Source organism: Bos indicus, chromosome 17 (genome assembly GCF_029378745.1).
Source record: "Bos indicus isolate NIAB-ARS_2022 breed Sahiwal x Tharparkar chromosome 17, NIAB-ARS_B.indTharparkar_mat_pri_1.0, whole genome shotgun sequence".
Classification (NCBI taxonomy): domain Eukaryota; kingdom Metazoa; phylum Chordata; class Mammalia; order Artiodactyla; family Bovidae; genus Bos; species Bos indicus.
Window position 1 is genome coordinate 5,969,010 of NC_091776.1, and position 513,642 is coordinate 6,482,651.

At 43.6% G+C, this 513,642-nt stretch overlaps 2 protein-coding genes, 1 long non-coding RNA gene and 5 other non-coding genes across 15 annotated transcripts; 5 read left to right on the top strand and 3 right to left on the bottom strand.

Moving 5' to 3' along the window:
* The first annotated feature begins 15,261 nt into the window (after positions 1-15,261).
* GATB (glutamyl-tRNA amidotransferase subunit B) lies at positions 15,262-118,090 on the top strand. Of its 2 annotated transcripts, XM_019977308.2 has the most exons (13): positions 15,262-15,475; positions 17,910-18,060; positions 60,335-60,448; positions 62,765-62,963; positions 63,577-63,699; positions 76,730-76,843; positions 80,378-80,462; positions 81,453-81,497; positions 83,741-83,930; positions 98,022-98,155; positions 104,162-104,240; positions 114,464-114,598; positions 115,860-118,090. In XM_019977308.2, the coding sequence occupies exons 1-13, from the start codon at positions 15,300-15,302 to the stop codon at positions 115,986-115,988; spliced, it is 1,674 nt and encodes a 557-aa protein (XP_019832867.2). In that variant the 5' UTR covers positions 15,262-15,299; the 3' UTR covers positions 115,989-118,090. The 2 variants fall into 2 exon arrangements, with proteins under 2 accessions (XP_019832867.2, XP_070625108.1); XM_070769007.1 differs by lacking the exon at positions 76,730-76,843.
* Positions 118,091-123,221: 5,131 nt separating this feature from the next.
* Positions 123,222-431,620, bottom strand: FHIP1A (FHF complex subunit HOOK interacting protein 1A). Of its 7 annotated transcripts, none has more exons than XM_070769003.1 (13): positions 431,277-431,620; positions 348,567-348,659; positions 242,984-243,216; positions 221,616-222,242; positions 205,387-205,545; positions 203,167-203,253; positions 161,422-161,589; positions 154,935-155,014; positions 142,895-143,085; positions 140,049-141,182; positions 130,194-130,372; positions 129,608-129,746; positions 123,222-124,387 (listed from the first exon to the last, which is right to left on the bottom strand). In XM_070769003.1, the coding sequence occupies exons 3-13, from the start codon at positions 243,086-243,088 to the stop codon at positions 124,134-124,136; spliced, it is 3,123 nt and encodes a 1,040-aa protein (XP_070625104.1). In that variant the 5' UTR covers positions 243,089-243,216; positions 348,567-348,659; positions 431,277-431,620; the 3' UTR covers positions 123,222-124,133. The 7 variants fall into 7 exon arrangements, with proteins under 7 accessions (XP_070625104.1, XP_070625103.1, XP_070625101.1 ...); XM_070769002.1 differs by having other exon boundaries at positions 348,567-348,662; XM_070769000.1 differs by having other exon boundaries at positions 348,567-348,706.
* On the top strand, positions 190,125-191,290 carry LOC139176679 (uncharacterized). Its single transcript, XR_011561076.1, has 2 exons — positions 190,125-190,539; positions 191,093-191,290. It is a non-coding gene; the product is annotated as an uncharacterized lncRNA (long non-coding RNA).
* Positions 199,068-199,204, bottom strand: LOC139176911 (small nucleolar RNA SNORA8). The gene has a single exon (XR_011561378.1). It is a non-coding gene; the product is annotated as a small nucleolar RNA SNORA8 (small nucleolar RNA).
* LOC139176902 (U6 spliceosomal RNA) lies at positions 405,658-405,762 on the top strand. Its single transcript, XR_011561371.1, has one exon. It is a non-coding gene; the product is annotated as a U6 spliceosomal RNA (small nuclear RNA).
* Positions 416,859-416,932, top strand: TRNAG-UCC (transfer RNA glycine (anticodon UCC)). The gene has a single exon. It is a non-coding gene; the product is annotated as a tRNA-Gly (tRNA).
* A 9,902-nt stretch (positions 431,621-441,522) lies between the features above and the next one.
* On the top strand, positions 441,523-441,642 carry LOC139176867 (small nucleolar RNA ACA64). Its single transcript, XR_011561347.1, has one exon. It is a non-coding gene; the product is annotated as a small nucleolar RNA ACA64 (small nucleolar RNA).
* A 17,544-nt stretch (positions 441,643-459,186) lies between these two features.
* LOC139176901 (U6 spliceosomal RNA) lies at positions 459,187-459,289 on the bottom strand. The gene has a single exon (XR_011561370.1). It is a non-coding gene; the product is annotated as a U6 spliceosomal RNA (small nuclear RNA).
* Between the last annotated feature and the right edge of the window lie 54,353 nt (positions 459,290-513,642).

Genomic DNA, 513,642 nt, shown 5'->3' on the forward strand with positions numbered 1-513,642 from the left:
CTTGATCATAGATCCCAATTTTAATCAGGAGAGCAATATGCCACAGTAAAATACCAGGTGCTTCTGTACTCCTGCAACTAGATGTAGCAAAATGGACTTCCTGCTGGCCCGTGAGATGTATGCAGAAGCTATTGTTCATTCCCTTTTCTTCTTTCTACCTCCTGGACTGCAAACATGAAAATGGCTGGGGGTTACTGTCCCTAAGGACAGAGAAGCAGAAAGCTGAAAGGAGCTGATGTTCCTGATAACACTGGGAGCTGCCAAACAAGGCCTGGACTAGCGAGCACTAAATAGCTTATACTATGAAGGAAAAAAAAAAGCCTTATAAATTAAAAATACTACCATTTGGAAGTTCCTGTTAAACGCAGCTGAATCTAATTCTAAGCAATCTATATACTAAAAGTATGTAGCTGGCTTATTGAACTGTGTATGTGTACCTTGTACAAAAATTAAAATTGAAAGAAGGGATGGTCAGCAAATGCATAAAGAAAAGAATTGCCAAATACCCACTTTTGGAAAAGTTCTTTAGGACTCTGAATATCTACTGATGAATTACTTGTCTGAGATAAAATATATCCTGGATGAAACTTATGGTAGATGAGACGTTACGGAAAAAAAAATACTTGAAGATACAGTAATAGAAACTGTCCTAATAAAAATGCACAGAGAAAAATGAAAAGGCCCTCAGTTAGCTGTGGGATATCTTTAAGAAGCCTAATATGGATGAAATTGGAGTCCCTGAAGAAGAGGGAGGAAGGAAGAGATGGATAAAAAAAAAAAATTGAAGAAATAATGGCTGAAAGTTTTCCATATCTGGTGAAACCTATATATCCTTTATTTTAAAATAAAATAAAATTTTATTAAATTTAAAAAAATGTATTAAATTGCTCAAATCCAGGGACAAAAAGAAAATCTTAAAATCAGTGTGTGTGTTGGGGGAAGGGAAACATGCTAGATACAAAAGGACAGCAAAGATTACAGACGATTTCTTATCGGACACTATAGAAGTGAGAGCACATTGGAATAATATCTACAAAGTAAAAGGAGAAAACCAACAATTGTCAACCTAGAATTCTACCTTGAGACAAATGAAATGAAAGCACAGACTCTTGCGATGCAGTAAAAGCAGACCTAAGAGGGAAGTTCATAGCAAAACAAGTTTACCTCAGGAAACAAGAAAACTCTCAAAGAACCTAACCTTATGTCTAAAGGAGCTAGAAAAAGAAGAACCAACAAAACCATGACTGGTTCCCAGATTCATAATTTTGGAGTTTCTCTTCTCTAATGCAAAATCTCTTTTGTCCATGCAGAGTGACACCTGGCTACCACACTGCCCTGAATTGGGAGAATGGGATGTGAGGAACCCATGCAGTTATTATGACTCTCCCATACATATGCTCATTTTTCTGTGGAGCTCTCTACTGAGCCACCCATGCCAGAAACCTGTCGATCATCAACCTGCCCATGACGATGCAGTTATAATTTCAATGTCTGTAGCTGGAATGACTGAGAGAATGATTTCTTGTTAACAGTGAAAAGGAAAAAAAAAAGGTTCAGAGATGGAACATACGTTCAGGTTGGAAGATGCTGAGATTGTGGACATGTTGATTTCAAGGTGCTGGCAGGGCATGCAGGTGGAGATTTCTAGCAGTCAGTTGGAAATACCACTGTACATGACAGATTGCTGCTCTTGGTTACAGAAATGAAAGCTCAAGAGCTTTTCTGAAAAGTTTAAGCTGTGGTTTGACAGGAATCATACTGTTTCTAAGAGGGAAAACACTCAGGAGCATTCGCCTGTGGAGGATAGACCACAGGGAGGAAGGGAAAGAGAGAATCGAGGAGGAGGGGGGCATGGCGTTTGGAGAATGCTTCTCTGGCCAGTAAAAGGCCAGGCAACACCAGACACAGTTTTTGTGGTAGATCCTTTACTAGCAGTTCTTCACAACAGGACTTCTTTCTCCTTCTCTGCCTGACGATATCTCTTCCCTCTCTCCCTATTCCCTGTCTTATCCTATTTTGCTAGCCTGGAGCCCTCTGTGGGAGAAGGCAGCGTGGAAGGCAACGGTCTGGCTGTAGAATTTTCACTCTGCCGCATTAGGAAGGCAGACAGTAGGGAAGAGGTTCGCAGGAAAAGTCTTGAGGCTCTGGCTTCCCTTTTTGATTTGTGCATTAATGCTGCAGAGTTGACAGCCTGCTTGAGAGAGGCTCAAGAGACGCGTGTTCTGCACATCTGAAATTTATTCCTTTCACTCTGGAAGATGGGACACCACATAACGGCCATGAAGAAGTAATTTTGACCCTGCAACAATCTTGGCACCAGTTCCAGAAAGACATATGGACATAATCTTTGGGACATTTGTAGAACCTTCCCTTGAGGACTGTCTTTGCAGGCTTGGGTTCACTTCAAGACCTATGGCACTCACTTTAGCTTGGGTCTGTTTCTACTTAAGAGATAAAAAGCTAAATTGTATTCCATTGGAAGAACTAAAAATATTAATGTAAGAGCAAGTCATCATTATGACACATATCAATTTCTCACCTCTGTGGCGGTGCACAGAAGCAGGGCCCTGGATAATAACCCAGCCATGATTAGGAGAAAAGAGGTCTGGTGGATCTTAGCACACATTGTGAAAATATGAGTTTTTACCATGCTGGGAGCCAGTATCTTCGGCTATAAACTCACAGAGAGGTGACAAAAATGTCTTCTTAGGAATGAAAATGTGCTTAAATGTTATTCTGTAACAAGCTATTCTGAATCTAGGACCCTACATATCAGGTATATTTAAGGTATATTTATTCATATATTATATTAATATATTTATTTCTCACTGGAACAGATTTCAATCTATATACATTTTTATTTTAAAATAGATGAGATAGCATAATAAATCCAGCTAAGTTTCCCCTAAGTTTCTGTGTGGGTTTAGAAAGTAGCCACTTACTCAATTTAAACTTCATTTATGGCCTTCATTTAATACTAGTCCTTTTTTTCCTTGATAAGTCTAATGTGGTGATAGAAAAAACTCAGAAAATATCAAAGCTCAGCCCTATGGAAAATGACCACGCCTGCCCCAAAAGTCACCCCTTAAAACTAGCTCCCAGAAGAATACCAGTTAAGAGGTCTGCTGGGAGCCAATTTTTATTCATTTACTAGTGTTTTGTGAGTCCCCTTTGAGAAAATTCTTCGGAGTTGTACTACTGGGAAAAGGAGAAAGAGACAAACAGCAGAGACAGACATTCCCTGGGGTATGAGGTCTCCTTTGCTCCATGGTTTTCCCCCAAGTAAACACTCAGAATCACCTTGCTAAAAAAAATTGACTTGGCTAATGGCCAGCTTTAAAGGACAGGTTTTTGGTGTTTTGGTTTTGTTGTTGTTGTTGTTGTTGTTGTTTTGTCTCAGTGGTCACTACACTATCAAGATCTAAGTAAATGACTGTTCTATGAACCTTGGCTGAGAAAAATGAGTGACCACAAACTCTCCTGTATTCCTTCTCATCGTGGTTATATGTGAAGTCAGTCCTATAGAATCTGATGATAGATCCAGAGACTTATAGATCTTAAAAAGTCTCAAGAAGTCACCTGGTCCAGCCTCCTGATGCTCAAGGTTAGTGAATAGCACACTGCAGGGATGCTGGGACACCAGCTGGCTATCAGGACTTCAGATGATGTTTGGGAATGCACGAACAAAATCCCCCCACCCACAGCTGAGAAAGAATGGAGGGATATGTGTTCAACATGTCTATAGCTTTCTTTTTGTGGCTGGAAACAAGACGGCCAATGGGTCCTTAGTTTTATCCAAGTAGGACAAACTTGTTTTCTTAGTTCTGGTCCAAAAAAATAAATCAGGAAAGGGCTCTGATTGATCTTACTTTAGTCAGATATTTCCTTCCTTCAGGACCCAAGAAACCATAGCTGTGTGTGTGTGTGTGTGTGCAGGTGCTCATGTGTGTATGCACACAATAACCCTGGCTTGATGGGTATGTAACTTGTACAGTGGTGTAGGGACTTTTGCCTAGAAAGATCTCATGCTTGGCTAAAAGTTTTGCTATTGCCACCTAGAAATCCTCAGTAATATTTAGACAGTGGATTCTGAATTTTAATTTTGCACTGGACCCCATCAATTATGTAGCCAACTGTAGCATGGAGTCCTGGCTCAACTTGGAAATCCTGAACCAGGTCACATGGATGGTATGGGTCCAGAAGAGGAAATAATTCCTAGGATCAGTGGGTAGATGGTGGCCCGTACACCTAGCACAGTTCCAAGAACTGAAAGGACATGAAACATGAAAGACATGGTCCTTGCCCTCAAAATCTCAGTCTAGTAAGACAGATTCTCTTTTTGAAAAGTTGTTTCTGCAATATCCACATAGCCAAATGAATATATTTATCTTGAGTGCTAATGGGAACATCTAACTGCTGTAGGAAAGTGGAGGCGTCTCAAGAAATTAAAATAGAACTACCATATGATCCAGTAATTCCACTTCTGGGTACATATCCAAAGGAAACAAAATTGCTATCTTGAAAAGATATCTGTACTACGTCTATTGCAGCACACAATAGCCAATGTATAGAAACAACCTAAGCATGTATGTGTGTACACACACACACACATACACACACACACATATATAGAGAGAGAGTTTATATGTGAATAATACTAGATGGAATATTATTACTTTTTAAAAAGAAAATCCTGTCATTTGTGACCATATGGGTGAAACTGAGGGATAGAGAAAGACAAATACTGCACGGTATCACTTACATGTGGAATCTTAAAAAAAAAAAGGTTGAACTCAGAAACAAAGAGTAAAGACGTGGTTGTCAAGGTCATTGGGGGTGGAGGAAATAGAAGAAGTAGGAAAAAGGGTACAAACTTTCAGTTGTAAGATGAATAAAGTCTGAGGATCTAATGTATAGCCTGGAAACTCTAGTTGACAACACTGTTCTGTGTAATCAAAATCTGCTAAGAGTGTAGAACTTAAATGTTCTCACCCCTCCCAAAAAAAGGTAAATATGTGAGATGATACATATGTTAATGAACTCAGTTACGAGAATTCCTTCACAATGTATCTGTATACCACATCACCGTTTGTGCGTGTGTTTGTGTGTATGTGTGTGCTCAGTCAATGGCACCCCACTCCAGTACTCTTGCCTGGAAAATCCCATGGACGGAGGAGTCTGGTGGGCTGCAGTACATGGGGTCGCTAAGAGTTGGACACGACTGAGCGACTTCACTTTCACTTTTCACTTTCATGCATTGGAGAAGGAAATGGCAACCCACTCCAGTGTTCTTGCCTGGAGAATCCCAGGGACAGGGGAGCCTGGTGGGCTGCCGTCTATGGGGTCGCACAGAGTTGGACACGACTGAAGCGACTTAGCAGCAGCAGCAGCAGCAGTGTGCTCAGTCAACTCAGTTGTATCCAACTCTCTGTGACCCTCTGGACTGTAGCCTTGCACACTTTTCTGTCCATGGAATTTTCCAGGCAAGAATACAGGGGTGGGTTGTCATTTCCTACTTCAAGGGATCTTTCTGGCCAAGGGATCAAACCTTCATCTTTTGCATTGGCAGGCAGATTCTTTACCACTGAGCCACTTGGGAATCATCATATTGTACCCTTTAAATATCTTATAATTTTACTTGTCAATTATACCTCAATAAAGCTAAAAAAATGTAAGTAAAGAAAATATATGGAGAATGCCCATCTTTGCCTTCAATATCACAAAGAATAATTTTTATAAAACTGTAAGCTAGTCTGTGACTACAGATGGAAATAAAGAGTCTCTTGTACAATAAGTGATACCATTCTAGCAACAGTCACTATTATAGTCTGTTAAAAATATTTTCTCTACCAAATATATATGCACCCTAGTGTTCATAGCAGGAATATGATATTTATAGTAGCAGAGACATGGAAGCAACACAAATGTCCATTAACAAATGAATAGATAAAGAAGATGTGGTAGGTTTATTTATAGACAGTGAAATACTACTTAGCCATAAAAAAGAATGAAATAGTATCATTTGCAGCTAGACACAGACCTAAAGATTATCATGCTAAGTGAAGTAAGTCAGAGAAAGACAAATATCATATGATACAACTCATATGTGGAATGATACAAATGTAGAAAAATGATACAAATCAAATCAAAATAAACTTATTTGCAAGACAGAAACAGTCTCACAGACATAGATAACAAACATACAGTTACCAAAGGGGACAGGGGCATGGAGGGATAAATTAGGAGTTTGGGATTAGTGGGATTAGCAGATATACACTACTATACAGATAAACAACAAGGACTTCGTGTATAGCACAAGGAACTACAGTCAATATTTTGTAATAAACTATAATGGAAAACAATCTGAAAAAATTCTTTATGCCAAGATCCATGAAGAATAGGACAAAGTAAGACCTGGAATGGTGCCTGTTGACTAGTAAGGCTATAGATGAATGAAGTGAAAGTGAAAGTCACTAGGCTATGTCCGACTTTTTGTGATCCCATGGACTACACAGTCCATGGAACTCTTCAGGCCAGACTGCTGGAGTGGGTAGCTATTCCCTCCTCAAGGGGATCTTCCCAACACAGGGACCGAATCCTGGTCTCCTGCATTGCAGGTGGATTCTTTACCAGCTGAGCTACCAGGGAACTTAGGTGGATATAAATAGGAGAAGGTAGTTGAATTGAAGAATAAAAGGAAGGAATGAAGGAAGGAGGGAAATGATTTGGCCATGCTGTGGTTTTCAAGGTAGACAGGTTGTCCAGGAAGATGATGGGTGGAAACCATAAAAATAAAACACAAGCCATACCTAGAGCAATAAATTGTGTGAAATGTTAATTGGGTTTTACTCTCAGAACTCTTCCTTTCATTATTCTGTTTAACAGCAAACATTAAAAATTTAATCAGAAAATTCCATCTGGCCAACAATTTTAATTTATGAAATTCCTTTTGCTTCTGAAAATTAAAAGCAATCCTCTGAGTGAATTGAGAATTCTAAGAGAGCCCCAAACAGCCCTGAACAAAGACTCTGGAGTGTCATTTCCTTTTATATTGTAACATCTTTGAGTCACTTGCAATGTATAAATAAACTTGTATTTTACAGGAATGCCTCTACAAAAAGCAGCAGCATGCTGGAATTCAATACACAAGGCTATTTTTAAAAGTGTTTTGATTTTTAAAAATTAATTATAGGCCCTAGATAACACAGGAGTTAGAACTTGGCTTACTACAAGTTTTATGTTGCTTAACAGTCTTTAAAACAATTCTTCTACATCTGTGTTTTATTTTAAGTGCACATCAATATTACTTGAAGATTTCATTGATTATGCTTGTCCTCTTCTACAGCAGGAAAATTGGGATCACTGATATTCTGAAATCAGTAAGCAATGCTGTTTACCTTTAAATACACATACACACATAAATATAAATATAAATATAAATATAAATATAAATATATATATATATATATATATATATACACACTTGGTGTTCCTATTTTTAGATCTGTTTGGTTTCCCTCAGTGTAAAATAAGGAGCTGTCTGATACCAAAATGAATCGTTGATACAAAAGTTGTTCCCTTAAAAACATACAAGAGAAAAGCAAGGAAAATTTTGAAGCAATGTTCATTTTGGCAGGAAGGTGTGTTCAACTGTAAACTTTTGAAGAAATAGCATTATTAAATAATGAAAACTTTTGGCCTAAATATATTCCTCCAATTGAACTCGTTAATTGATTCCACATCAGAGGATAACAGAGAAGAGTTCTTGACATAGAGGTTACTTTGATGAAACCAAATGCCTGGGAAACATTATAGTCTTTATCTTACATCAAAAGGCATAGACAGGGCTTCCCTACTGGTCCAGTGGTTAAGAATCCACCTGCCATTGCAGGGGACATGGGTTCAATCCCTGGTCTGTGAAGACCCCACATGCCGAGGAACGACTAAGCCTGTGCACCACAACTACTAAAGCCCACCCTACAGTCCCTGCTCTGCAACAACAGAAACCACGCAGGGAGAAGCCTGTCCACAGTGGAGAGAAGCACGCTCACCATAACTGGAGAGTAGCCCCGCTCACCATAACTGGAGAGTAGCCCCGCTCACCATAACTGGAGAGTAGCCCCGCTCACCATAACTGGAGAGTAGCCCCGCTCACCATAACTGGAGAGTAGCCCCGCTCACCATAACTGGAGAGTAGCCCCGCTCACCATAACTGGAGAGTAGCCCCAAGTAAACGTTAACTGCTCTTTCAAGAAAATGGGCTTAGAATGGGTACAGGAAGAAAGGTATTTCTGCCTCTGTCTTGATTAACAAAGATTAAATGTCTATGCCTTATCTGTGTTTTTCCCTAGATAAACAATCCATGGGTGGTTTTCTCCTAGGAATCCCTTTGAAGAGAAGCAGGCATCAGCCAAAGTCACCAGAGGCAGGACAGGACCTCAGTTACATGACTCATGTCACAGCAGCTGATTTCCTTAATTTGGCCTGTCTTGCCACATTACACTTCAGACAGAGTGAAGATTACAACTTCCAAGCTTGTTGTTTCTTGACAATGGAAAATAAATAGCAACATTTTTTTTTTTGAAAGAAGAGAGAATAAACACGTTTGATTCAATGGTGCCATAGAAATCCAACCAAAATACAGACTCAATTTTATTTTTCAACTCCATGGACAACAACTATTAACTGGCACAGTGAGAAACACAGTTCATGTGATCTGTTACACAATAGAACCGATGCAAAGGGATATTATCACTTCGAAATAAGTGGCACCTTAGATCTCTCTTGGGCAAAGAGAACAGAAGGGTGTAAGGCTAAGGCTAGATAGAATTTCTAGAAAGACATAATAAACAATGTAAGCCAACAGCAAAATACTCTTGGTCTTCCTTTGGGGAAGTGAGCTACTATTCCAGTAAACAGAATTGCTGTCAGAGAGGTGGTTATATAGCTGCTTGTGTCCTCCTGTGATAGACCCCAAGAAAAAGGCCCCAGGCATCTAAAATGGTCACTAATCTTGAGAACTGAGCAAGATGAAGTATTTTCTTTCCTAAACTCATGCTTCTTCATTTTGACATCTGCTCTGGACACAAAACTCAGAGAGATTGTGCAATGTCAAACCAACCCTCATAAATTGTGAGAACACTTCATGGATTGTGTGTTTCAGTGTGGCAAGTAGAAGGGAATGCATTTAGTTAATAAATCTATATAAAATTTTAAAAGTCACGGGCTCTGAATCATGGCAAAATATTTCCCAGAGACACTTTACTAATGTACTATGGCAGCCCAAATAAAGATGAAAGCTTAGAGACTATTGGGCTAGATGGGTCCTTGTTATTTGCAAGCATGACATTTTATATAATCTTACTTTTCCATGTCTTTTGAAAAATACAGTATCCAGTCCTCTTCTTAACATCATTTCTTTCCATTACTACTACGTGCGAAAGGGGGTGAAAATGCCTTTTAGCAGGAAAACTGGTCTAAGTGTAGAATCAACATCAACATGAAATCATTGTTGAGTCAAGTTATCGAATCTTATTTGTGAATTAGAATCTAGAGTCGGACTCCAACAAGGCATGAATAATGTCTGTGCTGGTCTTTCCCTCTCTAATTAGTATTCATGAATCGCTGGGCATTTTTTGCTGTCTCTCTCTTTGCATTTATCTCAGTCATTGTATCATTTGATTGCTAATGTGTTTGAATTGAGCCACTTGATTTTAATTCAATCTGGCACCTCTTCATGGAGTACTAAATTTCCTTTCAACGGCCATACGTTGAACTGCAGGGATCCTTGAAGGCTCCGCCACCAAGGTTTCAGCCTTTACTGCTTCGTGCAGCCCAACCACTCTTGGTTCAAGGGCAGCCTAGATACAGAGATTCCAGCCCAGATACTCACAGGTAATGACACCAGTTACCTGGCAGCATGGGCAAGATAAACCTGTTCTCTTCTGTACCGCCTTGCAGACTCTGATACATCCTCCCTTCCTATCAAGTAGGGGTTCACCTACTGAGGGAAAAGTGTCATCAGAGCTTGTGCATCTTGGTGGCATAGCTCTGTTCCATAATAATTGTACTCCTCGAAATCTTTGGACTTAAAATTGAGAGACCCAGCTCTCATCCAAAAACATCATCTGTTTGAAACCTAAAAGCTTTTGATCATTATATGTGCATGATCCTAAAATAAGATACTACTTAGAAGTGTGTGTGTACAAACTCTATAATTTTAAAGACCAAATACCCAATTTCAAAACACAACAGACAGAGCTTCTTAGTGCATAGTGGGAATCTGAGCACATAGCTTCCAGGCATGCTGAATTTCACAGGTTCTACTGCCCATTAAAGCAGCTCAGGAGTATCTTCTTTCAAGCAAGCTGTGTCAGGGGCATGTCGAAAGGGGGAGTTTCTTTCTTACATATAATTCCTGACTGCTTCTAAGATTAGTCAGATTTCTAGAAAAGCAAAAGCCTGAGAAAACAGCACACCATCCCTTGAGACCATCTAGAAGAAGGAGGGGCGTGGAGAGATGACAGTTCATGGACCAGACGTGGCTCATGGTGGTGATGCCCTGGTCCCGTCTTCCCCAGACAATACTTTGTTTCTACTAAGATGCTGGACAGGATGTTCTATTTCCCTGCTTTGGAAGAAAGAAAAAGTTATAGATGCCTTTGCTCAGAGCAATCTTCCAGAAAAAGCAATTGTTCCCTCCACATCACCAGAATCCAGACTTAAGGGTAAAAATAAAAGGAAATGAATCCTGTTCTCTCGATTTCCCAGAATGCATGTGTTCTCAGCATTTTTCTCCCCCCAATGACACTCAGGGAGCCTGGTGGGCTGCCGTCTATGGGGTTACACAGAGTCGGACAGGACAAGCGACTTAGCAGTAGCAGCAGCAATGACACTCAACTGGGACCTATAAGGTGGTTTTTCTAAAAAGAAATTTTGTTTTCAAAATGCTTAAAAAAAAAAAAAAAACTGGACTTCCTCTAGTGCCCATGTACTTCCAACCTGAAAATGATGCTGTCAGATTTTGTCATCTGTACGTCATCTGCAGTGGACTTTTATTCCTTAGAGAATTTATCCTGACCTTCCTCCCTCCCTACATGATGTAACATTCAAGACAGTAGGCTGGCTGTTATAACTGTAGAACAGATAGAAACTAGCAGTTGCACAGAGGAACTAAATGCACAACCATGTTTAAAAATACTCAGATAGCCATCCACGCCCAGTCTGTTAGGCTGCAAGGGGCATTTTGTTTTTTATTCTGCTAGATATCTTTAAAGTGCTGCCTTTGTTTCCATAGAAGTCATTAGTCAAATAAAAGGTGAGTTAACACAACGTTCAGGTTCAGAATTATATTCAAGTCAATTTTGAGATAGACTGCTATGATACATTATTCAAATGAATCCTTTTAATTTTAGTTGAAATTTCAATGTTTCCATTAAAATTGTTTACTTCGTTTTAAAAAAATGGAAACAGAGCCATTTGTGTCATTCCCTCACATTGTACCCATGTTGCTGAAGAAGTTATAAATCCTAGAATATTGTTTCTATACATCTTTCCCCCATCTCAATCCAGCGAAAGAAGGAGAAGGGAAGTGCAATTAAATACCACTTAGATTTGAGGGAGAAATTATTTGTGTTTGGAAATCAATGTGTTTTCTACAGATACCTGAGGATTTTGAGGCAAGCACAGAGGTAAGCCAGTCTGTTCCAACTCTGATGTTCAAAGACTCTCTGAAGAATACTAACAAAACCAAACATGTTATTTTAGATATATTTCCTAACCATTGCCATTTATAAGTAACAACTTGAAACCCTGTCCTGGCTTACATATCTTTTCAAGAACCTGTTCTAAATTTATTTGTACTGTGTCAATTATGTGAATAAAATAAGAGCTGAGAGGCTCTCCCAAAGAAAAGGTTTTTGCTAGGAACCCTGTCCTAGGAACCTTCTGAGCTTCTTGAAAATGAAAACCTCCATGTCTTCCAGATGACAGCCACCTTTTCGGTGAAACCAAAATAGCTCTCTCAGCTTGAGAGCTGTCAGTAAGAGTTCTGACAGATATCAGAGTTGGCATGCAGGAGGAACACAGGAGAAACGGTCCCACAGCAGGAAGTTCGGTGGGAGCCCCTGACTAGACAGGAGGAAAAACAATGCACTCCTAGGCACCAGACCACGCACAAGGGCACCAGGGGCGCTGCTGGTGATGATAATCTGCGGGGAGAAGGGAGCCATCAGCTCCCGAGGCATTTTCAAAGGGCTGCGTCTTACACATCAAGCTGGAAGGTCTCCATTTGTTGAAGGGATCAAATATGTGCCTAGGATTTTCTCTCCCTCTAGTGGTGGGGCTTGCTCCTTGGAAGAAAAGCTGTGACCAACCTAGCTAGACAGCATATTAAAAAGCAGAGACATTAGCCAAAAATGTCCATCTAGTCAAAGTTATGGTTTTTCCAGGAGTCATGTATGTATGAGTTGGACTATAAAGAAAGCTGAGCACCAAAACATTGATGCTTTTGAGCTGTGGTGTTGGAGAAGACTCTTGAGAGTCTCTTGGACTGCAAGGAGATCCAACCTGTCTATCCTAAAGGAAATCAGTCCTGAATATTCATTGGAAGGACTGATGCTGAAGCTGAAACTCCAATACTATGGCCACCTGACGTGAAGAACTGACTCATTGGAAAAGACCCTGATGCTGGGAAAGATTGAAGGCGGGAGGAGAAAGGGATGACAGATGATGAGATGGTTGGATGGCATCACCGATGCGATGAACATGAGTTTGAGTAGGCTCCAGGAGTTGGTGATGGACAGGGAGGCCTGATGTGCTGCAGTCCATGGGGTTGCAAAGAGTCGGACATGACTGAGCAACTGAACTGACTGAATGGTGGGGCAGAATATGCTATTACTGCACAATATTACCTCATAAACAAAGATGAGTTTCCATTAGAGCACATTTTGCCCATGAAATAAGGATTTTCATTAGGTGTGTTGCTCTCTTACAGAGGTTTCCAAACACCCTCAAACCCTTCACCCTAGGGAGTGAACTGCCTCCTAAGCAGGCTAATTACCAGTGGGAAGGTGGCAATGGTCTCCGCTCCTTCTGGCTAAAGGATGCCCATTCTCTCTTCTGAGATACAGGATGCTCCCTCTCCTCTGCAGTCCTATCAAAGGGGGAGCCACGATATGACCAGAGACAACTCCCTTGACCCTGAGGCTGGGCCAGGTAAACCTGAGGGCTGAGTAAGAAAGAGAAGGCAAGTTTACCCAGAGCAAGGTGGGAAACTCAGAGGAGACATATTAGTAAAGGCTCTAAAGAGTGATCTGAACCTGATAGAGCCATAATTGACTAGAGGTAAATTCTAAAACCAATCTCCACTTCTACTTTACAGTCTCTGTCATTTCTCTCATTTTCGGTCATATGAAAATACTTCTGGTATAGCAACTTGGATCCGTGATAGCGAATGAAAAAATAAAAAGGATAGAAAAATTTAATAATTTTAATGAAAATAATTAAAGCTGCCTACCTGGTTGGAATAAATTGCATACTATTATAACTGTACAATAGTATTAATGGAAACAGACCATAGGTTACAGATGTCTAATCAACAGATTGGGCCTCCCAGGTCACGCAGTGGTAAGGAATTCTCCTGCCAATGTGAGAGACTCAGGCTTAATCCCTGGGTGGGGAAGATCCCCTGGAGTAGGAAATGGCAACTCGCTCCAGAATTCTTGCCTGGAAAATTCCATGGACAGATGAGGCTGGTGGGTTATAGTCTATGGGGTCAAAAAGAGTCAGACACCACTGAGCTTACACATACACAATCAACAGGTTATTGATCAATAACTGCAAATCTATCCATATGACATATATGAAGTATGCAGCTTTTCCCCCTGCTCAATATTCAGTTAGACATCAATGATGCTTACTTGATTTCTCCTCTTATATGTCTCCAAGGCAACCAAAGTCATATTTTCTGACAAACCTGTTTCTTTTCTGATTTCTTTATCTCAGTGAGTAACTTCATCAGCCATCCAGTTGTATAAAGCCAGAAATTCAGAAGTTACTTGACCCTCCCCTAGGCTTCCACCATTATATTTAATCCAATACCAAGTCCTCCAATCTTACTTTCTTAATCTATCTCACAGAGGTCAATTTCTCTCTGCCTCCTCCACCACACTATTTCATCATCTCCTTCCCACACAACTACTACTCTGAAGGGCATGTACTCCATTCTTTTGTCAAATGCATTCTTCACACACCACTCCTTCAATCAACAAGCATCTCTGAGAGACCTACTTTGTACTTTGGTAATACTGTGTTGAATAAGGCAGACCAATTTCCCATTCTCAAGGAGCTTGTGGAGATGGAAGATAAACACCAGATAGTCACGAGCACTATATGGAGTATTAATATAGGGTGATCTAACAGAGAATGGTGGAATAGCTATTCTAAACTGTATGTTCAAATACAAGAAATCAGTGGGCGTTTCAAGAAGGGGATGCATTTTGAAGCAGGAAAAAAAAAAAAAAAAAAGAAGTCCACTGGGATGATGGTATCTGCTATCAAGGCTTCCGTTGTATGTAAGGAAAGTATTTTCAAACACTGGCCAAGATCAAAAAGAAAAATTTTAAATGTTCCTGAGGTTTCAATCTAGGTCTATCTCCCAAGAACCTGTGCTGAAATACAGTCCTTATGGTCTAGGTGAAAGCATCCTATTTTTAACTTCTCTGTATGTCTAGTCTACCAAGAATGTAAGTTCCATGAACATAGTGGCTATATCTGCCTTGATCACTGCTGAATCCCCCGTGTCTAAGAACCATGGCGAGCATATTGGCATGCAAATAATTATTTCTTGCAGTTATGCATACACTGGTGTCTGAAGTGGAAAAGGAAGCAGAAAAAAGAACTGAGTTGGCGGTTCAGAAAGTCTTTACGGAGATGTCAAGGTCATTTACTGCAGCCCGACAGGTTAACTGGTATATAAAATCCCAGCCAGGTTTCTCAGCTTTCGATCTCTGGCACGGCCTGCTCTCTCTCACACGTGCTTACAGCTACAAACCTCTCCAACTCCCCGCTAGGAGGAGTCACACCTTCCGACCCAGAAACCCTCCCACTCTCCCGGCTATTTCTGCTTCCCGCCCCCTCTTCGCCTGGTTCCCGAAGCCTTCCGGTCGCAGTGCTCTCTGGTAAAAGTAGTCTTCCGGTCCGAGTCTAGAGCGGTTTATCTAATTTCTTAGAACTACGTTTCCCAGAGAGCCTTGCAGCAGAGGGAGGCTGTGTCACCTGACCAGGACTCTGGAGAGACAATGGCGGCGCCCATGTTGCGCTGGTGCTGTCCTGGAAGGCGTTTTGCTTTCGCCCGGGTTGGCTGCGGTTCTTGTCACAGAAGAGGGCCTCCGACTGGGTCCACGTCCAACGGGAAAAGAGGGCAGAGCTCAGTGGCTCAGCAGCCCCACATCACAGCCCAGAAGCCGAGAAAAGGGTATACTATTTCATACCAGTATTGCCCACTTAAGTTGAGGTAGAACTGCGGGACTTGGGAGATGATGGCCACTACAGACTTCCCTGGTGGCTCAGACGGTAAAGCGTCTGCCTACAATGCGGGAGTCCCGGGTTCGATCCCTGGGTCGGGAAGATCCCCTGGAGAAAGAAATGGCAACCCACTCCAGTATACTTGCCTGGAGAATCCCAGGGATAGAGGAGCCTGGTGGGCTGCAGTCCATGGGGTCGCGAAGAGTCGGACACGACTGAGCAACTTCACTTTAAAGCCCAGCCTTAAGTCTGGACGTTCTGGTGGGCGGGAACGTGTTGGGCTGTATATTGCAGCCCTGAAACCTAAATAAAGACAGGAAACTGGCTGTCTTATCAGTCCCTATCCCACATGTAAACCACTGTCTTCAGATAGCCTTATTTGGGTAATTTGAGAGTGTAAAATAGCAAGTGTTTTTTTAAATGTTTCACAGACAGAAGAGTGGTTCAGTCACCTTAACTAGTAGTCAGCCCAGTATCAGTAGAAGTGGGATCTTATTTAGCTGACATGTATTTAGCACAACTGGGCCAGCAGTGTTTTACTACTAAAAAGGAGCCTTTACCTACAAGTTCTGGATGGGTGGCTTAGAGTTAGAAAACACCACCTATCTGTGGAGGCCTTTCATGTTGAACGTGTGTGTGTGTGTGTGTGTGTGTCTGTGTGTCTGTGTGTGTGTGTGTGTGTGTGTGTCTGTGTGTGTGTGTGTGTGTCTGTGTGTGTGTGTGTGTGTGTGTGTGTGAACGTGTGTAGACCTAGGAAGATGCAGCCGGTGTGTGTCTCTGTGTGTGTGTGTGTGTGTGTCTGTGTGTGTGTGTCTGTGTGTGTGTGTGTGTCTGTGTGTGTGTGTGTGTGTGTGTGTGTGTGAACGTGTGTAGACCTAGGAAGATGCAGCCGGTATGAGATCTTCCCTCTGGTTGTGTAGAGACTGTTGATTATTTTGCTCAATGTCCTCTGAACGGGTGCTTATATTTCACTATATAAGACCTAAATGATTTCTTTTTAAGTGCAGAAACATAAGGCATGTGTCAAATATTCATTTTTTCCTTTGAGATAGTTAGGTTGCTATTATTTTTGCTTTTCTTTTTTAACAGAGGAGAAAATGTCCAGAAGCACTGGTTCTGTTCTTTTCATTAAATTAGATTGTTTCACTGTGAAAAGTGAATGAAAAGTTTTTTCGCTTATGTAATGAAACTGCAAAAAAAACATTGAATAAGGTTTTAGTGAATGCAGATTTCTGATGACTTCTTAGTTTAATTCCTCTCAATTATAGTTTGTGATTGCAAGCTTTAAAATTCCTTAAAAATAAGGAATTCACCAGTACTATAAATACAGAACTTCATGTATTGAAATGATTGAAACAAAACCAAATGCATGTAAATAAAAATTTTGATAATAGAGAAAATTGCTTGAGAGAAGAGCAGGATAGGAATAGACAGAATATGGAGAGAGTATGTGTACACCAGGCCATTTGCAGATTGCCCAGGATACATGGGGTTGATAATAACCCATGGAATAAGCACACTTAGATGAACCTAGGGAGACCTGTGTATGGGATGGATGTTCATACAGACCCAGCAGAGTAGGAGTGACCAGATAAGAGATTATTGTAGCATTTAAACTGCACTATTGCAGCTTCTTGGGTTTGGTAGCAATTAAGTTTAAAACATGCAAAGGAACCTGGCACTAAATGTCTGGAATTTAAAGTGATTTGGGGAACCAGGGGGGGGGGGGGAAGCCACTTGTGATGATTTAATGTTTTCCTTTGTGCAGAATTCCGAAGATTATCATTTAGTACTAATCCATTTTATCTGTATCACTATGGTTACTTTACTTGCAAACCATTGTTAGAAAACGAATTCAAAACATGACTGATAATTTCCCTTCCTTTTTAAATAATGAGATGTACAACTACTTATTTACCATTATTTCTCTAGTGGTAAAATCCTGTTTCCATTAATTCTAAAAATGTTCACAAAATCAGCTTTCTTTATGTACTGAGTGATTAACTGACAAGGGACAGTTAATTTAGAAAATGGTGCTTCTCATTAAAGTCAGCCAAGCAGTCTCCACCTGATAACCATTTCTAAATTGTTTTCAGATGCCATATTCTTCCTTTCTGTTAGCTGGTTTGCACAGTGAGCTCTTCTTATGCCATGTTATAAATGAATCTTGCTTTGCCAGTCTTCTTGGTGTTCATTTTGCATTGCTATTAATTTAGTCACCCAATACAATGTAACACATTTTTTAAAGTAGAATATACAGTTTTAATAAGTTAAAAGCACAAGTGGGAAGCATTAGTAACATTTGCAGGTTAAGCTCATAGAAACTCACTCATGGTAATAGATCGAACCTAATGACTTCTTAACCATTATGTTCTCCTCCTTAGTGAACCTGAATGGGCAGCTGTGGTAGGATTGGAAATTCATGCCCAGATTGCCTCCAACTCCAAACTCTTTTCTGGATCTCAAGTCTGCTTTGCAGCTCCTCCCAATTCTTTGGTATCTTTTTTTGATGCATCTCTACCTGGAACTTTGCCGGTAAGGTTTTTATTTAATGCTGTTTTCATTTGCAAAATGTTCATCCTTCACTGATAACTCTTAGGAAATACTTGTTTAGGAAACTTTGAATGGAGTGGGATGGACTAAATGTTTTCTAAAGACTCATCTCTGAATTCTAAGCGTAAATGTCATCCATTTGTTCATACATTCATGCACTCATCTCACACACAGTTTAGAATGTCTGCTGAATACTAGAATGTCTGTGCTATGAACTGAAATAGAAGGATGAGCAACTATCTTTGTCTTTGAGAAGTTCAAAGGCGAGTTGGGGAGATGTGTCCTGTGTGAGTACTGTGTGATTATTCTTGTGAAGGTCATAAGCACAGTTTAGTTTTGGATCCCCGAGGAGGGATACCTAATTCAGTATGAGGACTGTTGTGAGAAATTGGGGAAGGGGTGTGGTTCGTTAAGGAAAGGTCATTGGGGGAGGTGGTGTCTCAGCTAGCTGAGAAGCCAGGTCAGAGTCAGGCAGGTACCTGGGGAAGGAGAAGTCTGGCCAATGGAAGCAGCATATGTCACGTGATTTTACAGTGTAAGGTTCATAATGATTGTGGTTTTGAAAGTTAAGAAGGGCTCAGTAACACAGAAAAAGTCAACCATATGATGCTTTGAGTTAATCACTGATCTGTCTGCTCCTTTTCACTAAAACCCAAGGAATGACTGGGTCCAGGGTACTCATCAGCAAGATTTTTAACATGTATTTTCATATAGGTGGTTTAATTTTTGAAGAAAAGGATGGAAGGAACAGTGTGAATATTGGGGCTAATACTTGGCTCATAGTCTGTCCAGGACACGCATTATCAGCTGGATGTGGGGTTTCCTGCCAGCCTTTCAGGGAAAGTGTATCTGATGGTGATGGGAGGAGGGAGTGGTTGTCCTGAGTGAATTCCATGCTCTCTAACATTTAAATACAGGTGAAAACTGGTTAAACCGAACTCTGGCAGGAGTACAGGGGCAGAAGTTTACTTTTCCCAGAGTCATGGCCCAGAGGAGAAGGTCATGGGCAGCTGCTCCAGTGTACCTGCTGTACTCAGGGTTTCGGTTGTACTGGGGCAGCGTGTGTGTCTTGGAGTCGTTCCTTACTTGCACTTGGTCCTGGACAACCCCTATGCTTGTAAACCCTATCTAGCTGCTGCTGCTGCTAAGTCGCTTCAGTCGTGTCCGACTCTGTGACCCCATAGATGGCACCCCACCAGGCTCTGCCATCCCTGGGATTCTCCAGGCAAGAATACTGGAGTGGGTTGCCATTTCCTTCTCCAATGCATGAAAGTGAAAAGTGAAAGTGAAGTCGCTCAGTTGTGTCCGACTCTTAGCGACCCCATGGACTGAAGCCCACCAGGCTCCTTCATCCGTGGGATTCTCCAGGCAAGAGCACTGGAGTGGGGTGCTATCACCTTCTCTGAAACCCTGTGTAGGGTTGTCTTTGAATTGCTGTTGGGTCTTTCTGGGAGAAGACAAGCACAGGATTGTCTTACCTTCCTTTCTCACTCCCTTCCTCTGCCTTAGAGCATCTGTTTATGGAGAGATTGTTTTTGTTTGTGAAGAGTTATAGTTTACATTTTTCAGTTATAAATGTATGAATTCTCTTTGCAGGCACAGAGTCAAATATAGTAGAAATAAATATCTATTTAGACAAACAATTCATCACAACACCTTTCCTTTCTTCCTTCTGAGCTCAGAATTTTTTTTTCCCACATGGTGGTTTATTATCAAGAGACTAGACTTAACTGCAGAGTTCTTTCTAGGTTTTTCCAGCTAGGAATGTAGCATCAGTTCAGTTGCTCAGTCGTGTCCGACTCTGCGACCCCATGAACTGCAGCACGCCAGGCCTCCCTGTCCATCATCAACTCCCAGAGTTCACCCAAACCCATGTCCATTGTGTTGGTGATGCCATCCAACCATCTCATCCTCTGTCATCCCCTTCTCCTGCCCCCAATCTTTCCCAGCATCAGGGTCTTTTCAGATGAGTCAGCTCTTCACATCAGGTGGCCAAAGTATTGGAGTTTCAGCTTCAGCATCAGTCCTTCCAATGAACACTCAGGACTCATCTCCTTTACAATGGACTGGGGATCTCCTTGCGGTCCAAGGGACTCTCAAGAGTCTTCACCAACACCACAGTTCAAAAGCATCAATTCTTCGGCACTCAGCTTTCTTCACAGTCCAACTCTCACATCCATACATGACCACTGGAAAAACCATAGCCTTGACTAGAGACCTTTGTTGACAAAGTAATGTCTCTGCTTTTCAATATGCTGTCTAGGTTGGTCATAACTAACATCTCTTTGCAGCTAAGCAGGTTTTCTGTAGTTGTGGCTGTGTGTGTGCTAAGTCTCTTTAGTTGTGTCCAACTCTTTGTGACCTTTTGACTGTAGTCTGCCAGACTCCTCAGTCCATGTGATTCTCCAGGCTAAATGTGGTCAAATGTTAGAGACAATTCAAAGTAACTAAATGTCAGCATGCCCTGAAAGATGTCTCATCATGCCCTACAGAAGAAGATACTTTCCCAGGTATAAGCATTATCAGCGTGACAGTGAAGGTGTTTGGGACATTGAGGTGTTGAGAGCTTGACTTACAGTCATTAAATGACAGTTGAAGGCTAGAAATCCAGTTTGCTTGAGCTGGGATATGTTTTTCCTTTTTTGGAGTCTACCACGCTCATGGTTTGAGCAGCCTAATGGATTCTCTCAACAGAGCTCATCGGCCTCTTTTTCAGAAATGCTTCTGTCTTTAGTATGTGACCCAGGTGACACCAGAACTACCAGAATAAGATGTTGTCACTCTCACAGCACTTCAAAACCCAGTGGTATCTATAGAGAAGTTTTAAAGACTCTGAAACATTGAGACAGTTGGCCTTTGGTAAGCCTGTGGAGCTGGTTTATTGATGCTCTGATATTCTGACTCTGCATTTGGTGGTTTTTGTACCAAAAATGATGACCATTTGTCAGATACGCTGACTGGATAGGAAGAAAGGGCAGCCAAAAGAATTTAGGTTAGAGTGTCAAGTCTTTTTCTGTAGACCAAATTCATTTGCTTCTGGCCCATTACAGAGAAAATACGAGGAAGTGTCTTTCGGTAGGTATTTGATGCTTCCCCTCTCGCGATTGTGTCTTTGTTCATTCACTCAACTGACATTTATTGGATGCCTCCCATGCACTAGCCATCGTGGAAGCTCTAGTGACACAAGCTTTGAAGAAGGTAAAGGATAGATGAGAGTTTCATCCTCGTGAGCTTGACAAGTGAGCAGGCAGTTGCAGTACCGTTCAGTGAACTTGCTGGTAGCGGGAATACAAGGAGAGACATTTAACACAGACATAAGGAATTGGCAGAATTTGGCCAGATAAAAGTGAATGGGAAGTACAGAGACCAGAAGAGAAACAGGACATGGCTTGATCTAGAAGCTGAAAGAAATCTGATTCGTTGTAGCCCAGGAGAAGGACATGGCCACCCACTCCAGTATCCTTGCCGGGAGAATCTACGGACAGAGAATCCTAGCAGTCCATGGGGTCACACGGAGTTGCACACTACTGAAGTGACTTAGCATGCACGCACACATGCACGCATTGTAGCCTAGAACTTGAATATGGCGTGGCAAGAGGTGAAGCTGGCGTGGAAAGTGTAGTCTGTACCACACAAGCCTCGCTAAGCAGTGTGCCTCCCACTGCAGAGAGGTCCAGGGTCAAAAGTGCCAAGGGATGGAGCGTTCTGAGAAGGAGTGAGTACACACGGTGTCAGACTTACTAAGAGTCAAGTGAGGTGAGGCCTGGGCAGGGGCCATTGGCTATTAATGGGGTATCCTTTGCAAGAATGGCTCCAGTACATTGATGGGGGTAGGAGGAAGGTGACGGAAGATAAGCTCAGGGGTGTTGAGGGAGAGGTGAGAGTTGAGCAGCTATTCCAAGAAGTTTGGCTCAGGAGGGAAAGAGAATGCAGGAGAGGATTCCCTGGTGGTGCGGTGGTGGGGACTCAGCACTGTTCTTGCCAGCACCTGGGTTTGATCTCTGGCCAGGAAAGGAAGATCCCGCGAGCTGTGCAGTGTGGCAAAAAGAAAGGAGACCAAATTCCCACTGATGATACTGTTGTATTTAAAAAAGGGAGTGGAATGCCTCGGTAGTTCAGTGGTTAGGACTGTTGAGCTCTCACTGCCAAGGGCCTGGGTTTGATCTAGTTGGCCAGATAAATAAATACAGAGAGGTGATTTTTAAAAAGATAGGGAAAGGGATAGTTAGGGAGTTTGGAGTTCACGTGCACGTGCCATGTTTAAAATGGACAGCCAACAGAGATCTGCTGCAGAGCGCAGTGCCGTCGCTCGGTGTCACGTGGCAGCCTGGGTGGGCGCGGGGTTGGGGAAGAACAGATGCGTGTGTATGTATGGCCGAGTCCCTTCACTGTCCGCCTGAAACTGTCACAGCATTGTTAATTGGCTATGCTCCCAAATAAAATAAAAGGTTTAATTAAAAAAAACAAACTTCTCAGTTTCCTTAATGTTGGAGAAACTTGAGATGGTTTTAATGATGATGAATTATAGTCAACAGTAAGGTAACATCCCCTTAAAAGTATGTTAAGAAGGTAGATCTCATGTTAAATATTTTTACTGCAATAAAATACAAAATACTGCAACAAAATACTTTTTGATGCTGATGAGAAGGAGCCAATGACAAAGGGGCAATTAAAGAGGCTTTTGATGAATGTGGCAAGTTGAACATGTTAATCTGCCTGTCTCCCAGCCCCAAAGAAACCCCACAGAAATGACAGTCAAAGAATTCAAATGTTGTCAACCTATGAGAGAATGGGAGAGGAGACCAGATTGCAGGAGAGAAGGTGGATGCAGGAGGGCCTGACTTAGCAGAAGGGAGTTAAGTGTGAGCCAGGAGAGGGACAGAAAGCCTGCAGAAAGAGCACTGGTCAGGAAGGAGCTGTGTGCCCTGGGCAGCCCCAGGAAGGGTCCCAATGTGAGATCCGCAGGTATTGTGGAGGGCCAGGGGCAGGTCAAGACAGAGGGGTTAATTCATCGTCTAGATTCAGAGCAGTTAGACCGGAGGTCCTCTCCCTTCCCTTTTACAGCTGCTCTAGCCCCACAGGGATGTGCAGTCTGGGGAGAAATTCAGCTGCTGACACACTCCCCGAGAGATCCAGGCACTGGGGTCAGACTGTCTGCACTCTGCCCGTGCCTTTCCCAGCATGACCATCTCTCCTCTTTCTCGCCCTCCACTCCTTAAGCAGCAATCCGCAGGAACCCGACAGAACTTGACATCTAGGGGGAATCTCAGTAAAAAGAAGCCCATCACTGACTCGGTGGACATGAGTCTGAGCAAGTCTGGGAGATGGTGAAGGACAGGGAAGCCTGTTCTGCTGCAGGCCACGAGGTCACAAAGAGGCAGACGTGACTGACGGACTGGACAACAACAGTGAAAAAAACACCTCCCCAGCTACCTCACTGAGAGTCCTAGTGTGAAGGCCGCCAGCCAGCAAGGCCTTTGAATCAGCATTTTGGTACCTTACTTTAAGATAGAAATTGACAGCCCCAGATCACCAGACATTTGAAGAAATTCTCCAACATAGCAGACAGGGCCCAAAATAAAAGGAAAACTGAACGAAATCAGAGGCAACAGATAACGCATAGGGTAAAAATACTTTAAAAATTAAAAGCTTTTGTAAATATCCTCAGAAAGATAAGAGAAGGTAGCTGTATCTTTGAAACAGGAATATGCTACCACCTTGTTAAAATAAACAATCAGAACAGAAGCTTTAAAATTAGGATGGGAAAAAAAAAAGTCCAGAAGAGTCAGAATATAAAATCAAATCTTTCAGAAAGAATAACACATACAATGAATTGGACAGTAGGGGGGAGAAAATAGGAAATTGAGAAAATCAATCCAGGACCTCCAACCTCTGATTAATAGGAGTTCCAAAAGAGAGGAAGTAGACAAGAGAAAATTGTCAAACAGATGACACAGATGAATCTCTCAGAGCTGCAGGACACGAGTCTCCAAATCAGAAGGGCCTGCCAGTGACCCAATACAAGGAATAAAAATAGCCTCCCAGGGCAGGCCTGCCATCAGGAACTAAGGGAACGCAACACCAGTGAACACGGATGACTGACGGGAAGCTGCTGTGTGACACAGGGAGCCCAGCCTGGCACTCTGCGACCAGCTAGCGTGGTGGGGTGGGAGGGAGGGGAGATATATATGTACATAAGACTGATTTCAGCTGTTGTAAGGCAGAGACCAACACAACATTGTAAAGCAGTTATCCTCCAATTTTTAAAAATCTGACAACGACCCCAAAAGACAAGAGACTAGAACTGAGAGCAAAGGCCTGGGAATCAGTCCTGTTTGACTTCTCAAAGCAGCACTTAGAGCTGGAAGATGATGGAATAAATAGTGCCTTTTAAAATCATAGGGAAAAAGTCATTCTAACCTGGAATTCTGTGTCCACCACTACAAATCAAGTGTAGCCATAGAATAATTATATTTTCAGACAGGCAGGTTCTCGACAAATCATCTTTCCAATAAAAAGGAACCTGCTGGAGGCATGGCGAGGTTCTGGGTTGCTGGCTGTGCTAGACACCTAGAGAGCCTAGCAGGAGAGGAGGGGAGGGCTGTGGAACAGAGAGGTTTCCAGAAAGGGAGGGGGAGGGAAGAGCAGGTATCTAATGCTGTGTAGATAAGAGATTTTTACAAGGAAACCAGAGTCTTTCATTGATTTTATTGAAGTGTAGTTGATTTACAATGTTGTGTTAATTTCTACTCTACAGCAAAGTGACTCAGTTCTATGTGTGTGTCTATATATACACACACACACATACACACACATGTTCTTTTTCATATTCTTTTCCATTATAGTTTACCATAGGATTTTGAGTATAGTTCCCTGTGCTATAAAGTGTATGTGTGTGCATGTGCTAAGTCACTTCAGTCATGTCCAACTCTTTGCAACCCTATGGACTGTAGGTCACCAGGGTCCTCTGTCCATGGCATTCTCCAGGCCAGAATACTGGAGTGGATTGCCATGCCCTCCTCCAGGGGATCTTCCTGACCCAGGGATCAAACCTGAGTCTCTTACGTCTCCTGCATTGGCAGGTGGGTTCTTTACCACCAAGTGCCACCTGAGAAGACCTTGTTCATCCATTCTATATGTAATAGTTTGTATCTGCTGCATCACTGACTGAATGGACGTCAGTTTGAGTGAACTCCGGGAGTTGGTGATGGACAGGGAGGCCTGGCATGCTGCGGTTCATGGGGTCGCAAAGAGTCGGACACGACTGAGCGACTGAACTGAACTGAACTGAATCCCAAATTGCCAGCCTATTTCTCCTCCACCTTGCCCCGCCTTGGCAACTACAAGTCTGTTCTCTATGTCTGTGAGCCTGAGAAACTGGAGTCTTAGAAAATAATAAGAATAGGCAATAAAATGAAAAGCCTACGAACTCCAAGAAGAAGCAAAACATTCAAGAAAGGAAATGTGATTGGAATGTACTGAGCAGCTCAGCAGACATGTATTTACACGATAATAACAAACACCAACCATTCATTTAACAAAACCTGTGATGTAATTGGGATATTGGCAAGTCAAAGAACTAAATTGTTATCTACCATAATTGGAAGTCATGTCCTAAATTGATAAAGTAAGAAAAAAAGTAACCTAAGGCTATGCTTTAGGAATATTTTGGAGCCAGTTAGGAGCAGCCTCTTTCTCCTTTTCAGGCCCTAACTTGATTGGTTGGTTTTTGTTTTTGTTTAATTGGCTGTTGTTATTTCTTTTGGCTTTTTATTTTTTTAAATAAGGCAATGAGTGAAAGGTTTAGAGCTCCCAAGAGACGGATGGATTATGAGGTAAAAAGTTTTTCAACAAGGTTTTTGTATCAAGATAATATTAAGTAAAATAATCAGATATTACCTCTGCTGATTTCTCAGCCTTCTGATGGTGAAATTTTCTCTTTTTTTCCCCTGAAGTTGAAACAGTGACCTCACCCCACCCATTCCCTCACCTGTAAATCCCGCCCTTACTCCCTGTTACGGGGAAAGGCTCGTTCACGTTCTAGACCCTTCACGCCCAGGCTCAAGCACGTGGAGGTGTCCCTGCTTCCCCACGGGTGGGGTGGCCTGCTGACTACCAACCTGGCTTTCCACTTGAATGCCATTCAGGTCATCATGGGCTTGCACTTAGGGGTGGCTTATTTTGTTCTTAAATGGATAAGTAATAAGCATGGGTAAATTCCATGGGACAGAGTAAGATATAAAAGTGTTGCAAAACATCTCACCTTGTAATTTACATAAATTATCTCTTGGGAATGGCATGGGCCAAAGTCTGGTGGCTTCATATTCCAAAAACAACCACATTGGGTTATGGGGACAGTTCATCAAATCTGTCTTCTTCCCAGGTTAAGGCAGGATTGTCTCACGGCAAATGGCCAAGAGCCATGCCCAGAAAGTGATGCCTTGTCCCAAGGTCCCCTGGCACAGCTTATTACTTAAAAATAGGAAGATAAATACCAGACACGACAGCTCAGAGATCTGAAGGCGGTTCAGGACTGTCGGGGGGTGCGGGTGGGTGGCAGGAACTGCTGATTTTCCTTATAAGTTATAAGGAAATTTATTCATACACGTAATATTTTGTTAAACAGTTGAAACTTAGATTTAAAGGAGTGACGTATCGGGGAGAGAGTTATTGATAGAATCGGGTTCCTGAGAAAGCGGGGGCTGTCCCTGGAGCTGAAGAACACAGCTCTTGCCCTGTAACCTCAGGGAAGGGGAGCCCTCCACTCATGACTGGAGGCAACTTTTGGGGCTGGGTTGCGGAAGCTTGGGAGGCTTCCCTGGTGGCTCAGACAGTAAAGAATCTGCCTGCAGTGCAGGAGACCCGGATTCGATCCCTGAGTTGGGAAGATCCCCTGGAGAAGGAAATGGCAACCCACTCCAGTATTCTTGCCTGGAGAATCCCATGGACTGAGGAGCCTGGCAGGCTACAGTCCACGAGATCACAAAGAGTAGGACACGACTGAGGGACGTTCCCAGCTCCCTTCTGATTTCTCCTTCTCTAGCTAACACTGTCTCTTGGATCTCACGCTCCTCGTCGGTGCTCTTTCCTGCCTGTGTTAGTGTGTTTGGATTTGGGGTTTGTGGGTGAGATGCTCTCTCAGCTTGTCTGTGCTTCCCATCATTACTGCTTCTCCCTGGCTCTTGAGTGACAGTAGAGAATCCCAAGCTGACAGGTCTGTCTGCTCAGCACACGGAAGACTCGATTTCCTTGTCTTCAGGCATTCGTTCCCTGCAAGAAGTCTGCTCCTTTTCGTGTTCCCTCTCTGATGGCTCTGGTCAGGATGCATCCAGGAATGGAAGTGTTTTTATTTGTCCTGCTCGGTGTTCGGTGTGATTTCTCCGCTTACAAACTCAGCCCAGGACTGTGGCCGCGTCACTGGCAGTACTCACAGTGGCTCTGCTGGCCCTGTTTGGGCTTAAGGGATGGTTTCTCCATTCGTTTTGGGGCCCCCAGCTGCCACACTGCCAGGGCGATGAGCCCTTCAAGCCCCACGTCTATGCCGGCACAGGGCCAGGGGCTCTCATTGCTCAAGACTGTCTTTTCACCCGAGGCCTGAGGTAGTCGCCTCTTCCATGTGAACCCCTCATTTGGTGGCACAAGATTTTCTGGCTGGACCGGGATTTCGTGGCTCCTGTCAGCTCCCTGCCCCAGTGGAATCCCAGCCTTGACTTCTTTGCCTTAGGTGCTTGAAATCGCCAGCATCTGGTATCTCTTCAGCCTGGTTAACAAGGTTAGTGGTAGTAAGGTCCACTCACATTTACTGAGTGCTTTCTTTATGTGTGTGTACTTGTTTTAACCTTGTCAACCCTACGGGGCAGTTTCTGTCAATATCCCAGTTAGGTAGTAAGTGGAGAAGTCAGTCTGTTGTTCCATGTCCAGTTCTGTTACTTCTTGAATTGCATACAGATTTCTCAAGAGGCAGGTGAGGTGGTCTGGTATTCCCATCTCTTTCAGAATTTTCCACACTTTGTTGTGATCCACACAGTCAAGGGCTTTGGCATAGTCAGTAAAGCAGAAATAGATGCTTTTCTGGAACTCTCATGCTTTTTCCATGATCCAACAGATGTTGGCTATTTGATCTCTGGTTCCTCTGCCTTTTCTAAATCCAGCTTGAACATCTGGAAGTTCATGGTTCACGTATTGCTGAAGCCTGGCTTGGAGAATTTTGAGCATTACTTTACTAGCGTGTGAGATGAGTGCAATTGTGCGGTAGTTTGAGCATTCTTTGGCATTGCCTTTCTTTGGGATTGGAATGAAAAGTGACCTTTTCCAGTCCTGTGGCCACTGCTGAGTTTTCCAAATTTGCTGGGATATTGAGTGTGCAGCAATTTCACAGCATCATCTTTCAGGATTTGGAGTAGCTCAACTGGACTTCCATCACCTCCACTAGCTTTGTTCATACTGATACTTCCTAAGGCCCACCTGACTTCATGTTCCAGGAGGTCTGGCTCTAGGTCAGTGATCACACCATCGTGATTATCTGGGTTGTGAAGGTCTTTTTTGTACAGTTGTTCTGTGTATTCTTGCCACCTCTTCTTAATATCTTCTGCTTCTGTTAGGTCCATACCATTTCTGTCCTTTATTGAGCCCATCTTTGCATGAAATGTTCCCTTGGTGTCTCTAATTTTCTTGAAGAGATCTCTAGTCTTTCCCATTCTGTTGTTTTCCTCTATTCCTTTGCACTGATCACTGAGGAAGACTTTCTTATCTCTTCTTGCTATTCTTTGGAACTCTGCATTCTAATGGACACATCTTTCCTTTTCTCCTTTGCTTTTCACTTCTCTTCTTTTCACAGCTATTTGTAAGGCCTCCTCAGACAACCATTTTGCCTTTTTGCATTTCTTTTCCATGGGGACGGTCTTGATCCCTGTCTCCTGTACAATGTCACGAACTTCCGTCCACAGTTCTTCAGGCAGTCTGTCTATCAGGTCTAATCCCTTGAGTCTACTTGGAAAGGAGTATGTCAAGGCTGTATATTTTCACCCTGCTTATTTAACTTATATGCAGAGTTTATCATGAGAAATGCTGGACTGGATGAAGCACACGCTGGAATCAAGATTGCCGGGAGAAATATCAATAACCTCAGATATGCAGATGACACCACCTTTATGGCAGAAAGCAAAGAAGAACTAAAGAGCCTCTTAATGAAAGTGAAAGAGGAGAGTGAAAAAGTTGGCTTAAAACTCAACTTTGAAAAAACTAAGATTGTGGCATCCGGTCCCATCAAATCATGGCAAATAGATGGTGAAACAATGAAGACAGTGGCTGACTTTATTTTTTGGGCTTCAGAATCACTGCAGATGGTGACTGCAGCCATGAAATTAAAGGATGCTTGCTCCTTGGAAGAAAAGTTATGAGCAACCTAGACAGCTTATTAAAAAGCAGAGATATTACTTTACCAGCAAAAGTATGTCTAGTCAAAGCTATGGTTTTTCCAGTGGTCATGTATGGATGTAAGATTTGGACTATAAAGAAAGCTGAGCACAAGAATTGATGCTTTTGAACTGTGGCGTTGGAGAAGACTCTTGCGAGTCCCTTGGACTGCACGGAGATCCAACCGGTTCATCCTAAAGGAAATCAGTCGTGAATATTCATTGGATGGAGTGATGCTGAAGCTGAAACTCTAATACTTTGGCCACCTGATGTGAAGAACTGACTCATTGGAAAAGACCCTGATGCTGGGAAAGATTGAAGGCAGGAGGAGAAGGAGACGACAGAGGAAGAGATGGCTGGATGGCATCACCGACTCAATGGACATGAGTTTGAGTGAACTCCGGGAGTTGGTGATGGACAGGGAGGCCTGGCGTGCTGCAGTTCATGGGGTTGCAAAGAGTCGGACACGTCTGAGGCGACTGAACTGACTGCCTGACTGGAGAAGTCAGATTGAAACACCGTAGTCCGACTTCCAAATTCATACCATTGCCCTTCTGCCTCGTACAGCTACCCCTGGGTGATGGGGGCCCCAGGGGCTTTCCTTCTTGCTTTTGAGCTTGAGTGTGTGTATTGACACGTTACTCTGTGTACGTGTCTGTGTGTGCAGACACAATACTTGTTCTCGTCCCCCAACTCCACTCCCTACCCTGCCCGGTGTGTCTGTCCCTCTGGCTCTGCCTCACTTAGGCTGCTGACTTTACAGCGGTTACAGCCTCCCTCCCCGCCTGCCATTCTGATTAGTGACCCTTCTTCTGAATGTTTCCTAGGACTCCAGGCATTTTTATCTTCTCATTTTACCTTTAGTTTTAGAATTATGTGGAATCCCATCATAAATCTTCAGACTGGAAAGGTCACTCGGCCTATTTTCCTGCTGGTAGGCAGGATTACAGCTAAGCTAAAAACAGCATTCTTTGTTTTTATTAACCGACATTCAGCTTCATTCATTACCTTGACCTAGTAAAACCTCTTACTGTGATACAAAATTTTCCTTAATTTATTAAATCATTATTTGTGTATAGAATTATAGACAGAATCTTAGGTTATTTCTTCGAGTCAGTTATTTCCTATTTATCAATGTCATTCCAACTCTCATAATATTTTGTATGTGAGATGTGAAATGGGAAGGAAAATAGGAAAGGAAATATATTTGTTTGATAAAATGTCTAGAGATTTACAGCTCTGTTTCTTTCATAATTTGCTAATGTTTCCAGCAATGGCGAGATTTCAGCAAACCATCAAGTGTGCTTGAAATATATGCCTGTGCAGACCACAAGCGTGCGCACACGTGCGTGTGCTCACACGCTCACTTTGTTGTTTGATGTGCTTGCCCCCTTGTGGTGTCGATCCCCGAGCAGGAGAAGGCAAAGCAAAGAGAATGTTGTTGCTTTGCTAGTGCCGGCTGCTGGGTGACTGTGGCCAGGAAGTACCTGCTGCTGCTTACCAGGCTGAGCTGCATTCCACTGATGAGAGGCCAGGACATCTAACACATTGATAAACAGAGCTGGTCAATTTCATTAAAAAAAATGTCCAACTAGTAACTCTGATCTTGGTGTGCTTGTTTGAAAGTGCTTAGGTGTGCACAGCATGGAACCTCCTAGTAACCATGTGTCTTGCTTCTAGAACATGTCTCAGGCTTCTGTGGAAGCCTGCAAGAACAGGCTCCGCTTTTCTCAGGATCAGGATTTTGCTTTCTGAAAAAACACTGGGGGTGGCAGCTATGGCATGAAAACTGGAACTGGGATATTGTTTACCTCTTGTTACAAAACTTTCTTTTATTCACAAGAATGTTACTTACGATTAGCAAGCAGAAGGGGAATGAAGAGGGAAGATCTGATGTGATGCCTGCCTTCTGGGGACTAACAACAATGTGGTTATCATGCCTTATGCTGGTGATTCCGTCTTGAACGTGTATGCAGATCACTCTGAAAGGGATCCTGCCCCTTTAAGAAATGATAATATGAATGCCTTTTCAACATTAGTTTATTTTTTAAATTTCTTATGGAAGATGTATTATCTGGGTAAATCTGCAATATCCTAGCCCTCTGAACATAGCAGATATTGGTAATAACTTTTGTTTTAAAGGACCTAATAGACTTAGAAATACTTAACTAGTTCTAGTGAGCATTAGGCTTAAGCACTTTTCTGACTCTTAATTCAAAATATAATTATAAACATTTTTTACTTCAAAACTTCTAAATGGAATAGAAATACAAGAGAATAACATTCAGAAAAAAGTGTTTAAATTCATACATTTATAATCAGATCTATATTTGCTTCTCTGTCCATTCACACTTAAATGATGGTTATTTGACTAAGAAGACAAGATGAGACAGTTTTCTATTAAAATGTTTTTCCATTTCAATGACTTGCTTTAATGTAATCTGTAGAATTTATAATTACATTGTGTTTTCACACGCTAATCTTGCCACTGTCTGAGCCATCGTTACACTTTTCCCTCTTTCCTCTGTGCAGGGGAGTGTTCCAGGGGTGCAGTGTTTTGCCCCGTGGCCTCTTTTGCCCTCTGCAAAAGAGGTGTATCTGTGAGCTCGTGCATGCAAGTGTGGAGGGGCTCCCTTTCAGCTCTTGAACCCTCTGACGGTCCTGCCTTGCCCTCTGTCTCATTAACTGGATGTCCCCTGTGGACTTGGATGACCCATGACAATGAAGGACTTTCACGTCCAGTGGGCGGCATGGCCTCTCCTCCCTCAGCGAAGCATTTAACTCCTTTCCTGTTTTGGATATTTTGCCAGCATTCGGTGTTCCTGTTTTTAATTTTATTAGTTTCTTATTACTTTTCTTTCTGGCTGCATCGGATCGCGGTTGCGCAGGCAGGGTCTCCGCTGCGTCTCGCAGGACCCTTCCTTGCGGCACGCGGGCTCGGTGGTGCGGCACGTGGGCTTAGTTGCTCCGTGGCCCGTGGGATTTTAGTTCCCCGACCAGGGATTGCATCATGTCCTCTGCACTGCAAGGCGGATTCTCAACCCTCACGGAAGTCCCCCTCGGTGGTGCTTGAAAGCTTCCCTTCCCAGCCGTCTCCCTTCCCTCCCCGCTGCCCTTCTCGCACGCAGAATTCCCCACGGGAAATCTAACTGTGAAAACCAGTGCTTCTGTGTTCTGTCAATACATACTTCACAGCTGATTGAACATCCTTTATGTATGTTGTTATGAGGATTTCTATGTTTAAGGTTCTAAAAAGCAGTTCATGGATCTTTTTCAAGCCAGACTGTACCTTGCACAGAACATGTATTTAATAAATATTTCTCTGTATAATTGCAGACACATATGAGTACATGCATGAGTCCATAGGAAAGAATTTTCCAGATATCTAAAACCCTTTTGATATGTTTTAACTTCTTGATGGGAATCTTTCTAAAATGCATTTTCTCCTTTTCTGCTTTTAAATAGAGTGTACTGAACATAAGCTAACCTTTTCTTGATTGCTCAAGGTTATCAGCAATATATTGTTGTAATATAATGGTGCCTTCAAGGTCTACTGAGGTGTGTAAAATTATCTGATCCGTTATCAGGAAACGGCTAAAGATAGCCATTCTTTTTAGGCTTCATAGTACAGTCTTTTTCCTTGTTAATGCAGTCATCTACCTCTCACCTCCTTTGTTAAGCTACTGTCAATGTATTTGATTCTAGGAACCCCTTCTTGCCCATTTTTCACTTCTCGGTTATTCTGATCTGCTCCAGTCCAGAAAGCTAGATGACTGCATTTCTTAATGTAAATAGGAGTAGGCTCTGAGTAGAGACCTGTCTTACAAAATAAACTACATGAATAATATGAAACTAGTTAGCTTCTCAATGTTGTAAGCAGTATGAGAATTAGAATAGGAAAAGATCCCAGAAATAGGCCGTTCAGTCCTTTTAACTTAGATGAGAGAACTGCCCGGCAGTTACTCAGTTACTTCTTGTCCCAGTCAGGTTTGAACTCGTGTTTCTGGTCTTTTTAATGTTCAGCCTTCAGTCTCTGTTCTACCATAATTTCTGGAATTCTGATTTATGTAGGTATGGTATATTTCAGAACACGCACACCATTAACAGGTGTATATATGATAATGTTACTAGATACCTGTCCACATGCTATACAAACACAGGCATTGACTGTTCAGCAATGATGCTCATTGTGAAAGTCGCTCAGTTGTGTCCAAGTCTTTGTGACCCCATGGACTATACAGTCCATAGAACTCTCCAGGCCAGAATACTGGAGTGGGTAGCCTTTCCCTCCTCCAGGGGGTCTTCCCAACCCAGGGACTGAACTCGTGTCTCCTACATTGCATGCAGATTCTTTACCAGCTGAGCCACAAAGGAAGCCCGGGAATACTGGAGTGGGTGGCCTATCCCTTCTCCAGGGGATCTTCCTAACCCAGGAATTGAACTGGGGTCTCCGGCATTGCAGGCAGATGCTTTACCAGCTGAGCCATCAGGGAAGCTGATTGTATGTGCTGTTTATTACAGTGTCCACTAGGTGAGAGATCTAAATCTGGGAAGAGAGAAAAAGGAAAAGAGCGCTGCTTCAGAAGAAGAAATGGGTGAAAGGAGCTCTCACCTAACAAGCTGCCAATTCAGTGCCCTAGGGATTTTTCTCGACCTCCCGCTCTGAGAGCAGCTCTGACTGTGGGCAGCTCCCAGCTGTACATCTCATAGGCAGATAGTGGCCATAAGGAAATACTCTTTTAGGATCTTTTATCTGTGCTTATTCTAGGAAATTTTCTCTACATTTTCTTCTAGTTCACTAATTATTTCTGTTATGTCTGCTCTGTTCTTTAATATAGCCATTGAGTTTTTGTTGTTGTTGTTAATTTCACTGAGTATCTTTCGTTTATAGAAATTCTGTTCTCTTAAATCTCTCCTATCTTTTTGAAAATACCTTGTTCTTTTATCATGTATTAAGTTCTTTATTTCTTTGCTAATTTTAAATCTACTTATTCTGCGTTCAGAAATTCTATTACATGAGGTTCTTGGGATTTCTTGTTCTGCTTTTTACATGTCTCCTGATTCTGGCTAACGGTAGATGATGTTCTTGTGTATTTTGTAATTTTGGATTACGAAGTCAGGTTTGACAGGACTTCATTAGAGGGAATCTTCTGGCTGGGTTGAGAGCAACTCTCCAAAGAGCTTGTACTTTGGCTTTTGCCAGATACCCCAGGTCTAAGCCTTTTTTTCATGTTTATCTCTTAGCTTGGGGTTCCTAGACCACACAGTTAATAAATTTGAACACCAGGTTTGCCTGAGAGCAGGTTGTGGCAATCAATTCTTAGAACAGACTTTTATGCTTCATTTTAACCTAAGTCTGGGCTGAGACTTTACTAAGATGGAAACATTTCAGGAGGGAAAAGCGAGCATGACCATGTAGCTGGGACTGCAGCCCAGGGTATGGAGGTGGGTGATTCAAGACTTCGAATGGGGCACGAAAGACATCTTTAACGTCTCTCTCTCTTTCCTCCTGCCTCCAAGCTGTCCCTCCCTCCTCATCGCAGCTGAAGCGGAGATGTGTACACCTTCCTGCTCATCTTCTCTGCCCTGCTGTCACAGACACAGATGAAGTAATTGATCAGATCAGATCAGATCAGTCGCTCAGTTGTATCCGACTCTTTGCGACCCCATGAATCGCAGCACACCAGGCCTCCCTGTCCATCACCAACTCCCAGAGTTCACTCAGACTCACGTCCATCGAGTCAGTGATGCCATCCAGCCATCGCATCCTCTGTCGTCCCCTTCTCCTCTTGCCCCCAATCCCTCCCAGCATCAGAGTCTTTTCCAACGAGTCAACTCTTGGCATGAGGTGGCCAAAGTACTGGAGTTTCAGCTTTAGCATCAGTCCTTCCAAAGAAATCCCAGGGCTGATCTCCTTCAGAATGGACTGATTGGATCTCCTTGCAGTCCAAGGGACTCTCAAGAGTCTTCTCCAACACACCACAGTTCAAAAGCATCAATTCTTCGGCGCTCAGCCTTCTTCACAGTCCAACTCTCACATCCATACATGACCACAGGAAAAACCATAGCCTTGACTAGACAAACCTTTATTGGCAAAGTAATGTCTCTGCTTTTGAATATGCTATCTAGGTTGGTCATAACTTTCCTTCCAAGGAGTAAGTGTCTTTTAATTTCATGGCTGCAGTCACCATCTCTAGTGATTTTGGAGCCCAGAAAAATAAAGTCTGACACTGTTTCCACTGTTTCCCCATCTATTTCCCATGAAGTAATGGGACCGGATGCCATGATCTTCATTTTCTGAACGTTGAGCTTTAAGCCAACTTTTTCACTCTCCACTTTCATTTCATCAAGAGGCTTTTTAGTTCCTCTTCACTTTCTGCCATAAGGGTGGTGTCATCTGCATATCTGAGGTTATTGATATTTCTCCCGGCAATCTTGATTCCAGCTTGTGTTTCTTCCAGTCCAGTGTTTCTCATGATGTACTCTGCATATGAGTTAAATAAACAGGGTGACAATATACAGCCTTGATGTACTCCTTTTCCTATTTGGAACCAGTCTGTTGTTCCATGTCCAGTTCTAACTGTTGTTTCCTGACCTGCATACAAATTTCTCAGGAGGCAGATCAGGTGGTCTGGTTTTCCCATCTCTTTCAGAATTTTCCACAGTTGATTGTGATCCACACAGTCAAAGGCTTTGGCATAGTCAATAAAGCAGAAATAGATGCTTTTCTGGAACTCTCTTGCTTTTTCCATGATCCAGCGGATGTTGGCAATTTGATCTCTGGTTCCTCTGCCTTTTCTAAAACCAACTTGAACATCAGGAAGTTCATGGTTCACATATTGCTGAAGCCTGGCTTGGAAAATTTTGAGCATTACTTTACTCGTGTGTGAGATGAGTGCAGTTGTGCGGTAGTTTGAGCATTCTTTGGCATTGCCTTTCTTTGGGATTGGAATGAAAAGTGACCTTTTCCAGTCCTGTGGCCACTGCTGAGTTTTCCCAATTTGCTGGCATATTGAGTGCAGCACTTTCACAGCATCATCTTTCAGGATTTGGAGTAGCTCAACTGGAATTCCATCACCTCCACTAGCTTTGTTTGTAGTGATGCTTTCTAAGGCCCACTCAACTTCACATTCCAGGATGTCTGGCTCTAGGTCAGTGATCACACCATCGTGATTATCTGGGTCGTGAAGCTCTTTTTTGTACAGTTCTTCTGTGTAATCTTGCCATCTCTTCTTAATATCTTCTGCTTCTGTTAGGTCCATACCATTTCTGTCCTTTACTGAGCCCATCTTTGCATGAAATGTTCGTTTGGTATCTCTAATTTTCTTGAAGAGATCCCTAGTCTTTCCCATTCTATTGTTTTCCTCTATTTCTTTGCATTGATCGCTGAAGAAGGCTTTCTTATCTCTTCTTGCTATTCTTTGGAACTCTGCATTCAGATGTTTATATCTTTCCTTTCTCCTTTGCTTTTCGCTTCTCTTCTTTTCACAGCTATTTTAAGGCCTCCCCAGACAGCCATTTTGCTTTTTTGCATTTCTTTTCCATGGGGATGGTCTTGATCCCTGTCTCCTGTACAATGTCACAAACCTCATTCCATAGTTCATCAGGCACTCTATCTATCAGATCTTGGCCCTTAAATCTATTTGTCACTTCCACTGTATAATCATAAGGGATTTGATTTAGGTCATACCTGAATGGTCTAGTGGTTTTCCCTACTTTCTTCAATTTCAGTCTGAATTTGGCAATAAGGAGTTCATGGTCTGAGCCACAGTCAGCTCCTGGTCTTGTTTTTGCTGACTCTGTAGAGCTTCTCCATCTTTGGCTGCAAGCTCTTTCCAAATTCCCCCTAGTTGTGCGAGGATGTACCCTCTTACCCATTTCCTTTAAAAGTTCCCACTTTCCAAAAGCAGTTCATCCTTAATGAATTGTTTTTTTGTGTGTGGAAGTGATGATGCCATCTCATTCCTCTCAAGGAACAACAAAAAAGCCAGATAGTACAATTCAGAGGAACAGCAGGGTACATCTGTCTTTTTGAATGATGGGTGTATGCCCAGTTGGGGGACTGCTGGGTCACGTGGTAGTTTTATTCCTGGTTTTTAAAGGACTCTCCATGCTCTTCTCCACAGTGGCTGTATCAGTTTACATTCCCACCACAGCACTATTTATAGTAGCCAGGACATGGAAGCAACCTAGATGTCCACCAACAGGTAAATGGATAAAGAAGTTGTGGTACATACACACAATGGAGTATTCCTCAGCCATAAAAAGGAATGCATCTGAGTCAGTTGAACTGATACGGGTGCCTGTTATAGAAAGTGAAATAAGTCAGAAAGAAAAAAAAATTTAATACATGTACGTGTGTGTGTGTATAAAATCTAGAAAATAGTACTGATGCACCTCTTTGCAGGGCAGGAATAGAGAGATGCAGATGTAGAGCATGGACTTGTGGACATACCAGGGGAAGGAGAGAGTGGGACGAATAGAGAGTAGTTTGGACATATATACCCTGCTGCTGCCGCTGCTGCTAAGTCGCTCAGTCGTGTCCGACTCTTCGCGACCCCATGGACTGCAGCCCACCAGGCTCCTCCGTCCATGTGTTAAATAGCTAGCAGGGGGAAGCGGCCGTATAGCACAGGGAGCTCAGCCTGGTGCTCTGTGATGACCCAGAGGGGTTGGGTAGAAAGGAGGCTCAAGAGGGAGGGGATATTTATATATCCATACAGCTGACTCATGTTGTATGGCAGAAAGCAGCTCAACGTTTAAGCAATTATCCCCCAATTTAAAAACAGCAGGTTTTGGCAAAGGCAGCCCATGAGGAAGCTGAGGGGTTGTTTTCCTCTCCACCGCAGTCTCTGGGAACCCATGGGACTTTGTGTGGCCTTCTCCCCAAGTGACTGTTTCTGATACAGCCTCGTGTTCCTTTCTGGGAAGGGACCACCTCCAGGCAGCATCCTCGTCTCCCCAGAGATTCATCCTTGAGCAAGAAACCTTCAGTGTTGAGCTTAAAAAGGGCTTTTTACCTATTTACCGATTTCCACATCCCATCATGCAGGTTTATTTTCCCTTCAAAATATGCCCTTGGATGAGACATTGAGTACAACAGCAGCAAGCCCTTGTTAGAGGAGTTAGTGCTCTGTTTATAACTCTTAACTGTTCAAAATGAATTTGGTGCACTACTCCGCCCACAAGTCTGTAATACGAGAAAACAAGGTGAGAATGTGTGAAAAATAAACCACGAACACATTACCGAAGGTGCCCAGGGGTATGCAAGCTCAGAGGTGTTTTCTTGAAATAAACATACAGTAGTTTAAAAAAATTACGTAACTGTGTTCTGTGACAGTTTTTGTCTCTGCCATTCAGGCAGTTCATATAGGCTTTGTTCTGGTGATTTATTCTAGAAGCCAATAATAAAAATGCAGCCTGAAATCATGCAACTGGATACCATTCATTTTTCTTCCCCGGACAGGTCCAGAGCTTTAAAACACTGCAGCAGACCTGTAAAGGCTCTGCCATCCCAGGGAGGCACCCCTGGCCACGGCAGCCGGCTGCCTCCAGCTTCCTCTGCTCCTTGGAGCCATTGGTGATGCTGGTGGTGGTCACGGGGGAGTGGTTTCTGGATTGGCTTCATGAGTAGTAGAAAAGTGTTTCCAGGAAGATGTGTGGTTTTAGGATGTCAATAAAAATAATACTGTCTTCCCATCTTGAGTCAGAAAAGTGAAAGAAAGTGAAGTCTCTCAGTCGTGTCCAACTCTTTGCAACCCCATGGACTGTAACCTACCAGGCTCCTCTGTCCATGGGATTCTCCAGACAAGAATGCTGGAGTGGGTTGCCATTTCCTTCTCCAGGGGATCTTCCCAACCCAGGGATCGAACCCGGGTCACCCACATTGCAGGCAGACACTTTACCGTCGCGAGGGAAGCCTCTTGAGTCAGAACCAGTTGAGAAATCAGCATAGTGTTCAGACAAATGGAGATGAACCTGCTGGTTTCATTACCAATAATAGCTTGATTGAAGAATATAACGATACATCCAAATGGCTTCTAGTACTTTTTGCATCCCCCTAAAGCATAGACCTTTCACTTGTAGAAAGCTTATCACATGGCCAGAGCAGACCAGAATATACCATCTTGGTGGGCGTGCTGATCAGAAAGAGCTCACACAGGCTGTGTCCTGGTGATGTATACCAGAGCCTGTAATAAAAATGCTGGGCCATAAGGAGCTGGCCACATATGCTCAATTCCTTTTCCCAAAGTTGCTCATTACAAAAGTCACTCCTCTTTTGAGAACAAAAGTATATGGACTAGAGAGCAGAATCCACGAGGAAGCATGGGGGCAGGAGACTGGAGGATGCTCAGTTCTGCCCTCAAAAGCCTGAGCCAGTTTCTGGGAGGAGACATGAGGTACTCTTTTTTTGTGGGGTGGTTTCCTTTGGAATTCCTTCTCCACACTACAGGAATATTCGTCTGTTGTTTGAATAAATTGTATTCATTTTTCAGTGTATCTTCAGCTTCATATTTAGTTTGGGAGGAGGAGTAGGTGACTCTCTGCACTGCAGCGTCTTGGGGAATTTTTTTCCTTTGCTCTTTGAAAGACCTTGGCCACGTTAGGAAGTCATTTGCCATTGGCATCCCAGTATGCCAAGTGTAGGCTTGGCGATGCTGGCGTTGTCAGTGTAGTCAGGCGGGGCTCCTCCGAAGAGGGTCTCTTACTCGTGGCAGAGGGTTCTTGCTAGTGAGCCTCCCTGTTTCCCAGGCTTCTGCCTCTCGCTGAGTCCTTAAAATAAGGCCTGACGCTGGGGCAGGGAGAAAAAGTAGGAATCAGGAAAATGTTAGTGTTCCCAGGAGGCTTAAAAGTACTCTCTTCCAAATATTGATGCGTGGATCTCTTTTCACAAGTAGAGAAGCAGGAAGCATAATCAATCAAGAGTCTTTGTCATGCTCTGCAGCTTTCTTAGGTAATACAAACAGACAGTAATATGTGATCGTCAATTGCGTCTCAAATTTTCAGTGTTGTTTGCCAACTCATAGGACACCCCAGTGAGCGAGGCCAGAGGCTCCAACCCCAATTGATAAGAGAAGAAATTGAGGGCCTTTTGGACTTACCCAAGGATACCAGGAGGTCAGAAGCCCAGTTAAAAATAGAAGAGAGAATTGCCTGGCTCCCATTCTTAGCATAAAGCACCAGACTGTATTTCCCTCTGCAGAATTTGCTAATTGTTCATTTCCCAAGAAACACAAGAGGGAATTTTGCCTTTATAGCTGGTTGTAAACATTTAAGATGCCTGTCATCACTCATAACTTGTTTTTACTTATCACAGCTAGCTAGCCCTCTTATTTACGTATTTCTTGTTCTCTTACATTTTTACTTCTATGCAGAGAAGCTACTGTATATGAAAGCACCTCGTAGCTTACGAGTGGCATGTAAATGTTACCTGATGTTATTGTGGTGCTCATGCTCTTAACATTACAGCATTAGAATATCAATACAGACAGTGCTTCCTTCCGTTTTACAGTGGCCGGTAGGGTTCGGCACTTAAAATGGCACAGCGCACGTGAATGACAATACAGAGTTTTCCATTATAGATTTTTTTCAGAGAAGCAAAAATTGAGAAGTTACATTTGTGTTTACATAGTGAGACAACAGAAGAGAAACATTAACAGCAAATTGGATACCTGTTCAAGTTTGGGGGAAGCTAAAAGTGTTTTCAACTAGAAAAGATACAACTGGGGAAAATTATCTTCCTACCAGGTCAAAGAGCACACACATCTTTCCTTCGTATTCTTGTTTATATAAAAGTTGTCTATATGCAGGATTTATATACTTATATACAGATGGAACAGAATTCCCTTTAACACATTTTTCACCTGTAAAATGAAATCCTTAACAGTCCTATGAGTGTTAACACCATGCTTCATCATCTGCACAAGGAGCTTCGTGTCGCTTGGCATCATATCACTGAACTATGGGATAGGGAAGTTTAGACAGATTATAGTATATAGAATATTTTCTTTTCTACGACTAATTTTCAGCAGCTTTGACCGGGGCTTCTGACGTATGTGTGTGGTTCATCAGTTCGCATCAGTGTAAGCAGCTCCTGCCTCCTCTAGGCTCTCTTCCCACTCAAGGCTTCTAGCATCTCCCCAGCCTCTTAGGTAGGAGAATTGTCTACTCTTTTCTTCGTCCCCTAGACCTTTTATTTTGAAATAATTCAGACATACAGAAGAGTACACTGAACATCCCGCCGACATCTAGGTGGTTTTTTTCCTTTTGAATTAGGCATTGGAGGGTGAGTTGCGGACACCATGACCCTTCGTTCGCAAATATTTCAGCATCTTTTCTGGCAGGAGCAAAAACATTCTCTTACTGATGCTGTGTAATGATCACACTCAGGAAAGCCAGCCTGGTTACAAGCCGGTTATCCAGGACAGAGTTCACAGTCGAGTAGTATCATCCTTTATTTCCTTCTCCCCGGCTCATGATCCAGTCAGAGACCACACACTGCATTTAGTTGGCGTGACTCTAGTCTCATTTTTTTGTTTCTTTTTCCTTTCCTTTTCTCTCTCTCTGCACTCTCTCTTTCCCTTTTTTCCCTTTTCACGACATTGACATATTTTTAGATCCTGGCTAGTTCTTCTGTTATCTGCTCTGACAGCAAACACAGCTAATGGAATAGGGGGTTTGCCTATGAACGTTTAGCTTTTCTTTTTTTTTCTCCTATTAGCCTCCATGATTTCATAGTTTGCCAGGAAGCCTGTAACAAGATGCTGTATACTTCTAGGATGCATAAAGTTCAGGATTTTTTTTCCTGAAAATCTTTGTCCTGATAGATTCTCCCAAAGGTTTACTCCTTGGGGCATTCCTGGGACTGATGAATAGAGCTAGAGGAGGTGCTAGTGGTAAAGAACCCACCTGCCAATGCAGGGGATGTGAGACATGGGTTCAGTCCCTAGGTCAGGAAGATCCCCTGGAGGAGGGCATGGCAACCGACTCCGGTATTACTGCCTGGAGAATTCCATAGTCAGAGGGACCTGGCAGGCTAACGTCCGTAAGTTTGCAGAGTTGGACACGGCTGAAGTGACTTAGCATGCATGCACTTTAAATAGAATGACACGTGTCTCTAGGAATTGCTTTTGATATTCACAGGCCTTATTCCACCAAATTCCCTGTCCATACCAATAATGAATGCCTAGCTAGCATTTCCTAGAGTTTCGTTGGTTCAGGTCAGTTGCTTCGTTTCTCAGCAATAGAGCTTTCAAGTAAGAACTAATCTTTTACATAAAGAAATAAGTAGATCTCTTTTGGGGTCATAGGAGCTGTTCACTCATGAAATAAATGTTTTTTATCACTATCACTGATTACTCTTAAGGTTTCAGAAATATGAAAAAGTTTGGCATTCCATGTAATCTCTCTTGTCTTGGGAGTAAATTTTAGGATAGGTTAGAAAAGACCGAGTTTCAGTATGGGGACAGTGGTCTAAAATGAATGGATTTATACACTTTAGCCTTTTAACATTAGTATTTGTTGCTGTTCAGTCACTGAGTCTTATCTGACTGTTTGCAGTCCTATGGACTGCAGCACACCAGGCTTTCCTGACCTTCACTATCTTCTGGAGTTTGCTTAAACTCATATCCATTGAATCCGTGATGCCATGCAGCCATCTCATCCTGTGTTGTCCCCTTCTCCTCCTGCCTTCAATCTTTCCCAGCATCAGAGTCTTTTTCAATGAATTGGCTCTTCGTATCAGGTGGCCAAAGTATTGGAGCTTTAGCAATATTAATATACTTTTCTTAAAAGCTATAAACAAGAGAAAGACATATTCAGAGTTAAAATTAGGGGGAAATCTTTCTCCCGTCAAGATCCTCGCCGGATCCCACACACACACACACACACAGTTACATATATGTATCTTTCTGTTTTCATAGTCTTTTCCACTGTGGTTTATCACCGGATATTGAGTGTAGTTCCCCGTGCCGTTTATACATTTATATGTAGTAGTTTGCATCTGCTGATCCCAGACTCCCAGTCCTCTGCCCTTCGGCAGCCACAGGTCTGCTCTTCATGTTTCTGTTTTGTAGCTAAGTTCACTGTCATATTTTAGAGTCCACATGTCAGTGATACCATGTGGTGTGTGTCCTCTTTCTGACTTACATGATAAATCTCCAGATCCATCCATGTTGCTGAAGGACAGTGATTGTTTTCAAACGTGACTGCCATGTCTGCTTCATGCCTGCAGACATCTCTTCTCCACAGACTGTCTTTAAATTTCAAAAGTAGCTGCTACCTTAGAAGACAGGAAGTCACAGATAGCAGTGGGCAGCAATGAGATGGCAGTAAAAATGGACTCAGTTATCTGGTGTGTAGCTCTTCAGCTTGTCAGAAGGTAGTTTCTTTCACTTAAGAATGGGAGCTTTTTCCAGCCACAGGCAAGCATACGATTTATCCAAGGAAATTTTGCCTCACAATAAAACAGAGAAAATGAAGTCATATAAGCTTCCTGAGACGTTAAGAAATATGGTCTCTATTCCTCTGCAGATAACACACTAATTATCACAAAAGGTGTTGGTTATCATTTAAGGGGGAAATATTATGTTGACATAATACATAATTTCAGCATCTGTTGTACTTTACTTTGGATTATAAATCTAGACTAATGGGCCTGTGGAACTGTTTAGACCTTTCCTTATTAGATCCCATTGTCTCTTACAAAAGCTTGAATATGAAAGATTTAGTTGATTGGGGCATTTTGCATTTAATAACGCTTCCATTCTGAAACTAGGATTTACTAAAATGTCTCCCATATGTCGAGTAATTTCATTTAATTCACCAAGCAGTCCTGCAAAATACTGTTTTTTCCCCTCACAGATGAGGAAGCTGAGGCTGAGAGAGGTTAGATGATCGGTGCAAGGTGACACAGCTGCTGAGTAGATTTCGGCTGAGTAGGGAAGATTTCGGCGAAGGTCTTTCTGACTCAGTTTTGCCCAACTTGTCAATCAGTAAATGCCTTCTCAAGATGAGGTTAATTGCCAACTAGTAACTGTTGAGAGTGTTGTGGGAGCAAGGAATGGAGGCTGGTTAACCTGCACACCCAGCTTGTTTTTCACTGGCTGCCAAGCGTTCTCAAACCTCCTCTCTAACCAAGTCTTCAAGTCTTCACCCTAGAGTGAGGTCCAAGGACCCGATGCTGTGTCCTGTCAGAGGTCTTTTTCCCCTAGGCTGGAGGTAGCCCTGGAGTTTTCCTCTTTCCTACCAGCACAGAGGTGAGTGTCGGGTCCTAGTACCCAGTGGTCCGAGGCACAGCAGGGAGAGAGTCCTCCGGTGTCAGAGGCTGGCCTGGTCGAGGCTGCCCTCCCCAGCCCCCTCACTAGTGGTAGGTGTGGGCACCAGCCTGAGGCCACCTGACCGTGTCAGGGGGCAGAAGCTGGCAGAGAATGGGATCTCAGGTGAGGAGAGTGGACACCCAGGAGGTCTGTCCTCGCCCTCGATCCTGACCAGTCCTGGGTTGCGGAACTGCTTCGGAGGGCAAGAGAATAGAGAGGCGCCTTGGAGCTCAGGGGCTGACCTGTCAGACCACACCCCTCCTCTTTGAACAAGAATTGTTTCCTGGGATGGGTGTTTGATTGTTTTTCTTCCTCTTTTGTGAGGGAGGGATTTAAATAAAAGAGAAATTGTAGCATTCTTTCTCCTTTTCCCGAGGCAACACCCCTTAGGTGTAAAGAACATATATGTTTATGTGGGTGTATTTAGATAAATATTTAGTATCTGCATAAAGCTGGTAACTCTTTTCTTTTATTTTTGGCCATCCTGTGTGGCTTCGGGGGTTTTAGTTTCCCAACCAGATGTTGAACCCAGGCCCTTGGCACTGAGAGCGATGAGTCCTAACCACTAGACTACAAAGGAATTCCCAAAGCTGGTATCTTTTGATGGTAAAAGTCCACTTTTTAAAAAAAAATTTCTTAGCAGTTTCAGCACGCTTAGTCATCAGACCTTGAAGTGTTTGTTTTGGGTGATGACAGAAGAGCTCAGTGGTGAGAAAGAATGTGGGGGTGAGGCAGTGGGGAGCAGCTTTCTCTACCGTAATGAAAATTTATCTGTGTGGGAACTTTTGCTTTGAATATGAATCAGAGAGAGTTCGTGCTTTGAGACAAATTTATGGTTAGCAGTAAAATAAAGACCCGTTTTAGTGCCTTATTTTTACTTAGTAAATCTTAATTACTTTCTCTCTATAAATTAAAGCATTTACGGTGCTATATCTTAATCATCCATCAGGTTTGTCACATGTAACATTAATTTCATAGAATAATTGCCGCTTGGGCTTTTCGTAAGGCGTCACCTCAGAGTCTTTGAATGTGCCAGAGGAGCGGCCAACCGAATTTTCAGTGAGTTACGCGGTTTTGCATGTTGCCACAGTTTTTTAGGAGGTCCTGGTAACCATTGGACTGACTTTGCGTATCACAGCGCCGTGGGCTCACCAGTTGAGGGTTAAGGAGGAAGGAGAGAGATGGCGTGAACTGCAGGCTCTTTTGAAGACTGGAGTTTTACCCCTTTGAAGTGCATCACAAATATTTCCTGGCGTAGGTCCCCAAGACTGACTTCAGTGAGTAGATTTCTTTGTAATCAGTGGAATTTCACATAAATGTGCTAAAATCCTAGGCAGTATTTTTATCGACTTGAGTAAGGTATGCAGTCTTTTTTGTTCCATTATCTTCATAGCAAATCCTTTCCTAATGGTTAATGTCACCTTAGAGTTCTGTCCAGCCCACGTTGAGTTATCACAGATGCTCCTTACGCATTAGTGACATTTCATAATTCTTGGCTCCCAGTATGTGAAAAAGGAGTCAACAAGACCTTCTTTTTTGTTGTTGACTGGGCAGACTTGAGAGTGATATCATTTGATCAGTTAGATATTTATCAAAAGAAAAAGACACAGAAGTGAATCAGACATGGATGTGGCTCGCTGTGTGGTCCGTCCCACGTTCTCGAGAGCCTGCGCTCACCATTCCCCTGCTCTTTAGGGTGTCTTGGGGTGGGGGGCACGCTGCCCCCACAGGCTGGTCTTCCTGGTGTCCCCTCATGCCTCCCCTGCTAGCTGGCTTTTGACTGCTTAGGCGGGAGGCTTGGATGAGAGACTGGCGCTGGGAGGAAAGCAGCAACAGAGAGCCTCTCCTTCCCTTTTCCCTCCGGCAGCATCTCTGGTAATGCAGGGGTCACGCCCGTGGCTCCTGCCATGGAGACGGGTCCACCGGGTTTCCAGCATCCTTGGTGCCCTCCCCCTGCTGCCAGCAACGCTGCCCCCCGCCAACCCCGCCCCTCCCTCCCTGGGGCATGAGCGGCTTCTTGCCGCTGAGAATCTTCTCAGTTGCCTCTTTGACATCCTAGCCCGTCTGTCATCTGTGTAATAAAGTCTCTGCATTAAATCGCGTCTGTTCTACATACTGAGTGGTTTCTTTTTTCCTAACACATATTTTATAAAACAGTTTTGCTTTTATTTCCTAGCTTATGGAGTTTGGGATGTTGATAAAAGGGATGCTAAATTATTCACTACCTCAGTTAATGTTTAATCAGCTGGCATGGCGTTTAAATAATAGGGCAAAGAAGATAAAGTGACTTGACTGCCCTCAGGGAGCTCAGTCTGGCTGGGGAGCCAGTGCTTTTCCAGAGGGCGGGGACCTGAAAAGGAGGGATGCCTACAGGGGAGTCTTGCCAGGTGCCAGGATCTTGCTCAAATGGATGAGGAGGAAGGGTGTTCCCAGCAAAAGCAGCAGCTTGTGCAAAAGCATGTTATGTGTCTTGCTGTATGAGCGTCTCTTGGGTTAGGGCTAAGCCAGAAAGGTGATCGGGCCGAACCTCAAAGAGCCTTGAAGACTCCATCAAGCACTTGGTGTTTGTCCTTTTAGTGATGGGGAGGCCGGAGAAGGGTTTTAACAGGGGAGTTATGTGAACGGATTTATTCTTTAGAAGAATCAGTTGGTACAGAGGCAAGAGTCCAGAGCTAATTGTGGAGGTGGAGAAACGTGGCCAGGCGATTAGTGCAGAAGTCTTGCTTGGAGGGGAGCATGTTTGAATGGAAGCCTGAATTAAATTGGAGGATTTAGGAGGAGGGAAATAATCAAGACATACTAAAAAGTAGGATGTGAATTCCTTGATCGTTTATTTTAGGTGTATTGGGAGTTGTGGTTAAAAGAATGATTGTTATACTCATGTTGCAGGAAGGCGACCCCTTCCAGGGCCCGAAACTGGGCTCTTGTCTAACACTTGGAAATGAATTGTCCGAGGAGACACATGTGCTGACAAAGCAAGAGATTTTATTGGGAAAGGGTGTCCGGGTGGAGAGCAGTAGGGTAAGGGAACCCAGGAGAACTGCTCTGCCACGTGGCTCGCAGTCTCGGGTTTAATGATGATGGGATTAGTTTCCTGGTGGTCTTTGGTCAATCATTCTAATTCGGAGTCTTTCCTGGTGGCGCACGCATCGCTCAGCCAAGATGGATGCTAGCGAGAGGGATTCTGGGAAGTGGACAGACACGCAGCGTCTCCTTTCCACCTTTCCTGAACTCTTCCGGTTGGTGGTGGCTTATTAGTTCTGTATTCCTTATCAGGATCTCCTGTCATAAAACAACTCATGCAAATGGTTACTATGGTGCCTGGCCAGGGTGGACGGTTTCAGTCAGTGTGCTTCCTCTAACAACTCCCCGCTGAGAGACTTCATACTCAAGATACTTCTTGGGAATTGGGGCGGAGGTCTCTTTCTTCTGTAACTTCTTCCTGCTGTGCATGGGCGTAGGCCTGCCTAGCAGAACAGAAGTCTCTCTCTACCTGATCTAAGTTGGGGTGTTGCACATCTGAAACCAGCTTCCACCTTTGTAGTAACAGCAATTTAGTTGGAAACTGTTGGCTCCTCTCAGAGATGAAATAGACAAGGGCCAAACAGGAGACCTAACAGGATGGTCATCTCTGGTCCCCGAAACAGAAGGCAACATTTGGGGTGAGGGTTGCAGGGTTTGTGACTTTAGCAATTGTTTGAATCCATCCTTTGGAACTCAGGGAAGGTCAAGGAGGCTGAATGAAGTCTATATTCTACAGATAAGAAATGGAGAACACAGAACAGATCTCTACTCCAGAGCCCCACAGAATCCTGCTCAGTTTTAATTTAGGGAACTAGGCAACTATGACTGTGGTAAGTTCCTGTCAAAATGGAGCATAGGACTGCCTCAGCTTGGAGAATAGACACTGAACTGGAAGTATTCCCGAGTTCCAAGTCCTGGATCTGAGCCTTGTATGATTAAAATTTCAATCCCTTGGTCTGCCATTTTGGTGTAACAGACCCAATTAGAAGTAGCTGGAGGAGGGATAACTGGAATTTTGTAGACAAAATAAATCTCATTTCTTTTTAGAAGATTAGGCCTGAAACCCAGACTGGACCTGGCACTTCAGGGAGACTTGTAGCCAGGTATCCAGTTGCCTAGTTTTATAAAAAGTAAGGTTGCAGTTACTAGCTTCCAGCAGACATTGTTTTGAGAATGGTGGCGTCCAAGCCTGACACGACTCAGAAAACTCAAGTATTTAGCAATGCAAGGTCTAATCTGAAAGTACACCCATAGTTCACCTAGTTATTTCCCAGGATATCTGAACCATAGCTACTCTGCTGCTAAGTCACTTCAGTCGTGTCCGACTCTATGTGACCCCATAGACGGCAGCCCACCAGGCTCCCCCGTCCCCGGGATTCTCCAGGCAAGAACACTGGAGTGGGTTGCCACTTCCTTCTCCAATGCATGAAAGTGAAAAGTGAAAGTGAAGTCGCTCAGTCGTGTCCGACTCCTAGCGACCCCATGGACTGCAGCCCACCAGGCTTCTGTCCATGGGATTCTCCAGGCAAGAGTACTGGAATGGGGTGCCATAGCTACTCTCTTTTGACTTTTAATTGTAAACTTTTCCTTAACAGTCAAAGCAGATTTCACCATTAATGATGTCAGTGTTTCTCTAGGTGTGAGAAGATGCAAGAATTGGGACTCATAAAATCTTCTCTGGAAAAGATCTAACTATCTGAAGGCCTGTTCTGCCAGTTTTTCCCAGAGCACAGAGTGCCTCATTCGTGATTTTCACCCTGAACCCCTTTCAGAGGAATTGAAGGTCAGCAGTTGCAACGGCCATGATTTAATTTTTGTAGATGTAGATGGCAAGTGTCAGTCTTCAGTTGGCAGAGCCCCTTTTTGCTCATAAACTTGACCATGATTTTGAGGGGGACATTTCATGACTATTTTATCCCATGGTGCTGAGAATGTCCATTCTCAGGTTTGGCAGAGATTTTGTTGACAGGCCACTCAATCTGCTGTTACTGGACTAGGCCATAAAACAGTATCCAAAATTCTCTGAACCACCTCTTACTAGCCTCTTGGTCCAGGAAAATATTCCCTCTTGTTGCTTCTTCCCGTATCTGGAGTTACACTGTTACCATCATCCATCTCATATGGGACTATATATTATTCTATTAGAGCCCTCAGACACACATTTGACAGTGTAAGAGATAGCAATTTTGTAAAATAGGTGAAATACAAATAACATAGCCAGCACTATTAGTAAAGTCACAAGTAAGACTTAAGTTAAGAGCTTCCATTAGATGTAGCCCAGTAAATCTCAGGTCATCTGACTTAGTCTGCTCTGTAGAGTCTTTATCTTCCAGGGAAATTATATATTGACACCATCTATAAGGCACATAGCCCCGTTTTCTAGTGTTACTAGATTGATTGTCCATAGTATGATTTAATTGTTTCCAACACAGAGGAGACTTTAAGCCTAAATTACCATAGCTGGTGTTATCTATATAAATCCATCCCATAATTGTTGGAGATTTTTTCCTCCTTTGCTGAAACTTTTCTTGTTGCTCTGATTGAGCTTGAGTAATAGTTCAGTTCAGTCACTCAGTCATGTCCGACTCTCTGCGACCCCATGAATTGCAGCATGCCAGGCCTCCCTGTCTGTCCATCACCAACTCCCAGAGTTCACTCAAACTCATGTCCATTGAGTTGGTGATGCCATCCAGCTATCTCATCCTCCGTCGTCCCCTTTTCCTCCTGCCCCCAGTCCCTCCCAGAGTCTTTTCCAATGAGTCAACTCTTTGCATCAGGTGGCCAAAGTACTGGAGTTTCAGCCCCAGTATCATTCCTTCCAAAGAACACCCAGGGCTGATCTCCTTTAGAATGGACTGGTTGGATTTCCTTGCAGTACAAGGGACTCTCAGGAGTCTTCTCCAACACCACAGTTCAAAAGCATCAATTCTTCGGTGCTCAACTTTCTTCACAGTCCAACTCTCACATCCGTACATGACCACAGGAAAAACCATAGCCTAGACGGACCTTTGTTGGCAAAGTAATGTCTCTGCTTTTCAATATGCTATCTAGGTTAGTCATAACTTTTCTTCCAAGGAGCAAGCGTCTTTTAATTTCATGGCTGTAGTCACCATCTGCAGTGATTTTGGAGCCCCCCCAAAAATAAAGTCTGACACTGTTTCCACTGTTTCCCCATCTATTTCCCATGAAGTGATGGGACCGGATGCCATGATCTTCGTTTTCTGAATGTTGAGCTTTAAGCCAACTTTTTCACTCTCCACTTTCACTTTCATCAAGAGGCTTTTTAGTTCCTCTTCACTTTCTGCCGTAAGGGTGGTGTCATCTGCATATCTGAGGTTATTGATAGAAAAAAGCTCAAATTTATGGCCAGAGTCAGAGCAGGCATTATTAATTGGCCCGGTGTGGGGATCCCATCCAGTAATATCACAGTGACCTGAATATGACTATAATTTTTTTTTTTAAGTAAATTTTCTCAGGGCCAACCAGTTAGAGTCTTTTAGTAGAGAAATTTACCAAGGTAACCCAGAACTAGACACAGGTAATAGGCCACAAACCCAACAATTGAATTGATTTCTAAAACTAGCATAGAATCAGGCCTATGATAGAAAAGCATTTGATTTATATGCAAAGGTCTAAGAAGTCAAGAAAACATAAATGATCATACGAATTAGGTCCAGCATCTTGGGCAAGCTATCTATCTCTGATGTCGTCGTCTTCTCATCCTGGTTTAGTGTAGTTTTTCCTGCTTGAGCATCATTTTAAGGTGAGATCAGGTCAGCTGTCTTTTCTATAGACCAATCCAGTGTAGGGGCCTTTGTAAGTGGGAGTTAATCTAAGAGTTAATTTCCCTTCAGTTTCATTGTGCATGAGCTAGTTAAGAGTACCTGATTAAAAAAGTCCTTCCATCCAGGTTGGAGACAGTCCCTTAAATTACGTCTTTTTCCAGTCCTGGTCGCAGGTCATGAGGCATCTGATCTTCATCCAAAGATAGATTACTGAGAGAAGCTTCAGAAACAAACTTAGGGTGTTCTTTAAGAATTCAGTTAAATTTTGCATTAATGTCACATAACAGCAAAGAACTAAGAGATGAGTCTTACTAGATGCAGACCTCCATTAACAAACTGGGATTTAACATGTTTTGAAATATCTTTTCCTCCCTAAAGTTACCCTCATTTTTATAAAATGTAACCAAATTAAGGCTAGTTTGTTTGCAAATAGGTCTGTTCTCACTAATTTTGGTCTGATGATTTATATAACCATAACTGATTATAGACTTTTCATTTTGCTGAAACATTTAGAGTCTCAGACTGCACTTTTAAAATAAAACAGAGCTGGGAAACTCACATCAAAGGCTTATCACAGATTTTGCCTAACAAATCTAGGTGAATTCTTCCTTTTTTAAGGTTTCAAAAATTTCTTGAGATTTTTGTACTTGTGAGATAACCTAACTCATTTGATAAACTTACTGGAAACCTAAGAATTTCCAATTTTTGGAGGAGTCAGATAGAAAATATAATTGTTTTGTTTATAATGTTTAATTTTACTAAAGTATTGTCATAATTAGTTTGAGAGGAAGGTTTTCCCTACTCCCTGAAAACCCGTAATATTTCAGATAGAAACCATAAAAGTTATAAGCATATTCGCTGGTTCATTCAGTCCTTCTGTTAACTTTTGTGAAGTCATCAGGTTTTCCATTAGAATACCAGGACATATCAGAATGTTAAGAACTCCATATAACTTCTAGGATATCTGTATTAGTAATTTTACCATACATTATAACATGAGAAAATTTATTACTCATTTGATAATCTTTTTCATGTAATTTAACCAACCAAATAAACACAGTTTAATATCTCTCTTTGGGATGTTTCAGGGGCCCTCTGAAGCACCCCAAAGTTAGCTAGAGGTCAAAAGAACTTCAAAGGATTCTATTTAGGAAGTTTTCTCGAAAAGATCAATTAGAAGGGTTTAGAACATTTGGTCAGATTTAGTCAGTGTTGGTGGGTGTATCATTTAGCTTGTTGATACGTCACAATAGGCCTGAATACCAAGGCTCAAAGTCTAGTGAAAGTCAGCGCCGCCATCTTGGACCTAGTTGGCTCTAACCAGTTTTCTTACGACTGGGTCATTTCTAACAAAATCCATTTATCTAACTAATTGTAATCCAATTTTAGAAAATCCTGATCACGCATAACTCTTTTTAGTATTTTTTCATACCTTTTCTTTCTTTTTTTTTTTTTTTTTACTGAAAACACTTCCTACTTTTCTTTAGCAACCAAGAACTAACTTTTATATTAGCATTTTATAGATTGGTGAGTATAAATACCAGTGATAATTTCCAAAACCCTTGCTTTCTTAGAACATTTTAGGATGGCACCAAACATTGTTCATTTATAGTCCCAAATCTCTTTAGTTTCTCTGTAAAAGGAAATTAGTGTTTAGTAGTAAATATTTCAAAATCTTATTTTATTTGGAAATGACCTAACTATTCAGTAGACTTCCAACACTTAGCACACTTGGCACAACCCTTAGAAATTTAAGTTACACCAATCTGGAGAGACTATTTTAGACAGATATTTCTAAAGAATAATTATTCTTAATAGAGTTTATGTAAAAGCTCATATCTCATTTACATTTTTTAGAAGTTTCTTCACTTGAGGTAATTTCCTTATTGACAATCTTGTAACAGATATAATATTTAGCTTATATTAAACCTAGGTACAATGAAAATATTCTACTTAATGTTAATTACTCTGAGACATGTCTGTATTAGGTCAACAAACGAACATTATATCAGGTATTTAATACTGAATATTTCCCAGTTCACATGAACCTGGAATTTATTGTTTAATTAATTAATTAAATTTTTTTTATTGTTTAATTTAGAATTATTTGATTTGTAAGTGCTTACCTTTTTTTAAGCCAAATAAATAGAGCTCATTTACAAATTAACCTCAAAAATATTACCCAGAGACAAAGACATACCAAGACATATTTAGACAGACACAGTGCAAGATCTAGCTTCATTTTCTAAGTTTAGTCATGAATTAGATATTACAATATAAAATTTACTAGTTTATAAAAAACAGTTGAAATAAATAAAACAATAAAAATTTTAAAGTCTTTTCGATCAGTCTCAGGAGTTAGAGATGGTCTAGATAAGTGTTCCTGAGAGCCCTGGTCTCAAGGCACAGGGAAAGAAAATCAAGTTCTAACAAAATGGCAGCAGGTCTAAACCAAATGGTGGCCAAAAAGCAAATTGGCCGTCAAAAATCGCAACACAGAACACAGAGTTAAAACACACACATATAAACCTGGCAGTCCTCATCAGACACTCCTTAAATACAAGAATACAGTCTCTCAGAAAACCTCCTATAGAGACACAGAACTTCAGATCCAAGTACTAACATCAAAGATTTCAGGAGGAAAGGAAGCCAGGTTGAAAGAAGGGGGAGGAGGCGGGAGAAGGGGGCAAAGGGGGTGGCCTTACAGACGTCTCCTGCCACCTACAGACACCCAGACGTTATGGGACTTTACCCTGGGCCTCTAGAGAAGGGAAGACTGGAACTCAGCCCTACCAGAAATCAGACCAGACCAGAACCAGAATTCGAGTTCTCTACCAAGAGGAGGTAATCAGCCTCCAATCCTCAGCTCAGGCTGAGGCCCTTCGACCAGAGAGGCCCTTCGACCAGATTCCTGCATCCAGGACCAGGGGACTAGAAAAACGGGGAAGGATAGGAAGGGTTAAGGAGAGGAAAGAGAGAGGGAAGGGGAGAGAGGTCAATAAAGTCTCCTGTTCCTAACCAGTTGGGGCACTCTAGCCAGTTGTCCACATCAGGAGGAGACCAGGGACGAAACGGTCCCAGTTGCGGCCTCTGGGTCTGGTCCATTCGCAGGCAAGCTGGCCCCTGAGTACCCTGAGTGGTCAGGATGTCAGTCTCAGCGAAGCAGAGTCCCACCAGAGTCACCATTTGTTGCAGGAAGGTGGACCCCTTCCAGGGCTCGAAACTGGGCTCTTGTCTAACACTTGAAAATGAATTGTCCCAGGAGACACATGTGCTGACAAAGCAAGAGATTTTAATGGGAAAGGGCACCGGGGTGGAGAGCAGTAGGGTAAGGGAACCCAGGAAAACTGCTTTGTCGTGTGGCTCACAGTCTCAGGTTTTATGGTGATGGGATTAGTTTCCCGGTGGTCTTTGGCCGATCATTCTAATTCAGAGTCTTTCCTGGTGGCCCACGCATCACTTAGCCAAGATGGATGCTGGCGAGGGGGATTCTGGGAAGTGGACAGACACGCGGTGTCTCCTTTCCACCTTTCCTAGACTCTTCCTGTTGGTGGTGGCTTATTAGTTCCGCGTTCCTTATCAGGATCTCCTGTCATAAAACAACTCATGCCAGTGGTTACTACGGTGCCTGGCCAGGGTGGGCAGTTTCAGTCAGTGTGCTTCCTCTAACACTTACAGGTCAGGAAATGTCTGGTTAGGCAAAGTAAGTCTTAAGACTGGAAGCCTGCTTCTCACATTGGGGTCGCAGCCTGTCCTTGGAAGTCTCATGATGCCTCTGCACCTTCTGTGCCGGATGTGTTAGATTGCACCAAGTTATGGTTGCAGCTCTGCTTATTTTGCAAACAAGTGGAACAAGTGATAATCCCTTTAAAAGCCATTCACTGTCTCCTCAGCCTGTATCCTTTTCCTGGCTGTGACATGCCCGGCCTCTCTCTTCTGGACATGACATATATTGACTGTCTCATCTCCTCCGTCCACCGCTCATAGGTTTCTTAACTGCCAATTAAAGAATCGGCTTTTTACTTATGTGATAAATCGTTTCATGGGTACTTGTGTCTAAAGGTTTTGAAAGTCCAGTGATAACGTATGCTGCTTGAGAAAAACTCTAGGTCCACTCCCTCTCCGGCCGCCACATGCCAGAGCCACTGTGTAAAACACATGTGTACGGAGTGTTTTACAAAATTCCGAGAATACAGTGCTCACCTTTTTAGAGTTAGACATCTGAAAACAAGCCTGTGCACGTAGAAAAACTGGCAGGAAGAAAATTGCTAGAAACAGTATCTGCCTCTCTGGAAGGGTTTGGTTTGAGCTGCTGCTAGAGTATTATGGCTCAGTGTTAGCGGGCTTGAGTGCCAACACTCATGCGCCTCCTTCTTTGAAGATTTACGGTAAGAGTGTAGTTGAGAGTCTGGGCTCTGGGATCTGATGTCCTGCTACTTAGTCACCTGCGGCGAGTTACCTAACCTCTGTGCGTTCCTTCCTTATCTGTAAGATGACGATCACGGTGGTACCTGCCCTAGGACTGCCGAGGGGATTGCCTGGCACGTGCGTGTGGTGTGCCCAGCCCACCTCCTGACATAAAGAGCGTGCAGCCAGCACTTGGCCATCGATGGTTCCCGAAGCCAGAGTGGGCTGTGCTCAGGCTCCGTGGAGAGAGCTGTGCTTTGTGAGTGCCAAGAAGCATTGGTTTCCTTCCATAGGGAAGCTGCTGTGGTTACCCATGAGCCCTTCTGTAGTCTACTTTATGTGAATTGCAAAGAAAATTCTGGAACTTGCATCTTCAGGACACATTTGTCTTTGGAGTTTTTTCGTTCCTCTTTGATCTTGTCACATGTGATTGGTCATCGTTTCAGGGCACTTCCAGAAATACGTCTGAAGGCCAGTGGGTGGAGGTTAACAGCCTAGAGGAGACAGAGGCATCGCAGCCTCTCTGAGACCCGCCCTGGATGCCCATCCCCTCCCTCTTCACTGGAGCTCAGCGCACGTTCCTGACCACCACCGCCTTTCGTTCTCTGTGGGGCTCAGCGCACGTTCCTGACCACCACTGCCTTTCGTTCTCTGTGGGGCTCAGCGCACGTTCCTGACCACCACTGCCTTTCGTTCTCTGTGGGGCTCCGGGTGCAGGGGGAACAGGCAGTGCCCATTCTCATGGAACCTAGTTCAGGGGCAGTACATGCACACACATCTGACCCACCGTGATGCAAGCACAAACGGACGCTTGTGGAAGGTCAGCAAGGCACATGGGAAGAAGAGTAAGGAAAGTTGCCCAGACTTGGTGACATCTCCGTAGATTGTGAATAAGAATAGGGCGGTCAGCAGTCAGCATTGTTTGTATAGGAGAACTGGACCGGGGAGCCAGGGGCGGGTTGTGTGTGTGTGAGAGAGATAGGAGATGGAATTGAAGATGGAGGCCAGCGCTAGACCATGGAGCAGAGGACAAGTGTATGTGTGTGTATGTGTGTGTTAGGAGATGAAATTGAAGATGGAGGCCAGCGCTAGACCATAGCAGAGCCTGGCCTTTCCCGTGTGTGTGTGTGTGTGTGTGTGTGTGTGTGTGTGTGTGTGTGTGTGTGTTAGGAGATGAAATTGAAGATGGAGGCCAGTGCTAGACCGTGGCAGAGCCTGGCCTTTCCCGTGTGTGTGTGTGTGTGTGTGTGTGTTAGGAGATGAAATTGAAGATGGAGGCCAGTGCTAGACCGTGGCAGAGCCTGGCCTTTCCCGTGTGTGTGTGTGTGTGTGTGTGTGTGTGTGTGTGTGTTAGGAGATGAAATTGAAGATGGAGGCCAGTGCTAGACCGTGGCAGAGCCTGGCCTTTCCCGTGTGTGTGTGTGTGTGTGTGTGTGTTAGGAGATGGAATTGAAGATTCAGGTCAGAGCTAGACCGTGGCAGAGGCTGGCCTTTACCGTGTAGACACGGCAGTCGCCAAGTGATTTTAGGCCCCAGGACACTGTAGGATTTGAGCCTTTATCAGGACTGTGCTCATGGGGATGACGCACTTGCAGAGGGTGGAGGCCATGCCGGCAGGCTCACGTCCCCAGCACACGTTCCTTGAGGCCAGCGGCAGCGTCCTGTGTCACTCGGCACCCCTCAAGCCTAGAACTGTCTGTATAGACACTGAAGGCACTGTGTGAGATAAAGACAGCCCCAGCTGAAGTTTCCAATTCTGCATCCTCTCCTCAGAACATGCTGACCTGGACCTCCATCTGTCACAAGCAGCTTGACTAGGATTGTAATAAATTCTTTTTTCTTGGCATTCTTTTAACTGGCTCTCTCTGTTTACTAGCCCCCCTGTGCACCTGTAGTGTGGTGATGATGGATGCTTATAATCCTGACCCTGAAGTGCTCCAGGCCTTCTAAATCATCAAGAAAAGATTAAAGTATATTCAATACTGCTGTAATGTTTATGTGTTTTACCGCATTCTTATCCTTTGGAAATGGATGATGTTTTATCAAGTGCCCAGGTACTCGTGCGCACACGGGGAGAGTGAGTCTGTGATCACCCGTGGCTCTCCACTCCCCCACAGCACCAGGCACGGGGTGTTTATTAGCAGCACACGCTCAGAAAGAAGCAAGCAAAACAGACCTGGGTGCTCTCCAGGCCTAGAAAGAGGGAGCAGGTTGGTCCCAAAGGGGCAGACTGGGCAGAGACAAGAGAGAAAGCGGTGGTTAGAGAAGAGTGGGGTGGAAAAGCAAGAACTGACAGGCGGCCAGTCCAGCAGTCTCCAGGCACACCACGCTGCTGCCCAGCCCCAGAGGGGCGAGCCTCGTGGCAGGACCCCAGTTTCAGGTTCTCGTGCGCCTTGGCCCAGATCAGATCTGCAGGCTTGAATTTGGCAGGATTCTCCACCAGCTCTATTTGTATTGTGGTAACAACTGTTCAGTAAAACGCCAAACATTAGCAAGTAAAAACATCGATAATTAGAGCATCCTGTGTCTCCCCACCCCAGCGCCCCCAGCACACACACATCTTTTCATGAAAACCATTATTACTGCAGAGCTGACAATATTACTTGGCCCAAAATGAAGAGCTCTGAATAGAAGCTGTGAGACAACTCCATTTTGTAACCTGGCTTCCAAAACCAGGCCTGGGAGGATGTTTTTAGGAGGGAGGTTTGCTGTTGGCTTTTTCTTTGGCGGGGGCTGAGGGGGGCTGTATGTTGCAGCAAGTAGAGATACCTCTCACATTTTCTTACACAGGTTTGCATTTAGACTCTGTCTGATCAACAAGTCCCACCCGTGTCTGGGTGCCTGGTCCCCGCACCATGGGGATTCTGACTGTCACCCTCTGGGCTCAGGCACGTGCGGACTCGAACTGGCTTTATCATTTTCCTGGGCGAGTCTCTTGGTCTTTCTGGGTCTTTATTCTTTTTCTGATACGTTGAAATAGTACAAATTCCTTGTTTACAGAGTTGCTGTGAGGTGGAAATAAAATGGTGATTGTGAAAAACCTTAGCCGGGAAGCCCTACACAGATAAAAACATACTAAATGCACTAAAGAACCTCATAAATATTCTAATGAAAAACAGAAACATATTGCAGAGCAAGCGCAGTCCTCAAAACTTCCCCTGAAGCAGAGTGGGGAAAAGGGACTGTTTATTGAATTCCTGCCCTAGAGGGGCTGTGATTGTAGCCAGCCGTGACTGCCCACTCTGCATGCATCTCTCTCTCTCCCTGAGATGGGGAACTGTGGCTTCCAGGCCTGCAGCTGTACAGACACACAGCGCAAGAGGGGTGAGGGCCTGTCTGACTCCACATCTCAATACATTTTTTCCTTATCTCTAGTTGTCCACCTTATTCCGGCCACTTACCCACCCAGATTTCCGAAAGCTGTTGGCTTCCTTTGGAGCTGGAAAATTTGCTAGCCCTTTCTTGGTCTTATGCTCCTGAAAGCTGGACAGGGTGGGATCCAAAAGGAACTCGGAAGCCCCGGAGGCAGCAGGTGAAGGGGAAGTGTGCCCAGGCCCGCCTTCTGGGGGCTCAGCTGGGCCTGGAACCAAAGCAGGAGGCAGGCGCACGGCACTTCCCAGCCCTGGGGGAGATGGCTGCAGCCCTGTCGGTTCCAGAAGCACATTCTCTCTCTGTCTCAGTGTTTCCCAGCCTCACCGAGGTGGTTTGGAGGGCTGCTTCTCCAATCCTCCTCCAGGAGTCAGTGCCTCTGTGTGTTCTGAGCGGCTTCTTGTTCTGCTAGCAGTGGGATGAGACTAAGGTATTCCTTGTAGTTATCTCTCTCCTGAGCTTTGCTGGGACCCTCCGTGTTAACTTCGATGTCGTGTCAGGGGAAAGGACTCCAGACGAGGCAGTTATTAAGTGCCCACCACCACCACGACTTTTTAATCAACTTTGCCCAATTTGGGCTTCGCTGGTGGCTCAGATGGTAAAGAATCCACCTGCAGTGAGGGAGACCTGGGTTCAGTCCCTGGGTTGGGAGGATCCCCTGGAAAAGGGGACAGCTACCCGCTGCAGTATTCTTGCCTAGAGAATCACATGGACAGAGGAGCCTGGCGGGCTACAGTCCACAGGGTCACAGAGAGTCCGACACGACTCAGAGACTTTCACTCACTTCCCCAATTCCAGACACACTGAGTTGGCTTGTGAGCTGAGCTGCCCATAGGAAGAACCAGAGCTCATACCTGTTGAAGGGTGAGATCGCAGGTCCAGGGAGGATGTCCACAGGGAAGCATAATTGCTCAGACGGTAAGTGTCTTGTCCCTGCAGGTCCTCAACAGGCGGTGCGTGGAAGCAGCCGTGATGACCGGCCTAGCCCTGGACTGTCACATCAACAGGAAGTCCTTGTTTGACCGGAAGCACTACTTCTATGCAGACCTCCCTGTGAGTACGCTCTGTCTGTCCATCCCTGTACCCAGAGCCAGGACTTTGCTGTGGGGGGTGCTGCATGCGTCCTCAGCCAGAGCTCAGTCCAGCCCTGCGGGAGGCCCTGCCTGGCTGATGAAGCCAGTTCCCCGCAACGTAGACCAGATCGGACAACGTAGACCAATCGGGGTCCTGATTGCCAGCTCCAACCAGGAGCCTTGTGCTCTGGGGGCTCGTTCATAATTGACCACAGAGGGGAGGCAGCCTGCGTTCTCAGGCTCAGCCCAGCTGTGGGGTTTGGTGCTAATTGCCGTTTAGGATGGAAGCCACCTCCATGCAGTGGTCAATGCATCCTGTGGCTCGGAGGACAGGGAGAGCACCCCTCTGTCAAGTTGGGATTCCCAGTAATAGGACCATCTCCTCTGCAGACATGCCTGCCATCCCCAAGGGCCGCTTAAGTGGACAGTAGTAAGTGGAGACATGAACCAGAAGCCTGGATGGATGACAGAAATTGGCAAAGCAGTAAACCCGATATTAACCTGCCTTCTCCTTAAAATTAGAAAGTTTTTTTTCTTTATGAGAAAAGCCAGTGTGAACTGGAGCCAATTTTTCATAGTATTGAACTGAACCAAAACTGTAATGGTGAGTGGGTTTCCCAAATGATGTTTGATTTGCTCTGAGCCTCTGATGGCGAGTGTGGCCCCGCTTGAGGTTCAGGCCGTCAGCAGTGCTGATTCTGTTTCATGTTATTCTCCCGGAACTGAAGGCGGGGGTGAGCTGCTTTCAGCAGGTGCACGCAGGAGTGGAATTAAATAAAAAGTGCAACGGGAACCTGAATTCTCTAGTTGCTGCTATTTTTCCCCTCTGACTGCCAGCTTTTTAGCAAGTTCCACTGCCTGGTAGGGAAGAAATAATTAAACTGCATTTATTCATCTTTTAAGAGCGATAACGGGTTTGGTTAAGGTGGGAGATGTAGCAGTAAGCAACTGAAAAATGAGATGCTTTATTTTTTCTGGCTTTCTGATCTTTCTGGCCCAGGTAGCTCACATAATCTGGAGTTAGTGTTGCCAAATATTACACGGGACATGCTTATACTAAAAAAGTGTTCGTTTTTATCTACACAGTTGATTCATATTATCACAGTTTCACAGAGCATCTGTATTTTAGTTGGCAACCATTCCCAGAGTTTAATTTTTACAGATTAAGACTTGCTGTCTTAGCACAGAAAACAAGGTGGCCTAATGCAGTGGTTCTCAAAGTGTGTTCCCCAGGCCACTAGCATCAGCGTCTCCTAGGAACGTGTCAGAAATACAGATTCTCAGGCACCACCCCAGACCTGCAGAGTTAGAAACACTTCAGGTGGGGTCAGAAGATCTGTGTTTTGACCGCCCTGCCAGGTGATTCTGATACAGCTTAAGCTTGAACAGGGCTGGCCAGGAAGCCAGGAACATAGACTGTGGAGCCAGGTCACCCGAGTTCACATCCTAACGTTGATGCTTACTGGCTCTGTGGCTTTGGCCGTGGGTCCTTAGTCTCTCCATGCCCTGTGCTTTGTTCCTGGGGCTCTCCTGAGAACTAAACGGTGCGAAGCGCCGAGAACAGTGTCTGGGGACGCTGCGTCAGTGTCATCCTCTGTTCTTCGCCGAGTCTCACCTGCCCTCTCTTTAGTGTGCGTGCATCTGAAAGGAGTCCTTCCCGCCCACTCAGAAGGTGGTGAGGGAGCGCTGGCAACATCCATCAGTGTTTTAGTGCTCCGTGCTTCCTATTAGTGGAGCGTGAGTGTCACTGCATTTTCTGGCTCGAGGAACAAGGGAAGTTTTTTCAGGGAGGGCATCTGACATGATCGGTTAGCTCAGAGAGCAGGAACAAAACCAGGCTCACGGCGCTGGCAGCTGCTGTCGGCTGCGCTGAGACGCGATGGCAGGGTGCTTAGCCAGCACTCCCAGTAAGAGGGTCTGTCAGGAGCCCAGTAAGCAGATGCAGGGCTGAGCTAATGAACTAAGTGGAAACAGCACGCTCTTTTCTCAGAGGCTGCAGACAGAGAGATGACTGTTAGTCCCCAGAATGGTACTCCGCAGGGAAGAGTGAGGATCTGTGTGCTTTACGGCTTCATTATTGGGGGCGTGGGGACGGGGGACTCAGAGAAGTCAGGAGAGGCCAGGCTAGATTATGGCCGCAGCGCATAGACTAATCTTTCGGCTCGTTTTCCTTTTTTTGTTGTTGTCGTATTGTGTTTTTAAGTAAGCTTGTAGTTTTAGGACATTAAAAGGAGTGATCAACTGGTTCCCAGCTTTGACTTACAGACTAGTGACTCTGGCCCCCATTTGCCTGCAGGCGGGCTACCAGATTACCCAGCAGAGGCTGCCGATCGCTGTGAACGGGAGCTTGGCATACAGCGTCTATGTGGGGAGGAAGCCAAGTCAGATGGTCACCAGGACCGTGAGGGTGAAGCAGATCCAGCTGGAGCAGGACAGTGGCAAAAGCCTGCATGACGACCTGCGGTCCCAGACGCTCATTGACCTGAACAGGGCAGGTAGGCTTGGGGATGCTCGTCTTCTTTCCTGCCACCGCCCATCCCCTCCAGGGTTTTCCCAATCCAGGTGAGGAAGCAGGCCCCAGAGGTTGACAGATGGGTCAGGATATCAACATTGGTGTTGGTGGAGCTGATTAGCAAGCCAGGTGGGGACTGTGCTTTCTGTGGACTGCCTTCTAACCCACGACTAAACTGAAATCCACTTCACCACCTAGTCAGGGACCAAGCAGCTTGGTGTTGGAAGCAGACATTAAAAGAACCAAAGTTAAAAATTCAGAAGTGAGGGTAAAGAGAAGTGAGTCGGAGCCCATCAATGATGTGTGCACGCTCAGTCGCTCAGTGTCCCACTCTGCAGCCCCACGGACTGTGGCCCGCCAGGCTCCTCTGTCCATGGAGTTCTCTAGGCAAGAATCCTGGAGTGGGTAGCCACACCCTCCTCCAGGGGATTTTCCTGACCCAGGGATCAAACCGTACGTCTCCTGCATTGCAGGCAGATCCTGTACCACTGAGCCACTCGGGAAGCCTGTCAGTGGCGCAGGGTTTTCCTAAAACTCTAGGCTGATGTGCCTGGGGACCAAAACTAGAGGTCAGGCTGACTCTGTCTCTCTGGTAGGGATCGGCCTTCTGGAACTGGTCCTGGAGCCGGACATGTCCTGTGGAGAAGAGGCGGCCACAGCTGTCAGGGAGCTGCAGCTGATTCTTCAGGCCTTGGGGACCAGCCAGGCCAACATGGCAGGTAAAAGCCGCAGAAGAAGCTCGCTCCTCTCCCCCTTCTTCCTGTCTGCTTCTGCGCTCTCTCCTCACTGGAGTGTATCCTCTACATTTGCTACAGTGGGATTGTATGTATCCTTTCTCAGCCTTTTCTCCCTCAGGGTGTTTTCTCCCCCTTAGAATTCCCATGGATTCTTTTCTGAGCCCCTGACCAAAAATAAACGCACAAACAGCAGCCCTACAGAGGCAACTGAGCCCAAGTGTGAGATGAGAAGTTGAGGGACCAGAGGTGGCGTCCTGCTTCTTGCATCAGGATGCTGTGAGAATTAATAAAACGATGTGTTTGAACAGCTGCATCAGCCTCAGAGAGAAGACAGCGTATTTATGCAGAGTAGCCCTTACTTGTGAGTTCTGTGTGGACAGCGCTTCGTTGCCAGTTGATGCTTTTCCTTTGGGTCTTTTTCTTTTCTGCCTTTTATACAAAGTTTTCATCCAGGTAAAACTGAAGCCAAATTGTATCAACTGCAAACCAAGACTATGATTTCACAAAACTTTAACTGTGAGATAAAGTTAAATGCATTTATAATTTAAACTATATTTCTTAGATATACACAATAGAAATGTAATAGGGAGCTAAACAGAAGAAACTGTGCAAATTTGGGATCAAGGAAACTATACATTTTAAGTGTTTGCCGATTGGATATAAAGGTCACAAGTTTCAGTCAGTTTCTTTATTGCCCCTCCTGTCACTGCTCTGCCCATCCTTATATCCCCATGCTCGTCTCTTCTGTGGTTTCCCCCTATTTCCTGTTCCCAGGGTCTTTTAAAAAACTGCCACTCACAGAGCACTCCCTGACAGTGTAGAGAAAGGGAGCAAGTTCTTCGTCTGCAATGGGTTAATCCACTGCTCTGTACGTTGGTGTGTTAGTCTAGATTTTTCAGAGAAACAGAATAAATATGTGTATGTGTGTGTGAGAGAGAGAGATATAAAGAGATTAACTATAAGGAATTAGCTCATGTGATTGTGGAGGCTGAGATGTCATAAGATTTACAGTCAGCAAGCAGCAGGAGAGCCAATAGTATTATAGTTCCAGCTTGAGACTGAAGGCCTGAGAATCAGGACAACCAAGGGTGTACGTTCCAATCGGAGCCAGAGTCCAAGGCAAGACTGCTATCCCAGCTCCAAGGCAGTCATGCAGAGACAGCAGATTTCCCCTGATGCTGAAAACTCAGCCTCTGCACCAGTGCTAAATCAAATCTCAGAGAAAGAGTTTTGGGTGAAATAGAAAAGAATAGCTTGATTTTTTTTTTGCCAGGCAAACAGGTGAAACTGTGTGATTCAGACTGGGACTTGTGCCCACAACCTGGCTGTAACCCTGACTGCAACTTGAACCGATGCAGCCAGGGACTGAAAATCTGGCGAAAACCCACAGTGGTCCAACTAAGATCACACACCTTGTTTTAGGACTTAATGAAGGTTACCTGTTCTTAGTCACTCAATCGTGTCTGACTCTTTGTGACCCCATGGATTGCAGCCTGCCAGGCTCCTCTGTCAACAGAGATTCTCCAGGCAAGAATACTGAAGCGGGTTGCCATGCCCTCCTCCAGGGGATCTTCCCAACCCAGGGTTTGAACCCAGGTCTCCCACATTGCAGGCGGATTCTTTACTGTCTGAGCCACCAGGAAAGCCCAATAAAGATTAAGGTTTAGGTTCTTGATATCTCATTGCAGAAAGAATTCCATGAGAGATAAATTGATAGGTGAGAAGTGGATTTATTTAGAGAGAAACACATTCCACAGACAGGCTGTAGACCATTCATGAGGTGAAAGGGGCCTTGAAATATGGTATAGTTAGCTTTTATGAGCTGGGTAATTTCATAGGCTAATGATTGGGAGGATTATTCCAACTGTTTGGGGAAGGGATGGAGATTTCCAGGAATTGGGGCACCGCTCACTTTTTGGTCTTTGATGATCAGCCTGGGGACTGTCGTGGCACCTGTGGTTGTGTAGTTTAGCTCGCTCATGTGTTACAGTGAGCATACACTGAGGCTCAGGGTCCAGGGGAAGTCAACTTGCCCACCATCTTGGACCCATTTGGTTCTAATCAGCTTATGTTGACTTCTCAGGCTGTCACTCTTTCAAGGGTTGTACCCCCCTGTTTCAGGTGGATCCGTGCCCCTCAACACTGTGTGTCCCAACCTGGGAGGATTTGGTGAAGAGTTTTACACCAGTGATTGAAAGGTGGGGTTGCTGACAAGGAGCTGGGTGTGTGCAGGGCCTTGCTCCTTTAATCTAGCCTCAGGTGATCTCCTGATGAGCTTCTGTGGTTCTCAAGGTTATCAATCTCATCATGTGGATCACAGCCTTGTCTGACTCAATGAAACTATGAGCCATGCACTGTAGGGCTGCCTAAGATGGGCAGGTCATAGTGGAGAGTTCTGACAAAATGTGGTCCACTGGAGAAGGAAATGGTAAACCACTTCAGTATTCCTGCCTTGAGAACCCCATGAACAGTATGAAAAGGCAAAAGATAGGACACTGAAAGATGAACTCTGCCAGTTGGTAGTTTCCCAGTATGCTACTGGAGATCAGTGGAGAAATAACTCCAGAAAGAATGAAGAGATGGAGCCAAAGCAAAAACAACACCCACTTGTGGATTGACTGGTGATAGAAGCAAGGTCCGATGCTGTAAAGAGCAATACTGCATAAGAACCTGGAATGCTAGGTCCGTGAATCAAGGCAAATTGGAAGTGGTCAAACAGGAGATGGCAAGAGTGAACATTGACATTCTAGGAATTAGTGAACTAAGATGGACTGGAATGGGTGAATATAATTCAGATAACCATTATATCTACTACTGTGGGCAAGAATCCCTTAGAAGAAATGGAGTAGCCATCATAGTCAACAAAACAGTCCAAAATGCAGTAATTGGATGCAGTCTCAAAACCGACAGAATGATCTTTGTTCATCTCCAAGGCAAACCATTCAATATCATGGTAATCCAAGTCTATGCACCAACCAGTAATGCTGAAGAAGCTGAAGTTGAATGGTTCTATGAAGACCTACAAGACCTTCTAGAATTAACACCCAAAAAAGATGTCCTTTTCATTGTAGGGGACTGGAATGCAAAAGTAGGAAGTCAGGAAACACCTGGAGTAACAGGCTATTTTGGCCTTGGAGTACAGAATGAAGCAGGGCAAAGGCTAATAGAGTTCTGCCAAGAGAACACACTGGTCATAACAAACACCCTCTTCCAACAACACAAAAGAATACTCTACACATGGACATCACCAGATGGTCAACACCGAAATCAGATTGATTATATCCTTTGCAGCCAAAGATGGAGAAGGTGTATACGGTAAGCAAAACAAGACTTGGAGCTGACTGTGACTCAAATCATGAACTTCTTATTGCCAAATTCAGACTTGAATTGAAGAAAGTAGGGAAAATCACTAGAGCATTCAGGTATGACCTAAATCAAATCCTTTATGACTATATGGTGGAAGTGAGACATAGATTTAAGGGAATAGATCTGATAGACAGAGTGCCTGATGAACTATAGACAGGTTCCTAACATTGTACAGGAGACAGAGATCAAGACCATTCCCAAGAAAAAGAAATGCAAAAAAGCAAAATGGCTATCTGAGGAGGCTTTACAAATAGCTGAGAAAACAAGGGAAGCCAAAAGCAAAGGAGAAAAGGAAAGATATATCCATTTTAATGCGGAATCCCAAAGAATAGCAAAGAGAGATAAGAAAGCCTTCCTCAGTGATCAGTGCAGAGAAATAGAGGATAACAATAGAATGGGAAAGGCTAGAGATCTCTTCAAGAAAATTAGAGATACCAAGGGAACATTTCATGCGAAGATGGGCTCAGTAAAGGACAGAAATGGTAGGGACCTAACAGAAGCAGAAGATATTAAGAAGAGATGGCAGGAATACACAGAACTGTACAAAAAAGATCTTCGTGACCCAGATAATCACAATGGTGTGATCACTCACCTAGAGCCAGGGCTCCTGGAATGTAAAGTCGAGTGGGCCTTAGAAAGCATCACTACGAACAAAGCTAGTGGAGGTGATGGAATTCCAGTTGAGCTCTTTCAAATCCTGAAAGATAATGCTGTGAAAGTGCTGTACTCAATATGCCAGCAAATTTGGAAAACTTCAGCAGTGGCCACAGGACTGGACAAGGTCAGTTTTCATTCCAATCCCAAAGGAAGGCAATGCCAAAGAATGCTCAAACTACTGCACAATTGCACTCATTTCACACACTAGTAAAGTAATTCTCCAAATTCTCCAAGCCAGGCTTCAGCAGTATGTGAACGGTGAATTTCCAGGTGTTCATGCTGGATTTAGAAAAGGCAGAGGAACCAGAGATCAAATTGCCAACATCCGCTGGATCATTGAAAAAGCAAGTGAGTTCCAGAAAAACATCTATTTCTGCTTTATTGACTATGCCAAAGCCTTTGACTGTGTGGATCACAACAAACTGTGGAAAATTCTGAAAGAGATCGGAATACCAGACCACCTGACCGGCCTCTTGAGAAACCTATATGCAGGTCAGGAAGCAACAGTTAGAACTGGACCTGGAACAGCAGACTGGTTCCAAATAGGAAAAGGAGTACGTCAAGGCTATATATTGTCACCCTCCTTATTTAACTTCTATGCAGAGTACATCATGAGAAACACTGGGCTGGAGGAAACACAAGCTGCAATCAAGATTGCTGGGAGAAATATCAATAACCTCAGATATGAAGATGATACCACGTTTATGGCAGAAAGTGAAGAAGGACTAAAGAGCCTCTTGATGAAAGTTAAAGAGGAGAGTGAAAAAGTTGGCTTAAAGCTCAACATTTAGAAAACAGATCATGGCATCTGATCCCATCACTTCATGGCAAATAGATGGAGAAACAGTGTAAACAGTGGCAAACTTTATTTTTGGGGGCTCCAAAATCACTGCAGATGATGACTGCAGCCATGATATAAAATGATACTCCATGGAAGAAAAGTTATGACCAACCTAGACAGCATATTAAAAAGCAGAGACATTACTTTGCCAACAAAGGTCCGTCTAGTCAAGGCTATGGTTTTTCCAGTAGTCGTATATGGATGTGAGAGTTGGACTATAAAGAAAGCTGAGTACCGAAGAATTGATGCTTTTGAACTGTGGTGTTGGAGAATACTCTTGAGAGTCCCTTAGACTGCAAGGCTATCAAACCAGTCCATCCTAAAGGAAATCAGTCCTGAATATACATTGGAAGGACTGATGCTGAAGCTGAAACTCCAGTACTTTGGCCACCTGATGCAAAGAGCTGACTCATTGGAAAAGACCCTAATGCTAGGAAAGATTGGGGGCAGGAGGAGAAGGGGACGACAGAGGATGAGATGGTTGGATGGCATCACCAACTCCATGGACATGGATTTGGGTGGACCTCGGGAGTTGGTGCTGGACAGGGAGGCCTGGCTTGCTGCAGTCCATGGGGTCGCAAAGAGGACTGAAGGACTGAACTGAAGGTTATCAAACTGTCATCTTTTCTCTGGAGTGAAGAGTGCTTTTTCACACAGTTAACATCTTCCATTTGTTGCGGACTTTAGTTCTGGTTTTTCCTGTGGTCATGTATGGATGTGAGAGTTGGACTGTGAAGAAGGCTGAGCGCCGAAGAATTGATGCTTTTGAACTGTGGTGTTGGAGAAGACTCTTGAGAGTCCCTTGGACTGCAAGGAGATCCAACCAGTCCATTCTAAAGGAGATCAGCCCTGGGATTTCTTTGGAAGGAATGATGCTAAAGCTGAAACTCCAGTACTTTGGCCACGTGATGCGAAGAGTTGACTCATTGGAAAAGACTCTGATGCTGGGAGGGATTGGGGGCAGGAGGAGAAGGGGACGACAGAGGATGCGATGGCTGGATGGCATCACTGACTCCATGGACGTGAGTCTGAGTGAACTCCAGGTGTTGGTGATGGACAGGGAGGCCTGGCGTGCTGTGATTCATGGGGTCGCAAAGAGTCGGACACATCTGATCTTAGTTCTTATAAAGAGCTTGTTGTGTGAATCTCCTGGGGCAGAACCAGGACCCCGCCCCAGGGCTACACTAGCCTTTCTTGCCTGCCCCTCCCTTGTCTATGCATCTCCTTCCTTCCCTGATTAGCAACTGTTTGAATCTGCACTTTGGAACTCAGGGAAGGTCGCAGAGGCTGGAGTCTGTCCCCTACAAGCAAGAAATGGGGGACACAGAAAGGCTTCATTGTCCAGGAGCCCCATAGCATCTTCCTTGGTTTCACCCCCACTGGGCCCTTTATTCTTGTTTTCAGTGGATTGAATAAAGCCCACCCTCATGGGCAGGTAGTCTGCTCTACTCACTATCAGTTCAAATGTTAATCTCCTTCAGAAACACCCTAAGGACACATCCAAAATAACATTTAATCAAATATCCAGGCTCCCCTTGGCTCAGTCCTGTTCACACAAACAATTAGCCATCTCAGGTAGTCACAAGAGGTGCCATTAAGTACTATTGACGCAGATGATCCATCTGCCTGTTAGATTATAATACCATTTATTGACCATTTTGTCACATTTATTTGCATGTTACAAAGGGACTTAAGAAGCTGTAACGTCATCTTTGTCACATAGGACATTTTATGGGCAACAAATTGTAACATCAAAGCCATGGTTTGGGTTGAATCTGGAGACAGAACTTGCTGATTTGTTGTCTTCTTTAAGCTACAGGCTGGACAAACAGAGCCACAGGAGTTTGAGTGGCGTAAAGGTTAGCTGCCTGCAAGTCTGTGTGTAGAAAAGAGGGTCTGTGTTAGAATAAGAGACCTCTCCGTGCTAGATTTATGACTCCTGCTGCCTTTTTACACATAGAACAGAAATGAAGTATGGGCAGGCTGAATGGTTATCCATTTTTGCACTACTGCTGTTAAAAAATTCTTTTTATTTTTCCATTCTTTTTCAAAATAACTGTGGTTCGTACCAAACCTATGGAATAATAAACAGACCTTTTTATTTTTCCATTCTTTTTCAAAATAACTGTGGTTCCTACCAAACCTGTGGAATAATAAACAGACCACCTGTTAGCTGAGAAATAGTTCCATCAGGTCCTTGCCAAGAGATAAACCAGAGCAGCAAGAACTCATCAGGCGGTGACGGCAGAGAGGGTTTATTAAATCTCATTCGTCATGATGCTTTTTGTTGCTTCTAAATACGAATCCAACACGGTTGCCCCCGGCACAGCGCAGCGTGTACGAGAGAGTCCTGAGTGCTGCGGGGAGCGAAGGTCCGCCTGGGGTCTGCAGGGGTCCCGCTGTTGGTGCCCTCAGCTCTGTCAGCCCAGCCCCCTTGCTCGTCCTTACGTCCCCCCACCGCAGGGCACTGCGTCACCAGTGGAGACAGGTCTCGGAACCGAGGGCCACCCCGGAGGGCGCCAGTGGACCCCCACGTGCTTTTGCAGTAAAGCTTCAGTTGCTCCGGGCTATGATTCAGTGAGTTCCCGATAGTTTTGCTAATGAGCGTGGGCTGGCTCGGCCTGGGTTCCAGAAGTCATTTCCTTCTCAGTGGCCATTACTGTTGAGATCCTCGGAGCAGTCTGCTGAGGGGAGCATGTACCCAAGTCGATACACTGAATGTTTCCAAGGCCGTACTACCTGCTGTTTAAACATGCTCATCTGTTCAGAAAGCGTTCTTTAAAATTAATTTTTCTTCACATTTAAATCCCATTACTTTCCCCAGAGACTGTTACTACTGTGCCTGTTGTACATGAGGAGTGGAGGCTTACAGGTTGGGTGGTGTGGCCAGGGCACACAGGAAGTGACTGAGCTAGGATCGGAGCCCCTCCTGTTTAAGCACTTCGTGCCCCTGCTACCTGGTGCCAGCCTCGACAGGGTGGCCAAACAGCCTGGAGACCTGGGGTAGCAGAGTAGGTGCTTTAGACACCACGGCCCCAGACCTGGGGTGGAGTCCTGTCCTGTGCTTCCAGCTATAGATGCTGGGTGAGGTGTTTGACTTCTCCGAGCCTCCCTTTCTACACTTGTAAAACCAGTTGCTGTATATATACAGAAAGAGAAAGGAAGAAACCCAAGAGGAGAGGAAGTCATCCGCGTGTCAGATAAGAGTTGGGCAGCAGAGTGGGCTGAGCGAGCCAGCAACAGCCTTGTGGGAGGAAGCCTGGAACTCCGTTTGGGGACTGTCAAGTATGAATCGCCTCAAGGACATCTAAGTGGCTTTGTCATTAATGCTGTATTGTAGGGAGTGAATGTGATAATATACACAAAACATATCACAAGTCTTGACAAATAGCCTGTGCTCATTAAATGTTATGTGCTTATTAATACTAATAAGTAGTATTACGTTTACAGAAATACCACTCATTGTAGATAAATAAGCTATATGAAATATTTTCAGTAAAGTTGGGTCACACTATTTTATCTTACTTTTTGTCAAACCCTGTTACCTGCGTTCTGGAGAGTAAACCAGAAATGAATGACCAGAATGAGACAGCTTAACAGACCTTCACTAAATCCTCAGGCTGCTGCTGTTGACTGAAGCCGTTTTCTGCCCTGGTGTTGTATTTCTCGTGTGTGGATGTGTTTGGGGGGAAAAAATAGCACGTAACTGCACCATATCATTGTGCTCAGTGGTGGGGTTTTTCATTTGGCTGTTACACATGTCTGCTCCTAGAGGGTGGAAATTGAGCTTGATAATGTCCTCATGAAGGCCCTCCCCTGGTGTTGCAGAATGCGTTGAAGCCAACCTGGCTGGTGAGGCTTTTGTGGACCTGAGGCAATTTAACTTAATTTGTTTAAAAGGTATTTCGTCTTCACTGGGTAAAACGCCTTTTGTGCGTGTTGGGCACTGTATTTGAGTCCAGGCAAGTGAACGCTTTCAACACTGCAGGACACTAAATGAGTCCCCTCAGACATCTGCAGAGCGTGATCTTCCCTGGGAGACACTGAAACTTGTGCTTTTGTTCCTCTTCCAAATTAAAAGTCTAAATTGTGAGAGATGGTTTTATTTTAAAAGCAAGTGAGGTCCTATTCAAGGTTCTCAGAGCTCAAAAAAAGTTCTCTCCCAAATACTGAAATGGGGTTGGGCAGAGCTCAGCATACTTGGCAAGTTTTCCTTTGAGCTGAATGGGCCTTTCAGATGATTCAGTAGATTAGTCCTGTTCAGACAGAACTTTAGACTTGTCAGGAACCTACTGTGAGACCAGTCTGCTTACTGATTTCTCAGGCAAGTACCAGGGTGTGAACTCATTGAGCAGTTACCTTGTGCCAGAGTCAGCTCTAGGTTCTGAATAGAGCAGTGAGGAAGAGAGTACGTATTCACGAGACAGACACATACATTAACAAATAAGACGAAGTAGTTTAATAGTTACAGTGGTAAGTGGGGCTTCCCGGGTGGTGCAGTGGTAAAGCATCCACCTGCCGGTACAGGAGACATAAGAGATGAGGGTTCAATCCCTGGGTCGGGAAGATCCCCTGGAAGAGGAGGGCATGACAGCCCACTTCAGTCTTCTTGTCTGAAAAGCCCCACGGACAGAGGAGCTTGGCGGGCTGTTACAGTCCATAGGGTCGCAAAGAGCTGGACACGACCGAAGCGACTTAGCTCATGGCACGTAGTGAGAAGTGCGTTAAGGAAGCACAGAAGGTACCGTGATAAAGGATACCGTTGGAAGGCGAGGACCTCAGGAGAACGCTCCAAGGCTCCAGCCAGCGTCAGCTAGAGGGTGAGCACCCAGCCAGGAGCCCAGGCCACGTCCTGGAGGTGAGGGAAAGTGTAGAATGTGCCTGCAGGTATTAACACCAGCGGCGCAGGGAGAGTGCCAGGAGCAGGGGGCTGTGCCTCAGGTAAGACTGAAAAGGTCAGAGGGCTAAGCCACAGTGATAAGACCAAGATAAGTTTGGATTTCATTCCACAGTGGGAGGTCACAGAAGGGTTTTAAGCCGCTGAAAGACAGAGTCAGATGAATGTTTTAGGAAACCACTGTGGGTGCTCTGGACCACGGGTTTCAGCAAGGTACGAGTAGAAGCAGAGCCCGGGTAAGAAGCCTTCCCAGTAGTTCAGTGGAGGTGATGCTGGTGTGGGCAGAGCTGGTGTTCGTGAGGATGGACAGGTCAAGATAGGTGGCTTCGAGGGGGTTTTTAGAAACAACAGGATTGGTTAACAGGCTGATGTAGAAGGCAAGAGGCAGGAAGAGGTCACGCTTGAGGCACAAGGTGGTGGCGCCGTTTGTCATCACCGGGAGGCTGAGGACAAAGATAGCTCTGCGGATGGGGAGATCCTTCAGTTGGGGAAACTGACGCGCCCCGACCGCCCCCGCGGGGAGCTGAAGGATACGTCAGAGGTCAGAGCAGGGGTCTGGGCTGAAGTGAGAAGTCTAGGGATTGTCAGAGCAGCGGTGGTATTTAAAGCCACACTCCTTTACAGAGAGCGCACAAGGATGGGAACAGATGATAGAGACGTGGAAACGAGCTCAGGAGCCCGGAGGAGACCTAGAGAGTGATGGTGCCAGCTGCTGAGAGCGGTTGGCAGGTTACGTGCTGCTGGTGTATCTAGCGAGGTGAAGGCACAGCATGTCCGGTGTCCGTGTGTCCGAGGGATTCGACGGCCAGGGCCTGTTGGTGACTTTGGCAAGGTGTTTTCGGGGAGATGGGGGCAGAAGCCAGGCTGACAGGTTCAGGAGTGACTGAAGGGTGAGATCATGGAGACTGTGTGTCAGCAAGCAGACAGTATTTGTTTGAGAGGATTTGCTGAAAAGGAAAGCAGAGACTAGCCGGATGATGGACAGAGAATTGCGTTCAAGGGAGCAGGTCTTCAGGTTCTGTTTTTAGTGAAAAATACTGTTGCATACGTATACATACAGGGGCCATGAGGAAGAAAATTAACAACTGGTATGGAGAGAGGAGAGAACTGAAGGAATGGTGTCCTTGGAAGGAAAGAGGGGTGGGGATTCTACACTTGGGCCCCATTCTCAAAGGCCTTCTCTCTGGTCTTAAAGATAAGATGAATTCCGAATAGGCTGCGGTCCTGAGCGTGTATTCCGGTAACTCGGAGGAGCACCAGTAGAGGTGGGGAAGAGAAAGTCCCACTCATGTGGGACCTTGAAGGCTGAGCCGAGGTTCAAGGAGGGACAATACCAGTGATGGCCAGGGCACGTGGGGACCAGCGGCAGGCAGGGAGTGAGCGGTGGAAAGCGCTGGGGCGCGGTGGCCAAGGCCAGGGGAGGGCTGGTGAGTGCTGGGCGGAGGTGGGACACCGGTGGGAGCCAGCTGTGCACGTGGTCCAGCGCTGATGGATGCTGCAGTCCTGTGGGAGGACATGGCCAGAACGGAGGGAGGGGGGTGGCTGGACGAGGAGGGGTCGCCGCTCCGACGGCAGGCTGGGATGCCAGGGTGGGATGCGAGCCCTCAGGCAGGGAAGGCAGCGGGGTGGGGGGGGGTGCCGAGGCAGGGGTCGGCTGCCAGGGACGTTTGTGGGAGGAGCTGACAGGATGTAGTCAGAGGACTAAGCAGGGTCCCCATAGAGAGTCTGACGGTATCAGAAGTCACTGGGGATTCTTGAGGCTCAAGGAAGCACACAGTGTCCACAGGGGCTAAGAGGTTTTTGGAGAAATGGGAGAAGTAATAGAGACACAGAGTCATTTCTGGGCTAAAAGGTGGCTTTTCCCTGCCTGTCAGCATGGGTGGCCCTTGGGGAGCGGCAGAGTGGGAATGGTAGAGAGCCCTTACAAGGGTCTCTTTCTCTAGGCGTGGAATTTATTCATGCTATTTTATTATTTTAATATGCTTTTACTTTTATGAAACCTTAGAAAAGAAATTTCTTTTCTTAACTCATCAGCACATTCAGGTTTGACAGATCCTTTTTAAGTTTAAAGACTTGCCTAAGAAAAAAATCCAGCGTTTTGTCCGTTTTTGTTCTGTTTTAAATATTGTAAATAAAACTAGAGAATAGAGAATTCTAGCTTTACTTTGCAGGGTGTGAAATGTGTTGATTTCTTCTCTTTGTCTCTTTTCCTCTTGGGATTTTGCTTCCCTTGCCTCCTCAAGAGCCTGTTAGTCATCTCACAAACTACCTATTTCCTTAGGGGTGACTGCTTCCAAAGTGGGCGGGGATGGAGGCAGGGTTCAGGGTCAAAGAAAGTTCTCCTAGAGTGAAGGCTGCTGTCTCTGGTCCCCACCCCCCACCCCCCACAGCACTGTCTGCTGTGGCAAACCCCTACAGCCGTCAGAAAGGATTCAAGTCCTGTTTGCAGAAGAAAGAAATTATTACCTGGAGGAAGGAGGAGGGGAAAAAGCCCACGTTTCTGGCTTGTGCCCTTGAGCTGTAAATTCTCAAGGACTCTCTTATAAATCTCCTGGAATCGCTGTTGGAAATCCACATTTCCTCAGAGAGCAGTGTAGGGCTATCACATAACAATTTCTGAGGCCTTCCCCCTAACCCAGCTCTGACACTTTGAAAAAAACTTCAGAATAAAACTTCAGAGTAAACCTCCATTTTAACAGTGTTGTTTTTCTTATTTGGCACAAAAGAGATTTCCCCAGATGGTATATCCAGAATTTCTTCTGTCTTCTACCTGTGTACAAGTGCACAGAAATATCCCTGCACACGTGCGCACACATCCCGCAGATGCCTTAGGACTGTCAGTCTTGTAAGTGGGCAGAAGTACCAGCCGTGAACTTCAGGACCAACCTTACCTCCTTTGAGTGTGTGTGTGCGTGTGTGTGTGCATGTGCACGCGTGCACCGCACACTCTTGTGCACGCTCAGTTGTGTCCGACTCTTTGTGACCCCAAGGACTGTAGCTCACCAGGCTCCTCTGTCCATGGGATTCTCCAGGCAGGAATACTGGAGCGGGTTGCCATTTCCTATTCCAGGGGATCTTCCCGACCCAAGGATTGAACCCATGTCTCGTCTCCTGCATTGGCAGGCAGAGTCTTCACCACTGACACCATGGACATCAGCTAGAGTCAGATATTGCTTGCACTCTCTTGCCTTAAAAAGACCACATTCCCTCAGAGAATTTCTAAAGAGTTGTCTTTTTTTCTCTCCTTCCAGAGGGCCAGTTAAGAGTGGATGCCAATATATCTGTGCATCGCCCTGGGGAGCCTTTGGGCATTCGAACCGAAGTGAAGAATCTCAACAGTGCCCGATTTTTGGCCAAAGCTATAGGTGAGTGTCAGCTGTTACTCCTCATATACTTCTTTGTAGCAGCAACTTAATGACTTACACCCACCCAACTTAATGACTTACATGGTAACATCTCAGCTTCAGGGTTTTGTGGGTTGGGTGGTTTTCTGCTGGTCCTGCCTCGGCTCTTTCATTTGACTCTGGGGAGCCGGCACTCTGCTGAGATAAAGAGTCCAAGAGGACCTTACACGCTGAGGCCTTGGTGCCAAACATCTGCTGGGCTTCTTTACCCATGTGGGCTTTCTGCTTTCTGCTTAGCCCAGCTTTCTTATTTGGCAGAGGTGGCGTCCTAGGAGGATGAAGGCAGATCCCTCAAGTCGTCTTCAGTCTTTAGTTCTAGAATTTGCACAACATTTCTTCCAGTACATTCCATTCAAAACAGGTTCAAGGGAAGGGGGAGGAAATAGACTTCACCTCTATGGGAGGATTTGCAAAATTCTGTAACTCTGTTTTTCCATGTACCACAACCAGTCTGAACTGTATAACATTGTATTTGTTATAGATTAGCCACAATTTGACCTAATTGGTCATTGTGTTTTTCTGCTTTTAACTGTTTTAACTAACAGATTGCTTGAAAGTGTTAGTCACTCAGTCATGTCCTACTCTTTGCTACCCTGTGGACTGTAGCCTGCCAGGCTCCTGTGTCCATAGAATTTTCTAGGCAAGAATACTGGAGTGGGTTGCCATTCCCTTCTCCAGGGGATCTTCCTAACCCAGGGATTGAACCTGGGTCTCCTGCACTGCACATGGATTCTTTACCAGCTGAGCCACCAGAGAATAGGTTGCCTAGGCCTGTGTAATCAAGTAGTGATCTTACTGGAGCACATGCTGTGGATCTCTCAGTGTGGACAGATGTATGCTAGTAATAAAAGAGAAGAACTGCGCAAGCTCAGCAGCTGGAGTGGTCCATAGAAGATGATCACTGTGAATGTGAGGGGCTGACATCTCAGAAGGATGACAGTACTCTTTAAAAGCAAAGGTGTCTAAGAGGAAGAGACACAGAAGGGAGGAAGTGGAGGTGGAGGTTAAGGTGCATCCTTCAAGGTGCACAGAGCAGGGGCTGGATGAAAGTGGTGTCCCAACCCAGAGGTTCACCAAAGGTTCAGTAGGATGCTGAGTGTTAGAAGGAGGACAGGTTTTCTAGTCTTGGATAACACTTTTTATCCTGAACCTGAAATAATCAACCAGCCTTAATGAAGACACTGTGACTCTATACATTTTCAGGAAAAAGGCATTAACATGGTCAAGGGCCTCAGATACACAGCTGTATCAGCAACCTCAGATATGAAGATGACACCACCCTTATGGCAGAAAGTGAAGAGCCTGTGGATGAAAGTGAAAGAGGAGTGAAAAAGCAGGCTTAAAATTCAACATTCAAAAAGTGAAGCTCATGGCATCCAGTCCCATCACTTCATGGCAAAGAGATGGGGAAAAAATGGAAACAGTGAAATACTTTATTTTCTTTGGCTCCAAAATCACTGCAGATGGTGACTGCAGCCATGAAATTAAAAGACGCTTGCTCCTTGGAAGTAAAGCTATGACCAACCTAGACAGCATATTGAAAAGCAGAGACATTACTTTGCCAACAAAGGTCCATCTAGTCAAAGCTATGCCTTTTCCAGTAGTCATGTATGGATGTGAGAATTGGACTATAAAGAAAGCTGAGTACTGAAGAATTGATGCTTTTGAACTATGGTGTTAGAGAAGACTCTTGAGAGTCCCTTGGACAGCAAGGAGATCAAACCAGTCCATCCTAAAGGAAATCAAGCCTGAATATTCATTGGAAGGCCTGATGCTAAAGCTGAAACTCCAATACTTTGACCACCTTATGTGAAGAACTGACTCATTGGGAAAGACCCTGATGCTGGGAAAGATTGACGGCAGGAGGAGAAGGGGACGGCAGAGGATGAGATGGTTGGATGGCATCACCGACTCGATGGACATGAGTTTGAGCAAGCTCCAGGAGCTGGTGATGAACAGGGAAGCCCAGTGTGCTGCAGCCCATGGGGTCACAAAGAGTCGGACACGACTGAGGGACTGAACTGAACTGATGGTCAAGGGGATGACATATAGGATGTATAGGGGAAGCTTCCCGCATAAAGACAGCTAATGAGGGTGGACTCTTCTGCTTGTGAGAGGAGATACTGTCCGTGTATCTGAGGCTGCGAAAGGTCTGGGCCAGGAGAAACCCTTCCAGCTCAGGTTGGTGAAGGTGAAGCTTGGAACGAACCGAAAAAAGTTCCACTTCGCCTTGTAGATGAGTGTCCTGGAGCTCATTATTGTAAGAGGTGGTGATTGGAACTTAAACAAGCCACAAGATTTTAGGTAGATTCATCCCAGATGAATTTGAAGGCTTTGGCTGCCCCTAGCCTTCTGTTGTCCTATGAAGTATCCTGTGGAGCGGCAGTCGGAGACAGAACTCTACCTGTGGTCGGGCTGGGGCTGGAAGAACCTGAGCTTTCCTGTTACAGGCTTAAGTCCCCAAGCCTGTAATTTTTCCACCCAAATTTTCTCCTTACATCAGACCTTTTAGCCATCCTCTTGGGGTTTGTTGCTTTTTGTCAGCTCAGATAAGAGTCAGGATTTGGGTGAGGGCAAGAGGAGTACGTTTTAGTGGGGAGTTAAGGAGGGATGGGGAGAAGGCAATGGCACCCCACTCCAGTACTCTTGCCTGGAAAATCCCATGGACGGAGGAGCCTGGTGGGCTGCAGTCCATGGGGTCACTAAGAGTCGGACACGACTGAGTGACTTCACGTTCACTTTTCACTTTCATGCATTGGAGAAGGAAATGGCAACTCACTCCAGTGTTCTTGCCTGGAGAATCCCAGGGACAGGGGAGCCTGGTGGGCTGCCGTCTATGGGGTCGCACAGAGTCAGACACGACTGAAGCGACTTAGCAGCAGCAGCAGCAAGGAGGGAGGGAAAGCTTAGGCTCTTTTCATACGGAAGCGTGGCAGCTGAGGCTGTGTTCCGCTAACCACTGCTGCCTTGCTCCGTGGTGAGGGAGCAAGGCGTAGAGCAGTGGCTCTTCATCATTGGGGGCCATAGATCCCTTTGAATATACAGTGGACGTTCTGGATCATTTCTCCAAAATCTGTGCCTAGGCACACAGCCACATTTGTATATAATCCCAGGAGATACCAGAACCCCCTGAATCCTGCCCATGGGTCCTGGGATAAACCCTCTTTGATAAGCAAGGTCCTAGACCTGGAGTCGCTTGTCCTCAGCTTTGGCCCTAGCCCTTCTGCCAAGCTGTGTGCTTGTGTTCTGTACTGGGTCACGTTAATTGCTCTAAACCTGGGTTTGCTCAAAAAGTGGGAGAGCAGAGCTTCCTAAAAGACCCTTCCCACCAATGTTATTCTGTGATGGCAGCAAGAAGAAGAAATACAGCATCTATGGAAAGAATAATTATAAACAACTCCCTTGATTATTTTTTGACCTAAAGATTGAAAGAGTTCCAATTATTGCTTAACTGGATAAAGGAATCAAATATGACACTAAACTATTTTTTTTTAGACTATGAAATTCAGAGGCAAATCAATGAACTTGAGAATGGAGGTGAAATTCTGAATGAAACTCGCTCGTTTGATTTCAAGCTTGGGTAAGTTTGCATGACAGCATCTTGAATACAGGTCAGTGGGGCTCCGCAGACCAGCCATATCACCATGAAGAAGGTACCTAGCTTCTCTGCAGTCTGGTTTCCTCATTAGGAAAACGCCATGCCCCACAGGATGTGATGCACCATCCAGGGCTGGTGACAGATTTCACTTGACTGAACAGACTTGGAGTCTTAGATGCTGGCCCCTCCCTGGATTCCAACTTACCTCTTTTGTGCCAAGAATTTTGACTTCCTTAAATTCTGTCAGACCTGCCAGTTTCAGCTTAGAAGTGGAAGAAAGCTTGGAGATGGCTGTAGAGATGTGTTTATCTGTTCAGATATCTCTGAGTCTTAACTTTCTGATTCTTTGTTCCCCGGTGGCTCAGACAGTAAAGAGTCTGCCTGCAATGCAGGAGACCTGAGGTCAGTCCCTGGGTCAGAAACATCCCCTGGAGTAATGGCACCCCACTCCAGTACTGTTGCCTGGAAAATCCCATGGACGGAGGGGCCTGATGGGCTGCAGTCCATGTGGTCGCTAGGAGTAAGACACGACTGAGCTTTTGACTTCACTTTCACTTTTCACTTTCATGCATTGGAGAAGGAAATGGCAACCCACTCCAGTATTCTTGCCTGGAGAATCCCAGGGACAGGGGAGCCTGGTGGGCTGCCGTCTATGGGGTCGCACAGAGTCGGACATGACTGAAGCGACTTAGCAGCAGCAGCAGCAGGGGAAAGGTTTCAAAATCCTGGAGTTTGAGCTGGTTTAAATGTTGGAAACATTGAAGCAGTTTCTTTTTCTTTTTTTGAATTATCATGCTACACATGTGTCTTTCTTTAATATCATTTCTGCTGCATATTCAGGAAAGTGTCTCCCACAGACGGCAGAGGAGCTTGAGTCCCCTGGTTCCCCTGTTGGTAGTGAACCCCTGTCTGCATACACACTAGCCTTTGCTGCAGTGCTTTTTAAAATGTTCTCTCGTTTAACTGTCACAGGTGCACCGTGCCGATGAGAGACAAAGAAGGAAAACAAGACTACAGGTGGTTACTCCTCTTGTCAGAAAACTGTTCTCTGTTTGGCTGGTATTCCAGGCCCACTTACAGACCAACACGGTGACCCTGGGTGGCCTTAAGGAAGCACTTTCTGCTGTCGTCATTGCACAGTGGGAGATCCAGGGTTCCTGGTTTATGTGTGTACTGAGAGGAAGAGTATTTTGATTTGGGAGCCTTGGAGACCTTATTTGACAGGATTCAACGGTTGGAAAACACTTAGGCGCTCACCTCGTCAGAGCTGTCATAACTGAGCTGAGAGGATGGCCGTTGAGGGGGGACCCAGGCTGTTCTCATGCTTACTTTCAGTGACAAATTCAGTAACGCAAGGACTGTAAGAAGGTAGAAAAAAGAGCTGTATATGTTAATGCCAGTTCCCGTCACATCTCAGGTAATACCGTTTAACAAGTTAGACTTACTATGAGATCCAGAAATAAAGCAAATGAGAAGAATAGCTTTGAGGACTTCCCTGGTGGTGGCCAGTGGCTAAGATCTAACCTTCCTGTGCAGGGAGGAGGAAACATCGAAACAGTGATCCCCTGATTGGCGAACCAAGATCCCATGTGCCTCAACAGCCAAAAAACATAAAGCAGAAGCAATATTTTAACAATTTCAATAAAGATTTTAAAAATGTTGCACATTAAAAAAAAGAATAGGGTAAATTGAGCCTCTTATTTCTTCCCCTGTTTATCAGACTGCAAAAGTGAAAAGTTTAAGCAACAAAGTGGTAGAGGTTGGCACTTGGCTTTGTGAAGTGCAGAAAGATATGAGAGTAGCCATTGCTGTCGATGAGGAACAAATAGAGCATCGTGATTTAGGAAGGAAGCGGCTCATAAACCCTAAGAGTGGCCGTCACCTCAAGGACGCCCCTCGTGCGTCTGTCTCAGTCACCCTTGCTCTCGTTACAGTGACCTCTCTGAGTTCAGTCTGTTCTTCCCAAGAAACTCCTTTGTTTTCCCGTGTGGCCCCCGCTGCGTTGGTGCTGCTCTCTCGCTGAGCATGGCTCTGGCTTTCAGCAGAGTCGGTGGCTTCAGGTTGCTCCCCCACGTTAATAGATGAGGTTTGGGCAGCCTCCCTTTGCTTTCCTCTTGCCTTCAGAAGTCAGGCTGATTCATAGCACAGATTTGGCATTGAGGTGACGGGTTGCTTGCATTTCTGATGTATCACCTGGGAGCCACCATTTATTCTGCGTAACCCTGCTTCTGCATAAACCCTCTGACAAGTATGGGCAGAGGGAAAGATGTTAGATGCTAGAATAGACAAAAGGGAAGGACACCTTAGTTTGACAAGAGCTGATGCAGTGACGTAGCGTCCGCATTTTTTTTAATTGACTTTTTTATTGCAGTTTTAGTTTTCCAGCAGAATTGAGTGGAAATTAGAGTTCCCGTATACTTCTTGTTGTATGCTATATACCCCCTCCCCGCCCCGACACACACACACACACACACACACACACACACGGGTTTCCTCTTACAACATCTTGTATTAGTGTGTAATGTGGTAAATTTGTTACAATTGATGAACCAGTATCACACCTTCGTAGTCACTGAAGTCCATAGTTTACCTTAGGGTTCACCCTCATGTCGTCTGTTCTCTGGGTTGAGCAGACGTGTGATGACGTGTGTGCACAGTTACAGTGTCACACAGGATGGTTTGACTGCCCTGAAACCCCGCTGTGCTCCCCTGTTCATCCCTCCCTCTCCTACCTTCTGCATTTTATTGGGTTGGGCCAAAAGTTCTTTTGGGTTCTTCCATCAGATGTTATGGGAAAACCTGAACAAACTTTTTGGCCAACCCAATATTTCGCAAAGTCCATTTATTTATTCCAGTTCTCAAGAAAGAAGGTTTCCATTTCATAAAAACTGCTAAAAATACTGAAAATCTTAGTGGGTGAAGTCATCTTTCTTCCTAAGAAGTAAGTTGCTCTTATTTGGCTCTTTTTTCCAGTCTGTGTCTTGTTGTGAATATGCACTTATGCCAGGGCGGCATCAGCCCTGTGCCCCACGCCCTTTTCACGCAGTGCTCGTTTATGAGCTCAGAGAGCGCTGGATGTCGTGGTTTTGACCTTACATTTGTCCAAGGACTAGTTCCTGGAAAAGCAGGAGACTTGATGTGGGACTTCAAAAAATATTTGTAGCACAGCATCTGTAGACAGACTTGCACATTGACTGTAGGTTTGTCTCTTCCAACTCAACCCGGTACAGAGAGTCAGGCCGTCTCCTCTCTGCACCCAGGTTCATGCCGGAGCCCAACCTGCCCCCGCTGCTGCTCTACGACTCAGGGTCCCTCCCCTCCAGCGCAGACCCGCAGCAGGTGATCAACATCGACCAGCTGCGGGAGCGTCTCCCCGAGCTGCCCCGCGTGACCCGCCAGAGGCTCGTGCAACAGTACGGGATGCTGCCCGAGCACAGCTGCGTCCTGCTGGTGGGTCCTCTCCAGAGGCTGCGGTCGGCCCACTGGGCGGGTGGGGGGCTCCGGGTGGAGTGCGACAGCTGCAGTGTGCCCAGAATCAGGCACGCTCACCTTCCTCACCAGCCTCGAGGGTGGATACGCCTCTGAAGACCCACGAGGTGGGCTCCTCTCAGTCATTTCTTGTGTGTGGACTTGCAGAGCTGCTCACAGCAGCCATGGAGGCTTCTTGAGGACAGTCCAGATGTTCCAGATGGCTGTTCACTTGTCTCTGTGCAGGACAAAAGGAAATCAATATATAGGCTTTCTGGATGTCTGGCGGTGTTGAACCGTGCCAGGGTCTGGCAGGAAGTTGGGTTCTCACAAAGCAGACAGTTGTTTTACCGACTGTAGAAGAAACGTTTATTCCACACGAAATGCTGCAAACTCTGACTAAACGCCTCGGTCCTTGGAGGATACCTCTGAAGGGGCCATTAAGAACCTGACACTGTGGAGATGTGCTCAGGGATTTTCCATCCTGTCTAGGGCTGCAGGGCTCTGCGGTTCCGTGGGTCATGGCCACATTAAAGTGGCCCGGCACCCGTGAGAGTGGCGTGGCATCACAGTTGTCTTCTGCTTGTCTGTCAGGGAGGCTGTGCGGAGTTTCTCCATGGCGTCTCTCAGGGACAGGCTGTCTGCTGCACTCATCGCGTGGAGCACGGGATCTCTGGGAAGTCTGGGCTGTTGCATTGTGATTGAGCGGTAGCTGCAGGGATGTTAGGATATTCATATTTGTGTGTGTATTTATACACTTAAGTGACAGAACCCTGCCATTTCTGATATGTGGTAGACGAGCAAATGCTTATTGAATGAATGAGTCTCTGTTTTATCATCCCTAAATCAGCTCATTTGAAAAGAATCAGAGAGTATAGGAAACTCAGTTTTGTCAGATCGACCTGGAGAAAACACATGTGTGCCAAGAGTCTTAGGTCAGTAGGCGTGTGTATGAGACTCACAGGCAGCCTTGTTCACCGCGTCAGACACGGTAGGTTCTTCTCTCACACTGCAGGCCAGGCGGCTTGCCGCCTCCCATGGACTGCTGCTGTATCTTGCCCACACCTCTGTGGCGACTGTGTCGGTGTATTCTAATTCTTTATTACTTGGTGTGTTTTGTTCCGGCAAGGACTGTCTCATCCGCTCGCCATGTTACTCGGTGCCGGTCAGCACTGCTGAACGCCAGGCCTGTGTGTGAACCAGCGAGCCGCTTGCTTAGAACACCTTTTAACCTGAAACTTCTTAGAATTCACACACTGTTCCCAAGTTGATTTAACAAACCCAAATTTTAGTCTCACACACCTTCCCCACCATCTTGAATTTCCAGCCCACTTGAAATCAACTTCAGACTGAACGCTGAATGCTAAATTCTAGTCCTGCGTTTTGTAATGTATTTGCCAAATTCTGTAAGGATGAGAGAGGGCACAAACGGAGGCCTCTCAGCCCCGAGATAGTGTTCACGTCCAGCAAGTTCTCTGAAGCAGACACATGTTCACGTCTATGTCCCAGGCCCCACTTCTGTGTCCTTCAAGTGCCTCAGCCGCAGAGGCCTTGGAGAAATGTTTGCGGAGGGTGGCAAGTGAGTGAGTTTCTGGTTTTTTCATAGTTTAAGGCCCTGTTTTGTTGTTGTTTGTTGTTATTAAGTCACTAAGTCGTGTCCAGCTCTTTGTGACCACATGGGCAGCATGCTAGGCTCCTTTGTCCTCCACTGTCTCCCAGAGTTTGCGCAGATTCATGGCCACTGAGTTGGTGATCCTATCTGACCATTTCATCCTCTGCCACCCTCTTCTCCTTTTGCCTGAGTCTTTCCCGGCATCAGGGGCTTTTCCACTGAGTTGGCTCCTGGCTTCAGTCATGTCTGACTCTTTGTGACCCCATGGACTGCAGCACACCAGGCCTCCCTGTCCATCACCAACTCTTAGAGCTTACTTAAACTCATGTCCATTGAGTCTGTGATACCATCCAACCATCTCATCCTCTGTGGTCCCCTTCTCCTCCCACCTTTGATCTTTTCCAGCATCAGGGTCTTTTCTAGTGAGTCAGTTCTTCACATCAGGTGGTCAAATTATTGGAGCTTCAGCATCAGTCCTTCCAATGAATATTCAGGACTGATTTCCTTTAGGATGGACTGGTTTGATCTCCTTGACTCTCAAGAGTCTTCTCCAGCACCACAGTTCAAAAGCATCAGTTTTTTGGTGCTCAGCCTTCTTTATCTCACATCCACACATGACTACTGGAAAAACCATAGCTTTGACTATATGGACCTTTGTCGGCAAAGTGATGTCTCTGCTTTTTAATACCCTGTTTTGGTTTATGATACCTTTCCTTCCAAGGAGCAAGTGTCTTTTAATTTCATGGCTGCAGTCACTGTCCACAATGATTTTTGGAGCCCACGAAAATAAAATCTGTCACTGCCTCTACGTTTTCCCCTTCTATTTGCCATGAAGTGATGGGACCAGATGCTATGATCTTAGTTTTTTGAATGTTGAGTTTCACATCAGCTTTTTCACTCTCCTCTTTCACCCTCATCAAGAGGCTCTTTAGTTCCTCTTCATTTTCTGTCATTAGAGTGAGCTTCCAGATGTATAAGCCCTGATTATAGAAACTTATTTTTGTCTATTCACTTCAGCACTTTTATTAGCATCTCTATGCAGCAGGTACTGAGACGGGGACAGAGACACTTGTTTGATTTGTTTTCTTTGCTTTCCAAGAACATGTACATCTGACACCTGAGCTGACAGCCCCAGAGCAGATTGCAGCAGATGGTAGATGTATGACGCAGGCCAGGAGCCCGGAGGAGGCAGTGATAACCTTGATGGGACAAGTGGGGAGCACTCTCAAGGAGGTGCTGGCTTTTAAGCCAGTTTTATAAGAGCTTTATTTATTTATTTATTTTGATATATTAAAACTGTGCTTATTTTTGTAGCTTGCAGATAATGTAATAGGTGATTCATTTTGCAGTATGTGTTTTTTTTTTTAATGGCTAATACTTGAAATTTTCAAGACAAATGAGAAGAGAACCAGTAATACGGAAGGAGGATGATTCAGATGATTTCTTTTCCTGAAATCAGGCACCCTGAGCTCCTGATGACTTAGTAATCATTGGAAGCCGAGTTACTCATAACATACCCGAAAGCGGTATGTTCATGTTTTTTTCCTGACTTCCTCAGAAACACAACAGATTGCCGAGAAGGGCAGATGCACCAATCTAATGAACCATCTTTCAATTTAAAGAGTGCCTGGGAGTATTCATTAAGTCAGTAGTGTGGTGGAGGTGCGCTCTGCAGAGCTCGGACTCCACGCTCCTGCCTTTGGGTCACTGATTAAATTAAACATTAAGCGTACAGTCCTTACTGGTAACGCAATCCTTTACCCATGAATGGTAAAAAAAAAAAAGAAAAACAGCTTCAGAGCTTAACTGTTATCTTTAATTTTTTTTAATTGAAGTAGGGTTGATATACAATGTCATTTAAGTTACATAGGTACAATATAGCGATTGACGGCTTCTCAAGGGTGTACTCCGTCTGTCGTTGCTGTAACAGTGGCTGTCCTCCCTGTGTTATACAGCTCTGCCCTTGTTGCTGTACTGTGTGGTGAGCACTGAATTGTGTGGTAATAATTTCTCCCTGGCATTTACAAAACTCTAATATAGTCTGTCTTAGCATCCACCACAAAGTCTGGCGCACAGTAGGCATCGGCGAACAGATGGACAGATGAGTGGATGAATGGGATTCTGTCACAGTACTCACGAAGCCCTGGGGAAAGCAGTGTTCCTGATAAAGCGTCCCTGTTTCCCAAAGTCAGGTGTATAAAGCACCCTTTTGACAGCCCAACAAATCAGGGTGGTACCTGTGTTGCCGAGCTTGGCGGGGAGAAGCCTGGGGTTTCCGCCTCAGTCAGGCCACGCGCCGTGACCGTGTCCCTGCCTCCTAAAGAACTTGTTTCTTCAGGACCTTGGAATCAAGCGTGCATTCTCACGTCACCTCTTAAGCCCACCTGATAATGCCCTCCCACCGTAGCCTGTGTGAGTGTTTCTTCCTCATGAAGTGTATCATGTCGCATCTGGAGCTTCAGCCTAGTGAGCTCCCCTTTTTTTCCTCTCTGTGTCGGACTCCCAGATTTCTGACCTCATTTGTCAGGAGTAAGGAATGGACGTATGGAGGGTGAGGTCGAGTCATTAGGATTCTAGGGGAATGAGAGGTCCTAGTAGCATAGCGAGTCCTTCTCTGAGTCAGTGTGTCCAGGAGTAACTGTGAGAACGGTCATATATGCAGGTGCAGTTTTTTTAGCAGATGATAAAAGGTGATTTCTGTGGGGATGTCTCTTCCTAAACCCTGCTTTGCTGAACAGGGAATCCAGATGAGTTGTCATTGGCCCCATAGGCAGCTCAGGGTCAGTCGAGGCCGATAGCTAACAGCAGGTTCTGTGGCTCACAGTGGACCACTTTCTAATCCAGTCCGTCCTCCCAGCACCCCCTGCGGTGGTGCCGTCCGTCTCCCCGTTTTTCTGGTGAGGAAGCGCCACCTCTGAGGTTGAGAGTGAGCCACTGAGTGACTCCGTCAGGCCTGAGGGGAGCTGACTCCAGGGCCCAGGCGCTCCGCTTCTGAGCTCCTGCCTGCTTGGACAGAAGTGGGCCTCAAGGCCCGCTGAGAGTCCTGTTTAAAGCTCATTGCTGTTTTGAGTCACGGAATAGAGAAAACAGTTGTTTACTTGTGTGGGTATTAGTACTTTATCCAGCCCCACTGAGGCTTCATGAAACAAAGTCATAGAATGTCAGTCCATTTAAACCTTTTTCCCACCCCTCTCGGTTTTTAAGATGCCAGCCTGCCCTATAAATAAACATAAGTGCTGTCTGCTAAATTTAGTGAAAATCAGGCAACTGCAGTGGAAAGCAGAAATTTTGTTCATTTTCCAAGTAGAAAGAAAAGCAATGTAAGCTCTCCCACAGTTCTGTTTATTTTGTTTCTTAGACTTTGTGCCTTAGCTACTTGTCCCAATCTGACGGAACATTTGAGAAGGGCCTCCACCTAGTGTATGGGGTTTGTGGGACAGTTTTGCCTGATGCAGTTGGTGAGAACGCATCTGAGCTCTCTGGTAGCAGATTTCGGTGTCCTCTGCTGTGAGAGATTTCAGTGGAGGAATGGGCCTAGCAGCCCCAGTTCAGCGTCTCCTGAGAGCCTGCTGTACTCACCACAGTGCCCTGTGTGTGCGCTCAGCCATGTCCCGACTCTTTGCGACCCCGTAGACTGTAGCCCGCCAGACTTCTCTGCCCATGGGATTTTCCCAGCAAGAATACTGGAGTGGGTTGCCATTTCCTCCTCCAGTAACCTGCTGTTTTCAGATGTAAGAGTTTCATCTTTTCTGTGTTATGTTTAACTCTCTTGAGTAGCCCTACAGGAAAGATTAACACACTGAGACAGATGCTTTTTCTTTTTTAATATAGTTGATTTACAATGTTCTGCTCACTTCTGTACAGCAAAGTAACTGTCACTTTGACAAAGTTGTACACATGTATACCTTCTTTTTCATATTCTTTTCCATTAAGATTTATCCCAGGACATTGACTCTAGCACCCTGTGCTGTTCCTTCAGCAGGGCCTTGTCGTCCGTCCGTTCTGTGTGTGATAGTTGTCGTCTGCTGACCCAGACGCCCAGTCCATCCCTCCCCAGCTCCCTCCTCCCCTTCGGCAACCACATGTCAAGACAGACACTCTTGACTCCAGATCTCACCTCTGATGGTTGCGGGCCAGGGGGGCACTGAGAAGGTTCCTGAAGCTGTTCCTTCCCCAAAGGAAAGAGGAGGGGAATGGGACACTCGGCCCCAAAGATGGCAGGCACAGTAGTGCCTTCACCGAGCCTAAATACCTGCCTGCAGCCAAGCAGACAACCAGGAACATGCTGCTCCCAGGGAAAGGGCAGCAGACAGCTGCTGACACATCCAGAGCCTCACAGGGCAGAGCTATGGGGACAGCCTACTCGAGGCCCAGCGAGACTGTAGGGAGATACAACTGTGACCCTCCAAGTCAGTGACTTCTGCCGCCTCGAGTCTGTCTGTCTGTGTGCAGTCTCAAGATGCGTGGTTTATTTGAACAACTTCCTTGCCCAGCCAGTTAGTCCCCATTTAAAGCCATAGTCTTTTGTTTTTGGTGTCATGGGAAAGGGTAAGTGTCTCCAAGAACAGAGAGACAGGAGATATCATGACGAAGGCTGGTTGTCAGATGGATTGTTTTCTGAGTTTTGCTCGGGGTCTCCTGTTAGCTTGAAATGGCCTGGTTTTCTGTCTGGATGAATTGCCTATAAAATAATTTCCCATGACAAATATCTGTATATCCCATAGGTAATACTACTTTAAAGCTAATAACTAAAAGAGCATCTGCAACCTTATTGACTAGTTTTAGACCGCCCAGACTTAGAAGACTCACCGTCGGACCACAGCTGAAGGAAAATCCATTTGGTCAACATTGTCGCTCGGCATTTTTGAGCTCCATGCAATTTTCAGAATTGATTTTATTCTTCATTTTATGAAATCACATCCAGTGCTTGCCAACTTAAGGGTGCTTTCACACTCTGTGCACAGAAAAAATAACCAATATTTTGTTCCGGTCAAGTCGAATCAAAAGACACGTCTTCCAACTTGACTCCTGCAAAACCCACAGTTATTTCATTTATTTCAAGTGCAGGCACCAAGGGGCTTTCAGAGGTGGGATCCACCAGGCGCGGAGCCATCTGAGCACCCGGCTTGGGGACTGTCAGGGGCTCTGTCCCCAAGCCCATCCTGAAGCCTCATGTCCTGTCTGGGCTGGTTTCCTTTCTGGGACAGTTAACAGAAGACTGCTGTTGAGTTACACAGGTTTCCTCCATGTCACGAGCATTTTGGCAGTACTGACTTTAGGCCCACTGAAGGTTGATTATCATCGGAATTGATTTCTTGACAACATCCTTTTTGCGCCCCATTCTCCCAGTATTTGATTATGCTTGTCTGCTGTCAGCTTTTATTACCTGAGTTATTTGATTTTGATTGTCCAAGGGAGAGTCCGGTTCCCCAGTTGGTTTCCCTCCGCGTCCCTCCCAGAATGAGTGCGTCACAAACAATGGAACTTCACAGCCGACTGTCCGTGGGTGAGTGGAGTCCAACTCAGATGTGTGTACTTCCTGGCTTTGCTACAAACAGAGCACAGGTGAAATTGTTGGGACCAGGGTTTTATTCAGATTTTAAGGGTCCTCAAGCCCTCTGGGAATGTGATCCAGAGGTGGAAATTGTGGAGACCACAATAGGACTATAGACCGCCCCAACCCCTGAAAGCATGTAGTCTCCGAGTCATACCAGAGGGCACACCGTCGGTGTTTGGGGTCACTTTCAGAGCTGCAGATGCCCATGTTCTTGAAAGTGGTAGTGGTGGTTCAGGATTCCGGCTCCCTCCCTCCTCTCAGTGGAGAGCGATGCTCCTATGCCAGCTCCACACCACCCATTAGCCACCTTTTGATTTTCACCACTGACGACTCCTCTGAATGAGTCCTTTTTTTTTTTCCTCACCCCCTGAAGGATATCCACAGCCACTGCTTGTTTCCATGAGAAGCAGGGGGAGGCCCCATTCACATCTAGACTCGGGCCCTTCCCCACTGCACATTCCTGTCCTCCCTGGGGCTGTGCCTTGTGCTTTTTTCCCGGGAACCACCACTGTCTTGGGGCATGCTCGCCTGCTGTCCGTCTTGTCCCAGAACTAGCACTGATGTGCTTTTCAGGGCCATTTTTCACTAAGTTGTTGGGTCTGTGTTCTGTTTTTCTCACTTTGGAAGAGCGACTGGACTCGCAGGAATGATGGGGAAGCACAGAGTTCATGTGCAGATTCAGGACCATCTTCTCCGTAGGAACACCCCTCTGCTCAGTGACACGCAAGAGCCCAGCCCGGTGAGAGCTGCTGTCATTTAGTCGCAGATTGGGGTCCCCAGGCTGTCAGCCACTCCCACCACAGCTTTATGACCCGCCCAGTTCAGTTCAGTCACTCAGTCATGTCCAACTCTTTGCAACCCTCCCCGTCCATCACTAACTCCCAGAGCTTGCTCAAACTCATGTCCATTGAGTCAGTGATGCTATCCAGCCATCTCATCCTCTGTTTTCCCCTTCTCTTCCTGCCTTCAGTCTTTGCCAGCATCAGGGTCTTTTCCAATGAGTCAGTTCTTCACATCAGGAGGCCAGAGTATTGGCGTTTCAGCTTCAGCATCAGTCCTTCCAGTGAACACCCAGGACTGGTCTCCTTTAAGATGGACTGGTTGAATCTCCTTGCAGTCCAAGGGACTCTCAAGAGTCTTCTCCAACACCACAGTTTAGAAGCATCAATTCTTCAGCGCTCAGTTTTCTTCACAGTCCAACTCTCACATCCATACATGACTACTGGAAAAGCCATAGCTTTGACTAGACGGACTTTTGTTGACAAAGGAATGTCTCTGTTTTTTAATATGCTGTCTAGGTTGGTCATAGCTTTTCTTCCAAGGAGTAAGCATCTTTTAATTTCATGGCTGCAGTCACCATCTGCAGTGATTTTGGAGCCAAAGGAAATAAAGTCTCTCACTGTTTCCACTGTTTCTCCATCTATTTGCCATGAAGTGATGGGACTGGATGCCATGATCTTCATTTTTTGAATGTTGAGTTTTAAGCCAACTTTTTCACTCTCCTCTTTGACTTTCATCAAGAAGCTCTTTAGTTCTTCACTTTCTGCCATAAGGGTGGTGTCAACTGCATATCCAAGGTTATTGATGTTTCTCCCGGCAGTCTTGATTCTAGCTTGCACTTCATCCAGCCTGGCGTTTCGCATTATGTACCCTGCATATAAGTTATAAGCAGGGTGACAATATACAACTTTGATGTACTCCTTTCCCAGTTTGGAACCTATCTGTTATTCCATGTCTGGTTCTAACTGTTGCTTCTTGATCTGCATATAGATTTCTCAGGAGGCAGGTCAGATGGTTTGGTATTCCCATCTCTTTCAGAATTTTCCACAGTTTGTTTTGATCTACACACTCAAAGGCTTTGGCATAGTCAATAAAGCAGAAGTAAATGTTTTTCTTGAATTCTTTTGCTTTTTTTGATGATCCAGTGGATGTTGGCAATTTGATCTCTGGTTCCTCTGCCTTTTCTAAATCCAGCTTGAACATCTGCAATTTCATGGTTTGTGTATTGTTGAAGCCTGGCTTGGAGAATTTTGAGCATTACTTTACTAGCATGTGAGATGAGTGCAATTGTGCGGTGGTTTGAACTTTCTTTGGCATTGCCCTTCTTTGGGATTGGAATGAAAATTGACCATTTTCAGTTCTGTGGCCACTGCTGAGTTTTCCAAATTTGCTGGCGTATTGAGTGCAGCACTTTAACAGCATCATAGTTTGGTCTCAGGTCAAACAACAGGGAGGGAACCCAGCCCCGCCCATCGACATAAAATTGGATTAAAGATTTACTGAGCATGGCCCCACCCATCAGAAAAAGACCCACTTTCCCCCACAGTCAGTCTCTCCCATCAGGAAGCTTCCATAAGCCTCTTATTCCTCTCCTTCAGAGGGCTAACAGAGTGAAAACCACAATCACAGAAAACTAATCAAACTGATCACATGGACCACAGCCTTGTCTAACTCAGTGAAACTATGAGCCACGCCATGTGGGCCACCCGACAGACGGATCATGGTGGAGACTTCTGACCGAATGTGGTCCACTGGAGAAGGGAACGGCAAACCACTTCAGTATTCCTGCCTTGAGAACCCCATGAATAGTATGAAAAGGCAAAAGTACATGACACTGAAAGATGAACTCCCCAGGTCCGTAGGTGCCCAGTATGCTGCTGGAGATCAGTGGAGAAATAACTCCAGAAAGAATGAAGAGATGGAGTCAAAGAGAAAACAGCACCCAGTTGTAGATGTGACTGGTGATGGAAGCAAGGTCCGATGCTGTAAAGAGCAATATCGCATAGGAACCTGGAATGTTAGGTCCATGAATCAAGGCAAATTGGAAGTGGTCAAACAGGAGATGGCAAGAGTGAATGTTGACATTTTAGGAATCAGAGAACTAAAATGGACGGGAGTGGGCGAATTTAACTCAGATGACCATTATATCTACTTCTGTGGGCAAGAATCCCTTAGAAGAAATGGAGTAGCCATCATAGTCAACAAAAGAGTCTGAAATGCCCTGCCTGCCCAGCTAGGTATAAACTTGTGCCTTGGTCACCCACATCGAAGTAGTTAGAATGCAGGGAAATAGGAGGTGCTCGTCACCAAAACTCTGTGAGTGACCACGGGGTTTGTTTTGTAGCTTCGGATGCTGCTGAAGCAGGCAGCGTCCATGAGAGCATGCTCCCTACTTCTCTGGGGAAGGGGTGGAGGCACGCCAGTCATCTTCCCAGCTGCGGAAGCCCTGAATAGGAAGGGGGTGCCCCTGTTGTCCCCCCAGTCTGGGAACCAGCGTGTGTCAGACCCAGCGGAGAGCACTGCGGGGCTTAGACGGCCTTGGCAACAGCAGCACTCGAACCTGCCATTTTCTCCTCCTGGTTTCTAAGCTGTTTGCTAAGGGCCTTTGCGACATTTTTACTATGCTAAGAACCTTTGAACAGCTGGCGACTCTCAAATGGAATAATGAAAATGATAGGGAAACATGTTCTTTGGATGGGCAATTTGCTGTGTGTCGTACCCAGCCCTAGTGGGTGCTCGGCTTCAGTCCCCAGGAAGACGGGGTGTGAGTGTCCTCTAGGAGCAGCGTCAGAACCTGGGGGATGAGTACAGAGCCCCAGGCCTGCTGTTTTCTTGTGTCGGTGTTGGGGTGGGATGAGTTAGTGTAGAGAAGGGTCCTGTAATAGTTCCAGTGGGGACTATTATGAGCATCATTGGCAGCCACGGCAGCCCCCGCGCGTGGCTGGCCATGGAGCAGGCATTCAGGCAGTGAGGCCGGCTTCGGGCACTCCCTGCCACGCAACCAGCTGCTCCACGGCGCGTGCTCTGTGTCCTGTCTCTTCCCCGCCTCTGCCACCAGCCAGCCATCTCTCTCGGGTTGCGTTCCCCTTCTAAATATAGTCCAGCCTCATCCTGCCCCGTCATCAGGTGCCCAGGGTGTGTGACTGAGGACAGGAAGGGCAGTTGCAAAATCAGCCTTCATCCTGTTCTAATAGGATAGACTCCTGGCATCTTGTCATCTCTGAAGGTAGACTGAAAAGTTGGCTTTCGGGCACCTTGCAAGGGTGGATGGGGTCCCTTCCCAAAGCAGCAGAGAAGGCGAGGTGACCCCACTGCCTTGCCGCATCCCAGCAGTGACCAGCAGACAGATTACCTGGCAGTGGAGGGTTCCCGTCTGTGACGGAGAGGCTGGCTTGGCACTGGCTCTGGATAGAATGGAATGCTTTGGGAAATTTGATTAAAATGTGGAAAAGATGCTTCTCAGTCGCAAAGCTGTAGAGAGCGCCTGGCATGACACAAAAGCCAGGACCAGTCGTCTCTGCCACCTGGGCTTTCTCTGAAGGAAGTTCCAGCTGCAGGCAGCCGGCAGGCTTGATGCCCTGTGCAGCTGGGTTTCAGCTCCATCTGATGTGGGGTAGGTGATTCGTGCTGGCTTGTTGCCTTTGAGAAGGATGTTAAGGGGCCCCTAATGCACTGGCCTTTCTGCTTTGCTCTTAATATGATTTTCATGTCAAGGAATTACTGGTCTGCTGTTTTCCTGCAAAAACCAGATGGCTTCATGGCTGCATTCACAGGGACTTCTGAGATCGGTGCCAAGCTTATTAGCATCTGCCAGTCTCACAGAAAAACAAGGCCTTACCTAGAATGCTGTGTGCCTTTTTTTCCCCCCCGAAAAGAGGGCTTCTGCCGTAAAGAGCGCAAGTGGGCAGCCCACGTGTGACTTTGCATGCACCCGTCACTCTGGCGGCAGCAGCTCAGCCTCCACAGCCCTGCCACCCACAGCTCACCCTGCCACGGTTGCAGCCTTTCCCATTGCCTGCAGATCGTGAACTGAACCCACACATCCCCAGTGAAGCCCTGCTCCAGCTCCGAGACACTGCTTCACAGCACTGACAGGAAAAGACAAACAGAAATCTGACTTGCCGTGTTATCCAGCCAATAAAAAACCACCCAAGGGTAGAGGAATAGATACTCATCACGTCCCAGCAACTCAGCCAGGCCTGTGAGTTCAAGTGCAATATTTCTGGGTGGGTTTAGAAAAAACCTTTCCTTGGCAAAGCAGAGTCCTCCTCCTGACAGCTCTTTTCACCAGCGGGCCAGCCTGTCGGAGTTAGAACAAAGGGAATCCTGCTTGTCTGATTGGGGCCAGATAGCGGTTTCCTCCCTCCCCAGTGGTCTGGGTGCCGTTGTGGAAGTTTGAGTACTTTTCCATAAGTTAAGCAGAACTTTTCTCTTCACGCTGTCTGGATTTGCCTTCATCTGTAGTCAAACTTTGGCTGCCAGGGTGGCCTTTGCCCTGGTTTAGCATGAGCAGAATAATAGCAGTGGCTTGAAAAGAGATTCAGGAGATGATTATGGGATCATTCAGTAGGCTTGTCACCAGAGAATGCGTCTGTTATGAAGGGCACGTAGTGGTGTGTGTGGTTTTTTTTTATGGATTTTCTATTTTAGCCACTGTGTGCCTGAGTGTATATTATAGCAGCTACAATAGCAGAACATTGAGAGTACTTTTGCTAGTGTGTCTTGCCTCTTCCCAGCATTGTATTTTTCTAGAACGTTCTTTTGATTAATGAAGGCTGTCTGAAAGGGACAAGGGTGAAAGCCTTACCTGCCATATAAAGTTAAAAAAGGATATTTCAAAAGTGTGGTTTGATTTGAATTTCAGCAGGTAGGGGAAACTTGCTACTTCAATTGTGTTTCCTCTGCATTTGGAAACTTCAGTCTCCCAGATGTGTGTAGAAAATGTTTTTATTTTCCTTATTGAAAAATAAGAGGTAGGCTTAGCCGGATTTCCCGGTTCTGCCAGACCCATCGGGGCGGATAGTTAGCCGTAGTGTACAACTCGATGAGTGACTCGGGGGCTCATCTTAGGCATCACTGTAGCAATTCCATGGCACTTCCCCTGGTGGCCCTGCGGCTGAGACTCCGGGCTCCCAGTGCAGGGGGCCTGGGTTCGCTCACTAGCTGGGGAGCTGGACCCCACATGCTGCAGCAGAGAGCCCTCGTGCCACAGCTAAGACCTAGCAGCCAAGGAAATAAACTGTAGCACTTCCAATATTTAAAGGTGAGCGTGGCATGAGAAAGGATGAACATTCGTATGTGGTTTTTGTTTTTTTTTAATACAAGGCAGCGGGAGACGTTGATTCATCCACTGATGCTGACTAGGCGGCTGCCGTGATCTGGCACTGACATAGCTCTGGTCACAGAGAGAGAGGGTGGCGTGGCCCTTGGCTCGCAGAACTGGTGGTTCCGAGTGGGAGGGGCCTCTGCCAACACGTGTCCGTGATGAGCCAAGCCGCGGTCATTTTCCTGGAGCACGGCGAGAGCTGGGGTCAGCCAGGCCTGGCCCGGCCAGTCGCATGGTCTAAGTGGGTCACATGCCCATGTCCTTTCTCAGTTCGAGAACATGTTGAAAATCACTTCCGTCACTTCTGCTGGAGAGGATACACAGAGGAATGCAGTTACAATCCACTTTTGACTTTTCAGAAGTAGAATATCCTTTCTGTTCCTTTTTGGTCTGCTTCTTTTCTTACCTTCTTATTCCAGCAGTTGCTAGGACTTTCGAGAGGAGACGGGCCTGGAAAGAGGACAGTAAACTCTGGCCGGACATAGTGCTCCAGGATGAAGGCTGTGGCGCACGCGGCTGACACGGCGAGGGCAGCAGGTCTGGGGCAGTGGATTTCGCTGCCGTGGACCGCAGAGCCTAGGCGTCCTTTGCCGGTGCTGGGTAAAGGCAGGGTGGCAGCCGTAGGAGCAGCGCCCTTGCTGTCTGCTTAAAGTGCTTTGTCAGAATTCTCTGCTGACACCTCTGTGTTTGGGAAGTACCAGGAGACGTCTCAGAAGCGGCAGAGGGTGGCAGTTTCAGAATGCTGATCTTCCATTTGGGAGAGGTTTTATATCATTTTATTTTTTTCTTCCTTGACAGAATGAAGTTGGCCTACTGGAGTTCTTCCAAAATGTGATCAAAGAAACTAGGGCAGAGCCCAAAAAAGTGACTAGTTGGGTCCTCAACACTTTTCTGGGCTTCTTAAAGCAACAGAACCTTGCCGTCAGTGAGAGGTGAGTGGGGCCTGGGGAGGGCATTTTCTTTTGTCATGATCTCTGTGTCCAGAAGCAGCTGATAGAGTTCAGGGCCGGGGTTCTGTCCTTCCCCACCCCCCATGCCCTGACCTGCTGACGAGACACAGACCTTCCATGTGAATGTCAGGGCTGTCCGCCTTCACCTGCACATCTGAAAGCTTGTTGGTGTGTTCGGGTCTCTGACCACCCACCCTGGCCTGTGTGCTGTGCTGGGCTGGGGGCCTGAGATGAAAACAATGAAGAGTTGATCTCGACTGTAAGAAAGCAGTCGGCTCAGTGTGATCCTGCTGCACCACAGCTGTGCCCGGCCACCCGTGAATACACAAAAAGGGACCAAGCCCAGGGCATCACCCTCAGGAGTGGGAACGAGGCTCCCTCAGAGGCCAGGCCCTGGGGAAGCAGTGGGAGTGGCTAAGAGGAAGGGGCAGGACACCCCCTGAGAAGGGGGAGGGACAGCCGAGCTGGCCCGAGTTGGGGGTGACTGGGGCCAGACCCCACACCCAGCAGTCAGGGTGCCCGGGCGTGGGGGCCAGCGTGCATAGACGGCTCAAGGGGGTCCCCGGTGCAGCACCTTGGGGAAGGCCGTGCACAGTCTGGAATAAGTGGATCGTGGACGTGGAGCATGTAGATGGAACTGGAAGCCGCTGGAGCAGAGGAAAGCTGTCAGGGAGGACACGGCCTGACCATGGCCGCGGAAGTGGCCTGAGGCGGCCTGGACTTTACCCGTGGAGTGTGGGCAGGCGAGAAGGGGAGAACCAGGAGCGCGGGTGTCAGAGGAGGAAAGAAAAGGGTCGACAGGGAGAGAAGGAGCAGTGCGGGGACTCATCAGGGACACACAGGTGGGTGGCAGGGACCCAGCAGGACCCCGGAGGGAAGCAGAGTCCATCTGGGTGGGTGTCATTGCCGAGGGAGCACCCACAGCCGTGGGTTGCGGGAGCGGAGGAGGGGAGACAGGTGTGTACTGATACACGAGTCAGAACAGTTGTATGTTCAGAGAAGTTGCCCCATGCGCCTCATTCAGCCTCTGGCTTGCAGTGTGTGTGCACAGCACCAGCGAGGCCATGTGGCCCCATGCCAGCTGTGACCTCGGTGAGTCACCCTCAGTGCCTCCCAGGGTTCTGGAGAGGAGGAGGCGCGGTGCCCACAAGCCCTCAGCATTGGCTTCCTTCGCTTGTCATGCTGCCGTGTCAAATACCAACCCCCTCAAGTACCAAAGCGGGCATGAGAGCCAGCAGCTTTGGGGACCACGGGCAGCATAGCCAAGAGGAGCGGAGGGCGGAAAACGGCAGGAAACGCCAGCTGGCTGTGTGACTGGGGCTCAGCCAGCGCACGGAGGGGTGCAAGGTCACGGGAGCTGAGCCGTGAAGTGCCAGCTGTGGAGAGAGGAGCAGGGCCCGGCCCTGGGGGAGCTCTGTGTCCTGGGGAGGATGGCCTTGCACAGCAGTGCTGTAGTTCAAGGCGGACGGGGTGCTTCCTGCTTAGGAGCACAAGCAAAGTGGTGGGAGCAGAGAGGGTGAGACCACGTTCGCCCAAGAGGCTCCAGGAAGGTGTGCTCTGAGCTGTTGGAGGAGATCTAACTCTTAGCCTTGAATAAGGCATTCTGTGTTGTTGGCTGACTACTAGTGTCCCTGAGTCTCAGTCTCGGCAGAGCCCTTAGCTACTTTCTGGTTCGGCTCCTTCACGTTTAGTGGAGAAGGAAACCCAGGCCCCAAGAAGTAACGTGCACCGATGCTCAGCCCGTCCCCTGACTTTCAGATCAGTTTCTTTATATGTTGATATGGGAAATGAGGGGTTTGCTAACAACCATTGCAGGAGCTGAGGTTGATAAAAACCTGTTGAGGGAACCTGGAGCCCCAGGTATTTATCCAAACAATTTGGAAGCATTACAGACTTAAGAACCCCAAGGGATCCTAACTCTAAATAAAAGCATATTTGGTTGTTCCAAAGTCAAGTAAGGATGAAGCGCAGCAAGCTCTGTCTTGCGGTTTAGGTAGAACAGGAGCTTGGAGCAGACATTAACCAGTGAGCAACCTCAGCAGCTGGACTAGCGTTTCCAAAGCCTGGAAGAGCAATAGCTGCCAAGCTGGCAACGGTCTCATGATGATGCCAGGCAAGGGACACCAGAGATCGTGCTGGCTGGAACTCATTTTGCAAAAGAGCATTCATTTTTAAAGACCTCTCAGAAGACTGGTGTTTAAAGGATCCAACCAGAAAAGTATTAGTCACTTAGTCATGTCTGATTCTTTGTAAGCCCATGGACTGTAACCCACCAGGCTTCTCTATCTATGGGATTTTTCAGGCAAGAATATGGAGTGGATAGCCATTCCCTTCTCCAGGGGATCTTCCCAACCCAGGGGTGGAAACCAGGTCTCCCGCATTACAGGCAGATTGTTGACCATCTGAGCCACCAGGGAAGCCCGAAAAGAAAGTGAAAGTTGCTCCGTCATGTCTAACACTTTGCGACCCCATGGACTGTAGCCCACCAGGCTCCTTTGTCCATGGAATTCTCCAGGCAGGAAGACTGGAGTGGGCTGCCATGCCCTTCTCCAAGATATCTTCCCAACCCAAGAATGGAAGCATGGCCTCCTGCATTGCAGGCAGATTCCTTACTGTCCGAGCCACCAGAGAAGTGCTTGTTGAATTTGGCCCTTACGTTATTTTGAGTATATAGCTCTGTTGGATGATAACTCCATTAATACCAGGTTTGATTTAGTTACGAAGGTGGACGTTCCTGGTCCCCTGATGCAGCATTCCCTGGTAGGATGAGGCCAGTGTAACTCTCCAGTTGTTCACTCCAGCTGAGGCCCTGAACCTGCAGGTCAGCTGCAGGCAGCAGCCCCCGAGACCCTGGGAAACCAGCGAAGGCTTTAGAGCCGAGGAGGGACTGACGCCGGCGGGAGGGTTAGTCCCACAGTGTGATGTGCGGGGCCACGTCCAAGAAGGGGATGCAGGAGGCGGGAGCCTGTCTGTGTACAGCCTGTGAGCTGAGGATGCTTGCCATCTCTCACAGAAACCAAACCAGAAGCGTATGTGACAGAGACCCGGTGTGTCCCACAGAGCCTTAAATATTTGGTCCCCGGCTCTTTCTGGAAGAAGTTTCCTGAGCCCTGGCTTAGATGTGTTGTGTGGGGAGACGGGACCCCTGAGAGGTAGCTGACCATGTTGGCAGGAGACCATTGCCCTGAAAGCAGTGGCCACCCTGGAGACAGACATGCTCTCCTCCTCTGCCAGACTCAGGTGAAGGCAGAGGATGCAGAAACGAGCCCTGGCCACTCCTCACTGGAGAATGGAGGCCCCAGGAGAAGGGGCTTTCCCAGGACTTGAAGGTGTCCAGGGGCAGGGTGCAGCAGTGCGGAGAAGCTGTTGTGTTTGGTAACAGGTGAGGGGAGGTGACTTTTTAAGAAGGATAGAGTCAGCATCCCGATGACATGTGCTCAGGAGGCAGACAGTAACCGCTGATACTCTGTATTGGTAAGAAATAAGGTAAGAAGCCAGGCAGAGCGCGTGACAGCAAGATGACTTGGAGGCGTTTAAGATAGAGAAGATCTGAGCGCTCGTGAAGGCGTGGGAGCAAAGCCGCAGGAGACAGGAGCCTGGCATCCGAGGAGGATTTGTCGGAGCGCCAAGTGACAGGGTCAGGAGCATGGGCTTGAGGGGCTGTTAGGTGGAAGAGGAGGCAGAGGGCACCCTAGAAGATTCCGGGCCTTCCATCAGCTGGGGGCCTGATGATGTGGGAGGTTGGGGTGCGTGCTGAGAAGGAGCATAGAAAGGAGACTCTAGAACAGACACTCAGCTGGGGGCACCCCAGGCAGGGTGCTGGGAATCAGCGAGATGAGCAGGACTGCTGAGCAGTGCCTGGGGGTCCAGACCTCCCTGTCTTCCTCCACGAGCCTCTGTGTCTCACAGGCTTGGGCCTGAAATGAGCCTGTGGATTGCGATGGGCAGCGCATTTCACAGGAGCCACGGTGGCTGTGGCTGTGTTGGGGTGTCTGCTTCCAGGATCCATGCTACAGATGGAGTTGTGATCCCGGAAGAGATCTAAGGGACCAGGTGAATTTGGAAGGCTCAAGATGCCTCTCCCCTCCACCTCGTAGGTGGGCTGGGCTGGGGGTGGGAGACTAGCACACACGGCTTCTGTCTTTCACGTTAGAGTTACCTTCAGCGGAGACGCACTCGTGGCCCAGAAACCAGCACGCTCTGACAGCAGCCACTCAGTAGCGTGTGCTTCTGCCGTTATGTTCCAAGTCCGATGGCTTATTTATGTAACTGAGGAGGGGGCCTTTGAGGATTAGGGGGACAGGTCCCAATCTTCGCCATCGTCTTTCTGGAGGTTAGCCCTGGCACAGCTGGAATGAATTGACACAGTGTCCCAGCCCTCCTTGTCGGGGAAGGAGTCCCAAGACACAGACACTGTTGACCTACTGTGGGTATAAAAGGGTGACTGAGAAATCCCAAGTCAGTGGAGATATTTTATTGTGAATTAAGGTCATTGGATGAAAGGCGAAGTATTTTAAGTTATGCTTGTTCTATTTCTGTCCTCCGCCATCCCCACATCCTTTATCACCAGCTCACGTGGGAATGGGCACCCTTTCTGTTGAAGGCTCGAGAAATCTAGTTCAGCCTCAGTGCTTATTATGGTCTACACAATAATTGGCCTTTATGTCGACTAGGATGGTGGAACATCCAAGAAACCCGAATTTTTAAAGCAACCTGATTCTTTCTTACTTGTCAGTAAGGGTGGGAGGTTAGAGAAGAGGTAACTGTTGCTCTCCCAGCCCTCTCCCCCTCGTCCCGCTGAGATCTGCTTAAGGGGTTACAGCTGCTCCCGGTACCAGACTCCCTCCAAGCCACACATCTGCTAGGAGTTTTCTCTTCTCCTTTCTTTGGAATAAGCGGACACTGGCAGAACAGTGGGGGTCTCCGTGTCTAGTGTCAACGATGCTGTGGGGTCTCATGGTACCTGAGCTGGACCTGGTGAACTTGTGCTCGGTTGGCCTGGAGTCCCAGGAAATATCCAAGAGCATAACAAAGAAATTAACAGCGAGTGATGGGAGCTGAGACTTAGACAGAAGGTGTTATCGAGTCTCTCTAAGCACTCGAGAAGCTTTTGTTTATGCACTCACAGTAATGTGCTATTTATAAGGCATTTCAGTCTGTTTAAAACTGGTGCCCTTGTGACCTCAGACAAACAGCGTTTCATTAGCCTAGTTGCTGTGTGTGTTTAAACGTAGCAAGACCATGTATTTTAAAATAGTCTGTAATTCAATATTTCCACTAACCTAGGCACTCACCTCCCCCCACCTCTAAATATGAATTGATGACACTTCACATGTCCAGTTGGCCTTTTACATCATGGGCTGCTTGGATATAAGTCACTTCCTGCAAGTGTAGATATAATGACTTCTGGACCCTGGTGTGTCCAGAAACCTCTTGAGGGCCTGCAGGAGCAGTGTGTGTGGGAGCCTATGCGGACGCCGGATGGTGTCGCTGGCAGTCACTGCACCCTGAAAGGAAAACTCTTACAGTGAAAAAAGAATTTATATTTGCACAAAAAGACTCCAAAAACCAGCTTTGTTAGCTGTTTTGTTTGAAGTAATTTTATAGGCTGATCTTTCAGTCGAAAATATTTAATTACTGTTTTTTTTTTCTTTTTTGTCTTCTCACCATGGTTCGTGAATTTTGCAGCCACGTCCTTTTCTTGACTAATTAAACTGAGCAGTTGTCTGTTGCTACAACTTCTGCCAAACAGCGGTTACTGTTGGGTAGTAAAATAAAGAAAAACAACACTAGTCACAAAAACGTGTTCTAGCCTGAAATACAAAATAATAAATAATACGGGGCCCAGTTGGCCTGTTACTGTCATTCCTGGGTGGGGAGGTACGTGTTCAAGCCTGCAGAGTCACGTGCTTTGATCTTGAATAACCGTGAACGCGTATGCTGACAAAGGGAAGTGATGTGTTTTCTTCTCTCCTTTGGGGGTGCCAGTCCTGTCACGCCCTCCGCCCTGGCTGAGCTGCTGGATCTGCTGGACAGGAAGGCCATCTCTGCGCCCGCAGCCAAGCAGGTAAGTGCACACCTCTTGAGTCCAGCCACCCTGCCGGCCCAGTACCGGTGTTACGGGAGCTCCGCACTGAGTGAATTTCATCGTGGGAAGTCTTGTAATAAACGCCTCCAAGTGCTGGGGGAGGGGTGGCTTTTGTTTCTTCGTTTGTTGCTGTTTTTAGAGGTAATGTCCTCAGCACTCTTTCTGTTGATTTTTGTGTATTATTTTGGCTGTGCTGGGTCTCCAGCTGCAGCGAGCAGGGCGCCTCTTCGTGGCAGAGCCCCGGCTCTGGGCAGTTTCAGTAGTTGGGGCCCGCAGGCTTAGGTGCCCACGGCATGTGGGATCTTTCCACACCAGGGAATGGGCCTGTGTCCCCTGCGTTAGCAGGCGGGCTCTCTCTCGTTCAGTCTCTTTCTTTTGAATTGAGGGATAATTGTTTTACAGTACCGTGTTGGTTTCTGCCATACATCAGCATAGATCAGCCATAGGTATACATATGTCCCCTCCCTCTTGAACCACCCCCCCATCCCACCTCTAGGTTGTCTAGAGCACCTCTAGAGCACCGGTTTGGTTTCCTTGCATCGTAGAGCACATTCCCACTGGCTGTTTGTTCTCCACATGGTGACGTATGTCTTCCAGTGCTCTTCCGTCGGATTACCGCCCCCCCTGCTGCCCTCACTGTGTCCACAAGCCTGTTCTGTACTTCTGTGTCTCCTCTGCTGCCTCCAGATAGGCTCATCAGCACCATCTTTCTAGATTTCATACGTATGCCTTAGTATACAGTATTTGTTTTTCTCTTTCTGACTTACTTCACTGTACGTAATGGGCTCTACAGTTATCTACCTTATTAGAACTAACTCACATTCGTTCCTTTTTATAGCTGAGTAACATTCCGTTGTGTATATGTACACACCTTCTTTAATCGATTCATCTGTCAATGCGCATCTAGCATCTGCGATGTTTCCATGTCCTGTCTGTTGTAAACTGTGCTGCAGTGAACATTGGGGTACCTGCGTTTTTTAGAATTGTGGTTTTCTCAGAGTATATACTAGTAGTACAGTACAAAAAGGCAAAAAGATAGGACACTGAAAGATGAACTCCCCAGGTCAGTAGGTGCCCAATATGCTACTGGAGATCAGCAGAGAAATAACTCCAGAAAGAATGAAGGGATGGAGCCAAAGCAAAAATAATACCCCGTTGTGGATGTGACTGGTGATAGAAGCAAGGTCCGATGCTGTAAAGAGCAATATTGCATAGGAACCTGGAATGTTAGGTTCATGAATCAAGGCAAATTGGAAGCGGTGAAACAAGAGATGGGAAGGGTGAATGTCAACATTCTAGGTATCAGCAAACTAAAATGGACTGAAATGGCTGAATTTAACTCAGATGACCACTATATCTACTACTGTAGGCAGGAATTCCTTAGAAGAAATGGAGTAGCCATCACAGTCAACAAAGTCCGAAATGCAGTACTTGGATGTAATCTCAAAAACTACGGAATGATCTCTGTTCGTTTCCAAGACAAACCATTCAATATTACAGTAATCCAAGTCTATGCCCTGACCAGTAACGCTGAAGAAGCTGAAGTTGAATGCTTCTACGAAGACCTACAAGACCTTTTAGAACGAACACCCCCAAAAATTGTCCTTTTCATGATAGGGGACTGGAATGCAAAAGTAGGAAGTCAAGATACACCTGGAATAACAGGCAAATTTGGCTTTGGAGTACAGAATGAAGCAGGGCAAAGGCTAATAATAGAGTTTTGCCAGGTCATAGCAAACACCCTCTTCCAACAACACAAGAGAAGATTCTACACATGGACATCACCAGATGGTCAACACCGAAATCAGATTGATTATGTTCTTTGCAGCCAAAGATGGAGAAGCTCTATACAGTCAGCAAAAACAAGACCAGGAGCTGACTGTGGCTCAGACCATGAAATCCTTACTGCCAAATTTAGACTTAAATTGAAGAAAGTAGGGAAAACCACTAGACCATTCAGGTATGACCTAAATCAAATCCCTTATGATTATACAGTGGAAGTGAGAACTAGATTTAAGGGACTAGATCTGATAGATAGAGTGCCTGATGAACTATGGATGGAGGTTCGTGACATTGTACAGGAGACAGGGATCAAGACCATCCCCAAGAAAAATAAATGCAAAAAAGCAAAATGGCTGTCTGAGGAGCCCTTACAAATTGCTGAGAAAAGAAGAGAAGCCAAAAGCAAAGGAGAAAAGGAAAGATATAAGCATCTGAATGCAGAGTTCCAAAGAATAGCAAGGAGAGATAAGAAAGCCTTCCTCAGCGATCAATACAACAAAATAGAGGAAAACAATAGAATGGAAAAGACTAGAAATCTTTTCAAGAAAATTAGAGGTACCAAGGGGACATTTCATGCATAGATGGGCTCCATAAAGGACAGAAATGGTATGGACCTAACAGAAGCAGAAGATATTAAGAAGAGGTGACAAGAATACACAGAACTGTACAGAAAAGATCTTCATGACCCAGATAATCATGATGGTGTGATCACTCACCTAGACCCAGACGTCCTGGAATGTAAAGTCAAGTGGGCCTTAGGAAGCATCACTATGAACAAAGCTTAGTAGAGGTGATGGAAGTCCAGTTGAGCTATTTCAAACCCTAAAAGATGATGCTGTGAAAGTGCTGCACTCAATATGCCAGCAAATTTGGAAAGCTCAGCAGTGGCCACAGGACTGGAAAAAGTCAGTTTTCATGCCAATCCTAAAGAAAGTGAAAGTGAAGTCACTTAATCGTGTCCGGCTCTGTGGACAGAGTCCACAGAGCCTACCATGCTCCTCCATCCATGGGATTTTCCAGGCAAGAGTACTGGAGTGGGTTGCCATTTCCTTCTCCAGAGAATCTTCCCAACCCAGGGATCGAACCTGAGTCTCTTGCATTGTAGGCAGACGCTTTACTGTCTGAGCCACCAGGGAAATCCCAAAGAAAGGCAATGCCAAAGAATGTTCAAACTACCATACAATTGCACTCATCTTACAGGCCAGTAAAGTAATGCTCAAAATTCTCCGAGCTAGGCTTCAACAATACATGAACTGTGAACTTCCAGATGTTCAAGCTAGATTTAGAAAAGGCAGAGGAACCAGAGGTCAAATTGCCAACATCTGCTGGATCATGGAAAAAGCAAGAGAGTTCCAGAAAAACATCTATTTCTGCTTTATTGACTATGCCAAAGCCTTTGACTGTGTGGATCACAACAAAGTGTGGAAAATTCTTAGAGAGATGGGAATACCAGACCACCTGACCTGCCTCTTGAGAAATCTGTATGCAGGTCAGGAAGCAACAGTTAGAACTGGACGTGGAACAACAGATTGATTCCAAATAGGAAAAGGAGTACGTCAAGGCTATATATTGTCACCCTGCTTATTTAACTTATATGCAGAGGACATCATGAGAAACGCTGGACATCACGAGAAACGCTGGGAAGAAGCACAAACTGGAATCAAGATTGCTGGGAGAAATATCAGTAACCTCAGATACGCAGATGACACCACCTTTATGGCAGGAAGTGAAGAAGGACTAAAGAGCCTCTTGTGAAGGTGAAAGAGGAGAGTGAAAAAGTTGGCTTAAAGCTCAACATTCAGAAAACAAAGATCCTGGCATCTGGTCCCATCACTTCATGGGAAATAGATGGGGAAACAGTGGAAACAGTGTCAGACTTTATTTTTGGGGGGCTCCAAAATCACTGCAGATGGTGACAGCAACCATGAAATTAAAAGACGCTTACACCTTGGAAGGAAAGTTATGACCAACCTAGACAGCATATTCAAAAGCAGAGACATTACTTTGCCATCAAAGGTCCATTAGTCAAGGCGATGGTTTTTCTGGTTTCCATGTATGGATGTGAGAGTTGGACTATAAAGAAAGCTGAGCGCTGAAGAATTGATGCTTTTGAACTACAGTGTTGGAGAAGACTCTTGAGAGTCCCTTCTGCAAGGAGATCCAACCAGTCCATCCTAGAGGAGATCAGTCCTGGGTGTTCATTGGAAGGACTGATGCTAAAGCTGAAACTCCAATACTTTGGCCACCTGATGCGAAGAACTGACTCATTAGAAAAGACCCTGATGCTGGGAAAGATTAAGGGCAGGAGGAGAAGGGGACCACAGAGGATGAGATGGTTGGATTGCTCACCAACTCAATGGACATGAGTTTGGGTAAATTCCGAGAGTTGGTGTTGGACAGGGAGGCCTGGTGTGGTGCAGTTCATGGGGTTACAAAGAGTCGGACACGACTGAGCAACTGAACTGAACTGATAATAGTAGTAGGATTGCTGGGTCGTATGGTAGTTTTTTTTCTAATTTTTAGAGCAATCTCCATACTGTTCTCCATAGTGACTATATCAGTTCGCATTCCTACCAACAGTTGGCAAGAGGGTTCCCTTTTCTCCACACCCTCTCCAGCATTTATTGTCTGTAGATTTTTCGATGGTGGCCATTCTCACTGTTGTGAGGTGATGGCTTGTTTTAGTTTTGATTTACAGTCTCTAGTAATAAACGATGTTGAGCGTTTTTTCATGTGTTGATTAGCCATCTGTATGTCTTCTTTGGAGAAATGTCTGTTCCGGTCTTCTGCCCATTGTTTGATCGGGTTGTTTGTTTTCTGATATTGAGCTACGTGAGCTGCTCTGTATTTTGGAGGTTAATCCTTTGTCCATTGCTTCATTTGCAGTTATTTTCTCCCATTCTGAAGGTTGTCTTTTCATGTTGTTTATGGATTCCTTTGGGCAGGAGGACTTTTAACCGCTGGACCACCAGGGAAGTCTCTGAGTGCTATTTTTAGAGAAGTTGCTAAGTGCCGTTTTTATCCTGAGAGGCAGAAACACTTTATGTAGCAAATGAAATAAAGCCTATCCCATGTACGACACAGGTAACTTGCGTCTCATCTTCGTTAACCAGAGAGAGTAGTTGTCTGGCTTTGCCTGGACTATTTCCCAAACGTGTTCATATGAGCGGTGGGGCCCTGCAGCTCCTGGGGCTTGGACCGTGCGCGTCCCCTGTTCCCCGGCCCTAGTCCCCCCTCTCCCGTCCTCCCACCCGGGACCAGGGCTCACATGGTTAGCCCTGAAAGTCAGTCTTCCTGCGAGAAGGGCGAGGTCAGACACACCACTTCCCACTACATAGATCAAAGTTTACACACATGCCTAATCGACCCATAAAAAAACAGCCTCACTGTCAGAGGGGCCTTCCGCCTCATCTCCACCCCCGCCGGACAGTCTCAGGTAGGCCCAACGTTCTGGAACTCAGAAACGCTTACAAATAAGCCCCCAGAAGGATAAAGAGCACCAAGGCGGCTGCCTGGTCTCAACTCCAGATCTCACAGCTGTCAAGTGCTTCAGCCAGAAACCTAATGTTACTGTAATGGTGCCTTTTGCATCTAATATTTATACGCGTCCTCAGTAGTGGCAGGGTACAAAGTGAGGCTTTGGAAAAGCTGCTGCTTTGGGCTAATTACAAGGCACCATGGAGCATACACCCCTCTCTGTACTGTGAAACCAGCGACAGGAGCTAATAAAGACTGTCTCCCCACCACCAAGTGAGGCTGTCAAGTACAGGAACCGCGACACGTTTAGGGCAGGCTTTTGGTTGCCTGGATGTGGGAGGAATACACATGTTTATGACAGTGCTCGGCAGGAGCAGAAAGAGTAAATGGCCTGAGGGCAGAAAGAAACTGTATATACATTTAAGAGCAGATGAATTTGTAGCATTTGAAAGCGAAGAGGAAAAGACCTTCCCCTTCCCACTCCGCCTGTGCCAGTGAGGAAAGCCGGGTGCAGTGACTGTGAGTTTCAGAGGACAGAGCTGGGGACTGCAGGGGCTGCTGACAGCTGGGGTCAGATACAGATAGAGGCAGTTTTGGATTCTCTTGGCTTCCGGTGTGTTTAAAGGAGGTAGGGATGGATCCTGGCTTCTGTGAGGCAACCACAGAATCAAAATAAAAGTCTGATCGGCGAGGCAGTCAGTGTCGCACGAGGGGCTCTCCCTTACACACTTGCCTTGGGGGGGTTGCCTTTACATTGCTCTACTTTACGATTTTTAAAAAATAACCAATTTTTCTGGTGGGAAAAATGGTATTCTTTTTCATTATAAAGAACTTAGGTAATGCAGAAAAATAGAAAGATTTTCCAGTTCTACCACCTTGAATTAACTACCGTTAGTATTGGGCAGAAGGAAATGGCATCCCACTCCAGTGTGCTTGCCTGGAGAATCCCAGGGATGGGGAGGCCTGGTGGGCTGCCGTCTATGGGGTCGCACAGAGTCGGACACGACTGAAGCGACTTGGCAGCAGCAGCAACAGCAGTATTGGGTGAACGTCGTCCCAGGCAGATTTCCATGCAGAGAGACCACTGGAAGGATGGGTTATGGGATGTGCAGATAGTGGGTCAAAAAATTCAGACTTTTGACAATGAGAGGCTTCGTGTGCTGTTCCTCAGTCCTGTTTGTTTATTCTTGGTTGTGTTGGGTCTTCCTCGCTGCGTGTGGCTCTCATTGCGGAGCACAGGGTCAGCTGCCCCACGGCGTGTGGGATTTTCCCTTCCCAGGGATGGAACCCACGGCCCCTGCACCGGCAAGCAGATTCCCAACACTGGACCGCTAGGGAAGTCGAGCTTTATTTTTGAAGAGGTGTGCAGTTGATTGGTTTTAGTCTAGTCACCAGGATGGATAGCCATCACCACTGTCTAATTTCAGGTTTTCATCACCCCCACACCAACCCTGTGCTCAGTCTGCAGTCTCTGCATTAACCCCTCACTCTAGGCAACTGCAGATCTGCTCTCTGTCTGTCTGGATTTTCCTGTTCTGGACATGTACGGTGAATGGACTCTGACAGTCTATGTATGACCTCTGGTGTCTGGCTTTCACCTAGTATGATGTTTTCCAAACCATCTACGTCGTGTCTGTACTTCATGCCTTTCTTAGGTTTCTGACAAATGTTTATTTTTATTTATTTATCTGGCTGGGCCAAGTCCTAGTTGTGGCAGGGGGGACTGAATTCCCTGGCCAGGGACTGAACCCAGGCCTCCTCCCTTGGGCGCACAGAGTCTTGGCCACTGGGCCACCGGGAGGGTCCCTCCGTGCCTTTTCATGACTGAAGAGTATTCCATTGTGTGGACAGACCTCGGTGGACGCTTGTTTCCCACCGGGGCTCTTTTGAATAATGCTGCTGTGAACACGCATGTTCAGGATTTGATTGGTACACATCTTCAAATTTCTTGGGGCTATACCTACAGGAATGGAATCTCTGGGTCACGTGGTAATTGTATGTTTAACACCTTGAGGACCCGGCAGACCGTTTTCCGATGGGCCGCCCCGTCGGTCACGGTCCGGTCAGCAGCCCACAGTCCGGTCAGCAGCGTGGGATGATTCCAGTCCTTCTGTGTCCCCACCAGCAGTTGTAACTGACCTTCTCTGACTAGTTATCCTTCCTAGTAGGTGTAAAGCAGTAGCTCAGGGTGGGTTTGATTTGCATTTCCTTTTTGACTAATTACATCAAGTGTCTTTTTGTGTCTTATTTTTATGGTGTACTATAAAATGTGTTATATTTTACAGTGGAAAAATGTGTTACAATTAATTTTTACTGAATTTAACAGAGGAATCCAAGGAGGCCTTAGGTTTTAGAAAGCCTGTGAGGTAGAAAGACTCTGGTTCCACGGGTTATTGGATAACAGAGTTGGATTGGATAACTAGGAGATGGGGAAAAAAAATTGACTCAGGATGACCCCTCAGAATGACAGATAAGCAGAAGGAATCATCCTGCCTTGAGAATATTCTGAACTCCAAAGACTCCCACTTTATGTCGAATTTATTATGAATCCATCTTTTGCTTCCTGGCTCTCCCTTCCATCATCACCCCTTATTTTCATCCCTGACACATTCTACTGCCCCTTCCCCCCAGGTGCCCCAACAGTGCTTCTGAGACTTAACAGACCTCATCTGCTTAGCTCCCTGGGCACAGAAGAGTTAGGAGGGCAACAGAAACTCAAAGGTTATTTATCACCCTGAGCAACTTCTGGTAGCTGCAGACAAAAACGCCTAGGCTCTCCTCTCACAGGATCCATTTCTGACAGAACCCCTGTCTCCTCTCCCTGCCAAGGACAGGGCCCACCAAACCCCTACCTGCAGAGCCACAAGCCCGCTGTGGCTGGCAGACCAAGGTCCCGAGCCTCCGGGACTCAGCGGCCCTCAGTGTCGTATAGGCTGCTGGCCAGCCAGGCCCTGAGAGCGAGCACCCCGGATGCCTGCGTGTCTCCGCCGTGCGAGCCTGAAGGAGGTGCACATGGCCCGCTGTCCCCCAGGGGTTGTCTCCTTAGCACGCCGTGTAAGCAGTTTCCACTTGTCTTCTCAGAGGTCTGCTTTTAAACAAATCACCAGAAACCTTTTAATGCAGAAAATATGTCGTGCAGTAAAACTTTCAAATGATTTGATGTCTCTTTTCTCCCTTTTTGGTGGGTCAGTTCTTTGGGTGTTTTCGTGGGCCTGCTTCTCTTGGAGGCCTGGATTGATGTCTGGAAGAAAGACCTTTGATGACGCTTACCTCTGCCCAGAGGGGCACCCTCTCTGTCTTGTCTGTCTCCGCCCCCCCAGAACAGGTCTCCCCCCTGCCCGCACTCTGACCCTGGAAGCCCCAAACAGGCGGGGCAGGCCAGGGGGCTGTGTGCTCTCCTGTCCTTCCCCTGCAGATCCTTTAAAACTAAAGACACAGTCGGGTGGTAGTTAAAAGGATGTGTGCTTGACCTGCAGGAACTGAAGGCTGAGTTTCTGCCCCATGTGTCAGAGCCAGCTCTGGTGGGCAGGGTGTGCTCAGGGTCCCCAGCTTGCATTCCCCACTCTGCTGGTAGGAACCCCTTGTGACATGGGTTTGTCTTGCAGCAGCAGGCCTAGGAGCTGCACACCCGGCCAGAAACAATTGCGCTTCCATAGTGCTTCCCAGGGAGAAGGCAATGGCACCCCACTCCAGTACTCTTGCCTGGAAAATTCCATGGACAGAGGAGCCTGCTTGGCTGCAAGTCCATGGGGTCGTGAAGAGTCGGACACAACTGAGCGACTTCACTTTCACTTTTCACTTTCCTGCATTGGAGAAAGAAATGGCAACCCACTCCAGTGTTCTTGCCTGGAGAATCCCAGGGACAGGGGAGCCTGGTGGGCTGCCATCTATGGGGTCGCACAGAATCGGACACGACTGAAGTGACTTAGCAGCAGTAGCAGTGCTTCCAGGGTGGAGATCAGACACGGGCAAAAGCTGAGGATTTATGCCACAGCACGAGGCTGGCAACCCCAGAGCCAGGATGACTGCAGCAAGGGGGCCAGGGAGCCCGCAGAGTCCAGCCTGGGCCGCCTTCAGAGACTCCCACCCTGCTGACTGAAGCCAGGAGGGCAGTCTGTGTCTTAAACAGGAAGGAGCAGAGGACTGGATTCTGGAACCCACTGTGTCAGCCCGGGGGGCTGGGGCTGGGCTGCGCTTGACTGATTTGTAAAGTTAATAAACTGATGCATTCTTAACTCTGGAGTGGAGAACACTGCGGCCCCCCAGCATTGTGCCTGGAGGCCCGCGAAGGGTGCGCTTCCCTGGGTCACTTGGTCCTCACCCCACATCCAGCCCAACACACATGCTCAGGGAGCAGCCAGCCCCTCTGCATTTAAAAGCATCGTCCCAGCCTTGTCCTGCGTTTCCTTCTGAATGCTGTATTTTGGCCGTGATCCCTGAACTGCCTCTATCCTGGTTATTTTGGCCCAGGCAGATCCAGCCAATGTTGGGGCCTGTTGGGTCCCTGCTGTATTGAGTGCCAGGCAAAGGCTGAGTCTGGGCAGTCAACTCAGGCCGGCTCTGCACTTTGAGCCACAGTGGCTGCAGCGGCCCGTGACTGCCAGGCATTCAGCTTCCAGGCCCCAGCTGCAGGCAGTATCCATGCCTGCTTCCCGGGAAAGGGTTGCTGCAGAGACGCTTAAAAGAAGGCCTTGCAGGTGATATCTGTTGTGAGCCAACACGTCAGCTAATTCATCCAGTGGCACTCGCGTCAGCAGGGACCTGTGAGGAATCACCTCACACTCCCCGCCCTCCCCGTTGTGCCCTTGGAGTCCACCAGCGCAGATAAGCCATCCCCATCTCCACCAGCATGGTCTTGGGCTCAGTGTGGAGAGGCCCCAGTGTGTCTGCACGTGGCTGGATCTCACTGACCCCTCCTCTCTCCACCCTCCTTCCCCCAACAGGTGTTTGAGGAACTGTGGAGGAATGAAGGCAAGACCCCAGCACAGATCGTTGCAGAAAAGAAGCTTGAACTGCTGCAGGACCCAGAGGCCCTGGAGCAGCTCTGCCGCTCCACGCTGGAGGCACACCCCGACGTGGTAGGCATCCCCGCGGGGAGGGGTCGTCACGCAGGCGCAGTGGCTTCGGGCAGAGGGCCGCCTCTGCGGCTGTCCCCCCGCAGTCCAGCGGAGCTTCCTGACAATGGTTGGCCCGGGTTCATCCGTGATCCCCCAATTAATTTTGTCAGTTTTCAGCTGAAGTCAAGAGATGCAATTAGGTGAACACTGGAAAATTACAGCTTTTCCTAGGAGGAAGATCCACCCCTGCAGTTGAGTCTCATGGCATCCCGGTGGAAGGGGGACTCAGCCACTGTTGACCTCCCGAGACAGGGGCGCTCTCACAGGGTCCCCGAGCTCTGCTCTGTAAGGAGACCTCTGTATCAGAAAGCAGCAGGTGGGACTGCGTGCACAGGGGCAGACACCTCAGTTCTCTGTCTTGGAGCGGTGGGAGGAAAGACAGAAGGTTTGAAAATCATTTGTAAATTATGGAGAAAGTCCTTCACGGGAACAGAGCTGGAAATCAAGTCATTTTGTGTTGTGAGCAGAGAACAAAATAGAAGAAAACTAAAATGAGACCCATCCCCCCCCACAATCTAATCATTGTGCAGAGATTCTTTTCAGTGGGGGAAAAACTGCTACCATCCCTTTTAGAACGATGCCACCCACTCATCAGCTTGCAGGGACACTAACAGCTCTGTGAAGAGCTCTCGATAAGGAAAATGAGCTTGCACGGGGTTTCGGCAGTCTCCATCTCCCAGCCTCATCTGGAGTGGCTGATAAAGACACTTCTCGTTTCAGACTCAGTCTGCGGCACTGCGTGCAGCTTGCGCAGGCGCCGGTGCTGATCGGGGCAGGAGGTCGGGCGGGCGACCCTGACGCATTGGCTGTTTGACAGGCGCTCAGCGCCCCTGCCTGCCCGCCCAGCACCCCCCACTCGGATGCTTGGGGAGCGTTGCCATCTCCTGGATTTGCCTTCTAGCAAACAAGCTTCTTGGCAGGAAGCTGGGGGAGGAGGGCCCACTGAGCCTGAAGGGTTTGGGGAGAGGGGCGCTCACGATCCGGCACTGGGTGCGCAGCCCTTGGAGCCTTTTAATCAGGAGGCCAGGGAGCAGGTACCTCCTCTGCCAGGAGCCCAGAAGCCGCCTCCAAAGGTCACCCTCTCCCCTTTGTGCTCTTCTCATTTTATATCTAATACAGAAAAAAGAAACTAAATTTGTTTCAGTAAGCCCAAACTTGATTAAGGATTTTTTTTAGGCAAGAGTCTCTATTTTCCCCTCTAAAACAATTTCTGTTTTTAAAGGTAATGGATCTAAAGAGGGGAAACCCCAGAGCTATAAACAAACTGATTGGGTTGGTCCGAAAAGCGACTCTGGGCCGAGCAGATCCAACAGCGATCAAGGAGGTGCTGGAGAGGCAGCTGTCATCCTGATGGGTTCGGGTCCCCCTGCCAAGGCCCGGCCAGAGCCTGTGCAAGCTGATGTCCGGGTCCCTGCCCACCTGCGCCTGGAGATGCCGCCTCCACAGAAGGCTTCATGGACATCACAGGGTTCCAGGAGAGGTGTGGCGACGGTGAGAAACGCAGTGACGCTGAGCGCGCACACTCTCAGATGCTGTACCTCCTAGGACGACATCTCACTCTGCAGGGCCCTCATCCATTTGTAAGCACGTCCTCTGGGCCCAGCATCATTCTAGGCGCTGGGGATGGGCAGTGGTGGAGAGAGACGGTGGTCTGGACGCAGTATTTTGTTTGGGGAGCTCTCATGGTTGGGGAGGAGGGTATGAGCCTTAGTTAATACCATGAAGTAGTGGTATTCTCCCATCCACTGAGTAAAACTGTTGTTGCTCACTCAGTGCTCTGGGATCCCAGAAAGCAGAGATCTGAGCATAAGGGATTTTTTTCCTCCATAAAAAAGACAACATCAGTTTTCAAATAGATTTAATGAATAAAATATACTGAAATATCACATAAAAAATTAACTTATATGTCAAAGATTGTGCAGTTGATTGATAACTCCCCCTCCCCACCCTCAGGCCAAAAAGTTTGATAAGGAGATAAAAAAGCTGTAACATTAAACTGATTTGTTTTGCCTGGGAAGAGTAAGAGGACAAACCAGTAAATGGAAATTGTGACCTTTAGCGGTCTCTGTGGTCCAGTTAAGAGCACCTCCCAGGGTTGCCCTCCACCCCCACTCCCCCCTGCCCCACCGCAATTCCCGGGACAGTATTAGTGTTTCTCTGCTTCTCCGGGGGGCCCCCTGTGTTCCCCTCGTGCCTCTGTTACCTCTGACTCAGTGCGAAAGACCACATTTGCAAGTTCTGATTTTTAAAAGCACATGTCAAGTAAGCTGACATAAGAGGACGAAATCTTTGGCAGCCCTGACTTTACACTGAGTTCTGTCTGTGCTGAGAAGAGGACAAGTGTCTTCATCATGAGCGGTGCTCCCGAGGCAGCGGGGACCCGGAGAAGAGCAGACTGTCCCCCGCCAGTGCCTCAGCTGTTCACACTTCTGGTTGTGGACGCTGGCTCAGGATTTCCCTAACTGGGAGTATTGGGAGGACTGTCCTTCTTCCCAGCCAGAAGAGCAGGGGCAGAAAGGAAACGAGCCATCTGGTTTATTTCAGACAGGCATGAAGAGGTAAGGTTTTACTTTGTAAAAAATGCATGTTGAGAATATGGGACATCACCTGGGAAGCCGTGTGCCCCTTGCACGTCCTGTTAACGGTTCTGAAAACCACTGGGCCTGACAGTAAACTGCTCATCAAGCTGCTTTCGAGACAGAAAGTCAGAGCCAGTCCCCAACCCCTGACCCCCAACCCCTTTGCTCCTGAGACTGGAATCTGGCAGCAGCATGATTTTGTAAGAAACAGTAAGAGTTCAGTTTTGTTTTCCAAACTCCATTTTCACCAAAGATCTGGCTTCTTGGTCATCAGACTTTACAGAAAGCACTAGCCAACCTTTGCAGACCATTTTAAATCAAGGGCTGACTTGAATGGGACTGGAGAGGGGTGGGGACAGTTGAATGAAGACCATTTACCAATAATATCGTGTCATATATAAACTGTATTATGGACTGATCATTTTGGAGAAAAATGCCATTGCTGGGGTGAGGGTGGGGGGCAGAGAGAAGGAAATGGGTAAAAGGGGGTCAGCTGTCTGGCAGCAGCAGAAACAGCCCTTGGTGGTGAACACACTGTAACGTTTAGTGAAGCAGAAACGTGTCATCCACATGAAACATACAGGGTTATAAACCGGTTGCCTCAGTTTAACACTGCTGATCTCTGCTGATTATCGTCTGGCTCTGACAACTGCCCGTTATCTTGAATGCGCACTTCCAAAATCCAAAAAATCAGATTATGTTGTTACAACTGCTAATAGGAAAAAAAAAAACACAGCTGATATCTTACTTGGAGCCTGACTAGAGATTTGAAATATGTCTTTATGTAACGCCCTAAGAAATTCACATGTGGCTCTACTTGTAAAAAGGGCTTCAACGAAATACAGTGTTAAATGCGTTTTTGCATGAGTGTGAATTTAGTCTGGTGGTCTGCTTTTCTGGGGGAAATCTCATTAAAATGGATGAGCTGGCGCCACAGGTGAAGCGATCGTGTCTGTCGCTGGAATGCACACACCTGTAGGCTGGGAGACTGGCTTCCCGGCGGGCCTGCTCCAGGTGTGTGCTCTGGCTGGTTCAGGCAGGAGGGGAGGGCTTAGCATGCTACCAGGCACAGAGTCCGTTTTTAGTAAAAGTTCACTAGATTTATAAAACTAAATTAATGGACAGGGACTTCCCTGGCAGTCCAGGGGTTAAGACTCCGTGCTTCCACTGCAGGGGGTGTGGGTTTGACCCCTGGTCAGGGAACTAAGATCCCCCACGTCTCCCAGCCAGAAGAAAGAAAAAAGATTGCCTTTTGTGGGGGCCCTTTCGGATGAGAGGTGGGTGCCTCCAACCTCTGGGCTTTTAAATTCTCGGACAAGGAAGGAGCTTCTTAACTCTGTCGAGGGTACTGCATCCAGGTAAACTTCTGTTCCTATCTTTTAAGATGTAGGCAACCCTGGGGGGAAAAAAGTTGCAACCCACTCCAGTATTCTTGCCTGGAGAATCCCAGGGACAGAGGAGCCTAGTGGGCTGCCGTCTATGGGGTCGCAGACTCGGACACGACTGAAGCGACTTAGCAGTAGCAGCAGCAAGGATGTTTTAGCTGAGCTCCCCCCTCCTTTTTTATAATTAGTGAGAACCTGGAAGAAGACTATGAATTTTTTTTCAGGTAAACCACCCTCCTAAAGCTTTGAGTTGGCTCGTTTAGTACATAGCATATGACCAGGACCCACAACCTAAATTGTATTTTTCATGTCTGTTGAGTTCAGCAGCATCATTTCAAGGATCCTACGTAGTGGCTATTTGGGGGAAAAAAGAACACTAAATCTAACGGAAAGACCATCGTTTTCCACCCCCAAAAGAAGCACGTAGATCGCTGCCATGTCTCTCCAGCAGGTTTTAGACAAATGCATTCACAGAGTATTTGTGAGCAGAGCTGATGATCCCTGGTGGTCAGATGGAAAGCATCTGATTGAAATCTTCTCTCTGCCTCCCTTAGTCAAGCATCTTAGCCACGATCATTTAAATAGCATCATCAACCCCAAATTCCCTCTTTTAAAATCTCTCTGCAGGGCAGAATGGGGCCTTGTTACAGGTGGGCCTTTTCTAGACGTGTCCCAGTAAAAGTCAGCTGCCACCCCAAGCAGCACAGACTTCTGCAGCCTCAGCCCCATGAAATGCGTGATCTGGCCCAAGAGCTGCCGTCTCCCTTGTCAGGTTGTGAAAGGACACAGTAAAGCCCAGGTCCCCCCAGATGCCTGAGGGCTGTGTGCACGCTGCTGGCAGCCTTGTTCCTCGTGGGGGACATGGGGGCAGGGAGGGGCAGGCTCAGCTAAAACCGGTCCCATCTCAGGACTGCAAGTGCAAAGCCAAAGAACTTTGTCCCCGCAAAGCCTCAAGGAAAATTTTTTACCAGAGCCCTGTTTATCCTGTTAATGAGCTGCCAGGATGATCTGTTCTCCAGCACAAGGAATGGCCTAATTAAAAGCCTGAATATAGAGAGGATTTACTGAGGCAAAGTTATCCTGAAACAATTCTTAGTCTTTCGAGAGCTCTTTCTAAAGCATTTAGGTTTATGATGGTCACTCAAAGTGGGGGTGGGGGGGGTGGGGAATCAGCTCCATTTTCTTAAAATGTTTCCTCCGTGATGTGATTTAAGAGTAGAGTATAAACTTGTTTGATAGTGTTCTATCTTAGGCTGTTTTAGATGGAGAATTAGCGTTGTGTGATTTACAGACTGATGGCTGAAGCAAGAAGGGGTCGAGAATATCTTCAACGACCGGAAGCTTGGGCTACAGAGGCCTGCTATTCAGGAAGAGCTAATACCACTAAGCTGGCTGGGGTGTGGGGCGAGCCAGATTACACCCAGCTGGCCAGTGACTTCAGGCAGCAAGTGCAGGAGCGCTGTTTTGTCTGGTCGCTGAGTCACATCTCACTCTTTGCGACCCCTGGACTGCAGCACACCAGGCTTCCCTGTCCATCACCATCTCCCAGAGTTTGGTGTCCACTGAACTCAAGTTCATGTCCATTGAGTCAGTGATGCTAGCTAATCGTCTCATCCTCTGCTGTCCCCTTGACCTGCCATCAGTCTTTGCAGCATCAGAGTCTTTTCCAGTGGGTGGGCTGTTTGCTTCAGGCGCAGTAATAGCTGACCTGCAATAATGTCCTTCATTTAAATGGCTGAGTGTGCCGGCCATTCAGTAAACGCGTAGCTGATGATTAGTGACCACATTGACCTGCCCGCCCCCACGTGAGGTTGGGCGTGCACTGCAGACGTTCACCCTTCTGCCTGTGGCACGTCCCACCCCTGCCCCAGCCGCACATCCTGTAGAGCAGCCGAGACACACTGACCCACGTTCGGATCAGGCAGCCCACCCGCAGTCCCAAACCTCTGGACCCAGCCGGAAGCCCAGCCACGTGGACTGCGCAACCAGGCTGAGCCAGAGACAACAAAACAACTCTCAGCCCTGAGCACCGTGTCTGTTTCTAGATTCTGTACCTAAGAGGACACGCACCCCCATTACCCTGGCCCCAGGATGTCTTAATGGCTTGAAATCAACCACTGCAGCAGGCCTAAATAAAAGCCACTTGCTGAGGAAAAGGTACCCCCGAGGACCCACGGGGGAATAAACAGCCCCTTCCTACATGTTACGGAGACACTGATTCCAATCCTAGTACCTGAAAGTATTTTACTAAGTAAAATGGGGACCATTTCCTCTAAATACCAGGAAAAGGAAGTACCTACTAAAAAACACACATCTCTGGTTACTCCAGCATTGCCATTTCATGTCTGGGACTCTGTACTTTAGTCCGTAAAATTGTATTTTAGGCTAAACTCAACTTGGAATTGCTTTAAAATTTTAAAAACATTTACTTGGCTATTTCCAAAAATCAATTTTAAAATATCCCAGTGCTCTCATATACTTTGAACCACAAAACCCAGTTCATCTAGAACTTCAGATCAGACTCTGAATTATGAATCTCAGTGAAGGATGTGCCACTGCAGGAACTTGACTCACCTCTGCTGCCCGGGACCACCAGGCCTGACACAGGGACCCCAACCTGGGCAGCACCGAAGCCCGTGCCCACTGAGCCTTCCAGCCCGCAGCACAGCGGCTGATGCGGGGGCCCACCACGTGGTAAAGCGGCCTTGCGGGAACATTTTACAGCATGCCCAGTATCATTCAAAATGCTTCCCCAATCTCATTGCAAAGGAGATTTCTAAACATCCCACCTGCTACTTTATGACTAGAATATTCTTCTTCATTGTGTGAGATGAGTCACTCAGTCATGTCTCTCTGCAACCCCATGGACTGTAGCCCACCAGGCTCCTCTGTCCATGGGATTCTCCAGGCAAGAGTACTGCAGTGGGTTGCCATGCCTTTCTCCAGGGGATCTTCCTGACCCAGGGATCAAACCCGCGTCTCTTAACGTCTCCTGCACTGACTGGCAGGCAGGTCTTTACCACTAATGCCACCCGGGAAGTCCATCTACTTCAGTACCAAGATTTTTCCCAGCAAGGGTTCCCATCGCCACCCGCTGCCATTCATCTGTGTCTGCCTGGACAGCGTCCATGTCTCCAGACTCCTCAGGGCTGCTCTTCTAATTCAGCTTCCGGCCTCTTGTGTGCCTCACGCACGGCCAACCCACCCCCCAAACATCCTTGCCCAGCCCACCTGGCTGTTCCCCCCTCGACTGCAGAAGTTCACCCGTTCCCATGAATGTATTTCCAGGTTCATTTTCTGACTTCATTTTGAGAAACCCTGGACATAACACTCGGTCGAGGGCTGCAATGGATCCAGAAACCCAAACTGGTGTCTGCCTCCAGACAGACAGGGCTGGCATGTGGGCTCGCTACCAGAACCTACCACGGGAGTTAATCCTCCTGCCTCTCACTCACACTCGGGTCACCTCCGTCCTCCTTGAAGTCTACTTCAGTACCTATTTTAAAATACATACTCTTCCCCAGGGGGCGCCTTCCACATAGAGGACTGTAGTTTTCTGTAATAAAGCAAGAAGAAGACTCCACACCATCACCAGATGACGGAGAGAAGTGTAAATCACACCAAAAAGCTAAAGGGTATGGCTTCCGGAGGCAACTTGAGCATCTTATATACCCAGTGAGTCCAAACTGGAAGGTAGATAACTTACGCAAAGCAAAGCTGGAAGGTAATAAGTTACAGCCGAAACGCCATCTTTCCGCTCCTCTCTCCCCGCCTCCGAGACACTCTTCTCCAGTGGAAACTTGTGCAAATACGAGTGGGCGCTGGGAAGCCAAAAGCAGGCCAGTGTGCCCCTCAGCCGGGTAGGCAAACCGGAAGTCAGAATGCCCAGCAAATCGGTATCACTGGTTCCTTGCCTGGACCTGGAGGACTGTGAGGCTGGCTCCGAGGAGCCACCTGGCCCCAGCCGCGGCTCTAGGGGCCTCATCCCTGGGGGACTTGCCCGCTTTGGATACAGAGCTGCTTCAAGGTCCCTGAACACAATGGCAGCCTCAGCTCTGCAGCATCTCATGCGCTTTTCTCCTTCATGCCCCTGCTCTACTAGGGCCTGATTAAAACCGCACCGGCCCTCCTGAGGCACTGCTGCCAGGGTCTCAGCAAGACACCCACAAGGAGGAGAGGCCTGGGGCTTCCAATTTCCTTCCAAACAGAGCTCATCCTAGTTCACGCTTCTCGCCTGCACACAGAACAGGGCAGTGGAACCTGATAACATCCATGAATATCGGTTGTTTATGGTCTTGTTTTTTTTAGCCCACAATTATTTTGTGTGCGTCTCCCTCTCCGTGGGAGTAGACCAAGGCTCTGAGTATAATTACGCCTGGCGGAGTGGGCTGCAGAGCAGAGATGCGCTAGTACATCATGATGGGGCCGTCTAATGAGCCCCATTACTCAGAAGGCAGCGTTTCTGTGCAGAGCGAGGCCCCAGCAGGCACTTGGCTTGGCGGGGCTCCCTATGACCTGCTGGCCCTTAAATCCCAGTTCCCAGAGGCTGTGCAGTCCCTGTTTCTCTACAAAGTGCAACACATTAGAAAAAGCAAACAGATTTTTAAATAATTACCAAGGTTTGTACAGATTGTATTTAATTTACCTTTATCCTTTCCCCCACTCCATACTCCCCAAAAATACCCACCATGAGATAGTTTCACAAATCAGTTTTTCATAAAACACTTAAAAAAATAACAATGCTTGTCTTCTTACATAAGCATCAGATACCATGCTTTGTTCATAGGGTTGATCAGAGTCCTAAAAACCAAAGTAACAGTTTGCATAGGCAGAGTTCATTGTGTGCAAATCTTACTAAAATAAGGCTATTTTCAGTGTTTAGGTGGCGATACAGTGAGTAAAGAAAGCTCTCAAGCAAGAAGACATTTCCCTGCATCCCACATTCTCTCCAGCTGTGCCTGACTTCCTGGGCAGAGAGCTGAGGCCAGTGGATCTGCCTGCACCGTAAGGCAGCGTGTTGATGGAGTACAAGTGGTGCAAGCAAAACGCAAAAGGACGGATGATCCGGGCTTGTGTTGGGGGCAAGAGGGGCTCCGTCTTTACTCCTCTCTTTGTAGGGGGGGCCATGATGCGGAAGGCAGCAGGGGCAGGCACGTGTTCACGTGCTGCTGGAGGGCCAGCCCTCTGGCATGGGCACCTCCAGAAGTCACTGACCCCTGGTGATTGCTGGGTGTGACCTATTGCTGCAAGGCAGAACCTACGCTCCTACTCAAAGGAATGGGAGGATAAGGACCAAGACCTCTTGAGGAGGAAAAAAAACGGAGCCCAGAAAGCCTGCCAAAGGAGCAACCACGTTAGTGGGAAGACAAGGTGGGGAAGCCTGGCTGGAGAGAGAGGAGGTGCAGAGAAGGCTCCCCTCCCCCAAAATCAAGTATCGTCAGGAAGTCTCCAAGTAGAGATGTCTATAAGCAGCTTTGCATTCAACATTCAGTCAAGACTAACACCGCAGAAAACCAGAACCAGACTTCCAGACTACCAGCAGGCGTCGTCCGGGTCGCCCAGGATCCTGCAGCAGAGGATGGAGTGTTCCTGGGCCAGGGCAGCCAGCTCCTTCAGGAACTCAGGGAAGAGGGCGGCTGCCAGCATGGTGTCCCGCACCGGTGGGGGCAGGCTGGGGGGCGCCCCCACCACCTTGGCTCTGTTCGTCAGGAAAGGCTGAAGCACTTTTGGGGGGCCATCCAAAAAGTTCTTGCCGCTTCCTGTCCTGGAGGTGTCCTGAACGGGATCTGAAACCAGAAGGCAGGCAGCCGTGGTGAGGAGCCTCTGGGAGCCCTTCTGTCTGCCCTTAAGTGACGTGTGCGTGCTGGAAGGGGGGGAGGGGGTGCGGATGTTCAGTTCCCACTCTGACTGCAGTCTAAAGAGCCCCCCTCTACTTCCCTCTGAGACACTCAGATCCACCCAGCAGATCAGCTCCAGCATCAGGCATGTAATGAGAGTTTTATCCCAATTCCTATATGAGGCTCTACAAGAAGAAACTGTGGCAAGAATATAGGTTCATCAGGAACCCTCTGCGCCTGGGGCGAGACGAAGGGGAAAGGGAAAAGGCGTCTCCTCCCGCCGAGTCAGCCAAGTGAAGACACAGGACAACAGGGACACCGACCCTCCATGCCTCCTGGGGTCGGGGTGACCACCCTCCCTTTGCCAGCTGAGCCCTGACCACCTCGCAGGGCTGTGCAAGGCAGCCTGAGTCACACACCACGCTGCCCACGGCCTGGGCACAGGGCTCCGGCCTCCAGGGCTTCCTGCCCCAATCCCAGCCCCTTCTGGGTGGGACCTCCAGCCTTTGGGAGGAACAGAATGGATGAAGCCTTTTCGAGGCTGGAATGATGGAGAGGAAGCTGAATGCTCCTAAGACCAGACTGGGAGCTCTCCACCACCACGGGCATCTCAGAGCAGCAGGTGGCTTGGACGTTCCATTCAAGCAAGGTTTCCAGGAGTTTCAATCTCAGTTTCAATAATGTTCGTCCAAGATGATATGAACCAAATTTTGTATATCCAAGTGATTTGCATTTTCATATCGCATCAGTTTACCAATTAAAATGGTTCAGCTTACCTATTTAATTCCTGAAGATCTCCAGCCTTCCTATCGATAGGAATTATTTATGTCTTCCTCCGCGCCCCTCTCCAACAGACTCATTACTCCTTATAAATCATTATATTCAAGCTCTTCATTATTTTGGCTGCTTTTTAGAATTCAGCCCCATTTCTCAACATTCTTCTCAGAGTGTTGCTTAACTATGGTACTAAAAATTCCTGACATTTATAGTACTTTCCACATCTCACTACTATCGTCTTTAGTGGTAAAAAAAAATCCTCCACTCTACTGCTTTAAATATCCTTTTAGATTAAAGCTTATCACAGCTCATGCCATAAAGAATGGGAGGTTGTTGAGAATCTGCTGCTGCCTTTCAGCAGAAACTCACACTGTGCCTTGACAAGAGAGTGAGGACAGAGCGCTGACGTCCCTGGGGACACAGCCAGCCCCCAGCCTGGGGGCCACGCCGGAGCGACACCCGCCCCCAGTGCCACAGCACCCAGCTCTCAGGGACGCGGCAGGGCCCAGCCAGGAGGCCGGCCGGGATTCCCAGGGAGATGGGACCCAGGCAGCAGACCGACCCACACTGCACATGCTGGGCCCCACCTGGCACTCCCTCCCGTGTCTGCACACCTAAGGCTCACCAGGTTTAAGAAGTACCAGAACCGTGGTTAAGGGCACAGACTCGGCCACGTCCTGGCTGAGGGACATCAGGCGAGGTGGTTTACCTCTCTGTACTTTACTGGCCTCATTTCTCACAGACTCACAGAAAGATGGAGTCAACAGGTATAACGCGCACAAGGACCTCTTGGTAAGTGTCAGCCATCACACTGCCATCAATTCAGTTGCCACTGACTCTATAAACCACTTGCGCTTCCTGCCCTTGGAAGTGACCCCCTGTTGGAGCCTCCCACTCATTTTATTTACCAGCTGGGGTCTGCAGGGCCCTTCAGCCTGGTGGTGCTGTTTCTGTTCTTTGTCCTCTGTTAAGACTTTGAAGTTCCTAAGAGCTGAGCCCCTAAACACTGTGTCCTTCATGCCCGCCCCCCCCCCCCCACACTCATCCACAGAACAGCTAACAGACATATGCTGAATGAATGAGGGGAGGAATCCGCCATTGTCAGCTGCTCCCTGCACCTCAGCTCCCTGGAGCTGGTTCACTCCCTCATCTCCATCTTTCTCTTTCAAATTTACTCTTTCCCCGCAAAGGGCTTTTGTGGATCATTTATCTAGCTTGATCCATGAATTTTAAAAGTGTCATCGCTAAGCCTCATTTACCCAGCTTCAACCCAAGAATTAACACTGTCTTCACTGATGAAGACGGGGGCATGCCCAGTGAGGGAGGCAGAAGCCCAGCAGAAGTCCTGGCGGTGGTTCTGTCCAGCAGCATAGAGAACTCATGGTTCTTTCCTTGAGTCAAACTCAACTCAAAAACAAGGAGACTCGAGTTATGGTCCCTACCTGGCAACCAGCTAGTCACATAATGGCTCGGTTTCCTTTTCCGTAAAATGGAAATAATACCTACCTGACCCCTCCAGAACTAGCAGTCAGTGAAAGGACTCTATACGTAAATAACAGAAAATACCACCTTTGTGGTTTGGAATTTGTATTTGAGGGAAACATGAAATGCCTGGCAAGTGGCTGGGGCTCACAGACCACGAGGCTCGAAAGTGACACTGTTTCAGCACAGAAGTCCACCCGGACTGATCGAAGCATTAGTGAGGAGGCTGGTTTCACCTGGGCCTGCGTGATGGGGCAGTTCAGGCTGCAGGTCCATGAACCAAACACACCTTGGAAAAGGGCCCAGTGTGCAGGCACAGCACCCAGAGGAGAAGTAGGAAGGAAAGGAAGTATAAATGCCAGAACCGGGAGTGGCTTCCTAAACTGTTGCCCTGGGTCTGAAAGGCCACAGCAAACGGTTGTCAGGATACTGCTGGAAGACTGGAGAAGTTAGAGAAGTGAGTTACCCTGCACCTCCGCAATGGCGTCAGACAAGGAGCACAGACACTAGACTCCCCAGTATGCGCCTCTCATGGGATTCTGATCGCTCGCTGTTCTGCGCCCCTGTGAGAACCAGGCTCCCAGGCCCATCTCATCTATAAGCAATCATATCACACACGAGTCAGTTTGTACAAGGGACAGAGACCTTGGTCATTCTGTGAGTTGAAAGGTTTTTAAAGTTGAAGGGAGCTGTCACTTTGCAAACCTGAAAGAGGTTAATTAGGAGGTTAATCTGAAAAATTCCATCAAAGGGGAGTCTTCTATCCCAAGAGACGCTTCCCACAAGTCAACGTCCCCTGAGAGTCACAGGCCTTAGAAATCATCCGCCACAGCTGCCTAACTGACCACCTTATGAGGCGGAAACAAGAGCCCCTGGGCACGTATCCAGCAGCCACCGCTGTCACACAGTCTGAAGCCAGGACGGAGCACAGGGTTTCAGGGACCCCTTCACCCCAAGCCCACCACCGTCACCAGGATTGTGTGGGTCCAGGAGGCCGGTCAGGGCATGAGCCCTCAGGCTCTCTGAACCAGGCACCTGGCCGACCTCTCTGGGCCAATACCTTCAGCCTCCTTCTATGAAAACGAGCTAACAGTACCCTGCATGTCCACTGCACACTGCTGTCTGAAAAGGAAAACTGTCTATGAAGGCACCTTGCAAACTGCAAAGTACAAATAAAGACCAAGCCCAGAGCGCAGCACAAGACTTGAGTTGCCTTCTGTCTGGAGGCTGCACATGGCCATGATCCCGCGTCCCATGATCATCCCATCCAGGGGGTCGGGGGGTCTGCTCCACTCCTGCAGCTGGGCTGACCCAGTGGCTTGGCCGACAGAATGCAGCAGAATCAACCTGTTAGTTGGGGGGGTCCCCATCTGGGGCCTCAAGAGACTGCGCCTTCTGCTCCCGCTACCCGACACCCATGAAGCTGCCAAGTCAGGGCAAACCCACTGGATGATGAGTAACACAGACCCTCATCACCCCATCACCCCAGCCAGCAGCCACCGGTGTGAGCCAGGCCATCCCAGATGCCCAGCCACGCTGAGCAAGTGCTGCCAGCATCAGCCATGCTCGCCCAGAGCAGCAGATCAACCTGGCAACCACAGACTCATGAGCGTGTGGGATCACTGTATCTGGAGTCTTTTGTGGTGGTTTATTATGCACAAAAGCTAACTGGCACACCACTCCCGCAGGGTGAGTCACGGCAGCGTGCCCCCGACCAGGAGTGACAAGCCAACAGGCTGACTAGCACGAGGCTAGCAGAGGCCGCAGGGAACCTGCAGCCCACTTTCCCACAGACGGGGGGCTCCCCTCCATCCAAGACTGGCCACCTGCTCTTCTCCACGGCCTGTGCTTGAAGCCTCCCCCTCACTTCACCAGGGGCACAGGGCTCCCTTTCTCTCAGAGTCTGTCTTGCAGTGTTCTAATCACCTTTCACACCCTGAATTCTGCAGTCAGAAAGACCTCAAGAGACAGAGAGACAAACCTTCACTTGAGAGTCGAGGCCTAAGTCCCGTGAAGACAAGTAACCAAGAACAGACAGCTACACGGTGGCCAGGGCGTGCCGTCAGAGGGCCGGGCCTTCCCAGCTTCCCTCAGTGGTGTAACACTGCTCTAAATTACATTCCTGCTTCTCACTCCACATCTTGTTTCCCATCACTTGCTTTAGCCCGGACCAACAGCCCTGCTCTCTGCTGTCCACCAGCCACAGAGAAGCCTGACTTGTCTCAAGGGAGATGAACATAAGCCAGCTCAGTAAGAGAGACAGCTGTTGTCAAATCTGTGTGACCAGAGCTTAATCAAGGCTGGGCAGCCCTTTCCCCAGGCCCCGTGGCCAGTCCTCGGGTTCCTGTGCCACCTGATCGGCCAGCCCTCCAGAGCCCATGGAAAGGCATCTTGGAAGGTTTAAGGTGCACATAAACTTTACTTCTCTTGCTCCAGATGAACGGCTTTCACCTTCTGGAGCCCAGATGAACGGCTTTCACCTTCTGGAGCCCTGAAGCACATTTATTTGGGGCTCAAAAGTCTCTGAAAACACAATAAATAAAATGGATGCCCTCCTTGGGGTAGCACCAACCAAACAATATGCACATAAGGCTTCTTTCTGGCCCACACGTGCCAAGTCATTCATTCTAGAAACAGCTCCCACATCAGTCCTGCCCTGAACTACCCTACGTTAGGAAAACAAATGCCTTGCTAGAGCCTCCAAAGTGGGACCAGGCTGCGTATGGGTGGAGCAGACCTTCCTTTTGGTGTAAGGACACTCAGGGTGAAAATGGAAATCTTTTCTGAGATTTTTTTTTCTTTTGAGATGCTTTTAGCATCCAGGAGCTGGTACAGCACCCAGGACCCCAAGTCGGGAAGCTGGGGGAACAGGAGCCGCTGACAGGGAGGGACAGGGGAGGACCCGCTGACCTTTGGTGGGTGTCTCGGGGCTCGGATCGGAGAGGTCCACGCGGAAGAGCAGGTATTGCTGGGCCTGTATGAGGAGGCCAGGGAAGTCTCTCTCCACAGAGGCGAACTGTTCAATCTTATTCTTCACAGACGCGAGGACCTGTCAAAACCAGCACTAATGACTCTAATACTTCAGCACGGAGTTCTGCTCTGAGTTATCAGGACATCTGTCAGGCACAGCCCCCACTGCAGGAACGACAGGGTTTTAACTGCCTGGGTGTTCTGGGGGGAGTGGTGCTCTCAAAACATCAAATCAAACAAGCTTCGAATCTTCAGTTTGTCTAGAATGATCCACACAACCAGCGTGAAAGTACTGGGCTGGAGAGCAAATGAGAACAGGGGAGAGGGGCGGGACCGGGGGCCAGGGGTGGGGCCGGGCCCTTGCATCTGCCACGCCTCCGCAGCAGGTGTGCGCAGGCGCACAGGGCAAGGCGGGGCGGGGGCGGGGCGGGGGGCAGGGCGGGGGGCGGGGCCTGTGCATCAGCCGGGCCTCCCCAGCAGGTGTGGGCAGGGCAGGGGCAAGGCGGTACCTGGGGCCGGGCGGTACCTGGTACAGGGAGCGCACGCTGGGCTGGAAGACCATGTTGGTGTTGAGCAGGAAGGAGCGCAGGAGGGGCTGCGGGTAGCTGGCCAGCTGTGTGATGATGCCAATGAGCAGCAAGTTCACGTGCAGCGAGTTCTCCAGCATGTTCTCCAGCTTGGATAAGACGACGCTGATGAACGGGCCTGTGGAAGGACACGAGGCTCAGGGCCGGCTGGGCACAGGGGCAGTCTCTCCTGAAAACCAAGGAGTCAGGGGGACCACCGCGGGGCCACTGGGGGCAAATCAAGTTCAGACAAGTGCGGCTGAGGTGACCAGGTCGCCTGGTACCTCAAAAGCAAACCACAAGACATACCAACCGCCATAAAAACAAAGCAGAAACCCGTGCTTTGGGAGCTAGTATTTTGACTCTGTGAGCAGTTTTAATACTTTGAAAATTATCATGGACCTTAGAAAAAATGACCAGTGATTTAATTTTTAAAACCAAAATGTACTTTTCATACTATTTCTGTATCTCTTGGGGCTGCCAGTGCTTTAAAACATGGCACTCTTCATTCCCTAATGGTGCAGGCTATAGCCAACAGTGCCAAGACTGTAGCCCGCCAGGCTCCTCTGTCCATGGAATTCTCCAGGCAAGAACTGGAGTGGGTTGCCATTCCCTTTGCAGCGGATCTTCCCCACCCAGGGATCCAACCCATTTCTCCTGTGTCTCCTGCACTGCAGGCAGATTCTTCACCCACTGAGCCATCAGAGAACCCCTCATGCTATATAGGCTGTCATGCAAACATTCAGTCAGTTCAGTTCAGTTCAGTCGCTCAGTCGTGTCCGACTCTTTGCGACCCCAAGAATCGCAGCACGCTAGGCCTCCCTGTCCATCACCAACTCCCGGAGTTCACTCAGACTCACGTCCATCAAGTCAGTGATGCCATCCTGCCATCTCATCCTCTGTCGTCCCCTTCTCCTCCTGCCCCCAATCCCTCCCAGCATCAGAGTCTTTTCCAATGAGTCAACTCTTCGCATGAGGTGGCCAAAGTACTGGAGTTTCAGCTTTAGCATCATTCTTCCAAAGAAATCCCAGGGCTGATCTCCTTCAGAATGGACTGGTTGGATCTCCTTGCAGTCCAAGGGACTCTCAAGAGTCTTCTCCAACATCACAGTTCAAAAGCATCAATTCTTCAGCGCTCAGCTTTCTTCACAGTCCAACTCTCATATCCATACATGACCACTGGAAAAACCATAGCCTTGACTAGACGAACCTTTGTTGGCAAAGTAATGTCTCTGCTTTTCAATATGCAAACATTAGCAGCCATCAAAAGTTTAAGTAACAAAGTCTTCCTGCTGTTAAAGAATAGCAAACACCTACAAACTATGTTTGCCAACAGCAGCATTGGGGGGGGGGGGGGCTGTCCATCCCCCACAAGCACCAGAGAAAAACTCTTGCCAATATCACTATATGGAAGAACCGATGGAAAAGACTGTACTCCCAATGCAGAGGGCCCAGGTTCTATCCCTGATCAGGGAACTAGATCCCTCCTACCATAATAAAGACCCAGCGCAGCCAAATAAATATTTAAAAAAAAAAAAAAAGAAGATGAGAGGTGAAGGAGGCCTTGGCTATAATTTTAGACCCACAACTTTAAGTTGTGGAGGGGAGGGACTCAGTGCTCAGTTTGGAGAACTGGAGTCTGGTGTATCCAAGTTTCCTTAAACAAGAAATTCCCTAAGACCATAAAAGCAGTTCATTAAAAAAAAAAAATAGACAAAAAGAAGCTTCAACTAACTTGGGTCACTAGAAAAATAATATGATTTCCATTTGAGTTGACTGAAGACAAGGAAAATTCCAGAAAATAAATCTGGCATTAATAAAATTACTTGAAGATATTTTCCGTTTTCACCAAAAAAGTGGTCCATTAAGCAAAATCAATGAGAATTTTCTGTTTCCCCCAGTGGAGCTATTGATGATGCCTCTAAACCATGGCATGTTTTTGACAAAAGCACATAACCCCTGATGAATAAACATGCCTTGTGAAGATTTCACCAACATTAATTTGGGTTTAACAAATACTCCATCACAAGGTGCTTCGTTCACAAGCCTTGGCAGTGGGAGCGGGTAAACCTTTCTAAGAAGGCAGACGCTGTCTGTGAAAAAGTACTCGCAATTGTAGGTTCTGCCACTACAAACACAGATGCTGTCTCTAAGGCACCTTAGAGCCCAGGAGAGACATCTTGCATCTGGGTGTCAAGACTGGCCCCAACTTCCCCTTCCCTGGGAGGGGGCAGAGCTCCTGAGTCACTTTTCATGGCACAGGGAGGTCAATGAATTCTTCGAATAGAGAGCTCCTGCTTACAAAACAAAGCTGGGAGAGATTGCCAAACACATTCAGAAACTCTGGATTGCAATACCACTATGACAGCATCTTGATGGGGTTCCACCAAGAACCCCCAAAATGTCACCAGCAGCTCTACTTAATTCTAGTCTTCCAGACACATCTGCCAGGGGAAGGCTGCTGTCCTCACTCCCCAACCCCGACCTGGGCTCATGCCCACCCCGGCCCTGCTCCCCTGCAGTCCCTGGGACTTAGCATCTGTTTCCTTCCAGAGGAACAGAGACAGGTGGCTCAGATGACACTTGGGTGGGAAGAGTCTCCTTAAAACGTATCTCCTTGGACTTCCCTGGTGGTACAGTCAATAGGAATCCACATGCCATGAATAAACGTGCCTTATGAAGATTTCACTAACGTTAATACAGTTTAACAAGACATACTTCATCACAAGATACTTCATTCAGAAGCCTTGGTAGCGGAGAGGGTAAACCCAAGGGACACGCGTTTGAGCCTTGGTCCAGGAAGATCCTCCATGCTCTAGGGCAGCTGAGCCTGTGCACCACAGCTCCTGAGCCTGTGCTCTAGAGCTCCGGAACCACGATACAGGCTGCAACTACTGGAGCCCGCGTGCCTAGAGCCCATGCTGCAAAGCAAGAGAAGACACCGCAATGAGAAGTCTCTGCACCACAACGAAGAGGAGGCCCTGCTCACTGCAATGAGAGAAAGCCTGCGCAGCAACAGAGACCCAGTGCAGCCAAAATAATTAAAAAACATCTCCTTAACGAGCGCCCTCAACCTCCCGGCCATCCTACAAACACAAAAGCCGCACGGCCCAGCACTCCTGTCAGGGAGGAACCCCAGCCTGCGCCACGCCTGGGAGAGTCCGTCATCACTGTCTCACTTCAACAACAGAGCATCAGGCCAAGGTCAGCAGACTGTCATTATAATCCACTAACCCCATCAACTACAGCTTCTTAGGCATGTGCAATAAGAAACATATATTAAACCCTTTCAAGTTCCTGTTTTATTCAAGTTCCTGTTTGATTCTAGCACTTTCAAAAAACCTCCTGAGTGAAATGCAGGAGGAAGGGGAAACAGGCAAGCAGCTGAAAATGAGAAAACTCGGTTACAGTTCAGAAAGCCACTGGGAATGTGGGAATGAGCCACTGTGGGAATGAGGGTTGTATTTTTTCCCCTTCCAGAAGACAGATAAACTTCACACCCATAACATACTGAATTTTCAGAACAACGAATGATATGCCATCCCCTTCTCTCCCCTCAGGCCCTCTTCCCCTGCTTCAGTGACCCCTGCCCTGACCGGTGCTTCCTAACTCCAAGAGCCGCCACCATCATTCTGAGCCTCAGCTCCGCCGACTCCCCCTGGGAACCACCTCCCGAACGCAGAACGTCACCTCCACCTCCCCTGCCTGAGGTCGGTCTCCTCACTTGTCTGGGGTTCAGCAACAGTTTTTCTATTTTAATAAAGATTAAAATGATTTAAAATTTTTCTTCTTCTAAGAGTACAGGTGTATAAAATAAAGAATAGGCCCCCTGCCAGAGGCAACTCCTGTTAACAGATCCAAGTGCATTCTTCCAGCAATGTTTCATGTATATAATAAACTATAATAATTGAGTTATCATTAAAAACATGAATCACTTATTATGTGCCAGGCAGTGTTGTAAGCACTTTTCATGTATTGACTTACTTAAATATTCACAACAACCCTACAAAGTGTGTTTATGGTTGAGTTGGCCAAAAAAGTTCACCTGGGTTTTTCCATAAGATGTGACCCAATTGAACTTTTTGGCCAACCCAACAGTTATCCCCAGGCTGCAGTCCATGGGTCGCAAGACTTGGATACAACTTAGCAGCTAAACCACCACCACCAAAGACGATGCAGAATGTCACGTGCACCGTGAGTAAACGGGGTCACGATTTTCATTCAGGCCATCTGTTTCCAGCGTCGATACTCTTAACCAACACACGGTCCTGCTTCCCAGGGCGAGAGTGTGTGTGTGTGTGTGTGTGTGTGTGTGTGTGTGTGTGTGTGTCTGTGTGTGTGTGTGTCTGTGTGTGTGTCTACCTCCTGGTGCTTTTTTAAAACAAATGATAAAATGACAGTACTGTCCACACACTGTTCAGCCTCTCGTATTTTGCGCTGCAGCGTCTCCCCCAGAGACTATGCCGTATCACCATGCACAGAGCCATCCTGTTCATTCACAAGACATCCGGTTGCCAGGGGTGTGACATGAGCAAAACAGTCCCCTACTGGTGGACGCTTGGATGACTTCTATGTAACGCTGCAATGAGCATCTCTGTGTACGCACCTCGGCCCATCGTGTGACCACAGCTGTGAAAATGCTTCTGGAAACACTATTACTCCTGCATTCTGAACCCAGATACAATGACAAGTCTCTTAGTTGGATCTTCCTGGCACCAGCCTCTCCTCACTCCAGTGCTCTCTCCACAGTCTTCAACTCTGGCCTTTCCAAACAGGAATCTGATCACATCACTCACCCACTCTGACGGGCAATCTTCAGGGCCTGGAGCACAAGCCCGCACTCCTCAGCGTGGCCTGAGGGCTCCCTGAGTCAGCGTACACCAGTCCTGTGGCTTCCTCTCTACTCCCGAGATCCAGGCCTTGTCCCCCGTCGTGTGGCGGCAGGCTCCTTTTGTTCACCTGCTGTTTCCCCTGCCTGACTGCCGTTCTCAGCTGCTTGTACCCAGAAGCTTGTCTTCTCTATGGCCCCGCTCTGTGGAGCCTTTCCCACTCCCCGCACTGGGCCTCCACAGGATCTGGATACTATGACGAATGATACATTTCTCACGAAGAGCATACAGTTCTTGGCTGATGTCCCCTCTGAAAGTCTACAAATCCCTTCATTTCTGAGTCCTTAGCACTACAAGATTGCTGAATGCACAAATAAATAAAGTAAATTAGATAAATGAAATGGAATGCTTTGATTTAGCTGAGTAGTAAGTTCATTTCTGCAGAAATTAGGATTCCATGGAGAGTGCATGGTAAGTCACTTCAGCCATGTCCGACTTTTTATGACCCCATGGACTGTAGCTCTCCAGTCTCCTCTGCCCATGGGATTCTCCCGGCAAGAATACTGGAGTGAGTTGCCGTTTCCTCCTCCAGGAGATCTTCCCGACGCAGGGGTTGAACCCCTATCACCTGCGGCTCCGTACTGCAGGCGGATTCTTTACCACTGAGCCACCAGGGAAGCCCTCCATGGAGAGAGGGAAGTTAAACCAAATGTTGCGGAACAAACTCAGAAGTTTGGACATGACAAAGTTCACATACATGGAGAGAGGAAAGAAGCTGTACAAGGTTCAAAGGAGGAAACAGGTGAGGTTTTAGTTAAAATTACCTATATGTATCCAAATCTCAGATTATGGTTTGTTGGTTTTCAGGTGTACCATATTCAAAATATTGATGTTACTTAATATGTGATTTATTAGATTTTTTTTTGGTCCTAAGCTAACTATGTGGATCACAACAAACTGTGGAAAATTCTGAAAGAGATAGGACTACCAGACCACCTCACCTGCCTCCTGAGAAACCTATATGCAGCTCAAAAAGCAACAGTTAGAACCGGACGTGGAACAATGGACTGGTTCAAAATTGAGAAAGGAGGATGTCAAGGCTGTATAGTGTCACCCTGCTTGTTTAACTTCCATGCAGAGTACAACATGTGAAATGTCAGGCCCAATGAAGCACAAGTTGGAATCAAGATTATCGGGAGAAAGAAATATCAATAATCAGGTACGCAGATGATACCACCCTTAGGGCAGAAAGCAAAGAGGAATTAAAAAGCCTCTTGATGAAAGTGAAAGAGGAGAGTGAAAAAGCTGGCTTAAAACTCAACATCCAGAAAACTAAGATTGTGGCATCCGGTCCCATCACTTCATGGGAAATAGATGGAGAAACAACAGCAACAGTGACAGACTTTATTTTCTTGGCTCCAAAACCACTGCACTGAGTGACTACAGCCATGAAATCAAGACGCTTGCTCCTTGGGAGAAAAGCTATGACGCCCTAGATAGAATGTTAAAAAGCAGAGACACTACTTTACCGACAAAGGTCCATCTAGTCAAAGCTATGGCTTTTCAAGTAGTCATGTATGGATGTGAAAGTTGGACCATAAAGAAGGCTGAGCACTGAAGAATTGATGCTTTCTAACTATGGTGCTGGAAGAGACTCTTGAGACTGCAAGGAGATCAAACCAGTCCATCCTAAAGGAAATCAGTCCTGAGTATTCACTGGAAGGACTGATGCTGAAGCTGAAACTCCCATACTTTGGCCACCTGATTCGAAGAGCCCACTCACTGGAAAAGACCCTGATGCTGGGAAAGATTGAAGGCAGGAGGAGAAGGGGATGACAGAGGACGAGATGGTTGGCTGGCATCACTGACTTACTGGACATGAGTTTGAGTAAGCTCCAGGAGATGGGGAAGGACAGGGGAGCCTGGTGTGTTACAATCCATGGGGTCGCAAAGAGTTGGACAAGACTCAGGGACAGAACAACAATACTTTGTTTCTTCAATTTACTTAGAGCCCAGGGACAAAGCTCCTTTGTCAGAAGACTAGTATTCTAAAGAGCAATCTTCACTAGCAGTGGGTAGTCCTGCTGTCCTGGAGAACATAGCAGGCAAATTGGAAGTCCTGCTGAATGAGAGCAGACGGGGTACCCGGAGGGCAGAGCTGATGTTAGCTCTGTCCTTCCTCCCAGCAAAATCCGCCTCACCCTCAGTGGGCCAGGGCCCTCATGCTCCCCACCCTCCCTTATCAACTGGGAAAAGCCAGATTACCTAATCCTTTTTACTTATGATTGACTGATTGAATTTTAATTAAAACCCATTTACACTGAAATGTTATCTCAGCTAGAACTTCAAGCCTTTTAATTGTGGAATTAAAAGCCCCCTCCCTGTTTAAACAAATTTTCAGCCATCAGTAAATAGATGAAGAAATGTTGGAGGAGGTGGAAGAGGGTGCTGAGATCATGTCAGCCAACCTGGTTGGACCCGAAGATTCTGTGACTTCATGTAATCTGGGTGATCCAAGCAGGTGGGAAGGGGGCGTGGTCCTTCCCCACCAAGCTGTCCCCTCCTGGCCGGGGAAGGACGAGCCTCAGCTGAGGCTGCTGGGGGCTGCCTGTGGCGACAGTAATGACACAGCCCACCCTCCACCCCCAGGATCACATTCAGTTGTCCCAGGGTTAGGACACCACGGCCACTTGGCTGAAAGTCCCAGAGTCAGGAGTCCCCAGAGGCCTGACTCCAAGGCCGGTCTGTCCCTCTGGGATGCTGGCTCCTTCAGAACCCTCTCCTCTAACTGAACACCTCTCAGGGTCCCACCTCAGCTGCCCCCAGGCCTGAGGAACCTCCCTCTGTGCTGGTTGCCTCTGTGCCATGATTTCCAGATTCAGACTGTAAAAGCAGGACCCTGTGGGGCCTTCCCAGGACAGACCTCCCCCATGTCTCCTGCCTGCCTCTTATCTGCAGAGAAACTTTAGCCAAAGAAAAAAATTAATCAGAAAACTGCAAAAGCAAAGGAAAATAGTCAAGCAAGACAAACTAATAATACTTTATCTGTTAAACAACATCAAGGACCTTTTGTTCCTCTTCAAAGGCTATAGACAATATTCTAAGCGAAGTCCTGTGAGCTGTTTTGCAGATGTTCTGCAGCTGTTTTTCAAACCCCCACAAGATACAAAAAAGTTAACCACATGATGACCAGACTCTGGCCATGACCTAAGCTGCCACAATTCTGAGAACTGGCCTCAAAGTAACAGGAACAAACCAACCTGGAACTGCAGATCAACTGCACTGCAAACAACCAGGACGATGCTGGTCAGACTGCTGCGGGACTAGGTCCAAGAAGCCTGTGAGAGCCGACGGCGCCTGTTCTGCCTGTAGTCCCCTCCCTCCACCTGTGCACACCCGAAGCTCCCCTGAAAAGCTCCTGCCCCCGATCAGCAGTGAGAAGGTGGCTTTTGGACATGAGTCCACCTTCTCCCCAGGTTGCCCGCCTCCTGAATAAAGCATCTTTCTTTTCCCACCAACACGTGTCTCTCAAGTATTAATTTTCAACCAGTGAGCAGCCAAATCTGACTTTGGTAATAATTTTACTTGGCTAATAATTTAATAATAATAATTCTACCATAATTCCTTTCTTCAAGCCACTTACGTGATACCCCAGCCTAGCCCTTTGCCCGTTCCATGATCTCTACCCACTGCTAGGGGTGTATCACTGGAACACACCCATTCTTTTATTAGAGTGATGCGTTTATGTGGATCTACTCATGTTTGGATGAAGATTTTGTGATTAACTGAAATGAGTTCCCAGGCAAAGGCATGACTAACTCCAGTGGCCTGTGCTGCCTGTACACAGCCACACTGACTCAAGGGGTGTTCTGAGCACCTGCTGTATGCTCTGTCCACTGCTCAGGACCAGACACAGCACAGAGACCAAGCCAACAACTGTGCCCTCCTGAAGCACACAAGCCAGTGGAGGAAACCGGAACTGTTTTTTAAAACAATTAACATACAATACATATTAAAAAAATGCTAAGGGGAAAAATAAATTAAGACTAGAGGAGAAGGGGATAACAGAGGATGAGATGGTTGGATGGCATCACTGACTCGATGGACATGAGTGTGAGCAAACTCCAGGAGATTGTGAAGGACAGTGAAGCCTGGCGTGCTGCAGGCCATGGGGTCGCAAAGAGTCAGGCACAACTTAGTGACTGAACACCAAAAAAGAAGAAATGAGGCTATTAAATAATGAGACTAGACTTCTTGTGTGGTTTAGTGAGTCCTATTGGGGAAGAATTAATGCTTTTGAAGTGTGGTGTTGGAGAAGACTCTTGAGAGTCCCTTGGACTGCAAGGAGATCCAACCATCCATCCTAAAGGAGATCAGTCCTGGATGTTCTTTTGAAGGAATGATGCTAAAGCTGAAACTCCAGTACTTTGGCCACCTCACGTGAAGAGTTGACTCACTGGAAAAGACTCTGATACTGGGAGGGATTGGGGGCAGGAGGAGAAGGGGACGACAGAGGATGAGATGGCTGGATGGCATCACTGACTCGATGGACATGAGTCTGAGTGAACTCCGGGAGTTGGTGATGAACAGGGAGGCCTGGTGTGCTACAATTCATGGGGTCACAAAGAGTCAGGGACAACTTAGTGATTGAACACCAAAAAAGAAGAAATGAGGCTACTAAATAATGAGACTAGACTTCTTGTGTGGTTTAGTGAGTCCTATTGACCTCTCAAGAGAAGTTACTCAGTGGCAAAATATAATCTCTAATTTGCTTGGGGGGTGGGGGGCGGGGAAAAAGACAATCATTGCAAGATGATAAAATAAGATAAAAATGAAACCACCCCTCCCTGCTCCTTACAAAAATCCTTCCACCCCTCTGGTAGGTAAACTGATGATGCTCCTTACCTGCACCTACCTCACTCCTCTGATGCAACATGTACAAGTACTTTCAAAAGCAGAAACCACAAAGCAATCTGAGGGCATCACCTGTGAACGGGGTGCTCTGCGTCCTTGCAGGACGGTGACTGGCAAAGGCGGCGTCATCTCGTGCTCCGAACGGGGATGGCGGGGTCTCTGCAGGGGGAGCCTCAGCTATGAAAGAGTCAAAGTCGTCATCGTCCTCCTCCTCTGGGTCCTTCTTCCCCTCCTCCTCCTCTCCCCCTTGGCTCTCGTCTTTCTCCCCCTCTGGCTCCTTTGTGACCAGCAAGGCATCTGGTAAGGAGAGATCCTGCTCCATCAGGCCCTCAGTGCTGGAACCCAGCTCTTTAATGATCTGGTCGTACTGGGCCATGAAGTCTTCACCCTCGGGGACCGCCACTGTCGGCTGGGCACTGGGCTCCGCCTTGGGGCTGGGGGCTGCTGACTCGGGGGCTGCTTCTGGGGTGACCTCGGGCTCGTTGGCTCGTGCTGGGTCCCTGGACACACCGTGAAGCGCGGCCGAATCGTCTCTGCCATTTTCCTCCTCCGACTCCGTCTCTGGCTCAGGGCCAGGCAGGGGGCCGTTGTTCAGGGGGGCACCCTGGACCTGGGTCTGGGCTGGGGGCCTTGCGGAGTGCTCCTGTGAACCATGCACGTCTTCAGCATCCTTCTCAGCACACAGCCTGTACACCATCACGTCGTCCTGGAAGTCAGACTCCTCGATGTAGGCCCCTTTGAAGAGCAGGATGGCATTCTTCTTCATCTCCTGGATGTGTTTGGGGGGGTCCACGGGGACCGGGGGGCTGGCGTTCTCGGCATCCTCATACGGCCCGGGGGAGCCCCCGCCTGTCCCCGAGGAGATACCGGTGTCGTAGCTGTCGTCCCACTCCAGCTCCGTGTGGCTCTTCTCCTTCCCGGGAGCCAGCGGGGGCATGGGTGTCCTGGGGACCTGCTGCGGCAGCCGGAGCACAGGGGAGGTGGCGCCCGGGGCCCTCTCCTCAGGCGGGCCCAGGCAGCATGCCTCGGGGTTGGGGGAGTCTCCGTCGTACAGGGCAGACCACACACGGCAGTCCCGCATGCAGCGGAGGATGTTGGAGTGGGCCTCCCAGAGGTACTGCAGGTAGCTGATGTCCAGGGCTTTGCCATACTCCACGATGCAGGCCGACGGCGGGGAGGCCTCGGGGAGCAGCTGCTCTGCGGGCCCTGCCCCGGGAGACACACGAGTCAGAACGGGTGCGGCCCTGCAGGACCCTGTCCCCCCGGCCACTGTGGTTCTAAAGATTTCTGACCATGATTCTCAAAGAACAAAAAACGGTTACAGTTTTAGGAAGAAAAAATAAAACCAGAAACTCTACCCTCATAGAGGATACAAAACCAACCTGGCCATCACCAGCGGAAGTCTGTTACTGGGTGTCAGCCTTCAGAGAAATGTGAGCAACCTCTCAAGCTGTCGGGAGGATTAAGTGAAGTAATGTTTCCAATATGGCACCTGCCATAGAGCAGGTAATAATTAAAAAGATTTTCCTTTGACTCTAAAGTAGAAAGCCTATATAATCCGTGAACTTGGAAAACAGATTTTCTCTAGAAAACCCTGGGTTTTTTGAAAAGCCTGTTAATTCATTCTGCCATCCTGAGAATTACTGGGAGTTTTATGTTCCAAGTAGTGTCTTGCGATAAATTTTTATATTCACTACCAAAATAGCCCCTTTAACCTGAGAATGATACACTGACTGCCTTTGATGTTAAAAGCTCTCAACCATGTAACTTAAATAGCTATGCAAATATCTGCATTGAAGTTTACATTTCCTTTAGGAAAAAAATGGACTAAGACAAGGGCAAACACAAATTCTACTGTTTTTTTAAGAATCTACCAGCCGGCAGGCGCTTTATTGGTGCTATCGAATTTAATCCTCACAGGCCTATGTGGAGACACTGTTTTCTCCATTTACAGATGAAGAAACTGAGGCTCAGAGACAAAGATCACCTGAGAGCCAGTGGCAGAGCCACAGGTCAGGCCACAATCCTACTCCCCACCTCCCCAAGTCAAGGTCATCTCACGTCAACCTCTCTCCTTACTTCGTTCCAGCCTCTTCATTATCTAAAATAAGGGCTAACTCTACCTTAGCTATAGCTGACTCCAACCCCCAGCCCCATGCTGTTTAAAAAGACATGTGAATATAACACATCTCATACTTGTACACTGAGGATGCTGCTAGAAAGCCTAGTGAAAACTGAGGTCTGGGGACACTGACGGGGTGAGAGCTGGGCACGTCAGTGAATACTTATTACAGCTGTAAGAAGCAGAAAAGGACCCCTAGCTAGTCAGTCATAAAAGAAACGGGACTCGCTGCCGCACTCCCTGTCTACCGAGAGAGACACACATCCAGGGAGAGATGGAATCCGGTATCCTTTTGTTTATAAAGATTATCACTAGAGAGGGCTGCCTGGCAGGCTGGGACCCGGGACCCCATGCTTCAGTGCTTACACCTGGACACGCATCTCCTCCTCCCCTCCAGCAACAGAATACAAAGACGCTATAAGGAACTAAAAATAACTTCATGCATGCACAGATGGGGCAAATTATGAAAAACACCACACAAAAAGGCCTGAACTGAACTGCCACTCCCCCGGCACAAGAAGCAAAAGCAGGGCACTGAGCATGGTCCTGGGGCACAGCACCACCAGGGGGGTCGGCAGCCCACATAAGCCACCCTCTGACCTAACTATCGGGTCACCCCACCCTCACCCCGTTTAAGGGACCAGCTTGGCCCCCGGCTTGGGGAGCAAGCAAGGGCATCTGTTTCTTGTTCTTGGGCTGCAGCAAGAGGCCCGGAAAGCCCTGCTGAATTCCTCCTCTGGCCTCTTGTCACTTTCTATCGCTAAAGGGTCAGGGATGCAGGTTGGCAACACCCTACCTGGGCTGTCACGCCTGCACTGTGACCAGAGAATATAATCCCTCTCCTGGTTCCCAAGTGTCAGGGTGATCCCGCTGGAGCAACAGACGGGGGTCAGGGCGAGCAGCTTGGCCGCAGACACAGAGTAACAGTCTCTCTCCTTCACAGCCCACCTCTGACTCAGCATCATGTGATTGCAAGGGATCAGATACCTGGAAGACAAAAAGGGCCGCGTTCAGTGTCTGCAGGTCCATTCCCGTGATCAGGGGGCTCATCCCTTCTGCACCTTCACTCCAGCCCCCTGGGCTCACTCCTGAGCTTCAAGCCTGACAAGGGCTGCCTTTTTCTGACAGCAGATCTAAGGGCCCTCACAGTTTAGCATCCCCGAACTTCCCCTCTCTTAATGGATGTGCTGCCCCTCTGCGCCCCGGGCCTTCGCCTCTGCTGTAACCTCTCTCTGCAGCATGCTTCCCCTGCCCCTACCAGACACCTGCCTTGTCGTCCTGCAAACTCCAAGTTCAGTGTCACTTTCTCCAGGAAGGCATCCGGGCTTCCCACTCCAAGGTGGAGACACCCTCTCCCTCCACTACGCTCATGGCTCTCTGTTAAGGCACTGCTATCAGAATCACAACTGTTTTGGCGTCTGCCTTCTCAACATGATGTGCTACCAGAAGCAGCACCTCCTTCAGGAGTTCTGCCTCATGATCCTGTGGGCAGTGCTCAGAGTGGGCGCCGGATGACAGCACAGTCTTTGCACAGAAAGGCAAAGACCCTGCCAGAGTGCCAGCCTCTCCTGTTCTCCCGTGGGGCCGTGAGACTATCTTGTGCCACAGTGTTCTGGCACCAGTTCCGAAGGGGCTGTAAGGGTGGGCGGTGTCCCCACACCGCCAAGCAAGCAGTGCTCCAGGCTGAAGGTGTCCTTCGGTTCAACTCAAGTGTGGCACTGTCTACTCAGAGGCGGCAGTGGAGCCCACGGGCTGAGGGTCTGGTCCTACAAGACTCTGCAACACACACACACACACACACTTCAGATGCCAGTCACAAGTCCAGGCTGTCACCTGTGCTTCTGAGGTTCCAACAACCCCGTCTTGGTTTGATCAATTTGCTAGAGCAGTGCACAGAACTCAGAGGCTTTTTTTTTAACTTATTAATTTTATATTGGAGCACAGCCAGCTAACAATCTTGTGACAGTTTCCAGTGGACAGCAAAGGGACTCAGCCAGATATATGCACGTGTCCATTCTTCCCCAATCCCCCCCCCCCATCGAGGCTGCTACGTAACACTGAACAGAGTGCCCTGTGCTATTATACAGTAGGTCCTGGCTGGTTCAGTTCAGTTCAGTCGCTCAGTCATGCCCGATTCTTTACGACCCCATGAACCGCAGCACGTCAGGCGTCCCTGTCCATCACCAACTCCAGGAGTCCACCCAAACCCATGTCCATCGAGTTGGTGATGCCATCCAACCATCTCATCCTCTGTTGTCCCCTGATCCTCCTGCCTTCAATCTTTCCCAACATCAGGGTCTTTTCAAATGAGTCAGCTCTTCGCATCAGGTGGCCAAAATATTGAAGTTTCAGCCTCAACATCAGTCCTTCCAATGAACACCCAGGCCTGATCTCCTTTAGGATGGACCCACTTAAAATACAGCAGTGTGTACCTGTCCATCCCAAACTCCCTAACTATTCCCCCACCACCTAAGTTTCTTCTCTAAATCTGTGAGTCTGTTTCTGTTTTGTAAATAAAAAACTCAGAGACACATTACTTACTAGGTCACTGGTTTTTAGGAAAGGCTGTAACTCAGAAACAGTCTGATGGAGAGATGCAGGGGGTCAGCGGTGGGGGAGGCTATGGAGGTTCTGTGTCATCTCCCGGCCCCTCTCCCCCAGCACCTCCACCAATGGAAGGCTCTCCAAAGCCAGCAGTTGTGGGGCTTTATGGAGGTTTCACTGTGGTCATGGCTAATTTTGAATCACTGACCATTGGCACTTAATTCAACCTTCTCCTCTCCCCGGGTATCAGGGGCTTAGAAGAAAAAGGACAAAGACCAAACATGTATTTCTTCTTATGAACCACAACTTCACAGCTGCCCAGGGCTCAGCATGGAGCACTGGGCCCCGTTTCACACCAAACACTCTTGGGAGTGGGTGACAAAGCATCTCAGGATCATCACACAGCTGGAGACAAGAACACGTGGGCAGTCACTTCTGACACACTCGGAGCACACTGGCAGGCTGCGAGGCTGCAATCAAGAGCGTTTCAGTGGCCTCCTTTCCTAACGGGGGGAAAGAGCACGCTGTTTGTTTAAACAAAGATGGAACAAACCTGACGGAAGCCTCACGGCCAGAGCCAAGTGCCCCACGTTTGTGCGGGAGCCAATTCCAGAGACCCTGAGCCCTGAGGCGGACAACCGCAATCTTCAATAAACCTGCATGTTTTTGTTTCTGTATTTAGCTTTCAAGAGAGAGGCGGTACAGAGGAAAACAAGCCATGATTAAGGATTCAGAGAAAAAGATAAAAGTACAACTTCCAGGGTATGTCCCGAGGCCAGTAAACGTTGAGCTGTCTTCCACAGCTCCTGCGGATCCACAAGAGGAAAACCTATGTTTGCATTAATGACTGACCTGCTGCAAGTGCCTGGGTCAAGGAGGAAAAGAGATTTCATTCTCTTCATAGCATGTTACACGTTGGTCTTTGTAACGTTCATGGTATGAAATGACAAGCTTGCCACTGAACCTTCAGTTCTCAAAAAATAAATCAAGGACTTCCCGGGTGGTCCAGTGGCTAAGACTCCAGGTTCCCAATGCAGGGGCCCTGGATTCGTCCTTTGGTCAGGGAACTAGATCCCACATGCCACAGGCAATCAAATAAGTAACATAAGTACAAATAAAGATATATAAATAAATACTTAAATTGTGCTAAGTCGCTTCAGTCATGTCTGACTCTTTGTGACCCTATGGACTGTCGCCAGGCTCCTCTGTCCATGGGATTCCCCAGGCAAGAATACTGGAGCGGGTTACCATGCCCTCCTCCAGGGAATCTTCCCGACCCAGAGATCGAACCCATGTCTCTTATGTTTCCTACACTGGCGGAGTACCTAAAAGGAGGTGGGTTCTTTACCACTAGTGCTACTACCTTTAATCAGTAAATCAAATTATGCCTCATTCAACCCAAACCTTAGCTAGACTGCCAAGTAAGGGAGACGCAGTCTCCCCTCCCACACTCATATGCACACAACACACACAGACACCTGAGCCGAGACCCCGTCACTGAGATCCAGGCACGCCCCGCGCATCTGACGCAGCAGTATTTACTTGCAAGTGCAGGTTCACGGAAATCAGAGGGTCTAAGAACAAACAGCAAAGACAGGAGACGCAGTGTGGGAAACGGGCCCGGTCTAGCCTCATCCTCAGCCCAGCTCTGGGGATGTGTGCCTGAGTCCTACTGGAGAGGAAACAGATCCTATAGGCAGGAAATGAAAGACCTCTGTTCACGAGGATCTCGGTGAGAGGAGACGCTTTGTGGATCAAGAGTGATGACAGGAGAGAAGCCTTCTCTGGCCTGCACGGTTCTGGCCCCAGGACGCACAGGGAGGCCCTGCTGGTCCAGCCCTCGTGCCCTCCATCACCCCCGAGCCCTCTCAGGAGCGGGGACACGGCAGGGACCGAGGGAGGCAGCACCTATCAAGGGCTCAGCAGAGACGCTCCTGTGGCAACTGCACCGGGGCACAGATTTGTGCGGGAGCCCGTGTAAGACCCCAGCCTTGGGCTCCCACAGAACTGATAGCTGATGCTTCACAGGGGGCCACAGTCTTAGACGAGGGGCAGGGGGGCGGGCAAGAGCCAGGGAAACCTGTCCTGTGGTTGCCGATGCGAACTCTTCTGCCATCACAGGCGAGAGAGGCCTGGGGAAATTCACATTATACAGAATTTATATTGTATCCTTATTCTCATCATTAATTATTTAAGAAACAACCTGCTTTGATGCTTTTATATACTCCTGGAACTTGATGACTACTTACAGCTCAAACCAAGCATATTTCATGACTTAAGTTGATATACATAGATTTCTACTCTTTATTTGAAGAAGTAAAAAAAAAAAAAAAATGGAACAGTGGATCAAACCTAATAGAGCTATTTATCAAATATCACCGGTGGATAGCTTGGCATTATATTAGAATAAATAGTGATTTGGAATTTGCAACTTTGCAAATACACACTTTCCATAGAAACTAAGAATTTTCTTCTGAGTAAATCAAATAAAGGGATCCCCCAGTGGTTGAAGGAGAGGGTTCTATACAATTAGAAATTGGAGAGTCAACCCAAATGAATAACACCCCTGCATTTAAAGCAGGACTTCTACTACTGTGCTTCTATAATGAAGGACTATCCCAGAGAGAAGCGTGGGGGACCACACACTAGCCACCACCTGCCCTCAGTTACAGACAGAGACTAGAAACAGAAAGGAGTCAGATGTTCCCCAAATGCCGCCCGTCGGGATTAAGTGGGTGATGACAGCAGGAGAATCACCTAGGAAACTTCGTACAGATGACTGGCATCAAACTATCTTTTCATTTCAATGGTATTTGCCTGGGGTGGGATTTTATTTAAGTTCAGGAAGCAGTAAATATTACATAATCGGAAACTAACAAATGGCTTTAGAGGCTCAGGTTACTCAAAGCCATCCCAATACAGCAGGAAAAAAAACTATTTCCTACATTGTCCTCGCTTTTTTCATTATCTCCCTAGCCCTCTGCAACCCTGGATCCATGTTCTATGTTATTGGATATCACTCGTTAAAATAAATCATCATCACTTCTGAAACAATTCAGTGACAACCAATCAATAACAGAGCATACACAGTGCCTGCTGCTACACTGACAATAAAAACAAACAAAGCAGTCAGGTATGATGGAGCAAGCAAGATGCTTCTTAGGAGGCGACAGAAATCTCAGTGTGCACCAACGGGCAAAAATCTTAAAAGCAACGTGAGTGAATTTCAAAAAGCTCCTCTGTTTTTCAAAGATGTTTTGGCCGTATTTCTCCTATTCACCGTACCTTAAGTTGGCTTCTTTTCCCCTCTCCTCCAGAAACCTAATGCTCACAGAAGATGGGAATGTTCCTGAAGTGAACAGACAGCTTCTCTTTGAGCAAAATAGTTTCTACCTGAACACAGAAGGTGATGCAGTTCATAAACCCGACAAAGGACCAGCACTTGTGAAGGAAAAACCCCAACCAGAGTATTCAGAAGTGGCATTCAGGGCATTAAGCAACCCAGTGGTGCCTAAACCGGGAAGTGTCACGAACACGGTGGGGGCGGGGGTGGGGGGGGGGGTGGGAGGGGGCGTGGAGGAGGGGGGGAGGGGGAGGGGGAGGGGCGGGGGGGGGCATGTAATCTGTCAAGTGTCTGCCTGTCAGGAGAAGGCAATGGCACCGCACTCCAGTACTCTTGCCTGGAAAATCCCATGGATGGAGGAGCCTGGTAGGCTGCAGTCAATGGGGTCGCTAAGAGTCAGACATGACTGAGTGACTTCACTTTCACTTTTCCCTTTCATGCATTGGAGAAGGAAATGGCAAGCCACTCCAGTGTTCTTGCCTGGAGAATCCCAGGGACGGGGGAGCCTGGTGCGCTGCTGTCTATGGGGTCGCACAGAGTCGGACACGACTCAAGTGACTTAGCAGCAGCAGTCTGCCTGTCAGCAGTTCCTGCCTGCCTTTGGCCCATCACAGGTCACATCCTTCAAGGTGGACAATTTCCCTTACATTTTCTGTGCCCCTAAATAGCCTCTCTGCTGCTGCTGCTAAGTCGCTTCAGTCGTGTCTGACTCTGTGCGACCCCACAGACGGCAGCCCACCAGGCTCTCCCGACCCTGGGATTCTCCAGGCAAGAACACTGGAGTGGCTTGCCATTTCCTTCTCCAATGCATGAAAGTAAAACGTGAAAGTGAAGTTGCTCAGTGGTGTCTGACTCTTCACGACCCCATGGACTGCAGCCCACCAGGCTCCTCCATCCATGGAATTTTCCAGGCAAGAGTACTAGAATGGGGTGCCATTGCTTTCTCGGTACCTTATTCCAACTTACTACTCTGATTATCTTGCTAAAGGAAAAAAAAAATCAGTTACAAACAGATTATCACTTTGAAAGGTCAATAATTAAGAGTGCTTGGGTTGCAACAAAAATTGATGTAGTTTTATCATGTAACAAATAACCTCACAAAAGGAGTCACATAATCGTCACTGCTCTATTGCCTCTCAGATCTACAAGTTTGTCATACACATTCAAATGACTACAGCAGCAACAAAAAAGGGCAGCTTATAAATATATCTCGTAGGTCCCTTAACATTTAAAGGGCTAGAAAAATAAGGATTTTTCATTGCCTTTGCTTTTGGTACAGATTCTAAATCAGAAAAGACACTGTTCTCATTACAGTAAGCCCCTCTTATCTGCAGGAGATACACTCCAAGACCCCCACTGACGCCCAAAACAGAGGATGGTACTGAACCTTATAAATACTGTGCTTTTTTCTATACATACAAACCTATGATAAAGTTTAGTTTATAGATTAGGCTCAGGAAGAGAATAGCAACAACAGCTAGTAATAGCTGTTTTTCCCCAACTTTAGAAAAGTTTTAGTGTTAGAAAATGGACAGACATGATAACATCAATATTTTAATTTACAAAGTGGTACTGCAGAATGAGAAAAAATCACATCCAGCTCATTTATCCAGTGATAATATGGTCTGGCCTATTCAGTTTTCACCCTAGAGTACACAACGTGTTAGCTCACGGATCCATTTTTGGAGTATCCAGTAATAAAATACAGCAATTATAACCATGTACTGTAATGGAAGTTATGTGAATGCAGTCTGTCTCTCAAAGTGTCTCACTGTGCTGTACTCTCCCTTCCTGTGATGATCTGAGACCATGAAACGCCTACAGGATGGCATGAAGTGAGGTGAATAATGTCAGCCTTGGGACGCAGGCTCAGGCTGCCACTGACCTTCTGACGCAATACAAAGGACAAACGTGCACTTAAGGTGACCCTGGGTCACTGAGCCATGAAGATGTTGATGGCTGGATATCAGGGGCAGACTCTGTTGATAACTGGGGATCCTGGCAGGGGAGGCCTGAGATTCCATCACGCTACTCAGAACAGCACACAATTTAAAACCTATGAACTGTTTATTTCCAGAAGTTTCCACTTAATATTTCTGGACCACAGTTGACCATAGGTAACTGAAACGTTGGAAAACAGAACCAAAGATAGGAGGGACTCAGTTCGGTTCAGTTGCTCAGTTGTGTCCAACTCTTTGCAACCCCATGGACTGCAGCACGCCAGGCCTCCCTGTCCATCACCAACTCCCTAAGCTTGCTCAAACTCATGTCCATCGAGTCAGTGATGCCATCCAACCATCTCATCCTCTGTCATCCCCTTCTCCTGCCTTCAAGCTTTCCCAGCATCAGGGTCTTTTCCAATGAGTCAGTTCTTCACATCAGGTGGCCCAAGTATTGGAGTTTCAGCTTCAGCATCAGTTCTTCCAATTCAGGACTGATTTCCTTTAGGATTAACTGGTTTGATCTTCATGCAGCTCAAGACTCTCAAAGAACCTTCTCCAATACCACAGTTCAAAAGCATCAATTCTTTGGCACTCAGCTTTCTTTATGGTCCAACTCTCACGTCCATACATGATTCAGCTTTGACTAGATGGACCTAACTGGATACACACCTTATCATTACAGCCACCACTGTTCACAGCCTTGTTCTCAGAATTGTAAATCTCCTTATCTCTTTCTGCTGCAAACTTAGTAGTAACTTCTTCAATCGCATTAATTCTCTCTTAATCTGTATCTTAAATGTTATCTACACTAAACACTCAGTTTTTCATTTTAATAATTACAGTTTCCACTTCTAAAATCCCTAGCTGGTTCTTTAAATCTGCCTGTTATTCTTACTTGATTGCCGAAATACCATTTTTAGGGAACTTACCCAGTGGTCCAGTCATTGAGAATCTGCTTCCAGGGCAGGGGACTCGGGTTTGAGCCCTGGTAAAGGAACTAAGATCCCACATGCTGCAGGGCAGTGAAGCCTGTGTGCCATTGCTAAGACTCAATGCAGCCAAATAAATAAACATAAATTTCTAAAAAAAAAAGTTTTTAGTTTAACAGAAAATAATAAGTATTGGCAAGGATTGTGGAGCAACCAGAACCCTGTACACTGTCAGTGGACTTATAAAATGTGCAGCTATTGTAGAAAAAAAAAATTTTCACAGAATGATCCAGCAACTTCATTTCTGGATATCCACACAAAAGAAGTGAAAGCAGGGTTCTGAAGAGACATATCTGTGTATCTGTGGCCACAGCAGGGTTATTCATTGCAGCTAAAACGGGAAGCAATCCAAAATGTCCAGTGACAGATAAGTGAGTAAACCAAATGTGGTGTAAATAATGGTGTATTATTTGGTCTTCAAAAGGACGGAAATTCTGACACCTGCTACAACATGAAAGACTCTTGAAGACACTGTGCTAAGTGAAATAAATCAGACACAAAAAGACAAATACTACATGAGTCCACTTACATGGACTAGTCCACCTAGAAGAGGCAAATTCAGAGCAATAGAAGGCAGGATAGTGGCTGCCATGGGCTGGGGCAGGGGTGGGGGGCAGGGAGTGAGGATTTAAGGGGTACAGAAGGGGTTTTCTTTGTGAGGTGAGAACAATTCTGGAGATGGATGGTGGCAATGGCTGTACAATAATGTGAATGTACATCACTGAGCTGTATGGTTAGGTTCTATGTATTTGACTCAGTTCACGTGTCCGACTCTTTGCAACCCTATGGACTGCAGCACGCCAGGCTTCCCTGTCCATCACCAACTCCTGGAGTTTACTCAAACTCATGTCCATTGAGTCAGTGATGCCATCTAACCATCTCATCCTCTGTCGCCCCCTTCTCCTCCTGCCTTCAATCTTGCCCAGCATCAGGGTCTTTTCTAATGAGTCAATTCTTGGCATCAGGTGGCAAAAGTATTGGAGCTTCAGCTTCAGCATCAGTCCTTCCAATGAACACCCAGGACTGATCTCCTTTAGGATGGATTGGTTGGATCTCCTTGCATCCAAGGGACTCTCAAGAGGCTTCTCCAACACCACAGTTCAAAAGCATCAATTCTTCAGCACTCAGCTTTCTTTATAGTCCAACTCTCACATCCATACATGACCACTGGAAAAACCATAGCTTTGACTAGACGGACCTTTATTGGCAAAGTAATGTCTTTGCTTTCATAGCTTTTCTTCCAAGGAGCAAGAGTCTTTTAATTTCATGGCTACAGTCACCATCTGCAGTGATTTTGGAGCCCCAGAAAATCAAGTCTCTCACTGTTTCCATTGTTTCCCCATCTATCTGCCAAGAAGTGATGGGACCGGATGCCATGATCTTAGTGTTTTGAATGTTGAGTGTATTTGACTACCATTAAAAATACTTGTTCTGCCTGAAATTATCACAACATTGTTAATCAGCTATACTCTACTACAAAATAAAACGTTTAAAAAAAACAGAAAAAGTACTTGTTAAATGGGTATGGGGGGTGGGAGGTGGATCAGCCATTCAGGTGACAACGATAGGAAGCAGAGGTTTCCTGCGTGTCTACCGCGTGCTGACCTCTACATCTATCCCCAACTCGTTCTTCTCAGATTCCCCAGGCAATGTGGCAGAATCAGAAATACAGAAAGTAGTAAATAAAGGGCATCTACTATTACATTCTCATCATCCTCCTCAATAAGGAAACAAAGAAGAAACTCAGGCTAGGAGCACTGAGATCAGAGGCTGCTGCTGCTGCGTTGCTTCAGTCGTGTCCGACTCTGTGCGACCCCATAGACAGCAGCCCACCAGGCTCCCCGGTCCCTGGGATTCTCCAGGTAAGAACACTGGAGTGGGTTGCCATTTCCTTCTCCAATGCATGAAAGTGAAAAGTGAAAGTGATGTCGCTCAGTCCTCTCCGACTCTTAGCGACCCCATGGACTGGAGCCTACCAGGCTCCTCTGTCCATGGGATTTTCCAGGCAAGAGTACTGGAGTGGGGTGGATCAGAGGCTACACCCAGCGCTTTCTCCATGACTCCATTCAGCACCTGCAACCATGCACTTTCCTGGGCAACAACAGGCCCTTACTCACCATGGAAATGCCAAGCACTGACCTCGACGTGTGTTTCAATCACGAGCTGATTCCTTCACCTTCATAAGGCACAGAGCTGGCTCTCAAAAGAAGCTTTGACAAATACGACCTCTGAGGACAGTTTTTACCACAAGCACCACCCTGTGAGTAGACAACGCCACTGGGCAGAAGCATCTGCCCCCCTGGCTCAGCCTCCCCCGGTGACCAGGGCTGGGACATGGGGCCAGGCTTCCAGGCCCACTGCAGAGGACAGCTGCTTTCCCTGCTGTCAAAGAAGCAACATTCAAGGATCTAACGTTTAAATATAACCAGGATTTACCCTTGTTGGAAGCGAACTTTGGCTCTGACACCAAACAAACAGGCTTTAACAAGCTGCTCTGACGGCTTTCATCCAGGCGCCACTAATGCACTGTCACATCAGGAGAGACCTGATGCGAAGCGGACATAACCCTTTTAGGACAGAAAACGAATGAGTCATACTCTGAACGACCCAGGGTATGTACTTATGAGCAGATTCGTTCTTTGCTAAGGCCCTAAGATCAGTTACTGATGGCCTGATCGAAACCCTCCAGAAGCCCAAAATTAATAAGCGATGTTCTCCTATAAAACAGTGACTCTGCAAGGCCTCCATCACCAGGCCGCCCGCTGACTCCCCCTGTGGTGCTTCTATCGCTCCCTTTTGCAGGGTGACACATCTATACTGCACCTTCCTCAAACCAGTAGTTCTCAAACTCAGCCTGGCATCAGAATCCCCCGGAGCTAAACAAAACACTGCTTGCCAGGCCCCACCCACCACCAGTTCCTGATTCAGCTTGTCTGGGAGAAGACGGCCAAGGATGTGTGTTTTCATGAGTTCCTGGATGACGTCTCTGCTGCTGTTCCCAGAACCACACTTGGCCATGCCCTGAAACTTCTCCAGGGCCAGACACCTCTTGGAACGCCAGCTCCTCAGTAATCCTGCTCACACCATGTCTAAACTGCAGTGGGACCAGGGGCAGCCCAGGTCTCCTCCCTCTTGTCTTGCTCTCAGCACCCTCTGTCCCAGGAGGGGTCAGCAGCAGGGTCTATGGATGGTGGGGGTGGAGCAGGCACCCGGTGAGCCGGCTGACTCTTTCCTTACTGCGTCCAGACCACGGAGGGGAGTGCGGGAGCACAGGCCCTCGTCAACTCTCTTCCTTCACAAAAGCAGATGCTCCTCTCAGCGACCCTGAGAGGACAGGCTGGGATGAGGCAGGATTCGGCGTCCCTGAGTCTCCTGCCCAATGACCAAACTGATGTCGTCTTGCTGGCAGTCCACTTTGACTCCGGACACCCATCTCCAGACCCCAGCCCATTCATGACACCGTTCCCACCTGGACATCTGAAGGACAGACCTTCTCTGCCCTGTGTATACGGATGCCCTTTTCAGTTCGTCCCTCCACCCACGCCCTTCTGAACTATACACAGGAAGTACTCATTAAATATTTACCGAATTTAATTGAAAAATACTTGCAAGCCAGGCAGTGAGCACTGTAGCCATACCATTACTAAAGCAAAAGTCATAGAATAATTTCTATACACCAACAGCATTTCATATTGAGAAAAGTTGTTCTCAATAACATGAGTCTCCTAAAAATGTACTTTGGGAGAAAGACATCCAGTTACAGACCAGAAGAGCTTTCATAACACTTCTGAAAGTTTCCAAACGTTCTATTTATTTTTTCCAGGAGCACATGTATAATATAATGCCTTTGCCCCTCTAAATACTTTTAACCTTGGGCAATAATGCAGAAGTTAAGCTGATTTTCTTGATTATTTTCTTTCTTAGAAGCATGGCCCTTACTTAGCTCATACTATCAAAGGAAAATAAACAGCAATAGTGTAGGTTGTTCTTTAAAGGAGACAAAAGGTGGCAACTCACCTTAGAATTAGTTGTAACATCACATCTTCACAATGTAAACCGATGAGAGTTCTAAATAATGCCAGGGACACCACACAAAGCTGGGAAGCAACAAACACACGTTCTGTTTCAGACACTGAAGGGACCTCTGTAACCCCCAAAGACGGTAAATAATTCAGAATGACAAAATAAAATGGCCTTCATTTTTTAAGTAGTTTTAATTTTTTTTTTTTTAAAGATGCTGCTGCCAGAGAAAATGTATATTCAGACCACCAGTTCTCCTGTAGGATTTGATTCGACAATCTATCCCTGGGATTATGCCACTATGCAGAATCACTCTCCTACAAAATGCCTATGTTCATGTAAGATCCAGATAAACACGCCCCCTACAACTCCCCAACACACACGCGCGCACACACACACACACACACGCACACACACGATCTACTTATGCCATTTGTTTTCCTATTTTCTTTTTTAAATATTTTGTTTATTTATTTGGTTGTGAGGAGTCTTCATTATGGCATGCAGGAGCTTGTATTAATAATTGTGGCATGCAGAGTCTTAGTTGCAACATGTGGGATCTAGTTCCCTGACCCCCAGGGATCAAATCCTGGATCCCCAGCATTGGGAGCCCAGAGTCTTAATCACTGGAGTGCCAGAGAAGACCCTTCTAGTTATTTTCAAATATGACATTGATTTTTTACAAGATAGGGCTAAAAGAAAATTGCATATACCCCGGCCAACTCTCTACCTAGAGTCCCCAGCCCCAAACCTCAACTCCTTTTGATTTGTTTCTTGGCTTTGGGGCAAAGATTTTCCTGAGTTCCATTTCCCATAGTGCTGAGGGGTGATGATATACTTTCCTGAAGTATTTCATTAAATACTTTTTTCATTAAAAAAAAAAAAAAGAAAAAGAATTCTTGCCATCTCTAATTTCCAAAAAGGAAGGATAAAGAGCCCAACAGAGAAGGTTCCCAAAGGTACATTCTAAAATCACTGTGTCCTTTGGGGAGTAAGCATTTATTGTTCTATCCAGCCACATAAGTAATTGAGGCTCTTACTGTTTGTACAGGAGAATAAGCGCTAGTTCATCTTCTAGGCAGGACCAGTTTACAACCTGGTTAATGAAATTCGTAACAGTGCTGCAGAGAAAGAACTGTACTTGGTGTGCCCCAAAACATCTCTTGGACTCAGGCCACCCCTTACAGTTGGGCAGAAGCAACGTACTTCATTCCACTCACTCCATGCCTCTGCACATCCCGTTCTTCTGCCTGGAATGCCTTCCTCTGTCTCTTCCGCAGGATAAAGCCTCCTTATTCTCTAAGACTGACCCTAGGCACCACCTTTCCTAGGAAATCTTCTCTTTCTGCCAGGATTACCCCTCAGCATCTCCTTTCCCCATTCTGAGTCCTTTCTATATGTCACCATAGTAACCTGGGCAAATCACTGTCAAGATGCTCAGCACCCTGTATCTGTCTTTTTATTATTGAGTCCCAGGAGTTTGTAATTCTACATACAAGTATCTTATCAGAGACATGACTTGCACAGATTTCTTCCTACTGTGTCAGCTGTCTTTTCAGTTTCTTAATGGTGTTCTTTGAAACACAAGAGTTCTTACTTGTTTATACATTTTCGATTTCTTCTTGAATCAGTCCCAGAAGACTGTATCTTTCTAGAACTTGCCTGTTTCATCTAAAGTATCCAATCTTTTGGCACATAGTTGTTCACAGTATCCCTCATAATCTTTTTTAGTTCTGTAAGGTCAATAGTAATATCCCTTCTTTCATCCTGGATTTTATTAATTTGACTCTTCTTACTTTCTTCCTTAGTAGTCTAGCTAAAAGTTTGTCAATTTTGCCAATCTTTTCAAAAACCCAACTTTATTTGAAGCTTTTGATTTGTTTTTATTGAATGAAAAATTCTTTAAATTATATGGTGCTTTACAGTTTTCGAAAGTTTCACACATGATTTCATAATATCCCTTTTCCCCCCTACGCGTTCCAGCTCACCACTGGTAACCACATTCGTTATCTATAGCTGTGAGTCAGCTTCTTGGCTGTTTTACTTACTAGTTTGTTGTATTTTCTAAATTCTACATATAAGCGGTATTATACAGCATATGTGTTTCTCTGTCTGACTTACTTCATTTAGCATAAAGCCCTCCAAGTCCATCCAAGTTCTTGCAAATGGCAAAATTTCATTCCCTTTTTTTTTTTTTTCTATTTTTTTTCCTTCTTTTGGCTGCACTAGGTATCAGTGTCATCCAAGGGCTTTCTCTACTTGGGGTTACTCTCTAGCTCCAGGCACAGGTTTCTCCTGTTGCAGAGCACAGGCTCTAGAGCGCCGAGGGTTCACCAGTTGTGAGGCACGGAATTCGTTGTCCTGTGCATGGAGAATCTTCCTGAACCAGGGGTCGAACCTGTGTCCCCTGCACTGGAAGGCAGATTCTTAGCCACTGGACCACCAGGGAAGTCCCACCACATATTCTTTATCCATTCATTTGTTGATGGACAGTTTGGTTGCTTCCATAACTTGGATACTCTGCAAATTGCAAATAATGCTGCTTCAGTTCAGTTCAGTTCAGTCGCTCAGTCGTGTCCGACTCTTCGCGACCCCATGAATCACAGCACACCAGGCCTCCCTGTCCATCACCAACTCCCGGAGTTCACCCAGACTCACGTCCATCGAGTCAGTGATGCCATCCAGCCATCTCATCCTCTGTCATCCCCTTCTCCTCCTGCCCCCAATCCCTCCCAGCATCAGAGTCTTTTCCAATGAGTCAACTCTTCGCATGAGGTGGCCAAAGTACTGGAGTTTCAGCTTTAGCATCATTCCTTCCAAAGAACACCCAGGGCTGATCTCCTTCAGAATGGACTGGTTGGATCTCCTTGCAGTCCAAGGGACTCTCAAGAGTCTTCTCCAACACCACAGTTCAAAAGCATCAATTCTTCAGCGTTCAGCCTTCTTCACAGTCCAACTCTCATATCCATACATGACCACTGGAAAAACCATAGCCTTGACTAGACGGACCTTTGTTGGCAAACTAATGTCTCTGCTTTTGAATATGCTATCTAGGTTGGTCATAACTTTCCTTCCAAGGAGTAAGTGTCTTTTAATTTCATGGCTGCAGTCACCATCTGCAGTGATTTTGGAGCCCAAAAAAATAAAGTCTGACACTGTTTCCACTGTTTCCCCATCTATTTCCCATGAAGTGATGGGACCAGATGCCAGGATCTTCGTTTTCTGAATGTTGAGCTTTAAGCCAACTTTTTCACTCTCCACTTTCACTTTCATCAAGAGGCTTTTGAGTTCCTCTTCACTTTCTGCCATAAGGGTGGTGTCATCTGCATATCTGAGGTTATTGATATTTCTCCCGGCAATCTTGATTCCAGCTTGTGTTTCTTCCAGCCCAGCGTTTCTCATGATGTACTCTGCATATAAGTTAAATAAGCAGGATGATAATATACAGCCTTGATGTACTCCTTTTCCTATTTGGAACCAGTCTGTTGTTCCATGTCCAGTTCTAACTGTTGCTTCCTGACCTGCATACAGATTTCTCAAGAGGCAGGTCAGGTGGTCTGGTATTCCCATCTCTCTAAGAATTTTCCACAGTTTATTGTGATCCACACAGTCAAAGGCTTTGGCATAGTCAATAAAGCAGGAATAGATGTTTTTCTGGAACTCTCTTGCTTTTTCCATGATCCAGAGGATGTTGGCAATTTGATCCCTGGTTCCTCTGCCTTTTCTAAAACCAGCTTGAACATCTGGAAGTTCATGGTTCACATATTGCTGAAGCTTGGCTTGCAGAATTTTGAGCATTACTTTACTAGCATGTGAGATGAGTGCAATTGTGCAGTAGTTTGAGCATTCTTTGGCATTGCCTTTCTTTGGGATTGGAATGAAAACTGACCTTTTCCAGTCCTGTGGCCACTGCTGAGTTTTCCAAATTTGCTGGCATATTGAGTGCAGCACTTTCACAGATTCATCCTTCAGGATTTGAAATAGCTCAACTGGAATTCCATCACCTCCACTAGCTTTGTTCATAGTGATGCTTTCTAAGGCCCGCTTGACTTCACATTCCAGGATATCTGGCTCTAGATGAGTGATCACACCATTGTGATTATCTGGGTCGTGAAGTTCTTTTTTGTACAGTTCTTCTGTGTACTCTTGCCACCTCTTCTTAATATCTTCTGCTTCTGTTAGGTCCATACTACTTCTGTCCTTTATCGAGCCCATCTTTGCATGAAATGTCCCCCTGGTATCTCTAATTTTCTTGAAGAGATCTCTAGTCTTCCCCATTCTGTTGTTTTCCTCTATTTCTTTGCACTGATTGCTGAGAAAGGCTTTCTTATCTCTTCTTGCTATTCTTTGGAACTCTGCATTCAGATGCTTATATCTTTCCTTTCTCCTTTGCATTTTGCTTCTCTTCTTTTCACAGCTATTTGTAAGGCCTCCCCAGACAGCCATTTTGCTTTTTTGCATTTCTTTTCCATGGGGATGGTCTTTATCCCTGTCTCCTGTACAATGTCATGGACCTCATTCCATAGTTTATCAGGCACTCTATGTATCAGATCTAGGCCCTTAAATCTATTTCTCACTTTCACTGTATAATCATAAGGGATTCAATTTAGGTCATACCTGAATGGTCTAGTGGTTTTCCCTACTTTCTTCAATTTCAGTCTGAATTTGGCAATAAGGAGTTCATGGTCTGAGCCACAGTCAGCTCCTGGTCTTGTTTTTGCTGACTGTATAGAGCTTCTCCATCTTTGGCTGCAAAGAATATAATCAATCTGATTTCGGTGTTGACCATCTGGTGATGTCCATGTGTAGAGTATTCTTTTGTGTTGTTGGAAGAGGGTGTTTGCTATGACCAGTGCATTTTCTTGGCAAAACTCTATTAGTCTTTGCCCTGCTTCATTCCGTATTCCAAGGCCAAATTTGCCTGTTACTCCAGGTGTTTCTTGACTTCCTACTTTTGCATTCCAGTCCCCTATAATGAAAAGGACATCTTTTTTGGGTGTTAGTTCTAAAAGGTCTTGTAGGTCTTCATAGAACCGTTCAACCTCAGCTTCTTCAGCATTACTGGTTAGGGCATAGACTTGGATTACTGTGATATTGAATGGTTTGCCTTGGAAACGAACAGAGATCATTCTGTCGTTTTTGAGATTGCATCTAAGTACTGCATTTCGGATTCTTTTGTTGACCATGATATGATGGCTACTCCATTTCTTCTGAGGGATTCCTGCCCGCAGTAGTAGATATAATGGTCATCTGAGTTAAATTCACCCATTCCAGTCTATTTCAGTTCGCTGATTCCTAGAATGTCGACATTCACTCTTGCCATCTCTTGTTTGACCACTTCCAATTTGCCTTGATTCGTGGACCTGACATTCCAGGTTCCTATGCAATATTGCTCTTTACAGCATCAGACCTTGCTTCTATCACCAGTCACATCCATAGCTGGGTATTGTTTTTGCTTTGGCTCCATCCCTTCATTCTTTCTGGAGTTATTTCTCTGCTGATCTCCAGTAGCATATTGGGCACCTACTGACCTGGGGAGTTTCTCTTTCAGTATCCTTATCATTTTGCCTTTTCATACTGTTCATGGGGTTCTCAAGGCAAGAATACTGAAGTGGTTTGCCATTCCCTTCTCCAGTGGACATTCTGTCAGCCCTCTCCACCATGACCTGCCCGTCTTGGGTGGCCTCAAGGGCATGGCTTAGTTTCATTGAGTTGGACAAGGCTGTGGTCCTAGTGTGATTAGACTGACTAGTTTTCTGTGAGTATGGTTTCAGTGTGTTTGCCCTCTGATGCCCTCTTGCAACACCTACCGTCTTACTTGGGTTTCTCTTACCTTGGTGCTCCAGCAAAGCGCAGCCGCTGCGCCTTACAATAATGCTGCTTATATATAACCATTAGGATATATGGATCTTTGCAAACTAGTGTTTTCATTTTCTTCCAATATACCTTTGCTTTTAAAATAATAATTGCAATTAAACAGAGGCAGCCTATGGGGAGAGGGCTGCAAAGGATTACACTAAAGGTATGAGAGGATTTTCAAAGTTAATCAGAGCACCATACAAAGAATGACTACCTAAATTCACACGTGCCCAGACTTGCATTTCAAACCACTTATGGACAGAAATATCTCTAATACCCAGACTTGACAGACTTCAGCTCTTTGGCTTTACTTGAGTTTCAGCCCCATCCCCTGTTCCTTGTCTCCTCGGAAGCACATTCTGCTGGTTCTGCGCAAGAAAGTGTCAACCCAGACAAACTGAGAAAACTGTCTAGAAAAGGCAGTAACTTCCACCTCCCAGACAGAAGGGCTCCAGGCAGCAAAACAATCTAGCTCATCTCTTCCAAAACAGAAAAGTAAAGGCTGAAAGGAAAATAAAAGGAGGGTAAATAAAAAGAAGAGAATATTCACAGTTTTATCCCAAAAACAAACTCTCCTGAACTGTGTCCTGAGTCATAACTTCCCTTCCACTGGGGCTCTCCTTACCCGGAATGGGGTGTTGATTCGGCTCGTGAGTGTATCCAAGATGTGGACATTCTCGTGCTGGTGCAACAGGATAAAGCGGAGGAAGGTCTCGAGCAGCGCTGGCTCGGAGATGCTGCGCAGAAAAAGGTCCAGGTAGGCGGTGGTGGTCATGACCTCCTCCACAGTCACCTGGGCCCAACGACAGAGGGAACGCAGGTGAGCCTCCCCCGATGCTGCGATCCGTGCCTCTCCAACGGCCCCCAGCCTCACCGCGGTGACCCCGTCAAGGCAAGAACACGCCTGCCGCCTCCCCCGATGCTGCGATCCGTGCCTCTCCAACGGCCCCCAGCCTCACCGTGGTGACCCCATCAAGGCAAGAACACGCCTGCCACGAGAGCACACTTCAGAGCTTCATTTGAAGCCCCTAACCTATTCACATTCCTCAAAATCTCATGCTGATTCCGCCTTTTAATTCAGTAAGGGAAAAGCAAAGGCAGAAAGAAGCAATTCAAGTGTTCTGACAACCTTGATACACCAGATGCAGTTCAAATACCATCAAGATTTTAGTGTGTAATCACAAAGAGGGAAAAGATAATAGAAAGTATGTTCATGGTCCATAAAAAGGATTAATTAGAACGCTCAGTATAACTTGTTCCCTTACTAGTCATTCAATAAACCTTTATTGGGATTTCTTATGAACAAGAAGCTAGAAACAACACATTTCCTGTCCAGGAAGATGGGTTCTATTTATGATCTAGCACACTAAATATAATAAATAGCAAATGACAGGTGCAGGAACAAAACGCTGCAGAAGTTCAGATACGTTTCAGGCAAGTTGCAAGTCAGAATTTTATAACTGAATAATATACATAAAGTATTATTTATAAACTGCTGTAAGAGTTTACTGCTTATAAAGTAACTGTGACTTTTTAAATAATACAGATTACTATTTTCTATGTGCTGTGATTTTCCCATGCAGTAAAACATCAATCTTTCAGGAAACAGACTCCTCTAAAGAGTCAAGTTTTTCAAAGAACTGAGGATTTGATGCTTAAAGCAACAAATTTTTATTTTAAACATTTTGACTGGGAATATTTTAAGAGTGAGTATACATTGCTTTGTCTTCCTAAAGGCAGAATTGTGCTAAGTCATGTCGGACTCTTTGTAACCCTATAGACTGTAGCCCGCCAGGGTCCTCTGTCCATGGGATTTTCCAGGCAAGAATACTGCAGTGGGTTGTCACTTCCTTCTTGAGGGGATTAAACCCATGTCTCCTGCAATTGCAGGCACTGGCAGGCAGATTCTTTACCACTGAGCCACCTGGGAAGACCTAAAGGCAGAACAGGAGCCATCAACTGCCATACTGTCTGTAATACAAAAAGACTCAAACAAGGTTGCATGAGAATTACCAGGGAAACGGTTCAAAATTTCAGATTTCAGCCTTATACCCTAGAAAGCTTAGATATCTCCCCTGCCATGAGTCAAACACACTTGATGCTAAAAGAAACAGATGGTGATAAATTTTGAGTGATCACATCTTTTCTTTTCCAGTAGTCGATCTTCTTTTCTCCTCACTTTAAAAGTGTTAGCTGTCATTTTATCATACTGTTACTGGGCCATTCCTTTAAAAATGCTTTCCTCTTCTCCTTTTCTGCCTTCAAAATCCACAACTCAGTTTAGAAACCAGATCTTCAGACCTGCTATGTAAGTGTGGACAGCTCTCGAAAGGATGCATCTGCACAGAAAGGCTTGAATTACTTTTATGAATTTCTTGATTCTTAGGGATGTGCTAGATAGATGAGTCCATATCAGTTCAGTTCAGTTCAGTTCAGTCACTCAGTCGTGTCCGACTCTTTGTGACCCCATGAATCGCAGCACGCCAGGCCTCCCTGTCCATCACCAACTCCCGGAGTTCACTCAGACTCACGTCCATCGAGTCAGTGATGCCATCCAGCCATCTCATCCTCTGTCATCCCCTTCTCCTCCTGCCCCCAATCCCTCCCAGCATCAGAGTCTTTTCCAATGAGTCAACTCTTCACATGAGGTGGCCAAAGTACTGGAGTTTCAGCTTTAGCATCATTCCTTCCAAAGAAATCCCAGGGCTGATCTCCTTCAGAATGGACTGGTTGGATCTCCTTGCAGTCCAAGGGACTCTCAAGAGTCTCCTCCAACACCACAGTTCAAAAGCATCAATTCTTCGGCGCTCAGCCTTCTTCACAGTCCAACTCTCACAGCCATACATGACCACAGGAAAAACCATAGCCTTGACTAGATGGACCTTAGTTGGCAAAGTAATGTCTCTGCTTTTGAATATGCTATCTAGGTTGGTCATAACTTTCCTTCCAAGGAGTAAGCGTCTGTGTCCACATAGATATTACCAAATCAGTTCTGTCTGTTTTCTTTATTCTAAGCAAGGCCCCTACAGTACATCTGAATGCACTCTCAGAGCCCACTGACAGTACCCCGAGTGGCCTGAGCACTGCGTCCGGCCAGGCCCCTACAGTACAGCTGAATGCACTCTCAGAGCCCACTGACAGTACCGAATGGCCTGAGCGCTGCGTCCGGCCAGGCCCCTGCAGTACATCTGAATGCGCTCTCAGAGCCCACTGACAGTACCCCAAGTGGCCTGAGCGCTGCGTGCGGCCCATCCATTCCCCACTCAGTGTCAATCTTATGACTCCTCACCCAACACACCCCTGTGTCATCTGACCAGATGTAAAAGCTCTCTGCGTCCAAATAAAGCACAGGAAACAGGTAAGCACCAACCACTTGGCAGACAAATTATTTGAAGAAGAGTCCTCCTCGTGGGCTGCCCTGCTTCTGAACAAACAGCTTCTATCCCTGTGTTCTCCTGCGTTCTCTAGCCCCAGGCTCACGGCACTTACAATGCTGTCCTGGGACGCAAGCTGCATCTTTTTCTTTATTACCGCAGGGCAATGGAAAGAGCCCTGTGCACAGACGGTACTTAATAAACATTTCCTGAGCAAATGACAGCCTCCACGGACCTGGCAATTTACATTTGCCAAAGCTGAGCTTAAGATTTTTAATTCTTCCCTCTTCTCTGCATGAGATCTGAAGGCCCCAGTGAGTGGGGACTTTTTTTAAAATAAAAATTACAGAATAACTGATGTCACCCAGAACAATTAAGGGGAAAGGACTGACACCACCACCAAACACATAGTTCCATTAGCTCACCCCCATTGCATGACTGCAATCTCCCTAGAGTAAAAATTTAACCTAAAATCATTAACACAAAATTTGAATTCCCTAACAATCTTGATTACTAGAAGAAAAAAGAAGTAGCATTAATCGATTCCTGGGTAGGGAGATCCTCTGGAGAAGGAAATGGCAACTTGAGTATTCTTGCCTGGGAAATCCCAGGGACAGAGGAGCCTGGCGGACTACAGCCCATGGGATCACAGAAAAGTTGGACACGACCAAGCGACTAAATGACAATAACAATCATTCCAAAGGGACCACGTGTGTAGTTTCTGTGTTTTCAACTTACCTGTGGAGCACTGCTGAGCTGACATGCTACACGCAATTCCAGGAGCTGCCTTTGCACCAATAGTGTAGCACCAGATTTTCCCCTCTTTAGCTATGCATGGCTGTAATCAGCTCCAAAGCACAGCGATAAACTCTTGAGAATCTAAGTCTCAGTGTTTCGGACCTGGCATGAAAGGCGGGCATTAAGCATCTATTGTTTACTACTCTTAAACCGGATAAATGAAAAGATTTCTGTGTTTTTTTTTTTAGAAATCCAAGCTGTCATTTATAAGCTAAGAGGATTTAAGGAAGCACTTGGAGGGGCAGCATTTACATAACGTGCTATAAATATTAAAGCCCAACTCTATTAAGCATCGGGTTGCAAAGTCTTTATGAATCGAGGTCATCCTCACCTTAAATGAATACCCAAACCAAGAAAATCTGGTTCCCTTCTCTTTGCCCCTCTTTCCTCCTCCACATTCTCAGAGCCCTTAGAAGCCTTTTATCCTAGAAAATCTTCTCCCGCCCCATTATCTTGACTTCTCAGAAACTTCCTCTAATCCTCCAAATAGGAAACCTCCTTAAAGGAGGATGAGACCAGAGCCTAAGCGTGATCACTTGAAAGCTAATGATGAGCCACCAGGGGCGGGCGGCTGGGCTGTGCGGACTGTAAAATTCAGGTTCTGCCAATGCCCCAAAGAGCAAGGACCAGCCAAACGAGAAAGCAGCCGCCTCCTCGTGGGCCAGTCGTGAAGGACAGTCAGTGCTGATGTAAGGAGGACCTTTCTGCCTCACGGTTGTGTGTCAGTATTTATTGAGCTTGTTCTATAAAGAACTGCAGCTACAGATTTACATAGAAATTCCAGCAGAAAGGGTAAATGAGGTTCTGCCATATAATACACAATAATAAAGCTTGGGAATGTTCTTTCTTACTAAAGGCAGACCACAATGGCTGCAATGACTTAAGGAAAACTCAGGTCCTACAGACAAATAATTATCCTTTACAAGAAGGTACAACCATGAACCCAAACAGGATATTTGCCTAGGCACTTTCACATGCCTACTTCTCAGCCCAAGTTCTAGAATGAGACCCTGACACAGGTACTTATTTTTCCTGCTATGCAGTCCAGTTTAGTCTGTTTTTTGAAACCTCTTCACCACCCTTTCCACCTCCACTGGCCCCTACCTGAGTTGTCCTTCACGCCAAGTGCCCTTCACCAACTGCTTAAACATGTCTTTCAAACCACAGTTTGAGACCCAAAGTAGGTAAAACAATCAATGCCTTGGTCCACTCATGGTTAGACCAGGTTCAAACAGAAAGTACTGGAATAGACTGCATGTAGTAAAAATAAGTCCTGTTTTGCCAAACTTTTATATAAATATTTAGTTCCAACTATATGTAATACATTTTGCATGTATATGTCTCGTTACATTCAATTAAGAAAATGCATAAACAGAAATGTAGAAAATAAGTTTCTGGCTGTGCATTAAATTAATAGTTAAAACATTTGAAAAAAACACTAAAGTAGCAGTGCAAAAACCCAACCAATTCACAGCCTTTCCCCACCAGCGCCCTGCGCTCCATGCTATCTCCCAGCAAGGCCTGGATCTCGGTGAACTGCATGGAGAGCTAAGGTCGGTTCTGTGGACAGGGGGGCAACTGAATTTACTGTCAGTCCACTCCTTTTTACCTTAGCCTGAGAGCTCCAACAGTGCGTCTACATTTTAATTAAAATGTCGCTTCTCAGAAATGGACAAAATAAAGAATTTGTTTTCTTTGAAAAAGGGGATGAGAGGTAAGGAAGGAATTGACACTTTCCACTTGGGCAAAGTCAAAGCTCTCCCCAAAGTGAAGCTAGAACCCAGCCCGGCCTCATGCCCACAATCGCGGCAGCGCATCAGCTACATGCACAGCGCGGGAAGGACACTGAGCATATAGACACCCCGACCTTTCCGTGATCAGCTCTAGCCGAGCCATTCCATTCGCATCTAAATTAGCACCAGAATCCTCCCTGAAATGGCAGGTTTATGTGTGTCCTGAACGATACATCCCCGCCTGCTAGCTGTGTTTTGTATGAGATCTGGTCACACTGGGACAAACAGATGGTTACCACCTTCTGTTGCCCAGGCAGGTGGTGGGCAGCGGGATCAGGTGACTGCTGCACCCTCTCCACGTTAAAAGGCACCCTTCTTTGGCGTCCCCTTTGGTGTAGAGGAGATAACTAGCCCAGCAAGGTTCTTCTGGGTCCTCCATGAGGCCTCAGCCCCAGTGGCTCCACCCAGGGGCAGGAAACAAGGAGACCAGGGGCCCCCGGATCACTGAAATCAGTACGGGGAAGCAAAGATGAGGCTGGACAGCGTGAAACAGACACGAAGAGGTTTTCCCAGGGAACACAGGCTGCTGCTGCCAGAGGGAAAGCCACCGAGGGACAGGCAGGGTGTGTCCGCCCCAGGGCAGCCGCCACTGCAGCTGGACTCTTCCCAGCCTTCTCCTTCCCTCCCAGGACACAGAGCACGAGCAACACTCAGGAACAGGAGCGGAGACACAGACATCCTGGTTCTCAGGGAGCGGCGCCACTGTTTCAGCCAAAAATTCAGGACCGAAAACATTCAATTATTCCCAGTCTGCAAAAAGGCTGCACTGAAGATTCAGGCTCCTTCCCTCCTGGCCCCTCCTGCTCCTTGGCCTCCAGGCACTCACTGCCTCTACCCCACCAGCAGAGGCAGGCGGGGATGTGAGAGGAGGTGACATCCAAAGTCAATTCAGTTCAGTTCAGCCGCTCAGTCATGTCCAACTCTTTGCTACCCCATGGGCTGTAGCATGTCAGGCTTCCCTGTCCTTCACCAACTCCCGGAGCCTACTCAAACTCATGTCCATCGCGTTGGTGATGCCATCCAACCATCTCATCCTCTGTTGTCCCCTTCTCCTCCTGCCTTCAGTCTTTCCCAGCACCAGGGTCTTTTCCAATTAGTCGATTCTTCACATCAGGTGGCCAAAGTATTGGAGCTTCAGCTTCAGCATCAGTCCTTCCAGTGAATATTCAGGATGATTTCCTTTAGGATGGACTGGTTGGATCTCCTTGCAGTCCAAGGGACTCAAGAGTCTTCTCCAACACCACAGTTCAAAAGCATCAATTCTTCAGTGCTCAGCTTTCTTTGTAGTCCAACTCTCACATCCATACATGACCACTGGAAAAACCATAGCTTTGACTAGATGGACCTTTACTGGTAAAGTAATGTTTCTGCTTTTAATAAGCTATCTAGGTTGGTCATAGCTTTTCTTCCAAGGAGCAAGTGTCTTTTAATTTCATGGCTGCGGTCACCATCTGCAGTTATTTTGGAGCCAAAGAAAATAAATTCTCCCACTGTTTCCAGTGTTTCCCCATTTATTTGCCATGAAGTGATGGGACCGGATGCCATGATCTTAGTTTTTTGAATGTTGAGTTTTAAGCCAACTTTAAAAAAAAATTAATTTATTTATTTTAATTGGAGGCTAATTACTTTATAATATTGTAGTGGTTTTTGCCATACATTGACATGAATCAGCCATGGGTGTACATGTGTTCCCCATCCTGACCCCCCAACTTTTCACTCTCCTCTTTCATTTTCATCAAGAGGCTCTTTAGTTCCTCTTTGCTCTCTGCCATAAGTCAATAGGTGTGGCTATTCATTCCTAAAATAACTGAGGAAAGAGATTACAGTGATGGCTACAATGATTTCTGCAACATATTTTAAGGAAAAGAAGTTAAAAGTAAAACCAGTCTCTGCCTCTTCCCCCATTATTTTCTTGATGTATCTATAATACATTAAATATATGAATTAATTAAATCAATTAAATATTAATTGACTGACTAATTAAACAGAAGATGCTTCTCCTTGCCTATGATAAACCTCTCCCTGGAGAAGTCGGCAAATTATTTATAAAGCCTTCCTTCCTATTCTATGAGTATATAATGTCTACAATCCTACTTCATTATAATGTAACTTATCAGAGTATAATTCAATATATGATCCACTATATTTGAACTATATCCAGTATAGAATTTCATTGCTGAAATACTCCAAGTATCACTAAGAAAGTTATTTCACAATATGGCAGCTCTGTGGTCAGAAACAACAAGGAAATTCTGAAGCAAAGTAAGTTTTATCTCAGTAGGAAGGATCTGAAGAGTATTCTGAAGATCATTTCACCCATCCCTTTCTGTTTACTAATTCTTCCAGAAAGATTCTTCTTAGTTGCAATATGAAGAACTATAAAAACAATATCACCAATCTGCTTTGGGGCACCTGTGTATAACTGAAGAACATTCTCAGCATATTGTTTCAGCTCTCTGAGTCCACACCATCTCAGGGGAACTGAGTGGGCCTAAGCAGAAAAGATACTTATTGGAAGAAGCCTAGGGTAAGCTAACAGGATCGCCAGAAGCCTGAAGAGCAAGCTTAGAGAAGAAGGGAGGTCTGAGGGTGGAAAGCCAGAGACAACCAAACAGGGATTGCACAGCTTCCTTTGGCAGCACAGCTCAGGAGGTCTCTGCAATCAAGAAAGCATGCCTCAAGGTGAAGTAAAATTCCACCTGCTGTAATGTAAAGTGTGCCTTACACTCACTGCCCTCAGGTTAAGTGGTGGTGGGGAAATGCTGTCCCCCCAAACTCCACTTCCCTTCCCGTTCTGCAGTTCTTACGAAAGCCCTCAGCTTCCTCTTTGCTAGACTAAATCCATTCCCTTTCTCACTCTTGTTAATGCATTTTTCCATTTTTTAAGATTGCAAACTTACTGCAGAAATGACTATGTCTGACCTATAGTGTGAATTCTCAAAACAATTTGTACGCCAGCAGGTACCCAAAGGATAATCAATAAACATGTCAGGATGGAAATCAGGTACCCTGTTACTAATAAAACAAACAAACAAATATGGTTTTCAAAGTCTATGTTGGGGATGCCTTCATGAGCAAGGCAGTTAGATTCATTTGACAATATGTGACCCGCAGAGGCAATCTTCCTTTTCTGTGTGTGCTAAGTCACTCAGTCATGTCCGACTCTTGGTGAACACTTCATAGGAAATAAAGAGCCTGACTCATGCCACGCTCTTGATTATGGCAACTGAGAAAAGTGATGCATTGGGAAAAAGGAAACGCTTCCTTGGGCTTCCTCCTAATTACTCTTCTTGATTAACAAGACAATACTATTGAATTCTGACGAGCAAACATTAAACCCAGTGGTGGAGGGGAAATGGTTAAGAGGGTGGTTTCAGGCAGCTTCTTTAGAATGGAGTTTTATTTGAGAACAACTGTCACGTGGTGGCCTCTAATGCCTGTCACCCCAATCCCCACTGAGTCTGATTGCTGGGTTCCATGTGTTGTTTGGGAGTGGAATTTTACACATGGACAGTTTTCCTAGACACCAAAACTGTAACAAAGACAAGTTCTGATGATAAAGGGCAGGTTTCACTCCTGGCTTCTTATCCACTAGAGAAGACCTCAATACAATGCAAGACCGAGAAAATACACAGGTGTTCCCTCCAACAAATTCAGTAATTCTAGTCTTCCTGGCGGTTTTCTCTGTTATCCCAAACTTGTTCATCACCAGGTACCCACTAACCACAGGGTGAGGCACAGAGGGGCAGCCTGTCAGTTATTCTTTCTGTCTCACTTAAAATGCAAGTCAGTCATAAAAGAGACCGGAGAGGGGGACTCTTAAAAGAAGCTCACTTCTTTTAAGTATGTAAATGTTAGACAGTGTTAGTCGATCAGTCGATCAGTCGTGCCCGACTCTTTGTGATTCTATGGACTGTAGCCTGCCAGGTTCCTCTGTCCATGGGATTCTCCAGGCAACAACACTGGAGCGGGTTGCTGTGCGCTGCTCCAGGGGATCTTCCTGACCCAGGGATCAAACTCGAATCTCCTGCATTGCAGGTGGATTCTTTACCGTCTGAGCCACCGGGAAAGCCCCCTACAATTTTCTATGCTATTACATAATCTTCTGCATTTATTGGAAAAGTTCATTGAGTCAACATCCCTAACTATCTCAAGCAGATTAACTAAATCACTTTTAGAATAAGGAAATGAATAAAATACATAATGCTTTAAAAAGTTAGTGTGGGGCAAGAGAAAACTATATCAAGAACGTGAAATAAGCAGGCTATACGCTTCCTTTGCGTTCTCTTTGTTGTTTGGTTTTCTTACAACTACCTGAAGGAAAGCCTGCAGGGCGTTTGTTGCTGATAAATCTGTAATGATCTCCTAGGAGCATGCAGGGAAAGAATAAAAGATTAACACCAACTTTCAGACCAGATTCTCCCTGCCTTCTCTACTTTTGTTTCCAAGATGAATACCACCTGCCTGCCTTAGATAAGGTGGAGTTTGTGTGAGCTGTTTTTTGTGTTTCTCCATGTAGAGCGGGTGGGACCCTTCCTATCTTTCCATGATCCTGACGCTTAAGAGCAGAATCCTGCTTAAGAGCAGAATCCTGTGATTCTGCATTATGTCCCTTCGGCACTTGTTGAAAAAGAAAGAAATCTAATTTTTCTTTTCAAATCAAAAACTAAACGAAAGCTTAATTTATAGCCCTAATTTTCTTCCCCTGCAGCAGGACAGAAGTGACGTGAAGAATTATGGGAGGTCAGAGATGGGGAGGCTTCACAGTACCTGGGACCCGCTCAAACTCCAAAACGGGGTGGGTGGGCGTGTATAAGGCAGTGAATACAGACAGGTTGGTCTCCCAACTTCTACAGTTTTGTGGTTTTTTTTGAAGTATAGATGATTTACAATATTGTGCTCGTTTTAGTATATTGATTCACTTTTTTGCAGATTATAGTCCAATATGGATTATTACAAAATAATGGGAATAATTCCCTGTGCTCTGCAGTAAACCCTTGCTGCTTACTAACTTCTATAATTTTTAAAGCAGCAAATCTAGGGGAGAAGAGCTGTCCAAGGAAAAGGGGCAGAACCAGAGAGTTTGGGATCAACATGTACACACTGCTATGTTTAACATAAGTACCCAGGGCTTCCTTGGTGTCTCGGTGGTAAAAGATCCGCCTGCCGATGCAGGAGACATGGGTTCAGTCCCTGGTGGGGCAGGATCCCACGTGCCGTGGAGCAATTAAGCCCATGTACTGCGACCACTGAGCCCGTGCTCTAGAGCCAGGAGCTGCAACTACAGAGCCCACGCACCACAAGTGCTAAAGCCCGAGCATCCAAGAGCCTGTGCTCCACACCCAGAGGAGCCCACCACCAGAAGCCTGTACACCGCAACCAAGAGCAGCCACAGCGAGAGAAGAAACCCACACGGCTACAAAGACTCAGCACAGCCACAGATACATACAACTATTTCAAAAAATAAGATGGATAACCAAGGGCCTACTGTCTAGCACAGGGAACTCTGCTCAGTGTCATATGACAGCCTGGATGGAGCGGGGGTTGGGGGAGAATGGATACATGCATACGTGTAGCTGAGTCCTTCTGTTGTCCACCTGAAACCATCACAACACTGCTAATAGGCTGTAATCCAATATAAAATTAAAAAGTAAAAAACAAACCAAAAACCAGCCTGTATAGTGCAAGTCTGTGAAGCAGTAAACCACCCTCCAACCCTGCAGCGTCACCCGGCAGAACAGCCCCCAGGGCCATAGCCTGGAAAGCAGACAGCTCTACCGGAGCAGAAAGTGCCTTCTGCCCACGAGACCACGGTGCTCGTGAGTCAAGCAGGAGACGCCCTTCATCCTCCTCTCTGCCGCCGAGCAGGGCATCCCTGGTGCAGCCAACAACCCACACAAGCCTATCCCTGCCCAGCCAGCACTTTTACAAGAATTACAGTAACTGGAACTTCCCACTGCCCGTCAATGTTAACATGGAAGAAACCCTGAGGTTTAGAGTGGAGACTTCTAAATGTCCCCCAGTACTCAGTCTCCTTTTCTTCCTGGGAACAAATCCTAACTTTAGAGCTAAAAACCACATTTCCCTTCTTCCTTTGCATGTAAGTACCTCAGTATATACCTTGGCCAGTGATGTATAAACAGAATTGGTGGATGGGATGAGACAAGATTATCAAAGGGCATTTTCTGTTAGTTACAGTTAAACCCTATGCAAACTGATCCAGTGTTTTCTCTGGAAATAAGATGACTTGCTTGGTAAGTAAACTGCTAGAGAGATCTCATCCACAGCATTGAGAACAGTGCCTCCTGTATACCAGGCACTCAGAACAGAAACGAATTTTCCTAGAAGACCAACTGCGACTACTGCAGCCCATGACAGAGAAGAACGTGGCGTCAAGACTAATGGCATAGCCCGTTCTGCGAGTAATCCTCCAAAACACGACGACAGTCCTTTCTGAAGCTTTTTAAAGCCATGGCACATTACAATAATTTATAACAATATGATACTTACCATTACTAAACACAGTGCACTCCAATATTTTCTCTTTGATTCTGTTTTGAAGTGCTGTTTGTGACCTACCAGACTGATTTTGCGGAGAAGGCAATGGCACCCCACTCCAGTATTCGTGCCTGGAATATCCTATGGATGGAGGAGCCTGGTGGGCTGCAGTCCATTGGATCGCTAAGAGTCGGACACCACTGAGCAACTTCACTTTCACTTTTCACTTTCATGCACTGGAGAAGGAAATGGCAACCCACTCCAGTGTTCTTGCCTGGAGAATCCAGGGATGGGGGAGCCTGGTGGGCTGTCATCTATGGGATGACTCGCACAGAGTCAGACATGACTGAAGCAACTTAGCAAAGCAAAGACTGATTTTGTGGCTCATTAGTGTGACAAGACTCAGCATTCAAAACTGTTTAAAATATATATATTTACTTCCCTGTTAAATTTTCTGTCCACTAACAAATGAATAAGCACTACAGTATAATTTTTAATGTAAAATTAAATGGAAAGAAAGTGGCAGAAATAACCAAAACATTGTTCTTATTTTGTTTGACATTTTATATAGTTAAATACAAGCACTGATGTCTTGGAGCCGCTACAACATAAGACAAATACTGAATCTGCACTGGGAAGACCTGCCTGGGACTTCGGAGGAGCAGAGAGCTGGCTAGGTGACCCATCCTCCTCCAGTCTCAACTCCTCCCTGGCAACAGGCAGCACTGTCTCTCTGCATTCAGCAAAGCAGGCTGTCTTTGCCCCAAGTTTGGTTCCTAAACTTCTACCCAGGGTAGGTAAGTACTTGTGTTAGCTGTTCTTTCTCTTTGCTGAGCAGCAAATTAAAAATGTATTTCCTTCTAAGCTGGAATTCTCAGAATCTAGAGATAATAATTTAAGATTTTTTTTTTTTAAAGGCATCAGAGCATAGTTGAAAATGGACTGCAGTGGAATGCGAAACAGATGCATGTTGACCCTTAGGAGCTGGGGGCCTTGGGCAAGTCAAGCAACCTCCGGGCGTGCCAGCTTGCTGGGGCTGCACACAGAGCCTGGAGCCTCTGACCTGCCGCATCAGCTCGGGCAGGAAGTTAACGTTTATCAACAAAGGTCAACCATGAGATGCAGTGACAGCTTCTGTGAAAAGTGCCTTCCTCCACAGATTTTGGTAAGAACATAAAGGAGGGAGGCTCTACAAGATAATAAAAAAGCACTTTGGAACACTTAGAGGATGCCAAAATGTAAATATAAAGCCGCCACGTCAACCTTCTGAGGATAAGCTAATGTTGAAGAACTGAAACATCATCAATTTCGTATCCTCTGTTCCTCTCACAAACATTAGGCTCGTAGACTCTGGATATTTCTTTCCCAATCTTTCTCATGTTCTCAGCTGTAAAATGATGGTGTTAAACTAGCTGATCCATCTTCTCAGTTTCCAAAACCTGAGATTCTTCGAGTCCGTATCAGTGGCATGAGACATGAGCCAGTTCTGGATCTTCATCTTGGTGATTTTACCTTCCAGCATAACCAACACCTGACTTTATTCTAGCATAGTGATAAGGGTGCGAGCCACTGTTTTTTGATATATTTATTTAACCAACTGCATATTCACTGAGGGCTTTTCATGTGCAGCTGAGGAAACATAAAAGCAGCATAAGACACATCCTGCCCCTCACGGTACCACAGCAGCCGGCTGGTGAAACTCACGTAATGAGACGAGCGCTAAACTGTCTGGTCCCGGGTGGAGGGAAAGCAGTGTGTGCTTCAGTGCAAGGCGAGAGCCCAATATCAGGACTGTGCTGGGACTTAACAGACAGAAGAGGAAGAATACTCCAGCAGGAGCATGGGGATAAGAGAGGACCATGTGGGCACGGCTCTGACTTCAGATTTACATCTGAAAAGTGCGGGGTAGGACTTCCCTGGTGGCTAATATTCTGTGCTCCCAATGTCGGGGGCTGGGGTTGGATCCCAGTCAGGGAACTAGATCCTGCATGCTGCAACTAAGACCCAGTGCAGCCAAATAAACACATAAAATTAAATTTCAAGAAAAGAAAATCACAGGGGAAGTGAGGTCCACAGGTAGGAAGGGGTCAGACTGGGGGAGGGAGGAAGGGGATTTCAAAATCAAGTGAAAGTCTCAATTATCTTCCACAGGCAACAGGCACCCATTTTAGGTTCTTGAGCACTAGAAGGACATTTAAACTACTACTACTGTTTTTTAAAAATATGATTTACTATTTCCAATTTGCTAGAATTTTAAAAGGCTGGATTTTTGTAGACCTGATAGAAAACCAATCTCTCCAATCCTAAGACTTCTTTTCCAACACAGAATCTCCTGGCAAAGCACTTCTGGGCTTTCTCTGCCTTCTTCAATAACTCTTCCCCTGGCGAGGGGGTAACTTGTCATTTTGATGTGGCTGTCCCTTCCTCTCTCTCTCCCTCCAGGAGCCAGGCTGCCAGCAGGAAGGACACATTCTTCTCTGCATCTGGAAGAGTCTGTCTAATTCTGGGCTCAGTATTAGGAATTCTTATGTACAGGCATAAACCCTACTCTCCAGCACCCGTGTTACTGATAATAAAGCTGCTCTTTTGCTCCTCCATCTGCCTCACTCATTTTTTTCTCAACTTGTCAGAACCCAGATGGAGAAGAAATCCCTTTATACCCAATTAGAATATACTGACTATTCTGAAACTGCATTACAGGTCCCTCAGCTGCACAGTTTACCCTGATTCACATAAATGCCTTCGACTCTAGGCTCAGAGCTTCAGTGAACAGCGCTATCCTTCAGACACTGGCAACTTACGGCAAAGGACCGAGGTAGCACCAAGAAAGCTCTACGGGGACACTCAGGCAGTGCTAACAGCGATCTTGGGACAGCCATTCAGAACAGCTGCCTCGTTCAGGCCCCCACCAGTCCCAATCCTGGCACCATCTCTTCTCCGGTCCAGACTACCCCGCTGTTAGCGAACCATTGACTGAAACTGTACCCCTTGGCCAGGCAGATGATGACCACTTGCAGGAGTTGTCTCACAACAGGAGGTCCTGGTAAGGAATGTGGTGCCGCTGTTGAAAACTAACCGGAAGAATTCAGAAGGAACCAAAACGGGGAAGCAGATGCTGGCCCAAAACGTGCCTCATAAAGCTAGCTAGAAGAGTTTAGGCTACCCTGGCGGCTCAGATGGTAATGAATCCACCTGCAACACCGGAGACCCAGGCTCGATCCCTGGGTTGGGAAGACCCTTTGGACAAGGGAACGGCTACCACTCCAGTTTTTCTGCCTGGAAGAGTCCCACGGACAGAGAAGCTTGGCGGGCTACAGTCCATGGGGTGGCAGTCAGACACCGCTAATCGACCAACACTTTCACTTCACACCTCAAAAAGAGGGAGGAGACACCACCCCATAGTATGTCCTGTCAACCTTCCAGACTCCTCTGCACTGGAATCCATCTTGGCAGACAGACGCGCAGGCCACAGGGAAGGCCCCTGAGTCAGACCAAAGATGAGCCAAGCACGATGATTGGCCAGAGACAACCTGGAAACTAAGCCCATCACCGTAAAACCCGAGACTGCGAGCCGTGTGTCAGAGCGGTCCTCCAGGCTCCCGCACCCTGCTGCTCTCTGCCCTGGTGCCCCTTCCCAATAGTCTCTTGCTTTGTTAGCACACCTGTCTCCTTGGACAGTTCAGTTCCGGGTGTCAGACAAGAGCTGACTTTTGGGCCCTGAAAGGCGGCCCTTCCTGAAGCACCATGGCACCAGTCATGCCTTATATTAAAGTAATCCCCACAAGTCACATTTCCCCTTCTTCCCTGCTAACCCCCATTCTACACTGTGCAAATAAAAATCTCTATTCTAGTGCCTTTGAGGTAAACAAACAGAATATACACAAGATGAGTCACCAATGGAATTAACTCTTCTAGGGAGCAACTACACTTGAAGGCATTAATATGTGATGAGACTAAATTATGGCACGTTGGTTATGTGAGGATGAAAATTCTAAGTTTCCCAGGCGGGACCCCTGTTAACACTGCTTTTCCACACCCATTCTCAGTCCACAGGCACAACAGCTGGACACACGGACCATGAGGCTACTTGTATTTCAGGGACCATTTCCAAAGGAGAGGGAAAAAGTCGTTTATTACTATCATTATCATTAATTATCACTATTATTAACAGTATCAATAATTCCAGAAACAGCTGCCATGTATGGAGACCTCGCTCTGTGGCAAGCATTGTGCTAGGTGCTTCACACAGGAGTTAATTCACCTTGGCCCTGAGGCCAAGGTATAGGTATTAGGGTTCTCATCTTACAGATTAAAAAAACAAAAACTGAGCCTTATGAACTTGCCCCTAAAGTCCACAGCAAGTGGCAGAGACCAGATTCATGAGAGACCAGATCTGCTCGATACAAAATTTCATGTTCTTCACACAACAGGTCTGTCTTGCAAAAACCAAGACAAGAATTCTAACAATTCCTTGACATTCTCATCCCTTTGCCCTCTGAAGACAGAGCAGAAATACTTTGAAAGTGAATAGCTGTATCAATTATGTGGACCGATCACGGTCAAAGACACTGTTTCCCATTGAAAGAGTTCAAATGATGGCATCTCAGAGGACCCATGCCCTCCCTGCCCTTTTCCCACCTCACCCTTCCTCTGATTCAGCTTTGCTTCTCAGAAATGACCTGCTTCCAGCGACAGAGCAGGACTTACTCCAGAAAACACTTTCTCCAAAGAGCTTTCTAAGCACCCTAATCCTGGACACCAACGTTCCCACTGCCATCAGGACAAATGCCAACAATATACAGTCAATGGCCTCAGATGAGGACAATTACAAGAATAAACTGCTTATGTGTCAATAAAACTGGGAGGAAAAAGCACTCCCTTCTGGCCTCACTGCCCCTGGCGACCCAGATCATATACCATAACCACCTCCACCAGCACCAGAGAGAGCAGTGAGCATGGAGTCACTAGACATCGTGACGACGTCCTTACTCCAGTCACAGTACAGTATAACCACTGCTGGTCCCAAAGAGAACACTGGCTTTCAAATACAGATCTCCAATGTTCAAACTGGATTTGGAATCCAATGGTTCACAACACACTTTCAGAGACATCATAGAGCAGTGGTTCTGAACCCCAGCTCCATGCTAGAATCACTTGGAGAGCATTTTAAACACACCCGGGCTCACATCCCACCCAGATCCAGATAAATCAGACTCTCCAGGGGTGGGGCCAGGCTTCCCTTGTTGATTCCGACATGCACCAGAGTGAGAACCACAGTCAGAAAGGATGCTGACACTGCACAGGAGCTAAGGGGGCACCTGAGACATCACATTTCAGCTGCTGGAGTAACAAAGGCAAAAAAAAGAAAGAAAGAAGTCCAGCTTTTGCGGAGCATACTCTGTAAATATAAAGAGGATCACCACATCTTTTAAAAAGAAAACTCAGCTGCAGAAGGTAGTGAGCATTTCAGATCTCAGGGCAAAGTCAGTGAAGAGACCTCCGCACTGTGTTGCTCACTCAGTCATCAAGTTACCCTGCTTGAAAGACTCCATCTTCTGCCACCGATCACGTGAGATAAGTATTTTGCGGAGCTTGAGAAAAGATTTTAAATCTCTATTGAAGGAAACAAAAGAATAATTTGGAAGCATCCCAAAAACTTCATTTATCCAACTGGGTAGAAAAATACTGCACATTTACTGAAAAAGTTAATTGGCCAAATTAGTACTAGTGGATTTCCCAGTAATAATAGCAGGATTTGACTAATTCCCAACTATTATGGGAAGACCCATTACAGAAGAGTTAATGTTTTGAATTAATGAGTAAAACAATCCAAGCACTGCTAGAAAATATAGGCTGATATACTACCTACCTCCTAACCCTCCTTCCACCATTAAAGGAGCTTCGGCAACAGCCTGGTCATGGAGGTGCCTCGTTCTGAGCACAGTTCGGTTCAGTTCAGTTCAGTCGCTCAGTCATGTCCGACTCTCTGCGACCCCATGAATCGCAGCACACCAGGCCTCCCTGTCCATCACCAACTCCCAGAGTTCACTCAGACTCACGTCCATCGAGTCAGTGATGCCATCCAGCCATCTCATCCTCTGTCGTCCCCTTCTCCTCCTGCCCTCAATCCCTCCCAGCATCAGAGTCTTTTCCAATGAGTCAACTCTTTGCATGAGGTGGCCAAAGTACTGGAGTTTCAGCTTTAGCATCATTCCTTCCAAAGAAATCCCAGGGCTGATCTCCTTCAGAATGGACTGGTTGGATCTCCTTGCAGTCCAAGGGACTCTCAAGAGTCTTCTCCAACACCACAGTTCAAAAGCATCAATTCTTCGGCGCTCAGCCTTCTTCACAGTCCAACTCTCACAGCCATACATGACCACTGGAAAAACCATAGCCTTGACTAGATGGACCTTAGTTGGCAAAGTAATGTCTCTGCTTTTGAATATGCTATCTAGCTTGGTCATAACTTTCCTTCCAAGGAGTAAGCATCTTTTAATTTCATGGCTGCAGTCACCATCTGCAGTGATTTTGGAGCCCCCAAAAATAGTCTGACACTGTTCCCACTGATTCCCCATCTATCTCCCATGAAGTGATGTTCTAAGCACAGTGAGGTCCAAAGTGACCTCACCCTCACCCTGGGCTGCCACCTTCACTCTCATGATATAAACAGAGAGCTCCATGTGAGACTCTGCAGATTAATTAAGTAAAAGATTGTTTCTCTCTTCTTTTTAAAACCGGGCCACCAAAAAATTAAACCCAAGAGCCTCTTCTTAGATCCACTAGATGGTGCAAGCTCTCCTTTTGGAACAGACTTACCAGGAGGAGAAACTCAAGCAGGACATCAAAAAATGACTATGGGCACACCCAAGCAGTCCTCGGCACTGCAAAGGCGCCCGGATGGGAAGGGATCTGCTCCCTAAAAAAATCTGTCCATTTTGCAATTAACAAAAGCATAAGGAGAATGTTTGTAAAGTCTGCATTAGGAGCTCAGGAATTAAGTTATGCCATGGAAGGACTCATGCAACTAAGATTTACTCCGAGGAGGGTAAAGGGGGGAAATGATACTGAAGCCTCATATTCTGGAGATCTCAGTTGGGTCCAAACTTGGCCACAAGCAGCTGTGTGAGCCTGAGAAGTCACTTAACCCCTCTAGTCCTCAGTGTTTTCCGAATAATGAGGAGCTGAGGCTAAACCATCTCTAGGTCCAGCACTGAACTTGAGTGCACGTAACGCATTACGTTTCTATCTCCAGTTCAATCTCTGCATTTTAGATGCGGTGAGAACTTTAAACACAAAGGCTAAGTTTCATGAAATCTATCCAGTCTGAAATTTGTTTACACTAGATATTAACTTGCTTACTGAAAAACTGAGGTGTTATTCATTTACTGAAAAACATTCATAGAGCACCTTTTGGATGCCAAGCATTGGGTCTACACTGTGTCAGGGAGTAAAGACATAGAGACAAATGAGAGAGCCCCTCACCTCTGCTCCCACATGGCTCCTCCACGAAATCAAAATCTAATGGACTTTGAAGTTCTCAGCTTCAAAATGCTAAGAAGAAAACTGCCCAGCCAAATCTACTAGTTCTATTAAAGCATGTAACACAAATATCAATATCATACATCTTACCCAGATAGTTTGATGTCTTGATAAATAACCATGGCGACGATATATTGTCAATATTTTAAAGTTGATATCTCGTAGGCAACTGAAGCCAAAAACAATAAGGAAAAGCTTGCCCACTTCATATAATTTCACTTCTGGATGTGGAGCACATGTTTTAAACATGAATCCATCACCAATTCTTCACTAATATTTTTTGTTCAGGTTCCTTCCACTTCCTTCTATAAAATATATCTTCCTTCATACTTTTCCAGCAACATCCATCTTGAAGGTGGTCATTTTCCTTCTGGACCCCACAACAAATAAGCGTCGTCTCACTTTCAGCAAAAGACAGCTCTAACCAATCTGAAACACCCCTTTTCCTCAAGCTCCTCACTTTCCCGATAGCTGTCAGGGAAACATCAGCTCGCCAACCAGATGGAGCACAACAGCTCTGAACTACTCAACCTCTCCTCAGCTTCCTCTACTCACTCTCTCAGCTCTGAACTACTCAACCTCTCCTCAGCTTTCTCTACTCACTCTCTCAGCTCTGAACTACTCAATCTCTCCTCAGCTTTCTCTACTCACTCTCTCAGCTCTGAACTACTCAACCTCTCCTCAGCTTTCTCTACTCACTCTCTCAGCTCTGAACTACTCAACCTCTCCTCAGCTTTCTCTACTCACTCTCTCAGCTCTGAACTACTCAACCTCTCCTCAGCTTTCTCTACTCACTCTCTCAGCTCTGAACTACTCAACCTCTCCTCAGCTTTCTCTACTCACTCTCTCAGCTCTGAACTACTCAATCTCTCCTCAGCTTCCTCTACTCACTCTCTCAGCTCTGAACTACTCAACCTCTCCTCAGCTTTCTCTACTCACTCTCTCAGCTCTGAACTACTCAATCTCTCCTCAGCTTTCTCTACTCACTCTCTCAGCTCTGAACTACTCAATCTCTCCTCAGCTTCCTCTACTCACTCTCTCAGCTTTGCTCCACACACACCCCCTGACCTACTCACCACACCTCTGGTCACACATTCACTCATTTATTCAAAAGACAGCACGATCGCTGGGTCGTGCTCAGTCACCCAGTTATGTCTGACTCGTTGCAACCCCATGGACTATAGCCCACCATGCTCTCCTGTCCATGGGATCTTCCTTCCTTCTCCAGGGGATCTTCCTGACCCATGGATGGAACCCGGGTCTCCAGCTTGGCAGGTGGATTCTTGACCACTAGCACCACCTGGGAAGCCATAATGCTGCTGCTGCTGCTGCTGCTAAGTCACTTCAGTCGTGTCCGACTCTGTGCGACCCCATAGATGGCAGCCCACCAGGCTCCCCCATCCCTGGGATTCTCCAGGCAAGAACACTGGAGTGGGTTGCCATTTCCTTCTCCAATGCATGAAAGTGAAAAGTGAAAGTGAAGTCGCTCTGTTGTGTCCAACTCTTAGCGACCCCATGGACTGCAGCCTACCAGGCTCCTCTGCCCATGGGATTCTCCAGGCAAGAGCACTGGAGTGGGGTGCCATCGCCTTGTCCGGGAAGCCGTAATAGGGCACGGTAACTACTGACCACAGGGCCATGTGCTAGACATGCTGTCATAGTGTATGTTCATAAAGGGGTACACGCATGCACATGTATGGTCTCTACACTCACGGCATTTACCCCCTGGTTGGACAGCTAAGACAAGTTAATCCCATAATGATCACACAAGGAGATCTGTCATAGTGTATGTTCATAAAGGGGTACACGCATGCACATGTATGGTCTCTACACTCACGGCATTTACCCCCTGGTTGGACAGCTAAGACAAGTTAATCCCATAATGATCACACAAGGAGATCTGTAAGTGCCATATGAGTGATACCAGCCAAACTCTAAAGAAGTGAGGAGTGGGGACTTCCCTGGTAGTCCAGTGGTTAAGACTACTGCACCCTTCAGTGCAGGGGGACATGGGTTTGATCCCTGGTTGGAGAGCTAAGATCCCACATGCCTCATGGCCAAAAACCCAAAACTTAAAACAGAAGCAATATTGTAACAAATTCAACAAAGACTTTTAAAATGGTCCACATTAAAAAAAAAATCTAAACAAAGAAGTGAGGAGTGATTGCCTACTTCTGGCTTGATCATGAAGACTTTCAGAAAGAGGTGACATATGGTCTGGACACTGGAGGATGAGAAGGATCTGGAAAAGTCCAGTTGCAGGAGAAAGGGCAGCTCACAGAGCAGGAGGCACAGGCTTTTAACCAGAAGGCTATTTCACACTCAGTGTACAGCAGTGGCCTGGGAGAACTGGAGAAGAGTCTATGGAGAAGGCAGGAAGAGGACATTTGGGATCGGCCTGGGAAAGAGTCAGAGTTGGGCTCTATCAGGTAAACGTCTGGGTTATTTCTCCAGTACCTGGATGCCTACAGCTCTCTACCCAATTCCTCCAGCAATGTGCCAAACGCCATACTTGTAGAGTTAATAACAATGGTATTATAGTACAGCGCCACAAATCAGAGAAAGCACTGCTGGGTCGTCTACAACTATGATCTTCCAACAGGTATGCAGTGAACACAGAGAAAGTTACAACAGAGCTAACATGCGCATAGCACTTACGCTGTGCCAGACATCACTTTAAAGTCAGGCAATCCTCATGAATCTACACGGTAGGCAGTACTATCAGTGCCCCCACTTTACAAATGGAAAGGAGAAAACTGGCCCAGAGAGGTTAAAGGTTCTGCCCAAGGGCACCTAGCGACAAGCGGCAGAGCTTGGATCCTGACCCTGGCCACCTGACTCTCAAGTCCACATCAGACTGAATCCTCTTCAGAGACCTATTCACTGAACACCACTGCATCTGGGTTTATGTCAGTGAACGAATATACCTGCCTTGCTCTCTGCTCTCTTTTCTACTTACTCAGCAACATTTTATGGTTTTTGTTTTTGTTTGTTTTGGCTCAGCATTAGATACGACATTGTAGAGACAGGAACGCCCCCAAGACACCACGAAGCTATCAACACCAAGGTCATGCCACCATGAATCCTATGGCCAGTTAGCTCACTATCTCTTCTGTGAATACGCAAAACGAGGGGAAAGATTTAGATTTTCATTCATATAACAATATGGCCAGGCCTTAGCTGCACACACACACCCTACACGCCTTACCTGGAACCCCATATCTACAAAACATCCAAAGACAGTGCTCAAGCAGGCTGGAGACCTAGTGCAAGACCTTAGATATTCAAGAAAACAAACAGGTGGATGTTCCAATGGCTTCTAATATAATCTACCTCCACATTCTCAGACACTTTCCACAATAAGTATTAGACATTTCATTTTGCTCCACAGTTGCTCCACAAGTTACAGTTCTGGGATACACAAGGGACTCTCTTAGGCGCTTCTCCATATTGATAAGGAGAAAAGTGCATTTGTATATGGGTGTAAATATCTGTATGCATCATCTTTCCACTTCATATGAAGAATGTGGGAAGTGCAAAAGTAATCATTGTGGCAGTCAACCCTGCAAAACCAGCCTATCCCTCTTTGTTGTGCAATCCCCAGCTACAACCCCCTTTTCCCTTCTGCCCATAGCGCCAAGGTGCCAGCAGGACCAGTGGAGTGGAGTGCAGTGCCTTTGTAATACTCTGGGTATGCATGACATCAGCGAGTGGCCAGTATTCCCACTGCCGAGCTGACAGCACTTGCACTGGGAAGGAGCTTTTATGGTACTGACATTACTGTCCGTGCACCCAAATAGCATCACACAGGAGAGGAGCAGAGGAGATTTCAGGGTGATGAGCAATGGTGCTTGCACAGCATCCTGAACTATGAGGGGGTATGTCCCTCAGTCAAACACCATCTGCACGTCAGGGGCAGAACACACCCTCACCACCCAACAGTCCTCTTGCACTACTCACCTTTAGACACTCTGCCCACTAAGTCTTTACATTATGCAAAACATTCTCACCTATGTCATCTGCTTTGTTGGCTAAAATGGCCTGAGCATGAGGCAAAGCAGACCTCATGCCCCTGTTAATACCTTGCTCATTTGGAAGAGGCTCACGGCTTTCCCAGGTGTTACCTGCCTTCTTATCTGACGCTTCCCACAGCCTTGGGAAACTGACAGTGGTGGATACTACACATGAAAAACTGAGTTCTTAAGAAAGTTACGATCTTCATAATCGTGCATCACACTACGGCCCATGTCTTCCGATCCTACATCAGTAAAAGAGCACGAGGAGCCACGTGCCCACAGAAGGCTGCAGAAGAGCAGCAGGGTCACCCGAAAGCAGCCCCTGGCACACCTGGGAGCTGGCAGACGTGCAGACGCCAGGGCTACAGCCCAGCCTGTGAGAGCCAAACCCCAGCCCGTGGGAGGCTGCGGGCAGGACGCTTCCAGGGAGTCATCTCTGCACACTGAAGTCCAAGAGGCTCTGACACCGAGAATTAGAACGAACAGGGAAATACCTCTATGGACAACTGAATAGATACCATGTTCTGAGGGAATGAGTCAAAAGTAAACCCAGAGTCATGCTGTCTATGAAATAACATAAAAAAGCAGATAAGGAACAATAAGTAGATTATCTAAAATCAAAACACTAGAGTACTGGGTTGGCCAAAAAGTTTGTTTAGGTTTTTCTGTAACGGTGTACCGAAGGAACTTTATGGCCAACCTAATAGTGTGTGTGTGTGTGTGTTAGTGGCTCAGTCGTGTCCAACTCTTTGCAACTTCATGGACTGTAATCTGCCAGGCTCCTCTGTCCATGGAATTCTCCAGGCAAGAATACTGGAGTGGGTAGCCATTCCCTCTTCCAGAGGATCTTCCCGACCCAGGGATCAAACCCAGGTCTCCTGCATTGCAGGCACATTCTTTATTGTTTGAGCCACAAAAATGGGTAAAAAAAAAAAAATATTCACTGTCCAGTAACATACAGTGTCATGGGAAGGACATCTCATTTAGAGATTCAGCTGGTTAGCAGGTAATATATGTATTTAGTACTAAGTGTCAGAGGCAAAAAGCTCGTTCAATGCAGCATCTCATTTGCTCTTCACAAGAGCCCAATAAGGTAGGTATCATTATCCACAGATAATATATACACACAGGTGAAGGTACTTGTCACAGTCACGCTGCTAGTTAAATACCAAAGGGTCAGAAGTCCAACTAAGGTTCACCTCAAAAGCCATTTTTTTTGCAACATTAAACTAGATTGCTTCCCCAAATTGTACTAATCAAATACAATGCATCAATAGAATGTATTAGATGGCACACATTTTCAGTTTTCAATTAATAAGTCAAGTATTTCCAAGTCAAAGCCTCTTATAACTGTCAGTGGAATCTCCTAGGTCTATTTAATAGCCGGCTCTCACTGGCTACAGCAATTATTAATTTAGGCTGTCTGGAGCTGGTCCGCTTAATATGAACTTCTCCATCCAAGTTTAACAGTGTGCTGTCAACCCATGCCCCATAGCTGCAGGCCCACGACAGAACTGGGCTTTTAATTACCTCATGCTGATGGACGCCAGGGACAGTCACATCCAGCCTCTCTGCTGCCACACAAGTCTCCCGCGAGGCCCAGGGTGAACAGGGACAGAACGACTGCTGGAGCGCTGCCCCTGCGTCCCGGATCCTCAGTCACCCCTGGACTCCCAGCGCTGGACAGGACCACGAGGCTGTGCAGAAGTCTGAGGTGGCAACCGGCGCCCTAAGCTCACCCCTCCCAGCCCTCGGCCGTGCCTGCTGCCAGCCAGCCCTGGAGGGACCCCATCCCCTGGCCCTGGGGCCCCTGAGCCGGCTCGGAGTCTGCGAGACCTCGGCAGCAGCTTCCGAGAGGAACAACCTCATTCCTCCAGTCCATCCTAAGAGCCCTTCGCCTCATACAGACCAGCTGTCCGCGGGCCCCGGCTGGTACGCAGCAATGCTTTCAGCGCTGACGAGGATAGAACCATTCCAAGTAACTGCTCTCCTCCGGGCATGGTGAGAAACCAAGTTCCACATGCACGGGGAGAGTTCACCATCACTCCAGGAAAGGAGTAAGGGGCTCGCAGAGAGGAGCAGGACAAGCCTTCTGTGACTGGGGAGGCTGGGTCCGTAAGGTAGGGAACACATCTGAAAAAGCAAATTGTTCAAATGCACAAATAGAAATACCCAAGGGAAAGACAAAAATATGATCCCGCTGGAGTTCTGGGTATAGACCCCACCCCCGCCAGAGCTGGAGTCTAGCGTGGAGCTCCACAACTCAAGGGAAAACTGCAAGATTTAACAAAGAACCACCACATTTGGAAAATGAAATCTAAAATTTCAGGCCAAGATGGTATCCTAATTTCTTCATCAATTTCCTGTGGAAAGGAACGACCTGATCGATGAGGTTTTACAGCATTACTGGAAACCAGACATAGAATGTCCAGGGGTCTGTCTTCGGGAGGTGATGCAGGTAGATGACAGATGAGTGCCCGGGGTACTGCCTCGCCAGGCTCCAGATGCGACAGGAGGAAGTCTCCAGAAGAGTATGGGGCTGTCTCTACCCTCACCACCCCAGCCCCCTCCACTGTCGCCAAGACTAGAGATGCATGAAGGAAGACACATAAGTGACATTAAGTGACAGCCTGCTTGGCCTGCTCCTCACTGGAGACTGAAAACGCCAGCAGAAGAGGTCGGTATAAACCTCCTCTCCACTGGGCACCCGATCATGGCTCATTCACATTTATTAATGATGATAATTTGAAGATGGCATCTAATTGCGCCTAAAACCTTCAGTCACTAGTTTCACTGGGCATGAGAGTCAAAAGCACGCCTGGCTGCTAAGAGCCCCGCTGGCCCAGTTCACCACAGACACACTAAGAGCAGGCGGGGACTCACGTGTGGCTGCTCCCAGACTCTCAAAATCTCCATCTTCTCCAATCCCCAAAAAACTTCCATCCATCAGCCCAAGTCAATAAGCCATGAATTACTGAGCTCACGGAATACGGATCATGAATATGTATGCACATGTTTGGAAGACGAGATTCTCAAACAAATGGGATCCGCAGCGGTTTACAGGAAACCGGCACGTGTCTTTAAGAGAATGGCTGAAGTCAGTGTCCACATGTATACTGCTCAGACAGGGTTTCACCACACAAGAGATGGTGGAAAAATCAGTGTTTCTGGTGGGTTTTTTGCTTCTGTTTTTCCAAGTGCACTTGCATGGAATAATTTGCCGAACAAAACATTGCTGCTATTCTCTGCAAAATCCAAAGGTGCGGATGCTCTTTGAGGTCACGGTTATTGCAGCCAGCTCCTGTGAGCTGCCTGTGGAAAAGCATGGTGTGTCATTCTTTTTCCTTCCATCCATCCTTTACCTCAGCACACTCCTCTCAAGGTCTCAGCCTCCAACCATCGCGGTGAGCCCAAACTCCTGCCCTAATTCCCTCACAGTCTCCAAATAAAAGAGCCAAAATAACCCTCAGAACAGAATATCCAAGTTCACGAGACACTTGACGAAAACGACAATGCGAAGCCCAGCAGGCTCTTTGTGCGGCCCTCCCTCTCTTCTAACCCTGCCAGGTGGCGCTGAACCCACTTTTGGCTGCTCCTGCCAACAGTCCACTGGCCTCTCTCTCGCCAGCCCTGGGCCCCCAAACCACACACCTGGACAGACTCCCCTAAGCTGCTGACAAAGCCAACCAGCCTGCTCCGCTTCCGCTCTCGTCTGGGGCTCCTCAGTCTGATCACTACATTCCGGAAAAAACGGGGGGGGGATGGGGGGGCGGGAATCTCTCTCTATCTGCGGACCTTCTTCCACTATTATTATCCTCCTTTAACATTTATGAATCACCTACAATATACAGGGCACCATGCTAACCCCTAGAGTCGGGATTAGCACACTTTCTGCAAAGGGCCTGAAAGTATTTCAGGTTTCATAGTCATATACAGTGTCTGTCATATACTCCTTAAAAAAAAAGAAATCTTTAAAAAGCATAAAAAGTTATTTTTTAAAATTGTGGTAAAGTACACATAAAATCTGCCATACTAAGTGTACAGTCCAATAGTGTTAAGTATATTCATACTGCTATGCAACCAACATTGCCAGCCATCTCCAGAACTCTCTCCATCTTACAAAACTGAAACTCCATATCCAATAAACAATTGCCCATTCTCCCCTCCCCCTGCCCTGGCAACCACCATTCTGCTGTCTCTATGAATGTAACTGTTCTAGAATCATACAGTATTTGTCTTTTTACAACTGACTTACTGCACCTAGCATAATGTCCTCTGGGTTCATCCATGCTGTATAACAACGTGCTAGAATTTCCTTCCTCTTTAAAGCTAAGTAATATTCCATTGCGTGTACATACCATGTTTTTGGCTAATTAACTACCAGTCAGATCAGATCAGTCACTCAGTCATGTCTGACTCTTTGCGACACCATGAATCGCAGCACGCCAGGCCTCCCTGTCCATCACCAACTCCCGGAGTTCACCCAGACTCACGTCCATCGAGTCAGAGATGCCATCCAGCCATCTCATCCTCTGTCGTCCCCTTCTCCTCTTGCCCCCAATCCCTCCCAGCATCAGGGTCTTTTCCAATGAGTCAACTCTTCACATGAGGTGGCCAAAGTACTGGAGTTTCAGCTTTAGCATCATTCCTTCCAAAGAAATCCCAGGACTGATCTCCTTCAGAATGGACTGGTTGGATCTCCTTGCAGTCCAAAGGACTCTCAAGAGTCTTCTCCAACACCACACTTCAAAAGCATCAATTCTTCGGTGCTCAGCCTTCTTCACAGTCCAACTCTCATATCCATACATGACCACAGGAAAAACCATAGCCTTGACTAGACGAACCTTTGTTGGCAAAGTAATGTCTCTGCTTTTGAATATGCTATCTAGGTTGGTCATAACTTTCCTTCCAAGGAGTAAGCGTCTTTTAATTTCATGGCTGCAGTCACCATCTGAAGTGATTTTGGAGCCCAGAAAAATAAAGTCTGACACTGTTTCCACTGTTTCCCCATCTATTTCCCATGAAGTGGTGGGACCAGATGCCATGATCTTCGTTTTCTGAATGTTGAGCTTTAAGCCAACTTTTTCACTCTCCACTTTCACTTTCATCAAGAGGCTTTTTAGTTCCTCTTCACTTCCTGCCATAAGGGTGGTGTCATCTGCATATCTGAGGTTATTGATATTTCTCCTGGCAATCTTGATTCCAGCTTGTGTTTCTTCCAGTCCAGCGTTTCTCATGATGTACTCTGCATATAAGTTAAATAAACAGGGTGACAATATACAGCCTTGACGAACTCCTTTTCCTATTTGGAACCAGTCTGTTGTAGAGGAATGTAAAAACCATAGTTAACTCTCAGGATAAATAAAAACAGGCCACAGCCGAGGTCGTAGTTGGCAAATCCTGCTGTAGAGACACCAAAACCCACAACACAGGCCAGAGGTTCTGAAATTTTCTTAGTCTCTGGCACCTTCAGTACATCCATCATTTATTCACAGCACCCTGAAGCCAAGAGAAATACCCAACCATCCCATCTATTAAGTATTTACATCTAAACAACTTAATATGTTGTTAAATCCTAACAGCTTAACTCCTGCTGGGCAAACCTCAGAATCAGACTCAACACTGTCAGCCTCAGAAATTCCACCAAGATTTTCACATGATACTTGCTTTTAATCACAGCATCTGACAAAAACTCGGTTTGGCAAAAGTAGGCTCGGGTTGAAAGGTATGTATATTTAACGCCAGAGCTGACTTATTTCAAGTTAGTTAATCCACATGGTGTCTGACAGGCGTCACTGTGTTTCACTCATAAATGTAGGCAATTTACAGTGGGCTCCCCCTCCACCAAGGCCCAGGGTTCCTCGAAACACTGTTGAACTGCAGATAGAGGCTGTCCTAGGGGTTTTAGAGGTAAGGAAGCAGGATCAAATCCCAAGAACACGCTGAACGAGAGACAGGAGTGTCCAATGACCACACAGACACTGAGCCACGGATGCTAGAAGAGAGAGCCCAGAGCCCCCAAGTCAGGGACAGCTGAGGAGGGGGTGGGGTCTAAGCTGCCCCTTGCAGAGAGAGTGAGACTCGAGAGGAGAAGAGTAAGTACAGGAGAGGCCCCGACGCCAGAACCAGGAGGGTGTGAAGCAGGGACCTGGAGCTGCGTGCAGACTGATGAGACCTAGGGGATCAGTCACTCAAGGCTGAGAGGAAAGTGGACATTTAAAGGGTCTTCAGGGACTTCCCTGGTGGTCCAATGATTAAGAATCTGCCATGCAATGCAGGAGATGCAGGTTCGATCCCCGCTGCGGGAACGAGGCTCCCACATGCTGCGTGACAACTAAAGCCAAGCACCGCAACAAGAGTCTGTGCGCCACCACAGTGAGAGAGCCTGCGTGAGCAATGGACAGACAGCGCCACCACAGTGAGAGAGCCTGCATGAACAATAAATAAACAGCCAAACGAATACACAGTTTTTTTTTTTTTTTTCTAAAAAAAGATGCGTTTCAGTAAACTTAATCTAGCAGTTATGTGTGCGACAACCCGGAGAAAGAAGTGGCTGTGATGAGACCCACGTCGAGGTATGTGCAGAGGGTGACCCACAGGGACACTGCCGGGAGAAGAAGCAGAAGTGAGCAGGGTAACACAAGCATATGGGATCCAGGGAGACGGCACTGATGGACGCATCTGCAGGGCAGCAGTGGAAACACAGACACGGAGAGCAGACGTGTGGACGCAGCAGGGGAAGGAGCGGGTGGGACAGACTGAGGGAGTGACAGAAACACACACAGCACCAACTGGAAACAGACAGCAGGTGGGAATCTGCTGTGTGACTCAGGGAGCTCAACCCAGGAGGGCGGGTCAGGAGGGAGGGGTCCTATGCATACCTTTGGCTGATTCATGTTGATGTACGGCAGAAACCAACATAGTATTGTAAAGCAGTTATCCTCCAATAAAAAACAACAACAAAAAGAACCTTATGGGACAAGGCTGGCCTTAGATGAGGGAGGAGTATGAGAAGAGATTCAGGAATAACCAAGGCTTGTAGACCAGGCAACTGGGGGGAAATGGTGTCACTCCCACCAAGGAGGCGCACAGAGGCTATCCTAAGGTGGCCAGGGAGAAACAGATCATATGAGCGTGGCTTTGACAGTCTAAGTCTGAGGGCGCAGCAGGTCACTCAGGCAGAGATTCAGCTGGTAGTTGATCCCGGCTGATCAGCTGAGCCCAGGCCCTGGGCACGCCCCCATGTAAGGCAGAAAAGGAGAGGAGTCAGACAGACTAAAGGAGAACAGGAGGCTCTGAAGGGTGGAGGTCAGAGGGAAAGCAGACAGCTCCGGTCTAGGAGTCAGAAGCCTCAGGTTTGTAAATAAAGTGATTCTTTAAAATTCCAATATTTTAAGCAAATGTTTACAATGCATTTAATGACTTGGCTTCCCTGAAGGCTTAGCAGGTAAAGAATCTGTCTGCAATGCAGGAGATGCAGGAGAGGTGGGTTCAATCCCTGGGTTGGGAAGATCCCCTGGAGGAGGAAATGGCAACCCACTGTATTAGTCTGGCCTGGAAAATTTCATGGACAGAGCAGCCTGGTGGGCTACAGTTCCAGGAGTCGCAAAGAGTCAGACACGACTGAGTGACTAAGCACAATTACCTGGCAAGGGGAACACCAGCGGTTGTACCTGGGGAGCAGCGATGCGGAGGCGAGTGTAGATGTGTGCTGACCACTCCCATGTTCCCGTCTGCAGCTACTCTTTTCACCCTGCTCTGTATGCGCCACTTTTTTCTCCAGGATTCCCTTGCCACCTGGATTCCACTTGGGTTCACCCAGTGGAGACCAGGCGATGACAGGGAGGAAGGAGAGTGAAGTTGGACTATCTCCTGACTCCATCATAGACTGGTTGTAACCCACATCCCAGGATCCTGGTTCTCATCAAGGGGCCCTCTCCATTCAGCCCTCCGATCCTCCAAACCTTCAGTCCCAGGGCGGTAACCATGGAAATGCCCAGAATACGGCCACAAATTCTTCGACACTCTTTATCATCTCCCATTGAAAGTGGGCAGACTTGGCGACTACTGTGAACAATACAACAGGCAGAAGTGACATCACTACAGAGTCCAGGCTGGCTGCTTCTACTGAGGGATGCGAAGGCAGACCGGTCCCTGGGAGCTGCAGGCCTCCTCTGATGGCTTTTCTCATATCGCACAGAAGTCTCGGACACTCCAGCCAACCTCTGCCTCCTCCCTTCACCCAGGCTCAGATCTGCAGCCTGACAACTCGCCCAGCCCTCCCCATCTCTCTTCCTGCTTTCTCTCTCACAAGCATTTCCCCTAATAAAACCCTTGAACATGTAATTCCATTGTGGCATCCTCTTCTCTGAGGACCCAGACTAATATGACCATCCCAATAAATGTTTAGGCTTGAAAACTGAGCTTTGATATATTAAACATACAGACAGAAACAACAGAACTTGCTCTTGCTGAATAAGGGCGGTCCCATTAATCAAAGGTCATGAATAACCAGCTTTAGACAATGTGATGTCGGTATCTGTGGCTGGATCTAATTCCTAAATGAACCGTATTAACATGGTATCATTTTCTTTAATATGATTTTTACAAAGTATGATTTTTACCCATCTCCAGAAATGGGTCCTTTCCCAAATGTCCAAAATAGGCTCGAATCCCTTATCCAAAACCCTGGAAACCATGTGTATTTTGTAATCCAAAACTTTTCAAAAAGTAATATATACAGACATCTGTCATATCTGACATAACAAACCAGCAGGTCCAGGGCAAAACTCTATAATCATATGTTAATATGTCTTCCATGAAACATACAAGCTAATGTTTGTATATAACACAAGTGATATAAAAATGAATAACCTTGAGACAGATCAGGTATGGGTTTGCCACCAAATGAGTTCAGCAAAGGTCAGATTCTGAGAGTTAATTCTTAGGTAGGTTAATAAGGAGCTCAGGGCTCTCAAGAAGGAGAAAGGGACAAACTTTTTTTTCCTACATTCCTTTCCCTTAGTTACATAAGATGTTTTTTTCTTAAACTCTGAGTTGTTATGACAACAATCTTTAAAGTGTTTGTCTACAATGCGGGAGACCCGGGTTCGATCCCTGGGTTGGGAAGATCCGCTGGAGAAGGAAATGGCAATCCACTCCAGTACTATTGCCTGGAAAATCCCATGGACAGAGGAGCCTGGTAGGCTACATTCCGTGGGGTCGCAAAGAGTCGGACATGACTGAGCGACTTCACTTTCACTTTAAGACTAACTTTCTTTAAGCTAGTGATTACACAACAAAATAACTCATCTTGCTCAAGGGTATGCTTTTCCTTAAATTCTGTGCTAATGATTATAGAACAACAATGCATCCTGCTTGAGGACATGTTCCTCCTTAACAAGAACCTTCTGACTAATCCTGTCATCTTAAGATGTATGTTGTGGGAGTAGGTCTGGTAAGACCTTTCTATTGTTAATAACCAATTGAAAAAGTATATAAAGCCCGACCGAAACTACCGAGTAGGGCACTCTCTGCCCCCTTCTGACATCTGTGTCAGAAGCTTTCTCTATTCCTTCTGCACTGCAATAAAACTTTTGTCACAGGAAGCTCTGAGTGCCTGAAGCCACGTCTCTTGTCCCAAAGCAAGCAAAACCCTCTCCTTCCAAGAGCGTGAATCTGACACCGTTCACCATAAGCTATCTATTGTAACACCATATGGAGCTTTCGGAACTTCTTGAAGTTTGGAGAGTGAATAAGGGATTATGGGCCTACACACACACACACACACACACACACACACACACACACACACACACACTCTACAGAAAACTATGCAGATACTCCTTTGCCCCAACACAGAAGAGTAAGCGGCCACCCCACAGCACAAGATAAAGACAGCACAGAGACAGCATATGCAAAGGCATTTTACACATGTGCAGAGTGGGGAGAAGACAGGAGGAGATGCTCTTCACTTGTCAAGATTCCCAGCAAACCCCCCCGCCCCCGCCACCTTTTGCTACCCTCTACAAAGCGTCTGCCCGCAATGCAGGAGACCTGGGTTCGATCCCTGAGTCGGGAAGATCCCATGGGAAGGAAATGGCAACCCACTCCAGTACTCTTGCCTAGAAAATTCCATGGATGGAGGAGCCTGGTAGGCTACAGTCCATGGGGTCGCAAAGAGTCGGATACGACTGAGCAACTTCGCTCACTTCACCCTTTGTAATGACTTCATCTCTGGTTAAGAAATGCAGTGGAAACACTGTGAGTACTGACTGTGAGGCAGGAAAATTTTTAAACCTAAATGTATTTATACTATTTATGAGACTATTTATGAGACAGTGGGAGTAAGTTCACCCCTGCAAACTGCCACCATTGAGGGAGGAAACTAAAATGTTAGACATAAATTGGGAGCTGAGAGAGTCCACGGGCAAAATTTATTTAGGATATTAAAGAAGGCTCAAAGCGAGGGACACACACGGAGCCTGTCCAGGAGACCTGAGACTTCCAGGTGTCCCTGCTGTGTCAAAGGCAAGGACACGGGCTGCGTGTGCTCCCACGGGGACCCCCTCAGAAACACCGAGCTCTGGTCTCCGCGCCCCGCTCCGAGCCCGTCCTGCTGCCCCTGAGAGGCATCAGCCACCACACAGGGAGCTGAGAGCCAGTGGAGGGGCCCTTCACCTCCCCCTGCGCCCTGCTTCTTCCTAAAACTTCTCATTCTACACGATAAAAACACAAACAATGAAAAATGGAGAGCAGGGAGGAAAATAAATTAAGAAGGAAACACTCTCCCTAGTCACTAAACAGCCCTGGGAGAAACGGTCTGCAATGGATAAATGTTAAGGAATTTTTCAGGGACAGAAATTCAGCCTAATATAGTCATGTTCTCTTTGTAATTTACATATTCAGCACTGACTGCTTCTTTCCACAATAAGCATGTATTAATAACTTGATGATTTTTACGTCCCATAGTTTAATTATGGGCATAATTGAGAACAATATTAGTTCATATGTGTAAGTGCTTTAATTTTCCCCTATGAACCACTGTCTGGAAATGTACTGAGTGTTCAACATTTTAACAAACATCATTCCGTACATGTGCTGTTTACTCAGCCTCCCAGGTCTAAGGTTCTGTGCTCAGCACTGGAGATTCCCCAGTAAACAAAGCAGGGGTGAACCCTACCCTCAAGAAGCAGGCAGAGCACTGTGGAGACGTCACCCGAGGTCCGCACTTTGAATAATTTAATTCCACTTGTGCTATGAAGGGAAGGCACTCAGAGACCAGTCAGAGCTTCCTAACAGCTCTCTGAGGCGGATCTCAACCTCGAATGTGGATAAAGAGCTATCATTAATATTTGCAACTTTAAGGTATGCTAATTAAAATAACATAAAATATCCTAGACAGATAACAATTACGATTATAACTACAGTAAGTCCCCTATCTACGAACAAGTTCTGTTCCGAGAGCACATTCCGAGAGCACGTTCCTTAAGTTCAATTTGTTTGTAAATCCAACAAAGTCAGCCTAAGTGAAAGTGAAGTCGCTCGGGCGTGTCCGACTCTTTGGGACCCCATGGACTGTAGCCTACTAGGCTCCTCTGTCCGTGGGATTTTCCAGGCAATAGTCCTGGAGTGGATTGCCATTTCCTTCTCCAGGGGATCTTCCCAACCCAGGGATCAAACCTGGGTCTCCCACATTGTAGACAGACGATTTATCGTCTGAGCCACCAGGGAAGTCAGCCTAGGTACCCAACAAACACAACAGTTATATAGTGCTGTACTGTAACAGCCTTATAATAGTTTTGCACAAACAGTACAGAAAAAACAAACACAAAAAGTAAACACTTTTTATCTTACAGTACAGTACAGCAGTACAGGACAACATACAGGGGTGCATTTTCATCTTTGAAAGATTGCAACTGAAGCTTCATACATAGAGGATTTACTGTATTATAATAATGACTTGGGAATTTATTTAGTATCAGCCAATGAGAAAAAAGATGACAATAAATGAGGAAGAAAGTCTAAATGTGCGAGACAGTATGTGAGTAACTGTTGTTGTTTAGTTGCTAAGTCGTGTCCAAACCCGAGGTGTCAGGGACTGTAGGCCGCAAGGCTCCTCTGTCCGTGGGAATTACCGGGCCAGTATACTGTGGATAATTACTGCCAAGGAATTTTCAGGGCACCATTCTATTTTCCCATAAAGGAAAATTCTTCCATGAAGAGGCTTACAGACCTTCAACACAGGACACCCAGCCCTCCACGAGAAGAGCAAGATATTTAACAGAAAGATAACATGGAAACAGATACAAGATACAAGATATTATTTCTATAATACAATACTTCTGAACACGGAAGTAACACAAAAGCCCTAGTCAAACTAGGTACGCTGTTTGTTTTGGAAAACACCTCCCTGTGCTCAAAAGGCATTGCTGCTGCTAAGTCGCTTCAGTCATGTCCGACTCTGTGTGACCCCATAGATGGCAGCCCACCAGGCTCCCCCGCCTTGGGATTCTCCAGGCAAGAACACCGGAGTGGGTAAATGGTGAGAAAGGGGAACATCTTCCATCGAGACCTAAAGCTCTAAACAAGAACGACCACCAGCATCACAGCCAAGTTTCAAAGTCGCCATGCGCAGGTGTTCTTCAAAACGGACCATCAGACCCACAAGAGTGAGCATGTCATCAAAATGCATATGGTAGGTTGCTTCTTGCTTCTCTCCCTGCCAGGGCTGGTAATTAAATAACTTGACAAAGATCCTCCAAATTAAATACTTATATGTCTCTTTACTTAGTAAGGCAAAACTCTTTAAAATTAGAATTCTAGGTCCATGGATGTCTCTTGACATCTCACAATAGAAAATATATCCATTGATTCATTACATAAAATGAGAGAATCATAAGTGGTGTTGGAGAACACTCTTGAGAGTTCCTTGGACAGCAAGGAGATCAAACCAGTCAATCCTAAAAGAAATCAATCCTGGATATTCACTGGAAGGACTGATGCTGAAGCTGAAGCTCTAATACTCTTGCTTTTTTGATGATCCAATGGATATTGGCAATTTGATCTCTGATTCCTTTGTCTTTTCTAATTCCAGCTTGAACATCTGGAAGTTCATAGTTCACATATTGTTGAAGCCTGGCTTGAAGAATTTTGAGCATTACTTTGCTAGTATGTGAGATGAGTGTAATTGTGTGGTACTTTGAACATTCTTTGGCATTGCCTTTCTTTGGGATTAGAATGAAAACTGACCTCTTCTAGTCCTGTGGCCACTGCTGAGTTTTTCAAATTTGCTGGCATATTGAGTGCAGCACTTTCACAGCATCATCTTTCAGGATTTGAAATAGCTCCACTGGAATTCCATCACCTCCACTAGCTTTGTTCATAGTGATGCTTCCTAAGGCCCACTTGACTTCACAGTCCAGGATGTCTAGCTCTAGGTGAGTGATCACAGCATGGTGATTATCTGGGTCGTGAAGATCTTTTTTGTACAGTTCTTCTCTGTATTCTTGTCACCTCTTCTTAATATCTTCTGCTTCTGTTAGGTCCATACTATTTCTGTCCTTTATCGAGCCCATCTTTGCATGAAATGTTCCCTTAGTATCTCTAATTTTCTTGAAGAGATCTCTAATCTTTCCCATTCTGTTGTTTTCCTCTATTTCTTTGCATTGATCACTGAGGAAGGCTTTCTTATCTCTCCTTTCTATTCTTCGGAACTCTGCGTTCAAATGGGTATATCTTTCCTTTTCTCTTTTGCCTTTCACTTCTCTTCTTTTCTCAGCTATTTGTAAGGCCTCCTCAGACAATCATTTTGCCTTTTTGCTTTTCTTTTTTTTTTTATATGCTGACTTTCTGCACAAAGGTTTCTTTTTATTCATAACATAGGCAAAGTTATTTAAGTCAATACATTTTTAAGGATTTTCACACATTCTGATTCTTTCCACTGCCAATCACCATAGCTCCTCCAAGGTTGTCATCTTCAAGGTAGCCCTTTCTAAAAGTTCTGCTCAATCCACAGCTGCGATGCTTGCCACAGTTGTTTTAGCTGGGCCTCTTCGATCTTCAGTGGAATTCACTTCAAAGTTTGCCACCTGTAATCTTCAAGATCCAATTTCCTCAAGCAGTTTACTATAGGATCCTGTTTAGGGTCAAGAGATGGGATCTGTCTAGTTCTTAATGACAACCATAGAAAAAAAAAGTATTAGTTACTATTGAAGATTCTGTCAAACTGACCAGTATAAGAAACTAAAAGGATACTGTATCAGTAGAAATACCAGGTCTAACATGCACAAAGCAAAAAAACCAATGATGCCAGATACTGAATTTATATCGCACTGTCTTTTGAACAGCCAGCAGGAACAAACTGCTGAATGCAGATACCATGCAGTGCAATGCTTTTCTTTTTCTTGAGGATGGTTTTGATCACTGCCTCCTTTACAGTGTCAAGAACCTCCATCCATTGTTCTTCAGGCACTCTGTCTATCAGATCTAATCCCTCGAATCTATTTGTTAAACAAGATGGTGGAGGAGTAGGATGGGGAGACCACTTTCTCCCCCACAAATTCACCAAAAGATCATTTGAACGCTGAGCAACTTCCACAAAACAACTTCTGAACCCTGGTGGAAGACACCAGGCATCCAGAAAGGCAGCCCATTCTCTTTGAAAGGAGGTAGGACAAAATATAAAACATAAAAAGAGGGACAAAAGAGTTATGGACAGAGACCTGTCCTGGGGAGGGAGTCGTGAAGGAGGAGGAGTTTCCACACAGCAGGAAACCCTCTCACAGGTGGGTCTGTAGAGAGTTTTGGAATCTCTGAAGGCAACATAACCAGGAGAAAAATAAAAAAGAAATTAATACACATCTAACTGCAACTGCGGAAAAGAGAACTTTCCTGCCAAAGGCTCTAGCCTAACAACCTAATCTGCAGCTCTGCAGCCTGGCCCGCTCACAGAACAAAGGATTGAGAGAATACCAAAGGAGAGCGAGCAGGCTGCGTACAGGCCCCTCCCCACCCAGAGGCAGAGAAGCAGGCTTGGGACAGGCCCCTCCCCACCCAGAGGCAGAGAGGCAGGCTTGGGACCACCAGAGCCCAAGGCAGGGGCTGCTGCAATCTCATCAGCGCCCCAGGGAAACCCAGTGGCAGGACTGGGAGGTGAGTAAGACACAGGGTCCACCTGGGACAGTGCTCGCGAAGCATTTGGTCACCTGAGCTGCTCAGACCTGGGAAGGGCACGGAACACAGGCCCAACCCTCAGAGACGGAGCCAGAACTCTGAGTGTCTCTTGTGGAGCTACCGGTCAGCAGTGGTCTGGGTGTGGCAGACCTGGGTATGGCATAAGCCCTCTTGGAGCTGCCAGAACTTACACAGGACTGGGGAAACAGACTATTGGAGGGCACAAAAAATAACCTTGTGCACACCAGGACCCAGGACAAAGGAGCAGTGACACCACAAGAGGCTGAGCCAGACAAACCCATGAGTGTCCGGGAGTCTCTGGCAGAGGCACGGGTCGGAGGTGGCCTGCTCCAGGGTCGGGGCACTGAGTACAGTGTGCCTGCAGGGGAACGTGTGAAGGTGTGAAGGAGGTCGCCATTATCTTCATTACCTCCACATAGCGTGGCCTCAGGTCAAGCATCAGGGAGGGAACACAGCCCCGCCCACCAATAGAAAATTGGATTAAAGATTTACTGAACTTGGCCCCTTATTATGAACTTATCATGAACTCCTTATTGCCAAATTCAGACTTAAATTGAAGAAAGTAGGGAAAACCACTAGACCATTCAGGTATGCCCTAATTCAAATCTTAACAATTATACAGTGGAAGTGAGAAACACATTTAAGGGACTAGATCTGATAGACAGAGTGCCTGATGAACTATGGACGGAGGTTTGTGACATTGTACAGGAGACAGGGATCAATCCCCAAGAAAAAGAAATGCAAAAAAGCAAAATAGCTGTCTGAGGAGGCCTTACAAATAGCTGAGAAAAGAAGAGAAGTCAAAAGCAAAGGAGAAAAGGAAAGATATACCCATTTGAATGCAGAGTTCCAAAGAACAGCAAGAAGAGATAAGAAAGCCTTCCTCAGTGATCAGTGCAGAGAAATATAGGAAAACAACAGAATGGGAAAGACTAGAGATCTCTTCAAGAAAATTAGAGATACCAAGGGGACATTTCATGCAAAGATGCGCTCGATAAATGACAGAAATGGTATGGACCTAACAGAAGAAGATATTAAGAAGAGGTGGCAGGAATACACAGGACAACTATACAAAAGAGATCTTCATGCCCCAGATAATCACAATGGTGTGATCACTCACCTAGAGCCAGACATCCTGGAATGTGAAGTCAAGTGGGCCTTAGGAAGCATCACTACAAACAAAGCTAGTGGAGGTAATGGAATCCCAGTTGAGCTATTTCAAATCCTCAAAAATGATGCTGTGAAAGTGCTGTACTCAATATGCCAGCAAATTTGAAACTCAGCAGTGGCCACAGGACTGGAAAAGGTCCGTTTTCATTCCAATCCCAAAGAAAGGCAATGTCAAAGAATGCTCAAACTACCGCACAATTGCACTCATCTCACACGCTAGCAAAGTAATGCTCAAAATTCTCCAAGCCGGGCTTCAAAAATACATGAACCATGAACTTCCAGATGTTCAAGTTGGATTTAGAAAAGGCAGAGGAACCAGAGATCAAACTGCCAAATCTGCTGGATCATCGAAAAAGCAAGAGAGTTCCAGAAAAACATCTACTTCTGCTTTATTGACTACATCAAAGCCTTTGACTGTGTGGATCACAACAAACTGTGGAAAATTCTTCAAGAGATGGGAATACCAGACCACCTGACCTGCCTCTTGAGAAATCTGTATGCAGGTCAGGAAGCAACAGTTAGAACTGGACATGGAACAGCAGACTGGTTCCAAATAGGAAAGGGAGTATGTCAAGGCTGTATATTGTCACCCTGCTTATTTAACTTGTATGCAGAGTACATCATGAGACATGCTGGGCTGGATGAAGCACAAGCTGGAATCAAGATTGCTGGGAGAAATATCAATAACTTCAGATATGCAGATGACACCACCCTTATGGCAGAAAGCGAAGAACTAAAAAGCCTCTTGATGAGGGTGAAAGAGGAGAGTAAGAAAGTTGGCTTAAAGCTCAACATTCAGGAAACAAAGATCATGGCATCCAGTCCCATCACTTCATGGCAAATGGATGGAGAAACAATGGAAACAATGAGAGACTTTTATTTTTGGGGGCTCCAAAATCACTGCAGATGGTGACTGCAGCCATGAAATTAAAAGACACTTACTCCTTGGAAGAAAAGCTATGACCAACCTAGATAGCGTATTAAAAAGCAAAGACATTACTTTTCTGACAAAGGTCTGTCTAGTCAAAGCTATGGTTTTTCCAGTGGTCATGTATGGATGTGAGAATTGGACCATAAAGAAAGTTGAGTACTGAAGAATTGATGCTTTTGAACTGTGGTGTTGGAGAAGACTCTTAAGAGTCACTTGGACTGCAAGGAGATCCAACCAAGAAGATCCATTCTAAAGGAAATCAACCCTGAATATTCATTTGGAAGGACAGATGTTAAAGCTGAGACTCCAATACTTTGGCCACCTGATGCAAAGAACCGACTAACTAGAAAAGACCCTGATGCTGGGAAAGATTGAAGGCAGGAGAAGGGGATGACAGAGCATGAGATGGTTGGATTGCATCACCAACTCAATGGACATGAGTTTAGATAAACTCTGGGAGTTGGTGATGGACAGGAAGGCCTGGCATGCTGCAGTCCATGGGATGGCAAAGAGTCGGACACAACTGAGCAACTGAACCTAACTGAACATGGCCCCGCCCACCAGAACAAGACCCAGTTTCCCCCTCTGTCAGTCTCTCCCATCAGGAAGCTTCCATAAGCCTCTTATCCTTATCCATCACAGGGCAGACAGAATGAAAACCACAATCATAGAAAATTAACCAAACTGATCACGTGGACCACAGCCTTGTTGAACTCAATGAAACTATGAGCCATGTTAGCTCAGAGGAGAGCTTAACAGAGAGTTTCAAGTGGCTACTACCTATGAAATCAAGTAGACACAAGAGTCAGTCCAGGTGCCAATGTTCATTTACACCAGCTTACTTGATATTCACAGGGCCCTACTCAAATGGATCCCGTCAGATGTAAGCTGTCACCATCATTAAGATCTGTAATTGACACTGGTAAGGAACATGAATGAAATGAGAAGGAAAATAAAGCGAAGTCACCACCAAGTCAATGATACTGTGTCTTCCTTCCTCGGCTTCTATCAGTTGTACAAGAAACAGACAAGAGATGACATCAGCCAATCACTGACCTTATGGAGAGCTGGAGCCAAGACTGGTACCAAGAATCCGTTGTAAATATAATTGACAAGCTGATTACGAATCAAAGGGTGAGCCACCTAAGAGAGAAACAAACAGTCATGAAAAAGACAATCTTTAGATCTTCTTAAAATCAAACCTGAATTCAAAAAGGAAATCCAAATGTTGGCCATTTATTTCATGGCTAAAGAATAACTGACACTTCAAACTACCATGTAATTCTTCCAGATGGTTTATCTCAGCATAAATAAATAGCCTGGACTTCCAAATTTTAAAACCAGTAATTTTAAATTTCTATTTGGAAAAAAAATGAAAAACATAATAAATAGACTGAATATGTACATGGGCTCATAAATTAAAGTCAACAAACTGGAATGGATAATTTTTGCTCCATAACTTCATTTATGTCCTATCTCAACTTGCGACTAATTTAAAAAAAATAACTGTCAAAATGGACAATTAAAACCATTCATCTTGTCAGCAGAAAAAAAATTCTCACTTTGAAATGCATTCTCTGATAAAATCATTTATATTGGGGAGGAAGGCATTTAGAAAATCTTTTCATAAAAAACAGATAATGCTAAAAAGCAGAAAACATTATCAGAGATACAACATTTCCTACATTTAACTTTCAAAATATATTTAGTATGGATAAGCCTTACTGACGTCTTTTATAAATACAATCATCCCCGGTATCTGTGGGGAATTGGTTCTGGGATGACCAGCCCCCACTGCCACAGTACCAAAATCTGTGGATGCTTAAGTCTCTTATAAATAAAAATGGCATAGTGTTTTCATATAATCTACACATGTCTTCCCATATAGTATAAATCATCTCTACATTACTTTATTATGCCTATTACAATACAAATAGTAACTACAATATAAATGCTAAGTAAACAGTTGCTGGCATACAGTAAATTCAAGTTTTGCCCTTTGGAACTTTCTGGATTCTTCTGGAAATACTTTCAGATCTGCTGTTGGTGGAATCCACAGCTGTGAAACCTTCAGGTGCAAAGGTCAACTGTAATCTTTTCAGTAGTACCCCCAAACAAAAAATCTTAAAAGTATATGGCTTCAGTCTCAGAATATGATATAAACTGTATCTCTGTTCTCAACCATGCCTGTTAGCTTTCTCCTTCTTTAAAAAAATAAAAACAGAGTCAAACAATAAAGTAAAAAGCAATTTCTAGGGAAGTGCGTCTAGATCTTTAAATTACTGATAATCTCACTCTCTGTGTACATTTGGGGAGAAACTAATAGTTCCATCTTTTTTATTTCCACAAACTTCTGCAAGAAAATGTTGACAGACTGTAATATTAAAGGAAAAAATAACTTAAGATGTAATCCATTTATCTTATACATAAATAAAATCTCCTTTGACTTAGCAATAAAAATGAGACGGAACTGAAGTAATTTACTTGCATTTTCTTCCAGAAGCTATTTTTTCATTTGGTAGATAAACAGATTATAACTAACATTTTCCCCCTTACAATCACCATAAAGAAATTTTATTTCTTAATAAATCTAGTATTAAGGTAATATTTGTCCTATATAGAAATAAAACATTTTTCAATGAAAACCTACTACACCCTTAAGTATATATATGATCTGATTTTTTACTGAAAACAGTAACAAGAAATTTGAAGGTAAAAATCTAATCAAAAAGCCAAATATACTTGAGTTCAGTGGCTGTTTTTCCCCCGAAGCAGGCCAATTTCAAAGCAAATTTAATTTGTGTTGCTAAGAAGATGCTTAACGTCTTCTAAATTCAATTGAGATAACAATATCCTTTATGTACTATGCACAATTAAGCAAAATAAAGTGTTTTGCTTTGTAGACTCCCAAGAAGACCTTGAAGTAAAAATGGTATAATTTGGAATACTTAGAAGCCTAAAAATATCTATTTAATGAGCCCAGCATTGAACTTACTTTTGTTGGTTAAGTGGATAATCAAAACAGAATTAACACTTTTTATAAGGAAGATAAAGAAAATCTACTCATTTTTTTTCTCAATTAAAACTTCCCCGAAACCTATAAACTAACATTTTTACTCATTCCAGGACATTCAATAGGCTTAAAGTAAAGCATCAGTGTTCCGCAAACGTTGACTGCAATAAGAGAAGGAACGCTGATGTGATCAGCTGACTCAGCAGACTCAGCATATCGTCTGTGTCCTGAATGGGCCGCGGCAGACCCTTGGCCGCTCTCACCTGGATGACGGCGTTGCAGAACTCCAGCGAGTTCATGAACTGGACGAGCGGCGGGAGCAGGAGCCAGTCGTCCCTCAGGAGGCAGTGCCACCCCTCGCCCTTCTCCTCCAGCTTGGTAGGCAGGGAGGAGTACAGGCCACTGAGCCCCGTCGCAAGCACCTGGTTCAGAAACAAAAGTGCAATCAGTACTTTCCCTGAGCTCTTCACCTGCAACTGTGGCTCCCACTCGATGCCTCGGCCGCTGGCCCAGACTGCACTTGCGCGGGATTCCCGCGTTAGAGGCTGTCGGCCTGGAGGGAACCCGGAAGGTTCCTGGAAGGAGGAGGGAGGAGGAACAGAAACACCGGGTCCACGGATACTACGGGTCGCTGACCTCTTCTGTGTCGGGCCGACGCTGGGCTGGGGTCGGGGGAGGGAGGAAGACAGACGCAAGATGAAGGAAACGTGGTTATGGCCCCCACGTGTGTGCAGGAGAGAAGCGAACTCAGCAACAACGTGTTCTATCACACTGCGCTGAGTGCACACCCAACACGGCCACAGCCCTGTCCATGGGGAGCGCCTGGGACTGAGGCGGCCGGGACAGAAGACGTCACGGGAGAACCACGAGCAGCTGGATGAGAAAGATCCCGGCAGCCGTGTTCAAGGTCATGACTGACACACGCATGTGGACACTTTAGATCTCCACAGTCTAGGAGAAAGTTAGATGACATGACATTTCAAGCTGAGCTAAAGAGGTCTAAACTGAAGCATTGGCAGTGGGGAGAAAGGAGAAAGGAAGTGCGGGCTCACAGGTTGGGTGGAGGGGAGGGTGCTCTGACTGAAGTACCCCCTAACCCAGTCTTAACCCAAGGTCGAGAGGTCCGCCCCCTCTGCCTGCTGTGTCCCTGTGTGACACTGACAGCGCTCAGGTTCAGTCACTGAGGATCAGGGAGAACTCCAAACTGTTGCGTTTTCCAGCTTGGTCGTTAAGAAAATGCTGATGCCTTAAACAAAGACAGAAATGTAGAAAATGTAGAAAAAACTAGAAGACACTCATTTATGCTGAGTGCCTGCTAGTTTTACCTTGTGGAAAACAGAACCAAGGGAAACAACGGATTTCACGGTACAGGGAAGTGATGCGAGCCAGCACCCTAGGGATGCTGACCAGGCAGATGTGCAAAGGATGGACAGGAAGTACCCAGAACAGAAATAAGGGAGTGACCTGTGAAAGGTGTTGCTCTAGGTAAACCTAAGGTTATAAGGAGATCAAACGGGACAGAAGCATTCAAGAAAACAGCCCCTTCTGAGTTAGGCCCAAAGAAATAGCAAAGTATTCACCAATCCCACAGACTAATAAGAGATGAACAGGCAATTATAGGAGTGTACATAAATGCTTAGACTACACCATAGAAAATATGTCACCATGGATCAACCCAGACTTGGGAGTGTTAGGAGCATGAAATGTTCTCAGAAGAAGTGATATCCAAGAGCTGCAGAAGAATGAGTAAGAGCCAGAAAAAGTTCTTATTGAGCTTTATTATTTAAAAAAAAAAAAAAAAAAAAAAAAGCTCTTATATTGTTAGAAGCAAGAATATTTCGAGCAGAGGATGTAAAAAGGATAAAGGAGCAAAAAAAGATGGTACCTTCCAGGAATGAAGAGAAGTGCAATATTACTGGAGTATAGAGTTAGAGATGGAAGGAGCCTGGCGAGGCATGCCTGAATCAGACCCTGCACTGTTCTGCAGGACAGACTGCAGAACTGAAGGGACAAACCAGTGGAGAGCCCAGTAGACAGACCTCTGGAGCCATCTCATGGAGACGAGACCTCAGTTCAGTTCAGTACAGTTCAGTTGCACAGTCGTGTCCTACTCTTTGCAATCCTATGGAATGCAGCACACCAGGCCTCCCTGTCCATCACCAATTCCTGGAGCTTGCTCAAATTCATGCTATTGAGGTGATGATGTCATCCAACCATCTCATCCTCTGTCGTCCCTTTCTCCTCCTACCTCCAATCTTTCCCAGCATCAGGGTCTTTTCCAATTAGTCAGTTCTTTGCATCAAGTGGCCAAAGTATTGGAGTCTCAGCTTTAACATCTGTCCTTCCAATGAATATTCAGGGTTGATTTCCTTTAGGATGGACTGGTTGGATCTCCTTGCAGTCCAAGTGACTCCTAAGAGTCTTCTCCAACACCACAGTTCAAAAGCATCAATTCTTTGGTACTCGACTTTCTTTATGGTCCAACTCTCACATCTGTACATGACCCTGGAAAAACCATAGCCTTGACCAGACGGACCTTTGTCAGAAAAGTACTGTCTCTGCTTTTTATTATGCTGTCTAGGTTGGGCATAGCTTTTCTTCCAAGGAGTAAGTGTCTTTTAATTTCATGGCTGCAGTCACCATCTGCAGTGATTTTGGAGCCCAAGAAAAGAAAACCTTTCACTGTTTCCACGTTTCCCCCATCTATTTGCCATGAAGTGATGGGACTGGATGCCATGATCCTAGTTTTTTGAATGTTGAGTTTTAAGTCAACTTTTTCACTCTCCTCTTTCACCCTCATCAAGAGGCTCTTTAGTTCTTCTTTGCTTTCTGCCATAAAGGTGGTGTCATCTGCATATATGAGATTATTACTATTTCTCCTGACAATCCTGATTCCAGCTTGTGCTGCATCCAGTATGGCATTTCGCATGATCTACTTTGCATATAAGTTAAATAAGCAATACTTATTTAATTTATACAATATACACAGCCTTGATGTACTCCTTTCCCTATCTGGAACCAGTCTGTTGTTTCATGTCTGGTTCTGACTGTTGCTTCTTGACCTGCATACAGATTTCTCAGGAGGCAGGTAAGGTGGTCTGGTATTCCCATCTCTTTCAGAATTTTCCACAGTTTGTTGTGATCCACACAGTCAAAGGCTTTGGCATAGTCAATAAAACAGAAATAGATGTTTTTCTGGAACTCTCTTGCTTTTTTGATGATCCAACGGATGTTGGCAATGTGATCTCTGGTTCCTCTGCTTTTTCTAAAACCAGCTTGAACACCTGGAAGTTCTCGGTTCATGTACTGTTGAAGCCTGGCTTGGAGAATTTTGAGCATTACTTTGCTAGCATGTGAGATGAGTGCAATTGTGCGGTAGCTTGAGCATTCTTTGGCATTGCCTTTCTTTGGGATTGGAATGAAAACAGACCTTTTCCAGTCCTGCGGCCACTGCTGAGTTTTTCAAATTTGCTGGCAGATTGAGTGCAGCACTTTCACAGTTTCATCTTTTAGGATTTGAAATAGCTCAACTGGAATTCCATCACCTCCACTAGCTTTGTTCATAGTGATGCTTCCTAAGGCCCACTTGACTTCTCATTCCAGGATGTCTCGCTCTAGGTGAGTGATCACACCATCATAGTTATCTGGGTCATGAAGATCATTTTTGTATAGTTCTTCCGTGTATTCTTGCCAGCTCTTCTTAATATCTTCTGCTTCTGTTAGGTCCGTACCATTTCAGTCCTTTATTGTGCCCATCTTTGCATGAAATGTTCCCTTGGTATCTCTAATTTTCTTGAAGAGATCTCTAGTCTTTCCAATTCTATTGTTTTCCTCTATTTCTTTGCATTAATCACTAAGGAAGGCTTTCTTATCTCTCCTTGCTGTTCTTTGGAACTTTGCATTCAAATGGGCATATCTTTCCTTTTCTCCTTTACCTTTCGCTTCTCTTCTTTTCTCAGCCATTTGTAAGGCCTCATCAGACAACTATTTTGCCTTTTTGCATTTCTTTTTCTTGGGGATGGTCTTGATCACTGCCTCCTGTACAATGTCATGAACCTCTGTCCATAATTCTTCAGGCACTCTATCAGATCTAATCCCTTGAATCTATTTCTTACTTCCACTGTATAATCGTAAGAGAGTAGACAGAATGAAAAACACAACCACAGAAAACTGATCAAACTGATCACATGGACCACAGCATTGTCTCAGTGACGTTATGAGCCATGCATGTAGGGCATGGTGGAGAGTTCTGACAAAATGTGGTCTACTGGAGAAGGGAATGACAAACCACTTCAGTATTGTTGCCTTGAGAAGCCCATGAACAGTATGAAAAGACAAAAAATGAGACCTCAGGCTTTATACAGACCAGAGAAGGGAAGGGAGGTTCAGATGCTGAGCTATGACAATCCATAGTGCCTGACATCAGCCATGGAAAGCCAGGTGGTGTGGCTCCAGGTATGCCATACTGGAAGCAGTATCTACCAGCTGTCGCCGCCCCCTCTCCCTTGGCTTGCTCCCACAGCGCCCCCTGCAGCCCTCTGTACAGCAACCGCCTTCCTTGCGTTCGTTAGTTTAAGGTCTGTCTTCTCCATCTCACCCGGCCTGATCAGTTCACTCCTGTCCACACTGCAGATTGGGGTGATCTGTCCGGTCAGAGCCTAGCAGTACTTTCCGTGGGCAATACATCCGTCAATAAGGGCACCTGGAGGTCTTGGTACAGAGAAACCGGATGACTGATGCCACGGGAGGGAGTGGGTGCAGGGCTTGGAGGGGGAGGGGTGGGGAATAGTAGCCACGGCTGAGTGTGTGAGGGCAGCAAGGCAAAGAGATGAATCGTTTCAACATTGGAAAAATCAAAAGATCATATACATTTCTCTGCTCTGTTTCCTAGTGACCTTTATTCACTCATTCATTCGGTTTCTTATTTAAAAAAAAAAAAAAGTCAATGAGCACCCTCAGGACAGGCACGATGTTAAGCACAGGATATACAGCAGTCAACAAGACAGAGAGTGTATCTCTTTTGCAAAATCAGGCATCTGCAGTCCCAAGAAAGAATGTCCTCTATTTAAAGCATTTAACTCCTTGTCAGCAAACCCAAACAAATCACTTTAATTCCTGTTTTGAATGTGACCCCAGTGAGCTCCTTGTTATAAATCAGAAACCTCTGGAAAGAGAGAACAGAGACCAAAAGTTCTCCTTGAAGGGAAATCTAATCTTGATGCCACATTTTTAAAATCAATTACATTTGCTAACTCATGCTAAATTAACCGCAGAACAAAGGCTTTAATTCTGCATACTCCCGATTCCTTAACCACTTTGAGCCTTTGAAGATGAATTCATAAAGACAGGCTTAATTTGTCTGACTAAGAAGCTGGGAATAACTATTCAGTATATCAATATAATTACAGCAACATTAATTTTCAAATTACATACATCAGTGACAGTAATTAAAAATAACACATACCTAATATTCACTTTTTTAAAAGAGTGTCCTGAAAAGGGCATGGCTGAGATGGGAACTCAGCCCGCCTGCACAGGAGGACAGTGCGGTGTGTTCCTGGACACCGACAGCTGCGGTGAACAGACCTGCGATTGTCTCCAGCACGGCAAAGAAACATGGAGGAAGAGTCTGCAGGATGAAGAGGACTACATGGTCTTACGAGCAAGACTGCAAATCCTTTCTGCTACACATTTATCCTTTCCAAGACTTTGCTCAGATTTCAGATTCCTTCATCCAGTCCACATGCATTTCTAGAACACCAACAACAGGCCAGGCACCGCGTCGGGACTGAGGAACAAACGCTGAACAAGTCTGACCAGGTGCGATGGAGGAGACAGCTGATCAACCACAAATGCAAGAAGGACTGTTACTACTGGTGACTACTTCCTGCTGACCTTTATTCACTCCCTCATTCAAAGAAACAATGCAGGGAATATTACGGGAACAGGAAGAAGAGAAAGGAGAGGCAACAACAGGTTTGCAGATAATTTTTCCAAGAGTTTGATGGTACAATCTAAGACAATTTTAACTTCAAAATTCAAAATATATGTTGACATTCAACAGTTAATATTTTTAAATGCTCATCCATTCTTTTAGCCTTTTATTAATCCTGACCACCAAAAAGTAACTGTCAAACATTATACTTATCCCCAACATATGAACACCACCACCCCACCCCACCCCCATTTTTTTTGGTTGTGCTGTGTGGTATGCACAGTCTTAGCTCCCTGACCAGGGATCAAACCCGATCCCCCGCACTGGATCACCAGCGAAGTCCTATAACCCAATAGTTTTAATTTATCTTTTCTCAAGTCTTAAAAAAAATGAACGACCATGTAAAACCCTAAAGATGACCAACAATTAGAAAAGCAAACTACTTCCCTGACAGCAGTACAGTACAGCATGGTAACTGCCAAGACCCTGGGTTTCAGTATCAGACTAACACAGCTCTGACTTTGCCACTTACAGGCAGTTGTTAAAGCCCTCCAAAGTTCAGTTTCTTCTCTGGGTTGTTGCAACAATTAGAAGAAATCATGCATGTAAAGAAGTGGACATCATGGTTTATACAAAGCAATGTTTCCAATGGAGGGGGAAAAAAATGACGAGCACACAGCAGTGAGCCATCAGGAAAGGTTCCCCTTTAACTTTAAACATCTAACAGTACCCAGCTAATTTCAGCCGGAGCAGAGAAGACTGTCGGCAGATGGCTTTAGTCTGAAGCTAGCAGCAAGTCACCTGGTAGGGATCATTTGCGACAACATGCCAAAATAAAAAGCCTCATAAATTTTAGATATGGGATAAATAACTTTCTACCTGCGGCTGTGTACCTAAAGCTTGCTTATTTCAAAGTGCATTTCCAAATGTACGTATAGGCTGTTTTCAATTTCTGCCAACAAGTGACAAGGGCTTAATCATCAATACTTGGTTTTTAAAAATCATAAGAAGCAAGGGTCACAGAGTCCCCAACCATTTGTGGGCACTAAATTCTTCCCTAGAGTATCCTTATTATCTTTCTTTTCTTGGGAAAACACATCCTAAGACAAAAGGCAGAACCAGCAAGCTCTTCCTATAAACCACAGAACAAAAGTTTCCAAAAGTGGCCCAGTTTCCTTAAAGAGCCATTACTCGTCCCAGAGCCTGATGCTAACACACTTTGACAATCATACTAATTAGAAAAAGCTTTTTGTCATTGTGGTCCTTAGCCAGGTGGTTAATAGAGTATGCTTTTATCTTCAACATAAGAGGTCTTTTTTTTTTTTAATTATGTTGTCAGATGTAATTATAGAAAACTGGGAACAAATGAGATTATGGGCTCTATCGTAAGGGGCAACTTAACACAACGAAGCTCTGTGTTCCATTCTAGCAAATAAGGTCAGCTGGAGATGCTTCTCCTCCAATTTTAATGAACTGTATACAGTGTTTTAAAACGTGTTTTATAAAAGCAACAACTACGCAGTGAAATCTACCTAGAACTTAGTGGAAATTTAAACACTAAAAATATGCTCCATTCTAGTCCTAACATGCTTAAATTTTTTAAATATGACATATTACAAACATGTAAAAAAAAAAACAGAAAATCATCCCCAAGATTTAACAGATTTTGTTTTGTCGTAATTTCTTCAGAGTGCTCTTTATTTTTAAAAAAACAAAACATTACAAGTAGAGCTAAACCCTATTCCAATCTCATTATCATCTCTTCCCTTTCCTTTGCACCCAAAAGTAACCACAGTCCTGAGCTTAATATGTATTATTTCTGTGAGTGTTTCTGTACTTCTACTATATTCATATGTATCAAAAAAACAGTACAAAGATGTTGTCTTAAAAGGTTACATAAATTTTATGTAAATGTTAACATACTATATGGAACATTTGGCTACTTACTTTTTTATGTTTTTAGATTTTATGCTTTTTGTTTTTAGGTTCATTGGTGTTCACACATGTAGGTGCAGTTACATGCTAATAAATGTGAAATCTAATTATTTTTTATTGAAATACAGTTGACTTGCCTTCTGCAGTGGCTCAGCGATAAAGAATCCTCCTGCAATGCAGGAGCCACGGGAGACACAGGTACAATCTCTGGTCGGGAAGATCCCCTCGAGGAGGGCATGGCAACTCACGCCAGTATTCCTGCCTGGAGAATTCCAAGGACAGAGGAGCCTGGCAGGCTACAGTCCACAGGGTTGCAAAGAGTCGGACACGACTGAAGTGACTTAGCACACGTGCACAGTTGACTTATTATTAGTTTCAACATAACTCAACATAGTAACTTGATATTTTTATACATTAGACTCCATTCAAAATTATTATAAAATACCGACTGTATTTCCTATGCTGTGCATAACACCCTTGTAACTTATTTACACCGAGTAGTCTGTGCCTTTCGCCCTGCCTTGCCCTGGTCCTAGCCCCTCTCCCCTCTGATGAACACTAGCTTGTTCTCCACATCTGTGAGTCTGTTTCTCGTTCGTCACATTTAGGTTCCACACACAAGTGACTATACACAGTAGGTGTCTGTCTCTTATTTATTTCCTAACCCTAATACCACCCAGGTCCCTCCATGCTATTTCAAATGGCAAAATTTCACTCCATTTTTATACAAGGAAAACAAAACACTAATTCAAAAAGATACATACACCCAATGTTCACTGCAGCACTATTTATAATAGCCAAGCTATGGAAGCAGCCTAAGTGTCCTTCAAGAATTGAACAGATAAAAAAGATGTGGTAGATAGACAAATATAGATGCAGTGGAATAATGCTCAGTGATTTATTCATTCTGAATGCTGAGGAGTATTCCATCGACATCATACGTACCATTTTATTTATCTTTTTCTTCTTTCTCTTTCTCTCTTCTTCAAATCACTATTCCACAGAATACCTCTGTGCATGTTGCCTTGTAAACATGTGGCAGGCTTCCCTAGGGGAGAGACCTAGAAGTGAAGATGCAGGGCTACACGGCACGCAAACACTCAATTTCATTGAAAGTGAAAGTCGCTCAGTCGTGTCTGACTCTTTGTGACCACATGGACTATACAGTCCATGGAATTCTCTAGGCCAGAATACTGGAGTGGGTAGCCTTTCCCTTCTCCAGAGGATCTTCCCAACCCAGGAGTTGAACCCAGGTCTCCTGCATTGCAGGCAGATTCTTCACCAGCTGAGCCCTCAGGGCAATACTGCCATACTGCTTTCTTGAGTTATTGTACCAACGTGGTGTTATTGGATGTCTAACGGTTAGCCACTCTGATGCCGTTACCTACTGTCTCACTGTAAGTTCATTTGTGTTTATTTGATGCTACACACACAAGGAAGATGAGCATATTTTAATATGTATCAGATTTGGGGTCTTCTGGGAACTGTTGGTTCATATCCTTCGCACACGTCTCATCGTTTTCTTACTAATGTGTAGTATTACAAATACTTTTATATAATTTGGGTACCAACCACTTGCAAATACGCGTGTAACAAAATGGGCTTCCCAGGTGGCAAGGACCCACCTGCCAATGCAGGAGATGTAAGAGATGCAGGTTTGATCTGTGGGTGTTGTTTTTGTTCTTTAATCTTTTCTTTATGATTACTGCTTTATAGAAAGTCTTAATATTTTATCACTTATGTACAAGATAGGGGTTAAGCATATGGGTCACTGAGTCAGACTGCCCCAGTTCAAATCCTAACCTGCTCTCTTACTAGCCACGTGGCCTTGTATGAATTTACATCAGATTTCTTCATGTATTAAAGGAGAATAACACTGGTTCCAATAGTTGTGAGAATTCAGTGAATTAATACATATAAAGCACTAAGAATAGTGGCCGGCATATAGTTAGCTCTCAACAAATATATTACTGTTATCATTATTCGTATAATTATTTCAGCTATTCCCAGGTAGCACAAGTGGTAAAGAACCCGCCTGCCAATGCAGGAGACATAAGAGACTTGGGTTCAATCCCTGGGTCAGGAAGACCCCCTGGAGGAGGGAATGGACACCCCCTCCACTATTCTTGCCTGGAGAAAACCAAGGACAGAGGAGCCTGGTGGGCTACTATCCACTGGGTCACAAAGAGTTGGACATGACTGAAGCAACTTAGCATGCATGCATATGATATTTAGCATCAGTTTGCCATGTTCCTTCGAAAACTCTACTGGGATTTTAAGTCACGTTACCATCTCACCAATTATACCTTACAATTTACAAAGGGGAAGTTTTATCTTTACAACACAGGGATCGAAGGATCACTGCCTTAAACAACCGAGTGACCACCTCTGGTCTCACGAACAGTGGTGCAACCTAACATGTGCTTCTTGTCGTGTACGGCATCACCTATAAAGTATTCTTACAAAAGGTACTTAACCTGATTTAACCAGGCGTTTATACCCAACTCCCGATTTTCAGGAAATACCAGTGATAGGGACCAGTCAAACTACACAAAGAAACAAACCTGGAACATGGGGTGTTCTAAAGATAATGGCTGAACTCTTACAAAGTCACCACCACGAGGATAAAAGCAGCAACCTGTTGAGAATTAACAGAGACTAGAGACTGGAGAAGGAAATGGCAAGCCACTCCAGTGTTCTTGCCTGGAGAATCCCAGGGACGGGGGAGCCTGGTGGGCTGCCGTCTATGGGGTCGCACAGAGTCGGACATGACTGAAGTGACTTAGCATAGCATGGAGATACACAACAGTCAGAAATGCACCTTGTACTGGACTCTGGTTTAGGGTGAGGGGGGGGAATCTGTAAAAGTAATTTGCGGCATAAGTGGGAAACTGGGTATTAGATCACATTATAAAACTACTGTACAATTTTCTTAGGTATAATAACAGTATTGTGATTGCGTAGGAGCATGTCCTTATTTGTAGGAGATACATATTAAAATAATTGATATCTATAATTTAATTTCAAAGTGAAAGTGAAGTCGCTCAGTCGTGTCCGACTCTTAGAGACCCCATGAACTACAGCCTACCAGGCTCCTCTGTCCATGGGATTTTCCAGGCAAGAGTACTGGAGTGGGGTGCCATTGCCTTCTCCTGCAACAGCAAAAACAAATAAAGATACAAAACAAATATACAAATATATTTGGTATACAAATAAAGTATACCAAAGTATGACACATATTAACTTTGAATTTAAGCAATATATGATGTTCCTTTTAGTATGCTTTCAAATCTCTGTATCTGTTCCATTTCTGTATTGTGCTTTTTTCCACAATAAAAAGTTGTAAAACATAAATTGTGTTAACTTCACAGATTGATTTGCAGAAAAGCATTATCTACACAATATCTACAAACTGCAGGGCTTTCCATCTATTTCTGTCTTATTTTATGCCCTTCAATAAAGTTCCATAATTTTCCTTATAAAAGCCTTTTACATATTTGTTAGATTTCTTCAAGAGACTTTAGAATTGTGATGCTTTTGAAAACAGTACCTTTTTGAAATTGCCCTGTAGATACTGACTGAGTGAACTGCCCAAATATTGTGATTTGTTTCAATACCTGCACTCCTTCTTGGACAGCAGAACTACCCAAAACAATTCAAGCAAGCCAAACTCCAAACCTCTGCACAGCCCCCTCGTGAAAAAGTCCCTTGTTTGGTCAGCCTCTGCCTTCACATCACTGCTCAGATCCAGCGCCTCTCTTATATTCTCATTCCTATCACTCTGGTTTCTAGACCCTAATGTGTGTCCCTGCTTCCTCAACAGCTCCCAAACGTACATGGTCAGGTTAAACTACAAGAATCCTGACTATGCTGCGTTCTTCATCAAACTTCTCCAAGATCTCTCCAAACTGAATGAATACGGTAATTGTGGGAAGCAGACTAACCCCCACAAAGCTGTCTACATCCTAATTCCGGAGTCCATGAACAAATTAGGTTCCATGGCAAAGGAAAATTAAGGATGCAGATGGAATTAGGGGTGCTAACTAGCTAATCTTTAAGCAGGGATGATCTTAAAAATCTTTAAATTCTGGATGATCCAGGTAAACAACATAATTACAAGGGTTCTTGTGGAAGTGGAAGAGGGAGGCAGAGGAGCAGAGTCAGGGGAAACCATGACTCCAAAAGGATGGTGAGAGAGATGTAATACTGCTGACTGTGGAAAGGAAGGAGCAAGCCATGAGGGGAGGGATGTGGGTGGCCTCTGGAAGCTGGAGACGGTGAGGAAAAGGACTCACCGTGAGAGTCTCCAAAAAGGAGCAAGCCCTGTCAACATCCTAAGTTTAGCCCAGTAAGACCTGTTGGACTATAGTAAGACGATACTACTGTAAGAGAATCGTCAGTGTTATTTAAAGCCATAGCTTTGGGAATTTGTTACAGCAGCAATAGAAAACTAACACAGCTACTAGGAAGCTGATGTATATAGCACAAGAAGCTCAGCTCAGTGCTGCGTGTGACCTAGAGGGGTGGGATGAGGGTGGAGGTGCAAGGCAGGCTCAAGAGGGAGGGGATATATGTACTCATATAGCTGACTCACTTCATTGAACAGCAGAAACTAACACAACATTGTGAAGCAATTATACTCTAATCAATTGGCTTTTTGTTGTTGTTGTTTTTTAAAGAAAACTAATACAGACATTCAGATTCCGGGTGAGAAGTTACACTTTTGCCTAAAGATATGTTCTTTTAAAAGAATTTATAATCTAGCTTATAATTCTGTTGAAGAAAATAAGGAAAGGAGATTTAATATGCTGGCACAGATGAATGGAATCAGTTTTTTACTTCCCATCTGACTCTCAGTCTTTGGGGGAAATGGCAACCCACTCCACTATTCTTGCCTAGAAAATCTCATGGACAGAGGAGCCTGGCAGGCTACAGTCCATGGGGCCACAAAGAGTTGGACATGACTGAGTGACTGAGCATACACACACGCTTTCTGCAATTTCTGATTCTGTTGGTCAGAAGCCAGAACAGAAGAGACATATGGTCCCTGAACTTAACTCTATTTCTCAAAATTTTTACTTATTTGTTCCTCCTAAAATAAAGATTCACCAGACACTTCGTTGACCTCAGTTTGTTTGGTTTATTAATAAAGACAGGAATTTAGTATTATAAAGAAGATTACTACTCTTGAACCTCAAAGCCAAGTACAGCATGCCAATCACTAGCATGGCTCTTAGCACCTGGGGCAAGGCAATTCTTTCCTGTATGCGACCAGTCCACAAACTACTGGACATTAAGCGTCCCTGGCCTCTGCACACTAAATGCCAGATGACCTCCCTTCCAGGCCCCCCATGTTGCCCGACAACCAAACACGCCCCACATACATTTCTAAATACCCTTGCTTTGGGTCAAGAACCACCCACATGGTGTTCATTAACAATGAATCTAATCTACTTAAGGCAATTTGCCTGGCCTGTTCCTATAAAACTCACTAATGGTCTTACACACTATTCTGGCAAAATCAGGCATGTTCATGGCAATACAGTTTATAGAGAAACACAATGAGATGATCAGTAAAAAGAACACATAATGGGAATAAACTGGAGATGTTCACTGCGTTAGGAAAGTAAAAATAGCCATTGCTCAACATCTTACAAAACAGGAGCTCTGTGGTTCAGTCCCTAAGTCGTGTCCTACTCTTTGTGACTCCAATGGACTACAGCACACCAGGCTTACCTATCCTTCACTATCTCCCAGAGTATACCCAAACTCATGTCCGTTGAATCGGTGATGCCATCCAACCTCTCATCCTCTGTTGCCCCCTTCTCCTCTTGCCCTCAATCTTTCCCAACATCAGGGTCTTTTCCAATGAGTCGGCTCTTCACATCAAGTGGCCAAAGTATTGGAGCTTCAGCTTCAGCATCAGTCCTTCCAATGAATATTCAAGACTGATTTCCTTTAGGGATGACTGGTTGGATCTCCTTGCTATCCTAGGGACTCTCAAGAGTCTTCTCCAACACCACAGTTCAAAAGCATCAATTCTTTGGCACTCAGCCTTCTTTATGGTCCAACTCTCACATCTATACGTGACTACTGGAAAAACCATAGCTTTGACAATATGGACCTTTGTCAACAAAGTGACATCTCTGCTTTTTAATATGCTGTCTAAGTTGATCATAGCTTTTCTTCCGAGGAATAAGTGTCTTTTAATTTCATGGCTGTGGTCATCATCTGCTGGGATTTTGGAGCCCAAGAAGAGAAAATCTGCCACTGTTTCCATTGTTTCCCCATCTATTTGCCAGGAAATAATGGAACCAGATGCCGTGATCTTAGTTTTTTTTGAATGTTGAGTTTTAAGCCAGCCTTTTCACTCCTCTTTCACCTTCATCAAGAGGCTCTTTAGTTTGTTTTCTCTTTCTGCCATAAGGGTAGTGTCATCTGCATAGCTGAGGTTGTTGATATATCTCCCAGAAATCTTGATTCCAGCCTGCGACTCATCCAGCCTGGTATTTCACATAATGTACCCTGCATATACAGAGAAGGCGATGGCACCCCACTCCAGTACTCTTGCCTGGAAAATCCCATGAACGGAGGAGTCTGGTGGGCTGCAGTCCATGGGGTCACGAAGAGTCGGACACGACTGAGTGACTTCCTTTTCACTTTTCACTTTCATGCATTGGAGAAGGAAATGGCAACCCATTCCAGTGTTCTTGCCTGGAGAGTCCCAGGGATGGGGCAGCCTGGTGGGCTGCCATCTATGGGGTCACACACAGTCGGACACGACTGAAGTGACTTAGCAGCAGCACCCTGCATTTAAGTTAAATAAGCAGTGTGACAATATATAACCTTGACGTACTCCTTTCTCAATTTTGAACCAGTCTATTGTTCCATGTCTGATTCTAACTGTTGCTTCTTGACCTGCACACAGGTTTTATAGGAGGCAGGTAAGGTGGTCTGCTATTTCCATGGCTTTAAGAATTTTCCATAGTTTGTTGCGATCCACAAGGTCAAAGGCTTTAGCACAGTCAATGAAGCAGAAGTAGATATTCTTCTGGAATTCCTTTGCTTTTTCAATGATCCAGTGGATTTTCACCACTTAATCTCTGGTTCCACTGCCTTTTCTAAATCCAACTTGTACATCTGGAAGTTTTCAGTTCGCATTCTGCTGAAGCCTAGCTTGAAGGATTTTGAGCATAACCTTACTAACATGTGAAATGAGTGCAATTGTACGGTAGTTCAAACATTCTTTGGAATTGCCCTTCTTTGGAACTGGAATGAAAACTGAACTTTTCCAGGCCTGTGACCATTGTTGAGTTTTCCAAATTTGCTGGCATATTGAGTACAGCACTTTCACAGCATCATCTTGCAGCATTTGAAATAGCTCAGCTGGAATTTCATCACCTCCACTAGCTTTGTTCATAGTGATGCTTCCGAAGGCCCACTTGACTTCATATTCCAGGATGTCCAGCTCTAGGTAAGCGACCACATCATCGTAGTTATCCGGGTCATTAAGATCTTTCTTATACAGTTCTTCCATGTATTCTTGCCACCTCTTCTTAATATCTTCTGCTTCTGTTAGGTCCCTACCATTTCAGTCCTTTATTGAGCCCATCTTTGCAAGAAATGTTCCCTTGATATCTCTAATTTTCTTGAAGAGGTCTCTAGTCTTTCTCATTCTATTGTCTTCCTCTATTTCTTTGCATTGTTTACTTAAGAAGGCTTTTGTATTTCTCATGGCTATTCTATGGAACTCTACAAACCTATAAATATGTTTAAATACCCCTTCCCAAGGTGACCCTAACAGCAGAAAGCAATCAGAGGTGTACAGCTTTGTGAGAGCTTCAGACAGTCCCTATTATTTTCCAGGCCTATGACTGGGCCTGACTCCTCAGGCATCCACATAAGGCCTTACTCTCTATTGCTCAGCAACCTACGCTTAAGAAACGATACAGAGTAAAGGACTTCTTGCTACTTCAAACTGTAAATATGTATTTCTCCTTTTAAAATAGAATCAGTGGTTTGGATTTACAATTTTGGTCATTATCTTGCTGGGAAACAAATTAATTTGTGAAGCCCACTGTGAAGTGTCTGACCATATGCCATGACTCATTGGCTCAAAACCAATCCAAAAAGCTAAGAATATAAGATGAGCAGGTTTTACCAATTACTCAGGAGATACTCTTAGAAAAAACAAAACAGCTCCTAACCCAACAGTAACACATATAGTTTCCTCTATTGGCTTATTTCAAGCTGACATTGCTCAGCCATAGGGCATCTCAACTTAAATTCCGCTCCTCCCTCCAAAATATCTCCTCTAGACATCCTTCCATAGAAGCTGCCAAGAACAGTTTGCTGGGAAAAAAAAAAAGGGAAAATATCCATTAAGCCTCTGTGCTTCCAATGCAAGGGTTTGATCCCTGGTTGGAGAACTATGATACCACATGCCACACAGCACAACCAAAAAGGAACAAATAACAATCACAAAAATAAAAAAACAAGAAACAAGATTTTCAGCACAAAAGAGATGCAAATAACAATCTAAAGAAGCTTTTTAAAAATTATTTATCATCAGCCCAAGAGAGGAGAAGAGCGGGAGGAAGTGGGCCAACAAGAAGGACTTACTGGACAAAAGTAGGTGTTCTCCACGATGTGATGAGCCACGACACTGTTCTCGGCAGAGAGAGACATGATGAAGAGCAAGGCGTCCCGGGCCTGCTGGCCCACGGTCCCCTCCCGGTGAATGAAGGGGATCAGAAGGGAGAAGATGAGGAAGTTCGCGGCCCCTTGGTCCTCACTAGTGTGGAAGAAGAGTTCCAGGATGGATGGATCTTTGGCAAGAATGGAACAGAGCTGATTGAGCAGGACCACCAGCTTCCCCTCCACGGTGGGGGTGGTTGTTCCTGAACAAGAGCTCAGCAACATCATCAGGGGCTTCAGAATGGGCTTGTGGTGCAGCAGAGGCTGGTGGGACTGGGTGATCAGCATCTCATACATCTTGAGCTGCTCCATTTTCGTCTCATCGGTAAACTCCCGCCTCAAGCTCCAAAGGAAGAGCTTCTCCATGATGTTCTCAGAGACCACAAATTCCAGGATTGGCCCCATGGCAGCATCCCTGGCTTGCTCCTCAATCAGCAAAAAGAGCATGTGCTCTACATAGTTCTGGACAGCACTGGCCTCATCTGGAGGGATGGACCCGTATTTTGCTTGGGTGTTCTTCAAGGGGTCATGCTTCTCTAAGATTTTCACAACCTGTAACCAAATCAAGTATGTGTCATCCATCTGATGTTTATCATAGCTTACAAAAAAAAAACATACCACTGCTGATTGTACCAAATCTTCATGGAAAATGCAAGAGCCATGACCCCTAATAAAATATATGTGAGCAACTGCTATATTCAAAAGGGATAACCAACAAGGACCTACTGTATAGCATGTGGAACTTTGCTCAGTGTCATGCGGCAGCCTGGAGGGGAGGGCGGGGTAGGGGAGAATGGATATATGTATGTGTGCTGCTGAGTCCCTTCACTGTTCACCTGAAACAACAACATTGTTAATCAGCTGCATCCCAATACAAAATAAAAAGCTTAAAGTTTGGGAAAAAAAGATATGTGAGCCTTCTGCATCTCCCTCTCATGAGAATAAAATGAAGGGGTTAAAAACTACAGAAGGAAGATGTTTGAAGTTGTTCGTTTATCATAGTTACACATGTTTGGCAACCTAAATGTCAAAGAAAGTAACATGGTTGTGTAAATTAAGCTCCATACATTCCTGGGCCTATTATTATGAAGACTACTGAACAAAAATTAAAAAAAAAAAAAAAAAAAAACTGTTAAGTGATATGTTAAATGAAAAAATTAGTTAATTGTATACAATTAGACTCATCATGATCAACTACCTTAAAAACATGAAAGTGAAAAAAGACTAAAAATAATACACAAAAATAGTAATAGCTGTTGTGTTCAAAGCAGAACAAGTTCTGAATTTTTTTTAAGCTGTCAAGAACATAATAGGGCTTTTAAAGTTTAAAATACATTAAATAAGCAGGACTACCACTGCTCTCCTACAAACAGCATTGATTTGAAGCTTTCAGCTGCAGAATGCAGCTCCTCACATGCCCCCGACAGAACAACAACCCTCCCTGCCCTTCTTGATTGGCACCGTCTTCAGCAAAGCATGCATCAATAGGAAGGAGGAGAGGAAACTGATGACCAGGAGGCACATACCTAGAAGAATCCCCTAACATGTGCCATATGTTGAAATTTTAAGCATGAAGAGTTTGAATTGTGTATTTTTTTAAGCCAGAAAAAAATTTGTGAGATAACCAATTACAAAATAAATCCCTAAAGCATAGGGCTTCTGTTTGGGGTAATGAAAAAGTTTTGAAAATAATAGTGATGGGTACACAACATTGTGAATGTAGTTAATGCCACTGACTAAACATGATAAAGATGGCAGAGTTTGTTTTATATATTTATATGTACCACCAAAAGAGAAAAAAAGCACTGAAAACTCAAAAATAAACAATCTTATGTGACAGTCTAGGTGTATCTCTCCCTAACTGCTGGCCTTTTAACGCTTACCACCTCTCTCCGCCCATCAATACTTAACTTCTACTTTGGTACCTGAAAATTAAAACAATTTTATATCTCAGCTTCCATTAAACTTTATGACTTGGAATTTCTAAGATAAATATCCATTCAATTCACTTCCTTTAAAATGTATACACATGTTAATTCTCAAGCATTTTATCAATGACTTTAAGTTGTTCCTTTTAGCCTTTCTGAACCATATGCTCTGTGGAATATGTTTCACTTCGGTCTTAACCTCCCGGCCCAGTTCTAGGACATGCTGTTACGTGTTCTGGTATTTAGGTTATAGAATTTCTGCAAGTCACTGCAGAAACTGGCAAAAGCACAAGGCTATGTCAGCAGGCGTGAGCAAGGAGGGAAATTTATTTCTCAGGGAAAAGTCTAAGATTTTCCCCTTTCTGAAGCAGAGTAAAAGAACATTTATAGACTAGGCTAGTTATCCTTATGGATGAATGCCGGGGACCAGCCCCGGCTGATCCAGGGTATTGGAAGCGGGGACGGCGTCGGCGACCTATTTATTTAAATATTTTATCAAAGATATAAAGAGTAATAGGATGAGGATAGCTCAGTAGGAAAATTCAATGAAGAAAAGAGGCTGAACAATTCAGCCAGAAGGTAAGAGAAAGAACGACATGGGGAGACCAAGTTTCGGTGAACAAGGCCCGCGGTTTATTTTCCAAAGTAGTTTTTATACCTTAAGTTGTGCATAGAGGATAATGGGGGAAGGGGTGGAGTCATGCAAGGACAGCAGTTCCTGGTCCTAATCGAAGCCAGGCTTTCAAACTTTATCATATGCAAAAGTTCAGGTGAATTACATCATCTTCTGGCCAGGAGGCCTGTTAACATTTTAAGAAACTTATCTTTCTCTAAAGGTGATTTATTCCAAAGTCAGGCACCAGCCTCCAAAAAAGCATTGGACAAAGCTGCATTCCTATAGGGCAAAGGTGAGGTGGGCTCAATCAAGAAAAGAATTAACTCAAGGGTCCAAGGTTACAAACATTGAGCTACTACTTACATTTCTATACACCCATTATATCAATCAATACACTGCCAAGGACACAGTAGGTAAGGAGTATGGAGACTTAGCAGCAAACACTGGCCCAGTAAGTGAAAAACCCTTCACCAATACAATTTCTAATCGATCTTTTAACTACTCAAAGGAATCTGTGTTTAGACAGTTTAGAACATCTGCCTCTCAGTTGGGAGGCTCTGAACAATCACATGTGGCCGGAAAAACCTATTCAGGCAGGCTAGAGGATTTCCAAAGGAGTTTGTAGGTTAAACACTGTCACACCCAGGAATTATTAACTGGAGCTGTAAGCTAACTGTTTTTTCAGAGAGGTAGTGGGCGACAGCCCCCCGTAAAGTCAGAGGTGTAGGTGAAAGCACAAAGCATAAAGTAGGCAGACTCTGGTTTTGGGGGTAGATGCTCGAGAATTTCCAGGGAGACTCCTGAGGCTTGATCCCGCCTTTGCGTATGCCAAGCCTCCTTCCTCATGACCTCTGCCACAGGCGGAGCTCACTCCCCACAGATGAACAAATTTCTTCAGAATCTGTAATCTCCATCGGCTTCCATTATAAAATTAAAAATACTGCCAGAGTGACGCCAAAACAATGCCCCCAACACCCCTAAGTTGACAGTTTCAATGAGGAAGGCTGTGGGACATGCGCAGCTCAGGGACTCATGGCCTAGGCCTTCCCAATGGCCACGCCCTCTTCTTGGCTGCATGGACTGCAGAATGCCCCCCTCCCCCAGCCTCCACGAAGCCCTGCAGGCCTCCTCACAAGCCTGAGGACCTCACTGTGAGGAACACTGGGGTCTGTCGTCCCCCTTTGGTTCTGGCCTCGACAGTCTCACAGTGTGGGATCGCAGTACCACACTTGTCCAAAAGGGGGCACCACCTCGACACAGCATGCTCTCCAGCCCCAAAGCCCCCTCCAGGGCTCCACACTCTAAAAAGCAAATTAGCTCTATACTTATATTAATTCGATAATTTCAAAGTTCACATATTGAGTTTACTTATGAGAGCTATCTATACAGCAAGGCCTCAGGGTAGAAATGGAATTATACTTCTCATGTGTGCTTAGACTGTCTAAGCTATCTGAAACTGGCACTGTGCATTATACATTGATAGTGTCCCTGCAAATGAGCTCCATCTTTCTAGAAAACAATCTGGCAACATGTAACAGAAGCTATCAAGTTGTTCCTGCCCTTTGGCTTGTTAATCTCACTTTGGGGAAAATGCCTCAAGGAAACAACACAAAGATAATTTGTTTTAAAATGTTTACCCAGGCTATATTTTCAATAATGAAAAATAAAAATATTATTGACCCAAATGGTCAAGAATTAGAGAGTTATAATCACAATGTTACATCACCATATACTAATGCTATTAAAAATAAATACGAAGTGAATCATATCATTACATCTAATATATAAAGAAAAATAATTCGTTAAAAACTAAATATATTGACAAATAGACCCATAGTTAGAAATGAGTTTGAAGATATAATGAGATTGTAAGGTTAATTAGTTCTTCTTTCCTATAAATTGATCTAATTTCATAATATAAGTAAAAATAAAAACAAAGTAATTTTGTTCTTATGTCTAAAAAAAGGACCAAACGCTGAGTTAAAACAGTAATTAACAGAAACTCCTACCCAGTATAAATTTTCATATAGGCATATGTGTTTATTCTATATGCATGCCTTTAAATATTTATAAAATATCTAAATGTATATATATAAATATAAAGCAAAACTATTTACACAATCACAAGCCACACTTTTCTCATGGGTTAATCTTCATTTATATTATTTATTCCAAGACACTCCTCTGCAAACAGACCTACTTTTGGTGGGAAGGGGGCCACAAAAAACCCACAAAAGAGAACTGAAATTTTTATACAGAATGTAAACTACACAGCAGCTTCTACACTGAAAGCTCTCTCTGTATCCCTTTACAGAAGCTCTTCTACACCACCTTCTGGGTTCATGGGCAGAGGAACATGAGAACAGAGCTGTGATACCCCACCAAGAAGGAAAAGGTTTGCTGGTCCTCTGGACAGGGCCCTTGACTCATTCCCCAGTCTGGCCTTGCGGCTTTACTGCCCGAAAGACTGCTGTGTTACAACCAGGGCCGTGAGTCACGGAAACACAAGCTCAGCAAAGTGCTGGCTCCGCCTGTGTTGCCACTCCTTAGCCTCCCTCTTGGTATCAGGACGCTCCCGGGCCACCTCCCTTTCCCTTTCAGGCAGACACACCCTTGACCTGCTTTTGCAAGTGGGTTCTTCAGGCCACGCCCCCGCCTGGTTCCCACCCTGACAGGGAATGCCCAGGAAGCTTCCTGGCCAGAGCACAACTGGCACAGAAACAGGCAGGAGCTTCTATTCCGATGGCCCACAGCAGCCGGCCAGGTAGGCTCTGAGCCCTTTCGGGTTCTGTCAGCTGATTCCCGATGTGACCTTGACTTTTTAATCTTTCCCTCATGTGCCCTCTTCTCACATCACTCCCACCAAACTCCAACATTCCCGGGCCCCCGATTTCTGCCTGCTGCCCAGTTTCACTCACCTACTGCGGATCCCTGCTGCTCACAGAGGCCTGACCCACTCCCCTGACTACCCTCTTACACTCTCAACCTTGCCTCCAACTCCCCAGCCCTGGCTCTTTCTCAGCCATACGTGCTTAGACTCAAGGATTCAGTTTACAGGAAGAAAACACAATTATGGGGCGAAGAGATCCAAGTAGGAAAATATACTTTACAAATATTTCCTTTACTAAACAAGTTCACTTTGTTAGGCAGCTTCCCTTGTGACTCAGCTGGTAAAGAATCTGCCTGCAATGTGAGAGACCTAGGTTCGATCCCTGGGTTGGGAAGATCCGCTGGAGAAGGGAATGGCTACCCACTCGAGTATTCTGGCCTGGAGAATTCCATGGACTATATAGTCCATGGGGGTGCAAAGAGTTGGACACGACTGAGCAACTTTCACTTCACTTTCACGTTTGTTAGGCCAAATACCACTGAACAAACCTAATCAACCCCTGATAAAGCCCATGCTCACTATATAAGTCAGCTAAGATCAAAGGCTTCCTTGGTGGCTCAGACAGTAAAGTGTCTGCCTACAATGCTGGAGACCCGGGTTCGATCCCTGGGTCAGGAAGATCCCTGGAGAAGGAAATAGCAACCCACTCCAGTATTCTTGCCTAGAGAATCCCATGGACAGAGGAGCCTGGTAGGCTACAGTCTATGGGGTTGCAAAGAGTCGGACACGACTGAGCGACTTCACTTTCTTTCTTTTCTTAAGATGAAATACAGCACTGTAAATGGTTTTCCAATTACAGCCAGGCATGTGTTGATCTACCAACTGTAACATATACAAGATTTTGTATATACACTATATATACACACATGCATACATATAAATATGGAGTCATTTGTATATTTGCATAAATTTTACATTTATGTGCAAATTCACATATATTAAATTTACATATCTGTAAATTTACACATATAAATTTAATATATATGTTATATATATTACATGTCTAATGTAAATATAATAAAAATATATATGTAAATTTATATACATAAGGATATAAATAAAAAAGGATCAAAAGCCCAAATCATGTATCACGATTCTAAAAAGAAACAAATACACAAAACATCAGTGTGAGCAATGGTATACAGATTATCATCTGACCAACACGGCTAAATTTTTAACCTAACTTCAAAGTTATTTGACCTGTAACTATGAGGATTATTAGAGCTCAAAAAGATGAACAAATAGCATATTTCTTCCATTAAGGAATATCAGCTACTCCTATCCTTAGCTTTAATGATGGCTCCTATGACTCAGCGAAAATGGGTCTGAATTTCAAACATGCACAAATTCTAAATAGGAAGCTCAAATGCTTTCAGAATGAAAGATATACATAAATCACACAATCTCACCACATGGCAACAAACTCTTCATGATAAAAATGAACGTTTCTCTGACAGAAGATTAGCTTTGACTCCACCTTACCATTATTCTTTGTCTTATATACACTCAGGTAACAATAGATGACTATTTATGCTACTTTGGTTAGAGCCTCGTTATTTCAAGAAAGTCACATGAATACAATCCATACTTCCAAACCCTTTGGAATGCTAATTTAAAGTGGCATTGTGGAAGAAAAAAAAAACAAGTTACCAAGCAACATTTTCCATCACATAGAAGGAGGCCAGGATTTAGTGATCTTAAAGCCAAATTCCATTTAATGTTCCAAATTAACTACAACAGAAGCAAATTTCCATTCAGTCCTTGTTTATTGCTTAGCAGCTGTGTCCTGCAATTTAGGGTATTTCGTACACACCTATTCTCATGGGAGATCTTTACACAATCATTTCTTCTTATATTAAGGTAACAGCCTAATAATAAATGTGTACTTGCAGAACCTGGTTAATGTCGGCTTCAATTCCGAACTATAGAGATGTATCTAAATCTAGAATTAAACAGGATAAAGCAGAAACTATATCTACATGCCACACCTCCTTGGGACCAGAGTAGTATGCTGCTGCTGCTGCTAAGTCGCTTCAGTCGTGTCCAACTCTGTGCGACCCCATAGACGGCAGCCCACCAGGCTCCCCCGTCCCTGGGATTCTCCAGGCAAGAACACTGGAGTGGGTTGCCATTGCCTTCTCCAATGCATGAAAGTGAAAAGTGAAAGTGCAGTCGCTTCAGTCGTGTCCGACTCTGTGCGACCCCATAGACGGCAGCCTACCAGGCTCCCCCGTCCATGGGATTTTCCAGGCAAGAGCACTGGAGTGGGGTACCATTGCCTTCTCCGCCCGAGTAGTATAGTAATCACTATAATACAGAAACACAGTAGGAGCATCAACCAATAAGATAATATGTAAACTAACCCTTAAGTTAGGTATACATAATTTTTTTTCCTAAAGTTTCAGTATTAGAGAGTTAAGAGTAATGATCTGTGTAATAATACTCCAGAGACCCCTGTAATTCCAAGCACAGCAAAAACAGACTTATCACCAAGCATACAGTAGGCGAGCTTCTGAGATTTCAACATACTCAACAACGCTAGTCTAAGAGGCTCAATTCAATGCCTTGGCCCTCTGAGGATCGCAGCTTTTGTTCTGCTTTACCTTCTACTGTCAAGTCTAGAGCTACTTGAAAAGCTGAGGAGAGAGACATATAATTTTTAAATATTAACAAACATCGCTTTACTAAGAAAGATATTGAGAAGACTGATCACAGAGTTCTCTAACATTTTCTGGTCTTTCATCTCTTAAAGACTTCACGTAATTTCCCTCTGTTATTTAGTCTGTGACCAGGCACAGAACAGAAGAGTGAGAATGAACAGAGCAAGAGAATGAATTTCACAGGGAACAGACTGAAATTCCCTGGCGGTGAAATCAGGGAATGCTGATCTCAAAGCCATCTTCACTGTGATCTCTCTGCTTCTTCAATGGAGACAGGCCACTTGGTGCTCTGCACAGGTCACCCTATTTAGAACATATTATCTATTCTTCATTATTATAGGAAGACATTTCACTTAATCAAGCCAGATTCAGTTTTTTTCTCAGCCCCAGCCCCTCCAAGAAGAAAATGGCTACTAAATCCACCAGCATTTCTTTATCACCACTACATGATCTGAGCTCTGATACGCTCTTAGCTTAAAAAATTATATAACAGCTTATATTCTGGAGGCTGAGAGCAGTAAGGAGAAGCTCTGCACTATTAAGAAGCACACAGAAACGTGCATTTCTCATTTCTAATTGAGTTTGTTTAACCTCTGGTCTCTTGGTTTTAAGAGCAGACATCATTTAGTATATGACTAATAATGATTCAACACATGAAAGGAAAGGATAGAGAAAGAATAGAGCAAAGGCTATAAAGCTTTACAAATAAAAATGTGCCATTAGGAATAACTGAGAGGGGAGGGTGTTAGTTCATATGGCAATACAGTTGGGCAGTTCATTGTCTGATGGACCAATGCTTCTTATGTCCTGCTCTCTCTTCCATTCAGAAGAAGCAAAGGCAAGAGATAAAAACAATAATCTGCTGGACTATAACCTGTTCTTCTAGATGACTATAAACTAAGCATATTCTGACTCTTTCTCTTTCAAGTCTAAAGATCTTACCAGTAGCAAATTATAGCAAATGTTTTATACAGGTGTCTGTTTTTCAAGTCTCTTAACTCTTCTAAAGTTATATTTCATATTTCCTGTCTTTCAGTTCAATAATTTATTAAACATCTACATATGCCTACAATATTCTTGGCACTGGAGATTATGTGAACTACAAATAAATGGTTTCTGATCATGAGGAGCTTGTACTGAGACTGGGAAGAAGATATTACACTTGTACTTTTCATAAAAGGTGGTGGGTTTCACTGTGAAAGGACACTCAAGATGCTGTCAGAGCACAGAGTGGGAACACAAAAGCGGGGAGAGAAGGTTTCCTGGGGGAAATGATGTTCTAAATGGGGCTTGTGGAAGGCACCAACCAGGGGGAGGTATATTCCAGGCAGAAAGAAGAGGAACTGCCTGGGGCAGAGAGGCATGGGAAGGTGTGATGCCAGGAGAAGGGATGGCTAGGAACTCCAAGTGATTTTGCATTTTTGGAGATTAAATGAGAGATGAGGAGTGAAAGAGGCCATGGCATAAAGAACCCTATCTCCCAGCCTGGCATGTAGGTGGCCAGAAGCCACTGAAGTGTCCAATTACAGGAATGCGCTGGACAGACCTGGGTCTTAGATTCATTGCTACCATGGCAGAAAACGACATGTCAGAAGATGACAGGATGTACAGGCCAGAGGCTACTTCCTGCAGCCTGGATTCTCCAGTGTCCACTACTCTGGGATGTCCACTCTAGAACTATCCTGAGGATGCCCTGAGGTCACTGGAGCCTGGAACCAGTTAGGAAACTCAAGTGCACCAGTGGCACTCAAGGTCCCTCCTTTGGTGACCCCTGTGATCACGGACAGCCTTGGATAATGGGTGGTTGTGTAACTAGCGGTCCCTGACAGATTGGAAAGTGTTGGTGGGTAAGTGGATACCCCTGAGGTAGAAGCTCCTAGTCAACAGGAGAACAGAATCTGTCAACTATATGCTAGTTATGCTGAATTTGTACTCAAGTATCCTAACAAACAGAACTTTGGACACCACTGACTTTTGTTGCCCTCATCTTCCCTAATCGAACATCTGAAGAAGCATGGTACTTGCTGGCTAATGGAACACTCCAGTAAACAGAATGCAGTCACACCATTCTATCTCTATCACATTTCCTCCCAGCCTTACAGGTTTCCTTGGGTTGCCTCAGGGGAACCTGGGGGCTACATCACACTAGTCACAGGAGGTTATGTCAGATTGTAGCTCATTTCCCAGTCCTCTGCAACTGCTCTTCATCTGAATGAGTCTCCAGCCTGAACAACTCACAGCAAAGCGTTAGCATGAAACTCCAAAAACAATAAATAGACAGCATTTATTTTTATCAACTGAAGGTCTCATTCCTTATCTCAAACTTAGCACCACAGCTCTGCCTTGCCTTGATTTCCTCACCATTTTTTTTAAACCACTGAAAAAAGCCAAAGCTGATCATTTGCTCCTAATACCCCTCCCTTCAGAAAGGAAAAAATATATATATCCTTATCCTTTCGGTCATCAAAACCTCCTTTTCCCACAGTCAAGCTAACAAAATCTCACTTCCTGGATTCCACAGGCCATTTCCATCCATAATAGTCCCTTCCTTACTTCCTATGATCAATATTTTTCATTTTATAATAATGTATCTCATGTTGCCATCCAAACTAGCTTAACTGTTCTTTAAAAGCCCAGACTGGTGGTCGACAATACAGTGTGGGAGTAGGTCGACAAGATGGTAGAGTACATCTCTCCCCATGGATGCATTGGGAATGAATTTCTCACTGAGCAGAAGTCCCTGACCACCCTAAAGGAATATACCGATCCATGCAAACTCGGTAGGACAAACGAAGGAAGGAGGAGGATGAGAGAGAGCAGGACCAATCTGCAGCCAGGGATGGGGGAGCTGAAGCAGGGGGGAGATCCCTGAATCCAGGACATTCCGTTGGAACAGAAGGGAAGCATTTGAAGCTATCAGAGAGTAAGGCAGCCAATCTGTGTTAGTATCAGTGGAGTGAGAATCACACAGCTGATCCACGCCACGGCCCTACATACCCTGGACAGGGATGGGAATCCACCGGAAGGAGCAGCGGGTGTGAGCTGGAGAGTGGGGATTGGAGGGCAATCCGGGGGCAAGGGCTGCTGTTGACTGCGGGGAGACAGCCGGAAGGGATGGGAGAAAAGAAATCCACGGCGGGGAGTGCCTTTGGAGGAACGCCGGGCAGCCATGAAGATAAAGCGCTACTGCTGAGTCACACACAGGGGGAGGAGCCATCACTGACGCCTCTCTCTCCACACAGGCCTGACAGTGGTCAGCACGCAGCTGACCAATGGAGAAAGACTCCAGAGAGCGTAGTCCTTTGAGTGCCTGCTGGGCTCAGCAACAGAGAAGGACCCCAGCCAAGGCTGCCCTTTGAGTGCCTGCTGGGCTCAGCAACAGAGAAGGACCCCAGCCAGGGCTGCCCTTTGAGTGCCTGCTGGGCTGAGCCACATAGAAGGACCAGCCAGAGAGGTCCTTTGAGCAGCAGCTGCCAGGAACTAGAATAGAACCATATCTCCTGCATCTGTGGCCAATGGCTTCCCTGCACACCTGACACGGCCAGGGTCCACACGATCCAGGCCGCCACCCCACCTCTATGCCTGACACACACCAGGCAGACCGAAGTCCCCTAGGGCAGCCTCAGGAGCAGACTCCTGTGGATGACCCACATTGAGGAAGGGATAAAACCATGATGGAGGTCCAGGGGTGGACTGCCTAAGGAAGAGGATCAAAATCTTCCCACTAGCTGTACAAGTTACAGATTAAATCCACATGATCGACTAGGTAGACTCTGTGTCGATGGAATATATAAAAGAACAATGACTGTTCCCACTAAAGAAAACGCTCTAGCTCTGGCAGCTGTGGACAATGGAGGCAAGCACATGCAGGAGCAGGGCCAGAGTAGGGTCGGACTGGAGTCTGAGCTGACCCCACAGAAGGTCCAGAGATTAGCCCTCTCCAGTACTAAGGCTTCCTAGCGAGGCAGACGTGGACTGCGACTCGCAGCAGAGGAAAGAACACTGACAGCTGAGATCCAAGAGAACATTATTCTTACTTTGATTCATTCTGCAGTTGATTCTAGATGTTCTTCACTTTCTTTTCCTCTGTATTTGTTCTTTTTATTATTATAATCTCTATCTAGGCTGTTGGAAACTTTTTAATAACACTTTTTAAATTTCTTTTGTATATTTCTACTTTGGCTTTCTATGGATTTGTGTGGGGTTTTTGGGGGGTTCTTTTCTTATGGTTGCTTGTTGTTCAATTGCTAAGTTGTGTCCAACTCTTTGTGACCCCATGGACTGTAGCCCACCAGGCTCCTCTGTCCATGGGATTTCCCAGGCAAGAATACTGGAGTGGGTTGCCATTTCCTTCTCCAGGGGATCTTCCTGACCCAGAGATTGAACCTCCATCTCCTGCTTGGCAGATGGATTCTCTAACACTGAGCCACCCGGGAAGCCCTTTCTGATTGTGAGTGAAGTGAATGAAGTCACTCAGTCGTGTCCGACTCTTTGTGACCCCATGGACTGTAGCCTACCAGGCTCCTCCGTCCATGGAATTTTCCAGGCAAGAGAACTGGAGTGGGTTGCCATTTCCTTCTCCAGGGGATCTTCCCAACCCAGGGATTAAACCCAAGTCTCCCGCATCACAGGCAGACGCTTTACCGTCTGAGCCACACTTAAGCACACACTTAAGCCACACTTACCGTCTGAGCCACACTGAAGCACACTTAATATATGTAGACCTTCTTTTACATATTTCTATTTAACTTTGCTTTCCTATTTTTTTTCCTTTTTTCCACCGTGTTTGTCTGTTTGCTATCTTTGCTTTGTTCCTCAGTTGGCACTCTCCTTTGGTCTCGTTTTCTGTTTTCTGTTTTAGTTAGTTTTGTTTTGTTGTTGTTAATTTTATTTTCAATTGGTTGATATCATTTTTGGTTTCCTTGACTCACCTGATCACCCTCTTGTACTCTGTTTTCTTTAGACTGTTTTGCTTTCCTTTGTGTGTGTGTCTGTGCATGTTCATTTGTTTTTGTTTCTATTTGTCTCAATTTGCTTTTATCATTTGTTTCAGCTTCATTTTTCTGTTTCTTTGGGAAGGGTTTTTGGTGTTTAGTTGGTTTTGGGGGGTTTCTTTTTGATTTGTTTTTTTTTGGGGGGGGGTCTTCTCAGGGTTTTTTTGGTTTGTTTGTTTGTTTGCTTGTTTATTTTAATACCCTTTATTGCCAAATCAGTTTGTGGGATCTTGGTTCCAGAAGTCGGGTCTGAGTCTCTGGAGGGGATGTCTGAGTCCAGGACACTAGACCACCCAAGAACTCCTGACCCCAGGGAGTATTAATCAGTGAGCACTCCCCTGAAGACCCCCACCTGAATCCAAGACCCAGCACCACCCAACTGCCTGCAGCACCCAGCGCGGGACGCCTCACCCGAACAACAAGCAAGACAAGAACATGAACATAAGCAGAGAGGCTGCCCACAGACACCCCAAAACACACCACCTCAAACAACCTTGTCCATCTGAGGGAAAAACTCACCCCCTCCCACTAGAACACGAGCACAAGTCCCTTCCAACATGAAGCCGACACAAGCCACTGGACCAACCTCATCCCCCAGGGGCAGAGACCAAAAGCAAGAGGAACTATGACCCCACAGCCTGGGGAAAGGAAACCCAAAACAGTCAGACAAAATGAAAAGACAGAGAAATACTACGCAGATGAAGAACAAAAACTCACAAGACAAAATATACAAAGAGAAAATAGGCAAACTACCTGAAAAAGAATTCAGAGTAATGATAGTAAAGATACAAAATCTCAGTAACACAAGGCAGAAAATGTAAGAATCATATAATACATTTATAAAGGATCTAAAAGAAACAGAGAATAAACAAACAGTGACAAACAACACAATTACTGAATTTACAAATATTCTAGAAGAAATCAATAGCAGAATAATTGAGGCTGAAGAATCGATAAGTGAGCTGGAAGAGAGAATAGTAGAAATAACTGCTGAAGAGCAGAATAAAGAAAAAAGAAGGAAAAAAACTTGAGGATAATCACAGAGATCTCTGGGGTAATATTAACTGTGGCAACATTTGAATTACAGGAGTTCCAGAAGAAAAAGAGAAAAGTAGAGGGTCTGAGAAAATTTTTAATGAAATTATAGTCAAAAACTTCCTATCATGGAAAAGGAAATAATCAAGCCCAAGAAGAACAGAGAATCCCATACAGAATAAACCCAAGGAGAAACATGCTAAGACACATATAAATCAAACTAACAAAATTAAACACAAAGAAAAAATATTAAAAGCAGCAAGGGAAAAGCAACAAGTAACATACAAGGGAAACCCCATAAAATTAACAGTTGACGTTTCAGAAGAAAGTCTGCAGGCCAGTAGGGAGTGACAGGATATATGTGAAGTAATGAAAGGGAAAAACTCAACCAAAATTATTCTGTCCAGCAAGGATCTCATTCAAAATCGAAGAAGAAATCAAACACTTTACAGAAAAGCTAAGTTAAGAGAATTCAGCACCGCTAAACCAGCTTTACAACAAATGCTAAAGGGACTTCGCTAGGCAGGAAACACAAGAAAAGGAAGACTTCCAAAAACAAACCCCAAACATTAAGAAAATGTCAACAGGAACATATATATCAATAATGTAAATTTAAATTTAAATAGATTAAATGCTCCAACCAAATGACACAGAACGGTTGAATGGATACAAAAACAAGACTCATATATATGCTGTCTACAAGAGACCTACTTCAGACGGAGAGACGCACACAGACGAAGAGTGAGGGGATGGAAAAAGATATTCCAAGCAATTGGAAATCAAAAGAAAGCCAGAGTATCAATCCTCATATCAGACAAAACAGACTTTAAAATAAAGAATACTACAAGAGACAAAAAAAGACACTACCTATCAATCAAAGAATCAATCCAAGAAGACATAACTGCAAATATTTATGCATCCAACATAGAAGCACCTCGATACATAAGACAAACACTAACAGACATAAAAGAGGGAATCAAAAATAGTAGGGGATTTTACACAACAATAGTAGGGCATTTTAATACCCTGCTTATACTAATGGGCAGAAAATTAATAAGGAAACACAAGTCTAAAATGACATATTAGGATAGATGGACCTAACATATCTTTAGCACATTCCACCAAATACAGCAGAATACACTTTGTTCTCAAGTGCATACAGAACATTCTCCAGGATAGATCACAACTTGGGTCACAAATCAAGACTTGGTAAATTTAAGAAAACTGAAATCATATCAAGCATCTTTTCTGGCCACAACACTATGAGATTAGATATCAATTACAGGGGAAAATCTGTAAAAAACACAAACATATGGAGGTTAAACAATATGCTTCTGAATAACCAAGAGGTCACTGAAGAAATCAAAGAGGAAATAAAAAAATACCTGGGAACAAATGACAATGAAAACACAATGACCCAAAACCTATAGAATGCAGCAAAAGCAGTTCTAAGAGGGAAGTCTATAGCAATACAGTCCTACCTCAAGAAACAAGAAAAACATCAAATAGACAATCTAACATTATACCTAAAGCAACTAGAAAAAGAAGAACAACCAAAAAAACCCCAAAGTTAGGAAAGAAATTATAAATGTCAGAGCAGAAATAAATGAAAAAGAAATGAAAGGAACAATATAAAAAATCAATAAAATCACAAACTGGTTCTTTGAGAAGAAAAAAAAATTGACAAACCATTAGCCAAACTCATCAAGTAAAAAAATAAGGGGACTCAAATCAACAAAATTATAAATGAAAAAAGAAAGGTTACAACAGACAATGCAGAAATACAAAGGGTCATAAGAGACTACTGCAAGCAACTATATGCCAATAAAATGAACAACCTGGAAGAAACGGACAAATTCTTAGAAAAGTACAATCTTCCAAGGTTGAAAAAGGAAAATAGAAACTATGAACAAACCAGTCACAAGCACTGAATTCAAAACTGTGATCAAAAATCTCCCCCCACCAAAAAAAAAAAAAAAAAAAAAACCCCAGGGTCAAATGGCTTCACAGGTGAATTCTATCAAAATGTTTAGAAAAGAGCTAACACCTGTCCTTCCCAAACTCTTCCAAAAAATTGTAGATGGAGAAACACTTCCAAATTCATTCCATGAGGTCACTGGCACCCTGATACCAAAACCAGACAAAGATATCACAGAAAAGGAAAATTATCAGCCAGTATCACTGATGAACACAAATGCAAAAAAGCCTCAAAAAAATACTAGTGAACAGAATCCAGCAACACATACACCATGATCAAATGGGGTTTATCCCAGGGATGCAAGTATTCCTCAATGTATGCAAATCAATGTGACACACCATACCAAGAAATTGAAACATGAAAATCATATGATAATCTCAAAAGATGCAGAAAAAACTTTTGACAAAATTAAACACCAATTTATGATTTTTAAAAAAACCTCTTCAGAAAATGGGTAGAGAAGAAACCTACCTCAACATAAGAAAGGCTATGCAGGACAACCCACAACAATCATTTTTCCTATATGTGCATGCTAAGTCGCTTCAGTCATGTCTGACTCTTTGAAACCCAGTGAACTGTAGCTCACCAGGCTCCTCTATCCATGGTATTCTCCAGGCAAGAACACTCAAGTGGGTTGCCATGCCCTCCTCTAGGGATCTTCCCAACCCAGGAATCAAGCCTGCATCTCTCTCTCTCACATCTCCTGCATTGGAAGGTGGGTTCTTTACCACCAGTGCCACCTGGGGTGAAAAAATGAAAGCATTTTCTCTAAGATCAGAAGCAAGACAAGGATGCCCACTCTCCCCACTATTATTCAACACAGTTTTTGAAGTCCTAGCCGTGTTGATCAGAGAAGAAAAAGAAATAAAAGGAATACAGATTAGAAAAGAAATAAAACTCTGTTTGCAGATGAACTAACAATAGACACAGAAAATCCTTAAGATACTATCAGAAAATTACTAGAGCCCATCAATGAATTTAGTAAAGTCACAGGATACAAAATCAATACACAGAAAACCTTTGTATTCCTCTACACTAACAACAAGAAATCAGAAAGAGAGATTAAGGAATCAATCCCATTCACCATTGCAACAAAAAGAATAAAATACCTAGGAATAAACCTAATTAAGGACACAAAAGATCTGTATACAGAAAGCTATAAGACATTCATGAAAGAAATCAAAGATGACAGAAACAGATGGAGAAAGATACCATGTTCATTAGATTGAAAGAATCAATATTGTGAAAATGATTAAACTACCCCAAACAATCTACAGGTTCAATACAACCCCTATCAAGTTACCAATGGCATTTTTCACAGAACCAAAACAAAAAAAAAATCACAATTTTTATGGAAACACAAAAGATCCTGAAAAGCCAAAGCAATCTTGAGAAACAAAACTAGAGCTGGAGGAATCAACCTTTCTGACTTCACATTATACTACAAAGCTACAATCATCAAGACAGGATGGTACTGGCACAAAAGAGAAATACAGATCAATGGAATAAGACAGAAAGCCCAGAGATTAACCCAAGCACCTGTGGGTACCTTATCTTTGACAAAGATGGCAAGAAAATATAATGGAGAAAAGACAATCTCTTCAATAAGTGGTACTGGGAAAATTGGACACTTACGTGTAAAAGAACAAAATTAGAACACTTCCTAACACTATTCACTAAAATAAACTCAAAATGGATTAAAGACCTAACTGTAAGATCAGAAAGTATAAAACTCTTAGAGGAAAATGGGCAGTACACTCGTTGACATAAGTTGCAGCAAGATTCTCTATGACTCACCTCCTAGAGTAATGGAAATAAAAACAAAAATAAACAAATGGGACCTAATTAAACATGGAAGCTTTTGCATAGCAAAGAAAGCCATAAACAAGATGAAAAGACAACCTTCAGAATGGGAGAAAATAATTGTAAACGAAGCAACTGACAAACGATTAATCTCTACAAGCAACTCATGCAGCTTAATATCAGAAAAACAAAGAACCCAATCAAAAAATGAGCAGAAGACCTAAAAAGACATCCAAAGAAGACATACAGATAGCCATAAACACACACACAAAAAAAATGCTCAACATTAATTATGAGAGAAATGCAAATCAAAACTACAATGAGCTATCACCTCACACCAATCTGAATGGCTAGCATCAAAAAAATCTACAAACAATAAATGCTGGAGAGGATGTGGAGAAAAGGGAACCCCCACATGCACTGGAATGTGAATTAATCACTATGGAGAAGAGCATGGAAATTACTTTAAAAAATAAAACTAGGAATAAAACTACTATATGATCCAAGGATCCCAATACTGGGCATATACCCTAAGAAAACCATAATTCAAAAAGACACAGGTACCCCAAATGGTCATTTCAGCGCTATTTACAATAGCCAGGACACGGAAGCAACCTAGATGTCCATCAACAGATGAATGGATAAAGAAGTAGTGCTATACACACACACACACACACACACACACACACACAATGGAGTATTACTCAGCCATAAAAAGGAACTAATCTGAGTCAGTTCTAGTGAGGTGGATGAACCTAAAGCCTATTGCAGAGAATGAAGTAAGTCAGAAAGAGAAAAACAAATAGCATATATTAATGCATACATATGGAATATAGAAAAATTGTACTGATGAACCTATTTGCAGGGCAGGAAAAGAGATGCAGTCATAGAGAAGAGACTTGTAGACACGGTAAAGCGGAAGGAAAGGGTGGGAAGAACTGAGAGAGTAGCACTGAAACATATCCGTTACCATATGTGAAACAGACAGCTAGTAGGAAGCTCCTATGTAACACAGGGAGCGCGACCCAGTGCTCCGTGACCATCTAAATGTGGGGAGGGGTGAGGGGTGGCAGGGAGGCCAAGAGGAAGGGGACATGTGTAAACTTATGGCTGATTCACGTTGTTGTGCGGCCGAAAGCAATACAACGTTGTAAAACAATTAACCACCAGTTAATAAATTTAAAAGAAACGCCCAGACCAGGGCTTATACTTTGCTGTGTCCCACCTGTGATGCCCATAGTGAGGTAGCTGAAGTTTGGGCTCACTAAATCTCCATTTAACAATACAGTCAGTCCTCTGTATCTGTGGGTCCCACCTCTGCAAATTCAACCAATCACGGATGGAACATATTTGGAAAAAAATTTCAGAAAGTTCCAAAATGCGTAACTTGAATTTGCTGCACACTGGCAAGTATTTACATTGTATTTACAATTATTCACATAGTGTTTATATTGTATTAGTTATCATAAGTAATCTAGAGATGATTTGGAGGATGTGTAGATGTGCCTAGGTGATACGGAAAAATCATTTTGTATAAGGGACTTGAGCATCCCATATTTTGTTATCTGCTGGTATCTGGGAACCAATACCCCACAGATACCAAGCGATGACTATAATTACATTGATGTCTACATTAATTGATTTAACCAGTATTTTTATTTATAAAGGTAACAGTTGGCCCTCAAGAGCCTTGGGAAATAGAGAGAGAGTGAGGGCATTTTCCAGATTTATTTAAAAAGAAAGTCAAGACTAACGGTAAGAAATTTGGCCAAAGTTTAAAAAAATGGCTGAAACACAGTTGGACCAAGAGTGCACTCACTTTACAAAAGAAAACGTTTAATAACTAGACTCCAGTCCCTCTGACAAACTTTCCCTTACCCTCAACTCAGTACTCTTCTGCACTAAACGAAAGGGAGTTCCCTTGTAACTTAGTCAGTTAACCATATGCCTGCAATGCAGGAGACCAGGGTTGGATCCCTGGGTCAGGAAGACCCCCTGGAGAAGGAAATGGCAACCCACTCCAGTATTCTTACCTGGAGAATCCCATGGATAGAGGAGTCTGGCGGGCTACAGTCCAAGGGGTTGCAAGAGTTGGACACAACTTAGCGACGAAACGGGCGCCGCCAAACAAAAGGTGCTGTGCGTCAGCACTCAAGTGCAAAGCCAAGGGTAATTACGCAAATTATCTGGAAAACTCCTGGATTACTTTCTTCCCATTGCTAAAGCAGATGTGCCCTTAAGATCCAGGGCAAACCGATTAAGATTTTAACAGTTAAAAGTCAGAGAAAGGGAAATGCAGAAAAAGAATTTTAGAAGCTTTACACTGAATAGTGACAAGAAGCTACAAAGTGTTAATGACCCAGAAGCAGAATTGATTTTGTTTTTGATCTAAACTGTGTCCCTGTAACTGCTATAATCTACAGGCTCGGTGCTTTAACTTATGTGCTATTTCCAGCCACAGGAAGGAATTGGGTAGTCATTAAAAAACTGTCACATAAATAGCCACTTACCAGCTCACCTGGGGAGTGTAACGGTGGACAAGTAGTAAAGAATGCCAATTTTATTTATTTTTCCCCTTGTAAACTCGCTGAGGGAAGGGGCAAGCTGGTAAATTTCCTGACCATTCAACCCTTAATTATTCATATAAGTAGATCCAAGAAGAGTCACAGAGAAGTCAAAATGAATAATAATAATTTTAAAGAACCTTTTATAAACAGCTTTGTAATGAATTCAGATACTTCTAGCTACCTTCCTTCCTTAAATGACAGAGGGACCACAAGCCTGAAAAATGGTAGAGCACAGAGGTCCCATACTCTTCGAGTCATGGGACCAAGGTCTAAGTACTTGGATGGAAAGTCACTAGTCATATAACCTCAGGCAAGCTAACAATTTTCCATTCCCTCATCTGTAAAATGAGGAAGCTAAAACTAACTGCCTTACCAGTTTGTGAAGAAGATTAAATGACACAAGGCATCTGTGGTATTCAGGACAGCACTTGGCAAATACTTAATAAATATGTCTTTCAGTATTGTTAGAGTTTAAGGACTGAGTTAAAATTAGCAGGAGAAGGGGAAGAAAGAGGATGTACTCATGGTCAAGTATATTGCAAAGTGATAGACAAGTCACTTGAGGGCCAACTGCTGCTCCTCTAAAAATATCTGGGGAACATTCACGTCCTGTAATTGCTTTCATGAAAAGCAAGGTTTTAACCAGCTACCTATTCTAGGAAAGCAAGAAGAGAAATTTGCTTTTCTTCCTACCTAAAAAGGTTTCCTCCCTATGTTTCTGGAAGCCTAGTTACTTGTCACACAGGTAGGGACCCATGGATCAGCCCAATAGAAACCCCTAAGATGACCTAACCAGCAGAGAGGGTGAAACTCACACATTACCTGAGCCCAGTGGTTTTTAAATACAATCATGCATGTTTCTGGGTCAACTCCCTGCAGGCTCACCGCCCTCTGGATTTTGCTCTCTGTCGCAACGGATGACATCATAAGCCTTCATAAATCAAATGCTCCTAAGTCATATTTAATTTTCATGAAAATTTGGTAGGCAGCCACTAATTTTCAAGTATCACAGTAGAAATGTAACTTCTTCACGTTTCATTGTCACCTTCTGAAATCTGTAATGACAATAACAAAAAAAAACACACATTCCATTAAATTCATATATTAAATAGGATATGATTAAATTAAAATCAAAGCACAGACATTCTCAAAGTCCAGCACTGAGCAAAATATCTACAAAATAGACATTTAAGCTCAATCCAAAGCCTTTCTTATATTTTTCTCTCACTTTGCTACTAAAAATATAAAATGATGCTACCAAAGCTACATGAATAAATTAAAAAATTATTGAGTTTATTCTACTACCACCAACCACAACCCTCTAGATTATTATTCTAAACCATTCAAATCTAGTTTCAAGCAATAAAGTACGATTATCAATGTTGGTGGTGTTTAAAAACACCAAGAAACAGAAAAATCTTTAGTTAATAGTGACTAAAATAAATAGCTTGACATAACTCAGGGGAGTAATAGCACAGCACCCAGACTGCCGGGTCCAATAATAACAATTTTTTAAAATCAGTGACTGTCATAATGGAATTTAAAACATTCTCAGTCATTTCGTGGCTACCAACTAAGTTAAGGTTTCTAACTTCCCTGAAAAATAAATATAAAAATAGAATTCCAAGTAACCTTGACAAATCAGATAGAAACGATCCATCAAAAACAAGATAGTGCTTACTTAGTGTAAGTAAAGCACAGCACACTTATCAATGAAAAGTAGCAGTGTTATTTATCAATGAAAAATGAATTATGTAGATAAAATACAAAGAAAGTCAGATTCCAACAGAGTCAGTGAGGAGAAAAACGATACTGAAGTCAAAGAACATACAGATAATAGTATCCAGTTGTGTGGAGATAACTCTGACAAAAGCAGTAAGATATTAGTGTTATCTCCTCAGTTTCATCAGCCCAAAAAAGGACTGAGTACCTTACCTGTCTCCTGAAAAACCTGTGAGTCAAGAAGTAACAGTTGGAACTGGACACGGAACAACTGACTGGTTCAAAACTGGGAAAGGAGTATACATCAAGGCTATATATGGTTACCCTGCTTATTTGACTTATATGTCTAATACATCATACGAAATACCAGGCTGGATGAAGCACAAGCTGGAATCAAGATTGCTGGGAGAAATATCAATAACTTCAGATATGCAGATGAGACCACTATAAGGGTAGAAGTGAAGAGGAACTAAAAAGCCTCTTGATGAGGGTGAAAGAGGAGAGTGTGAAAAAGCTGGCTTGAAACTCAACACTCAAAAAACTATGATCATGGCATCTGGTCCCATCACTGCATGGCACGTGTAAGGGAGCAAAGTAGAAGCAGTGACAGATTTTATCTTCTTGGGTTCCAAAACCACTGCAGTCATGAAATTAAAAGACGCTCCTTGGAAGGAAAGCTATGACAAACCAAGACAGTGTATTAAAAAGTAGACATATCATTTTGCCAACAAAGGTCTGAATAGTCAAAGCTATGGTTTTTCCAGTAGTCATATATGGATGTGAGAGTTGGATCATAAAGAAGGCTGAGCACCAAAGAACTGATGCTTTTGAACTGTGGTGCTGGAGAAGACTCTTGACAGTCCTCTGAACTGCAAGGAGATTAAACCAGTCAATCCTAAAGGAAATCAACCCTGAATATTCATTGATGCTGAAGCTGAAACGCCAATACTTTGGCCACCTGATGCAAAGAGCCGACTCTCTGGAAAAGCCTCCGATGCTGAGAAAGATTGAAGGGAAAAGGAGAAGGGGGAAGCAGAGGATGAGATGGTTCGATAGCATCACCAACTCAATGCACATGAATTTGAACAAACTCCAGGAGATAGTGAAGGACAGGAAAGCCTGGTGTGCTGCAGTCCATGGGGTCGCAAAGAGTCAGACATGACAGAGCACTGAACAACAACAACAACAGTTCAAAATGTTATTATTATTTTTTTTTAGTGTACAGACTAGAGAGAGTACTGGGGAAAGGAGCTATAATTATCAGAGCACTGAAAAACAAAGTCCATGATAAAACTTCCAGATGTACAGTGACAACAGAGTTGGTTTTTTTTTTTAAGAGACTGTGTTCTTTCTTTCTTTTTTCAGTATTTATTTTGGTGGCTGCACTGGGCCTCAGTTGTGGCATGTGGGATTTTTAGTTGTGGAATATGCAAACTCTAAATGCAGCATGCAGGATCTAGTCCCCTGACCAGGGGTGGAACCCAGTTCCCTGGCATTGGGAGCTCAGGGTATTTGCCACTGGACTGCCAGTGAAGTCCCAAGCCACTATTTTCACCCGAGTAGTATGAAAGGTATTACAAGAAGAACACTGATCAAACTGATCAACTATTCCTCCTATAAACAATGAAATGTGAGAGGTGGACTTAAGATGATGATTCAGGTTAGACTTATGGGTCAAGTTCTTTGTGGGAAGCAGAGCAAAACACTGGAAGACAGTTAAAGGAATATGCAAAACAAGTATTGGGTTGATCAAAATGTTCATCCAGGTTTTTCCACAAGCTCTCATGGAACCAAATGAATGTTTTGGTTAACGCAATGTTTCTGCTGGTGGGTGTAGAAGACGCACCAGCCAACATTAAAAGAGCTTTAAAATAAATTTTAGTACATAAGAATAGAAAACCGGTAAGAATTAGTCATCTGAGGAAAGAAATGCTTTTTAAGGAGAATGTCAGAACAGGTATGCAGAAAGAGGGAGGCCTCTTGGAAGGAGGACTGTATATCTGGTACACCTGAAAGGAACAGTCAAATTCTATCTTCCGTGACTATGTTTTATTCTGTAAATTGGTGAATTCTTAATAAAACAAATGTGCTTTCAATGAGACACTGTCCAATGACAACCATGGCTCTCTGCCACTGACAGGCATATTTCAATGGGCCCAATTGGTGTTTAAAAGTCAGGAGTGGCCGTCCACTCACACCCAGGTACGTGTTCAAACTCACACACACACACATGCATGCACGCACACTCCCTACGATCCTCCCGCTTCACTCTGATTAGCAGGCTAGCCCTTCTAGACAACATCTTAGTGTGCAACCTTGTTTCAAGTGATAAGAGAGAAAAGAAATTCTGATTCAATTTCCTTGTTGTCCTAAACACTGTATCTCTTTGAAAATGTCGAGGTCTCTTATTTAGATGGTAACAACAGGAAAAATCAGAGTGCCTGGGTTTATTCCAGAGGCTGAAAAAGTAGAAGAGTCTCTCAGATGTCCTCCAGCTCCAGGATTCTGAGATTCTTCTTCGAAGGCATTAAGGGAACATAAATCATGCCAACTGCCTCTAAACCAAAAATAGAAACGTGCTTTCTAAGATGCTTTATGTTAGTTCTCAAAGGGACTTCACATGCCATTTTTTTCAGATAGTGAAGCCATAGTACAGACAGGACAAATATCTTAGCCAAGGCCACAATCTTACTAGTTAGTTCTTTTTAAAAAAATATTTCTTCATCTCCACTGCTACCACCTTAGCCCAAACATCCCTCATCTCTAATCAGACTATTACAATTGCTTCTTCTTTTTTTTTTTTTTTTTTAGGTATTTATTTATTTGTGCCAAGTCCTAGATGCAGCGTACGGGATCTAGCTCCCTGACCATGGACTGAATCTGGGGCCCTGCACTGGGAGCACAGGGTCTCAGCCCCGGGACCAGTAGGCAAGTCCTGCAGGTTTGCTCTGATAGAGACAGAAATGTCTCTTGACTCCCAGTCCAGTGCTCTTTCTAGAAACTATATTCTCCTTTGTAACGCTTGTAATCCCTGACCCTAGTCCCTTAAGGAAACTGTATCTTCTCTGACAAAAACACATTTCACTTGGTTGATGCTTATCCAATCATACTCTTGAGGCAGATGCCTGGAAATATCAATATGCCATGATTACAGAAACCACAACATCAAGAGAACTTGGGAGAAAAGAGAAGGGGAGGCAAGTCCAGAGACCCTGCCAATGAACACACCACCCCAGCACCCAGAGGCCAGCTGGCTCCTGCCACACTCTCTCATTCCCAGGCCAGAATGGCGAAGCGCTGGCGTGGCCCCAGGACAGAGCAGAACTGAAAGCAATGGTTCCATATTTGTGAGTGATGGTAAAGGACACATTTCCTACAGCATCACGGTTCTCAACCTATCTCTGCATTTTCCCATTATCAGCCTTTCCTTTTTCCAATTCCAAGCTTTTTCTTTAACTCTCAGATAACAGCTAAAAATCCAAAGTGAAGACAAGACAAAAGTAAGCAAAAGGCTGTGGGCAGACAGGAGAGGCGACAGGTGTTAGATCATGCATGCATGTCACGCGCCATCACTGCATGTCGCCCCCACTGGCCCTCTGCTCTCTTCAGCCGCCGGCGTCAGGAGCTGGGACCGGGCAGAGCCAAGCTCAGAGCCAAGCTCACGGCCCCCGGCCCACACGCCACCCGTTCTCCCCATAAATGCAAACGGGTACATCAACTCGAATTTCATGCCCAAGAAAAAGCTCTAGAAATCATTCAGCTCTTAAAGGACTGATGTTTTTCCGTTCCTCAGACAAACCACCACCAATAAAAAATACCCAAATGACTCTTTTTTTCCCACAGTGCTTGCTAGTATTATTGTGGGGTGGTAGTTGAGGTTTTTGGTCTTGGAGTGGAGAAATGAGCTGTCAAAATACATGTCTGCCTGTCTGTCTGTATGTATGTATGCCGAGATATCAACACAGGTTCTATACTGCAAAGATGGAACTGACTATATTATTTCCAAAGACACTACTGAGTAGTCACATTTATATAAATCATTAATATTATATACAGAAATATTTTCCATCAATAATGAGGGGAAAATTCTATTAAATGTTGTTGAAGACACAATAACCAACATAAGAATTACCTGTGTCTTTTTTGCCCTTTTTTGAAAGTACGTATTTTTATTTGATTTTGAAAAAAGCAGAAAAATACGTTTCCATATCACAAAATTATAAAATATACCACATAATCATAAAAGCCTAGATTCTAGTCATATAGCTTATACTTCTTTCCAATGTAAAAATTCCTTCAATGTCACTCCCAAACAGACCTCTAATTTCAGTCTCTCTCAAAAACTACAATACTTACAAGAGCTATAAATGTGTCAAAATCACATTTTTTCCCTGAACTACCAGTGACTATATTTTAATATCTTTCACTATCAGACTGAACTCACAATGTACATATTTTGGTATTTAATAAAACATTATCTCATACTGTCATCAAGAAAGCAAGAGAGTTCCCAAAAAACATCTACTTTTGTTTTATTGACTATGTCAATGCCTTTGACTTTGTGGATCACAACAAACTGTGGAAAATTCTGAAAGAGATGGGAATACCAGACCACCTGATCTGCCTCTTGAGAAATGTGTATGCAGGTCAGGAAGCAACAGTTAGAACTGGACATGGAACAACAGACTGGTTCCAAATAGGAAAAGGAGTACGTCAGGGCTGTATATTGTCACCCTGTTTATTTAACTTCTATGCAGAGTACATCATGAGAAACGCTGGACTGGAAGAAACACAAGCTGGAATCAAGATTGCCGGGAGAAATATCAATAACCTCAGATATGCAGATGACACCACCCTTATGGCAGAAAGTGAAGAGGAACTAAAAAGCCTCTTGATGAAAGTGAAAGTGGAGAGTGAAAAAGTTGGCTTAAAGCTCAACATTCAGAAAACGAAGATCATGGCATCCGGTCCCATCACTTCACGGGAAATAGACGGGGAAGCAGGGGAAACAGTGGAAACAGTGTCAGACTTTATTTTTGGGGGCTCCAAAATCACTGCAGATGGTGACTGCTGCCATGAAATTAAAAGACGCTTACTCCTTGGAAGGAAAGTTATGACCAACCTAGATAGCATATTTAAAAGCAAAGACATTACTTTGCCAACAAAGGTTCATCTAGTCAAGGCTATGGTTTTACCTGTGGTCATGTACGGATGTGAAAGTTGGACTGTGAAGAAGGCTCAGCACCGAAGAATTGATGCTTTTGAACTGTGGTGTTGGAGAAGACTCTTGAGAGTCCCCTGGACTGCAAGGAGATCCAACCAGTCCATTCTGAAGGAGATCAGCCCTGGGATTTCTTTGGAAGGAATGATGCTAAAGCTGAAACTCCAGTACTTTTGCCACCTCATGCAAAGAGTTGACTCATTGGAAAAGACTCTGATGCTGGGAGGGATTGAGGGCAGGAGGAGAAGAGGACGACAGAGGATGAGATGGCTGGATAACATCACTGACTCAATGGACATGAGTCTGAGTGAACTCCGGGAGTTGGTGATGGACAGGGAGGCCTGGCGTGCTGCGATTCATGGGGTTGCAAAGAGTCGGACACGACTGAGTGACTGATCTGATCTGATCTGATTGTCACCCTGCTTATTTAACTTATATGCATAATATATCATGCAAAATGCTGGGCTGAAATCAAGATTGCCGGGAGAAATTACAATAACCTCAGATACTCAGATGACACCACCCGTATGGCAGAAAGCAAAGAACTAAAGAGCCTCCTTGATGAAAGTGAAAGAGGAGAGTGGAAAAAGTTGGCTTAAAACTCAACATTCAGAAAACTAAGATCATGGCATCCAGTCCCATTACTTCATGGCAAATAGATGGGTAAATAGTGGAAACAGTGACAGACTTTATTTTTCTGGGCTCCAAAATCACTGCAAATGGTGACTGCAGCCATGGAATTTAAAGACACTTGATCCTTGGAAGAAAAGCTATGATCAACCTAGACAGCATGTTAAAAAGCAGGGACATTACTTTGCAAAAAAAGGTCCATGTAGTCAAAGCTATGGTTTTTCCAGTAGTCATGTATGGATATTAGAGTCGGACTCTAAAGAAAGCTGAGGGCTGAAGAATTGATGCTTTTGAACTGTGGTGTTGAAGAAGACTCTTGAGAGTCCCTTGGACTGCAAGGAGATCCAACCAGTCAATCCTAAAGGAAATCAGTTCTGAATATTTATTGGAAGGACTGATGCTGAAGCTGAAGCTCTGATACTTTGGCCACCTGATGCGAAGAACTGACTCATTGGAAAAGACCCTGGTGCCGGGAAAGATTGAAGGTGAGAGGAGAAGGGGATGACATAGGATGAGATGGTTGGATGGCATCACTAACTCGATGGACATGAGTTTGAGCAAGCTCTGAGAGTTGGTGATGGACAGGGAAACCTGGTGTGCTGCAGTCCATGGGGTCACAAAGAGTGGGACACGACTGAATGACTGAACTGAACTGAGCTCATACCATCCTTCAATTTAACATATTTAAATATCCTTTTCCATATTTAAGTATCTGTGTAGTTGCTAAGTTGTGTTTGCCTCTTTGTGACCCCTTGAACTGTAGCCTGCCAGGCTCCCCTGTCCATGCGATTATCCAGGCAAGAATACTGGAGTGGGTTGCCATTTCCTCCTCCAGGGGATCATCCTGATCCAAGGACTGAACCTACATCTCCTGCATTGGCATGCAGGTTCTTCATCAGTGAGCCACCAGTGAAGCCCCTAAATCTGTTTGTTTCTATTTTGCATGTACATTCATTCATATTGCTTTTAAATTGCATATAAGTGATATCATACAGTATTTAAATATAATATCTTCTAATAACGGATTATTTTTAAAACTCCTAAAGTGAAAGAAATGGATGGTGACCTTAAGGAGAGACATAGCCTAGGGAACATTTTTGTTAAGGGAAAACTGATCCTGTTTGCAGATCTAACGAGAAGGAATCAACTATCAAGGAGAATTTGAAGATACCCGCCACCCTACCGCCACCCCCTCCCGCCGCCCACACACACAAAGATTCTGATGGAGCAAGAGGATCAGGAGAAAGGTGAGGTCAAGAGCACAGGTAGGAGAGACCTAGAAATATGAGAAGTAAGGCCGACTCTTCACAGTTCAGTTTAGTCGCTCAGTCATGTCCGACTCTTTGCGACCCCATGGATGCAGCACACCAGGCTCTTTTCATAGCAAGTCACTAAATCTTGAATTTGATGGACAAACATGGCAGGTTCCCTTTCCATCTTCCCTTCTCCTTCCCTCCTGATATTCTGGCTGGTTTCTAGAGATGATCAGAGTTTAGGTGGATTTAAAATGGGCAACAAAGTATCAGCGCTAAGAGTTTTTAGCTCAGTTCTCCAAGCATGGAAGGCAGAAAACATAAGGTCCCTACTCAGAGACTTAAGCTTTGACTGGGAGATGGGGTCTAAGGCAGCAGGAGGCTCTTGGTTTGAAACCTTGCTTGGGGGAGTAATTAGGATTAAATAATTATTTCTCAGGTCTCTCCCAGCTCAAAAGTCATTATTTTCTATCCTTTATTGCAACCATTATACTAATTGTGGAGGAGTAATCAGATAATCTGGAGAAGGAAATGGCAACCCACTCCAGTATTCTTGCCTGGGAAATCCCATGGACAGAGGAGCCTGGTGGGCTACAGTCCTTGGAGTTGCACAGAGTCAGAAACAATTATTAAAAGAGGATGACAGCCATGGTACAAAAATCTCTGTAAGAATCCCAGTTGTAAATGGGATTCTATCTGTAATATTTTTTATGAGTAAAGCATATTTCACTTAAGGAATCCAGAGCATAGAAATCAACCATCTCAAAATATAACCTGTAGTTGGTTGGTTGGTTTTTTTCCCTGAGCAACTGCCAGTAGGAAAAAAAAAAAAAAAACTCATTGTTTTAGAATGTACTTTAGAAGGCTCTGAATTGGCTGCTATTAAATACATAGTCTATTAATATAAATGTGCTAATCAAATAAAATTCCATCTAAGGGTGAAGACTCCTCAAATATTGGGAAAGCCTGAAGAGAGGGGAGCTGTGTGCCCTCAATTATAACTAATAGTGATGGCAGAGGATTCATTTTGGGTCAAACTGCCTCAGACAACCTCTCTGTAGAGCCTTATAAAAATCTATTAAGAGGACATCCTCCCTGAGCTCTAATCTCTGGCCTAGTTTCCTTTTCTCTCTTGCTACTGTATCACATGGGAATGCGGGGCTGTGGAAAATAAAGCCAGCATCCAATAGCCCCTGACTCCTGGACCTTGTCCTAAGCCTCCCTCAACTTGTTGGCTCACTCAGTTCGCTATCCATCATTTCAGCAAAGCACACACTGTTTTGTTCCCCTAAGTTGTAGGTAACCTGTTAACACATAGGGTGAAAACAGAGAAAATGCTGGCAATGCGTGCATTCCAAATGGTTTCAGGCTTTGATAAATGCATGCCTCAAAACAGTAACCAGATTTCAGAAAACTGTTAATAATGCCAGGAAATAATTCCACCATGTTTTACATCTTAATTTCACTAGAACAAGTTGCCAGCCAACTGGGTCAAACCCAAGCACCATGCAAGTGACTGATAAGCAGAATGAATGAAGAAGAAAAATGAAAGTTATTATCTAAAACATACCAAAAATTTGTTATGGGACTTAATTTTTAAGGCTGCTTAAGAAACTAAACCCCTAGTGGCAAAGATTTGGACAGTAAAAATTATAGCTTTTGAAAATTATAGCAAATGTTGAGACATCAGCTCATTGGTGACTGAACAGGAAAGTCTCTTCCACACGTGGAGTGATTTGTCAGAATGTGAAAACCAGACCATTCTTGGGCAAAGTCTCCCCAACAACCCAATCAATCACTATAATTTTGGTAGTGTGCACCATCCAGTCACATAACTATTTTGTTGAAACCTATTAAAAGGGGTAACTCAGTTACAATATCTGCTGTAAAACTCTAAAATTTAGCTAAGGTAAATTCAGAGATAAATTTATCTGACAAATTCCACAGGGAAGTATTTTAAAGCAGGGATTTGAGGTAGATGCTCTGAATTTCTAAGAACTCTCTCATACTAATGAAGTTCTTCTCAAGAAATTCTCCTGGAAAAAAAAAAAACCTTAAGTTTTTGACTGACATGTCTTGGTCATTTTCCCTGGAAAAGGAGGTAGCTTTGGGAAGTTATGCTGCTTAGTTTAATAGCTGTCTTTGCAGCTCTATCAATCAGAATTAGTTCCGTACCAGCAGTCTTTCAAATGACTTTATGCGAAAAATTTCAAATATGCAACCTGCAGCGTAATTAAGCTGATGTGCTGATTACCTTTTGGAACAGCAACAGGAAAGAAAAACTCCTTTTCAAAAATGTCCTTCATCCATTCGTAGTTTAAGATGTACTATGAGCAATAAGTGTACTAACAATAAAATTCCACACATATTCACAAATCTCACAAATTGTGGGCATATTTCCCTGGAGAGAGGTGGCTACAGTTTTCAGCCAGTTCTAAAAAGGGTCCATGAATTGCCCGTCTTCAAAAACGTTTATAAGCCCCTTTAAATTGCATTCATATAGAGTCCCAAAACAGAGGCTAACAGCCAGTTCAAATTCTAAAAGTATTAGTGAAGAGACAGTCATAGAACTTTTGTGATTTTGGAAATACAAAAAGTTCCATTTCAGCAGCTTAGGGGTTGTTCCAGTCTGTGAGTAACTAGGATCTTGAGTAACAGTCAGGGCAAGCCCCAGAGCCTCACAAATTTGATGGCTGGTTAGATACTTACACCCCAACTCCAAAGCACTGCAAGGTGTGGCGTCAGAGGCACAAAGTGATTAGCATCTTTCTAGTATTAGCAACAGGCTCAAAGAACATGGTCCTATGCCAATGAGGACCAAGGACCTTTCTTCACCAGTCTACGAAATGGGCCGTGAAGAGTCTGGTGCCTTCTGTGCACGTAAACATCACGAAGTGCAGTAAGTCAGCGGTGCTTGAAATATCCGACACAGCTATCCCGACTTCACACAGGCAGAATAGTGTTAGCACTCAGAGCACTTATACCCTGGAGGAGGGAATGGCAACCCACTCCAGTATTTTTGCCCTCAAAATCCCATAGACAGAGGAGGCTGGAGGGCCACAGTCTATGGGGTCACAAACAGTCAGACATGACTGAGCGTCTGCATAGCACTTATATGGTAACCTAATAATTCCCCATTTCTTAACTTTTTGTGACTATAAAATTAATGAAAGACTTCCTTACATGCAAATATAATAAACTAACAAATGGCAGAAAGTGAAGAGGAACTAAAAAGCCTCTTGATGAAAGTGAAAGTGGAGAGTGAAAAAGGTGGCTTAAAGCTCAACATTTAGAAAACGAAGATCATGGCATCCGGTCCCATCCCTTCATGGGAAATAGATGGGGAAACAGTGGAAACAGTGTCAGACTTTATTTTTGGGGGCTCCAAAATCACTGCAGATGGTGACTGCTGCCATGAAATAAAAAGATGCTTACTCCTTGGAAGGAAAGTTATGACCAACCTGGATAGCATATTCAAAAGCAGAGACATTACTTTGCCAACAACGGTTCGTCTAGTCAAGGCCATGGTTTTTCCTGTGGTCATGTATAGATGTGAGAGTTGGACTGTGAAGAAGGCTGAGTGCTGAAGAATTGATGCTTTTGAACTGTGGTGTTGGAGAAGACTCTTGAGAGTCCCTTGGACAGCAAGGAGATCCAACCAGTCCATTCTGAAGGAGATCAGCCCTGGGATTTCTTTGGAAGGAATGATGCTAAAGCTGAAACTCCAGTACTTTGGCCACCTCATGCGAAGAGTTGACTCATTGGAAAAGACTCTGATGCTGGGAGGGATTGAGGGCAGGAGGAGAAGGGGACGACAGAGGATGAGATGGCTGGATAACATCACTGACTCAATGGACATGAGTCTGAGTGAACTCTGGGAGTTGGTGATGGACAGGGAGGCCTGGTGTGCTGCGATTCATGGGGTCGCAGAGTCAGACACGACTGAGCGACTGAACTGAACTAAACTGAACAAATGGTATCACTGCCGAACCCAAATTTAAAAGACTATTTTTTCATCCAAGAGTAGGCAAAAGATTCTAGAAGTTCATAATAAAAATCTATGGTTTAAAGTAGTTAACCACTCACATATATATTATTGTTATGATCAGTTTATCATCAAGATTTCATACTAATAAATAAAAAGCAAGATTTAGGATCACCGAAAAATTTCAGAGGCAAAAAAATTTAACTTGAAAGTTCTTGCTCAGTAACAACCACATGGGCCTCTGTCGTATATTATCAATGTCCAGATTTACATATTTCAAGAGGGGACTTAGGAAAAGTAAAAATGGGTCCATCTCATACACCACAGGTGAGAAATTATACTGCTATTCTACCTGCAAAGAGCAATTTGGCAACAGCCTTTAAAACTGAATGTGAACAGCAAAATCACTTCTATTCTATTCCAACATTAGAATAAATGCTAATCACCTTGTACCTCAGACACCACACCTTGCAGTGTTTTGAGTCAGAGTGTAGGTATCTAACCAGCCATGACATTTTTAACACACAGAGTCTTGCCCTGATTATTACACAAGATCACAGTTACTCACAGGCTAGAACAACCCCTAAGCTGCTGAAATGGAATTTCTTGTATCACTGAAGTCACAAAAGTTCCATGATTGTCTCTTTAGTAGTAACTTTAGAATATGAGTTGGCTATTAGCCTCTGTTTGGGGACTCTTCATAGTTTTACCATGAATGCATCTTTAAAGTGGCTTAAAAAAATTTTTTTGAAGTACATTTACATCCTATAAATATACTTCCACAGTACAAAATGATTTAATAACATATTGAATAACAGCAAAGAGTTGACACTTACTGTGCCAGGCACTATTCTGAAGACATTATACCATTAACTCATTAAATCTTCTCAGCAATCCTGTGAACTACACCTCCCTCTTCTACAAGATATAGAAACAGGCATGGAGAAGTAAAGGTGCTGGTCTAATCAAGGTCACACAGATATCCTGGGGTCTAACCATTAGTACCTCTCAAACTACAGAGATACCCTTTGAGGCACTGTTTAGATAGGACACAACTGGAAAGACCCCAAATATCCATCAGCAACAGTCAGGTTATATAAATAAATATAATGAAATACTACATCACAATTTTAAAAAGGATGCAGATCGGCCAAGATGGTGGAAAAGAAGGACCCTGAGCTCACCTGCTCTCCCAGCACACCAAAATCACAACTATATGCAGAACAACCATTGATGAAAAAGACCTAAACCAAGCAGAAAAGATCTTTCACCATCAAAGACATAAAGAGGGAACCGCAGCAAGACGGACAGAAGAGGCAAACTCATGATACAATCAGTTGGGGTGGGCAACACACAAACTGGAGAAGAACTGTATTACAGAAGTTCCGCCACATGAGTGACAGTCACAGGCCCACACGCTGGGCTCCCCTGCCCAGGAGTCCTGTACCAGGAACACGGCCCCCCGAGCATTCGGCTTTGAAGGCCAGCAGGGCTTAACTTCAGGAGTCCCAAAGGACTAGTGGAAATAGACATTTCACTTGTAAAGGGAGGACACACAGTCTCACAGGCACTGGGACCCAGAGTAAAAGCAGTAATTTCATAAGAGGCAGAGCCAGATCTATATGCTAGTGTTGAAAGGTCTCCCAAGAGTGCCAGTGGGTGACTACAGCTCACCCAGGGGCATTGATATTGGTGACAGCCACTCTTGGGAGCCCCTTCTACCACATGGATGGGCATCAGTGTGGTGTCCTTCCTTTAGCTTATTAGTGCCAAGACCTGGCACCACTCAACAGCCTACAGGTACAGGTGCTGGGAGAGAAGCCTCAGGCCAAGTGACTAACTGGGCAGACGTAGCCCCAGCCATCAGCAGACAGACTGCCTAAAGACTTCCTGAGCCCACAGCCCCCTCTAGACATGCCTCTAGAAACAGCTCTGTCCACTAAAGGGAGAAGACTCATACCAGGGGGCAGACATCAGACATTAGGAAACCACAGACCTGCAGCCTGCAGACCCCGACAGCCCACTGCAGGCCATGCACTCTGGGACCATCCGAGTTCTGCTTCTGCCCACCAGCAGGCCCACAAAAGCTCTGAGACACCCCAGGCCCTACACCAATGGTGTCAGGAACCGTTCCCTCATCACCAGCAACCTGACACCAGCTCTGGGATGCCCAGGCATTGCTGCCAGACTCTAGGACCCAGCTCTGCCTGCCAGAAATCCAGCACTAACCCCAGGACCTGGCGTCATCAAACAGCGGGGAGGAAACAAACCCGAAGTCTTCCGAGCCCTGAGTCCACCCACTGTGGGGCCAGCACTAGCCCTGGGGCACCCTGGGATTCTGCAGAAGTTGCGTCTTAACAGTCCTACCAACTACAGTCAACAGCCTCCACAAAAGGCAGGGCTTGGCAACCAACTGGGCCAGGAGTCAAGCAAGCCTAGCAGACTGCCCACACAATCAACCTGCCCCAAGAGAAAGATCCCATGCAGCCCTCGCGAGGGGGAACTCCTAGAGCATAGAGCTTGGGGCATGCACTGCTGGGACACACAGAATGTCTCCTATAGAGGGTCACTTCTCCAAGGCTGAAAATGTACCTAACCTACCACATACATAAAGATACAAATAGTAACTTAGACAAAATAAGGTGGCAGAGAAGTATGTTCCAAATGAAGAAGCTAAATAAAACCCCAGAAGAAGAACTAAGTAAACCTGAAACAGGCAATCTGCCCTAGAATAGTTCAGGGAAATGGTCATAAAGATGGTCAAAGGACTCAGGAGAAGAATGGATGCACAGAATGAGAAACTAGAAGTTTTTAACAGAGTTAGAAAATATAAAGAAAAACCAAACAGAGATGAAAAATAAAATAACTGAAATGAAAAAATATACTAGAAGGATTCAACAGCAGAATAAATGATACAAAGGAATGGATCAGTGAGTTAGAAGACAGAGTAGTGGAAATCACTGCTGCTAAACAGAAAAAAAGAGAAAGGAATGAAAAGAAACGAGCACAGTATAAAAGATCTCTGGGGTAAGGTCAAGTGAAATAATATTCACATTACAGGGGTTCCAGAATGAGAAGAGAGAGAAAAGGGTTGAGAACATATGTGAAGACATAATAACAAAGTTTCCATAACACTGGAAAGGAAGTAGTCACCTAAGTCTAAGAAGCACAGAGTCCCCCACAGGATTAGCCAAAGAGGAACACATCAAGACACACAGTAATTAAAATGAGGAAAAGATAAAGAGAGAAGAGTAAAAGCAGCAAAGTAAACAGCAAAAAGTAACATATAAGGGAACTTTTTTATAGCTATAGTTGATTTTTCAGTAGAAACTCTGCAGGCCAGAAGGGATGGCATGATACGTTTAAAGGAAAAAAATCTAAAACCAAGACTACTCTACCCAGCAAGGCTTTCATTCAGATTTGATGGAAAAATCAAGCTTTAGAGACAAGCAAAAGCTAACAGTTCAGCACCACCAAAACAGCTTTACAACAAATGCTAAAGAAACTTCCCTAGGCAAAGAAAAAAAAAAAGAAGGCTACAACTAGAAACAGTAAAATTATGAAGTGAAAAAGCTCATCAATAAAGGCAAACATATGGTAAAGGTAGGTAATCATCTACATACAAAGCTAGTAGACAGGTAAAGGGACAAAGGTAGTAAAATAATCTATAACCACAATCAGCAGTTAGAGACACTCAAAACAGTTAGCTGTAAAGCATGGTATCAAAACCAGTAACCACAAGGGGAAGGGAATACAAATGCATGCAATTGAAATTGTGATTTTAATTTCATTGCAATTTAAAGTATCATGTATATAGAGAGATTTCTATATAAAAAAACACATGGCAACAACAAACCAGAGATCTATAATAGATATACACTCAAAAAAAAAAAAAAAAGGAAATCCAACGTAACACTAAAGAGAGTCATCAAATCACAAGAGAAGAGAACAAAAAAAGGAGGGGGGGGCGGAGATATACAAAACACCACCAAAACAATTAACAAAATGGCAACAAGAAGACACACTGTCAATAATCAGCATAAATGTAAATGAACTCCATGCTCCATTCAAAACAGAGTGAGTGGCCAAGTGGGTAAAGCAAAACAAGCCCCATGTCTCTGCCTACAAGAGACTCACTAGATCTAAACACAGACTGAAAGTGAGAGGATAGGAAAAACTATGCCACATAAATGGAACTCAAGAGAAAGCCAGAGTAGCAATACTTAGACAAAATAGACTTTAAAATAAAGGCTGTAACGAGAGACAAAGAAAAACACCGCATAATGTTCAGGGGTCAACCCAAGAGGAAGATATAAAAACTAAATATACACACAACCAACCTCAATATATAAGGCAAATAATAGACATAAAAGGGGAACCTGACGGTAACACAATAATAGTAGAAGACTTGACTTTAACAGCCCCCTTACATCAATGGACAGATCATCCAGACAGAAAATCAGTAAGGAAACTCTGACCCCAAATGGCACATTAAGTGATAAATAGAGGTATTTCACCCGAAAGCAGCAGAATGCACATTCTTTCCAACTACATGAAAAACTCTCCAGGATCCATCACATATTAGAAACAAAACAGTCTCAATAAATTTAAGAAAACTGAAATCATATTAAGCATCTCTTCCGACAAGGCTAGAAATAAACTACAAAAAAAACCTGCAAAAACCACAAACGTGTTGGCTAAACAGTATGCTACTAAACAACCAATAAATCAATGAAAAAATCAAAGACGAAATAAAAAAATATCTAGAGGCATTTCACTTCAATAAAATGAAAACATTACAATCCAAAACCTTTGGGATGCAGCAAAAGCAGTTCGAAGAGGGAAGTTTACAGTGATACAACTTTACCTCAGGAAACAAGAAAAATCTCAAATAAACAACCTAACCTTACACTTAACTGGACTTCATAGAAAAGAGCAAACTAATTCCAAAGTTAGTAAAGGGAAAGAAAGCATAAAGATCAGAGGCGAAATAAGTGAAATAAAGACCAACATATAAAAGATCAATGAAGCTAAAAGCTGGTTCTTTGAAAAGATAAAACAAAATTAATAAACCTTTAGCCAAACTCATGAAGAAAAAAAGGGAGAGGGCCCAAGTGAATAAAATCAGAAATGAAAAAGATGAAGCTACAGCCAACACCACAGAAATATAAAGGATCATAAGAGAATACTACCAATAACTGTAAGCCAATGAAGGAGATAACCTAGAAGACATGGACAAATTCTTCGAAACGTGCCGTCTCCTGAGACTGAACAAGAAAGAAAGGAAAATATGAACAAACTAATTTCCAGTAATGAAACTGAGTAAGTAACAACCCCCAGCAAACAAAAATCCAGGACCAGGTGGCTTCACAGGTGAATTCTACTAAACATTCAGAGAAGAGAGAACACATATGCTTTTGAAACTCTTCCAAAATTTTGCAGAGGAACACTTTCAAACTTTTTCTATGAGATAACACCCTCACTTCAAAAACAGACAAGGATATCATACACACACAAATTATAGGTTAATATCACTGATGAACACAGGTGCAAAAACCCTCAGCAAAATATCCTCGAACTGAGTTCAACAATTCATTAAGGGGATCATAACAATGATTAAGTGGGATTCATCCCCGGGAGGCAATGATTTTTTCAGTACCTGCAAATCAATCAATGGGATACACCATATTAATGAAGTGAAGAATAAAAACCATATCATCATATCAGTAGATGCAGAAAAAGCTTTCAACAAAATTTAAAATCCATTTATGTTTAAAAAAAAAAACTCTCCAGAAAGTGGGCATAGAGGGAACATTCCTCAACATAAGAAAGGTCATATATGACAAACCCACAGGTAATATACCATACTCAATGGTGAAAAACTGAAAGTATTTTCTCTAAATCAGGAATAAGACAAAATTGCCCAATCTCACCAGTTTTATTTAACATAGTTTTGGCAATCTGAGCCACAGCAATCAGACAAGAAATAAAAGGAATTCAAATTGGAAAGGAAGAAGGAAAAGTGTCATTGTTTTCATATGACATGATACTACACACAGAAAATTCTAAAGATGCCACCAGAAAACCATTAGAGCTCATCTGGCAAAGCTGCAGAATACAAAATTAATATACAGATATCTGTTGCATTTATACACAAAAACAATGAAATATAAAAAGAGAAAAGTTAAGGGAACGATCTCATTTACCATTGCATCAAAAAGGATAAAATATCTAAGAATAAATCTACCTAAGGAGGTTTAAGATCAATACTCAAAAAACTATAAGGCACTGATGAAAGAAACTGACAACACTAATAGATGGAAAGGTGGGCATTCTTCTTGGATTAGAAGAATTAATATAATCATAATTAATAAATATATTAAATTTATTTAATATATTAAATTAAATTAATAATTTAAATGACCATATTACTCAAGACAATCTACAGATTCAATGCAATATCTATCAAAAATACCAGTGGCATTTTTCACAGAACTAGAACAAATAAGCTTAAATTTTTTGTGGAAACAAAAGGCCCTGAATAGCCAAAACAATCTTTAGAAAGAATAGAGCTGGAGGAATCACACTCCTTGACTTTAGACTATACCACAAAACTATAGTAATCAAAACAGTATGTGTAACAGCACAAAAGCAGAAACAGTGATCAGTGGAATAAGATAGAAAGTTCAGAAATAAACCTAGGCACTATGGTCACTTAATCTGTGATTAAGGAGGCAAGAATACATGGTGGAGAAAGGACAGTCTCTTCAATAAGTGGTGCTGGGAAAACCAGACAGCTACACACAAAAGAACAAAATTAGAACATTCTGTAACACCATATACAAAATAAACTAAAAATGGACTATAGACCTAAGTGTAAGACCAGAAACCATAAAGCTCCTAGAGGAAAACATAGGCAGAACACTCTTTGGCATAAATCACAGCAATATTATTTTGGATCTGGCTCCTAAAGCAAAGGAAATACAAGCAAAAATAAACAAACGGGGCCTAATAAAGGCTAAAAGCTTTCACAGAGCAAAGAAAACCAGCAACAAAATGAAAAGACAACCTACTGAATGAGAGAAAACATTTGCAAATGATATGAAAAGGGGTTAATATTCAAAATATATCAGCAGCTCATACAACTCTACATCAAAAAAAACAGCCCAAGAATGGAAGCAACCTGAGAGTCCATCAACAGATGAATGGACAAAGAAGATGGGTATCTATACACAATGGAATACTACTCAGCCACTAAAAAGAGTGGAGTTTTGCCATTTGCAGCAGCATGGATGGACGTGAAGGGTATTATGCTCAGTGAAGTCAGAAAGAGGAAGACTAATACTGTACTAAATATATCACTTGTATGTGGAATCACTTGCATGTGGAATCTGAAACACTAATACTGTGTTAAATATAGCACTTGTATGTGGAATCAAACTAATGAATATAACAAAAAAGAAGCACACTCACAGATACAGAGAACAAACTTGTAGTTGTCAGTGAGGAGACGGAAGGGGACAGGGGCAATATGGGGTAAAGGATTAAGAAGTACAAACTGTTACATATAAAATAAGCCACAAGGCTATATTGTACAACATAGGGAATATAGCCAGTATTTTGTAACAGCTATAAATGGGATATGTAACCTTTAAAACTGTGAATCACTATGTTGTATACCTATAACATACATAATTCAATTAAAAATTGCTTTAAAATTTTTAAAAAGGTTGCAGTTCTAAATGAACTGATATGGAAAGGCTGCCAGGATATACACAGAGCAGCAGGTATATTATGTCACCATTTGTGTAAGAGAAAAAGGCATGTGTTGCTCTAAATGCTCGCAAAGGCATAGCCCATCTCTGTGAAGACACACGAAGACCCTGAGGCGGCTTCCTCAGCGGGGGGCACTGGGGGCTGGGGACAGAGAGGCAGGGAGACCTGCTCTTCACCGTGCACCCTTCTTTACTTTTGGAATTTGGTACCATGATTATGTACTACTTTTCGAAAACATATTTAATTAACAAAAGCAAAAGAACATGGAAAACGAAAAGGGAAGCACATAAGTTCAGCTTGAGTGTAGCAGTCACAGCGGACTTGAAGTCTCCGTCTCTCTGGGAAAGGGCAAGGCCTACACAGTGATTATATATAGCCTGGTGCGTATGAGTAGCAATAAAAGAGTACATTAATGTAATATGCCATTGGAATCAATTACAGTGACCACAAAATGTCTGAAAAGTTTTAACAGAAAACACACAAAGGAAGACGAACTTGATTCATAGCATGTACGTTGTTAACACCGATGGAATACATATGGATGAAAATGACATGTTAGAGAAGCATAAATAAGGTTTTCGATACTTTTTGAGAACCTCTTTCTGAGAAAAAACAAAATCAGTCAAAGTAAATATAGCTCACTATCAAGTTTTCTCTCATTCAAAAAAACCTCAGCACTGCAATTTGCTATAGCTCTACTGGAGCAGTGTCACCCCCATTCACAACAACTTTTTACAATTATTTGGCCTTTTTGTAGCATTTTTTTCTACTTGTACAAAACCTTTCAAACTATCATTTTCCTTGAAAACCAAAAATTATTATACACCTACAAGTAAGCTTCTTAAACTTCCTCTTTTTAAAGTATGGTGCTCATTGACAGCATGGCTTCCACGGGTCTCATTGGTAAATAATCCACCCGCCAATGCAGGAGATGCTGGCTCAATTCCTGGATCTGGAAGATCCCCTGGAGAAGAAAATGGCAATCCACTTCAATATTCTCACCTGGGAAATCCCATGGACAGAGGCACCTGGCAGGCTACAGTCCAGGGAATCGCAAAGAACTGGACATGACTTAGCCATTAAACAATAACAACAACTCATTGACAGCAGATCGCACTGTTCTGAAGCCTCATTTTGCCACAAGCATCACTCTGTGGAGTGCTGAGACAGAACCTGGTAAGAGACTGGTTACCCCTGAGTGGAGCACTGCTCTACCTCCGTGACGGGTACCTACTCTTTCTCCCTCTCGTGGATCGAGAGGCACACGTCTATACACGCGCGCACGTAAACGTCTAGCTCTGCACAAAGATTAAATGCTAATAATTAGTTGCTGTTTTTTCAGAGACTCCACAATAGAAAAGTCATGTGTCATTTGCAATTAACAAAGGGTAATGAAGGCTCTAATTTCTGCTTGGGGTACAGCATTTCATCTTATTGTAATGCCCTTCCAAGAAATAAAAGTAAAAACGGTAACAACTTATATTAAGCAGTTCCTCTGTCACAACGAGGGTGGCTTATAGTGACTGGATGGCTGCCAGCCCCCCGAGCAGAATGCAGAGAGGCGGTCTTCATGGGGAGGAAGGGCACTGATTCACCTATAAGCCTCCACTGGGTAGATCACAACTCTCCCATATTCTGCTTCAATTTATCTCCACTTGCCTCTAGAGTGACTGGCACAGATTGGAATGGTTTCAGGATATCCATACTTCTTTAATTAAAACTCTTCTCTGCTCAGTTAATACGTGCGTATCCATGTCTTGTGTACAGAGGGGAAAGAAAGAGAAAGCAAAAGCAAGAGAAGAGAAATTGAAGACAGTGTTTTAAATTGAGTTTTGCTTCAGATAAACTTTGCATTTGGCACTATTTCTCCCTAGAGTTGGCGCTTCCAGTAGAAACCTGGGACCAAGACAGTGGTAGACAGAGTTCCCACGTTCCCCCGAAAAGCATCCTGCATAAGAGCTAATTAGCCACTTAAAATCAAAGACACTGAGAAGAGGGTATGGAAGCAAAAGAAGAATTTGGCCACTTTTTTTGTTTTGGCAAGAATAATGCTATATATACTATTAACATATACACATAATAATTCATTCCCACTCTATGCCTGGCAGGGTTATCAAAAATTGATAAACTGATTCTGTACTACTGGAATAGAACTTATCTGTCGATTAAGCTCTAATGTCGGTATATAAAGAAAGACATACAAAGACTCAAAATTCCTCTTGAACACCCCTTTAGCAAGGCACTCATTAGAAATCAACCTACTTTCCTCATTAAGTTGGAGACATAGCTGAGCATCCAACAAGCGGGAGGCATTCGGGCTCAGGCTGTATAAACAGAAATGCGTATCCTCAGTTGGAAGAATTGCTTTCAGCACTGTGAGCCTCACACCGTGAGAGGCAGGTGGAAACTGGGAGCCAGCAAGGAACCAGCAGGTATGCACATATCCCCCTCTACAGCGCCCCAACAATAAACTCAAAAAGCACCCAAACTTTCCAAACTACTGCCCTCTCTTTCTCTTTCTGAGTTTATTTCATTTTTTTGGTCAAGGATATATACAGTGGCTGACGTTACCACTCAATACTAGAGCCTTCTTCAGAGTAACGACCCCAGAGGAGCTTCACAATTATCAACTACACAGCAAATCTGCCCTAAGTTCCAAGTAAATTATACTCCCTGCTTTCACAGAAAAAGAACCTAACAGGTAAAGCAGCCAGGAGACAACTCAAGTAAAATTAAGAACAGATTTTTTTTTCAAGTAAGTAAACATGTTTAGAGACGCGCTCTGTTTCTAAAATATTTGAAATTTACACCCACGAATATAGCAAACAAACACTGTCAATTAGCAATTTGGTAATAAACATACTCTGGAAAAAGATGCCTTAAATGTGAAGAAAAAGAGGATGAGCAAATAGGAAGCAAACAAATGTAAATATTTGCGTTTCAGGTAGACCTGGTCTTGCTAATATGAGTATTTCTCTAATAAACTGATAGAAGAATTAGTAGCACTAACTTCTGGCTCTGCCATATGAATTGTTCATGCCCAGGTTCTTTCTGTGAGAAATCTTTCTGTGAAAAGTTGAAGCTTTAAATCTGATCATATTTAGTTCTGAGGACTTATAAAGATATGCTCCTTCTTATTATTATTATTAAAATGCATTTAAAATATGTGTACTTACTGTAGCACCAGAGAATCTTTCATATGTTCATATATTGATTATTGAGAGAATAAAAAGTTGGCACAGGACTTCCCTGGTGGTCCAGTTGGTTAAGATTTTGAGCCTCCAATGCAAGGGGTGCAGGTTCGATTCCTGGTCAGGGAAGTAGGATTCCACTCACCACATGGCCAAAACAAACCAACAACAAAAACAAGAAATGCTGCCACCATCTTTTTCTATCGTGGGTTCTGAGAACTGAAGCCCTAAAGTAAGAACAAAGTAAAGCACTGCTCTAATGCTCGAGTTAAATCTTTACATGATTATGTCACAATAACATCTCCTTTGGTCTAACAGAATCAGTATTCTATGTTTGTTGCCTGCACAAAACTATAATTATTCATTGATTTGATCAAAATTACTAGCTGACTTGAGCAACTCAGTCCACCAACCAGCCCTGGGGCAATGAGTCAAAGCAAGAGTGTATCAGAGTGACTAATGTGTTTGTGAGTCAGGGTTATACTACCAACCACATCAGGGCAATGCTTGGATTCTGGGCCAAAGGCGCGGTTCACCTTGTTTAACTCCACAGACTATTTTCCTCATAATTTAATTTACTCTGTACATAGTTGAGAGTTTTTCTTCTCCTTCAATGGAAAAAAGGAAAGTGACAATAAGAGCCAGAGTGCAAAATTCAGTGAAATCAGATACTCGTTTCAAAAAAACGAAGAGGAGGCGGATTGCTCCCTTCTTGTGTGACAGGAGTAGAGTCAAGGAGAAACAAAGATGGATTCTCACCAGTGAAACCACCTGTCAGTGCTTCAGATTCCATTAAAGGCCAAATGCCTCTGAAACGTTCTTACCGTGTGTGTGTGTGTGTGTGTGTGTGTGTGTGTGTGTGTTTTGAAAGAACAAGGAAAGCAATACATTTAAAGGCTGGAGAAAATTTTCTTCCATTTACTCGGGTCAGTGAAACATCCATCATACAGAGACACAAACACTTCACAGAGTAAGAGATCAGAGGAGCTACACTAGTAGAAGATCAAAGAACCGGCGCCTCTGGGGGAATCAAACAAGCCACGGTCTGAGCACAGCCCCTCTGACTCCTCTCCCAAATCCCATTGATAGGACAGACGTGGGGGGACCACCACACGGAACATGCCAGCCCCCAAAATGTGATTAAAAATAAGTAACTCTCATCTGGCTCTCTCTCTGGAGAAAGAATCTTTTCAAAGCCACTAAGGAGAATAACTACATAATGAAAAAACTTTAAAAACCAAAAATGTTCAAATTATCTACCCACTAACCACAACCAAGCACATGAAATTAGCATATGCTCAGCATAACCACACACCCAACGTAAACAATAGATACACGCAGTAAACGGCTGCAAAAGTGTCAGAAGGACCTGGATGGCTCAAACAGATGCCCTCAGATCTAATTCCATCTGCTCAGGCTAAAAAAAGAGCACTCAGTCCATCCCAGTTACATGCACCGTTCAAAGAACAAGTTGTCATTAAAAATCGAAGGGTAGAATTCACAGTAGAAATATAACATGCCCAGAAGAATCTAGCAAAAACTTTCAGCATCCCCCAAACCTTTGGTTGCCAGGATCAAAAGCATTATGCTGAATGCCTACTAAGCACCTGCCTTCAACTTCTCTGATTCATATCTTTCTCCTCTGAACCTCTTCATTTCATTATATCTCCCTGTGATGATACAGTTTCTGCCTTGTGCTGTAGTTATTTCAGAACCAGACTCTGGTCTCCTTTAGGGTAGGGATGGCATCTGATGTTATTCATGGTTATTCAAGAAGCATTTATCCACTGCCCAAGATGTGCAGTGTACAGCATCTGATAAGATCCAGCCCCAAGCCTTGGGGGATGAGCAGCTTACTGTGCAGGGCCATGTTTGTGTTGGCGAGGAACATACCAGCCACCAGTAGGGCTGCAGCGTGCTCAGCTGTGTCGGACTCTGTGACCCCACAGGGCTGTCATCTGTTGGGCACCTATCTGGGCCAGCACCACATTAGACTGTCTGCGTAATTCTCACAACCACCCAATGAGGTAGTGACTGCCACACTCACTTTACAGATGAAGAAACTGATGCTTAAAGAAATTCAACAGTGGCATTAACAAGAGGCAGAGTGTGGAGGACTGGCAGGACTGGAAATACTGGATGGAAAAGAGGAGGAGTCAACTCGCAGCTGTGGTCCAGAGAGGGAACCATGGTCAGGAGGGGCTGTACCAAGGACAGGCTCCTTCACTGATATCACAGTTACACAGGAATGTATCTGAGGGTGACATGGGGAAACAGGTCACCTGAGCAAATGAGAAGTGTGTGTGTGGATTAAAAACAGGATGTGACTCCCTGCATTCCAGCCCCTGATGAAACATCTCCATTTGCTTGTTTTACCATAAGGTCCACAGAACGGTGTCGTGGAACTTGTACCAATCACAAATCCAACTTTAAGGGAGGTTAAAGCTTGGGACTAGGCAAAATGATGGCTTGAAGAAGCTGAAACCACAGGTCAGCTAGTCATGGCTGTGTGCATGCACACTAAGTCGCTTCAGTCATGTCCGACTCTATGCAACCCCATGGACTGTAGCCCGCCCGGCTCCTCTGTCCATGGGGATTCTCCAGGCAAGAATACGGGAGTGGGTTGCCGTGCCCTCCTCCAGGGGATCTTGCCGACCCAGGGATCAAGCCCAGGTCTCTCACGTCTCCTCCTCTGGCAGGTAGAGTCTTGACCACTAGCTCTACGCAATGCATCCAAGGGCCTAGAACCCTGGGGTTTCAGTCACTGGAGACTCTGTGACACGTCCCTGCTGACACAAGGTCTAGCTTATGCAAGTGAAGTCCAACTGGTTAGTAATTCCAACATATACTAGAAAGATTAACAATACTGATTATCCTGCCTGTAAAAAGAAAGAAAAGTGAAAGTGAAGTCACTCGGTCATGTCTGACTCTTTGCAACCTCATGGACTGTAGCCCACCAGGCTCCTCCATCCATGGAATTTTCTAGGCAAGAGTACTGGAATGGGTTGCCATTTCCTTCTCCAAGGGATCTTCCTGACCCAGGGATCAAACCCAGGTCTCCCGCATTGCAGGCAGACGCTTTTACCGTCTGAGCCACCAGGGAATCCCTTAAAAAGAAAAAAAAACCCCACAAAACACAAGCCATTTAAAATATCCCAATTCATCACTAGCTCTAAGAGAGGGGCTATGTTATCTACTGAAAGATGTATTATCAAGAATGCTGATTCCAAATACTTTTTGTGTTTTCTTTTTCATATGGTGTATACCGATCAATATTGCAAGGAATAGCTCATAAATTCAGTTGGATGTCTACAGTAACTTTCTGTACACAATTTAAATTAGCAAATTAAAATGTAACTGCATGTTTTTTTCTGTAACTGTTTATGAAATATAAAACCATGCAATATTTTAAATGAAAAACTCAGGTCATTAATCTTTACATGAAATTCCCCTATGGACTAGACTCTGCAATTTGGCTCCTGGTTTTATAAAATCTTCGTAGACCGTGCTCATCTTCCCCATGCAGCGTGCTCCCAGACTTTTCCTCGCATAATTATAATACAAAGCACATTCTTCTGTGAGCAGTTTAAGGATCTGTGACTTAGCCAGATTTAGAATTTAATACTAGAATAAATCACACCATAAATTAGGTAAATTGTATTTTTAAAGCGGTTCTATTTTTACAGGCTTAAGTATCAAACTTTCTTCACACACACACACACACACACACACACACACACACACACACACACAGGGGAAAACTGGATTTGCTAACAGCTTACATCTCGTACAACTACCCATCTACCTTAAATCCATATTCGTCACACAGAGATTATGTGATGAGCTTTGCTCTGCCTTCCCTACCCTTTTAGTGAATTTGAACAGTTAACAGCACGGTGCTAGATGCTGTGACGTCCACCCAGTCTCTCCGGGCCTGAAAGATTTGTGCTTTCATCTGCCAGGAGCGCTGCTGGCGGTCGGCCCTCTCCAGAAATCGTTCTCTGCTGAAGCAGCCACTTTGCCCAAGGTTACGCCCTCCCCTTGAAGGCAGCCCACATTCATGCCTGGACTTAGAGAGGGTGCGACCCCTTTGCCCCCAAATCAGGACAGCTCGAGGCCTCTGCAGGGTCAGCCCAGGCCTTTGTGCAGATGGCACGGAAACCTTCCTCCTGCCATCTCCCTCTGCCGGCGCCGCCTCCTCCCCCCGCCCAGAGTGTACAGCACAGCCCAACAAACCGCTCCAAGTCAGAGCATGACCCCAGGATGACCTGCAGCGAACACCACCGCTGTCGATCAACTACAGCAAACTACCTACCTAGGGTTACTAAGTTAGTTAGTTAACTCACTCAGTCCCGTCCGACTCTTTGCGATCCCGTGGACTGTAGCCCACCAGGCTCCTCCGTCCATGGGATTCTCCAGGCAAGAATACTGGAGTGGGTTACCATTTCCTTCTCCAGGGGATCTTCCCGACCCAGGGATCAAACCCAGGTCTCCCGCATTGTAGGCAGACGCTTTTAACCTCTGAGCCACTAAGACACTTAGAAAAAAAGATTTTTATAAAATAAAAAAATTTTAAGATGTTACAAGCCTTCGAACAGAGAACGAACATCACTTTTGTAAGCCAAGCAAGCTAACAAAAAAATATTCAATTATTTAAAGCAACGCTTTCCAATATTCAGTCTTTTATGGTTCTAAATGACTCCCAAATGAATGTTGATAATTAACTCAGGGACATCCCTGGTGATCTGGTAGTTAAGACTTCACGTTCTAATGCAGCAGGGGGTATAGGTTCGATCCCTGGGTGGGGGAATTAAGATCCCACACGCCTCGCTGCCAAAAAAAACAAAACATAAAACAGAAGTAATACTGTAACAGACTCAATAAAGACTTTAAAAATGGTCCATGTCAAAAAAAAATCTTGAAAAAAAGAATTAATACAAAACTGGCTTTTACTTTACGTGCTTAGATTGTGTTGTTTAGTCCCTAAGTCGCATCTGACCCTTCAGCAACCCCATGTACTGCAGCCCACAAGGCTCTTCTGTCCATGGGATTCTCCGGCAAGAATTCTGGAGTGGGTTGCCATGCCCGCCTCCGGGGGATCTTCCCAGCCTAGGGATCGAACTTATGTCTCCTGTGTTGGCAGGTGGATTTTTTTACCACTGCACCACCAGCAAAATCAATGTATTTAGCTTGACACTACTTAATAAATTTAGGTAATTTATTATCTACAATACTATATATTTAAAATTATATAAAATATTACATAAAATTAATATATAAAAATATTACATAAAAATAAATTTGGGTAATTTTAAATACACATATACATATATATACACATACCAGCGGCCTGTAGAATAAAACAAATTAACCTAGCTACTAACTTTTTCACTTTAAAAATAAACCCTTTGCAAAGAGTTTTTGAGTTGTCTGATTACAGCAAAAGAGTAAGGGAAGAGACAGAAATACAGATTTCCCCCCTCTGCTTTAATGCAGGCTCATCTCCCTTTCAAAAACACTGTTCTTAAGCCACGTGAAAACAAGGACGTGTGTCCTAGAACTACTACCTTTTGTTTTAAAGGAACTGTGTTTCCAGGAAACTAGCTCATCCAGCAACTATCACTCTGGTATTTCCAGAGCAGTTGTCACGACGGTACACACCAAGAACACCAGGCCAGGGGTCAGAATTCCTGGTCCCAAGCCCAGTACGGGCACTGACCACAAATGTGATCTCAGTAAGGTTAAGACTACATGTTGTAGCATCGAGTGCTGAGATCCCATTAGATTTGTGACTAAAGGCCTTGGCTGGTTAGTCATGGAGTTGTTAAGTCGCTCAGTCATGTCCAGCTCTTTGCGACCCCCTGGACTGCAGTACACCGGGCTTCCTGTCCTTTACTATCTCCCAGAGTTTGCTCAAACTCATCTCCATCGAGTCGATGACGCTTTCCAACCATCTGTCACTCCCTTCTCCACCTGCCTCAATCCTTCCCAGCATCAGGGTCTTTTCCAAAGAGTCCATCAGGTGGCCAAAGTGTTGGAGTTCCAGCTTCAGAACCAGTCCTTCCAATGAATACTGAGGATTGATTTCTTTTAGGATTGACTGATTGCATCTCCTTGCTGTCTCAGGGACTCTCAAGAGTCTTCTGCAACACCACAGTTCAAAAGCATCAATTCTTCGGCGCTCAGCCTTCTTTATGGTCCAACTCTCACATTCATACATGACTACTGGAAACACCATAGCCTTGACTATATCGAACTTTGTTGGCAAAGTGATGTCTCTGCTTTTTCATACACTGTCATAGCTTTTCTTCCAAGGAGCAAGCGTCTTTTAATTTCACAGCTGCAATCACCATCTGAGTGATTCTGCAGCCCAAGAAGACAAAGTTTGTCACTTTGAAGTGATGGGATCTCATGCCATGATCCTAGTTTTTTGAATGTTGAGTTTTAAGCCAGCTTAAACCTGCCTGGTTTAAGAAGATCTGGTTGAAGGAGATTAGGAAGACCTGGGTTCAAGTCCAGCTCCCATCACTTACTAGCTATGTGATCTTGAGCAGGAGATTAAGCCTAATGCCTCATCTGTAAGACAGAGATGACCAACACCATGCCTACCTCACAGGGTTAAAGGGAGATGAGATGTGGTACCTACTGCACAGTGGCTCTCGCTGCAAACATTAATAACAGCAAGCTGTTACTATCAGCTCTTCTTCAGGCTCTGCTTGTCCAGAACCCAAGAGCTTTAGGAAAAAGCACTGCTTCAGGCATTTGAAAATAATGAATATTAAAACTCTCTAAGGTGTCAATTCATTGCTTTTATCAGATTTACAGCCTAGATTTCCAAAGAAGATTTTGTTGGGAGGGGAAAAAAAGTGTCTAAGAAAGTTCAGAGAACACTGACTAGATGACCTTGAACTCTACCTTTTCTTTCTGTGAGTCCACACCCTGCTCCAGCGGGCGGCTTTTCTCTGAGAGCTACTTTCACAGGACAGTAAAGAAGAGCATCCTGTTTCAGAAGCCCTTCTTCCCAATACATCTGCAGGCAGTTCTGCCACTTCTCACACCACGTAGGGTGCAATCGGCGGCCAGCAGTCGCTCATGACAACCCCCAGGGGACAAGACACAGCCAGTCTATGGCACCATGCCACAAAGCAGCTCTCAATTATTTCCTCCTGGTTTTTGAGTCGAAATAGTCCACTCTAATCAGAACTGCCAACCTAGTGAAAGAATCGCCATGCAGTTTTCAAACTAAAGGAACAACTGGCGAGGCACAGAGCAGCTGGAGCTGCCAGAGCTGATGAAGAGGGGACCAAAAAGAATATTTTTGTGACTGTAAGCCAAGCCTTGGAATCCACTCCCCCAGGCCGGTGAAATCTGGCCACAACTTAAGCTTTAAACAATGCTTCAGTTTTAAAATATTGGGTTGGCCAAAAAGTTTGTTTGGGTTTTTCCATAACATCTTACCGAAGAAACCCAAATGAACTTTTCGATTAACCCAGTAATAGCGAACGGTTTTCGTTTCTGAGATAAAGACTGTCGTTAGACCTGAATACTTCCACGGCCCGCCTTCAACACAGTGTCTGTGCAGCCCCACTTCCCCTCACACCTCCAGATCTGTTCATAGTAGGCACTGTCTTCAGATTTCTTCTCACTCCTCAGGTCTCGACTTACATGGCTCCACTACCAGGAAGTCTTCCCAGGAAGACTTGACTTTTTGCCCACAAGACATTTATAAACTCCGTGAAAGCAAAATCTACATTTTGTTCACTGCTTTATCCCCAGTGCCTTACACAGTGCCTGTCACATAGTAGGCAATATACTATTTGCTAGAAATATTTGTTATAATATCTGTAAGAAATATTTGTTGGGTGAAATAATGAATAAGTGAATGAACAAGCAAAAGAAAGGGAAAGTGGGTTCTTGTGTCCAAGATTTAAGTCCACATTTACTAACATTTCAATGATGTTTAAAAAATTAAAATACACTCCTAAAAGATAAATGGGACAGAATCATCTTTTAAAAGTTCCTTTTCTGTGCTTCTCATCCACAAGCATATTAAATAGAATTAAGACATTCACCTTCCCCCAAAGGCTGGAGGCTTTCAAAGCAGGGTTCTTTTTTTATTGTTTTTATATGAAAATTTTAACCTATCAAGATAAATTCTTATAATATGTCGATAACGTCTTTTGTTCTTTGTTAAGGACAAGGTGATAAAGGTAGGTTGTTCTGAGACTAAGAAAGTAAGAAAACATTTTGCCTTGATAATTTCAGTCAATACAATCAGCAATAAAGGTGAGATAAGTATTTAACGTGTTTCCAGCCTTGAATTTTGTAACCTTTTTACAGCTTCATTATCACAATTAAAAAAAAAAAAAAAAAAGAAGTGAACTGCAAAAATTCATTGCATTTACTTTTCATCCCACAGCATCGATATACAGAGAGTAATCCACGCTACCCAGATCCTCCTGGGGAACCAAGTGCTCTTACAAGAAATGCAAAAAGATTGAGGGCAAGAGAGACTTCAATGCTTCCAAACCTACAGAATGAAACTGCATTAAGATGAAGGCTCCCAGGACCAGTTTCCAAGGCAAGGGCCAGTCTGGCTGAGCCAGCTTCCGTGGGTCGGCTGCACACCCAGCTTTTCTCAACACCATGGAAGAAGATGAGAAGGGCCACACAGCCAGACACTGCAGTCACCATCAGAGTCCATAACCCCTAAGGAAAGCTGTTTCCAAGCACCAAGCACTCTAAATAACCTCACAGATTCTGAGGCCTCTGTCTGTCACAGTCAGGCCACATTTCTGGTCCCTATCTTCTTTACACCCTTTCCGTTTTATCTGAGTTAAACATTAGCACCTGAGAAGCTCTAAGTGGGGGAAAGAAAAGTGAAAGTGTTAGTCACTCAGTCGTGTCCGACTCTCTGCGACCCCGTGGACTGTAACCTGCCAGGCTCCTCTGTCCATGGAATTCTTCAGGCAAGAGTACTGGAGTAGATTGCCATTTCCTTCTCAGGGGATCTTCCCAACCCAGGGATTGAACCTGGGTCTCCTACACTGCAGACAGATTCTTTACCATCTGAGCCACCAGGGAAGTGCATTCTAAGTGGGGAAGGAGGAATTAAATGGTGACAAAGCTGGAGTGTCTGATGAGGTTAATCAGAATCCTTTACCTCAGTCCCAGAGGGGCAAGCATTGATTTCCTTGTTCCATGGTCACACACAGTACTCTCACATCTGGTCAGGCAAGTCAGGGAAGCCAGATGGCAAGATGTAAGATAAATAATCGAGATAAATGAAAAACAGTGTGAAACGGTGAAAAATCAATGAGCTTGAAAACCAGCAAGCTAATACTCATTCTGTTCCTAACCAGTTTTAAGAACTTGGACAGGTTACTTAACCTGTGTCTTACTTTCTTTATCTTCAAAACACAGGGCTATATTAAATGGTTTGGACCGTCTCCTCCAGTTCCTAAATCCTAGAATTCTCCAGAGCCTGTCACATCTCTCCTGAAAAGCCGACCCAGTCAGTATCCACGGAACACCAAGTGCTTGTTACTAAAAGTGCTTTGTGTTCAGTGAAACCTGAATCATAACCCTCACCCTAATCAGTATCGCATCAGCAATGACGAGTCAAAACATCATTGGTCAATAAGAACAGTGAACAAGTGGTCAACAAGGACTGTGAAACGCCTGGAGTTTTAATAAAACTGTTTTATTACAGTGGAGGCAATAAACTGGTGCAATCTCTGAAAGGCAATTTTGCATACAGACCAGAAATCTTTTTTAAAGCCATGACCTACGACCCATCTAATACTAGAAATGCTTATTAGTCACTGAAAAACAGAGAGTAAACAATATGTCCACCACAGACAAAAACTAACTACACAATTAAGCTGTTTGCACTCTGGTGACTTAGAATAATATTTAATGATACAGGCAAATGGTCACACTATAATGTTAAGCAAGAAAAGCAGGGCATAAAATTATATATATGACACGGCTATTATAATATATAATGTGTATGTATGTCCTACATTGTCATGTGTATAATACTTATAAATAACACTAGGAGGACAGATAACACGTGACTAGCAGTTATCTCCACGTTTATTTTCTTCTTCGATGCTTCCGTATTCGAGATTCCCCATTTTAACATGTAGTAACTTTGCAGTCAAAGGAATTTCTAGAATATATACTGAAAAATAAAACAATGAGGACGTAAGCAATTACGATCTTATTCTGCTGAATACATGCATTAGGGATTCAGCAGAGAGGCATCACGATAGGCGGCAAGGCTGAAGAGATTCCTGGAGGGGACTCCCAAGGAGAATTTAAATTTACAGAATAGTGCTTAATAGCACTGATTCTAGAGCTGCTTTTCTCGAGTTCAAACCCTAGCCAACTGTGTGAGTTTAGGAGACTCACTCCAAACTCTCAGCCTCAGTTTTCTCACCTATAAGATGGGCCTGGTACCAGTCCTTTCCTCACAGACGTCTAGGGAGGAGTAAACAAATTCATGTGAGCAAGTGCTCTAGGACGGTGCCTGACACATAGCAAGCACGACACAAGAAACAGCATAATTATTGGAAGGGCATTTTAGACTACGTGAGCATAATATGCTAATGGTTCACCCTTGATCTTTTCTTCCTTTTTTGTATTTTGGCCACACTTCGTGGCATGTGGGATCTTGGTTCCTTGACGAAGGATCCAATACAGGGTCTCCCTCTCCTTTGGAAGCTCAAAGTCCTAAGCACTGAAGCACCACAGAAGTCCCAATAGTTCACCCTTTTGCTGAATCCTTAATACATATCACACACACACAAGTCACACTTCACACTTCTATGAAGAAAGGAACATCATTATGCCCAGTTTATAGATGAGAAATCTGGGGCAGAGAGGTTGATAGCCCAAGGCAAGTGGTGGAACCAGCCTCTAACCCCAGACTAATCTGACCCCAGTGCTCAGGCTCTTAACCATGGCACCTTCCTACAGGGAAAACAAGCTTACCCTGGACGGACAGATGACTACTTCCAAAAAAGCACAGGAAAGTTTTGCATCTGACTCTTGGTGACACCATGGACTGTACAGTCCATGGAATCCTCCAGGCCAGAATACTGGAGTGGGTAGCCGTTCCCTTCTCCAGCAGATCTTCCCAACCCAGGACTTGAACCGAGGTCTCCTGCATTGCAGGTGGATTCTTTACCAGCTGAGCCACCAGGAAAGCCCCCAAAAGCACAGGAACGGCCCCTGAAAGCGGGTGTGGAACCCCATAATGAAGCCAGGCAAGGAGTCAAGCTCCATGCCCTGGGCAAATTTCTGAGCAAACTGGTTAGAGGACAGAAGAGGGATGCGAGGAATTTAGTGCAGCAGCTAAACAGAGAATGGGGCACAAGGAGACTGTTGACAAACACAGGGAGAAAGAGAGGCTACAGACAGAGCAGGCGGTGTGGTGCTGGAGGGCTGGGCCAGTGACAGCACCCAGACACACAAGAGCCAGAAGCCGAAAGAATGGTCTGAAGTGAAAACCAAGAGAGGACTCAGAAACACCAAATACTGGAAGCAAACAGAAGGGAGAAACGCCATTATCTCACAACCTGTTGAGGGCCGGACCAGAAATGCTTCCTTTTATTTTGATCACAAAATGTTTAGGGTAATTACATTTTCATAACGCATTTTTTTAAAAAGCCTAACCAACAGTAGCACAAAATAAAGCATCATACGACACTATAGGCTCTACAAGCAGCGCTGACTGAAAAGGTCTACTGCGGCAAACGACAGAAGTGCTTAGCAAGAAATCACAGAGCGTGAACATCCTTTGTGTAACCAAAGTGGCTATTTAGAAACTCAAGACAAAGAGCCCGCTAATGCCTAATACTGACAAGGAGCCCAGGACTGATAACATCTCCGGGCACGAAGACAAGCTGATTTACCCCCTTGTTTTAAAGTGGCAGCCAGAGTGTGTCAACAAAAATATGTGATTAATCTAATTAGCTTACTGAACTGAGGAAACGGTGTGCCAAAATCATATGTACTCGCAGATTAGCCCTCCCAGGACAAAGCCATGTCGCATAAAATCCTATCCTTCAACTTAAACGCTCATGCTCATTAACAGGGACGAACCCAGCAGTACTCAGCGTGGACGAGCTTAATGAATGTTATTGGATGGTGATGACACAGACATGAGCTTCAAAAGAATGAGCTCTCCTGGTGGAAAAGAGGAAGGATCATAAAGGACTGCGAAAATGTATGCGCTGTGGCGAAAGTCCAATTACCAGCTCAGGCTGGGCAACCGGACCACATTACGCCTGCATTAACATTCCCACGCTCAGCTTCATGCTGTAACAGATGGACTGGCAACACCCGTCTTCACTTGGGGTGATTAGCAAGTACAAGTCATGTCTGTTGAGACCAGCAAAGTCACCCATCCATTCAACAAATACTCTTGAGCCCTCACCGTGTGCAGGTTAATATGTGATTATCTCTGTCCAGTCTTTTGCTGCTAAGGCGAGAAAGAGTCTAAATACCAGTTTGGTGCCCTAAAAAACCCTTAGAGGTTAGAGAGGAACAACCTAGAGAAAAGAAAGATGACAACTGCAGATCACCAGGGCAGCTGCCTCACTGGTTCCCATTAGGGGCTATGTAGCTATCCAAAAAGCAAACCTTCTTCTTCAAGAACGGTGATGTTCAATAGTCTCTCTCATGGACTCGGACCAAAGTCAGTCTGCATGAGGAAAAATTTAAGTAGTTGTTTATCCAACTTGTATTGCCTCTTTTCCCTTCAAAAGCACTGCTTAGAAGGATCCCTGGCCCAGAAAGCCAGCACAGGCGACGCTCCTAGAGCTGTGGGTCAGGTGAGCTGACTCGAGTAGCTGAGCGGCCAGCCTGGCATGGGACATCTGGACACACCCAGAGGGGACCGGGGAGCAGAATTGAGTCACTGCATAAGCAGATGAGAGATACTCTTTACTTCGTAGACTTATTTTTATCACTAAGATCTTATAGAAAACAATGAATCAGCTCATGCCTGAAGTAAAGATAATTTATTATACCCAATTTCACTGCCATAAAGTATCTCAAACACCCTTGAACTTGACAAATGAATCACTTTGTATCACCTTGTATTAAATCATGAGCATCCTTTATATGAGAAATTTTTCACAGGAAAAGAAAACAAAATGTTGATTTTTACCAAATGTATAATTACTGATTAGTATCCTAAAAACTAAAGCTAGACAGAGCTACAGTATAAAATAAAAAGGAGTCAAACTTTAAATTTCAGTAAGAATTTTTTTAAAGTATTTTATAAATACGTTGCTTTTGGAGCACTGTTTTCTCTGAAAAGAGAACCTCCTCCATCCCTTGACTATAGACTAGTCTCAGTCGTTTTCAGCTACTCAGTGGTCAGAATATAGCCCGGTGGGAACAATGCCTGCAGAAACCCTGGTTGCAACGAGGCAGTGGTTGGTAGATTAATAGAAAATGTCACTGAAGGCAGGGAATCACTAAAAATGACAGCTACACACATTTTAAATACCTTATTTCATCATGAACCATAAAAACAGCAAATTCATTTGCCAACATTTTCACACAGGCCAAAGCTACTTCTTCAAGTACAAGTCTACTGACAGAAGTTCAGAGCGGCCTCTCCTGCACGAACCACTCATGATGTATAACATACAATTTCCGGTTTGTCTACTTGAAGCTGAGAAGAATCTCGGTGTGAATCAATCTCTGTGTAGAATCATTCCCTATTTTACACATCTTCCCAATCTTCTAGTTACCTCTTCCACATGCAATTTGACAGCAATGTCTGGTAACAACTTGCCTTTATGTAGTCTTTGCAAAGAATTCAATTTGGTGGAAACAAACAGCTTTCTTTTCACAGGCACATTTTCATCAGACTGTATATTACTTGATGAAAGTATGTAATTACTGTAACAGTGCACACACTAAGCAGTGGGCGGAGAAGTCTGGCCCACCAAGCATCCTGGAATTAGCCAGCCAGACAGAGTGCTCAGCAAGGTGCAGACAGAAATCAGAGAGGGGAAAGAACTGACAATCCACAACACCCCTCTGACTGCTGGAGAGAACGCCCGTTGTATTACAGTAAGAAGCCAGCTGCGTTGTCAAGAGCTGGCTTCTACCTTAAAACAGTATCTCCAGGCAACATTATGTCTTGTTTAGAGGAAATGTCAGTGCAGTCTCCCCGGGAAGAACTTCTGTGCTTTCTGGGACATCCCTTATGGGAAAAAGTCCTATAGAGTCATCCGTTGTGAAAAAGGAAGTACACACAGCTGTCTCGATAGCCTGAGGTTATCTCCCGAGTTTAATTTCCAGCATTTACACTGGATGATAATCCGTAATAGACAAGCTGGTAGAAAAACTGCTGGCCTGGAGCAGCCCATTTACAAGAAAACTGACACATACATCAGCAAACAAAGCCTCTCATGGCCCCCACCACCACAGGAGGCATCGTTCCTGTAAGAGACCATTGCTGTCAGAATGCTGAATCCTGTACGGGACCAAGCAGTCAGAATGCTGAATCCTGTAAGGGACCAAGCAGTCAGAATGCTGAATCCTGTAAGGGACCAAGCAGTCAGAATGCTGAATCCCGTCACAGACTGACTCTTACTATTCCTACTGTTTTCATCCAGCGCCCTTTCGGTCTCCAGTTTATCACAGACCCCCACGCTCCCTGTGGTCTCACACCTGCCTCACCCTAGTGGTGCCACGGAATTAAGTTGGCTATAAAGTTCCACCAAAACTCGACTCTACGGAAACTTTGGTTAGTCTCTGGCAACACTTGGCGTGCTCTTAGAGAAAGGCCTTTTCTTAGAAAAGGCATCTTAGAGAAAGGCATTGGCAGAAGTACCCAGCCACACTACCAAAGAAAGACCAGGGAGTTTATTTCCCACAGGAAACAGAAATGTCCTTAAGAACCAGGTGGGACTCGTGCTGACCTGCAGACTCTGAGAGCCCTAACCCCAGCAAGCAGCCAAGGTGATGTGATCCAAGAGGTGTGGTAATAAAAATATTAACACCAACCAGGCCCTACTCCAAGCACCTTACATGTAACAGCTTAATCCTGGAAACAGCCATATGAGGTATATACTATTCTTATCTCCATTTCATGAATGAGAAGCCTGAAGAAAAGAGAGATTAAGAAACGTGTGTCTGCTTACTCAGCTAGTACGGGGAAGAATCAGGATGAGAAGGTCTCTGAGGAACATGTCCATGGCAGCAAGGCAAAAGGGACCTGAGACTTGATGCCAAAGGCACAGGCCATACAAGGAAAAACGGACAAACTGAACCTCATCAAAATTTTAAAAACTTTTGCTTTATAAAGGACTACATGAAGAAGATGAAAAGACAAATTAAAGACTGCCTCCATAGTATCTGCAAACTACGTATCTGATCTAGACTATTAAAGTGAAAGTGAACGTTGCTCAGGTGTGTCCGACTCTTTGCAACTGCATGGACTACACAGTCCATGGAATTCTCCAGGCCAGAATACTGGAGTGGGTAGCCTTTCCCTTCTCCAGGGGATCTCCCCAACCCAGGGATCGAACCCAGGTCTCCCACAGTGCAGGCAGATTCTTTACCAGCTGAGCCACAACGGAAGCCCTAACACTCAGAAACTCAAGAGTAACAAAATCAAATAACTCAATTAGAAAATGGTAAAAGACACAAGCAGAGATTTCACCAAAAAGGAAATACAAAAGGCAAACAAGCACATGAATAGATGTTCAACATCATTAGTCACTCAGTTCAGTTCAGTCGCTCAGTCGTGTCCAACTCTTTGCAACCCCATGAATCGCAGCACGCCAGGCCTCCCTGTCCATCACCAACTCCTGGAGTTCACTCAAACCCACATCCATCAAGTCAGTGATGCCATCCAGCCATCTCATCCTCTGTCGTCCCCTTCTCCTCCTGCCCCCAATCCTTCCCAGCGTCAGAGTCTTTTCCAATGAGTCAACTCTTCGCATCAGCTGGCCAAAGTACTGGAGTTTCAGCTTTAGCATCATTCCTTCAGAAATATTAATGAAAACCACAATGAAACATTACCACACACCTATCAGAATAAACTAAAATAAACAGTAACAAGGCTAAATGTTGATGGAATGCAGAGAGAAACTGGCTCATCCATCCACTGCTGTGAGAATGTAAAATGGTACTGCCTCTCTGAGGAACAGTTTGGCAGGTTCTTTAAAGACTACACACTGAATTTCCACACAATCCAGCAAGTGACCTATTAGGGACTGGTCTCAGAGATATGAAACTTACTTTCACACAAAAACTCATACATAAATGCTCACAGCAGCTTTATCTGTAACAGCCAAAAACTGGAATCAGCCTATATTTCCTTCAATAGGCAAATGGTTAAACAAGCTGTGGTCCATCCACACCATAGAGTATTACTCGGCTATAAAAATGAACGAAAGGACCAGGGAATTATGCTGACTGAAAAAACCCAATTCCAAATGGTTATATACTGGATGATTTCTCTTACACAGCACTTCTGAAATGACAAATTTTTTTTATTTTATTGAAGTACAGTTGATTTACAGTGTTAATTTTTGCTATACAGCAAACTGATTCAGTTATACACGTATATATACACACACACATTTTTTCATATTCTTTTCCATTATGGTTTATCACATGATCTTGAATGCAGCTCCTTATGCTGTACAGTAGGATCTTGCTGTTTATCCATTCTATACATAATAGTTTGCAACTGCTAATCCCAAACTTGAGTCCTTCCTTCGCACGTTCCTGCCCCCTGGGCAAGCACAAGTCTGCTCTCTGTCTGTGAGTCTGTTGCACAGATAAGTCCATATGTGTCATATTTTAGATTTCACACATAAGTGATGGCATGTGGCATTTGCACTTCTCTGGCTTACTTCACTTAGTGTGATAATCTATAGATCCATCCATGTCCCTTGTTCAGTCACTCAGCCTTGTCTGTCTCTTTGCGACCCCATGGACTGCAGCACACCAGGCTTCCCAGTCCTTCACCATCTCCCGGAGTTTGCTCAGACTCATGTCCATTGAGTCGGTGATGCCACCCAACCATCTCATCCTCTGTCGTCCCCTTCTCCTGCCTTCAATCTTTCCCAGCATCAGGGTCTTTTCAAATAAGTCAGCTCTTCACATCAGTGGCCAAAGTACTGGAGCTTCAACTTCAGCATCCTTCAGTCCTTCCAATGAATATTCAAGATTAACTTCCTTTAGGATTGACTGGTTTGATCTCCTTGCAGTCCAAGGGACTCTCAAGAGTATTCCCCAACACCACAGTTCAAAAGCATCAATTCGTTGGTGTTCAGCATTCTCTATGGTCCAACTCTCACATCCATACATCCTCACATTCCTACTGGAAAAACCATAGCTTTGGCTAGGGGGACCTTTGTTGACAAAGTAATATCAAGGTTTGTCATAGTTTTTCTTTCAAGGAGCAAGCATCTTTTAATTTCATGGCTGCAGTCACCATCTGCAGTGATTCTGGAGCCCCTAAAAATAAAGTCTCTCACTGTTTCTATTATTTTCACATCTATTTGCCATGAAGTGATGGAACCAGATGCCATGATCTTTGTTTATTGAATGTTGAGTTTTAAGCCAATTTTTTCACTCTCCTCTTTCACCTTCATCAAGATGCTCTTTAGTTCCCCTTCACTTTCTGCCATAAGGGTGGTGTCATCTGCATATCTGCGGTTATTGATATTTCTCCCAGCAATCTTGATTCCAGCTTGTGCTTCTTCCAGCCCAGCATTTGCCAAGATGTACTCTGCATATAAGTTAAATAAGCAGGGTGCCAATATTCAGCCTTGATGTACTCCTTTTCCAAATATGAAACAGTCCATTGTTCCATGTCCAGTTCTAACTGTTGCTTCTTGACCTGCATGCAAATTTCTCAGGAGGTAGGTGAGGTAGTCTGGTATTCCCATCTCTAAGAATTTTTGCTGCATTTCCATGTCACTGCAAATGACATTATTTCATTCGTTTTATGGCAAGTAGTATTCCATTAAGATATGTATCACATCTTCTTTATCCACTCAACTGCTGATGGACATTTAGGTTGCTTCCTGTCTTGGCTATTGTGAATAACACTGCAATGAACATTGGGGTCCATGTATCTTTTTGAATTATATTTTACTCCAGATATATGCCCAGGAATAGGACTGCTGGATCATATGGCAACTTTGATTTTAGTTTTTTGAGAAACCTCCATACTGTTTTCCATAGTGACTACACCAACTTACATTCCCACAACAGTGTACCACATCCTTTTCTCCACACCCTCTTCAGCATTTGTTATTTGTAGACTTTTTGAAGATGGCCATTTTGACTGGAGTGAGGTGGTACCTCATTGTAGTTTTGATTTGCATTTCTCTAAAAATTAGAGACATTGAGCACCTTTTCATGCAGCTGCTGGACATCTGTATATCTTCTTCAGAGAAATATTTATTTAGGTCTTCTGCCCATTTTTTGATTGTTTTTTTTTTGTTGTTGTTGTTACTGAGTTTTATGAACTGTTTGTATATTTTGAAATTAAGCCCTTGATGGTCATAATAAAATGACAATATTTATGAATGGAAGATTAATTAGTTGCCAGCAGTTAGGTATGGGAAGACGGGGGCTGGGAGGGTAACGGGAGGTGGCATGGCTATAAAAGGGCAATAGGAGGAACCCTTGTGGTGCTGGAACTGCTCAGTGTCTTGACTGTGGTGGTGGACCCACAAACCCACACTGGTGGTAAAGCTGAACAAAACTCAGTACAGTAATACGGGGACACACAAATGAGTACAAGGAAACCAGGGAGGACCTGAGGATTGTGTCAACATCAACACTCTGCTTCTGATGCCATAGGACACTCTTGTAAGAATGTTTCCAATAGGGGAAGTGGGTAAAGTGTACAAGGAACGACCGTATCATTTCTCCCAACAGCGTAAGAGTCTGTAATGCTCTCAATACAGTTTTCAATTAAACAAAGAAAGGCTCCATGCCACGCTCCCAAGTGTTAGGTGAAATCAGGCACTGAATTCTTCCACTAAGAACACAAGATGGCACCACCTCTCTGGGGGACATTGGGAAATGCTATGAAAAGTGAGAAACGCATACATATGTTGATCCAATAATTCAGTTTTTAGATTATTAACTGTAATAAATAATTTATGATGTCAACATTTGGCTACAAGAACACTTCATTTCAGCAGTGCATTTTTAATAGTTAAAGACTGCTGCTGCTGCTAAGTCACTTCAGTCGTGTCTGACTCTGTGTGACCCCATAGACGGCAGCCCACCAGCCTCCTCCGTCCCTGGGATTCTCCAGGCAAGAACCCTGGAGTGGGTTACCATTTCCTTCTCCAATGCAGGAAAGTGAAAAGTAAAAGTGAAGTTGCTCAGTCATGTCCAACTCTCAGCGACCCCATGGACTGCAGCCTACCAGGCTCCTCCGTCCATGGAATTTTCCAGGCAAGAGTACTGGAGTGGGGTGCCATTGCCTTCTCTGACTAGAAACAAGTAAATGTGGTATGTCCATACCATGAAATTCTATCAAGTCAACAAAATAATCCTTGGGAGTGAAATAGTTGACCTGGAAAGACAGGCAAGATAGATGTTGATGCTATGAATATTTATTCAATTCCTGCTCTGCGTCAGGCACTGTTGCTGTACTGGGAAAGCAGACATGCCCAATGGCACAGTCCCTGCATTCATTAAACTATACAGTCTGAAGGACTGCCCTCTACAGTAAGGAAACAGGTGACAAAGCACTACACATATATCTCTGTGGGTGATTACAAATACACACACACATACATATGCACGCACATACGTGTATATATAATATAAATTCTGGAAGGATATAACCTAAAATGTCAATAGTGGTTATCTCTGGCAAGTGGGATTGTGTGTATGTTTTATTTAATTTTATTTGTTTAAGAAAGGCAATGCCAAAGAATGCTCAAACTACTGCACAATTGCACTCATCTCACATGCTAGTAAAGTAATGCTCAAAATTCTCCAAGCCAGGCTTCAGCAATACATGACCGTGAACTTCCAGATGTTCAAGCTGGTTTTAGAAAAGGCAGAGGAACCAGAGACCAAATTGCCAACATCCACCGGATGATCAAAAAAGCAAGAGAGTTCCAAAAAAACATCTATTTCTGCTTTATTGACTATGCCAAAGCCTTTGACTGTGTAGACCACAATAAACTGTGGAAAATTCTTCAAGAGATGGGAATACCAGACCACCTGACCTGCCTCTTGAGAAATCTGTATGCAGGTCAGGAAGCAACAGTTAGAACTGGACATGGAACAACAGATTGGTTCCAAATAGGAAAAGGAGTACGTCAAGGCTGTATATTGTCACCCTCTTTATTTAACTTAATTACAGAGTACATCATGAGAAATGCTGAGCTGGAGGAAGCACAGGCTGGAATCAAGATTGCCGGGAGAAATATCAATAACCTCAAATATGCAGATGACACCACCCTTATGGCAGAAAGTGAAGAGGAAATAAAGAGCCTCTTGATGAAAGTGAAAGAGGAGAATGAAAAAGTTGGCTTAAAGCTCAACATTCAGAAAACTAAGATCATGGCATCCAGTCCCATCACTTCATGGCAAATAGATGGGGAAACAGTGGAAACAGTGGCTGACTTTATTTTTCTGTGCTCCAAGATTGCTGCAGATGGTGACTGCAACCATGAAATTAAAAGACGCTTACTCCTTGGAAGGAAAGTTATGACAAATCTAGACAGCATATTTAAAAGATGAGACATTACTTTGCCAACAAAGGTCTGTCTAGTCAAGGCTATGGTTTTTCCAGTGGTCATGTATGGATGTGAGAGTTCGACTATAAAGAAAGCTGAGCGCCAAAGAAATGATGCTTTTGAACTGTGGTGTTGGAGAAGACTCCTGAGAGTCCCTTGGACTGCAAGGAGATCCAACCAGTCCATCCTAAAGGAGATCAGTCCTGGGTGTTCATTGGTAGGACTGATGTTGACGCTGAAACTCCAATACTTTGGCCACCTGATGCAAAGAGCTGACTCATTTGAAAACACCCGGATGCTTGGAAAGATTGAGGGCAGGAGGAGAAGGGGACAACAGAGGATGAGATGGTTGGATGGCATCACAGACTCAATGGACATGGGTTTGGGTGGACTCCGGGAGTTGGTGATGGACAGGGAGGCCTGGCATGCTGCAGTTCATGGGGTCACAAAGAGTCAGACACGACTGAGTGACTGAACTGAACTGAACCTGTATGTATTCTAAAATTCTACAATTAACAAGTTTCACTGGTATTAATTTTGACTACTAGGAGGAAAAAGGCTGGTTCCCAGAGTGCTTTTTTTGTTTTTGGTTTCTTTTGATTTCTAAAAAGCATAATCAGAGTGAAATTTTTATAAATCCTAATTCAAAGACCTCTTCAATTATCAGTGTGAATAAAGGCAAGTTAACCAAACGGGATCACCTCACGATAAAAATTGTGTTTTTATGTAACAATTACATTTCCTCATACATTCAGATTTGTAAGCAGTTTCGAGCCCTTTGTCTATTTCAGGAAGTTTGTACTGTTTCCTTTTGCTCATTTCTTTTTCTTATAATAAAATAATACAGATTCCTTCATAAAAATATTTTAAATACAGATGTGTAAAAAAATGTAGTATCACTCAACCAGACAAAAATAACCATTTTAAGCCCTAGATATACTACTTTAAACGAATATATTTATATGCATATTTGCTAGTTCATGTGTTCACTAATGGGGCTTCCCAGGTGATGCAGTGGCCAATGCAGGAGACAGAAGAGACACAGATCCGATTCCTCGTTCCAGAAGATCCCCTGGAGGAGGAAATGGCAACCCATCCCAGTATTCTTGCCTGAAAAATCGCATGGACACAGGAGTCTGGTGCACTTCAGTCCAAGGAGACACAAAGAGTCAACATGACTGAGCACGCGTGCACATGCTCACTAATGCTTTGACCCAACAGGGACAATCAACTTGCTTTTGGACTCCTCTAGAATTTCACCTTGGGGGAGAATGGCATTTTAACAGAAGAGCAAAACAGAGGAATTATCTGACTGTCAGTTAAATTAGAAATTTTACTTTGTCAATTTCACTTTAATTGCAGAATTTTGTTAGACCTACTAAGGCAAATGTAAGATCATTTTTGTAGGGCTCTGTATTCAATTCAATGATCTTTATTTACCATTGTGAATTCTTATCTGACATTCCCAAATCTGTACCCTACAGAGATCAGCCTCCCCACCAGGAACTCACAGACTAAGACAGAGGTGGTCATTTCATACTAACTACCTCAAGGGATAACGTGGGAATAAATGTGATCATGCAGAGTTCATGCACCTGCTTAAGGCACAATGCTGTAGCCCAGTGCCCATCACATACTAAATGGTCCAAAAATGTTTATCATTAGGATTCTACTATAAGTAATCAACTCTGATGCTGGGAGAGATTGGGGGCAGGAGGAGAAGGGGACGACAGAGGATGAGATGGCTGGATGGCATCACTGACTCGATGGACATGAGTTTGAGTGAACTCCGGGAGTTGGTGATGGACAGGGAGGCCTGGTGTGCTGTGATTCATGGGGTCACAAAGAGTCGGACATGACTGAGCAACTGAAGTGAACTGACTCAACATGACATAATGAAGATTTAAATTCCAACTATTTTCATCCTTATTTTTATAAGTGAAGAAACTGGGGTTCGCAAAGCTCGACTTAGAACTCAGGCCTCCTGGATGCCAACCTGATATATTTTTCTCTGAAACTATTTTGTCTGTTGGCAGGTTTTCTCCAGTGAAGGTTAGAGACACCTTAATTCACACAGTTACCCTTAATCAGAGCAATCAGCAATTTGAGATTTAAGTCTACATGCTCAAAATATACTCAGCTTACAGATATCTGCCCGGTTAAATAATAATTCTCTAAAGCAGGTATTTTAAGTTACAGGCTAAAAGCAAATAGGTTTATACACACCTCGGAAAATGCTGAATGATTGATTATAAATCTCTAGTCTGATCGAGGGTTTCTGATTGCATTAGACAGAGGGCATGAAGACTAATTAAAAATGCTCCTGCATTCATCACTGCTGATTATGCATAATCCAAGGCTGGATGTATGAGCGTGCTGCCTTCTCTAAGATGACTGAGGAAACAGATGAATTTCCACTCAGAACTCCCAGAGGCTATCTGTCTCGATTTCAGGGTAAATGGGCTTTCCCTAAAAACCTAAATCACAAACAGAATGAGTCTGAAATCCCTGGACCAAATTTTACTGTTCTATCTGAGCAGGGGCTGGACAGGTCTAATCACATGGCACACGATCAATAAATAATTACAGCTAGATTGGTAAACAGGTCTATGGGCATACTTTAGGGATTTTCAATACTAATTTTTCTAGACGCCTACATAATTGGAAGTCACAGTGTGTGCTCCAGTGAGCTAAAGGAAATGCATCCTATATGCCACGAAAAACAGCCTTTCTGTGCACTCCAGACCCTGGTTCCCTCTTATATGCTCTCCAGGCCTACAGTGAGGGGCTTGGACTGGTCTCTCCCCAGCCCATCAGGGCCACAGTTATCATCTGACCGTCAGCAGTGTTGCAGTCACCCAGAGAAACGTCACTGAGGTGGAGCACTAACAGATGCTTTCTAATACCAAGGCAAGGTGGGTGGTTCTGTCCTAGAAGGAAACCTCCACTCACGACACATCACACATGCCAATCACACCCCTGAGCTGAAAAGGGAAGGAAGGGAGGAGGCTGATGGCCACCCTGCCCTCTCCGCCTGCTCAGCAAGCATCCCCTACCCCACTGCACACAAGCGCAGACACACACACACACACTCACACTCTCTCTCTCTCCCCACCCTGTCTAGGAAAGCCATGACCACCAGTTGCCTCTCTGACCTGATTCAGGAGCTAGAATCCTTACCAAGCTCCAGGATGTGAGGGTACAAGAACCTACCCATTATGCTACCTAAACACACCCAAGCACTTGAGGAGCATTCACCCATCTTCCTCCAGGAGGCCCCTGGTCACCTCTGCACGTCTGCAGTGGGGGCAGCCAGGGGAGTACAAGAAGGAACGGTACCTGGTCCACGGAACCTGCACAAAGGACAGCATGTGTGGAGAACTGGCTTAAAATCCAAAATCCTGTTGGATGTAGATATTTGTCATAGTAGCTTTTGACCTGCTTGATGTACAATGAACTGGAAAAAGGGAAATGGGTTTAAAATTATATAATCTGCATTAATAGCAAGGAAAAGACTTTTGAAATTAGTGGTAATTCAACACAGCAACCATAAACCTAGGGTGGAAAAGGGAATAAATAATGAGACTCTGAGCTTGCAAAGTCATCCTAGGTTAAGCAATAAAAGAACAAAACCAAGAAAAGATACAGACCGAACAGTACCAAGATTATTATGCAGCTGCTCAACCTCTGCTTCTTGAAAAACAAACAAAAGTCAGCACTGAAGAACCCAATGGCACACATCCATGTACTCTGTGCTCCTTCCGCGTGAAACACAGAAAGTGACATTCACATTTTCTATTTTGTAACTTCCTCATACACTCCTAAATATATTCCTATGTTGATTTTTTTTTTTAATTCCTGCTTGTTTTACTTCATTCCCTTCTTTACACATCTCTCACTGGGCCCTGGCGATCCAGATTCAGTCCCAAGCTCGGTCCCTGTAGATATCAGTGTAATTTACATAAGTGTCAGTGGGCCTCTGTTTTCCCACTGTTGCTATTCAGTCGCTAAGTCATGTCTGATTCTTTGTGACCCCATGGACTGCAGCATGCCAGGCTTCCCTGTCCTTCACCATCTCCCGAAGCTTGCTCAAACTCATGTCCATTGAGTCAGTGATGTCATCTTCTGTTGTCCCCTTCTCCTCCTGCCTTTAATCTTTCCCAGCATCAGGGTCTTTTCCAATGAGTCAGTTCTTCATATCAGGTGGCCAAAGTATTGGACCTTCAGCTTCAGCATCAGTTCTTCCAATGAATATTCAGGATTGATTCCTTTAGGACTGATTGGTTTGATCTCCTTACAGTCCAAGCGACTCTCAAGTCTTCTCCAGCACCACAGTTTGAAAGCATCAAGTCAATATATTCAACAAATTCTACTCTGCACCAGGTTCAACGCTAAGTACAAGGCACACAATACAGAAAAGTCAAGCATGGGCCCTGTTCCTAAGGTGTGTGGAGTCTTTAAAGATGAGGCTTCGATATGAAATCAACAATCCCTTTAAGTTCTCCCACACTTTTGACTCTACTCCTCTCCCTCTTTCTTCTGATTCCCAAGGCACTAACTTCAACTTTCTCATTTCCATTATTCATGACCTTTAATGGCCCCCACAACAGTCATTGCCACATGAAAAATTTATTTTCTGACACAGAGATTTAGCCAGATGGGCTCACAAGGCAAGAAGGAGGAAAATGCAGCAGAGGGATTCCATAAAAATCAAGGCCTCAAAAGATGGTAGCGCCTCTAGCTTGTCTTAGATGAACCCAGGATCTGAGTAAAGGTTACGGGTGGGCTGCGGGGCGGGGAAAAACAGCAGAGAAGCTCCTGCTCCTCACTGACGGAACCGACCCCTGAAAGTCTGGTCACGCGATCCTGATTGCTTAATGAAAGTGTGCACATCAGCAGATATTATTCCTGAGCATTACACGTGTCCCTAATTATGACCAAGCAGATGAAGGCCTGAAAAAAAAAAAAATCGCACTTCACCTCACTGAAAGGGTTCCTGGCACACCAGTAATTAAAACACCTCCGTTCCCACCCACATTAGAAACATGGTAATTATCCTCGTGCAAAATGTGCCTCATAACACTTGAAATGCTTCAAATCCTGGGATGATGACAGAATACAAACAGAAAGACCAGAGATTAATAATAAGGCTTCTCTGTCCGTGGCTCTGCTGATGCAGCTCAGAGTTAAGAGCTCCCCACTTTGGGAACAGGGAGCAGTAACAGTCCCCAGGAGAAAACCCGTGGTTATCATTACAATAATATTCAGTTCAGTTCAGTCGCTCAGTCGTGTCCGACTCTTTGCAACCCCATGAATCGCAGCACGCCAGGCCTCCCTGACCATCACCAACTCCCGGAGTTCAGTTAAACTCATGTCCATCGAGTCAGTGATGCCATCCAGCCATCTCATCCTCTGTCGTCCCCTTCTCCTCCTGCCCCCAATCCCTCCCAGCATCAGTCTTTTCCAATGAGTCAACTCTTCGCATGAGGTGGCCAAAGAACCGGAGTTTCAGCCTTAGCATCAGTCCTTCCAAAGAACACCTATTAGCAGGACCTAATTTTTTTTGAGTCATTAGATGTGTCATGCCTGTACTAAGTGCTTTGTTACATGACCCAAGCTCAGAGAGACTGCGTAACTTGTCAAAGGTCACCCAGAAGGATGTGTCAGAGTATGGAACCAAACCCCAGTCTTCCCGGCTCCAAAATTCATACCATTCATCACTACACTGCCATTAAAAAGCAATGCTGAAGGAAGGTACAGGGACAGGAAAGAGAAGGAGCTGGCCAACTGCAAACATCTTTCTTTTTCCAAAGCACAGTTTATGAGATTAAATATCATTAGAGCCACAGAAGTTGAAGGCTCAACCACTACAGAAGCCCAAGCAGAATTCCGAAGAATTCCCCAAACAAGTATCAGAAAACCTGCCTTCTCATCCAAGGCCGGTAAAATCTGAACAAAGTGAAATGGTATGAGGAAAAAAGTGATCCACCAAAAAGGTGTCTCTGCGGGACTTCCCTGGTGGTCCAGCGGTTAAGAATTCACTTTGCAATGCAGGGGATGCAAGTTTGGTCCCTGGTCAGGAAGCTAAGACGCCACAAGCATTGGGGCCACTCAGCCTGCACGGCAACTATGAGCCTGCGCACTCTGGAGCCCAGAAACCACACACACACATATGAGAAGGTGTCCAGGACCACAACTAGAGAGCCTGTGTGCCCCAACTAAGACCCGATGCAGCCAAATAAACACAAACACACACACACACATATGAGAAGGTGTCCAGGACCACAACTAGAGAGCCTGTGTGCCCCAACTAAGACCCAATGCAGCCAAATAAACACATACACACACACACACACACACACACACACACACACACACACACGAGAAGGTGTCTCCCTGAGGTAGAGCCATGAGTTGTCCAGTGAACACGGACTGTGTGCCTGCTGCGTGCTGTCACCTGCCCTGGTCACAGGCTCCAGGTTCCTCCACATGCTAGAGATAAGTGGCAAACCCCTAAATGAGGACGAGAACCTGCACACTGTGAAGGGGAAATGAGCAGGACTGACAAGATCTTCTCCAGGAACATCTGCCTCCTGGTTCCTCAACTCAGTAAAGACTGCTCTGTGTGACAGCCCTCCCAACCCAGCCCCTGGTTCAGCTGGATTACAGTGGGAACAGTTATTGCTGTTCACTCGCTCGGTCACATCTGACTCTTTGCTCACTCAGCCATGTCTGACTCTTGGCTAGCTCGGTCGTGTCCAGCTGTTTGTGACCCCATGGACTGCAGCACGTCAGGCTTCCCTGACCTTCACTGTCTCCCAGAGTTTGTTCAAACTCATGTCCATTGAGTCGGTGATGCCATTCAACCATCTCATCCTCTGTCACGCTCTTCTCCTCCTGCCTGATACAGTGGGAACAGTACCAGCTTCAAAACACTGAGTTTGAACTATTTCTTTTCAACACAGAAAACTCACAATCTTTCTTAGCAGCTCTTTTCCTTGAGAGGAAAAAAACTCATGGCCCCAGTACCTCCAAGAACAAGAAAGGGCTGACACAATTCATCGAGATTCAACAGGGCCTTGCCTCATCTTTGAAGAACTCAGAAGTAAAAAAAACACGTCATGGCCTAGTGGAGTCTTATAAATCTAGCTTCAAATCCCAGCTCTGCCACCTACTAAGTCGATAACTTTAAGCATAGTACCCCAATTTCCTCAGTTTCAAAACAGGGATAATAAACTCCATCTTATCAGAATCTTGTGGGTGTTAGGTGAAAGTGGACTTTTTACCCCACTGGAGTGCTTGCCCTGCCTACAGCTCCTTCTAAAGCAAACTGGTAATATTCCCAACCAATGTTTGGGGACAGCCCTTGGCAATGATTTTCTGCACGTGTGCACACACATAGGTGCACACTGCTGTACACATACACACACACACACACACACACACACACACACACACACACACTCCATCCACCAAAATCTGAGAATCTGACGGGACCAGGAGTGGGAACTTGATCTAAATACAACTAATCCCCATGCTGGCCTTCAACCATGGTTTAATCTCAGAGATGATGGTTAATTAGTTCAGCCACTCCAATTCTCTTGAAGTTGAACTTTAAAGTAGAGCTTGCTGTCAGCAGGGAGTGAAGCAGACAGACCCCAAGACAGAAGAGTAAGTTGGAGAGTAGCGGGGTTAACGGTGAGGGGGGACATCCAGAATGACACTCCACAGCCCCTCATCAGAGGCTTCCAGAACCAGTGGGGATCCAAACACCGTCTAATTCCAGCCTCTAGGTGCCCAGTTCCCTGCCCTTCTTGCAGCAGGCTGTTCCCTTTTTCCCTCGGCTCTAACAACAAACTTTCCATGACCTGAAGTTCCTTGTGAGCAGAGGTAACAGGTTAGGAGCCTGTATCCATGTGAGAGAGAGGCGGAGAACCATTCACCAGACAGCTTCATAGGGCCTCACTGAGCAGACTGAGAGAAAGGACACAATTCATCTGACAAAGAAAGGCTTCAGATGCCTTTCAGAGATTCAGGTTAGGCAAGGAAACAACCCCGGGGAGGGCGCCCCTGTTATGACAGGTGTATGATGCCTTCAAGAAGGTCTGTGAAGTGAAACACCAAGTCATGTCTTAAAGCCTTCATACCTCTGTGACCACTGAGAGGGAAAATAATACTTTCAATGCTTCTTAGGGTTGAAATAAGGAGCAAGGTTGCTGGTTTTCTGTTTGGGATAAATTTTTATTATGTCATTGAAAAACACAAAGCAGACTACGCAAGCCCCCTCAAGACAGAAACGGAAACAAGACCAAAAAGTCTCAAAGCAAAGCCTCCCTCCTCTCTCCACCCAAACACATAATTTAGAAAATGACATTCCAAATAACTCGTTGCATCGATCACACAGGAGCCACTGCACGAAGCCTTTCCCGACACCCGCCTCCTCCAGCCTGGCTGCCAACCCCAGGCCAGCCCTTCTGGAGCACCTCCAGGGGCCCTTTCCATTTATCATTTATTATATTATCTGGCTTGCAAGCCAATCTGTTCCATTTCATGTTTCTGCTTTAACTATGTGAGTTGTAGATTTCAAGAGCGTGGACAAGGGGCTCAGCAGACACCCTGATGCACATTTCACAGCAACCCACTACAGGGCCTCTCTCCAATCCGCATGTAACAGAGCAGAGGTGTTTGCTGCATATTTAAGAGAGGCAGCAGACAAGCACTGGAGAAGGCAATGGCACCCCACTTCAGTACTCTTGCCTGGGAAATCCCATGGGCAGAGGAGCCTGGTAGGCTGCAGTCCATGGGGTCACAAAGAGTAGGACACGACTGAGTGACTTTACTTTCCCTTTTCACTTTCATGCACTGGAGAAGGAAATGACAACCCACTCCAGTGTTCTTGCCTGGAGAATCCCAGGGACGGGGGAGCCTGGTGGGCTGCTGTCTATGGGGTCGCACAGAGTCGGACACTACTGAAGTGACTTAGCAGCAGCAGCAGACAAGCACTTCTGACAAATCAGACTTGGGGAGGGAGACAGGGGTACACCAGCAGGTCAACATGTAATTTATCCAGATTTACTTTTCCTTGGTCCCTGGTGGCTCAGATGGTAAAGAATCTGCCTGTAATGCAGGAGACCCAGGTTCAATCCTTGGGTCGGGAAGAACCCCTGGAGAAGGGAATGGCTATCCACGCCAGTGTTCTTGCCTGGGAAAGCCCATGGACAGAGGAGGCTGGCAGGCTACACACCCTCTTTGTCTATGGGGTCACAAAGAGTTGGACACAATTGAGCGACTAGCACACTTTTCCTCAGACCACTAGTCAGCTGAGCTTGAAAACTGTTGTTCCTGAGCACTTTTACTTCAGCCACCAGAAGACCAAGGTTCAAAGCAGCTGCTGTTTTGACAAAGGATTCACTTCTCATGGGTGGGAATGAACAGAAAAACCCAGCTCTGAAGCCACTGGCGAAGGTCCATCCTGTATGTTAAGAGAAATCCCTGGGATAACACTCAGGCCTCTGTTTCGAGCTCCGTGGATTTCAGCGTATTCTCTCAGTGCACAAGATTCAATGCCTTCCTGGCACTGAGAGGCAACAGCTCAAGGTGATGAGCAGTGAATCACAACAAACTTCACTGAGTGTTTTCTTGCAGCCTATAAATAAAATCAGAATCTCTGAGGCCTGAACATCTCAAGGTTATTCATTTCTAAACCACTCTGGGAAGGATAAACACACAGTCAAAAGACAGGTGGTTTATGATGAACAAAATTTCTTAATGCCTAAAAATTCCCATTTTAATTCTCAGGGACATTATACTCAAGTACTGGAGACCTTCAACTTTTTACTCCCTATGTTACCCTCCCGAAGTTTCTTTTTCCATCAGGGTTTGGAAAGTAACAGAAGTGAGCAACAAAACCGCAGCTGCAAGGAAAAGCTTGGGTTCTGAATTATTTGTAAATGATTAAGTGGATAAAGTGGGTTGAAGAGATCTAATTCCTCATTACGCCACAGAGAAACTTCAAAACATTTACACAACAAACGGTACATAACATTTCAGGGATCTGGGTCACTTTAAGCAGAGGTTATCAATTTGTTGGGAGTATCTGCCTAGGCCCTCTCCTCTGACCCCAAATCCTCCAGTTCAAGGGTGAGACCTGCAGCCAAGTTGGTGTTTAGGTGAGCCTGGCTGCCCTGCTCACCTTTGCTGACTGGGTTGAGCCCATCACATTTCTCTAGGAATTTAAATCAGGACTAGAAAATGCTAAATGAGTTTCTCTAGTTGCTTCCATCACTGGGACACAAACTCAGGAGGTATAAAGTAGCCCAGTTTAGATACAAGGAAAAAAAGCCAGTTCAGGAAGAGAAAGAAAGTGCTGAGCAGGCATTCCTGTTCCTGGTCTGAGGGCAGGCTCAGCTTAAGTTCCTTAAGGTACCAGACACCTTTAGATAAATTTCCCCTTTTATTTACTCTGGCTTCCCAAGTGGCACAAGTGGTAAAGAACCCATCTGCCAATGCAGGAGACGTAAGAGACCCAAGTTCAATGCCTGGGCTGGGAAGATCCCCTGGAGAAGGAAATGACAACCCACTCCAGTATTCTTGCCTGAGAATTCCCATGGACAGAAGAGCTTGGTGGGTTACAGCCCACGGGGCTGTAAAGAGTCGGACACGACTGAAGCAACTTAGCACACAGAGGTTTCTCTTGATTGTGAACTATTTCAACTGGGGCTAGGGCTACAGCAGCATAAGCACAGGATAAGTAATACTAGAGTCATCCTTCAGCAAGTGAAAATAAAATAAGATAATCATCAAAATTCAGAGTCCAAAAACCGACTTTGATCAAAAAAGATGGAGCTGACAAGTCACTTGAGAATTTGATTCCTACTTCCATCATGTATTTATTATAGCGTCTGGGTTCAAAATCGAAGAGCCTCAAGTTTCCATGTGTCAGGTGGGAAACACCTCCCTTCCAAGGTCAATCCTCGCTGTCCTCCCTGTCCCGAGCCGCACTGACACGCAGCAGCGGCCAGCATCTCTTGAGTCTCCCCTTGAGTGTTAATTTGCTCACGTTAAGCTTTTCCTCAAAAGCCTGCCGTGGCTTCCAACTGCTTGACGTGTCAAATTAAAACACCCAATACAGTGTTGCGCCCATTAGTTCTGCATTATCCAACCACTGTCACAACCCATCACACCTCAACTCACAGCCGGCCCCAGAGTCAGCTCTCATGTTCATCATCCCACGGTCACTCCAAGTTGCAAGCACGGCACTCACTAGTGCTTCCTCTTGGAAACAATACTTCATACCAGCTATCTTTTAATTTCTATAGGTTGGACTCCTTCTTTACATAATAAGGAGGCTGGGACTTGACCACTGGCTTTGAGTTTTTTTTTCTGCTTTAACTCATATAAGATATGAGGCAAGAATACAAAAAAAAATTACATTATAATGTATGAAAACAAGATAAACTATGTCATACTAACTGAATAGAGGTTGCTGTTGGCTCGGCTGGCACCGTGGCAGAGGTAGGACACAAGCTAAGCCATGAGGTGAGGAAGGTCCCGGACCAACAGAAGGACGTGTGCTTACATCACCTAAGCTTTCACTTACATTCTTGTCGGCTGTTGACAAATGGTGTTAACAAATGGTGTTAACCTTTAGGGAAAACTCATACAAAGAGACTGCACTGGGAAGGAGGGAGAAAGGAACTATTCTAAAAATCTATCAAACACTTATTGAGAAAGGTGTCTAAAAGGCAAAAGATAGTGTTAAGGGCGGAACCCAGAAATGAGCAGAAGCCGTCCATGGCGTCTAACCGCTGAGACCAGAGACCACAGCTGCTTTGCTCACACTGCACTCCCAAACCCTAAGGGCCCCTTGCTGAATACTCAACAAATACCCCTCGAGGGATTACACAAATATACCCCATACCTCTAATGACTTATGTTTTTTTAATGGAGAATAAAAGAAAGAGACTGTGTTCTCCTTCCTCCCTAGGATTCCTAACAAACATGGACTCAAATTCACTTAAAGACAGTCCTCCTAGGGATAAAAGAGAAAAGAACGTAACCTCACACAATAACCATTTTATACAAAAAATGATCAAATCCCACCATGTTAACAAGTTACCAAATCTGTCACTTGTCTCATTGTCTACGCTGACATATTAGCCAAAGATGAGCTTTTTGATAAAAAAGAGTAAGTCCCTCCACAGTGGGAAGCCCAAATCTCCTGATACACAGGCGGCCCTTTGCATCATCAGTTTGCAGTTGGTCGAATCTGTGGATGCTGGAACCCTGGTTCGGAGAGTGGACTATACAGTGGCCATTTTATTAAAGGGACTGAAGCGTCTGTGGGTTCTGGTATCAGCGGGGGGTCATGGAACCAGTCCCTCACGATACCAAGGGACAACTGTATATACTCATTTGTTTCAAAGTGCCACAACCTCTTAAGCTGATTTTCCTCTCCAACTGCCTCAACTATAGGCAACTGTCACAGGCAAGATCCGTGCAGTCCAAACGACAAACAGTTCCCTTAAACAAATGTATTACCATAGCAACAAAGGGGCCACATTTGCCGTTCTTTACCTGCCACACCCGATCAATTATTTAACATGCCTGCACTACAGTGACACTGTATAAAACGATCGTGCTCATTAGCAGAAAGAATCAGCTCTGGGGAAAACCACAAACATCAGACAGCTAAACTGGTCACAAACCAAACACATGCACACACACAAACTCACCTTGACAGTGATGCCAGAGATCACAGTGCAAAGGGAAGAGGGAGAACTAAATGTTCTTAAATTTCAGCTTCCACTTTAGAAAAATATGATCACCCAAATCCCCCAGTTCTTTTTTTTTTTTCTTAAAAAAGAGAAAGGCATAAAATGACTTTATAAATAAAATGACTATAGCAATGTTATCAAAAACTGCTGAAAACAGGATGATTAGATGAGAAGATCAGAGAGCCAAAGGATGAGATTTATCTTACAAGTGTATGGTTCTGGCTTTGGTTTTTGTTCTGTCCCAGGTTCTGGCTCATCTCTCGTTAGGAAAACAGGCAGGGGACTGGCAAATTGGACACTGAAGGAGGATGTGCACAGCAGCAGAAGCCAGCTAGGACTGTCCTCTCACCCAGCCTGGGGACACCTCTACTGACTGCCCCCAGGGAGATTCCTGAACAGAAAACTGAGCACATCCCCCAGCTCGGTGGGAAAGGAATGTGTCTCTTATCAAGGATAACCAGAGATTAAGTTCATGCGGGACTCTTGCAACTCACACGCCGAAACCTCAAGGCCAATACAACCACACCTAACAACCTCCCTCACACCATCTGGAGGGTTTCACCCAGACAGGGGCCGCGTTAGGGTGGTCCCTGTGCCTGTGCCCACACTGCCCTGGGAACAGGTTGTCCTTAAGCTAGAATCCGTGCTGCAGCTGGAATGGAGGATAAATGGCTTTGACTGACTATGTTATGGTCTTTCTTGTCACCCCTTGGAAAGAAGAGGAAAGAGAGAAGATTCTAACATATTTATATTAAACCACAGCCTGATAATGAAGTGAAAGTCACTCATTCGTGTCTGACACTTTGCAACCCCGTGGACTATACAGTCCACAGAATCTCCAGGCCAGAATACTGGAACGTGGGTAGACTTTTCCTTCTCTAGCGGATCTTCCCGACCCATAAAGCAAACTGGGGTCTCCTGCATTGCAGACAGATTCTTTACCAACTGACCTATCACGGAAGCTTCACTTTCTGATAATGAAAATTTCACACAAACAAGAGTTCACATTTGGCTAAAAATAACTGACATGACTCGGGAAGGAAATCTCTGATAACTGACAGATGAGAAAGCGTATGTAAAAGTTTGAAGAACCCATTTGTACAGAGAGTTCCTATGATGCTCTCCTAAATAGAGTCCACTATTTTTCTGCTTTGCCAAGATCTAGCTTGCCGAGAGCTACAGCTAGCAAACTTTTATTCTAGATTACAGAGATGACTTAATAATTTATGAAGACTCTAGTTTTCTAGTACATTAGTCTTTCCACCACAGTTATTAACTTTTACTATTGTAAACACAAGAAAACCTCTTAAAACATTATGATGTACAATTACGTCTCTGTCCACTTGCGGAAAAAAACTAAAATTTTGAAAACATGGAAAAAATCAAATATTCACCCCAAATAACTGTTTTTCCCTTTAAAATCTATCTTCCCCAAGAAAAGCATCACAAATACTGAAAATGATGTCTAGGGTGGCCTATTCCCCACAAATTGCTCCTGTAAGTGAATAAATTATCAAGTAAAGAAGCAAATAATTTAGAGACACTTTACACAGTGGTCCAATTTTATTTATATACCTACATAAAATAAGAACGCCTTGAGGCGCGTTTACACATTAAATTCACACAACTAAATGTCTTGATTACCATATAAAAAAGCTTAAGGTAGATAACCTCTCACATCTGACAGTACACAGGACATGAGTTATGACCGCTGTTCCGTCTCTGTAATTGAGTGAATGCCTTTAGACAACTGATCAAAAATCTGCCTCTCATTTTCAGTAACTTGACACGCATGCAAATTCATGTTTACAACATATTATGGGACCCATGGAGAACAGTACATTCTAAGAAAGTCCTTTTTAAGCTTTTAGTCTTTCTGCTTCTCTACTCTAATAATTTTGGGAGACAATATAAGAGAGATGACCCATAAATGACATTTAGAAGCAAAGTGGACATTCTTCTCACAGCTATGAGGACTTCACAGCTGCTGGTCACAGTAAGCACTCTACCTTCTTGCCAACAGCACTCTCACTTGTCACAGAACGAAAAATCAGAATACACTATGGAAAGCCGACAATGATGCTGAACTTGTGCACATTTGCCTTCAGTTTTGTTTATAAATTATTTCTGCCACTTGCAACTTAAACAATCAAAGATTAAACAACAGAAGTAATATGCATCACATTTTTAATTGAAGTTTAGCTGATGCACAATATTACATAAGTTACAGGTGTATAATGAGTCATAATTTTTAAAGGTTATCCTCCAGTTACAGTTACTTAAAACATTGTCTGTATTCCCTGTGCTGTACATCCCTGTAGCTCACTTCACATGTAACAGTCTGTATATCTCACCCCACTGCCCTAGAGAGTCCCTCACCCTTCTCTCTCCCCACTAATAACTACTGTTTTCTTCTGTGAGTCCGTTTCCTTTCTGTTATATTTACTAGCTTGCTTTATTTTTTTAGATTCAACATATAAGGAATATCATATAGTATTTGTCTTTCTCTGACTTCTTTCACTTAGCAAGAAAATGATTTTAAATAGCAAAACATTATAAACTTCAAAATGCCCAACAAAAGCAAACTGATTCTATGTAATTATGGACATTCATACAATATACAACTATTAAAAGTGGTACAAGACAAGAGATATCAAAGTAGATTAATGGAACAGAACAGAGAGTCCGAGAAGCACACCCTCACGAATACAGTCAAGACTGTCAACAAACCCATCAAGGCAATCCAATTGTTGTTCAGTCCTGTCCCACTCTGGACTTCCGTGAACTACAGCACACCAGGCTCCCTTTTTCTTCAATGTCTCCCACAATTTCTTCAGCTTCAAGTCCATTGAGTCAGTGATGCGATCCAACCATCATCATCTGCCACCCCCCTCTCCTCCTACCTTTAATCTTTTCCATTGAGTCTACTCTTCGTATCAAGTGGCCAAAATATTGGAGCTTCAGCTTCAGCATCAGTCCGCCCAATGTATATTCAGGGTTGATCTCCTTTACGATCGAACGCTTTGATCTCCGTGCAGTCCAAGGGACTCTCAAGAGTCTTCTCCAGCACAATTCAAAAGCATAAATTCTTTGGCACGCAGACTTCTTTATGGTCCAACTCTCAATCCGAAAATGACTACTGGAAAAACCACAGCTTTGACTATATGGACCTTGGTTGGAAAAGCAATCTCTCTGCTTTTTAATACACTATCTAGATTTTGCATAGTTTCCTACCAAGGAGAAAGTGTCTTTTAATTTCATGGCTGCAGTCACCATCTCCAGCGATTTTGGAGCCCAACAAAATAAAGTCTGTCACTGTTTCCATTGTTTTCCCATCTATTTGCCATGCAGCAATGGGACCAGATGCTGTGATCTTAGTTTTTTTAATGTTGAGTTTTAAGCCAACTTTTTCACTCTCCTCTTTCACTTTCATCATGAGGCTTTTTAGTTCTTCTTCACTTTCTGCCATAAGGGTGGTGTCATCTGCATATCTGAGGTTATTGATATTTCTCCCGCCAATCTTGATTCCAGCTTGTGCTTCTTCCAGCCCAGCATTTCTAATGATGTACTCTGCATACAAGTTAAATAAGCAGGGTGACAATATACAGCCTTAACGTACTCCTTTTCCTATTTGGAAACAGTCTGTTCCATATCCACTTCTAACTGTTGCTTCCTGACCTGCATACAGGTTTCTCAAGAGGCAGGTGAGGTGGTCGGGTATTCCCATCTCTTGAAGAATTTTCCACAGTTTGTTGTGATCCACACAGTCAAAGGCTTTGGCATAGTCAATAAAGCAGAAATAGATGTTTCTCTGGAACTCTCTTGCTTTTTTGATGATCCAAGGGATGGTGACAGTTTGATCTCTGGTTCTTCTGCCTTTTCTAAAACCAGTTTGAACATCTGGAAGTTCATGGTTCATGTATTGCTGAAGCCTGGCTTGGAAAACTTTGAGCATTACTTTACTAGTGTGTGAGATGAGTGCAATTGTGCAGTAGTTTGAGTATTCTTTGGCATTGCCTTTGGGATTGGAATGAAAACTGATCTCTTCCAGTCCTGTGGCCACTGCTGAGTTTTCCAAATTTGCTGGCATATTGCGTGCAGCACTTTCACAGCATCATCTTTCAGGATTTGAAATAGCTAAACTGGAATTCCATCACCTCTACTAAGCTTTGTTCGTAGTGATGCTTCCTAAGGCCCACTTGACTTCACCTTCCAGGATGTCTGGCTCTAGGCTGGTGATTACACCATCATGATTAGCTGGGTCGTGACACTCTTATTTGTACAGTTCTTCTGTGTATTTTTGCCACTTCTTCTTAATATCTTTTGCTTCTGTTAGGTCCATACCATTTCTGTCCTTTATCAAGCCCATCTTTGCATGAAATGTTCCCTTGGTATCTCTAATTTTCTTGAAGAGATCTCCAGTCTTTTCCATTCTATTGCTTTCCTCTATGTCTTTGCACTGATCATGGAGGAAGGCTCTCTTATCTCTCCTTGTTATTCTTTGGAACTCTGCATTCAAATGGGTATAGCTTTCCTTTTCTCCTTTGCTTTTCACTTCTCTTCTTTTCACAGTTATTTGTAAAGCCTCCTAAGACAGCCATTTTGCTTTTTTGCATTTCTTTTTCTTGGGGATGGTCTTGATCCCTGTCTCCTGTACAATGTCACGAATCTCTGTCCATAGTTCATCAGGCACTCTATCAGTTAATAGTAGAACCTAAATAATATGCATAGGTTCCAACTGTTAAATTACTTCAGCTATGCTATAAATTTTTCATGATAAAATTCTCATAATATTGAAAAACATGATGTTAAAAGTTTATTTTTTTGCTTTTATTTTTAGCTGGGGGGAAACTGCTTTACAATGTTGTGTTGGTTTTTGTCATACAACAACACAAATCAGTCATAATTATACAGTTATCACCTCCCTCTTGCGTCTCCCTCCCATCCCCCTTCCCACCCTTCTAGGTCATTGCAAAGCACCAGGCTGGGCTCCCTGTGACTTATAACAACTTCTCACAGCGATCTTCTGAAAGTATATTTATTGACATGGAAAGATTGTGTGTATACACACACACACACACACACACACACACACGTATAGTTAAATAGAAACAATTAGATATAAAATAGCATCTATAAAATTACTGTATTCTAGTTTTTTAAAAGGTAAACATATGCACAGAAAAAGGGCTGGAAAGATAACCACAATTTGCAGGTTGGTGCATCTGGTAACTATATTCTAACTCTACTTCACAGAGAGACGCTGTATTCTCCACTTGTAAGATAACAAAGCACCAACAGTCCCCTAGATTCACCTGCTGCTGCTGCTGCTAAGTCACGTCAGTCGTGTCCGACTCTGTGCGACCCCATAGACGGCAGCCCACCAGGCTCCCCCATCCCTGGGATTCTCCAGGCGAGAACACTGGAGTGGGTTGCCATTTCCTTCTCCAATGCATGAAAGTGAAAAGTGAAAGTGAAGTCGCTCAGTCATGTCTGACTCTTAGCGACCCCATGGACTGCAGCCTACCAGGCTCCTCCATCCATGGGATTTTCCAGGCAAGAGTACTGGAGTGGGGTGCCATTGCCTTCTCCAGATTCACCTAGGCCACCTTATTTATAATTCTGAATGAACAGCACATATGTATTTCACAGTGAATGAAATGCTCCTTCCAGATGCGGCAGCCAGTGAGGATCTGTCAGATCAAGCTAGGTTTCTGGGTCTCTTTTCATGTGTTTCCCAGTACCCTGAATACATCTCTGCCACAGAGATATATCACGTCTGATTCCTGCAACACTATGGACCATAGCCTGCCAGGCTCCTCTGTCCATGGGATTCTCCAGGCAAGAACAGTGGAGTGGGTTGCCATTTCCCTCCAAGGATCTTCCTGACCCAGGTATTGAGCCAGGGTCTCCTGTATTGCAGGCAGATTCTCTTCCACTGTGTATTTTCTTACAACCGTGTACTTTTCCACTAGACCATAAACTCCTTAAAGGCAAGAGCTACATCTTGAAGTTCAAGTATCTTCAGAGATTAGGACAGTATTTAGCACATATGGGACAGCCAATAAATGCTAACTGAATGGAAGAGTCAATAAATGAACAAACAGCAGTTTCAAGAGTCTCTCAATCCAGAAAGACTCCTTCACCTAGATTCTACTGACTCTGAAATGTGAACAGGTCACTAGAGACTGTTATCGTTGGATTCACTACTACTGTTACCAGAAAAAAATGTCTTAGAATGTAAAAGTTCTTATAAGAAGATAAAACTTTAAATCAGTCACATTGTTGTACAGTAGAAACCAATATAACATGGTAAAGCAATTATCCTTCAATTAGAAATGAAAGAATTTTTTTTAATTTTTAAAAAGTCTTTTAAAAAAAACTTTAAATCACTAAAATCCACTCAGAGATTGCCAGATTCTCCACGGTAAGAGAAAGAAATTATGCCATGGCTGGATCCCGAGAATGGCAAGGTCTCTAGAACAGGAGAGATTAAAAAAACATGCTCAGTAGAAATCACATGTCAATGAGCTGATGGGTTAAATAAGTAAGTCGTTAACACTAGGGGAAGCTGGCTGAAGGGTATATGAAAATACTCCATATTACTTCTGCAGCTTTTCTGTAAATCCAAAATTATTTCAAAATAAATAAAATGTTAATGAGGTGGGGAGTGGACTGCAACACATTGAGTGGGGCAGCTAAGGAAGCAGGAGGGGTGGAGGGCACAGCAAAGGAAACCTCTCCTTCCACTTCCCAACCTAGTCCAGGACCAGCCACACTTTCATACTTTCAGTTATAAGAAAAACATTTAGGCCTCCTAAAAGGCACCTGCCCCCAAGAAGAAGATGAATCAATCCTTGACCTAACTGTGTTCCAATCCAGATCACAATATGTCAAAACTAAGAGGTAAAGGAGGGAGGGAAAAAAAATCTCTTTAAATGCATTTATACCTCCACAAAACACAAGGAGCAACTGTACCAAGCACAGTATTTAAAAAGCACTTCCAGCAGCTCAATGAGAAAGAAGCAGGGCAAGAACAAAGGTGAAGCCCTGGCCTCCTACTGGCCACCACTATTAATTCCTTCCCCCAACCACTGTTTACTCGTTTATCAGCTGAGAATGACAACAGAGGTAAATTTCACACATGAATAAGCTCACAAATGGCGCTCTTGGTCTCCAAGGGCAGAAGTTATGTCTGTTAGTGTATTCTGTACTATCCCTGGCTCCGTGCCCCATGGAGGTAAAGAGTTTAACAAATGCTTTCTGTGGTGCCAGTGGCTGAGAGATTTTCCCTCCCATCTCATTTACCCTGCTCAAGGAATATTTATTAAATATTCATTTGGACAAGGATAACCCTATGCTCAGCTAAGTTAAATTCACCCATTCCAGTCCAGTTTAGTTCGCTGACTCCTAAAATGTCAACATTCACTCTTGCCATCTCCTGTTTGACCACTTCCAATTTGCCTTGATTCATGGACCTAACACTCCAGGTTCCTAAACAATACTGCTCTTTACAGCATCGGACCTTGCTTCCATCACCAGTCACATCCACAACTGGGTGTTGTTTTTACTTTGGCTCTGTCTCTTCATTCTTTACAGAGTTATTTCTCCACTGCTCTCCAGCAACATATTGGGCACCTACTGACCTGGGGAGTTCCTCTTTGAGTATCCTATTTTTTGCCTTTTCATAATGTTCATGGGGATGTCAAGGCAAGAATACTGAAGTCGTTTGCCATTCCCTTCTCCAGTGGACGACTCCTCACCATGACCCGTCAATCTTGGATGGCCCTACACGGAATGATTCATAGTTTCACTAAGTTAGACAAGTCTGTACGTCAAGACTGTATATTGTCACCCTGCTTATTTAACTTATATGCAGAGTACATCATGAGATATGCTGGACTGGAAGAAACACAAGCTGAAATCAAGATTGCCAGGAGAAATATCAATAATCTCAGATATGCAGATGACACCACCCTTATGGCAGAAAGTGAAGACGAATTAAAAAGCCTCTTGATGAAAGTGAAAGAGGAGAGTGAAAAAGTTGGTGTAAAGCTCAACATTCAGAAAACGAAGATCATGGCATCTGGTCCCATCACTTCATGGCAAATACATGGGGAAACAGTGGAAACAGTGTCAGACTTCATTTTTTTGGGCTCAAAAATCACTGCAGATGGTGACTGCAGCCATGAAATTAAAAGATGCTTACTCCTTGGAAGGAAAGTTATGACTAACCTGGATAGCATATTCAAAAGCAGAGACATTACTTTGCCAACAAAGGTCCGTCTAGTCAAGGCTATGGTTTTTCCTGTGGTCATGTATGGATGTGAGAGTTGGACTGTGAAGAAGGCTGAGTGTCCAACAATCGATGCTTTTGAACTGTGGTGTTGGAGAAGACTCTTGAGAGTCCCTTGGACTGCAAGGAGATCCAACCAGTCCATTCTAAAGGAGATCAGTCCTGGGTGTTCTTTGGAAGGAATGATGCTAAAGCTGAAACTCCAGTACTTTGGCCACCTCATGCAAAGAGTTGACTCATTGGAAAAGACTCTGATGCTGGTAGGGATTGGGGGCAGGAGGAGAAGGGGACGACAGAGGATGAGATGGCTGGATGGCTTCACTGACTCGATGGATGTGAGTCTGAGTGAACTCCGGGAGTTGGTGATGGACAGGGAGGCCTGGCGTGCTGCAATTCATAGGGTCACAAAGAGTCGGACACAGCTGAGTGACTGAACTGAACTGTGGTCCATGTGATTAGATTAGTTAGTTTTCTCTGGTTGTGGTTTCAGTCTGTCTGCCCTCTGATGCCCTCTCAGCGCCTACTGTCTTACTGGGGTTTCTCTGACCTTGGACATGGGGTATCTCCTCATGGCCACCCTTCTGACCTTGGACACAGGTCATTCTGACCTTGGACATCTCCTCTCAGCCACTTGCCATGGCATTTTAGGAATCAGTGAACTAAAATGGACTGGAACGGGTGAATTTAACTCAGATGGCCATTATATCTATTTCAATGGGCAAGAATCCACTAGAAGAAATGGGGTAGCCATCATAGTCAATAAACTAAGAGTCCAAAATGCAGTACTTGGATGCAATCTCAAATAACAGAATGATCTCTGTTCGTTTCCAAGGCAAACCAATCAATACCACGATCAGATCAGATAAGTTGCTCAGTCGTGTCCGACTCTTTGCGACCCCATGAATCGCAGCACGCCAGGCCTCCCTGTCCATCACCAACTCCCGGAGTTCACTCAGACTCACGTCCATCGAGTCAGTGATGCCATCCAGCCATCTCATCCTCTGTCGTCCCCTTCTCCTCCTGCCCCCAATCCCTACCAGCATCAGAGTCTTTTCCAATGAGTCAACTCTTTGCATGAGGTGGCCAAAGTACTGGAGTTTCAGCTTTAGCATCATTCCTTCCAAAGAAATCCCAGGGCTGATCTCCTTCAGAATGGACTGGTTGCATCTCCTCGTGGTCCAAGGGACTCTCAAGAGTCTTCTCCAACACCACAGTTCAAAAGCATCGATTGTTGGACACTCAGCCTTCTTCACAGTCCAACTCTCACATCCATACATGACCACTGGAAAAACCATAGCCTTGACTAGACGAACTTTTGTTGGCAAAGTAATGTCTCTGCTTTTGAATATGCTATCTAGCTTGGTCATAACTTTCCTTCCAAGGAGTAAGCGTCTTTTAATTTCATGGCTGCAGTCACCATCTGCAGGGACTTTGGAGCCCAGAAAAATAAAGTCTGACACTGTTTCCACTGTTTCCCCATCTATTTCCCATGAAGTGGTGGGACCAGATGCCTTGATCTTCATTTTCTGAATGTTGAGCTTTAAGCCAACTTTTTCACTCTTCACTTTCACTTTCTTGATAATCGAAGTCTATGTCTCAAACAGTAGTGCTGAAGAAGCTGAAGTTGAACAGGTCTGTGAATACCTACAAGACCTTTTAGAACTAATACCCCCAAAAGATGTCTTTTTCAATATTGGGGACTGGAATGCAAAAGTAGGAGTCAAGATACACCTGGAGTAACAGGCAAATTTGGCCTTCGAGTACAGAATGAAGCACGGCAAAGGCTAATAGAGTTTTGCGAAGAGAACACACTGGTCATAGCAAACATCCTCTTCCAACAACACAAGAGAAGACTCTACACATGGACATCACCAGATGGTCAACACGGAAATCAGACTGATTATATTCTTTGCAGCCAAAGACGGAGAAGCTCTATACAGTCAGCAAAAACAAGACTGGGAGCTGACTGTGGCTCAGATCATGAACTCCTTATTGCCAAATTCAGACTTAAATTGAAGAAAGTAGGGAAAATCACTAGACCATTCAGGTATGACTGAAATCAAATGCCTTATTATACAGCAGAAGTGAGAAATAGATTTAAGGGACTAGACTGATAAAGTGCCTGATGAACTATGGACAGAGGTCTGTGACACTGTAGAGGAGACAGGGATCAAGACCATCCGCAAGAAAAAGAAATGCAAAAAGGCAAAATGGCTGTCTGAGGAGGCCTTACAAATAGCTGTAAAAAGAAGGGAAGAGAAAAGCAAAGGAGAAAAGGAAAGACATCAGCATCTAAATGCACAGCTCCAAAGAATAGCAAGGACAGATAAGAAAGCCTTCCTCCATGATCAGTGCAAAGAAACAGAGGAAAGCAATAGAATGGGAAAGACTAGAGATCTCTTCAAGAAAATTAGAGATACCAAGGGAACACTTCATGCAAAGATGGGCTCAATAAAGGACAGAAATGGTATGGACCTAACAGAAGCAGAGATATTAAGAAGAGGTGGCAAGAATACACAGAAGAACTGTACAAAAAAGATCTTCATGACCCAGGTAACCACAATGTGTGATCACTCACCTGGAGCCAGACATCCTGGAATGTGAAGTCAAGTGGGCCTTAGAAAGCATCATTACAAACAAAGCTAGTGGAGGTGATGGAATTCCAGTTGAGCTATTTCAAATCCTAAAAGATGATGCTGTGAAAGTGCTGCACGCAATATGCCAGCAAATTTGGAAAACTCAGCAGTGGCCACAGGACTGGAAAAGGTCAGTTTTCATTCCAATCCCAAAGAAAGGCAATGCCAAAGAATGCTCAAATACCGCACAATTGCACTCATCTCACACGCGAGTAAAGTAATGCTCAAAGTTCTCCAAGCCAGGCTTCAACAGTAAGTGAACCATGAACTTCCAGATGTTCAAGGTGGTTTTAGAAAAGGCAGAGGAACCAGAGATCGAACTGCCAACATCCCTTGGATCATTGAAAAAGCAAGAGTTCCAGAGAAACATCTATTTCTGCTTTATTGACTATGCCAAAGCCTTTGACTGTGTGGATCACAACAAACTGTGGAAAATTCTGAAAGAGATGGGAATACCAGACCACCTGACCTGCCTCTTAAGAAACCTGTATGCAGGTCAGGAAGCAACAGTTAGAACTGGACATGGAACAACAGACTGGTTCCAAATAGGAAAAGGAGTACGGCAAGGCTGTATATTGTCACCCTGCTTATTTAACTTATATGCAGAGTACATCATGAGAAATGCTGGGCTGGAAGAAGCACAAGCCAGAATCAAGATTGCCAGGAAAAATATCAATAACCTCAGATATGTAGATGGCACCACCCTTATGGCAGAAAGTGAAGAGGAACTAAAGAGCCTCTTGATGAAAGTGAAAGAGGAGAGTGAAAAAGTTGGTGTAAAGCTCAACATTCAGAAAACGAAGATCATGGCATCCGGTCCCATCACTTCACGGCAAATACATGGGGAAACAGTGGCAGACATTATTTTTGGGGGGCTCCAAAATCACTGCAGATGGTGATTGCAGCCATGAAATTAAAAGACGCTTACTCCTTGGAAGAAAAGTTACGACCAACCTAGATAGCATATTCAAAAGCACAGACATTACTTTGCCAACAAAGGTCCGTCTAGTCAAGGCTATGGTTTTTCCAGTAGTCATGTATGGATGTCAGAGTTGGACTGTGAAGAAAGCTGAGCGTCCAAGAATTGATGCTTTCGAACTGTGGCATTGGAGAAGACTCTTGAGAGTCCCTTGGACTTCAAGGAGATCCAACCAGTCTATCCTAATGGAAATCAGTCCTGAGTGTCCATTGGAAGGACCAATGTTGAAGTTGAAACTCCAATACTTTGGCCACCTGCTGAGAAGAACTGACTCATTTGAAAAGACCCTGATGTTGGAAAAGACTGAAGGTGGGAGGAGAAGGGGACAACAGAGGATGAGATTGTTGGATGGCATCACCAACTCAATGGACATGAGTTTGAGTGAACTCCAGGTTGGTGATGGACAGGGAGTCCTGGCGTGTGCGGTTCACGGGGTTGCACAGAGTCGGACAGGACTCAGCGACTGAACTGAACTGAACCTGATGCCAGGTGCTACTTTGTGTTGCCTCCCAAAGAAAGCCTGACACTGCCCACAGGGAGGAGTTACAACCAAACCCAAAAGGAAGAAAAGCCTGACACTGCCCACAGGGAGGAGTTACAACCAAACCCAAAAGGAAGAAAAGCCTGACACTGCCCACAGGGAGGAGTTACAACCAAACCCTAAAGAAGAAAAGCCTGACACTGCCCACAGGGAGGAGTTACAACCAAACCCAAAAAGAGGAAAAGCCTGACACTGCCCACTGGGAGGAGTTACAACCAAACCCAAAAGGAAGAAAAGCCTGACACTGCCCACAGGGAGGAGTTACAACCAAACCCAAAAGAAGAAAAGCCTGACACTGCCCACAGGGAGGAGTTACAACCAAACCCAAAAGAAGAAAAGCCTGACACTGCCTACAGGGAGGAGTTACAACCAAACCCAAAAGGAAGAAAAGCCTGACACTGCCCACAGGGAGGAGTTACAACCAAACCCAAAAGGAAGAAAAGCTGCTGCTTGAGGTTCCCATGGTATACCTTGGGACAGAAGTTTTGAAACAAGTGTTTCTTCAAAGTTAGGCAGTTTTTAAAGAAGGCTGCCTGCGGAAGGGGAAAGTGTGAAACAGCTGAGAGTGGGCAAATAGGCTTTTCCAGCTTTTGAGCTCCCTGTTTATTTCACTCTGTCTCTGCCTGGTCCAGAAAATACAAGAGACTGATGTCACATGGTTTCAAGACTCAACGGCTACAGCTACGTCACTTCAGTTGTGTCTGACTGTGTGACCCCATAGACAGCAGCCCACCAGGCTTCCCCATCCCTGGGATTCTCCAGGCAAGAACACTGGAGTGGGTTGCCATTTCCTCCTCCAATGCATGAAAGTGAAAAGTGAAAGTGAAGTCGCTCAGTCGTGTCCAACTCTTAGCGACCCCATGGACTGCAGCCTACCAGGCTCTTCAGCCCATGGGATTTTCCAGGCAAGAGTATTGGAGTGGGGTGCCATTGCCTTCTCCAAGACTCAAAGTAGGTTCCAATTCCAAATAACCTAACTTTTGTTTTATTATTTTTATTTTTTAATTAATTTATTTATTTTAATTGGAGGCTAGTTACTTTACAATATTGTAGTGGTTTCTGCCATACATTGACATGAATCAGCCACAGGTATACACGTGTTCCCAATTCTGAACCCCATTCCCTCTTCACTCCCCACCCCATCTCAGGGTCATCCCAGTACACCAGCCCCGAGCACCATGTCTCATGCATCAAACCTGGACTGGGGATCTCTTTCACATATGGTAATATACACGTTTCAATGCTATTCTCTCACATCATCCCACCCTCGCCTTCTCCTACAGAGTGCAAAAGACTCTTCTTTACATCTGTGTCTCTTTTGCTGTCTCGCATATAGGGTCTTCGTTATCATCTTTCTAAATTCCATATATATGCGTTAATATACTGTATTGGTGTTTTTCTTTCTGGCTTACTTCACTCTGTATAATAGGCTCCAGTTTCATCCACCTCATTAGAACTGATTCAAATGTATTCTTCTTAATGGCTGAGTAATACTCCATTGTGTATATGTACCACAGCTTTCTTATCCATTCATCTGCTGATGGACATCTAGGTTGCTTCCATGTTTTGGCTATTGTAAACAGTGCTGCGGTGAACACTGGGGTACATGTGTCTCTTTCAATTCTGGTTTCCTCAGTGTGTATGCCCAGCAGTGGGATTGCTGGGTCATATGGCAGTTTTAATTCCAGATTTTTAAGGAATCTCCACACTGTTCTCCATAGTGGCTGTACTAGTTTGCATTCCCACCAACAGTGTAAGCGGGTTTCCTTTTCTCCACACCCTCTCCAGCATTTTGTAGACTTGTTGATAGTAGACATTCTGACCGGTGTGAGATGGTACCTCATTGTGGTATTGATTTGCATTTCTCTCATAATGAGCGATGTTGAGCATCTTTTCATGCGTTTGTTAGCCATCTGTGTGTCTTCTTTGGAGAAATGTCTGTTTATTCTTTGGCCCATTTTTCAATTGGGCAAATGACCCAATGTTTGTTTAGCCCTCAAATCCTCCTCCCTCTTTTGGCCTGCACCATACAACGCAGGATCTCATTTCCCCACCCAGGGACTGAACCCGGGCCGCAGTAGTGAAAGCCCAGAATCCTAACCATGATGTCATCAGTGGACTTCCTAGCCCCCAAATTCTAAGCTTTCCAAGAGTAATAAAGTCAAACTCTGATCCTGAGAGCCTTTCTACACAGGTACGCAGCTGACGTTCTGGTCCAATCAATGACTGTGGATCAGTGGTGTGCTGCTGTTAACCTAGGGAGCAAGCAGAAGACCGCCTGTTCTATCTCACCCCTCATTCTTCGACCTATAGCTCTAGCTGGGGCCACACCCAGTCATTCATTTATTTCTGGTTCCTGGTCCCACCCAAGGCAAAAGGCTAGCAATTCCTGAGCCAGTAACCTAAGGAGACAATACTGGCCAGCGATCAGACCTCAGCACACTTAATGTTACCATCCTGTGCGTGAAGGAGGGTCTTCAGAGTCTTTCTCCCCTCAATTACTGTGCCTCTCTTGATCTTTCCTGGATCTTAAGTTCCTAAGAAGATGTTTTTCATTGTAAATGTTGCACCTTCTGAGATAGTCAAAGATGAAATAAAAAGTGCATTACTCCACAGCACAGAACCATATAAATTAGGCAATCCTGTCATACAATCCCTACTCTCTCTTCCTAGTTCCCTCTCTGTGCCTCTCCCAAACCTGTTCATAAACCTGCCTGGTAAAGCCTGCCTGACTGCTCGGCATTCCTCTGGCACCTCCTCTTGCCTTTGCCCTGAAATAGCCCCTTCAGCTTTCATTCTATATTCTCTGTCTTCTCCTTCTGAATCTTTCAGACTCAAAAAATGCCTCAGGAAACAGACTCTTAATTCAGTGCTACTTTGGCTTCCAGGAGCAACATCTGCCTTCACTGTTTAAATAATACATAACGCCATCTCTCTGGTAAGCACCATCCCATACCACCCTTTTCCTGATCGTGTCTATCCCTCTGAATGTCTCCATCTCTCTCTCAGAGTCAAAAATGTGGTTCTCAAGGTGTTTAAAATCATGGGGGAGAGGGGGAGGGAGGGGTGGTAAGAGCAAGGGGGACTTGTCTCTAGGTCACTAAAATTTTGACAATAAATAATAAAAAGATCATAGATGTTCCTTGTACATTTCACAGTCCAGGAAAACATTTCCTACAAAATATCACGTGGATCTAAGATCACCTTTCATGCCATTTAACATTGTATAATGATATGAAAATAAAAATACATTAGATTACTCTTTAATTATCAAATACTAAAGAATGCATATATTGACTAGAAGAAAGTAGTAAGTGAAGAATTTGGGTTAAAAATAATGCTTAATGTGTTTGAACTTAAAAAAAACACTTTTTCCTATTTTCTAGTTGCTATCTCACTCCTTGTAAAAATGAGATACGGTTCTCACAGCATAAACAGAGACAGTGGTACAAGGCACTGGATTAAGCAGGGCTCCTCTGGGTAGGAAATCTCACTAGAATCAAGTACTTCCTGTTGGAGATTATGAGAATCTCGTTTTTGCCAAGGAATGTCATGTTTGATTTCTCTTTTAAGATGAAGTGGGAGGATCTGTCCTCTGTCCCAGGTATCAAATTGCTGTGTAAACAAATTTAAGAAATAACTATCACAGTTACAAATCTCTTCCCATATTACATAACTTGATTCATACTTTTATGTTCTGAAACTCAGCACTCTTTTAGGGTTTCTCTTTTTTTTTAATTTAGTGGAAAGACTTCCTTGGCAAAGGCCAGAGAAAACACAGAAGAGCCCTGCAGTCACAGTAAATATTTTATCAACTATCCTGTCCAAAAAATCATCCCTCTCTACATACTCAACACCCAGGTCGGTTCTTTTCCCCATTGCCCATAAGCCCATTCAAATTCCACCCTGAAAACACAGGTGCTATCTGCTGTAGTTCAAGAACATGACTTATTAATGCAAATGTGCTGGAATCTGAGACCTGATCTTCAGCTTTCTGCAGAAGCCATATGGCAAAACACCTTTAAATAAAAGTCACTGACCAAATCTTGGCAGACTGTCAGTCTCTTGGGCATAGCATAATCTGTCCTACTTTATTAAGAAAGCTTCTTCAAGTCTGACTACTGATTCTCTCAACATTTCACTCTAAGTAAATGAAACTGGTTTGCAGAGGGTATGGAGAAAACGGAGCCCTCTTACACAATTGGTGGGAACGTAAATTGATGTATTCACTATGGAGAATAGTGTGGAGGTCCCTTAAAAAACTAAACACAGAACTACTATATGATCCAGAAATATTAATACTGGGCATATGCCCTGAAAAAACCTTAATTTGAAAGGGCACATGTACCCCAGTGTTCACTGCAGCACTATTTACAATAGCCAGGACATGGAAACAACCTAAATGCCCAATGACAGCTGCATGGACAAAGAAGATGTGGTGTACACACAATGGAATATTACTCAGCCACTGAAAGGAATGAAATATAGTCACATGTAGACACATGGATAGACCTAGAGTCTGTTACACAGTATGAAGTAAATCAGAAAGAAGAAAAACAAGTACCATATCACTTCAGTTCAGTTGCTCAGTAGTGTCCGACTCTTTGCGAGCCCATGAACCACAGCATGCCAGGCCTTCCTGTCCATCACCAACTCCTGGAGTTCACCCAAACTAATGTCCATTGAGGTGGTGATGCCATCCAACCATCTCATCCTCTGTCATCCCCTTCTCCTCCTGCCCTCAATCTTTCCCAGCATCAGGGTCTTTTCAAATGAGTCAGCTCTTCGCATCAGGTGACCAAAGTACTGGAGTCTCAACTTCAACATCAATCCGTCCTTCCAATGAACACTCAGGACTGATATCCTTTAGGATGGACTGGTTGGATCTCCTTGCAGTCCAAGGGACTCTCAAGAGTCTTCTCCAACACCACAGTTCAAAAGCATCAATTCTTGGGCACGTAGCTTTCTTTATAGTCCAGCTCTCACATCCATACCTGACCACTGGAAAAACCATAGCCTTGACTAGACGGACCTTTGTTGGCAAAGTAATGTCTCTGATTTTTAATATGCTGTCTAGGTTGGTCATAACTATCCATCCAAGGAGTAAGCGTCTTTTAATTTCATGGTTGCAATCACCATCTGCAGTGATTTTGGAGCCCCCCAAAAATAATGTCTGCCACTGTTTCCCCATCTATTTGCCATGAAGTGATGGGACCGGATGCCATGATCTTCATTTTCTGAATGTTGAGCTTTAACCCAACTTTTTCACTCTCCTCTTTCACTTTCATCAAGAGGCTCTTTAGTTCCTCTTCACTTTCTGCCATAAGGGTGGTGTCATCTACATATCTGAGGTTATTGATATTTTTCCCGCCAATCTTGATTCTGGCTTGTGCTTCTTCCAACCCAGCGTTTCTCATGATGTACTCTGCATACAAGTTAAATAAGCAGGGTGACAATATACAGCCTTGATGTACTCCTTTTCCTATTTGGAACCAATCTGTTGTTCCATGTCCAGTTCTAACTGTTGCTTCCTGACCTGCATACAGGTTTCTCAAGAGGCAGGTCAGGTGGTCTGGTATTCCCATCTCTTTCAGAATTTTCCACAGTTTGTTGTGATCCACACAGTCAAAGGCTTTGGCATAGTCAATAAAGCAGAAATCGATGTTTTTCTGGAATTTTATTGCTTTTTCGATGATCCAAGGAATGTTGGCAATTTGATCTCTGGTTCCTCTGCCTTTTCTAAAACCAGCTTGAACATCTGGAAGTTCACGGTCATGTATTGCTGAAGCCTGGCTTGGAGAATTTTGAGCATTGTTTTGCTAGTGTGTGAGATGAGTGCAATTGTGTGGTAGTTTGAGCATTCTTTGGCATTGCCTTTCTTTGGGATTGGAATGAAGACTGACCTTTTCCAGTCACATATATGTGGAATCTGGTAACAGATGAACTATTTCCAAAGCAGGAATAGAGATACAGACAAAGAGAATGGACACGTGGACATAGATGTGGGTTGGGGAGAGGGAGGGTGGGACGAACTGGGAGTGTGGGATTGACATATATACAGTGCCAGGTATAGCTAGCTAGTGGGAAGCTCAGTTCCTATACTACAGGAAGCTCAGTTCAGTGCTCTGTGCTGACCTAGAGGTGTGGGAGAGAGGCCCAAGAGAGAAGGAATATATGTATGCATATAACTGATTTAGTTCACTGTACAGGAGAAACTAGGGCTTCCCAGGCAGCACTAGTGGTAAAGAATCCATCTGACGATGCAGGAGATGCAGGAGACGTGGGGAAGATCCCTGGGTGGGGAAGATCCCCTGGAGGAGGGCATGGCAATCTACTCTGGTATTCTTGCCTGGAAAATCCCAAGGACAGAGGAGCCTGGCGGGTTACAGTCCATGGAGTTGCAAAGAGTTGGACATGACTGAAGCGACTGAATACACACTCATGCACACACCACAGAAACTAATACAAATTGTAAAGCAATTACATTCCAATTTTAAGCGAGAAAGAAATCTTCAAGTCTGACAAGTGATTCTCTCAACATCTAGCTCTAGGTAAATGGAATTGGTTTGCAGGTGGTCCAGAGTTCAAATTATTAAACTGTTCTACATTTTTAGAAACCCCAAATTATTCATTGCTAGCCAGCCATTAAGTACAGCAGAAGATTTCTGTTTGTGGCTTTGAACAACACACAATTTTGTTGTGTGTCACGGCTCACCAGGACAACAAAACACACTCCTGGGTGTGCACCAGCTGGTGCTGGAGGTGTGTCAGCTCCCTGTCTCCTCCAGTCAGTACAGGGATGGTGTCAGCCCACAGTTTCAGTACTGTTAAAGGATGTAAATGACTAGACATTTGTTTTACCACATTAACTTCACCCATTTAGCTTCTCTGTACTTGTCCCTTATTTGTGTTTGAGGAAATAAGTACAAGTTAGAACTCTAGTGCAATTCCACAGCTAGAAAAACGCTAGATTCTTCTGGCATCCTTGATCTTTCCAGGCTCCGTGCTTCTCCCCCAGTGTAGTAGGACACTCTGGATGTTCACCACACTTTCTCCACATCCTTGTCTACCATTGGGTAGACATCATAACCTCAGACCTTTGTCTTCAGATGTACAATCAATTCAGGTCCCATCCTTTATCCTTAATAATTAGAATTCTGTTCAGGTTGGCTTTGAAGGTGAGACAATAGGAATGACCCCTGGGTGCATCAATCCCAACTCTTGAGAACCTAAAGGTAAGTACTCCCCACACCCGTTTTACGGTTATGTTTTCAGAAACTGAACAGATGGGAAGACCTAACTTCTGATGTCAAAGTAGCCTCATCAAAAGAAACTCAATATCAACTATTCTAAGGCTATTTCATTTAGTTCAGTGCTTCTGCCCAAGTATTTTTTAAAGTATATACCTTCCCACATTTAATTGGAGCAAGATCTCTTAGGGAAAATCTTTGCAACTCACTTACTCTGAAACATTTATCAGGAACAAGCTACAGTATTTAAAATTGGCCAGTGGCCATTTCCAAGGTAAGATTTTTCCCTCTACGGTCATGATTAGCAATTAGTTATCTTTTCCAAAGCTGGGTTTAAGTTAATGTGAGTGTGCCCTTCAGCATGGAACACTGGGGCCTCAGCGGTTCATTAAGCAAATATTTAGAGGGACTTTAAAACAAACCAAAAAAAAAAGCATGGCTCTATCCTTAGATACCTCTTCAAACAGTGTATTAATCAGGATGTTTGAAGTTACAGGTGATAGAAACCCAATTCGAATCTGCTTAGGCAAAACAGAAGTTGTATTAGCTCATACAGATGAACAGCTCTCAGAACAGAAGAAAACTAGAGTCAAGATTCAATAGCAGCCTTCCCTGGTGGCTCCATCGTAAAGTATCCACTGCCAAGGCAGCAGGCATGGGTTCGATATTTGGCCTGGGAAGATCCCACATGCCCAAAAGCAACTAAGCCCCAGAGCCCCAGCTATTGAACACGTGCTCTAGAGCCCGGGAACTGCAACTGCTGAGGCTGCATGCTGCAGCTGCTGAAGCCACGTGCCCTAGAGCCCAGGGTCTGCAACGAGAGGAGTTGCTGCAATGAGAAGCCTACACACCCACAATGGAAGACTAGCCCCCACTTGCCACAACTAGAGAAGAGCCCACACAGCAACAAAGACCTAGCACAGCCAAAAATAAAACTAAATAAAGACTCAATACTGTCGGGAAACGTGTTTGCTCTCGCTCGTCACCCACCTCACCAAGTCTCTGTTTATCTACGTCTGTTTGCCTAATGGCCTCCCTCTCTCTACTCCACGTGTGTCTTTCAAGTGACCCGGGAAATAAACTCCACGCTATTGTTTGTCCTGCACTTATCTCTCAAATACTTGAACGTCTTGCCCACAAGTTGTAACATGAGAGTCCTGGGGAGGAGTCTCGTTGGTTTGATTCTATCTACCCCTTCTCCTGAATGCATCGCCATCCCCAGGAAGATGGAGTAGCCTAGGAGACAAGGATCTCTCTTAGTCAGCCTCAGTCATATGCCTCCTTCAGTAGCAAGGAATAGGAGGCAGGGAACAAGGAGATCATAGATCAACATGACTACTGTCCTTACCAAAATCATGTGAAATAGGAAAGAAATCTCCAAACAGAAGGCACTGTTATTATCAAAACAAGAGAAAAACATCCAGGGCAACCATATCTTTAGCTAATAGAGTTTCCCTCTTTCACACAGACGTGGTGGCCACCTATCCAGGTGTGATTCCCAGACTCCTTACAAGCTTTGAGAAAGGGAGAGCAACCTGACATCTACTCAGATGATACGCTGGATACATTCTCGACCAGCAGTTTTGAGCAGCTGAACTGTGGATGATCACAAGGAGAATAACCTTGAATTCCCTACTGCTTGGTTGTTATAAAAAGCTTAGTTTGGGGCAATAATATTTAAGGAAGACTACACGAAAGATTTGCTGTCCCTCTAGAACTACTGGTTCCTTTCCAACACCACTATGCCCGTAATTTTTCTGGGCAGAACTTGATTTTGAGTATCTCCGCTGGCTCTATGGTCTCAGGGCTAACACCTTCTCAGGGTCAAAGCCAGTCATGATGGTCCCATGCTCCTTGCTAGCACTAGTTTAAGGGTAGGTAGGTGACCCATCATTAACCAAAGAGACATGGGGGAAATCTGCTTTGGAGGCTCTGGGGTAGGCTTCCTTGTTCTTACAAAGAAAGTAGAATAATGACTGGAACTCTCTACTTCTGGACAATTATTGTAGCTACCTTGCAATTTAGAGAGGGGCCAGACTAAAAGCAAACACATTAAAGATGGTGGAAAGGAGAGCGCTCGTTGATGACACTGTAGAGCTACCAAAGTCAGCAAGTCCTGCAATCTATCACAGAAATATAACAAAATACCTTGCAGTTAAACTGATTTAGAGTTGCAGTGTTCTGTCTCTGGAGTAATAGAACACAAACTTCTCTTTACCCCACACTGGACAGTTAATTATGAAAGAGCTGTCCAACAAAAGGAATCATCTAAACTAAATAAGCACTTTTAAGCAAATCAATTTTTTGATGTAAAACCAAGGTGTTTCTCTGTGTACAGGACTCTGTTGATTGGTATTATCAGCCTTGTTTCTTACATAAACCACCCCCATAGTGCACTGGTATACTTCTCCAGTTTTGGTTTAATGTAGGTTAAATGTTGATTCATTCTCAAGTTTTTCCTAAGTATTAAGATTTATTTTCTCAAAAATATCTTTTCACTCATATTTAACTGCTTTATATAACACTCAGTGAAGTGAAGTGAAAGTCGCTCAGTCATGTCCAACTCTTTGTGACCCCACGGACTATATAGTCCATGGAATCCTCCAGGCCAGAATACTGGAGTACGTAGCCATTCCCTTCTCCAGGGGATCTTCCCAACCCAGGGATCGAACCCAGGTCTCCCACATTGCCGACAGATTCTTTACCAGCTGAGCCACCAGGGAAGCCCACATAATACCTAACTAAATTAATTACAATATTAAGTAAAATTTGCACAAACATACACACACATAGCTAACTGAAGGTAAACATAAAATTCAACTGAAGGAAACACAAAAGCACAGACTATTTATAAGTAGCCAACAGCTGCTACTACAACTCAGCACACTGTGGACAGCAGTCACTACACTTTGCAGAGAAAATGGACGCTGGTTTAATCAGGAAATTTGGTGATGCAAATGTCAATTTACAAAACTTACACATTTGTATCTTATCAGGTATATGACTTCTGAATGTTTTCTTCCATTCTGTAGGTTGTATTTTCACTTTCTTAATACTCTTTAACAGACTTTTAAAAAATTATTTTGAAGTCTAATTTATCTATTTTTTTCCTTTTGTTGCTTATGCTTTCTATGTCAATTCTAAGAAGCCACTGCAAAACCCAAGATCATGAAGACCTATGGCTTCTTAAAGTAGATATAGAGTTTTCATTCTTATCTTTAGGTCCAATCCCTTTTGATTTAATTTTTGTATACTAAGCTCATTATTCAGTCTTTGCATATGGTTATCCAGTTGTCTCAGCATCATTTGTTGAAGAAACTTTTCTTTCCCCATTAAATGGTCTTTTGACCCATGTTGAAAATTAATTAGCCAGAGATGTCTGGGTTTATTTCTGATTCTTCAATTCTATTCCATCTGTCTATACATCTATCCTTATGTAGTACCACACTATTTTGATTACTGTGGCTTTGTGGTAACTTTTTCAGTCAGGAAGTATAAGCCCTCAAAATTTGCTCTTCTTTTTCAAAACTGTTTTAACTAACTAAACCCTCTTGCCCTACATGAATTTGAGGATTGGCTTTTCCATTTTAGGGGGAGGAGGCCACGGGAAATTGAATAGGTATTACACTGAATCTGTAGATTGCTTTAAGGAATATTGCCATTTTAACAATATTAAATCTTCCAGTCAAAGAATACAGATGTCTTTCCATTTATTTAGGTCTCATTTAATTTCTTTCATCAGTATTCTGCAGTTTCCAGTGCATAAGTCTTTCACATCCTTAAATGTGCTTCTAGATATTTTATTTCTTTGGATGCTTTCTTAATTTCCACTTAGGACTGTTCATCGCTAGTATACAGGAACATAACTGATTTTTTCTGTGTTTTGATCTTGCACCCTGCAACTTTGCTGAATTTGCTTAATTAGCTCTAGTAGTTTTTGCATGTATGCAAAAAGTTGAGGAATTTTTTTAACATATAGAATTATGTCACTTACAACAGAGATAGCTTTACTTCTTCCTTTCCAATTTAGATGCCTTTCATTTCTCTTCCTAGCCTAATTGCTCTGGATAGGACTTTCAGTACAATGTTGAATAGTAATGATGAAAGCAGACATCCTTGTCTTGCTCCTGGTCTTAAAGAGAAAGTTCCCAGTCCTTTACCATGGAAAATGATGTTAGTTGTAGGTTTTTCATAAATGCTTTTTGCCCTTCTATTCTTAGTCTTCTGAGTCTTTTTGCTGTGAATGGTGTTGAATTTTATCTAATGTTCTTTCTACATATATTGAGATGCTCATACGGATTTTTACACCCTTTGTTCTATTAATGTGGTTTATTATACTGATTTTCGAAGTGGTTTCCATCAGAGTTATAGTTAATATTCTAAGTCTATAACAAACTAGTTTGAACTAACACCAGCTTAGCTTCAGTAGCCTGCAATAAATCTGTCCCTACCCAGCTCTGTATCCCAGTTTATGCTGTTACTGTCAAAAATTACATTTTATACATTGTGTACACATTAATATATATTTAAAATTACTGTTTTAGAAATTTGTCTTTTAAATCATGTAAGAAAGACAAAGAAGAGTTACAAGCCAAAATTACAGTGATACTGATTTTGTATTGATCTATAGTTACCTTTATCAGTGATCCTGTTTTAATTCATTTATTTTGCTGTACTGGCTGCATCAGGTCTTCGCTGCAGCATACAGGATCTTCACTGCATCATGTGGGATCTTTCACTGCAGCACACACTCGAGTTGTGGCATGCAGGCTCATCAGTTGTGACACAGTTGCTCTGTGGCATGTAGGATCTTAGTTTCCCAACCCAGGATTGAACCCATGTCCCCTGCACTGCAAGGTACATTCTTAACCACTGGACCACAGCAAAGTCCCTACAAGTGATCTTTATTTCTTCATATGGCTTTGAGTTATTGCCGAGTGTTCCTTTGTTTCAGGCTGAAGGACTCTCTTTAGCATTTCTTGTGGGGCAAGTCCAGCAAGTCTAGCAATGAACTCCTTTAGCTTTCATTTATCTAAAAACATCTTTATTCCTCCCTTCTTTTTGAAGTATAGCTTCGCCAAATATGGAATTCCTGGCTGACAACTCTTTTCTTTCAGCATTTCAAATATATCATCCTGCTGACTTCTGGCCTCCATGGTCTTGATGATAAACTGGCAATTTATCTTACTGAGAAGCCCTTGGATGTGACAAGTTGATTGTTGATATTTACAAAGCTCTCTCTTTGGCGTCCAACAACTTAATTATAATGTATCTAGGTGTAGATTTCTTGGTGTTTATTCTACTTGGAGTTCATTAGGCTTCTCGGTTATATAAATTAATATCTTCCATAAAGTCTGGGAAGTTAACAGACCTGTTTCTTCAAATAATCTTTCTAACCCTTTCTTTCTCTCTTCCCCTTCTGAGACTCCCATAATGTATACACTGTGAAACCCGATGGTGTCCTACAGGTCACTCAGGCTCTGCCCCTTTTACTTCACTCTTTTTGCTTTCTACACCTCAGACTAATCGTAATTGTCCTAGCTTCACAATTGTTGATTCTCTCTTCTGCCTACTAAAATCACCTGCTGAAGCCCTTTAGTTTTTCATTTGCTTGTTTTTAATTTCCGCTATTATAACTTTCAGCTCCAGTATATCAACTTGGTTCCGTGTTATAGCTCCTATCTCTGTACTGATATTCCCTACTTGATTTTACACCATTCTCCTGATTACGTTTAGTTGTTTATTCATGGTTTCCTTTTGCTCTTTTAAAATATTTAAGACAGTAAATGTAGAGACTTACCTACTAAGTCTAAATATCTGGGCTTCTTCATGGATGACTCCTATCAGTTTCTTTCTTCTTTATCGGCAGGTTAGACTTTCCTGTTTCTTTGTATGCTTTGTAATTTTTTTACTGAGAACTGGACAATCCAATAATGGTTTCACATTCCAAAAATATAAGGAGATCCTACAATTCAACAACAAACAACCCAATTTTGCAAAATGGGGAAAGAACCTAGAATAGACATTTCTTCAGAATAGGTATTTAGTTGGCTAACAGAAATGCAGAAAAGGTATCTAGTATCATTAGTTATCAAGGAAATACAAATGGAAATCACAGTGAGATACTACTTTCTACCCAGTAGGATGGTTGTAATAAAAAAATAAAAATAAAATTTTTTTAAGAAAACAGAAAATAACAAATGTTGTTTAAGATGTGGAGAAGTAGGAATTCTCATATACTCCACTGGAAATGTTAAACAGTGTAACCATTGTTACACTGTGAAAAAAGGCTTGTTCCTCAAAAAGTAATACATGGAATTATCATATAATCCAGTAATTCAATTATTAGGTATATATCCAAAAGAACTGAAAAAAAATACTCAAATACTTGTTCACAAATCTTTCAGTTCAGTTCAGTTCAGTTCAGTCACTCAGTCGTGTCTGACTCTTTGCGATCCCATGAATTGCAGCACGCCAGGCCTCCCTGTCCATCACCAACTCCGGGAGTTCACCCAAACTCATGTCCATCGAGTCAGTGATGCCATCCAGTTATCTCATCCTCTGTCATCCCCTTCTCCTCCTGCCCCCAATCCCTCCCAGCATCAGAGTCTTTTCTAATGAGTCAACTCTTTGCATGAGCTGGCCAAAGTATTGGAGTTTCAGCTTTAGCATCAGGCCTTCCAATGAACACCCAGGACTGATCTCCTGGGTGGTTGGATGGACTGGTTGGATCTCCTTGCAATCCAAGGGACTCTCAAGAGTCTTCTCCAACACCACAGTTCAAAAGCATCAATTCTTCAGCACTCAGCTTTCTTCACAGTCCAACTCTCACATCCATACATACATGACCACTGGAAAAACCATAGCCTTGACTAGACGGACCTTTGTTGGCAAAGTAATGTCTCTGCTTTTGAATGTGCTATCAAGATTGGTCATAACTTTCCTTCCAAGGAGTAAGCGTCTTTTAATTTCATGGCTGCAATCACCATCTGCAGTGATTTTGGAGCCCCCAAAAATTAAGTCTGACACTGTTTCCACTGTTTCCCCATCTGTTTCCCATGAAGTGATGGGACCAGATGCCATGATCTTCGTTTTCTGAATGTGGAGCTTTAATAGCAACATTATTCACAATAGCCAAAAGCTATGAACACTCCAAATGTCTACCAACAGAGGAATGGATAAACAAATTGTGATATGTACATACAAGGGACTATTATTCAGCCATAAAAAGGAAAGAAATATTGATCATTTGGGTGCACTTTGAAAACATTAGATGAAAGAAGCAAGAAACAAAAAGCTACTTATTGTATGCTTTGTATCTGAAATAGCCAGAAGAGGTAAATCCACAGAGACAGTAGGCAGATTTATGGTTACCAGGGAAAGAGGAGAAGAGGGAAATCAAGTGTGATTACTTAATGGATATGAGGTGTTTTGGAGTGATAAAGTTTTGAAACTAAAAAGAGATGGTAATTGCACACACTGTGAATATCCTAAATGCCTCTGAATTGCACATTTTAAAATGGTTAACTGTATGTGGTATGAATTTCACCTCAATTTAAAAAAGAAAAAAACTTCTACTGTGGTTTACATTATGCCTCTAAATCAACCCTAAGCCTCAGAGCTTCATATTTCAACTTCACTGCTTTATCTCCTGAAAAAAATCACTTCTACTAAACTGTATTCTGGCATCATGTACTTGGCTTGAACTGAGTAACATTACAAGTATCAGCCATAAGAAAATCACTACTGTAGCTATCAAAAGGCTGTTACTGAAAGAATGCTGTCTTCCCTGTTACCCAGTGCACTCTTCACAAGGACCTGTAGGAGTCATTCCTCTCAGGCCTCATTTCCTAAAAAGCTTCCTACATAAACAGTACTTTTTTTGGCCACGCTGCATGGCTTGTGGAATCTGAGTTTACCAACCAGTGACTGAGTCAGGACCCTCAGCACTGAAAGGACAGAGTCCTAACCACTGGATCACCAGGGAATTCCCTAAACAGGATGTTTTTAAACCTTAAAGACACTACATAACTTCAAATGATTGCACTGAGGTGTTGAGGGGGACCTATGGGCTAACCAGGTGGCACTAGTGGTAAAGAATATTCCTGCCAATGAAGGAGATGTGGGTTTGATCCCTGGGTAGGAAAGATCCCCTGGAGAAGGAAATGACTGCCCACTCCAGCACTGTTGCCTAGAGAATCCCATGGACAGAGGAGCCTAGTGGGCTATAGTCCACGTGGTAAAAAGCGTCAGACATGACTGAGTGACTGAACACACACATACATGTTCCACCTATACCACCTTCTTCCAAATCTCCAGTGTGAGCAGTAAGTCTTTAGACTTTCTCAAGTACCTGATCTGGGAGAATAAAAAGAGAAGTAAGAAAAAGTAAACAAAACTGAGTCACACTGATGTCAGAAGACTGAGGTAAAGGTCTTAAGACTCCTGCAGTTGAGGTCTGCAAACACCATGAACCCAGACCCCAACTCCAGTTTCTTGGAGGCTCTCCCTCAGGAGACCTGCTCTTAGATCAGTGTGATGTTTCAATCTGTGGCATCCCTTAATTTGAGCCAGTTGTTTCTCTGAAGCTCAGGTGCAAATTTATGGCCCGTATTCAATAACAAGGACAGACCTTGTTAACTCATTTCTGCAGCCTTTAACTTATTCTGTCCCCTTAGTTTCACCTTCACAATTTTATTTTTTCCCCTGTATTTCTATTAACCTCTCATTTTTTTAGGACAAGATGGAATATAAATAACAAGAAAATAAAAACAAGTGTCATATTACCAATCTGTATGGAAAATAAGCAACCTGTCTACAAACATAACTGCCGTCCACCTCTGTGCAATGTTTTCATTACAAAATCATCAGCTCAGCTTTCAATCAATGATTTGAAATCATGGCACTTAAAAGAAACCTTAATCTAAAGTTGTCTACTGTTCAGTTCCTTTCTTAGATCAGGGAAAATTACTAATACTTGAGAGAACTAGTTTTTGGTAAAATTGTTTCCTCCATTTTATTTGTTTTTGTTCAGCCACTAAGACGTGTCTGACTCTTTGTGACCCCATGGACTGCAGCACGCCAGGTTTCCCTGCCCTTCACTATCTCCCAGAGCTTGCTCAAACTCACGTCCACTGAGTCGAAGATGCCATCCAACCATCTCATCCTCTGTCATACCCTTCTCCTCCTGCCTTCAATCTTTCCCAGCATCAGGGTCTTTTCCAGCGAGTCGGCTCTTTGCATCAGGTGGCCAAAGTACTGGAGCTTCAGCTTCAGCATCAGTCCTTCCAATGAATATTCAGGGTTGATATCCTTTAGGACTGACTGGTTTGATCTCCTTGCAGTCCAAGGGACTTTCAAGAGTCTTCTCCACAATTCAAAAGCATCACTTCTTTAGGGCTCAGCCTTCCTTATGGTCCAACTATCATATCCACACAAGACTACAGGAAAAACCATAGCTTTGACTATAATGACCTTTGTTGGCAAAGTGATATCTCTGCTTTTTAATATGCTGTTGAGGTTTGTCATAGCTTTCCTTCCAAGGAGGAAGCATCTTTTAACTTCATAGCTGCAGTCACCGCCCACAGTGATTTTGGAGCCCAGAAAAATAAAATCTGTCACTGTTTCCACTTTTTCCCCTTCTATTTGCCATGAGGTGATGGGACCGGATGCCATCATCCTAGTTTTCTAAATGTTGAGTTGTAAGCCAGTTTTTTTTTCACTCTCCTCTTTCCTTTTATCCTTTTAACAATGGTTCATTGTATACATATGCTTTATTGTCAGCTTCAAATCCATTTTGAAAATAAGCAAAGTTAACCAGAGGATGAAAAAATAACTCAATGGTCACTGCTTCCTTTCTTTCTCCCATTCCACCTTCCTCTACCATTAGAAGCCCAGTGTATACAATTTTCATCAGTGAACACAAATCTCTTTAGTAGTATCTTGAAAAAATGTACAATAGTGCTTATGAACAAAGAATAATATGACCAATTAAACACTTCTAAGTAAAACATAAGTCAAAGAAGAAATCTCAAGAGAAACTTTAAAATACTTTAAATGAAAACAAAAATAGAACTTAACAAAATTTGCGAGATGCAGAGAATGCAGTGATTAGAGAAAAATTTATAGCACTGAATGCATATGCTAGAAAAGAAGGATCTAAAATCAATAATATAAGCTTCCACCTTAGGAAACTAGAAAAAGAAGAGCAAATTAAATCCAAAATAAGCAGTGGTGAAAAATAATAAAAATTAGAGTGAAAAATCAATGAAATTGAAAACAGAAAATCAATAGAGAAAAATCAATGAAACCAAAAACGGTCTTTGAAAATATCTCTAAAATTAAGGAACTCTTAGCCAGATTAAAAAAGATAGAAGACACAAATTAACAATATTAGAAATGAAAATGGGGCCATTACTACTGATCCCATGAACTTAAATGGATAATAAAGGAATATTATGGACAACTCAAAGCCCATAAATTTGATAACCTAGATAAAAGGGACCATTACCTTGAAAGACACAATCTACCAAAACTCATACAAGGAAAAATAGGCATCTATCCATTAAAGAAATAGAATCAATAATGTATTACCTTCCAAAACAGAAATACCAGGCCCAGATGGGTTCATTGGTAAAGTCTACCAAACATTTAAGGAAGAAACTATACCAATTCTCTACCATCTCTTCCAGAAGACAGAAGCAGAGAGAAAACTTTCTGTCTTCTTCCATGGAGCCAGCATTACCCTAATATTAAAACCATACAAAGACACCATAAGAAAGGAAAGCTATAGACCAACGTCTTCATGGACATAGACACAAAAGTCCTTAACAAAATATTAGGAAATCAAGTCCAACAATGTATAAAAAAGCATGTGGTACAGAGGATGAGCAACAGCATGGGCTGAAAAGGCCTGGGTCTGAGCTTCAGGCTGTCATATACTATTTAGTGGCCTTGAGGAAGTCACTAAAAACTTCTTTTATCATAATTGACACCGGCCTACCTACTATATGGGGCTTCCCTGGTGGCTCAGATGGTAAAGTAATGCAGGAGACCCAGGTTTGATCCCTGGGTCAAGACGATCCCCTGGAGAAAGGAATGGCTACCCACCCCAATATTCTTGTCTGGAGAATCCCACTGACAGGGGAGCCTGGCAGGCTAGAGTCCATGTCCATTGAGTAGCAGAGTCAGACACGACTGAGAGACTTTCACTTTCATTTACCTACTGATTTAAAGGAATCAAATGAGAAAAAAAAAAAATGTGCAGAAGTACATCAAATTATATTGTTACTCCAAATAAGGAAGCACTAATTTAATGAACAGCAGCAATGTTACCTTGAGTGACAAGAATCAAGAGAGGGAATTGATTAAATCAAAGCCACAGGTTTAATCTTGGACGGGCTTCAAATTCACACTGGTATTCATGGGCTTCCGGTGGTTCAGATGGTAAAGAATCTGCCTGCAGTGGGGCACACCTGGGTTTGACCCTGGGTTGTGAAGATCCCCTGGAGGAAGGCATGGCAACCCACTCCAGTATTCTTGTCTGGAGAATCCCCACGGACAGAGGAGCCTGGCATGTTACAGTCCATAGGGTCGCAAAGAGTCAGACACGACTGAGCGACTAAGCACAGCACAGTATATTCATGGCAACAGACTGCGGCTCCAAGCCTAAGTAGCCATCTCTGGAATGCAAAGACACCATCAGGACCCACACACACTCTCCCAAGAAAACGACATTTAGGTTCAGATCCTGCAGACAACGGCAGGACACCCCATTTCTGAGGCACCACCTAAGTAGTTGACAACACTGCCATCCGATGCTCTTGCAGAGGCTGCATTTATTTTCCTTACATGTTCTGGCAGACCGCTTGACTAGAACCTATTACATAGCCACCAATTTATTTGAAACGTGGAGAAAACACAAAAAAATCATTACTCATGGGGTATGTCACAGTTAATGGTACTTAATCAAACTTTCTTCCCCTCATGTAGAAAACCAGCCACATAAATAACCGTATCAGGGATCAATGGAGCCATATGTCTCAACCCTTGAAAAAAGCTACTGGCAGAATGCTGCTCAGATTTTCTGCTGTGCTTAAAGAAAACTATTTTCAGAGAAAGGAACTGTATTTTTATTTGGAAAGAGAAATCCATAATCTCTTTCCTCAATGTGTTTTCTATACCATAATTACATTCTTTTATATGTGTACACACACATTAACACAAGTGCACTTGATCAGAAATACTCATATAAAAAATTTAGTTTAGTATCATAAAACACAAGGGCTTCCCCAATGGCTCAGTGGTAAAAGAATCTGCCTGCAATGCAGAAAAATTCAGGTTGATCCCGGGGTGGGGAAGATCCCCTGGAGGAGTAAATGGCAACCCACTCCAGGATTCTTGCCAGGAAAATCCCATGCACAGAGGAGCCTGGTGGGCTACAGCCCTTGGGGCTGCAAAGAGTCAGACACAACTGAGCACACACACACATGAAATATGAAAATGAAGCTTTAGGAATTTCCTTTGACAATTTAAGAAAGCAAATTTCATTTAGAAATGTTTCCGTACATCTATATAGCATACCTATACTTACAAAAAATGTCTGATCACCTGAACTCATGTCTGTTGAATAAAATGAAGGGAAAGCACCCCCTCCATAAATGGCCAAGTTATTTAACCAAATTATCTAAATGTGGGTGTTCACACTGCCTTTATTAGAGCCAGTATCACCAAAATTCAAGCACCACGTATTTTTCTGTCCTCTCCAAAGCTAAACTCCATAGGGAGCGTCATTCTTAAGCTCCTCAACAATTCAGTATTTCCACGGTGAAACTTACTTAACCGAGTGCCGAGTGCTGTTATAAGGCTCCCAGGTAGCAGCATTCCTCAGTGCGAAGGCAACTTTTGTCAGCTAACAATACCTTAAACATAAAGGGATGCGGTGGCTATCTACGGTGGGTATCATCTAGCCTTCTCTGATTTAAGACTGCAATGGCATGCTTAAACTTTTCTTTCTGAAATGCCTGAACATATTTTCTTGAATTCCTGAAAAAATATATTTGACTAGATTAGGTCATTAACCCAAGATCAAAACATACACTATTATTAATAGCTATTACTTGGACAGCAGTTACTGTGTGGCCTGAGCTGTTTCAACAAGTTCATACAATTTGCCTTTCACTGTTTTACTTTGAAGATTGCAAAGGTTTCATTTTTTAATGAAGAGTCTAACAGACAGAAAAATACTGGGGAGTCACAGGACTATCAGGTAAAGCACAGGGAATACAGTCAACAATACTTGGTAATAACTCTGTATCTGACAGATGGTAACTAGATTTAATCCTACTGGTCATTTTGCAAATGTATAAAAGGACCAAGTCACTACGTTGCACACCTGAAACCAACATTGTTTGTCAACTATAATTCAACGTTTAAAATGCTGGAGAGGAAGGAAGGCTGAAGTGAAATTCCCCCAGACAGAGTCAACCTTATTTCACTCATAAAGGAACAGAGCCAGGGCCAAACACAAGGGGAAGGGGACTGCTGCGGAGTCCATCGGCAGAGGTGGCCCCTGAAGTCGTGTATGTACCAAATGTTACCCGATGCGGTTTTAGCTCAGGGTTTCTCAACCTCTACACTACTGATATTATCAAAGGAAAACTATTCCAACACTTGTTAAACCGATAAGGAAGATTTTATTCAGGATTACTGCAATGGATGTAGACTATTGAAAAAAGGAGAGAGAGATTAGGTTCAACTCTAAACACAGCAAAGAGCTGGGAATTTACACTAAGAAAAAGCATGAGGGAGTCAGGAGATGGAAAATTACTAAGACATCAAGGGTCGGGGGATTCTTGGGGCTTCCCTGGTAGTCCAGTGGTTAAGAATCTGCCTTCCAATGCAGGGAATAAGGGCTTCATCCCTGTTTGAAGAACTAAGATCCCACACGTTGCTGGGGGCAACCAAGCTACATGCCACAACTACTGAGCCCAGGTGCTCTGGAGCCCGAGTGCCACAAACAGAGAGAAGCCCGCACATCACAACCGAGACCAAGGCAGCCAAATAAATAATTTTTTTTTTAAATTTTTAAAGAGTAGGGGGATTCTTACTAGACTGACCTAACTTGCTGAACACAGGCCAGGGGTAATTAGACATCAAGGGTAGGGGATAAGGCATTTGATCAGACATCAGGGTGATCAGGTAGGAAAAGTGGGGGTATTTTCACTAAACTGATGCAAGAGAATTCTTACTAAAACTAGGTCAGGCAGGCTAAAGACAGGATGGGAGCCAAGGCGAAGGCCCAATCTAGAAAGCAGCTTAGAGGCGCCCAACTACAGCTTGGGAAGGAAGCGGTCTTTGTTATCATCTTGGATCGGTTAAACCTTTGTCCTGAGAGGTCTCTGTGTGCTTTTGAGGATGCTGAACAGCATCTCTGGCCTCACCTACAGACTCCCAGGGGCACTCCTATCCCCTCCACCCCAAGAGTGACAATCAAACGTGCCTTGGGAGACTGAGGGCTTCCCGGGTGGCTCAGCGGTAAAGAACCACCCGCCAGTGCAGGAGCTGCAGGAGACACAGGTTCGGTCCCCAGGTTGGGAAGATCCCTTGGGGAAGGAAATGGCAACCCACTCCAGTATTCCTGGTGGGGTAATCCCAGGGAAAGAGGAGCCCGGGGGGTTACAGCCCATGGGGTCACAAAGAGTCGGTTACGACTGAGCACACACATTTTGAGACACTGAAACCACTGCTTTAGACCAGGGGTTGGCAAATTTCACATGTAAAGGGCCAGACAGTAAGTAGTCTCAGCTTTAAAGAATACATGTACATATTCTTCCTCCTCTTTCTTCAAGAGTTCACCTTCCCGTGCAGGGGGTGTGGGTTCAATCCCTGGTCAGGGAACTAAGATCCTACAAGCTTCACGGCCAAAGAAAAAATAAAAACCAGAATATAAAAATGTTTAAACTACTTTTAGCTGGTGATCATAAAAAACAAACAAACCAAAACAAAACAAAACCACCCACGCAACAGGCCAGATTTGATCACTGTTTGCCAAACTCTATTTCAGACTGAGTATCAGACTGAGTATCACTTTTCAAGTAGCTGTAAATAGTATACAGATAGATATTTAACAAAATACAGATTTACTTAAAACTATGATTTGGGTCGTAGGTAACTGTCTAACAATATCATTTCCTCAAATGAGGAAGAACAGAATCCGAGGCAGAATCTTGTGGCAGACCACGTTTGTTTCTACATTTGTTTGAAAAGTACACTGATTCACAAGAGCCTGGGGAAAACAGCTCAAAGCGCTCCCACCAATCTGCCCTTTCGCTTCTGAACGCAGCCCAAACCCTTCATTCCCATCCCTACGTCTCCAAATCCCCAACTGTATATCGCTGACTGAGGAGTTTGCTTTTGTTGCTGTTTCGTAACCGACACTACTTTGGTTTATAGAACATGTTTTCCACACTCTCTCGCCTTATCTAACATTCTGCAATGCATCTCTAAAATTAATCTATCCCAGGCTACAGAGTCTATGAATATGAAATAGGTTACTGGGACACCTTATACTGATCAAGGGTCAGTTTCATGAACCCATCCATGCACTCCACAATCATTTCAACTTTTGCCTCTAGAAAAAAATATGAACTCATATTTTAAGAAGATTACCCTGGAAACAATGACAAGCTAAAAATGACCCTAGAACCATCTAATACTACAATCTAGCTACTGAATGTGAGAATTGAAGCTATGTGGTGCTCTTGTTTTTAACAGTTACAATAAATACCACTGGGGGGAAAAAAAGACCCAGAATTTTTATTTCAGTTTACTAGATTCCATTAAGCAAGGTCTAACACTCAGCAGATTCATAAGGGTTATCTCCCTTTAAGTGATTTCACTTTCTTACAGTATGAAATGATAAAGGTTGATAAAAGGAGAGATTACATTTCTAAAAAAATAAATAAATAAGAACAGGAAAGCAAAGCTAAAAGAAACAGCAGCTATAATTTATTTCTCTGTGAGTCTCAGGTCTCCTTAGGTGTTTTCCTGCTTTGGCTCTTCAAATCCAGCCTAAGCTAAAATGAAGAGGTATGGTAGATGCTGTTACACATACACCAGTTCCCAAAGACCCCAGCAGGGTAAAGACCAAAAGGAAGCAAAACTAAAAGAAGATAAAACAGGAGAGCTGGGTTCGATCCCTGGTTTGGGAAGATCCCCTGGAGAAGGGAATGGCAACCTACTCTAGTATTCTTGTCTGAAGAAACCCATGGACAGAGTAGAGCCTGGTGGGCTACAGTCCATGGGGTTGCAAAGAGTCGGACACAACTGAGCGATTTTCACTCACTCACTCAAATTACTAGGAAAAATGGAGAAAATACCTCTAAACAAATTCAGTAAAACATGTCTAACCTTAAAGGATCCATCTGTTGTGTGCTTATTCTTCTTCGATACAAAAGCAACATTAAAATTTCTCCTTTGGGAATTCCCTGGAGGTCCAGAGGTTAGGACTCAGCACTTTCATTTCCAGAGCCAGGGCTCAATCCCTGGTTGGGGAACTAAGGTCCCGTAAGCTGCATGGCATAGTGGGAAGAGGAAATCATTTCCAGAGCCAGGGCTCAATCCCTGGCTGGGGAACTAAGGTCCCGTAAGATGCATGGCATAGTGGGAAGAGGAAATCATTTCCAGAGCCAGGGCTCAATCCCTGGTTGGGGAACTAAGGTCCCGTAAGCTGCATGGCATAGTGGGAAGAGGAAATCATTTCCAGAGCCAGGGCTCAATCCCTGGCTGGGGGACTAAGATCCCGTAAACTGCATGGCATAGTGGGAAGAGGAAATCATTTCCAGAGCCAGGGCTCAATCCCTGGCTGGGGGACTAAGATCCCGTAAGCTGCATGGCATAGTGGGAAGAGAAAATCATTTCCAGAGCCAGGGCTCAATCCCTGCTTGGGGAACTAAGGTCCCGTAAGCTGCATGGCATAGTGGGAAGAGAAAATCATTTCCAGAGCCAGGGCTCAATCCCTGCTTGGGGAACTAAGGTCCCATAAGCTGCATGGCATAGTGGGAAGAGGAAAAAAAAATCTCCTTTGATGCTAGCAAAGCAGCAGCTTAGCATATTCTTTTTTTGTTTTGTTTTGGTTTTTTTGGCCTCCAAACAAGGCTTCCAGGGATTTCAGTTCCCCGACCAGGGATCTAACCTGAGCCTTTGACAGTGAAGTTCAAGAGTCCTGACCACTGGACCACAAGGGATTTCCCAGAAGACCTATTCTTTATTTTCAACTTAAATTATTTTTAAATTATAAAACAATATATAATCACTGCAGAAAATATAGAGAGAGAAAATATAAAGAAAATAATTATCACTCAAAGCACCACCACATGAAAAACTATTTTTAAAGCTTTAATATATTTCTTGGTAGTCTTTTTTCCATACTTTCTAGTAATTTCACAAATTTTACAAAGTCAGAAGTACAATATATGTGAATGTCATACACACATTTAGCAAAACATTTGGCAACAGATTGCAACAAATAAGAGATCTATACCTTTAATTTTGTCTGCTCATTCTTTTATAAATCTATCATAAAAACCCAGAAATCTAAACAAAATTAAATAAAAATATACTGTCTTTCATTGAAGATTACTTCTAATAGTGAACAATTGGAACTAGCAAAGTGCTCAGTAATAAAAGAAGGACTGTGCTGTGCTTAGTTGCTCAGTCGTGTCTGACTCTTTGAGACCGCAGAGACTGCAGCCCGCCAGGCTCCTCTGTCCATGGGGATTCTCCAGGCAAGAACACTGGAGTGGTTTGCCATGCCTCCTCCAGGGGATCTTCCCAACCCAGGGATCAAACCCAGGTCTCCTGCATTGCAGGTGGATTCTTTACTGACTGAGCCACCAGGGTAGCCCAAAAGAAGGATTAAACATATATATAAGGGAAATCCATATAATGGAATGAGAGACAACTATTAAAATTTGATTTTTTTGAAGAATTTAAAAAAATTAAATCTTGATTCCTTCTCCTTTCATTAAATTTTACATCCTGAGCATTTTCCCAAATCATTTAATTCTCAAAAAAATCTAATTTATAAAATTTAGATTTCTTAATATCTACTGTAAACTGTTCCAGCAATCTACATTCCCACCAGTAGATTCTTGGGTACATATATATATTTTTTAATTTATTATTTTTTTTGCTTTTATTTTTTATTTATTTATTTTAATTGGAGGCTAATTACTTTACAATATTGTAGTGGTTTTGCCATACATTGACATGAATCAGCCACGGGTGTACATGTGATCCCCATCCTGAACCCCCCTCCCACCTCCCTGCCCATCCCATCCCTCAGGGTCATCCCAGTGCACCAGCCCCGAGCGTCCTGTATCATGCATCGAACCTGGACTGGCGATCTATTTCACAAATGGTACTATACATGTTTCAATGCTATTCTCTCAAATCATCCCACCCTTGTCTTCTCCCACAGAGTCCAAAAGTCTATTCTTTACATCTGTGTCTCTTTCGCTGTCTCGCATATAGGGTCTTCATTACCATCTTTCTAAATTCCATATATATGCGTTAATATACTATATTGGTGTTTTTCTTTCTGACTTACTTCACTCTGTATAATAATAGGCTCCAGTTTCATCCACCTCATTAGAACCAATTCAAATGCATTCTTTTTAATAGCAGAGTAATATTCCATTGTGTGTATGTACCACAGCTTTCTTATCCAGTTGTCTGCTGATGGACATCTAGGTTGCTTCTATGTCCTAGCTATTGTAAACAGTACTGCAATGAACACTGGGGTACATGTGTCTATTTCAATTCTGGTTTCCTTGGTGTGTATGCCCAACAGTGGGACTGCTGGGTCATATGGCAGTTCTATTTCCAGTTTTTTAAGGAACCTCCACACTGTTCTCCATAGTGGCTGTACTAGTTTGCATTCCCACCAAACAGTGTAACAGGGTTCTCTGGGGCACATCTTAATGAGACTTTAGAAGGTATCTTTTTTTTTTTTTTTTTTTTAGTTTTTATCTATTTATTTATGGCTGTGCTGGGTCTTCATTGCTGCTCACAAGCTTTCTCCAGTTGGGGGGCACAGTGGCTTGTCTTGCTGCAGAGCCCCAGTGTCTGGGGTCCTGGCTCCAGCCACTGAGCCATAGCCTCTCAAGGGGGGTGCAGGGGGAGGGCCCCAAGGGCACTTATGCTTCCGGGTGACCCCCCCCCAACCTGCCCTGCCTGGTCTTATCCTGATATTTTATTAAACAAGTCTTTTTAAACCTCCCCCACCCCCAAAAGAGCCCACTCACAGGCCCCAGAGTGCATGAGCGTCAGCGGTTGCATCACACGGGCTCAGTGGCCCTGCAGCACGTGGGTCTTCCCGGATCAGGGACCAAACCCACGTCCCCTGTGCTGGCAGGCAGATTCCCAACCACTGGACCACCAGGGAAGTCTAGTATACTCTTTTTTAATGCATTTATTTTTACCTTTTGAGACAATTATTTATTTTGTTATTACTTTTAACATTTCCCCACTTTTTAAATCTTGAAAAATTTCAAGACCAACAGTAAAAGATGAAGGAATAGTACAATTAACATCCATATACTAAGAACGTATACTCTTAAATCAACAAGTGCAAATATCTAGAAGAAAATGATTCATGAAAGTAATTATTTAGATTTTTTAGGTGCCTGCAATTAAATCTCCTTAAAATACCCAAAAAAGTTGCTGATTTTATATAAAATAGCTAGGATCACAAAGAGGTAAGGTTCTTTTCAAAGTTACATTATATACATACTTTTTTAAAATGCTGACATACTGTTCTGCCAATTTCTTACTAATCTGTCTATGACCACTGAAGAGGAAATCATCCTAAGCTATGTAGAAGCTTCTGGTTACCACTCAGTATCTATCCTCTCCTTCTTTATTAACAGAACCCCAATTGTGTAGCAAGAAGCAAAGACCAAAAGCATAAAAACAGTATCTCCCAGTCTCCCCTGCAGCAGAGGCGATGCTGTGATAACTGTCTCATCAAGGGGTAGAAAGTAATACCCTCGGAAGGCCTTTCAGGAAAGTCCCTGAAAGGTATAAAGGCTGGAGGCACACTGCTGGCCAGCTCCTTTTTGCTTTTTTGACCTTCTCCTCTTTCCTGGAGTGAGGGCCTGCAGATGCCAGACTCCTGGCACATATTTGAGATGAGAACATGAGGGCAAGGATCCCACTCAGAAGAGTGGAGCATAAAGACAGAAGGAACCTGGGGTCCCTGATAACCAAGGAACCAGTCTACCAAGCCTGGATAGCTTAGTCCCAGACTTATTTCATGTGAAGAAAAAAAATCCCCAAATTTGTTTAAACCATTGATTCCTGTAGTTATTTTTGGGTAAACTGAACCCTAACTGATCTGCTGGAGTTATTATACAAAGGTTATTATAACCTGCCAGAGTTATTTTACAAAGGTAAGAAGCAGGTAGAATTGGCTAAAATCAATTAGCTCATTTAAATACTCATTTATTATTCCACACAATCAATCTCTATTGAACATCTATGCTTGGAGGTAGAAGCACAGAAATACATAAGATGTGGCTTGTAGTTAAAATGAAGCAACCAAACAATTAAAACAAAGTTTGATGAGTCATGAGGGAATGGCTCCCCACTCCAGTATTCTTGCCTGGTGAATCCCATGGACAGAGGCGCCTGGTGGCCTACAGTCCATGTGGCAGCAAAGAGTCAGACACAACTGAGCGACTAACACTATGGCAGGGAAAGGGTGGCACGCTATGATATCATATGGCAGTATTTATCCCAACCTCTTGTTTGGAAGGCAAATGGGATCAGAGAAAGCTTCCCAGGTGAAAGGGAATCTAAGTTGAGATCTGAAAATGGAGATGGATGTATTAGCCAGTGTTACCCAACAGGGCAATGAAGGAAGAGTACTGCAGAAGAGGAAACAGCATGTGCACAGACCCAGCGGAACAGGGAGAATGTGACCCGTTACGGGCAGTGCAAGCAGTTTACCCCAGCTGGAACACACACATGGAGTGCGAGACCACTCTTCCCAGGCACCGCCGAAACCACAGAGGCCGTCCCTCTCTGGCCAGACTAGACTCTGGAGTTGTTTTTTAATCATTCCTTTATTAAAATAAATCGAAATTAAGGACCAAAAGAGGCAACAACTCTTGAGCTCTCTACCTTGATTCTTTAAATGGTAGAATCATCCTGTTCCTCCAAACTGGTGGGGCTTGCTCAACAATGAAGAGGATAATAGAGGCTTTGCCCAACACTGAATGACCGATTGAGAAGGGTTAGGCTGACAGATGCAGGAAAGTGTCACATGAGACTTACTGCTGGCAAGAATAACACTTTGGCAATAATCATAAAGAAATGGCTGGAAAGAGAACATACTATAATAGGGGGACAAGAGATGAAGGAGGTCATGACTAGAGTACTTACAATGGAATGCAGAGAAGAGGAAGTGTGCTTTGAAGAGAGATTAGTAGGTGAACTGGAGAGGACTGAGAAGATGTGCAGGGGCAAGAAGACGTGGGGAAGGGAGATCTGAGGGGTCTAGCTTGGGAGAGGAAGCACGATTAAGACTCCATGCTCCAGGATTCCATCTCCATCAGTGAGTGGTTTTGTGACCTTCACTTAAACCCCATGTGTTTCAGTTTCTGCATCTGTATAATGGGAATAATAATATAATCTCAGAGGATTTGTGAGGAGTTACATGGAAGTTCTCAGAACAGGACATGGCATATAGAAGATGCTGAATAAATGCTAGCCACATGCAAAGTGATGGTGACGCCATTCACCAAGACAGGGGACACAAGAGGAAGCACAAGTTCTGGGGAAGAAGAATGATAAGTTCAAGTTCAGATACATTCACCTTATCTGCCTGTGGGACACGCAGGAGGCAGTTGGGGATATGGGCTGCAGCTCAGAGGAGAGCAGTGAGAGTCAGATCCTCCTTGATCAAGGGTGGTGTAGGGTGACATCTGACCCAGGCCCCGGCAGACAGGAAGAAGCAAGCCCCGAGGGGACGGAGTAAGATGTAGTAAGATGCAGAGAAAAGAACTCGGGCAGCTCCCAGGGAACACGGACACTCAAGGGACAGACAGAGGGGAAAAGACGGAAGGAGCAGCCACTGAGACAAGAGGAAGACTCACAGAAAACAATTCTAATAAAGCTGTACCGTAACAACTAAAGAGACAAAAACACGAATGACGGTGAGACGAGGGAGGCACACCATCATGCACAGGGCACCAGCTTAAAGGCTGCAAATCAAGAGTGGGGACAAAAAGATCCGAACGAAAAAGAGCATTCCCTAAGAACCAGTATTTACAGGTTATTAACACTGTTCGTAAATTATCATAAGAACCCCAGAGTGAAATCTCCAAGTTGATAAGAGGCAGAGGGCTCTTTTAGTGAGCAAACGGTCCAATCAAACTGCTTTATCAATGAGGCTAAGCCTGAGAAAAATCTCATACAGTAACCTGAGTGGCCAAGAAAGAATCACATTTTTTAAGGAAAGAAAGCAGAACACAATGGCTTTACTGAAAAGTAATCCAAACTGCATTTTGAAAATAAAGTTCAACTGTCCCCTAAGCTTTCAGTTACTGGACCTGAAAAGCCACTTTAAATCACATCACTTTGGGGCTTGGAGGAAAGAGAGATAGCCATTGGTCCAGATTCCGGATATGAGATGTATTCTGGAAAGCCTGCTGTAAAGCAGATAACTGCATCTGAATCTAAGACCATGGCATCCGAATCTCTGGGTAGACAGTTAGGGAAAGTGTACTGCTCTCTGAAATGTGTTAAAGACACTTACCAGACCATTCATGCACACACCAACATCTGGGAACCCCTGATCTTTCTGATCAGAAGACCAAGGGATAGAGAAAATGAAAAGCCTAGACAACTGCACACAGCTAACGAGACATGTGGAGCAGTCCTCACACTCTAACTTGTATCAGAATCACCCAGAGAGCTTGTTAAATACAAACTGAGACTACTGCAGGAGCTTCTGATTCAGCCCAAGAACTCACATTTCTAACAAGTGTGAGGTGAGGCTGCTGCTGCTCACCTAGGGACCACACTTTGAGAATCTCTGGTGTGGACTAGTCATTAGAGAGTTTCCTAAGGGCTTCCCTGGTGGCTCAGACGGTAAAGAATCTGCCTGCAATGAGGGAAACTCGGGTTTGATCCCTAGGTTGAGATCAAAAGGGATCCCAGAAAGGGAATGGCAACCCACTCCAGTATTCTTGCCTGGAGAATCCCATGGACAGAGGAGCCTGGGGGGCTACAGTCCATGGGGTCACAAAGAGTCAGACACGACTGAGCAACTGACACTCTGTGTACATCAACTCAATGCGACCTGTACCCTTAAAGAAAAGGTAGCGCATTTCAGAAATGATGCTGAAAATGAAACAGAAAACATGACGAAATATAAACTTCACAAATGTATTCTAAGCCCTTCTGGTCAACTGGAAAAAACACAGAAAGCTGGAAAAGACCCAGACTAAACTAAGCTAGAATGAAACTACAAGGGTCAGGGAGAAGAGACCAAAATGACTGAATAAATGAAGACCACATTCACAAAACAGGGTAGAGACAGGTCATAATTTTAAAATCTACAAAATTATGAAAAGGTATGATCAGAATGACAGCATTAGGCAGCTGTTTTAATTATTTGACTGTAAGAAGTCACTTTTAAGTATCTTTTTGTGTTATTTACTCAGGAAATCTAATCCCCAAATACTCTTGAGGCTAAATTTTTATTCAAAACAACTTTCAAACATGGTTTCCCATTGGTTCCACACAAAGCCAGAGAAGCCACAGTGAAACATCCTCTCCTCACCACCGCCACCTTAATTCTGCATGACTCAGACCTTCTGGTATTACATTAGAAAGAACAGCATTCTAACGCTGCTCTGACCACTCCTCTCTGCTCATGCAGACAGCTCCTAGCCCTGAAACACTACATTCAAATATATTATTCTCTCACCAGATCAGAAGATCTGTAATTGCCTCTGTCTACCTGCTATTTGTCTCACGGTTCTGAGCACACCTCCAAAATCCGTAACGATGAATCCCACTGGCAACATCCCCTTGGGGCTGTCACGCACATTTTATATCATATTGTTTGCACCCTTTTTCAAGCCAATTTCTCACTTGTGGTTGTTCCTGGGCTAGCACTAGAACCTGCTGTCATTTCCTTCAAAGAAAGTAATACATCCAAGGGTTAGATCCTTTCAATGTCCATGGGACTCCTACATCCAGCTAAGCTGCTCCCTCTTGCTTCGCTAAGCCGCTCCCTCTTGTTAAGCTGCTCCCTCTTCCTTCAGAGCATCGTTGCCCAGGCTTTCCTCTTTGTTACATATATTTGCTTTTGGACTCCTCCCACCCAACTCCCAACACCCTCCTGTCCTCCCCAAAATAACCTCACTTCTAAAGGCACAAGGTCTGGGTTCTGAACTTTTCAAAGTCAGTCTAAGTATCCTTCTGTCAACAAACACACCACTTTTTAGAGCTTAGAAGCAAAATCAGGCTACCCAGACAGGTTAATGGTTTGAACTGTCATTAATTTTTTTCCCAGGATTCATTACTAGCTATCCTTCACCATAAAAATGTTGATTCTGCTTATGGTCTTGAAACAAAAGCTTCCTAAGACATTAGAGGATCTCTCCTTTGTCAAGCCCTGAGACAAGACACACACACACACTAGCCCACCTACCTGAAGACCAAAATTCAGAGTTTACCATAATCAAATCCCAAATATAATGTAACTGCCCACCAAACAGCTAACTTAAAATTTAAACACAGGCTCTATGCTTACTGTCAATTATTAAATCTTAGTCTAAAGAAAGTGAAAGTGAAAGTCGTTCAGTCATGTTCAACTCTTTGTGACCCCATGGACTTGGAATGTCCATGGAATTCCTCAGGCCAGAATACAGGAGTGGGTAGCCTTTCCCTTCTCCAGGGGATCTTCCCAACCCAGGGATCAAACCCAGGTCTCCCACATTGCAGGTGGATTCTTTACCAGCTGAGCCACCAGGGAAGCCCAAGAATACTGGAGTGGGTAGCCTATCCCTTCTCCAGTGGATTCTGACTCAGGAATCGAACTGGGGTCTCCTGTGTTGCAGGTGGGTTTTTTACCAGTTAAGCTACTAGGGAAGCCCCAAATCTTAATTATAAACCATATATCTGATAAAGAGTTAAGATTCAGAACATAATAAACAACTCCTATAACTCAATAACAAAAAGACAAACAACCTGATTAAAACATGGGCGAAAGACGTGACTAAACATTTATCCGTATATGAATGGCTAAGAAGCATACGAAAGATGTTTAACATCACTAATCATTATTGAAATGCAAATCAAAACCATGCGACATCACTTCATACACATCAGGATGGCTATCATCACCAAAAACAAAAACAAAAAAATACTAAAACCCAGTGTTGGGGAGGATATAAAGAAACTGGAATGCTTGTGCACTTCTGGTAGAAATATAAAATGGCTTGGCTGATGTGGAAAACAGTAAGGTGGTCCTTCAAAAAATTTAAAATAGAATTAATATGTGACCCAGCTATTCCACTTTAAGATATATATCCAAAACAGCTGAAAGCAGGAATGCAAACAGATTATTTACACACCCATGTACAAGTAGCTTATTCATAACATTCAAAAGGCTGAAGCAACCCAGATGTCCGTTAATAATGAATGAATGGATAAACAAAATGTAATGTGTGTGTGTGTGTGTATAAGAAATATTATTCACCCTTAAAAAGGAAGGAAATTCTAACAAATGGATGAACTGTGAGAACATTACTATAAGTAAAATGAGCCTGTCACAAGAAGACAAATACCACATGAATCCACTTCCATGAGGTACACAGAACAGTTAAATTCACAGAGACAAAAAAAAAGAAAGGTGGCTGCCAGGTGCAGGGGGCAGGGAGAATGAGCAGCTGTTTAATGGCTACAGAGTTTCACTATGGAAACTGGTTGCACAACAATGTGAATATACTTATAATACTGGAACTACATGCTTGAAATTTGCTAAAACGGTAAATTTTGTGTTGTGCGTTTTAACACAATTTTTAAGTATACACAATGAAATATTTTCTTATAATGGCCTTAACTTATAAGTCTATAGTCATTTTTATCTTACATAAAGTATATTTCTCTTAATATTAACATACATAGAATGATATAATACTGTATGTGTCTTTTAAAGTAAAAGTATAATCTGATTATAAAATACCTAAAAATATTTCAGTATTTATTTATAATATCAATAAATTTAGGAAATATGTCTATTTATAAATAAATACTACAAATAATTGATAAATAAAAAGAATTGATGCTTTTGAACTGTGGTGTTGGAGAAGACTCTTGAGAGTCCCTTGGACTGCAAAGAGATCCAACCAGTCCATCCTAGAGGAGATCAGCCCTGGGTGTTCTTTGGAAGGAATGATGCTAAAGCTGAAACTCCAGTACTTTGGCCACCTCATGCGAAGAGCTGACTCACTGGAAAAGACCCTGATGCTGGGAGGGATTGGGGGCAGGAGGAGAAGGGGACAACAGAGGGTGAGATGGCTGGATGGCATCGCCGACTTGATGGACATGAGTTTGGGTGGACTCCGGGAGTTGGTGATGGACAGGGAGGCCTGGTGTGCTGCTATTCATGGGGTCGCAAACAGTCGGACACGACTGAGCAACTTAACTGAACTGAACTGCAAATAAATGATTTATTAGGGTGAGGGTGGGATGATTTGGGAGAATGCCATTGAAACATGTATATTATCACATGTGAAACAGACTGCCAGTCTAGGTTTGATGGATGAGACAGGGTGCTCTGGGCTGGTCCACTGGGACGACCCAGAGGGATGGGATGGGGAGGGAGGTGGGAGGGGGCTTCAGGATGGGGAACACATGTACACCCGTGGCTGATTCATGGCAATGTATGGCAAACCACTACAATACTGTAAAGTAATTAGCCTCCAATTAAAATGAATAAATTTATAAAAAAGAAAAAAGAAATATGTCTATTTATAAATAAATAGTACAAATAAATGATTTATTTATAATGTTTATAAATAAATTTTTTAGATTTAAAATATCTAAAAAATAACACACTTTATACACAAAGCTTACTTTCTGTAAAATTAATAACTTTGTAGGAAGGATTACTAAAGAATGTACATGGCAATGAAAATATCCTATCAAAGTCTAGTATTCAATATTAATACTTGCTTTCATTTGGGGGATTCAAAGAACTTCATAAAATCTCAGTACTATAAAGAAAAGATTTGGTCTGTCCGAACCATAAATTGCACAGCAAAGCTTTCTTCACAGTGTTTACTGAGTAATGCTGGCCTGGATGCTACAGTAGCAAAGCACAGACTCCAGGAGCCTCTAAGACCTATCCCATCACTCTTTACCACAAGCTGAATAAGATACCTGAGGTACAACTTACTAGCAAACCAAGAAGATATTTCATAAAACTTAGTTATTTGCCATCTAGCTGTCAAAAACAAATTTATCCATCTGCATCCAAGGAAAAATATACTCATTTTAAATTGAGACATAAAGTTCAAATAACTGTAATTTGATCTAACAACATGCAACTTGAGAACATAAGTGAAAGTTGCTCAGTCGTGTCTGGCTCTTTGTGACCCCATGGACTATACAGTCCATGGAATTCTCCAGGCAAGAATTCTGGAGTGGGTAGCTGTTCCCTCCTCCAGGGGATCTTTTCAACCCAGGAATGGAACCCGAGTCTCCTGCACTGCAGGCTGATTCTTTACCAGCTAAGCCACCAGGGAAGCCCACTTGAGAACATAATCCTGTGTCAAAACAGTATACTAAAAATACCAGCATTGTTTTATTCAAAGCAAAAATCAAGGTGATTGTAATACCTTTAAATCCAAAATAAAAGATTAGGTGGAAGTATGCTTTCATTGCATTGGCGGTGTCCATCTTGGGTGGCAGTCACTTGTAAAATTCCCAAACCCTTCCCCCTTAGCACTCTGATTCAGATTATGACACACTAGATTTGGCACCTAGTCCTACTAATCTGAATTTTCATTGTGCATTTTTAACAAGTACTATAACAACACTTTACAATGCAAAACACACCTCTAATAAGATGCAAATTACAGAGCCTTAGAAATATATCTTATAAGGAAATTAAATCTCATCTTATTCAACCTGATAGACAATTGACAAATTGATCAATTTTAATAAGAAAGAATAGCAATATTTACATACAAATAAACAGCATATGCTTCTCTGTAAGCTACAAGTCTAATAACAATACTATTATATGACTGTTTGAAACTCAGAGTCACCACTTTTTAGAAGTAACTTTCAATATAGTGTATAAGACTTCAAACACTCATACAAATTATACAGAGAGAAACTGGTTTCATTACATTATTCCTCCTTCTGGTTTTTGATCAAAATTAGAACTTCCCAGATCCCATAGTGCAGCTCTGAAGAAATTTAGACTACTTCCCAAAACACCCTCCTAGGGTTTACATTTACCGCCACAGAAAATAGGATGCTTAAAAGAATGCCACCAGAGGATTCAGATGCAGTTCCCAAAGAAAAAAAAAATCTTTGGGACTTCCCCAGTGGTCCAGTGGCTAAGATGCCACCCTCCTAATGCAGGGAGCTGGGTTCGATCCCACAGGTGTAACCAAGAGTTCACATGCGGGAACTAAGATCCAGTTTAGTCAAATATATAATTTTTTTTAATGTTTTGAGTAGAGCAGAGAGCGCAGTCTCTCAGAAAGACTGCTTTGAACAAGATAATGTTCACCTCTGTGGACAAGGGATGTTGCCTGTCATTCCAGTAAACAAGTACCAAGCCATCAGCCACTGCAGCACCCCCACGCCCACTGATGGTACGCCCCAAGGGCAATTCAGGATAGAGAAAAACAGGAAGCACTCTGTGCTCTGGATACTGGCCCTAGATAATTAAGATGCATATCTAACGAATAATTTCAGTGAGCATGTCTTGCATCTTCCTGTAAGTAAAAAGGCACTAAACTCATTAACTTGCAATGTTTATTTCTGTGATTAGCAGTTATCTTTTGATGTTTGACTACACGTTTTGTTTTGTTTTGTTTTAAAGCTCAACATGCCTACACATCCTGGCTCTTCCCTTACCTCCTGGAGCAGCTCCTCAGAGGTATCTGAGAGGCTGTCTCCCAGGCTATAGTCTTCAGTGAAGTCCCAGAATAAAACTTAATTCAAAACTCTCAAGTTGTGTTTTCCTTCCGTCAGCACTTGGATGTGTAAATTCAAGTAGGCTTATTTTTCTTTAATTTGTTACTGAACATTACTGAACACACATCAATAGTAACAAGAAAAGACATTACCTGTGATTACTCTCTTCACCAGCCTTCTGCTAGATTATGTTTGCTCACTTCACTCTATCGGAAGGGCAGAAAAGATTTTCCCAACACTTGGCACTGCTGGCAATTCCCAGAAGAATATTTACAAAATCTACAGAAAACAACTAAAAAAAAAGAGAGAGAGAGAGACCCACAGTCATCAATAAACTAAAAAAACCCAATCAATTTTTCTCCAGGTTTTCTCCCCTCCCAGCTACCGCCATTTGTTGTGCACTGAATGGCTCTGCCTCAGATTGCACTAATTTTTAAAAAAAATTATAAGCAAAAATTGAATCTTTATTTAGAAGTCTGAATGCTAGCCAAATATGACAGACTCCCACTGGGCAGCAGAAAGGAGAGAAGGATTCTTCTGTCCTCCAAGAGACGGTAAGTAATTATATACTTCTTTTAGAAGAGAAAAAAAAATGTGGAATTAAATAAACCCATATCCATGCATCAGCAACATAACATTATAATGAGAACAAAATATAAAATAGCAAGAAACTTCATAGGCTGCTTCTCTTTAAAGGTGTGATATTTGCCAAATATTCCCAGGCACCTCTGACCTATTCAAATATTGACAGTTGAAAGTTCAATTTTTTGCCATCCCATGGGCAAAGTTTACTTTGGTTTTAGAGACAGATCTCATGTGATCATGCCTACCTGGGAAGATGTTTCACAGCACAGTTACATGGCTTCCTGACCATACATTCAGAAAAACGTGAGCTTGAAGAAGGCTGAGAAGGGACTTCCCTAGTGACACAGTGGCTAAGATGCAGTGCTTCTAGTACAAGGCCTGGGTTCCCAAAAAAGAAGAAGCTGAGAAATTGTCCCACCTAGGACGAACAGTACAGAGAACATAACCTAGAGGTGTCCTAGAGAGCACAGACTAACCCCAAGCATAGAGACCGCAAAAGGCCAAAAAACAGTGAAGTCGCTCAGTCGTGTCCAACTCTTTGCAACCCCATGGACTGTAGCCTACCAGGCTCCTCCGTCCATGGGATTTTCCAGGTTACGGTGAGCAATTCAAGTCAGAATCTACTCCTGATAGGGACAGAGTAAAGGGACAAAGTAGGTGATTAAACAGAATCCCTCTAGGGGACTATAAATAGAAAATATATGGGAGACCCCTGTAAGTTAATGATTACTCAAGAGAGAAGGTCTGCTTACCCACAAAACCAAGCAGGCTTGCTTAACACACAACCATGCAACAGAAGCATGAGACGTGCCCCAAAACAAGATAACAATGGTGGCATAAACCTCACATCCTCCCCAGTGAGCTCATTAAGTTAATGATCCCTAGGACATACTCTCTGCACACATAAAAAAAAAAACAATAATTTGTGGACCTAGCTTGACCATGTAGAGACAAGAAAACTCTCCTGCCCAGCCTGGAAGAGGAGCTGATGATGGAAGTATGATGTCTACCCAAGAGAGACAAAGGAGCTCTTCTGCCCCTCCCTACTTTTCCTTTATTATAAAACTGTAGCCCAGTAAGTTCTTAGGGTGTGGCATTTCTCACCCACACACTTGTAAACCTCACAAATGTTCTATTCTAATAAGTCACTTCCTTATCTATCACTTTGTCTCTTGCTGAATTCTTTTCTACACTGAGACATAAAGGACTGCTATACTGGAGCCCTTCAGAGGCCCCCCTGAAATGAGACTACACAGTTTCAGTACAACAAATGTTCAGTCGCTAAATCGTTTCTGACTCTTTGCAACCCCATGTTCTTCAGCACACCAGGCTTCCCTGTTCATCATTATCTCCCGGAGATTGTGCAAACCCATGTCCATTCAGTTGATGATGCCATCCAACCATCTCATCCTCTGTCATCCCCTTCTCCTCCTGCCTTCAATCTTTCCCAGCATCAGGGTCTTTTCCAATGAGTCGGCTCTTTGCATCAGGTGGTCAAAGTACTGGAGTTTCAGCATCAGTCCTTCCAATGAATATTCAGGGTTGATTTCCTTTAGGACTGACTGGTATAACAAATATACCAGCTCTTTTCAAAATCTCTGTGTAATAAGGACGCACCATTCATTAACATAATTTTTCTGTAACAGCCCAGTATATTAAAAGATGGTTCCCTAGAAGTCACTATAAGAGGTTTTGTGTGTATGTTTGACCCACAGATGCCTCAAAGGCTGGGAAGTCGTTTCTTATAACACATGTTTGTTTCGTGAAAGGGATAAAGATGAAGAGAGGGACCTTAATGTGACCAAAGTCTTCAAAACTGGATACAGTTGTGGTAATGCCTGGGCACAGAAGAAGTGTGTATGGGGCCTGAGAGGCAAGGGATAACACTTCACATGCAAATAAACAAATTCACATTAAAATTTCTTCAGTACCTTCAAATCTGCCTTCTTCACTTGACTCCAATATTTAGCACCTATGACCTCAAAGTGTAATTCACAATCAAATCTCTGGGCATTTCATCTCAAGCAATTTTACAATGACTTACAAGTGAGAGAGAATTCTACTTCTTCCATAATCCCACATGAACTGTTTTATTATCAGGTACTGGAGAGAGACAGGCTCTCCTACTGCCTCTTAACGATTACAGATTGCTTCCAGATGCTTTTCAGGTGATGTCAAGTCTTTTCTCATTCTGAGACTCTTGAATTATGAAAGGGCATCTCTAATTCATGAGAAACACTCCTCCCACTTCAGTATCCATTACCATACATCCTGCCCTTTCCCTCCTTTACAGGCACTCACACACACATGCTTTTACTTGGCAGCAAGGCATCCCTATGTATCAGGAAGGGCTTACTGAGAATCACACACATGCTTTTACTTGGCAGCAAGGCATCCCTATGTATCAGGAAGGGCTTACTGAGAATCACTTATATTTTACCAGCAGGATTCCGCCAGCAGCCACGCTTCGAGACTTCAAAGGAAGCTGAGTTCCTTGAGAGTAATGCACAGGATAACATGGAAAGCAAGGTTAAACGGAATTAAAGTAAATTGAAAGGACTCTCTTAAAATTCACTGGGTCTTTATAATTCTCTCCTTGTCACTTCCCTTAAAAACAAAATACATCTCCTGCTAATAAGGGGGTGAGGAGATGGCAGTTCACAATTGAGTCACACCCAAATCTCTGCCCAGGCAAGTGCTTTCCTTCTAACAAAACATTCTACCTCCACTTAACAAAATCAAATTCAGGTTCACAATCCTTCTATGCAATGGCTATGTCATTTCCCTAATTTCAAAACAGGGACAAATTTAAACCTCATTTGCAGATGGCATAAATTCAGTGAATTCAGACCTCTACTATGCTGAGTTCAGAAATCTGCTAATAGGTGGGGAGTGCACAAAAAGCACAGCAAACCATCAGATGAATGCTGTGCAGGTTGTGGGCGGAGAGGGGAAGATAATTAACAGCCACATCACAGATTTCTCCCTGTATCGGCAAAATGAATGCAGAGGGGCGTTTTCATAGGAGGTGTGGATTTTTCCATAGCATTGGATTAATTGACCCGTGCTATAATCAGGTGCTTTCCTGGAGAGTAATTAACAAACCAATCAATCAAGTACAAGCCTCAAACAATTCAAGAAGTTTTCAAATTCGTAGTGTTGACGATGAGTTGATTATTGAATAATTTCATTCTCCAAAAGAGCTGAACTGAGACAGGTTATGTGAAAACTTGCAGATAAGAACAAAATGTTCTACTGAGGCCCACAGTCTTCCCTGATTCCACTCAACCATAGTAATAATAATTCAAGAGTCTTAAAATGGATGGCCCTAAGCCCAATCCATGAATTTTATAGGTGACAAAAATAAGGCACAGGAAAGGTAGGGGACAGGGCTTCCCAGGTGGTGCTAGTGGTAAAGAAGCTGTCAGACAATGCAGGAGACATAAGAGATGCAGGTTCAATCCCTGGGTCTGGAAGATCCCCTGGAGGACAGCATGGCAACCCACTCCAATATTCTTGCCTGGAGAATCCCATGGACAGAGGAGACTTGTGGGCTACAGTCTATAGCGTCACAAAGACGCGGACACGACTGAAGAGACTTAGCATGCACAAGGTAGGTGACGTGTTCAAAATTAAATGCTGGTGAACAGTGAAGACAGAGGTAGAACCCATATCTTCTCTATGTTAAACTCACAATTCCTCAACTACCTACCCATTAAGTCCATTTCATTCCTTTTTAAGCTTTGTGGAAAGCTCAATCAAATGAAGCTTTAATCTTCAATTTCCATCCAATTGATTCCTAAGATTTTACACTAATTATATAGATTCTCTTCTTCACTCAAGAAACGCAGTGTTATTTGAATGCCTTGGGAAGGTCCCAATCACAAAATGAATGAGTGAACTGCAGTACATCACAGAGGAGGAAGAGCAGAGACTGCAGCTCTCTTAGAAATGAATGAAGAATGGTCAAAATGAAGAACAAAGGTGAACAAAGTCGAAATCTAAGCATTAAAGTGATATTTCCTGCAACAACTACTCCTGCTTCTTAAAGAAAAAAAAAAGTAGTGGTTGTTGTTGTATTCAAGTAGATTTGGAAAATGCTACGTTCTAACATATCCCTCTTGATATTGGGTTTCCCTGGTGGCTCACATAGTAAAGAATCTGCCTGCAATGAGTTCAATCCTGGGCCAGGAAGATCCCCTTGAGAACAGAATGGCTACTCACTCCAGTATTCTTGCCTGGAGAATTTCATGGAGAGAGGAGCCCAGTCCACGGGCCACAGTACATTGGGTAACAAAGAGTCAGACACAATGGAATGACTTTCACTTTACTTGCTTCACTTACATTCTGAAATATGCCTCTTGGAATATTCACACAGTGCATTATTGTTAAGTTTATTAAGGCTCTGTTGCTGCTGCTGCTGCTGCTGCTGCTAAGTCACTTCAGTCGTGTCCGACTCTGTGTGACCCCACGGACGGCAGCCTACCAGGCTCCCCCATCCCTGGTATTCTCCAGGCAAGAACACTGGAGTGGGTTGCCATTTCCTTCTCCAATGCATGAAAGTGAAAAGTGAGAGTGAAGTCGCTCAGTCATGTCTGACTCTCAGCGACCCCATGGACTGCAGCGCACCAGGCTTCTCCATCCATGGGATTTTCCAGGCAAGAATACAAGAGTGGTATTAAGGCTCTGCTGCTGCTGCTGCTGCTAAGTCACTTCAGTCGTGTCCCACTCTGTGCGACCCCATAGACGGCAGCCCACCAGGCTCCACCGTCCCTGGGATTCTCCAGGCAAGAACACTGGAGCGGGTTGCCATTTCCTTCTCCAGTGCATGAAAGTGAAAAGTCAGAGTGAAGTCACTTAGTTGTTCCCGACTCTTAGCGACCCCATGGACTGCAGCCTACCAGGCTCCTCCGTCCATGGGATTTTCCAGGCAAGAGTACTGGAGTGGGGTGCCATTGCCTCCTCCGATTAAGGCTCTAAGAAGGCCTAAAAAAAGAAGCCCACTTAGTTTTGTTTCATATGCTTCTCAATCTTATTTGCCATCTTTGGTTTACAGATCCTGTACTGACATCCTCCAAGAAGCACCCTTCAGGAAGCACACAGATCATTTTTGATGAATAACAATGACACTCATTAAGCAATATTTGAAAGGCAATACCAAAGAATGCTCAAAGTACCACATAATTGCACTCATCTCACACACTAGTAAAGTAATGCTCAAAATTCTCTAAGCCAGGCTTCAGCAATACGTGAATCATGAACTTCCAGATGTTCAAGCTGGTTTTAGAAAAGGCAGAGGAACCAGAGATCAAATTGCCAACATGCGCTGGATCATCGAAAAAGGAAGAGAGTTCCAGAAAAACATCTATTTCTGCTTTATTGACTATGCCAAAGCCTTTGACTGTGTGGATCACAACAAACTGTGGAAAATTCTGAAAGAGATGGGAATACCAGACCACCTGACCTGCCTCTTGAGAAACCTATATGCAGGTCAGGAAGCAACAGTTAGAACTGGACATGGAACAACAGACTGGTTCCAAATAGGAAAAGGAGTACATCAAGGCTGTGTATTATCACCCTGCTTATTTAACTTCTATGCAGAGTATATCATGAGAAACGCTAGGCTGGAAGAGGCACAAGCTGGAATCAAGATTGCCGGGAGAAATATCAATAACCTCAGATATGCAGATGACACCACCCTTATGGCAGAAAGTGAAGGGGAACTAAAAAGCCTCTTGATGAAAGTGAAAGTGGAGAGTGAAAAACTTGGCTTAAAGCTCAACATTCATAAAACGAAGATCATGGTATCTGGTCCCATCACTTCATGGGAAACAGATGGGGAAACAGTGGAAACAGTGTCAGACTTTATTTTTGGGGGCTCCAAAATCACTGCAGATGGTGACTGCAGCCATGAAATTAAAAGACGCTTACTCCTTGGAAGGAAAGTTATGACCAATCTTGATAGCATATTGAAAAGCAGAGACATTACTTTGCCAACAAAGGTCCATGTAGTCAAGACTATGGTTTTTCCTGTGGTCATGTATGAATGTGAGAGTTGGACTGTGAAGAAAGCTGAGTGCCAAAGAATTGATGCTTTTGAACTGCGGTTTTGGAGAAGACTCTTGAGAGACCCTTGGACTGCAAGGATATCAAACCAGTCCATCCTAAAGGAAATCAGTCCTGAATGTTCATTGGAAAGACTGATGCTGAAGCTGAAACTCCAGTACTTTGGCCACCTGATGTGAAGAGCTGACTCATTTGAAAAGACACTTTCCCTTTTCACTTTCATGCATTGGAGAAGGCAATGGCAACCCACTCCAGTGTTTTTGCCTGGAGAATCCCAGGGACGGTGGAGCCTGGTAGGCTGCTGTCTCTGGGGTTGCACCGAGTCGGACACGACTGAAGCGACTTAGCAGCATAGTTGATTTTGGAGAAGACTCTTGAGAGTCCCTTGGACTGCAAGGAGATCCAACCAGTCCATTCTGAAGGAGATCAGCCCTGGGAGTTCTTTGGAAGGAATGATGCTAAAGCTGAAACTCCAGTACTTTGGCCACCTCATGGGAAGAGTTGACTCACTGGAAAAGACCCTGATGCTGGGAGGGATTAGGGGCAGGAGGAGAAGGGGACAACAGAGGATGAGATGGCTGGATGGCATCATCGACTCGATGGACATGAGTCTGAGTGAACTCCGGGAGTTGATGATGGACAGGGAGGCCAGGGGTGCTGCGATTCATGGGGTCGCAAAGAGTCAGACACGACTGAGCAACTGAACTGAACTGAAGATATATTCAAATTCAAATTATACCTCCCAGAGACTGTACCTATTCATAAATGAGCAAAACATTTTTAACAAATAAATGAACATATCATATACACTGTTCTGCACCTTGCATTTTTCACCGAACAGCATATACTGGCAATGTTTCCAAAATGATACATAAAGAGATTCACTGCTATGTTTGTGTATGACGACACAGGTTTCTAACGTAAACTGCACAGTTTTCTAACAGCAGCTGTTAATGCAATGTATTAATTCAGTCTCCCACGGATGAACATTTTGGTTGTTTCTAATGTTTAGCCATTTTATAAACACTACACTACAATTAGTATCTTTGAACATAAATCACTTTCTCATGCATGTAACACATATGTATATGTAGGATACATGCATAGTATATATGAATGTATGTATATCTATAGGAATGTGTTTGTACACTTATCTAGGATAAACTTCTAGAACTGGAGTTGAGTCAAGGAATATGAATTTTTTCATACTACTGTTGTTTCGTTACTAAGTCATATCCGACTCTTTTTCAAGGCCACCAGACTCCTCGGTCCATGGGATTTTCCAGGCAAGAATACTGGAGTGGAATACCATTTCCTTTTCCAGGGGATCTTCCCAACCCAGAGATCGAACCAGTATCTCCTGCTTGGCAGGTGGATTCTTCATCACTGAGCCATGTGGGAAGCCCTTTTCATACTATCAGTTCAGTTCAGTTCAGTTGCTCAGTTGTGTCCGACTCTTTGCGACCCCATGAATTGCAGCACGCCAGGCCTCCCTGTCCATCACCAACTCCCGGAGTTCACTCAGACTCACGTCCATCGAGTCAGTGATGCCATCCAGCCATCTCATCTTCTGTCGTCCCCTTCTCCTCCTGCCCCCAATCCTTCCCAGCATCAGGGTCTTTTCCAATGAGTCAACTCTTCACATGAGGTGGCCAAAGTACTGGAGCTTCAGCTTTAGCATCAGTCCTATAGATTTTGCCAAACTACCCACAAAAGACACTATTGTTTTGCACTCATTCCATCTACAGAATAGGTTATGCAATTTCTTAATCTCTGCCCATCAGTGATAAACGGTACCTCCGTTTAGTTGTAATGTGCATATCTTTTAAAATGAGCAGGCTCAGCACCTTCTCAATATGTTTGAAAGACGCCATGATTTTTCTTCCTATAGACTATTTGTGTCCTTTGTCCATTTTTCTACTGGGTTGTTGGGATTGTTCTTATGGATCTGTAGAAACTCTTCATTAGGGAAATTAGTCCCTTTGCAGGATGAGAAGCAAAAATTTTCTCCCAATTATCTTAATCTTCCTTTATGCAGGATTTTTTTCTGTTAGTTTTCTAAAGTAATCAAGTTTATCAATCTCTTTTACGGCTTCTCTTTTTTCTCTCTTACTTAGGCCATATGTACTCCAAGATTATAAAATAACTTTCCCATGCTTTCTTCCATAAAATATTTTTAAAATTTCTGTTTAACATAGATCAATTTTGCTTAACACTTGAGATACTGTTCTAAATAGCCTTTTCTTTCCCCACTCCAGATGGCCACCTGGTTATCCGACCACTATTTATTGAACAGAGCATCTTTCTCCAATTAACTTGAAACGCCATCTTTTGTCATATACTAAACATGACATTTAGTAATACAAATGTTTCAATTATTATAATCTTGCAGCATGTTTTAATCTCTTCTCAGAAATGGCCGAGCTGTTCATGCTTACTTATTTTTCCATATGAGCGCAGAATAAGGTTGTTTAGCCCCTGAAAATCTTGTTATTTTTAGTGGAATTGCATTAAACATACACGTTAATTTAAGGAGAACCAGCATCTCTATATTCCAGAATATGACAGGCCTCATATCATTTATGTATCCCCTTCAGGAGCATTTTTCAATACCTTCATACATATCTTACATATTTCTTAAGTTTATTCTTAGGTTATTTAATACTTTTTTATGGTAATTGTTTTTTCTTTCACTACATTTAAACTCTACACATGGACATCACCAGATGGTCAATACCAAAATAAGACTGATTATATTCTTTGCAGCCAAAGATGGAAAAGCTTTATACAGTCAGCAAAAACAAGACCTGAAGCAGACTGTACCTCAGATCATGAACTCTCTATTGCAAAATTCAGACTTAAATTGAAGAATGTAGTGAAACCCACTAGCCCATTCAGGTATGACCTTTATCAAATCCCTTACGATTATACAGTGGACGTGACAAATAGTTTCAAGGGATTAGATTTCTGATAGAGTGCCTAGAGAACTATGGACAGAGGTTGGTGACATTGTACAGGAGGCAGTGATCAAGACCATCCCCAAGAAAAAGAAACGCAAAAAGGCAAAATGGTTGTCTGAGGAGAGCTTACAAATAGCTGGCAAGAAAAGAGAAGTGAAAGGCAAAGGAGAAAAGGAAAGATATATCCATTGAAATGCAGAGTTGCAAAGAAGAGCAAGGAGAGAAAAAAGAAAGCCTTCTTCAAAGATCAATGCAAAGAAATAGAGGAAAACAATAGAGTGGCACCCCACTCCAGTATTCCTGCCTGGAAAATCCCATGGATAGAGGAGCCTGGTAGGCTTCAGTCCATGGGGTCGCTGAGGGTCGGATACGACTGAGCGACTTTACTTTCACTTTTCACTTTCATGCATTGGAGAAGGAAATGGCAACCCACTCCAGTGTTCTTGCCTGGAGAATGGCAGGGCAGTGGAGCCTGGTGGGCTGCCGTCTATGGGGTCACACAGAGTCGGACATGACTGAAGTGACTTAGCAGTAGCAGTAGCAAAGATCTCTTCAAGAAAATTAGAGATACCAAGGGAATATTTCATGCAAAGATGGGCTCAATAAAGGACAGAAACAGTATGGACCTAACAGAAGCAGAAGAGATTAAGAAAAGGTGGCAAGAATACACAGAAGAACTAAACAAAAAAAGATCCTAATGACCCAGATAACCATGATGGTGTGATCACTCACCTAGAGCCAGACATTCTGGAATGTGAAGTCAAGTGGCCTTAGGAAGCATCACGAAGAACAAAGCTAGTGGAGGTGATGGTATTGCAGTTGAGCTACTGCAAATCCTAAAAGATGATGCTATTAAACTGATGAACTCAACATACTAGCAAATTTGTAAAACTAAGCAGTGGCCACAGGACTAGAAAAAGTCAAGTTTTCATTCCAATTCCAAAGAAAGGCAATGCCAAAGAATGCTCAAACTACTGCACAACTGCACTCATTTCACATGCTAGCAAGGTATGCTCAAAATCCTTCAAGCTAGGCTTCAACAATATGTTGAACTGAGAACTTTCAGATGTATAAGCTGGATTTAGAAGAGGCAAAGAAACCAGAGATCAAACTGCCAACATCCCTTGGATCAAAGAAAAAGCAAGATAATTCCAGAAAAACATCTACTTCTGCTTCACTGACTATACTAAAGCCTTGAACTGTGTGGATCACAATAAACTGTGGAAAACTCTTAAAGAGATGGGAATACTGGACCACCTAACCTGCCTCCTAAGAAATCTGTATGCAAGTCAAGAAGCAACAGTTAGAACCAGACATGGAACAACGGATTTGTTCCAAATTGAGAAAGGAGTACATCAAGGCTGTATAATGTCACTCTATTTAACTTCTAAGCAGAGTATACCATGCAAGCTGCCAGGCTGAATGAAGCACAAGCTGGAATCAAGATTGCCAGGAGAAATATCAATAACCTCAGATATGCAGATGACACCACCCTTATGGCAGAAAGTGAAGAAGAACTAAAGAGCCTCTTGATGAAAGTGAAAGAGGAGAGTAAAAAAGCTGGCTTAAAACTCAACATTCAAAAAATGAAGATCATGGCATCCAGTCCCATCACTTCATGGCAAATAGATGGAGAAACAATGGAAACAGTGAGAGACTTTATTTTGGGGGGCTCCTAATCACTGCAGATGGTGACTACAGTCATGAAATTAAAAGACGCTTGCTCCTTCGAAGAAAAGGTATCACAAGCCTAGACAGCATATTAAAAAGCACAGATATCACTTTGGTGACACAGGTCCATAGGGTCAAAGCTATGGTTCTTCTAGTAGTCATGTATGGATGTGAGAGTTGGACTATAAAGAAAGCTAAGCGCCAAAGAATTGATGCTTTTGAACTGTGGTGTTGGAGAAGACTCTTGAGAGTCCCTTGGACTGCCAGGAAATCCAACCAGTCAATCCTAAAGGAAATCAGTCCTGAATACTCATGGAAGGACTGATGCTGAAGCTGAAACTCTAATACTTTGGCTACCTGACGCGAAGAAGTGACTCACTGGAAAAGACCCTGACGCTGGAAAAGATTGGAGGTAGGAGGAGAAGGGGACAACAGAGGATGGATGACATGGTTGGTTGGACAGCATCACCAACTTGATGGACATGAATCTGAGCAAGCTCCGGGAGTTGGTGATGAACAGGGAAGGCTGGCATGCTGCAGTCCATGGGGTGGCAAAGAGTTAGACATGATTGAGTGACTGAACTGAACTGAACATTTAAACTAGTTGCTTGTATATCCAAAAGGTATGAATGTTGAATATTATTTTGACATCCTGGCACATTTATAAATATGATTACTCTTTATAGTTAATTTTTCATTTGATTCCATGGAGTATTCTAGTCATACATTACTATTCATCAAACCTCTCTAACTTCTTTTTCATTCTATTGTTCACCTGCATTAACTTGTGATTCCAAAATACCATTAATAAAGAGCGAAAACAGTAGATATCTTTATTTTGTTTCTGATTTTAACGGTCACAAATTTCCTGTTAAGCCTGAGACGGTTTTTAGGTTGAGAAGAACATAGTTTACTAAGGATATTTTCCTACTAAATTTTGAGGGTTTTAAAAAAGAAATCAATAATCAATATTGAATTTGCTCACATGCCTTTTCTATAAAAATGATATGATCTTTTTCTATTTATATTTAACAAGATGATATCTTTAATAAGCTTCATACCACTGAACCTTTCTGCATTCCTACAACAGTCCTCACTTGTTATGGCATGTTGTTCTTTCAGTGCAAAATGCATATCAAAGGGCATCTCACCCCATCCTCTAAGCCACCCCAAGAGGTGTGCGCTGGCACCACGGCTGCACTGGCCCTCACCCCCTGTAACCCCGCTCTCCCCGCTGCTCTGCCTCTTATGCGGTGCCTGCCAGACTTGCTGCTCCCTGAGATCATCTTTCCCCAGGAATCCTCAAATACCCTTCCGCTCTTCATGTACATCTCTGCCGACACGGCACCTCCACACAGAGGCCCTCTCTGTCTACTGTCGACCGTGTAAAACAGACAGGAATCACCTTCCTATCTTGTCACTCTATCCCTGAACCCATTCTATTTTTCTCTGTAGCAACCGTCACCATCCAGCATATTATATTTCACTTCTATTATTTTATATTCCATCTCCCCAGTAGCATGCAAGCTCCGTTGAGAGCAGGAGTTTTGTCTGCTTTGCTCACTGCTCATTTTCCAGCACCGAGGATAAGCCTGGCACACAGAAATTAATATTTGTTGAATGAAGGAACAAACAAATGAATGAACAAATGAGCACTCATTTTATAGACAAGAAAGCCGAAGCTAAAAGAGATGAAGTCAAATCATACAGTGGCAGAGCTAGGACTGAAACCCAAGTCAAACCTCCAACTCCCTGCCCTTTACCCTTGAAACAAATGACAGGTGATTTTAGGCCATGGAAAATGCTCATATATCTTATGAATACTAAAGTACGATTCATGGGACTTCCCTGGCAGTCCAGTGGTTAAGACTCCATGCTTCCCATGTAGGGGGCACAGGTTTAATCTCTGGTCAGGGAACTGAGATCCTAGCTGCTGTGGGTATGGCCAAAAAAATGGTAATTATAAAAATGAAGTGCAAGTTAGAGATGCCATTGAGAGACGGCCCTGTTAAATGAATTAAGTAAGCAAAAGAACTAGAAGATGGCCTCCACAGACTGGTTCTGGAGCCCAAGGGGGTAATCTCCAACACTACACTGTCCAACAAGGTCACCTTTAGCCATGTAAGGTTACTGAAACTTGGAATGTGGCTTCTGCGACTAAGAGACTCAACATTTATTTCATTTTAATTAACTGAAGTCTAAAATTGATACTGATTCAGTTACTAGAACAACTTGGGTGTGAAACTACTTTTTCAACTATACATTTTATGCAATCTCAACAGAGATCAAGCATTTCTGGTGAAAAGTAGGCATTCAAATATAGAGCTGCTTTAAATATAAAATCCTCACCAGAGTTCAAAGACGGAGCATGAAAAGAGAGTGTAAAAGATCTCATTAATAATACGTTCATTTTAAAAATGTGTATTTGGTTGTGCCGGGTCGCAGCACATGGCATCTTTTATCACAGCCTGTAGGTTCTTCAGTTGCAGCACGCGACTTCTTGGTTGCAGCCTGTGGGATCTAGTTCTCTGAGCAGGCACGGAACCCAGGCCCCCTGCATTGCGAATGTGTAGTCTTAGCCATTGGACCACCAGGGGAGTCACCCACAATATGTCCATATTGATTACATGTTGGAAAAACAACACTTTGGACAGATTAGATTAAATAAAATACATTACTAAAATTTAAAAAAAAAAAAGAAAAGAAGGTAGCCTCTAAAGAATTCCCTGGAAAATACGGTCATTATATTAAGGCAGCTCTCCTCTCCCAACACTTATGAGCCTCACAGCAAGCCTCCCAAGGCTCTGACCTTCATCCACACATGTCCTTGTGTAGCCAGAGGGTAAAACTGATGTTTCAAGGCCACATGGTCATTGAACATGTGTGTACTGCTGCAGCTGGCAGACACAAGTACTGGAAGCACACTCTGCCAGGGACTAGCCATATTACGGCCAATAGAGATACCAAGAGCCTGGCTTTGAAAAATTATTTGCTTGGGACTTCCCTGGTGGTTCAGTGGCTAAAACTCCACACTTACAATGCAGGGGGTCCAGGTTCAATCCCTGGTCAAGGAATCAGACTGCACATGGTGCAATCTAATCTAAACATCTAAAGACCCTGCATAGTGATTGTGGTTTAATCACTAAGTTGCGTCCGCCTCTTGCAACCCCATGGACTATAGCCCACCAGGCTCCTCTGTCCATAAAATTCTCCAGTCAAGAATACTGGAGTGGGTCGCCATTTCCTTCTCCTGGGTCGGATCTTCCCCGACCCAGGAATCAAATCCAGGTCTCCTGCATTGCAGGCAGATTCTTTACCAACTGAGCTACAAGGGAAGCTCCATGCCACAATGAAAATCAAAGATCCCAAGTACCCACAACTAAGATCCAGCACAGATAAATAAATACTTTTTTTAAAATTAATAAATGTGTATGTACTTAAAATTGAAAAAAAGAAAGAAAATTATTTGCTCCTTTAAAGCTCTTTTGGTTTCAACAGGACAACCTATAATCAAATATTCTTCACAATCTTTTCCCTCTGCCATCATTGGGACATTTTCTTGAACCAATTTTAAGCTAAAAACAAAATTTCAGAAATCATCTCTGACATTAAACAGTATCTTTCTTTTTTATTTTTTTTTTCCAGCATTCAATCAAACCCTGTATTTTAAATCTGTGGGGCTGATCCAACACTGCAATGTGTCACATTTAATTCCATCCGTGTACAGTGTAATGAACAAAGATTTGAGCTAGTGAGGCATAACTAAATGTTTTGAACCTGTGAACTGAAAAAGCAAGGCTCATTTGTGTTATTTCTAAATAGTAAATAAAATCATTTCCAACATCCCACTATCAAATGACAGTAATTTTTCTACCGGCACACACTTGAGGAATGCCACAAAAGGACTTTTCTAACAGTTCGTTTTATTGTTGTGCATAACCTTCTAAATATCTCTCTGCTGGCTTCTATTCAAAGATAAATGGAAGGCAGTAAAATTTATGGAAAATGTATTCAGCTGCTTAAAATACATCAACCAAAAGAAAAAAGATTTTAAGGCTGTATTAAGTTGGGAAATTATATCTCCTTCACTGAGTCTCTGGTTTCAATGACAGGGGACGAAACCAACAGATCCATCAAGTTTCCTGTTCCCTCCTGTGCAGAGCCCAGTTCTCCTATTTCAAACTCTCACCTTGGTCAAGGCCAGAGTAAACACCTGTCTTTCACATTTTTACACAACGTCACTTTGTGCACCACAAACACAAGCTCTCATACCAAGGAGGAAGCACATTCCAGTACACGGAACAAATGCCCATTAGACCAGTCTGTTGACTGTTCCCTTGACTTGCTCGGCTGTCAAGATAATGAAGGGAAGAAAAAGATCTTTCTGTAAAACTGTAAATGGTAACCTTATAAGTGTGCCCTTTAAGCTATTCACACAGAGAAAGGTTAAATAAAACTTCAGTTAAGGTTTAAAATTGAGCTAAAAATATTATTTTCTAGCACTTGAGCAACATATTGCAAGATCTTACTAAAATATGAGTATTAAAGTGAAGTCAACCGGTCAGTTCTTACATTTTCATGGATCAAGGAAGAAACTTTAGAGGGATTTTTTTTTTTTAACTAACATTTCAAAGATACCATACTCTATAAAATAAAAAAGAAAATGACAGTTGTACCAGTTTGCTAAGTCGCTTCAGTCGTGTCCGACTCTGTGCGACCCCATAGACAGCAGCCCATGAGGCTGCCCCGTCCCTGGGATTCTCCAGGCAAGAACACTGGAGTGGGTTGCCATTTCCTTCTCCAATGCATGAAAGTGAAAAGTGAAAGTGAAGTTGCTCAGTCGTGTCCGACTCTCAGCGACCCCATGGACTGCAGCCCACCAGGCTCCTCCATCCATGGGATTTTCCAGGCAAGAGTGCTGGAATGGGGTGCCATTGCCTTCTCCATGTACCAGTTTAGAAATGCCTGAAAATAGAGAAGTGAGGGAATTTAAACAGAATAACTATTTTAAACTATTTGGCTTCCCTGGCGGTTCAGCTGGTAAAGCATCCGCTTGCAATGCCAGACCTGGGGTTCAATCCCTGGGTTGGGTAGATCCCCTGGAGAAGGGAACAGCTACCCACTCCAGTATTCTGGCCTGGAGAATTCCATGGATGGGGTCTCAGAGAGTCGGACATGACTGAGCAACTTTCACTTTCAAAGACACTGGCATTCCACTTCTTGGTTTGAGTCCTTGTGTGCTTGTGTAATGTATTGTAAAAATAGAGAAATGAGGGAGTCTAAATAGCGTAATTATTTTAAAAGGAGACTAAAGTCTTTAAATTTAAAAAAGAGTAGTATTGAACTTCCCTGGCAGTCCAGTGGTTAAGAATTCATCTGCCAATGCAGGGGACCCTGGGCTGGGAAGATTCCACAAGTACCAAGACATCTCAGACGACTGCATGCCACAGCCACTGGCCTGCACGCCCCGGAGCCAGTACTCTGCGGTGAGAGGCCCACGCACCGCAGCTAGACAGCAGCCGCTGCTCACAACCGGAAAAGCCTACACGCAGCAGCCAAGACCCAACACAGCCAAATAAACAAGTAAATGATAAGTAACTTTTTAAAATAAGATTAGTATTGAGAAAAATTCACCTTAATAAAACTCAGCTTAATATAAGAACATAATATACTCATATTGCATAATACCATTTCAAATTTCACTTAGTCCTTTCTCTATCCCTAGACTTCCAGGGATCTCTATAAATATTGTCCATTTACCAGTATAAAAGAAAAAGGCACTGCTATTATCATTTTCAAACACATAAGAGATTTAAGTGACAAAAAAAAAAAAGAGAGAAAAGATATGAAGTTTCAGGATATTTCAAAGCAAAGAAAACAGGAAGTATACTTTTTCAGCTTGGGTTTTTTAAGGCAATGAGGGTGAAACATACAATAAAAATTAAAATATACGCAATATAGTTCAGGCTTAAGCAAGCAAACAGTCCTGGATTTTATTGGCCAACAGTCTTGCCACACACTTACAGGAAAAACACACTTGGTAGAATGCCAAATTCCTACTCCAACATTCAAAAATACATTTTTATATCCAATTTTATATCAACTGCATGTTTTATAATTCTAACAAACAGACTAACATCAAGCATTACCACTCTCATTTTTGTCTTCGAATCAGAGAAGCAAGAAATGTTGAGAAGCATGAAGTAGCTGACAAATTCTAACTTTCATATGAAACCTCTAACTGAAAACAGTAAGACAAAGAAGTGAGAGAAGTCACTACAAAAATATTGAGCAAGAGGAAAAGACCCACCGTTTTCAGAGGTGGGCTCAGAAAGGAACGTGCAGGCAACATCCTGGGCAGTCACGGGGCACACTGTACGTGTCTCTATTTTATCTATTTATATGTTTATCCCCCGTGGAGGCCCTGGTCTCCTTCAAGGCACGGACCTGGCTTTATATATCATCCTGGCCTATCAGCGACTGAATTCAAATAAATAAACCAAGTGCTGAGTCATTAACCTTTCTTAAATTCTCTTGACAAAAAATATTCACAGCATTTGTGTTATGCAAATTTCATCTCAATTAGAAAGGTACCAAAAGAAAAGTATGGCCTGAACACATGTTAAAAGCCAAATGGCAGGAAAAGGGGTTTTTTAAATTATTGAAGTAAAAGTATTCTGAAGTCAGATCATGAGTCACTGGACTCTAACATAAGGTGTTATGTTTTACAATAAACAATAAGCCATGTAATCACATAGGTATTTATTTCCTAACTCGAAATATGTCCAGAGTCCTCAACTCTCCAGACAGGTGAATATACAACCTCAAAACACCCATCAACTTCTGAGTGGTGTCTGGGACAGCTGACTGACATGCTGTCGAAACTTACTTTCTTTATTTAGAGGCAAATAGATTCTATAATACTAGGTCCCACAGTAGGGAGCATGAATTTAGAGTGCTGGGGTTTCATCCTTATGAAAAAAAATACAGTAGTGTTTTTTAAAAGAATGATCTCAGGAGACATTCAGAGTTAAAAGGAACTTGAACTTTGGGGAAGTATGGAGGCCTGCTCTGCTCCTAGCCTCAGGTATTTGAATCTATTCTGCTTCTTCCAAGAAATGTAAGACACTACCATGAGCTGAGAGACTGAACATGGCCCCAGAGCTCCTGACCAAGCACCTGCCCCTCATCTCCCTTAGTCTTCTCCACACCTGCATCCATCGATTCCTCTGAGATCAAAGCAACAAAAAATCCCACACAAGTAAAAATGTGATCTTTGGCCTTGCATTTTGAAAGGTCAAGTCCACACTAGCCAGCGTTCGAGGCAATTATCTATAATAAAGGGCTTCCTTGATAGCTCAGTTGGTAAAGAATCCACCTGCAATGCAGGAGAAAATCATGCCCGCTGTCTTCACCTCACAAATTAAAATCTTAAAGCAAAAGGGCAAAGGGGCAACAGATCAAAGAAGAAAAAGAGAACTTTAGTAGAAGAATGCAGAAGACAAAGATATTACTATTAATCTATGCAGCAAAAGCAGTTCTAAGAGGAAAGTTCATAGCAGTAGACCTCAGGAAACAATCTCAGACAACCTAACCTTACACTTACAGCAACCGGAGAAAGAAGAAATAAACAAAATCCAAAGTTAGTATAAGGAAAGAAAGCATAAAGATCAGAACAGAAATAAATGAAATAGGAGACTTTAAGAGAGAATAGCATTGAAACATGTATAGGACCATATGTGAAATAGATGAGCAGTCCAAATTCGATGCATGAAGCAGGGCACTCAAAGCTGGTGCACTGGGACCACCCAGAGGGATGGGGGGGGGGGGGGTGGGTGGGACAGGGGGACACATGTACACCCGTGGCTGATTCATGTCAGTGTATGGCAAAAATCACCAACATATGGTAAAGTAATTAGCCTCCAATTAAAATAAATAAATTAATTTAAAAAAACAAAACAGAAAAGATCAAAGAAACAAAAAGCTGGTTCTTTGAAAAGAAAAAACTGATAAACCTTTAGCCTGACTCATCTAGACTAAAAGGGAGAGTGCTCAAATCAATAAAATCAAATACAAAAGAGGAAAAGTTATAACCAACACCACAGAAATATAAAGGATCAGAAGACACTACTACAATCAATTATACATCAAGGAAATGGACATCCTGGAAGAAACTGAAAAATTCTTAGAAAGGGACAATTTCCCAAGATTGAAGCAAGGAGAAACAGAAAATATGAAGACTTATTACCAGTATTCAAACTAAATCAGTAATTTTAAAACTCCCAACAAACAGAAGTTCAGGACCAGATGGCTTCACAGGTGAATTCTATCAAACATTTAGAGAACAGTCAACACCCATCCTTCTGAAACTATCCCAAAAATCCACAGAAGAAGAAACACTTCCAAACTCATTCTATGAGACCACCATCACCCTGATACCAAAACCAGACAAGGAGATCACAAAAAAAGAAAACTACAGGCCAATATCACTGATGAATACAGATGCAAAATTCCTCAACAAAGGGACTTTACTGATAATTCAGTGGTTAAGAATCTGCCTTGCAATGCAGAGGATGCAGGTTGAATCCGTGATCAGGGAACTAAGATCCTACATGCTGTGCTGTGCTTAGTCCCTCAGGTGTCCAACTCTTATGACCCCACAGACTGTAGCCTGCCAGGCTCCTCTGTCCATGGAATTCTCCAGGCAAAAATACTGAAGTGGGTGGCCATGCCTCCTCCAGGGGATCTTCCCAACCCAGGAATCGAAACCAGGTCTCTCGCATCTCAGGCAGATTCTTTACCATCTGAGCCACCAGAGAAGCCCAAGATCCTACACGCCGTGGAGCAATTGAGCCCAAATGCCACAACTAGAGAGTCCCAGTGCCACAACAAAAGATCCCACACGACACATCAAAGATCCCAAGGGCCAAAACTAAGACCCAACACAACCAAACAAATAAACAAACATCCTCAATAAAATACTAGCAAACTTATTGCAACAATGCGTTAAAAAGTTCATACACCATCCTTGATTAGAATTTATCCCAGGAGTGCAAGGGTTTTTCAATATCTGCAAATCAATGTGCACGCGTGCCTGCTAAGTGACTTCAGTCATGTCCAATTCTTTGTGACCCTATGGACCATAGGCCACCAGGCTCCTCTGTCCATGGTATTCAATACCCACTTATGATAAAACTCTCTAGAAAGTGAGCATAGAGAGAACCTACCTCAACATAATAAAAGCCATATATGACAAACCTACAGCAAACATCACTCTCAATGGTGAAAAGCTGAAAGCATTTCCTCTAAGATCAGGAATAAGATGAGGTTATCCAGTCTTGCCGCTTTTATTCAACATAATAATAGTTTTGGAAGTCCTAGCCACTGCAATAAGAGAACAAAAGGAAATAAAAGGAACCCAAACTGGAAAGGAAGAAAAAAACTGTCACCATTTATAGTATGCTATACACAGAAAATCCTAAAGTTGCCACTAGAAAAATACTAAATCTCATCAATGAATTCAGTAAAGTTTCAGGATACAAAATTAATAGAGAGAAACCTGTTGCATTTCTACATATTAACAATTAAATATCAGAAAGAAAAATTAAGAAAACATTAAAATTTTTAAATCTCACTTAAAGACCAACACAGATGGAAAGATATACTTGTCTTAGACTGGAAGAATCAAAATTGTTAAAATGACTATACTACCCAAGCAATCTACAGATTCAATGCAATTCCTATCAAATTACCAGTGGCATTTTTCACAGAATGGGAACAAAAAAATTTTTTTATTTGTATGGAAACACAAAGGCCTCAAAGAGCCAAATCAATCTTGAGAAAGGAGAACCGAGCTGGAGGAATCACACTCTCTAACTTCAGACTATACTACAAAGTTACTATAATCAAAACACTATGGTACTGGCACCAAAAAAGACATATAGTTCAATGGAATCAGATAGAAAGCCCAGAAATAAACCCACTCACTTACGGTCAATTAATCTATGACAAAGGAGACAAGAATATAAAATATAGAAAAGACGGTCTCTTCAATAAGAGGTACTGGGAAAACTAGCCAGTCACATGTAAAAGTATGAAATTAGAACATTATCTAATACCATATACAAAACTTAACTTAAAATGGATTCAAGACCTAAATGTTAAGACTGGATACTACAAAACTGCTGGAGGAAACCATAGGAAGAACACTCTTTGACATAAATCACAGCAATATTTTTTGGACCCATCTCCTAGAGTAATGGAAACAGAAACAAAAATAAACAAATGGGACCTAATTAAACTTTCAAGCTTTTGAACAGCAAAGGAAACCATAAATAAAACTAAAAGGCAACCTACAGAATGGGAGAAAATATTTACAAAGAATGCCGTGGACAGGGGCTTAATGTCCAAAACATACAAACAGCTCATACAACCCAAAAACAACAGCAGCAAAAACAGCCCAATCAAAAAATAGTCAGAAGACTTAAAAAATCATTTCTCCAAAGAAATCATACAGATGGCCAACAGGCACATGAAAAGATGCTCAACATCACTAACTGTTAGAGAAATGCAAATCAAAACCACAATGAGGTATCACCTCACACAGGTCATAATGGCATCATCAAAAACTCTGCAAATAATACATGTTGGAGAGTGTGGAGAAAAGGGAACCCTTACACACTGTTGGTGAGAATGTAAATTTGTGCAGCCACTATAAAGAACACTATGGAGTTTCCTCAAAAAACTAAAAATAGAATTACTATCACTTCAGTTCAGTCACTCAGTCGTTTCCGACTCTTTGCGACTCCATGAATCACAGCATGCCTGGCCTCCCTGTCCATCACCAACTCCCGGAGTTTACCCAAACTCATGTCCATCAAGTTGGTGATGCCATCCAGCCATCTCATCCTCTATCGTCCCCTTCTCCTCTTGACATCAATCCCTCCCAGCATCAGGGTCTTTTCCAATGAGTCAACTCTTCGCATGAGGTGGCCAAAGTATTGGAGTTTCATTTCAGCATCAGTCCTTCCAATGAACACCCAGGACTGATCTCCTTTAGGATGGACTGGTTGGATCTCCTTGCAGTCCAAGGGACTCTCAAGAGTCTTCTCCAACACCACTGTTCAAAAGCATCAATTCTTCAGCGCTCAGCTTTCTTCACAGTCCAACTCTCACATCCATACATGACCACAGGAAAAACCATAGCCTTGACTAGACAGACCTTTGTTGGCAAAGTAATGTCTCTGCTTTTGAATATGCTACCTAGGTTGGTCATAACTTTCCTTCCAAGGAGTAAGCGTCTTTTAATTTCATGGCTGCAATCACCATCTGCAGTGATTTTGGAGCCCCCAAAAATAATGTCTGACACTGTTTCCACTGTTTCCCCATCTATTTGCCATGAAGTGATGGGACCGGATGCCATGATCTTCATTTTCTGAATGCTGAGCTTTAAGCCAACTTTTTCACTCTCCTCTTTTACTTTCATCAAGAGCTTTTTAGTTCACCTTCACTTTCTGCCATAAGGGTGGTGTCATCTGTATATCGGAGGTTATTGATATTTCTCCCAGCAATCTTGATTCCAGCTTGTGCTTCTTTCAGCCCAGGGTTTTTCACCATGTACTCTTCATATAAGTTAAATAAGCAGGGTGACAATATACAGCCTTGACGAACTCCTTTTCCTATTTGGAACCAGTCTGTTGCTCCATGTCCAGTTCTAACTGTTGCTTCCTGACCTACATACAGGTTTCTCAAGAGGCAGGTCAGGTGGTCTGGTATTCCCATCTCTTTCAGAATTTTCCACAGTTTCTTGGGATCCACACAGTCATAGGCTTTGGCATAGTCAATAAAGCAGAAATAGATGTTTTTCTGGAACTCTCTTGCTTTTTCCATGATCTAGTGGATGTTGGCAATTTGATCTCTGGTTCCTCTGCCTTTTCTAAAACCAGCTTGAACATCTGGAAGTTCACGGTTTAGGTATTGCTGAAGCCTGGCTTGGAGAACTTTGAGCATTACTTTACTAGCGTATGAGATGAGTGCAATTGTGTGGTAGTTTGAGCATTCTCTGGCATTGCCTTTCTTTGGGATTGGAATGAAAACTGACCTTTTCCAGTCCTGTGGCCACTGCTGAGTCTTCCAAATTTACTGGCATATTGAGTGCAGCACTTTCACAGCATCATCTTTTAGGATTTGAAATAGCTCAACTGGAATTCCATCACCTTCACTAGCTTTGTTTGTAGTGATGCTTTCTAAGGCCCACTTGACTTCACATTCCAGGATGTCTGGCTCCAGGTGAGTGATCACACCACTGTGATTATCTGAGTCGTGAAGCTGTTTTTTGTACAGTTCTTCTGTGTATTCTTGCCACCTCTTCTTAATATCTTCTGCTTCTGTTATGTCCATACCATTTCTGTCCTTTATTGAGCCCATCTTTGCATGAAATGTTCCCTTGGTATCTCTAATTTTCTTGAAGAGATTGCTAATCTTTCCCATTCTGTTGTTTTAATTAGAATTACTATATAGAATTACATATAGAATTACTATATGAACCAGAAATACCATTTCAGAGCATATATCAGGAGAAAACTCTAATCCAAAAAGATGCATTCTCCCCAATGTTCATAACAGCACCATTTACAATAGCCAAGACATGGAACCAACCTAACTGTCCACTGACAGATAAACAGATAAAGAAGATGTGGTACACATACATGGAAAATTTATTCTCACATAAAAAACAAATGAAATAATGCCATTTGCAACTACACGGATGGACAGAGAGATTATCATACTAACTGAAGTAAGTCAGACAGAGAAAGACAAATAACATATGATACCACTTTTATGTGGGGAATCTAAAAAATGATACAAAACAGAAATAAACACACAGACATAGAAAACAAACTACGGCAACCAAACAGGAAAGGGGGAGGAGTAAATTAGGAGTTTTCAATTAACAGATACAAAGTACTATTTATAAAATAGATAAAATGACAGGGATCTACTGTATAGCACAGAGAGCTATATTCAATATCTTATAATAATCTATAATGGAAAAAATCTGGGAAAATGTGTGTGTGTGTGTGTACCTGTGTATATGTGTATAACTGAGTCAATCTGCAGTTCGATATCAACTATACTTCAATTTAAAAAAATAAAAATGCAAACATAAAAGAAGGCCTGGATTCGAAATGTTTCAACCTGCTTTTGAGTCCTGACTCTGCTGAGTAGCCTTGGAAGATGTACATAATCTTATTGGTTTTCATTTGTAAAATGGGCATGGCCATATCCACCTCCATTGTTTAGAAATGACGTGATACACATGAAAACTCTTTACATCTGTGAACTGCTCTTCAAATGTTATTATTAGTGTACAAATAGCAGCCACATTTCATCTTGCCTAAATAATGTCAACTATCAACGGACTGCTTTGTATTAATTTCATTCTGGAGTGCTTTTTTTCTGATTTGGGCTAGAAATTAAACCTTTTTTCATATAGTATGTAACATAAAAACATTGAATCAGTAGGTTGTATACCTGCAACTAATGTAATATTATAATTCAACTATCCTTCAGTAAAGAAAAAAGAAAAAAACAAATAATATACAAGGAAGCTTGTAAAATAAAATAAACTTCTAACTCTGACACCAACATCTTGAAGAATTAAAAGTTTTCACATGATCCCTAGGGTTTCAGTAAACAGACTAGGAAGTCAGGGGAGGAACTCTTTTCTCTTTATTCCCATAACTGTTCTCAAGAAATCACAAACGTACAAAGGTAAAATTTATATAGGTATTTTATATTTCTCTCAGAGTCTAAATGACATCAATATGCATATTCTTGATAGAAATACAGAGTCACTTGCTCAAAGTTAATTTTCGTAACAGAACCTCTAAGTTGCTGACAGAAAGAACCACCATACCACTCATGAATGTCTTTTCTACCCACTCAACGACAGGGAAGTGATATAAATGACTGACATCTTGATGTCCTTTCAAGTGGCCCCACTAAACTGAAAGCATGGTCCAAGCCAGAACAAGAATCATTTTAAGAAGTGTTCTAAGCACAATATTCCTTTCAGAAAATATGCTAGCCCCAAGCCCTCAGCACAGACACCTTCTATAAGGCAGACTGCCTTAACCCCTAGAATCTCAGTACTGACTGAATCATGACACAACACATTTGCAAAATCAAAGTAAATTAAACACCCACATAGCCAGCTCTCTTTTCTACACTATTAGACAAAAAACAAGTGGAATAAGTGAGGCATTGACCTCTGGCTTGAACACAAATGGAATTATCCTGCCAAACATTACTTAAAAATGCAAAGCACAGTCTCAAGTTAATTTGTCACTTGGAGATATCGCTGGGCTTTTATGATAAGAATTCATTTGTGAGAAGCTCTTAGCACCATTTTCTCCTTAACCTTTTCCATCTATCTTACATTTGCTACTCTTCCACAGCAAACTTTTATGTGCAGTTTTAAGGCTGTATAATGTAAGTTACCAGGGCACTAGTCTTTGAAACCCAGAGAACAATCTAATGAAAATGAGGCGATGCTAACAAGCTGACAGTGACTTGCCCTCTCTTGATCCAACATGCTAAAAAATATGATCGGGTAGGATTCTCTGTGATACTCATGGAGGAGAAAAGATGGGCTGGGGTCAGCATTTATTTGACTGTGAGGTGGGGAGATTATATCCATAAAATTTCATTTCAAAATTGCTAAAATGAGGAACAGCCAAAAACAAAATCCAGTTTTAACATGATCCATTCCCTTTGGAGAGGAATGATGATGTTGGGTGCGAGGTGAACAATCGGCCCTTTATCCATAATGAACTTCTGAGATTTCTGTAGGCATCATCCAAGTGTATTCAGAAGTAGGGGGAGGGGAGTTCAATGCCTTCAGACAGTAAAGCTAGAGATGACAGTTTCATGCTTTTCTCTCAGCCTCAGTGTCACTGTAAACAGGGATAATACCCCTCTTGCTCTGTATGCCTCACAGGATCGACTTTTTTAAACACACGATCCCTGAAACCACTGGATCAAGAGAACCAGTCTTCCTCCACTTATGTACACAGCACACCTGAGGAGCCTACACAGCAGGCTAAAGTATGACTGCCAACCCCACAGAAGGTCTTCCACCTCAGTTGGCTGCAAATCTTAAAAGGATTTCTTAAAACTTTTATTCAAAAACAGCTAGAGCGAGTTGGGTTTTTTTGGGGGGGTGGGGAATGCCTCACAGATCCTTTCCAGTCTGATGGAAACAATGGACCCTCCACCCACAAAAAGGCATTTTCCCTGGTAGCTCAGACTGTAAAGAATCTGCCTGCAATGCAGGAGACCAGGCTTCTATTCCTGGGTCAGGAAGTTCCCCAGAGGAAAGCATGGCAACCTACTCCAGTATTCTTGCCTGGAGAATCCCCATGGACAGAGGAGCCTGGTGGGCTACAGTCCATGGGGTTGCAGAGAGGAAGACACGATTGAGCAACTAACACACACACCTACACACAAGCCAAGCTTGTCTGATATCAGGTCGGTTCCTAGACCTCAGACTAGGAATTCTCAACTACAGGGTGTTGAACCATTGCCTGATTAATTAGAGACACAGGAGAAAAGGAACAGGCTTATACTGCTACCCTAAGTGAGGTGATCGTGGCTACAGCAGAGCCGCCCTGGGGAAAGCCTCCATCAGACCCTCACTGGAGACAGGAAGGTGGAGGAGCTGCAGTTTGGAGTTACCTTAGCAGTACTCTGACAAATGAGGCCCTGGCTGGCCAAGCAGAAAATCACTTCCTTTCACAAACAAGCAAGCGTCCAACTAACACCTGAAAATCATGTTTATATACATCCACTAGTGGCCTCAGAATTTCCACATAAAAGGGACCAAGGTGGGGTAGTAACATAGTGGGAATTCAGAGCTAGGGTGTTTGTTGTAGGACTTCATGGAAGACTGAGAAAACATCACATTTCCATAGCAAAGCAAGAATTTACAGGACCGGGAAGCTTGGGGGAGAAGCAGTGTTACAACACCCCAAGCAAACCTTTGCCACTATCACTGTGTTCTTCAACACCAGTGGTTCTCAAACATCAGCATGCTGCAGAATCACCCGCAAAAAAGTGTTAGTCACTCAGTCGTGTCCAACTCTCTGCGCCCCTATAGACTGCGGCCTGCCAGGCTCCTCGTCCATGGGATTCTCCAGGCAAGAATACTAGAATGGGTTGCCATTCCTCTCTCCAGGGGATCTTCCCAATCCAGGGATTGAAGCCAGGTCTCCTGCATTGCAGGTGGATTCTTTACCATCTGAGCCACCAGGGAAGCCCAGATTCACCCAAAAGGCTTGTTATCTTTCTGGGCTCTACCCTCAAAGTTCCTGATTCAGCAGATCTGGGTAGAAACCAAGAATTTGCATTCTAACAGGTTTTAGGGGCACTGGTCAGGGGATCCTGCTTTGATCTATACAGGATGGCTCTGCCTGCAAAGCAGGAGACACAGGAGACATGGCTTCGATACCTGGGTCAGGAAGATCCCCTGGAGAAGGAAATGGCAACCCACTCCAGTATTCTTGCCTGAAAAGTCCCATGGACAGAGGAGCCTGGTGGGCTACAGTCAGTCCAAAGGGTAGCAAAGTGTCGGACATGACTTAGTGACTAAGCAGCATGAAGGACATACCAACTTCTTAAGTACAAGCATAGTCTTACCTGGATGTCATATTTGCCATCAAATTCAAAAAATAATAATAAAGTACCACTCGGCCCTCAGGTCAACTTCTTACCTGTGTTACCGGATGGTGCACATTGGCTGAACTGAGGTTTCATAACGTACAAGAGGCTCCTTGATGACTGCTAAGTGACTAAAAGTAATTCACACTAAGATAAGCACAAAGGAAGAACTTTGAGCTGTTCAGTTTTAAAATTCTGCCCTCAGGAAGCAATAAACTGTAAATTGGTGCCAGGAAGATTCACTTAAGAAGTAGCAAAATACCCATTTCTCCAGAGCTGTGGTTTTCAGACCAGGCTCCATAGAGACCCAGATGCACACTGCAGTACTTTCAGGGCAGGGCGGGAAGAGGGCAGAGAAATGTTAGAGGCTTTGGGCCTCCCATTTCCATCCCTCCTGGAACTAGAAATTCAGCTTTTCTCTCATTTACAGATAGATAGGTCTAAATTAGAGGTTTTACTGTCCCTTTGAAGGAAGGAAAAGTTTAAAGTACCCCAGATTTAATTACCTCTAAGAGTCCCTCCATTTCTGGGATTCTATTATAACACAACACAAAGTGACTGGCACATTACAAAAATAAAAACATCAAACCAGCCCAGGAGGCTGACAAAAAGCTAAAACTAGCATCCAAATGAGTGCTTAGCAGTCAGACCACATTTACGTCTGCTGTGAAGGTCCGATGTTGTACAGAGGAGCGTCCAACCTCCCTGAAGGCAGGAACTAAACCTCTGTAAATGCAATATAAAAAACACGCAAACTCCACTGGTGACGATCACAACTTAAACTTGCCCCATCAAGCAGACACCCTGCAGAAACCAGGGTCTTTTCAACAAGTGCCGCGGTGCTGCTCTGAGAGACAGAGCAAGAAGTCACATGCTCAGGACTGTCATCAACAAGTCCAGCTACTAAACTGGCTAAGCTTGTGACACATATTTTAAGCTTCTAGGCAAGTTGTTCATAAGGTACTGAGAGGGTAACAGGCAGGAAGGCCAGGGGTCTCCAAACGGAGGAAATAGCCTGCAAGTGTCAGACATTTTTATCTCTCTTAAGCGGCAGGAGGAAACAAACTAGTGATATTTTTTCCTTCTCTATACAAATTTAAAAGGAGGTTTCTCTTGGAATACTGTGTTGTCACAATGACATCTGGTTTCACCTGAAGTTAACCAATGCCTTTTTCTTATGGAAATGTTTGTCTTAAGCTATGCTAATGTGCTATGCATTTACCCCAAACTCTGTCTTAAAGTCGGTTCCGCCTCTTGGCTCAGAACCTGCTTGACAAACCAGTATGTTATACTCAGATATTGTTCCCCTAATCTATGTAAATGAAACTATTTGTATGGTGGTCTGCCCTTTCTTCAAGATTCAAGTTAATCATTTTATGGCCCAGGATAAACCATTTGGTGCCAAGATTATCCCAAAATGCATCTTATGGGTGAGGGGCCTGGTGCCATTCTGAATTTTAAGACATTCCTTTCTTTCATTAACAGACTGCTAGTGACTATATAACATCCAGCTGAAGATTAGCAGGGGGGTACTCTTCTGCCCCCTTCTGATACTTTCTCTATCTCCTTTATACTTTAATAAAACTTTATTACACAAAAGCTCTGAGTGATCAAGCCTCGTCTCTGGCCCCGGATTGAATACTTCTCCTCTGGGGGCCAAGAATCACAGTGTCTTTGTGTGATTCAACAACAACCTTTCAGTACAAGAATCATAACCACAGCCCATAACTGGACCACAGCCAGAAAGACAGAAAGAAGCATGGGAAGAGGAGTGGGAAAGGTGGTTTGGGGAGAAGGAGATATCTTCCATCTATTATGCTTTAATTTGTAGTATTAGTGAAACTGTTAGTGGCTCAGAAGTGCCCAGCTCTTTGGGACCCCATGGACTACTGTAGCCCACCAGGCTCCTCTGTCCATGAGATTTCCCAGGCAAGAATAACAGAGTGGGCTGCCATTCCCTTCTCCAGGGACTCTTCCCGACCCAGGAACAGAATCCGAACTTGTAAGTCACCCGCAATTCCAGGGTTTCAACACCACCTTCGAGGGGCAAATGAGGAAACGGAACCTTGTAATCGGGGAAGTCATCTACTCCTGGGATACCAGAACTGCCTGCAATGACTAGGGTGCCCTGTGGGGACTGGAATATATGGGTTTGGTATTTTTTTAGGCATTAAGAGCATTTTCAAAACCATCAGGATCTCATATATATACACACCACTTTCCTACTTTCAGCCAGTCTTGGGGTGGGGAAGGCATCAGGCAGAGGTGCTAGGTATTCATTATTTCATTAAACAAGAAACACTTTCTGCGCTCCTTTGGCAATAATGAATGGCACAGTCCCAAATCTCAAGGATCCCTCAGTAGCCCTGCAAGCCCTTCCCTCAGCCGACCAACACCGTTAAGTCATACCTAATGGCACCAGGAGCTGGGTTAGAGTTCAAAGTCAAGCTCAAGGCAGCAATTACAAATAGCCCAAACCACCCTCGAAAATTCCCTGAAATTCCTCATGACATACAACACTGCTGTTTCTCCCTGAGTCCAAGAGGACCAGTTTTTCCTGCCCTCTGGGAAAGACTATTCACTCTTCAGGTCAACCCAGATAATGGGTTAGGCTTGTATTTCGTGAGCCGTGCTGTTAAACCCAAGCACTCACTATCTTCGAGGAAATGAAATCTCCCTACAAACTACAGGCTAGTAGCCCCTATCTCACGTTTGCCCTAGGACTACGCTCATCATACTTCAATTGTCATTTCTTACCCTTCCTGTTCCTTTTGTTCAAGTTTACTTCCCATACATAAACTATGTATATAGTATGACTCAATGGAATATCACCATCTTAATACTTTCCCACAGACTCGCCCCAAATGCCACCATTTCCTTGTGTCAGCGTACTGCGAATCCTTTAGAATTCACACATGTAACAGGGATGAGTTATGTACAGACCCTACACAGGTGAATGAGTGTTTTTATTCAATTAGCTCCAGTTATCTGGAGAGTTTAGAGAAATGAGAAAGTGAACATGAAGCTTGGTAGATGGTAAGAAAATCAGGAAAGGTCCAGAATATGAAATACATTTCCAGTAAACGGGGCCCTGTTGGGGAACAACGTGAAGCCGTGATGCTCCCCAGGAAGAGCTCTGAGGGAAGCGTGAGGGGGATCTAACGGCACAAAGTCAGCCCTGCCCTCAGCACACTGCAAAGTAACACCCCTCCTACGTCCACCAGGTAAGGGGTAACTCAAGGAAAAGAGACGGCACAGCGGAGGCTACTCTGATCTGACTCAGCCAGGCGGCCCACCCAACCAATCATTCCTTTCAAGGTCACACACACCGCTCTGGCTCCGAAACACATCCCTGGAAAGGAACGCAGTCCCTACATCTCTATTCCCGCAGGGTCGTGAGAACGAGGGTCCCACCACCACACCTCAGACTCTGCTGGGCAGCATCAACAAAGTCGGCCTCCCCGTGTGCTGGGAAACCTGGCCTCTCTACTCCCAGAGGGGGACAGTATTCTAGTCAAAGACTATGCTTTCTCAGGAAACAAAGGACTTTGTCCTACCTCCTCCTACGTATCTCTCCACCTCACTTTTTTTTACGACTTCTTTCCTCTCTTTGTCACTGCGCTGCCCTTGAGCAGGGCCCATATCTAACCATGGTTTCCCCTCCTTCATGTGATCATGATTTTCAGGTTTTAGGGTGGATATCCTTCTCTCTTTTGTCGCCTCCAGATGATGGCTCATCTTCATCTGTGTCTCAACCTTCCAACTGTCTAATCCTTAGCCTCCAGTTCCCTCAAACAACAGGTGGTACACTTTTAAATGCAAAGACAGAGGAAAGAAAGCTGTTATGCTAGTCACCATCACACGCACTTGAGCCCCGCTCCGTTCTGGATACAAGCGCTCCACACCAGCCTTAAACTGTTCATGTCTGCATTCCCCGCTTCAGTGAGTTCCTGAGTCTCTCAGAACTTTCAAGTGACCCTCTGTCCACACTTGTCACCATCTTAAATTCTTCAGCCGATTTTGGAAATGAAAAATTTTAAGCAGGCAATTAAAAAAGACTAGTGAACCTGTTCTTGACAGGACTAGACTTAACAGCAATGAGATAAAGTGACACGCACGAGGCTTGCTGCCAAGGAATCACGAACAGTTTAAGAATTAGATTCAAAACAACTGATAGAATCTGAAAAGCAGAGTGACCTCCGTATATTTTATCTTTTGCTTGGTTTGCACAATGCACAAGATTCGAAACTCAAAATATTAAGATCCTAGTTGAAGGAGAAACTTCCGCGATTTAGGAAGAGGTACTGAAGAAGGTTACTAGAGCAGAACACTTACTAACTAGATGTAACTATTTTTATCTACCGTGAATATGAAATAGATAATGTACCGCTTTCCTAAATTTTATGCCCAGAAACACTTCAATTTTTTTTTTTCTATCTTGCAGTATAAAATGATCATTTCTTTGCTAAAAATTTTTACCTCTCTCACACAAATATTTAAACCTAATAATGAGGATAATTTAACATGGGACCTATAAAAACTACTTAATTTGAAACATTAAAATCTTAAGCACATTTAAAAAAACAGTATATCAGAATTCACATTTTCATACTAATGTATCCTCTAACACCAAAGTGAAATGTCATTTTTCACTGGACGTCCACAATTTCAATAAGAAATGTCTTCCTATGAATTCTTATGACATGAAACTCTTAAAACATGAAAAAGCATTCAAAATAGCTGACACGAGGGACACGAGATTCCCTTTATTTCGTTTGTTTCATAAAATTAAGAGCATTGCAACGTAATGTAGAAAAACATAAAAGCTGAATTTCAGGTGTATGCAAAAGCCCTTCCATCCCGCCCCCACACCACTACCAACAACAAGTTATCGTTTCGGTAACTCTACAACAAGGGTATTAATACTTTAAGCCGTTCTCGCTTCAACCACTGTTCTGGTTTCTTGCTTCAGAAACCACTGTTGCAAACCCAAGTCTAGAAATAAATAATGGAGATTAATGCAGTATTACCTTGAACAAGCAATTAAAAGAGGCTGAAAAGCAGCAGCCAAACCCCAAACCATTTGCTCTTTCACAATAGGAAGCTGAAGGTAATCTTATTTACAAAACATAAATCACTTGAGATCTGGCCAAATTCTTCAATGATGTTCCAGATGGAAACACTGCAAAGCCAGAAGTTGCTTACATTAAGGATTTTCTTCCAACTCTAAAAACAAACTGGACCAGTTTTTCTTGTTGCTTCTAGGAAAGCAATCATTTTAAACCAGACAATTCAACAGAAGGGCTTTCCTAAGACCTGTGGGTGCTCTATTTTGGGTCCCACCCCTGCCCTCCTTCTAACAGTATTAAGTTTCTTGACACTGAGTTTGCTTCCTCCTCCAGTATCTACTTAAAAGTCTTAGGCTACAGAAAGCAAATTCCATTAAACCCGTCTTTAATGTATTTCTGTAATTTATTCACATTGGGAAAAAATGTGAAGATACAGCCCTTTAATTTTTCCGTGTGTGTGTGTGTGTGTGTGTGCGTGTGTGTGAGAGAGAGCACTTTTTTGTTCATCTCTCTGTAGGGCTCTGTGAGGTTTATGCAGACAGGCCTCTCACAGAGGCAGCTGTGTTTCCCAGGGTCCACGTTCGCGGGCATCTGGGCAGGAAGAGGTGGGCTCGACGTCTCGCTTCCTTGAGCTAAAGGCACTTGGACAGAGAGGCTTTGACAGCTACAGTGTGCAACGAGATTCAGGGATTTGTTTGTTAAAAGGTGCTGTGTTAACACACCTTCAGTTTTTGGTGAACTCAACAACCAAAGGTTTGTGAGGATACTTTCTTTCCACTAAATACCACGGGAAATGCCAGTGGTCCGACAGAGATCCGCTTGGCCCCAGAAAAACCACTCTGAGGTGTGAGTATTTGCTGCTAAGATGTTAGACAAGAAAGGGGATCTAGGTATACATATGACTGCTTTACTTCACCGCACAGTAAGAAACTAATACAACATTGTAAAGCAACTATACTCCAATAAAAATTAAATTTTTAAAAATTTTAATTAAAAAAAAAAAGTGTGAGAAGTCAGTCCCTTCTACCTGATGAAAACCTCACTTAATTTTAAAGTGTATTGTGGAACTTCCCTGGTGGTTCAGAGGTTAAGACTCTGGACTTTCACTGCAGAGGGCATGTGTTTGACCCCTGGTCAGGGAACTAAGATTCTCACATGCTGTGTGGTAGGATAAAGAAAAAATAGAATAAAAAAAAATTTTAATAACATTAAAAAAAATAGTGTATTGTGACAGAAGGCCCTAGATTAAACCTCAACCCATACGTTTTAGTTCTTTATTCCACAGCTCTAGCTATTCCCTCACTCACAGTTCCGAAGCCGAGGGCACAAAGAATCACCCAGAGCTGACTCACGTCTGCCAAAGCTCCCACCAAACATCAGTCAGGTTTTCCCCTCCTACATGTTGCCATACCCCCAACACGTTTTCTGTGTCTCACAGGAACTATTAATTTCTTGATGCCCCCAACCAAGGCCTCACCTCCCTGGGCACCTGGGGAAGACTTTCAGAGCCTGTCCATACCTGATCCTGCAGTCTCTTCCTCCTCTAAGCCCAAGAACACCACCCTTTGTCCCAGGCCTGGCTGCCTGCTCCAGGACCACAAAGCTAGCCGCCATAAACCCGCTGAATAGCTTAGCTGCTGACTGACAACTTTTCTCCTACCCAATGAATGCAATTCAAAGTTCTGTGGCCTAAAATCAAAACACAACCCAGAGCTCAAGACCCAAAGTCAGACAAACCTGGTTTTGACTCTGGTGTGTCCCATGGACTGCAAGGAGATCGAACCAGTCCATTCTGAAGCAGATCAGTCCTGGGTGTTCTTTGGAAGGAATGATGCTAAAGCTGAAACTCCAGTACTTTGGCCACCTCATGCGAAGAGTTGACTCATTGGAAAAGACTTTGATGCTGGGAAGGATTGGGGGCAGGAGGAGTAGGGGACAACAGAGGATGAAATGGCTGGATGGCATCACCAACTCGATGGATGTGAGTTTGAGTGAACTCCAGGAGTTGGTGATGGACAGGGAGGCCTGGCATGCTACAATTCATGGGGTCACAAAGAGTCAGACACGCCTGAGCGACTGAACTGAACTGTGTACTATCTCTGTGACATGGGCAAAAAAAAAAACTTCTCTAAGCCTCAGTTTTATCTCTAAGATGGGGACAGTAATAGTGTTTACCTTTATTGTGAAGCCAGGATGAGATAATGCATACTACAGGGGTACCTGGCATAACCAGACATAAACGGGTAGTTGCCCTGTGCTAAGTTGCTTCAGTCGTGTCTGACTCTTTGCGACCCCATGGACTGTAGCCCGCCAGGCTCCTCTGTCCATAGAGTTTTCCAGGCAAGAATACTGGAGTGGGTTGCCATGCCCTCCTCCAAGGGATCTTCCCAACCCAGGGATCAAACCCACACCTCTTATGCCTCAACTGGCAAGCCAGCTCTTTACCACTAGCGCCATCCGGGAAGCCCATAAACGGGTAAGCTTCTGGTCAAATTTAGGCTTGATATTTGGCTGTAATATTCTGTGGTTTTGTTTTACTGCCTTTGGAGACTGTGAGCATCCTCCAGCCTGGCACAGTCCCCACACTTAGAATCTTTTCAATTGAAATATCACTGATTTACAATGTTGTGCTAATTTCTACCATACAACAAAGTGCCTACTTTACACACACACACACACACACATATATGTATGCATTCTTTTTTTATAGTTTTTTCCGTTATGGTTTCCCCCAGGAGACTATAGTTCCTTGTGATATACAGTAGGACTTGTTGCTCATCCATGCTAAATGTAATAGTTTGCATCTACTAACCCCAAACTCACGGTCCACCCTTCTCCCTCCCCTCTTGGCAACCGTCACTCTCTTCTCCATGTCTGGGTCTGCTTCTGTTTTGCAGATAAGTTCATCTGTGTCATGCTTTAGATCTCATGTGTGAGTGACAGCACATGACATTTGTCTTTCTGATTTACTTCAGTTAGTATGATAATCTCTAGATCCATCCAGGCAGCTGCAGATGACCTCATTTCACTCTTTTTTATGACTGAGTCATATTCCTTAGAACCATTTTCTCGTTATATAACTGTCTGGTCCCTGAGTTTGTGACACCCTTTACCCACCTAAAACAAAAGGTCTCAGAACTACAAGGAATTTTTTAGAATTATAATGATATTAGAGAACAGGATAGCCAGGCATTATACTAAAAACAATGTCTTCTTAAAACCCAGCACAAGGAGTCACCAATCTCCAGGAAGACTGAGACCTCTCAACCAGTCAAAAGGCACAGGCGTGGCAGGGAGCAGGGGGAGGAACAAACTCTGCTCTCTACGACTGAAGTCAGCAACAATTTCTGAAACATGGAATCCCACTGGCAGCTGTCCAGGTCTGGCACAAAATGGACAGAGCAAATATAATAAAGGCAGAGCAGAAAATATACTTCAAAAGCTTTGTTCCTCCTTAAGTGTGAAGGCCACACTGCCCAGGAAATTTCTTGTTCCAAAAGTTCCTGTCAGATGTCAAGGTTTGACCCACACCAATAGCTTTGCACACATTAAAAAATTCAGTTGTTTTCTTACTAACTTTACCCACACAAATTTTCCATGAATGATAAAAAGATATAACAAGAAACACACACCTTCTTAACAACATACATCACTTCTGGAAAAATATCACTATGAAAAGGACCAAAACTGAACACTGCTGCTGCTGCTAAGTCCCTTCAGTCGTGTCCGACTCTGTGCGACCCCATAGACGGCAGCCCACCAGGCTCCCCCGTCCCTGGGATTCTCCAGGCAAGAACACTGGAGTGGGTTGCCATTTCCTTCTCCAATGCATGAAAGTGAAAAGTGAAAGTGAAGTCGCTCAGTCATGTCCGACTCTAGTGACCCCATGGACTGCAGCCTACCAGGCTCCTCTGTCCACGGGATTTTCCAGGCAAGATCGTGGATTGGAATATCAAGATCCACTGGAGTGGGGTGCCATTGCCTTCTCCGAAACTGAACACTATAAGAATACAAAGATACCTATTTACAGACATTTGTTACTATCACAAAACTAAACAACCATAATTCTTTTGGGGGCTTCCCTGGTGGCTCAAATGGTAAAGAAACTGCCTGTAATGCAGGAGACCCAGGTTCAATCCCTGGGTCAGGAAGATCCCTGGAGAAGGGAATGGTTACCCACTCTAGTTATTCTTATCTGGAGAATTCCATGAACAGAGGAGCCTGGTTGGCTACCGTCCATAGGGTCACAAAGAGTTGGACATGACTGAGAGACTAACACTTTCACTATAATTCTCTTTAATTCATCAGAAAATCTCCATTTCCTTCTAGCATTCCCAAAAGTATGTCAACTGAAAACATTCTCTTTAAAATAAGGCGATCTGCTTTAAAATACTCTAAAATGAAATCAAGTGGGCTTTTTTCAAAGTGTACAAAAATTTTTCAAAATAACTATAAAGTAAAAGATATGCAGGTAATCCAACTATTACTTCAGTAAAAACATAATTTTAAAAGCTATGCAGGGTCAAAATTACCATCACAATAACCAACACAGTGATCTTATATGAATCCAATTCATATTGATTCTTTACAGAATCTGTACACCATCTGGGCTGAGAATCCAAGTATATAGATCATTAAGGTCAATTACATAGGGGGAAAAGGTTGTACTCCACGATGCTGACCACGATTTTTCCTAGGTGGCTGGATTTCGGGTGATATGCTTTTCTTCTGTGTGGTATACATGCGTGTTTCCCAAGTCTTCTGCTCTACAAAAAGAGCCATGACTTTCATTATCAGATGAAGAATGTTCTCTGTATTTTACACTCCTGTACCTAACTACAATTAGAGGATCAGGGTACATTTTCTAAAAGGCCGGGTCCCTCAAGGAGGCAGAAACTGATGTGAAGAAATTAGCTTTATTTCTCCCACATGTTCCTCATTTGCTCTGCCTCCATCTGATCTCCTGGGAGGATTAATGACCAGCCCTCCCCCCAGAGTTTCTGAGAAGTGACGCTCCAGCTACACAGTGACCTTTCAACCGCCCTGGGCATGTTCTCTAGGGCTCAATGCTTCTTACCTGACACTCCAGACTCCTTGCCATAGAACTGTTTTATATTTGTTCTACAGACCTCAACAGAGCTCAGCACAGCTCTCTCTCTCCACAGCGCAGACTTTCTCTATTTGTTGAGCATAAAATGAAATAACTCATTAATCGATTAACATAATTAAATCATAATTAAATTGATTACTTAATGTATTAATTAAAGTAAATACGGTAAAGTAAACCCAGCCCTCTGTTTCTCAGCCTCTAGAGGCAGTGCTCTGAAAAATTCTTAAAGAGATGAGCATACCAGACCACCTGATCTGCCTCTTAAGAAACCTGTATGCAGGTCAGGAAGCAACAGTTAGAACTGGACATGGAACAACAGACTGGTTCCAAATAGGAAAAAGAATATGTCAAGGCTGTATATTGTCACCCTGCTTATTTAACTTCTATGCAGAGTACATCATGAGAAACGCTGGGCTGGCAGAAGCACAAGCTGGAATCGAGATTGCTGGGAGAAATATCAACAACCTCAGATATGCAGATGACACCACCCTTATGGCAGAAACTGAAGAGGAACTAAAAAGCCTCTTGATGAAGGTGAAAGAGGAGAGTGAAAAAGTTGGTGTAAAACTCAACACTCAGAAAACAAAGATCATGGCATCTGGTCCCATCACTTCATGGCAAATAGATGGGGAAACAGTGGAAACAGTGACAGATTTTATTTGGGGGAGCTCCAAAATCACTGCAGATGGTGACTGCAGCCATGAAATTAAAAGACACTTGCTCCTTGGAAGAAAAGTTATGACCAACCTAGATAGCTTTGATAAGCAGAGATATTACTTTGCCAACAAAGGTCCGTCTAGTCAAGGCTATGGTTTTTCCAGTAGTCATGTACAGATGTGAGAGTTGGACTGTGAAGAAAGCTGAGCACCGAAGAATTGATGTTTCTGAACTGTGGTGTTGGAGAAGACTCTTGAGAGTCCCTTGGACTGCAAGGAGATCCAACCAGACCATCCTAAAGGATATCAGACCTGAATATTCATTGGAAGGACTGATGTTGAAGCTGAAACTCCAATACTTTAGCCACCTGAAGCGAAGAACTGACTCTTGAAAAAACCCTGATGCTGGGAAAGATTGAATGCAGGAGGAGAAGGGGATGACACAGGATGAGATGGTTGGACGGCATCACCTACTCAATGGACATGAGTTTGAGTAAACTCCGGGAGTTGGAGATGGACAGGGAGGCCTGGCGTGCTGCTGTCCACGGGGTCGGATAGAGTCGGACACGACTGAGCGACTGAACTGACTGAACTTAGAGGCAGCGCGCTAGAGGTGTAGTAACAAAGACTGAGGAGTGGTCCCACTGAACCAGCTCAGGACTGATGAGAAGGCTTTCAGGAAACACCTGAAGCAATGAAGGAAGAAGTGGTTTCTCCCTGAGTCGGCTCTGAACTTACACAGTAAGGGGAACAGACCGGGGGCCCTGGGGTGGGGCACAATTCAAGAAAGCAAGGCAACCAACTCCTGCTCCTTGTATCATTCCCATGCAAGGGCACATGACCTGAGCCATGGGTTCCTCATCCAGCTTCATTATTCCAAAGAGAACTTAAATCAGCAAACAGCGTGAGGCAGGAGTAGCTGATCCCTGCCGGGGCACAACCTGCCACCTTTAATGACAGCAGTGGTTATCTCAGTTTCCATGGCCTACGAAGCCCTGGCAGAGTTTGCAGGGTTCTTAGACAAGGCACTATTATTACAGTGACACTGAGGAACAGGCTAATAAGACAGGAAACACCATTACATTCTTTACTGTGAATTCTCAAACCAGTGGATGTACAAACCATACAAAGAAAAACATAAGTTGCGTGCATAAAATTAATTTTGCTGGGTATTGTGATGCTGCTGTTAAGCCTTAGTACTTGTGATTGTTAAACCGAGCTGCTTCCTAGTCAAAATCACGTATACAAACTGCAGCTTAGAATGACAAAGTGTAGGCGAGGTGAAGGCTGGTACATGACCTCCCAATGAGACTGGGTGGCTCCAACTGTCACTAACCACAGTAAAGAATGATTTCTGTTTTGCTGCTGTTAAGCCAAGAACACTTACAGCAGTTGTTAAGTGATATCCACACAAGTGGACAAGGAAAGAAAAAAAATTAACCCACAGAAAACTTTCCATTTTCACAGTCTTAAGGGGTGTGTTTATAAATATTCAGAACCTCTTTGAGTGTAAAGGTAGTGCAGCGTTTACTGTGGAACATACAGCTCTTCCATGATTTCAAAAATGCCCTGAGGAAGCCCCTGTGCATCTCTCAAGCTTCCTGTGTTTTACCACAACCTCTGCTTGAGATGTTTTTAGGCCTAATTTGTCTAACTTGCTCTGTTTTCTTCACAGGACTGTAATTGTTAGGTACATGAGTGTTTTAAACAAACACAGCTGTAAACACTTAGGAAAATGAAAATTTGCCCTGGGGGAAAACATAACAAGCTCGCTAGCCTTTTTAGTTCCGCAAAAGAGCTATTTCACAGGGCCTCTGTCCTGAGAAATGCCTATTTCTGTCATAGCTAGTATCATGTCACATAAGCAGATCCAAAGTTACTACAAGAACAAAGTTCCTGGACCAAATAGCAAAAAAAATGGCTGTCGGTGACTTCACACCAATAACTCCAACGCTTCCTGGTGAGCCTCCAAGGTGTCCTGCCTGAAGCAAGAAGATAGATGCCACATCACAACCTTTTGAGAATCAACTCTTTTTGATTAATGCAGTGATAATTAAAAAGCCGTATTTTATCACTTCCGACAAAAAAATTAAAAGGGCATGGCATTATACCTGAAAGTTCTGATATGCAGTAATACAATTTCTACTACTCAAAAAACAGAAAATAACAAATTTTGGTAAGGATGTGGAGAAACTGAAACTGTGTACTGCTGACGGGAACGTAAAATGGTGCCATAGAAAACAATACAGTGGTGCCTCAAAATATTAATTATTAATTAACAGAGATACCATACGACCCAGCAATTTCACTTCTAGACATATACCCCAAAGAGAGCAGAATCTCAGAGAGGTATCTGCATACTCACGTTCATAGCACCATCCTTCACAATAGCCAAAAAAGTGAAAGCAATCCAAATGACCATCCAATAAATAACACATGGTATATGTGCATAAAATGGAATATTAGTCATAAAAAAGAAGGAAATTCTGACACATGCTACCACCTGGATGAATCTCGAGACATAATACAAAGTGAAAAAAGCCAGTCGTAAAAGAACAAATACCGTCTGATTTCACATATATGAGGGACCCAGAGTATTCAAACTCATAGACCCAAAAGTAAAAAGGTGGCTGCCAGGGGCTGGGCTCTTGTTGTTTAGTCGCTCGCTAAGCCATGTCCGCAGAGAGAACAGGGTACAGAATTTCAGTTTTGCAAGAAGACAAAAGCTCTGAAGATGGAGGGTGAGGATGGTTGCACAGTCATGTGAATACAGACACTGAACTGTATGCTTAAAAATGGTTAACTCATAAGCTTTATGTTATATATTATATTAGTGTGCACTGGGCTTCCCAGGTGGCAACAGTGGTAAAGAACCGCCCCCCCCCCGCCCCCCCGCCCCCCCCCACCGCCAATGCAGGAGACACAGGTTTGATCCCTGGGTCAGGAAGATCCCCTGGAGGGGGGCATGGCAATCCATTTCAGTATTCTTGCCTGGAGAATCCCATGGACAGAGGAGCCTGGAGGGCTACAGTCCAAGGGGTTGCATAGAGTCAGATATGACTGAAGAGACTTAGCATGCAGGCCTATGATAATAAAGTTCCACAGTCTGGACCGCTTAAAAAACAGACATTTATTCTCTGACAGTTTCAGAAGCTAGATGTGCAAGATCAAGCTGTGAGCAGCGTTGGTTTCTTCTGAAGACTTTCTCTTTGGTCATCGGCGGCCGCCTTCTGCCCGTGCGTCCAGCACGGTCTTCCCTCTGTAACTGTCTCTGCCCAGATTTCTTCTACTTATCAGGACACAGTCTTACTGGATTAGGGCCCAACCCAGGGATCTCATTTTAGCTTACCTCGTTAAAGACTCTATCTCCAATTATACTCACATTCCGGGGCACTGGAGATTAGAGTTTCAGTATATGACTTGTGCAGGGGGCATACAACTCACCCCACAGAATGTATATTTGATCACATTTTTAAAATAACAACACAATAAAACAAATGAGAGCAGGCAGAGGGGAAAGAACAATCTGAGGGAGGCTCTGAGGATGGGAAAGGATGTGATCGGAGGAGAAGAAAGAAGGCCCGGGGAGGCTGCAGCAAAGTGAGGAGTGATTGCCAGGATGATAAACAGAAGGTGCATTCCAAAATTTACAAAAACTCAAAACAAGTAAACCTTCTTAAAAGAATAAGCATGACAAAGAGCAAGCAACTTACGTAAAAGAGGTATTGCTAGTTAGCTCGGGAGACTTCTCTGCACTGAAAAACAGTTACACTACTTCAGAGTGTCATCTCTGCATTTTTGTTAAGAGTCCTAAATCTTCAAAAACTTTTTTTCAGCCGTGAGTTTGTTTTTTTTTTTAAATATTATTCTGGTGAAATATACATAACATAAAATTTACCATTTTAACCACTTGTACAGTTTTTCTTTATAGATACATCACTACTTAAAATAAAATGTTCCTTAAGTCAGAGTACACAGTTAAATGGAGAAAAGAATGGATAGTAAGTAATGCCGGAGAAGGCAATGGCACCCCACTCCAGTACTCTTGCCTGGAAAATCCCATGGATGGAGGAGCCTAGTAGGCTGCAGTCCATGGGGTCGCTAAGAGTCAGACACGACTGAGCGACTTCACTTTCACTTTTCACTTTCATGCATTGGAGAAGGAAATGGCAACCCACTCCAGTGTTCTTACCTGGAGAATCCCAGGGACGAGGGAGCCTGTCGGGCTGTCGGTCTGTCGGTCTATGGGGTCGCACAGAATCGGACACGACCGAAGAGACTTAGCAGCAGCAGCAGCAGTAAGTAATGCTATCATTTTACAAAGCCCACTGACTTTTCTATTAAATTTCTGAAATGCGTTAACCAGGAAGTCAGGAAGAATACCTTTAGAGATTTGGGTTAAAAATACCCAAATTAGCGACCTGGGTCAGCATGCACCGCCCAGCTCCTCTGTTCCCCGGGTGCTGGCCACCCTGCAGTCTGACACCACTGAAACACTGAGGTCTGTGAGCATCAAGCATCACAGGCTTGTACTTCAACTTGAATAGCACGCACTCCACAGAAAACATTCAGAGTTACTGAATGTCAAGGGTATTTCTTCAACCAAAATTGTTTCACAATAGGGGTAGATTAGGAGGAGGGATTGGAAAAAAAAAGATTCCAAAATTTTAAAGTGCCAAAACTTACTTTTTCAATTCTGTCAAAGATTAACCACAAGTAAATAGAGAAAAAGTTAGCATGCTTTCATCACAGTTGCAAGAACACTGACTGCTGGTCACATGGGCGCGGCCTTTTCCTTTCCTCCTGGTGCAATGGATACTGCCACAAAAAATAAATTCCACCACATATCACAGCTTCTCTCTTTCTCTCTCATATATGCAGAATATACAAGGAACACCCACCAGTCAGTAAGAGAAACACAGCAGACGTTCACAGAAGGGAAAACGTGAAAGGATGAACCCAGGTCTCCAGCCCTGCAGGCAGATTCTGTACTGTCTGAGACACCAGGGAAGCTCAGTCAATATATCGTTAACCTCATTAACAATCAAGAAACTGACAATTAAAATCACAGTAAGGTAAATTATATTACACATAAATTATACCTCAATTTTAAAAACACACAGTAAGATATGATTGCATACCCACTAAACAGGCAAAACTATTTGAAATCTTATCACACGAAGGTCATCAAGCCAAATGCAATTTCACACACCAGTGTAGTCTATCCTGATACAACTACTCTGGAAAAGAGCTGTCATCACCTAGTAAAATTAAATGTGCACATATACTCTATGACCCAGCAATTCCACTTCGAGGTTTACACATTTAGAGAAACTCCAACATAAATGCAATGCATAAATGCAATGCAAAGGACCTATGTTCTTACCAATCTTTCCCATGATTGCAAAAAGTTACACAACAACACAAATGTTCATCGGCAGCAGAAAAGAGAATTAAACGTGGTATATCCTTAAAATGCAATGCGATACAGCAATAAGGTAAATAAAATATAGCCTCATGAATAAACATGGATGAATCTCAAAAACAGTCTTGAGTAAAACAGCACGGGGAGAGAAGAATACAAGTTATATGATTCTATATAAACAGTAAAAGCAGCTAAAATTAAATAATATATTGTTTGGAGATAAATACACATAAGACAAACCCATTTTTCTTAAAGGCAAGGCAGTGACTTAAAAGGTTAAGGAAAATGGATACTACAGGAGGCAGAGAGGATGAAGATGATACAGTCAAGAGGGACATACAGGTTTCTAAGATACTGAAAATGTGATGTTCCATCTCTTAAGCTATGCAGTAGGTACAAAATTTTACTATTTTTCCTTAAATTATGCATATACTGATATATATTCGTTTATATGGATGTATATGATATATCTCTCATTTGAAAACATAAAGGCCAAATGCTATTTTTTCAAAAACAACCTTGAGGTATCAGTTTCAAGATGGTTGATAGCCTGGTTCTCCTACCTGAATCCCTAATGAAGTGAAAGCATCAAAAAATAAAACAGAAGAATTCTAAAAGATTAAAAAGAGTTTGCTGGAAGAGAACTTTAAATGGACAAGAGATTTCAACAAACTTCTGGGGAACAAAACAGGAGATGGAGATGTGCTGTCAGATGAAACAGTGAGGGGCAGCTGCCACCCAGGGCCACCAAGGAGATGATCTGTTCCAGAGAACGCCAGGGAGACTCCAGGCTGCGTCAGCAGGTAACACAGAGCGGGGAGGAGGGCAGGGGGCCTCGAACAGGGATGGAGGGGTATCAGTGAGCTCCCCACCCCGCCTCCCCACCCTCTAACAGAGCCTTCAGGCAGCACCGCCAAGCGTAAGGACAGACAAGCATGTGGGGGTTCGTTTCTAAAGGAATAGAGCCAACTGTGGCAGAAGGAAATGAGAGATGGCCTGCAGAGGTTTCTGATGTGAATTTTGCTTTCTCGGAGTAAATCCTCCCTGCCAGGGCATTTGTGGGGTAAAGCAAAGTCACACACTCATACACACACAGTGAGCTCTGTTTTGAATTCCTGCTCAAGGGAGAGGTGGGGTAGAGCAGATACAGACTCTACTTACAGATCTTTGCAAGATAATAGAGAAAGACCTTTGTTGTTAATTATGAATAGCAACTAAGTCTACCAGGAAAATCAGTAACATTAACGGGGGAAAAGCTGACACTGAGAAGAAAGGGAGTTAATTCAGGAAACGGAAGAGCACTTTAAAAAGAAGTTAGCTCTAATACAACTCAAACAGATTCAAGGTAGTACAACCATTGAACAGAAATGAGATGCACAAAAATAAAATGACTGGAGAAAAATAAAGAACTTTAAAAATATTTTTGAAAATATAATCACCAAAATAAAATTTCTGTAAAAGTACTGTGAGATAACAGGAAATTTCTCAAAACATGTTTAAAAAAAAAAGACAAAAGGATAGAAAACGGGAAAGACTAGATTAGAGACAAGAACCAGTGCAAGTAGGTGTGATATCCAACTAAACGCTGCCTGATTGCAGGTGTGCTCAGCAGTGTCTGACTCTCTGCGACCCCATGGACTCTTTGTAGCCCACCAGGCTCCTCAGTCCATTGGATTCTCCAGGCAAAATACTGGAGTGGGTTGCTGTTTCCTTCTCAAGCATATCCAGGGATCGAACTGCCATCTCCTGCATGGGCAGGCAGGTTCTTTACCACTGTGCCACCTGGGAAACCCTGACTGGTCCCATGTTAAATGCCCCCACACCAGTCCCAACATTCATAGAACCATGGTAGCTGCCTGGTTCAAGGGGAATAGAACTGTAGGCTGACTTAAACCAACCAAATGTTCTCTTTTGAGAAAAAGACTTAGGAAAAAACATAGGCTCTCACACGGGCCTGAAACCAAAAACTCATGTCAAGGCTGGCAGGTATGTTAGCCCATGGCAATCAGAAGGAAATAGACACAGGAAAGGCTAAATAAGAGAGGAGGCTATGAGACCACGATTCCTGGCTTTTTTGGGCCCATTCCATAGTTCCTAATGGGCCCACTGACATCACGGAGATGAGCTGTTACCTCCTACATCTTTAAGTCTTTTCTATTTTATTTAAGTTAATTTGGGAGGGCCTCTGTTCTTTGCAACGAATAAACCCTGACTAAGACAGCAAGTGTCTGCTTTCTGGAGCCACAGGGTAACCAGGAGACACAACATTGTCTGCTGTACCATGGGGATACCCTGAGTCTCCCTCCACCGAGAGGCTACAGAGCACAACGCGGGCTCCCGCTGCCTGTCATTCTGTCAGCAGGCCACACAAACGGAGCCAGGCCGTGCTGCTGAACATCAGGGCGACTGTATGTGATCAAATGCTCCAAATAATTAAAATGACAAAGTCTAGAAGTAAACATACAGTGTACTCAATGAAAACTTGAAATTGTGGAACAACTGGAAAAGGAGGAGAATGTTAACTTGTCTTACAATATGGAACAAGAGGACAAATAGTGTAAGATTTGGAAGAAAAAGAACAAATCAATGTGTTTTGTATCCCCACTGAGTTTTTCAATCAGCCTGAAAAATTAGATAGCCATGCAAAAATTCTCTTTTCATGACATGAATAAAGCTGATTTACTTTGTACAGAATGCCACTGTCTAGATTAATCGGAACCAAACAAGAAAAAAAAAATTCTTTGAAGTTCAAGAAATAGAAGGAAATTCTTTCACGCATTTCCTGGCTGGATAACCAGAGTCAAACCATAACATGAAAATCTTAAGCCCATATGAGACCTTGAAAAATGAATACAGATATTTTCCCACTTAGAATTGTTCAACTTCAGATTTTTATACCTTATGATGGGGTGAAAGCCATACATGCATTCAGTAGAAATGGTACATGGAATTCTGAATTTTGATCTTGTCCCATGATAGTGACAGGCAGTACATACACTCTCGCAATGCTGGGCAGCTCCCAGTCAGGCACAGAAGTGTAAACAACCAATATACTTACTACCTCTCACACCCATCAATCATTTTGTTTTTCACTATCACTACAGCATTCGTCGGGGGAGTGTGCAATTTCCTCGGTTCTGTCTCGCTGCAGCAAAAATCTGAAGTGACAGACGGACCCAGTGTTACAGCTCAGTTTTATTTGGCAGGCAAAGGAAAATACATCCTCAAGGCGTGAGGGCAGGCCAACACAAAAGACGTGAAGAGAAGAGAGCCAGAGGCTCAATTTTGTTTCCTCTTTTTATAAGTTTTTTTTTCCTCCTTCCTGAGCCTGCCCTATGTAAACTGGGCTAGCCAGGAGGCTGTTTGTGTCACCTGAGGTCCTCACTCTGGTCCTCGGACCTTCCTTTGTTCTATTTTCATGGGCTTTTCCTTTCTTTGTCTTTTAGCCACCACCATTCTGGACTCCTTTTTCCTATTCTAACTACCTAACACATTCGATACATTACCTGAGATATTATTAGCTTTATTATAAAATAGGCTTCGTGTTAGATGATTCTTCCCAATATAGGCTAATATAAGCGTTCTGAACACATTTAAGGTAGGCTGGGCTAAGCTATGTTCAGTAAGTAGTGTATTAAATGCATTTTCAACGTAGAATGTTTTGAACTTACAATGGGCTTACTGGGATGTAACCCTATCGTAAGTCAAGGAAGATCTGTACTGTGCAACTGACCAGGGAAGAGAAGGGCCACCATGTGAAGGATAAAGGGATGGAGTGTGTATGTTCCCATGATTACCAGCCAGACTTGTCTTTCCTAGACTTTCTGATTTCACAAACCGGTAAAATTACATACACACACACACACACACACACACACACTGCCAACTCAACTGTCAATTATATACATGTGTATGCGTGCTAAGTCACTTCAGTCGTGTCCGACTCTGTGACCCCATGGACTGTAGCCCACCCACAAGGCTCCTCTGTCTATGGAATTCTCCAGGCAAGAATACTGGAGTGGGTTGCCATGCCCTTCTCCAGGGGGTCTTCCCAACCCAGGGATCAACCCTGTATCTCCAGCATTGGCAGGTGGGTTCTTTACCACTAACACCACCTGGGAAGCCCCCCACCAATTACCTATATTTCCAAATAAATATAATTTGAGGCCATGACTATCACTAGGTGTTACTACCATTATCTAATTATTTAGAAGACATTTTTATGCCAAAAAAAGTAGGAAGGATTTGATCTTAGCATTTCTAAAGCCCTTGAGAACATCATCACAGGCAGGAAAATACACTTATACTACATCAATTTTTTTTCAGTTTTGTTCAGGTGTTGCTTTAGCTCTGATTTTTAAACATTCCCTAATCCCCACGATCCCCCAACTCCATTATTCCATTAGTCCTTATCTCAAAAAGGTTATCATAAAGTAGGGAAAGCAGTAAATACACAAATGGAACACAAGGATAATGCAACATTTGGGAGCCAAAACACAACACAGGTGGCTTCACATACATAAGGGCTGAAAAGCTTCCCTGCAAGGTTAAGGAAGACAGGTGTGGACACATGAAGGAGGAGGAAAGCTGAGCACATGATGAACACAGCTCAGTGTGAACAGAGGGATATTAAAGCAAGAACCGGAATGGTGCAGGAGATGCCAAGGAAGAGTCCTCAGTGGAGGAGAGAACTGACAAGGGGCCCTCTTGTGATCTGGAACTGGGAAGTTCTGGGGAGTTCACTGGATGCCGGGCTGCAGAGCTGGGACTCTGTTCAGAAGCAGCAAGAAATCTCCAATGGAACTAGCATGACAAAGGAAGCGTATTAGCAATATTAACCCAGCAGAATCTATGAGTCTAGCCTTAAGATTTGGTAACTTTAGTACTTTCCTGAGCAGTTAAGCAGTTACCTCTAGTTCTGGCCCAGAAGGTTCTCTTTGAGAAAATCCAGGCCAACTGACCTTCTATGAAATGCACTGCCACTGTTTCTGCACCTACAGCCTTGGTGGCAGTGGCTGTCTTAATACCCCTGAAAGTGTTCTTGCCTGGAGAATCCCAGGGACGGGGGAGCCTGGTGGGCTGCCGTCTATGGGGTTGCACAGAGTCAGACACGACTGAAGCGACTTAGCAGCAGCTCAGGTATGGCTGCCAACTCCTCTAGGATTTTGCTCTTGGTAACATGAAAGTATTCATTGGTGGAAATAAGAAAATGAAAGAGTGCTATTTTAGAAGAGAATCAGAAGTGATCAATTAATAGAAATGTCTACTACATAATTGAAGATTCATTCATTTATTCAACAACGTTTATTGAGGCCCCTATTTGGCAACCAATGACGTGCCAGACAACCAAAAACAGGATAAAGGTCCCTGCCCCTGTGAAGCTTACATACAAGGAGAGATACAGACACAAACAACAAACATAATAAATACAATATCTACAAGCATGTAAAAAGTGTTTGGGGAAAAAAAGATGTACAAGAAAAAGAAAAGAAAAATCTAAAGAAGAAAAAAACTCAAATACTAATTGAAACTAAGAGATGGGACGAGTTCCCTAAGAGAGCAGACTATCTAGTTAATGACCTTTTCACTTCTAAAATTCTACCACTCCAGATCAAGGAATTTGACACATACAAACTCAACCTTCTTGTTTACACAGAAGGTAAGATCAAAGCAACACAGAATTGTTGTGGCTTAAATAACAGAGACCCATCACCAGGGAACTGTCCTCTAACACATGAGGAAATGGAGCCCCACAGCATTTAACTAAGGGGGAGGGTGCAGAATGGGAGTTCCAGAACCCTCTAGCTTCTTGTAACCTTTAATAGCAGAAGCCACTTCAGCCACTTCAAAAGTACTTCAAACCCTATTGGAGGCAAGGAAAAATATTTTTATTACATAAATAAATATTAATATTTATTTATAGCTAATAGTATATAATAAGTATATAATATTTTATAGAATATGTTTATGTCTATAATATTTTATATTTATATATTATATACTTATATATATAAAGCTAATATAATAATATTATTAGCTATATAATAGCAATAACAAAAATAGCGAACACTTAAGAGAGCACTTACTTATGCCAGACACTCTTCTAGATCCTTGTCACGAACAATAAACTAATTTAATCCTCACAACAACCATGTGAGGCAGACTCCACAGTGAGTAGCTTTAACACCACGCCACCCCTTCAATTATTTATGCATACCTTCATAGAGCATAATTCTTACCACTAATTAGAAAACTGAAAACAAGATTTTTCACTGGGGCTTGGCAGAATTAGATTATATTTGTATGTCACAATGCAACTATTTAAGCTTCCTTTGAAGTAAATGTGCTTTAGAAGTAAAGGAAATTTTAAATATAATATAATTACATACTATATAATATATACTATATAATATAATCAATATTATGCTGAGAAATTGGTATTTTGGTAATTCAAAAAAAGGGTCCTCAACAATATGTTTTCAACTAAATACTACTTCAAAGAAATTACTTCAAGACCTTAAGCAAAGTTTTTAAGAAATGAAATTCTGGTTTTCCTGTTTTTGTTTCACTTAAACAAAACTTATGCTTTGGTTTTTCAGAGAAAGGGAAGGGAGAGAGAAATACAATGGAAAAAAGTTCTTTCCCTTAGCATGTGATGTTTAAAATTTTAGATTAGATTTTGGAAAAATTAGAATCATGATGCTTACCAACAATATGTGATAACATGGTAATAGAATATAACACATTTTAAAATTTTTAAAAAACAAAATTTCCCTTCCTCAATACAAATACAGATTTTGCAAATTCAATTATAAAATAAAATGTTACGCTGTATCCAAAGCTGATGATCTTTTTGCCTTCAGTTTACTCAGTTCATTTTCATTTCAATGGACTTTCTTATTAGAGTTTTACTATATGTCACATACTACTACAATTCACCACATGGATCTGTCTACATTCTCTGGTTGTACTGGAATTTAATCATCAAGAATAATAGTTGAATACATGGATCACCGGCTACAGCTCACAACCATTTCAGAGGTAATGTAATCTGCAAAGCACAGTAGGTACATCTACACCATCTGTCTGCATAGATCTCAGAGCAACTTCTAATCCTTGACTGATAAACTGTCCCTCTCCTAACTCCTTATCTTTTTCCTGTGAGAGAAGAGAACTGATCTTTCTTACTGGAGCAAGGTAAGGGAGATGGCAGGCTCTCAACTTTGATACATCAGTGTATTCAGGTGCAACACAAAGAGGAAAACAGCACACGTTGGTTCCTAAATTCAACATTCTTTTCTCATACTTGAGTGAGTGAGTGACAGTCACTCAGTCGTGTCCGAGTCTTTGCAACCCCGTGGACTGTAGCCCTCCAGGCTTCTCTGTCCATGGAATCCTCCAGGCAAGAATACTGGAGTGGATTGCCATTTCCTTTCTCATACTTACAAGGATCCTATTTCATGGCGCCATATTTTCAAACATACAATCCCTCTGCTCCTCAGCGTATTTCAGAACCTCCACCTGCACACTACGTATTCCTTTCTCCTTATCTTTACCACCACGGAGGGCCCAACGTGAAGCTATTTTTGAATGGTCTAGTAATGGCTATTATTTGAGTGCCAGATAGTGCCAGACACTGGGACAACACTGCAAAGAAAATAAACAAAAGTAGCAGCATCCTTGTCTTCAAACAGCTTTTAAAACCAGTAGGATTAGCTAAGTATACCACTTGCGGCCAACACTGTAGCCACAAGGTATAAGGAGAGTCTGAATTAAGGTGTTATAGACATTTAAGGGGGAGGAGGGACTCTGAGCTTGGCTGCAGCCAACATGCAGAGGGAAACATGATCTCTTATAAGATTCAGTGTCCCCGGGGTAAAAATAAACCAGCTGCTCAGGGAAAGAACAACTATTTTTGCTACTGAGATTAGAAAGCAATTCAATCTATGGTTACTGAGAGAGGATTCTGTTCAATGTAATAAAAATCCTAAGGATGTATTTTTACAATAAATAAGGGTAAGTTTGAAGAGGGCTGAGAAGCTCTAATGAAGACTAAGAAATCAAACACTGATGCATCGCAGAAGAGCAGGTTCAGCTCAACCATGACTGCAAACTCCACACCAGCAGAAGATCCTGAAACATGACTGACACACTGAGAATACTGCATTTCTCTGAGGGGAATGAGTGCCTGCGTGCTAAGTCGCTTCAGTTGTGTCCGATTCTGTGTGACCCCATAGACTGTAGCCTGCCAGGCTCCTCTGTCCATGGGGATTCTCCAAGCAAGAACACTGCAGTGGGTTCCCACGCCCTCCTCCAGAGACTCTTCCCGACCCAGGGATTGAGTCCACATCTCTTACATCTCCTGTGTTGGCAGGCAGGTTCTTTACCACTAGCACCACCTGGACATGGGGTCTAAATATGTAAAAACCACTGTGTTATTTAACTGAATTCATTTATTCTTACACAAACAGAATCACAAAGATATTCTGATGTCAACATTTGACATGTAAATAGAAAGTAGGTCATCAGCTGAAACAGATAAAAGTGACATTTCTTAGAATCACTATTTTAAAAGACAAAGTTCCTAAAAATATCTCATTTGATATTCCCTTAATTCTACAAAGTTTTTTGTACCACTTCTTCCAAGGTGGTGTTAGTGGCAAAAAATCTGCCTGCCAATGCAGGAGATGTAAGAGATGCAGATTGCATCCTTGGGTCAGGAAGACCCCCTGGAGTAGGAAACGGCAACTCACTTCAGTATTTTTGCCTGAAGAATCCCATAGACAGAGAAGCCTGGCTGGCTACAGTCCATAGCATCACAAAGAGTCAGACATGACTGAAGCAACTGAGCAAAGTTTTCAGTTCAGTTAGTTCAGTCACTCCGTTATATCCGACCCTTTGGGAAGCCACGGACGCCAGGCCTCCCTGTCCATCACCAACTTCTGCAGCCCACTCAAACCCATGGCCACTGAGTTGGTGATGCCATCCAACCATCTCATCCTCTGTCGTCCCCTTCTCCTCCTGCTTTCAATCTTGCCCAGCATCAGGTCTTTTCCAATGAGTCATTTCTTCCCATCAGGAGGCCAAAGTATTGGAGTTTCAGCTTAAGCTTACAACGAACATTCAGGACTGATTTCCTTTAGGATGGACTGGTTGGATCTCCTTGCAGTCCAAGGGACTCTCAAGAGTCTTCTCCAACACCACAGTTCAAAAGCATCAATTCTTTGGCGCTCAGCTTTCTTTATAGTCCAACTCTCACATCCATACATGACTACTAGAAAAACCATAGCTTTTGACTAGATGGACCTTTGTTGGCAAAGTAATGTCTCTGCTTTATAATATGTTGTCTAGGTTAGTCATAGCTTTTCTTCCAACGGGTAAGCAACTTTTAATTTCATGGCTGCTGTCATCATCTGCAGTGATTTTGGAGCCTAAAAAAATAAAAGCTCTCACTGCTTCCATTGTTTGCCCATCTATTTGCCATGAAGTGATGGGACTGGATGCCATGATCTTAGTTTTCTGAATGTTGAATTTCAAGCCAACTTTTTCACTCTCCTCTTTCACTTTCATCAAGAGGCTCTTTAGTTCTTTGCTTTCTGCCATAAGGGTGGTGTCATCTGTGTATGTGAAGTTACTGATGTTTCTCCCAGCAATCTTGATTGAACCTTGTGCTTCATCTAGCCCAGCATTTCACATGATGTACTCTGCATAGAAGTTAAATAAGCAGGGTGACAATATACAACCTTGACACACTCCTTTCCCAATTTGGAACCAGTTTGTTGTTCCAGGTCTAGTTCTAACTGTTGCTTTTTAAATTGCACACAGATTTCTCAGGAGGCAGGTAAGGTTTTTCAACAGTTCGTTGTGATCTACACAGTCAAAGGCTTTGGCATAGTCAAAAAGCAGAAATAGATGTTTTTCTGGAACTCTCTTGCTTTTTCTATGATCCAAGGGATGTTGGCAATTTCATCTCTGGTTCCTCTGCCTTTTCTAAAACCAGCTTGAACATCTGGAAGTTCATGGTTCACATATTGCTGAAGCCTGGCTTGGAGAATTTTGAGCATTACTTTACTAGCGTGTGAGATGAGTGCAATTGTCCGGTAGTTTGAGCATTCTTTGGCATTGCCTTTCTTTGGGATTGGAATGAAAACTGACCTTTTCTAGTCCTGTAGCCACTGCTGAGTTCTCTAAAAGTGTTAGCATACTGAGTACAGCACTTTCACAGTATCATCTTTTAAAGATCTGAAATAGCTCAACTGGAATTCCATAACCTCCACTAGCTTTGTTTGTAGTGATGCTTCCTAAGGCCCACTTCACTTCACATTCCAGGATGTCTGGCTCTAGGCTGGTGATCACACCATCATGATTATCTGGGTCATGAAGATCTTTTTTGTAGAGTTCTTCTGTGCATTCTTTCCACCTCTTCTTGATATATTCTGCTTCTGTTAGGTCCATACCATTTCTGTCCTTTATTGAACCCATCTTTGCGTGAAATGTTCCCTTGGTATCTCTAATTTTCTTGAAGAGATCTCTAGTCTTTCCCATTCTATTGTTTTCCTCTATTTCTTTGCAATGATCACTGAGGAAGGCTTTCTTATCTCTCCTTGCTATTCTTTTGAACTCTGCATTCAAATGGGTATATCTTTCCTTTTCTCCTTTGCCCTTCACTTCTCATTTTCTGTACCACTTATATTTATCTCAGCATAGGTTTATAGCTTTCCCATTTTATAAGAAAGGACAGGGTTGTTTGAGGTATGGACAAGACTTTGTCAAGTTTAAAATTGGTGTGTGGGGTTGAGCGGGGTGGTGAATTTCTGCTGGAGGCTACACAGGGCAAATTTAATAATCACAGATACCCCTTAACTATTTGGCTTTTTTAATTTAAAAGACTTTTGTTATAAAGGATCTAATGACTGAAAGCAAAAGTTTCCTCCTATAAAAGAAAAGAAAAGACCTTTTTTTAGAGCACAGAAATCAGGAATGATTGGCAGAAAGAAGTCAATTATTTTCACCCACCCAGTGACCTGCTCATTGCTCAACAGTGAACAATATCCAGTCTTCTGAGGCAGGATTTGCACACATTGATTGGAAATAAAAGTGTTACTAGATCATGTCAGCTCAAATTTCAATGATTAGTCCCAGGCCATTAATAACATCAACTCCAAGTTTCCAAATGAAACAACTATTACAACTTATGAAAGACTGACCAAAACTTCCAACAATTTTACAAAGACTCATTCACCTGGAAATGAATAATTCATCAAGAGGCAGAGTGGAGGGTCAGTGTGCAAACATTTACACATGAACTTGGCTCCTGCTGTTACATCATTTTTCATTTAGTTTTGTCAGGTAGTTTAGTTCCGTTCAGTCGCTCAGTCATGTCCGACTCTTTGCAGCCCCATGAATTGCAGCATGCCAGGCCTCTCTGTCTATCACCAACTCCCAAAGTTCACTCAAACTAATGTCCATGGAGTCGGTGATGCCATCCAGCCATCTCATCCTCTGTCGTCCCCTTCTCCTTCTGCCCCTAATCCCTCCCAGGATCAGAGTGTTTTCCAATGAGTTGACTCTTCGCATGAGGTGGCCAAAGTATTGGAGTTTCAGCTTCAACATCAGTCCTTCCAAAGAACACCCAAGACTGATCTCCTTTACGATGGACTGTTTGGATCTCTTTGAAGTCCAAGGGACTCTCAAGAGTCTTCTCCAACACCACAGTTTAAAAGCATCAATTCTTCGGCGCTCAGCCTTCTTCACAGTCCAACTCTCACATCCATACATGACCACTGGAAAAACCATAGCCTTGACTAGATGGACCTTTGTTGGCAAAGTAATGTCTCTGCTTTTTAATATGCTATCTAGGTTGGTCATAAGAATAGGGAAAAAGAGTCCAAAATGGTGGTGGCTAAAACCTTCCCTGGGTTGGGAAGGTTCCTGGAGAAGGAAATGACAACCCACTCCAGTACTCTTGCCTTGAAAATCCCATGGACAGAGGAGCTTGGTGCAGGCTACTATCCATGGGGTCGCAAAGAGTCAGGCACGACTGAGCGACTTCACTTTCACTTTCAAAAGACAAAGAAGGGAAAAGCCTACAAAAATAGAACAAAGGAAGGTCAAAGAAAGGTCCAAGGACCAAAGTGAGGACTTCAGGTAGAACAGCATTCCTGGCTGAGCCCAATTTGCAGAGGGCGGCCCAGGGGGAAGAAAACATATAAAAGGAGGAGCCAAGTGCTCTTGCTCTCTCTCTCTCCACCGCCCCCACGCCCCCTCCCTCCGCGTTCCTCCACTCTCTTCTCTTCTTTGAGGATGGATTCTCCTGCTATCTTATAAATAAAATAGAACTGTAACACTGATTTGCCTAAGAGCTATGACACGGTTTGTTCAAGACCTGAGAGGGCTGTGACGCGCCGAGGGCTTTAATGTCCGTTGCTCCAAATCATCATTGTGACAAGACAAAGAACCAAGGAGCATACACTCGCCTGACAGTTTTATTGTCTGCGACTATATGTATCATTTGCCTAAAAAAGCTATCAATTAAGACAAAGTTCATAGAAAACAAAGAACATATAAATTTAAAATGTGATGAGTCAGTGTATTTACATACTGACCTATAACACCCTACGTATAACTCATTCATATAGTGAACAGCATAGTTGCACTATTTATTTAGTCCTCATCTCATTCTTCCCAGGTGGTGCCAGTGATAAAGAATCCACCTGCCAATGCATGAGATCTAAGAGACGCAGACTGGATCCCTGGTTCAGGAAGATCCCCTGGAGGAGGGCATGGCAACCCATTCCAGTATTCTTGCCTAGAGAATCCCACGGACAGAGGAGCTTGGTGGGCTACAGTTCATAGGGTCACACAGAGTTGGGCACGATTAAAGTGACTTAGCATGCATGCACATCTCATTCTACAAAGAATCTGAGATGGTCTGAGAAATGCATGTATTACAGAAGGAAATTAAAGATCATGACCAAGCAAAGCTCACTTGGGAAACACATACATTAAAACTAGAACAATCCAGAGAAGATTAGCATGGCCTCTGCACAGGGATGCCACACAAATTTGCGAACCAATGATATTTTTAAAGATTCATGACCAAGGAATGCTTAGAGAAGAAAATGAAGACTGTGCCTGGCATAAGAGATATTGGTATAGAACTCAGATATGGAGAGCTATTTGAGTCCTACACAGTGACTACAGCTAAGCAGGGAATCTGAGTGCTTCCTAGCAGTCAAGATGAAAAAGTAAATGTGATCAGTTATATGATTTTCTATGAAGAAAAAACATTTCTACTCCTCCAGGGAAGCAAAGCTGTTTCCAAACACTTGCTGTAAAACAGCTGCTCTAGGAGACACAGAAAGACATGATGGAAAAATTTCCCAATATCTCAAATAAGGTCACAAAGCTGGTTTGTTTTTTTTATGTTGTCCCAGATTAAAACCAAATTCTACAATGGAATCAAGATCATATAGCCCAGGAGCCCAAATTTTCCCAGCAATACAGTAGATTGAGCTGAGAGTAAAAAGCTGGAAGTCCAACAGTGTAGTTTAGGAGATTATTAGCACTAAAGTGCAAGAACAAAAATTAAAATAAATCACCAAAATTATGATGCTCCTAAGTTTCCATCCTCACCTCCTTTCTTTGAACAAGTCAGTCCCTGGCCACTGTGATCTAGCCCACAAATGGAACCACTTTTCACTTTCACTTTCTATTACCACTCCCACCTACACCTTCCAACCCAGAGCTAAAGTACTATCTTCATTTACTTATCTGACATTCCTACCTCAAGGTCCCACCAGTACCAACTCCACAAGTCCCAAACTAATCTTAGCTATCTGACCTCTCAAACACATTTTTCCTTCTGCCATCCTCAGCTTGTCATAAAAACCCTATCCTCGGGACTTCCCTGGCAGTCCAGAGGTTAGGACTCTGTGCTTCTACTGCAGGGGGCACAGGTTTGATCTCTGGTTGGGGAACAAAGATTCTGCATTCCTTATACTGTGCCCTCCCTCGCTCCCCCCCAACCCCGCCGCAAAAAAAAAAAAAATCCCATCCTCTTAGTCAACTGGGCTTACATCCTTGCAATCAGTCTTCTCCTTCTTTTCCTTAACTGCCCACGTCTGATCAGTAGTCTGCCTTACTATTCTACCTGTCCATGTTCTCTGATCCAGTCCCAGGCCCACTTTTCTAGATCATATCCCCAATACCTCAGGGTCATCAGATCACATGCCTTCCTGAATCATCTCCCAGCTCTCTCTCTCTCCACTCCACTTTCTCATATATGCTACTGCAGAAGAATGTTCCTAAGGTTGTGACTATGTCAGTCCACTTAAAAAAATGAAACTGTAACCGGTTACAGGTTACCTGAAGCAGGTTCCCTCCGCTTACCTGAAGCAAATCTGTCTACCTAAGCCCCCATGGCCCTCTTTCTCACATAGCTTCTGCTCCAGCCAGTCTATAGGCCCTTAAGTCTAGCCACTCCTGCTATAAGCTGGATCTTCCCTTTTGTTCATGGTTGTATACCCATGAGATGCCCTTCCCTTCACATCTGTATATTTAAGGATCAAGCTGAAATGTCATCTCACTCAGGAAGCCTTCTGTAGTTCTCTCTGTGAGAAGTAACACTTGCTCCTCTCCGTCCTCCTGCACTCATCTAGGGCTCTTAGCCCAGAGAGGAATTAGCACGTCCTATCCTCAGTCCCTCCCTGTCTAGCCTATGCTTGAGGCTGCTCCACAGTCACCATCCCCAAAACACATCTGGTTCGGCAGCTCCCCATCCTCCCTCAGATTTCACATCCCTCCAGTCACCCACAGCGTTCTGCTCCTACGTGAATCACTGCACATATTGATTCTACTGTAGTTCACTGTTTACGCATCTGCCTCCTCCAGGGCAAGGATCAAATCTTATCTATCTCTGCAATCTAATGTAGCCAGCTATCCGCACACCATCCGAGCTCCACTCCCTGCAGAACAAGTCTTCTCTTGCTTATTTATTGTGTGTCTCTCCCACTAGAACGTACTAAGTGAGAACACAGTTCGCTTGCGTTAATCTCATCTTTCTTCCCAGCATCTACAACAGTGTCGGGCACAGACTAGGTGATCCAAGGCTAAGCATGAATTGATAAACAGCTGAATGATCCCAAGTGTCTAGGCCAGTCCTAGAACACCACAGTGACCCTCCCCCAAAGACTGTTGAATGAATTCTGTCTTGTATATAAAAGTTATTATTAAACATATTTTACAAGCTCTGACAGTTTGGTGATCTTGATATCCTACTCTGGCTCCTAGCATGGTGCTTTATAGGAAACCCATTGGCTCAGATGGTAAAGAATCCATCTGTAATGCAGAAGATCTGGGTTTGATCCCTGGGTCAGGAAGATCCCCTGGAGAAGGGAATGGATACACACGCTAGTATTCTTGCCTGGAGAATTCCATGGACAGAGGAGCCTGGAGGGCTATAGTCCATGGGGTCCCGAACAGTCGGACACAACCTGAGCAACTAACACACATGGTACTTCACACATATGAACTCCTTGGTAGATTTCTGAACAAATGATTTAATAAATTAATACATTACTTGAGCTTGTATGTTCTAAATCTGAATGTTTCCTCTTGTCAATATAGGAGAATCCAGGGACGTCCCTAGTGATCCAGTGGTTAAGTCTCTGTGCTTCCAATGCAGGGGGCACAGGTTCGAACCCTGGTCAGAGAACGAAGATTCCACATGCTGTGCAGTGCAGTACAACCAAAAAATAAGTAAATAAAATACAACTCATTTTATTTCTTATGACACAGGATGCCAGGGGAAAGACAGCACTGCAGAGGGAAGATCACCAGCAGTCTGTCAGAATGATCTGGGTTGGGGTCCTGGCTCTGTTTCTGTTCACTTCTGTGACTCTGAGCACGCTGTTGAACCTCTCTTCACTTCAGCTTCCTCCTTAGAAGGCCAGGAGGACCTCTCATGCAAAGCAGTCTACTCACTTCATAGCTAAATGAACAGCCTGTCCTAAGTCCTCTATTACCCCTTCTTTATCAGTCTTAAATGGTTCTAACTCATGTTAGAAAATCTTAATATATATTCACTGAGCTTGAGTGGGTCATTATTTAAAACAGTACAGGCTTTGTTCGTGTGTAGGTGCTCAATTGCTCAGTCGTGTCCGACTCTTTGTGACCGCACAGACTGTAGCCCAGAAGGCTCCTCTGTCCATGGAATTCTCCAGGCAAGAATACTAGAGTGGATTGCCATTTCCTCTTCCAGGGCATCTTCCCAACCCACGGATAAAACCCATGTCTCCTGCATTGGCAGGTGAATTCTTTACCTCTGAGCCACTGGGGAGGCCCTAGGGGATTTTCTTTACAAGGTATTAATTCTCCATCAATTTTTCATACCCTTACAGTCCTTCAGCACTCATCCTGCGAGCACAGGTGACTTGAGCACATGAGTGCCATCATTCCTAAGACTTCCTAGAGCCATGGCATCATAATGTCCCAGAATGGCACTGCCTCACCTGAAGGGCAATTCTCTTTCCCACACAGGAAACAGCACAGCAATCAGATAAGTGATGAGAACAAGAACTGTACCCATTAAACACAGTACACAGTACCATGACCCCAGCTTAAGGTGGGATGATTTAGTTTTAAAAATAATAATAAAGAGCTTAATGTTAATGTAAGTGCATCTCAATCAAAATGCACTCAAATCCCTCTGGGGGGCAGTTCTGTTGGGAGGTGGGGAGTGGTTAGTCAGCAATCATACAGATGAATGTCACTGATCAGGTATGAGGTTATGACTCAGTCAAGATGGGATTCACTGAGATTCACACAGACAGGCAGAGAACACAGTGAGTCTTCTGTACGACCATTAAATGGTCTCTAAGATCCTCATTTAATAAAAAGCAATGAACTGCCACAGAAGACAATTAACATAGAACCACCCTTTAAAAGACCAAATTCAAAAGAGTATTCTCTAACAAACCTTGATACTATTGCCAGGCAAAGAAAATATTTGTACTGGAGGCATAAAACTATATTTGCATAAATAAATGCTGCCAGCACAGAAGCAATATGAAAATGGAAGCCCTTACTGGCAAGTAGTAAACCCAACAAAATGCAAATGAAAGCCAAATCTCTGGTGCTCAGGGGAAAACAAGAACACTTGAGAATAAAAGGTCAATAGAACTTATGTTCCCAGCTGTGTAGCTAAGGCTTGCCACCCTGTGAGCTCGCAGAGCAGGTCACTCTTCTGAGAGCACCTATACTGCACTGAGTTGACAGCATTTTCTCAAAAGTGAACAATTAAAAAACACAGCGCTCATGGTGACCCGAATGGAGCTATGATAAATGTCCTGCTTTAAGATAATCTTTAATAGCTGCAGTTATCAGTTCAGTATCTCCAAAAGCCTTCCCAGAGATTCAAATCACAGACATGTTATTTTAACTCAGTTACTCCCACTTAAAAATCCACGCTGATTTAAAGTGTTAGAGAGAAAGTGCAGAAAGCTACTTCCTTCCAAAATCAGGAAGTAAAGGGGCAATGAGTGCATGTGTGCTCAGTCGCTCTATCGTGCCCGACTGTTTTGCAACCCTGTGGACTGCCAGGCTCCTCTGTCCATGGGATTTCCCAGGCAAGAATACTGCAGTGGGTTGTCATTTCCTCCTCTGGGGGATCCTCCTGACCTAGGCATTGAACTTAAGTCTCCTGAAAATCGCTAAGTGATAGTGGCTAAGGTCTTCCCCAGTGGCTCAGAGGTAAAGAATCTGCCTGCAATACGGGACATGTAGGTTTGATCCCTGCATCAGGAAGATTCCCCTGGAGGAGGGCATGGCAACCAACTCCAGTATTCTTGCTTGGAAAATCCTATAGAGGAGCCTGGCAAGCTACAGTCCATGGGGTCACAAAGAGTCAGACACGACCGAAGCAACTAAGCACACATGCACGCATAGGGGCTAAAAAGATAAATTAACAAAAATATTGAATAATCTTGAATAGCAGAAGTTGGCAAGAACCCCTGATACTTTTCAGTGGAAGAACGTGGTTGCAGTTCTGACATGTTTCACACTAACAGGGACTTTTCCGAAACAAAGAACTCAACATCTAAGGAATTTAAAACACTTGATAATAGTTAATTCAGTTCCCTATTATAATACTTGCTGGTATAAAACAAAAAAATTGCAAGACGTGTTTTGCCCATGGAGGATGGGAGGCACCAGGATGAAGTGAACGACTTGAGAGTAAAATGTATCCCCCTTCCTCACCGCCAGAAGCAAAAGTGAGACATCCGCACAGCATCAAGAGCAACTTCAGTAAAGTTAACAAGAATACCAAAGTCCACACGTCTACAGGAATATTAGTCCCTTCAAACTACATGCTCATCACAAAAATGCCCACCAATGCTCAAGATGTCTTAGCAAGTCTTTTAAGGCTGCCTTTACGTATATAACACCTTTTTGAAAACTTCAACTGTGACAAATCTGGGTCTTTGAAAGTGGAAGTTGAGATCTGTGAGCTGGAAATACATTTAAAAAATGAAGGGAACCACTAAGCTGGATATTATTTTTAATCAAAAGAACAAGTGCTTTTTTTATGTGGCTTGAAAACTACTTCCAAAGACAATTCTTTAAAACTATTCCAAATTCCCCTTGTAAGAGCAGCAGCTATGGGATAAGCAGGCAACCTCCCTAGATGACTTCTTTGAAGAGCATGTTTTGCTTTTTAGGATGTCTTTAGTATTGGGATTGTACGTTTACTTAATCAGGTAACAGCTATCTCTGATTCCATTTTTTCACGTTATTCATTCATACAACAAATATTTACAGTGCTCCTAAGTATCTGCCAAGTACTGTGCTAAGTCCTAGGAAGATAATGGTGAGCAGGGCTCTCTACCTGCCTCATGAAGATGATTTACAGAAGCACACAAATTATAACCATTAAGTCAATCCAATGGGAGGAAAAAAAAAAGACACAGGGTGATGCAAAAACCTATTAAAAATTACTAAAGAAGACAGTGAGATGATACAAACAAACTTTATTTAACACTTCATGAAGTGGACAGTCTCCCTGTAGAAACTGTAAAATGGGGCAGAAGACTGGAAGCTTTCAGAGGATAGAGAATAAAGAACAAGGAAGGGAAAAACAGGAAACATCAGTGACACGCAGGGCCATGCAGTCACCCTCGTCTGCAGCAGGAAGTCTCAGAGCTGACCTGGCGCTTGTGGACTGATGCACTGGTCATGCTCCCGGGGCTCCTGGTCAAGCAGAGCAGTTTCAGGGACACTTTGTTGTTGTTGTTCAGTCGCTAGTCATGTGCGACCCTTTGTGACCCCTGGACTGCAGCACGCCAGGCCTCTTTGTCCTTCACTATCTCCTAGCGTTGGCTCAAACTCATGTTCACTGAGTCAATGATGACATCCAACCATCTCATCCTCTGTTGGCCCCTCCTCTTCCCACCCTCAATCTTTCCCAGCATCAGGGTCTTTTCCAGTGAGTTGACTTTTCACATCAGCTGGCCAATGTACTGGAGCATCAGCTTTAGCATCAGCCCTTCCAATGAACATTCAGGATTGATTTCCTTTAGGATTGACTGGTTTGATCTTCTTGCTGTCAAGAGTCTTCTCCAGCACCACAATTAGAAAGCATCAATTCTTCAGCACTCAAGCCTTCTTTCTGGTTTAACTCTCACATCTGTACATGACTACTGAGAAAACCATAGCATTGACTACACGGACCTTTGTTGGCAAAGTGATGTCTCTGCTTTTTAATACACTGTTTAGGTTTGTCATAGCTTTTCTTCCAAGGAGCAAGGGACACTGGAATCATCTAAGTGTCAGTTTGCAGATGGAGCACCTGGGCAGGAGCGGCTCCATTGGCCGCCTTGTTATTTTAACAAGCCTGTAACAGTGAGAACCAGCTGGTGTAAAGAGGCTTTCTAAGAAGATGCAGTTTTTGTTTTGGCTGTTGGCGCCAGTTCTTTATGTCGCTGTGTATAGACCTTTTCTAGTTGCAGCAGCAGGGGGCTACTCTCCAGCTGTGGTGCTCAGGCTTCTCATCTCTGTGACTTCTCTTCTTGCAGAGCACAGGCTCCAGGAGTTCAGGATTCAGGAGTTGTGCCACACAGGCTTAGCTCCACCATGGCATGTGGGAACTTTCCAGACCAGGGATCGAACCTGTGTCCCCTGCACTGGCAGGCAGATTCTTATCCACTGCACCACCATGGAGGTCCAGAGATGTCATCTGAACTGAAGATAATCAGCAGTTAACTAACTAAACAAAGAGACTATGAAGGGAAAGGTATGGAGACTGGGTGGAGTAGAGGAGAATGATGTTTCAAGTAGCATGAACAGCATGTGCAAAGGCTCTGTGGTTTGGTTTTGTTTTTTTAAGACTATGGGCACATTAAGAAATGAAAGAAAGACTGCAGTGCTAAAGCACTACTTTAAAACTAATGAGAATACTAGCACCGAGGGAATGCTAGTGGGAATACTAGCACCGAGGGAATTCTAGTGAGAATACTAGCACCGAGGGAATACTAGTGGGAATACTAGCACCGAGGGAATACTAGTGGGAATACTAGCACCGAGGGAATTCTAGTGAGAATACTGCTACTGCTGCTGCTAAGTCGCTTCAGTCGTGTCCAACTCTGTGCGACCTCATAGACAGCAGCCCACCAGGCTCCCCCGTCCCTGGGATACTCCAGGCAAGAACACTGGAGTGGATTGCCATTTCCTTCTCTAATGCATGAAAGTGAAAAGTGAAAATGAAGTCACTCAGTCTTGTGTGACTCTTTGTAACCCCATGGACTGCAGCCCACCAGGCTCCTCCGTCCATGGGATTTTCCAGGCAAGAGTACTGGAGTGGGGTGCCATTGCCTGTATTGAGTAAATACTAGTGAGAACACTAGCACTGAGTGAATACAAGTGAGAACACTATCACTGAGGGAATACTAGTGGGAATACTAGTTTTGCATGAATACTAGTGTGAATACTAGCGTCGAGAAGTGTCTCAATACTAGTGAGAGAATGGTCCAGGATGAGGCTGGCAAGGTAGTCAGCTGGACTCCACAGAGCCTGGCACACAGTAAGGATCTTCACTTACCTTAAGAGTGACGAGAGGCCTCAACTGGACTTTCAAATGGGAAGGAGGATGGGAAAGAGACACCATAAAATCAACATTATTTAATATCACCAAGGCTGGAGTAAAGAACCAACTGGAGAGTGGACAGAAGAGAAGCTGGAAGACCAGTTAAGAAGATACTGTAATAATCTACAAGAGAGGGTGGAGATAACACAGACGAGAGAAAGGGGTGGATTTGAGAGGCACTGGATGTAAAAGCAGTAAAAGTTAGGATGGTATTCTGTATTTGTTATTTACTCAAAGATAATACTTTCGTTTTGCCTAAGAATTCCTTATTTGCTGCTGCTAAGTCACTTCAGTCGTGTCCGACTCTGTGCGAGCCCAGAGACGGCAACCCACCAGGCTCCCCCATCCCCGGGATTCTCCAGGCAAGAACACTGGAGTGGGTTGCCATTTCCTTCTCCAATGATGAAAGTGAAAAGTGAAAGGGAAGCGCTTAGTCGTGTCCGACTCTTAGCGACGCCATGGACTGCAGCCCACCAGGCTCCTCCGCCCATAGGATTTTCCAGGCAAGAGTACTGGAGTGGGGTGCCGTTGCCTTCTCCTCCTTATTTGCTAATCAGTTGCAAACCAAAGCACACAATGCAAATGTCAGAGTTCTTTTTCAATCAGGTCCCACATATTTTATCTTTTATATAAAGAAGAAAAAATAACAAAGAGAAAAACAAGACTTAGGAAGTATTTCATTTTATGTAAAAATGCATGTTCCTGAAAAACTGAGTTGCACCCGGGTAATAAAAAACCCATACCTTATTACTGAGTAAATATTTTTCTTGCACAAAAACACACTAAAAAATGCAGAACAGATTCTCATGATACTATATCAAGTGAAATGTAAACCATTATCTCAATGATTTCCCTACATCATTTCTCTTTTATTACAGGGTACATAAATCAGGTGATTTTATAACTCTGAAAGGAGGGAATGGCTGAGAGATTTAATAATCACCATCAAGTTTTATAATAAACCATTTAGTAAGCAACCAGAATGCCCAAGAGGCTTGCAGTGATTTAAATCTATTCTTTTACCAATGATTTCACTGGTTCCCTGGTAATTCCCTGATGGACAGGGAAGTCTGGTGTGCTGCAGTCCATGGGGTCACAAACAGTCAGACACGACTGAGCAACTGAACTGAACTAAACTGAATGATTTCACCCACATGGAAAAATCATTTTTATATCTATCTTACTATGATATGCTACTTCTAATCCATACCCTCCAAAGAAATGCAGCTTTTCAGTAGGCCTGGGTTAGTTACCATGTCATAGCAATGTATTGGGTCAGCCAAAAGTGCACTCGGGTTTTTCTGTGTGGTGGTGCATGCTCAGTCATGTCTGACTCTTTGCAACTCCATGGACTGTAGCCTGCCAGGCTCCTCTGTCCATGGAAATTTCTAGGCAAGAATACTGGAGTGGGTTGCCATTTCCTTCTCAAGGAGATCTTCCCAACACAGGGATCAAACCTGTATCTCCTGAGACTTCTGCATTGCAAGCAGATTCATTACCACTGAGCCACCTGGGAAGCCCCCATAAGATGGTATAAAGTTCAAAATGCAGTCACCCTTATAAACTCCATGAATACACAAAAAGTCCAGTTTTGTACTGAATTTGCCGCTTGTTCTTGTGTTTGATGCACACAGGCCAATCTGGGCCATACTCAGAACAAACATACAGGGGGATCTGGGTTTTAGTAGTCTCATGCATCAACAACAAATGTACCAGCTAAAGTCTAATGCCATGAGCTAAAAAAAAAAAAAAGACAGTCTAACTTTGAGATTTTGCAACTAGATTCTACACCACTCCTTGAAAATACAGTTTTCAACTTGGAAAGAAACAGATTCAATATAAAAATCACTGAAGAAAGAATATAAAACTACAGCATGTTGATAAACTGACATTTAAAAATACTGCTTTTGGTGACTTAAGTCACAACCCAGGCATTATTTGATTGCAGACTCTGCATATGAATTTCTGTTTTCCTTAAAAAAAAATCATTAAGCAACTAAAGTATATGTGAAGTAACCTGAATCACTTAAAACACAGTCTTGACAGTCTCTATACTTTATAACACACTTAAGCTAAATTGGACACACAGAAATATAACTTCTGATATGCAACAACAGCTCTTTGTGGTTGTTTTTAAATGTATGCCTTGAAATCTTTCCAGCAGAGGTAAAGAAGAGAAATCATGAAAAATCTCATTATCTTTTACTTTTCAGGAAAAACAAAGTAGATTAGAATTAAGAATTAAAATCTCAAGACTTACAAAACTAAAAAAGTAATTCACAGAAAAATATTTATTACTATTGAGCTCTGCCAGCGTACTCGATATGCCAAGTTTGCTGCTCACCTGGACATTTTATGATCACCTTAAAACACAGTTGAAAGGCGAGCCCTCCAGTAAAAAGGTTGACCCTTTCGTGATTTTACCTGCTTGACAAAGGTGTCATGATAAGTCACGTGGCCCATGAGTTTCCCAAGCTGACTGTTGCTTCATGCACTCACCAGTATTTTAGTGAGGAAGAGTAAAGTGGGTTTTTATCTAAGACTCAGGTCTTACAATTTCTGTATTTCAAGTGAAGGGATATTCACTCACCCCTTACTTTTCTTAAGAAGTGCAAACAAGTACATCCAAAAGGGTAGTGAAAACTTGAAGGATTAACAAGGATATTAGACATCTCACATGTAATTTTTTTCTTTTTTTGGCCGCACATTGCAGCTTGTGGATCTCAGCTCTCCAACCAGGGATCGAACCCAGGCCCTCAGCAGTGAACGTACAGAGTCTGAACCACTGGTCCATCAGGGAATTCCCTAATATCTAAGTTTTATGAACAGAAAAAATATGAAGTTTTTCTTTATCAGGGCTTGATACGTACGTTCCAAATTCTGAAAGGAACTGACACTAAGGCATTTTGATTTACCTGTTCTGTTTGTTTTTATGTATGATGAGCTACCATCACTCAGGTCAGCAATTAACAATGTATAGCTATTCACAACCTGCCATTCCCACTTCTTGCCTCTGCTGGATTGTTTAAAGCAAATTTCAGGACTTCCATGGTAGTCCAGTGGTTAAGACTCTGTGCTTCCACTGCAGGGGGCCCAGGTTCAATCCCTGGTCAGGAAGCTCAGATCTCACACGCCTCAAGGCATGGCCCAAATCATACATCATATCTGAGTCAAGAAAAAAATGGCCCACAAAGATATGTCACTTCCCAATCCCCAGATGCTCTGAATATTAGTTTATATAGGGGAAAAAATACAGCTATAACTTTCAGTCTTAAGGAGGAATTCATCTTGGATTATCCAAGTAAGTCCTAAATGCAATCCCATGTATCCTTATAGGAAAGAGGGAGAGGAGACAAGACACAGACATCCCAAGAGGAGAAAGCCAAGCGAGGTGGGACAGAGAGATGCAGTCACAGACCAAGGACAGCTTCCAGCGAAGAAGAAAGAATTCTCCCCTAGCATCGCACAGGGACCATGGCCTTGCCTACTCCTTGACTTTAGACTTCGAGTCTCCAGAACTATGAGAGAATAACTTCTGTTGTTTGATCCACCCAGTCAGTGGTAATGTTACCATAGTTATAGGAAACTAACACAATATTATACAAACTGAAAATTTTTTATTATGTATATTTAAGAAATACTCTTTTTTAAAATAATACCATGATCATTCCCTTTGTTAAAGTCCTTTAATGTGTCTAAATCCAGAGTTTAAATTTCCCAAATTGCCTTAATTTCATATTTATAATTTATAACTTTGTGGTGATTTAGCCAAATCAAGATACAAAAATACTTATGTCTCTTAAGTCTCAGGCAACTTTTTCAAATATAATAAATGAAAACACTTATCTGACACTGACTTTGGGGAAAAAAATAATAGTTCTTCCTTCTTTTGTTTTTCTTGCCATTTATTTACTGAACAAACAAAATAACTTGTTCTGCAGATATATCTACATTCTGGATTTGGCTGATCACATCTCCATGATATTTTTAAACATGGTCCCCTTTTTCCTGTGCTTCTTATAAACTAGCAGTTAGAAACAAAGTCTTAATTAGAATCATATTCAGGTTTTTGATAAGTAATGTCAAATGGTTCTATATATTTCCTATTTTATCCAATTAGGGGGCACGTATTTACTTTTTTCTCTTTTTGTAACGTTAACACTGATCAGTGGGTACAGGGATTCTCTGTCTGATGTTATCAATTATAAAGTTCCCAATTGCCCTTTGACCTAAGTTTCAGGAGTCACTGACAATCATTCCCTAGGTTGTTATTTCATTGCTGCTGCTGCTGCTGCTAAGTCGCTTCAGTCGTGTCTGACTCTGTGCGACCCCAGAGATGGCAGCCCACCAGGCTCCCCTGTCCCTGGGATTTTCCAGGCAAGAACACTGGAGTGGGTTGCCATTTCCTTCTCCAATGCATGAAAGTGAAAAGTGAAAGTGAAGTCGCTCAGTCGTGTCCGACTCTTAGCGACCCCATGGACTGCAGCCTACCAGGCTCCTCCATCCTTGGGATTTTCCAGGCAAGAGTACTGGAGTGGGTTGCCACTGCCTTCTCCTGTTATTTCATTACAGGTAATAAAATGATAATATTTTCTTTATGTCATTCCTTCTGCACTTATGAGTTGGAATTCTAAAAATCAGGCTTTTGTGCAAAACACTTGTTGGTTCCTCTGAAAGACAGCACTGGTTTTTTAAAAAACAGGAAAAGTAAGGTAAGTGCTTGATAACACCTTTTTAAGGTAGTATTAGACAGATATCTGCCTCTTGACTATTAAGACTACCCTGGTCTGACTCAATGAGGGTAACTTCTCAAGTACACTCCACTTAGTCCTCAAGTTACCAGTTCAAATACTCCATCTACAATATGAAACCTATTTTTAAAGAACAAAAGGCAGGACCCAACATAACTATGTCAATTTGATGTCAATTCTCAGGATTTACGCCCAATCAGACCAGTCCAAACTCTTCAACCAACCCCTTCGAACCAGTCAACCTGAGGCTACCAGATCCTGTTTTACTGATAATAACCCATCTTCTCATTCTGGACTTGGTGCCTTTGGTCGGTGCTCTGCACACCTGACGCTCTCCCTGCAACCAGCTCAAGCTGTCCTCTTTGCCCTCGGCAATAAACACAGCTCCTACTCTTGCATCCAGCACCCACCCTTCTTCTGAGAATGGCATGATCCTTCTTTCAGGAGACTGCTCCTTTTCTCCACCCAAACGATGTGTTTCTAGACGGGGCTGCCAATTACCAAATAACGTATGCCGCCGGCCACAGGGAAGAGGGTACCATCCAAGGGAGGTCAATCAGAGGCAGCCCTGGGATTCTGAGATGTAGATTAAAAGCTCAGGCCCTCTTTCTGGGTGATCCTTGGCTTTCGGGCAGCCATGCCCTCAGCCACATGGAGAAAACTGAACCAGAGAGAAGTAGGAAGAAGTAGGGAAAAGACACTGAGACTCTCAGTGGTATAGGAGTTTCCAGCTTTGGCTTCCAATACCTCCTTCACTTCTCTCATACCTTTGACCATGTGAGTCAATAAATTCCCTTTCCATATAGTTGAAATTTCTAATAACTTACAACCAAAGGAATCCTAATAAAATCCCCACCACAGTGACCTCTACATTTCTGGTTTCTTATGCTTACTTTCAGAGAAGGCAATGCACCCCACTCCAGTGCTCTTGCCTGGAAAATCCCATGGACAGAGGAGCCTGGTGGGCTCCAGTCCATGGGGTCGCTAAGAGTCAGGCACGACTGAGCGACTTCACTTTCACTTTTCACTTTCATGCACTGGAGACGGAAATGGCAACCCACTCCAGTATTCTTGCCTGGAGAATCCCAGGGACGGTGGAGCCTGGTGGGCTGCCGTCTATGGGGTCACACAGAGTCAGACACAGCTGAAGTGACTTAGCAGCAGCAGCAGCATGCTTACTTTCTGTACAAATAACACTTAATCACAAGCTGTCCTAATTTTTTGTGTGTCAAATACATGTCTGTCAACATTTTTTGTGGCCTTGTAGACATATTAACTCATAACTTTTGAAAGAATCCCACTAACAATCCCTAGAAGACTGCCAACAGAGATTTAGTACATAAATAACAATTACCATGTACTGATTATTACTTCCATGGTAAGCATTTCAGATGTGTTATCTTATTTAACCCTCAAGGAAAATTCCTGCGGTGGGGGGTGCATTATAAACTTGGGCTTCCCCGATGGCCCAAGTGGTAAAGAATCCACCTGCCAATACAGGAGACACAGGAGATGTAGGTTTAATCCCTGGGTCAGAAGATCCCCTGAAGGATGAATGGCAACCCACTGCAGTATTCTTGCCTAGAGAATCCCAAGAACAGAGGAGCCTGGTGGCTACAGTCCATGGGGCTGTGGAGTCAGATATGACTGAGCATAAAAACATAAAGAAGCTAAGGTTCATCCCAGGAAAGTAACAGGTTCAGACACAATTATTAAATAGCAAAGCAGAGGTCTGAGCCAGATTTGTGTCCAAACTGCACCTTCTCTCCACCATGCCCACGTTGCCTCCCACAACAATAAATACTTGCTAATTACCTTACCAGAGAGTATAATTCACCAAAGACCTCCATTTAACCCCTGACTCTCCACTGACCTCAAAGTACATGCCCTTCGTCATCAAGCATACTTAATATATGGATGCATAAATAAATGAGCTATATGAAAATAAGTACCTTGAAAAAGTCATAATACAATTTCTCCAAAATTACTACTGGCAGCCTGAAGATGAAATGCTGGCATTCCTCTTAAGGAAGAGGTAAAAGGATGAATATTTAAGACCCCTCTGCCTAAACAAGATGTATACAACTCCCCTGGCGGTGATATTTCAAAACAGCAAAAGGAGATTTGTGAGAGCCTGTCGCTGTGAGACACGCCTTCAGCTCTGCAATTGCTCAGAGGAACATTCCTGTGTCATCATTAGACACTAATAGTTATTGAGCACTCCCATGGCTTGGAGGCAAGAACAGAAGCCCTTTAGGAAGAAAATGGCTCCATCTTCTTAGCTCAGTGACGACAGGCCAGGAGGACAGGAACAGCAATTTACTGACAGAGAACCCAAAAATCACCAGTTCCCATCTCTACACGATCTGCATCCTTCAGGCCAAGGTTTTCGATTCCATGCTTCTGTGTCCAATTGCTGCTGGAACTACTCTATTAAACTAACTTCGAGGCAACAACTGTTTTCAGCATCTACCCAAGGACTTTCCAGTGAGAAGTGTCCCATACACGTGCTGGTGTTGTCTGTCTCTTTTTCTTTTCCCTTCCTCACTTTTTCCACTCTACTTGGGGGCTTATACCATACATACACTCTTCTGAGGAAGACAGTGATTGTTCCTAAGAAGGCCAGAGCTGCTATCAAAGAGGCACGCTCCTTAGTTATAAGCTGGCAAGAGCAGAGCCAAGGGGAGAGTGTGCCCAGCACACACTGGAGAATGGCGTACCCCTTGATGCCACAGGACTTTGCTAACCTGCATGCTCTGGTGAAAGACGAGCCCTAAAGCACTCAGCACCGCCACCGACACAAAACGACTTCAGATGAGACTGTATGTGCGACAGTGCTCTTCAAGCCACAAACAGCCAGGAGACTCTAAATCAGTCCTGCTATAGATGCGGCTGCAAGGAAGGCAGCAACCTGCGGGACAGGTGGGTATGTGGTTTGGAGCCTGACTCGGTCTGGAGGTGCTAAGTCGCTTCAGTCATGCTCGACTCTTGGTGACCCTATGGACTGTGGCCTGCCAGGCTCCTCTGTCCATGGAATTTTCCAGCTAAGAACACTGGAGTGGGCTGTCATGCCCTCCTCTGGGGGATATTCCCAACCCAGGGATTGAACCCTTGTCTCTGATGTCTCCTACATGGGCAGGCAGGTGTTTTTCCACAAGTGCCACCTGGGAAGCCCAGGTCTGAATAGAAGGGACCTTCAGTAACAAGAAGGGAAAAAGGAAGAGGGGCCAACAGGATTTAAAAGAAAGCCCAGACAACCAAGGGTGTGAAGAATTTTCAAGACAGCAAGCTCCCGAGGACCTCCGTGGTGGCTGGCTAACCGGCTAAGCCACCAGTGGCTAAGACTCTGCACTCCCAACGCAGGAGGCCTGGGTTTGATCCCTGGGCACAGAACTAGATTCTGTCTGACATGACTGAAGATCCTGTGTGCTGCAGTGAAGAAACAGTGCAGCCAAATACATAAATAGTTTTTTTTAATCTTTGAAAAAAAAACGACAGCAAACTCCCATTCAATTCAACAAACACTTTACTGAATGGCAGGCACTGGTCTACATCTTGGGACACAGCCAAAGAGAGTCAAAACTAATTCAGCAGAGATCCCTGCCCTTCGTGGAGCTTTACGTTCTTATTTGGGGGTTAACTGATAAACAATACACAAAATAAATAAGTAAATTGTAATATGTTAGAAAATAAGTGCAGGACAGCAGGGGAAGGGAGAAGGAATGTGCAGAGGATCTGAAATACTCCGAGATTAAAAGACATACCAAAGTGCATAAGGAGGTCAGATTTGCAACGATGTTCCTCAAAAACTACATTTAACTGCAGGAGAAATGAGGAAAATCAAACAGAGCTTGAATGAAATGTGCATAAAATTGGACAAACCCAAATTGCCTAGGAACACAGAGCTCTTTTTCCATATTTCATCTTCTTGACCCTTGCTCAAAATTATTGATACCAACATGCTATGTAACGTAATTATGGAGGAAGATACAAAATGACTTCACCACAGGCAGAGCAAAGGGAATTACAAGAGACAAGAGCAAAGCAGATGAGAGCAAGAATAGTTGCAAACCAGTACTTCATATTTAAACCGAACTTTAAATATGGCTCAACTTTTTCTCAGGAAAAGTTAGCTCTAGGTCAAGGACAATGTATAAGTTTTGTTTCTAGTAACAACTCCAAACAACTGGCAGAGTCTCCCTGGAGCACTGCTCTGATAAAGAGTTCTGGGTCCTGTGGGCAATGAGCTAGACATTTCTTCCCTGGGCACAAGGTGGGGGGCTGAGCACACATGCCCCACACTTGCCTCTCCTTCCTCAGTAGAGCTTAGTGCTTTAAAAGAAAATCAGTAAACACTGACCACCTACTATGTGAAGCAAAACCAAGAACAGTGGAGGATTTGCAGTATAGAGCTTGATCCGAGTCCTCATGGAGTTTATAATATAACTGGGAACAAGAACAATTGTATTAAAGATTTTTTAACACTAGAAAGCTAATGTCTAATGACTAAATTCCTAATATTTCAGTACAGAGGCTCAGTTGCCAGGAAACTGCTACAGGAAAAGATAGCCAAGAAAGGCTTAATGGAGGACACAGGCTCGGAACTGGATTTGAAGAATTCACATCACCGAGATAGGAAAGAGGAAGGACCAGTCCCAGCAGAGAGAGTGGAAAAGGAATAGGTAGGTGTGCTCAGGAATGGAGAACAGATCGGCATGGCAGCCTGAGAGAGGGCCTGCATGGGGCACACCACAGACGCCCTGAGTGTTAGGGATCGCCAGGGAAACAGACCAACCGAAGACATACAGGTAAGGGAGGCGGACAGACGGAGAGAACAAACACGGACACCAGCGGGAGAAAGGGGTGGGGGTGGGATGAACTGGGACGCTGGGAGTGACATATTTACACTCCCATGTATAAAGTATGTAACTAATGGGAAGCTGCTGGACAGCACAGGGAACTCTAGTCAGTGCTCTGTGGTGACCTAAATGGGAAAGAAACCCAAAAAGGAAGGGATGTATGTATACATATAGCTGATTCGCTTTGCTGTGCAGCAGAAAGTGACACAACATTGTGAAGCAACTATACTCCACCAAAAAATTTAAAAATAAATAAAGGATGCACATTTCCATATATATATATATATAAGCAGACAGAAACGTTTAAAGCAGACAGAAACGTTTATTATAAGGAATTGGCTCATGCAATTACAAAGGCTGAGAAGTCCCAAGATCTGCAGTTGGCAAGCCAGAGAGGAACAGCTGATAATACAGTTCAAGTCCAAACTTAAGGCCAAAGGCACAGAAGATGGATGTCCTGGCTCAAAACCTGTCAGGCAGAGAGCGCGAATTCTCCCTTCCTCGGCCTTTCTGTTCAATTCAGGTCTTCAGTGGACTGAATGAGGCCCATCCACAATAGAAAGGCCATCAGCTCTACTCAGTCTACCAATTCCAAAGTCAAGCTCATCCAGAAACACCCTCCCAGACACACCCAAAACAACATTTAATCAAATCCCTGGACAACCTGTCACCCAATCAATTAAATTTGGCACCTAAATTTAGCCATTATACACTGAATTGACTTGTTACTCAGTAGGCAACAAGGAGACCATGATCAGTGACATAAGCAAAGCTGTACTGTAAAGAATCAGACCAATCATGGCATACAAATGGATTCTAGAAAGAAAAACTGGAAATGAAAACAAGGTAAAACACATTATAATTGCCCACGTGATGATAAGACGCAGACCGTGAACAACACACACGAATAGGATTCTGTTCACAATAAGGTACTCAGCTAGGTGACCAAGAGGAGTTACTCTCGTCATCCTAGAGTTTAATAGGATGTCAGGATCCAAATAAAGACCTATGCAGCAGGAACTGGAGAAGCAAGCCTAGGATTTCAAAGGTCAGCAATGAGGATGCAGATTTAGGGATCACCTGTGTAGGGGAGGGAGCCAAGTTGCGAGTTTGCTCCAGGAGTGCCCGCCCCACCTCCACAGAAGCCCGAAGGACAGCAGGTTCAATCAGTCAGGCTTGAGTCAGAAAGTCCCGCAAGAGCGACTTGTTTTGTGATTCACTGTGGAGGAATGACCATTCCTAGGTGGCACACTAATCCTAAAACATGATCAAGAGGTAGGATGACTTTAGGAGGAAAAAAGGGAGGAGCAACACAACCAGCCCCCAAACAACCAAACCACAGCTTACAAGCTGATTCATAAAGAGCGAATGCAGGGTCCACTTTCCAAATCAGACACCCAAAGTCCTCAACATGAGCCCAGTGGAGAAGTACAAGGAGGAAACTGACGGACAAACCTCATCAAGCTGATAAGAAATTAGCATTAACCATTAAGTTTTTAATACAACTCGAGTAAACAGCACATTGTCTAGTATTTCCTGAAGCAAATCAAGGCCAGTGAAAGTCCTGTTGCCACTTTTTTCATAAACATTACTGCATCTTGCTTAAAATAAGCAAAGCGTAAACATTCTGAAATATATCACAAACAGGAGGGATTTTAAATATTCAACTTATTAAAAAAGTAACAGTGTTAGAGAACAGGCAATAACCAAGACTAATACACAAGAAATGTTTCATCTTCCCACAAAAAAACCCCAAAATGTAAGAACTATATACAATGAAGTTTCACCTGTATCCTAAAAAATTCTTAATTTATTAAGAAATTTTTCATATAAAAGATATCAAGAAGCATTTTTCCTAATAAAATAAATATGGGCAGACATCATCTTAATTTTAAGGGTGCACCAAATATTTATGCTAAATGACCTACTGATGATCATATTTTTAAAGTATAGCTTATATTACTTATGCATAAATACACACATGTATAACACATGTGTGTGTGTATATACACACATGGGGTATGTGTATATATATATATATATAAGTGTGCATGTGTGTACATTTATATTTGTTAAGATGTTTTTATGCTCATTCTAATATGTTACAAAGAAAATCATGAATGAACTCCAAGTACAAGTTCCATGAAGACAAACAAAACAGAAGGTATTCATCCTGAGGAATGAAACATAATCCTCTAACTGAATGGTTATGAACAAAGCTTGGACTCCATGAAAATATTAATCAGCTCTCTAAGATGACCAATACAAACTCTGCCACAGGAATTCCTGAAATGTTCCTGCTTCAATGAGCCTAGGTCATGAAATTTAGCCAAGTATTATATTTCACATTTGCCACACATGCTGCTGCTGCTGCTGCCGCTGCTAAGTCGCTTCAGTAGTGTCCGACTCTGTGCGACCCCATAGACGGCAGCCCACCAGGCTCCACCGTCCCTGGGATTCTCCAGGCAAGAACACTGGAGTGGGTCGCCATTTCCTTCTCCAGTGCATGAAAGTGAAAAGTGAAAGTGAAGTCGCTCAGTCCTGTCCAACTCTTAGCGACCCCATGGACTTCAGCCCACCAGGCTCCTCAGTCCATGGGATTTTCCAGGCAAGAGTACTGGAGTGGGGTGCCATTGCCTTCTCCACACATAGATGAGTAAAGTTAGTTCTTGGGACTTTCTGTAGATCTAAAGATCTTAAAATTGACCCATGACCAATATTTCAACAGAGGTAAATTTTCATACAAGAACAGGACCTGATAATACACACTCACTCTGCATTCTGCAAAGCCTAGTGGATTCCCTGAACTCCTTAATGGCATGTCCTAGAATAATGTTCCTTAAAAAAAAATTTTTTAACTATGCTCCATAAAAAGTAATTAGCAGCTCATCCAACAACTGCAGAGTATTTTTAGAGCTGTTATCAATTACTATATTCTCTTGGGGAAAACATTAAAACCAAAAAAATCTGAAATGAGGTGAGCCTCACCTAAAAGCTCAGCGCCTTTTGTTACTATGACCTTTTGTTTCAGAGTCTGCTCATATATTAATAATTTCTATCTTTGGTCCAATACATTCAAAAATAAAAAAGCCACTAATATAGTTTAAAATGTAGAGACACTACTGGAGGAAGTATAAATTAGAGATATTTAACTTTTCATCCCTCCGACTCTTTCACAAACCTCTCCTACCCTAGTGTACAAAGATATACTTTCAAGGATGTTCTCCAAAGTATTATTCCTACTATGGGAAAATGGGAAACCCCCCACATTTCCAACAATAGGAAATTGTTTAAATTACCTGTGATGCAATACTACACAGTATGATCTGTATGTATGGCTATGGAAATATTTTCAATGCATATTAAGTTAAAAATTAAGTTGAAAGTTGTGCTATTTTACCCCCACTTGTTATTAAAATCACAATTATAAATATATTTTAATTTAGGAAAATTTGGGGGAACTTTCTCTAGAATACAACATCATAGTGCACTTTTCATTTTCAACATTACACATTTCTGTAGTGTTTGAATGTTGAATAATATGTATTGTGTGTATAATCAGAAAAAAATAAAGTTTTAAGTTGGTGATATAATTTTAGAGGGAAAGTAGAAAATCTCATGTATAAAGAAAAGAGAAATCTTGGAGTGTTAAAAACTTTTCTATTATAGTTCTGCTATATCACCTGCCTCAGCCTCTCTCTTGGAAGACCGTTGTTCCCTTAGTCTCAGAATTTCAAAATTAAACAACCCACATAGATATCAGAAAGACCTTCTTATCATCTCCCATTAGTAATAGCTTCTCGGGATAAAAGTTTAAGCCAAACTCCAGTATTTATCAAACTGAACTGAGTAACACCGTTAATTTCTGAATAGCTGCAGACTGTAAACGTGTCTCTAATCCTAATTAAAAGTTATTATAGAATTAACCTTGAAAGTGTACAGATTATGCAGACTCTGAAGCATTTTTGTGATAGAAATATGAGGAATTACAGATAATTACCTATTTTTGAATCCAAAGTCCAACAACCTAATCAAACACTGTAAAAAGTAGACAGAAAGGAGAAGGGAGCAATGCCTGGAAAGGCAACTAAGGAATCACAAGCACCGAGGAAAGTTCCACCTGCCTGGGGAAGGGTGTGAACCTGGGAGACCTTAGCGAAACAATTCAACTATATTTCAATTTCCTCACCTACAAGAGGAAAGGGCTGGAAATAATCTCTGCGGTCCCTTTTGACTCTAAAATTCGAAAAACAAACCTTTACTCTTTCCTTGCCAAAGAAGACCTAAAAAAGCAATACACATGTACACAGCATAAAATATAAGGTATAAGGTTATAAGGTACTTGGCCAAAAACAGCAGAGTCCTGCCTGGCTCCTCCTCACCCTTGAGTTCCACTCTCCAAAAGAAGCCCTTTCAACTCTTTTAGATGTTTCTTCTAGTAATTAATTCCATATTTGTAAACCCCACACTTATATTCTATTTTCTGATTTTTTCAACTGTAGATCCTAGTCAAAGTTCCTTATGGCAACTAGTAGGGTATTTATTTACCTACCCCACCTCGTGGGGTGCAGCCACACTGTTAAGATGCAAAAGATATAAAGATGACATGCATGTACACACACGTGTAAGTACATGTTTCTGTAGTCCCCCATGAGCACGTATTTTGGTTAAGGAGAAATAAGACCCCATTTTGCATCCAAACACCGCACAAAATGTAGCAGAGAAAAAATTAAAAGCCTGGCCTCTAAATCAGAAACACTGCACTTGGGTCTGAGTTCAACACATATAGGAACAAAATATGCACCTAAAAGTTTCTTATTTTCTCTGAATCTCATCTGTTTTCCTCCTGTATAATCTGAACATAATAGCACGAACTTCAAAATGGTTGAATCACAAAGCACAAATATGGTGTGTGCTCGGTCCCTCAGTCATGTTCCGACTCTTTGCAACCCCAGGGACTGTAGCCCGCCAGGCTCCTCTGTCCACGGGATTTTTCAGGCAAGAATACTGGAGTAGGTTGCCATTTCCTTCTGCAGGGGATCTTCCCCAACCCAGGGGTGGAATCTGCATCTCTTGCATTTCCTGTACTGGCAGGAGGATTCTCTAACACTGTGCCACCAGGGAAGCCCCCATACTACATCTGATCTTAGCCAAATGTCCAAGAAGCGATGGCAAGAGCTGCCTTTTTGGTTAAGTCAGCCATCTCAAGATCCACAAAAAAAGTTACTTTCTGTTATTGTCTTCACTAAGAGATCCCTATAAATGAAGTTCCTGAAGCTACTTGGCCACTTGAGCACTGTTCTCCTGTGTAGGCTAAAAACTAAGAGGCAGACGTCATCAAGAGTAAGAGTGAAGTAAAGGTGTTCACACTTCACGGAAGTGTGAGAAGTAAGGATGAACTAAATCATGTTCCACGGTCAAAACCTGAGGGGCCAGCTCTTCCAAGGGCCTATGTATCACCCAATGAGACAAATGTGCACAGAACATCGGGCATCTAGGCAGGGATCAGAGAAAGCAGCTCTGTTTTATATTTGCAGAGAGAGGGAGCTTTCTTATAAAATTCTCTTTCAAAAAGTGAAACAAGAACATAATTTCCAAAGTCACACCTCAGGCTTCTGCTAATATGTACCTCTATATTTCAACATTATTTGTACATCTGCTTTCTGACCTGCAGACATAATCTATTGACTTCCTATTCTGGCAGAAAAGAACTCTGCAGAGAAAGTGTTTTGAACCAATTTCGAGAAGTTATCATGAAGAACTGTCCAGCAGTGTATTATCGACACAGTCCTCTCATTTTTGGTCTTCAAAGGCCTACATTAAAAGTGATACAACCTGGGCTCCCCTGGTTGTCCAGGGGCTGACTCCACACTCCCAAAGCAAGGGGCCCCAGGTGGATGCCTGGTTACAGAACTAGATCCCACATGCCACAACTAAAGATTTTGCATGCCATAATGAAGATTGAAGATCCCACGTGCTGGAACTAAGACCCAGCTCAGCCAAATAAATATCTTTTCTTTTATATAAAGTGATACAACCGTACTGTCTCTATTTAGGGGAAGGTAGGAAGCTAGCTGGGTAGTTGTGCCTAGATTGTGAAACCACTCTAAATCTCTCTCTGAATCTAGTTCAGTGATAGGCAGTTTCTCTTGTCTTTTCCATCTGCCCCACACAGTTAAATCCTATTCCTAAATCTACAGGACAAATGACAAATGGGACCCCAAACTTTATTTCAAGACAAACATGGAAACAATTTCTATGAACCTGGCAGAGAGGGGTTAACTGGAACTAAAAGAAACCAGCTTTTAATTATCTGAAAGGGTTATCTAAATCCAGCAAGTATGCCACATTAAGCCGTAAATGTACAGATTGAATCTCCTGTTCGATTTCTGTCCAGTGGAGACCACTAAAGTTCTCCAAATGTGGACTTGGGCTGTGGTACGCTACGTTTGGGCAGTTTCAGGGAAAACATCCTGTCCGGGGCCAGGTGTCCAAGTGAATTTGAGGTCAGGCAGGTGACCCTGCCAACCAGACATGGTACATTAAGGAGAGGAAATCTTTTCTCTCACTAATCAACAGGATAAAGGTGATTAAGCAGGAATTATTTTTCAATGACCTACATAATTTCATCAGGGCTGCTGTGGCTATTAGCAGAGAGCAGCTGACTTCTAATGAGATGAATCTGATAGCAGGCCCCTTCCAGGGAAGGCAGGCAGCAGGCCCAGTCTACAGGGAAGCAACAAGTGGTGTGCACTGTTCGCTCCTCCTCCTCAGGACTCTCTCTCCTCTGTTTTGATCTCCTCTCTTCCACTGGGAATATTCCTCACCTTGGATGGCGAAGGTTGCAGCACCTGCTGAATGGTGGAAGCTGGGTCTATTTTTTGTTTAATTTTTATTTTATACTGGAATATAGTTGATTTACAATGTTGTCTTAGTTTCAAGTGTACAGCAAAGTGATTCAGTTATACACATTCATATATCCATTCTTTTTTCAGATTCTTTTCCCATTTTAGTTATTACAGAATCCATCCATTCATAACAGAGCAGGATAAATTAGGAGTCTGGGATTAACAAAACCGGGCTCTATTAAGAATGGATGGATCCAAGTGGGTGGGACAGAACTGGGCTAATTCATTAGACCTGCCCATTTGATTCCCAAAGTCCCCAGGAAACAAGGCTACCCCTGCCATCACACCTGGCTCTGGCTGGGCTCTTGAAATAGGACAGCAGTTCCACTCCCGAGAAGTGGAATTATAACAAAGGACCTTTGTTAAGGTCGGAGCAGGGCGCACACACACACACACACCATCATCATCACCGTCAATAATAACTACGACTTGAAAGCAGTTTCATTAGAGAACTTGATGAAATTGAGCAAAAGCCACCCAACGAGTAAGTCTTCACACCTGGCAAGTACAGCAAACTTCAGAGTGGCACCGCCTCCGCCTCTGGTATAAAAGCGACAAGGTCTGGAGAGGAAAACTGAGCCCCAGACCTCTTTGCCTTTGCCTATTTCTCCCGTAGGACTCAGCTCTCCGGCCCCAGGGACCAAGAAAAGGGTGGAGAGCCCTAATGTCATCCTTCTCCGTCAAAACAAGCTAGCTCTCTCTCCCTCGGGATCAGTCACAGAGTAACGCCCGGTCCCGCGGCTCGGGGAGCCAACCTCCTCCCCGCCGCGCCTGGCCCGACACAGAGACCTTGTCTGGGCTATTCCCAAGGGCCCGCTCCCAATTCCTGCGCCTCCCGTCCGGTCTGAGAGCTCAGGAAGAGGCGCTTCTTCCCTCCCGCTTCCCACAACCCCTAAAGCAAGAGACCCCCTCAAGCGCAAGTCTCAGAACCGCGCGCCACGTACCTGTCAGTGGCCGCCGCTCCTCCTCCCGAGGGCGCGGTGGGGGGACAGTGCAGAAAGTTTGTGCCGCTGCCCGCGCCGCACGCCGCGAGGAAGGGGGACCGGGCTCCTCGCCGAGTCCGGGACAGTCCGCTCCGCTCCCGGGCGGGCCGAGGCTCTCAGATCTCTGCTCAGCTCCCCCACGCCCGGCTCCAAGTCTACAGCGGCTCCCCGGGAAAGGACGAGGCGGGAGAAGGTCCGAGCGCAACTCGCCGACGGTGCGTCAGCGGGTGGCGGAGTCGCGCCGCTCCCCGGCTCCCCCGCCCACTACCCCGCGCCCTCGGGAGCGCAGGCGGGGCTCGGCCGGGGAGGGGCCCAACCTGCTAGGCCGGCCCCGGGGAGCGCGCGCCCGGCCCCGCCCCACCGGCCCCGCCCCCGCCCCGCAGGCCCCGCCCCTCGCAGGCCCCGCCCCTGCCCCAGCGCGTGGCCGCCAGGTGCAGGGTGGAGAGGAGCCGAATCGGCTGCGACGTGGCCCCGGCGCCCGTTGCCAAGGTGAAGGAGGCGGAGCCTCTGAGGGAAAGTTTCCACAGAAACTTGAACCCCGCGAAATGGAGGACACCTCGCCCTTGGGGACTCGTCTATCGCTGGAACTACACCCCTTCACGAACACACACACACTACGTTTACAGTCGTGCCAAAAGGCTCATTACTTGGGTTCTGCTGAATGGAGAAAGTGAGAGACCTCCATGCGACACGCACCCTGTGAGTATAGGTGTACGTGTCACAGTTCACTGGCAGTTTTCCCCCAAATATGAGGGCTCTTTAACTGGACAGTTCAACAGCAAAAAGAAACTTCCCCATCTCACAACTCCTCGGAAAATGAGAGAGCAGGTTGGGAATCCATTTCCCTATCGCCCAAGGGTATGGCGATGGCCTTTGGCACTGCCTTTCCAGAACCCAGACCTTTCCAGAACCCAGACCTTTCCAGAACCCAGACCTCGGACCACGGACGACCGGACTCCATGTTTGCTGGCTGCTTATCATCGGAGACCCTGCCCATTGTCTTGCTAGCACTGCCACCTCTTCCTCCCCATTTTTCCTCCTTCCACGCTCCTTGCCTGTTTGGATGGTAAAGTCGAGGATCTGCTTTCTGAACTTTAAATCCAGGAGGAGGAATCAAATTCCTGGTTAGAGGCTCTCTTGGCATTTCCAGAGCCCTGTGGTTGGTGTGGCTGAAACTTGAGGTGAGCTGCAATCAGAGCGGGTTGGGCCGAACTATGGCTTGCAAAGGCGGATGTGGGGTTTTTCCTACCCGCAACATCCTGCTGGCGCCTCACCAGATTCTCCTTTGGAGGAAGTATATCTTCCTCCCTCCATTCTCGATGAATGGCATCCAGTGACAACGAAAATCTAGTCTATCTAGCTTCGGGTTCTCTCTTGCAACCTTGGTAATCAGAGGATGCAAAAACTTCACACTTCCGGCTCTACCACCACTGCTATTCTTGATGACTGCAGCAGGGATGCAAATAACTCTCAGAATTCACCAACCTTCCACCTATCACAAGTCCAAGACAGGTGGCTAACTAAAAGCTGCGGAAGGACAGGGAGATAGAAGCATAGGAGCCAGGAAGTTCTGCCCAGCAGGTCAGGGCCTGTTCTAACAATTGGGATGTGGGGGAATCATTTATTCAACCATTATAGAGTGTTTTTTCCATGCTAGGCATTCTCCTAGGGATTGGAGACACAGCAGAGAACAAAAACAAAAATTGTAGCCCTCATGGAGTCTACCTTCCAGGCAGGAGACACAAATGATAAAGAAAATATGTGGACTGCCATATGATTCGGAGAAGGAAATGGCAACCCACTCCAGGACTCTTGCCTGGAAAACCCCATGGACGGAGGAGCCTGGTAGGCTACAGCCCATGGGGTCGCAAAGAGCCAGACACTACTGAGCAACTTCACTTCACTCCATACTTTATCACTGGAGAAGGAACTGGCAACCCACTCCAGTATTCTTGCCTGGAGAATCCCATGGACAGAGGAGCCTGGTAGACCATGGTCCATGGGGTCGCAGAGAGGTGGACATGACTGAAGTAACTGAGCATGCATTCATGCCAAATGATTAGAAATGCTGTGGAGAAAAATTAGACAGGGACAGAACATAAGGAGTAAGCGGCATGTTCTCTTATATAGGCGATCAAAGAAAGCTGCTGGAGATATTTGGGCAAAGGCCTGAAGGAAGTGGGAAACAAGATATCTGAGCTGATAACTTTTGAGGCAGAAAGCACAGCAAGTACAAAAGCCCTGAGGCAGAGGCAGGAATATGCCTGAGTGTGCTGGGAGCAACCAGGAGGCCACTGTGGCAGAAAGGAGAGAAGTCAGAGAAGAGGGAGAGGTGACATGGATCAAAGGAGGCCCCCACGCTGAGTGAGCTGGAAGTCACTGGAGGGGCTTGTGTAGGAAAGTGACATCTTCTGACACCTTGTAATAGGATCACTTTGACTGCTGGGTTGAGGACAGTCGTGGGTGAGGGCTGACGCAGAGACCAGTGAGAGGCTACAGAAATAACCCAGGAGCAAAAGGAGAGCAACTGGGCCAGGGAGACAGAGGTAGCGGATGGAGTGAGTTGACAGGGAATCCTCGAAGACTGGATATGGAGTGTGGAGGACAAGGAGTAACTGAAATTTGCTGCTGACATGTTGAGTTTATTCCTTAAAAAATATGACTTTCTCCCTGTTTTAGAAGAAGAGACCTAACTAGTGCATGTATTAATGAAAATGCATCTATTTCAGAGCGGACCTTAACAGTTTAGTTTTTTTACTTTATAAACTGTGAATATGAGTATGCCAGCAGCATATGAGGTAGCTGTTTTATATTTAAATAAATTTCACTTACTCTGTAAGTCCAGGCCTCTTTGAAATCTATATCAATCTGCTTTGAAATACAGTTTCTACCTATGATCATAATAACAAAAATGCATTGTTGCATGATCAAAAATTATTACTTTGATTACAGAAGGGGTTTCCCTCACTGGCTTCCACAGTGAGAGGAACTGTAATGATTATTTTAATATTTCTACCAAATATATTCGGCTATAAAAAAGAAAACAAGGAGGATGCTGAGCAGTTTGGCCTAACAGCTGGAAGAATGGAATTGCCACAACAAAGATGGAGAAGACTTAGGACTTCCCTGGTGGTCCAGTGGCTAAGACTCAAGCTTCCACTGCAAGGGACCCAGGTTCCATCTCTGGTCAGGGAACTAGATCCCACATGCCACAACTAAAGACCCTGCATGCCACAATAAAGAGAAAAGATCCCACATACCACAACTAAGACCCAGTGCAGCCAAATAAATAAAAAGAAATACTTTTAAAAAAAAAAAAAAAGGATGGAAAAGACTTCAAAAGGAGTAGGTTGAGGGTAAGAAAGTTAAAAGGAAGACAAGAAAGAAAGGACAAATGATTTGGATGATCTTTGATTTCTTCAGCTTATAAAATGAAGAAAATAATTGTTAAGGTTGTTGGTGGTGTTAGTGGTAAAGAAACCCACCTGCTAATGCAGGTGACTCAAGAGATGTGGGTTCAATTCCTGCATTGGGAAGATTCCCTGGAGGAGGGCATGGCAACCCACTTCAGTATTCTTGCCTGGAGAATCCCAATGGACAGAGGAGCCTGGTAGGCTATGGTCCGTAGAGTCGCAGAGTCGGACACGACGGAAGCGACTTAACATGCACCCAACATGCACATGAATTAATGTGGTCAAGGATCTAGGACAGTACCTGACACCTGGCAGCCACTTAAGGATGTTAGTTCTCTCTCTGCAAATACGAAATTCATATATATCCATTTTGCCCTAAAAGTAAAGAAAAGGGACGGAAAACAGGAGAGAAAGGACATGAAATGAAAAACGTAAGAAATGAAGTCCAACAAAAATGCCTAACACCAATTATCTGTTATGATAGTTTCCCCTAAATTCTGCCTTCTCAAAGGGAAAAACTGAAATGTCCGAGTTTGCTAGTTTGGGAAAAGAGTTTCAAGTATGAAAAGTTGGTAATAAAACAGAAAAAAAATATCCACAACAGAAGTATTAAGCAAAGAATTTTGATTGCTACTGCTTAATAAACCATTCTTACAAACAAGACAGACATAAGAATAGAATAATAATCAAAGGAGACGAACAGAGAATTCTTTTTTTAAAAAGTCAATAATTTTAAGAAGTCAAATCATATTAAGTAAAGCTAGAATAAGAGGCAACTATTTCTTTTATTTATAAATTTGGCAAAGATTAAAAAAAATTATGCCTATTATGGATGCTGGACAATATCATGCCGTGTGGAAGGGAGTATAAGTCACAATCATTTTAAGCAATTTGTGTCTAAATAACTAAAATGTTTATACTTTTTGAACCAGAAATTTCACTTCTAAGAAGTTATTCTAATATTCAAATATTTGCTAAAAATTCACATATATGAATGTTTACTACACTGTTATTTAAATGTAGTGAAAAAGTAGAAATATCCTAAATACCCAAAAGACAAAATTATAGTAAGCATAAGCACAATATGTTATGGGTTAGCCATGTTATAATATTATAGGCAGACTTTTTAAAACATTGTTAAATACCTAGTAAATGAAAATACATTCACAATCCACTATTGTATAAAATAAGCCTGCTACAAAATGGTATGTAAAATATGGTTCTCCTTTAAAATGTTATCTGTACCAATTGCTATCTCCATACTAGGATAACAGTTTATTTTTATTCTCTTTTTTGTGCTTTTCTCTAAGTTTTCTGGCATAATCAGGTATCCCGCTCTCTTAGAAGTGAAATTCCTAGATGACAGATGTGAGAGTTGGACTGTGAAGAAAGCTGAGCACCAAAGAACTGATGCTTTTGAACTTCGGTGTTGGAGAAGACTCTTGAGAGTCCCTTGGACTGCAAGGAAATCCAACCAGTCCATCCTAAAGGAAATCAGTCCTGAATATTCATTGGAAGGACTGATGCTGAAACTCCAATACTCTGGCCACCTGATACAAAGAACCAACTCACTGGAAAAGACCCTGATGCTGGGAAAGATCAAAGGCAGGAGGAGAAGGGGACGACAGAGGATAAGATGGTTGGATGGCATCACCAACGCAATGGACATGAGTTGAGTAGGCTCCGGGAATTGGTGATGGACAGGGAAGCCTGGCGTGCTGCAGTCCGTGGGGTCACAAAGAGTCGGACATGACTGAGCAACTGAACTGAACTGAGACTGTATACAGGGGCTTCCCCAGTGACTCAGATGGAAAAGAACCCACCTGTCAATACAGGAGATGCAAGATACGTAGGTTCTATCCCTGGGTCAGGAAGATCCCTGCAAAAGGAAGTGGCAACCTGCTCCAGGATTCTTGCCTGGAAAATTACATGGACAGAGGCGCCTGGCAAGCTATAGTCCATGGAGTCACAGAGTTGGGCACAACTGAGAGTGCATATGCACACCACACACAGGCTGTATGTATCAACGACATTTAGCTAAAACTGTCAAACAGTTTTCCAAAGTAGCTATACCAATTTATACTCCCACTGGCAATATATGAGTTCTGGTTTAGAGATGCACTTTTAACAACATGCATCCAGTAAACAGCCATTGATTTAAACCCTACTACTGTACAAGTTACAGTAATTAACAAGTTAGAAATAAGTACATTGATTTGAATGCATATGTTAGTAACATAATAGGAACCATTTTTAACTTGTACTTTTCATTAATTTCTCTCATTTTATTTATTTTTATACTCTCTAGGTGTGTTATATATGTTAAAGAACTAAAATTAGATTTCTTAAGTACAGGAGCTAGACAAGATTTCCTTCTTTTTCTTATTTTCTTTCAGTTCAGTTCAGTTCAGTTCAGTCGCTCAGTCGTGTCCCACTCTCTGCGACCCCATGAATCACAGCATGCCAGGCCTCCCTGTCCATCACCAACTCCCGGAGTTTACCCAAACTCATGTTCATCGAGTCGGTGATGCCATCCAGCCATCTCATCCTCTGTCATCCCCTTCTCCTCCTGCCCCCAATCCCTCCCAGCATCAGGGTCTTTTCCAATGAGTCAACTCTTCACATCAGGTGGCCAAAGTATTGGAGTTTCAGCTTCAGCATCAGTCCTTCCAATGAACACCCAGGACTGATCTCCTCTAGGATGGACTGGTTGGATCTCCTTGCAGAAGGGACTCTCAAGAGTCTTCTCCAACACCACAGTTCAAAAGCATCAATTCTTCGGCACTCAGCTTTCTTCACAGTCCAACTCTCACATCCATACATGACCACTGGAAAAACCATAGCCTTGACTAGATGGACCTTTGTTGGCAAAGTAATGTCTCTGCTTTTTATATGCTGTCTAGGTTGTTCATAACTTTCCTTCGAAGGAGTAAGCGTCGTTTAATTCATGGATGAAATCACCATCTGCAGTGATTTTGGAGCCCCAAAAAATAAAGTCTAACACTGTTTCCACTGTTTCCCCATCTATTTCCCATGAAGTGATGGGACCAGATGCCGTGATCTTCGTTTTCTGAATGTTGAGCTTGAAGCCAACCTTTTCATTCTCCTCTTTCACTTTCATCAAGAGGCTCTTTAGTCCTTCTTCACTTTCTGCCATAAAGGTGGTGTCATCTGCGTATCTGAGGTTATTGATATTTCTCCCAGCAATCTTGATTCCAGCTTGTGCTTCCTCCAGCCCAGCATTTCTCATGATGTCCTCTGCATATAAGTTAAATAAGCAGGGTGACAATATATAGCCTTGATGTACTCCTTTTCCTATTTGGAACCAGTCTGTTGTTCCATGTCCAGTTCTAACTGTTGCTTCCTGACCTGCATATAGGTTTCTCAAGGGTTACCTCCTTTACTGCTGCTAAGTCACTTCAGTCGTGTTCAACTCTGTGCGACCCCATAGACGGCAGCCCACCAGGCTCCCCCGTCCCTGGGATTTTCCAGGCAAGAACACTGGAGTGGGTTGCCATTTCCTTCTCCAATGCATGAAAGTGAAAAGTGAAAGGGAAGTCGCTCAGTCGTGTCCGACCTTCAGCGACCCCATGGACTGCAGCCTTCCAGGCTCCTCCATCCATGGGATTTTGCAGGCAAGAGTACTGGAGTGGGGTGCCATTGCCTTCTCTGCACCTCCTTTAGTCCCACTTAAAAATGTAATTATGTCTTATATTGTATTATACATTTCTCAAATCATTAAATATTTAAAGTACCAAAAATCCATGATCATATGAAAAAAAGAAGAGTAGTATCTTACTAATACCCACACTTTCACATACTGTTCTTTCAGACAGCTCATGAGACTGTAGTCCATATCGTCACATCTCGTTGAGGAAATGGGCAAAGCATATCACCTTTAACAAAAAACAGAAGTTTAGGCGTAGCATAGGGAAGTGAGCACTCTGAGATGAGGACATCAAAATGATCCCTTCATCGACCCAGAAACCTTGGAAACTAAAAAAAGGATGAAGACATTATCATTTGCAGTCAAATTAAATCTAAATTTAAATTAGTTTCTAAAGTTGTTTTCCTTAAAAAGAACTCAAAAGTGAACAATGTATATCCTATGAGAATATTAATCATCCCATCAAATTCTTTTTTCTACCAAATATCTTAATAAAAACACTTTGCTTTTGAATGATCTTTTCTCCTAAGGAAATTTGTCAAGTGGTCAGGGTCTACTCCACTGATGATATGAGGCTTATTAATTATTAAAACTCTTCTCAAAACCATCTGTCTTTTCTTTTAAAGTGAATCACTTTAGCATGTTAGGGGCTCTAGAGCAGATGCAGCTGACAGTCATGTCTTCAAAACCCAGCTCAACTGCTTCCCAGCTTTGTGACCTGCATCAAATAACTTTAATAAGTACTCATTCATTTCTTGTTGTGCCTCAACTTTCTCTCTAAAAGTAACAATCACAGTACCTAGATAATTGGTTTGGAATGAGAATTGTACATCTCTATCTCTTTATATTTTCCTAAGTAAAGTCTAAGGCACATAATAATAAGCACTCATTAATTTAGTCTTCAAGGCAATTTCTAGGGACTTTATCATAAAGACATAATTCTAAACACAAAGATTCATGTGCAAGTATTGTCATATCAAATGTACAGCAAGTAACAGGAAAAAGGCCACATATACCAAACTTCAATATTAATAAGGTGAACACATAATTTATAGTCTCCAAGAGATTTAAAATTTACTAATATACAGTGTTGCAGAGTGGTCAACAAGTTTGTACATTGTTGGTAAGAATACAAATAAACACAGTTTTCTTGAAGGGAAAAAAAAGTATTGTCATACTAGCAAGATTTTATAATATCAAAACTTTGGAAATAATTTAACTGATAAATAGGAATGAACTAAAATTCTATCCTATCCAAACACAGTTTATCAAATAGTATGATCTCAGATTTATAAAATATATATATATATAAAAAATCTCTTGATACATTCAGAACTACAACATATGGTTACAGGAGTTCTTCACTGCATAATTTACCTCCCCTAGGGGCAAGTGAGATCTGAAATCTAGCTATTCTCTGCTTGTCAAAAGCCATACACCCTGGCGCAGGGTATGTTCTCACCTAGAGAACAGGATGTCTTTTTTTCTAAATTGCTCAAAGGGGTATTATGACTTAGCACCAGTCATCTGGAAATATGGACAGAAAAAAAAAGACTGGAAAGATACAGACCAAAGTATTATCACTGATTATGTTAAAGTAACAGGATTCTGAGGGAGTTTTTTCTTTTTCCACTATGATTTTCTATGTTTTCCAATTTTTCCATAATGAATATGCACTATTTTTATAATTATAAGACAAAACTTTTAAAAAACAAGCTAGATTTAAAAATGCAAATCAAGGAACTTCTACTGTGGTTTAGTGGTTCCAGTGCAGGGGTTGTGGGTTCTATCCCTGGTCAGGGAACTAAGATCTCACATGTGGCAGGGTATGGCCAAAAATTAACTTTTTAAAAACTTGTTTACAAATGCAAATCAAAGTTAGGATATCACCTCATACCCATTAGGACGGCTGCCAATAAAAAGCAAAAAACAGAAAATAACAAGTGTTGGGGAGAATGTAGAGAAATAGGAAGCCTTGTGCACTGTCAGTAGGGATATGAAATGGCACAGCCACTGTGGAAAACAGTAAGTGCCACAAAAAACGTGAAACTAGAACGACCATGTTGTTGTGCTGTTCAGTCACTACATCATGTCCAGCTCTTTGCGAGCCAGTGGACCGCAGCACGCCAGGCTTCCCTGTCCTTCACCATCTCCCAGAGTTTGCTCAAACTCATGTCCACTGGGTCAGTGATGCTATCTAACCATCTCATCCCCTCCTACCCTCTTCTCCTTTTGCCTTCCATCTTTCCCAGCATCAGGGAGAATTACCATATGCTCCAGCAATTCCACTACTGAGTATATATCCAAAAGAATTAAAAGCAGGATCTGGAGAGATATCTGCAGACCAACATTCTGAGCAACATTATATTCAATAGCCAAGGGGAAGAGGTGGGAAACTTGAGCATTGCCCTTGACTTGCTGCCTCACCCAGGGCCATGCCCACTTCTTGGGGACAACCTGCAACCAACAACTGGCCTATGCAAAGAGTAAAGCTTGAGTTCAAATCAGAAGGGCTCCCTCAACTCCAGAGTTCCTCACAGGATCAGGCCAAGACTGCCTTCATCCGTGTTGAGCCGGAGGGAACACCCCAATAAACAGCCCCCACACAAATCTCTTATTTTAGAGTCTGTTTCCCAGAGGGCCTGACCTGCAACTCTTATTCAAGAAATCCTTTCCTGATACTCTTACAGTTTCTTTTTTCATTTTATATTTTATCTTTAGATTTTTTAATACATTTGGAGTTTACTTTTATATAATATGGGGATCTGATTGTATTTCTCTCCTTGCAGTGAGAAAATTTCTCAGTGCCATTTATTAATACTAATACTCCATCGTTTCTTCTGATTTTATTTCTCTATCATATAAGAAATTCTCGTTTATATACAGATCTGTTTCTTGATTTTCTACCCTGCCCTCTTGGCTTAAAGAGTTGATCCTGTGACAGTGTTTCAATTGCTTTGGCTTATTTTCCAAAATTGTCTCTTTATAACTCACCAAATATATTCCAGAATTATTTTATTGATTTACCTCCAAAAAATCCTTCTGGAATTGTTTTTCAAATCACACTGCACTTGCAGATTAATTTTGGAGGAATTAAATCTTTAAAGTGTTAAATCATCTCATTGGCATTGGTTGAAAATTACCTGTGACTTTGGTCACAGGTGAGATTCCTTGCCCAGAACCACCAGGGCCTCAGCTCACTGTTCGCTCCTCCTTGTTGGGGGGTAAAACCCAGGCTCTGACACGTACCTCTGCTCTGGGCTGCCTGCAGTTGCTGGCGTGTTCTAAATTCTGGTTTCTGACCCCTGACCTGTCTTCTACCCACAGGACACCTGGATGCTCAGAGTTTGAGTCCTACAGCACCAGAACTGTGGGAAGGAAGGGGATCTGCTCTTGTTATTATTTTTTATTGGAGTATAATCACTTTACAGTGTCATGGTAGTTTCTGCTACACAAAGAAGTGAATTTGCTATATGTATAACTATATCCCCCTGCCCTCTTGAGCTTCCCTCCCACCTCCCCTTCTCTCATCTTTCAATAAAGCTGTTGATCTAAAAAAAAAAAGTTAAATTATCTCATTATTAGCATGGTATGTTGCTTCATTTATTTAGGTGTTCTTAATATTCACTAATCAAGCCATACAATTTTTCCATAATTATTTTCATTTTTTTTAGATTAATTTTTTTATATTATATCAGCTTCCCTGGTGGCTCAGCAGTAAGGAATTGCCTGCAATGCAGGAGACCCTTGTTCAGTTCCTGGGTCAGGAAGATCCTGTGGGAGAAGGAAATGGCAATTTCCCACTCCAGTATTCTTGCCTGAAAAATGCCATGGACAGAGAAGCCTGGTGGGCTACTGTTCATGGGGTCACAAAGAGTCAGACACGACTGAGTGACTAAGCACAAGCTACTTAACATTGCTTAATAAGTTATTTTCTTTTAAAACCAGCTAGATACACTTTCTGAAGTATGTGACAGAACTCTGACAGTTACATGTCACATTTATTTTTGTTCTTTTTGCAATGGCCGAGAATCAAGTATTAACTTGAAAGTAGTGGTCATAGAGGGATCACCGAGCTTTTCTCTACTTAAAGTGAAGACGCAAGCAGACACAACCAGTTGTCACCCCAATTTCAAGTCTCTCTGTTATTTTTTTGCTTTCTACCAGAAATCAATTTTGTTTATAGAGGCAGAATGCAACTGCTTTTGTAACTAAAGGTGGTTGTGTAATGCAGTCCAAGACAATGGGATGTTATGGGGACATGCCCGGGTGAGCTTCCAGAAAGCCCAACTGGCTTGGTCCACATCTCTCTACCCTTTTTTCTGTCTTCTTCTTCTTGTCTAGAGCCAGAGGTAGAAACCACCTTAGCATGAGAACAAAAGCTGAATGTGAGGGATTGAGGGGAGTTTTAGGCCATGTACAGGGCTGTGCTGCTCACCTCTGGACTTCCTTTTTATTATTAGGAAAAAGCCAACATTTGTATGTTTATACCACTGTTGTCAGGGTTTCATGTACATATAACAAACACAGGCCTAGATAATATCACGTTTAAGTTCTGTTAAATATGATATTTGCCATAGATTGTTGGTTGATGTTCTTAATCAGGTTGAAATTCTTCTCTTATATTCCACATTCTGCATATCTCCTTTCTGGTGTCTCTGGAATTGTTGTGCATGAGAAAGAGCCAGCAGCCATTCTTAGCTTACCATCTTATCTAACATCAGAAGTTCCTGGTTCAATGCATCAAACTATCAATGCAAATATATTTCTCTAAATATAAATACATGCCTTAAGAATAAAGAAGATAACAATGTGTGTATGTGCACAAATATGTTTATTTTGTTCCTTTCTTTGAATATTTTACATACATTTATTTTCTTCCTTCCTTTCCTTCCTTTCTATATTTTATATATATTTCAAGAACCTTCAAGAACCCAACAAATTCCAAACATTCCATTAGTCCTTAAAGGGGCCACAAAAATGAACACAACACCATCTTTACCACTGTAATCCAGTAAGGAAAATAAACTTTTTTTGTTTATTTAAAATAAAGTTTATTCCACAAACAGAATAAAGTCAACACTTTTTGAATTCTTACATTCCCAGATTTTAATGAGTCAAAATTTATATTTTATTTTATTTTGATCACCAACCAACATTTTAAGTGACATTTTTTAAGCAAGAAAACATGCCCAATTCCATAAACTTTTTACCCTAATTACTATGAAAGTGAAAATTGCCAGAATACTGGAGTGAGTACTTTCCCTTCTCCAGCAGATCTTCCCAACCCAGGGATTGAACCCAGGTCTCCTGCATTGCAGGCAGATTCTTTAATTACTATAAACAAAGGTATAACATGATTAGAGTTACAGGATGTTTTTTAAAGGGTAGTAATTGTAGCTGGAGCTCTGGAAAGATCTCAAAGACTAGTATTTGAAAATTCTAGGGCAAATTTGACATGGGAAGATCCTAAACTCAGCTCATCCCTCAGACACACTAAATGTATAGCTACGTATAAACAACTTCTTCTGGGGTGGGGCAGGGTAAGAACTAGCAAGCAATTCCTACAGATGAGGAAATGAGGGGAAAAAACCCACACTGAAGTAGCTTGTTGTCCATTCGCTAAGTCATGTCCAACTCTTTGCAACCCCATGCACTGTAGCCTGCCAGGCTCCTCTGTCCATGGGATTCTCCAGGCAAGAATATCAGAGGGAGTTGCCATTTCCTTCTCCAGGGGATCTTCCCCACCCAGGGATCAAACATGTACCTCCTGCATTGGTAGGCAGATTCTTTATCACTGAGCCACCAGGGAAGCCCCACTGAAGTGGGTAGGACAGGCTTAAAAACAACCCTGGCTTTGTAACACACAATTCAGGAGGGGACTCGAAAAGTAGAGCTTCTCTCAGAAGAGCAAAGAGTTTCAATCCCACATTGGGCACCCAAATTTTAAAACCTACATCTGAGACACACAAACTCCCCCCTAAACATTAAGTTTTAAATACCAGTGGGGCTACAACCATGAAACCCACCAGGCTACAAAGGACTGGGAAACAACTCTTAAAGGCTTAGTGCATTCAGACTCACCCACCCCAGGGACCATCAGAGAGGCAGCCAATTGTGAGGAGTCTAGATTTTACATGAAAGGAGTTCATTTGGTTATATTAAAGCCTTGGTCCAAGGGGCAAGCATCTAATTAAACATACTTCTAAGGACCTACCAGAGTACTCTCCAGAGATGGAGGCTGGAAACTGACATCTTTGCATTCTCCTCTAAGCACTCTCCAACTCACCAGCAGCTCCCAGAAAGGAGAGTGCACACACTTTTGTGCCCCAATTTTTGTAGCTGCCACCAGGAGCACCTCTTTATTACTTGGCTCTGGTGGCCAGCAGGACTTAACACTTGTGTTCCCACAGGAGTAGATATATTTGCATACTTTAAAAGTTGCTACCTGAGAGTCTGGTTTCCAATTAGCTTGAAACTAGGCAGTGACTAAGAACATCCCCTTTGGGACACTGACAGGTCTTGGCACACCATCAATGCCTGGGAGTCTAAAATAGGTTGTGTGGACAATCACAGAAGTTCGGGAGACAAGCAAGAACTAGTGCAGTGTCGAACAAGAAGGTTCATGTTCCACATGAAGTCATGCCTTCAAGACTGAAGAGGTGGCTGTTTTATGTATGTGTGCTAGGTGGCTTCAGTCTTGTTCGACCCCTGCTATACCATGGACTGCAGCCTGCCAGGCTCCTCTGTCCATGGGATTCTTCAGGTAATAGTACTGGAGTGGGTTTCCATGCCCTCTTCCAGGGGATCTTCTTAACCCAGAGATCAAGCCTGTGTCTTCTCCATTGCAGGCAGATTCTTTACCACTGAGCCACCAGCGAAGCCTGGCTATTTTATACAAACTGTTATTTTAAAAATGGATAAACAAGATCCTACTATATGACACAGAGAATTATATTCAATGTCCTGTGATAATCCATAATGAAAAAGAATATATGTGTGTGTATATATATGTCTATATATATGTAACTGAATCACTTGACTGTACCGCATAAATACATTATAAATCAACTATACTTCAATTAAATTTTAAAAAAGAGTTGGTTTTTACATATAAGATAAAACAGCCAACACAGAATCAAGAAAAATGAAGAAATAGAGGAACCTGTTTCAGATGAAAGAACGAGATATAATCTTAAGGGGAAAAATCCTTAATGAAATAGAGATGTGATTTACCCGATAGTTTTTTAAATTGTTCATAAAGATGCTCACAGAATGTAGAAGAAGAACGTCTGAACACAGTGAGAACTACAGCAAAGAAATGGAAGAACATAAGAAAGTACCAAACAGAAGTTGATGAGCTGGAATAAATAAATGGACTGAAAAACACACTAGAGGCACTCAACAGTCAACTAGATGAGGCAAAGAAAGAGATCGACAGGTCAGTAGAACTCATCCAATCACAGCAGAAAAAAAAATTTTTTAATGAAGGTAGCTTAATATACTCGTGGGATGACATCAAGCAGACCAACATTCACATAATAGAAATACCAGAAGACAAAAGGAGGCAGAAAAACTTACTTAAATAAATAATGACTTCCCAAAAACTTCCCTACGCTGGAGGAAGGGAACAGACATCCAGATTCAAGAAGCCCATAGAGCTGCAAATAAGATGAACCCAAAGAGACCTACACTAAGATATATAACCACAATGTCAAAAGTTAAAGACAAGGAGACAATCTTAAACGCAGAAATAGGAAAACCTTTTACACTCAAGGGAACCCCTATAAGACTATTAGACTTCTCAGTAGACACTGTGTAGGCCAGAAGAAGTGGCACAATATATTCAAAATGCTAAAAAGAAAAAATTATTCAATCAAGAATACTCCACCCAACTAGATTATCATTCAGAGTCGAAGGAGAAATAAACTTTTCCAGACAGAAAAAATTTTAAAGTTCATAACGCTAGACCAGCCTTATCAGTTCAGTCGCTCAGTCATGTCCGACTCTTTGCGACCCCATGAACAGGAGCACGCCAGGCCTCCCTGTCCATCACCAACCCCCGGAGTCTACCCAAACCCATGTCCATTGAGTCGGTGATGCCATCCAACCATCTTATCCTCTGTTGTCTCCTTCTCCTACTGCCCTCAATCTTTTCCAGCATCATGGTCTTTTAAAATGAATCAGCTCGTCACATCAGGTGGCCAAAGTATTGGAGTTTCAGCTTCAGCATCAGGCCTTCCAATGAACACCCAGGACTGATCTCCTTTAGGATGGACTGGTTGGATCTCCTTTCTGTCCAAGGGACTCTCAAGAGTCTTCTCCAACACCACAGTTCAAAAGCATCAATTCTTCAGCACTCAGCCTTCTTCACAGTCCAACTCTCACATCCATACATGACCACTGGAAAAACCATAGCCTTGACTAGATGGACCTTTGTTGGCAAAGTAATGTCTCTGCTTATCAATATGCTGTCTAGGTTGGTCATAACTTTCCTTCCAAGGAGTAAAAGTCTTTTCATTTCATGGCTGCAATCACCATCTGCAACAATCTTGGAGCCCAGAAAAATAAAGTCAGCCATTGTTTCCACTGTTTCCCCATCTATTTGCCATGAAGTGATGGGACCAGATGCCACCATCTTCGTTTTCTGAATGTTGAGCTGGAAGCCAACTTTTTCACTCTCCTCTTTCACTTTCATCATGAGGCTCTTTAGTTCCTCTTCATTTTCTGCCATAAGGGTGGTGTCATCTGCATATCTGAGGTTGTTGATATTTCTCCCTGCAATCTTAATTCCAACTTGTGCTTCTTCCAGCCCAGCGTTTCTCATGATGTACTCTGCGTAGAAGTTAAATAAGCAGAGTGACAATATACAGCCTTGACATACTCCTTTCCTGATTTGGAATCAGTCTGTTGTTCCATGTCCAGTTCTAACTGTTGTTTCCTGACCTGCATACAGATTTCTGAGGAGGTAGGTAGGTGTTCTGGTATTCCCATCTCTTTAAGAATTTTCCACAGTCTGTTGTGATCCACACAGTCAAAGGCTTAGGCACAGTCAGTAAAGCAGATGTTTTTATGGAACTCTCTTGCTTTTTCTGTGATCCAAGGGATGTTGGCAATTTGATCTCTGGTTCCTCTGCCTTTTCTAAATCCAGCTTGAACATCTGGAAGTTCTCAGTTCACTTGCTGTTGAAGCCTGTCTTGGAGAATTTTGAGCATTACTATGCTAGCATGCGAGATGAGTGCAATTGTGCAGTAGTTTGAGCATTCTTTGGCATTGCCTTTCTTTGGGATTGGAATGAAAACTGACCTTTTCCAGTCCTGTGGCCACTGCTGAGTTTTCCAAATTTGCTGGCTTATTGAGTCCAGCACTTTCACAGCATCATTTTAGGATCTGAAATAGCTCAACTGAATTCCATCACCTCCACTAGCTTTGTTCGAAGTGATGCTCCCTAAGGCCCACTTGACTTCACATTCCAAGATGTCTGGTTCTAGGTGAGTGATCACCCCATCACGGTCATCTGGGTCATGAAGATCTTTTTTGTATAGTTCTTTTGGTTATTCTTGCCACCTCTTCTTAATATCATCTGCTTCTGTTAGGTCCACACCATTTCTGTCCTTTATTGTGCCCATGTTTGCAGGAAATATTCCCTTTGTATGTCTCATTTTCTTAAAGAGGTCTCTAGTCTTTCCCATTCTGTTGTTTTCCTCTATTTCTTTGCATTGATCACTGAGGAAGGCTTTCTTATCTCTCCTTGCTATTTTTGAATCTTTGCATTCAAATGGGTATATCTTTCCATTCCTCCTGTGCCTTTCACTTCTTTTCTCAGCTATTTCTAAAGCCTCCTTAAACAACCATTTTGCCTTTTTGCATTTCTTTTTCTTGGGGATGGTCTTGATCACTGCCTCCTGTACAATGTCACAAACCTCTTTCCATATTTCTTCAGGCACTCTATCAGATCTAATCCCTTCAATCTATTTGTCACTTCTACTGTATATCTTAAGGGATTTGATTTAGGTCTTACCTGAATGGTCTAGTGGTTTTCCCTACTTTCTTCAATTTAAGTCTGAATTTGGCAATAAGGAGTTCATGATCTGAGCCACAGTCAGCTCCCGGTCTTGTTTTGGCTGACTATATAGAGCTTCTCCATCTTTGGCTGCAAAGAATGTAATCAATCTGATTTAGGTGTTGACCATCTGGTGATGTCCATGTATAGAGTCTCCTCTTGTGTTGTTTGAAGAGGGTGTTTGCTATGACCAGTGCATTCTCTTGGCAAAACTCTATTAGCCTTTGCCCTGCTTCATTCCATATTTCAAGGTCAAATTTGCCTGTTACCCCAGGTGTTTCTTGACTTCCTACTTTTGCATTCCAGTCCCCTATAATGAAAAGAACATCTTTTTTGGGTGTTAGTTCTAAAAGGTGTTGTAAGTCTTCATAGAACCATTCAACTTCAGCTTTTTCAGCGTTACTGGTTGGGGCATACCAGACCACCTGCCCTGCCTCTTGAGAAACCTATATGCAGGTCAGGAAGCAACAGTTAGAACTGGACATGGAACAACAGACTGGTTCCAAATAGGAAAAGGAGTACAGTAGTCAAGGCTGTATATTGTCACCCTGCTTATTTAACTTATATGCAGAGTACATCATGAGAAACACTGGGCTGGATGAAGCAGAAGCTGTAATCAAGACTTCCTGGAGAAATATCAATAACCCCAGATATGCAGATGACACCACCCTTATGGCAGAAAGTGAAGGGGAACTAAAAAGCCTCCTGATGAAAGTGAAAGAGGAGAGTGAAAAAGTTGGCTTAAAGCTCAACATTCAGAAAACTAAGATCATGGCATCTATTCCCATCACTTCATGGGAAATAGATGGGGAAACAGTGCAAAGAGTGGCAGACTATTTTGGGGGGCTCCAAAAATCACTGTAGATGGTGATTGCAGCCATGAAATTAAAAGACACTTACTCCTTGGAAGGAAAGTTATGACCAACCGAGATAGCATATTCAAAAGCAGAGACATTACTTTGCCAACAAAAGTCTGTCTAGTCAAGGCTATGGTTTTTCCAGTGGTCATGTATGGATGTGAGAGTTGGACTGTGAAGAAAGCTGAGCACCGAAGAATTGATGCTTTTGAACTGTGGTGTTGGAGAAGACTCTTGAGAGTCCCTTGGACTGCAAAGAGATCCAACCAGTCCATCCTAAAGGAGATCAGTCCTGGGTGTTCATTGGAAGGACTGATGCTGAAGCTGAAACTCCAATACTTTGGCCACCTGATGCAAAGAGTTGACTGATTGGAATAGACCCTGATACTGGGAAGGATTGGGTGTAGGAGTAAAAGGGGATGACAGAGGATGAGATGGCTGGATGGCATCACCAACTTGATGGACATGAGTTTGAGTGAACTCCAGGAGTTGGTGATGGACAGGGAGGCCTGGCGTGCTGTGATTCATGGGGTCGCAGAGAGTCGGACACGACTGAGCGACTGAACCGAACTGAACTGAGTGGTCTAGTGGCTTTCTCCAACTTTCTTCAATTTAAGTCTGAATTTGGCCATAAGGAGTTCATGATCTGAACCACAGTCAGCTCCCTGTCTATACAACTGACTGCATAGAGCTTCTCCACGTTTGGCTGCAAATAATATAATCAACCTGATGTTGGTACTGACCATCTGGTGATGTCCTTGTGTAGAGTTGTCTCTTGTGATGTTGGAAGAGGGCGTTTGCTATGACCAGTGAGTTCTCTTGGCAAAACTCTGTTAGCCTTTACCTGGGTTCCTTTTGTGCTCCAAGGCCAAATTTGCCTGTTACTCCAGGTATCTCTTGACTTCCTACTTTTGCATTCCAGTCCCCTATAATGAAAAGGACATCTTTTTTTGGGTGTTACTTCTAGAAGATCTTTTAGGTCTTCATAGAACTGTTCAACTTCAGCTTCTTCAGCATTACTGGCTGGGGCATAGACTTAGATTACTGTGATAATGAATGGTTTGCCTTGGAAACAAACAGAGATCATTCTGTCATTTTTCAGACTGAGTCCAAGTACTGCATTTTGGGCTCTTTTGTTGACTTTGATGGCTACTCCATTTCTTCTAAGGGATTCTTGCCCACAATAGTAGATATAATGGTCATCTGAGTTAAATTCACCCATTCCAGTCCATTTTAGTTCACTGATTCCTAAAATGTTGTTGTTCACTCTTGCCATCTCACAGTTTACCTTGATTCATGGACCTAACATTCCAGGTTCCTATGCAATATTGCTCTTTACAGCACTGAACTTTACTTCCATCACCAGTCACATCCACAAATGGGTTTTGTTTTTGCTTTGGCTCCATCTCTTCATTCTTTCTGGAGTTATTTCTCCACTCTTCTCCAGTAGCATATTGGACATGTACCAACCTGGGGAGTTCATCTTTCAGTGTTCTATCTTTTTGCCTTTTCATACTGTTCATGGGGTTCTCAAGGCAAGAATGCTGAAGCAGTTTGCCATTCTCTTCTTCAGCGGATCACGTTTTGTCAGAAATCTCCACCATGACCTGTCTGTCTTGGGTGGCCCAACACGTCATGGCTCATAGTTTCATTGAGCTAGACAAGGCTGTGTTCCATGTGATCAGTTTGATTAGTTTTCTGTGATTGTGGTTTTCATTCTGTCTGCCCTCTGATGGATAAAGATAAGAAGCTTATGGGAGCTTCCTGATGGGAGAGACTGACTGTTGGGGAAACTGGGTCTTGTTCTGATGGGGCCATGCTCAGTAAATCTTTAATCCAATTTTCTATTAATGGGAAGGGTTGTGTTCCCTACCTGTTGCTTGCCCTGAGACCGAACTATGGTGAAGGTGATGAAGATAATGGTGACCTCCTTCCAAAGGTCCCCTGCATGCATTGCCACCCTCAGTGCCCCCGACCCTGCAGCAGGCTGCCCATGCCTTCGCCATAGACTTCTGGACACTCACAGGCACGTCTGGGTCAGTCGCTTGTGGGGTCACTGCTCCTTCCTCCTGGGTCGTGGTACACATAAGGTTCTGTTTGTGCCCTCCAAGAGTCTGTTTTCCCAGTCCTGTGTGAGTTCTGGCAGCTCTATGGCAGTCCATGGGGTCGCTAAGAGTCGGACACGACTGAGTGACTTCACTTTCACTGTTCACTTTCATGCATTGGAGAAGGAAATGGCAACCCACTCCAGTGTTCTTGCCTGGAGAATCCCAGGGACGGGGGAGCCTGGTGGGCTGCCGTCTATGGGGTCGCACAGAGTCGGACATGACTGAAGCGACTTAGCAGCATGGTGGCATTAATGGTGACCTCCTCCAAGAAGGCTTATGCCACACCCAGGTCTGCTGCACCAAGAGCCTCTGTGGCAGGTCCCTGCTGACCTGTACCTTCATAGGAGACACTCAAAGGCAGGTCTGGCTCAGTTTCTGTGGGGTCTCTGTGTCCTGGTGCACACAAGGTTTTGTTTGAGCCATCCAAGCATCTCTGACGGGTATGGAGTTTAAGTGTAAACACAATTTTGCCCCTCCTGCCATCTTTCTGGGGCTTCTCCTTTGCCCTTGGATGTGGGGTATCCTTTTGTGGTGGCATCCAACCATCTTCTGTCGATGGTTTTTCAGCAGCGAGTTGTAATTTTGGAGTTCTGGAAGGAGAAAATGGGCATATGTCCTTCTACTCTGCCACCTTGATTACAGTAGTCTGGCGTTAATCCCAAGATCTGGCTTCACCTGCCAGGGGGAGTGGGCAACACCCCCAGATTCTTTGGGACCCTGACTCTGCATGCCAGTTAGCTAGCACTACAGTCCCCAGAGCTCTCCAACCAGGCACCTCATGACCAGACCCCTCTAAACAGAGCCAGCACACCTCTTCAGGGAAGGTCCTGGCAATCAACTGGACTAGGGGCCAACCTGAGAAATTTGTATGCAGGTCAGGAAGCAACAGTTAGAACTGGACATGGAACAACAGACTGGTTCCAAATAGGAAAAGGAGTACGTCAAGGCTGTATATTGTCACCCTGCTTATTTAACTTCTATGCAGGGTACATCATGAGAAATGCTGGGCTGGAAGAAGAAAAGCTGGAATCAAGATTGCCGGGAGAAATATCAATAATCTCAGATATGCAGATAACACCACCCTTATGGCAGAAAGTGAAGAAGAACTAAAGAGCCTCTTGATGAAAGTGAAAGAGGAGAGTGAAAAAGTTGGTGTAAATCTCAACATTCAGAAAACTAAGATCATGGCATCCGGTCCCATCACTTCATGGGAAATAGATGGGGAAACAGTGCAAACAGTGGCTGATTTTATTTTGGGGGGCTCCAAAATCACTGCAGATGGTGATTGCAGCCACGAAATTAAAAGATACTTACTCCTTGGAAGGAAAGTTATGACCAACCTAGACAGCATATTAAAAAGCAGAGACATTCCTTTGCCAACAAAGGTCCGTCTAGTCAAGGCTATGGTTTTTCCAGTGGTCATGTATGGATGTGAGAGTTGGACTATAAAGAAAGCTGAAAGTGAAATTGAAGTGAAAGTGTAGTTGCTCAGTTGTGTCCGACTCTTTGTGACCCATGAACTGTAGCCCACCAAGCTCCTCCGTCCATGGGATTCTCCAGGCAAGAATACTGGTGTGGGTTGCCATTTCCTTCTCCAAAGCTGAGCACTGAAGAATTGTTGCTTTTGAACTGTGGTGTTGGAGAAGACTCTGGAGGTCCCTTGGACTGCAAGGAGATCCAACCAGTCCATGCTAAAGGAGATCAGTCCTGGGTGGTCATTGGAAGGACTGATGTTGAAGCTGAGACTCTAATACTTTGGCTACCTGATACAAAGAGCTGATTCATTTGAAAAGACCCTGATGCTGGAAAAGATTGAAGGTGGGAGGAGAAGGGGACGACTGAGGATGAGATGGTTGGATGGCATCACCGACTCGATGGAGATGGGTTTGGGTGGACTCCAGGTTGGTGATGGACAGGGAGGCCTGGCACGTGCAGTTCATGGGTCACAAAGAGTCGAACACCATTGAGTGACTGAACTGAAATGAAGTGAACTGAGGGGCCAACCAAGCCTAACAGATCACTCACATAATAAGCCCACCACAACTGAAGGACCCACACAGCTCTCCTAGGGGGAATTCCCAGAGCATATACCCTGGGTGACTAGAAAGGAGAGCACTGCTAGGGTGCATAGGGTGTCTCCTACAGAGGGCCACTTCTCCAAAGTAGAGAAACATAAGTAACTTATCAAATACATAAAAATATCAATGGCAACTTGGACAAAGTGAATCAGCATAGGAATACGTTTCAGATGAAGGAATTCTGGAAGAGAAACTAAGTAAAGACAAGCGACCTATCCAAGAAAGAGTTCAGATTAATGATCATAAAGATGGTCAAAGACTTGGAAGAAGAATGGATGTACAGAGCAAGAAGAGAGAAGGTTTTTTTTTTTTTTTTCTTTAGGGTTTTTTTGTTTGTTTGGCTACACCATGTGGACTGTGGGATTTTAGTTCCCCAACAAGGGATTAAATCCAGGCTCTCAGTAACAAGAACACAGAATCCTAATCACTGGATTACCACGGAATTCCCAGGAGATAGGGTTTTTTTAAGAGTTAGAAAATATGAAGAACAACCAAGCAGACATGAACAATACCATAACTAAAATAAAAAATTCATCAGGAGACTAAAATCCACAGAAGAACAAACCAGCAAGCTGGAAGGCAGAATAGTGAAAATCATTGCTGTGGATCAGAAACAAAGAATGAAAAGAAATGGGAACAGTTTAAGAGACCCCTGGGGTAACATCAAGCAAAATAATATTCACATTATAGGGGTCCAAGAAGGAGAAAGCTGTCAAGAACACATCTGAAGACAAAATAGCTGAAAACTTTCATGACACAGGAAAGGAAATAGTCATCCAAATCCAGGAAGCACAGAGTGCCCCATTCAGGATTAATCCTAAAAGAACACACCAAGACACATTGTAATTAAAATGAGAAAAAGAGAAGTTAAAAGCAGCAAGGGAAAAGCAGCAAACAGTATACAAGGGAACTCCCATAAAACTCAGCTTATTTTTTAGCAGAAATTCTGCAGACCAGAAGGGAGTGGCACCATCTATTTAAAGTGATGAAAGGGAAAAACCTACAAGAATACTCGGCCAGCAAGGCTCTGATTCAGACCTGATGAAGAGATTAAAAGCTTTATAGGCATCAAAATTTAGAAGACTTCAGCACCACCAAACCAGCTTTACGACAAACATTCAAGGAACTTCTCTAGGCGAAAAGAAAAGGCCACAACTAGAAATAAGAAACTACAAAATGAAAAAGTTCACCAGTAAAGCAAACATACAGTAAAGGTAGGAAATCATCCACACACAAGACCAGTAGGAAAATTAAAAGACAAAACGGTAAAATCATCTGTATCAACAAGCACTTAAGGGATACATAAAACAATCAGATATAAAATATGACATCAGAAACAGTAATCCTGAGGGGAGTAGAGTGAAAATGCAGGGCTTTTAAATTCATTTGAAATTAAAAGATCAGCAACTTAAAACATTCAGTGTATGTGTATGTATGTGTATATATAAATGTATATATATATATGCTGCTGCTGCTGCTAAGTCGCTTCAGTCATGTCCAGCTCTGTGCAACCCCATGGACTGCAGCCCACCAGGCTTCTCCGTCCATGGGATTCTCCAGGCAAGAACACTGGAGTGGGTTGCCATTTCCTTCTCCAATGCATGAAAGTGGAAAGTGAAAGTGAAGTCGCTCAGTTGTATCCGACTCTTAGAGACACTGTGGACTGCAGCCTACCAGGCTCCTCCATCCATGGGATCTTCCAGGCAACAGTATTGGAGTGGGGTGCCATTGCCTTCTTCCATATATATATATATATATACACACACACACACACACACACACACACACACATACATACACATATACAATCATCTCTCTCTCTCAGAGAGAGACTGCTACACAAAAACCTCATGGTAACAGCAAACCAAAAATCTAAAATAGATACACACACAAAAAAACAAGGAAATGTGTCCTTTATAATTAGGGTCAAACATGGCACTTATAGTAATCAAATTACAAGTGAAGAGTTATTGTCTATCCTTCTGAAACTATTCCTGAAAGTTGCAGAGGAAGGAACATCTCCAAACTCATCCTATGAGGTCTCCATCACCCTGATACAAAAATCAGACAAGGATTCTACAGGGAAAGAAAATTATAGGCTAATACCCATGATGAACATCAGTGTACACATTCTCAACAAAACATTAGCAAACCAAATTCAACACCATTATCAAGTGGGATTTATTCTAGTAATTAAAGGATGGTTCAACACTCACAAAATCAATGTGATATACCACATTAACACAATGAAGAATAAAACTCATATAATCATTGATAGATGCAGAAAAGGCATTGTCAGAATTCAATATCTAATGATTAAAAAACTCAACAAAGTGAATTTAGAGGAAACCATACCTCAATATAATAAAGGCTATGTATTACAAGCCCACAGCTAACATTATACTTAATAACAAAAAGCTAAAGTTTTCCCCTAAGATCAGGAATAAGATAAGAATACTCATTCTCACCACTTTTATTCTAGTATTGGAAGTTCTAGCCAGAGCACTTAGGCAAGAAAAATAAAAGGTGTACAAATTGGAAAGGAAGAAGTAAAAACTAAAACTGTCATGATCTGGAGATGACAATGTTCATATACATATAACATATATGCTTAGCACATATATGTGCTAAATCATTTCAGTCGTGTCTGACTCTTTGCAACCCTCTCCACTGTAGCCCACCAGGCTCCTCTGTCCATAAGATTCTCCAGGTAAGAATACTGGAGTGGGTAGCCATGCCCTTCTCCAGGGATCTTCTCCACCCAGGGATAAAACCCATATCTCTTATGTCTCCTGCATTGACAGGTAGTTTGTTTACCATTAATGCCACCTGGGAAACCTATACACATATACATATATAAATCCTAAAAACTTTATCACTAAACTGTTAGAATAAGTACAGTAAAGTTGTAGGATATAAAATCAATATACAAAAACTGTTCATTTCTATACACTAATAATGAACTATCAGAGAAATTAAGAAAATAATTATATTTACAACTGAATCAAAAAGAATAAAACACCTAGGAATAAATTTAACTAAGGATGTAAAAGACATTTACACTGGAAACTATAAGATATTGGTGAAAGAAATTGAAGACATAAACAAATGTAAAGATATTCTGTGCTCATGGATTGGAAGAATTCATATCATTAAAATGTCCACACTACCAAAGCAATCTACAGATTCAATGCAATCCCTATCAAAATTCCAGTGGCATTTTTCAGAGAAATAGAATATATAATCCTAAAACTCAAAGGAAACCATAAATGACCCTGAGTAGTCAAAGCAGTCTTGAGGAAGAACAGAAAAGCTGGAGGATCATGCTTTCTGATTTCAAAATATGTTACAAAGCTGTAGTAATCAAAACAATACAGTATTATTATAAAAACAGACACACACGTCAATGGAACAGAACAGATAGTGCGGAGAAATACACATGCCCATACATATGCATGCTTGCGTGCTGAGTCACTTCAGTCGTGTCCAACTTTTTTTTTTTTTTCCAACTTTTTACAACTCTACGGACTACAGCCTGCCAGGCTCCTCTGCCCATGGGATTCTCCAGGCAAGAATAATGGAGTGGGTTGCCAAGCCTGCCTAAAGGGATTGAATCCGCATCTCTAATGTCTCCTGCATTGGCAGGTGGGTTCTTTACCACTAGTACCGCCTGGGAAGCCCCCACACACATTCATCTTCAATTGTATACAATGTGAAGAGGACGGCCTCTTCAAGAAACGGTGCTGGGAAAACTGGACAGCCACATGCAAAAGAATGAAACTGGACCACTTTATACCATACCTGGAAATAGCTCAAGCAAAAAATGGATCAAAGACTTGAATGTAAGACCTGAAACCATTAAACTTCCAGAAGAAAACACAGACAGTAAGCTTGTTGACATCAGCTTGCCAATAATTTTGTAGATTTGATCCCCAAAAGCAAAAATAAGCATGTGGGACTACATCAAACTAAAAAACTTAAAAAAAAACTAAAGAACTTCTACACAGCAAAGGAAGCCATCAACAAAATAAAAAGGTAGCTTATAAATGGGAGAAAATAGTTGCAAATCATTCATCTGAGAAGAGGCTAACACCCAAAATTCATAAAGAACTCTTACAACTCAGTAGCAAATAAAAAGAAACAACTCTATTAATTAAAAAAATAGGCAAAGGATCTGAATAGACATTTTTCCAAAGATGACTCTCTGATGGTCAACAGGTATACGAAAGAGTGCTCAACATCACTAATTAGAGAAATACAAATTAAAACCACAGTGAGATATCACTGTGCTAGAATGACCGTCAAAAAGAAATAAGTGTTGGAGAGGATGTGGAGAAAAGGGAACGCTTGTGCACTATTGGTGAGAATGTTAAATTGGTTTATCCAATACAGAAAACAATATGGAGCATCCTCAGAAAACTGAAAATTATTTTTAATTAAAATTATTAAAATTCCAGCAATTCCACTTCTAGATATTTATCTAAACAAAATGAAAATAGTAATTCAAAAAGATATATGCCCTCCCTATCCCGTGAAATGTCAGCTCCATTTTCCCAGAAGTCTTGTGTTTACAATAAGGCAGTGCTTTCCGTCAGTGTGAAAGTCGTCAACTCTCTTGATTTTGGTGTATGTACTTAATTCAAAGTATCTAAACCTTTGAAGTAATCTGCTCTTTCCTTGTCCCTTCCCCCTCCGACTGTAAAAGTCTCCCATTTTGTTCAGTTCCTTGGAGCTCATTTCTATTTGCTATTTGGGATGTTGCTTGATTCATGATATGTTGAATAAAGCCAATAAGATCTTTAAAAATTAAAAAAAGTATCTAAACCTGTAGTCTAATCTGTATGCGCTATCTTAACTGTTAATTGTGTTACTGATGATTTTATCTTACTTGAAGATTGATTCATTTTTCAATTTGATACAAGTAATTTTTTTTCCTTAAAGAATAAGACAGGCAATTCCATGTTCATTGCAGCATCTTACAATAGTCAAGTCATGGAAACAGCCTAAATGTCCATCAACGGATGAATGAATAAAGAAAGTGGTATATATACACAGTGGGGTATTATTCAGCTATAAAAGATGAAATTTTGCTATCTGCAGCAACATTAATGTACCTTACGGGCATTATACTAAGTGAAATAGAGAAAGACAGATGCTGTATGATTCTTATTTATGTGTAGAATATATAAAACAAAACCAAAAAAAAACAAAACCAAACCAGAACTCAAAGTTACAGAGAAAAGATTGGGAGTTACTAGAGGTGAGGGTTGGAGGTGGGAGAAACGAGTGAAGGGGTGAAAAGGCACAGACTCCCACTTCTAAAATAAACACATAATGTGTATTTCTAACTGAACTAAAGTTGATTTATAATCTTGTGTTAGTTTCTGGTGCATAGCAAAGTGATTCAGTTACACACACATATACATTCTTTTTCATACTCTTCCATCACAGCTATTGAATACGGTTCCCTGTGCTACGCACGGTAGGACCCTGTTGTTTTATCCCTCCTACACTAAGAGTTTGCATCTGTTAATCCCAAATTCCCAACCCATTCCTCCCCTACCCCCACTTAGCAACCACAATTCTGTTCTCTGTGAGCCTGTTTCTGTTTCATAAAGTTCATCTGTGTCCTATTTTAGATTCCACATAGATGTGATATCACATGGTATGTCTTTCTCGTTTTGAAAAATGTGGGACACTTCACAATTTGTGTGTCATTCTTGCACAGAGGTCATGCTGATGTCTATATTGTTCCAATTTTAGTATATATGCTGCTGAAGCAAGCACCAGTCTTTTGTTTAAACACATTCTTCAACCTTTCATGACATCTGAAGGGCTGTTTTCTCCTTTCTTCACAGGAGCTACCCATTGTAACTGGTAATAACCTTTTTCTTAAAAATAGAGGAAAAACTAGCATTTTCCAAGTCATCTACCCCTCTTGTTTTTAAATTTGTCTACTGTTACAGTCCTGAGAATGCTTGCCATTTATCTTTTAGATCACTCACAAACTGCATTCTCTTTAGCCCTACTACATACATTTTACACTGGATGTTTTATCCTCAGTTCTAGGCAACCAAATGACGTGGTAAACTCTCAGATACTTAGGAAACCTACTGCCAGTTTCAAGAACTTTCTCTGAGTAGGCAGAGAGAAATTATAATTAAGCTGCTATGTGGAGCTTTTAAAAAGAAAAATTTCAACAGAAAATTATAGCCGCAGTGAACTCTTGATTATTCATAGAATGAAACTGCATGAATAATTGAAATCCACCAGTTATTCTAATACAATCTGCCTCGCTCTTAGTCCATTCAGGTTGCTGCAACAAAATAACCATAGACTGAGGGGCTTAAAACAACAGAAATCTATTTCTCACAGTTCTGGAGGCTGCAAATTTGAGATCAGGGTGGAATAGTAGGGTGTGGGCCTGCTTCTGGGTTGCAGACGCATCATCACATCTCCTGGTGGAGGAGGCAAGAGAGTGCTCCCCGGCCTTTTTTAAGAGTGCTCTCCATTCTCAGGGAGGGGGGTGGGGGTTTCCACCTTCACGAGGTCATGATGCAATCAGCTCTCAAAGGCTCCACTCCTAACAGCATCATGCTAGGAATTAGATTTCAACGTAAGAATTTTGGAGGGACAAATTCAGACCTTCTGTGCCATTAGCCCTTATTTCCTACTTTAATTCCCTCTCCCGTAATTCAAACCTCTGATCATCCAGATTTTGGAAAGGTGACATGACGGTAAAATCCATTGTTGTAGTTAGAAAAAGGATTAATTGTTTACAAATCAAATGCATCCGTATGAATAATTATGGGAATGCTCATTAGAACCCAGCCATATATCCAAATATGTGCATCCTGGGAATTATTCAGTAGCCTTTTTTTTTTTTTAATTCAGTTGAAAAATAAAAGTAGATATTAGATTGAAACCATGTTCAGAGAAAAGCATTATTTATTTATTTATTTTTTGGTGTACTCTGTGGCATGTGGGATCTAGTTCCCTGACCAGGGATCAAACCCCAGCTTCCTGCATGAGGAGCTCAGAGTCTTAACCACAGGACCACCAGGGAAGTCCCAGAAAAGCATTTTTTTTAAAGCAATCCTTTTGTTAAACACAAACATCAGTTTGAAAGATGTATTGAAAACTCAAGAATGATGATCAGTAGGAGACACCTGTGCCCAGATAGCATCAGTATAAAACCGTGCTTCACAAGATGCGCGTCCTTCCCTCCCAGAGCAGCATCAGTACCACTGTGAACCTGTTGGAAATGGAAATATTTAGCCCTGGCCTAGAGCTATCCACTAGAAGGTTGTCAGGGCCCACAGTTTGTGGTTTAACAAGCCTGCCAGGTGATTCTGATGCATACTCAGGTGTGAGAACTGCTGGTGTAAAACACAGGGGGAAATAGTTAAAGGGCAATGCTTCATCATACCTAATTTACATTCTTCTAATTCTTAATAGCCATGGGATTTTGCCACCTGCAGTTTAGCTATGATTTTGCAAAGTGAAAACTATAAGATCTAGTGTAAAGAAAGGCATGTATGATGCTCTGCTATCAAAATAATCCTTGATCTAAGCATGTTCTGTTCACTGCTCTGTGTCTCAGTCATCAGGGCTTAATTTCAAGACATAAAAACACGCAACCCTTCTTATCCCTCCCTTCCTCCTCTGCTTCCCCACACCTCCCTCCAGACTTCTCTGTGTCCACAGTCTTTGACAATGGATTTGTTTCAGTTTCCCAGAATTTGTGAAACTATAGCTGATGAACAGTGAAATTTCCAAAGCTAAGTAGTTTTAAAAAAAATAAGGGGCTTTTATCTGAGGCCTGAATATTCAGTTCAACAATCTATAAAGAGTTCCATTTTTTTATTCTAGGCTTATTTACAGTTCTTCAGCATATTTGCAATTATTTTTCCTTTTGAATGTGTTTCATGGAGTCAACATATGATGCCTTTAGGAGAAAATAATTGCCATTGTTTATCAAAGAGGCATAAGATATAATTATAAAAATAATAGCATAGTCATCATTAAAGAGCTCTTTAAAAATTTTTAAATCCATGAAGCTGGATTCCCTTCTAACATCACTAAATATTGGAGAAGGCAATACATTGACTTAGAAACATTGGGATGCATGCTTTTCTCTCCCTTTTCTTAAATCTACAAGCTGTCTTTTATTACAATGAGTAAAGCAAACAAACAGTGATGATCACACAATGAACTGTTGCTTAATTTTGTACTGTTGGAACTCCAGCACGGTCGTTCTGGTCTTTGTTGCATATTAGAATCACCTGGGGAGCTTTTAAAACTAACAGTGAATGCCCAGGCTGTATTCCAGAACAATTAAATAAAAATCTCTAGGGTGGAAACCAGATATCACTATTTTTTAAAGCTTCTCCACCTAAGTCCAGGGCAGTCAAGGTTGAGAACCACTGTTCAAGTTTATCAAGTCCTTTTTACAGAAAGGATTATATTTAGTGTGACTAACATGAAACATAGGATCTGAGGACATGCATGAGGTTCCTATTTGTGATTATTATCCATTTCTAAATCCTTAGCTCACAACCATTTCACATCACTTCATTCAAAAATCTTCATGGGTTATGAAAAATTAATTCAAAACTGACCCAAAAAAAACCCCATGTGAACATAAGAGCTAAAATACTTTTAAAAAATAGGACGATTGGGATTAGCATATATAGACTATTGATTCTATGTATAAAATAGATAACTAATGAGAACCTACTGTATAGCTCAGGGAACCCTACTTGGTGATCTGTGGTGATCTAAATGGGAAGGAAACATAAAAAAAGAGAGGATATATGTGTACATGGGGCTTCCCTGTTGGCTCAGAGAGTAAAGATTCTGCCAGCAATGCAGGAGGCCTGGGTCAGGAAGACCCCCTGCAGAAGGGCATGGCAACCCACTCCAGTACTCTTGCCTGGAGAATCCCATGGACAGAGGAGCCTGGTGGGCTACAGTCCATGGGGTCACAAAGAGTTGGACAGGACTGAGCAACTAACATTAACTAATTATATGTATACATAAAGCTGATTTACTTTGCTGTACAGTAGAAACTAATACAACATTGTAAAGCAACGACAGTCCAATAAAAATTAATTTTAAAAATATGACCAAAGCTTCGTGATATTGGATTTGGCAATGATTTCTTGGATATGACACCAAAAGCACAGGGAACAAAGTGAAAATAGACAAGCTGGGCTACAGCAAAATGTAAAACTTCTGTGCATCAAAGGACACAATCAACAGAGTAAAAGGCAACCCACAGGACATTCCCAGATGGTCCGGGGATTAGGACTCACACTTTCACTGCCGAGGGACCAGGTTCAACCGCTGGTCAGGGAACGAAGAGCCCACGAGTGGCACAATACAGCCCAAACAACAAGCAGCCTACAGAATGAGAGAAAATACTTACAAATTATATGCCTGATACAGTGTTAATACCCAGACTATAAAAAGGACTGCTCTATGGAGAAGGAAATGGCAACCCCCTCCAGTACTCTTGCCTGGAGAATCCCATGGACAGAGGAGCCTGGTGGGCTACAGTCCACGGGGTCACAAAGAGTTGGACATGACTGAGGGAGCAGCAGGTGCTGGCCAGAGGCCCCAGAGCTTTTGATGGCAGAGCCAGAACTGTGGCTGAGGACTCCCAGCGCCCAGGCCTTTTGATCCTGGCCTCTCTCACTAGACAAGCGTGTGGAAAAAGAAAAACCATTTCCCTGGTGCCAGTGCAGGAGACTCGGGTTCGATCCCTGGTCCAGGAAGACCCCACATGCCTCGAAGCAGCTAAGCCTGTGGGCCTGTGCTCTAGAGCCCGGGGGCCACAGCTACCAAGCCGCGTGCTGCAATTACTGAAGCCCGAGCACCCTAGAGCCTGTGCTCTGCAACAGGAGAAGCCACCACAGTGAGAAGCCCACAGACGCAACCAGAGAGCAGCCCCTGCTCACCACGACTAGAGAGAAGCCCATGCAGCAACGAGGAACTTACACAGCCATAAACAAATAAAATCATTAAAAAAAAAAAAAGAATTACTCTAACTTAACAACAGAAAAACAACCTGATTATTAAAAAAATGGGCCAAGAACTTAATTAGACATTTCTCCAAAAAAGATGTTCAAGTGGCCAACAAGCACACGAAATAGAAGCACACCATCACTAATCATTAGGGAAATGCAAATCAAAACCACGACAAAACACCACCTCACCTCGTTAGGATAGCTACTATAAAAATATTTTTTTTAAGAAAATAACATACTGGCAAGGATGTGGAAAAATTGGAGCATGTGAACTGTTGATAGGAATGTAAAATGGTATGGCTGCTGTGAAAAAGTTTGGTGGTTCCTCAAAAAATTAAAAATCATATGATTTGGCAATCCACATCTGTGTATAGACTCAGAAGAATTGAAAGCAGGCTCTCAAAAAGATATTTGTATGCCTATTGCCACAGGAGCACAGTTCAAAAGCACCAAAAGGTTGGAAGCAACTCAAATATCCATCATCTGATGAATGGATAAACAGACAGGGAAAGGTGCTCATTTATGTTTTGAGTACACAGCAGACTCAAAAGAATATCATTATTAGTATATTAGTGCTGCAGTATATTAGTATTGTTAATGGACTTCCCAGGTGGCATTAGTGGTTAAGAACCCACTGGCCAATGTGGGAGACTTAAGAGGCTCAGATTCAATTCCTGGGTCAGAAAGATCCCCTAGAGGAGGGTAAAGCAACCCACTGCAGTATTCTTGCCTGGAGAATCCCGTGGACAGAGGAGCCTGGCGGGCCACAGTCCATAGGGTCTCAGAGTCGGACCCGACTGAAGTGACTTAGCACGCATGCACTGTTGTTACTGCTGCTGCTGCTGCTCCTAAGTCGCTTCAGTCGTGTCCAACTCTGTGCGACCCCAGAGACGGCAGCCCAACAGGCAACAAACTGGCTGGAGGCCTCCCCGGCTGCCTTGCCAAACCTTATGTAGCCTGCATTGTAGTCTAGGACGCTTCCATCAACCTGTCTTCCTTCTCTGCCTTACTCACCATCAGGCTGGGCATCATGTCTGACTGCTCTCCCCAGCCTTCCCAGCTCCCTCTCTGTCTTCTCTCATAGAAAGAAAACTAAAAAAATAGCCCTTGCATGTTGAGTCCTGCTTCTCGCAGGACCTCACACAATAAATGCATTATTTTGGTCAATGCTTATAAAGACAATCATATCAGGGTCATCTCTCTACCTTATAAATGAGAAAATTGAAGTTTCCAGAGATCAGAAACTCATCAGTGGTGGAATTAGGATTTGAACTCTAGTCTTTCTGACTCTAAAACCAATACTTCAATCAGTACATGAGTAACACAAATAGTAATGTAAATGGTTCCTTTATTTACTAAATATGTGTGTTTTATTTGGAAAGAATGTTCTAAATATAGTAAACTACAGAGACTAGTATAATAAATATCCACATACCTATGGCTCACAATTAACACTTAATAAAACATTTGACCGTCACAGAACACCCAGCCCCAGGCCCATGTCCTTTCCTCTCTCCCCACAGAGACTATTTTATGATTTTGCTGTGTCCTTCCATTTCATGTTTTCAATACTTTTAATACATACTTTTGTATTTTAAAAAATATATTGTTTTGTGTATCTCCAAATTTTATATTGATGAATGCATACTTCTGGAAGTCTTCTTTGCAACCTGCTTTTTAAACTATAGACTGATCTTTAAAATTGGTTCATGTTACTAGTTCACTCTTCTAAACCAGTGGTTCTCAGCAGGAGGCAATTTTGCCTCCCCAAGGGACATTTGGGGAGATGTTTTTGGTTTTCATAAACATGAGGGAGGAGGAAGAAGAGCTACTGGCATCAGGTGGCTAGAGGCCAGGGATGCAGCCAGACATCCTCCAATGCAAGGGGACAACCCATGACGAGGAACTACCTGGTCTAACGCATCACTAATGCCAAGGCTGAGAAACCCTAATCTGAATCAGTGACTCTCAAAGTGTGGTCATGGACCAGCAATGCCAGCATCACCTGGGAACCTGGAAACGCAAATTCTAGGACCTCACCTCTCACCTAGTGAGTCAGAAATTTAGAGGGTAGACCCAGCATCTATGGTTTAACAAACCCTCCAGGTGATTCTGATACACTCGAAAGTGAGAAACACTGGTCTACACTATTTAATAGCATTCAGTCGTGTAGAAACACCTCGATTAACTTATCTTGGAGCCACTTCACAATAACGTCCCTGTACTCGTTCTCTGAACTGTAATGGTCCTTTGTCTTCCTACACTGTGCCAGAAAAACATACCCTTTAACAAACTCAAATGGATAATTTAGTAGTAGTAAACATCTATTGAATGCTGACCAGATTGCAGCATTATTTTAAATGTTTTTCATCTATTAATTATGCATAAAAACCCAGGAAGTAGGTGCCAGTTTTATCCAATTTCACAGCTGAGAATATAAGAAGTTAAGTAATTTGTTCAAGGTCACACAACAAAGTGGCTGAGCCAGGATTGGAATCCAGTCTGTCCAGGACTACAGCCTTTTTCCTTAATATTACAACTACTCTCAGAAACATACAGGACACTATTCTGGCTTAAGGTTCAGAAACAAGTAAAATGACTCATGCATCCAAATATCTAACAAAAGTTGATGCGAGAAGGAGAGAAAAGGGTGCAGAGAAGATGGAATCTAATCTACAGTTGGCATGCTTCCAGCTGCAGAGAATCCTCATCTTATCTAAATACCTCGTAGCACCTGCTCTAGCCATACAGACAGGCATTTTTACTTGTATCACTGAAGTGTGAACCACAACATAAAATTTGGAGGAGGAACCTGGCTCCTCAACACTTTTTTTAGATTAAAACCAGGATTTAATATCAGGTTGACTTCCACTCTAAGCATATGAAAAAATAGATGCTAAAATTTTAATGGTGTTTTTTAAACTCCCAAAAGAAAAAAAAACACTAAATAATGACTTTTAAATCTTTTCTGTAGTTTTAACTTTTCTTGAGTGTCACATTGGATTCTGATGTGTTATGTAACCTTTGCTGACTTTTATCCTAAGTATTAATATTTAGGATGCCACTAGACATGGATCCTATCAGGCCTGAAAGCATGCCTTCTCCCCTTAAAGAAGGAGCTACTGGTATCTTGGGTGGGATAATTCTTCATTACATAGAACTCTTCTGCACATTGTAATAAGCTGAACATCCCTGCTCCCCAACAGAGAGTGTTGCCAGGAGTGTTCCCAGTCACACGACAACCAAAAATGCTCCCATTCATTTCTGAACATCCCCTAATGCCTTGATACTCAAAGTGTGGCCTTTGGATCAGCAGCGTCAACATTGGAGAGATTGCTAGAGATGTAAAAGGCTGGACCCACTCTAAACCTAGGGAACCTGAAACATTTGAACAAGATCTCTGGTGTTTTGTAAACACATGAAAGCTTGAGAAGGAGCATGGGACCACCAGCTGAGAACCATTTCCCTAGAGAAACTCTATCAGGAGGTAGGTACAAAAATGTCTAGACTGGAGATGCTAAAAGTTCTACTTCTGATTGAAAATCTGTAGCTTAAAGAGACAGCATTTCTGAAAAATGGAGCTGACATCCAGTGAGATGTGGAGTTAAATGGTAGATGAGCACAGGTCCAACGAAATTGTCTGCACCCCTCAAAGCATCTGGCCTATTGGATATATAAGTCAATACCTTGATACATGGGGCTTCCCAGTGGTGCTAGAGGCAAAGAGCCTGTCTGCCAATGCAGGAGTTGTAAAAGATGTGGGTTCGATCCATGGGTCAGGAAGGTCCCCTGGAGGAGGGCATGGCAACTCACTCCAGTATTCATACCTAGAAAATCCCATGGACAATGGAGTCTGGCAGGCTACTGTCCATAGAGTCGCAAAGAGTCAGACAGGACTGAAGTGACTTAGCACATACACACACACACCTAGATATGTCAATACACTGCTTTTTTTGTTTTAAAATATTCTTAACTAGGGGTCTGTCCGGAGAAGGCAATGGCACCCCACTCCAGTACTCCTGCCTGAAAACTCCCATGGACAGAGGAGCCTGGTAGGCTGCAGTCCATGGGGTCGCTGAGGGTAGGACACGACTGAGCGACTTCACTTTCACTTTCATGCATTGGAGAAGGAAATGGCAACCCACTCCAGTGTTCTTGCCTGGAGAATCCCAGGGACGGGGGAGCCTGGTGGGCCGCCGTCTATGCGGTCACACAGTGTCGGACACGACTGAAGTGACTTAGCAGCAGCAGGGGCCTGTGAATGGGTTACTGAAGTGTCAGGCTATTGATCCTTTCAGACTTTCGGGCAAACAAATGGAGCCTGAGAACGCCAGAGACCCCGGCTGGTCACCTCTAACCTTATGACTTGTCTTATTCACCTTAGTGTGTTAATGATCATTTCTATATGTGCCTTGATAAAAAAAAAAATACTGGGAATTGTTGTTATTGGCAATGAGAAGTTACTGAAGATTTGTTTGCTTCTTTGTTTGATTTTAAATTGTGGTAAAACACACAACGTAAAATTTCCCATCTTAACCATTTTTACGCTTACAGCTCAATAGGGTTAAAGATATTCACATTGTTGTGCAAGCAATCACCAAAACTCCTTTCATCTCACAAAATTAAAATCAGTATTAGTTTAAAAAAACAATCCTTACCTCCCCCAGTTCCTGGCAACCTGTATTGTTTTCAGTCTCTATGGATTTTACTTCTCTAGGAACCTCATATGTTGTTATTGCTGTTTAGTTGCTAAGTCATGTCTGACTCTGTGACACCATGGACTGTAGCCTGCCAGGCTCCTCTGACCGTGGGATTTCCAAGGCAAGAAAACTGGAGTGGGTTGCCATGCCCTCCTCCAGGGGATCTTCCCGACGCAGGGATTGAATCCGAGTCTCCTGCACTGGCAGACGGGTTCTTTACTACTGAGCCACCAGGGAAGCCCAGGAACCTCATATAGTGTCTGGCTTATTTCACTCAGGGTAAGATCTTCCAGATTCATCCATGCCCCAAGCATGTGATAGAGCTTTCAGGACTGAATTTTTTAAAGGAAAGATTAAAGTTTCCCTCCTAAAAACTAGTTCACGGTAGTTAGCATCCTTGTAGTTGCAGCAGGACGCAGTTGTCTAGATGAAGCAGAAGATTAGAACAATCTCGACGCATGATGTGATGATTTCCCACGGAAGAAAGACACTGTGCTTCTTCCCTTTGAACCCAGAAGTCTCCAAATTGACAGAGCAGTCAGTAATCACTTTTTTTCTTACAGGAAACTTCAGTCTTGTAGCTCTATTCAAGTCAGGTAGAAAGTTCCTGATAGTTGGAGTGGAAGAGCCTGCAACTTCTTAACCAGAAAGCTGTCAAGCGCCCTAGCGATCCTGCTCACTGATTTCTGCATTTGAAAGGGCGTGGTATCTGCATGAATCAAAATTGGATGACTCAAAATGCAGAATAGGATTTGATTCAGAGTCTCAGTTCCTTTACCATATTTGATTGAGTTTGTTCATGAGGACTTGCAAACTTACCCTTTTAGAATACATTGTAGTAATGTTCATCCATCAAACGGCTAGTTTTATTTCCTCTTTTATCATGAAGAGAACAGAATTTTTCTCAAGTGATGATTCACAGCTAATTTAATTATCTCTAAAGCCTTGGAGACAGATACCTGTGAATACTAATAAGGTGGTCTTGAAAGAGGTAATTGTTAATTTTTTTTGACTGATTGGTTGGCTAGTCTGCCGAATAGCAGCAGAATGAGCAAATGCATTTCTCTGGAAACAGGAAGTCTTCTCACTAGCTTAACCTTTATCTTAAAGCTCTTGTATGTTTATTCTTCTTCCCATTTTTATGATACATTTAAAATACCCACCACGGGTGAAAAAAGTTTTAAGAGTTTGCCAAACTATTCACTAAGCTATTACCAGTTATTTTAAAAAACTGAGTAGAGTTCAAAGCTCCGAAAGCACTTATTGAGATTCCATCATTTTTGGAAATGCATAATTATTTAATCATTTATAAAATAATTGTACTTGATAGGTTTCAGTGTTCACTAGAGCAAATTCAATTCATGTCATGATAAGAGGCACAGTTTTATATTTGCAGCTCTGAATGGGTATTTTAATTTTTGTCCTTAATGTTCATTAATTACTGTAATTTTTGCTACCTTTCCTTTCATTTAAACATTTCCTAAAGTTCTATAACTTGTAAAGTCAAGATATTAAGAGAAAGCCTTCCCCAATATAAACTTTTGAAATAGTCCTTTCCAGGATCCTCATGTGTAATGACTCATCATTAAGCTAGAAATTTTAACTTATTAAATATAATTAAGTTAGCAAAATTAAGCATTCCATAATACTGTTTTCCTGAATTTCATTACTTAGTTGCCTCAAAATCTTCTGTGAAAGCAAGAGAACAATCTAAGCCTAAAATACATACAAAGCTTTGTCTAGCGTGGACTACCAAACAATAAAAATACTTAACAATTGTTTAGAGCTTTACAGCTTACAGAACTTTCACAGAGTAAGTGATAAGGACTAATTAGGAATCATCTTTTTTTTTTGAAAAAAGCAATTCTCAAAGAATGTATTGTTGTTCAAAGATACGAAGCCTCTGCTAAATGTAAATTAAGAATTTGGAGACCATTAAAAGGGCAAACTTGGACTTCTCTGGTGGCCCAGTGGCTAAGACTCGCCCTCTCAATGCAGGGGGCCTGGGTTCAACCCCTGGTCAGGGAACTAGATCCCACATGCCACAACGAAGACCCTGGGTGCTGCAACAAAGATTGGAGATCCCCTTTGTGCAGAAAGTAAGAACTGGTGCAGCCAAGTTTTTTTTTAAGGGCAAGTTTTGCTTTGAAGATGCTAAAAAACACCCAAGGGGCTTCTGTTTCCATACAAGATGGAATAAAGGGGACTTCATTTATTCTCTTACCCAAAAGTCCCCAAAGAAAGAAAAAAGGTAAAATTTAACATGAATTCCCAAGGCAATGGACATTAGGCAATCAAGTAAAATGGTCCTTAGAACATAGAAAATAAGGGATGGAAGCCCACGCTTGCTGTGCTGCACAGCTTTGGAAGAGATTCTAGGCTGCTGCGCGGAGCAGAGGACAGGGCTGGGGAGGAGGCAGTGGGCGCAAGCACCGCTCAACAGCCTCCCAGAACTGAGATGGAACTGACCGTCCAAGAAAAGTAACAAGGTTAGCAGTCACTGGCCAGAGCACCAGAGAAGAAAGACCTGGGCAGAGGCAGAGCCCTGGAGATACACAGAGGGACACAGCAGAATTTCCAAGAGAGTATTGATTAGTACGGGCTTCCTGGTGGCTCAGTGATAAAGAATCAGCCTGCCAATACAGGAGACTCAGGAGATGTGGCTTCCTCGGGTTGGAAAGATCCCCTGGAGAAGGAAAGGATGACCCGCTCCAGTATTCTTGCCTGGGAAATCCCAGGGACAGAGGAGCCTGGCGGGCTCCAGTCCATAGGGTCACAAAGAGTTGGACATGACTGAGTGATTAAACAACAGCAACTCTGCAGTGCAGGCATGTGGGGAAACTGTGTGAATGAGAGAAAAATTATTCGAAAGGCACGGACTACCAAAGCTCACTCCACAAGAACTATGAGGCAACTTAAACAACCCTATGCATCTATTTCCAAAATTGAATTTCTAGCTAAGAACCTTCCCCGGAAGGAAACTGGAGGCCCAGATGGCTTTATTGGTGAAAGCTACCAAACATGTAAGGAAGAAACAATATCAACTGAAGACAAACTTTCCAGAAAACTTAAATTTACTTTCTGATTCATTCCATGAGGCCAGCATTCTCCTCAAACCAAAACAAGACAAACAAGTTACAAGGAAACTGTAGCTCAATTCCACCCATTGATATGGATGCAGGGACTTCCCTGGTGGTCCAGTGGTTAGAATCCACCTTCCAGTGCCAGGGATGTAGGTTTCAACCCTGGTTGGGGAACTAAGATCCCATCTGCCATGGGACAACTGAGTTCTTGGGCCACGACCACTGAGTCCTCATCCCATGACTACAGAGCCCATGCGCTCTGAGTCCACGCCACAATTAGAGAGAAGCCCATATACCACAACGAAGATCCATGTGCAGCAAAAATGCCGCCAAAAAAAACTTTAATATATAAATTAATTAATTAAGAAATACATAGATGCAAAAAATTCTAAACAAAAAAATTCAGCAGTAAAAAGGATAATGCATCATCCATGACCAAGTGTGGTTTATCCCAGGAATGCATAATTAGCATAACATCAGAAAATGAATCAGTGTAATTCACCATCTTAAACTGAAAAAAGAAAAAATAAGATCATTTGGGCAGATGCAGAAAGGCATTTGACAAAATCAGACACCCGTTTTTTCAGTAAACAAGGGAACTTTCTCAGCTTCACAGAGGGCATCTGTGAAAAAATCTACAGTTAACATCTTACTTAACTGTGACAGACTGAATGCATTATCCCTTAAAATCAGGATCCAGGCATGGATCAATACTTCTTCCCAACATCACACTACAGATTCTGGAAGGGAAGACATAAAACTGCTCTTATTATCAGACCAGGTGATCGTCTATGTAGAAAATCCAACAGAATCTACAAAAATTCACTAGCACTAACAAGGATTTTAGCAAGGTTGTAGGATACAAGATCAATACAGGAAAACCAGTAGTGTGAGACTAATCTCTATGATCCTATAATGGGGGATACACATCACTATATATTTGTTAAAACTCAAAGAATGTACAATGGTGCTTCCTTGGTAGCTCAGTAAAGAAACCACCTGCAATGCAGGATACCGGGATTCCATGCCTGGGATGGGAAGATCCCCAGGAGAAGGAAATGGCAACCCACTCCAGTATTCTTGCCTGGTAAATCCCATGGACAGAGAAGCCTGTCAGGCTACAGTCCATGGGGTTCCAAGAGTCAGACCCAACTTAGTGACTAAACCACCACCAAAGAATGTCCAATACAAAGAATGAATCCTACATAACATAAGCTGTAAACTTGAGTTAATAAAGTTAATAATAATGTTTCAATACTGATTCATCAATTATAACAAACGTACCAGAATAATTCACAATGTAAATAACATGGGAAACTGGGGAGTGGAAAGAGTATGTGGGAATTCTCTACATTTTCTGACTGATTTTCCTATAAAATTAACAGAGCTCTAAAAAACTATTAATTTTTAAAAAATAACATAAATTTACAATCAAGTAAATTATACCAATTCCCCCTCAACTGACTTCTAGATTCACTGCCATCCCAGTAAAAATCCTGGAAGATTTTTTTCTGGTGAAAGTGGGTGTTAGTTGCTCAGTCGTGCCCAACTCTGTGTGACCCCATGAACTGTAGCCTGCCAGGCTTCTCTGTCCATGGGATTCTCCAGGCAAGAACACTGGAGTGGGTTGCCATGCCTTCCTCCAGGGAATCTTCCTGACCCAGGGATCGAACCCGGCTCTCCCACACTGCAGGCGGATTCTTTACTGCCTGAGCCACCAGGGATTCTCCCTCAATTGATCTCTAGATTCACCGGAAGATTTTTGGGGGTAGAAATTAACAAATGGTTCTAATATTTACATGGAAATGCAAAAGAACTTTGAAAAAAGAGAGCAAAGTTGAAAGACAGCCTATATGATTTTAAGGCTTATTCAGTTCAGTTCAGTTCAGTCTTTCAGTCGTGTCGGACTCTTTGTGACCCCATGAATTACAGCACGCCAGGCCTCCCTGTCCATCACCAACTCCCAGAGTTCACTCAGACTCATGCCCATCGATTCGGTGATGCCATCCAGCCATTTCATCCTCTGTCGTCCCCTTCTCCAACTGCCCCCAATCCCTCCCAGCAAGGGATGAGTCAACTCTTCGCATGAGGTGGCCAAGGTACTGGAGTTTCAGCTTCAACATTAGTCCTTCCAATGAACACCCAAGACTGATCTCCTTTAGGATGGACTGGTTGGATCTCCTTGCAGTCCAAGGGACTCTCAATAGTCTTCTCCAACACCACAGTTCAAAAGCATCAATTCTTTGGCGCTCAGCTTTCTTCACAGTCCAACTCTCACATCCATACATGACCACTGGAAAAACCATAGCCTTGACTAGACGGACCTTTGATGGCAAGGTAATATCTCTGCTTTTCAATATGCTATCTAGGTTGGTCATAACTTTCCTTCCAAGGAGTAAGCGTCTTTTAATTCCATGGATGTAATCACCATCTGCAATGATTTTGGAGCCCCCCAAAATAAAGTCTGACACTGTTTCCATTGTTTCCCCATCTATTTCCCATGAAGCGATGGGACCAGATGCCATGATCTTCATTTTCTGAATGTTGAGCTTTAAGCCAACTTTTTCACTCTCCTCTTTCACTTTCATCAAGAGGCTTTTTAGTTCCCCTTCACTTTCTGCCATAAGGGTGGTGTCATCTGCATATCTGAGGTTATTGATATTTCCCCCGGCAATCTTGATTCCAGCTTGTGCTTCATCCAGCCCAGTGTTTCTCATGATGTACTCTGCATATAAGTTAAATAAACAGGGTGACAATATACAGCCTTAATGTACTCCTTTACCCATTTGGAACCAGTCTGTTGTTCTATGTCCAGTTCTAACTGTTGCTTCCTGACCTGCATATAGGTTTCTCAAGAGGCAGGTCAGGTGGTCTGGTATGCTCATCTCTTGAAGAATTTTCCACAGTTTATTGTGATCCACACAGTCAAAGGCTTTGGCATAGTCAATAAAGCAGAAATAGATGTTTCTCTGGAACTCTCTTGCTTTTTCCATGATCCAGTGGATATTGGCAATTTGATCTCTGGTTCCTCTGCTTTTTCTAAAACCAGCTTGAATATCAGGAAGTTCACGGTTCACGTATTACTGAAGCCTGGCTTGGAGAATTTTGAGCATTACTTTACTAGCGTGTGAGATGAGTGCAATTGTACGGTCGTTTGAGCATTCTTTGGCATTGCCTTTCTTTGGGATTGGAATGAAAACTGGCCTTTTCCAGTCCTGTGGCCACTGCTGAGTTTCCCAAATTTGCTGGCATATTGAGTGTAGCACTTTCACAGCATCATCTTTCAGGATTTGAAACAGCTCAACTGGAATTCCATCACCTCCACTAGCTTTGTTCGTAGTGATGCTTTCTAAGGCCCACTTGACTTCACATTCCAGGATGTCTGACTCTAAGTGAGTGATCACAGCATCGTTGATTATCTGGGTCATGAAGATCTTTTTTGTAGAGTTCTTCTGTGTATTCTTGCCACCTCTTCTTAATATTTTCTGCTTCTGTTAGGTCCATACCATTTCTGTCCTTCATTGAGCCCATCTTTGCATGAAATGTTCCCTTGGTATCTCTAATTTTCTTGAAGATATCTCTAGTCTTTCCCATTCTGTTGTTTTCCTCTATTTCTTTGCATTGATCACTGAGGAAGGCGTATAATAAGGCTTATTATAACACTATAATACGTAAAATAATTACTACCTAGCGAAGTATAGATTGGAGCACCCTCTCTTTGTGTCAAATGGCAAAGGGCTGAAAAGTCTTTGACTCAGTAGTTCAGTTCTAGCAATTTTTACTGAAAAGATAGGTAAACACACAAAAGAACAAAGATATTAAATTCATCATTATTAATGGTTAAAAACTAGAAAATCAATAGATGTTTATCAAAAGGAAACTGGTTAAATACATTATTATACACATTTATGTTAAAATAAGTATGCAGCCCAGACTTCAAAAATCATGTATTTAATGACATTTGTGAAAATTCAATATGTAGTTACATGAATTTACCAGGTCAGAAAGCAATAGGTTCCTACTTGGTTTAAAAAAAATATGTTTTCAGGCTGATTCATGTGAATGTATGGCAAAAATCACCACAATATTGTAAAGTAATTAGCCTCCAATTAAAATTTTTTAAAAAATCTGTTTTCATATTTGGAAGAGTATAAAACAAAATACAGTTCTAAGTGAAGAAATACCCAGTTATTTTTTCACAAAAAAAATGCATTATGCTTTTGTAATTTTGAAAAGGTTTTTAAGTTTTGACTTTTTGAATTTTTATGATTGGAGAGATGTATTTATCAAAATAGTCATCTTAGGGGACTTCCCTGGTGGTCCAGTGGTTGAGACTTTATCTTCCAATGCAGGGATTATGGGTTCAAACCCTGGTTACAGAGCTAAGATTCCACATGCCTTGCAGCCAAAACTTCAAAATATATTGAAGCAATATTGTAACAAACTCAATAAAGGCTTTTTAAATGGTCCACATTAAAACACACACACACACACCTTTAAAAAAAGTCATTTTAGTATGAAAAGAATGATGGCTATCTCAAATGACACCTGACAAGTTAAGAGAAGGAAGATCTATCTCTAAGTGACTGGAAGATATGTCTCTCCCTTCCTACTCGTTTAACGGTATTTTTCATCCTGTCAGTCTGTGCTTGTTTTTTTCTTTTTTAAAATAAAATTTGTATATGCTTTCTACATAAAATTTGAAAAATACAGAAAAGTATTCAGAAGAAAATAAACAATTACTTACAATCACTATTAATATGTTCTTGTTTCATTATTCTTTCAAGGATTTATGAGTGTGCTTCTCAACACCTGGCCTTTATCAGTGGAAACTCCACTAATGTTAATAAGCAAACAAATAAGCCAACGTAGTCTCATGTAACTGATAGAATTATTAAATTATTCTTCTTTGGGGATGGATATTTACTTTTTTGTATTGGGATTTCCCTTGCTAATTTTCTTCTAAGCATAAAAGCATCGTTTATTATTTTATAAATTATAAAACAATATAAAGAAGAAATTAAAACTCAACAGTAATTCTATCATCAAGGATTATCACTGGTAATTTCCAGGTTTTAATTCTATGTTAATGTATATAATATAAGCACTTTAGTAAAACTAGGCTATCACTTACTATACAGTAGTTGAATTTTGCTTTTTTCTTTTTTTCCGCTTAACATTTCTCATCATTTACCCTACCTTTTAAAGGCTGCGCTCTATTTCTTTGTATAAACAAACTGCAAGTCATTTCGTCAGCGCCTGACTGTTGGACATTTTGGTTGTTTCCAATTTTTTCAGAAGGCAAGTGCTTGTATGGGATGAGGCCATACAAGCGAGTGCTGCAGGGACCGTTAATTTACAGACATTTTTGTACTCCACACGCTATAACGGAGCTTTGATTTTGTTTCTGTTTTTGGCGGGGAAGGTCGATAGATGGTGGAGGAAGGAAGCCCGGAAAGGTACAAACGGGGTAACGTGCTCCACCCAGTTCCAGAAGAACCGTCTTTGCTACTCTGGGGAGGGATTCCCGGGGACCCCGCCCCCCAGACCATCCAGCAGTCAGCGCCGGTTTCCGCCGTCCGCTGAGCTGCACTGCGCCCCTGTGGCCGAGCCGCGACACTGCAGCACGGGAGCACCGGATCCCAGTGAGTTTCGGGAGGCTTTGGGGTTATTTTTCGGACTGATTTTTAAAATACAATTTAAAGATGTATTTTTTTTTCAACTCACAAACAGAAAATGTACAAGCTCAAAATGAGAGAATGCGTGGGATTCCGGTCTGTAATAAACATTTCTTCAGTTCAGTTCAGTCGCTCAGTCGTGTCCCACTCTTTGAGACCCCCTGAATCGCAGCACGCCAGGCCTCCCTGTCCAGCACCAACCCCCGGAGTTCACTCAAACTCACGTCCATCGAGTCGGTGATGCCATCCAGCCATCTCATCCTCTGTCGTCCCCTTCTCCTCGTGCCCCCAATCCCTCCCAGCATCAGAGTCTTTTCCAATGAGTCAGCTCTTCGCATGAGGAGCCCTTTAAATGCTCTTTAGAACATTGCTTTAGAGTACTCGAATGAAAATAAACTTAGCCCTTATGTCCCCTGGCTCTTTTCTCCAGCTTCAGTAGGGTCAGTCTGCCCTTGGGCACTATCGTCTAGCCCTAAAGGACTACTTTCAAGTCTCCTAATGAGCCAGGCTTCTTTTTGCCTACCAGATTTTAAAGTTATTAAGCAACACACACACACACCACACACACACACACACACACACACACCCTTCCCTCACTCAGACTCGTCTTTCTCCCTTATTGGACTGGAGTGTCCTTGAGCACACACGTGACTCCTCATTTCCTCTCCCACTTTTGTTCCCTTGGAGACAGCAAGTCACAGAGAGTAGGAATCGAATCTGTTCCAAGGAGGGAACTCCCTGGCGGTCCAGTGGTTAGGACCGGGCACTTTCACTGCAAGGGGCTCCGGTTCCCACCAGTAGGGGCTGCTGTACTCTCTGCATTCAGTTCCACAGTATTGATGGGAAAACTACTCTGCCCAAGCCTGCGTGTGTGCTCAGTTGTGTCCCGCTTTTTGTGACTGCACAGATTGCAGCCCGCCTGGCTCCTCTGTCCATGGAATTTTCCAGGCAAGAGTACTGGGGTGGGTTGCCATTTCCTCCTCCAGGAGATAGAACCTAAGTTTCCTGCATCTCTTGCATGAGCAGGCGGACTCCTTACCATTGAGCCACCTGGGAAGCCCATTCTGTCCGAGAGCCTCTTCAATAGCGTGGCAGAGGAGAAGGGAGGCAAGAAAAGCCATGAGATGATAAGCTGATATCTCCCGCTTTTAACTCTGCATAGTTTGTTCTTCCTTTCAGACATTTACTGTGTGGACAAAGCTTGAGGTGTTGAGGTCCAATGTCTGGACCTCACCTGAGAGGCTAGGCTCAGGCATGAATTTTTTAAAGCATTTTTTGGCCACCCCATGAGTCTAATGCCCCAGAGTATCTGTATCCTTGTAGGTAACTCCTGAGTCCCAAAGTCTTCAACAGTGAGAAAAAAACAGGGAGAATTTCAAGAAAGCTGGTGCAACACTATTTGAAAACAGGAGTAATTTGGAAATCTGTTGGTACTGCCTACCCAGGATCCATTCTTCTTTCTTCTGCTAGGGGCCCCTTGGTTTTCCTCTGGAGAACCACCCCTTCCCTGCTCTGCTGCTGCTAAGTCACTTCAGTCGTGTCCGACTCTGTGTGACCCCATAGACAGCAGTCCACCAGGCTCCCTCGTCCCTGGGATTCTCCAGGCAAGAACACTGGAGTGGGTTGCCATTCCCTGCTCTAAGTCCTTGCAGTTGAGGTAGGGCTGATTTTTTTTTTTTTTAATTAAAAACATTTTGTTTTCTTTTGAACTTTTTAGTTTTATATTAGGGTATGGCTGATTAACAATGTGATGGTTTCAGGTGAACAGTGAAGGGACCCAGCCATAGATAGGGCTGATCCTTGCCCACCCTACCCCCACTACTTCCCAACACAAACATATATGCACACTCCTAGGTGGTACTTGCATACACAGCCCATTCAGACTCTGAGTTTGCTCTTTTTCAACTTGAATTGCACACGGATCCAGCCACGTCTGAACCTTTAGACTGAACTTCTACCCTTTAACTTTTCAATTACTGAGTCCATTAATCCCCTGCCACTTTTTGCCCTAAATGAGTTTAATGTGGGTCTTGCCACTTGCAATCACAAAATTTCTAACAGAAATTTACAAGACTTTGAAATGAGGTAAGCAGCTTTATGTTCTGCCTGCTTATAGAAAGGGGATACATTGATTGATGTGTCCTGATATGTTGAGATTTTTTTTCTTATTCTTTGATAAGATTGCCTTCATTTTTCTTAGCAGAGCTTAAGTTTATTAACTATGAAAAGCCCATTTACTTGGTCTAGGTTAGCCCTTGTTCCCTGGTGGCTCAGACGGTAAAGAATTCACCTGCAATGGGAGACCTGGGTTCGATCCCTGGCTTGGAAAGATCCCCTAGAGGAGGGTGTGGCAGTCAGTTCCAATATTCTTGCCTGGAGAATCCCATGGACAGAGGAGCCTGGTGTGCTATGGTCCATGGGGTCTCAAAGAGTCAGATATGACTGAGTGACTAAGCACACAACCCCTGTTGAACACATTTGTTCTGGGCGTGGACTTTTAAAAGTTGCCCACACAAATAAAATGGAGATAATGAAACTCATCTCGTAGAATTGTTAAAGGTAAAATAAAATAACATACGTGAACTCACCTTACACTGTATAAATGTTGGGTATTATTAGCCAACATTTTTACCCATGAGGCTTCATCCTCATTATCATCATATTTCATTTTGTTAGCAAGGTTGCTAGAGAGGGAATTTCCTGGGGGTCCAGTGATTAGGACTCCACACTGCCAATATGGGCCCGGGTTCCATCCCTGGTTGGGGAACTAAAATCCCGAAAGCCGTGTGGCAGAACCAAAAAAAAAAAAAAAATTTTTTTTAATAAAATAAAATTTAAAAGCTGCTGGAGAGTTACTCATTGTCAGTAGTACTGATAGCTGTACAAATGCAAACTGTAATTGAGCAAGTAAATGAGGAAAAAGAGGAAATTAGATTCCTTTTAGGCTATTAATATAATCATCCCGGGAATGTTGTAAAAGGGCAGTTGAAATAATGTATTTGAAAATGCTCTAAAAACGCAAATGCTGTGTGATTATAGGATACTGTTATCTCAGCCCTGCAGGTTACTAAAACCTTGACATTGTTCATTTGCATATATGTTTGATTTCAGAGCTTATTAATATCTGATACTTTTCATTTCATTTTAAAACAAAAAACCCACATGCTGTTTTATAGAGTGCAGTCTTACACAATGAACGGCTTTATCTTGGTTTTCATTCTCTTCAGCCTCTCTGTGGCATTTAACCACCCTGGCAACCCACTCCTTCAAATTCTTTCCACCCTTAGGTCTAGCGACACTACATTTTCCTACTTCTTCTTGACCTTTCCAACAACTTTTGGTCTGCCCCTCCCCTCCCAGCTCCCGACTCCAGGGATGACGCTCCCAAGGCTTGGCTCTGATCCCCCTCTTCCCTCACTTTCTGTACAATTCAACCATTCTGATCGATGTTGCTCCATCTTCCTACTGTTTATTTCAACATATACGTCCTGCCACTATCTCCCTTTCAGTATCTTAAAACTTCCGCATTCCAGTTGGCTGCCTCTACAAGCGCCTCCACCCTTTTTACCATGTCCCTGCCCTCTTGCTGCTCCTTCAGTCTCTTTCCAGGATCCGAGTGCTTCAGCGCCTTCCAGACTCACTTTCCCTCTGCTGTCTTTAGACAAGCCGGCCCAGGCCCACATCATCCCCTGCCCAACTTCATGGCTGGTCTCGTTAGCTCTGGACTCTCCCTACTCCTGGCTATCCTGTGGAGGGCAGCTGAACCAGACTCTTAAAATGCCTCTTGTGAGTTCCATTAGAGTGAGTACCGCACACTGGCATCTTGGTGCCCCCAGCCGCTGGCACGGTGCCCAGCGCTGTTATGGCTCTTGATTGACAGTCCTTCCCTTGCTCAAGGGAGTTGCTTCTGTCTCAGTTCGTGTAGTGTAAATTTCAGACTTCTTGACTAGTTCTCCATAATATGAATTATTCACCCCGTCTTATTTTCAACTGCTTCCCAAAGTAAACCTTTTACTCAAGCCAATCTGCTGTCTCCTTGTATAAATTACATTTCACTGATAATTAAGGCCAAACTATTTAGCAATCATTAATTCGCTACTATCAACTTGTCTCCCTAACTAGATTATGATATCCTGGAAGCCTGAAATTCTGTTTTCTGGCCGCTGCAGTGTTTTGATCCACTCCCTAAGGAGTAGCCTTTCACCATAAATACTGCCTCTGAACCCACTAAAATAAAAATAGCTGATATTTTCCTTTGTATATCTATACTTCTCTTTTTATTTGTAGATAACCATAACCTATGTCTGTATATCTCAGAGCACCTAGCTCCATGCTGATCCTGAATCCTCAGCTATTTGTTGATTAATCACATGGACTGAGCAGCCTACTACTCTGATTCACTCCTAGACCTGGAAGCCCGACACAAAACAGCATCTTGGTGACCGGACCTTGATACCGTTCTCTGGAGAGACAAGGATTTGTATGTGCCACTCACTTGGCACAGAGTGAGTCTTTTGATAAGAGAACACCAAATATTTATTTTAACTAAAAATATTAGAATAAAACCACGATTAATAAACATGCCTGTATAAACTATGGGACTTATGATGAAAGACTGCCAGCCTCTGAGATGCCACAGTGTAAAAAAAAAGGTGGCTGGGTGACTGAGGGACTTCCACCAGTCCAGTCTGTGTCATTTCTGATTTTTTTTTTTCCCTTTTGCCCACAACAAAACGGTCACCTGGTAGCCTGAAAGAATTAATGGACCTCTTTTCAATTCCTAATTTCAAGCAAGGGATTATTTTGAGTCCTTGGTAGAATCTAACACATTGTGTCGATGCAGGAAGGAGCCTCCGAAATGGAGTCTTTAAGCCTGCATAATTCTGCATGCATTTGAATATTTCAAACTTCTGTGCCCCCTCCCCCAGCTAACCTTTTATGCTCAGCACACTGCAGACATTAAGGACACGAAGCAGTCGTGCACTCAACACTCTTTCGGAAACAATTGCTCTAATTGTGAACTTGCCAACTGCGAACAAAAATGCCAGTGTGCGTTGCCCTGCCATTGTGCCCAGTTGTACGTGGAGATAGCAACACTGTTGTCTCCAGCGGCCAGGGCTCACAGATGGGTGACTCGGCTGAGGCAGAGCTGGGCTGTGCTCTTGGCAGACAGATTGGAAAGTTGGCTGACTTGCTCAGAATCCTGACAGCCTGGTTATCCCCAGCCCCCACCGGCAGACTCCTCTGACACACTGTTGAATCTCAATCTTACCACCTCCTTTCCCCATTAGTAGTTCTTCTTGGAAAAGTTTGTTTTTGTTTTTTTTTTTAACTAGGTAGCTTGCTTTCATTGTGTTTCTATGATGACTGTCCATTTACATGCCATGTATATTTATATGCTGTATATTATATGTAAATCTCAGAATTTGTTTTAGACATAACATATATGTATATTTATATAAATATGTATAAAATAGGTATGTATATATATATAAAGCAAATATGTATATGTATATATATGCAAAGACAGATAGAAACAGAGAAAGAGAGGGCAGGATTTCTCAGCCTCAACACTGTTAATGTTTTGGGCTGGATAATTCTTTGTTTTAGGAACTGTCCTGTCATAACAACCAAAACATCTCCAGACATTGCCAAATGTTCCCTAGCAGGGATAACTGTCCCTGTCTGAGAAGCAGTGATGAGTGTTATAATGTTGAGTGAATTATTTGAATTAAGGTCTCAATGAGCTATACATGCATACACACAATCCACAACAAAGTACCACCATATAAAGTTCATTAGAGCTATTTCCAACTGAGAGTGATTTTTTATTTCAAAAAATATAAAATATAGCGTAGTTAGAGTATTAAAAATTGAATGGACCCTTAAATTTTGTTGCAACTTATCATGCTTAATCAGGTATAGTTGATACACTAGGCTTTTATTCAAAACATCTGAATAAGAAACAAAACGTTTCTGTAGGTTGCCTGTCTCTTCTTCTGCCCCACTACAAATTTTTACTGTATACCCAGGTCCTGTCCTAAGAGCTCAAAAGCATGGGCTTCCCTGGTGGCTCAGATGATAAAGAATCTGCCTGCAGTTCGAGAGACCTGGGTTTGATCCCTGAGTCAAAAAGATCCCCTGGCAAAGGGAATGACACCCACCCCAGGATTCTTGCCTGGAGAGTTCCACAGAGTCTGGCGGGCTACAGGTCATGGGGGTGCAAAGAGTTCGACACAGCTGAGCAACTAACACTTTCATACTTTCTTGCAAGATAGTATCTTGTACATACATAGCTTTTAGTAACTGAATAGTTATTATTATCTTATTTAATCCTCATAACAACTCTTCGAGGTATAAATTATTATTCCTGTTTTACAGATGAGGCTCAGAGAAGCGAAGGAACGTCCATAAGGCCACACGACCTCATGTCCAAACGATCTCTACAACCCAGAGCTTTCCGGCCTCAAGTCCCCTTTCAACTAGTTATTTACTCCCTCATCAAGGGAACCAAAGTCAAGAGAAGAAACAAATTATCCCCAATCCCAGAGGGTCGCTTTGGTGATCCCACCGTGGTTGTCGCAAAGGAGTGAAGGGGGCTGTGGCGAAGTCTCGCTCATCCACGGTTGACTCTTGCACACTGTGGCCGCGGGAACGTCAGCCGTCACTGCTCCTTGCACGAGCGCGTCTTCTGAGCGCCTAAGGGAAGTGCCTTAAGACACCTGCATTCAGCCCACAGCAGGAACAGGATAACTCCCAAGTCAGAGTCTGATCCAGGAGGGGGTGATGCCAGATGAGCTATTACAGGAACTAGGAACAGGGGATCCAGAACAGACGTCAGAGAGGCTGAGAATGATGGGATCATGGGGTCAGCAAAGGCGGATAAGGATCTGAAGGAGAGGTAGGAGAAGAACGCTGGAAGGAGGTAAAGATGTGTGATCCAAACTAGGGAAAGAGAGACAGGCTTATGGGGCAAGAGAGAAGAAGACAGGCGTGCTCTCCCATGGGGGTGTTAGATTACATGATGGTTTCAAAAGATCTATTAGTTTGCTAGGGCTGCCATAACAAAGGACTCCAGGCTGGGGGGCTTACAGAACAGAAATTAGTTTTCTCACAACTGTGGAGCCAAGTCTGAGATCAAGGTGTTGGCAGAGTCGGTTCCTTCTCAGGGACCATGAGGAAAAAGCTGGTCCACACTTGTCTCCTAGCTTCTGTTGGTTTGTTGCCAGTCTCTGGTGCTCCTTGGCCTGTGGCACCATCACCACGAGCTCTGCCTTCATCTTCACAAGATGTTCCCCCCATGTGTATGTCTATCCCCAAATTTCCTCTTTTTAGTAGGACACCAATCATATTGGCTTAGGGTCCACCCAGAGGTTTCATTTTAACTTGATTACCTCTACAAAAACCCTCTCCCTGAGAGAGGTCGTATTCTAAGGTATTGGGCGTTAGAATTTCAACACATGTATTTTGGAGAGAGACAATTCAACTCATTAATGGAGTCAAGTAATGTTGGATGCTTAAGAATGAACAGCAAAACCCTCCGTCTCTGTTCCCTCTACATCTCTGGCCCAGCAGGAGTGACATCAAACTCCCAGTCCAGCTTCAGAATGGCAGCTGGTGAGTCACCATCCAGCCACTGCCTCCCCTTCAGGGGGAAACCTCACAGAAGCTACGGCAGGTGTCTTTTGAAGCCTAAGCTTAGCTCTTAGATATTGAAATTTCTATTCTGAGCTACGTAAGTGAAAAAATAGATGTCTTTCGAGATAAAACAGATACTAGAGGTAAAAAGGAACACCTTTGAAATCAAACAGTTGGAAGGACTGTGTGTCAGTGACTCAGAAGTAATTAAGACATAATTAAGGCACACTGAAGTACAGGGATAGTGTTAATCCCACTCAGTAGAGTGGAACCTAATCATAAACCCCACACCTTGGATCTTGAATCAGAAAGACGTTGTAGCCAAAGTCAGCTGAGCATCTACATGAGTCATTCTGCTTTTGCAAAGCAACTGCTGTCCTTGTCCTCTGCTGCTGCTGCTGCTAAATCGCTTCAGTCGTGTCCGACTCTGTGCGACCCCATAGATGGCAGCCCACCAGGCTCCCCCGTCCCTGGGATTCTCCAGGCAAGAACACTGGAGTGAGTTGCCATTTCCTTCTTCAATGCATGAAAGTGAAAAGTGAAAGGGAAGTCGCTGAGTCCTGTCTGACTCTTCGCGACCCCATGGACTGCAGCCCACCAGGCTCCTCCGTCTTTCCAGGCAAGAATACTGGAGTGGGTTGCCATTTCCTCCTCCAGGGAATCTTCCTGCCCCCTGGATAGAACCCACGTCTCCTGCTGCTCCTTCATTGGCAGGGAGATTCTTTACCACTGAGCCACCAGGGAAGCCCACATGCCACAGAGTATAACCAAAAATATAAAATTAAAAACAAAAAAGCAGTTGCTTCTGAATGTCCTAGCTTTTAGTATCTGGCTCCTAAAGAGGGAAAAGAGAACAATGAAGGGGGAAGAATACCAGCCCTTTAAGTTCCCTAGAAGCCTTCAGTTGGCAGAGAGGGAAACAATGGGAAGCGGTTCAGCAACAATGGCCACTGACCACTCTGCGATAAGGAGGAGCAGCAGCAATCAGAGCACAGGTCCTTGATATTTGGAGGACAAGGTCCTTTTGCCCACATTGGCTCCCAAAGCTGTGTGCAAACAGCTCCAAGAACACATGAACAGCTGCCTGCCTGGAACTGGAACTGCCAGTGTGCTGAGATCTGAAATTGACCATAATTTTACCATCCAAACTTCCCCTGACAGTTGCAAGCCTTCAGTAGACTCCAGAGTTCCAAAAATATTTACATCAGATCGATTCTACCAGTAAAATTATTGTCCAGGTGGGGAGACAGATTCCTGGTGTTCCCTGCTCTGTCATCTTCCCATAATCCTTTGTTGTTTCTGGTGTTTCTTTCGGCTCTGTGAGCTACCCTAGTATCTAGCCAATAAATCTAACTTTGAGATTAAGCTGGCTTTGGCATTCTGTTACTTATAAAAATACACTTGGATTCTGTTCTAAGACTGTAGAAAATGAAATATTTTTGCCATGATTGAAAAGAGCCTGCCTACCAAAGCAGAAGACGTAAGAGACGTGGGTTCAATCCCTGGGTCAGGAAGATCCACTGGAGAAGGGCATGGCTGCTGCTGCTGCTGCTAAGTCGCTTCAGTCGTGTCCGACTCCACCATCCCTGGGATTCTCCAGGCAAGAACACTGGAGTGAGTTGCCATTTCCTTCTCCAATGCATGAAAGTGAAAAGTGAAAGGGAAATCGCTCAGTTGTGTCTGACTCTTAGCGACCCCATGGACTGCAGCCCACCAGGCTCCTCCGTCTTTCCAGGCAAGAATACTGGAGTGGGTTGCCGTTGCCTTCTCCGGAAGGGCATGGCAACCCACTCCAATATTCTTGCCTGGAGAATCCCATGGACAGAGGAGCCTGGCGGGCTGTGTAGTTCAGAGGGCCGCACAAAGTCTGACACAGCTGAAGTGACTTAGCACATACATACCTGGCTAATAGTAACTGAGGGTTTAATAAGTGCCAGGCACTGTCAACCCAAACGGAAAGTTTCTGTGGTACTTTAGCTAGCACTTTTTTGACCCCATGAACAAGTACATCATAACTAGGAGGGCAATAATCTACTACGTTCCCAGTCTGTGGTTATCTGTCTCAGCTGAGGTCTGCCCTGGGACACAAAGCAGTGATAAAGAGAGGATCTGGCGCAATGAAAGGGCACCACTCGAGGAATGAGCTACCGTGTAAAAACTTCAGCAACTGTCTCAGCATTTGACACTTAATTATGGAGTAAAACATTTTCAAAACCTCAGGTAGGCCTGTCAGAAAGATTTACCTCACCTTTTTATCCGGGGCTGGGCTGACATGAAGGTGTGCTCATGGTAATTAGCCCTACACTAACATGCAGCAAGTCACCACGCGCTCCCTAACTCCCCTGGAGTACAGTGTAACCGCCTTAGCCTGACAAATAAATACCCTACTCAATCTCTTCTTACATCTTCACCTCTACCTCACCCCACTGTTTCCAGATTTGCTTCAGCCCTGGGGAACCACTCTCAGCTTTCCATCCACACCCTGCATGGTCCCATCTTTGCCTCCTTGCTGTCTTCATGCCTTCTGTGGCACTCTTACCTGTGAAGACCAGCTCAGATGCTTTTCTGGCGGCACAATCAGAAGTGACTCACTGACCCTTGAATTCTTAGGGCTCCTTGGTTGTGCCTCTCTGGCGGCCCTTGCTTTTTGTGTAGCTCTCGTGAGGCTTCCCTTTCCTCCTTGATTGCGCTTTCTTAGGCTAGAGACTGTAGTTTTATAGTATCCGCATGTGTGTGTGCTACGCTGCTTCAGTCATGCCCAGCTCTTTGCAGTCCTATGGACCAGAGCCTGCCAGGCTCCTCTCTTCATGGGATTCTCCAGGCAAGAATACTGGAGTGGGTTGCCATGCCCTCCCTCAGGGGATCGTCTTGTCCCAGGGATTGAACCTGCATCTCTTACATTTCCTGCACTGGCAGGCAGGTCCTTTACTGCTCGTGCCACCTGGGAAGCCCACATTATCCACACAACCTAAAGGAATTTATGATAAATTTTTTGTGGATCAAGTGAATAAACAAAGGAATGTTTATTGGCACTCAAGGCTCTCCATTATCTAGCCTAATCCTATTAACCGTTTTTTTTTCTTTTTTTACTCTTTCCAAATATGCTTCATGGAAGTGGGGCTTGCCTTAGTCCCTTGAGTATACTCTGTTGCCTTCAAGTTTTGCTCACATTAACACTTCATGCACCTTTTCCTCTACTTAGTTACGTATCCATTCATTCACTCACTCACTCACTCATTTATTCTGTCACTCAGATATTCACTGAGCATCTGTTGACTGCTAGCTGCTATGCAGAGGCACCAAGAACACAAAAGTGTCTGAGATTGATTCCTTGTCTTCCAATATAGTAGGAGAAAAGAGGTGTAAATTGAGCAGTACAAATGCTGTGTGGACAATTGGTACATAAAAGAGGTCTGTACACAGTAAAGGTAGAGACAGAGGGGGGAGCGGGTAGCTCCTGGGAGGTGGGGACTGTGTTCAGGAAAATTTCACAGAGGAAATGTGCCTTCAAAACCAATTATCATCTAGAAGGGTGTTGTTAAGAGTGGACTCACGGCAGGACTTCCCTGGCAGTCCAGGGGTTAAGACTCGGTGCTTCCACCGTAGGGGTTGCAGGTTCAATTCCTGGTTGGGTAACAAAGATCCCACCTGCCTCTGGCACTTCTAGATCCCTGTGACACCCTCGCCCCAGTTGAGAACTCTGGAGGTTAAATTTGGGCCCTTCCTCAGAATGGGATTATGAGTCCAAGACCCACCCAGACTTATGTTTTTGTCCTAATTTGCAACCTCTTCCAACTGGTAAGTGAAACCTCCAATTCTTCTCTAAATAAATCACACACCTGGCCTGTGATCTGTTCAGTTTCTTTAAAGTACCTGTGTCCAGTATCATCTGCTTTGCCTTTATTTTATTAATCAAATTCTAGAATTCAAGGGATGACTCATTGGTACACCCCACATTTAACTGTGACATGTGAAAACTCCTCTTCCTTCATGAGGCTGTAAACTCCATGAAGGTGGGTTTTTTTTTTTTTCCCCCAGCACAGCACCAACTGCTCTAGCCCATGGGGAGGGTTCCATGCCTCTTAAAAAAATAACCTCTATTCTCTCTTCTGTCCTAAGGCAGTTTCTAGTTCTCTCTGTTCCTCTCCTCCTTCACCTTCTTATCCCTGACCCTGGTTCTCCTACCTCCTGCAATAACTTGCAGATGACCCTGGGGAACAATCTATCTAGGAAATGCATAGTGTTTCCAGGAGAACACGGAGCCTTCCCCTAGGGGAGGAGAACTGAATGCAGAACAGCATTAGACAGAGGTTTAAACTAGCTGACCTTTAATGTTCTTCCCTTACGGAGATTTTGTGATTCTGTCTTAAGGTCTTATTTCTAAGGTTCAAGAAACTGGTTACCCACACTTACTTGTGCTACAGATTTTTTTCAGGTGCTGTTAACACAAAGGGTGGGGCAGGAGGGGGGATTTTCAACATATACCACACCTTTAAGTTGAGATTAGGAAATTCCTAGCTGCTAAGGCATGTTTATTGTATTAGTCATTAATAAAATTTTAAGCACTTTTTGAATCACACAGTAGTAAATCAATGAAAACCCAGTTCAAGGTTATTTAGAGGCACTCATGTGTATAACAGTGCTTTGTAACCTCTGAGTACAATGCAAAGATAAGATATTATTTTTAATATTATTATTGTCCTAAATGTGATTTTCCTGGCTCAGTGTACAAGATTAAAAAAAAAAAAAAAAAAAACTCCAGAGGTCTTCCTGTTCCTTATCAATGTAAGATACCAGTAACAAGCAGAGGTAATGTTCTCCAATTCATCCTAGGCTCTGCTCTGAGCAATAGCCAGCCCAGAAATTTCAAATGACACAATTCATTTAAACAAGGCTGTGCATCCTTTTAATGTTTCAACATTCAAAAAGATATCTTTACTCCCATGTTCACTGCAGCACTGTTAAAGCCAAGACATGGAAACAACCATAACAAGCCCATCAACAGATGAATGGATAAAAATGTGATGTATACATGCAGTGGAATATTAGTCATAATAAAAATAAAATTTTCCCACTTATGACAACATGCATGGATTTAGAAGGTATTATGCTAAATAAGAAAAGTCAGAGAAAGATAAATACCATATGATCCCTCTTATATGTGGAATCTTAAACAAATGAAAACAGACTCATAGATACACAGAACAAAAGGGTGGTTGACAGAGAGGAAGGGGAATAAGATGGAAAAATAAGTGAAGGGGATTAAGAGATAATAAAACTTTATGATAAAATAAATGAGCCACAGGGATTTATTACAGCATAAGGAATACAGATAATATTAATAATATCATAGTAACTTTGTATAGGGACATATGGTTACTAGATTTACAGTGATCATTTCCTAATGTATGCAAATGTCAAATCACTGTGTAGTACAGCTGAAACTGACATAATATTGTACATCAACTATATTTCAATAAAATAATAATGAGTGAATGAATGTCATACCTCCCTCCAAACCTCTTTCTACCATTGTAATCATCGAAGCTTTATTGCCAAACTTTGAAGACAAGATCTAGAATAAAGTGTCTCCAGGAACAGAGACACAGCAGAGGCATGTCGGTTTCTTAAGATGACCACACATCCATCCTTCGGTCAGCACCTGAGGCACCTGATCTTTACTTCTGCAGTATTTAGAACAGATGATGTTTAAGGCAAATCAGCCGTGACACCACATGCAGTCTTAGAATTAAGCATTAGGCCAATTAACCTACAAACTCAGAAACACAGTCAGGGTAAGGGAATAAGTGGGTGACATCAGAAATGATTCAAGGTTTCAACATGTGGTTTCAAATCAGGATCAGATATGTGCTGATCAAGTACACCCAGCACAGAGCAATCCCTATAGAATAAACTGCTGACATCAAGGTGGAAGCAAAGAAAGAAACCTTTTTTTCAAACCATTACCTTAGAGCATCGGTCATCATGATGGCAGATAAATCACAGTACATCTCCAGCATTTATCAAGGTGCCCAAAATATCAGTGGCACTCGTACTTATTAGACAAATGAATCTCAGGGTTTTTTTTTAGACTGTTTGACAGTTGGTTCCAAGAGGAAATGACAGATTAAGCAAATGCTTCTAATTTCACTCTTTCCAGAACCCCACTAAAACTTATAAAGATGGGGGAAGAGGGAAAAGAAGTCATAACAACAGAATTTTGGAGGCTAAAAAGCAGTGGTAAAGGACTTGGCAGACCTGAGAAAACCAAATGCTAAGTTAGTGGCACTGTAAAACCCTCTGGATGTGGAGTGAAGATGCAAGAGAGATGAAATAAGGGAGCTGCTTGAGGATGGAAGCCGCTTGTAAAGTGACTACTTTTATACCCTTGCCCTGAGTCTTTTCCACTGGGTGACTTCCCCTCCCCTACTCTAACAGAAGCGGAGCTTTATCCACTTCATTTCTGATGTTGAAGGGGCTTAGGGGCTGTAACAAGGAAACAGGGGTTAATTAATGTAGGCACATCAAATGCTCAGATCTTCTCCTGGTTCCTGAAATGCTAGAAATCAAGCCTTACCCTCCAGAGGAAAGACTGGAGAAGACTTCTCCAAGAAACACGACTAGTCCAAGTAGGAAAAAAAAACCCTAAAGATAGTGATATGGAGTGGGATGGGGTGAGGGCTGGAATTCCCTAACAAAGAAGTTACTTATATCATCTTTCAGTAAAGTTTATGATCAATAAATCTTCCCAAAATCACAGAGCTTCTCATCAGCTTTTTGCTATCCCATCCTTAAACATAAGGGCTTCCCAGGGGGCTCAGTGGTAAAGAATCCACTTGCCAATGTGAGAGACACAGGTTCGATCCCTGGCTTGGAAAGATCCTCTGGAAAAGGAAATGGCAACATTCCAGTGTTCTTGCCTGAGAAATCCCATGGACAGGGGAGTCTGGTGGACTATACTCCATGGGGTCGAAAGAGTCAGACATGACCTAGTGACTAAATAACAACATTAAATACAATCAGGCGACCAGGATTACAGCCAAGATTACACTGGAGGAAATTTTAACAGGAAAGATACCTGAAGGACCTACATTGCCAGATGAAAAGAACGTACAAGGACCCACTTCAATGAATGGAAACAGATCCATATCAAGTGTATTATTATGAAATTCTAGAACACTAGACACAGAGACAACAGTCTCCATATTTCTAAAGAGAAGAGGCATATATACAAACAGGTAGGAAACCAGAATGGCATCAGATTTAACAACTCTGAACCCTGAATTCTAAGGACGCTTCCAAAAGCCTAAAGGAAAATGATTTTCTATGCAAAATTCTATACCAAGATGAACTGTCCATCAAAAATAAAAGTAGAATCTACATAAATTCTCAAAAATCTTACCTTCCATGCACTCTTTCTCAAGAAGTTTAGGGACAAAGTGCTAAATCAAAAAGAGAGAGAGAGAACCTTGAAAGAAGGTATGGATTATAGGAGAAGTCAGTACTCAGAATGGTGATGTATGAGCTGGGTGCGTGATACAGACAGCAACAGGCACGCAGAGGAGGCCTGCGGCTCAGACGCACTGAGGCCGGTCATCATTAACGTGTCAACGGCCATTACTTTTTAAAATCTGAAAATGGAGCTCCTGGATATGCTAACCCAGGTTGTTTTATGTATTTTGGTTTTTGTACCCTGGGTGTGCGTCATCCAGGTTGTTTGCTGGTTTTTTGTTCCCGTTTTCATGGATCTCGCTCTCCGGCCCACTTGCCCTTTCCTTACCCCACGCTATGACCTCCTGCCTGCACAATCCGAGGGAGCTCACTAAGTGCCGCAGGCCTACTCCAGAGCTGGAGACGGGCCTGGTGAAATCAGAGCGCCTTCTCCACTACGTCTCACCAGCTGTCCTGTCCCTGGAACGCCTGCCCGTGGTCCCAACTGTGGTAAGTCCTAGGTTTCCCAGTTCTCCGATTTCTCCAGAAATGGCTGTTACACACTTTCGTGGACGCCCAAGCCAGATTATGGGCTAGAAATTCCGTTTAGCTTTTCTTCTGGGAGGTCATCTAACAGAGCTTTCATGCCCTTTTTCTTATATAGCTGGCTTTCTGCTTGCTGCTCAGTTTTATATTAACCACATATAGTGAATCCCAGGGATGGAGGAGCCTGGTGGGCTGCCATCTATGGGGTCACACAGAGTCGGACACGACTGAAGCGACTTAGCAGCAGCAGTGGTTGATAAAATATTTGAGGGGAAAAGGGATATTTGATAGTGATATTCCTTATGTATTTTGATGACTTCCTCTCCTGGAACTTTGGAGATCAAATCCCGAGGACTGAGCCAATGAGTGACGGATCAAAGTGGAAAGAGTTTGTGTTGCAGAAAAGCAGCCTCAAAGGGCCCTGAGCAGTTGAGAAAGCATCCGTCTTCTCTATTTCCATTTCATGCCCCATGTCATCTCCATTTGGCTTCCAAATCTTCCCTTGCTGCCAGCTCTTAGAACCTTTCCAGGAAAAACAAAACACCTAAGTGGTAGCAGCAATGCTGCTGAGAAACGAAGGATGTGATCAGGAGACAGTGCTGAGTGCAAAATACAGGCCTTTCTCAACCTTCCTCCTGACTGCCAGACTCTACTGCTGGAACTCTTCCCACCACCCCCATTGTCCCATTCGTGATCCCTCAGCACTGCACACAAGGCTTTTCATACCACCTTTCCCTAGCTTGCCAGCTTCACCTGTGGGCCCTTCAAGCATTTTTCTCTCGTCCACAGAAATATCCAGTTACCTCTAATTCCCTGACTACGGTGTTCACAACTATTTTGATCAAGCCTAGAAGTTTCTTCTTACACCCTCCCTTCTTCTTTGCCCACTTAATACCTCCTTATTTTTAAGACCCAGTTCAGACATAACTTCCTCTGGTAAAGCTCTCCTGCCCTAGCAACCATTCTTCCCCAGACTAGCTTAGGTGTGCTTCCTTTGCGCATGCTTCTGCACGTCACACTGTGCTGAAAATTCTCCCTTTGCTTCTCTGTGTCTTTATTACATTATATCTCTTGAAGACAGCGACAAGATTTTCCATCTCTGCAACTCCGGTACCTAGCCCTGTGTCTAGGGTGGAGTAAGCAGTCAATAAACAGTTGCTGAATTTAATTCTTATAAAACCTATCATATAGTGAAATGTTATGTTCACATTATTTTTTAATGTTTTTTTAAAAAGTAATGAATACACTTAATGTTTTAGTACTGTTTTAGATTTATAGGAAAATTGGCCAGAAAAGAAAGAGCTCCTATATTCTCCTTCCTGTCCCACCCAGTTGCTCCTATAATTAACATCTTACATTAATGTGGTACATCTGGTACACCTGAGAAGGCAATGCTAATATATTATCATTAGCTAAAGTCTACACTTTACGTCAGGGTTCCCATTGCAGGTTGCACAGATAATAGGTTTTGACAAATGTAGACTATTGTATGTGCGTGTCAGTCACTCAGTCATGTCTGACTCTTTGGGACCCCATGGACTGTAGCACACCAGGCTTGTCTTTCCGTGGAATTCTCTAGGCCAGAATACTGGAGGGGGTAGCCATTCCCTTCTTCAGGGGATCTTCCCAACCCAGGGGTCAAACCCAGGTCTCCTGCATTGCAGGCAGATTTTTTACTATCTGAGTCAACAGGGAAGCCCAAGATATTGTATGGGTTGTGACAAATAGTTACATCTGTATCTGACAAAATAGTTTCACTCACCTAAAAATCCATTGTGCTCCACTTACTCATTCTAGCTCCCTCCCTCAAACTGCTAGAAAGCACTGATCTTTTCACTGTCTCCATAATTTTGCCTTTTCCAGAATGTCATAGAGTTGGAATCATATAGGATATAGGCTTTTCAGACTGGCTTCTTTCACTGAGCAATATGTATTTAAGTTTCCTTCCTGTCTTTTTGTGGCACATTATTATTTTTAATTTTCATATTATTTTAGTAGATGAACACCTGAGACTTGAAAGGGAAGGTTACAGTGCAGAGAGACAAAATGTCAATAACGCCTTACCATCAGTTCATTAAATAAACATTTATTGGGCCCTTGCTTTTGTGTCAGGCGTGGTGTTTGCTTGCTTCTAAGAGCAATAAGAAGATAATTTCCTAGTGCTTGAGGAACTCAGAGTTTAGTGTATAAGACAGGTTTATGAAAAAACTCATTGGTTCACAGTGCAGAAAGGGCTACGAAAAGGGTAGGTATCCTGCTGATACAAGTAGTCATTCAGATAATGTAGGTACTTGTCACAATAATGCCACACAGTAGGTGTTCATTAAAGGTTGCTGCTGCTGCTGCTGCTACCTCACTTCAGTCGTGTCCGACTCTGTGCGACCCCACTGACGGCAGCCCATCAGGCTCCACCGTCCTTGGGATTCTCCAGGCAAGAACACTGGAGTGGGTTGCCATTTCCTTCTCCAATGTATGAAAGTGAAAAGTGAAAAGGAAGTCGCTGAGTCCTGTCTGACTCTTCTCGACCCCGTGAACTGCAGCCCACCAGGCTTCTGGGCCATGGGACTTTCCAGGCAAGAGTACTGCAGTGGGGTGCCATTTCCTTCTCCGTCATTAAAGGTTAACTATTGTTATTTCCCCGGGAGATCCCATGGACAGAGGAGCCTGGTGGGCTGTGGTCCATGGGGCCGTAAGGGTCGGACATGACTTAGTGACTAAACCTCCACCACTGTTATTTCCCTTAGTCTTTTGCTGTTTTTGTCCTTACAACAGTCCCAACCCCTATACACTGCAATTTCTTGTTTGTCGGATCAGCAAATAGTTCAAAGTAATTAATTAACTTGGTCAAAATTTCAAAACAAGGAAGTGAATCTGGGTTTGCCCCAAGCCCTTGTGCTCTCTATATTCTTCCTGTCTGCGTGATCCTGGCAGAAGTGACTTCACGTCCCAAGGTAGAGACGTGAAGAGAAGGGTGTGTTGGAAGCAGTGACAAGTTGGGTGTGACTGGAGCAGGAGGGCGGGGACAGGAGCAGTGGGCAGGGGAGCTGGTCAGTCGGGCTGCCAAGGGCTTCCAAGTCCTGAAGTCTGTAAAATGCATCCGCCTTGCTCATTTGCTCATGATATTTAGCTCTGAGAACTGCTGAAGCTGAGCATTCCATTTGGAGTAAGACAAGCTAGCTCTCTGTAAGACATTTTTGGTCTTGCTGAGGTCACTGTCGTGGGTTTGTTGCCCAGGGAGAGTTCTGACAATTGCTATTGAGACTCTACATAAGCAAAGATAAGCAAGAACGGTTGTCTTCTGAAAGCAAAATTAGAGGGAAGCACAGTAAATCAAGATTCCACACATAACAAGTTTTGCAAATAAACACCAATTTGAAGAAAAGCTTCAGGAAATGGAATTTAAATTGACTGAGTCCAAGTCTTTACAGAAGGCCCATCTGCTTTCTCCCCCTAGGTGATTGGAATGCTTACCTGTGGGGGCATTTCCTTTTACATTCCGACAGCTTCTTTATTTGAGAAATCGAAATGAGTAGAAAATTTACCTTTGATCTCTATTATACCTTTGAAAGCATCATATGCTTTAAACTGAAAGAGCTAAATGCTACTTGTACTCTTCTGGGGAGAAAATGAAAATTAATTTCTGCCAAGTTATTTTTAATAATGTATTTGGCATTGGTTTTAATATAACAGAAAGAAATTAGCATTGAATTTCAATTCAGAACAATTCAAGAACATTACTAATACCTACTAATCAAATGATTTTTTAAAGTATGACTTAGATAAAAGTAAGCCAATGGAGGTTGTTTTACCATATTTTCTTGTTCCCATAAAAAAAAAAAAAAATCTGTTTTCTGATTGTTTTTTTATTTATCCAAGCTGGTTATTGAGGATATATTAAGTGCCCACCTTGGTGTCAGGTACTAAGAATATAATCATAATCAAGGTAGACACAATCCCCATTCTGTTGGAGTCTACAGTCTAATTAATAATACCAAAATTATAAGCAATTGTGTCAAAGGGTTAGACATTTTAATTACTGCATTGCAAGAGGATTGGGCTTAGTGAGTGTATGGAGATCTTATTAAAATACAGATTCTGATTCCGTAGGTCTGGCATGGAGCTGATATTCTGTATTTAAATATGCTGTTTGGTCATGCTCATGCCACCAGTCCATGCACCACACTTCATAGCAAGGGCATAGACTATTAAGATGTAAGATAGGGCTTCCCTTGTGGTCTAGTCATTGAGAACCTGCCTGCCAGTGCAGGGAACAGTGGTTCAATCCCCGGTCCGGGAAGATTCCACATGCCACAGAGCAGCTAAAGCCTGTACACCGCCACGACTGAAGCCTGGGCACCTAGAGCCTGTTCTTAGCAAGAGGAGCCACTGCAATGAGAAACCCGGGCATCCCTGCTCACTGCAACTGGAGGAAGCCCACATGCAGCTATGAAGACCCAGGGCAGCCAAAAATAAATACATACATCTTTAAAAAAAAAAATGGATGTAAGATAGTAAGATGTAATATTAAAATATAAGACATAGAGTAATATTAAATTTTTTTCTTTACTTGGGGTATAAAGCACTTGGTAGGGCTCTATGTGTGAATGAGATGCATCTACAAACATGAAATGCTCCCAAGGGAAAATAGAAAGTGGCCTGGGAGCCAAATAGAGGAGAAACAGCATGCAGACTGGGGAGGAGGAGGTTCATAAGGCGTTCGTAAGCAGACTCCTCCCAGTGTACTCGAGACTTCTTTCCAATGTTTTGCAGGTTTCTCTACATCTTCCTTTTCACTTTTCACTTTCATGCATTGAAGAAGGAAATCGCAACTCACTCCAGTGTTCTTGCCTGGAGAATCCCAGGGATGGGGGAGCCTGGTGGGCTGCTGTCTATGGGGTTGCACAGAGTCGGACAGGACTGAAGCGACTTAGCAGCAGGAGCAGCTACATCTTCCTTATCTGTCAATATTCCTAAATACATTACACATACATATTACCCTACCTTACATGATGGCATCAACCAAAACATATAAATAGTTCTCTACAGGCAGTTAAAAGCTATTCAGGGGTAATTTTGAATAGCCTTTGCTCAAGAAACAAGATCACGCTATTGGTTTTTCTTATCTAAAATTGAGAGTCACCCAGGCATTTCAGCATGAGGTCAAGAGGATTAGTGAATTACCCTGTCTTCACATCCAATCTCTTCATTAACTCTGAACCTGCAGTGTCCAAGATAGTAGGCATTAGCCGCAGGTGGGGATTTACATTTAAAATTTAATTAGTTAAAATTATTTAAAATTTAAAATTTAGTTTCTCAGTGGTACTAGTCACATTTCTTTTTTCTTAGTTTATTTTAATTGGAGGATAATTACTTTATAATAGTATGATGGGTTTTGCCATACATCAACATGAATCAGCCAGAGGTATACATGTGGCTCCCCCATCCTGAACCCTCCTCCCACCTACCTCCCCACCCCATCCCTCTGGGTTGTCCCTGAGCACTGGCTTTGAGTGCCCTGCTTCATGCATTGAACTCCCACTGGTCATCTATTTTACATATGTGAATATACATGTTTCAATGCTATTCTCTCAAATCATCCCACCCTCGCCTTCTCCCACTGACTCCAAAAGTGTGTTCTTTGTGTCTCCTTTGCTGCCCTGCATGTAGAATCATCAGTACCATCTTTCTAAATTCCATATGTATGCGTTAATATACAGTATCTGTCTGTCTCTGATTTACTTCACTCTGTATAATAGGCTCCAGGTTCGTCCACCTCATTAGAAATGACTCAAATGTGTTCCTTTCTATAGCTGAGTAATATTCCATTGTGTGTATGTACCACAACTTCCTCATCCATTCATCTGCCGATGGACATCGAGGTTGCTTCCGTGTCCTAGCTATCGTAAATGGCACTAGTCACATTTCAAGTGTCCAATAGTGTCACCCAGGACTACTGCGTTAGACAACGTAGACATAGAGCATTGCCATCATCACAGCAACTTCTTCTGGACTTCAGAAAGACGCATTCCTTTCACTGCCATCTGACGCACTTATCCAAGAGTCACTGCTTTCCCTAGAGAAGGTTTCACAAAGGAGCGATGTGAAAAATGCATTCTTGGAATTAAATTGTTTGAGTTTCAATCCTGGCTTCACCATTTGTAGGCTCTTCATTCTCAAAAGGGCTTGCTTGGTGGTTCAGACAGTAAAGAATCCACCGGCACTGCAGGAGACCTGGGTTGGATCCCTGGGTTGGGAAGATCCCCTGGAGAAGGGAATGGCTACTCACTCCAGTATTCTGGCCTGGAGAATTCCATTGACAGAGGAACCAGGCAGGCTACAGTCCATGGGGTCACAAAGTTGGACACAACTGAGCGACTTTCACTTTCATTCTTAAAAGGGCTACTTGACCTCTCTGTGCCTCAGTTTCCCTATCTGCAAATTGGGGCTAATGGTAGGAACTATCTTCTAAGATTCTTGTGAAGGTTAAAGGATAAAATATATATAATGCACTTAGAACAGTGCTAACTCTTAAGTACTGGATACATGTTAGCCATTATTTTTTGCATTGGTATTGTTTTTAGAGACCTACTTGGAATTTGGTATAATTTATTAATCTGAAGATTCTTGATTTTTATTAGTTCTGGATAATTTTCAGTCATTTTCAAGTGTTGTCTTTCCTTAATTCTTTTCCTTTTTAGAATTCCAGTTGGGCAGCCATTGAACCTTGTCATTATATCTTCTATAAACTTTATGTGATTTAGCTTCCTCACCTATAAAATAAGAATACAAGTAGTATTTACCTCACGGGGTTGTGGTTAGGATTAAGTGAGTTAAGATATTTAAAACACTTCAAATAGTACCATATGTGAGTCAACTATTATCAACTCTAGTTATAGCTCCTTGTTCATTTTTAGCCCTTGGAAATTTCCCTTAATTTATTAGGGGAGTGATATTGCAATTCATAATAAGAAATATATATTTGGTCTTCATCCAACTTTTAGCAGGAGCTCCTAAAACCTTTGAAATTTCCTGTGATGAAACTGATAAAGATGTCTTTTGTTACACTAATGAGGCATCTTTTGGACTCCCGAGGAGAGGTGGGGGCTGGTCCTCAATGGAGCCAGCCCTGAGGATTGGAACATTCAATCCCACCCCTGACCGCCAGGGAGGAAGGAGGGCCTGGAGACTGAGTTCAGTCACCAATTGTTCAGTCACTTATATAACTCGAGACCCCATGGACTGCAGCACACCAGGCTTCCCTGTCCTTCACCATCTCCTGGAGTTTGCTCAAACTCATGTCCATTGATTCAGTGATACCATCCAACCTTCTTGTCCTCTATCATCCACTTCTCCTTCTGCCTTCAATCTTTCCCAGCATCAGGGTCTTTTCAATGAGTCGGCTCTTGGCATCAGGTGGCCAAAGATTTGGAGCTTCAGTTAATTTCAGCACCACTCCTTTCAATGAATATTCAGGGTTGATTTCCTTTAGGATTGACTGATTTGATCTGCTTGCTGTTCAAGGGACTATCAAGCGTCTTCTCCAACAGCACAATTTGAAGGCATCAATTCTTCCGTGCTCAAACTTTTTCATTGTCCAACTTTCACATGCATACATGACTACTGGAAAAATCATAGCTTTGACTAGACGGACCTTTGTTAGCAAAGAAATGTTTCTGCTTATTAATATGCTGTCTAGGATGGTCATAGCTTTTCTTTCAAGGAGCAAGCATCTTTTAATTTCATGGCTGCAGTCACCATCTGCAGTGATTTTGGAGCCCAAGAAAATAAAGTCTTTCACTGTTTCCATTGTTTCCCCATCTATTTACCATGAAGTGATGGGACAGGATGCCAAAATCCAAGTTTTCTGAAAGTTGAGTTTTAAGCCAGCTTTTTCACTCTCCTCTTTCACTTTCATCAAGAAGCTCTTTAGTTCCTCTTTGCTTTCTGCCATAAGAGTGGTGTCATCTGGATATCTGAGGTTATTGATATTTCTCCTGGCAATCTTAATTCCAGCTTGTGCTTCATCCAGTCCAGCATTTCACATGATGTACTCCATATAGAAGTTAAATAAGCAGGGTGACAATATACAGCCTTGAAGTACTCCTTTCCCAATTTGGAACCAGTCTGTTGTTCCATATCTGGTTCTAACTGTTGCTTCTTGACCTGCATACAGGTTACGCAGGATGTAGGTAAGGTGGTCTGGTATTCCCATCTCTTGAAGAATTTTCCAGTTTGTTGTGATCCACACAAAGGCTTTAGCTTAGTCAATAAAGCAGAAATAGATGTTTTTCTGGAATTCTCTTGATTTTTCTAGATCCAGTGGATGTTGGCAATTTGATTTCTGGTTCCTCTGCCTTTTCTAAATCCAGCTTGGACATCTGGAAGTTCCCAGTTCATGTATTGCTGAAGCCTAGCTTGAAGGATTTTGAGCGTTACCTAGCTAGCATGTGAAATGAGTGCAATTGTGTGGTAGTTTCAACATTCTTTGGCATTGCCCTTCTTTGGGATTGGAATGAAAACTGACCCTTTCCAGTCCTGTGGCCACTGCTGAGTTTTGCAAAAGTGCTGACATATTGAGTGCAGCACTTTTACAGCTGGTGATTTAACCAGTTATGCCTTTGCAACGAAGCCTCCATGAAAACCCAGATCGACTGGTTTCAGACATCTTCCAGATTGCTGAACACACGGACATTTGGATAGTGTAACAAAATCTGAGAAGGCACGAAAGCTCCATGTTTTTTTTTCCTATTTCCTGCTCTATGCATCTCTTCCACCTGGCTATTCCTGAGTTGTATCCTATTATAATAAACCGGTAATCTACTAAGTACAATATCACTCAGAGTTTCATGGACCACTCTAGCCCACTCAGGGGGTGATTATGGGGGTTGGAGGGAGGTTTAGCATCTCCAGTCTGCTGCTGACTCCAGGTAGACAGTGTAGGAACTGAGTTGACTTGTAGGACACAAGGTGGTGTCCCCGAACTGCTCAGTGACTGGGAAAACCCCTCACATGTTGGAATTGGGTACTCCAAGTTTGGCAGGGGTATTTTGTTATAGAAAGGTCTTTTCTCAATTGTGTATTTCACTCCATTGTGAAATCAGAAGTTATTTCAGACTCTGTTTTGCTTGTGTATAATCTTTCTTCTGGACTTCCCTGGTGGTTCAGATGGTAAAGAATCTGCCTGCAATGCAGGAGACCCAGGTTCAGTCCCAGGGTTGGGAAGATCCCCTGGAGAAGTAGGAGGCAAAGGTCTCCAGTCCATGGAGTCCCAAAGAGTTAGACACAGCTGAGTAACTAACACTTCAACTTTTGAATCTTTCTTCTGTTCAGAATACTTCCCTTCCCTCTTACCTCCGTTCATGACTGTTTGAGACACATTTTCATGTTTGTAATGGAATTACAATTACTGTGTGACAGAAAATCCCAAATAATCAGAGCTTTAAAAACTAGACGTTGAGGGAACTTCCCTTGTGGTCCATTGGTTAAGAATCTGCCTTCCGATGCAGGGGAAGTGGGTTCAGTCTCTGGTCAGAGAACTAAGATCCCACATGTGTCAGGGCAACTAATCCCACACGTTGCAACTAGACAAAGCCTATGCACCACAATAAAATCCCCTGGAGAAGGGAAAGGCTACACACTCCACTATTCTGGCCTAGAGAATTCCATGAACTGTATCGTCTATGGGGTCTCAAAGAGTTGGCCATGACTGAACGACTTTCACTATGCACCACAACGAAGACCCAGTACAGCCAAAAAACAATAATACGTGGAAAGAAATAAAAAGTAGAAGCTGAGAATGGATAAATGTGTATGTATGGCTGAATCGCTCCGCTGTGCATCTGAGAGTACCACGGTGTTGTTAATCAGCTATACTTCAATATAAAACAGAAAGTTTTAAAAAGTAAATCTTAAAAAATAGTTTATTTCCGACATAAATGAAATCTAGATGTATGAGATCTGATAGGTATGCTTTCTCCACGATCATCACAGGTCCAGACTTCTAGTCCCTTAATATCTGTGGTTAAAGATGACTGCTCCAGTTCCAGCCATTACATCTACATTCTAGTCAACAGAGGCAAAGGGTGAAGAAGGGCATGTCCCTTCCCTTTAACACATTTTTTCAAAGTCGTGCACACTGGTTCCCATTGGCCAGAACCAGGCCACATAGACATGATAGGGCCCTGGGACACTGCAGAATGTAGGCTTTATTCTTGACCCCCAGCCTCAAGGGGATAACAGGCATTGGGAGAAACAAATAGTCTGCCTCTCTTATGTTCCTTCTTGGATCCTATACCCTTAGTGGCAATGGAAAAAGATTAAAGCTTGACCTGGCCAAAGAACATGAGAAGCTCTAGGTCATTGTATATAAACCCCTGACATTTTTCTTTTTCAGATGTGTCAAGAGTTTGAATAAAAATGTTCTTCTGTCAGGAAATGAACTCTCATTTTTGACACTTTCATGTATTTTATTACAGAGCCCTGGTCTTGATTTTGCAATATATGCTTCATTTTTATTTGAAGAGAGGGACTAATAATAATCTCATGTTCTGTGAATGTGACTTTGAGAGATTTGGGTTTTATGCTCATATATTTTATGGATTTGTTTTTGATGGATGAAATGGTACTTATTTTAAAAAGCTATTATATACTATATGTTATGCTTCTTACCTCTAGTTTCATATATATATGAAATATATAAATATATGCATATATTCTTGCTGAAGGAAGGCACAGCTGAAGTGCAAAGTTGGAGACAATACTTTGTGAAGGTCGGGTTTAATCCTCTAGAATGCAGTATACATTATATCAGAGATCTTTCTTTTTATGGTGCTGTGTCTCCAGTCAAAAGAATATATGGATCGGAATTGAGAAGTAGAAGCAGGAGTGGTCCCACTGACCATCACTCCCCGTGACCTACTGAGTTATGCTTCTGGGCTCTACAGGGTTGGCGGTTCCGGTTGTCAATGTGGCCATATTCTCCCCAGAGGACACAGCGAGGGTCCATTTGAATTGTAAATGATGACTGCTCTCTGGGCACTTGGAGGGCCTTGTGAACAGGGACCGGAAGGTGAGAAAAGTGACCATTTTGGCAGGGATAATTAAGTCTAGTGGACAGTGGGAAATAAGGCTGGTTGCCCAGGAGGCATATATGTGGAGCTCAGATGACCCACTTGGATGCTCCTTGGTTCCTGATTCTCCTTTGATCATTGTAACTGTGAACAGACAAGTGAAGCAACTCCAGCCTGAAAAGGATATGATTACTGGGGGCTAAGATACCTCGGTAATGAAAGTTTGGGTCATAGCACCAGGTCAGCCGCCGAGACCAGTGGAGTTGGTAGCTGGGGGCAAGAGGGATTTAGAATGGATGATGCGGAAGGGAGACTATGAGTACTAGTGGGCATCTGAGGCCCCCTGCAGAGGAGGAGGGTGACCTGAGCTGGACGGGTACAGTGGAGTGGATTTGCGGGGTGCGAGGACTGACACGGCTGACACAGAGCTGTGCCACCCCCTTCTAGGACACTTGCTGCCTGGGAAGAAAGAGTGTGGTAGACCAGCAGCCTCCAGTTAGCAGTTCCTTCAGCATCTGCCGGCCTTCAAACAGCACAGGCCAACAACAGAGCAAGGGGGTGGTGATTCGAGGGCCTACCAGATTACTCCAGTGGACCAGCAGAGGCTTCGTCAGGTCGGCACTGTGGTACAACATCCCCCTGACCAATATTTCTGTCTCTCCTATTCCTTTCACAAGTGTGCTGTTCCACTTGGCCAACAAAGGTCTGTATAGTCAAAGCTATGGTTTTTCTAGTAGTCATGTACAGATGTGAGAGCTGGACCATAAAGAAGAACTGATGCTTTCGAACTGTAGTGGTGGAGAAAATTCTTGAGAGTCCCTTGAACAGCAAGGAGATCAAACCAGTCAATCCTAAAGGAAATCTACCCTGAATATTCAATGGAAGGACTGATGCTGAAGTTGAAACTTCAATATTTTGTCTACCTGATGCAAAAAGTCAACTCATTGGAAAATATCCTGATATTGGGAAAGGATAAGGGTAGGAGGAGAAGGGGTTGACAGAGGATGAGATGGTTGGATGGCATCATCTACTCAATGGACATGAGTTTGAGCAAACTCCAGGAGATGGTGAAGGACAGAGAAGCCTGGTGTGCTGCAGTCTATGGGGTTGCAAAGAGTCAGACACAACTCAGTGACTGAACAACAACAATAAAATCACACTGACTGATTTGTGGATACTAAAAAATCCTTGTGTCCCTGGGATAAACCCCACTTGTTCATGGTATATAATCTTTTTAAAATATTGTAGGATTCAGTTTGCTAGTATTTTGTTAAGGATTTTTACATCTATGTTCATCAGTGATATTGGTCTTTAATTTTCTTTTGTGATATCTTTATCTGGTTTTGATTTCAGGGTGATGCTGGCCTCATAGAATGAGTTCAGAAGTGTTCCTCCCTCTGTCATTTTTTGGAAGGATAGGTGTTAACTCATCTCTAAATGTTTGATAGAATTCATCTGTGAAGCCATGTGGTCCTGGACTTTTGTTTGTAGGGAGTTTTTAAATCACAGATTCAATTTTAGTATTTGTAATTTGTCTGTTCATATCTTCTATTTCTTTCTGGTTCAGTCTTGGGAGATTGTACCTTTCTAAGAATTTGTCCATTTCCTTTAGGTTGTCCACTTTGTTGGTATATAGTTGCTCCTGCAAGCATGCTAAGTCGGTTAAGTTTTGTCTGACTCTTTGCAACCCTATGGGCTGTAGCCTGCCAGGCTCCTCTGTCTGTGGGATTCTCTGGAGTGTGTTGCCATGCCCTCCTCCAGGGGACCTCCTGACCCAGGGATTGATCCCCCGTCCCTTACGTCTTCTGCACTGGCAGGCAGTTTCTTTAGCACCGCCTGAGAAGCCCATAGTTACTCTTAGTAGTCATTTATAGTCCTTTATCGGCTTTCCAGATGGTGCCAGTGGTAAAGAACCTGCCTGCCAATGCAGGAGACATAAGAGATTCGGGATCGATCCCTGGGTTGAGAAAGTTCTCCTTGCCTGGAGAATCCCATGGACAGAGGAAGCTGTCAGGCTACAGGGCTATAGTCCATAGGGTTGCAAACAGTTGGACATGACTGAAGTGACTTACGATCACCATGGTCCTTTGTATTTCTGTGGTGTTGGTTTTAACTTCTTTATTCATTTCTGATTTTATTGATTTGAGCCCTCTCCAACTTTTTCCTGATGAGTCTGACTAAAGGTTTGTCAATATTATCTTTTTATAGAACCAGCTTTTAGTTTCATCGATCTTTTCTGTTGTTTTCTAAAAAATAATGAAGATTTAAAAGTACATGGACAATATGGAGAATAATGTAACATGTTAAACATTCATGAAGCCACCATCCTACTTTAACAAATCATAAAATTCTTTCATATTTGGTTCAGATATTTTAAGAAACAAAACTATGAAGACCTTACACTTTTAAAACCCACTGCATACCCTTGCCCATCCTTGCTTTTTCTTTTTTGACATCTTGAGGTGTAAATTTTTAATTCCAGGTACCTACTTTTTATTTAAGTTGAAGAACTTGAGACTCATATCTTCTGATGATTCAGCAGGAAAAAAAAGGGAACTATATTCACTATATTAACTCAGTCATTAAACAAACATCTATCGTGCCAAGCACTGTACTCTGTGCTTATGTACGTCTTTAAATGTGTGCTAAGTCGCTTGAGTCATGTCTGACTCTTTGTGACCCCGTGGCTCCTCTGTCCGCGGGATTCTCCAGGCAAGACTGCTGGAGTGGGTTGCCACGTCCTCCTCCAGGGGATCAAAACCCATGTCTCCTAAGTCTCCTGCGTTGGCAGGTGGGCTCCTCATTACTAGTGCCACCGGGGAATTCCAGGTATTTACGTAGTACATTCTTACTTTTTGTAGTCTTCTATTCTCATGCCATTTTGTTTCAGGCTGTAAACCCAAAGTGAGAAGCAAATAACATTTTTTCTTTGTAATGGAGGCTGTTTTTCAATATTGCTTACAAATTTTTTTCTTAATACTTTAAAGCTTTAATGGCAAATCTTGTTCTATTCTTAGCTGTGGATTTTCCTTAACATTTTCCTTCTATTAATTTGGCTTTTGCTGTGTCACTAGGGTAGGTAGGGTGTTTTGACATGGTTAATTTGTTTCCAGTTGGCCACACCTTTCTTTTTCTTTCATATGATTAAACAGTTATTACCTGTAACTCCTATCTGGTTTCTGTAGTTCAATATGATTTTCAGAGTATAGTCTGCTCTCTGCTTCTTGTTTCCTTGCTTTTACCGTGAATGGATTATAGTTTTCTTAATAAAATAACAGCTTTACTGAAATATAATTACATACCCTAAAAGTCATCTTTGAGTATATTCGGAGTTGTGCAACCATCGCCACTCTCTGACTGTATATTTTCATCATCTCAGAGAGAAATACCATACCTAGTGACTGTGACTCCTCATTCTCCTCCACCCCTGACAATCCCTAGGCTCCTCCCTGTCTCTATGGATTAAACTATTCTGGACATTTCAAATAAATAGGTCATACTTCAGAGCAGTCTTTTGTCTCTAGCTTTTTCTTCTTTTTAATTAATTAACTTATTTATGCTGGCTGTGTTGTATCTTTGTTGCTGCATGTGGGCCTTCTCTGGTTGCAGTGAGAAGGGGCTCTGGCTACAGTGCGCAGACTTCTCACTGTGATGGCTTCTCTCGTCGCACAGCATGGGCTCTAGGGCATGGGGGCTTCAGTAGTCGCGGTGCACAGGCTCAGCTGACCCACAGCATGTGGCATCTTCCTGGACCAGGGATCAAACTCCTGTCCCCTTCATCGGCAGGTAGACTCTTAGCCACTGGATCACCATGGAAGCCATGTCTCTAGCTTTTTTTACTTAGTGTAATGTTTTCAAGATTCATCTATGTTGTAGCATATACCAGTACTTCATTTTTATGTCTAAATAATATTCCATTGAATGGAAATGCCATATTTTGAATATCTGTTCACCAATTGATGAGTATTTGGTTATATCTCAGTTCAGTTCAGTTTGGTCGCTCAGTTGCTTTGAGACCCCATGGACTGCAGCACGCCAGGCCTCCCTGTCCATCACCCCAACCCGCAGAGTTTACTTAAGCTCATGGCCATTGAGTCAGTGATGTCATCCAACCATCTCATCCTCTGTCGTCCCCTTCTCCTCCTGCCTTCAATCTTTCCCAGCATCAGAGTCTTTTCAAATGAGTCAATTCTTCACATCAGGTGGCCAAAGTGTTGGGGTTTTAGCTTCAGCATCAGTCTTTCCAATGAATATTTAGGACTGATTCCCTTTAGGATGGACTGGTTGGATCTCCTTGCAGTCCAAGGGACTCTCAAGAGTCTTATCCAACACCACAGTTCAAAAGCATCAATTCTTTGGCGCTCAGCTTTCTTTATAGTCCAACTCTCACATCCACACATGACTATTGGAAAAACCATAGCTTTGACAAGATGGAACTTTGCTGGCAAAGTAATGTCTCTGTTTTTTAATATGCTGTCTAGGTTTGTCATAACTTTTCTTCCAAGGAGCAAGCATCTTTTAATTTCATGGCTGCAGTCACCATCTGCAGTGATTTTCAAGCCCCAAAATATAAAGTCTTTCACTGTTTTCACTGCTTCCCCATCTATTTGCCATGAAGTGATGGGACTGTGATCTTAGTTTTCTGAATGTTGAGTTTTAAGCCAACTTTTTCACTCTCCTCTTTCACTTTCATCAAGAGGCTCTTTAGTTCTTCGCTTTCTGCCATAAGGGTGGTATCATTTGCATATCTGAAGTTATTGATATTTCTCCTGGCAATTTTGGTTCCAGCTTGTGCTTCATCCCTCCCAGAATTTTGCAGGATGTACTCTGCATATAACTTAAATAATCAGGATGACAATATACAGCCTTGACGTATCAGATCAGATCAGTCGCTCAGTCGTGTCCGACTCTTTGCGACCCCATGAATCACAGCACGCCAGGCCTCCCTGTCCATCACCAACTCCCGGAGTTCACTCAGACTCACGTCCATCGAGTCAGTGATGCCATCCAGCCATCTCATCCTCTGTCGTCCCCTTCTCCTCTTGCCCCCAATCCCTCCCAGCATCAGAGTCTTTTCCAATGAGTCAACTCTTTGTATGTGCTGGCCAAAGTATTGGAGTTTCAGCTTCAGCATCATTCCTTCCAAAGAAATCCCAGGGCTGATCTCCTTTAGAATGGACTGGTTGGATCTCCTTGCAGTCCAAGGGACTCTCAAGAGTCTTCTCCAACACCACAGTTCAAAGGCATCAATTCTTCGGCACTCAGCCTTCTTCACAGTCCAACTCTCACATCCATACATGACCACAGGAAAAACCATAGCCTTGACTAGACAAACCTCTGTTGGCAAAGTAATGTCTCTGCTTTTCAATATGCTATCTAGGTTGGTCATAACTTTCCTTCCAAGGAGTAAGCATCTTTTAATTTCATGGCTGCAGTCACCATCTGTAGTGATTTTGGAGCCCAGAAAAATAAAGTCTGACACTGTTTCCCCATCTATTCCCATGAAGTGCTGGGACTGGATGCCATGATCTTCGTTTTCTGAATGTTGAGCTTTAAGCCAACTTTTTCACTCTCCACTTTTACTTTCATCAAGAGGCTTTTTAGTTCCCCTTCATTTTCTGCCATAAGGGTGGTGTCATCTGCATATCTGAGGTTATTGATATTTCTCCCGGCAGTCTTGATTCCAGCTTGTGTTTCTTCCAGTCCAGCGTTTCTCATGATGTACTCTGCATATAAGTTAAATAAACAGGATGACAATATACAGCCTTGACATACTACTTTTCCTATTTGGAACCAGTCTGTTGTTCCATGTCCAGTTCTAACTGTTGCTTCCTGACCTGCATACAGGTTTCTCAAGAGGCAGGTCAGGTGGTCTGGTATTCCCATCTCTTTCAGAATTTTCCACAGTTTGTTGTGATCCACACAGTCAAAGGCTTTGGCATAGTCAATAAAGCAGAAGTAGACATTATTCTGGAACTCTCACTTTTTCGATGATCCAACAGATGTTGGCAATTTGATCTCTGCTTTTTCTAGAACCAGCTTGAACATCTGGAAGTTCATGGTTCATGTATTGCTGAAGCCTGGCTTGGAGAATTTTGAGTATTACTTTACCAGCGTGTGAGATGAGTGCAATTGTGTGGTAGTTTGAGCATTCTTTGGCATTGCTTTTCTTTGGGATTGGAATGAAAACTGACCTTTTCCAGTCCTGTGGCCACTGCTGAGTTTTCCAAAAGTGTTAGCATATTGAATGTAGCATTTTCACAGCATCATCTTTTAGGATTTGAAATAGCTCAACTGGAATTCCATCACCTCCACTAGCTTTGTTCGTAGTGATGTCGCCTATTATAAATAATGCCACTATGGGCATTCAGATACAAGTTTTTGGATGTACATGTTTTCACTTCTCCAGAGTATATGGCTATGAGTAGAATTGCTATGTTATATGGTTACTCCATGTTTAACTTTTTGAGGACTGCCATTTTATGTTCCTACCAGATATGTATGAGGATTGAAATTTCTCCATATCTTTCTAACATCTTTTATTGCCTAGCCTTTTTATCTTGTCATGCTAGTATGTGTTAAAAGACATCTCATTGAGATTTTAATTTACTTGTCCCTAAGCAGTAGCAGCAATGACTAATAAGGTTGAATTTTTTTCATTTTCATATACATCATTTGTATCTCTTCTTTGGAGAATGTCCTTTTAAAAACTGGGCTAATTGTATCTTATTTTTTAAGTTCTTTATATATTCAGAATATAAGTCCCTTACCAGATATGTGATTTACAAATATTTTCTCTCATTCTGAGAGTTGTTTTTTACTTTCTTGATGATATCCTCTGAAGAAGAAAAGTTTTTTATTTTGGTAAGGTCCGATTTATTTTTTCAGTTGTCTCTTGTATATTTTGGTATAAGCAACACTCTAAGAAACCATTGCTTAACACAATGTCACAATAGTTTAATCCTCTTTAAGGATTAAATTTTTAAAATTTAATTTTCTCTGAAGTTTTCTTTGAAGAGCTTTATAATTCTAGTTCTTACATTTAGATCTAGGATCCATTTTGAGTTAATTTTTTATATGGCATAAAGTAGGGGTTCAAATTTTTTCTATGGCAAAGACAATTCTTTCTCTATTGAATTATCTTGGTACTTTGTCTAAGGTTACATCTTTATGATAGAATTTACCAAATTTTGCCTTGTTTTGTGTAAACTGGATCTGTCCCCCTATGATTGGAGGACAGGAACTATGTTTTGTTCATTGAAGATGAGAAAACCTATATGAGCCATAGAGCCCCAGAGTAAATATTTCTTTCCTTCTTTTGAATTTCCCCACAGCACTTGGTGTGATGCTTGTCATACAATAATTACACAGATGTTTGTTGAATGGAAAATGTGCTTGAGCCTACACCTGGAAAGAAGGGCATAGGTTCCTAAAGCTCTGATCGAACGGGATGTTCGGAACACTTTCAGCTCTTCTAGAACTAAAACTCTGAATCGTGGAGACCCCAGCAAGTTGAGAAGTTGTGGTGTCATCAAGGTCATCACCAGCGTTACTCACTCAGTCGTGTCCAACTCTTTGTGACTCCAGGGACTGCAGCCCACCAGGCTCTTCTGTCCATGGAATTTCCCAGGCAAGAATACTGGAGTGGGTTGCCATTTCCTTCTCCAGGGGATCTTCCTGACCCAGGGATTGAACCTAGGTCTCCTGCATTGCTGTCAAGGCTGGGACTTCCAAATGACTCCTTATTCTCTAAGGTAAGTGACAAATATGTTTTCACTTAAAGTGACTCTAAACACTGAAAACCCTCAAGGTCTAGAATCATTTTTTTTTTCTTCTAGTTTAACTTCAAGTTGTCCAGATGTCTACTTATTTAACCCGTGCTCAGTTGCTAAGTTGTGTTTGACTCTTCTCGACCCCATGGACTGTAGTCTGCCAGGCTCCTCTGACCACGGGATTTTTCAGGCAAAAGTACTAGAGTGAGTTGCCATTTCCTCCTCCAGGGGACCTTCCCAACCCAGGGATCAAACCTGTGTCTCTTAGGTCTCCTGTATTGGCAGATGGATTCTTTACCACTGAGCCACCTGGGAAACCTATTTAACAGCTAATGCAGTAATAAAATTTCACTTGTGAATTTGACCTCAATTCCAGATAATTGACTGTAGTTCTAACCTGCCTGAAAGCAGAAAGACTTTTTTCTGGAAGCAACAATCACTATTAAAAAGGCAAAGAGTGCTCTGGTATGGCCAGCAATTCTATTTTCAGTGACCCCTTTCTCCCTGTCTTTTTCTCCCACGCTGAACCTTAGGAGACCTCACAAGCTTTCAAAAATAGAGCGAGAGGTTGAAGATAAAGGCCTGTTCATTCTACTGGGGAGTGTCCCATGGAGTCATGTCCAGACAGTGTCTCTGCTGCTTGGATATCTTTTTCTGAGATTTCAGAATCTGCCTCTTTGTGTGCCAAAGTATGTATGTGCAAGTATGAATCTCAGATGTGTTCTATATGGATACACATAATTAACTTTCTTACCCCCTTCTTTTCAGCTTTATCGAAGTGCTTCAAATGACAGTTTCTGACTCATCGTCACTGCTCTGTCACTTCACCACATTGCCTCTCTGCAAATAATCAGGTACCAGGCTCTCAAACACATCTTCTTCTAAAGATGGTGGCCACTTCCTAACCCTAAGTTACCTAGAATACAGGGCAACTCTATCGAAAAAAAAGTTGCTTATTAGACTTTATATATTTTGGAGCAGTTTCTGGTTCACAGCAAAACTGAGCTGAAGATTGAGATTTTCCATATCTCTCTGCCTCTTCACATGCACAGCCTCCCCCATTATCAACAGTCTCCACAGAGTGGTACATTTGTTACAACTGATGAATTTACATTGTTGTTCGGTCCCTGAGTCCTGTCACTCTGTGACCTCATGGACTGCAGCACGCCAGGCTTCCTGGTCCTTCACCTTCACCCAGAGCTTGCTCAAAGTCACGTCCATTGAGTCTGTGATGCCATCCAACCATCTCATCCTCTGTCGTCCCCTTGTCCTCCCGCCTTCAATCTTTCTCAGCATCAGGGTCCTTTCTAATGAGATCTAATGAAGAACCTGATCCGGCTCTTCGCATCAGCTGGCCAAATCATTGGAGCTTCAGCTTCAGCATCAATCCTTCTAAGGAATATTCAGGATTGATTTCCTTTAGGATTGACTGTTTTGATCTCCTTGCAGCCCAAGAGACTCTCAAGAGTCTTCTCCAACACCACAGTTCAAAAGTATCAGTTCTTCAGCGTTCACATTGACACATTATAATCATAATCACTTAAGGTCTGTGCTTTACGTTACAGTTCACTCTCCCTGTTGTACATTCTGCGGGATTGGACAAATGTGTAATGACATGTATCCACCATATAGTATCATATAGACTGGCTTCACCGGAGAAGGCGATGGCACCCAACTCCAGTACTCTTACCTGGAAAATCCCATGGATGGAGGAGCCTGGTGGGCTGCAGTCCATGGGGTCGCTAGGAGTCGGACGCGACTGAGCGACTTCACTTTCACTTTTATGCATTGGAGAAGGAAATGGCAACCCACTCCAGTGTTCCTGCCTGGAGAATCCCAGGGACTGGGGAGCCTGGTGGGCTGCCGTCTATGGGGTCGCACAGAGTCAGACACGACTGAAGCAACTTAGCAGCAGACTGGCTTCATAGGGTTAAAAATCCTGTATGCTCTCTGCCCAGAGATTGGATTTAAAAGGGCGAGAAGAGAGGGAAAGGAAAAAACCGGTGCAATGCAGAGGCGCCAAGAAACTCCCAACCAAGTTCGTTTCTAAGTTCACATGCTCCAGCTGGCCCATCTCTCCAACTCAACTCTGGGCAGGTTCCTCCTCCTTTTGTTTAAGTGTCAAGCAAATGGGTTTCCTGTTGACACCGGAATATTGTGAAAGGGCAGGAAGAAGCCAGGCCACCTCCTCT

Bases quoted from the DNA above. Each gene is read 5' to 3' on its own strand.
- GATB (XM_019977308.2), top strand. From the start codon at position 15,300: ATGGCGGCGCCCATGTTGCGCTGGTGCTGTCCTGGAAGGCGTTTTGCT. The intron at 76,844-80,377 runs GTGAGTGTCAGC...ATTTTTTTTTAG, and splicing joins ATTTTTGGCCAAAGCTATAG to ACTATGAAATTCAGAGGCAA. The intron at 83,931-98,021 runs GTGGGTCCTCTC...CTTCCTTGACAG, and splicing joins AGCACAGCTGCGTCCTGCTG to AATGAAGTTGGCCTACTGGA.
- FHIP1A (XM_070769004.1), bottom strand. From the start codon at position 243,088: ATGATGTCATCCGTTGCGACAGAGAGCAAAATCCAGAGGGCGGTGAGC. The intron at 222,243-242,983 runs GTAATGTGTGAG...ATTTGGTTACAG, and splicing joins TTAAAAACCACTGGGCTCAG to GTTGTGAAAATCTTAGAGAA. The intron at 203,254-205,386 runs GTGAGAGCGGCC...TTTCTCTCTTAG, and splicing joins TCTGCAACGCCGTCATCCAG to GTGGCTCACCCTTTGATTCG.